Raw genomic sequence first — 576,716 nt, forward strand, 5'->3', positions numbered from 1 at the left:
CCATCAGCTTCTTCCTAGATTAGCAGAGTGCATTGGGTCTATTTAACCATTAGCTTTTATTGAAGGATAGATGAATATCAGTCCCTGAAGAATAGTGAATTAGCTACTGCCTTGTAGCCGAGCATTTTCTCTTTTCACTCTACAATAGGTCTGCTATAAGCACAGCTTTTCATAATACAACTAGCAAGAAAAGGCAGGTCTGCAGAAGAAAGTGGAAATCTTTGGGAAAAAGAGAGTCTAATGTGCAAGGGCTCTTGCTTTCATTTTAGTAATCTTAGAAATAAGTGATTTTTCCATAATAGACTTTTATGATAATAGGATTTGACTGATACTTAGCTGATCCAAAAACATTCTACTGAGCATTAAACAACATATGCTTAACAGTATATAGAAAAATGATAAAATTTTGTAATGAAGGAAGTGAAATGTAAAATATGGCCACATGAACCCTCAAGTAAAGAAGAAGAAAAACACAATAAAGAAAATTTATGGTAGAGGAAGTTATTATCTATGTTTATCCTGTTTATTTTCCTTTATTCCCATGAAATTAATCTCTTATTCTTTCCCTCCATATGAGGCCAACAGAAATTATATCAGTCTAAGAAGTAAGATGAATGAAAATTACTATTTTTTTCTTCCTTGATTTGAAAATATTTTTGTTTACTTTACAAACAGTAAGGCCATATTACATTCTATTCTCATTTAAAGCTCACGCAAGTCTTGAATTTCTTTCTTTTAAATTTAAAAGAATATTTGTGGCAAGCCAACAGAAATAAGTATCCACATTTTCCTCAACACAGATCTAGAAAGAGGGAGGAGAGGACCTACAGATGCTAATACCTCAGACCCTTAAAATCATGGTGCTGAAATCCTTAGAGACAGACAACAGATATTGTAGAGGTAGAAAAATACAACGATCTGGACTTTGTGAACTTTTTCTCCCTCTTTTACGCATCAAGATATCTTTAGATTTAGGTGTATTTTAGTGGTGAAAGGCTCTGGAGAAATGAAAAAAAAAACAAACCCAAAACCTTAACACATAAAAATACAAACAAACAAACAAACAAAAACAAAGAAACCCAAACTAAAGACTTTCAAGGCAAGGCTAGATGAAGCCCTGAGCAATCCGTGCATGTTCCTGTTTATTGCAGGGGAGTTGGACTAGATGGCCTTTAAAGAACCCTTCCAACTCTAAGGATACTATGATTGCATTTGAAGCAAAGAAACTCAGAATAGCCTCGGAAAAATACTGGGCTACATTTTCTCAGACTCCATCAATGATCAAGGGAAGTAGTGATATCCTACTTGTGGGAAAAAAAATGGTTTTTAGAGGAAAGAAGAAAGAAAATATGACTTATGTCCTGAGTTTGTTTCTGCAGTAACTTTCATAACAAAATCTATCAGTGCAACATCTAAAAAATTATAATCCAGATCTGAACGATGGGGTGAGATGTGATGGTTAAGGTGACCTGTAACATGCCCAGGGATTTTGAAAGTGAACATGCCACCAGAACTCCCTGTAGTCCTCCATGAACTTCCAATTTCCATCTCATTTTCTTTACATATTCACGACACTCTGGTATTCACCTTTGCTGATTGCTCCATTCTTTCCACCTTGATAAAAATACTGAAAGTAGAAAACCCTCAAAAATAAAAAGGCAAATTTGCAGATCTGTGCTGGGAAGAATGTGTTCCCTCTCTGGAGAGCTCCTGTGGCATCCTAAGTTCTCAATCTCTTTCTATAATAAACTTAAGCCAAAAAGCCTGGTTTTAATGCATTTGGCCTTCATAACCCAGGAATCTAAAAGCCCAGTTTCTGGAAATACCTAATTTTCGGTTTCTAGACTCAGACTGAGGAAACCAGAGGCTGCTAATATGTTAGTACAGGTTGGTGCCTAATAACAGGCCATCTTTGTCTGGGTAGTCTGGGTAGTTGCTCGGCTGAAGTGGGTGGGATCTTCCAAGAGGTTGCAAATAAAAGCTTACGTTCACAACTGTTTTGTTCATCCAAACTTCTTTATAATTATTACCCTTTTCTTTTCTGTAGCAGAAGTAAAACCAAAACTAAATGCCCAAATGCATTTCTGATTTACTACACAAAATTAAAGTAACAACAAAAATATTGCTTCTGTTCTATTTTGCTGTTTCAGGAAATGTAATTAACTTACTGTTCGAAGTCTCTTGTTTATCTTCAACTAAATTCAAATCTGATGAAGTAAAGTGCATCTTACATGATAAATATTATACAATGGTTAGGTGAAGACTACACATGGCAGAGGAGGGGAAACACTGTAATAATATTTCAAGTAGCAGAATGGAGAAGTTTGTGCATTCACATTTGAAAACATTTATTTACGTATTTTACGGAGAGTTAAGCTAAATATGAAGCAAGAGAACACAATGGTTGTGGGAAGGAAGGAGACGAGGAGGTACATCCTGAAATGTTCTGTTCATCTAGAGAGAATCATCCTACTCAGAAGTTGCACTATCTCACACAGGGCACATGATCTGTCGCAAAGTGTGGCAGCCCTCATCCCAAACCTGAACAGCATCTCTGAAGAAAACAATGTGGGGAGGCAGAAAAATAAAGAGGATTCAGAGTGAGCTTACTCTTCTGTCTAACTGATAATGTAGAGTTCTCTATTGCATTGCCTCTTAAGTCTAACTCATGCATTCACTGAAAGCAGAAAATCTTTCTATGGTCTAAAGACAACTTCTGACATATTGAACACTATAGCAACAGACTAGCTTAAGCCTTTCTCTAATTGATGGTGAACTGAACTGGTCTGCTTTATAGGTGAAAGAAGTTTTAAGTTATCTATAGTACAAAAAAGGTAACGAATAATAGGGATAAGCAGTATTACCACTCAAGTTAATAGTACTACATGGGAATGAGGAATCTTTGATTAAAAAATAAATAAGTACTTTCCAGAATTGATTTATGTTGCCTTGTGATTGATTAAATGAAAAACCAATGAAATACAAATTATCTGGAAAATGATGCTGTGATTCTGGTTGTTTCTGAGTGCTAACTTGACATTGGCCAGAACGTAGCAGAGCCTTACCTCCATAAAAGCTCCAAGATCTGCTTCATCTTTACTGATAACTAAAAAGTTACTAATCCATTAGATGTGAAAACATTTGAGATAGAAAGTTTCATTTCAAACTACGGCACTGAAAGCTAAGAATATGCAGTAGTTGTGGTCAATCATACATATTTTCTTTTTTGTATTTGATCAACTCTACCACCTTGTGTGCACGCATGTTTTATCTTGAAAAAAAAAATCACAAAGACACTAATGTTTACTTCAAATAGAGGCAAAAATGCAGTAAATTGATGTAGAGACTGCTAACCTAAGAAAAGTAAGACAATACATTAACCTATTACTTTGCATATTTGGTGGTAGCTTCAGAATCCAGCAGCTTAGTAGTGACAGTAGCATTCCCAGTGACATTTGGCCACTTGGAAGGTTTCCCTGGCAGCTCTGGAATTCCCTCTAAGTTTATCACATGCTTAATTTCTTGTTGGGAAGTCTACAGCCTCAGACTACTTGATAAAACAGTATAAAACAGCATAAAACATCTGGGGCATGTAGAATTTTTGGAGTTGTATGATATCCCTTTGTCCAATATGACCAACATTTCTCACTTTCACTGCATGCTGGAAAACTATGTTTAAGCACAGTATGATGTTCCCCTGCCTGGAAGAATTCAAGGCCAGTTTGAATGGGGCTTTGAGCAACCTGGTCTAGAGGGAAGTGTCCACGCATATAGCAGGTGAGTTGAATTTAGATGATCACAAAGGTCCTTTCCAACCCAAACCATACTATGATTCTTTGTCCCACATTTGTAATGAAATATAGGCAGTTCTTTTTCAAGTACATCTTGGCTGTGTGCGCCACTTCTCTCATCCATGAAATGCTCTGAAGCCAGTACTTTCATTTGAGAGCTATGCTGCAGAAAACACTGTCTTCTTCCTAATGAAAAAGCTTAGAGAGGCTAGATTGCAGAGATTCTAGAACAACAAAGAGGCTGCTAAGGAACTATTATACTCATCTTGTAACTTCACAAGGTGATGGGTTAATCAAAAAGATAGGTATTATGGTTGCTACCGTAAGTAAATATACTCTTTTCTGTATTGTATTCTTCAGCAAACACACTTTACAACTTTCCCATCTATTTAGATAAAAACATCCATTATTTCCTCATGCAGGAGCCATGGGCTAGTTTTATCATATTTTGCTTGACATTTCTTCGTTCTTTGCCAGTTCTGATGAACATCATTCATCCTATGGGCAGTGAGAAAGTGATCTCCTTGCAGCAATTTCTGGCTGTTTGCATGTCTGAGATTCCCTGCCAGCATTTACAAACTGCTTCAACTTCTTTAGTGTTTTCTAGGTCAGTTGCTCAGAATCCTCGATCCTAGCCTTAGGACTGCAAAGATTAAGCATTGCAAGCTTAGAAGCAGCCAGGTAGGGATACTGGCCAATTCTGGCTCTCACTAAGAAGCTTAATCTCTACTTTTTCATTTTTTTATTTTCTCCTTACTGCTTGCCATAAAAATCCTCATTTGATTATCCTTATGCCATCAGGCAAGATACAATCACACTGACAAACACAGTGTTTGGCACAAAATACTGAAGCCCCTGAAGCCAGTGATTTGGAATAAGAACACTAACACTACCTATGCTGTGGGCAGGTGCTGTTTTAGTACATATGTTTGTAAATCATATTTCTTTTAAATGCAGATTATCTCTTCTAGAAACTTACATAGATTTCATTTTGTTGCTATGCAGACTGCAAAGCCTATATACTTTCAAAACAGGCAAAGAATTTTGTAATCTTCCACCCAATATGCAGCCTAAACTGGTAGCCCAACATAAAACAGGAGAATAATTTGAAAATGAAGTCAATTATTTTAAAAATAAGAGTTAGAACAAGTCAGTCAAATGAAAGCACCTTGCCTACTGAGGTAATACTGACCTGCTTACAGATTACTTCTAAGAAATAACAACCCTGACAATTGTGCTCAAGCTGAACTGCTGCACAACCCTATGTATGATTCCTGTGTTGATTTATTGGTGAGAGACCAGTGATATTTTTGAGCTGAAGGAGATGCCTGTGAGGTTAAACAGTATTGAAAAGTAGGTTATACAAAATGACTTTTGGACTGAATTTGAACTCTACATAGAGAGTAGATAGTACTCAAGGTTATATCTGGTCTCCAATTTTTTAGAATTGAATTTATATTCAACTAGTCATATTACTATATAGCAACAAGAGCAGTAATTTTAATTTAAATACAACTCTTATAAACAATCAGTATCAGGTACACATCACCAGCATCCATCAATCACTTGTAATTGGTCTTCCTGTCAGCTAATTGCCTTATAGCTCTCAATCTGAAAAAATAAGCAGATTCATGAGAACATGGATGTTGCAGGATGTCAGCTAACAAGCATCAAGAAAAATGGGAAAAAGACTCATTGAAGCAACTCTGTAAATGGTTAGGAATACACCAATTTGAGGAAGCAATTTTATTAAAGAAAGAGTGACAAGAGCTGAGTAATAGCAGTATAGAAACCTCAGTGGATGTTCACCATCCTTCTTTGGTCAAGGCTTGATGTCGATGTCTGACAGCAAAGTGGCTTAGAATGCCCCATTTATGGAATCCTATTTGACAAGACTGCAGGGGTCTCTCTACCTACCATCCCAAAAGATATGCAAGACCAATCATTTTACATTGGTTCTATTTAATTCTTTTCTGTTGATTGCAGTCTCACTGACTCATGCTAAAGAAGTTGAGTGCTTTGCAATCAAAATACAGAACCTTGAAAAGGTCAGAATTAGTTTAGCACATTACAATAATTTCCAAGATTGCATTAAAACTCCAAATTCTGATGCCCTGCTCAGTGAAAAAAATATTATGTGAAATGTAAAATGCACAACAGGATTCCACTTTCTTGATAAGAGGTCATAAAAGATTGGCAAATGATCCCATAATTATAGAGTGAAATGTAATACAGACTTTAATGTAAGAGAGCATTACACTGGGAAAGCCATTCATTTAAAACTGAATAAATAATATTAGAGATATCTTCCCTCATGGCCCTGGGGAAACGTGCTCTAATTGACCCTGCTCTGAGCAGTGGAGGTGGACTAGTTGATCTCCTGAGGTCCCTTCTGACCTCAGCTGTTCTGAGAGCTTGTGGTTCCTTCAGATATACCTCTTACACACCAATAGTATATATTCAGGCATAATTACAATGCCTCACGATATCATTTTCCACTAGAACACTGGCCTGTTCAGAGACTGATCTAAAGCTTAGTGAAGGCCACAGGACTTTTTGTAATGGACTTCAGTGTGCGTTAGATAAAATCCACATTCCATATAGTGGATGGTATCTCTTAAATGAAAGAAAAGGACTGGTTCTTTCCTTGAATAAATAATCTTCACAGGAGCACAGAGCAGGACAGCAAGGATTACAGTTGCTACCAACCAAAATTATATCTAATTTACCAATGAACAGAGCATTATGCAAAACCTATTTAATTATTACTTAATTAATAGGTTAAAAAGCTAGTTTTATTCACCGTTCAGTGAGTGAAGGCCTACATGATATATCATGTATAAAATACTGGTATGAAGTGATCTGTGTATTTTAGTCTATGTTTGTTCTAAATTATTTCATTACCCCTTTGAAATAATTTCTTTACCTTCAGATGAGCTATTCCAAATTTATGATGATCTGAATGCAACAGAACTGGGACCATGGTCAGGAAGAAATAGTCCAGGCTTGCACCTGCCATGATAGTTGAGTATGTAGTGAACATTAAAGTTTCTCCTTTGAAAGGGTTTATTCAAGGTTTGCAGCACTTAACATTCAATTCTGAAAAAAATTATGATAACTGACTGGAATGAATGTGAAAATAATGAATATTAGGTATTTCTTATTTAAAACCTACATAAATTTTACTCTGCTTTTTGATTATTTTGCTTACATTAAAGTTCTTTCTTCTCCACATCTAATGCAACATCTGCTAAGTCTTTTGAGAGCCAGCTCTTCACCCAGTGAGTGGTGTTTTGTTAAATTGTTTCTCCATCAGTTTGTCTTCCTGTAAAGCACCCAGATTAAACAACATCCATTCAAAAAAGTAAGTCAGGAATCACTGCTGCTTGTCTTCAGGAAACTAGAATCTTGAAAAATAAATACACCGCATTGTAGAAAGCATAGAGTACTTTCTGGATTAGAATTTGGTTAATTAACTTACTTCTTTTTGCTATAGAGACATTTTCTAGAAAGTCTGAGAGAAGTTATTGAACACTTAATAGAAGAAAGAACATTAGACTGCCTTGTGCTCATCTCCATCTGTTTCCTATTATTTATTACATTTATTAATTCAGGTTATCTCAGCTTAAGTACAGAGTTCTTGGCAAAATAACTACTAATTTGCTCAGTAACTTTACAGTCAAAAGCAACAGACCTTCAAACCCTCATTGTGGCAGCTACGCAGAATGGATTTGTAGTAGCAGTAGTACCTACTGCTGAGTGCCTCTTCAGTGAAAAGCAAGCATTTCCTAAGTTCATCAACCAAGTAAACTGATCATTACAAGGCTTTCATAAGTATTCTAAGTATTACACTGATGCAACAAAAGCACTGACAGGAACGATTTTTAAATTTTTGTACTGTGAGAAAGGTCTGTGTTTTCTGATAGAGACTGACGTGGAGGGAAATGGTTTAGTGAGAGCTATTGGTGATGGGTGAATGGTTGGACTGGATGATCTTACAGGTCTTTTCCAACCCTGGTGATTCTGTGATTCAAAATCTGCTTTTTCTTGAGAAAGAATACAAACTTTTATCTCCACAATATAAGGAATATAGAAATAATCAAAGCTTTTAAGATAATGGTCTTTTGTCTACAGGGAGTAAGATTTGCTTTTGTTTTGTATGAACAGCACATAACGTATTGATATGCATATAACTGAACATTTCTGATGAGAAGTATAAAACTCAGTAATTTTAATTTATCTTAATTTTGGGCAAAGAAGGAATGATATAAAAATGGAATTCCCTCAGTAAAAAACTAAAATTGTGCCATATTTTATTTTGATGACACACTGTGTTATTTCAGTTGCCTTTTCACCTTATCTTCCTAGTGGAACAATTGTCTTAGAAAAAGTAAGCTACAAAATGAAAAGCAAGGAACAAAGAAAATCAGACAGAAGTTAGTTCAGAGTCAGAAAAAAAGAATAAACAGGGAATTGCATTTTTAATAAATAACACAGTGAAATGTAGTAATCCATATGATATATATATGGTTTATATAATACATATTATATTTTTCACTATTATATTAACAATATTATTATAATATCATATTAATTATATATGTTAGTTATTATATATAAAAGATAAAAAGGTGTACATTAGATTTAACTTTGAAAGAATTCTGCTGAGAAGTTCTCTCAGTTCTTCAGTTAAAAGAGTAGGGAGGAAGGCAAGAAGTTGGAGCCAGTGAGGCATGATTGAGTCCTACTTTCCTGCAACGAACAGTGTGTTATGATGTCCTACGCTGTTTAGTCATTGTTTGACAGAATATGACTTACGTAATCAGTAGCAAAAAATATACTATTCTGCTGCATAATCTCCTTTTCACTACCAGTCAAATTTGAATGTGAGGATGACTTGTGAATTACTGGTTTGCCCCCAGGAATGGTATAGATTTCTGATGATCCTGGCTGCTTGAAATTCTCTTTTTCTTCCATGTTCTGCTATATAGTTAAGGTCAGAAAAAGCGTGTTCTCTAAAACAGACTCATGTATCTCATTCCTGAATAGAAAACATCTCAGAAGGCATAACTGGGAGACAAGGATTACAGCCTGCTCCTTGTACAGAGACGCTATGTCCCTACCTTTCCCCTCCCTCACTTTTTCTTGATGAAAATACTACAATCCTAGCAATCTAGTTATCTTTTTCCTGTGAAGGATTTCCATGTATTAGGTCTGGTTCTCTTAGTTTATCTGTGATATTGTTGAGTCTCATGAGAGAATGATAGCATTCAATTGTTATCAAGCATATTTGGTTGCCTAATCTCTAGGCCTACCTGAAAGTGGCTGAACTACTAACAGTACATATGATGCTAATGAGTGTGAGATTCATTTTCCCCTTGAAGCTTAAGCATCTCTGTACCTTATTTTTAGAAATGCGTGGGAAGTCCTTATCTTTAGTACCACTAAACTGCAGGTCTTCCAGCTAATATAGATAACTTTGTTTCATAGGATGTATGGTGATAGAGGAAAAATAGACATAGAAAACAAGACTATCAAAATAATTGTTCAATATTCATGCTTTCTTTGTTCTTCCTGTTCCAAAGGGAGTTTTGTAAAACTGAGAGACCAGCTAAATATTTGTGGGTATATTACTCATTTCTCCATCCCATACTTTTCTTGCTTGTTTCCTTATTCAAAGAAGATAAAAATTAATTGAATATTTCCAACACGCAAAATCCAAGAACTTAAAAACATAACAAAGAAGGAAGAAAAAGGAAAGATATGTGCTTCAAATGGGATGATCATCTTCAATTGCTGAGCCATTTTCACTACTGCCTGCAGCAGGAATCATCTACCAGCTGTATAATATAACTGAGTATATCTGAACTCCTCCAAGACCACTTTTGACTCTTTCAAAACTCTTTCAAAGCAAGCATAAAGGCTCCTTCTGTTATCACTGTCTCAATTTCCAAAGACTACCTAATTTTTAAATTGGTTAACAGCAACAGAGTAATTGAATGTTACTGTACATGTATATGAAATACACTTCTGATTAATCATTCAGAAGAAACATAAGAAAGACTATTTTACTTGTCAGTTCTACTTGCCGGCACAATCTAATCCTAATATTTGAACAAGACAAAACTCATAAACTTAGTCATGGTTGTTCCCAAGGTTTTAGGGATACATGAGATGAACAAGTTTTCCAAGGAACAAACTGCTGTAGGTCTGTGACAATTAGGTAGTGATGTGAATATTCAGAATCAGTTTGGTACAGAATTCAGTGCAATTTATATACCAGTAAAGATACTCATGTCTTGAATCTAAAATCCGAGGACTCTAATGACTATAAACAATTTCTTGCTGTTGTCTTTCATATAGCAGGTTCTGAACTGAATAATAGAATAATTTAATTGGATGGGACTTCTAGGGCTCACCAAGTTCAGCTCTGCTACTGCTCCCAGCAAAGAGAGAACTTATGTCATCTTGGTCAAGTTCATACTCTGTTGTGTTCTGAGTATTTCCAAAAGTGGACATAGTAAAAGTTTTCTGGAGAAGTTGTTCCAGTGTTTGATCAATACTCACTGTCATTTTCCTTTCCCTAGATTCTATGCATAACCATGTTTCTATTAGAGTTCTTTTTCTCTTTGTGTTTCAGCAACAAAGACAACTTATAAGAAGAAAGTAATTTTTTTTTTTATGTCTCCTCCTTCAAACATTAGAAAACTATTGACAATTACTGGGGAAACATTTTTATACAAGATGTATGTGAAATTACCAAAGCTACCATGGAAAGGAAATGTTCCCAGGACAATTGGAAATAAGGATGCCACTAAATCCAGCTTTATACATTCAGGAAGGAAATATACTTTCCCTATAAATAAACGTGATTTAGCAATTTTTGCTCACAATCCTAACAGGATTACAAAAATATTCAAATTACTGAAGTTTTCATAACAAATCCACATGTACCACAAATGACAGTTCAAAACCATACCATCAGGTACAAAGCTACAGTTTTCACCACAGTCTGCTGATTACTCAGCTTCATCTGTCACAAACCAACTGTCAGCTAAGGAAAGGTCGCTGAAGATGGTTAACCACCACTTTGGTTTGCCCAAGCAAATGAATGGTCACCTTTTTTTTCAAAAAAGTAAAAATCGATTACAACTATTTTTGTAGTTCCAGTACAGAAAACTGACAGCAAATACACTTTATTTTTTCTATGTCACATTAAAACGTAGCTTTGACCTGGATGACTCAACTGACACATGAGTTTACAAGAACGCAAGGGTAAATGGACTACCTAAGCCTAGAAATGTTGCAAAAATTATTTGTTCACAACTGAAGAAAATTAATTATAACCTTTTTAGGTTAGGAATTTATATGTGTTCATTGAAATCCTTTAATAATGTAAATGTTTTATTGTCATGAATATGTACGTCCACATCTTAACTAAAGGGAAATAAATGAGTTACCCTATTCCAAACTTGGTGTTTGTAGCTGTAAAATTAAAAATTTCAGTACCTGACCTTCAGTCACACACAACTGGAAAAAATCAAGATTTAAATTGGCTTTTCTGATGACTTTATGCAACCTTAAATCTCTTTTAAGTTTCTCTGTTGAAATCCTGAGATGGCTGGTGACTGAAAAAAAAAGTCTATGTAAACAGAGTCGCTTTGTTATTAATTTCTTTCAAGAAGGGAATGCATTTGTCAAAGTGACTTGCAGGTTAAAAAGGACCATATTTACCACCACATCAAAACTGTCCATCATAGGATCTAAAAGTGACAGAATGACCATATGCACATCATCCACATAACAAGAGGCTACTTGGTAAGAATAAAAGGAGAGCTCCTGACAAACAAGGAAAACTATGCATAGTTATTTTTTAGAGGGATACAAGATTAATCTCTACTGATGCATGCTAAAAAACTCTGTCTTGAAAAGCTAGAAGCTGAGCTGGAAATAAAAAAATAACAGGGATGTGTTGTTTTTTTATTTGTTTGTTTGTTTGTTTGTTTTTATTTCTAGGGAGTTGCCATCTGCCTTGAGGATCTCAGTAATGTAAATGAATATAATTGACCTATTCACTACAAAAGAAACCAGATACGCTAGGCTGGGCAATGGGATGCAATATCTGTAAAGTGATCTAGGATGAGAACCTAAAGCATCCCAGTCTTCTAAGTACACTTGGAAATTCCTGTCCCAAACATTATTCTTCTAGTACTTGTTAACAAGTTGTCTAATTTAGCTGCAAACTGCTTAAACAATCCCAATGTTTTCTAGGTTATTTCCTTTGGATCTACATTCTACTGTCTGATATATATCTCCACCCAAGATATTAACCTTGGTTTGTAGGGCTGTGCCGGGTTAAAAACAAAACAAAACAAAACAAAACCTAAGGGGGAAGCCAGTGTCAAAGGACCACTCAGGCGTGCAGTCAATGATGCAAGATATAACTGAACTCTTATCTAGGCTTCATCCTGTATGTAACATTTTGACAAACCACTTTACAAAAGTGGAGTACAGACTAGCAATTTTCCAAAATAATGTTACATTTATTTTCTTGTCTCTTTTCCCTTCATATGCTGGAGCAAGTCATCTGAAACTAGGTTTCAATGCAAAATTCTTCTGCTGTTGAAAAGTTTCCTTGACTCCCCGGTGTATTTCCCAGAAAGGAGAAGGAGCAAAAGATACTGATTTCTCTGTTTAGTCCATAGTGGAAATACCCAACATAGCACACAAAGATTTCCACAGTGAAACCCTTAGCCCCAGGACCAGTCTTGAGAAACAGTTGGGAATTAGGCAGGTTTTTTTTTAATTATTATTTTTATTTTATTTTATTTTTTAACTTGAGTAGTTATATTACAATTTGAAGTTTGTATTCAAAATTCTCAGAAAACAACTACAGATCAGGGAATTGCCAAGGCTAGTTCTGCCTGCCTGCTTGAAAGAAAAATTGCTGCACCATTACAATGTACAGTTTCTCACCTTTCTGTGATGAATATGTGTTACCTCGCTTTTGGACTACTAGTAAGCTAAAATACAACAACAATATGTCCCAAAACCTTGAGACAAAAATTCAATGGATTCTGTAGTTGAGAGGCTTGAACTTAAGAACAACCTAATAATAGACAAGTGCTAGTCAAGTGCAAATAACTGTAGTCCTGTAATGATTTATCAATTTTAACTTATCATTGTATGTGTCAGACTCCAAGCATCAGACTGATCAAAGATTTTGTCCAGCTGGGTATCTTCATCTGTGCAGAAGCAGAAAGAGATAGAAGGCAAACAAGAGATATCTGCAAGCCCCTAACAATCACTCATTCATGTGGAAGCACCATACAAAATAACTGGCAGCCCTGCAGAAAAAACAGCCAGGCCAAAGGTACCTTTAACCAATCAATCAATCACCTGGCACAGCAGAACAGGGGGTTGTTTGTCAAAAGGAGATTAACTTAATTTTTTTCAAGTGTTTTTGGCTGGTTGTTTCTGACAGGAGAAATGATGGAAAGGAACAAGATGTAGAAGAAAAAACAACAGCACAACTTGAGATTTTGACCAGTCCTATAAAAGCACAGCACAACTAACACAGAAAAAAAAAAACAAAAAAAAACCATCCCATGGAAGGTAGGAAATTGAAACAGGGAATGGTGTATAGGCATTTTGCTTTTCTGCCTCATATACTGTGAGCTCTTCTCCAGATTCACTGTTCAGATTCCATAGGATAAGGTCTCTTGTTCCACATTATTCTCTGGCTTCAACTCACAGACTAGTTAGCATATGTGACCGTTTCCAAGGCTTCACCAATACAGTGCACATGTCCACATTGTCTCTGAGGATTTTTGCTCCAGATGCCTTTGTAGTCTTTCAAATCACATTCTGGCAGCACCATCTTACCATCCATATTTCCTCTACAGGAAAATAAGTTTCTAGTGTTTTGGTGGGAAACAATAAGAAACCAGTTTTCTAATTCAGAAACATATGTCTGCGTAACAGGAATGACGAGGCTCAGCCCCTTCCATAAGTCACATGACAAGGACCAAATGTACGATGTGCAACATACTGAAGTCCTATCCAAAGCCTTTTCCACCCCAAATCAGTGTCAATCGCATAGATTAGAGACTCAACAGTTTCTTAGAAATGCACCACTTTCTTCTGCCTTCTTCCTGAAATGGTGATACTCTCAATTCATCTGAGACAGTGTGGTTCTGGAAGCCCAAGACATACCAAAGCCATTGGACTGCAACAACAGATAGGAATGAAACACCTCTTTTCTGCCCCTCTGACTCATCCATGACTATATATCGAAGTGTCAGAATTGTTTGTCTTGTGAGAAAATGAGAAACTGCAGGTTTTGTGCTGCTCCCATAATCCATACAGCTGGAACATGCTCATCGTTATTGTCTCTTTGTCACTCCTTCTGTTACTTTAGAATCAATCTATTCTCATTTATGTCCTCTTCAGAAATGAGGAACGGGAAAAAAAAAGAGTAAGCATATCTATGACAAGCTCTTTCTCAGCTGCCAACACCATGAAAAAAGGATTTAGCTGAGCAAACCTCAACATCTTTCTGGATTCACAGCACAGATGCAGAGTTAATGTAAGCTGTTTCAAAACCTGACACTGTTTAGATAAATGTGAACCAGGTATATTATATATGCACTGCATTCCTAACATGAGCTACTTTCCTTATATATTAAGTATAAAGCAAATCTGAGTGCAGTTCCTAAAGCCTGAAATTTGAATAATCTACCTATTTGTGAACAGAAACATTTTAAAAATATATACCATAGACAGAAAAATGTATCTCCTGTTAAAATACTTCTCAGAGCCTCATGCAGATTCCAAAACATATCTGGACAGTTTCAGAGATTTTCTTGCAGAGTATCAGTTCAAATCCAGTCCAGACCAGCGGTGACTTGAAGTTGTTATCTTCTTGTGGCTATCTGATAGCTTTATTCCCTATAGACAAACATGCCCATTAAAAATATGCAGCAGATAACATAAATCAGCTTTTTGCTGGCATCCAAACAGTGAGGCAGGGGAAAGCATGTGGCTGGAATCTAAATGATGCCTCCCTCGAGGTGGTCAGGCCAGCACAAGTAGAGGCACTTTAATTAGAAAGGGAAACTTGAACTTTGTACTTAACAGGTGAATAAATGGAAAGCTTCAGTCTGCAGGACTATCAGATTGGTAGTTTTCACAAACATTCAAATCAAATACCATATCTGAGTGTAAGAAATTAAGATGCAAATACCCAGGAACCAGAGCCAAGTCCAGTGAAATCAGAAAACAGATTTGCACTGCTTTGGTTCTATAAGACTGCCTCAATATGTATCAATATTCCTGAACTCTGTGCCTATGAAGATGGTTATTTGTGTTCTATATAAAAAAAAAAGTACACGAGACTTCAAATCTTTATCTTGCGATGGCTCCTCCTGCTAAAAATCAGACAGTAATGTAGAGGGGAATTCATTAGATACTGCTGTTGCTACCAATAGAAATTTATCTCTGATAAATGTTGAGCTCTTCTCTGAGAATTATTTGCATCCCACTCCTGTATTAGACATGCCTGCTTACTGATGAATCATGTCAGTGAGGTAATTTATAGGGCTCTCAGAGGAAGCCCTGGACAAGTCATCAAAACAAATGTTGGTCATTCCACGAGTTTATCCTGAAATATTTTTAGATGAAATAGTCAAGACATATTTATGCCAATGCAATCTGAGCATGAGTTAAACCTCTTAAGCTTGTAAGCAAATAAGTTTGCTGCTTTTGGGACTGTCTGTCCTCTTCAGAAGTTCTCAGCCCAGCAGGTCAGCTTCCAATACCAGGCTGGTATGTGATCCAGGGCATATCCTGTCTTGAGAGCTGCTGATCACAGACAGCTGGTTTAGGCTAATGCATGTAGTCTATACTCCTGACTGTCAACATGCGAAGCACCAGCTGTAAGGAAACAAATTGTACAGTTGATTTGGTTTTGCATATCAAATGTGTGCAGCATATTATTCACAGGTTCTGTTAATTAATTCTGATGAAATCATAATGAAAAGAACATTAACACTAATAGATTTGGATGAGATGAAATTTCAGACCTTCCTGACATTCTCATTTGTGGCACATAACATATTAAAAACAACCAACCAGCTTCCCCTTTGCAATACAAGCATCAGTTTCCCCAAAGGTAAAACAGAAGGTCAGCTTAAAAGTCTCATTTCTTACAATGAACAGCAATGCTTTAAACAACATAGAACAGCATGATAGCATTACAGCTATTGTTTTCATAGGGCTGTTCTGCTGGTGACTATTCACAGTCACCACTGGCACGTGATTTCTTTCATAAGCAGCCTTCCAGTTTGGGTTTCCATAGGCTACAGTTTGACTGAGTAGCTCGAAGAATTCATGCATGTACACTATGAGGTTTCATTATCCAATACTTGTATTTATAGCATTCCTTGTGGGATATCTTCTGTGGCTGCTCTGTGCACAGACAGCCTTATTTGCACTTTTTGCCTAATGAGGAATCACCACAGAGGGATCACAGGACTGTGCAAAAATTATACCTTTTCCCAAAGGATGAGAAGTACCCTGTGACAGTGAACAGCTGGACCTTCATGGAAATCCCCCTGGAAGCAACAGTGGCAGCTGTTCAGCATGCACACTAACGTTGCCCCTGGGCTGGTCCCTATGGTGGTCAGTGACAGCCGCATCAGGCCTCTGAGATCTCTCTGCCACTACTCACAGGGTGTAAATGCTAGAAGTCACAATTACACAAAGAGAAGTCATAATTCACAGGCACGAATCTAGCCCATAGGACTTCTTCTTGCTAAGCTGAAAAATTCTGACTTACACAATAGAATTTGGTTAATCCAATATTTTCATTGGCTGATACTTTGAAAGTTAGTCTTATCTTTCTCTTCCACAAGAATACATATTTCTAATTAAAATGCAACTCACAAAGCCAAAATGTACCTCAAGCTTTTCATATATGCACTTCTGATGCTGTGACACCTCCAGCTCACTACTTAAACAGATGATCATCAGATCAGAACAAGTTTTCAGTAGAAAATGTAAAAGATGCAGTTTCATTATGCAGAGGTTACACACTGCTGATTCCATGAAATTCTTCAGTCTTATAGAAAAAGGAAAAGTATTGAAGAAACCTTGGAGTAAAATACCCACATTTGTCTGCTCAGAGGTCAGCCCCCACCATCACTTTAAATGACTATGGCAAGGTCTCCACTTTGCACTTTTCCTAAAGTGTGTATAAACAGTAGTCTTTTATCATGGTTTATCTTTCATTTTCTTGTACATTTGCACTCATGGCTTGTGACGGCCTAAAAATGAGAACAAATAAATCCCAAGTTATATCCATCTGTCACTGGCACTAAAGGCTGCTGCATTTTAAATCACTTCAGCATACTGCTTTCACAGTGACTCAGCCCTGACAGGGGCGTCCACCCTGAGGGTGAGAAAATGATTCAGTATTCATTAGTCTACCTTAATGCAGTCTCTCCTCAGCAGGAGAATAGCCAATCATATGCCTTATCTGTGGCTGTTTCTGTGATTTATCCACCGAGAACTGACCTGCAATCAAGAACTTTACTTAAAACCTTTGACAGGCAGTCCGGGGATAAAGTCAGACTAACTACATCCATGCTAATTTCAGACTTCACCTTCCTTTCATTCTGAGAGCTCAGAAGTACATGAAGGAAATAATTCCAACGTACTGCTTAGATGCATCTTTTTCTTCTCACTTTCTGTTTTCTGAAGCTTTCTTGTTGTTTTTGGAAAAAAATAATTTGAAAGAGTGGTAGTGCTGTTAGCACACCATGTTAGAGAGATGTGCCCCATGTAGGATTTCAGAATGACATTGTAATGTAAATTTAAAACATTAAAACGTTGATCCTTCTGGGTCAAAGCTGAACTTTTTAATTTGTGAATGCTGAAAAAGAGACTCTACTTAAGCAGAGTAGAGAGAAAGGTGGGTGTGATTCATGCAGTCTTCCCAAATAAACCTGAAATTGAAACATTTCAAGCTCCTTGCACCAAGAGATACAGTTTTCTGAAGGCGACTGATTTGATAACGAGACATGAAGAGGGGGAATAGTATAGTGACAGACCTGTCAGTCTACCTATATAAAGTAGTCTTCTTTCTCTTATGTGTGCTGATATTTCCTTGTCAAATTTTTCTTGGGTTTGCAGGGGGAGAACGGAGAGGAAAGAAGGTAATGTGCAGATTTGGTTTAGCTTTGCTTTGAAAACACTCCAAATATGTTTTTTTCTTCCAGTCTAAAATATTATGTACTTTCTGAAAGAATACTGACAACAAACATTTTGAATCTCAGCAGATTTTCCCCAGTACCTTTGCAGAGCTATTAACTCAGTCAATATGCCTAACAGTTTCAGGTTAGAAACAGCACGTTTGAATGCCTCAGCCCAGAGCAATATGGCAATGGGAAGGATGAAAACAGAAGTACCATTTTGGAACTGTTGGTTGACCTTTTGTAAGTTTATATTCAGAGAGTGGCAGAACTTTTTACATTTTTTCTTGTCTAAGAGTGAAGTTATCAAACTCGTTAAGAAGGCAGACAGATTTAGGAGATTCAGATGCTCTCAAAAACCCGGTCAATTTATAGATAGCAGTTTTCTATGTAATCCTGTGATTGAAGAATGAATGAATCTGACAGTCAATATATTTGAAGGCAAGGACTCAGACTGATGCTTTTCCTTCTATGTCAAATCTGTGTCATTTATTTGCAGAAAAATATGTTTGAACTCAGTTTTTTGAGGTACTTCTGACTCCAAGAAATAGTAGAAGCAGCAGCCTGTTCATACAAACATAAATGTGTTCATTTTTTAACTCTTCCTACTATCAGCTCCAAGCACCATCAACTAAAGTTAGCGTTAGACAACAGAAAAATTCCCCCAGAAACTATATGTATAAAAAACATGTAAACTCTGATATATTCTTCAGTACTGTTTCATAAATTCACTATTTTTTCCCCTAATTCAAATGCAGTATTTTGGTTTGCAATTTGACATTTTCAGATTCCTAAGAGGAGCCCACGAAATAAAACTCATAACACAAGGCAAAAGGTGGAATCCACCCTATATATGTTTAGCCTACCAATTTTCTGTCACTCGAGTTATCTTTTCCAACTTTTACTTATACAATGACAGACTTTAAAACATTTTAAGTCATTTAGGCTATTTCATCTTAACTAATAAAGCTTACCCTTTAAATATCTATTTTAAAACCACATCAATAGAATGACATTTTCTGTACTGCAGACCAAAGACTTGGTATCTATTACTTGATCCAGCATTCATATCAAAAGTTCTAAACTTCGTGAAGCCTTCATTCTGAAAAGAAAAAAAAAAAACCACACAAAAACAAACAAACAAAAAAAAAACTTTGGTAATCTTGTTTAGTATGAGTTTACTCCTCTATAAAAGCAATAGATGATAAGTGTGAACCTTGATGCTTCCATTTTTAAGACAAAATCAGACAAAATCAGTGTTCTTCATTTGTATGTCTTGTACCTACTTGTATTTTTGATCCTACTGCTTTTCATATAAGCAGATGGGAAATGGATGGATTCTGTGAAGCTGTATGAAAGCATACAAAGCAGTGTAAAATAATGTGTTTAGCTGTCCTTCAGCTTTAGCTTTAATAAGCGCTACAGCTACTAACATTTACTGATTAAGGCCATGAAGACAATAACAATCCATAAACTAAGACAAACCAGGTAGGACTGGGATTTGAGGACTTTATTTTACATTCAGAAATATCTAATTGTCAACAGCAAAAGCCCTGAAAATATTTGAGTCAAAATCTCAAAGCAGAGAAATATCGAAGTAGTTTTATGCACTGCTGTATGTCTTGCTCTTGTTTGTAAGTGTCAGCATTCTCTTTGATTCTTAAGGTTGCTTAAGAACTGAAATAGTGTTTCCCATGTTTATTTCACCTTAGGAAGACTGAAGCTTCTACATATTTAATTTTGCATTGGTCAGTGGCTTGTGGGCTGGTTTGGCCCAGTTTCATGATGAATGGGGTGAGGGGACCCATGGACCCAGGCCCCAGGAAAGGGAAAATGGAAAAAGGGAAAGGGCAGGGAGATGAGCCTGAAACAAAACAGCGGCAACAATCTGATGAGGAAAACTAATTTACTAAATAAGATATCAGAATGAAAAATAACAAAGTATAATATAATATACTTGGAATTGAAGCTAATGAATCAAATAAAAATAGAGAGAGAGAATGTCCAAAAACTGAAGGCCTTACACTAATGTTGAAGGCAAGACAGATAGGGAACTCACATGCTGCTGGGATGATCTGAAAAGGAAAAGAGAGGGAACTTTTGACTTGTGAACAGTTTTTATCTTTCCCTCTGAGTGGAAAGTGGAAAAACACAAAGTCCTCTGGGGTATGTAGTTCTTCTCTTCTGAGACAGGTATACCTGGAACTATTGGTGATCCACAGAACTGGAGCATTAACTCTTTAACTCCCAGTACATTACACGATTCTATGATGTGGAATACCAATAACAAAAAATCATAAAACCATGACAGCAACCCAACCTTTGGTGCAATTTTGCTGCGCATTATATACAGTCAACTCTCAATAGTTCAACAGTATTCAACTATTTCTGCTTTGAACGCTTTCACTCCTACTACTTAGGAGGTTTAATTCTATCAGGCATGAAGGAGTGACTTTGTGATCTAAAAACTGTGAAAGACAGACATGTCTGTATTCTTTTTACATTAACTTGAATATGATGGCAAAAAAAATAAAGCCAAAGATGCAGAAATAACATGACTGTAGCCAACATCTTTTTCTTCATAAAATAAACATAAAACAAAACATTACTTGACACAAGTTCTCTGCTTTAAAATAGAAAAATAACAAATTAACAAAACCAAAAATTAAGAATATATATTCTTAATATGCCTCATCATGAGCGCTGGTAGTAGCTATTGTTATCCTGCCACTTGTGAAGCGAAATCAACTTCTCTATTCCTATCTAAAATGCAAAGTAAGGTGTCTGTTGATGCACCATGACTGCAACGTTAGATTATGCAGGATATTCCGTTTTCCTTGTGGATAAGTAGCCTGTTGGAGTATGAAGCTTCAGAGTATGCACCAGACTGCAGGCTGAGAAGAATTATTTCAGAGTATATTTAGAACTATTGCATTTCCCATAGTTCTTGATATAAATATAAATAGCTATTACTAGCTCTTTTTGTTGCATGTAACTTCAGAATTGTCCATAAAAAAGTCTAGTACTCAGAATTTAACTGGTACTTGATAAGATTTTCAATTTCCTCTTTACAGGAGTTTAATTTCCTTACTTGTTTAATAGCTTGGATCTCCAAACTTTTAAAGCTGATCCTCTGAAAATGGATTTACAAAAGCAGAAGACAATCCCTTCAGCTAATTTTGAATTATTCTGTCAGAATATAAATGTACATCTTCAAGACTAAAGTCTTTGCCTATAGGTACTCTGTCTGGTGTCTAAACATTATGTGTTAACATGCAGTTGTAACTTCAAATTACAAATACCCATCGGAAGACATTTGAGCTTTACAAGATGAGATACTCAGAGTCGAGATACCTGATGAAAACTGGTAGACTTCCATAACATAATAACAACAAGGTGCTTTTTCCTCATTTCAACTGATAGCAGCTTTTGAAAACCCTAAAGGTTGAAAATCTTTAGTCCACTTGTATGGGAACTGCTGAATCACAGCCTGAACCACTGATTGGTCACCTGAGATGAGCACCAAGTCAGTCATGGGTGCACAGGTGAAGGTGATATACCTGTGTGAGTGGAAGGGGGGAGCCTGGCTCCACCTCTCCCAAACCCCATTTAAGGGCTGACCACCACCAGGGAAGGATCTCTTCTTGGAGATCCCTCCCATGTGGAGTCCCCTGCAAGCCTTGTCATCCTAAAGGTGAGCCATCTTCTCTTTTGTATTATTTGTGTACTGTTTATATAGAACTGCTTAAAATATACCATCCCCTATACTATTAGCCTTCTATCTCTTTGTGGAGTACCATCATTAGGAGCTATTTACCCCACACCACTCATCTATGAAGATTTCTTTAAAGTAATGCAACTTCTTTACAAAGCAAAGATATGATGCAAATATGACAAAAAATAAAAGACATTAATACAGTGAATGAGTGTTCTGAATGAACATTGGTTTATTAACTCTCAACTGGAATATTAGCTCTTTATGATAGTGACAGAAGATGCATCCTAATAAACACTAAGTCACTGCCATTTAATTCAGTGGCAAGTATCACATGATGCTGATATAAACATACTTTGCTATGGTTATTGCTGGTACAGTGACAGACAATCAAATTGATAAGTTCATCTTAATAAAGTAAGATCTGAGGTTACACTGCATACTTTTATTCCCCATGGTAACCATAGTTAGAAAGTATAATGCCTTTTTCTTTAATAAAACTAATTTCATTAAGAATAAGAATTAAGAACAAGTGATAGTTTATTGATTTGTAAACACCTTCTGCATCATAAAAAAATAAATCTGTAATTAAGGTGGAGGAGATATTTTTTAAAAATAATATTTAATGAACTATGTAACTTCTATGTATTGAAAGGTTCAATTTATGTCTGAAGGGGGATTTCTGTCTCCATGAATTCAGAATTTGTACAATCCAGATTCTACCTAGTAGAGCTCAAGAACAAAGGCCAAGGTACAAACACCTAAAAGTAGCTTGATTTTAAGCCAAAGCCATGACCTACTGAATTTTGAGATCTCTACTGAGTTCTTTTGTGATGCACATATATATATATTTATATATTTTTTTTCCCCACCAATTTTTGTTACAGCTTAGCTATGCCAAGTAGCTTCTGGCTTTTTATTTCTTCACAACTTAACTTCAGAACAAAAGGCCTACCATTACACACCTTGTATTATTATAATTAGTGAACCTGACATGGATATACAAGCAAAATTCAATAAAACTGTCTCCAGCAAGCTTCTTTCTTCTGCTGTATACTTACTTCTAGATAACACTCTCTTCAGATTTGCATGCTGTTCTTTTGCTACTATGATGTCAATGGTTTAGGATGTGAATAATGTAGATTGCAATGCTACTTTCAGAAAAGATCACCTGACTTGCTGTTAGCCTTCGGAAGCAGGGAAATCACTTCAGATAAGTTGTGATGCCAGGCAAAGCATTACTAGGAAGATAATTAGGAACACACATACAATGATGTTGATTCACCCCAATGGTGATCAGTTCTCTGGCTTCAAACATTCCTCCTCAAGAAGTAGTCTTCATTCATTAAATGTTCTCCCTCCAGAGCCTAGCCCTTAAATGAGCCCAGGGAGGGCTTTCCAGTCAAGTGGAAAGCACAGGTAAATTTTTTGCACCTGTGTTTCCAGAGCCAGCCACTCTCTTCATGAAGTGCTCAGTCATCAGTTCAGGCTGTGACATAACAGTTCCCTTACACCTGCTGACTTACCATTCTCAATTTTTATTTTCCTATAGAGATGTTTGAAGTTAGTGTTACTAATCTTGTGCATTAAGGAAAATAGTTCAGAGGCAGCAGCTGATGTTGGAGCCACATCCACCTTGTCAGTGAGCACAGGGAATGTGTCATTAGCCACCTGCCAATTTGCTGGGCTGGTGTGAATGTACTGTCTGGTCATTTTGAGTATGCCAGTTGTCATCATCTAACCTTGCTATCACAGTTACTTGTGGTGTTTGCAGGTTCCTACCAGGTTGATGCTGACTCCATTGTTATCAGGCAGGACTCAATTGGGCAGGAAGCTGAAAGAGCTGGGGCTATGGGGAACATTATAGCAGCCTTCCAGTATCTGAAAGGGCTTACATGAAACATGGAGAAGGACTTTTTATAAATGCATGTAGTGACAGGATGAGGTGAAATGGCTAGATTTAGACTAGATATTAGGAAAAAAATTCTTTACTGTGAGACTCTGGAGCAGGCTGCTCAGAGAGGTGTGGATGCTCCCTTCCTGGAGGTATTCAAATCCAGGCTGGATGGGGCTTTGAGCAATCTGGTCTAGAGGGAGGTGTCCCTGTCTATAGTTGAGGAGTTGGAACTACGTGATCTTAAATGTCTCTTCCAACCTAAACCATTGTATGATCCTATGATTCTATGACATAGGTGTCCTCAGCTGAGAGCAGTGGAGATTCAGAAGAGGCTTACCTCTATCGTGGTGTTTTCAGAAAGGTTCCTGAATTTTCCATGTACTAGGCAGACCACTTGCCCACATTACCCAGCTGAAAGCCCAGAGCTGCTCTATCAGGACCTAGAAGAAGGAGATTGCAGCCCCAGCCAAATGCATTGGATAACAATGAGAGTGTGCCAACTGCAGGTCCTAGCTGTGACCTCAGGCAGAACGTATCTCACAAGATGACATACACAGTACCCACTTTTTCTGTATAGTGCAGAAACGGCAACCAGCAGTGTTGCCAAATATTTCATTCTTCAATGTTACTTGTGAACACTCTTCTCTTCCCTACTTGTTTTTCCCTGATATCAAGTGATAGTGCAAGTCTAAAGTTAGAATATGTAGTTATGTGAAAATTCAAGCTAAGAAACTGAATATTCTCCCTATATAATAACCTCCCTATTGTAGTCCTACTACGTAGACAGTGGTTTAGTTCTGCTGCTAGAGAGGCAATGAGATGTACAGTACTTAGACTGTATCTGTAAAAATTATACCTACTGTTTGGTTGATTTAACACTGAAGAAGGGAATTTATTCACTGTGACTTTTTTTGCTAAATTTTACCCTTATTATCGTTCAGGTTCTTTCATGTTTTTCATGAGGGATCTAAAGTTTGTTATATTCAGAATTGGAAATGTCCACAAATGTCTATGGAAAAAGTAACAATTCACATTCAAGAATGTATTGTATCCTCTGCAGTTAAAACATTTTCTCAAAAAGCTTATGACCTACTTTGCTCTTAAAAAGCCTGATTATTTTCATGAAGTTTTAAACACAGATTTTTTTAATTGCTGCAATCCATGGGGTTTTATTTATTTATTGTTGGTTGGTTTGTTTTTGTTTTTCAAGGAAAAATGGCTGCAGAATTCCTTAGGATGGTTTTGATAGCATCTTCATGTAATAATAAAATGTTTGTTCTTCTTGTTTTGCTTCAGGAAAAAAAATAATAGGCCACCAGGCATTCTGTGCTCCACCTGGTATATCATTTATGTGTTTACAATAGCTTCCTCTCATAATCTATGACAGTATTTCTGTATTTTATTTCTGTATAGCAAGTATTCTTCAATTGGATCCAGTGGGTATAACTTACAGTGCCAGCTGAACATGAAATTGTTCAAGCTCTCGATTTTGAGTTAGCTGGGAAAGCAACGATGAAGTTCTGGTTGCAAGGAAATCCTTTGGAGTTTTAAAAAATCTGAGGCATCAAGACTTTACTCCAAAATATAATGTTTACATCCAGATGAAATCAGTACAGTAAGATAGAACCTCACATCATATTGCTATTCTTGTCAACAGTGTAATGCCTGAGAGCCCAGGAGTCTCCATTCTAGCTGTAAAAAACAGATGTTTCCCTGCTTCAACGGATGGCTGCGGGCAGGATATTATGAGGGAATAAGGAAATGTTGTTGAGCAGGAGTCATTGTGGTATACAATGTCACCAGTCAGCACAATGGCACCAGATGGATGTTGTGTCAGTGCTAAAAGTTAGACAAGTACAGTAAATATTTCTAATTTATTAATTTAGTTATTTCTACACTATGATGAGCATATCCAAAATGGAAGGATAATGCCTGGGCAAAGCCAGGGGTTTGAAAGAATTGCACGTGTAGAAGTTATGCCATTCAACCAAGAAAAGCAGCATAAAGAGCAGACGGAGCTAGGATACTTCCCAAAGTTTATGAAGTGTAGTAGAGATTCAAAGTCAATGAGAAAGGAGTTCAGCTCATTTCTGGGCAACTTTTGTTGGTGCTCAGTTGCCCACACAGTAAAGAAGTGCTTCTTCATGTTACTTGTCTTGATACTGAGCAAAAAGCCTAGATCCAGCTTTGCATTCTCCCTTCAGGTGTTTATCTGTGTTTATAAGACTCACCCTGAACCTTCTCTTCTCTGGGCTGTACAGTTCCAGCTCTCAGCCTTTTCTGCACAGGAAAGATGATCTGGACCCTCAGCATTCTTAAAGGTCCTCTGCTGGACTCTCTCCAGTATCTCCATGTCTCTCTTGTACTGGAGATCCCAGAACTAGACCCAGCACTCAAGGTGTGGGTCCATTGGTAATGAAGGGAAGGATTAGCTCCTTCAGCTGGCTGGCAGTCCTCCTCCTGCTGCAGTCCAGAACATAACCAGCTTTATTTGCTATACGGACACACTGCTAGCACGTGCTCAATCTCTGGCAATATAGAGAAAGCAATGCAGTATTTAATAAATAGACTTTAAATTTATTTTTTTATTATCTTTATTTTATTAAAGAAATTTTGAAAGAAATTTAAATCTTTACCAGATGAAGAGGAACCCAAGGTCATTAGCTGTGTGTTCCTGTCCTTTAAAGGGCCATTTCACAGCAAACTGTAAATCCATAATAGGTTTTTATAAACTATAGCAAAGCTAGCTAAACAAAATCTCCCATTTGTGATAATCTATGCTGCTTTTATTCTCAGCGATACTGGGCATTTATCATTACATTCATCTACTGTAGCAGATTCTATGTTGTCTGTAGATAAACATCATGTTAAAGGGTCAAGTGGATTTTTTTTTCTGATACTGCAAAAAGTGTTTACAGCTTTACTTTCTGCAAGTGTTGAAATGGCAGCTACCTCTCACAGCTCCCTGGCCACATATTTTCCAAATAGAACTAGTAGTTATTAGGTCATATAAATTAATATACAATAGCTATTTTTATGAGTTGTTATATTCTGCCAAACTTTTCTCTATCCAAAGCATTGCAAAAGTTAACACACTCAGTTGTAAATGTTGATCCTCTGTTTAGTCAGAATGATTAAGTGACGGTCATTGTAGCATGACTCATTGTTTCTGGATAGGAACATTTACACAATATTATCTTTGTTATGAAGCGCAGTTATGATTCACATCAGTCCAAGCCTTCTACAAGTGAGGACAGCAATGACTGAATTTGGAATACTTCATTCTCCTTGGTGATTTACTGGTAAGTGAGCTCAGTGCTTATGTCGGTACTTTGTAAAGGAGAAAAAAAAAGAAAAAGGCTGACTGCATTCCTTAAAGATTGGTGCTGCCAAAATAATATGTTCTCATTAGGAGAAAATCATCCTTCTTAGAGGAAAATTGTTGAATAAATCCAGTATTAGAACCTTCCCACAGAGAACAGGAGGTTGCTGACTCATTGTACAGGGTGCTGACAGAGACAAAGGGGAAAGCTGTAGACTGAGCTTGTCTCTTCTGTGAAGCCCAGCTTGTATTCAGATTCTGATATGTGGGGCTGTGTCGTTGCATAACCTAGCCACTAGCCACCTTGCAGTTAGCTCAATAGCTGATTGGACATGAAAATTCTTGTCCTATAAGAATGATAATCTTACATTATTAAATAGAAATAGTAAGTTCCTGATGTGTTTTTTTTTTAAGATTTAATTATAGGGACAACAGTGTCTACTGAACTACACAGTTATGATGAATCTATGTAGTTTCCCTGTGAATAGCCTTCTAAGTTAAGAGATAAAGGTAAACATATTTTCTCTGTTAGAATATACAGACCTACAGTTTTATTTTTTTTACAGTAGAGAAAGAATGTGAATCTTGAAAGAATCAAAACATTGCAGGTAACCTCAAAAAGAAAAGGTTTTGACCTTACCAAAATGCAGCATTTCATCTTTTTCTTCCCCAAAACAAAGAGACACACTGACAGCCATCAAGGGAATGGCTGAATTTTAAAGATGCTATATTCTCTGAGAGAAAAACAACATTTCTGACTGCAATTTTTGACTGCTACTCCTTCACATCTCTCAGTCTGCACATCTAAAAGGCTCAGAGATGCCTCTACTGGCCTCGTGCAGGGCATGCCTAATATATGAGTTATCTATGCATTAGTTCTGCCTTCTTCCACATAATAAGTCAATCAAGAAAAAGTTGCATTTGTCATTTATAAAAGTTCCAGAAGGTATGAGCATGGATTGAACTGTCTTCCTTCCGCATGTTCACATTTACCTTCCCTTTACTGCAGTCTTATGTCACTTAGGCTGTAACTATGGATTTTTACAAACTGTTTTGCACAGAGCACATCGTGCTTAACCTAAGCCAAGCAAAAGGTACATGCCTGATCAGTTTAGCTGCATCACATCTATGGAAGAGGAAAGGTTGGGTTTCTTCAATAGTTTCAATTAATTAAGATGAAAAATGTCAAAAGTAATATCCCACCTGTGAGCATACAGAGATGGAGAGACCTAGTAGTGGTGTTGAAACAATTAAGGAATTCTTTTGCAATGTATTTTGGTAGCACAAAGACCATAGCTTTCTAAACAGCATTAAATTCACAGTGGGTATTTCATCTACGCAGGATGATAATTAGAACCACACCTGTAACAGTTCTGGACATCTCATTACAGGGAGACAGTGACAAATTGGAAGAAATCCGGGGTAGCAAAACAAAAGTGATAATTAACTTTCAAGACAGCCTTGCAAAAATATTAATTGGGCTAAAACCATACCAGTTAAGCCAAAAATTAACTAAATGGAGATGCTGGTCCTAACCTTCTTAAAATAAGATTTCACTGAGTTCTTAAGATGTAAGACCACGCAAGTCCAAATATTTGCCCCACTGAAAAAATCTCCACTTAATATGGAGACGTTGAGAAAAAAATTTTTGAAAGGAGGTAGCAGATATTACTCCAAGCAAACAATTTATCTAGGAGTCTTTCAGGATGCTGAATGATTCTTCTGTTTTCTTCTCCAGAAATCTGGAAATTTATCATTCTACAAACTTTCTTCTGTATGAAATTTTTTAGTATGTTCAGGCAATATAAATGGGAGGACCATTTTCTACGAGAAGTTTTAAGGTTTTTTTAATAATTGCTGTTACTTAAAAAGAATCCTATCACTGTGAGAACAGATTAATTCCTTCTATGTTATCACTCTGGGAAGAATTCATAATTTCATATTTCTATTCAGGCAGCCTAAAAGAAGGAGAGCTAAACCCTTCTGATCTTATGCAGTCAGGGAACAGCCATGGGACCAGATGCATTGGGATGATAACTATAATCTGATCAGAAATGGTATATATTTCAAGTATTTTTTATTTTGAAGGATGAGCCAAAGATAATCAATAAACACTGCAGTGGTCCCAGATGAGTTTTATTTATTGAGCATATTACATGAAACAGAATTGCATTTACTAATTCAAACAATGCTCAAATGCAAACAGCAATTTGCAGTAGAAATTGTATTTATACAAAGTATGCAGGAACTGCTTCTCCTTGCTGAGAAGTCCTGCTTTTAAAGCTTGCCTATTAACAGAACAGGACATTCAGCTTAGATAAAAAAATAAATTAAATTCAAATATTCAAGGAAAATAAGAATAATTTTTAATCTTGTTTTTCATAAAAATAAGACTATAGGAAGTAAAATATTACTATTTTATCCAAATCCTTAGCATAAACTTGTTACTGGCTCATACAGAGGAATTAAAGAAGAGGGAGTATTCACTTCAAAGGCTTGTATGGCCAACAGAGGTAAGTAAGGAATTAAATATAAAAGAATTAGACAGAATTTAAGATATTTGGTAGATAATATCCTTAGAAGTTTTACTCTCAATGCCATAATGATAAGAGAATTGCAGCTCAGAGGAGAGAGGCCCAGCATGAGGGCAGTTCATCAGGACATGCACGGCCTGCTTGCACAGCCTGAGCGGCCGTGCCTGACAGCTCGAATTTGTCTTTCCAGAAAGGAGACCCTCAGCTCATGCAAGCTGCTGCCAACAACAGCCTACACAAACCCATTTGGCTGCCAAACTGCAGCAACATCAGGCTGTGAAGCTGTTTTTCCCTGTTGTTGCCAGACTTCTGAAGGGACTGTCACTTTGATACGTTTTTTAATCTTATAATTTTAAAACTTTCATAACGACAAATTAGCAAATATATGTATTTAATACGATGGGATCCCTTGGGGGCACCGGAGTTAACTGCATATGGAACTGTAAACCCACATTTTGATTTTATGAAGGAAGAGACCAAACAAAAGTGAGAATGGGTGAATACATATTTTGCTGTTAGCAGCTAGTTTGGCAGCAGTTTTGTTTGCTATGACAAGCCTTGGTGAACAGGCAAGAGAGACAGCTGTGCTCAGAGTCGTGCACCTGTAGCAAAAATCCTATCTCTCTTCCAGATGACAGAGGGCTAAGAAGTTTTAAACAAGAAAAAGAAAATGCTGGCAAGGGCTTATAAGTCTGCAGAAAAATAATAGAAACATTAAACGTGCTGTTTCACAGCTTATTAGAAAGAGTTATCAGCCTGAAAGCAGTTCAGAGGCAGACACCAATACAGTGCACTCATTGACAGCAAGCCATCATCCTGCCTCAGATTGAGAAATCATTGAAGTGAAGAAAACCAGTGGAAAAGTTAAGCCAGCAAGAGCCAGGGTGGAGAAGGTGAGGAGTCCAAGCCCATTTATAACCCTTTTAGACAAACATCTTCCTCAAAGTGTAAGGTGCACTAATGCAAACACCATAGGTCCTTCCCCTACATTTCTGTGGAATATATCTCTATATACCTGACAGTACAATCCTTGTTACTGAGCAGCTCTGTGCTTCACAGGAGAATAAATGTGCCTCAGTGGATGTGGGATGCATGCATTTTTTTCTCCAGAAATATTACTTTTGAGTTCATTTCAAAAAACAAAACAGTTACAAAAACAAAACAGTTTGTTTTAAAGGGCCCAAGTAAAAGAAGTTGCAGTTCTAGCTTTCTTGGGGAATAGATAACCTGTACAAAGCAAAACACTTCTTGCTGCAGTTATCAGGCTACTGTTCTGCAAGGTTTCCTTTGTGTCACCCAGCAACTTTGATAGTATTTTTATTCTCCAGACCTCATTCCTTAAAGCTGTCTAAAACACAAGCTTTTTGCACACTGAATGTCTGATAAGGTTCTTCCACATAATGCTCATGTATGTCTTCTGCCAGGTAAACTAGATGTGAGCAGCACAAAGGGCAGGTAACTGTGTTGGTTGTATGATGCCCCCAGACATGTCTATCCCACCAAACAGTAGTGTACTTGGTCTTTTCTTTTTGTGTGTGTGTGCAGTTGAAAGGTTGACAATATGCAAGGGCTGCTTATAAAAATATGCACAGCCCTTATTGCTAGATAATGCTCTGACTTCTACAGCTTTGCAGGTGTGTGTGGTTGCAGTACCCATTGTTCATGATGCTCAACACTTAAATTGGTCAAAGCAACTCAAAAATTGTAGTTGTTTCTCACAGCAGCTTGTTAAGTCAGAATTCAGGAATGAAAGAAGGGGACAGACACTTTAGAAGGGCCTGTTGTGACAGGACAAGGGGAAATGGTTTCAAACTAAAAGAGGGGAGATTTAGATTGAATAAAAGGAGATTTTTACAATAAGGGTGGTGAGGCACTGGAACAGGTTGCCCAGAGAGGTGGTGGAAGCCCTGTTCCCATAGGCAATGTTCAAGGACAGGCTGGAGGGGCTCTGGACAACCTGGTTTACCTGTAGGCATCCAAGCTCATTGCAGGGCAGTTGGATTAGATGACCTTTAAGGGTCCCTTCCAACTCAAACGACTCTATGATTCAACAGGTCTCATTCTCAGGTAACAAAAAAATGTTGCTAACAGGCGCAGCAATACCCTGCAGCCCTGTGTGCAATGAGGGGTGAATAAACACTTTTATGTTCATAATAGAATTTTAAACCATTACTTTCCCTCACTGGAGATTTTCTGAGCAGCAGTGCTGGAAGATCTTTACGGTAGAATCGCACCTCCACAGCGTATGCTCAGCTGCGGCCGCTGCATTGCTGCACACCATCTGTCGCAATGGCAGCCCAGCAGAGCAGTGCTCATCCTAGAAACACTGGCAGTGGCTGTGTGGCAGAATGACTGGGAGCCCCATGGGGAGGTGATGGCTTCCTGCTACAGGCTCCTAAAGAACCCAGGGCAGAGCCATTGCACAGGGCAGCTCTGGGCTCTCGTGGATCTAAAGGAAGAGGTGGAACAGGCAGCCAGAGGTGGCTGCATGTGGTTTGTTGTTCTTGTTGAGGGAGACCTCTGATCTGCTCCTGCGAGGGAAGGCTGAGCCTATGCCTTGCAGAGCTTTTCATTCCATCTTTCTCTTATGTACTCCCACTAATGAAAATGTCAGTATTTGGTTAATAAGAAGCATGTTGGCACAGAGAATGTGCTTGTGAGCAACAGTAACAAGCTCAACTGCATTTGGTGGTAATGGAATACAGGGGAAACCCAAGTGTGCATCAAAAAGAGAAATGGTAAGAACTTGTGATAGATGTGAGGTCTATCTGCTCTGCAATCTGATACAAGGAGCTGCAAATTTACAGTGAATTTCTGCCTTCATTTAGTATGCTTTAGAGAGCTGAATTCAAATCTCACGTGCTGTGGGGTACTGCGCCAGATTTCATTATGTATGGAATTTGAAATTAGCAGCAGTTACTTGGTGGCCAGCAGAGCGTTTGACAGCTGTTTGAACCAGAAGCTGATTGTCGAGTTCAGAGGGGGAGAGCTGATGCTACAAGAGGGAAGTCGGGGAAAATCCTAGAGGGTCACAGTGCAAGTAGAAGACCTACTGCAGAGCCTTGTGAACGTTCCCATTAATTTTGCACTAGGTTGCATAAGACTTTTATTAAAGAATCGTACGAGTTAATTAGAGATTGTTAAGAGGAGAGAAGTGTGTATGAACACTGCAAGATTAGGCAAAGGTCCTCTTCCAGTGACAAAAAAAAAAATAAGTTGGAGAGGCTCTGTAGTTTTGCAGGGCTTTTAGTAACAGCTGGAATCCTCTCAAGATTCACCAGAAGCTGGTAACTTTAAAAAAAGGATTGGTTTTGCAAAACTTCCTCTATCAAAAGATAAAAAGTGTAGTGGACAGTCAGAGATTGTTGTCTAGGATTTATCTTTAGTCAGCCGAGAGACAGGAGCAGCCACAAAGCAATTCTGTCCATCTGCTTCTTTCTGCCAACAACAAAGGGAGCCACGATGACTATCTTGTGCTGCACCAAAGCACTTTTTAAAGGACTAAATTTATGTACAGCGAATGCTACTCAGTTGATATTAAGCAGTGTCATTTGAAAGCATGCTTTGAAGAACCCAAAAGATAAAGCAGTCTCTAATTCTTGGAACTGGTTGAACATTGTCTTTTTAAGGACTGAGTTGTAATTTTGTAATTGTATCTCTCCTAGAGAATAGTTTACTTAAAAGGATAAAATTGCATTCAACTGCATTTCTATTAAATAAAAGACATTTTCTGCAAAAGTGCCTATTCAGAAAACTCTGACATAGTAATCTTCATTGTTTATTCACTGTGCAGAGCTTGAATGTGTGTTTCTGGCACTACTGCCTGTGATTAGAATTGCTGTACACTTCAGAAAGTCCCAACAGCTTTGCACTGTTCCTCCCTTTGCACTGATCTGGGAAGGCAGTCAAAGGAAAAAATCATAAATTGCAAGCAAGGGCTTTGGCTGCATATTTGTGGCGGGATATGGTGAAAATTAAATTTAAGAAGAGGTAAAAAATGAAAAAGATTGCTTATGAGAGTTATTGAGCTGTCAGCATCAGAGATTTTTAGAAATTATATATGGCAAATGCAGTTAATCTTAACTTTGAACAGAAGGACATCTGTAAGTACCATGTAACCTTTATCAGGTAGGAACATTTTGAAATCAGAATATTTCAATGGCTTGAAGATGTATAACCTTGATTAATTTTCCAAATATCAACTAAAAAGTATTGATAATGAGAGCATTCATATAAGGCATTATGTTGTATTACATATAGTTCTTGGGTTACAACTAAAATTAAGTCACAGTCAGTCCTGAATAAATTATGACTTGCCATATCAGAACAGCTTCAGAGCCCTCCACACACTGAGCAAATGCTCACCTCGTGAGTCTCTTCACAGCCCCCTCAATCTCTTCTGTATCTCAGCATTTCCTTAATAATCGCAACTTCTTTTTTAATGTCAGAAGTACAAATCAGTTTGGTATTTTTCTGTTTGGAGATCAATGAAACAACAGAAAAAATCTATCAGCAGAAACAAGACACACATCAATAACTTTCTGATACTGATACTTCTTTCAGATGATCTGTTAAGTTTGTTCCTGAATTTCTGATCTTGAGTGTTCAGGGCATATTGCAACATCTTAATATTAAAAAATGCCATCCTAACACATCAGTATATTCAGCAAGACTGTGTCATATTCAAAGAGCTGTACTAGTTTCTATGGATAGGAAATAAAATGGAAAATTATGCTTAAATCTAAAGAAGAAAACAGTGTAGAAGTTAGAATTTAAATTACATTTTAAAAATTCTATGAATTTGGAATGGCTTATAAATCTAAAAATTGAATGTTTAGGTGTTCCCACTAAGATCTGAGCAACTATGTGCATGGAAATGAGAGAGGGAAAAGGTTAGGAATTAAAAAATCTCAGATTTTTTAATAGATCTCTATTATCGTACAATGTGATAATAATCTATTATCATTACCATAGATCTCTATTTCCATGCAATGTGATGGTATGAAGTTCTATAAGATACAAGGCTCTGTGATAATTCTTCAAGTACAATTCAATTTAATCCTGGTTTATGTTCCATTATTTGTGTATTTTCTTTCTTTACTTGCTCATAATGGACATTAATAATGATTAAGAACTATTTTCATGATGCATCGTGTCACGGTCAGAAAAAACAACACCGTTAATGAAGTTCCAAAACTTGAATTAAAATTCTACCAGATAAAGTATTTTCTTCATTGTCCTACATGAGCTGTAGCATACAGTATACTTCTGAAATTCAAAGGTGTTGATGCAGTATGTCTTCTTAACACATCTTGCTAAACATAAAGTCACTTGAATGATAAGGCACACTTAAGGATAACATATTTAAAATGTTACATAAAAGGCAACATCAGAATTCTGAGGACAGAAATTGTCATAAAAAAGTGTAAATTAGAAATTTGTTTTTGCTTCATCACTGCAAAATATTCAATCATCTATTTTAGAAAAAAGTAACATTTTTTCACCATCATAATAAATCTTCATGCAAGTACTTCAGTGTGACCACCAGAAAATTGAATGCGCATGTATTGGCTATACTGAAATATGAAGACCTAATTGGACTAAGTGTTTGGAAAAACTGAATTTTCTGAACTCCAAGCCTATGTTTTCAATCCCTCCCAGTATGGATGTTCACTTTATCAGCTTGAGAGAGATCTGTTGGCAAATCTCAAACTTGAGTCTTGTGTTTCACGCAGTTAGTTGTTCAATAGGTCTTGACAATCTTTCATTTAATGTTCCTTCTGTTCCTGTGTGAGCATTTGTGAGACCCACCTGATGCAAACTTTGAGCTATTTCAAGATTACCACAATGCAATGATGCTGATATTCAGCTCCATATGCATTTCTCTGGTTGTAATCTGCCAATTCACATGGATGAGCTGATCGACACTTTTCATTTCATGGTGTGACAACTGTGCGTGACTGACCAGAATGTGGCTTGTCTTTCATGTTACTGTCACCACTGCTGAAACACACTACCCACTGTCTCACTGTGTTCATGTCCACTGTTTGGTGTCCACAGACATTCATCAAGCATCAGTGAGTGTCAGCAATTTTTTCTGCATGGAGAGGTTCAGTCACACATCTTTCCTTCATATGCATTTCCATGTTGCATCCATTTTGTCAGACTACCCCTATGCTGCCATCTGTCAAGTGGCAACAAAATGTGTTGGAAAATGGGAAGGTTCAACTTCTACTGCCATACAACCAATATCCATTTCTCATGTTATGGGTCAACATAATAAAACAGGAAGCATTGTTCCTGGAGCAGCCCTTGCATAAGCTTTTCATATATCTGCATATATAAGTAAGATATTGACACAAACAGGATAAACATGCACATTTTCAAGCCAGGGTTTACTCCTCTAAGTCAAGAGGTCACCTAATCTTGAACTGTGCAAAGGCATAGGTGAGATAAGAGGCTATATGCCGTACTCCAAGTGGTACTTTTGGTTATTTAGGACATGTCATAGCATAGAAGCAAAGATGAAGTTAATAAAAATTGTAGGAACCAAATTGATCTGTTTTCTTCTTCTGAGAAATCTTTATACGTAAGATCTGGTGCATAATATGCTTACTTTAGTTGTGATATAGATCTCCTCCTCCAGAGTGGGAAATGCTGATATTCATATGCAGCAGATGGACAAGTTGCTGCAGGATCATGATCATAAAGTAAAATTTACTCCATGGCAATTTGTTGTTAGTTTTCCTATTTTTCTCCTTCACTGCTAGTTAAAATCTAGTTAAGGTCAGCCAGGAATTTCAGTGTGTAGATTAGCCACATGTAGGTCTCATGACATGTGCTTAAATCAGCTTATTCCACAGAAACTCATTTCTCTGTGTGCACCAAGCACTTACAGGATGTTGTTTAACTGCTAAGGAGAGTCTCACAAATGATATTTGGGACAGTGATCTGCTTGCTATTTATATATCAAACTGAGTCAAGCTAAATGGATTTTTAAAAGCCTCTTAATGAAGGTTTAAAGGAAGAAGCACAATTGAAGAGTGGAGTAAACAGTGCAAAAGATTTTTTTATTCCTGAATGTTTATGCTCCTCTAACAGTATTGAACCCACCAAAAACATGCAAAGGTCCATGAATAACCACAACCAAGGACATCACACACTACTACAAACCACTGAAATTTATTTGTCTGTCACATCCTCCTTTTGACAAAGCTGAACACTGTATGCTGCTGGTCACCAGGTTAATTGTTCCTGTTTATGAGAAAGCAAAACGATGGATGGCAGGGTTGAAGTCTTATTACAGAGTCAGCTTCATTTTTCATGAGAAGGGATGTGCTGAGCGTCTGCAGGAGAACAAGACATAGTAAACTGTCTTCCCTTGAAAAGGGTGAACAGTAATCCCAGGAGTTTAAGTCTTTAATGTCGCCAGCTAACTACAAACCATCTGAGATTTGTTGAAAAGATATACAGATATTCAATTTGGAGAATGTTACTGTCATACATTTTTGGAACCCAAAGATTAAATAAATATTAAAGTAGCATCTCTTGAAAAAAGTACATCTTGAAAAACTGTTGAGAGGAAAAGTAAATTCATTTACGTTTGCTTGACATTTTCAATTCTGACTGTTGTACCACTTCTATTTTCCTATACTTCGCATAAAATAAGATTCATACATGATTAAATTCACACTTCTTAGGATATAATTATTTAACATTTAGTATATATTGAATGTCATTCCATTTTTTAACCTGTATTATTATTTTAAAGAAGTATTTTTAAGTATTGTTATAAAGCAATTTCTGTGTGAAATAAAACAGGAAATTATAATAAACTGACATAAAAATTCCTAAATGGTCAGTACAGAGTTCCCTAAAAACAAAAATATATCACAAGGACACAGTGTATCCTGTGTCAGTAATACAAAGCATTTCTGTTCCTTGATGTCTTTATGACTGCATATGGCATTCAAGAGTGAAATTAGAAATTATATTTTTTCATTTCTTATTCCAGAAGAGTGTCTATAAGCTTTGCTATAATCACTGAATCTTGTGTGTCAATTCTGCTTTTTGAAGATATTCAAGTTGCCTCAGAACACTTAGCTTATTTATATGATGCTTAAATCTCATCCACCCACCAATCACCTTTTTTCCTAAATTTTTATGAGAGCGCAATTTTGAAGTTTTTTTTCCACTGCTCTTTTTACAGAAGTGCGCAATGTGTGTTTAACATTATCGTCACTTAGTCTCAAGTTTGTTGAAGCATAGCTTCAGTCTGCTGAAGCATACACAACCTTTAAAGTTCATCTACTGGTTTTTAGAGGCTGTTAAAGAGCCACCCTACTTAGAAACAATTTTGCTTAACATTCACATTATTCCTCATTTTTTCCCCTAACACTTCTACTGCTGAATTTCATGGAAATACAGTTGTGGAATCATAGAGTATCCTGAGTTGGAAGGGACACATGAGGAAGTCTGAGTCCAACTCCTGTCTGTGCACAGAGGAACCTAAGAGCATTGACTAAATATCTAAGATATAGCATATCTAAGAGCATTGTCCAAATGCTTCTTGAACACTGACAAGCTTGGCATCATGACCACCTCCTGGAGACCTTGTTCCAGTACCTGATCACCAGCTTGTTGAAGATCTTTTTCCTAATATCCAACCTGAACTTCATCTGATGCAGCTTAAAGCTATTCTTTTGCTTCCTAACACTCATCACCAGAGAGAAGTCAGTGCTTGCCTCACTGCTCAGTTTGTGAGGTCATCATGAGACCTCCTCTCAGCATCCTTTTCTCTGGACTCAACAACATTCAGTATCCACAAAAAGCCAAAAAGACAGGGATCGCTTAGAAAGAGTCCAGCGGAGGGCCACAAAGATGGTGAAGGGCCTGGAGGATCTCCCCTATGAAGAAAGGCTAAGTGAACTGGGTCTGTTTAGCCTTGAGAAAAGAAGATTGAGAGGGGACCTGATCCAGGTTTATAAATATCTGAGGTGTGGGGGACAAAGTGGCGAGGCCAGACTCTTTTCAGCAGTGTGTGGAGACAGGACAAGTGGGAATGGACAGAAACTGCAGCACAGGAGGTTTCACATGAATGTGCGCAATAACTTCTTTATGGTGAGGGTGACGGAGCACTGGCACAGCTGCACAGGGGGGTTGTGGAATCTCCTTCTCTGGAGATATTCAAGACCCATCTGGACACCTACCTATGCAACCTGGTGTAGGGAACCTGTTTTGGCAGGAGGGTTGGACTCGATGATCTCTAGAGGTCCCTTCCAACCTCTATGATTCTATGATCCTCAGCTGCTCCTCACAAGTCATGGTCTCTAGTTCCTTCACCAACTTATTTTCTATATAACTCTGTCTATATTTTAGACAGAGTTATCACCACAAAACCACTGTTATGGCTTTAGATACAGAATAAGTAGGTAGCAAGTTGCTTTCCTCTGTTTGAGAGGGAGGAACAAGTCATTAAGTATGTGTATTGTTCAATCAGAAGTATTATGAAGAGAACATTAGTTTAAAACAAAAGTAAAACCATAAGGCATTTTACAAGATATATTGAAAACACAGCACTGATAGCTGCTAGCTCAGGTTTAAATTTCTGAGTAACACTCACCCTGTGAATCAAAAAACTAATTTAGCAACAACTGAAATTAATGATCTGACTTCCTATGGGTCAGTGCCTTGTGTCTGATTGTCAGTATGTTAGAGGGTATAAGACAAACCAAAGCGTAAGGAAGACATTTATAAGGTGTTTCTCCAGGGTGAATTCTCCATTGCTTAGTGAACTAAAAACAGGTTTTTCTTTACCAGGGCTACTGGAAAGATGCCATGGCTGCATAAAACTTGACAAAGTTAATTAACCCTGAGACCTTTAGTTTTCTGCTAAATGTGCTTGAAATTGGTCCATAAAATAAAGAAAAGTTGAGATTTCTTTTCAGCATGAAAGTAAGCATGAAAGACAAAGGACAGAATCACATCCAATTTTCCAAAGAAAGTTTAAGTCTTTTCTTCCCCACCTGCTTGACCACCCACCAATGACACTCTCTGTCCTGGACAAACCATTATTAGAGTTAATGTCACTGATTTTATGGCTGTTAATGCTCATGAAGATTACAGCTACTTTCTCCTCATACTGTTTGATTTCCATTAGCACATCTTTTCTCATCAGGCTGCTCTTAACAGAAGGCACTGAAATCTCCCACAGTAATTCCTCGTAATTTTGGCTCACATAGAAACAAGAATGCATCTCCCAGATGAAGAAGTATATCCAGTTTCCCATGTATCCTGCTAAACACCTTATTAATTTTCTGTTGACCCAAATATGCCTTCAACTAACATGCAATTATTTGCAAGTATCCTTGGAAAGTAAGTGCTGCAGACTTTCCTAGTATTTCACTACATGCAATGTACTTCATCTTCACCTTATCAAATTAAAATATAATCTCACAATATGTTTTCAACTCTCAAATCAACATTTCAATAATTTTCATAGACAACTGGGCATATTTTAAATGCTAGCTTTGTGCACAATGAATAATATTTTCATTTTCTCAGTAATTTTTTTATTTGTAAATTTCCTCTCCTAGAGAATGTAATGTCATGGGGGGCTGCACTGCTGAATCACCTTTGATTATGGAACACTACTTCCCTGCTCACATCTTGTAATCCCTGCTGGTGATACACAGCACACAAAATGTACTTCCCCCCTCCTCAGTGTAAGAAAAGGTAAAATTCTGCCAACGAGTACTGATCATATTTTTAAGAAGGTCAGTCATGAAATGACATGTGCATAGTTTAGGGTCGCAAGACTCAAAAAAGGAGCGAGAAAGACTCCCAGAAATATACTTGCATGGACCTCAGGAAAAAAATGGAGAACCAAAAAACCCCAATGATTGCACAAAGTCCTTTGCAGGCAGTAGGAGGGAAAAATAAGGAAGGAACAGAACAGGAATCTCAATGATGAGCACTATATCTGAGGCCAGACAGTCAGAAGGGCTGGTTGTGCTGACAACTCTGTGCTGATTCTTGCCATGCTTGCTGTAGTAATTGACGTTGCTGACCTGGCTAGTACAGGCTGATCACACACCCAATCCACATAAAAGGATATGCTGAAGCAGCCAGTCATGGCTGCTGAGGTGGCTCCAGCTGGGCTCTGGTTATGCCCGAGCAGCTCAGCTGAGCAGCTGAAGCACTGCTCTACCTCCACATGCCCATGGGCAAGGCTCCAGAAATGCCTTGTAAGTGGCAGCCACCTCTGTCAGAAAGAATTAATCTGCTAATGGCAGGATATACTGCAAGTGATTAGGTGTCTTTTTGTAACAAGTGTCTTGCTGTACCACGTTCCCAGTCTGAAGGAGAGAGATTATGCACCAATCTGTGCTCATTTTGGGGGTATGTACCAGCTACATTCTAATGCCCTAAATGCCTCTGACATAGGCCTGTTGGGAGGCAGCAACTCAGGCCACCCAGCAAATGTCACCTTCAATATGTGGAAGCAAAAAGCCTGAGGCCTTTTGCAGAAAATGGCCCATCTATGGAAATTCTTTGAGGGAGAATTTAGAGAAGGGGATGAACCAGGAGAAACACTATGAGAGGTGCCTGTTGTATGACAGTTCAGAGGGAGAAGCAGGGCACAGAGTTGAGCAGAGATTTTTCTTCACCCTGTGTCTCGTCTCCTTATTACTGCATTAGAAGTTATGTGGCCTGGTCAGCATTATGTGTTTTATCTCAAAACTCGACTCAGCAAGAAAAGTGATGTTAGAGAATCTGACAGATCTATGTTTTTCTCTTATAACATCATATATAAAAACAACAATCCCAACACTTCACTGATGTATTTCTGTCATTCCCTATTTAAAAACTGAAATTACTATTTCTAAAACTCAACTGCAATGTTTTGGTAAAGAGGCTATGTGATAACGACAGTTTCCCAGAGATTATTTTATTCTGTATGCCTATTAAATTGAGGCACTGTGCTTTATGACAGATCCCATTAGTACTCATGATAGACATTAAGTTAGGGGGGAAAACATCAGGTTCACGATTCAATCTTAATATTTCATCTGAACATAGGATAGTTTTGTGTGTGCCTAGCTAGTATCAGTCTTTAACTAATTCATTGCCCATTTCTGAAACAAATCAAGAATGAAAATACATTAATTACAACATGCATCAGAAATTCATTATCTAAACAAATAGAAGTTCGTCATGAAACAGCCCTTATGGGACCTAGGCACTGATTTCCTAGAAGTAGTCATCTTCAGAAAATAAAGGAATAATAGACATTTTATCCCAAGACTTCAAGGAATATCCTTTTTTTTTTTTTTTTTAAGAAGCCATAAATTTATTAAATTTTGACCACTGTCTTTTAGGATGTATTACAAAGAATTAGAGCACCTAGACATTCAAAAACTGGAAAAGTATTTAAGTGATGCAAAGATCCATAAATTTAAGGCCAGCATTACCTACAATAAACACATATATTTCTACTTAGTGCACCTAAAATGTGACCTTACCTCATTCAGCTGAGAAAGTCTGCAGTACTTAATTCAGTGAATGCAAACCAGCATATGAAAGGCTAGAAGTTAGAGGGAAAAGCATCTTTTATGTTGATTTTATTATAGAAATGATAATAAACTTATCTGACCTTAAGCAAGAGCAGATTGAAGTATTATGACATTTTCCCCTCACGTGCTCTTTTGCGAGACTGACATACAGATCTTCAGAAGTAAGCCAACTGATCTGGAAAGCTTTCCCTTTGCACTGATGTAATGAGTTCTGTCAGCCACACAACCACAGCCTTTCACAGTCACCCTCAGTGAACCAGCATACACCCCGAAGAGGATCACACAAGGCTGTGCTCCCACATTCTTAAACTGCAGACTCCCCAGTGTTCGTTTGGTTCTTGGGTCTGCAAAATCCACGTTTTAAAATCCCTCCATATGTTTAAGGAATTTTGAACATATGCAAACAGCCCCGCTTTTGTCCCCCTGCATTAAGACCTTTCCCATGTATTCCTGGAGTTGCATCATCCCACACAATACAAAATGAGTTGGTGCAAACAACAGGGAATGGGTGTGATGATAGGAATGCGTGTGGACTCGGTGGATGGACACAGACTGCTAAGGAGCATGAACTGCCATGAGAGATGGATGCAACTCTTTAGGTCTTTCCTAAAGAAGCACTCTTCTCACCCTGTCCTACCTAAATACAGTAAAACCAATGATCACAAGGAACACAAATACAAGTTGCTGCTTTTATTTCTGTTGACAGGAAGAGAAATAGTTAATTATTTTTATTTTTATTTTATTTGTAAATCACGAATAGCTTGCAGTCTTGGAGAAGAAATTGAAAACCGGTTTACTATGAAAGCAAAATAAGGTTGCAGTACTTCTGTCTCCACCTACAAAATGACAAGAACAGGACAGAGTTGCAAAGTTTAAAGGCAAAGCAGATTCTAAGCAGGAGGAGAAAGGAATAAAGAACAAAAAGAAATCTTGATAGAAAGCTGCTCTTGTATCTTTAACTATAGCTTTTGATGAGGACACTGGCAGTACAGAAGCTTTTAATGGCATTGCATTGTCTGAAATCCTTGAATTTAAATATCAGAAAATACATTAAGGATGATTGTATGCTAGCCAGAAAAAGCTAACTGTTCCTTCCTGGGTCTTGATGAATCATGTGAATGATGCAGTAGAACAGATAGTGCACTAATGGTCAATACTTTATGGAAGGCTGCCTTGAGATGACAACTACACTCCATGATGTGTGTGTTATTGTTCAGAAAATTTGGGGGGAATGCAAAGAATTAAAAAAAAAAAAAAAACAAAAAAAACGAAACATCACAATGAGTACAAGATGGTGTTTCTAACCTCATTCCCAAACACGTATGATTCTCAGTCAGAGCTTCACAAAAACACAAATCAAAACAGGAAAAATAAAAGGAGGAAACAATTACATACATGAAGAAAAATGCAGCTTAGAATCTAAGGAAATGAGGACCCAAATGAACTCACATAATAAAATCACATGGGTGTTTAGCAAGAGAAGTGCATGCATGATAATGAAGTTAGAGCAGTTATGTGGAAGTACAGCTGATATATCAAAGTAATTTATAAAATATTAAATACAATGTAATATTAGCAATTATGTAGAGTATAATAGAGTGTATAATAGATAGTGATTTACATGTAGGGTTGTTAGCATACTGTTGAGATTTGGCTCTGTATACTCAAGGCTACCAAGTAGTGATTTTTTTTAAACATCACCTGAAATTTTACATTATCACTTTCAAGAATATTTTATGGAGACGTCTGTTCACCAACTAGGATTAGATGCTGCCTACCAGGGTAGAGAATTCCAAATTTTATTCATTGTTTTTGTAATTATTTTAAGTGACTTCTAATCAGGATTTAAGGACCATGCCTATACTTGCATTTTTAATTACAAACTGAGGTTTGAAGGACTTTAACTTGACTTGAGTGGTCTTGATGTATGCAGCTCACGATTCATTCATACTAGCCCACCAATTATTCCATTGCTGCTGAGGAAGAAAAAGCAACCTTTCTTTTTAAAGAGAACTCAGTCACTAAAATATGTCACTCTTGAAATCACAGTATCTTAAAAGTCTACATTACATAATGTGATATCTTTAGGACAAGTTAAAACAACAAATAATTTCAACTAGATCTGCAAGTCAATGTATCTGATAGAGACAAGTTTTCTTTGATGAGAAATGTTGTACTGATTAAGAAACCTCTCTTTAACCCAATTTCCAAGATAGGCCGCCTGACAGAATTAGCTGTAAACTAAATCATTCCAGGAGCTGTATGCTACTGACATTGAATTTGGAAGTCATGAGACTAAATCACAAAATAATAAGATTGTTTAGGTTGTAAGGACCTTCAAGATCATCAAGCCCAACAATCAAATTGACCAAGCAAGTTCCACCACTCTCTCCATGAAGAAGTTCTTCCTAATATCCAATCTAAAACTCTCCTGGCACAACTTGAGATAACTTCCTTGAGTCCTGTTACTTGTCAACTCAGAGAAGAGATGAATAACTTCTTGCTGCCACCTCCTAGCATTGGACAGTGATGCAGTCTTCTCTCAGCCTCCTCCTCTCAAGACCGAACACCCCCAGTTCCCTCAGCTAATCCTCATGTGTCTTGTTTTCTAGTCCTTTCATCAGCTTCATTGCTCTTCTCTGCACATGCTTGGGTAACTCAATACAGTTCTTGTAGTCAATCAAAGTACACTGTCACTTATACCAAGTACAAAGGGATAATAATTTCTCTAGTCACATAAACATTCCGAAGAAAATCTTGGGAAGCGAGTGGATATAGAAGGAAGTCTACTGCTTTCAAAATACAATTTACTGATGTGCTATCACTTCAGCATGCCCTAGCCCTTTGCTCAAACACTTATTAGTAAAACACAAGTGGGACCACTCCCTTCATGGTGGTGGTGGTGTCCTGTCCACCTAAGCAGAGCATGAATACAGCACATTTCCCACCTTTCTGAAAGTCAGAATATTTAAGACAAGCAAAATTTACCCCAGCTTCTTCTTAAGCAGTGTTTTGTATGCTAGTCAGCTAATAATATCTCCAAAGGAGTCCTTTTTTTTTCTTTTTTTTTCTCTCCAAATATAAAGTTATGCTTTTGATCAGTCCAACAAGAAATTCTGGAGGCTGGGAATACACTATCAGATCTGTGGAACTAACATAACAAAAATTGAAGTGGTCTTGACTTCCTTCTCACCACATTAGAAAACAAACTGAATTGGAAAGTCCATATAAAGAAGACAAAGTTGTTCCAGGACATGTCTCCTGCCTGCAAGTGATTAATATGTAAAGTCAGACAAAAACCATTTTTTTACTGGCAGGTGAAAACAGAGATACCAGGACCATATTCATCTCTAGCGACAATTCATTAGCCTCAATAGAATTACACTAGGACAGTTTTAACATTGTTTCAAAAACAAAACATAACTGAAACTTCTCTGCTCTTCATGAACAAATATTGAACAGGTATTTCTGTCTTCATTTACCCAGATTGCTTTGAAGGAAATTATTTGCAAAGCTGTGAGATATTTTCTGTATTTTTTTTTAAGCAAACAATGCTTTCATCCTCACACACCTGTGTCTTCTGAGAAGATTAATCAGCTATGTTCTCCAAAAAAGAAAGTACGTTTTTAACTAATTATTCTAAATGCTCTAGCAAAGTGTTTCTGAATACACAGTCTCATTTACTATGTTAATCAACAGAAGCATCAATTAGTATCACAAGCTGTAGAAAGCCCTTGGAGTACCTCTCATGCTCTGCAGGTCTAGGGATCAGGGCCCTGTTTGTTTTTTTTTTAGTCCTTTGAAGAAACTCTTCTCACTTCCTAATCGGATAAAACTGTCTGCTTGAGCTGTTGTGAGGCTTAACTAGTAAGAACCTTACTTTGACTCTTTTGACAGCCCAGTCGTCTGTGAGGAAACAAAAAACACTGAAAAGAAGTTTTGGGTGGGGAGTGACATACTTATCAATGGTTTAAAATTAAAAATTCTTGACTGTTAATATATTTGTACTACCATGTCTCTGTGTTGCATCAGCTCCCACTGGCTTGGATTAGCTTTCTTCTGAGACACAGGGGAGCCAGAAATTCCAATGACAGACTAGGTGAAAATCCCAGCCCACTGTCTCAGATGGAGACACACCACAGTGAACAGCCCCAGTTTCCTTATTCCCCAAAGTGCCCAGGGCAGAAATTCTTTCAGCTGTAACAGGATACTCCTCCCTAGTGTGCTCTAGGGGTTGGGATAACGTGGGATTTTCTCTTCTTTCCTGAAGGCAAACAATTCAGTAGAGCAAAGAAACTGAATATGCCTACAGAAGTCTCACTTTACATCAGCTGCCCTTCACCACCTAGGCACTTTTATAATGCACTAAGAATTCTGCAGTTCATGTTAATCTGCAGTGAGGATTCGGTAAAGAAAAACTATAGCATTTTACAATTCATTCTCTCACCAATTCACCTTCATTTCTTGAGGAATTCCCAGCATAGACAGACAAATCTTTAAAGTAGAAAAGTCCATATAAAATAGTTGAGACTTCCATCTGCTCTTATCTATTATAAATTTAAAATGTTGAGCATTATGAAGTCTTCCTACACTTACTCATGAATACAATTAATTATTGGAGGCTTTTTTTTCCAAGAGACTCTTCTTCAATGGCATGTGTTGGTAGTGGAAGCACAGGACTGTGGCTGAGTCCATTCCCCAGCCTGAGGTCCCATAGATGCAATCATACAAATGCTTGTGCCAACATAGTTTCTTATCTTATTCTTATAATTTCTTCTTATTCTTATAGTTTCTTGTGAAGCACAGCAAGAGAGCAGTGTATGCACTGTGGCTATCCCCACCAGAATTAAGTACATAAATACCCTGCAGAAATAGTTGCTCTGACAGAATCTACCAAGATTAAAAACTGTAGGCAATCTAACACCAAATCCATTTAGTATTTTTCATCTTTGTGGTGCTGCTAGGCTGAGATGAGTTTTAATCTGTATAAATGTGACAGTTTGGCTGCATTTTCAATGATATTTTTGTTATAATCAATTTTCTCATTGCCATCACCTTATATTTAAATATTTTAATGTATTTCTTTGCTAATTTATTTATATATTTTCCTGTTTTTTTTTTTTTTACAATGCTGGTAAAAATATGTTCTTAATTATACTCTGCAGCTCCATTGCCTTGATGGGGAAGCAAGAAAGGGAGCAAACAGGCTTGTTTTCCTATTCAACTTTAAAAATACTGAGCATTTTTAATATTCATGTCATTATAAAGCAATAAAAGAGGACCCCTTAAAAATAAAAAAAAGAGAGAAATGAAATTTGAACCTGCTCTAAATTGTATTAGTTGGAGAATATCTGATTTTATTAGCAAGTGCATCAGGCCTAAAGAGTCAGTTTTGATCCTTTCCAGTTCAGTTCAGAATTAGAAACAGCAATTGAATTTTTTTCCTTTTTTTTCTTTCTTCTTCATTTTTGTTTTTCTTTCTGACTGCTCGCATCATTTGAACAATTCCCTTCAGCATTCAGATGAACTTCTCTGAGGTCATACCATCTACCAACTTCCTGGAGCTGAGATACAGCAAGATGAATTTAAGCTGCATGATGTTATTCTGTTCTGTTACTTCTATCTTTCAGCGACAGATCATGGCTCAGAAGGACACTTTAATTCAATTTGGATTCTATACTAGGAGTCATATATATATAACCCTTCCAGCAGTGTTATCTTATGAACAAAATGCTTGTAACCTCTGTGAGAACTGGCTGCCATGTAAAAATGAAGTTATTAAGATAATAACTTCATATATATATATATATACATTATATATAGTGTACGTCTTAGCTACTAATGTTGTGGTTATGAAGCAGAAGAGAAAGAAAAACATGATTCAGTGATTCAGTTTCTTTACCTAGTTATCCATTGCTCACTTCAGTGTTTTAAAAGAGAAAAAAATGCACTAAGATTTTTATCATTAGTTTTTTTTTTGCAAATTTGAATAAGGTGCTCTCTTTCCTACATAACAGAAAACTCTAGAATTTACTAGAGTCTAGAATTTACTTCTGAGTATCACTTTCTTTGATGTAAGAAGTATAACTTTTTATATGTCTAATTAATCTCCTTGATTCAAATATCATCACTGCAGTCCTTACTGCCCCAGCCAGAACCCAGTCAAACACTGCCTAATACTTCCCCCCTTCATAGAAGACACCATTAATTAAACCTAAACTTCTCTAAACACTACTTAATTAGTCCTAAGACTCATAGCCTCAACAATTACTTCTTGTTGGTTTATAAAATGGCACCTTGGAGAAATTCAGCAGGAGAAAAGCTCTAGAGAAACTCCCCTGGTCACAGGAGCATTCATTTTATCCACAATTATAAGGAACTGGTATCATGTGCATAATTGATCTTGGAAAAATACAGTTTCAATGTATATCAACCATCCCATGGCATTTTGGGACTGTACATTTTTAATTCCAAATCATAGCCTTTTCCTTCACTCTTCGAGTGATTAAGCATATATAAATCAATGAACAATCCATATTATGAGTAATTTGCATAGACATTACAAATGTAAAAAGTGCTAGAAATATCTGAAGACTACAACTGAAAAATACGAGAGAAATATAGAAAAGATTAGTTACAGTAAAATAATACATTCCTAACTTTTCTGTGCAAGTCCTAGAGAAGTTTCCCCAACAGTATCTAATGATTCTGGATGGTCAGCAGCAGAGACATCATGAAAATCTTCCTGTTATTAGTGTTTTCTGTTCTCTATGTTTCATTTTCCTTTGCCCCAGATCTTAAGGATCTGCGTCAATATTCATCTATATTTATTGATTCAGGCTCTGCTAAGTGTTTCTATTTAATGAACTGGTTCAGTTTGTTTCAAAACCGATTGACTCAAGTCCCATCTTCCATTAATCTTCCTTGCTGACCACGACAAAGATTGCATAAATTTGTCCCACTCAGACAAGTGGCAGATCATTTTTCAACTTCATGTTACGTTGTGCAGAAGCAGCTTATCTTTCCCTTGGCCAAGGACAGTGCTCCTTGAACAACTAAGCAGCAATTAAAACTAAGCAACAGCTTCTGGCTTTGTTAGACCAAGTGTCCAAGTAACTTGGTACACTGATTGCAAAATCAAATAAATAAATAATAATAAAAAATAAACAATTGCAGAACCACTTTACTTTCCTGCATAGATTCCTTTATTGTAAAGAGATAAGAACCAATTTCTCTTATTTTAGCTCTTTTCACAGCAATATAACACTAAATACGTAGATGATTCTTTTAACCTAGACTAAAACTAGAAGTGATCTGCTCAAGGCCATGGAATAAACAATTTCAAAACAAGTTCTGAGAGAGCTGACTGTCAATCAGATTTACCCGATGAAGAAAGTTTTCAAAGCCATCAACAGATGTTGTGAAGCCTGCAGAACTGAATGGTATCACTTACTGTACACATTTTCTACTCATCCATTCAGGGAAAACTGTTTCCTGTCCTTCCTTCTGGCTCCAGAAAGACAAAAAAGAAAAGGTAGAACAGTTGGATGTGCTCATGCATATGCCAAAGTGAAGTTTGACAGTAAAGGGTGCCTTGAGATTGTTACAATGAAATACCATAAATCAGAAACGACTAAATAGACCTTCTAGAACAAGAAAAGGTACTCCAGCAAATTAGCTTCATCTTAACACCACTCTTGTGGAGAAGAGCTTCACTCTGATGGTAGTGGGCAGAGCACAGTAGTGGAGATGTAGTTAGAAAGACAACTAGAGCTCTGATCTGTCATTAGCTAAGTAGTAGCTAATGACTCTCTATGTAATGATACATACATAATGACACAATCCCTAGTCCTAACTGTGCCTAGGTTATTTCTTCTTTAATAAGGAATTGGACAAGAGTAAACCTATGTCTATGCCCACTATTTTAAATATTAAATATCAATTTTCATTTTCTCCTTGGGAATCTCCACTCTCCTCACTCCCTGTAAAACTCCAGACATTTCTGGAGTAAGTATACTTCTGGGAAACTCTTTTTATTAGCTTATAGAGAGGCTGAGTAAGCATACTGTTCAGGGTGACATTTCAGTGCGTTCATATTTATTACAAAAATAAATCTTTTTCCGAGGAAAAGCTTCTTTACAGTTTGTGTATCAAAGCACAGGCACAAGCTGCCCAGAGAGGCAGTGGATTCTCCTTTTCTGGAGATATTCAAAACTCACACAGATGACTTTCTGTGTAACTTACTATAGGGAACTGCTCTAGAAGGAGGTTGGACAAGGTCATCTCCAGAGGTCCCTTCCAACCACTATGACACTGTGATTCTGTAATTCTGACATAATTAAAAAGGGAAAAATAAATATTTTTCTATGGCATAGGAGGAGTTTAACATTTATACAGAATGTTTAGCTGAGCTGATATTGAAAAACAATCCAGCAGTTGGAAATGATATGCTGTTTCAATTACATAATTTTATTTTGTTCTGTATCTATCTTTGGAAAAAGTATTGGCATGGACAGCTTCCGGAAAAAGTTGCAGAATGAAATTTGAATGCTTCAATAAAGTTACAAGAACCTGAAAACATTGGAATGGCTTAACTCAAGTAGGTATTACACACATCACTGCAATTCAGAAACACAATATTTCTAGAATAGGTAAATAAAGAAATTGTGTCAAATTTCACAATGCTAGTAGCAATTACATTTGCCAAGATTATCCCCTGCTACTTACTCTGTTCAAATAGCAATGCTTCTTCTTTCAGGCAATTCCAGGAGGACAGAGAGTCATTCATGTGCCAGCAGTACTGCCAGCTAGACTGAAAACTGACTGTGTTTGCAGAATTTACAGAAGTAAAAAGAGTCCATGATGCTGCAAGATGGAGACTGCAATTGACTGGCAATATTGTACCTGAAAAGGAAGAAGGACAGAGAGAGAGAAAGAAGGAATAAATGAAAGGAAGGGAAGAAGGGAAGGGAAGGGAAGGGAAGGGAAGGGAAGGGAAGGGAAGGGAAGGGAAGGGAAGGGAAGGGAAGGGAAGGGAAGGGAAGGGAAGGGAAGGGAAGGGAAGGGAAGGGAAGGGAAGGGAAGGGAAGGGAAGGGAAGGGAAGGGAAGGGAAGGGAAGGGAAGGGGAGGGGAGGGGAGGGGAGGGGAGGGGAGGGGAGGGGAGGGGAGGGGAGGGGAGGGGAGGGGAGGGGAGGGGAGGGGAGGGGAGGGGAGGGGAGGGGAGGGGAGGGGAGGGGAGGGGAGGGGAGGGGAGGGGAGGGGAGGGGAGGGGAGGGGAGGGGAGGGGAGGGGAGGGGAGGGGAGGGGAGGGGAGGGGAGGGGAGGGGAGGGGAGGGGAGGGGAGGGGAGGGGAGGGGAGGGGAGGGGAGGGGAGGGGAGGGGAGGGAAGGGAAGGGAAGGGAAGGGAAGGGAAGGGAAGGGAAGGGAAGGGAAGGGAAGGGAAGGGAAGGGAAGGGAAGGGAAGGGAAGGGAAGGGAAGGGAAGGGAAGGGAAGGGAAGGGAAGGGAAGGGAAGGGAAGGGAAGGGAAGGGGAGGGGAGGGGAGGGGAGGGGAGGGGAGGGGAGGGGAGGGGAGGGGAGGGGAGGGGAGGGGAGGGGAGGGGAGGGGAGGGGAGGGGAGGGGAGGGGAGGGGAGGGGAGGGGAGGGGAGGGGAGGGGAGGGGAGGGGAGGGGAGGGGAGGGGAGGGGAGGGGAGGGGAGGGGAGGGGAGGGAAGGGAAGGGAAGGGAAGGGAAGGGAAGGGAAGGGAAGGGAAGGGAAGGGAAGGGAAGGGAAGGGAAGGGAAGGGAAGGGAAGGGAAGGGAAGGGAAGGGAAGGGAAGGGAAGGGAAGGGAAGGGAAGGGAAGGGAAGGGAAGGGAAGGGAAGGGAAGGGAAGGGAAGGGAAGGGAAGGGAAAGGAAAGGGAAGGGAAAGGAAAGGGAAGGGAAGGGAAGGGAAGGAAAGGGAAGGGAGAAATCTAGTCATACATCAGGTGCTCTCAATATCATTATTTTGGTCACATCATAGTGAAAAGGTAGGAACAAATTTTGGGAAGCCTGATTCTTTCTAGCTAACCTGTCTGGGACAATATTTCAGGAGTAAGGCAATGAATATAAGTCAAATGATGATTTTGCTGTACAGTGAGGTTTACAGCCTGGAGAAGAAAATTCATTTGATTTGAGGAGATAAACATTTTCTTTCCCCCTTTTTCTATATCAGCTATAGTTAAAAAGTTAATCATCAAGCTTTTTACTAAATGTTACCTTGTCTTCACTATCAAATGCTTCTCCACCCTCACTGATATACCCGTTTTATTAAAGACCAGAAGCTTTTCTTTTCTTTACTGGTTAGATAGTATCTCCATAATCCTTGGTACAGTCTGTGATGTATGCAGACCTGCTGATGGTTGCAAAGCTGGCTGATTCTGTGTCACATGCCTTCTGATCACACATCACAGGAACTTCAAATGTGATGCCAGGAGAAAGGAAGGGAGACATAGTCCAAGTGAAAATAATTCATCCTGCCCAAACCCAGTCTTTCCCTGAGGCAGAGGAACAAGATAATACAGAGACAAGCTAACTCCCTTTCCCAGAATCACACAAAGCACAAACAGAAAAAGCCCTATTAAGTCATACAGTCCTCAGACTTATCACTGCAGAGCTGTCCTCTGCAGTATATTGTACACTCTTGTCTGAACTGACACAGCCACTGAAAACGCCATTTCCCTTATGAATTTATTCTACAGACTACTAGATCTCATTCTGAGGAAGTAAAGAGATGATTGCAAAAACTTGCCATGTGTTATGTTTTAAAAATCATATATAAAGATAAGTTCATAAGTTCATAAGGTTGGAAAGGACCTATAAGATCATCTAGTCCAACCATCCTCCTATCACTATCTCTACCCAACTACTAAATTAAGTCCTTTAGCACCTCATCTAAACGCTTCTTGAACAGCGCTAGGGATGGTGCCTCAACCACCTCCCTAGGCAGGCCATTCCAGTGCCTGACCACTCTTTCAGAAAAGAAATGCTTCCTGAGGTCTAATCTAAATCTTCCCTGGCGCAACTTGTGGCCATTCCCTCTCGTCCTGTCATTACTTATCAGGGAGAAGAGGCCTACCCCCTCCTCACCACAACCCCCCTTCAGGAAGTGGTAGAGTGCAATAAGGTCTCCTCTGAGCCTCCTCTTCCCCAGACTAAACAATCCCAGCTCCCTCAGCCGCTCCTCATAAGACTTGTGCTCCAGGCCCCTCACCAGTTTTGTTGCCCTTCTCTGAACACGCTCCAGGGCCTCAATGTCCTTCTTGTAGTGAGGGGCCCAAAACTGAACACAGTACTCAAGGTGCGGCCGTACCAGAGCTGAGTACAGGGGGATGATCACCTCCCTGCTCCTGCTGGCTACACTATTTCTAATACAGGCCAGGATGCTGTTGGCCTTCTTAGCCACCTGGGCACACTGCCGGCTCATGTTGAGCCGAGCATCAACCAACACCCCCAGGTCCTTTTCCTCTCTACATTCTTCAAGCCATTCTGCCCCAAGCCTATAGCATTGCATGGGGTTATTGTGGCCAAAGTGCAGGACCCGGCACTTGGTCTTATTGAACCTCATCCCATTTTGCTCAGCCCAGCTGTTCAGCCTATCCAAATCCCTCTGAAGGGCCTCCCTACCCTCAGGCAGTTTGACACATCCTCCCAGCTTTGTGTCATCTGCAAACTTACTGAGGGTACACTCAATTCCCTCGTCTAGGTCATCAATAAAGATATTAAACAAGATGGGCCCCAAAACTGACCCTTGGGGGACACCACTCGTAACAGGACGCCAGCTGGACTTAACTCCATTAACCACTACCCTCTGGGCACGGCCCTCCAGCCAGTTCTCCACCCAGAGAAGAGTGAACCTGTCCACACCACGGGCTGCCAGTTTCCTTAGGAGAATACTGTGGGAGACCGTGTCAAAGGCCTTGCTGAAGTCCAGGTAGACTACATCAACAGCCTTTCCCTCATCTACCTGTCTGGTCACCCAGTCATAGAAGGAGATGAGGTTGGACAAGCACGACCTGCCCCTGGTGAACCCGTGCTGGCTGGGTCTGATCCCTTTATTGCCATGCACGTGTCGTGTGATCTCCCTCAATAACATCTGTTCCATAACTTTCCCTGATACCGAGGTCAGGCTGACAGGCCTGTAGTTCCCCGGGTCTTCCTTACGGCCTTTCTTGAAGATGGGAGTCACATCGGCAAGCCTCCAATCTTGTGGGACCTCTCCAGATAACCAGGAATGCTGATAGATGGCAGAAAGTGGCTCGGCAATCACCTCTGCTAGCTCCCTCAGCACCCTTGGGTGGATCCCATCTGGCCCCATGGACTTGTGGGAGTTCAGATGGAGGAGAAGATCTCTGACTGTCTCTGCTTGAATCACAGGGGGTGCATTATGCACCCCGTCCCAGACTTCCAGGTCAGGGCAAGTACCATTTGGATAACTGTCCTGTTTATTAAAGACAGATGTGAAGAAGGCATTGAGAACCTCAGCCTTTTCCTTATCATCTGTGGTTATATTGCCTGCCTCGTTGAGTAAAGGAGGGAAATTTTCCTTAGTTTTTCTCCTGCTGTTAATATATTTGTAAAAGGGTTTCCTGTTCTCCTTTACAGCAGTAGCCAGCCTAATTTCAAGCTGGGCTTTAGCATTTCTAATTTTCTGCCTGCAGATCTTGGCCAGTTCTCTGTAGTCACCCCAAGTAGCCTGACCCATCTTCCAGAGGACATAGACTCTCCTTTTCTCTCGGAGTCTCAACAAAAGATCCCGGTTCATCCACACTGGTCTTTTGCTCCTCCGGCTTGACTTACAGGACTCCGGGACTGCCTGCTCCTGTGCCTTTAAGATTTCCATCTTGAAGAGCATCCAGGCTTCCTGGACCCCTTTACCCTTCAGGAGCGAGTCCCAAGGGACCCTTGCAACAAGTGTCCTGAACAGGTCAAAGTCTGCCCTCTGGAAGTCCAAGGTAATAGTTTTGCTAGTCACCCTCTTGACGGCACCCAGAATAGCAAACTCCACCATTTCATGGTCACTCTGGCCAAGACAATCTCCAACCTTCACATCCCCTACTAGTCCTTCCCTGTTAGTGAAAAGTAGGTCAAGCAAGGCATCTCCCCTGGTAGGCTCTTGCACCAGCTGAGTCAGGAAGCAATCATCCACACATTCTAGAAATCTCAAGGACTGCTTCCTCTGCGCAGTATTGTATTTCCAGCATATATCAGGGAAGTTGAAGTCCCCCATGAGAACGAGTGCTGGCCATCGTGCAACATCTACGAGTTGTTTATAGAACATCTCATCTATTTCTTCATCCTGACTAGGTGGTCTGTAACAGACCCCCACCACGATGTCACTCCTAAGGACTATCCCCCTGATCCTAATCCATAGACACTCTACTTTGTCATTTCCAACCACTAGTTCTTCAACATCAAAACACTCTTTGACATAGAGAGCTATGCCACCACCCTTTCTTCCCTGTCTATCCCTTCTGAAGAGCTTGTAGCCATCAATCCCAGTATTCCAGTCATGGGAGAGGTCCCACCATGTTTCTGTAATAGCTACAAGGTCATAGTTAGCCTGCCTCACAATGGCTTCAAGCTCTTCTTGTTTATTGCCCATGCTGCGTGCATTGGTATAGATGCACTTCAGCTGAGATATCTGCCTCACCCCTTTTTCCAGCACAGCCTCCTTAGGCGCTTTACTGGAGAGCCCTGTTTTATCCCCTTCCCCCGTCACAGCTAGTTTAAAGCTCTCTCAATGAGTCCAGCTAGCTCCTGTGCTAGGATTCGTTTATTGATTATCGATTGCATGCAAAACTACATTGAGAGGTCATGGATATTAATATTCCAAAGTTTAGAAGTGTGGAAAGTAACATCCAAATACTCAACTTTATCTACATCTATATGGTGATACATTCTCCATTTAAACAATTGCACACTACTGGTTTTCATACCTTATCATGTCTCACTCAGAATGGACAGTGCTTGCCTAATGAGCTTACAATAACTGTTTTTGCCTTCTCATTTTCCAGAGTTTGGTTACAGGCAGAACAATCCAAATCTTCTGAATCTTAACCTTCTTAAAATCTTTTCTCTGGTGCTCTTCAAAGTACTGTTTGGAAGTTTCACATGCGTTGTGAGTGGTGTTAATTCCATCTGGCAACTGGAGAGCCCAGGCATGGAGACCTCCTAATGTTTGGATACTCAACCTGAACTCCAAGAGCACATTCAGTTATGCACTACTGTATCCACCTGAAATGCAGCCGCTTCTGCATCAGTTACAGTGCATGTGGTACTCCAGAAAGTCAGAGCATGTGTCCCAGGTGGAGCTGTAGAAACCAATGGGTGTAAGCAGTGAGAATAAGTACAAGGTAAGTACTTAAGTACAGTTAAAAGCTGGATAAACCAAAACCCCAGACCCTACAGACTGGCTACACTTCATTTACAGGATTCTGCACTCTCCAGCTCCCTGTTCAATATATCTAAGAGCGATTCACAAACTTACCAATTCACAAACTCTCCAGTGGAACCTTTTTCACATTGCATGAAATAAATTCGTATTCACTGAATGAGAGAAGCAAAAAAAGCTTCCAGCTTAACAGATGGGCATTCATGGGCACACACTTGTGGATAATAGCTGCAAAACCAAGGGAGCTATTTCTGATTCTACTTGAGGTGAACAGTTTTAACTCTTTTAGTCAAAGTGAAACAAATTCTTCAGAAATCAGTGAACTATTTCAGCCAAAGAATGCTTTTCATTAAAATTACTACTCTACATTGGCTGGTTAGATAATTTCAGTCAGGATTTGCAGAGCCACGTGCATGTTCTAGGCGCTGGAATAATGGAAAAATACTGGTGGCACAATTTTTGGCAGGGGCACCTTGTATTCTGCCAGACGTAACCTAATAGTCTCTGAAACAGATACCTAATCAAAAAAGACGGGCAAAAGAATGGCAATTTGTGAATCTTGACAAGATTTACCTGTAAGGTAGATAGATGGTTATTCAGCACTGTCGAGGCTTACTAGGCTTAGCTAGAGTGGTAAAATTACTGACACAGGGACCACACTCCAAGCTGCCTGGCAGACCCAAGGACACCAATAGCTCCTTGCTGTTCCTGGTCTGTTTGCCACTCACCTCTATGGGGTGTTTGTTCCAGATCTGCCTTGACCCCTGTGCATTTGAGCAGGGTGTCGTACCCTTGCAGACTGCTGGATAAAGCGGCCTGATGTTAACTGAAGAAACACACAAATCACTTGTTGTGGGTGTGTGTGGACCAAGCACTGTCACAGCAGCCCAGAGCTGCAACAGTAGGAAAAAATTCAGCTCAGCTCCACATTCAGAGAAAATGACACTTTCAGGGCAATTATGCTAGAATTTCTAGGCATGTGTGAACTATATGCATTGACTTATGAAGCATGTGTGGGTTTTCATACAGAAAGAAGTTACTCCTCACTAAATGCCAAATTCAACTCCAACTGGAGTTTCTAAGGAAAAGTATAGTTCTGATAATGTGAATTAAACTTCAAACTTCCTCTGCACCGATCTCTCTCTTGAAGAAGTTATTGTTATATGAGTCTTAAACATTCTTCTCAGTATTCTAAATTCATCGACAAGAGAAAAAAAAAAAAAACTGTAATTAAAAGCTACAAAAAGAAGGAACAACAGAAAAATGAACAAGCATGTGTTAGTATCTCCCACAGACAGTTTTTTGAATGGACCAGTAAGTGGCATAGAAGTAGATGATCACTGAAACAATGGGCAAAAATCCAAAGCTTAAACACTGTAGAAGATAAAATCAAGTCATTATTGTCTTCTGCCTCTTCCCATCATCTCTTGAAATCTAGCACAAAATGGCTGGAGAGCCAACTACTCTACTTGAATAGACCAAACCACATGCAGAAAGCAAAACACATACTATTCCACACCCAACAGATGTGTTTATTTAACATTCTACCTATTTAAGAGATGCTCAGAAGATTGAAAAAAAAAAACAAAATAAAACAGTAGTTCTGGTTGTTTCCCTTGTAAATATTTTCTCACAAGTTTTAATTAAATATAGCAAGAAAAATAGCAACTGGGTTAAATAACATGCTGTGAAAGTAAAACTACCCAGTAGTCAATGACAAATAATAATGTGAGAGCTATAATGCTAATAACCTACTATGAAAGTAATGATCAGCTGATTAGATATTTAATTTCTCATTTGAAATCAAATTTACATACCTAACCTATCAATTCAGTTGTGACAGTAACATTAAAATTAAATATGTGGTTTGGTATTTCAGTAAATGACAGACATTGGTTAAACAGCAATAATACTAGCCTTTGGGACAAACATCTAGAGCACATTGCCTAATTCATTTCATTTTCAAATGAACAAAGTCTGCCTCTGAATGCCCTGCTTTTCTACAAATATGCCTGGGAGGACTTGTTATTAACTCTGGAGACTGAAAGAAGGTGGCCACAAAAATGAGCCTCATTTATTATGTCAAAAATCAATCTCTCAAGTGGAAAGGTGCAGTCCAGGCAGCCCAGCATCTCCTCAGAGAGGATAGGTACTTTAGATATGGCCCATCAGACAAGTTAGACCTCCACACTCCAGTCCTTCTAAGCACTAAATCGCTTAGAGGATTCCACTGCAAGAAGGAAATATGAGATTTTTAAGCCTTTTTAAAAAATGAATCCCTCCTCTCTGAAGACAGCCACTAGTGGAATGTTTAGTTCATTGTTTTTTTGAAAAAAAAAACAAAACAAAACACCCACTAATGGATCATGCATCCAGGAAAGTTAGGTTAACATATTTATTCCTGATGTGTAGTGACTTCGGGTACATCAGGAGTAAAATTAGGTAAAAAAAAAAGAATACCTTATCTTTTATGTTTTTCAGTACTGCTAATTAATGCACTGTTGATTAGTACCATGAGTCTGCGATAACTATACTTTACAGAATCACAGGGGTTGGAAGGTACTTCAAGAAATCATTGAGTCCAACCCCCTTTCTAAAGCATGTACCCTATGATTGGTTGTACCGGTAGGCATCCAGACAGGTCTTGAATATCTCCATAGAAGGAGTCTCCACAACCTCTCTGGGCAGCCTGCTCTAGCACTCCGTCGCCGTTACTATAAGGAAGTCTTTTGGCATGTTAGTACAGAAGTTCTTATATACAAGTTTTAGGCTGTTACTCCTTGTCCTATTGCTACGTAACACTAAGAAGAGCCTGGCCTCATCCATTTGCCTCCCACCTCCTTTAGATATCTGTAACAACTTTTCATCATAAATTCCTATTTATAAATCTTGGAACATAGACACATTGCAATCCACCATGTAAGGATTATCACTCTGCTTTTTAAATCTGGTTGAGAAATGACAAGGAAAAGAATTTTTTTTTTTTTTTATTTGTTTGTTTATTTTGTTTTTAACCAAGCGAAAGATCACTGAACCTCCTTAAAGACAGGTTACCTTTTCTTCTTTTTTCTTTTTGTGACAAAGACACCCACCTCAAAAGCTGATTCACAGAAAAGAGAGAAAATAGAGAAAAAAACTTGACAGATTATGAATCTATCTGCTACTGCACATTTAGAATGATAGAAACACAGCCTCAGGAGATGTAGGAACAAGTCTAAGTGAAAGCTGTGTGGTGAAACGTGTGTAGCAGTTACATAGCTATACAGGCAGTCATACAGCGCTGTGGTTTATCACAAGATTATCTCTGCTAGCGGGTTGTTTATACATACATAGAATCTGGGTATATGCAATGATGGATAAAATAGTTTCAGGCTTTTAATGATTTCTGTTGGTACTTACCATGATTATTTGTTGCATCTGCCCAGCAATATGCTGTGTGTTAACTTGTGAAAACTATAGATCACCACCTACATAAATAAGAACATGAAAGGGAACATTAATGGACTGAAAAAAGTAGTCTGAAATGCTGCATTAGTTTTGTCTTTATTTCTTATTGAATTTCACATAGCTGTTTTCCCAGAATTTACAGTTATTCAGCATAACATTCTTTCTGCGTTGTCAGTCTTGCAGACAGAAAGCAGTTTCAGAGACAAAGTTTGCTCTAAGCTTATATCCTTTCAATCCTTAAGTTATTCACTAAAAACACATCTTTCCTATCTGTCAAACTGTTATGGTTTGCCACACCATAAGAATTAATCTGGTAGACACGAGCGTTAGAGTGCTTCAATTTCCCTAGCACTTATTTATCTCAAAGTACTGTATATAGATTCCAATTGCAGAAAAAAGAATCTTGCTTTGCACAGGCATGAAGGATTAAAGTAAACACTTCAGAACAGAAAGTGAGGGGCTGCCTCAATTGTACAGAGCATCCTGCCTTGCGAGTTCTCTGCCACACTTCTGTTAGTAGCACATCTCTGATTTTGGCAGCAATTAGGAATATAATTTCATTAAGAAAAATGCTATCTGAGAACTGCAAGATCAATTTATTTATAACTACACATTGTTCTTGAAGAATATTACACAAGAAAAAGGTTCATCTCCTTGACTATCCTTCCAAATAAGGTAGTATGGCTAGAACTGGAGCAAGGTGGTCTAGTGGGAGATGTCCCTGCCCATGGTAGGGAGGTTGGAACCACATGGCCTTCAATTTAAGGTCCTTTCCAATCCAAAATATTCTGTGATTCTACGAATTCACTCTCTGACCATCAGCCACTGAGCTAACAGCCCCAAGAGTTGGGAAATAAACAACTCTGAAGACCATACTGACAGGGTGAATGCTGGTAATGTATTTGTCAAAAAACAGCCATAGTTTTCAGCTATATTGTCCTTTCACTGAAGGAAAAAGGAAAACCACATATATTGTTCCTCAAGACTATTCTTATTGTGAAAGTTTCATGATGCGCCCTCTTGTTAAACTAAAATTACCCAATTAGACAGTCAGATTAGACACGGATAGACAGATGATGAGGCTGTTTCGAGTTTTTACTGGCTTAATGAGCAACGAAGTTGCATAGAAGAGCCAGTTAACTCCTATGCCATGCCTTCACTCCAACACAGTCAACAGAAATTGTTGAAGAGCCACTCCATTCACTATTCTTCCAGGCAGCCCTAATGGTACATTTGGAGCAGGCAGGCAGTGTGTATGACAGCAGCCCCGAAGCTACTTTGGTGTTTCACAGACACAGGCTGGCATTTGTTACCTGAGGTTCAGAAATATGCATCTGTGTCATAAAGCCTCTTTCCTTCTACTTCAAATGTGCTTTAAGCACTGCTCCACTATCCCAGAAAGTGTAAGAGACTATTATTTTATACCACTGCCTCAAAGTTTGCTGATGAACATGTCCAAACATGACCAAGCAAGTCCTGGGCAAGGGTTGTGAAATCCTTTGTCTAAGGGACAAGCAGATGGGCATGTCCTGGGGCAACGAAAGAGAGATAAGCTGCAGCTCAGTGGCCCCTTAACACTCTTTTGTGTGGTACTCATCACCGTGGGGAGACAGCCATCTCAGGAAATGATTGCCTGGCATCCTAGCACGGGATTTGTCACGTAGTCAAGAGAAATGGAGGATAAAAGAGGGATTGACCATCATAAGATTGGTGTGCTCTTCCATCAGAAACTTCATGAGCTGATCCCTGCTGCTGAACTCCCTCCTGGGCCTGCTGCCTGAGACATGCTGCTTTCTCCTGGACCTCGCCGCACCTTCGAGGTGTTCTACCATCTGAACCCTCATGAGCTGATCACTGTTGCTTCCTGGAGAGGCCTTCTCTTAGGCGAGACCTCTCGAGCTGATCATTGACTCCTCGCTGCTTCTCCGGTGCTGGCTGATGCTGTTCCTGTGCTGGCCCCGCACCACTTCTCCTGTGCTGACCCGGTGCCGCTTCTCCAGGACAGCTGCTTGCTGCTCAGGGCTGCCCGTCGCTGCTGCTGTTCTCCCCGCTTCTGCCGCCCCTGCTCTGCTGCCTCGGACCGTCGGAGCCTCTTGCAACCGGACCGCCCCTGGGATCCTGGCTGGTGACTATCCCTGCTTTGTACAAATCCTTGCTTCTTTCCTATCTTTCCCATCGCTTGCCTTCCCTTCCCCATCACTCTTACTGTTAACAGAGTCCGCCTTCCCCTTCCCCATCTCCCTGGTCAATATTGGTAATAAACTGGTCGGACCAACATTTGAACCGTTGCTTTTTAATCTCACGCCGGGTATACACATAATCTAAGAACCTCATCTCCCTCCTTTATACAGAAAGTCAAGGCCAAGCTGCAAGCTATTACTGCTTAGATCAGGAGCTAGTCACAAGCAGGACAGAGGGAAGAGATAGGTCTTGTGATTGTTTGGTGTAGCTCTGTAGTCTAATGATTTTTGCGCCAAAAGGACTATTTTTTTCTCCATTTGTAAAGTAAGTTTTGGCTATATAGATAAGCAAATACTGCATGTGTAATAAAGAAAAAGAGTACTATTTGTGAAAAACAGCATCAGCCCTGCCTCATCACTTTGTAATGCCCGTGATCTCCAGTCTTCTAGAGAAGAGGTATTTGTATCAGTTAAGCAGTTCATTAGAGTAACAGCCCTATCCAAACTCCCTTTTATTTATTCATTTGATATGATCATTCAATAGCAGGGAAAGTCATAATTACTTTCTTTGGCCACTGCTCTTTCCCAGCACATCTCTATGACAGTTCTCCTAGATTCATGTTCTCCCATTTCCAGTTTTAACTCTTTTATTTTTATAGCATTCCGTTGGCTGCTCATTTCCAATTTTGTCCTGAGATTTAACACAAGACTTTGTCCGTCTTGTGTTGACTCCTGTTGATACTTCACTGCCCACTCATTAGGACAGGGGGAGAAGCTGCCCCAGATTCAGTGAAGGTGATCAGAGTTGTATTTCTTAAGAGCTTGTGTTACTGATAGAAATGACTGGCAAAGTGATTTCTGTGCTTTTGCAATGTAACTACATCTGCTGCAGGCTCACAGGAGGAGGAAGCAGCTCAGGAGATAACACTGAGAAACTTTTTCCAAAGGCAGTGTTGCTTCTGATCCTGTTTGTCACACCTGAATGAAAAGGAGGTGGAAAAATATTACCCTTCATCACAGCTGCTATAGGTGGGCAAAACATGGACTAGATTAGGAGGCTATAATCCTGTCCCTAATCATATATCACTGTAATTCTCCCATCATTATCAGTATGCTTTTCAGTTTCTGTTTCTTCATTTTACTTAATCCATCTTATTTTTACACTTTCTTCTATTTAATTCCCAACTCCTCTTTCTAATTTGCAGCCACTCTCTTTACCACTGAAACTGCATGCTAAATGGAAGAGTGAGTTGCACTTCCTTCTGACTTGTGATTTATTTTGCATTTTCACAATAAGGAATGTGCACACAGAATCATCAGTGAGTTCTGCAATGGCAGCAGCAAGCAATTTCATTATTTCTTATGAAATTTTACATCTCTTCAATGAAAAAAGAAGACAAAAACCCATAACAATACACAATAAGCACAAGCTTAATTGTTCAATGTTACTGACTATTGAAATTCAGTTTGGAGGGGAATTCTCTTGCATAATGTGTTGGACAAAGGAAATTCTAAAAGTTTGTGAAAGGTTAAATTTTAAGTCATTACTGTCTCCTTACAAATTATAGGAAATCAAATTAATTATAATCTGATGTCAGATTTATACAGGATGATCTTGCAGGCCTTTTCCAACCTGAGTAACTCTATGATTCTATGAATAAAGAAGATCAAACATCACAATAGCTGTATAATCGGGATCTCACCTATGCCAAACACTTTATTGCCTTCTCTAGCATCCATCACCTTGGATGGAGTCCAAATAAATTTATAAAAATATAATTAATGAGTGAAATCTAAGTAACATAGATATGAATAATGGTATGACTAGCAGCCAGACTACAAAAAAGTGAGCCAATACAATTACTGGTTGGAAAACTGTAGTCTCAGTCTTTTGGTTTTCTAACAGAAATTCTTCTGCTTAAAGACCATGAACTCAGTGACCAAATAATTTTCTTTTAGAATTGGAAGCACGTACCTTTCTACTCTCTACTGAAGTCTAATACATGAAAGCTAAAGGTTTAGATCACAGTTTTGTGATATATTGCTGTATTCCTTTGAAATGAGCTCAGTACTTTAAAAACAGAACTTTATCTTCAGACAGTAGCTCAGGGACAAGAGGGCAAAGTTAATATAATTCCTTCTGCATCTTTCACTTCACTTTATTTAAAGAGCTGGTTGATGTACAGTGAAAGTGATAAGCTTTTAAGAAATGGGCATTTTTTATAATCTTTTTGCTAATTTGCTTTAACTGCTGAGCAGCTTCATATAGAGATATGAAACACCACAGACAGCACACATTACCCCACTTGTCTATTTATTTGAAAACAAAGACAATTTTCCTTCTCTAAATAAATATATTAAAAAAAACCAAAAAAACAATAATGAAATGCATTTATTCCTTAGGCTGACTGATATACCAAAGGCTGCAAGTTCTAGTTTAATTTACTTGACAATAAACTTTAGCAGGGGCACAGCATGTAATACTCAAAGAGGAAATTAGCATGTCACTTACTGAACAAGATAGCATTCATTAGATGTTTGGGTATCTTCTGTATTCTTCTCATTCCTTGGCTTTTTCACCTCTATTCTCAGCCTTTTATACTGAGAGAGAAACAGGAATGCTTATCCACAAATACACCTTTGTAGTTCTCTTTTCCCATATAAATCAACAACTTGTACCAAGTGACAGAAGTGGCAATATTTTTCATGATCCAGGCCCCAGTTAACACCATTCCAGTGGCATCTATGCTAGGATGGATTTATTCCTGTATTTCCCTTAACGGTATCCAGAATCACAAACTCAGTGTAAAAAGCTACACAATATTTCCCCACAATTTCCATTTCACCTTTCAGCAACACTCCAGAAATCTCTATTAGCATTTCATATTTGTTATCCCTTTTAGTGGTATTGTCAGAGAGAAAGAAAGAAGTTCTTAAGGTTGCTTTTCAGAAACAACCAAATCTTGTGGGGTTTCCTGAGGTTGTTCTGTTGACGTGTGTAGGCTTGAAATGTGGCCTTTTCACAAACCAGTCCTGCTACTGCTTGTTGTACTCTCTCTGTGGATATTCCCCATACTATCACTGAATCCAAAGGATCAAGGATGAGCAGTTCACTGCCTGCACTACAGGAAGCCTCTGGTGGACCAGAAGTTTTCACAGTGCATGAACTAAAAAACTATAGATCTCACCAACTGAGGTGCTTTCAAATGCAGCTACTTCTGAACAAAACAAATTTTAAATATTCTCCTAAAAATAATTCAGAAGACATATTTTAGGTTCAGAATTTTTGTCTTTGTGTTCTCAAGTAGAGATTTGATTATTATGGCTGAAATTTGAACTGTTATCTTTGAATGAATGTCTAGCAATAGTTAAAAACTTCCATAGCATGTGACTTCACCTATAGAATGATTTTGCTGGTTTGATGATGACAGTTCTTGATAGAAATAAGTTTTTCTAAACACAACTTTAGATGTAGAGGTCATGGTTGCTTCAGAGAAAGTATGAAACAATTATGTTTCTTATTCCCATTTACTTCTGAAACCTTTATAGAATAAACAGTGACAACAACTGACAATTAATTTGTCGAGCTGAAATTCATTAAGAGCTCAAATTGAAAACATTCAGCTGAGTATTCACAATATATGAATCATATTCTTCTGCTTTATGCAACACAATAAATTTCCAGTCTAACTCAACAGGACTAAGTCACACTGCCTGAGGGAATGATTCCTTAATTCAGAGTACTGAATCAGAGTTGGATTCCTTTATAGCCAATATTCTCCCAAGGGAACAAAGTACTGAGAATGAAGTTGAACTAAAATGCTAATTGAACTATGAGTTCTGCATTATCTACTGGAGAAATTACTCTGTATGTGGTGATCTGTCCCATTAATTCAGACATTTTAGTTAGGGGCCTACACCTAATATGATTGTACACAATGAAACAGTCAGCTGGTTTCAATACCGTACAGGCATATGATTCACAGTAGCCTATCCATATTTTCAAGGGCCAGCAAGTGCTCAATGGATACTTCCAGGGCCATGATGGATTCCCAAGATCTGACCCTTCTGTCACAGAAACCCAGTTCCAAGATACCTTGTCTTTCACAAAGAAAAAACAAATTTCCCTGGAGTTTTCACTTGCTTTTCCTGGACAGTTCACATAGAACTGATGCCCTCTCTAAGGAGGTAAGAAGAACTGAGGGACTTACTGGCCAGCTAGCCTCACCTCAGGACCTATAAAGTTCACATTGCCTTCTGGAGGTTTGTTTCTAAATATGTGAAGTATAAAATGTTTAAAGTAGTGGTCAATATGAATTTTTAAAGGAGCAAATGATATTCAACCAGACTGCTTCCTACAACAAAATGACTGTGAGCAAGGGGAGACCTGTGGGAGACCTAAAGCATTCCTCAGCTTTAGGAAAGCTTTTGATTCTTTTCTCCCACAGCGCTCTCATTTGGCATCTGTGAAAGTATGGAATAGAATAAATAGTGGCTAGATCGACTGAAAATTGCCTGCAACTCTTGGCTTAAAGACTGACAATCAGTAACTTAACATCTGCTTGGTGACCAGAACAAGTAGGGTACCAGAAGGGCCAAATTGCTGCTCAAAATGTTGAGTGTCTTAATCAATGACCTGGCTGATAACCCAGAATCTATCCTCTCCAAATTCATGAATGATGCTAAATTAAGGCAAGACTGTTGTACAATGAATGGAAGAACTAGAATCCACAAGGACCTTGATAAACTTGAAAACTGGGCTCACAGAAGCCATATGATATGCAACAAAAATAAAAACAAGCTTATCCCAGTACAGTGTAAGCTCACAAGGGTGAACAGTAGTCCTGCTGAAAAGAAGAGCTATGATGGACGGTATGTTGAATATTCTCTTTCACTAAGAGTAAGGTGAGCTCAAGATCAGGCTGTGTTAAAATAAGTTGGCCTAAATATTTGAGGAAGTTGTTATACCTTTCTTCTTGGAGCTCATGGGGCTCTATGTGGCAAAGCAAATCTGGTTTTGGACTACTTCGTGGAGAGATTGTCATGGAGTACCATGAAGATGTCCATAAGTGTGAGGCCAGAAGGTAAGGTTGAGAGGTCCTTAGACAGATGAAGAAGTTAAAGGTTGGTCAAATAGCAGGCAATTGAGTAATAGTTGTTAAGGGAAGATCATGAAATCAAAACTTTTCTGGCAATGCCATTTAAAATTTGTGGCAGTAAGCATAAATTGTGCTTAGAGAAGTTAGAGTTGTCACTAAGAAAAAACTTTTCACTAAGCGGAAAATCTTTGCAGTTCAGTACCATACCAGTCTGTGCAGGGAAATTCTGAAATCTTAATTTTTGGAGATTTTTAAGACACAAGGCCACTTGGGTCTTGGCAACACTTGTGTCCTGCTTTTTAGGAAAGAAGTTGGACCAAATGACCTCCAAAAGTCTCTGTACTTCTGTGTCTGAAACCCATTAATTCTCATTCTGATGATAAATTTCTGAATTTACACCATGAATTCTGGCTGCTCCACAGGATTTGAAGATTAATAGCTTGGAAAATACCTTTCCCGTGGTTGTCTGGGATCCTTTAGCTCTGTCTCCTTTGTGTGCAGAATGCATTTATTACCAAAACCTGTCTCCTGGGATGACACCAGTGTGAGCTGTAGCTGTCCATGCAATTGTGTATGCAAATTAAGATGACACAGACAGCCTCCTTGTTGGAACATCCTAGCTGACCTTTCTGCTTAAGTATGGTGTACCTTCCGATAATGAGCCTAACATTTAACACCCAGAACGTTTGATCTGCATAACTCCAGAACAGACATCTCACAGCATACATACTCATGAGCAACTATCAGGAGAACAAAGTCCAACAAATAGTCATTGTAAGTGTTCAAGTTGTGACCCAGATGAGATGAGAGAGCAGTTTGGAGCTCAGAGAGATGGTAGAACAAAGTATATAAATAAGTATTTTCCCTTCATAATCTCTTCCACAACAATCAGTTTTACAAGAAGCAGCCAGGCACAGGTGATGTAGCTGGAAACACTGATCAAGATAGTGAGACAGCCTCTGCAGTAGGCACTTGTTTATTTTAACACACTGCAGAATCTTCCCAACTAGCACATGTTCCTGAAGGCAATTAGTTATTTTAAATAATTCTCACTTCAGCCAAATCATAATGCTGCAGTGTCACTGGACAACAACAAAATATATCCTTACATAAGGATCTCCTAGTTCCAAGTTTCAAAATTCCCTGGGGGAAAAGATATAAACAAGCAAACAAAGGAAAAGGAAGAAAATGCCACATCACCTAAACAACATCACTAAAAATTTCTTTCATAATTTGGAATGTAAAGTGATACAGGAAACCAATACATTTCATAGCAACATGAATTACTCTCAGAAGTGTATTTTTAAGACCAAAAAAATGTTTGGTTTTTTTTTTTTTTTTTTGAATTAGAAACAGGTGCTCCCTTTTGTACTAATGCCAGAAAAAAAATATGCAGAATTTGGCATAAAAGTAACAGAAATACAGTCAAAGAGAAAATGTACTTTAATTACTATACTGCCTCAAAGGCTATATTTTTGAGCTGCCAGGAAGCTCTTCTTAGGGATTTGTTTGCTTTTCTTTTATTTAGTGAACCCTCCCCCATCCTATTTGTTATTCTCACTCTTAAAACCTGCACCTGCTATAACTTGGAAATTAACTTCCTGTATACCTGTGCATCTTCACCTAGGGCCTTTACAATCTCTCTCACAACTTCTCTCAGCATTGCAGAGATGATGTAAAAGTAACCATTAAGGTTTCATAGTGAAGTACAAAGAAGTGAGAGGAAAGTGGCACTGGTAATTTAACTGGAGTGTCATGCTGTGTCTGAGCATGGTAAAGGCAAGAAGGAGAGGTGAGTGGTCTGAAAGGCTGAAGATACCAGTTCAGTTTGTCTAACTCTGTCTCTTCTCCAAAGTGGGTACTAGCTTACAGACCCTGATTCCATTCCCCATCTCCATCTCTATGTTGCTGTTCTCATCACCAGTTCCCACACTCTTTGCTTATTAGTAACAGAGAAAGGTTATCCAGATTGCTGACACCTTCAGAAGTTATATATATCTGATTGCTATCAAATGGGAATTTGGATTATAGCTCATCTGATGCCATTCTCCAAGTGGCACTGATGTGAGCTCAGCCTGTGGGCTATGGATGCATGGCTATGGATGATAGTAACCACTCTCATCTCCACCCAGCACTCAAGCATGGAAGCATGCACTTGTCCTTCTCTTTATCAGTTTCTCCTACCACACGTCCTTCGTGCATTACCTCAGATCCAATTCTCTGCCATTTCTCACCTCCCCCTGCCCCATGTTACCAGAGGAACAGAGGGACAAATGTGACTTGCTGCACATCCAGCTGACAAGTGTTGTGATTCGCTGTCTGTAACTCCCAGTTCAAAGGATGGCAAGAGAAAGCTGTGACCATTGTGAGTTGTTGACAGTGATGCAAAGAGGCAGTATGTAGTAGTATGTTATCAGTTTGCATAAAGAAGAATTAGCCTTATAAGGGTTTTTCCCTGTAATGTTTCCCTCTAGAAATCTGTTTTCATTTCTTGGAACACCCCTTTCCTCATACTTCATTACTTAATACTCCCTGCATTCACTAGAATCTCTGTGGTCCATTAACTTATTCTGCTGATCCATCAAACCTCAGACCACCTTTGCACTCTTTTTGAGTTGCTGAATGATATAGGACTTTTCTTGTACACTCTATGGTTAAAATTTCCATCGCAAATTCTTACAGTGTTACTGTTCCCAGTTATCCATACAAGTGCTGCTCTGAAAGCAGTGCCTTGAGGCTATTTTATTGCGTTAGCCCACAGTATCAGAGGTGAATGTTGGTGGTATGGTAGTAGAGGTTGAACCTTCATGCCAATATTCCATTACATGTTTTTGCCATGTGATGCCAATGGCAGCAGAGGAGCAGCCTGACAAAATGGTGTTTGACATGGAAGCGTGTATGAAGCAAAGTTGTATCACTGACTTCCGTCATATGAAAAAAAATAGCATGCATTAACAATATCTGACACTGGTTGAACATTTATGGAGACTGAAAAGTGGATGTGATCACAGTGAGGCAGTGGGTGATGTGTTTCAGTAGTTGTGACAGCTTTGTGAAAGACAAGTCATGTTCCGGATGGCCATACACAGCTGTCACACCACAAAATGACGAGTGTCTTGATCAGTTCGTCCGCACAAATCAGCCAATAGTAGTGACTATGCTGAAAAATAGATTCGTGCTCTATCAGATAGTGTTATTGTGCTTCTTGTAGTTTCTATGAAAATAAATAGAAGACATTTCTTTTGGAGTGACATTTGTGAATAATGCAATCCACATTGTTAAAGGAATTATATAAATTTTTCCATTCACATCTCTTAAAACATTTTACGTAAATAGATAGCTCATTTTCCAAAGTAAGAGGCAAGCTGAGGCTTGACTGTTAGTCTCACTTTCTTCGGTGCATCCTACAGTACGAATTATCAGTTTTCACTTTCTTTTTTCCTGAACGAGGTTGTTGGAGTATTATTTATAGAGTGAGTCTCAGAACAGAACTATAGCTAATAGCTAATATGTTCCTAATACCCTACACAATTGTGTCAGACCCCTCAGGGACAAAATTTCCACTTTTGATGTTGTTGAGAAGAGCTGGGTTTTCTTTTGCCATAGAAATTGCTAGCCCCAATTTACTGTGAGAAAACCTAACTATGAAGTTTCTTTAGACACCACTATTTTTCTGAATTTTCTTCCAACAACCTCCCCTAGTTTATCCTCACTGTGGTAACAATGGTTGGAACGGTTGAAATCTTATTTTGTTGCTTTCTGTAGAAAACATCTAAAGTGACATAATGAATGTATTGTCTTCTCCAAGCAGGCATTTTATTCCCTTGTTTACAGCATACTGGTCTGTGTACAGCTCAGACAGACTTGTTCAGCAATGTTCTAGCCCTCCTCTATTATTTGCTCTAATGCCTCGATACTCAGTTGATTCCTACCTTATCACTGGCAGAGCTTAGGAAAGTTTGTCACGTTGATAAGCAGCCACGTTTTTTAATTCCTCATTACAGTGAAAAATCCCTACTGGGTAATGAATTTTCTGATCATTCAAAGTCGAACAAGTCAAGGAGTCTACTATATTAATAGCATCTTTCATTGCTTTAAAATTCAAGAGGGACAATATATGACACTATTTAAAAGTAACGGAAGGGGGGAGAAGTCCAGCGGCCAAGTCAGTGAATGATACAGTGCTCTGCACAGTGTTCAGTTACAACCCTGAGCACTGTAACTTTCTGTGGATGAAATTACTGCCACAGCAGTAAGAAGACCTTCAGAAGACGTTTTCCTGTTCACAGTTAATAGTACTCCCTAAATGAAAGACAGGTTCTGGAGCTACCTACTTTTGACTTGTTTTCTTTGTCACTCTTGATGTGCTACTGAAGAAAAGGTTGGGTAAATCCTCCAGACATGAAAGAAAGAAAAATGTTGAGGAGTATTGTTAGGAGACTTCTTCTCTCTCTGAACACAACTCTCAGCAGTAGCAGTTATGTTGTTCAATAAGGTATGTTGCATCAGTCAGAAATAGCTGTAATAGAGTAGTGAATACCATGTGGAATGATTCATAGCAACAGCAATGACTTAAATTTTATCTAAATGGTCTAAACATGTAGTAGTAGTCAAAAATAAAAAATAAAATAAAATAAAAGCCCTCAACTTTAGACTCAAAACATATGCAGAAAAATCCCTAAGTTATCACTGGTTTTCCACTCCCCTAGAGACTATGAAGAATCTGTTATTACAATCTTAATTATTTTTGTTTGATTTTATGAACTCTATTTATTACTATGACCTCTCTTTTGCTTTAAAACTTCACTTTTTATGCTAGAAAAAGGCAGTATCTTTGAATCTGAAACAGGAACATCAAAGACTGTCATCAAAGAGACAGGCTCTTCAAGAAGAACAAAAAGAAACGAATCACCAATCACATCAGAGGGCTGAGCTGAGCAAGTGAAGGTCTGGAAAGACATATTCTCCCTCAGGATTTGCAGGGTATGCAATGGTGATGGTACAAGAGGGAGGAGACTTCTGTCAGATGTTGTTGTTTGTTATGCATCTGTAAATCTGTTTAGTTGTCTGCAAGTAGAGCTATTTGCTTCAGTTTCAAGATGGGTTTTGTCAAAGCAGAAAAATTTCTGCCTTTTATTGTCTAAAGAATTAAACAAGAGACTCTTTTTTCAGTAACATCTGAGATGTGCATGCAAAGGTTTGCTGTTATCTTGCAGATCTGTCTGGTCCAGAACTGTTCTGGGAGCTAGGGAAGTGGTCCATAACCTTTCAGGAAAGGGTCACAGGAAGCCAACATTTTTCAGGGGACAGTAGATGGGAGAACAGGAACAGTTCAGGAACTTGTGAGAATTTTATTTGTTAGAAGTTACAACTGATCATAAACACGTGGAGTTTGGGACAGATGTAGTTGTTAAAAAATAAATAAATAAAAGGAGACCTATCCTTGAAACAAACATAATATCATCAGAAATCACAGTTTTCTCCTTCAAGGCTTGGGAACAATAGAAGTCAAACAGTTGTCATAATTTTATATTTTTTTAACATGGAGAAAGCATTCTTATATAAATAATATCAGTTCTGGAAACAGCTTAAACTTTCAAAATTAAAAAAAAACAACAAAACAGCACAGGGGCAGGAAAAATACTATTCTGAAGAGGTCATAACATTAAATGTCATAGGTGTTAATAATAGTATATCAAGGTAGTGAGATTAGGACTCCTCCAGTCATTTAGAAGCACCTCTCATACTGTTAATGATTGCCTGCTATAGCAGGGTACTGAATATAGACTTTGTACATTTAGTACAGTATTTCAAATGTGTTTTGCAAAAGCACAAGTCCTTGGTTGTTGTAGGCTGTGCATCTCACCACTTTGTGTTCTCACCATGTCAAATCCTTCAAGCTAAATGACATTACACTGAGTCTGCACTAAGCAGATTCACTACACTGCATTTTTTTTTAAGTCTGTACTGAGCCAATATTCCAACAAGGCTCTGTTAAAGAACACCCTGATGATGCAGGTCTAATCCTTTGATGGGACCTACCACTGAGATGTGACCCTTTTTTGATCATTTAATGCTCATAGCAATTTTTCTGAAAGCCACAGTATGCCTCTTAACCTGGATGTCCTGGATGAATTCCAGCTCGGGAACTCCACACTGAAAACTCAAATCCCCAGACAGTTTCAGTGATAGAAACCAAGTTACTGTTTAAACTGTTTTGTTATTGATGAAGACTTCAAGAAGCAATTGTCCTCAACACTAGAGTTAATTGCTTCCTGCTATTTCATCCTTTACTGGGTCTGCATTACATATATGTTCTCCATATCTTAGAAGTGTTATGAAAAAATATTATTTGAGTAATTGTAAATTTATGTAAGAAGTGCTATGTAAGTTTAAGCATTACTATATAGTAACTCCAGCTAAAACAATATCAAATATTAAAAATACATTTCATGAGCATCTAGAAAGGAACACTTTCCACTGGCTAGGAAAGCAAGATACTAAAATATTTTCATTTGTGAACTTGGCATATAAATTTGTGATAACTTGACTAGTTAGAATGCATCATTAAAAGAAGCTTGTTACGTTTCCTATTTTGTATGCAATAAACAATAACTGCAAATCATTTTTAGAAAATTGAGTTGTAAGATGCCTTTTTGAAAAAAATAAATAGAGAATGGAGCTTGCTAGAATCTTTTAAGGAGACCAGTCTGCCCAAATGAGAATGAGTCATCTATAATCACACATCACATTTTCTCAGCAGTTCTTTGTCAGGTGTATATGTTTAATTTCCTGCTGGGTTTTTAATTCTGCCAGATAATGTGGGGGGAGAAAGGAAAGATGTTTGAGTCATAGAGGTTTTTTTGTTGCTCTCTCCTCCCTCCTCCCTTCTCTAAAACTGTCACTTGGATGGCTCAAATTCTGCTGTTACAGTGCCAAACAGAAAGAGGCAGCTCATATCTGCAGCAATAGAAGCAGAATCCTTTCAGTATTTTCACTCTGCTGAAATTTTAACAGAGGATTTGGTTTTTTTTGTTAAATTGTTGTCCTAAAAATCAGTCAACCAAGTCTCTTGCAGCAGGGCTCCAGTGCAAGCCATGCATCTACCCCTGCCTTTGACCATTTGAAAATACCAAGCAATAGGGCCCAAAAACTGAACAAGTGTGACTACTGAAAGCTGGACAGTTTTCTAGTTGCTAAATAGGCACTGAGGAGATGTAAACTTAAAGGAGATCTGGTGACAACCTCTGCATAACAGGCAAGTGAGGGAAATAGAAGAGCTGTTTTCTCCCTTTCATGCTGTAGTAACGGTGATGTTGTTAAGAAGTTAAACATCTCTTGGACCTTTGTATCTTCTACTTATTAATGACAAACTCTCTAAAGACAGGAAGTAATATAGGTATTTGTGCTGCTAATGAATCTTCCTTTGATCCTGCAAGGATTTTAAATTTGCTTAAATGTCAGGAATGATTCACTATATAAAGAGTTGATCTTTCAACCAGTCTGACATGTACATGGCTGCAGTTTTCCATATTCACTTTCTGAGAGCCAGACTGTAGCTGTGGGGATGCCCCCAAAGATACAGAATCCTCATTGAATCAGCCTTTTCAGTAATTTCAGTTACAATCTACAAATTGAGATGTTTCAGAATTGCTGTTTAATATGTCCCTAATTTCAATTATATAGCTGTAAAAAGAGATGTCTGAAATGTGGGTCTTTCTCACAGTGCATAAACAGGGAACCACACAGCAGCCTGTATGGATTTAAATCACTCTCTTAAATACTCCTAAGGCATCCAGGTCCCCTCAGCATGCCTAAACAGGAGCCTCACAGAGCATTAGGGAGTATAATCCTCCAGTAAGTGCTAAGCGGGGTGCTATTCTTCCAAGGGAAATGAGCTATTCTTTTCCCTCTCCCACATCACCCTCCAAGAAACGTGGTTTTCATAAGAGCAAAATGGAGACTTTATTTCAGGTCTCTATAAAAGCACACAAGGAGAATGAAAAATACGAAAAATCAATATGAGCCATTTTGGCAGCTGAAATTAGATGCTTCATAATGCTGTGCCAATCTTACTGAGCATCATGTACTTTACCTTCTGTGCCTTTTCACTTCCTTTTGTTCCTTCACCTGTGGGAATAAAATACAGGTGTGGGTTTTCCTTCATGTGTGCATGTGGTTTGGTTTTGGTCAACATTTCATACACCTTAGGATTTTTTTTATTGAGTAAATAAACAGGCCATACCCCAGATCATTATCTGTTTTAAATGAAAGGCTCCCAAGTCAGGTGTTCCTTGTTCAATTAGGTTGTCAGCTAGCGTATTTTGGTTGTATCTCAGACATTCTACATTGGTGGCTTTCATGAAAGCTCACTGCTAAGGAAGATGCGTGGAGCAGGGGGAAACAGCATGAGTGATAGTTTGCTCTGAGACTAGCAGAGAGAAGGTGATTTTCAGATTTATTAATTTGTTAGCATCACGCTGGTGAAATCCCCAGAAAAGAGCTACTGAACGTGGAGTAGCTGTGTAAAAGTACTTATGGAAGGCTGTCTGACTGGAAAAAGCAATGTCAGGCATGTTTTTTGAATATGCTGTTGAAAATGCCATATTGTAGAAATTCTTCTGAGTTGCATGTAAACTGCAAATCTTTTTACTAGTAACCTAATGACCAGCAAAAGACAATGTCATTGAACATCCCTAGGAGATATTACAGCGTTACCTGTTTGTGCCCTTTAGTGACCTTTGATTAGATTGAGGCCACGTACTCTGTCTTGTTCAACATGCTGCCTGACTGAGAGTGCTGAGCAGCAGGAGAAGCAATAAGGACCTCCCAAGGTTTTCTGTCAGAGAAACAGGGAATGGTGCAGAGTCTTAGGAGAAGGGCATGGGAGCATAGCTCAGGACATGTGGAATAGGGCAGCTTCTACACGACAGAGAGTTGGGGTGCAGTTAAAGCTGGCTGGCCTGCCTGCTCCAGGGTAAGATGGAGAAGAAGGTTTTTTAATCAGAGGGGAATCTGATGTGCTATTTCATGTGAAGAAAACCCTGATCACTGTCCCAACTTTTTGGTTGGTTTTGTTTTTAATTTTTTTTTTTACTAAACAGACAAAACAAGCGTTGGCTGAGATTCAGAACAGAAGGACATAATGCTTCTTGTTAGTGGTGCTACCAAATTAAAATCTATGTAGAAACTGATTCTACAATTTTAACATTTTTGTTGGTTAATATCAACAATTGCTCTGTTTAATAAAATCTACGTTTATTAACTGATGTTAACCGAGAGCAGCATAAGCAAGAATTCAATATCTGCCTCTTAGTCAAATATTGGGCGAGAGCACTCTGAATTGTGGGCAATGCAACAGGTGTAATCTCTGTACAGCCTGCACAGTGCCAAGGGTTCGAAACATTGAATTCTGCATCTGTGACCTTTATGTAATGAAGAAGGTCATTTTAATGCTAGGACATCTGCACCAAACCATATGGTGAGCTAGAAATGGTGTGATCACCACTCAAAATATGCTGCAGAGATATTATTCTGGTGCCACATGCCCTCTGGTATCTTCAGGCAGAGTCTTATTTATCACACAGTAAAAGCATAATCATTTGAAGAAAAATGACCTGGCATACTTGAATAAAAAAAGAAAGAAAGAAAGAAAGAAAGAAAAAAGTTAAATACTTAAACAGAAATATTCCCTGCTGGATCTGAAGATCATCTCATGGATATTGCTTTATTACATGCCCTCACCTTTGGCTTGGGAGACACACTGTACTTGCTGCAATCCATCACAGGACCGGTGAAGCTACGAACTCTCACTAGTAATGAATTAATGAGGCTAATTAGAGAATGATGGTGATTTTTGCTACTGTTTCCATGGCATTACTATGTAAACTTGCAATATAGCTTAGGTGTCAGTCAACTGGTTGAGAAGACCCCAGACAGCAGACAACCCAGAAGATGAAAGCTCTTTCAAATAGTTGGTGTCCAGAGCACTGAACAGTGTATGAACATGGAAGGACCCAGCCACAGGATTTGATTAGTCTATGTATGTGTTGCTACCTCCATCCAGCAGGAATTGTTCAGCCTAGCGATGCATTATAAGCACCTCCTGCACAGATGGAGTTGGCTTTTGGATGAAACGAGCGCTGGAACAGGGATTCAAATTCCAAATAAACAGTGCTTGTGTAAGAACACAGTCCAAAATAACCAGGGGAGCCAGTGTGCTTGTTCTCAAAAGCTGCCCTACTATTGTTAAGCGTATTAATAGGATTAGAATCAGGATGTGCTGAACACATGTGAAACACCTGTGATAAATGCTCTTAAAATAACTCAGCAGTGCAGAGTGCTTACTAGGGCACAAATTACTTGATTAAAGCAGGAAAAGCCAAGGCTGTTTCTGTGTTGGTTTTTTTTTGTTAGTTTTTTTTCCTTTTTCTTTATCAAAGACCTGACCATGTTTATTTTCAGCAAACAATGCTTTAATGTTGACTTTTAATGGGATTCTTATCATTCAGATGCAGACTGTAACATTTTAGTGATTGTCCTGCTTTTTTCTAACATTGTTATTCTGCTGTTACATTTGGAAAGCTTGATGAATGGATAAAATGAAAGCAAATGTGAAGTATTTCACGGAAGCAAAGAAAGCCCATTTCTGAGAATATTCTTTGATTTCATGAAAATTTGCCATTCCTACTTTATATGTATATATATATAAACAAAACTAAACACAACAGATTTTGATTGATCTCTAAAGCTTCTTCAGTGTAAGAGATTGACAGCTTTGTTGCAGTAAGGTAATTTTAACTTGGCTCTGAAAAGGGGAAGAAAAATTCCTGTACTATTTTTTTGAAAGAATCAGAGTTAATGAAGAAGATTATGAACAAGGACACATAGTTATGGTGGGTGGTTTTTCATTTCCGAAAAGCTCAGTTCCTGGGAGATAAGTAATAATTAAGAGAAATTTGAACTAGATGCACACAAATACAGCTTTCAGCATCCTACTGAACGATCACAAATCGAGTATTTTTAGATGAATAGTTTAGAAACATGAATAATCAACTAGCAAAACTTCTAATCTACTAATTGGATTCCCAGTGAGCTTTCCAAAGCTTTTCCTCTTAACTGAGGACAGGGTTTCATCCTGTGGGCTTGCAAGTCTGAGGGCAACGAAAGTTATCAGCAGTCCTTCTGCTTGTGAAGCCTGCCTTTACATTGGTTGCACATGGAAGCCAGACCAAGCACTTCTGAGACAGACAGGGCCAAGTTCTGCCTGAGACTATAAAAACAAACTCCCCGTGGCTATTTTTCCAATGGAGAAATCCATCTAGAATAGTCTGCAGCCACAGCATGAGCCTGGCAGCTGCAGAAGGAAATCGGGGAGGCTGCTACTTCCACCAGTTCCTTCCCTCACAGAGTGCTTTTTCACAATAAACACTAATAATCTTCTGGCAGTGCATGTGGACTTTAAGACAATAAGAACATAACTGTGGAGAATCTGCGGTTTCAGGGGATATTTCCCCTGAATTGTCAGCAAAGTCTCCCAGCTCATTGGTTTAACTCTGGGATTGTATTTTCAGCATCTGTGCAGTTGATCTCCAGTGAAATGCTGCATTTGAGAGACCCACTAATTTATTTCTGCTCTTGTCAACTGACTTACCCTGCCTATTAATACTAACAATCATGTTTGAACTAATGGGCCCATTAATTCAAACTTCATTTCCTTTTCAATTGGTAATATATGTAAAGAACAATAACCAATGCAGCATAATTTTACTCATGGCTGTTATAAGTGGGTACACAATATCACATTTATTTCCTTCTAAAAGAATTGCTTCTAAATGAGCAAAGGATATTTCAAGTGTTTGCTTTTCTCCTTCCCTGAAAGCATCGCGAAGATGTGGGAGAGTTGTTGGAAAAACCATTTAAACTCAAGACTGAAGTTGGATGTTACTTCGGTGTTCAATCCAAAGTCAGATGCCCCCAAGGGAACATTTATTTTTACTTTTTTAGGGTTTGCTTTAGTACCATAATAAACATAAGCAAAATTCAACCAAATCACAATGGAAAAATGTATTAGAAAGCATGAAAAATATCATGAACTTCAACAACAGAAAAACCCTAATTCTTGATCTAACAATCTTGTGCCAAGAAAAATGAGCAAACGTTGTTTAATAAATTAAATTAGGATTATTTTTCAGATTAGGAGCACAGAAGTGTGCCTACTGATAGTTGCAATCATACTTCAGTATTCAATTGTCCAGCAGGGAAGGCAATCAAGAAAGTTAAAACTGCCTTTGGGAAACTCAAGCTGTAACACTTAAGAAAACAGAATGAAATTGCACTAGCTCTCGAGATTTTAATAGGCAAGACCCTGAATAACGATGAAAAACACAATTAGATTCTTCGGAACAGACAAAATAAAGAGCATTTGTTGATATTGTTTCCATGAGAAATACAGGCAGTTAATAAGGATTTTCTGCTGGCATGGCTGGAATTTCAAAGTTAGGATCATATAGATTCCAATATAGAAAATGCCCCCCCAGAGTACCTCGGTCTAACTTCAATACCATCAGCTTGCATGGTTAATACCTTTAAGACAAACTCAGAGCTTACATCTCATTGAAGCTGCTACCATGAATCTGAACTATGAACTGTTTTTCAACTGGATTTGCCAAACATTCTTTGTGTTTTTAAAACATTACCATGAGAGTAAGAAACACACGTTTTGAAAAAGTCTTCCAATTTTCTATGGAAAGCATTTTTAATACTTTTTATCTAGGCTACCTTAAAATCTCCTTACCAGGATGGTACAAAACTTCACAAGAGCATGTGATAAAGAAGTTTTCCAGAGGAGTATCTTCAAACAGCTTCAAACACAGTGTGTGCAAATAACCAGTAACCCAAAGAGATAGCCAGACTCCAGAAGGAAGCATCTCAAAGATAACAGGAGTGACCTGACTGATTACTTTCCTGTGCAATCTGTTTTTTTTTTTTTTTCAAATTATCTTACTAGATCACTCCTGAGGAATAGATGTCATGTAACTCATAAATCAATACAGGGGTTGTTAGCTGTTACCAAAATTCAGTCATCTTTCATGTTATCTTGGGTTTAATTCTGTTCAGGCTTGACCAGTCTGTGAAACGATAGTTGAACTTTTACTCCTAATGAAGTAGGTACATTGGAAAGAGAACAGAGATTGTTATTACTATTAATTTTCATTAAGAACTTAAAAAAGATGTAGATAAATACACATTGCTATTGTGTGCTATGAAGTCCTGGCATATAAGTTCTCCTTGAGGGCACATTTAGTGTTCTGCATGGAATTTCGTGGCAAGCTTTTCTGTGTGCGATTGCATTAGGTGCCATTAGGTGGTTCTTTCCTTCAGCAGAGTTATCTCTCACTGGCACAGGCAAACACAAAAAGTTAGATTCATTCAGAGACATATATGGGACTTTACATCACACAAATCTCTAAAATAAACTTTGGAGTACCCTCTGTGTGCCTCTAAGGCTCGAAGGCTTTACTATTTAACAGTAAACACAGTAGCTGCAATGTGTCACAAAACACAGCAGAAGACCTCAAGGGTCTCTGCAATAGAAAGAAATTTGCAAAGTGAAATTCTCAGATCATCGCTGGTAATGTTCCATTCGATAGGGCAAGAAAAATAGAAACAAACCAGATCTCAAATATCTGCCCTGTGGAAATATTCTTTCCCTCCCACAAATGAGTCTGTCTGTTTAAACATGTGTGAGCTATACTAATCAAGCCCCCGAGAAATTTTAGAAGCAGTAGGAGTACTCCTGCAGTGCTCCCAACAGCCTGTCTTCAGTCTCCTATGCTTCAAGTGAAAATACAATATCTTCTCTTTTCCCCATTTTCTGTTTCCTTCCAACCAAATTATGCATCCAGGGAAAAACTCTTCAGGAAGATCTTTTCTTTCTCATTCTCCCTTCTTCACCTTCCCAATCAGTATTCCTTCATAATAATTCTTTTTGGTAATATTCTTTGCATTTTTATGTAACTTCCAGAATAAAAAAATTCCACTCTGAGTGAAAACTCTCTTTAGCACAAAGTTCGCAGACTTTTTCCTTTGCTGATAACAAGCATTTGGTATGTTGCCAGCATTTGCTTTGATAATAGTTACACTGTCTTACTGACAATTAATGTAGGCTTCCCTGTTAGACTCGTAACGAGGCCTTTGAAATACCAGAATCTGGTGCAGGTTGAATATTCTGGTAGAAAATCTGGATAAATAAATCAAAAATTACAGTGAAAGGGAAGTGACATCTGGCTGAAAGCAAACTGGGTGCAGAACAACTGCACTCTACAGCAGGGACCCAGCACAGGGCCACTGCGGCAGGACCAGGCCGCCTCCCCAGCACTGCAGAGGAAGGCCTGATGCAAGCTCACCTGCAGAAGCCAGGGCACTTGCTCACTGGCTGAATCAGATATCTTTCCCCAGTAAAGAAAACAAAATCTGTCACTGTGCAAGACAGAGAAAGATCTCTCTGACACTGCAGTCGTTCATGTTTATCAGTAGCCGTGATGAACACTGCAATTGAAATGGCCATAAAAAAAACCTCCTCCTCCAGCTGCGTGGCAGTTGACGGCAGAAAGACAAAAACAGGAATGGGAGGGCTCTCAATTATGTCTAACTATGGAACAGGAGCTATGGAAAATTCCTACCATCTCAAAAAAAAAAAAATATTGGATGAGGGACATCTACTCTTTTGCCTTTGTCTTAATACTATGCATATTTGCAACACATGCTACTGAATCTAAAGACACGTTGTTCCTTGTAAGCTTGCCTTCCCTGAAAGGATGTGGGGAGGGAAGAAACTGACGGCTGCTGACCTGCCCACCTCATGCATCTCTGAGTCACCTCTGCTTTTAAGAAAACTGATTCGTCAGGAGACAGATGTATAAGCAAGTTCTGCCAGCTAAGCTGTAAAACACTGCTGCTCCTTTTGACCCAAGCAGTTAGACAGAGGATTTTGGTTCAAAGGAAAATCTAAGATTAGACAGACATTTTTCCTATGCAACCTGTGCATTTCCAATAAAGGCTCCCTGGCCAAAACAAGAACAATACTTGGGCGTGAGGATCTCTGCAGAAAGTTTAGAGTTTCAGTATAGTGCCCTCTCCTAAAATACTTCATCTTTAGCTTTATTCTAACTACTTTGGCTCAGAATCTCTAAGCAAAATCTCTTTACACAGAGAGACAGAAATATATGCATATTTCCCTGCAAAAGAAAGATAAATAACAACCATCTCCCTTTATCCACATGCATCTTGCCAGTACAACTGGGGTGGCTATTGTACTATCTCTGTTTTGAGTAGAAGATACCAAATGTTGTTTGCTCCCCCTCCTTTTATTTTTAAGTTACCTATTAATAATGAAAGATGAATAATATTAATGCCAAGGTGATGTAATACAACCATAGCAACACATTTTGCTGCCATCTTCCTATTTAAAAAATGGGAAATAAGAGGGAGAATCTATTTCTAAGTTGTGTCAAACCTAATTTTTCAGTCCATATATAAAGGAAATAAAAATGCAGTTACAAGCTTTCTCTCATATTAAGAGGGGAAAAGACTGTTCTGGGTTTTTAAATTTCAGATAAAATATCTCTGTTGTCAGTAAACTTTACATATTTTACTTTTGAGTATAAAATATGTTTTAGCCATGGAAAAATCATCAGTTTGGCAGCAAACCTTTTCTAAAAGATGGAAGGAATATACTCAAGCAGCAGAAATATTGCTTCTATTTTGTGTGGGCTTCCTTTTTAACTGAGCAATCTGGTTATTTAAAAAATAAACCAAAATGACGTTCCTGTCTGCCATATTCTGCAGGCAAAAAATAACAGAATTGCACAGCACTGTGATCACTGGAATTGGGAAACTGGGCTTGATAAGCTTTGTTTCCCGTATAATCAATTCAGGTGAGTTGGTGGCAGTTGAAATCAAATTCTGGGGATGAGCAGATGGGTCTTTAAATGGCTGAGCTTCTCCATCTTTGTAGATTTAAGAGGGAAAAATAAAAAAGGTAAGGTTGAAGGACTTACTAATATGACTTTTAAACCAAACTATCTTTACCATCCCTGCTAACATGATTAGGAGGAAAAGGCTTTTGATTGAGAAGGCAGTGTAAAATCCAGATCCCAGATTCTCTCTGTTTTCAAATACTATCCATGTTGCTTTTTACTAAGAAATACCTTTATTTTTTTTACTTTATGTTTTTTGAGTGATAAGGAAGTCTGAGACTTCTATTAGGTTGGAGGACTGAGTGCACTCAACAGAAAACAATATTTTTGCTTATAAGTTTGATTTTAATTTTTTGTTCCAATTTGTTTTGATTTTTACACAAGCTTCTCTGCAGCTAGCGAAGAACAGAAGAGAAATTCCTGCTGTGGCAGAGCAGAGATTGCATGATTTATAGTTGATAAATCTTTGTTTTAGATGAGTTAGTAATTCTCAATGTCAGTGGAAGAGATGGTCGTGAGGGTGCAGGGCTGGAAAGCATGACTTGATTGGTGACTAAAATTTGAGATGAAGAGGGGGAAATTATAGAAACCTGAAAAGAGAATAGAAACATTTCCCTCCAGAAAAAGGGATTTTTATTATTGTTAATAATTATTATTTATTAATAATAATTTTATATTTTTAATTTCCCCCCAGGTAGAAGTACTAAGAGAATAAAGGAGGATAAAGGAGAGCTTGAGGATGGGAGCTGTGACCCAAGCATCACCAGCAATGCGATAGCTGAACTAAATCTGCATTTCTTTTATCCTATTACCAGGGAAGGCGAGGTTATATTTACTGCTTGCTCCAGTTAAAGAGCAGAACAGAGCAGCGACAGCTCCAGATGAGACTGCAGATGAAGCCTTTGCCTTCACTGCACTCTGCTGGGGGTTCCTGCCCTGCTCCCCTCCATCCCCTGCCACCTTCTGCTTGCAAGCCCCCTCCAGTTCAGGTCTTTGTATCCTGGGCTTCACAGGGAGCAGGTGATGGGTGCCTGGGCTCTGCTTGCATCTAAATTTTCATCACAAACTTTGTTACTGGAGCAGAAAAGGTAGGAAATAGCCTCCCCTCACTGAACTGCAAACCACGAAATGAATAGTTAGGAGGAGGGGGTCATCTTTAAGAGCATTTGTTTGCCACTTGTTATCTAGAACCTTCAAAAAGTATTAGAAATTTCCAGAGAGTACTTGATACACAGACATCTCCAGTGAAGGAAAGGAACAAGATGCAAATACTTCTGCAAAGTCACTGTTCTGCTTCTTCTCTGACAGCCACAAAACAAGCTGTAGTGAGCATTAAGATCCTTGAGAAAAATCACACCTTCCCAGTCTGGTTGGACCTTTCTTGTTATTTCCAAAATACAAGAGAACATGCCAGACCATTCGCTTGATTTTCAATTGTTAAAAAACTGTACTTTCCATATCAACCAAGTTTAATTCCCTAGGACCTCTCAAGGGGTTGAGTGCTCCTCATTCCCTCTTCAGTGTACCACTGGAGCTGGCACACATTTCCACAGAACAGATTTTTCTTATTCCATTGCACTCATTATTTTAAACCCAGGGTTAATTAACTCGTATTGAAGATTGCACGCTATAGGTGCAGGCAGACACAGAGTGGGGTGACTGAGCTCAATTCTCACTCACATATGTGAAGTGACTGCATAAAAGGACAGAGGCAGGACACTTATCACCTAACCTGATCTGCAGTACTGCAGTGTCCTCTCTGATGAGGACCACAAGGTTTGTTCTGGTAAGGTAAATGGAGGCAGGATGAGTCTCAACACCAAAGACTTATGGACCAAGATGCACGTGCATTTTTCTTTTGCAGATCCTTTAAGAACCAAATTGGCTATCTTACCAATTTCCTCTCTAGCACACCTAGAAGAACTACATATTTAAGGTAAGGTTTGGCAGAAATTCCAACTCTCATTCACAGATATCTTTTATTACTAACGTGCTGTGATCTGGAGGGTGCCTCTAACAGAAGATGGCTGCTGTGTCAGACTTGGATGGGCAAACTCATCTTGATTACCTCAGTCTTGTTATGTGAGAATTTGTAGCATATTTTCTCTGAAACAAAGAAACATGGCCCATAAGCCAGTCAGAAACCAGCACACACTTCTCTACCAGAGCTAGGGAGTATTATTATCTCAGAAGGCAGCACTGCCATCTGGGGGATGGAAAAGCGATGTTTCAGTCACAGCTCGGCTATCGTGGGGGGGTGGAAACACGGAAAAATAAATAGAAGCCTGCAGTAGTTCACAATGATTTTCTTATAGTATACATGAATCAACAATATTACTGCTTTCAAACTGAGTAACATTATTTTTCACTTTAATACAAAGGTTCTACCCTTCCAGAAGCATAAGTGAGGTCTTGCCTTTTTAATGTTTATATCATTTAGTAACTGGCTACGTGGTGTAAACACTCTAATGAATTCACTGTAATTCCTTGAATTACAGTATTATTCCCTTTTTGCTCAATTATACCAGTAAACAAGGGCAGAGGTGATTTGCTGAGCCCAGCTAATAAACAATTCCAGAGTCCAGTCTGTGGTCTTTCAAATTCATAACAAATAATAATGCAGACATTACCATACCCATATTTTTTGATATCCTACTAAGCCTACACTTGTATTCTTTAGGCATAGCATTTATTTAAAACATGTACCTTATTCCTGGGAAAACTGCAGTCCCTTCATCCCTCTCATCTAGGTCTGTCAGGATTTCCTTCTGCTTCACTAGTAGAGAAACTGCTGTGCATACTTATATAGCTAATTATTCCTCTGATTTACCTAAAGTCCTTGTAGAATATAGAGCCAGCAGTCTTAAAATAAATAAATAACTCAGCAGAAATAACAAAACAAAACAAAAAAAAATCCAAAAACCAGCAACATTTTATCAACAAATATGATATTCTGGCATGAAGTCAGATGCTTCCGATGTCCTAAAATGACTGCATATTCTCTGCATAGGTGCATTCATAACGACTCAGCGTGTGATGGCACAGGGAGCAGAAGCTGACTTGAGACCACACTGAGGACAGAAGGGTGATTCCAGCTCCTGTTTTGACCTTCAATTTGTGCTTCCATCCTTCCATCCTCTTGGCACAGGCAAGATTGCAAACTGTCTCTCTGTTATTTTCCTTTTGTTCCCCCAAATGAAGGTTAGTCTGCAACCAGATCTGCCCTCTGCTAATACTGGCACAAGGGAAAGCTGAGATCCTGCAGTCAGACTGCTATTTTGAGAGGTGGTACAAGCTCTGTATCTGTTTACACTGAGCATGAAACCATGTCCTCCCTTATGCAGTTTACAAACCTAATAATTGAATCATATTTGAGGTAGCATATATTAGTCCAGCAGAAAATTATTGCATGAAGATTCTGATAGTCTCTGAGGTTTTTTGTTTGTTTTTAAGGTATAAACACACTATTTTATGTCAGTAAAGCACACAGAAGGGGCTTTTCTTATAAATCTAAAACAGCATAAAACAACTGAACAAGACTATCCCAACTGAATGAAAAGAGATTTTTATGTAGATTCTTACATAATAGTATTGTATAAGCACACACAAATGTATTACTCCAAACGGTATTATTTGAACTTACTTGCTACTTATTTTTTATTTGCCATTAAGTGCAAACAACTTTCCTCTGCATTAAATCACTTTCTTTTTATATCCTCTAATAATTTAGTGAGCCCATCTATTGCATTGCTGCTGAAAAGATTCTCCTGCAGAAGACAGAGAACATTTTTAATTCTGTCTCACAAAGCACCTTTTTATTTTTATTTTTTTAATGGAGCAATGCTTCTAAATTCTGAAGACCTTCTTACGAAATATATTGGCCATCAGACTGGCTTTTCTTACCCTCAGAAGTGACATTGTTGCAGTATCTCTGTTCTTGAGCAATTTGGCAATTTGCTTAAGGACAAAGATGTGACCAGAGGGTGGCTCTTGAGCTGTGTGCAATGTGAGTATGTTTCCAGCACGGCTGGATCCAGATGTCCCAGCTGTGGGAACTTCCTTAAGTCCTCAGCTGCAAGAAGAACTGACCCAGGAGAGACAGCCAATGTCTGCAGCTGGAGTCAAGTCTTCAAGACAACTAGGAAGATCTCCTGTTGCTTGTGACCGTGTGAAGATATTGTAACCTGGTCTTAATGTTGGCCATCCTTAGCCCATAGCATCAAAAAGCTAATTACTCCATATTTGTCATACCACAAACATCTGCTGCTACTGACAGCTAACATAATTTTACGTACTTCTACGAGTAGCAAATTTTGCTCTAATGTAAGACATTAAAATTTGTTGATATTGAACAGAAAAACGTACCATTCTGGCCTTGCAGCCAACTATGTTTTGAATAAAAGTTAAATGTAATTTTTTAGGTCCTCAACAGGTTTGCATACTGTTAACTTAGCCCACAGCATTCCATTTCAGATGTCATAAAGCAAGCTTTGTCCATTTCAAACTTCACAACGTGTCTAACATCAAGACTGAATAGCATTCTATTATCTCAGGTCAGCTAATGTTTTTTTCTTTTGAAAGTTTCAAAGTACTTATGAACCCTGAAGACATAGGTGATGTAATCAAAGTTGCCCAGGGGTTTTGGACACCCAAATGTCATTAATTATAATGGAAAAATGGGCTTTCAGCCCCTAGAGGCAATTCTGAAAACCTCAGCCAGATGGTATTGTTATTAAAGCACATCAGCTGATGTGAAGAGCCTCACAAAGAAAACAGTGCTGTGCATAAGAACAATTAGTAATACTAGATTTACCAAAAAAATACAGCTGCGTGGGTACAAATCTAAATGTCATCTATTCTACATTTAGCAAAAAACTAAGAACATCAGCATGTAGATCATAGAATTCTTTTAGTCTTGTGTCTTGTTACAGCACTAAAAGCCAATTTCTTCCTATCTGCTGATGTTATAGTGCAATAGCACATGTGGAATTGGCTGACACATCTCATTTTTTACATTCACACTTTAAAACAGGTCTAACCATCCAAACAGAAAGAGATTACATATTTTTTGTATTATAGTTTCAACCTAGTGTCTGTAATTTACTATAAGAAAACTCTACGCTAGAATCATTTTGGAATGAACCACAAACCTTTGTATATGAGGGCTTTTAACAGTTGAGGAAAGGGATAATAAAACAAACAGACTACACACAAAAGGAAAAAAAACAACACAGGAAAAAAAAACCTTCTTTGTTCATTTTAAGGGAAAGTCTCAACAGTCTATTCAGTACAATAAGACAGCTTCATATTCTCATCTATGTAGGAATCGGGAAATCAAAAGGAATAGAAATAGTGTGTATCTGGGCAAGTAAGAAATCTGAGCTTGCTTTCAAATCTAGGTTTTCTTTTAAATTGCACAGCCCTTAAGCAAAATATGGTGAGGTGACCAGCCAGAGACAGATGGAGCCATGTTCTAATCAGCACTGGAAGAACTGCTTGCTGTAAACACTGACATTAAATTTGCTTGTGACAGCATTCATTTTGATTTGACAACATTCTGGCCCTTTAACCAGAATAAAAGCTTGCAGACAGTTACAGCACCACTTCTGAGACATTGCAGTTTTGCAGGGAAGGGCATTTCCTGTTGGAGACCAGAAGCAAACACTGGGATCATCAGGGGTTGTGTTATTCATAGTCCATACAACTGTTACTCCCTTATAACCACTACAGCATAACCTGAGTTATGTCTCAAGGATTTATTAGACGTCTGCTTCCTTATCATTTTATAGCAGAAAACCTGTTCTCTATTTTCCTCCATAATACATGATATTATTTGGCTCTCAAAAAATCAAAGCTGGAGGAAGCTATATATTTCAAAAAACAGATACATTACATTTCAGAAAGATACTGTATTGGCTAGGGGTCAAAGCATTCATAATCAACCCATTCTGTTCATTCTCCACCCCCTCTGATCCTTTGCTTTTACTTTTGAGTCTGGCCATGGCAGACAGTATCCTGCAGGACACAGTGTCTTCCAAGTACTATGAAGCAGCATTTTCTTGCTGGGAGATGCCTTTGCTCTGAAAATGAGGGGCCAGTGAAGATGGCATTCTTTAATCTATGTTACATGCAACATGAAACCCTTGATGGTAAAGAGACAAAAGGATTCAGGGAGATCTTATAATGTAAAATCGAGTGTCCAGTGCACAGCATAACCTTCCTGGGAAAGCTGAATGGTGGTGTTATGGGATCAAGCTCTTGGCTGAAGTTGTGAAACTAAGTCGCATCTATTAACTGCTGCCCAGTCGCTAGATTACAAGCTCTGCTGAATTTACAAAATGACAGGAGTTGAGAAAGACTTTAGGAAACAGAGGTAGATATTACCATGCAGCACCAAAAGATCCCACCAGAGAAGCAGCCACATGGGGGAGAAGTGAGAGAGGAAGGAAGCTGGACTTTGACTTAGTCCTGAAAGGGGTGAGGGAATGGATAGAGACTGGAGAGCAGCAAGGAGTATATGGGAGTGTTACCAGTGGTCCTTCAGCATATGGGGTTGGACAGACCAACAGTGTGACTCTACACAGCTGCCATTTTTCCATTTTGTGCCAGGATTTGTATATTTTTATCAGTTAGGGAGAATTGAAGAAGATGAACCTATTTACTTCCACCTTGGAGTGTCTTTGAAGAATACTTAGAGGCCAGTGCCCTGAGTGGTATGAGGCTTGATCTAAATACAAAATGTAGGGACAGATCCTGAGAAACCAATTCACCTGCAAGGCTGCTCTAAGAGAAGACTTGTAGATGGCTACCCTCTGGTTTATCTCATGAAACACATCAGGGAGTCCAGATTCTGCAGACAAAGCAAGACCAAAGAACTGGTGATGTCTGAATGAATACCAAATGAATGAATACCAAATGAATAGTCAGCAATTTTGTCAGTAGGAGACCTGCAACTGATATCAGTGGGACAACAGGAAAGATTAGAGCTTCTCTGTTGTTGTTTTGTTGTTGTTTGTTTTGATTTGTTTGTTTTTGTACCAAAAGTTTTCTTCGCATTTATAAATGATGTTATTTTCACTTAAGATTGCATACAAAATAGATGGGATATTTCACACAAATGGGTTTATAATGGATACACTGATGCTGCCTGAACTGTAATGGGGGATAGTTAAAGAGGGAACAAAAAATAAAAGAAGATAAGATAAGATAAGACAAGACAAGACAAGACAAGACAAGACAAGATAAGATATAAAATAAAATAAAATAATAAAATAAAATAATAAAATAAAATAAAATAAAATAAAATAAAATAAAATAAAATAAAATAAAATAAAATAAAATAAAATAAAATAAAATAAAATAAAATAAAATAAAAAAATAAAAAAATAAAAAAATCACCCTGCAGAGGAAAAAATTCGTCCACCTTTGACATATCTTGAAAGGCAGCAAGACAAACCGTTTTTGCCCTTTTCATAAAGAGCCTGGCCTGAGGCCATTCTTCTAGTCACACTGGAGGGAAAGAGCCTTAAGGAGCCATCACATGTCCTAGCCTGCCCTTTCTAATATGTATCCTTTTTTGTTAAGGAGGCAGCTTTAATTGAAAATATGTCTGCTTGAGAAAGAACAAGGGTCATGAACTTGCTCCACTGTGGGAGCCTGCAGGAAAAATCTGGCCCAGCTTTGTTAAAATGTCTTTCTAGAGCAGCCAAATACAGCCTCTGCAGAATTTAGTCCTACTCACACTCATGCTCAGCCCCCCCCACCTCCCAGCTTCTCAGTTTTGTTATTGTTGTTGTTGTTTGTTTTTGTTCTTTTGTGGCTGGTACAGCAGAAATGAATCCAAACAGGCTACCTCCTAAAGACAGATGAAGAAGAGACCAGATACAAGGCAGGACACAGACCTTGCATGCAGAGGTGCCATGGTGCACAGCCAGGTCACTTATTCCCAGCCACAAAGAACAGCAAGGCATCTTGCAGAGACCCATGCCACAGTAACTACTTGTAAAACTGTCCTAGCATATGCTGTCTCCATAGTTTTCAGTTGCACTAGAGCATTTTGCCCTACCACCCTAAAAAATATCCATCTCACACTGCTGCAAATCACAAACTATGGATTAAGTCTTCCTTACACTGTAAAGTTTGCAAGAGCTGTTGAAGAAAAGAGAACCAAAATTTCGTTTTAATTACCAAATCTGGTAACCAAATCTACTTGCTACAGGAGAGCTGAAACCACAAGCAAATACAGCCTTTGAAAAAAAGTATTATTTTTCCTCTAATTTGGCTTCTTCCCTTTATTTTATTGAGTAAATTGACCTGTCCCATTTAAAACCTCAACCTTAACCAAACACGACATCTAGTGAGTATTATCCTGAAGCTGAAAGGATGATCTCTTTCCAATACTCAACCTTTCCAGACCATTGTTATGTGGGTACAACTCCAGGGCCTCACAGTTGCCATGGACAGACTCACCTATGAAAGGCCTGCCTGCAAGGAGGTCCAGAGCAAGAGGATTAGTGACATGCCATTTCTCCCAACCACTAAAATCAGCTGGAACTTGGAAAGATCAGTTTAGTTCTTTTGAAGCCAGAGTTATGCGGTGTAAACTAATTCTTTATCCCTAAAACTTTCTCCAATGGTAGGAGCTGAACAGATTTCCTCCAGGTCCCTGGGAACTTCATGAGTTGTCCATCGCTCCATCACTCTGCTCCCAACACCTCTCAGTGATGGCATAGACAGCCCCATTTATCTTTTATTTTTGTTTCCTGATAGTAAAAGCATGACAAATATAAGTCAATCACTCTCTTTTAGAGGATAGCAGCAGGAAGATAGCACCATCACTCCTCAGTTACAGCTGTTCTAAAGAAATGTATAGTCCCCCTGTGCCTGTACTGGAGGGACAGCTTGTTAAATGGTGTAAAACATCACAGTCATATTCCTACTAGAATTTCTGAGGAAAGGGTTTCATGGCCACTGTGCATAGATGTCTGGTATCCATTATATAAATATTTCCATGTATCTCTCTTATACCTCATCAGCAATAGAGAGCAAAGTATACATTTGATGATGAAGAGCTTCATATAAACAGAATGACTGGCAACACAGCATCTGCTTTGCGTAATCTAAAGTGAATGCGATGTATCCAGCATAACCTAAAGATACTGTGAAAAGCAAACACATTTGTAATTCATCTGTTAGAACAGCAACAAAAGCAAATTAACTGTCTGCTACCATCTGAGAAATAGGATAGAAGCATTTTAGTTGGAAGTAAAGTTCACACAAGGTTTACCTCATATTCTGATTATTCAGTTTTATTGTCTGAATTGGAGAGTTCCCAACGGGGAACTCAAATGCATTCTTAAACTTTGCTAAGGCACACAGAACCATATAAAGCCTTTGGGATGTTCATCTGCAACTCAGTAAGGTGGCCTTCCCACTAAAATTCAGTGGTTACATCTACCCTGTCCTTTAAGAGCTGCCTCTGCTGGACTCTCAAGGTGATGCTCAGTCTGTCTTGACTGTGAATTTTCCCCTTTTGAAGTGTCTGACACCCAAGGTGGCTGAAAGCCTTTTAGGCTTACATGGCTTGGGATGCCATGAACTGTCTTATCATGTTGCTAGAGAATCCCAAAGAGACTGTGCCATTGTTGCTGCTGAGACAATTGCGTGCATAGAGATGTGGGGGAGGCAAAGAGCAGTCAAAGCTCCCCTTGCACTATTCAGGCAAACACAGACAGCTTCAAAACAGACCCCTGCTGAAAAGGGCTGGGCTTAGTAATTTAAACCTAAATTAGGAAAATGGTTATCAAATTAAATAAAGACATTATTCAAACTAACCAGGATTGTGGTTGGTTAAAAAATCAAGTCAGGCATTTTCCTCCTGTAGTTTTGCAATCTAATTTGAAAGACATTTATTCTCTTCCTGCTCCACTTCACCCAACCGCGATGATCATCAAACAGTTGTTCAGCCTCATTGCATGAGATGAGCTGTCTGGCTCGCAAGTGGGCAAACCCTCTCTACACCAAATTATTTTAAACTGAGCTATTGATCACACTTTTTGTTGTAACTGTTTAAAGCTGCAGAACAGTAAAACAGTAGTGTGGGGCTGTAACACCTTGCTGGTAACTCAGTCACAGGGGCAAGTTTTGAAATGCAGATTAATAACAGTTGTTATTCTAACAGAAAATTTCCATCTGTGCTTGTACCTAGATCTAATTTTATGTCACTGTTGTTATCACTCCCTTCAGCTAGGAAAGGAGGAGCCCTGGGTTTTGACTGAGGCTTCTAATGAAAGAAGAACAGAAACCTGCTGAAAAGAGCAGAAGGTATCCATATGGGTGAAAGCAGAAGCCAGATAGACAGTAGTGCAAATTAAATTGCTACATCTAATCCTTCAAGGAAACTGAGTTGGGGAGGGCTCCTAGGATATTACTGCAAGGAGTAACTCTAAGCACATATTTAGAGTATAAATCTGGTATTACAGATATAAATGAGACCTGATGAGAATGATAAGGACACACTTTATTCAGGAAATAAAGACATCAAGGTGAAGGTGCTCATATAACCTGCAGTAAGGATGTAATGAGACACGAAGAATGAGTAACAGATTTTTGTTTGAGTCGTGACCACTTCAGAGAATATAAGTAAGAAAATTCCTCTGATGCAGGCTTTCTTCCAAGGAGAAAGCCTTGCAGGTGAGAAGATTGAGATCTGGAGGTCATGGAAGTGAAATCATCAGCAAAGTTCCTGAATTAGTCATTCTTTGATGAAGACCTGCTAACAAGGCAAAAAAAGGTAAACATGAACCACAGTCTCACATTAACAAAACAATGTGTTGGTCCACAGGGAGTGCTTCATCATCTCTTGAACTAAGAAACAGGAGTTCTGTCCTTGATATCACTTACAGCATGTTCTGTATGTAGAAAGAACCAATGTTAATAAAATTATGATGAAATGATTAGCTGATAGTTGGCAGAGAAAAATAGCCTATTACAATAAAATTGTCACCGCAAGATAAGAAAATATAATCTACAATTTACAAAGCCATATTAACCCATAGTAGAAGATATCCAGAATAGATATATGAAATAATTTTTATTTTTAATGTATACTTAACATACTTTTTCCTAGCAGAACCCTCACCTGCAAGACAGATAACTGATTTGCAATGGAAATGATGCAGATTGCATAGCTGTAGTATACTTGTAGACTGGCAGAGGTACTGAAAATGTGAGCTACTGGAAGAGCCTTGTTCAGCTAAATTAAAAGAATGAGGATGGATGAGACTCCTATCTATTAATACGTAAGGTGAGGGAAGAAAGAATAAATGCAAGGACACAGAACTTTTAAAACTCAAAGGCAGTAATGGCACAAGAATAAATGAGTACAAAGCAGTCATGAATACATTTAGGCTGGAAATACGAAAAGGTTTCTAATGATCACAGGAGTGAAGCAATTTTATAACAGAAAAAATAGGTCAGAAATTTAACTAATGCTTAATGCTTAAGATGGAGAATAAGAGCTATTGTTTAATGAACAAAATTGAATGTGGCAGTGAGTGATAAGCAGAGAATAAACTCAATATGAAAGACTTCTTCTATTTCACTTTTTAATATAAAAATATTTCTTTTTCTCTTTTTTTTCTTTTTTTTCTAGAGCCCTAGATAGGGATTGAATAAACATATTGCCCTTAATTATCATCTGTAATTTATTTTCTAAATTAACAGGAACACTAAGGGACTCTAATTAAAATGAAAATATCATGCTAATATTCACCTTTTTCTCTTATCTTTACGTTCGCTGTAGCTCACAGTTGGTATGTGTGACACCAAGGACAGCAATCTATTGAGCATCTATGTTAGATCCAAAAGCTTTTTCCTTAGTATTTGTTGGGTAGCAACTTCTTCCAAGGGAAGAAAAATTATATTATTTGATGAAGAAGGGATATAACTGACTTTCAAGATTTCTAGGATAATTAATGTAGGGATCTAATGTAGGAATCAATGCCTTAATGTAGGGATCGCTGTTGCTGGAAATTTGATAAATAAGAACTAAGTGTCCCTTCCCACCTCACCTGTTTTGCTTTCTTTCTTTCCCTTTATGAATCACAGCATGTGGTGTCACAGGGAATGCTATGGTAACAAAAAGCCTATTATTTGCTTTTATTGCTCTGATGGATACATGTACAAGATCACTAGAATAAAACCAGGCAGGCATTTGCCTTAAGTGCTTTACTTAATTCTACTAACAGTTTAATTTCTATTAGCTTACACACCCACCAAAAAAGTGACATTAACTCAGTACTATGGGCCCTCTCTCATCCCCCAACTTCTGATTGTATTTCACTGATTCCTGTTAAAGGAAAACACTTGCAGGAAGAATCTTTTCTTGACAGAGTCGTTTCATTCAGCCTCTTTACATAACAGACATGTTGGGGCAATACAGAGTCTTTCCTTAGAGATGCAGCATACACATCTAGGCTTAACACATAAGCATCAGAGAGCCCATGTAAAGTGATATGATCTCCACCTTCTAAAATAAATGTTTCTCATTTTCTTCTTTTAATCTAGAGTTAACTAAGAACTAATGGAACATTGTTGATTTCAAACAAAAAATGTGTTAAATATCACTGAAATTCAGTCAAAGTCTGTAATTATTTTTAGAAAGCCAATTGTTTTATAATGCTTTATATGTTCATGTAATTGTTTGTTATACAGCACATTACCCAATTATGTGGGTATATCTGCAACACTCAAACTATTTTAACTATATTGAGAATCAATTTATGCTGTTTGTAAAAACTGGAAACAATATGAGATGAGGTTTTGAACAAGCTCCATCAAATCTTAGGAGACATATTAGAGAGTTAAGAGGAGATCTAACAAAGTATCATAACAAGAAAACCAATAACTTTACTCATAATATCTATTTTACTCTCATAGTGTGTTTTGTTTAAGTGCTTCAACAGCTTTTTTTTTATTACATTCTCAGTGTATTACAATTTCAGTGTTCACTAGACCAATTTTGTCAATGTTATCAGTGGAACTACTCACGCAACAGCTGTATCTGCCATTAATAAACACAACTGAGTCTCAAGAAAAATGAAGATCTTTGAGTTAAGACAGTCAGGAAGTGTTAATGGAGCCTTCAATCTTATTCTGAAAGAAGTACAACAAAATAGCCACAATCTTCAGAGAACTAAAGAGTCCAACACAAAAGAACACTTACAAATAGGCAAATTGAAAAGCTAGTGCTACCTACCAAGAGTGAAAGGTTAACAGAAAAAAGATTTAAAAAACGGAAGTATTGGAAGACTAAGAGCAGAGTGACAGATAAAAGATGGCTAGATTTTAAACAAAACATTAGCAGCCTTCTCCTTTTCATCCCTTTCTTCACACAGCTAAAAGGTGTCTGTAAAAAGAGCCTGAAAGCCTTGAAAGAATTACCAAAAAATCCATTTTTACACTCCAGAGGAAAAGGTCAGTGGGTCCACTATAGTAGGCAATATTATGACACAACTGATGAATGAAGAAGAGGGGATTTAAGCAACTATTGACTCCAAGCTTACAGCAAACAGTAAAATTTGCCCCAGAAGTTAGTACTGGGGAAGAAAGTGAGGAACTCCAGGGAAACAGTTTTAACAAAGAGTGGACACTGTTGTAACAGCCCTAAGAAGCTCACTGGGTCACAGCCACACTGAAGATGGTTGCTGTAGTGGAGATGACAACCAAAATAGAATGCTACACTGAGACTGAGAGATCAACAAGACACTATCTAGCCACATAAAGCTCTTTCTTCTGGCCAGGAAACAAATTCAACGCTGTATCTGTACGTGCATAAGAACTTCCCAGTGCAGTGACGGAGCAGTGGCACAGCTGCACAGAGAGGTGGTGGAGTCTCCTTCTCTGGAGACATTCAAGACCCTCCTGGACGCCTACCTGTGCAACCTGGGCTAGGGAGCTGCTTTGGCAGGGGGTTGGACTAGAGGTTCTCTAGAGGTCCCTTCTAACCTCTACAATTCTGTGATTCTGTGATCTTTAACAAGAAGTTAACCTTTATTCTTACTGCTGCAGTCTTCATGACTACTACTGTATAATAGGTGGATAATGAGATAAACTTGACTAATACGATCTGTTGGGAGAAACTAATTGGTTTTGTGTTTATGAGTTACATATACATATTTGCACCCTGTTTTTTCCTTTTTAGTTTATGTCTTCTCAAAAAATACCATTGAATCTTCACTTCATTCCTCTTTTTTATTCAGACAGTTTTTGTTGGGCTTTATCTCCCCTTGCTGCTCTAACTTTCTTAAAATTAAGCAATATTTTTCGTCCATTCAGAAAGAGAAGCAATCTGAATAAACTGACCATTAGCTGTCTCATTCTGTTATCACAGGACCATGCACACTGATTTGTGTCCAACTGATTTGAAGATTTTGTGACATGCATTTCTGTGCTAGAACAGGAAAGCGTCAAACAATTGCTTTGAAGTAGGTTCTACCATGACTTTTTTTCCTGGAGGTTACTGGACTACAGAAGTCAGAACAATTATTTAGATGACTAATGATTTGGTATACAGCCAAAATAGCTTTCCAGAACATCTGCATCAGCGCTTTCGTATGACAGGCATACAAAATGCTTTCTTTCTCTACCCAAACTACTTTTATTATTAGAAGATCATTAATAGAGGTCCCTTTGGTACTCAAGGAGTAGTGTAATTCAAGATAAATTTGATAGAAACCTATTACTACTCTGAAGTAACACTTTGCATAAATCTGAATTCTGTATGCTGCAAAGGGATAAAGAAACAAAATTAGATAGCAATTCATTGTTTCTTGCTAAGGCATTTTACAGGGTAAAAGAAAAACAATTTACCCAAATGAAACCATTTGGGGACAAAAAATTCCTGATGTTCCTGTTCTTCAGCTCTGTGAAGGATTGCCCTCAAAACCCCCAGGTCTGTCAATACATTTATCATCATACAAGAGTACTAGCCTGGAAGCTAGAAGGTGTTTTGCAAAGTATGAAGTGTTTCTTAACAAGGAGTAGATCTGATAGACAATAAATTAAACATGAAATAACACTAGTAACCTGAAAACAGCCCCAGTGTAAATAAACCATCCTGAAAGATGAATAGACATTGTATCAAATACATTTTGCAATAAGATAGTTATTTTCAGATGCCTTATTTAATTTTGTATGTTCTTATTGAGTAAATTGGTATCTCTTTACAGTCTCTTCTATATTCTTTTTCTCAGGACACAGTAAGTACTTGCTGCATATTTCAGAAGCATCCACTTCCTTTACAGGAAAGCTGATTCTCACTTTAACTAATAATGATAAACCAGAATATGTATACAGTCAAATGTAATGCAACAATCCTTCCAGAAAAACATCAGCTTCTGGAAATTTCATTCTTCTTTTTGATAAGTAGCATAGCTTATGTAAGATTCTGGGCATATCACAATTAGTGTACTTTGGTTTACTCAGCTACAGGAAACCCAAATATAATTGTTACCTCTAGAGATCATTGAGTCCAACCCCCCATGCCAAAGCAGCTCCCTAGACCATCCATGCACATTTGTGCAGAACTTCCTATGCATCAGTTTGTGTCCATTTCCCCTTGTTCTATCACCATACACTGCAGAGAAGAGTCCAGCTTCGTTCCTTTGCCTCCCACTCCTTAGATATTTATAGATGTGGATCAGATCCCCTCTGAATCTTCTTTGTTCAAGGCTCCCCTCATAAGGGAGGTGTTCCACGCCCTTTATCATCTTTGTGGCCCTATACTGGACGTTTTCAAGGAGATTAGCCAATGAGAAGGGAAGGAGGAGGAAGGGAAGAAAACACTCAACAATTGGAATGACCATCTTAAGCAATATTTAAAAAAAAATCTTTCCCACATGTGGATCAGTGTCATTTCACTCTAATGGAAAACAGCACAGAACTGAGAAGAATTTCTGCAGACTGCCTCTGCACAGATGAGAAATCATATCAGCAGAAAACCTTGCTAACAGAGACAAGCAGGAAGGAAATCTCTGGAAAAAGTTTACCCCTCCCAGATCCCAACATTTCTTTCTAATATTTAAAATACAGAACACTGCCCCCGAAAAACATGTCAGCTGAATATTTACTTGGCTGAGAGCAATATTTATGTTGCCAATGTGATATTTTTGGGGAAGTCAGGGTGCAGCACTGCTATTTGAAATGCTCTCTGGCCTTAGCACACTGACAGGACTTCTTTGTGCTTGGGTGTTGCTTTTCCACACCTGATAGGATAAAATTATAGATATTGCGGGATGACAGTGCTTGTTGTCACCCAGCAAAGGCTTCAAACTGAGCTTTCCACTGACAATAAGGCAATGACAAGTGAGAGGATCCAAACTCAGCACCTCCTCATGGTAATTTCAGTTTAATCTTTCCTTGTGAGAGTGGTGTGATTTCTGTCTTACAGTTTCCCATCTTTGCCTTCCTTTCATTTGAACCTGTTTCTTGCTTTTATTAAATGATTATATGCAGCCTAAAAGATTAAATTATAATAAACACTTCAGTGGCTGCACTGTTCCTTCTCTCACTTCTGTTTCTTTACATGTTTGCAAGTGCCTAGAGCTTTGTCTTCAAAAGTGCTGTGCAGCACAGAGCTCTGTGAACATTTCCTGATTTATGTTACAAATAAGATATTAATTACAATATTTATTTTAATTAAACAATTTGTATTCACATAGGGTACTTTCAAAACCACTTTGTGCACAAAACTGCTGCTACCATTTATTACTACATGAATATTAATTGTTTTAATTAAATTGCAATAATACGAACTCAATAAACCACAAGAAAACAGCACAATGCATTCATCAATAAATTGGAGGATAGGGGGATGGGTATAGGGGGCATATAACTGTGCTGCAGCCAGTAGAAAGACAGTCAGTGATTCAAGGGATTAAAGCCTACATGAATCCATCAGATATGTAAATACATCATGCCTTCATCAGATGATGTAAGTTTATGTACCATTTGACCAATATACATCCAGAATTTTATATTATTGTAGTAATGTTTTCACGATTTAAAAGAAATAAATCAGAATTTCAACAAACAGTGTTAGGGGGTATGCAAATCCAAGCCAAGTGGAAAAAAATGTCCCTGATCTATACAGGCCATAGCTCACTGAAGACAAAATACCTGAAGTGAGACAAGCAGATAGCTCCTGGCTGGGCTCAAAGCTCCATGAAAATCCTGGGGAGCAGTATTTTAAGCCTTGACATTTTAAACAGACGAGCATTTCCCTCAGCCTGCCCTCTCCTCCTTTTCCCCAGTGCTCACATATTTTCTTTTTAAATACTCATTACTTGGATGCTGTGGTCACAAGGCACTGATTTCAAAGCTCTGCTTCCATGCACAGAACTGAGCAGCCACAGGAGCAGGGCTTTGAAAACACAAACCACTGAGTTCACACAGCCTTGAAACACTGAGCAGCAAGAAAGGACATGCAAAAGGGAAACTGAAGCCTAAAATCAGCAGCAGCATTACACACACTCAGTATACAGTGCCCTGCTTTCCTTCAGGAAGTGAGATACACAGCTGCTCTTGGTCCAGTCCTGGCATTCTTTGTCCAGCTGCACTTAGAGCTTGCACAAGGCTTTCAGAGAGAGAAGAAATGCCACATGGAATGCCTGGCCACGGACAAGCCGATAAAGCTTTGCAATATAGTGACAATGCACCATTTTCCTAAACAGGATTCAGAAACAAGTTACCAATGGACAGATCTCTCTCTCTTTTTTTTTTTTTTTTTTTATTTTTATACTAATTTGTCAACATTGTTCACCCCACTGTTTTTTTATTAAGGGCTCCAAAGTGAAATCACTCACATCTTTTTCATCACAGAATAATTTTCATATTCTGAAGGATGTTTTTTCAGCACACATCAGTACTTTTATGCACTAGTTAATATGGAATTCATCATCAATCAAGGCTACTTGGTTACTAAGTAGTTCTTACAGCAACACCTTATTCAAAAGTAAGCAATTTTAACCAATCTTTTCATGTGATCATCAGGGTTACTAAAGTGGCTGCAGACGTGAGCGCTTCCTTGTGATAAGAGGCTGAAGGAAGTAGGATTGTTCAGCCTGGAAATAAGATGGCTTCAAAAGGACCTAATAGCAGCATCTCATACTTAGGTGGTGGTCACCAGGAAGATGGAGTCAAACTCTTTCTGGAGATGTATAATGAGAAAATGGTGGATAACTGTTCTGGCTTGAAGTACAGAGAAATTTTAAAAAAATAAATAAGAAAGAAAAAAAACCTAATAAGGAAAATTACACATTGGGAAAAATTGCCTGTGGGTATTGTAAACAAAGCCTTGGGCAAACTGGTCTGAATTCGTTGCTGACCCCAATTCACTCGGTAAATTTGGACAGGAGACCTCCCAGTGTCCTTTGCTGGCCCAAAGAGTCTGTGATTATAGGTGGCACTTCTAACTGTAGTTATGTCACAGTAGCAAAGACTCAGGATGTAGTCCTTACACAAATCTCAGCCTCTTCTGGAAAAGCCCTGAAGAGCTCATTTATAACTTTTCACAGCACTGTGAAATAATATGTGCATGACATATTCAGGCTTTGTCTATCCATTAATCTGTATGTGCTGCTCAGGGAAGAACTTAAAGATAAGGCCCTATCTAGCCTCTAGTCATTATTGATCTTAAGGCAGCATTTGTTATTTCAGAGTTTTGCTGGGAATTCTCGCTAAGATTTTGAGTTTTGCATACTGAGCTACAAAAGTCAGTATTTTATTATATACACAATTCTTTAAGCTGAAATAATTTTGTAGAGACAGAGAAGCTCTTCAGATCCCATTAGAGTAGAACTACAAATGAGTTTTATTCATATTTTGACAGATTTATAATAAATAAACATTTAGAGGGGTTTTTTTTTCAGTCAAATTTGTCAGAATAGTTGTCCAATGCATAGTATTGCATAAAGAGGACCAAACTTAATTTCTTGTCTAAGGTCCATAGTATGCCACACTGGGATGTGAAAGAGACCTAACATTTCATACTGCTGGCACCTCATAGAGTGTACTGTGTAGACTATATAACAATCTGTTCATTAATATCTGTAGACTAATATGGGGCCACAACTTCTGTTCACGTGCATCAGGAATCCTTTTCTTGCTAATACTGTCTTCCTCTAATTTCTATATACAGTGACAGTATAACATAAGAGACAAAATTCTAAGTGGTGGTGAATATATAACCATATAACTAATGAATCCCACTTTGTGATGTATACAACTAAAGCAAATTTGGGATCGCAGTGAATCTGGAGCTATGGATCTCATGCAAACTTTGCCAAGGCATCAAACAGCTTCAATCTGTCCTCCCCTTGTTCAAGGACAGCTGAATCCATGTGGGTTCAGGCGCAGAAAAGGGCAACTAAGTCAATCAAGAAAACTTAGGCTTTTGAGAATAAAAGCTCAGCTTTCAATGTGGAGGTTGAGAATACATGACTGTTCTGTCTAAATATATTAGTGGCTCAAGGAAGGAAAAGAAAAGATTTATTAAAGCTGAAGAGCAACATCAACACAAAAACAAATAAATATATGAGATGACTCAGTTTAGGAGGGAAGCTAGAGGAGTATTTACAGGAATGGCCTTTCAGTATGAGTAATGAAGAGGCAAACGACTTGCACAGCTTTGAGATAAAGCTTTATTAACTTTATGACACAGCTTCTTGTGATGGCATATATCCAGGAGTTCCCTTCAGTCTTATGAAATGTGTTAACAAGACACAGCTACTCAGATAACATTCATCCACCATGATTGCCATCTAAGGATAAATTTAGGATAGGGAGACATTCGCTTTCATGTGACTAGAAGAGCAATCTTAGATCAAGAGAGAACATTACATAATTTGCTCATGCCTCCTTTGCTCAGAACAGAATATCCTTTTACTTTAAATTGTTGGCTTCACTGAAGTTTATGGGAATTTTGCCACTCATTACAGTGAAAGATGACTGTATTTTTATATACTACAACCCACACACCATATAGCTAGTGTTATGGCTTCTCAGCATTAAGTAAAAGCAAACACTAGAATCACAGTGTTAATTGTTTTTAGGGAGAAAACATGAAAACCCGCTTTACTCTTATTTTACTTAATTATTTTTTTAATCTCCTTATCAAAAATAAGGTATGTGGAGAAGAACAAAAAGCAAGCATAGCAATCATTACTGTTCAAGATAAAGAACATTTTACTCAGGGGAACAGTGACTAGATATCAGTGTTTCTAAAATAACGTACAGTGATAGCAAAACAAAATACAATCTTGACACAATTAATCTATTTCTTAAAATTAAAAAAAGGTCATTTGCTATTAAAAAAATAAATAGATGGACAAACCCTAGATATCACATAAAAGCATATTATAAACTAGCATGAAATCAGATTAATAAAAACTTCACACTGAATTGAAAGACAAATAAATCCTTAAAGAAAAGAACATCACACACTTGAACGAGGTTTAAAAGCTGTGAAAAGCAGGACAAGCTAAAAAAAGATGTATATTGCAAAGTAGCCAGCAGTTGTATACTATGTATACTATGGCTGCAGCTGCATTATAAAAACCCTTTGCGCTCTCAAGATAATTTTTTTAAACTATGGATTTGCAACCCTAAGATTTTTTGTTACCATGACAGCATGAAACAGTTGTTGCCCAACATTAGGGATCATGTGTTTTAGAAATTTGATTGTATTGCTGTAGTATTCATATTACTTGGAAGACATTCTGCTCTTTTCCAATGTATTTAATTTGTTGGGAGATGAGGCTTATTAAATCTTTCAAAAGACATGCTTATGAAGGGTGAAATATCAGAAATATGATAGGTTCTGCTCTCAACAAAACTCATCTTTTTATGAGTACAAACACTCCCTTGGATAGTTAATTAACATAGTGCTATGGAATTCAGTAAATATTTCTGCACCAGAGGTCAGGCTCTGTTAATGTGGAATGATGTGACCAATGGAACTATGATACATAAACACACACTGCAGCTTCTATTTCTGAATGCTATAGCACTATTTACACTTTTCCACATGTGGTATATAACACTTATTAAAGGTAGCAATCATGTTCTGCAAGGGATGAGCTTTCTTTCTTTCTTTCCTTCTTTTTTCCATTTATTTATTTATCCACCTAACTGCTATGGAGTAGCAGAGCAAAAGCAGATGGGGAGATGTGAGTCTTACTGAATTTCTTGCTGGTTACAAATAAGCCCCAGGTATGATAAATCAATGGTGACTACACCAGAGGAAGCAGATGGACAGGCAAAATATTTACTCACAATTTTAGGGCAATATTTCTTCATATTTTTTGAGACCTTAAAATACATTTATGTATAATAAAAGCATACTCGCCCTATTTTTGAAAAACACAAGAACACATATTGATCCTTATATTTGTAGAGGTTTTACAACTGGCAGAGCGCTCAGCCAGTGTGTAGCACAAGAGGTGTCCTTGAAAAGCCAACTATATCTGGCATAAGGAGGTCTGCTCTCCTGTTGTCTCCTATATCAAAAGTTTTCTTTTGCTTTACCCCTGCCCCATACAACACATACCATCATACCACCATTTTGAGGTTCACCACAACAGTGCAGTCTATATCTCATAAAATACGTGCTGCTGTGATTAGCTGTTTACCAACTAGGAAAATGAATGCAGGACTCTCCATTGTGTACCATCAGTGGGATAAGGAACTAGGGCAAACGTATCACGATCTGATGCCACAGTGCCAGCAAACAGGATTAAAAGGCTGACTTTATCCCCTTTGGTCTTACTTCAAACTCCTATAGATGATTATTGTAAATAGCTTAGCAATTTTTAAGCAGAGCAGAACAGGTATAATTGTTTACACATACACCTCAATCTCTCTGTCAGATGAGGGACAGACAAGCCTTTCTGTTTCAGGCAACACAGATTTTTCTGTACTGCAGAGGAGTAGTGGAGAAGAAAACATAAGCAACATTTGGTTCTTAATTTCTTCTATCATTAAACATGGCACATAGCTGAAAAGGTAATAAACATGATAATGAGTTTGGTAAATTCAAGGAATTATCTCTACATTTGAGGTGAATTGCTGATTTAACATGAAGAAGTGAGCAGTATATTCGTATACTATATTGCATCCAACTGTCTCTGATAATGATTATGAAATATATTTATGATGTGTGAAACAAATTTGATCTTCTCCATACAACACAGCTGAAGGTACACTATTGAATGCACATATTCAGAAATATGCAGGAATTTGATTGCCTACATCAGATAACTGCTGTGATGTGTCCTTGCACTATTTTAGCCTGTAACTATCAACACTACCCCCAGCATCTCCTAAGCATGGCTAGGATGCTATATGCTCCAGGGAGCATGCCCATAGGCAGCAAGCAGGATCACAAGCCATGCTGTACCAGTGATCCTGGCCACATTTAATTGACCCAAATGTGGAGTTCGCATTATCTGAGACAGGCAGGGGAACACATAGATAAATAAAGGTGCTGGCATGAGAGCAAGGAAGAGACTTGTCTTGAAGCCAGTTTCTGGCATGTATTATTACTGCTAATTATTTCACAGAATTTAGATGATTTAGTAGTAACTATATTCCTAAATATCTCTGCATACAGTTCTGCAGCTTATTATCTGCATGCTTTTAGCAGTCTATTGTATCTGCTCTGTGTGAAGGGTCCTTTTTTTTTTTTTTTAAATCAGCATCTGCTGTATGATTCTACCATGTGTATGTACCCAATGACACAGTCACAGACCAATGGTATAGAAAAGACTGCAGTAAAAGCCCGCTCTGTGGGTTTAAGTAGTATTAAGAACTCTAAGCTGTTTCACCACCTCAGCTTCACCTTGTAACAGCCACCAGGAGCTGTATCCACACTGCTGGGTAAGTAGAACAGAGAGCTGCTTGGTTCAGAGATCACAACTCAACCATCAGAGGTCGCACTGGCAATCAGTAGAAATTGTATCCAGAAGCTAGACTGAGTGCTAACCCCACCACTATGCATCCTCTGACCTTCCAATACCTCTTCTTGAGAATCAGTATGTACATGCAAAGTTACAAGCACATAAATATGCTTACAGTTCAGAAGAGCTTGGTTGTTTTTTGGGGGAGGATGGTGAGGAGAGTGGACAGAGATAAGAAGATAAATACAGTTTTCTAAGCCTGAGTATTTTATTTGAGCATATTCCTTATCTTCTCTTACAAGAAAGCCATTTTGTGAACAATCTTGGAAAGAATGTGTGAAATGGAACTGCAATAAGTTATACAAAACGCAGACTGGCTCTGCAGCCATGTGAAGAATAAAAGAATCAGTCACAAATTACTCAGAAAAACTATACAAGCTGCTATTGGCAGAATCAGTTAGCTGGATTACCTGGAGGTGGGGCAACTGAATCAAGGTACTGATGATGCTTTGTCAGCTTCCCCATGTATATTATCTTCAGCAGTTTACCTCTTTGAGGAACTTTGCTTTGCTCCTGGTAGTCAGCTGCAAAGAATCTCAGAAAATTCCTTGCTGTATATATATGCTTTGTGTCTGGGAAATCCCTATTTTGCCTAGTCTGAGTCTAAAGTGAACATCTAGGGCTGGTTGGCAAGACATTAACACAGACAAGCACGTAACTGTCAGAAAGCATCTCTCCTCCTAACAGTACAACTTTGAACACTACGTGCCCCTCCGACCTCTCATTAAGCTTGCCAGTTAATAGGAGTTCTAAAAGCTGCCTTTTCCTTCATCAACTATTTAATTTCAAAGTGTTAACCCAACTGTAATATTGTGGTCCAGTTATACATACTGTAGAAGCAGGGAAATTTGCTTTAACAAGTCCCCCTACATTATGCTTCAAGCAAATACATTGCTTAGCTTTTCCAGATCCCTTAATAGAGCATCCAGTAAACATGACGGGACTTGCTGACAGAGAAAGCCATCCAGAGGGCATGCTCAGAGCAAATGCATGCAGCAAAGCATCTAACACATCCAAATGGAATTATAGCACAGAGGGCACCTCAGCATGTTTATCCTTTCATGGTGTGCTAGTAATTTGTTTTTTCTTACTTCAGTAGTCTAACAGTTCTTTTGAAGTGTACAAGGACAAGCCAAATTTCTGGTATGTGACATATATAATCCATGCTAAATGTAACAAAATATAAGATATAGCCTTTCCTAAAATCATTCATTTAGTTCATTTATGAGTGACCATGAGTGGAAAAAAGAATTAAACTTACTGAAATATAAGGTGGTATGTATACTTATGGAATGAAATATATGGCAACAATGCTAATTCTATCATAAATGTATTCTTAATTCCAAGCTACTCAAGGAAGTTTTGCATACATTATTAACAATTGCCTCAGACATATGGCATTACTATGCATCAGAACAATAGAACTACGAGATAACAGTGAAATTCAGTCATACTTGAAATGACAGCATAAACACAGCTGTCCCACATGAAGGAACTGGAATAAAAATATGCCCATAATCTGCTTTGGGGTTACGAAGACTGATGTCTATAAGCAGAAGTGCTTCCCCTCTTCTGTAATCCCCCTCTCTGCAGAAGAAGCAAACCTTAGGTACCACCTCGGAGTGTTTGTATGCCTTTTCAATCAGAGCATCCTAAAGAAGCCACAAAGAGAAAGCAAGGTTCAGTCTACAGCTTGTTAGAATTAACTTCATAGCTCTAAGATGCCTCCTAGTTTCACAGCCTTCATAAGACAAGTTCAAACAGGAAATTTTTTGTATTTTCCAGTGAGGTTCAAACTAGTGAATTTGTCTCTTCAAATTCTGCAGCCTCTGAATTAAATGTAGGAATTAAGTTCTTCATTCTGCTTTCTTTCCTGTCTACAGAGTCCTAGACAAGGATACAAAAACGTCCATGGTGAAACATGATGGGTTTTTTTTTAAACACAATTTTAAAGGAATTTTTAAAGGAATGTTTTCCCATCCCATCCAAGAACTGATGCCTGTTGTACACTTAAAGAAATAGGTCAGCAAGAGCTGCATTGCCTGGGGTCCTTATTATCCTTCCACTGCAGTGAAAGCAGAATTGTCTTTAAAAGAAATAAAAGAAGACAGAAAATTCTGTTCAAATCTAAATTTAAAAGCTTACATTACAGGTCTTGGTACAGCACAGACAGCCAGCTGACTCACATCTGACCTGTCTTGGTCCCAGTCTCTCCCTTATTCCGGAGCTTTCATTATCTGTGTCAGTACAGGCCAATATAGGTATACGCAGGTAGAGGCAGGGACATCTGAAGCTGTCGAGGAGTTTAAACAACTGTCCTGTTTCCTAGGGAATAGCAACCATTCCTGGTATACATCCAACCATACAGATATTCTGCATTACTGCAGTCCATGCCTTTCTATCCATCTGTATGTTTTCACCCCAATGGGATTTTTTTTTCTTTTTTGGTAAGGAATCTCTCTGGCATAAAACCAAGTTGTCAAGCAGAGAGGCTACTGATTTCACAGATAGATAAATGACAGTAAAAGCATTGGCATGCTGTGGCATGGTTTTGGTGCTGAAGAACTGCAGGGCACAGAGGAGGCACGGCCGATGGACAGTGCAGGAGCAGCCCAGCCCAGACCTGCAGCCCATGAGAAGGGGCCTGCAGTGGGCAAGGAGGACTGGGGGACCCTAGTGGAGCAGTGCCTGATAGGTGGTCCCTTGCTATGGACCTGTGTTGGAGCAGAGCTTGGAGAGCTGCAGCCTGGGAGAAGCCCATGAGAAGCAAGTCAGGGAGTGGCCATGAATGAGCAGCAGAGACAAAGCATTTTGTACTGAGAGCAGCCCCCGTTCCCTGCTCCCTTGCCTGCTCCTGGGGAGGTGTTTTTATTTAGTTCTGACTGCTGCAGACTGTTATCAATGGGTAATAAACTACAATAATCTGCCCATGCTGAGTCGTGACGTTGGCTCACACCAAGCGCTCATAAAGTTGGTGAAATTCAAGTTCTTGAATCACACACCTACACACACAGTACCTGTTCACATTCCACACTGCTGCATACACTGCAGAAGTATATAGTTAAGGTCAAGAAAAGAAGCATAAGACCAACATGGCCTGAGTCTCAAGGTCCACAATAAACACTGCATAGTTTATACACTAACGCTTTAGGCATTGAAGTAATGAATTCCTGTCACTGGACATTGTGTTGAACTAGATGACAGAGTGCTTCTCTTATTTAGTCAGGTCTAGACTGAGTTTATGAACTCAGACATCTGTATGCTTGGCTATTAAATTTACAGACTCGTAGTCCCAGTGATACCCCAGAAAACATGACAGAATGATCTGTTAGAAAAAAAGTTACAGCCATTCTCATAAAGACTGGGGAGAGAAGAGCTAACCACACAAATCTGAATAGGTGGGGAGACTTTTCCTTAGAGAAAAGCTACAACTGCCTGTGCAGGAAAACACTGAGATATGATTCTTTTGTCTCAGATTTCAGCGAAACGAAAAAAATGAGCTTATTTCTCAGTACGACTCTGAAATGGACTGCAAAAACTAACAATACAGAGCTACAAACAAAAAATCATTTTATGTTCCTTCAACTTTTCTGGATATTTCTCCATTAGATTAAGTCCCTGATATCCTGTATGTGCATTCCTCTGTTAATTCTGGTCGCGCTGGAGTCTGAGAGCAGAATATTAAGGCTGTAAGCAATAAACCCTAAACCGTTTCCTAAATGGGGTATGGTAATAGTGATTTCTTGGAAATACAGCACATTTCTGTCACTTTTGTTTGTCACATTTAGTAGAACAATGCTTTCAATTGATTTGTAGCAACAAAGCCACTTGCTTTTTTTGGAGCATGACATTTGCTATTATCTCTTTGCAAAGCATGACAATCTCAGGGCAATGGAAAGAAGACTTGGATATCGATTAAAACAAACTCGACTCATTAAAAATACTGCTGACATTTTCACTGATCTGTGGTATTCTTTGCCTTCAAATTAAACAATGTAGTCATTTAAAGCTTTAAGGTCACTGTTCTGTAAACGCACTATGTTTAAGGTACATGCCATTTTCCCAATGTTTGGGCTAAAGAAGAGAAAAAGAAAAGAAAGGAAAAAAAAAGAAAGAAAGAAGCACACAGGAGATGGGGTGCAACAACTTGCTTTGCTTCCCCAGCTCCAGAGACGAGCTTCCCACTCAGGGAGATTTACCGGTTAGACACATGCAGGTACTTCACATGCAGACTGCCTCATTAAGTAAAGTAATGACTCGATTTCCTGCTGTTAGGATGGCTTGTTTATTCCTCCCTGATGTCACTTTAAAATTTGCATTGCAGAAGCAAGTCCATCGAAGCGCAGCCAGATCCTGCACACTGCAGAACAAAAACCGTGTGCAGGATTTGGCTGCACACAGCCCACCTCAAGCACCCATCAGCAGCTTCATCCACTGCATTCCTCACTGGAGATAAGAGTTAAGAATCTTGTCATCTAACACTACAGTTCTTACAGTTCTGGTGCACGGCATGGAACTGCTTAATTCACTGTTTCGATTGCAATTAAAGGAGATCAATTCTAGTGAGCTTCCTGTATCCCATAGGATTACTGCCTAAGGAAATATTAGTAATGGCCCAGATGTGACAACCTTTGCCACGAGTATTACTCACACTCTAAAATGTCAAGTCTGTACCAATTGTTTGACTTCACTTTGAAGAAAACGATGGTATTCTCTCCCAGAAGGAAGACATATACCTCCATTAGGCAGAGGTCCTGGAGAGGCAGAGGAGGTGGCTGCTATCCTGCGGCTTTGCAAGCCTTTTTTCATGAAGAGCTGAAATGCAGTTGTATATTTATAACTATCCAAAAGAAACATCCTCCTGAAAAAATCTGGTTCTGGAAAAACTAGTAGTTAGGGATTCAGATGTCAGGAGAAGAACTTTATCATTTAATCAATCTAAAACTACTTTTCCTTGACCATTTTTTTTTCCAGTCATCATCTTCCCTCCCCCTCCTCCCAAATATAGGCTTTATTTTAGTGTTTGTATTGCTAAGAAAACAAAAGGTCAGTCTCATCACGTACTTCTGCAGTTGTGTTGGAATTTGTCCCTGAAGCCTTCATCCAGCTTCTCAGGTAAAAGTGAGTATTCTAAAGTATTGCAGAAGAACCCATCTGCTTTTGAAGGTCAAGGAGAAATTGCTGAAAGCCCTGGTGTTTCATTTCATTGTATATTGACTAATGTAAGTCTCCTGAATACTGTGACAAAATTTTCTCAAGGAGCCCCTAAGCAGGAAAGAATTAAATAAGTCCTGTCTTGATTATTTTACAAACAGGAAGACAAATTGTAATCTCCTCTTAAGCCTTTGCTAAATAATAAAGACTGAAAGAGTAGAACAATTTTTACTCCACAGTGGCTGATAAAAGGCTAGAATCATGAAGAAGAGAGAGAATCCAATGAAGATGAGTTTTGTTCTGACTGCCACAGGTTATCACAGGATTGTAGGGGTTGGAAGAGACCTCTAGAGATCATTGAGTCCAACCCTTCTGCCAAAGCAGCTCCCTAGACCAGGGTTGCACAGGTAGGCTTCCAGTAAGGTCTTGAACGCCTCCAGAGGAAGAGACTCCCCAGCCTCTCTCGTTATGTTTTGCCTTTGATAGTAACGCCAAAGCAATGTTCATTTGCTTGTTGAAACCCTTGTACCCAAGTGTATATTTGGAAGGAGAACCAGTACAGCTCATTTAAACATGAAACCCAGGATATTTCATGGCCTATTTCATGACCATATGATGAACTGGCATGATGTAAACTCTTGTCAGCAGTTTCAGAATATGTGGTATCTAAATTGAAAGGGAATTGCTGCACAAAAAGTTCAGCAGACAAACTAGTCTACCTTTTTACATAGAAAGGAATGGCATGACTTGAAAAACTCATCCATGTGTTTATGTCAGAAACTTATTGACACTGAAGAAGGTGGCACAGAACTTTTCATGGACCAGTCTATTATCATTATTACTCCTCCACGCTCTCCTCCTCCTAGCTTTAGCATTAAAAACACCCATTTACCATTCCATTCCTGGTTCTTCATATAATAGTCTTCCATAATATCACTTACAAGTGATTTCTTTTATAATGCCATTACTACACATAAATAAAACAGTGTACAAAGACTGTGGTTATCATGAAAACATTTACATCTACACAGATTTGACAATATCAACACTGCATATTTGAATGCTATTACAAAAAATATTTTGATAAATTACTTCTGAAACAGCGATTTGATAATCCTAGGAAGATTTTAGACCACCTGCAGAAGTATATGAAATACAAAAGATTTTTTCAACTGCTTCATAGTTGAAACTGAGCATGAAACTGTAATGACTTTGGAAATACATAATTCTGAATTCAGGGGCTCTGTAAGACTTTATCATTCTTCACCATGTTTGTTACCAAACAGACCACATCCATTTTCTATTTTTCCACTTGAATTAGGATATACTCCTAAAAGGTACTTGGGCTAGATAAAATATAAGGTAAAGGTGGACCACAATTATGAAAAGTAAGATGGAAAAAACTTTTACTTCCTTGAGAAAAGAAATGTATCCACTCTAAGGAAGCTCAAGATCAGGCTGTTCAATTTTAGAGTTGTATAGGGTTTTATTTTATATTTAACTCTGTCCTACAGTATGATATTGGAAAAAATATATTATTTAAGAATTCGTTGATTTTTGTAGAGATATCATTAAAGATATATTTAAGAAATCACAGAGAAAAGAAGACTAATTGAATGGAATTGCAAAAAGAATAGTGGTCCAAGAAAGAAGAAATTATCACAATTTTAAATGCTTGAATGTAACTGTGGAGTAATACTAAACTTGTAGAAATGTACAGTTCCTGTATTCACATGTCTTGAAACAAGACAACTAATTATTTTAAAGAAGTATATATGGCCGTATATTCCTCCCCAAAAATTTAAGGAAATAAATCTTCTACAGAGCTCAGGTAAGGAATTGTTTTAGTTTCTGGAGTTTTCTTCAAGCTGAGAACATATGAATTCCAAATTATTTTTCAGATAAAATAAATATTGATTTATAGAAAAAAGGCATTAATAATTCTTCTCCCAGAAACATGCAGAGTAGAAATCTGTGAGGTTAATGGTGAGGAAAATGAGTAGTGGGAAGGATCACATCATGAAATATGTTAAATGTTGAAATAAATAATAGAAATAGCAGGTGGCACCATTGAAAATGAGAAGAGATTGTGGACAAATCTTCCTGAGTGTTAAACTGAGGTTGATTATTCTCAGTCCAATTCTGCCCTGGTCCCTCAGTATGCTTTAAGAAATTTAAAAGTATAGCTAGTGTGGTGTACTAGCCATCTTATTATTATTATTGTGCTGCTCTCAAAGACATAGTATTCACATTCACTAAAGTAATGGAAAACCATGCAAAATGAGCAACGATCTTTTAGCAGCATGACAGCCGTAAGAAATACTTTTTGGATTACCATATCTTCAGACTGGCTGTTGACCTAGCCATTGGCTCCTTCCAGAAAAGAAGGATCAGCATACACTATAACAGTGGAAAGACCTTGCTCTGCACGTCTTTATTTGAGCTTGGCTTCCTTGATGCCACGAAAGAAGCTGATATTTTATGTCCATTTTATGTAGGCCAAGAAATCCTTTTCAGCTAAAAGCTTTGATTAATACAAAGCCTGTACTAAAGCATTCAAAATCCAGGAAAAATGACAAGTGGGTAATACAAACAATTAGTATGCAGTGCTCTGGAATTTAAATTCTGTACAGCCTAGTCTTACTGGAAAAGCAAATAACAGAGGTACTGTCATTGCAACTGATCAGCTTAATACACACAGGAATTAATACACCTATCTAGACCTTTTCATGTCCTCTCTGTTCTTTTGTTTCCCTCAGTTGCTCTTTCTTATGTGTACAGTTTTAGAATGTCTGCTTTAGGGTCTCTTTATTTAGTTAGTTAATTTATTTTTTACAACGTACCCCTGCAGTACAGTGGGGCCCGGACCCAGTTAGGATTGTAGGAGCTAGTGCACTGCAAATAAAGAATAGGAGTCTTCATTTGTAGCAAATAATATAGCTATCTTATCCATAAGACACTTCACTCTGTTTTGTATTCCAGTGCAATTTTCAGTAATAAGCAAAATTAAGGCCATTGAACAAAGACAATAAAAAAATAAACTAGCAGACTAGGGAATAACAAAAAGCAAAAGTTAAAAAAAAAGTAGCTCCCACTACAACAAATGACATATGGCTCCTTAATATCGCTCAAATACATTGGGATCCAATCGCAGTCATCCCTGAAGAGTAAGTGATACCTGATGGATGTAAATCTCAGGTTCTTTAAGTTTGTGAAGCTGTGGTAGCCAATTAAGTTAGAACAGCTTACACAACATAAGGCACAACAGAAGAATCTGGCTCTCTCGTCACTCTTTTTATTATTTCTTAGGAGGCAGCATCAATTAAAACTTAATACAACTAACATCCATTTAATCTCTCCAAGGACTCATACAGAACGTTTCTACAAATGTGCTACAGGGGACATTGCTTTAGTTTCTGCTGGGCTGGAATTGTTATCTTCAAAATGTCTGGCATGATGCTATATTTTGGTTCAGGGAGAAAAATAATGTTGGTAACAGAAAGGTGTTTATATTTGCTGCTAAGCAGTGTTGTACAAAGCCAAAGCCAAGAGGCTCCAAGAAGCTAGGAGGAAAAAGAATTCAACATCTGGCTTCTATTGTCCAAAGGGATATCTCATACCACATTACATTATTTGGAAGTTTTGAAAGGGATAGGATTTCAACTCACTCTATTCTGCTTGCTTAAGGTGCTAGTTGGGCATTGGTTGGGGGAGTGGTGAGCAATTTCTCATACATCACTTGTTATATACATTTTTATATCTGATGACACCAAGCTGTGTGGTACAGTTGACATGCTAGAAGGAAGGGATGCTAACCTAAGAAGGACCTGGACAAGTTTGAAATGTGGGCCCCGTATCAACCTCATGAAGATCACCAAGACCAAATGCAAGGTCCTCAGCTTGGTTTGGGGCAATCTCAAGCACAAATACAGACTAGGCAGAAAATGGTTCCCTTAAGGCTCCCTTGCAATCCAAACCATTCTGTAATTATGCCATTATTATCCTTTTCTCAGTAAACAGTTTTATCTCAACCCATGAGTTCTACTTTTTTTTTTTTAATTCTCTCCCCCATCCCTCTGAGAAAGAGGGAGTGAACAAACAACTGTGTAGTACTTAGTCACCTGCCAGATTAAACCACAGCAGACTTAACAGGACCTTTTTTCCCCTCATATATTTTTTTCTGTTATCATAAAGGGAATTAGCTGTATTTGCATGGTTCTAAATATGGGACCCTAGTAAAGACAATCCACAGGGAAGTTAAAGAATATCAGTTAGTCAGTTAGTACATCATTAATCACTCAGGAAAGGAAATATTTTAAAAATAACAGATGAACCTGAGGGAAGTGATCCCAGTAGAACCCACAGTCTATACAATCTATAGCAAATGGGTACTCTAGCAGCAATTTGCAAGTGAAATTATTAAAAAAAAAAAAAGAAAACAAAACAAAAAGAAAAACTCTGGTGAGTAGGCTCAGCTTCTCCCTGGTTCAGAGATCTTTTCTGGTTTCCCAGGCAGCTTCCTTAAGATACAGAAAGAGGAAGCTGGTATAGTTCCTTCTGACAGAAAAAGAAAAGCCACCAAAATAAATCAGACAAGAAATGAAAGAAGTCAGCCTCTCAAGTAGTACTGTCAGTATGCCAAGGACACCCTACAGCAGCTAAACTCTGAGATCCTCTGTGCAACTACATATCCTTGAAACTCTTCCACATGGGCTGAACCGTAATTTCATGCAAGTCTGTGTTAGACACCTATAGGCATCCTGCTTCTTGTCTGGGACAGAGGTCAAGAAAAAGAAAGGGCTGGGAAAACTTCATAAAGAAGGAGCTAGAGAGAGGGAAGTAATTAAGCGTTTGATAGGAAATGAGAGGGAGAAGAAATATAGGCAGCCAGAGAGAGAGGACTTCAGCACTGAGGAGTTGCTATAATTCCAAACAATAATATAAAATAAATTCTAATTATGTACACACTGAGCATTTGTGAGGTCTGTCTCCTGGTGAGGCTTATCACACTTCCTGCCACAAAGCTATCTCTGGCTTGCCATTTCAAGTGATATTCATCTCCCCTTAGCTCAGATGTTTCACTTTCAGACACCTGAGTTACTCATCCCAGGTTCCCTTTATAGTCAAGGAAGAAAAAAAATAGATGCCTCCAAAGAGCAATTCATTTGACCTACCTTAGATTTCTTTCTTCAGATGAAATGAATTGTGCTCTAGAAAAAACTGTTTCTATAAAAAGAGCCAATGCCAGCTAGCTTAGTGGTGGATATCAAAACTTCAATAACTTATCATTGGAAGAAAGTTACTTTGACTAGTTTTCTATGTTAGGATGAAGCAAACATCTCCAACTTTAAATATATTAGAAGTCTAGATCCTTTGCCCTACTAAATTCTTAACTCTTTAATCTACATGCCATGTTAAAAAACCACTGACCATGACCTGCCACATAGAGTTTTATTAAAAGAGTTCTCAAGTGACCTTGCATAGCCAGACCAGGTATGATGACACTAAATATGCATTATGCAAGGACTCAGCATTTGGCCTTCAGTAAACAGCACAAAAATCTGTAGCATACCCTGAGCAGTTGAATCCAGACTGTCACCATAGTGTCTTGCTGCAGTAAAGGAAATTCTGTCACCACACATTTTCAGGAGCAAACAAGGAGCCTAATGTGATCTGGCATCCTCAGCATCCTGTTAGAGCTACTGTACCAAATTTCGCCGTAACTATATGAGATGACAAATTTGCCTCACTTTGTGGTGTTCTACATTGCTCTGGCAAGCAAACCTGGCACTGTGTACATGTAAACAAGGCTACTGGCAAAGAGATAGAAGTTTGGCATTTGGACCAGGTGATTAAAACACCCTCTCAAGTAATATTGGAAGGATGCTCTCCACTCTATTGTGGAGCTGTAATTTATTTTTCCTTTCTTTCATGTAAGGACTTGGCAAATGTACTGTAAAGCTTGTCTTCAACAAAGCAACACTACATGCTTCCTACAACACAGTATGGCTGGGGAAAGAAAGTAGACTGCACTCCTTCACTGCAATTATAAGTAGCATTAGACCTGTAAGAAGAAGAAATACTTTACTTCCTTACTTGCTTGCATAGTCTCCCAGTATAGGAGAAAACTACTTAACTCCTTCTTCCTTGGGAGAAAACTACTTAACTCCTTCTTCCTTGCCTTGCATTCTTGATAGAGAAATCCCATCTTAATAAGCGTAACAAAAACAAATTAATGAACTCTCCTCTTCCAGAAGAAAATAAATACATCTCAAGCACAACCACTTGTGCTAGATACTAGAAAACAAACAAATCATCAGCAAAACTGATTTTAAAGCCCCAGTAGTACACATAGCAGTAAAGGCAGAATGCTAGAATATTTTGTCTGCATCCCTTATAAAATGGGCAAATTCCCTGCCCTAATAAGCACCAGACATTCTCCAGAAGCTGTGTAGTGGTATCGTTAGGCCAGAATACAGCAATTATCTAACAAAGTTGCTGCCAACATAGGAGAAAAGAAAACCCTCTTGAAAATCTGCTATTTGCCATTGGAATCAGGAACTTCTATCTTAATGTACATCCTCTTTCTTCCTGTGTGTTTTTTCTTTTTTTACTCTATGCACATTTAGATTCCATTACTAACTCCAGCACATATATTTATATCTACTGGAGATGGATTGTAGCTGCAGTTCTACAGAGCTGACAATAGCAATTACAGTGTTAGCTACAGAGTGCAGGATCTCATTTAGCCCATAACGCACCCCAGAGCCTAGGACTGAAACTCCATGCCTCTGGGTCTGTAATGACTGCCAAGCTCCAATATCTACAGATTACACAAGCCATGTGGGATGTTGATGAGAGGGGCCTGGGAAGAGCAGCAGTGGCACAAAACATACAAGTATCAGCAGAGAGCCTAACTCCTGACCATAGAACCATAGAATATCCTGAGTTGGAAAGGACTCATAAGGATCGAGTCCATGTCCTGTTTCCACACAGGACCACCCGCAAATCAGACAATATGACTGAGAGTAATAGTCCATGGCAATACACACACAACCTTGCTAAGACATCCTGGCTTCAATATCCAAACACTAATCAGACACACAGGAGCAGGGCAAGGATTCCCAAAATTACAACTGTTTTCTTCTCCATTTTAGTACTTGGAGTACATCTTGGCCAATTATTATTATTATTACTATTTTTTTTTGTAGGCTGGAATATTTGAGATTAGAAAGTAATAATTGCATTCATAGTGTTAAGGGCCAGGTTGTAAGGGGCCTTGGGTAACCTGACATAGTGGATGGCAACCCTGCCCAAAGCAGGGGGCTGGAACTAGCTAATCTTTAACCATTCTATGATTCTATTATTATTTTTTACTTTTTAGACAGTTTAAAAGTAGTTTGTCTTATCAATTTGTTTCCCTGATAAGTTTATTTTACAAAAATATAAGTCCTCATATAATCTAACTGTGGAGCACTACAGAGCGGAACTTGTAATTTACAAAAGGCAAAGAAACATCTGGCACACTGTAGGAGACTGAACAGACAAAGAAAGAGGATTTTATGTAATACCTTTATAAAAGTAATGGACTCCATATAAATAATTGTCATTGGATCAGTCTTTTAGGATTAATATTAGCACTCTCTCTCTCAAAGACGATACTTAACCTTCTTCTACCCCAAATTTTATAGTAGAAAAGTTTCTCTCAGATAAGAAATTGTCTAAATCTTCTCATACTCATCAGATTCTATTTTTTTTTTAATTGGAACTAAGCCTATTGAAAAAAGGCTGTCTGTTGCAGTACATTGTTTGTTGATAAGCCTTTTCTATAAAACAGCAAGATGCTCTGTGTGTGGAAAAGATCATCAACACAGGGAAAGCAATTTTACTTGAAACTTACATTTAGAAATATCCCAAATCCCCTTGAATTAGTTTTTATTGGACTCTGAATCCATATTCAGTAATTCAGACTAAAATTAATTTCCATGTTGCATATGGCTCCTTTTGCACAGATAAGAGCTTAAGCCGCCAACTTCAAACAGGAATGTTTGTGGAGATTCTTTCATAAACCTTGATTTCGGTGAAGCTACTTGGCATTAGTCACAGCATGAGAAACAGCCAAGGTGCTTAGCTCTCTTGCCTTTATAAATTCTGAAAAAAGATAAAGCTCAGTACCAGCTCTCTTTGGCAAACAGCAAATATCAATTTATTTATTTATTTAAAATTAAAATAAACAGTTATGACTAGTAACCTGTTCCACCACTCAGTGATTTTGTAAATACATCATATAAGATAAATGTTGCTTAAACTTGGTTACTTTTACAATAAAGAAAATACAGCTCTAGATCTGTGTAACTTCTAGTTGCTGTTTCCACCTGGGTCTGTTTTCATACATGCACTTCTTCATGCTCCATCCTCATTCATCATGCACAAGCCAAGGTGGACCCAAAAGCATTGTCCCTTCCTGCCCTGGTGAGAATGTTCCACCTACCTGTTTTGTCTTTTTTTTTCCTTCTCTTTCTCCACAGTTGACAAATAAACCGATTTAATTTCCAGAGGAACAAACGTTAGGGGTCATAAAACATACTGAGCCACTACTCCATGTATCATCAGGCCTAGTTCCTGATAGAGTTATCCCTTTTGGATTTGTCTCCAGAAATTATTCCCTAGCTATCTGTAAGAACACCTGTAAGGCTTCATGTCAGGAGTTTGGATTATTTAAATGCGATCCTTATAACTACATATATAAAAGCAAGTAAATTCCCTCCCCACTCCTTGTTCCCCAAGTCAGGAGATCAGACTGCTATCCTTAAGATAGCACTGAGCCTCTGTGGTCAGGATCTCTAGACCTCTGTCTGTGGCTAAAGCATAGCACATGCTTCCCATGCCGCACAAAATGCTCAAAAAAAACCAACCCAGTATCCTTAAACAAAAAACTAAATTTCCTGATTGTATCACACGCAATTGGAATGATCAGGGCACTCATTCCACAGAAATCTCACAGCACCTACTCCTCTTTTGAGGCATGTTCCCCCCCATTTAAAAAAATCAGGAAAGTTTTCAGTTTTTGTAACAGGGATTGAACAGATGGGTGGGCAGACGGTGGGTATAAAATAGTGCTGCAGGAAACAGCCAGGGAAGCAGCTTGCTCCCATCCATCCCTGCTTGTTTATTAGAGGGAAGGTGCTATTTGAGGTGTAGACTATAACGGGGCAGTGCCTCAAAAGCATACAGCCTAATCTCATCATGGTACCACTGCTCAGTAGCACCCACTGACTTCAGTGGGAATGGGTCTGCACTCAACAAACGATGTGATTTTAAATGCTGCCTGATATAAAAAGGGCATTCTGTGCTACAGTTCTGCGTTCCATGCCACCTGGCACACTGTAGGAGACTGAACAGGAAAAGAAAGAGGATTTTATGTAATTAATGCCTTTATATGGAGACCATTATATATAGTTCCAGAATGCTAAAAGCTGCAGGAAAGGAAGAAAAGGCTGGACCCTCTCAGAGGCACAATGAACTGATACCAAACGTAAGACTTTACATCTTGGCTGACCTTTTATAGCAATGAAACAGATTTGCTGTCTGCCAAACAAATTCTCATTTGATCATGAGCCTTCAGCAAATGCTGTCCTTTAAGACCCCAGCTTCATTTTTCCTTTCAGTTCCAGTTTCTTCACTGGCAGACATGTTCTTGGTGGGACCAGATTCTCTCCCAGTATTTGAGTGCTCCTGTCTGCATCTTTGGTGAAGATCTGTGCTGTATCAGCTGCTTTGCCCTTCCCTATTTCCTCACCAATTTCTGTTCTCAAGAGCACAATTATTCATACCTATGAATAATTGAAATAAATGCTTGTTTAGATTACTAAAACAGGAATATGACTTTAAGTGCAGGACCTCTGAACTTTATATAGGGACCTGGCAGAATCAAGCTTCGTGAAGACAAGCATCATGAACCAGCACCTTACAACCTCCCCTGCATCAATTAATGCATACTGAAAATCAACAGTTTTAGTGACTCCTGATTAGTTCTGAAGTGAGTATGTGTAATTTCTTCAAGCTCATATTAGTTCAGATGCTAAAACTGCATAAGAGCCTTTATTCCACAAGACTGTTCCTAATTTTGCAGCAAGGCTCTATCTCTGAAAAGCTTTGTGTTATAGAGGTTATTAAAATTTTATGAGTAGCGTATCCTCAGAAATAGTAAGTCTGGGCAGCCCTGTTCCACATCAGTACTGCCATGCTTTTGCATTACAAAGAGGTACAACAGGGAGTTTAAATCCTGCCTGCTATTTACTTAACTCACCTTATTTTTCCTGTAGTTATGTTATATTCTTAGCTGATAATACAACAGAATGTACCATACTTAAAAATGCAAATTATTTCATTAATATCTTTTAATACTGTGTTTTTTCTCTTCAAAGATTCATTCTTATTCCAAACATATACTTAAAATTTCCATTTCACCTGATGATTAATTCTGTATTATAATAGAACAATAAACTTATGTAAACTGGAAATCATGTAAAAGCATTATGACAACATAAAATTAGCGGGTGACTTCTATTGAGCTGTGTATATCATTAAAATATTTTTCATGTTTGCCATTACTTCTTACTGCTGTAGATATTTCTTCAGTTCCCTGTCTATTATAATACATGCCTTCTATTCAAATCATTTGAAAGTAGCTTCAAAATATTTTGGGGTATAATGACTTGTCAGAGTTAAGGAATTTCAGGCAGAGACAAGAAGTTCCCTTACAGTACAAGTCACTGATATTGCCTAACTCAACATACTTTCCTCTAAAAATGGACTCTGGCTAGTTCTAGATATTGTATCTGATGTATTATAAAAACAGAACTACCAAAGGAGATTCTTCAGAAAGACAGGTATACCCTTGTTTTATTTGGAGAAGCATGCAGATCTATGATAACATCTTTAAAATATTATTTTCAGATGAGGGTTTTTATTATTATTGTTTTGTTTTCTTTTGTGGTTGTTTTTCCCCCTGCCATAAGCCCTAAGAAACCTTCTGTATAACATAAAATGTACACGATAGCTGTCCTAAAAGAGGAATAAGTTAAAGCAAGATGTAGAGATGACATATGGTTTAAGATAAGATGAAGTTTCAAAGGAGAAAGAGCTGATGACCATGAAACAGCAGAGAGAGGTCTCTTAACTCATAACCAACAAAAATAAGATCAGGAGACCAACACAGGGAGGTAGAGAAGAACAGCTGTACTCTTGACAACAAAGAAAAAAAATTGATGCTGTTGTGGAGTGCCAGCTGGCCAAACAAGAAGGAAAGCTACTGTTTAAAAAAAAAGTAGAAAAGACATGTGTGCAGATCTGACCTATAGGAAAACTAACCACACCATAAAAGAGCTCCAGCTATCCAGGAAAGTTAGAAAGTCTTGTCCAAAACTGTCCAACCTATTTTGAACTTGACTGTGATTCAGAGATCTTTTTGTTTTAAAGCTCCAGATCAAGTTTAATAGCTTGGCCCATTTCTGGTTCAAGGGTGTAATGTTTAAATCAAGTTTGCAGACCAGAATGTAGTTTAGCATGATGCCTTCTCCCTTAAACAGAATCGAGAGAACATCCTGTAAAGGACAAGGAGACAACAGATGGTATGCTGTATCCCTGAGGCACAGGCATGAGGTGCCACTCTCTAAGTACAGCTACTGGCAGGTCTGTCTGCAAATGAGATACTGCAGTATCATCACCAGTTTTCAGAAGATATACTACCAAAAAAAAAAGTCAGGCTTTGAGTCTTTGCAGCAGGAAATCAAGCAGAACTGACTTCAAAACAGGCTAATTGTCTCCTCCTTCTACAACAGATTACACTTGTACTGTACTTTAAGATTCAATCAGTAATGAGGATACAATGAAGATAGTGGCCTAATGAAGCTTCACTGTAGAATCTTTGTAATATATAGACTGTTTCAGAGAAATTCAGAAGTGAGCTGAAGGGAGAGCACAGAGAGGTGAATCTTCCTGGTTTAAATTTCTTTCACCTGCTCTTGAAGAGGGAGACAGTGTTTTGTCTGCTTGTTAGGTAATTGTCATAATGGCAGTCCCTTCACCTAGCACACATGACTAACGTTCCACAAGGTAAAGGAGTTACATGACCTGACTGGGAACTATGCCCATGAAATGAAAACTTAACTCCCTGGGGACAGTCTGGTTAAGCAGATTGAAAGGTTTGTTTAATAGAAAATGGAAAAGATGAAAAGAGGAACTGAATTCCAAAGTGAGTCCGGGGAACAAAATTAATCAAGATATCAAAACACACAAGGAATAAGAAAAATTCTCTATTAGCCTACAGAGCAATATCAGGGACTTGATTAATAAACAAAAGGAATGAGAATTGTTTATTAAGGAGCATGCATTTCACCCAGCAGGTATTACTGAGATGTGGTGGGAACATGCATAACCAACATTCTAGAAATAGTGGGTAGGTTCAATTTCAGATTAATTAAGTGCAGTGAAGGGCAGACATGAAACAGCATTAAAAAATATTAATTTCATATCCAAGAAACATACAATCTTGGATTCTTAGGTATTAACTATGTCAAGACTTAAAGCAGTGCTTGTTGCTTCCTTCTTATAATAAAAGCAGACTAGAGAACAGGATGAACCAATTATTACATGCCTACTAATAACTTTGAATCATGAAGTAATAATGCATTACCATGAGGGCTTTTGTTCTGCATAACACGCCAGTACTCACCCATCTATTAGGCCTCATCCTTGCAAATAATTAATGTTTGAAACACAGAGACAAGAGCTAGCAATAACATGTGACGTGTTGGCATCACAGGAAGGGCCTAGATGTGACCTAAATGATCACATGGATATGATCACACAGCACAGATGCTATCATGACTTTTACACTGTTTTTCTGCAAACAGAATGAGAAATAAAAGTATTATTGGGAATGAACTGTATTAATGAAACTGAAAATCAAATCGAAGAATCTTGTGGGAAAAGTCATTTGAGAGAACTTTGAAAGTGCAACTGAAAGTTAAAATCAACACCAAAAGTGTAAACCTTCCACTGAAATGAAAACAGTGTTCAGCAAGAAAAGAAGATGAAGTGGAAAATTATACAAATAAGATATATCAACTATTTTTTCATGCATCTTCAAATTAGATATGTATATTAAAGATACAAACAATATAAGAGATCTTTGATATTTTGCCTGACATGAATCAGAAGAAAGGAATGGAATAATACTGAGAAGAGATGCAAAAGGAGAAGCAGACTATTGCAGGAGAATCTGACCTGTGAATTTGTAAAGCAGACCTTGAACACAAATTATAAGAATTAAATGGGAGTTATCAGTGACAACACACAAGGAAGAACAGAAAATTACATTTGTTTACCACGGGAAAATAGGAAAATATTTGGGGATAATATACTTTCAGAATATTTTAGACTTTTTTTTTTTTAATAGCACAGACCCTATTGAAGCAATTTAGAAATCACAAAATTCTTGTATGTAGGATTTTTTTTTGAAAGAGTTGTGCGAAGAGAGATCTCAGAATTTCTTAGCAAACTTAAAATACTTGAGAAATTCTGTTAGCATTAAAAAGAACAAATAAAGCAAACTGAAATACTCCAGGATTTTCTGTGGGACCTCAGATAAACAACAATATGAATGATACTAGATGTGTCAGAAAACATAAGAACAGAGCTTGCCCACACAAAGTATAATTGACATTGGTCAACAATATGTATTTATAAGTGACATTGATGCCATCATGCCTAGAATAGATTGTCTGGTTCTAAAATTAAAGAAAGGAAGCTCATAAATTAGAAGCGGGCCAGAGAATCACAGAACGTCAGGGATTGGAAGGGATCCTCAAAAGATCATCTAGTCTAATCCTCCCGCTGAAGCAGAAACACTTAAACTAGGTCACACAGGAATATACCCAGGTGAGTTTTGAATGTCTCTAGAGAAGGACACCCCACAACCTCTCTGGGCATCCTGTTCCAGTGTTCTGTCAGCCTCACCGTGGTGTCTTTTCCTCATACTTACCACACTTACTTTCCTCATACTTACACTCATAGGAGTAGAACCTCCTATGTACCACCTTGTACTCATTGCCCTTAATCCTATCACTGAGTGTCACCAAGAAGAGCCTGGCTCCATCCTCCTGACACACACCTTTTACATATTTATAAACATTAATGAGGTCACACCTCAGTCTCCTCTGAGCTAAAGAGACCCAGCTACCTCAGCCTCTCCTCATAAGGGGGATGCTCTACTCCCTTAATCAACTTTGTCTCTGCGCTGGCCTCTCTAAAGCAGTCTTCCATCCTACTTGAACTGAGGGGCTCAGGACTGGACACAGCATTCCAGATGTGATCTCACCAGGGCAAAGTAGAAGTCATGAGATAGTGTAAGAGAAGTGAGAAAAATAGTTCTTAAAAAAAATATGTGAATTTCATCAATGAACAAGTTGAGAGATGGCATAGTCACAGTTTGTGAGCACATGCTTGAAAAAGAGACTTCTGAGACAGCATAGCTCCTCTGCAACGGGCAGGATGCCTTAGTAAGTCCAGTAACTGATAATTGGTCCTTAAAGTCATGAGACTGTGTCAGGCACAAGTTAATGACCACTCTAACTTTGACATTCTCACTTATTTGTGAAACTTATAACAAGCCAGAGTCAGCATGCAGTCACGTACATCTTCACACCAACAATGAACAAATTAACAGGTCTACCTTCCATAGCCAGCACAAACAGGAAAATTTTATCTGATCTTACTATCCAGGAAAACAAAAGGGAATCCAAAGTTAGTTTCTATGTCTTATTACAGCAAACTCCTGTAATATTACAAGCACAAAGTCACAGTGAATCTGATTTTCTGTGATAACAGCTAAGTGACATCAGAGACTGTGAATAAAATCACCTGCTACAAAGAGTTTGCTTTTATACTTTCAAAGTCTACCGAGCTGACCATCACACAGGAGACAACAGAGAAAGACAGGTAGTGAGAAACCTGGCTACCTTTGTGTTTATCAATGCCAGACTACTTTTTTCCTCAGATTTAAATCAATTATGCCACAAAAGCATAATGGGTGATTTGATCATCTTCAGCTGTCTGTTTTCTGATGAGCTGTATTGCGGGCACAAAGTTTGCAGGGGACATCTTCCCTGAGCCATCTATGGCACACATGGTCCAAGAAGAGCAGACAGAGATACAAGTGGGGTTTCCCATCCTTAAGGTACTTGGCAGCATCCCAGGGCCTGCATAAGCACTGTGCTTTGGTGTTCATTCCAGCCACGCACTTCCTTTTTGTTTTTCTAAAGCAGTTCATCTGGTCATTTCCAAACAAAATCAGCAAAAGAACATGAAGACCAGCTCTGCTAGATGCCTAATGCTGGTGTTCATGTTTTGGAGATTGTCATGCTCCAGCAGATTACTACATAATTTTACATGGGCTGAATGTAATTGGAACCATTTTTTTTTCCCCACAGACATGCTATTTTTTTTAACCTAACCCTTCAATATATGTGGCGGAGCTCCTGTGCATGACCATGTTCTCAAAATACATTCTGCCTCCCAAGAGCATCACACTGAGGACTCCTGATTTGATTCACTGGTTGTCCTCCTCCACTTGTAGTACAACAATAGGGAATTTAGTGTCTTAATTTTTTGTTATCAATTGTTCTCATGGCTTATAATAGGCCTATGTAGTTTTACTGATCTTTTTCTTCCAAGAATTCACTGATTAACTCACATGCTGTATGTAAATCATTTTTTTCTCCTACTCTTTTAGGACTGGGATCTTCATTATGTCAGCTGAATGCAAAGTGTTTATTCATATAGAACCCCAAGTGTTATTTTCAATTCCATTCTTCAGATCTCCCAGCAATCCATATGCCTTTTGAATCACCCCTGTGAAGTCAGCAGAGGTTTTCACAGATGGCCAACTGTTTACAATTAATTGAGAACTTACAAAGTATATGAATAATTCCACATGTTTAATAAAAGCTGAATTACTTACATTTGCTAATGCATTTTTAATTTGCCATTATGTGCCCTTGTGCTTTGTTGCTTTTTTTTTTTAAACCCTCCAAAGGTCTTATCTCCTCCATAGTCTGGAGAAAACCACCTCCAGACCTTACAATAAAAAAAAAAATGCTATTACCCACAATAGCTGACACCTCAAAGTTCAATGTACTCCAGGTCATTGACAGTCATAATACAGATAGTGATAGCCATTGATGCCACTCCTCCTAGATGCAGAGTGTTATGTGAACCTATTAAGCTGTCATGCTCTCATCTCCTTCAATCAGTAAATTTACAGGTAAACTCTTGACACTGAACATTGCCCTTAGAATTTCACTCATCTTATACACTTTTAAATAATCAAAAAGCATCAATGCTCTGATCTTAGGGAGCAATCAGTACTTGTCTTGCATTATAACTGAAAATTTGCAAAAGAAAAAGAAAACTTCTGACCTGCAGATAGTGAGTTACCATGAATAGTAAGTTCTTTTTGTTCAGAAGATGGGAGGATTATCTGGAAGCTTTTCTTATTGGAGTGTAATAAAGAGTAATACTGAAGAGCAGCATAAATGGGAACTGCTACTGCTCCTACTTGTTCTCTTTACAGATAAATCCTAGGTAGATGCAGCTACCTGCAGCATTTCAGTTTGATAAATGATAGACACTTTTCAATGGGGGCCACTATTGGTTTCTTTTCTGATCCTTCATTCCCAGAAATGCAGAAAAATGAAGACTGGAAGTAATTTCTGAAGGTTACTTTGTCCAACCCCCTGCTCAAAGCATTTCTAACTTCAATGAAGAAGCAGGTTCTTCATGGCCATATCTTTTAAAGTTTTTAACTCCTCTAAGGATGGAAATCTCACAACATCTCAGCACTCTCTTCCAGCATTACACCGCCCTCATTCTGATCCCCACTCAGTCTTCATCCTACAGTTTACCATTTTAGGTGGGAAGAGAAAAATCATTCCACTCCTTGCTCAGTTTTTACTTCTGAAGACAGAAAAGAATGTAAAACACCCTGACAGTTGAGAACAGCTCTGTAACAGCAACCTCAGATTTCTCAACTAATCATTCTAAACCCCTCTTCCACTACTAGTAACCTGTTTCTCAGCTGCAGTGAGAGAATTAGATCCAGACAGGTTACAGCTATGCCACCAGGAAACTACAAAGCAGGGACCACTCACCTCTCCACACCATTAACCATCTGAAATCAGAAGGGTATGAAGGAAAAGGCAGTACAGAAACACTCCCTTAGTGTTTAGACAAGGACTGCCTCTCTTGCACGCTACTCCTACAGCCTTCTCTAGACAGCAGGAATGGAAGGAAGGACTGGCAACAGATCAGAGAAACATCATTTCTTTGCAGGAAAGCTTGTTTCCCTGGGTGAAATTCTTCCCCGGGGGGATGGACTATTTTCTGTTTAGATATTTTTTTCTTTAAGTGACACTAATGATCAGAGACTTTTTTCCTTCCTAGCCAAGAAGAATTAGCTGATGGTCTGGATTCATGTGACCAACACACTTAGCTCATCTTTTATCACAAGTAATTATATCATTGCCACCTATACAACCCTGTACTTGGATGTGATCAATAGCAATGGAAAGTGGCAGGCTCAAGTGGAACACAAATTACAATCAGCAGTGACAGGAGATGTTGAGAGCAGGGTGATGTTTATTCTTCATTTGTCACCAGTTAGCTGGTGAGAGTCCCTGTGTTGTATCTGAGCATGAAGTTCACAGACCAAGAAAACACCAAATTATGTGGGACACTACAGCTGGCTGAGCAACAACCCTCAACAGGTCTGCATGTGGAGTACATCCAAGGTCTGCGAGAGGGATGTGTCCTGCCAATGCTGACCCTCACCTTCTGCTGCCCACAACTCCTCTCTCACCTTGTCAGCCTTGTAGAGGAACAAACATTAAAAGGCAGACACATGAGAGCATCTTCAAAAAACACTTCTCCCTCTGTCCCTCTTGAGGAAGAAAGGATTACTAGCATAAATAAGACATGACAGATGCTCATTATTGCATGCAAGTCTTCAGGTGCTCTTGATATCACATCAGAAAATAAACAGATTACAAAAAAAAAAATAGGTCTATTTACTCCCTGTCCACCTCTCCCACGTTATTGTCCCTCGCTTCTTTCATCCTTCACCTTCTCAGCATCTGCTATGGCCAACTGTAATCCTGCTTACTGTCTGACACTGATTGCCTGCTTATGCTTTTCCTCTTTAGTCCTCCACACCATCACCAAGGGGATGTTTGTAGGCAAGTTGGTGACAGTGATAGGCAGTAGAGGTACATTGTCACAGCATTACTTACAACACCTTTGTTCAGCTGTTTTAAAAAGAAACACCTGCTTTGGGTTTCCTGTGACATGTCCAGATCAGGTTAGCTAACTCAGACTTTTTCTATATAACATTTTGAACATTGCTTGTGTTGCATTAAACTTACAGTACATGTTTCTGTGCATAGAACTCCACATGGCAGCAGAAAAGACTTTTTCAGGGTAAAAGGAGGAATTGTTTCCCACTCAACTATTGCTTTGCACCTCACACCCCACCCCCAAGAATAAATGGAAGTGGCTGCAGCCATCTCAGAAATGATGCTGCTGCCATCTCCTGAGAAAAGCTAAACTAAGCACATTTAAAAGCTGGTTACAGGCACTGCTGTAAGAGGTTGTGCCTGTGTCCTAATAAAATGGAGTATTTTGGATCATGGTTCAACCAGAGTAGCCTGTAAATGAGTGATATCTAAGATAGCTGTTATCAAGCTAAAAATACAGGATCCAAAAAATACATGCCTAGCAATTGCCTGGAAGTCACATTTGCAAACCTAAGTTCAGGTTACTGTATATGAGGCAATTAATCTTCTATATCCCAGAGGCAAATAGGAAATCCCTGCTCCACTAATCCATGGAGGACTCCAAGCCCAACTAACTTGGAGATCTGAAATTTGGAATTCAGATATATAAATGCTTTTGAGAATTGAACTGAAATGCTCATCCTTGTAATGTTTGAATGTAAGCACAAGGATTTTGAGGAAAATGTCACAAACTACCATAGATGTACTATCCATTGATAGCTCCTGAGAAGTCAGCTGAGGTAGTCATAGGTCACTACTGGAAGTACAGCTCAGAATCTTCACTTAAATAAAATCATCCACACTTGGATACCTACTTCTCTGAAATCCAAAAAGACAGTGATTATTTTTTTCCCCTCCTCCATTCCTCTATACACATGCATACATTTACATGCATTCCCACAGACAAGAAAATGTTTCGTATTTTCTACAATCAGTCATGTAGGTTTTCAACACTTTTGTAACAACACTCATTCGCCAAAAGCAGTATCTTTCATGAAGACAGTTCTGGGGCATTCTGTGAACTAAGTACTGTCTATGACCCTCAACCAAATAAAAGATAGACAATACAGATGTTAATTATGTCTTGGGTTTTCTTCATTAGCAGCATCTGAAGGCACAGGTCTGTGCATGAAGCTACGCTGTATTAACAGGTGCAGGGTACAGATGGCAATGAGATTTCTTTCCCATTCACTCCTTAACAGTAATGCTCCTTCTGACCTTTGTGAAATACTTTGGGATGATGCTTTAACAGCACTAAGCAAGTACTAAATAATATTATCTGATTATTGTAACTCCAGTGACAGCTACAGAAAAATGTTTTCTGCATTCCCCAGAGCTCATGACTACTTAAGTATCACTATAGTAACATGACTATTCCCAATTTTCTTCAAAAATGGAGGAGACTTTGGCTTGCTTTCAATATAGAAATGCATCTGTTTGTTGCCTCTAGAACTGATACAAAATCCCTCTTTTTTTTTTTAAACAATGAAAACTCACCTTTAGTGATCTCTGAATCATCACAGAAGCATCAGTGCAGATATTATTGCTTACTAGAGTGGGAGAAGTAAATTTCTTCAGATAAACTCATACATGCTCTGAAAGCTTTGGAGCCCCTGTCCTAGCTCATCACACGTCTCCTGTCTTAAATCCCACAGGGACTTCCTCAAAGCTAAGAAAACCACAAGCTACTTTTGGCACAGTACTAAATAACAGAACAATTCTGTTCTTTTGCTTAGCTCTTCCCAGTCAGCAGAGAGGGCAGGATAAAGAAACAAATAGGAGTGCTGGGAAGCCACAACCCCAGAAGCCATACAGCTTTTTCCCTGCAAACACACCACTGTGGGTGAGGTATAGGGCTTCTTCCCAGAGCCTGCTAACCTCCCCTGCTGCTACAGACACAGAAATGCCAGTAGTCAGGCAGCAAGCAGGAGTGGACAGTGTGGTTTTGGATGGCTGTCACTTGCACTCTGCTCAGCTGTGACAGCATATGCTCAGTGTTCAGAGCCAGAGAGGGACAGGATGCAGTCCTGGCACATTTTGAGCAGAAAGTGGCCTTCTGGGGAGCAAGGAGGTGGTCAAGTGAATCACGCCAGGGAGGGATGGGGAGCAAAGCTGGACGCTAGTAGGAACAGCAGAGAGAAGAGGAACACTCAAGATAGGCAAAAAGTGACAGTGTTCTGAATGCAAGAAGTATAGAGAAGAGAAGGTAAAACACAGAAGAGACCTGTGACAACACCAAGAGCTATATTCCTATCCAAGAAAAAAAAAAAAAAAACTAGAACTGAAGTGCTTAGGGTGCTTCTGAGCATATGCCTTCTCTCTGTTGGAATAGCACCTCCCAGAGTCAGCAGGATGGCTGCTTCAGCAAGGTGAATCACACCCCACTTAACAGATAACACTGGAACAGCAGCCTAAACCAACTGCTATGATAGCACAAAATGATGGCTTCATAGAGAAATTGCCTTTATAAGAATTCCCTTTCTAGGTAGAATACCTCATGTTTTCATACCAGAAAGCATGCAAAGCATTTTGCACATACTGTCAGCAACACATTCAAACCAACTATAGACTCTGTCCCCTGCCCCTTCCTCATATCTTAATAACTTTTAGACCATCTCCAGCACTAGGAGGTGTCCTCCACGTGAGCTGGAGGTGGCCAGGGTATTTCCCTACCATCCACCATAGTCTCAGAAGCTGCATTTGGAGCTGAAGCATTGCAACAATGTGGGCTCTGGCTCTGCAATGAGGAGCTTCACACCCTGGGCTCTAACCAAAGCTTCAGCAGATCTGCAGGACTTCCGAAGCAGCAACTCATTGAGCCAGCAGGAACCAAGGACCATAGCAACCTCTGCTTGTGGTGTTCTTGGTGTTTGTTTACTCTGACATCCTTGGGTGCATCATTTTGGCTTGAAAGATCAGCTTGTGTGGTTGGAAACCTCCTGACCAGCTGTGGTCTGGTATTCAACAGTTCTGCTGACAAAGCAGAGGAGAGAGAATCAGCAGCACAGTGACTTTTCGTGAGCATGGATAGGCAAATGGAACAGAAACCCTCTCTTCTGCACATCCCACTCTACCAAACATCCATTAGAGAAAAAGCAATACTTGGTGTTATTATACAAGCACAGAGGCTATAGGCCCCCTATAGCCATGGTTTTCACTTACAATAGCATTCCTCTGATCATTATGCAAATGTTTTCAGGCTAAAACAACCTCTGGAGCATACATATTTGTTTTAAGGTTCATATTTGACTTTAAATTTTACATCTTGATTGCTACACAGCTCAGAAAACACACAGGTATCAGACAACTAGTAAGACAGTGCTGTAAATACTTATAAAAGTTACCTGATTACATCTGTTAAGGAGTGGTAACAGTTGAACAGCATTGTTTCCACCATGCTCTGTGTAATGTAATACACAGCAATGACAGCAGAACAGCAAGGTCCCAGGATGGAGCAAGCAAAGATATGCTCAAATACAACTACTAAAGGCACAGGAATAAAGGAAAGAAGCTACTTACCTTCAGAAGGCCTTGGGTATACAGAAATCTCTAGTAGGATACTCTTGCCTCTACTGCCAACTCTTAAATGAGGTCTGGGAAGGGATGGATCCTGTCTCCACCCCTTTCAGTCACTCAGGTGCACTGCATACACCTGATCCCCCTGGGTTGCTTCTGAATTCCCACCAGGTGCTCAGTCACTGGTTCAAGCAATGACTTAGCCTTTACTCTGTAACACATACAACAGCTTTTCTATCATCCTTGAAGTGGAGTAACCTTTCTATTATCCTTTAACTACAAACAGGCACTTAGGTTTTATTGCTAGCAGCTGCTCCACTCCAGAAAAGGATCCCTCCCTCCATTCTGATTAGTGACATAGTCTGAAGGTTTTATTCAACTTCAGAGACCATTAGGACAGGCAATATGGTATCCTACTAAATGTCATGCCTAAGCGTGCAATTAAATTATAATTCTTGTGTGTAATATTCTGAACAGTCACTACAAATGACATTTAGCTGAATCTCACAACATTTAGTTGACCATCTTATCCTCTAAAGAGAGTAGTTTATGGAAGAATGAATTGCAGGTGCTGAAGTCTGAATTAGGAAAGCACTTCAACACATGTTTAACACTATTCGGGGCAGAAATTAAACAATGGTGGGTAATTTGTTCTTTAAAGTTATAGGCACTTAAGCTAGAGGTGAAATTTACCTTGTGGATGTAGTGTATTAAATAGATTGTTGATATGAAACAAGTTTTACTAATCAGCTCTTGAACAAGCAGCGTTGTTTTCAACTCAGAAAGGTAATCTGTCCATGGCTGAAGTTCTTAAAAGGAAACAGTTTATAATGTATCTGAGACACGCTGACATTTTCAGATTTCTTATTCCTATGGAGTGATAAATACATCTTCTCTGTAATGGTGGTTCAGATACAATGTTAGATTTTGTGTCCACTGTGATAGCCCCCAGCTACAATCAAGCTTCCGTGGCACGAGTCCGGCACTTTTCCATTAGCTAGACCTGGATTAGCATGGATGGGTACACTAAAGATTATGCCAGGTATATGAAGTGTGCAGTAATGATGGAGTTAAATTATTCATTCTGCTACTCAATTATTTCTTCTGGCTAAGGGAGTTTTGTGCAGAAACAGTAGATCTTTATTGGACATAGCTTGACTGAGTAGAGGAGTTAACCTGCACTGAGTTGCACTGAGGAGTCCTTTTTCAGTCTGTGTATGTTTTGTCATTGCACTTGTGAAGTACAGAACACAGAACTATCCAGACATATTTTAGATGTACTAAGTCAGTGCTAAAATAGAGTTCACTGGTCTAAAGGATTTTATTCACAAAGACCCTGGGGTTTGGTGATACAGCCAATAAGTATTTCATCTGCTTCTTTGTTCTTTCAGAGCCATCCATTTACAGTGTGATAAAATTATTAGTGCTGGTTATGTGTCACCATGCAAATGCTTTATTTTGTTACACAGCAGTTACTGGGTGCCTTTTCTTTCAGTTTTGGCATTTAATTGTCAAGATGCATTTTAGTTTCCTAAATTATGCGGATTGATTTAATAAAACTGCTTACAAAACAAGAAAATACACTGACAAAGACAAAACATTATTTCATTTATGAAATTTATTACTAAAAATAGGACTTAACTCTGCGTGCTCAGTCATCACCATTTATCAATGTTTGCTTAAAGTTACAATTGAATGAAGAACAGTAAATGCAATTTAGTGTAGAAAGGCAAGGTCACGTGGCCTGGGTCTTAGTTAATTTATCTTTCATGACAGATCCTATTTTCTGCTGCTGGTATTATTAAACAGCAATACATTTCTTCCATGATAGTGCATCTGCAGCTTATGCATTGTCAAACTTAGTGGTAGCATTTAATTTATGTGACATTATTCAGTTATCAAGAAAGAGTAGTGCACGCTGAGAAACACAGTGGCTATTTAATAGTGACTTAAAAAATAAGTTCTTATGAGCAAGAGCAATGTCTCAAGTACTGTGCTAAAAACACTTCTTTCTCTCAGACTGTGCTATCCTGTCCCTGTTCCTGCCCAGGGCGCCTGTGTGCTCACTGGCAAGCCTCCAGATGAAGGATAATGGGTAGGTGTGCTGACACAACAGAAGCAGAGGGAGCTTGACAATTACATTTCATACGTTCTCCCTTAAGTAATGGCAGATGGATAACGTGCAGATACTGAGACACTGAATTATAGGAAAATCACACTGAATGAGGTATTGCAGTAGTTTAGTCTATTCCCTTTCTTGTATAAGACCAGCCCTACATATATAACTTTCAAGAGAAACGAAAGTAATTCATTTTTAGAGACTGACAGTGATGCAGAAACTGTAACTTGTCCTATACGCATGGTTCTGTATGATGTACTCATATCCACTAGCTGGAATAAAAACATGCAGATAACATATGGCTCATCAATATAACTGTAAGACAGAAATCATAATGGAGATTCCTTGCAAGATTCCATAGGAATTTGTTGTTGTTACTTCCTATCTTCATCTACAAACTAGTTGGTTAGCAGTTTTTGGAAAACAGGGAAGCTGGTGGAATGATAAGGTATACAGATGGCAGGTGTAGGTAACGACCTGAATCATTTGGTAGGTTGGGCTGATTTGAATATCCTCTTTTAAAACAGTTAAATTCGCAATCTTATCTCTAATGAACAAAAAGCATGGTTTAAACAGGCAGGATTGGACAGAGTATTTCAAAATGATGCAACATGAAAGGAACTCAGGGTCTTGGTAGATAATTAACTGAACATGATACTGCAGCAGAACGATGCAATTAGAGAGTGAATGTCACCACTGAAGCCTAAGCAGGGAAAATACAAAGTGGGAGTAGGAGGGTGACATCAGCCTTGCTTATAGCATAAGTACAGTAATCACAGGAATACCACATGCAATTCTGATACCTATGTGTCAGACACAACTAAATGAAGAGTTTAGAAAGTCTTCCAAAAATGTACTAGAGACTGTAAGGTGTCCCTTTCCATGAAAAGATGAGAATGAGCAAGCTAGTTGCTTTACCAGAGAAAAGCAAGATGGATTGTTACCTAACTGTAAAATATGCTTTCGATTGTGGGTTTTTTGTGTAAGAAGAGGCAATAACACAAGGCAGCGTGGGGCATTTTTCTCCTGAAAAGCAGGAAGTTTTGTAAGATCTAACTACAAATAAAGCACTTTAAAACAAACCAATTCAGTGAATAATTAGCCATATCAACAGCACATGCTCCACCTTCTACTCCACAGTGTTTATCTTTCCAAAGACAAGACAATTTCAGGAAAATTACCAGCCGGTTGCTGAGGTGCTACCACTCACAGGATTGTAATGATCTCTTCCCGCCTCAAAATACCTTTGATAAGCTAACTAACATATTTCTACTTGCTTGCTCTGAATTCAGTTAAATTACATTGACTTTTACCTGCTGAGGAAGTGTCCCTGAATCCTTCAGGTTTGAAAATGAGGCATAATACTGCACCAGTAGTTCTGTGCAGGTCTACCGCCACTGAAATCAATATCCTTGAATTTAAAGCTATCTTGAAAATGGGAAACCTGTAAAGTTGTTTCTGAACTCCACAGCCTGTTCTCACCATGGAAACAGTTGGCCTAAAATAATACCGCATCCTGGAACTAGAAGCAGTACTTCACTTTGTTTTTAACAAAGCGTTCTGAGTTCTGCTGAATTCAGAACATTGCATTCTTCAGTTTGTCGCGCCGTTTCTGTGTTTTTGTTTGACACAAGATGTAACTATTAAGTGGTCCTGACTGCAAAAACACCAGACTGTGTTTTCAATAAATAATTCCACTTTAATGGCAAAGTAATAATTTAGACAGATACAGTGTGCACACCTGCAAAAAAATATACGCAAGCTGGTTTACAAGCTAGAGGAACAATAAACCAATAGAAAATACATCATCCAGTTAAGTCCGATGACACCAAATACTTATTATTAGGGCTTTACAAAGACTACAAAACTTTTCAGATGATTTATTTCACTGTTTCTGTCTATTTACACGATATGTTACATCAAAAATGTACAAAATATAAAATGTATACAGACAAATGTTTCACAAACAATTTCTGAGTTGTAAACTAGGTGAACTCACTGAGATGTATTGCAGGAAGTTTTGTGTTATGTGATATCGTGTGTTTGTGTGTTAAATACGGCAGGAAGAGATCTGCAGGTTTGCTCAGAGCACAGGTACAGGATAAGAGCACCTTTCCTTTAATTCTTGGAGTCAGCCAGGATGTACGCACTGACATTTTACAGACAGAAACAGATCCAGCTTCTGGGGCCATGATGTTGGTCTGGCTGAATCCTACATGCATAACATCAGTTGGAGTTTTATTAGGGCAATAGCACCGTGTAGGAACCTCTAGATTCAGTGATGCAGCTCAGTGCCATTTGAAAACTGCATTGATTTATCTTTGTTTTACAGCGAGCGACCACAAGGTGGCCGCAGTTAAGAGCACCAAATACACATCCTGAAGGTAACATCGATGGAGGTGTACAGGACACTTCTACACAATGCCAAAGCCCTTAGATACCTTCTGGTTTATATGCACCTATTTGAACTGGATGCCTCTTGCGGTAAAAGAGCACTTCCAATTATTCTGAGCAGTTTTAATGCAATCTGGTTGTAGCCTGCCATGACATATGCACTTAAAACATTTCCAGATGTTTTGTCCCCCAAAATGTATTGGTTTCACACTGAAACATGCTCACCATAGCATCGATAGCTCCTGCATAGTCATTATAACTGTAAGTACAGGACAAACACACCAGGAAAGATCAGCTTTGAAGGTTTGCGTTCTGTATTTGTTTGTAACATACTGGAAATCTCAGCAAGTGAAACATCTCTTAACACCAACAAAATAAAATACAATTTTTTGTTTGTTTGCTTGTTTTTATTTGATTTGTGCAAGGCTTTTTTTTTTCTTTTTTTCTTTTTCTTTTTTTAATTTTTCTTTCTTTTTTTTTTTTTTCATATATTTACATTACCCACCCAATAGACTGTGCAAAACCAACCCACTTTTACAGTATAAACTCTTCCTCTTCCACAGTGGACATCACTGCTTCAGTGTTCTTCTATGCTGAATTTTTCATGTATAACAATAGCAATCAAAACAACATGCTAAAACCAGAAAAAGGAAAAAAAAAAACAAACCAAAACAAAACCAAAACCATATATTTGTGCTCATGCTGCATCAAGTGCATCCAGCTCTGCTGGATAAAAATTCAAAACATCTGTCCTCCAAAAACTCCATTCCATGGGACCAAATGGATTTGAGCCGATTTTCTCAAGAGTTTAGGTGGCAGTGGAAGTGGGTTTGGGTTCCTTGTGTATTTCTGAGGGTAGGAAGAGCAATCTATTCACAAGATAAAAATATTATATAGCAACTGTTCTTTCTCCTATCCATTTCTTTAAAAAATCATGATATACAGATATGAGGCTACTGTGTTAACTGACGTTTTCTCATTAGTAAATGAAGAAAAAAACAGTGTAAATTACCAATGGTTTAGGAATTAAACCAACTGTAAAACTGTTCTAGAAATCTGTTTTAAGGCAGTGAGACAGCACCATAAGAAATGTTCCTTCTTTCACTGAAAAGGCTCAAACAAATGAAGCCCTAAGAAGCCTTTAGTCAGTGTTGGTTAATAATTGGTATAAAACTGTTGTTAAGGAGTGGGCAGGTGGTTAAAAAAGACCTTTGTGGTAAAAACAACTTTATAAAATCTGTGACTCGTATACTAAAAACTTGATGGAGCGCATCACCGTGACCATGGCAGTTAGAATTAAATTGGCACTTATCCAGCATATCACAGTCATGTTTTCTGGTGATTGCACAATACTGTTTGTGCTTTCTGAGTTACGATCATCATCTTTGATTCATTTTGGAATGGGCAGTAGCGTACAACACCAACACCACTGCAGTCCTGTGACCAGCACCACGTGGCACAACTGAGATTAGAAGAGAATTAGTAGACTGCATTGTTCATGCAGCACCTCAGAGTAAAGGAAAGGAAAAAAGAAAAAAAAAAAACAATAAAAGAAGTTGCACTGTAAACTTGTACAGATAAACAGAGACAGAGTGAGAGAGACGGAGAGAGAGAGAAAAAGAGAGAGAGGAAAAGGAAAAAAAAAATTCCAGTTTGGCTAACGTGTGCAATCTGCTTAGATGCCCTTGATCCAGGGCTCCTTCCAGTTGACAAATGGAGTCTTGCTTGGCTCCATAGGTATCAAAATGCCTTGAAATTAAACTAATTCAAGCTTTCCACTTCAATTTCTCTTCCTGACATTGCAGTTAGGTCTCCTGCCTATCTACAACACACCGTTCTCATTCAGGGACCTTGGCGTGCTGCTTTAATACTGGCAGTGGTCTCGTGGAAGCAGATTTTACCATAATCCTCCACCAAGGGCTGTCCATTTCAGAGAGTTGATTCAAGGGATGAATCCAAAATGTCATCGTGGTGGCTGGTACTATCGCTGTCACAGCTTTGTGCGCTCGAAAAGTTGGCTGCCTCTTGAAGTCTCATTAGCATATTCATCTGAAAGAAGAAAGAAATGTTTACATAATCTTGTCTCATTTAATGCTGCAGTGGCCGTGTTAAAATTTAATTAAGCTGCCTTGCTGTATGAGGTGTGCTGGTATCTAGCTGAGGGGGACCGTACAAAAGGATTTCTGAAAGGGCAGAGAGTCAGCAGCTCCTCCTGGCACCTTTTTTGCTGCCTTCTGGTCTTTAAATAGCAACGTGAGTTTAAAGGTCCAGAGAGCCAGAGGGATATAATGATGCTGCCTGATAGCTCTCTTTCATTCAAGGACGAGAATGGCTGCAGCTGCACCACCAGCAGGGGAAGGAAGCCATATCACAGCCGGACATCTGGGCCCATATTTGGAGACAGTTGAGCCTCCTGATCTTTTTTGGATGGCAAAGACGTATCACACTGGAAAAGCAACTGCAAACAAAATCACACTAACATAGCCCCTCTGCAAGAGAGAGAGTGGGAGGGAGTGGGTGTGGGGTGGTCTGAGGCCAGCTGCTTCCTAAAAGGGTCCCATCTGCTGCTGAGGGAATGGCCCAGCAACAGCAAAAGAACTTCCCAGGACAGGGCGAGTCTCAAATAACTCATCTGGGCATTGTTTGGACTTGGGGCCACCTGAAAACAAAATACCAAAAAGTAGCAATAAGCCCCAGAAACTCACTCGGGTGCTTGATGCTTAACTGTCTAACTACGAGGATTTTATTTATAAAACATCTACTAGCATACTCAGGGCTTCAAGCGATGTTGACACTGGTTTAGTGTTTTATAAGAAATAAATAAGTTGTCAATTGGAAAAAAAACAGGTAACAAAAAAAAACAGAAACAAAGTCACCTCCTTGTGTATGGATCTTAAACTCTTTTTCCCTGTTTTCTGGGGAAACTTTACATTTCTGTGGTTTCAACCCACACAATTTGCAAAGATTTCTCCTGGAATTGAAGAGCATTTAATACTCTTTAATGCTATCAGGAAGCTCTTGCTGAAGGTTAAGAAGTATCCATGTGGAAGAATGTTGAGACTACCCGATAACATGTAGTGGGTGTGTAATGCAGCCTTCTTGTTATATGACCTGCTTGCACAAGCACAGTCTTTGGATGTGATTGTGCTCCCCATGTGTCACTGTGTATCCACACAAGCTCCACCTCAAGACTAACATTCACAAGATTCAGCTCTGATAACTGGTCAGATAGAGGAAGCTGCAAAAAAACAATCACAGTGTGCAGGGAGCATGGGTGATGGGATGCTGAAATATGCCTCCCAAGTATTGTCACCTTAGTGAAAGGAGATGCATATTTGCTGGAAGCCTGGACAATATGTTGACAGGCCAAATCACAAATGATCACTCCAAATCTTAAGATCTGGAAGATGAGATCAGATGAGCTGATTTCCTACACTTCCTTGGTATGGAAAGTCTGATTTGGGTGCTTCCCAGACATTTCAAGGAGGCTGAGAAGTCATTGCTTTAGCACTTACTAGAGTTTAATAAATTTTCCTCTAGGAAATTTCCTTTTTCCAAAAACTCCCTGTATTCCAGAGCTACAACTCTCTAAAACAGTATTACAGACTATCATGATCTAAAGAAAAAGTTCCATATGGGAACAGCAGTTCAATATATGCAATTTAATGTTCCATTATCACAAGCAGCAATGGTTATTCCCAAACATTTGGGATCACACTTAGATAAAACAACAGATGGCATTTAGGGAAATCAACCTCTTATCTTTTAATGCCACTAAATATGCATTCTTTTTACATTAAGACTGTTATACAGTCATAAGTTTTCTTCAAATGTTCAGAGGAATAGAAGGGTAGCTGTCTAATTTGCATTTCCACTAAATTCTCTACAATAGCGAAGTTAGATAATGTGAGTTTCTCAGTTATCCTTCATATATTTGGATAGGATATCCTTCATACATAGGATGTAGATGACAAACTGTCTGACCTGGAAAGGGGTACTCACAGCAAGCTGATTAATCAAGTTGCTGAAGAGTGAAAAATCATTTTCCCTGAGTTTAAATCTTACCAAGGGATCCCCCTCTGTATCAGTCTGTGGAACATTCTTCGAGGTTGTTCCTTCTTTTGCTGATGCATAACCTTCATAACCAACATCTTCTGGTCTTAACTGGAGTAACGATGGCCACTCATGCTGTAGAGATGCAGAGCTCCATGGATATGTGTCAACTACCCACTTGGAAGGATCTTCCCAGGGTGCCCTCTTACCATACATCTGTAGTGTGGATATAGCACAGATAAGTGTCCTAGAGTTTTCAATACTGGTTTTAATGGCAAGTAAAAGTCATCAATCTCATCTAAACCATTCTAGTAAAAGGTCTGCTTTCAAACATGCTCAGCATTCAGATATGATAACACACTGAAGAGACTTCGTCCCCATTAGTGCTCCTTCAACACTCAGAGTAGATGCAAGTAGAAAAGCACTCTGTAACTAGAGATACTTGTAGGCAATGGTAGGAGCTACAAGCTTTTGGTACAAGAAATGAGACCTTTAGGTAACCTGCTTAAAATTATCTTTGATCTATCTAAAATATTCAAGTTAATTGGATTTTGTTTGAAGTGAATTAGGAAGTGCCAGCACTGATTGTTCTCTTCTCCTAGCAAAATGGGATGCAGAAGTAGACATCTGTCCAAACCTTGAGATCTTTCACAAGGTTAAGAGAAGAAATTCACAAAGGATAAGTTTTCCCTACTATAAAGCACAGAAAACCTTACTAATCTGTAAGGCCAGAAGGAAGAATGAATGAGAATACTGTATGTTTAGGAGGTCTGGTAACCTCCTCACTAAAAACTTCCTCACCTTCTCTACACTGCTGTTCAAAGGAAACATGTCAACTGAGAGACCCTTGGCTGCAGCTTTACATATTTCCTTTAGCTGTGCTGCCTTCAGCGACAATGACAACTGAGTCTTGGGAGCCTGCCACCAGGGTGCACCAGCTCTCTCAGTTCAAACAGCTTCACACAATCCAAGAAAATCCATAACACTGGCAGAGGCATTTAGATGGGGTGTGCTCCTAACACGATAGAAACAGTGAAGGATTCAAATGCTGAAGCCAGAGAGATGAGTTGAGAAACAGTGAAGGATTCTAATGCTGAAGCCAGAGAGATGAGTTGTGCTTATCACTGTAACACCCACTTCCAGGCACCTGCTCGATCCAGACTTTCAGGTCAGGCAGCCAAGTTCCTTGTACTGTATACTGAGATACTCAGACTCCTTCTTCCCTGCACAGAGCTTGGCTGCTTAGAAGAGATCTGTTCAAACAAGCCAAGAGGATATGTTTCTCAGGAAGGTAGCAAACTAACTCCTGTTTCCTGGCTGTAGGTAGCACTGCTTCTCATCTGAGATAAACAGTGGCTATACTCTCCCTGGAAGCTGGGGCAAGGTTCGTAAACTGTGTGTCTGACAAGGGAGCTTACGAAGTACCAGGCTAGAAAGTCATTTTCTACCCTTCCCTTGTTCCAGGGACATCTAACTATATCATACAAAAGATTTCTGGTTTTTGTTAGTAATTCTGTTCTTTGGAAGGCATCCAAAACATATAAAAAGTGGAATGGCTCAAAAAACAACATATTTTCTTCTGTCTGCTGCCATCTTCTGCTCCAAAATTGAAGTTTTTATTTAAGGAGGTACCCTGTATACTTGGAAAAATATGAACACAGTGAATATCACTATGTTTTTATGGCTGATCTAAACAAGCGCTGTTAATCTCACTGTGGCTGTTCTATTGGATGTTTGGCAGCTTTTTGCACAGCATAAACACCCTGTAATTTCCAGAGAGATAAGCAGTTTTAGGAGAGTGTGAGATATTCAACAGGCAAGACGTGAGACCTCCATTTTGTCAGCATGCCACTATGTCAGTACAAGGCGATAAAGAACCTGCAGCTGCTTACATGGATCTCTGACTGTTCCATAACAATCCCCTCTGCACCATGAAGTAATTTCTTTCACTGTCATGTGTGGCAAAAAAAAAACAACAAAAAAACAGCCTTTCCACAATGTGCCTTGTCAGAGGGCACAGAGTTGCAGTATGTAAAAGGAAAGGAAAAGGGAGAAAGCCAAGTGCAAACAGAAAAAAAAAAGGATTAATTTAAAGATTCAGATTGGCTCCAAAACTGTGCAACGGTCCCAGATCTTAACCTGTATGGGACAGCTTATAGTCCTTCATAAAGTAAAATTATTTGTATCCCTCCTTTAAAAATTACTATTAAATATTACTGGTTCAGTATCAATAGACAGACAATGTTAAGAGATTTGAACTGGTGTTAAAATCTAGGTCTGGAAAAGACAGGATGGAGGGAACAACAAAGTACTCTGCACTGATAGTGCTGTTATCCACGGTGATAACTACAGTCAGTAGAAGACCTTAGCCCATATAGAGAAAGAGATAAGGAAAGAACAAAATTCAGGGAAATACAAGTGGTGGTGCAAGATACAAGGATGGAAAGGGACAGATCTTCATGACCAACATGTCCAAAGAGTAAATTATCTCAACCCTCTGAATGGCAAAAATATCCTTGTTCACAAGCCTTCCTCCATGTGCCTGCATGTGTACTACTCCACAAATGTTGGAGAAGATCAAGCTGACAAAAGCACTTTTCTTACACTGGTATAGGATCTATTGACTCTCACACGCACAGGTAGACTGAGACCTGCTCAGGTTATCAGCAAGTCAAAAGGAGCCAAACACTAATATCTATGATCTCAGCAAAGATTTTTTCTTATCAACACTATTCACAGTTGGATGCGTTATTTAAAAGTAACTTAGAGGATGCCTATAAATTGATAAGAAGCAAATGACATACCTGAAGTCCTTCTCTCACTGCTTCCAGAAGATATGGCACCAAGGAGTAGTTCCAGAGATCTGTGAACCACACTCTGGAGCCATCAACATCCATGGGACAAGGGAGGAAAAGGCGGGGACCTGAGAAGTCAAATTGTGTATTTGAAAAACTAGATCAAGTGAACCTACTGAAAACAATTTTTATAGAATTAAAAAAGTTGCACTCAAGTGTAGAGGAAATGAATACAGGACTGCAGTATAGGATCTACCAGTAATCTGTTAATAAAAATGAGCTAGTGTCACTTTATCCAGTTCTAAGGATGTATGAACACTTACCAGTTTTACTGCCAAACCTACGTGAAAGGATGACTTCTTGCTAACAAAGCTTTTCCATTAAAAGACCTCAAGTATATCTTCCACCTGCTAGTTTGCAGAACTGATAGTCCAACTGTTTTTATTGATTATGCTGCAGTGCAATAACTAAGCTTACAAACCAGAAAGAAATTAAGCTTAAACAAAGTTGCTATTGAGGTAATATTTTGTAGAGTTAATTTTTTAAAACGATAGCAACTTACTTGAAAGTCTTTAGCAACCAAAGCATAAACACCAGGAAATACATACTACATTTCCCTTTTCATTTCAGCCTTGCTGGCAACACTAGCTAGGCAAATCCCCCACACTTACATTGTACTTACCACTGAGAGATGACAAGTTTTAAAATGAGAATTCAACTTTCACAAATCTCTAAAACAATTAGCCCGTGTCTTTATTTCAAACCCATTTGCTGAGACTCACCAATGGTTACATCTGAAGAGCTGTGTGTTTCTAGGAAGCTGTTGAGATGATGCCACGTTTTTGGGATCCAGTCAATTATTTTGATGAGCTCATTATTGCGTATGTTCTTTTCTATTTCAGTCTCAATCAGTTTCCGTCTCAGATATCTTCCTAAGAAACCTTTAACAGGCTCTGTGTGATTAGCACACAGCACCCACCTAGGTAGAAGGATAAATGTCAAGTAGCAATGAATTGCAAGTAGATAACTTCCTCTTTAACATACAGATGACAATAATGACAAACGCTTCTAAGTCTCGTGAACCAGCAAGTGTAAAACTGCTCTAATAAATTGTAATATTGCTCACTGTTACAGTTCTCAGCAGGAATTTAAGACTCTGCTGAAGACAAATGGAATGCAACTATGCCACCATGTTCAGCATAGTGCTAGAAATGCTGAAAAGCATCTTATTTCTTTCTCAGCATTCCCAAACACCATACTGAGATCTCTCAGTACAGAGAGTACAGAAGCTCAAATACTTTGCTTTGATGAGACACAAGATCAGTGTTTGTTGAAGAGCTAGTCAGAAGAGCAGGGAGCTTGAGAGTTCTGTGCAAATACAGACATAGTAAAAACAAACTGAAGGTACCTGAAATTGTGATGCAGCTCCAGATTTGGTGAGGAGGAAACTCCCTGGTTCATAGTTCCAATAATATAGGGACTGGAGAGAGAAATAGCACGTTGTGTTGAGGCATAATCCTTTCAGATATTCAGAGAATATTATTAATCTTATTTGAACTGGGCTAATTTTGGAAAGCATGGATGTGTTCTAATCCTAGATTTAAGATATTTCTGTGATATCTCTTTTTGTAATGCTTGCTCTTGTATGATTTTCCTTTCTATACATTTGTAGTTTATTAGCGCGCACCTATAATAAAGAATAAATGAGGCAACTCTTTGTTCATGTATCTCATTATTTTGTAGGAAGCTTAGAATTTTAAGTTCATTCAGTAGTTTTGTAAGGGGAAGTCCCTATGATGGTGCTTTTACAGTAGAAATAGCCAATGTAATTGACCAACAGAAATCCCAGAAAACATTGTTCTTCTTGCTTGGCAATAAAGGACAGTCAGCTAACTTCAAAATTCTTCACTATTACAACTCAAAGAAAAAACTATCCACAGTTGCTTCTGCATGGCATGGTTTATGTGTTTACACGTTTGCCCACATTCTCCAATTACAAAGTGCATTTCTTATTACTCTCCCATAAGCTGACCTCAGGGTACTAATGATCTTACGTGATATGTCAGGGCAAAAGAGATAAGACCCTAATTCAGTAAAGCATTTAAGTGCATTCTTAAATTCAGTCTCACTGAGATGCAAGGGATCATGAAGGAAAGTTGGCACATAAACACTTGGCTGAAGAGGGTCAAAATTATTCAAGTGCTTAAATTAAAGGTCCTGTACAGAGGCTTTGCTGATAGCCTAAGGGAGTCTAAGTATTTATTGGGACATTTTATATTGCAAAGTAATAAACAGCTTTTACTGCTATACTGTAGTGTGTGAAAGGGGAGAAAAGTGCTTCTACTTACCATTTATTATATTTACAATTGAGGAAACCATTGAAGATGTCACTTAGTGAGCTGATATGGTGGAGATTATCCAGAATTATGACCACAGGGAGGTCAGCACCATTGTTGTCAGCACTGCACTGTTCAGCAAGGTTAGCTAGGTACTGTCGCAGATCCTTCAGAATTAACAAAAACCACAAAAGATTAAGTCAATTAGACCACAGATGTAGTTTCAGGGGGAAAGAAATTCAGAAAGATAAAGAGGCTGCTACAGAGTTTCACCACTGTGGACCATCCAGCTGGATGAGCACATGCTTCTTAGATGGGACAACACTGAAGCCACGTGCTAGGAAGAACAAAGGCTCTAAACTTCAGGCAAATGACTGAAACAGACACAATTCTATTTGGTGGATGCTGTTCTTAGAAACCTCCTGGCAAAATATGTCCAGTAGAAAACAGGTTGCAACAAAATATTCTTCTGAATGCCACACACATATATATATATATATATTAGACAATGAAACGAACCAAAATCCAAAAAACAATGGAACAAAATCCAACCAAATTGTCACACAAACTAAGCATATTGAACTGCTTCCATAGATATCTCCTTTTACCATTCTCATTGAAAATCTGACATCTCATAGTAAAGGTCCTCGTGTGAATCATTTTTAGCCAGACATCTGTCTGACTGTCATTTAGAGCTAAAGTAAAAGCACGCCTCCACAATCAAAATATTTCACATTTTCCTTGATGCTTTATTATTCCTGAGGGTCTGGGCTATACCATTTTGTGGCTATTTCCCTAGAGGTAACTAATTGTGTCACTGTTGGGAATGTTCATTATTATGGGCAAAGTTCCTATTGTCATTTCACTTCCTGGACTGGGGATAGCATAATCTTCTTCTAATAGGAACATGTAATCTTCTTTTTATTTCAAGAAAGATTTTTGTTTGGCTTTCTAAGCTCAGGTGTCTCTAGGGAACATCATGGGTTTCTTCCAAGAAAAAGCACCATCTGTGTTATTCAAGCACACTTGGCATTTGACAATGATGTTTTTTCTTTTTTACTACAGACTGAAAAAGTCTATGCAAATCTTAATAGAAAGAAAGGCAAAGGGGAGAGGGGGGGTGGGGGTGAGGGTGAGGGGAAGAAACCCACCACATACAAGAAGCAATTTACCAGCAATCCAAAAGCTTGCTCATTTGTGGGACAATTTCCATTATAAATGTGTGTGCGGTATAGCAATAAAATGAGCACAATCCCTGCCAAAGTAAAAGGCACCACAAATCTTCTGTATAAAGACAATGGAAAGCGATGTTTGTACTGGAATGGTTCTCTCACCCCTTTGAGATCTGTATGTTCTTCCTTCTTATATTATGTTAACATTCATTATGTTCTGTGCAAGTCAGAAAGCTCTGGACAAAACCTTTCCTTTTCTTTTCCCGGGGTACCAAGTTAGGAGTATACCCAATCTAGGATAGCAAGTGATTAGTATGATCTGGGGCTGCCACGGTAGTCATGTTAGAGGGTTGATAATCTAAGCCACACAAATCACTCTGAATGCGACACGATGTCACATTCAGGCAATTTGACTGTGGTCAGCTCCCTGACCGATGCACACCAAAAGCCACGGCAGCAGTCATACGTACAGCTGACTGCTGCACCCAAGACAGTGGTTCAAAATCCCCATTCTCAAATCTTCACCAACAATAGGCTGCTGTTGTCATTATACAAAAGCAAGCTACACCAGCTGTTCCATAATGTTTCTGATGAAGGAATTACAGATGCTTCAAGAACTGACATGTGACTGTGCATATAGCCTTATGCTAGGTTTCCTCAAATGAGGAAGCTCTATATTCTCCCTACAAACCAGGCAATAAGTTATTATTTCATTTGTAACTTACCTTGCTTGACTTGTGATCTACATTAAAAGTTGCAATTGCATCTTCAGTTTTTTTCCTGCCAGATTTAGTTATAATATATTCAGCCAGCCTATTAGCTAAATAGGTTTTTCCTGTGCCACTGGGTCCCGAAAGAATAATTCTGCGATGCTCCATCAGTAAATTAAAGTACCGCTGGGTAATTGGCTTAGGAATTAATGTATCAAACACAAAACTGTCCAAACTGTTCTCTTCCACTCCTGGGAAAAAAAGGAAAGAAAGATGGTTTGTCTTCATCCGTGCTAAAATAAGTACAGATTTGGCCCAGCATCTGATGGCACAGTGCTATGCTCTAACCAAGGTGAGATACTTCCTAAACCAAAAACCTATCAAAGGCTTCATTAATGTGGAACTGCCTTACACAGGCCCAAAACATATAACAGTGACAGTGTCAGTATGACTAAATGGATGGGAGAAAGCAAATCAAAGTAAATGTGAAGAGAAGGCTCAGTGAAGCAAAAACATGTGTTTCAGACACTACAGGCAACTATCATAAAAAAAGGTCAGTGTGACAGCCACAAGGGTTACTGGTTGTCACATCCATACATGAACAGTTCTGAAGGGCACTCTCCCTTCCAATACCAAATCTCTACAGCTTGTAAAATGTTTAAAATTTGTGCTGAAGAAGTGGATAATACATAAATATTTATCTTCACAGTCTTTTTTGTTTGTTTGTTTGTTTGTTCACCTGTTTTTCTCTGTGCTATTCAGAAATTTATACTTTGTTGCTGCAATTTGTCAATCAGACAGAGAAGGAAAGATGAATTCTTTGCTTTTTCTCAAAATGTTCCTCTGTGTTAGGTATAGTACAATATCATACAGAGAGTTTATGTGATAAATGAATCCTTGAACTGGACACAGAATATAGAAAGGTCAGGCCTTAGGAAAGAAAAAAGAAGGTATGGAAGAATGTGTTGAAGAACTGTACAGTGACTGCAAAAGTATTCCGAGGGTTTTACCTTTCAGATTCACAGTGATGATGTTATTATCTCCAACCAGATATCCACAAGGCAGCAGTTCAGGCACTTCTAGGCTATGGGCTCTAATTACATCCCCTATACAATAGCTAGCAATGCAGTCAGAGCTTAAACCCAGGCTAGCAGCTGGATCCACTCGGAAAATATATTCCTGAAATTATATGAAAACATAACGTGTAAAAATAGATACAGTTATTGAATGAAAACGGTTTGGAAAGTAGTTTGGTATAGGTGAACTCATTTGGAAAGGAGATTGCTACAGTCAAATTCAATAGAGAACCACCTATGATCATAAAAAGGGACAGTGATATCAACAGTAAAGATTAATAGTGGTGTCAGCTATACGTTTAAAAAAAATATGACTTGGTAAGATGAACCAAAACTCATAGGCTTTTTCTTAATTGAGAAAGGATATTGAATAAATACTTGAATTATGTTTTTAGTATCTTACCTTAAAGAGACGTCTGATTACACCATCTAAAACATCCCATTTTGTTTTGCCACTAACTCCAATTGATCCTATCAGATATGTATGTGATTTTTGATCCTGAAAAGACAGATATTTTGCAAACTGGACAAAAAATGGTGGCACTAAATTTGTTATAAAGACTCTTAATTTTCCCAATAAAGAAAAGTAGTATTGTTTGATATGGTATGTTACAAGTTTTTTAATAGTCTCCATGCCAGAAATAGATATAGGAGATATTACTTTGGCGCACATTTATATAGAAGGCAATACAGTATCTTATTCTTCCCTAAGCTTTCATCAGTAATTATAAAGAGCTGAATGCAAATAAAAGTTGTACTGTATTTATAATATTTCTGCAACACAGAACATAAAACAATTCTATTCCAAACTGATTACCTAGCAGCATATTCATAGTTTCACTCCAAAGGGTATAAAGCATATATTTAATTTATAACTACTTTTAAATGGAGCTAGCAAGTCCCAGAATGTCTTATTAAAACTTATTAGAACTACTAATTAAACTGAGAATTGGTAATGTTTGAGTCACAACAAAGGCAGGAGGAGAACATATGACATGAGTCTATGGAGAGCGCCAAACTGAACATGGACAACAGGGAAAAGGGCTGCTGCCTTTTTGACATTTATTCAGTTCCTAGCTGAAAATACCAAAAAGAGCTTAGTTACTGTAATTGAGGATGTGTCAGAGTAATAATTTTGTGACCACTGGGTAATGAACTTACCTTGGATCGACTATAACCCTTATTTATAGTGACTAAAATTTTCACACTATGGCCCTCTTTGTGGAGTGCTCCATCTGTAACATCATCCAACAAAATATCTGCAATAAAAGAAGGAAAGAAATAGATCTGACAAATCATATCAGTTATGCTCACCTCATCAGTTTAACACTTGCTTAAAGGGTTTTTTGATTAAAAACAAAGGTTGCCATCACAACTTCCAATCATTTTAATTCCTATTTATTCCCATTTTTCCTTTTCTGTTAGAGATGAAAAAGACAATTACAATTTATCATTTTTGAAGCAATATTAGGAGCATTAATAATGTAAAAATGAATTGGAAAACCAGAAAGAAAGAAATCTTTGCATTATAATTTTGCCTTTGCTTTCCTTCTTGGAAGTTGTTCAAAACCATTCATCTACAAAAAGATGTTGTTTAAAACTTAAATTGAGTTTATGTCTTTGGGTACTCGCTGTGCCCTTTAGAATGCTGGCAGGAGAAAAACAACAAATCCTTGCAATGATATGCTTGCTGCTCTAGTAAAACAGCATTTTAATTTCTCTTTCTAGATTAATTTTTCACCTTCTGTACACATGGCATTGATTGAGTCCTTTTACCCCATAATACAGGCTTACAAACAGAATCCATTAGAAGATAATTTTGCACTCCTCTAGAACATGTGACTGCATTTAGCCATTCCTCCAAGAAAAAGTTTTAGTTTTCTTGGCAGTAAGGAGCGATTCTGATCTGCATCATGTCTCTGTTTTTAGCTGCTCACTAAGTCCTTAAATGATAATCTAGAAATGATAATCTACTGATAAATAATCAGTATTTCTTACTGAAGGCTGAGCCTGTAGTTTTATTGCAGCAAATAAAATGGCTGTCCTCCTCTAGAAGTTCTGTCGGAGATTTTAATGTTAGACATTTAAACTATCAAGTTAGGAGAGATTATGAATTTGCATTTTCTTCAAAGGTCAGCACAGTAATCCACTACCATAAATCCTACTTATTCCCACTACTATGATTGAACGAACGCACTAACTTTATGTCATAGTCTGCACAAAGTCTAATTTCCCTCAAATTAAAGAAGGTGCCAGTAAGATTCAGTCATTGAAGTACTTGCTTGAAGCAAAAGGAAATAAGACTTAACAATATGAACTCAATGAATGTATTAAAAATAAGTAGGTCCTCATGTAAAATGTTTGACAGTTTACTCTAAGACCTAGAAAACTGAGATCTAGAAAGCAGATTCTGCCCATTTTATAACTTATTTATTTATAATGGATCAGATGAAGCACATTTTGCTGTGAGCCTGAAAAAATCAAATCTGCATATTTTGTTCTAGGCAGCCAGTTCTTCCGTTCCACCAACACTGAATGCTTCACTTCACTTCTCTGACATTTTTGGCATATATGATAAATCTTAAGAGCTCTCATAATGTCACAGTTCATCTGAGGGCAATTTACAATCTCTCTGATCATCTGAAATTTTTCAGTTTCTAGATGACCCTTAGGTAGCCTTTCAAATATAGTTTTCTGTAAGCCTTTATGATCAAGGCACGATTCTTTGGCTAGGAATAAAAACACAAAAAAAAAACCCACAACATTTGCTTTTGAGGGGTCTCTCACTGGCAGAACAAGCTGAGAAGATGCACCCAATGGGCCTAACTCCAGGAGCGTGCCAATTGCTATCTCCTGCTAGACCCCTGCTAGCATACTAGCTACACTATGGTGGCCCCAGAAACTTTCTGTTTGGGTTTCACCCCACTTTTTATCAGATAGTGCAGATAAAGTCCTGTACTGGTCCTTGTTTTACATTCTTCACTCTCACCTATCTGGAGGATATAGTCATACACTTGGGAAGAGGCAGCGAATAGTTTTGGCGATTTCCAGTTGACACTGGTTTCCTAGAAAATGCCATGGCATTTATAATGCAATGAGCAAAAGCCCTCGTTACCTGTCTTAGCTTAGTTCCCAACAGGATCAACCTCTTCGTATCTCAGGGACATGTGTTTCATATTGAATATTTTTTCAGTAGTGCCAGAACCCCACAGAACACAGAAGAAGTTGTCACACTTCTTAGTTCTCTGGCACAGCAATAAAATTATACTCATGATGATCAAAAAGGCTGGATTTGTAATCAAATGAAATCCTCCACTTCTCATTAGGCACTCTTATTTCTTTAATTTTTTGCAACCAGAAGTAATTACCTTTCACGCTACAAAAACATCCTGAACCAATAACAGAGAAAATTACATAAAGCTTGTATTTTTTTCCTATATCTAGAAAAGAGAGAGACAAGAGACAAAATGCTCATAGCTGCTATTATAAAAGGTTTCTAAAATTCCCCTTTAAAAAAAACAAAAACCTATTCTATTTATTTATTTAAATTTGTGTGCAAATGTGTGAGCAGAGACGATAGGCAAACTTCTCCTGTTCTTCACAACACTTCAATGTACACCACGGTCAAATTTGAATTCATATATTCTAAAAGCTAGGACTGGAAAAAAATAGGTTGGAATGCGAATAAAAATATATTGATTTTCATATCAAATTGATGCTAACCAGAAGAAATATTTAAATATCCATGTAATTAATGACTGGCAAGATAATATGTCTGGCTGCCAACCCAAATTACAGTCAGGCAGTTTGGCTCATTCCCAGCTGTAGTCTTGCCTAGACTCTTTCTACAGTTATTAGCCACATTTTCATTGCTTCCAGAGACTACATTATTCTTTCTACAGAGTCTATGCTAATGAGTGCTGCTTTGCTTCTGCTATGCTTCTGATTCTAATGTTAGAGACAGCACTTCTGTTTCTTGGCTACATTAGCAAAACAAGTGTAGAAAGCTTATTGTCATAAACTCTGTGGCATGAAAAATAATGAAATGTTAATGTTCAGGATGTACACCACAGTTCTGCTTGCTTTCTCTCATTCATGGGAGACAATGAGAATGCTTAGTAAGGCCAGGCAGGATTTGGCTCCTGTGATGAACAATGCTTTGGTCCAACATGGGATAGCTAGCTATACCACCTAAAAGAAGTGTAAGGGATAACTGAGACAACCTTCTGCTCAAGATGCAAATGTGATGTTAAGGAAAATGACTGAAGAGATCTGTAAATAAACAAAGAAAGTTGCACGTACTATGCTGATATTTGTCCCATATGGACATGAGAATCTATCTATACTATTCTTTTCTGAAATGTCTGCCAACTTTGTTCCTTATCTCCTTTACTGAATGTTCATCTGATGTTCATGTGAGTGACATGAGGCATCGTAATTTTCATGTATGAATCCTAAGAAAACTAATAAATTATTATAAATCAATGAGTTATGCATGTGCTCAAACTAAGATTACCTGATGTAACAGATTCAGTGATGTTTAAATTGTTCAGAGAAAGTCCTAGTGACTGCCGTGATGAAGAAGACGATGTGCTACTTGAAGACTCTGATGATGGCCGGGCAGGTTTTCCAGTATTTCCAGTCTCTGCCTTTAGACGATCATTTTCAGCTTTCAATATCTCAATTTCATTCTGTATTCAAAAGGAATCAACATGAAAGTTCAGGAAGTTATTCTTTTGGAAAACCACTGACAGTGCTCATTTTGGTGCCTGCTGTGCACCTGGAGGAGATAAGTGTCTCAGCAGTTTTACTGCAGCATTTTGCATTGTATTGGAAGAAGAAACCCAATGAATGAAAGGTGGATTGCCCTTACACCTGAAACAACAGGAAATTTCCTACAATGTTGTTCTAGCTTTTGCCTCAAGATATTTCATAAACACCAAGATGATGCATTTCTTGTACAGTTGACCATAGTTCAAGTACAGTGGAAAATTCCTCAGCTACCTCCAGTTTTAGAAGCTATTTTTAATTTCCAAGTATCTTAGGTAAGTTAAAGAAGTTATTAGCAAAATCTTGGATATATCAATGTTTCTAAAGTCATGAAAACGATTACTGCCATTGAAGGTAAAATTTTCTTCTTCACAGAGGAGAAAGAAAATAAAAAAATAAACAATTAGAAATCGATATTTTAAGTTTCATAACCTTCCTTGGTATCAGATAAGACTCTTTGATCATTCTAACATGGGATTGGTCCTGCAATGGCCAGCAAACCCTCTTTGATGAAAATACACAATGAGAGATGAATCAGCACAACTAAGAGATTTCTTTTTTTAACTATGTTCTCTGTGATGCTAGGTGATCACTAAAAGTGCAATAATAAAATGAAGGCACCCTGACAACAGCCTGGTACCAGCCAGAGCTAGTTTTCAGTCACATCACAAAGCACAGCACAAAGCAATGGCTTATTTTCGCAGACTGTTTTGCACATCAAATTTAATTCCAGATTCATTAACACTCTGCTAAAAGCCCTATTCTTTTATGAAGGCTGTTCCATCATATTATACAAGTAAATCATATAGGATACCATCACAAAAAAAAGCAACTGCTAGAGAAATAAAAAGATCTTACAGATCCTCACTAAAGGTGAGGAAAATGTGAAATGGAAGGGCCAAAACAGGAAAATATTGACAGAAGGAAACATTTAGCCTTGGGTTCATATCAGGAACTATGGTGAAACGAGTCATGTAATTTCAATCTACTCCACAATACATAATCACACAACTCTTAGCAGTCTTCCATTCAGCAGTGCTTCAGATTTTTGCAGTGCTTATAATACACATAGCATTCTTACATCTTCCTCACCAGTCCTATACTTTCCCTTTCCAAATCCCCATCCATTCTCCAAAGTGTCAGCCTGTTATCTCCAAGGTGACTGTCTGTCTGTCTGGGAGAACTTGAGAAGAATTGGTGATTACCAATGGCAGCATCTGAAGTAGTTACCTTGGCCCAGTTTTGGTGAAATTAAAGCTTTGGAGGCATGCAACTACATCAAATCCCTCTCCTGAGGAAGTTCAGCTTGTTTAGGCCTTCACATCCCAGTGTAAGATTGTGTCCCATCTGTGTGAATGCTGCGGATATTTCTGGGCACTCAGCATGACTCTAGACAATTTTATATGGGCAACAGAGCTGATCCCCACATAGCTCTATACCACATTGAAGAACAGGGCCATTCTTTCTGCATCCTTTCACATGAAAGGAAAAGCCTTCTGAAATAGTAAGATGTGTTCAAGAAATACTTGAAGCAGTATCACAGGTAATAATGTAGAAAAAATTGAGTGATCTTGGATACAATTATCTAGTTCAATTTTACATAGTTTGCTTCTGCAAGCCATGACTAGGTTAGGAATTAGACATGAAGAGAGAATATTGCCCCATGGATGAAGCATTTAAAGATCTATAGAAATTACTTCTTGATCTGCTTGTCTGTCACGCACCTTTCACCATATATAGGGTTTAGATAATAGATTTTATCTTTTTCAACCTCCCTTAGACAGTTTAGCTGATAATATAAATGCTAGGGCTACTCTAATTATAAGATGAACACTTATTACACTCATCCTTTGGAAGCTCTGACAATCTAGTAGTTTGCTGCATACCAACATGTACCTGAAACAAAGCAAAGGAAGTACACCAAGCATACTTTCGGTGTTCACCTCTGTCATCACTTCAGCTACTGCACTAACCTGCATGCGGTTCATGGCCTCCCGAATCTGATCCAGATGATGTGCAGAGCTGAGGGCTTCAAGACGAATGTCCGTTAACTTTAGCTCTTTCTCCCTCAGCTCACTCTTTAGCTGAAGAATAATTTCAGCCTCTGCCTCTGTGCACTCACAGATCCTAAAAAGGAGCAGGTGACAGGCAGGAGATTAAAGGAAGATTCCCTCCCCAAAGCAGTACCATTACTAAACATCAAAGGACAGAAAATGCTTGCTGCTGGTGAAACCCTATGAGTGAAGAGAGATTCTTATCAAAGAAACATGAAAAGGCTTAAATTGCAAATTAGAAAATGAAAAAACCTCCAGATGAAAGATCAGCTTGCTTTATACCTTTCTATTTTAGTTAGAACACTATAGTAAAAAAATAAAGTTGTTAAAAACTTTGAAGAAATCTCTCTTTGGCTGTGCATCACCCATGAGCTTTAACCTGATTTTATTTCTGCATCCTTTCTTCAGTGTAAAGGTTATGATTTTTCTATGCAGTAAGAACTGAAGTCTGCCAATCAAACTGTGCTACTGATATTATCTTTCAGTCACAAACAGTTTTTTTTTCTGTTTTGAACAGACACTTCTTCATGATCCTGAAGATTTTGATCTGTATTGGTTTTAATTCATCCATTTCCCTATAGTTTGGGAAACCTACAGTGTCTAAATTAAAGGGTGATTTTTCTTAGATAGCATTTTTTTCCCTTGAATATAGAATTAAAAGTAGTCACCATGTGATTACATTTTCTAAGTACTAATTTTAAGGAAAGAAGACATTATATTATGAGAAAAGATAAAAACATGACCAGCCGAAGCATTCAGCAACTCTTCAAATCTCATTTCAGATTGTTTTACATCTGTGTATCCATCAGACCCAGATCTATTGCATAACGGAACCAGTCCAAAATAAAACATTGAATTTTGGATCCATTGTTACACTATGCAATATTGTCATGGAGTTATCTCTAGATCTGTCAAATATTTTCAACAGTTCACTAAATGTTATTTGTTTCTTAGACTGACACTGTAAATAGTTAATATTTGCAGAACCATTTAAATATGAAACACATTTTATGACAATAAGTAATATTATTATTGTAATTATTACTACTAATACTACAAACAAGAATCAGAAGTCAAATTTAATTGCCAAATGCATGCAAATGCATTTTGGAAGAGAAGATGCAGTGTTTTTCAGGTCAGCAGCTGGGTACACAACTCCATGCCCCACACTCAGTTTTACCGGGATCTATGCCTGTAGACCACGTGACCATTTTGCCTTTTCTTTGGTGCCCAGACTAGAGAGGACCTGCACACACACACGTGTTGGACAGATGCAATTGGAAGAAAGTAAAGTCAATGTTTTAGAATAAGAGACTCATGTCAAGAAAAAAATGTTAAGAAACTGTAAGCAAATGGAAGATGATGTTCATTGGAAATAAAAAATATGGCAAACTGAAGAGGAAAAAGAAAGAATATTATTCACAATGTGCACAAATATTTTAAATGTGAGCAAAAGTGAAAAAAAAGCATATTCTAGGATTTTTTTAAAAATATTATGACACAATTCTTCCTTTGAAGTGCCCATACCTATAGTAACAAAATAAAAAATGAAATTTGATTTAAATGCATATTTTAGCTCATACAATAACTTTGACAGCTGTGAAATCACATAAATATTTTTTCACTTTCCTTGGTCTTTTTCCAGTATGTTATGAGAAGTAGGAAAAAAAAACACTTCATGAAGACATCTTCAGAGTAGATAAAAACTAAGCAGAAAGCCTGGCTGTGGCTCTAGAAAAATCAGGAAGAAGCTGTCTAGACTGTTTAGAAACATAGAATGGTCTGGGTTGAAATGGAACTCAGAGATGATCTAATTTCAACCCCCCTGCCATGGGCAGGGTTGCCAACCACTAGACCATGCTGCCCAGAGCCACTTCCATCCTTGCCTTGAATGCCTCCAGGGATGGGGCATCCACAGCATCTCTGGGCAACCTGTTCCAGTGCATCACCACCCTCTGAGTGAAAAACTTCCTCCTAACATCCAACCTAATCTCCACTGTCTTAGTTTAAAACCATTCACCCTTGTCCTATCACTATCAACCCATGGTAAACAGTCATTCTCCATCCTGTTTATACATTCTCTTCAAGTACTGGAAAGCCACAATGTGGTCTTCCTGGAGCTTTCTCTTCTCCAAGCTAAACGAGCCCAGTTCCCTTAAGCTTTCTTCATAGGAGAGAAGATCCATCACTCTGATAATCTTACTGGCCCTCCTCTGGACCTGTTCCAAGACCTCTGTGTCTTTCTCAAGCTGGGGGCCCAAGGCCTGGATGCAGTACTTCAGATGGGGCCTCACAAGAGAATGTTAGGAGAAGAGAAGCAGAAAGCATGAAACAATTTGTTTGTTTGTTTGCAGTTCTTCAACACACAGCCCCTGCATCCATAAAATTCAGTAAGATGTTTAGGCTTCATCAAAAGGACTGCCAAGCAGTCACAGAAAGAAGGTCAGAATTCTGATCTAAAGAAAAAGGTTAAAAATGTTTATAAATAATTTTAAGTTTTCTCTCTTTTGACAGTTGCAGGGTTGTTAAATCATTAGGTAATTTTGGGTGAAGGGAACTAAGTCGTGATCTTTAAATAGCGACTGCTAATGACTATGAAAGACAATAGAATTTCAAATGGTGCAGCAGAAAACAGTCTTGCAAAAAAAGTAACATTATCAATGTAACAGAAAAATAAATTAATCTAAAGAGATACATTTTATGTAAAAAAATGGCTGTCTTATATCCTGTGCAGAAAGCTCACAATAATAAAGAAAAATATTCAAAAGACTGGTGTTCAGAAATTTTACAGAGGAAGAGCTTGAAGGCCATAAACTAGACTGAGTTTAGGAAGTAAAGGCTCAGAAACCAAGCAACCATATGCAGAGCTTGAGATAAAAAGTTAGATATGTAGTATTGCTCTTGATAACTCCAAGCGATCAGGACATGTAGAGAGCAACTCAAAGAGACATAGTTGGAAAAAAAAAGGTTATGAAAGCAGATCTGTGAATCATGAATAGATAATCGTGTTGAAGAACAGTGTTCGAGTGCTTTCTATTAAGGTTTTTACAAGTGATTTTAAAGTTGATAGTGAATCAGACTGAAGGGTACCAAACATGTAGAAATTATTCCCTGAATACACACATATACCTGAAACCATAAAAGTGTGAGCTTCATATAAAATGCCCCATAAAATTAGACATGTAGATGAGTTAATCTTTAATAGGCTGCATGGAATGTGTGAAATGGAAAACATTTATTGTGAAGCAGTTTCTTTTATGCAAATATTTGCTGCCTAAGCCTAGTAATAAAAATCCTTAGTCTATCAAAAGTTGGTTGTCAAAAAGTGCATACGTAACACAGTGAAACTCTACTCAAAATTTCAGCAATTAGCCTCAAGAAGAGACTTCCCTGCACGCGCCAAGGAAGAGCAGTTCTGAACTAACTGTACTAAGAACAAGACAAAGAAGGTAGATGGAAGTTCTGTATGCTTGAGAGAGTGTTCCAGGAGGCTGATTTACCCATGTTGGAAAAAATTAGGATTGAATTTAAAGGATTTAGATAAAAAACTCAAACTTGTAGGAGAATATGAATGGGAACTGAGAATTCTGAAAGAACATATTGAAAATAAAAGCAACAACAAGAATGCATGATTTCATAATAAAGAAATGAGACTGCTTCATTTGATTGATGACTTGTTTTCAGCCCTGACAAAGATGCTGATCTGAACAAAATTAAAACAGAAAGTCCTGTAAATAAATAAATGAATAAATAAATTCATGCTGAAAAAGCAGGGGAAATTGATTAAAAAACAGATATAAATTAGTAGACGAATAGAAGAGAAAGCAAGAACAGAAAGGATGAACATATTGTAAAAATTTAAAGATGTCAGGAAAATAAAATGACATTTTTTAGTATACAGTGAAGGAAGGCATTGCAGTGTTTGGCCTTTACTAAATGGATACGATAGAGTTGTTCGTTGTGTAGGAAAAGCACAACATAAGATTTTGGGGGCATTCATTTGTAAAGAGATTTGTACCACTGGATGATTTTTGATAAAATCTGTGAAAGGAAAAGAGAATATTCTAAGAAAAAGTTGCTGGAAAATAAGTGTGTAAACAGAGTGAACCTGGCAAATGGATGGAAGTAATGGTTTTAAAGATCATGGCAGTTGGCAATGGTTTCTGATTTTCAGCTACCCACTTTGAAGAGGTCTACTTCACAGTTCATCGTTCATCCCACTTGGGAAGAAAGCTTTGTTGAGGGAGAGACTTACGCAGAAGCTGATTGCGACGGTTTCATTGACGTTGCCCCACACTCTCCTGAGCTGTGGGGCAATTTGGGTGATGAAGGAAGAGAGGAGTCTGTCTGCTCTTCAATGTCAGAATGTGAGGAGGGGGGTTTGGTGGACTTCTTCTTTCCAAAGGCCTGTTTGAAAGAGCTTCTTAGCTGGAAAATAAACACAGAGCAAGATTACTTCACTCATCCCAGCAATCTGCATGCAGGTCATGTTTTGAAAAGTTAGTTTGCAGATGCCATCCTAGCCACTGCCTGAGGTCAGTATACAGAAGCAAGGTATTAACATATGCAACACAGTATCTCTAAAAACATGATACAGTGTTTGTTTTTCATTTATTAATCCAGCGCAGCGCAAACATAAATCTTTGGAAAAGATGCAGGACTGAGCAATGCAGCTCTGGGAGAGAGGGGTGCTCATTTAAAGCCAGTAGACCCAGAGGAATCCCATTCCCATGGCATTCCCCTCCAGGGAAGGCTTTAAATAACCACTTCACATCTAGGTTCAGGCAGAATCTGGTGTTCCTAAATGCTGAAATCAAAAGACAAGTCCAATTTATTGCTAATTGACTTAAATTTGAACAGCCAAACTGTTCCAGTGCTCTCATTGAGATCACAAGCGAGAAGACTTAAGCTAGAACGTAAGACTTGCTTTGTTGAACTGCTAAGAATGTTAGCTGAAATGTTATCTATACTGTGCTGCCATTTCCTTTAGAATAGTAAGATCTCTGAACATATAAGCATTGCGTTTTTTCTCTAGAAGCTTTGCTGGTATTGAAAAGGGACAGAATAGCCAAAGAGCCATTTATTTCATAAGGAGCCAAGATGAGAACAGTTTGGTTTGCATTGAATTTTAACTAGCCTTTGTCTAAATAGAGAAGTTGACCAACTTAGGAGAAATATGTTGCTTTCTTTATTTTCAGAAAGTTGTTCTGATTTAAAATTGTATAAAACTCAATGACAAACCTCTACCAAAAAAAATGAGGTACTCCAGCATTTTATTTTCATGTTGTAATCGGGGAGTGTGACCACTGACCAGAGAAACGTTGCTTAAGTATTTTTCTATTTTTCAGATCATGAAATCTAACAAGAAAGAAATGGATTTTGGCTACACTCCCCCTTTCTAGAGTCTAAACTTTGATATTAAAATGAATAAAGAGAAACTGAGAAGACAAACAAGATAATCTGTTTTTAGAAGGTATAAAAGCCTACTGCCAAAATAAATAGCAATCATGCCAAGATAGGGTTCTTTATAGATGCATGCCAAATTTTCCATGGTACATATTCACCTCACTTCCTCTAGAGTTCACCTTGCAGAAACATGAAAGAGTGTGGAATTACAAATCAAGGGAATGAAGGCTGATCAGTATTTTAAAACAAATGTTTACGCAGGTAATATTTTTTGAGCAACAAAAACATATTTTCTGATTACTAATTGAAAATATTTGATTAAATCCTTAGTACCATGTGGTATTCATGTGTTCCTGTGTGGAAGCATCTTTCTTTAAACACCATACTAATTTTACACGATAATTCTTAACATATTTCAACTCCATATCTGCATAATGTATTTGAGCCCAGGTTTTTAATCATACTCTTATTGAAGAAAAATTAAGCGTGATTTCAACATGGCCCATAAATATTTTAGGTCACAATAAATTTCAAGGTCCAGTTTTTATTATTAATATATATATATTTAATTATCCTGACTTATGCAAATAATTCCCCATTAACATTCAACAATTTTTAGTTTGCTAGTAGTATCACAATGTGCATTAAAAGTGAATTGCTTTGCATCTGTCTGGCCCAACATGAATACTGTAGACAAAATGGGCCAAGTATGCTACACAGTCACTAAGAAATGACATAGTAGATAAAATATATGTTTAGATCTGTTGAGCACTTACCCAGTTTTTCTTTTTCTTTTTTTTGGAGTCAGCATCATTACCACTTCCAATGCTTGAGTGGCTTGTTGCACTGTTGATGCTGGAAACACTTTCTGAAGAATGCTGCCGTCTAATACGTAAATCTAAAAAAGAAAAGGAAATGCACTGAAAGCCATCTGTCTAGGTGATATAGACTCTACTTCAAGATAATATTTTTTCTTGTATTTATACATCACCACGCTTCTCAATTGAAGCCTAAATGCATATAAAAGGCGTTGATTCTTACCACGGCTTGTATCCAACCTACTGCAGCCTGTGAGAAACCAAGTGGGAGTCAATGGGGATATATTCAGAATATGTATGTGCCTCTCTGGATGGGAAGGCATGTTGGCAATGACCAAGAACAGCAAACCACACAGGTGTAACATCACAGCAAAGCAGTTTTTTCCAGAGATGGATTACCTGAGTTACCAATTGTGCTACAGGGTTTAATTTTTTTTGTCTGAGCAGTAGAGGCACTATATGACTTGTAGATGACCTAATCAGAATTCAGATTATACCTCCTAATATACCATGACAGAAATAAGCAGGCAGGTTCATTTAATACAAATGAAGCAGAATAAGAATTGGAGATTACTAAAACGATTGGTGAGGCTTCTGAGTTTCAATTTCCTAAAAGTCTCTAATAAATATAATTTAATCACCGGAATATATTCTTGCAGAACATACTCACAAATACCAAACAATATTACTTATTAGGTTATTTTTTACTTCCAAGAAGTTAACTTTTCTAACTTGCATTTCATGGAATGAAATTATCTCAGGGCAGTCATCTAAATGATGACCTCTATAAGGAAAGATCAGTGGCACTTTCAAAAATGAATTCTGTTATAATTTTTTTCTTCAAGTGATTACTTTGCTATTTCTCATCAACACATACCTCTGAAGTATGTATTTATCACATAACATCTGCCAAACATGACAAATTAATTCAAAATCCGCAATTTAAAATGCCTGCCTTCCTGCACTGATTTGGCAACTTGTGAAGAGATAGATCAGTTGTTGTCAGTGTCTCTCTTAATGATTATAACAACTTGCAGAGCTACATCTTACGCTGGATTTCCAAGGTATAACCAAGTTTTGCCTTAAGATTATACTGGTGTTTTGGGAGTACTTCAGAATACAACTGCAGCAAAATGTTTAACTCTTGACATCTCTACGCAGGTCACACCTGGCCACCCTGTTCTGAGAAGACAAGGTTCCCAGAATTCTTCAGCAAAGAAGAGATTCAGAGAAGGTTTCCAGCCACGGAAATACCACAAGTATGCCTACCACTTGCTTCAGAATGTTCTTGCCTTTGCAACAGAGCCCCCAAAACAACAGAAAAGTAGTGATCAGCCTTTTTTATTTTCATTTCTTTTTTTCTGAGGAGAAACTCTGTATTTATTTTAACAGTGACAAAATCATACCTTTGTGGGTGTGATCAGGGCCATTCAGGGCTCCTTGAATAGCAGCTTGTGCAGCAGAATTTTGGGCTTTCAGCATTTCAATGGTTTCCCGTAGCTCTATAAGCTCAGATTCCTATTGGAAGAACAATGAGAACTGGAAATTGATGGCACAAGAATAACATTTATCTAAACCAAGGAAAGTGACAAGAATGACTAAACTGAAGTACCTAAGACTGCCTGGATGAGCACAAGGATGACAGAACTTCCAAGTAGTATTTATGTTTTCTCTCCAGTGACATTAAAATAATATATAATTGTGTATTTTTCCTATGTAAAGAGATCATGTTATTCCTTAGGAGGAGAAAACCTATTTTTATATATAAAATTTGATGTAAAACAAGTCTTGGTTGAATACTTAAAGTGAAGAAAAAGGCAAAAACTTTATTGCCTAGAGGCAAGAAAACCAAAAGATTACATCTTTTAGAATGGAGGCTACTCTCTAATGGATGAAACTCCATCTAAATTTGCGTACTTTTCAGTAAAAATAGTAAAACAAAATAAATAATTCAATTACAAAAAAAAAGCTGTTTAACAGGGACTGTCTTACCACTCAGTGAAATCACTCTGCTTCAGTGCAAGAAGTTCTGCACTGGAATTCAGAGTCAATTTTAATTAAAAAAAAAACCAACAAAAACCCAGCTTTTTCTACTGATGTGTTAAACCTCTCATTCCAGCCCTTATTTGTGAAATGAGGATTAAAGGAATTTAATCTCAACAGCAGAGAAAAGAAGAGACATTTCAAATCTAAGGGGAACAAGGTTGCTTATGTGATGATTTTTTTCAAAGCCAGTATTTAATCTCTTCTGAAAAGAAAATCTTTGAGGGAAATTATACTTTGTTAAAAGTTAATTTTAAAATAAATCTTTTTATTTGTTTATTTAATAATTTTGCTTTAAGAAAAAAATGCAAGCAATATCAATATTTTCTATCCAGTTCACAATACATCTTGCATCTATTTGTCCTCTATCAGACTGTGAAATTTTATTTTATACACAGGTAGACTGGTTCTAGAGGTGAGAAACAGCTCACTGATATGCAGTTTCTTTCAGAGCCTGGCTCACTGATGCCCCTTCCTTTATAGGACATTGTTCAAACTTCCTACGGGCAGAATCTTCAGCTGGGGACAAACCCTCACATTAAATTTATTAAATTTATTTAAATAATTCAAATTTATTAGATTTATTCCCAAATAAAAGCACGGGGAAAAACAGAACCATTTCTAAGTGGATAGGATAACCAACCTGCATTAACAATGAATGGAGGCATTTTTCTCTGCCTAGAGTCCTTCCCTTCCCATACGGCTGTCATTCTGACAAAGCTGTTAGGCTGGGCTATAACTATTTGTTAAAGCATCTTTCAGTATGGATTAAACCTAGAAATGCATACATTTCATTAAAATCTGGAAGCTTTAATCTTCAAGCTATTCTGTGATATAGTCTGGATAACCCTGATGTTCAGAGTTTAATTATCCTGGAGCTTTATGAAGATTTGATCACAACGGCCACTACAGAAAGGTCTGCCTTATTTCTACAGCTGTTCCTATTTCCTTTCACCATTTTTTAAACGAAACTGTAATTTTTTGTTTTGTAGTCTATTGCTTTCATTCCTCATTACAGCATCTTCTCTGGTAAACATACCTTCTGCTCAGCTGTCATTGTAAGACTTTGCAAACGGCCAGTCATGTTTCCTAAGCTTTTTTCAAAAGCTGCTACTAGGTGAGCCTGTGAAAAACAACAACAACAACAAAATAGAAGACATCATTAGTTGTGGCAGTGGGTCTTAAATGCTATATAAAACTCTCAATAAACTGGGATGCTTTATACATTTTGGCTGGACAAACAGTACTTGGACTTCATAAAATTCAGCACTCCTAGTTTGGGCTATCTCACAGACCTATTTAATTATTTATTTTTTAAATTCTCTTTCCCCTCCAAGCGTATCTTCTCCAAACCTCTTGTACTAATTTTAAACTCAGACTGAACCAAATTGTCTATGTGAAGCAGCCAAGTGAGCCCAGTGTTCCTCAGGCTTCTCTAATTCCCGATGAGTTTAGCTCAGGTACCTCTGCCTGCAATGAATTATAGATTTAATATCCTGCCTGGAGTTTACTGATACATTGACCAGAAGAAGTCTGCTCCAAATAGAAGTCCACAAATGATTATTTTCAACTACCAAACACTTCAACAGAGGAATTCAAGTGCTTTATCTGAAAAGGAGAGTTCTAGGCTTCCAAATAAAATATTCCAGCAAAATCCTGAGAATCGAAAACATTGCACTTTTTTTTTATACAGAAGGTCATTGCTTGATCTGTATCTCTTATATTGATAATATATATGTATGTGTGAGAGAGTGTGTTTTTGTGTCCATATGTATGAAATTAATACGGTTTATATAAAATATAAATATTTATACATAAAAGGGCAAAAAGGTATATCAAAGACAACCTTGAAAACTGTAACTCCTACTTTTCAAAGAGCAGTAGATTGAAAACAAATCAAAGATTTAATAAAATAATAATATTAAGCTTCACTCTATTTCTAACAACATTCATCCTATACCCTGTGTTCAAACAATACATCACTTTTTTAGTGGCTGCAATTTACACTGAGCTTCATTGGCAAAAAAAAAAGGGCAAGAGGTCATAAAGAAATCAACAAGATAATCCATCATTTACAGTAAAGCGACAGTGAGAATTTATGTTCCATGAAATTCCATAAAATGGAGTCTCATTTCATAACACCAAATAGTTAAAGCAGAAGGAAATACTTATTTTCATTTTTCTGTCTCCAGAATGATCTAAGTGAAGTTTTCTAACATAGGGACTATAATACACTTAGGAAGACAACTCGTAGACAGCTAATTTATATGCACAAATGGATTAACTAAGCATCTTCACTTCTAAAGAATGACTATTTCTTTCTTTTAATATATCAATAGACTTACACATTGCTTAGCTAATTTTCCTGTTAGAGCTTTGCATGCTTCTGTAGGTGTTGCTAACAATGGTCAAACATAGTTGGTAGTACAGTCTCAAGTATGTACAGAAAAACACATAGTCCAAAGAGGATTGTTATAAACTTCAGGAGAACATAAAGAGTTCTTTGCCACCTTGCTCTGTACATTATTCCCAAAATAAGAAGTTATTATCTTAGGTACAACAGTGGCCCAATTATGTGTCTCCACTTCAGAGCTATTGTGGTAGTAATAGGCTTTTGTGTTTTGTCAATTATTTTGGATTGCAATAAAGATTTCAGTATCTTGCACACTCTATGACAAGGAGTTTACTCCCTGCAAAATATATTACTGGCAAATAAGACATTTAACTATTTATGTGTAGGGTGTTCAAACCACCTTTGTACATCTGTGAGTATGCCTTAGGGATAATTTCTTGGTAAAGGATAGGGAGTAATTTTTGATAGGAATGAGTCTAGATAGATATGCAGTTTCTTAGGGATTATCTAGTAATGGTGTATATTCTTAGTTATACTCTTTTAACATACCTAGCTTCGGCTATATACTTGAAATTACATTTTAAAATAAATTAAATTTGGCACATGTGTCAAATACACATCTGAAATGCATGAACTGATATAAAGTTATTCTAGTTTGTTTGGAGCCTACAGGCTTTGGTAATTTCCCCACTGTTACTCTGAGAAAATAAAAGTTGCCAGCTTTTAAACTTTTTACTTGAAAAATTAGTGGCATATTACAAAAGATCTATGTTGGATCTTAATTCCTCATTGTTTTAATTCTGAAGATGATGACCAGTGTCCCAGAGCACTGAGACAAATTAGATGCACTAAAACAGAGCTACAGCCAAATGTGTCTTTTCTACATGTGTTTAACAGGAAACTAATGGGGCTCTCTGTTTACTGCCTCATAACAATATCTGTGGTTCCACTGATGGCCCATGGGTCTACTTTACTATGAAAATAAAAATGGGTATTTAGGGTTTGAAAAGGCAAATCATTTGCTTAATTATGCATTGCTATTGCTGATTTCTCACAATTGTATTGGGATAATTGCAGTTCTTTGGTACCTAATCATGCATGCTTGTGCAAAGTAATTTCCTATTCCATAGATACAACTTCAGCTTATATTTTACACAAATAGAGTATAATGAACTAAAAAGCATCACTGAAAATGTCATTAAAGGTCACTGTAACTATGAAGCTACTGTCTGACAATCTTTAGAGAATGACTGCCATGTCACAATCATGAATTCTAACTAAAATATACCTGTTGACAGTGTATATTACCTTGGAGTAGCACACTGTGATTTCTGCATCCTAAATGTAGTTTGATTAAGATAATAATGGTCTTCCCCAGGTCATCTGAGACTACAGGTTTTTATTTGCTAATAATAAACTATAATTCAAAGGCACATCGACTGAAAAGTAGTCATGAAAAAAACTTTCAATCACATTGCTCATTACTTTAAATGTTTATTACAAAAGAACACTATCCTCAGAAATACAAGGTGTCAATTTTTTAATAAACTGTGCTATTTTTCTCCATAGTAGCAAATATTTATTTATGCAGTATTCTAGGGGATACCTATTTGTTGAATTCTTACTCAGATTTTTCTCAAAAGAAATGCTATCTAACAAAATAAAAATGTTCATTTGACAAAACAAATCCACAAAAAAATCGTCAGTAAACTTATATATGTGAGTATAGATATTTGTATAAGACTTGCATATTTATATTCCCACTTAAGCTCAGACTTTGTATTCAAAGACTGAAATGCAAAAAATCCAGAATGGCCATGAGTAATTAAAAAGTCAAATTAGGTATTTATTTTATGCTCACTAATACAGTAAGTTTTACTGTATTAGTTTTACTAAATTTCACTGAATCTGGATCCATTGAATCTGAAGATGCTTTACTTTTACTTTGTCCAGAAAGATCCATTCTTTCATTCTAGCAATAAATATTTAGAAGTAGATTTCCTTTCGTAAGTCGCAGCCAGTCTCTCATACCTCAGAAGACTCTGTTAGAAGTAGCAGCTGCATTCATAGCTTAAATCACTTGAACATGATATATGATAGTTTGCATACTAAATGTACATCCATTGCTAAGGAAATTCAAATATCTTCACAACAGAAAACATTTGTACAAGGAGATAGGATGGAATCAGCTTGTAACTGGGCACTACTGGAAGTATGCTTCTAGCAAAATGTGTCCATCTTTACTACAATACACATCTCAGCTACATAAGCAATACGCAGCTTTTAATTTCTAGATCCAACATATATTGACTAATTTTGTCTTCTGCTAATAATGTCTGTAAATATCTAAGAAACAGGAGGCAAAGGGACGAGGCAGGACTCTTCTCAGAGGTGTGTGGTGATAGGACAAGAGGAAATGGCCACAAAGTGATGTACAGGAAGTTCTGCACAAATGTGCGTGGGAACTCCTTCCCAGTGCAGTGACGGAGCAGTGGCACAGCTGCACAGAGAGGTGGTGGAGTCTCCTTCTCTGGAGACGTTGCAGACCCGCCTGGACGCCTACCTGTGCAACCTGGGCTAGGGAGCTGCTTTGGCAGGGGGTTGGACTCCATGATCTCTAGAGGTCCCTTCCAAACCCTACAATTCTGTGATTCTGTGATCTGAAATTACCATTGGACACAGTCAAAGACATACGTGCTCTAAGGAAATACATGCTTCAGTGTGAAGATGACAGATTTGATATAAAACATTTCCCAAACCCCAAATACCTCAATTCTTAGCCTATCTTAAATATACTCCTGGCACATCCAAAGACTTGACTGATTCACTTTCCCATTTGACCTGCTGTGTCCAGGTTTATGAAACAAATAAACATCATCCCACCTGACACAGCTTAATGGGAGGAGGTTTGAGAGGGTGGGAGAGGTCTGGCTGACTGCAAACAGTGACTGTATATCTGCTGACTTTTTTTCTTCACCACAGGCTATTACCTTCTTGTTTGGTTGCAGGACAGTGATGCAGGGCTGGCCAAATGAGCATTAGCCAGCAAACCCTAGCCACTTTCCAGTGGCATCCAGAGTCTACTACAATGGGTAAGCATACCTCCTTCACACAGTACAAAGCAGTGATCGAATGCCCTCCAAACAAGCTGCTTGCTGGAATTTGAGCCCTTGTTGGACACAATGGAAGTCTGCTGGCTGGACACTTTCAGCACTGAAAACAGCCCTTAATTAGCACTGAGATTTGCCCTTCAGTAACATTGAAAGAGACACCAGGGAAAAGCCAGAGTATATATAAAAGAAAAAGTAAATTAAGCATCCAAATAACAGCTGGGCCCGGCGTGGATTTAATCACATGCAGGCAAAACACTTTGGGGTTAATCAAATGAAATAAACAGCTGAAATCAAGCATAGAACTTGAATCCAACAATGCCTGAATAATGAATTAAAATGAGTAAGAAAAGTCTCAGCAGAGGTTTCCAAATGCCTAAGAAATGCTTTAACTTCCAAATTGATAGGTTTTGATATAAAATAATACATGAAGAAAAGGCTTGACCAAATAGGTCAAAATTCATCCTGATGGTCTTTTAATAACACTTGCACTATGAAGTCTCTTTTGTAGCAAAGCAAGAGAAAAAAGACACAAATAACATGGTTATGGAAAGACTGAAAGACTCTTTTTTCTCAGTTCTACAAAGGGAAAGTATAATAAAAAATTCCAGCCCAAAATGAAATGAGAAGGAACATGACATTGTTATTGTTTCCTTCTCCAGATCACAGTGGGAAAAAAAAGTACTGCATATTTTCAGACATGGAAAGTATGGAAATTTGGAGGAGTTTAGGGTTAAGGTTGAGATGACAGCCTTTATATCAAAGGTAACAGAAATGACTGAGTAGCTTTCTGTTCAGCAAAGGCACTGTTATATATACCTTGCTCATACAGTTCTCTGTTGGCAAGAGATGGATCTAGCTACAGGAAAGAATTGCTCAGCCTGTGAGAGATTAAGATTAACATTTTACTTCTAAAATACACAAGAAAAGGAACTCCACAGAACAGGGTAGGCACACTGGCTATAAATCCCCAAATATATATCCTGAATTGCATTTAAAAATCACTATATAACAGATTATTCAGTTAATACCTGGTAACATAATCCAAATTTATTGTAGTCAGACAGGATTGCAGCTCACATTTCCCATCTGGCATTATTTTCTGATAACATGTTCAATAAATCATATCAATTGATAATTGATAATGATCATATCAACAATTGGAAGAAGAATGACGGATCTCTCTGTGAAATGTCCATTCTTCATTACTTACATATCAGAGTAGTTAATAAAGCTTGCACATTCTTTGTAAATGTTATATTGTTCTTACCTTGACATCTATCTGTATTTTGCTGAGCTTATCTCCATGAAATATAACTATAATAAATTCTATCAAAATCTTCAATTCATGCCCTTTCATTGGTTGTATCTCCTTACTTCAAAAAACAAAAAGCTGGACATGAGCCAGCAGTGTGCTCCTGCAGCCCAGGCGGCCAACAGTATCCTGGGCTGCACGAAAAAAGGGGTGGCCAGCAGGGAGAGAGAGGTAATTGTCCTCTCTCTACTCTGCACTTCTGAAGACCCATCAGGAGTATTGCATACAGGCCTGGGGCCCCCAGTACAGGAAGGATGTGGAGGTGTTGGAACAGGTCCAAAGGAGGACCACAAGGATGATCAGAGAGCTGGAACACCTATCCTATGAAGAAAGGTTGAGGGAGTTGGAGTTGTTTAGACTGGAGATTTCAGGGGAGACCTCACTGCAGCCTTCCAGTACTTGAGAGGAGATTATATGCAGGAGGGAGCCAGACTTTCTGTATGGTCTGATAGTGATAGGACAAGGGGGTATGGCTTTAACCCTAAAGAGGAAATATTTAGGTTAGATATTAAAATATTTATTATTATTATTATTATTCAGAAGGTGGTGAGGCATTTGCACAGGCTGTCCAAAGAAGCTGTGGATGCCCTATCCCCAGGCATGTTTAGGAGTAGACTGGATGGTGCCGTGGGCAACCTGATTTGGTGGGTGGCAACCCTGTCCTTGACAGGGTCATCGTAACTGGTGATTTTTAATGTCCCTTCTAACCCAAACCATCCTATGATTCTATGATTTTTTGATTCTATCAAGAGTTCAACCTGGCAATGAAAAAAGACACTTTCTGAACTGTGCTTACACAACGCATTGACAGCTTTGAAGCATAAAGATACAATATTAAACTGAAATTTTAAGGAAATCTGGTAATTTACAGTTTGAATATTAACTTATTTTTTGGTGCTTGTATCATTTTATATGTCAGGAAAAAAGTTTCTTTTCAACTTAAAAATTATGGTAATATATTGGTATTAGCAGTTTAATATCAACAACACTGACATAAATTTTACTATGGCTCAAGATCTCTAGTAAGTTTTAGTCTTGATAGTTTGGATGACATGTAATGGATCAGAGTATTTCATGTTGTTCATATGCAGATTTACATGCACATATATAAAAAAAGTAATTTGAAGTGGCTTGGTTTTAGCTACTGGTGTGTTTCCTCACTGAAAATATAGACTCTGCAGACAATGAGAACTTTCTGTTCCAGAAACAGATCCAGATCAGTTCTGCAGCTTGCAAATTTACATATTATGTAAATGCCTATCAACTGTGTTCTTTCCCCTTAATCAACCTTGGAGGTGGTTCAAGGAACATTTAGATGTTGTGTTGGGGGATATGGTTTAGTGAAAACTATTGGTGATAGGTGGACGGTTGGGTTGTCTTTTCCAACCTCAGTGATTCTATGATTCTATGTTACTGCTAAGCCACAGCATTTTATTTATCCTGGTCTACAGTAAGCCCATCCCTATACATTTCAAAATGATTTTTAACAATCTAAATAGACTGGATTGATGCATCTATCACAAAGCATGAATCTGCCACTCTTAATTGTGTAGTATCTAATGAAAATTGCCAGACAATATGTCTAACATTTCAAATTCCATGTTAAGGTACAGGAAATAACATCAGAGAAAAGAGAAATCACAACCATTTCCCTATTCAGAACATGCATTTCCGTATGTGTTTTATTATAAGATTTTTTCTGCCTGAAGGTGAGGTGATCTGAATGTTGAATGAAATAATTCATTTTAAAAACATCAAGTTAAAGAAGTAGTAGAAGTGTCCTAGATCACACCTTGGTACCTGATTGAATAGAAGCTATTAAGCTATTTGATAGTGTTTTTTAGCAGAGGTGTAAATACTTACATTTGCAGAAAGTTGAGATGTAAGGGTAGCAACTTTCTCTTGTGATGCAACAAGCTCTCTCCGTAGTTTCTGAATTTGCTAGATGGAAAAAAGGCTACTGTCAGTATTTCAGCAACTGTCTCCTGTTGAATTTTTTTAACATTTTTCTAAAGAGATCACTAACAAATGATCACTAAATGTGTTAAACAATACCTTAAGTTCACATTTTAATCTCAAAACTTTTAAGAAATACAGATTAATAAAATTAAGCACTTCATACTACTCCAAAAATTTTCTTGCGCTTAAGCAATACACCTTAAAGGATTCAATTTAAGGAGCATGTGTGAGCAAATGCTTCATTACTTCATATGTGCAGTTCTCTAATTGCATACACAAGCAACTTTTTTTTTTATCGGACTATGTAGGTTTCAAACATATTTTTAGTGTAACCAATGACAACAGCCCTCTTTGAGGCCTGAAATTACGCAATAAGAATTTGTAAAGGTTCATTTCGCCAGGCTATAAATGTGTGATGCAATTATGTGTTAAATGTCTGCAGTAGATGCAAACTGAAGTGCCAAAAGGTACTCCCCCACTGCCTACCATGAAGAAGGCTTCAGTGGCAACCTCTGACATAGAGAATGTAATTTCATAGATGTCTGAAGTTAGATGAGATATGGTAATATATATATATATATACATATATATATATATACACACATTTCTCTAACACAATAGTTCTCACATGACATTGACCCAAATATGCAACTTTCAACCTTTCTAAATCTTATTTTCTTTTTCACCTCCAAAAAATCTCTCATCAACTTAACAAAAAAATGTAGCTTTAAATGTGCATGCTGATGTAGAATTAACTAAATTCAAAGCTCCTATATTCTTTTATGAGAAATATAATCCTTAATAATAGCTGAAAAAGGCAAGATATCAGGCATGAAACATTTTAAGAGCTTTTGACTCTACTTGAGATTTTACAGTGACTCCAGGCATTGCTCTGAACTTAAGCATGGGATAGAGTTTCACTTTGAACCCCTTTCATATTCAGATATAAAAGAAATCAGTGCAAACTAGAGAAGTAAAATATCCACAGACAGCCTAGCAAATGGAGAACATGACATTCTCAAACTAATACTTCTACCGTAAGGACTACTGCAATATTTTAACTTTATGATTCCCGTGAAAACCAACAGGGAATATTGCACACACTTTAAAGGTAAGCAATGTCCTGTATGTTAGTGATACAAAAGTACTTAAATCATTTGCATTGGCTCAGATTAAAAGACATTTTTGAGCTGTTCTCTATCCTGACCTTTCTTTTTTTCCCAAGTTTTCTCTTTGGTTTTCAGAAGCAATAATTTCAGTGGCCTGCTTAGACAATACTTTAATCAGAACCTTCCAATTAAGGAAATGCCAATTTCACTGGGCACATCTAGATACCAAGAAAGCTTCATTAATGTTGTTACACCACTATATAGAGCCATTCATGAAGGGAACTGAAACAAGGAATTGTCATTTACACCACTGAGCTATGATGTACCTTTTAAACTCCTTTGGTTTAACTATCAGACAAAGGAGCTTAGAAAATCTCGAGGAGAAATAATATTGAAATGTAATGCAGTAAGTATAATATTGAAATGTAATGCAGTAAGTATGGAAAAATATGTTTATTTGTTCAACCTTCTCAAAATATCTTTTAGACTTTTTTTTTACTTTTTTGTCTGATCAGAATATTGAAAACAAGAGCAGAATAAATGCAGAATCTGAAGACATGCAGTTCTGGGAAGTGGTCATGGACCCCTTGGTGCTGCAGTTTATTGCCACTACTCCTTGGTGCCCTTTCAATATAACCAGAACTTTGTATGAAGAAAGACTGTAATTGTATCCAGCTGCTGACTCACTCGTGCCATCCATTCTTATGCACTGTGAGGAGAAAGAAGCTGTTTTCCATGTCAGTTTTGATTTATATCTGAAATCAATCTGTGTTTCTCTGAAATTCATCGAAGTGGTCAGTTTGAGAAATTTAATACAAAGCAAAGTGTTAAGTGGTGGAAGTTCAAAGTGAACATTTTACTTATTTTTCTCTAGAAGTCCAGCGTGTTACCTTGAACAGTACAGTCCCTTAGACCCAGTACAGAGTGATTTTAAGTCTGAAATCAGATGTATTACAACTCCTCTGCTCAGCACCCTTATTTTCATTGATTTTTTTCTACATTTCCAGAACCTCAGCCAGGAATCGTTCAGTACAATGCTAAGAAAATGCCTTTTAGTTCCGCTAGATGTCATTTTCCCAGTGGACCATAATCTTAGTGGTATCAGAGAAACAATATAATTCTAAATAATACCAAACAAACACATAATTACAAAGATGAAGAAGTGTTCTTACCTCTGAATGTGCCTTTTCCTCTGCCTGGAAGAAAACGAAGAAATGGTTTAGAAACAATGAGCAACATAATTGAGGTAACAGAAAATAAACACCAGCTACACTAAAGTGAAATGAATAGCTTCATGGATCTGTTGCATTTAAGGGGGGTATGCAGTAAAAACAATAAATGAAATTCTTTTCAACTTACTTGGAAAGGCTCCAGCTGAAAACCCAAAGAGTTTTCCAGCATACTGACAAGATGAAAACCAGGGGTAGAAGAGGAACGGTAACAACTGTAAGACTGCAGCTAAATTTCTAACATAGGAAAGAAAACCTGCTATGCTGTCAATGAATGTACCTTAGTCTGTACTTACCAACTTTTATACCATAATGAATATTATGGCTCCTGTAACTATAGTTGCTTAACTGTATACTGTGCAATAATCCTAACAGACTAATCCCTGCGAAGAGAAGTTGGCACCGTACCAGTAAAACATATATGGGAGAAGGTGGGGGAAGAGGACTACTTGTAGTTTAAGTTAATTTCTTCCATACAGAGTGGAATGACAAAAATATTAAGATATACAGAGGTATGTTAAAGTTTTAGCTTACACTTAATAATAATTTTTAACAGTTTTAGATATTTTCCATATTTTTATGCATTATGTCATATAATGATACTAAGCTTCCTATTTATTTAGAAGCCTTTTCCAACAAGCTAAAAAACTAAGTCATTACAAAGCACACCTTTGGAAGTCTGCTAAGATAAAGGTCATTGAATCTATAAGCAGGGGAGTGAACTAACTTAGGAGGCATTTGGCTTCAGTGGGATTTTAACAGAAAGCAAAGATTTAACATGAGAGAAGAAACCATTTTGTAACACAAAATAAGAACCAGTGTACTGGAAATCAATGCACCCCATGACCTGAAGTAGCCGAAGTTCAGAGAAACCATCTGATGTTAGGTAGAACAGAAGTAATTAGTAAAAGAAACACATGGGTAGAAGAATTAGATGTAAAACAAAACATTAGAAAGGCTAGGAAAACCCAAGGTAAGTGTTCCTCAGAAATTTCCCAGATGTCATGCATATTTTTTTTACTGTTTGCTTGTTTGTTTTGAGGCTGTATGAAGCACAACTTTCATGTTGCTTGAATTTTGTCACCTGATTATAGGAAGATTTTTTTCCTTACCTAGTGTTGGTAAATAAAAGACTTAGAAAAGTCCTTTTTCAATACACTAGTCAATTACCACAGAAAGAGGCTGAGATGTTATTATATTTCCCTGTGCAACACTTAGCTGAAACTACTCTAATACCTACATCACCACATGGGAATAATTTAAAATAGTGATTGTTTTATTTGTCAGCAATGATGTGACACATCCTGACACTGGCTTTATGATTACGTTCACAAAAGCAGGATCTGCCCACAGAAAATTTTGGAAATCTGTTCTCATTATTGTTACTTCAAACACGTTGTGCATAAAAAATCATTAGAGGATCAAGAAAGACTAAGTCCCCTTATGAGTTCTACCATGACAAGAAAAGAAAACAAAAATTAGGCTTGGTGATCCTTTGCTGAAATTGCCACGTGGGGACCTGAGGCTGCTGTGGTCCCACTGATGAGGGAAGTGCTGCATGTTGTTAGCAGATGGCTCCCCCAGCACACAGGGAAGTGTTGGCTCTCCCCCAGACGTCACAGAGATGGATGCCACAGGTCATCTTTTGTGGAGAGTAGAAGAAGTAGATGAAAGAGAAAGAAGAGGATTCTGGGTTTTTTATCAACATACAAAATAAGATCTGAAAACCACACAGGAGTGTGCAGTTTCCAGTTAGGAGTTCATGCTGACATCACTGTAATCTAGCTCTCAGTCATAGGCTCACAACTTCAAAACTCTTCTCTAAAAGGAAGCAATTTTCTCCTCTTCCCTGTATTTCTCTATTGCATCCATGCATCCCATCCTTGAAATGTAATTTTTTTCCTTTTTTTTGAAGTCTTAAAATATTAGCATACAAATGGCATGTCCTTTACTCATCTCCTTCAAGCTTGGCTTAGCACATCTAATGAATTCTGGGGATTCTACGTGTAGCTAATGTTGAAGAGACAGTGCGAAAAATAGAGCAATTAACTAAATATGTGCAAATTGTGGTGTCTCACCTACTGAGCAGGAGATTAAAACTGGAGACAACCTATCATAATTTACACTATCAAGCATCTTTTTCAGCCTCTTGGAGAGCTAGATGTACTCACTGTCAAAACAGGATCAGTGTTTCAATCCTAGAGTCTACTATATCCACTCACATGGCACACTTTTCTGAGAAACAAAATGTTTCTCTCTGTAAAAGCATATCTCAACAAGCTAGATTCCCAGTCTATTCAAGTAAGTTCTGAAAACTCAACTGAAAACCCAGAAAGAAAGCCAATACATAAAGAAAATACTAGAAGATCTGTCTCATTGGACTCATTCATTGCAATAACAGCAAATCATGAAGTGCCTCTTTTGAATCTCATATTCTAATTTTCACAGAGACAATCTTCTGAGAGCGTGTTCAAGCTTTCCAGCTATCCTCTGGTAAAAATATGTGAAGATCTTGATCTTTATTGAATACTTTGTCTGAAGCATCAAGGCTTAAGGCAATGCTTGAAATCTGATAAATGACTTTTACTGAAGTAAAAGTACTGAAGTACTGAAGGTAAAACACTCAGCTCTTGTATTCCTTCTCAAATCTACTAATAGCTGAAAGTGAGTTACATGTAACAAAATCCTGTGAAGCTATTCCTTTCTGGAGGCAATGGGGCACAGCATGGTAACACTGAAAAGTGAATCACGGCTCTTATACTTTCAGAAGATTTGATAGTGATTGTCTACCTTTTATCTTTCCACTCCACTTTTTCCCCCATCTCCATATTAATTTCTGAAAATGTTTACATTTTTCACCGGATCAAAGGGATCAAGAATGAGAAATTCTGACCAAAACTATCCCTAGAGCTCAACTCTAGTAATTCTAGCATACTAATTCTTTCCTTGCCCTTTTCAGATTTTTCTGTAACATCTATCATTCCGCCTACGTGATCCAAGATTTAAAGAGCAAGGCTTAGCTGCAACGTGAATTTACAGCCAGAAGTTTCAGAAGCTATTCCACTGGCTTACAGCATTAAGTTGGATAAACAATTTAAAGTTTGCTTTACAGGAAAATTATCATTCTCTGAGGTTCAACTAAGATTCTCAGAACACTCTGCAATCTTTAGTGATAGACAATTACATACATTGAAAACATTAGTAAAACCTTACTACAATGCACACATCAGAAAAGAGATATTTCAAAAATACAGACATATCAGGTGCTGAACGCATCTAGTGTCACTTCATAATTCAACTTCTACCACCCATCAGTTTCAAAATATTCTTCTAATTCTGACAATAAACCTTCAATTATAATTCTGGAATTTCCCCATGAAAAATGTGCATAGCATCTCACGGATGGGGAAATAGCAGTAAAGATTTTTTCACTACCAAAACAAAAGCAAGAAGCTTTGCTTTGTATGTTAGTCATGTCTCATATGCAGACAGCTTGTATGCACACTGCCCCTCAGATAATTCAGATCTGATCACTACTGGAATTCCCTGCAACTTTACTGCTAAGGCCTAGACAGAAGTAATGCACATGTACCAACATTTTGGACATGTCCCTGTACAATTAAATGCCTTTTACTACTAAAAAGAAGTAGGAGAGGCACCATTGTGGTGGACGTTAGATTATTCTACGCATAGATGCATCCCATTTTCCAGGCTAACATAAGTTAAGTATGGAGACAGAGCTACCAGCTGTACAAGTGGTACAACTGCATCAGCCTACATGGGTTTGGTATTCACAGGCAAGAACTAGTGCTGGCCCAGGGTACAGGAGCCCATGTTATTCCAGGGAGGGAACAGACACTATTCAACACCTGAAAATGTAGAAAGGAGGAGACTGTTCATGAATGCATGGCACAGAACAGGTGTGACTACATCACGTAATTCCCACTGGCAAAAAGGTTGTAAAACAGCTGTTTCTTATTAGCTAGGGACTGGAGAAACTTGTTTAACTCCTCCCATCTGGATGATTTCTTGTTAGCAGAACAACTGGAACAACAAATGATGCAGAAGAAATAAAAAAAATACTGAAAAAACAGTAAAAGAGAAATAGAAAATATCTTCTGCTTGAGAAAGGAGAATACAATTGATGATTACTTAATCTAATTATCTAACTAAGATTAATGACTTTGGAAATAATGTCACTGGAAATAATGCTGTCATTTTCAACAAAGATGAATCGAAATGTAAACTGAAAATTATATCTCCCTTATCCTGAATCAATCTTGTGTTTTTAAAGTGCATCTCGAACAGTAACGTGACAAAAAAACTTTGTAAACTGTACAATTAGAAAAATAGCTTGAAAATTATCAGAACCACTCAACATTATTAATTACAACAGCATAAAGTCCCTCCTGAAGTGAGAGTTATAGATTACTACCTTCTTTCAAGCTTTCAGAATATACAGTAGGGGATTTTAAGCAGTTTTATGTCAATCACTTAAAAAGACTGAAATAGTGTATATTAAAATAGCATAACAGTAACATCAACATTGAAAATAAAATGTCCCTGCATTACTGCATTGCAGTTGTTTATCCTTCTAAACCTAAACCTAAAGTTTTATGAAAAATGAACAGGAACAGAGGCAGGCAGAACTCTGTAAAATGTCAATACTCACCGTAGAGTAGAGAGACGACGTGCTGGAGACAAGTGATAATGAGGACCCATGCACTTTAAAGAAGGAAAATATAATGAAATATTGTGAGAACAGAACTCCCCCAATAACTCAGTAAGCTCAGTAAATAAGCATCTTTTTTTTTTTTTTAAATGAGAACCAATTTTCCACAAAGAGCAGTTATTAACAGCTACCAGTATAGAAAAGCTATTGATATTTTCTCATTTTTTGACAACAAATCATCTTATAACTACACTCTATATAGAAACCAGAAATTGAGTTATGTACCTGTCCAAAGCTGAGCAAAGTGATTTTTAATAAGAGACTATCCTTAGCAAACCAGTTCTCATTCCCTGGGATGAACTACCAGTGTTTTTTCAGTTGGTTTCCTTCCTGAGCACAGCACAGACCAATGCATGATGGCATTTGTAGTTTCTGTGAAGGGGCTATTGCAAGATGTGGTGATATACTTCCACTAATCATCAGAAGAGTTAGTCTCTAGAGCACTGAGTGAAGATTGAAAGACTTGACCTCAACAAGCTTTTCCTGACCTTTCTGAAAATGGGAAGTAAAGACAAAATAGCTGTGACAAAAGAGCCCCTTCTGCTGCTGGTGACTCTCCTGAGAATAGACACACTAATAGGGAACATTGCAGGAGATATTTATCACTCAAATATTTTTCATTTTTGTTTCACAAGAAACGTGTTTAATAATTATGCACTGCTCTCGTTTGGTAAATATACTATTTTGCTTAAAGAGCTCCCTGTCTGACATACAGCTGCATGCCAAACTGACAATATAAATTGACAAATCTAATTTTGTAGCTGCGTTATTATTTACAATGATGTGGTCATTACTGAAGTCCTGTTGCTCTGTCTAGCCCTGATTTTCAGCCTCTGGTTTTAAACTCTCAGCTAAGCTCCTATTCTTTTGCACTCAATGGTGCTGCGCATTACCAGACTTGTTTCACTAAAACCTTCCTTAGAGTTACTATCTTAAATAAAATACGTTTGTCCTTCCAACAGTATAATTTAATGCTTAGCCCTAATGGCCATGAACTACTTAAAACTGTTAATAACTGCTGCACAGACTTCCATTCAGTCAGGTTGATCATGGTTAGCCACTCCAGCTGGATATGAGACATGATCAGTGAAAAAGCTGTCATCAAAGTTACTGATGACAGATCACTGACATTCTAGATTTAACACCTCCTTTTCTATGCATAACATTTTGTCCTGCTTTCTCTTTTATCTTTCCACCATTATTTTTGACAATTCCCCTAATCCTCAGCAAAGGGTGCACAGCCACCTCTGTCCTTGAATTATGAGATACGCTTCTGTGCAGTCAGACATCCTCTCTGTACTGACAACTCACAGCTTAAACTGTCCTGCACCCTACTGCTAGTATTACATACCCAGATGTCATCCTGACATACAATCTAAATTGCAGAAGAAGGAATAGGAAAGTAGAAGTGTTATTTGTCTGCTATTTCACCCAGCACTTCTTTTTTCCTCCTTCTGTCTTGACTACAAGCTTTGGGGATAGAATGAGATCTTTAATTTTCTTGTTATAAAAATCATTTATATTGTCATCACTTAGCAGTAAGCAAGAAGGAAGAGATGATGTTCTAGAATGAAGCACCATTAAATTTTACATTTTTAAAATTAAAATATGTGAGAACTTTGTACTTAGGGGAATTCTGCAAATGATCAGATTTAACAGAAGTGTTAAGCAGAAGAAAACGTTATCAAGCATTTAATTAGGACTTGTTAAATGCTCTGTGGTTAAAAAAAGAGCAACAAAACCAAACCAATAAATAATCTTCAAATTCTAGGTGTTGTACATTGCATGAGAAATCAGAAAGACTAATATACAAAAAGAAAGTAGAAAACAGAGGTCAGATTAAATGGAAAAGTTTGATTCAGAAATTCACGTGTTCAATGTAGAAAATTGCAGGGAAGTATGGAAATTAAACAACAAAAGAAAAAGGAAACGCACAAGTAGGACTAAGAAAACATGGAATCACAGTTAAGATATACTCAGAGGCTTCAAATTTGGATGCAAAAAGAATAAAACAATTTTCCAAGAGTGGCTTCCTTTCCCTAAAAATTTCTGTGTCAAAAGTAATGTTCACATATAGGTATGATTATTCTGTATTACTATAGAAATAACTATCTTTGCTGCAGGGTAAAGAAGTACTGTGAGTCCAGCCCAAAACAACACAAAGTAGGTTTCACAAAATTCTTTAAACTTCCATGTTGTAGAAGAAATATTTTAAAAGTTTACCACACTTTGATGGTTCTGTGGCCTATTCAATGAGTCAAATAATAATTCAGTCTTACCTTCTTCCATACTGTCTCTGAATGAACCTGAATGACTAATTGCACGTGGTCTCTCTTCTAAGGATGTAGCACTTCCACACAGTTGGGAGTCATCATACAGATCAAAAGAAGTGTCTTGTGCAGGGATGCTGTTTGAACGCATCATACTGGGTCCAGGAAGGTTAAACTGAGACAGGTTGGTTGGACTCACTGGAATACAAAGCTTTATTAATGAAGTACAATTCCATTAAATGAATTCTGGTTCTTAATAAAATTGTAACGAAGGACTGGCATGGTTATGTTGACTTCACACTGCTGATAAAATAACAAAATTCATTTACTCTGATATCCAAAGCTATCACAGAAAGGGGAAGCAGATTATTTCCAAGGAGATGGAGTTGCATGGAAGTATTGCTGAAAAACACATGTAACACTAATGCTGGTGTCTGAATAAACTTGTTTCTTGTTTACTTTGACGCAGTGCCTAGTAAAAATAGCTGTCTGTCTAAGTTCTATTAAACCTTGTTTTTGGATATTCAAAACGTGCTTGAAGTTTTGTTGTGAAAACGAGACATTCAATGGGGCTATGATAATGCTAAGTAGAGGACATCAACAAAATAAACAGATCCTATTACTCTCTGATGTGAGTGCAAGAACTATGAACAGAAAGAAAAGGAAGATAGTAAGCAGAAAATTGATAGAGTGAGAAAATCACTGCTTAAAGAGCACTGTGTCTAAAACTACTGCAAGTATATGGAAAAAATCCAAAGTAGTGGATTACATAGGCAGCATCCAATTTCATTTTCAAAATCAGCTTTGTTCAACCTTTATTCCCCATATGTAGTAAAGACCAGTATTTTTAAGGGTGATCAAATTGCTTCTGAGTGACTGTAACTTACAAATGCCAAAAGCTGTGACAGAGTGACAGAAATATGAATACTTCACAAGCTGCAGCAAATTCCACAGTAAGGATCTAAAATACTGTGGCTCACTGTGAACCTAGGTCTGTGTCTAGTGCTGTAAAAATAAAAGATTTTACATAAATCATTAAAGAAAAAATAAATTTGTTAACAAAAATAGATTTGGGTTGTATTAACTTGAAGAAAGATCCAGAAGAATTAAATCTAAATCTTGACCTGTAATCAAATAAACCTAAAGTGTGACTCATATCCTGTAATACTATATTGACTAAGGATAGGACACTGATTGCAACCAAGGCAGTTGTAGTGAGGTCCAGATGACTGCATTGGAAAGACTAGAAAGACCTGCCTCAAAACAAGCCTGTTTACAGGAATTAAAATAATGTTTAGCATCTGGGTTGAAATCCACTAAACTCACAGGAAAGAATCGTACTACCTCAGATAGGCTAAAAGATAAGTAGGTCTGAGTTAAAAGTTAATTTCCAGCTGTGCCCTGGATTGCCTTCTCCTTGGGCAAATAATATAATTTTTTTGCTTTTTTCTTGTAAACAAAATAAGAAGTATTCTCATCTACTCCATGAACAATGCTATCAGTATCTCTTTATTAATGAAGTACCAAAACGTAGTGATAGAGATTTTTAGAATTATTTAACAAAATAAATATGAACGGTTGGATTTTATGATGTTATTCTGAAATGGGAGAAACAGTGAAGGGAAATAACATTTACCCAGGTTGGAAAAGTGATATTTTCCAGTTGCAGATGCAGACATAGCTGAAGGAGAAACAAGTGGGGACTGACTGCCAGTGTCCTGCAGGCCTCCAGTGGAATGGGAGCGTAGCCACTCCTTGCCTTCTTCCTGACTCGTCTGCCGGGATGATGGAGTATATCTGAAAAACCACAGCTGACAAGCTCAAAACAATGACAAGGTGGTGGTTTAGAAAGAAATGAATATGACACAAAAAGCCTTCACCAGTTATAGAAAAACAAACCCTTAGAATGCATCTAGTTAGTCAAGTGATTACCATCAGGAATTTTACCAACGTGATCTTTACTGTCGTACAACACAAAAACAATTACAAGGCTTGAAATCCCTTCTGATTCACCCCCCTCCCCGAAATAGCATTCCCCTCATTTTAAGAAATATAATGATAAAACCATAGAAAGCAGATAGCTGACAGGAAAGAACTTCAAAGTTAAAGGAAGTGTATAGGTTGATGCAAAAGCTCAGAAGCTGCATGTCTAGAATGGGCAACGGACAAACTAGAAGCCAAGAAAGGTGAGTAGCTGCTTACAAAATGACACCTGCCACATCACATGGGCAATTGGTTAGATGAAAGGAATGAAACAAATCAACAGTTTTGAAAAAGCAGTTTGCATTGGTAACAACAATCACTAATGTTCACAGTTATGGTCTGCTGCTCTGAATGCTACTTGGCACTGTGTCCTGCCCCAAACTGCAGGGAGGGAAAGGGACAGGAAAAAATTGCAATTAGCAGAAAAAACTATTGGAAAAGAAGTCTGGAAATCAAATAATTCATCTACTGCTTCCCATAGTAATCCAATAAAACCTGTACAACTACCACATGGGCTAAGGAGAACTGGCAACTCATTGCTTCAGTCCTTAATAGCTGAACTGGAAGAAAGGCAATTCCAGCAGTGGTTAAAAAGTAAAATGTGCAGGCAGAATGGGTCTTAATCAAGAGATTGTTTTCAGCAGTGTCTGCAATAGTTTGCTTCACTCAGCACAGTCGCCTGCTGAAAAATGAGCACGTTCTTCACCACTGTCATGAGCCATCAGTGTTCTCCAAACAGCAGAGCTGAAAAGGCTTTTGATATTCTGGCCTCGGGCCTATGAGGCAGGAGTATTTCTGCTTAGAAAGCAGATTGAATGAACATGCAAGTTCCCATGTTGTGCTTGGGGTTTTGTGCAATATTTTAAGGCATTAAAACATCTTGTCCTGATTAAATATTTACTTCCTTTCTTCTTTCAAAAATTAGCTATGATCTTTGCCTCTAACTGCGGTATAGAAGTTACCCAATGGTTATCAGATCAGAAAGATGGTAAAATAAGAATTCAGGATCTGGGTTTGGTCTGGGATCTCTGTACATTAAATCAGTCTGACAGTTCTTCTAGGATAACTGATCAGGCTTGCCTGCCTGTAAGTTGTTTCTGCATTTCACTTTCAGCTTTCAGCCACCATTACAATCTGTCAGCCACAAACCTCAATCATTGCATTGTACCCTTTCAGGGTCCCCTTTATGCCTCTTTCATATCCTCCACCTTTTCCATTCTCTCTCAATCCAAAGTGATTGTTTTGGGATAATGGGAAATTTGATTAAATACTTTTAAAGAAAGGATTTTGCAGAAGAGCAGAAGGTGCTACCTACTGACAACACTTTAGTGCAATCTTTAAATTTAATAAAATACTCTTTTATAAAGAACTCAAGAGATCTTAGCTGTGCAGTTTCAACAACTGGAAGGCTGTAGAATGTCTCTGTGTGTATACATATACCTTTGCTTGCCAAGTCCACAACCTGGACTAGGGCCATAAAGTGCCATGCCTAATGAGACAAGATAAATTATATACTGATTCCCTCTTTTAAACATGGAGCACAAAAGAAAGCAGATAACTTCTGTTTTTTGTGTTGAAGACGGCTCTAATTAGTGGGAAATAAGTAGCAGAACTGGACTCAGTATTGCTATGTACGTACCAAGAAGAGTAACTGGAGCAGAGATCATTTTATACCTAGATAAAACAACTAGTGTTTTCTGCATTTACCCTTTACTAGGTCTTCAATTCAGACTGCAGGAGTGTTTGTGTTTAGAGTTCAAGTTCAGATCCACCTCTTAAATTTTGTTTTTCTCAATGTTTCCAACAAAGAGTCCCACTGAATTGCAAAGGTATCTTGCCTTTTCATTCAGTCTCCAGGATTGAATATCTCTTAAAAATCACCTCATAAGGAACCTATCCTTAATTTTACTCAATTTCCAATATATATCCAGAAAGGATATTTATGCATTAGCAGACTTGGATAAATGAAATCCATTGTTAAAATCCACAAGTTTTGGTTTGAATCTTAATACAAATAACTCTGTTGGGTACACAATCAACAAGAGGAGAAAGAAAGGGAAAGACAGAGTAGGAAAAATTACAGTAAACCAGAGAAGTAGCAGTCATGCTCAAAAAATATATATACCTTAATCCCTTTTTGGGTAGTGTATTTCTGTCAAGGTGCATGCTGTTAAAACAAAAAAAATCCCTAAGGACATATATAGACATGACTGTCCAGAATTACAGACTTTAAAGGTCTAGATATGGGTGCAAAACAAAACATCATTTAACATTTTTAATAAATCCCTGACTCATGGGAGGAGACAATAGAACATGTATTGTCACCATTCATTTTTCAAATAGGCAAGCTCTGAGCTGGGTCAATAGTAATTTGGAGACTACCCAAGTCATAAAGAAGTCCTTCCTTATAATTTTTATCCTTCTTGCAGCTTCACCCCACAATCTGTGCAAGAATCATATGGTCACAGCATGAATCTTTATTTTTCACAGTTTCCTATGATGCACCAACAGTTTTTCAAAAGAAATGAAGGTTGTGGCACCTGCTAGGAGACAGCATGGCCTTGCCAGAAGCCAAATGACAGCTCAGCTTGAAGAAATACGTGCCAAACATACAGACCCTCAGCTTTCTGTTGCTGCAGGGCTCACATAGCTAAGTCATGTTATGGACAATGAAAAGTGGCACTGTGGCAATGCTGTTACATATTCATGCACAAAGATGGCAGAGTGGCTGATTATCAGAGATCTATGGTTGGCATTTTCCTAATTCAAATCCCATCACCATTACAGAGCTGTCTGGAAGGGCACTCACTATCTTTCCTTCAAACTGAGTGCTATTTGGGCATTTCCTCAAAAAGACTTAGAAGATCAGTTCCTGACCAGTGTGGGCTGAACTTGTTATCATTAATTAAATGTGGCAATGTTTTTTTCCCTTAAGAACATAAAATAGTCTCACCATATGGATTAAATTACAGAATGGCTTTAAGAAGATTTCTGTATTACATATCATAAACACATCCTGAGATCAACAGTAATTTAGGTCTATGCTTCCTATCGAAGAAGACTCTCACAATATTACTAAAGGTCAGTTTCTATTGCACGAGGGATTCTGGGTATTTTCATGTCACTACTTTCATCAAGGTAGGTAAAGGCAGTAAAATACTGTTGGAGTTAACATTATGGTCAGTCTAATGGCAACAAACCACCTTTAGCACCAGGAACACTTACAGGCAATTTTCCTAGTCAAACAGGGCCTTATTCTGCATGGGAGAAAGCACACTGAAGGAACATAGCAAGATCACAGAATCACAGAATTGTAGGGGTTGGAAGGGACCACTAGAGATCAAGTCCAACCCCCTGCCAAAGCAGCTCCCTAGACCAGGTTGCACAGGTAGGTGTCCGGGCAAGTCTTGAACATCTCCAAAAAAGGATTCTCCACCACCTCTCTGTGCAGCTGTGCCACTGCTCCGTCACTGCACTGTGAAGAAGTTCCCACACACATTTGTGCGGAACTTCCTATGCATCAGTTTGTGCCCATTTCTCCTTGTCCTCCTGCCACACAATGCTGAGAAGAGTCCGGCCTCGCCCTTTTGCCTCCCACTCCTTAGGTGATCTGATCCACTAAGGATCATCCTTTTTGTACTGGTAAGTCCAGAACTGAACACAATACTCCAGATGAGGCCTCACCAGGGCAGAGTAGAGGAGGAGGATCACCTCCCTTGACCTGCTGGCCAAGCTCTTCTTAATGCACTCCAGGATCCTATTGGCCTTCTTGGCCACCAGGGCACACTGCTGACCCATAGGCAATCTGTCATCCACCAGGACACTCAGGTTCCTCTCTTCAGAGCTCCTCTCCAGCACGTCATTCCCCACCCTGTACTGGTGCATGCAGTTATTCCTTCCTAGGTGCAAGACTCTACACTTGCTCCTGTTAAACCTCATCTGGTTTCTCTCTGCCCAATTCTCCAGCCTGTCCAGGTCTTGCTGAATGGCAGCACAGCCTTCTGACATGTCAACCATTCCTTCCAGCTTTGTATCATCAGCAAACTTGCTGAGACTGAACTCTATTCCCTCTTCAAAGTCATTGATGAAGATGTTGAACAGCACTGGATCTAGCACCGACCCCTGAGGAACACTGCTAAGTACAGGTCTCCAACTGGACTTGCACCACTGACCACAACCCTCTGAGCTCTGCCAGTCAGCCAGACCTCAACCCACCTCACCATCCACTCATCTGTTCCACACTTCATCAGCTTTCGTTATAAGGATGCTGTGGGAGACAGTGTCAAATGCCTTGCTAAAATCAAGGTAGACTACATCCACTGCTCTCCCCTCGGCCACCCTTCCCCTTCCATCATGGAAGGCCACCAGGTTGGTCAAGCATGACCTCCCCCTGGTGAACCCATGCGGACTACTCCTGATAACTCTCTTCTCTTCCAACTGTCTGAATGTCAGTTTTGACCCAGTGGTCCAGGTGAGGACTGCTCTGTCAGAGTGAAGACATCTTCAGCATTTTGCTCCTGAAATAACTAACAGGAATGAAGAACAGTTGGTAGAAAGAGATCATAAATATGAATGCATGATTCTTGTATTTTTTAGTTCTTTACAGACAAGAATGAAGCCTTGATATTCCTTTATGTATCTTTATGCATCTCTAAATTTCAAAACAAATTAACACAATCATAAGAAAAAGAGCTCCAGAAAATATTTCAAACACCCTAGCAAACATTATATTTTCTAATATTTATTTAACTCAAAGTCCTATATGTCTAAAATTAATCTATATCTCATTACCTAAAAGTATGGGAGTCAGTCAGTGCTCCTTCAAAGCAATCCACATGCCATATGTTTAAAGAAGTCATATACACTGGTTAATAGTACTGTAGTGTTCTTCTGAAAAACTTTTGAATTCAGATGCCCAAATCAAATTGAGGTGAATACTCCTAAACATAAGTATGGAATTATTGCGACTGCATAAAAGTGAATATATAAAACATTTATTTTGCTTCCTAAATATACCAAAATTTATGAATGTGATCTTAGATTTTAGCTAGTTACATGAAAATATTAGCCAGGATCCTATGTAATTATTTATTCAGACTTGTTTGTTTTCATGTATTCATGAGTTTCATGTATTCTATGTATTCAGGCTGTATGTTTTTTTGTGTATGAAAACATTATCTCGAAAAAGAGGCTACTGCTACAGAAACTGTACCTTTAGTAAATAGAACTGAACTGTAATGTTCTGTGGTCCTATTCGGAGACACTTCCATTCTTGCCCAAGTGTTCTAAAGACCTTTAGATTATACAAACAAAGAAGTCCTTCCTTTCCCAAACGAAGCACTGATTTCATAGAAATCCATTTCTGGCTCAAAAGAAATTGGAGCTCACAGCACTATTAAATAAGGCTGAGAATTTGCCACTCATCCTGACGTTTTTCTTTGCCATGTTATTTGTTAATATCAGTCTTGCAGGAACATACTACACATAGGCCTAAATTATTGATCCCACCATATATCCATTCCCTTCGTCTGTTTTGTACTGCTGAAACCACCTGCAAGTTCTCTTCAGAGAATCCAGGTAGTCTTACAGTTTGTGGTTCTCCTTCCTAGGTGCTGACTCCAATAAGGGAAAGCCAGACAATGGCCATAATGCAATAGACTATATTCCTACATGCTATATTTAACTGTTGCAGAGCTGCTATGGAATAAAACAAATTACAAGCTAAGGAACACTGAGGGTGGTCTGGGACGGGCTGGGCCAAGCTGATATGGGACTTTATAAAAGAGTTTATATGACTGGCGAGCACACTAGAAAATCTGATGCATGATGGACAGTTTCACGCCTTTAAAATCACAATAATCAACTCTACAGGTAATTCATAACAACTGAAAGTCTTTAAGTGCTTAAATGGGTTTCAGCGCACATTCATGGTTCTCAGAAGTGAACCACATCCTAATGAAGTAAACCAAAACAAACCAGGCAGTAATTAGAAAAAACTTCCAATTCTACTAATCTTGAAGTGCAGACATTTTTGCTGATGGAAAATTGCACAGTTAATTCCTGTATTTCTGCATTTTGTATGCATCTGTTGCTGAATCATTAAGATCAACCAGACACAAAAAAGGCAAATCTATAGTACTCAACAGCAATTAAGTATTAAAACTATTACTAGTGATGAGTAAACATGGAAAATTTTGTCAATTAAAGCAGTGTTATCTCACCAACTAACTCTAGTTGAGAATTTAATTTTATTTTATACAAAACTCTCAAGTATTTTAAACTCTCTAAATTCATGCAAGCTGAAATATAAGTGCCCTCCCAGGTAGTGAGTTATACTGTAATAATAATAGAAGTAGACGTATCTAAATAAATGCTGCTAGTGCAAAACTGATGGAAGCCCTGAAGGAGATGCAAATTTTGCTGAAAAAGCACTTTTTCAGTATTTACTGATCATATTTTCTACTTATTGCAACACAAAAATCCTCATGGAATGACATAAAATTTGGCTGGAAGAGACTTCGATGCTATATCAGTACAGCAGTTGTCAGTAGGCCTGCATTTATGGCACACCATTGCATGGTGGCTATCCTGAAGGTGTATGGGCAGTGTCCTCCAGAAGGTCTGAGACCTGCCAGGTATGCATGAGCACATGTGGCAGACACCTTGTAGACTCATTATCTCTAGGTCAAGTGACTATTTTCTCTAAGGTAGCCAAGGGCTACTGTCCTTAGCAGGAAACCTGTTCCTTGAGGTTTTCATCTCATTTTCTGTGTTCCTTCAAGTTAAAACAAATACATATTGCTTTAATTTTTTGTCCCAAAGTCTTCAAGCTAAAGACTTAGCAGGAAAAAGTAGGATGGGTTAACTACTTTCTAGGTCTTACACAGGGACTGGAACTAGACGTTCTTTCAACCCATGCCATTCTATGATTGTATGAATACATGATACATCTATTTATAAATCACGGGGAAAATGTTTTATCCCTCAGAAATGGCATTACAACTCTCTAGACACTGCTTCATCATTCTTTGTTTTGTATTTGTGAAAATATATCCTGTCTTGTTATATCTCTTCAATCTAACAAATTAGTGAACAAATGCTCACTACTCAGATAACTTTTTCAAACTGGTCAAGCACCTTACTTTATTCCTTCATTTGCTTTTGAATATCATTTGAAACAACATCTGAAGATTTACTAAATTCCAGATTTCTTACCGTAGCTACTAATTCCTCTCCTTTATTCACAAAGCCTAGAATTATTTAAAAGGATGGTAATGACAAACCTCATGCTATCTGTTATTTAATCTGTTTTAACGTACTCTGTATCTTTCCAAGGACATGAGGTCAAGGAGGCCTTGCCCACAGTTGCTTCCATCCCACCCTTCCTGCTCACTCCCCTTACTCTGTGGATGCCCTTTGAAATCTCTTCTTCAGACTCAGAGACTGCAGGAGCAATTCAGACTCTGTCTGAAGCAGGGAATTGAAAAGTTCATCAGGACTAGTGAAGTGCAGATCTCCCTAAGTCATATTCATCCTTTTCATTCCTCTTTAGCATGCGTGCCATTAGTGATGCTTAGCTATCAAACCATGATCAATAATTCAAGAAAGGGAAAAAAAAAAAAAAAACTTCTTTGTATCACTTGTTATTAGCTTTCTCTTCTCTTTTACCTTTTCCTATTCTTTCGCTCCACAGAAGGCATGCAGCTTGCTAGTTCTGTCTCTTTTAGCTTTGGTCTTTCTGATCATGTCTCTACATTATGTTAGCATATCTCACTGTACAGACTGTTAATTCAGTCTTGTGCAAGCTCAAATGACCTCAGGAAAAGAGTCTACAGATAATCTCTTATGCTTTGCCAGAATCCAACAAGTATCTAAAATACACTCTCTATGTAACATGTATCTGGATGCAGACCTATCTAAGATACTATCTGGGTTCCCTCACAACAAAGGAAAAATGATTCAATGTTTTGCAAAATACATTTGCCTCTAACATTGCAAACAATGCCTTTGTTTCGTGAAAATACTTTCCTGCATGAAGGGTTTGCATTATAAACTTCTTAGAAATCACACATCAATTCTAAAATGCCTTTTAGAAAAATAAAAGTGTAAAAACTTTACTGTGACTATAATTCCAGAATGAACACCCTTTTCTTGAGGTACATATACTAAGGCCTGATCAATATGATAAATGGTTCTCTCTGGATATAACCACATTATCCCCATACAGGCAAATCTGAAACTTAAAATATTGCCAAAAGCAAAGTATTTGGAACCACTGAAATTAAGTCACTGAACATAAAGGATTAGTAGCAGAGGTTGCTCAGGAACGTATGCCAAACCATTAACATTTCAAATGTGATGTTTAACATCCTCTGCATAAATACAGTCTTCAGCATAAATTCACCACTCTTCCACATCATCTTAATGATGTCACCATCCATATATCCAGTAGTAAAAATTAGTGGAAGTTTTTGTATCTAGATATTAATAAGTACTGTTCTGAGAAATATTTGGTTGATGGCACACAATGCAAATTACTATTAGAAAAATTAAAGGCACAGTGCAAGTTATGAATCACTCATGTATCAGTGTACTATTAATTGCTAGACCGTAGATTATATTGGTACATACATACATAGTATATACCGTAACGATGTTAGTTAGAGGTGTGATTTGAGCTGATACAGTAATAATTATGAAGGTAACAGAAGAGAATGAAATGTGTGGAGAGTTTCCATCTAGATTTGACCAAGAGTTATCTAGGGTTTTTTTGTTTTCTTTTCTTTTGATTTTTTTTTTTCATGCTGCTTCACTGAAAGTGAAATCTTTCCATTGGAAAGGACTGGTACTGAATAATCTCTGTTTTAATACAAAGGAGAAAAGCTCTTAATTGTATGTTTTTGAAATGTACAAAATATCTTTTATTTCTTTTAAATAATTGTGCATTTTCCAAGCAACTACTTTTAACCTTAAAATGTTTTAAATATTTCTGACTCAGAATAATTTTCTTTTTTGGATAAGATGCTACTGAAATATTTAATATTGAATTTTCAATCCTCATGTGACATAAGAGTTTCATTTTCAAATCTTGGAAATTTTCAAGGGATGTGAAAACTACTGACTGCCTATCAGCTTACTTTCTCTCCTTCATGAAACTCAAGTAAAAGTTCCACAAAAAAAAAAAAAAAAAAGGTTAATTTAAAAAAAAATCTCTCAGGGAGGATACACCACTTTGTTATAACTTAAATGGTAAATCAAAAGTCTTTAACAGGGCAAATGGGAAAACCCCTTCTTGTTTTTGTCCACCTGTTCCAGACACTTTCCAGGATTGTGCTTATAGTAACAGTCCTGCTTTGTAAGCAATAACCCTGCAAGGGAAACTACATTTTAATGTCTGTGTAATGATTATCAGGTAAGAAAAAAACTGTCAGGGCTGGATATTTCAGTATAAGACTGTGTGGTCAGATGAAGGCAGGGAACCTCCAGCTCTGCCTCTGCACCGTGCTCATGGGAAGAAAACTAGTGGGGTCCCATGCGTGGTGCAGGTTTGTCAGCTGGGAAGCAGTGAGACTGCTGTGGAGCTGCTGAATGCTGGAAGGGCAGGCAGGGCTGGCATGCAAGACTCATTGTGTGGTCCTTGAGATAGGTATGCCTTTAGTTAAGCAGTGTTCCCTTTTGTCTGGTTCTTCTCCAGAACAAGAGAACAACAACAAAAAAATCTCAGTGTAGGAAAAAGTGCTTGCAAAACCTCAAAAGGCAGTTGATTCCACATCCAATGCCTGCAATAGCTTTGAGTTTTCTTCTTTCGTTCCTTCTTTACACATAGGACTAGGCTGCTAATTAAACAGTGTCCCTTTAGAAAAACAGATGCAGGCTTCAATTTTTTTGGCTCCTGTCCTTTTGCCTCTCACTGGTTTTGTGGTCACTGTATCTACAGGCAAGCTCACCTTTCCGAAAGAGTAGATCTGACGCTTCCCGTCCTCATGAGCAGGCTCTGAACCTCCTGAGTGCTTGTTGTCAGTCCAGAGAGAGAGCCATGATGGCTAAGAGGAAGGTCAATAGACTCGGAACTGGTGTGCAGGCTAGTCATGGACTGGTAACTTGGTGTGTCCTTACTGCCCGCTGAAGAGCTGCTCAGGTTTGCAGCCCACACAAGAGCACCTGATGTGAAAGAGTGCACTGAGGCAGGACTGGAAGCCAAGGAGTGACTTAAGCTTACAACATCTGCATTTAAGTCCGAAGGTTTACTGAAGAGGGGGCTGCTGCTACCACTTTGCCCACCTGCACTGCCCATGCTGCCTGTGCCCGAGGATGGCGATTCCAGGCTGCCTTGCCGTGCCAAGGTGGTACTAGGGCTGGGCATTGCCGATGTGGGTTTCACACCTTCAGTACTGGGTGCAGAGGCAGCTTTACCACTTGCCTTGGCACCAAACAACCTAAATGTAAAACAAATAGCTTTAGAGAAACTGATAGCCACATTAAACATTCATGGCGTAACATCCTAAGAGCCAAACGACACACTTTTAATTACTGCTACTACAATCATGCCTACCTAGTTGTTCAATGTCATCTCAAAATTAAATTCACTTAACCATATTGTAATAATTAGGGTTCGTTTCAATAGCAACAGCTCTCATTTACTCCTATTCAGATGTGCTCTTTGGACATGCAGACCCTCCCAAAGAGGGAAAACAAGCATATTTTTGTCTTATTATTGCATGAACAGATTACACTTTCACCCAAATTCAGGAATTTAACATTCCCACAGTCATTAGGCTTTTAAACCTCTTGCTTCTCAAATCTGCTAAAATGATTGCAACAAACACTGGCAAAATCCTTCACAGTTTAACAAACATCTATCTGAGTATTTCTGTAAAATTTTCCTTTATTGCTCTTGTGCACAGTTCCTTGTGTGGTCCTCGGTCACATAGTAACCCTTCAGATAGAATAAACTGCACCATAGCTAAACGTGCCCTATTTGTTTCCAAGGGCAGTCCTGGCAGAGTTGCGTTTCACATAATTGCTCCCAGTAATTATACAGAAGAAAATGTCCACAGTGATGATGAAATAGCCCCCCAGTTCTCTAAAACTGTTGAAATAAAGGCCATGTGATGATTTAATGTCTTACTGAAAATGTTTTAAGCTGTAGCTAAAGTGCAGCTCATAAATTAATGAGAAATAAATGCAAAGCTTATTGTGATGTGAAATATGCACGGCTAATAATGTAAGAATCTGTTTTACTTATTACCAAACCCACAAAATCAAGCTGCAGCTCCTTCAGTAGCTGGAGATGCTGTTTCGGTAACTCGCCACCAGAAGGCAGTCTTGGCTTTTTTTTCCAGCAATGGAACTGCTTTACCTAAAAGTGCATACTGATTTACACATTCCAAAACGTTACAGTAGGGCATCTCCAACTGAAATTTATAGTTTTGATTAATGTTTATGAAGAAAGGTGTAACAAAGCTGCTTGGATAATGAAACTCTTCTAGATGGAGCTGCTGACAGCGTACAAGAGAACACTTTATTAACCTACAGAGCTCATCATTTCTCTGAACAGGCTACGCCACCCGTTCAAGTGACAAAACATGCCTTAATAAGGTGTGTCCTATTTGTGGATGTATCAAAATATTGAGAAAGAACTTCTCATGTGCCTGAATGGTCAGTAAGAACTTATTCTAGCTTTCAAACTCTCACCATGAGAATGTACTTAAAATCGTCAAAGCTCAAGCAATAGCCATGTCACGTCTGGAGAGGTCTTTAGGCCTAAACAAATCTGTTGTCAGAAGGAGTATGACCCTTTTTCTCTCTTTCTGTATTTGGTTCTCTGCTTACAGGAAAACATACTCTGAAAAACCTTACTGCCCAGTAGCTGCTTGTTTGACACTTCAAAAATCTCTCCTTTATCTATAGCAACTCCGGGAATTTGTAGAAAAGCACATACCTTCGAAACGTGGGTGATGCGATATCCGGGTACTTGGATCCTGGCTGCCTAAGTCCCGGTGTGCCTGAGGCGCTGGCCGAAGTTGGGCTGGATTTAGGGGAACTTGACAGTGAGACACTCTCAGAATCAGACACGGCCACTTTCTCCTTCTCCTTATCCGTCTGGTTGATGGTGACAGGACTGGACCTCCCAGACCCAATCTTGCTTGGCTCTCGCAGTTTGGTGGCGGCAGCGCCTGCAGACTTGCTGCTGACATTGGAGTCGATGCTGCTGGTGCTGGAGCGGTGTCCACCTCTGCCTGGGATCCCGCTGCCACTGGACTTAGACGGGCGAGGCAGGCTTCGATACTGCAGTGTTGTCTTCGAGTTCATGTGCAGAACGCCATCATCCTGATTCTGGGAACCATCTAAGCTTGTCTTCCGTCCCGCGTTGGACTTGCCACCAATGGCTGAGGATTTGGGCATTTTTCCCAGAGTTGCCGATCCACTTGTGATAGTCGCTCCACTTGTGGTGATTATGGTAGAAGATCCCATCCCAGACTTCTTGAATCCAAAAGACCCAGTAACAGTTGATCTCCCAATACCGGAGGGAGGCTTCTTTCCTTCATCACCACTGCTTTTCCCTGCATCTGATGGAGAGCGCTGAATGGAGGCTCCTTTCAGAGGAGTTTTCACTTTTTCTGAAGCTTTTGCATCGTCTGTTTTTCCTATATAAAAGTATATTTGAAAAGGTCACTTGTGTTTGAAGCTGAAATGTCTCCAAATCTAATTTAAATGCTGTGTGATTACAATTTCAAAATGAAAAAGTAAACAGAAATACCGTCTTAAAAGAGCAGATCCATTTAGAACTCTTCAGTTCTCCATAAGCAGTCAGGATCAGATACCATACTCCAAAGAAAGCATTGAGTATTACAAGTCTGAAATTCTTTCCAACTTTATATATAGCAAGAAAGTATAGATGTAATACTCCAGGGTGGATTACAAAAAAATTCATTTTCTGCTGATTTGATTTTCTTTTTCTATTAATAGGATTTTATATGTAAGAAATATTATCTGAAAGTAAAACATTACATGTAATTAATATTTCCTTATGAATGACATTAATTATGAATGTAGAAATTAATGGCACTTACTGAGTTCTTTGGTTTTCACCAATTGCTCTTTTAGCTTATTTCTAAATTTGTTCTTTTGTAAGCTACAAAAATTACCAGAGAGATTATGTTGTCATGGTATGAATCTTCTTGATCTATAATGATATCAATTATGTGAGTTAATAGTCTTTGTTTGATCCTTAATGTCTTTTCAAGATTTCTGATTTTCTGAGAGGCTCTTCCATTCTGACTACATGCCTTATATTCCTACATAAAATTATCGTGACTTTCAGAAAGGTTTAAATAAGATACTCTCCTCCATCTTAAAAGAAAATGGCAGACAAAAACACCATTTCTGGTCTAGTCTGATTTATCTTTAAGCATCTACTGTATGTACTTAATTAGGCCCAAATATTTAGCATAACAAATTAATTCATATTTAATTCAAATGATTACAGAAGTTTTGGAGATAGATGACCTGATTTTTCTTAATGAACTGAACTCTAACAAAGAGCAACACCTCCAAGTCGGAAATAAATCCAGTCACATATTTGTGCAGTGCATGTTATGCCATGCAATGGCTTTCACACACCAGGATACTGATGAGGCTCTTACACTGTGAGCACACAGGCTTATCAGAACATGCTTAAGAAATTGGAGCCTCTGTTCTGTGTTGTATGGTAGCTACTTCAGTTAAATCTTCAACAAAACAGAAGACCTGGGAAACTTAGCTTGGAACGTGTCTACCCTGGTTGGAACTCCTCATTTAACTGCTATTACGAGGGTGTCACTGCTGCAACGATATGAGCACTGACTGCTGTAAGGATCCCGAGTGACCTTACAAGATCAGAGGCTGACTAATAGCAGTTCTAAATTGCAAAGAAACAAAAGTAGTTCACAGTGAGTTCATTCTGAGAAGTTCCTTCTCAGTTACCAGTACAACTGAGAGTTAATACACACTCATGAAGTGTTTCATCAAGATAGGACAAAAGTGCTAGAAAATGCCCTACAAAGGATTGTTAATACCCTAGTAAAATGATATATTAGAAGGTATTAGTATATGGCTTCCACCAACTTCGAATTTTTTGCTACAAAAGTAGATCACAAAAGTGACTACTACTTCTGAGATGCTTTTCAGAAGATAAGAAGTCATCTAGAACAGAAGGAAGTTTGTAAAATGAATAGTTTACAATTTTTCTTAAAAATGGACTATAAGATACCTACAGTACACAGAATGTGACAATTCAGGTTTAGTTCAGAAACACTACTTTTGAGACCCCTGATTTGACCTTTAAAGGTTAAAACTTTTAAACTCAACTTTTAACCTCTTATGATTTCTACACATATGTTCAGTATAGGTATATCTCTTCTAGAGAAAAATGACAAGGCAGAAATGGGTCCAAAAACTGTTTAAGAATTCCCTGGTAGATATTATGTACTTCTATGATAATAAAACAAAATGTAATCACAGCTTACATGTTCATGTTTGATTAATAACTTATTAGTCTGCAATGTAGCACATAATCTTGGTTTAGAATCATTTATGAGAATAAAAATCAATACACTTACAGTTTTTGATGTCTGCCACATGCTTATAACATAAAAATTCCTGTAAAAATTCCTTACTGCTTATAAGTAAAGTCAAAGTATAAAGCTTAATTCTTAATTCTTAATTCAGGAAACTGAACTACAGAAATCTCCTACCCGGGGTCTTGAGAGCACTGGTCCCTGCTTTGTGCCTGGACTGAGTGGCTCCTACTTGTGTAGTCATGCCTCGCCTCCAGGATCCTGTCTGTGAGAGGGGTGCTTTCTGCCCCCCCTTCTCTGACTCTTCAGACAGCCCCGAGGGAAGGCCTTTCCACTTGCCACTGCTGTCTACGTTGCTGTCAAAATCTTCCTCTGGTTTCTTCAGTTCTTCAGTGCTGCCCCAAGTTTCACTGTCTGTAACTGAGCGCTTCTCCAAGTCTGTCTTCAGCTAAAAGAGATTTGTATGGGAAATGGTCAGTTTTAGCACCTCCAAAACTTGCTGATTTAAGACCAGGGAAGGGAGAAAAGTAAGTGTGTTGATGTATTTGAACTGAGGGATGCAGAAAACTCTCATCTAAAATGGTAGCATCATGATCTGAAAAGTAAAAACATTCCTATTTTGGGAAGACATTTTTCTTTTTTATTCTTATTTTCAGAATAATTAAACTCTCCCCCTCATAGATAAGCTGGCGTGAAGTAAAACATAATTTATTCTCAACATCAGCTGTAACACCTCATTTATTATCATCTGCCTATGAATTTCACAAAAGAATCACTGTATTGAAGGGTTTCATGAAAAGCCTGATAAAGACAATTCCTAAAGAATTCCTAACCTAATTGTGGGCTGCTTTTTTGCTTTTATTTACCTATCCAAACCTTCTGCTGACCAAGTTAGAATGACTGCTCCAGCAGCACTGATTATGCTGTACCACCAGTGAGAAAGCATAACATCTCCACTAACATTATCAGTTCTGCAGCTGATGGCTTTTCCCCACATTTGTCTCCCCTAAGCCCAATTATTTTGAAGAAACCTGCTCTGGGTGCATCAGCCAGAAGAGCAGCTTTTGTAAGCAGTACCCCACCAGGAGGGAAGGTAACCAGCTGGGGTCATGCTTGTTCAGAAACTTCAGAAACTCAGATCCACGTAGAAGATCCTGGGAGACATAACAGCTGTGGCAGTTGCCTTCCCACAGCCCCCGCCAGCAGAGGTGTGCTGCAGGGAGCAGCACAAAAAGCAGCCACCATACCAACTGCGGAAGTGGCTTAAATAAAAATGCCAGACTGATCCTACCTCTGGTGTTGAGACTTGCTGTCTCTGTGCTGATGGTCTGCTTGCTGTAACCCTTTATCCTCTGTTTTACCAAAGCTTCCTTACCTCAGTCTCAAGCCTCATTGGCATATCATCACCTCAGCAGCCTGACCTTTTTCCTCTGTCTTTACTTTTAGTCTGCCTACATCTCTAACAAAATCGGTGCATCAATCAGGTATCACTATTCATTGTGTGACAGCCCGGCCCCCACACAGCCCCTCTAAGCAGTCCTACAAACTGGATAGTGATCAGAGGAGAGCTATTTATTATTCCATGTTACCGCAACTCCTCCACAGAGATCCCTCAGTTGTTTCATAGGCACTGCTGTCATAAGAAGGATTAATACTGATTAGATGACCAACAGAATAATCAGTTATTGTTTACACATTTGTCATTTAAAGCACAGAAAATACAAAAAGCTCTCAGCACTCTCAAAATTTCATATCTGTTTTGGAGAGGCTTGAACATATTTTGGGTAAGGAGTGTTGGGAAAACAGCCTAAACAAAACTTCTACACAAATATTACAGAGTACTTCACAGGGAGTTTTTGTTGGTGCTATTTTCACATGTGTAATGCTCCCAGAATTTTTCTCATAAATGAGAGGCTATAAACACATAGCACTACATTTCTTTAAAGTAATCCGCATCATTTACAAGGAATGACAAGAACAACGCTTTTTAGGAGCCTCTTTTCACCTTTATTGGACCCCAAAAGCAATGTTAATCCTGTTTTAGTATGTAAACAACAACAAAATATGCAATGTAAGCCTCAGGATATAGCCAGCCTGCATTGTTACAATCATGTGAAGATGGCAAAAGGGACCTCTGTGTTACAAGATTATGTCCTGCACCTGGAGAACAGCTGGCAAAATCCTTAAACACTGTGATTATCTCAGCTTCTGGCTGAGCCAGTCAGGTTGGAATACTACTCTGCTTTCTGATTAATCTGTTTGATGTGAAAACTTACAAAATTCTGTTTCTAGCTTTCATAACACAATGCAATGCTGGCAGGAAAGCAGTGTTTGAAAATGTCCTGCTTTTATGTTAATCACAGAAAAAATTGCAACTAGTATGATGAGTATCTAGAAGATGAGTTCACTCAGAAACCCAGGAACAGCTGAATGATCAGTCTGAGATTTCTCAGTGATGATGATGACGGTGCAGTGGAACAAGTAAGCCAGGACCCAGCTGGCTGTCACCGTTGGTATGAAAAGAGAGAAGCAGATCTCCATTTAGCAGCCATAGGAGACCCTGACTGGATGGGAAAGCAATGGCAAAAACTGAAAAATGCTGGCACATGTGAGTACCATCTCATGAGTAAACTATCAGCCTGAAATTCATTTTGGAGCTTCTACTGCAGATTAAAGTAATCTTCATCCCCAAAGTAACTACTCCTCCATTGTCTGGGGGGAAATAACAAATGTGTTCTTCTCATATTGACACAGTCTGCCATAACATACATCTACAAAATAGTTCTCTCAACTCCAGGCACTGGCTGCCTGCAAAAGTCTCTATGGAATTCAGGGTGTCAGTCTTGGGTCCTGGATTTTTGACATGAAATCATAGGAGGCAAAAACTTTTCTCCTGCTCTGAGTTTTCACTCTTGAGGTTCCTTGTTTATAAACAGAAGATGCCATATTATTCTAGTGGGACTAACTCTTTCCTTCATCTTTCTTGATTTTTCATGAACGAAGTCCTGTAAGCAACCTACATCATCTGTTTTTATCTCACTAAATTTTCAGGGTAGCTGAAAAGAAATACAAGGGTGCCTGGCACAAAAGCTTTACATCATCTATCTATCTATCTATCTATCTATCTATCTATCTATCTATCTATCTATCTATCTATCTATCTATCTATCTATCTATCAATTTATTAATCCATCTATCTTGACATCCAATCAACCATCCACCTATTTCTTCATATACTTATTTACATACACATATATTAGTATCATATATAAAGCTTTATATAAAGCTATATAAATTTCTCAGAACTCTATTTTGACACTATGCTTTGCCAGCTTTCACAGTGTTGTGCAAAACTTGGAATAAAAAAATCAGTGTTTGTTATTTAAAGGAAAAAAAAAAGATTAATTATGAATCAAAAGTGACAGAGACCAACAAATCATGGGCAGAGTTTCATCTGCAGTAGGGAACCAAATCATTAATATTTAAGAGATAGTTAAACATTTAATGTTTCCTTGCGGAATTTTGGAAAATATGATTGGACAAGACTTCAAGACATGTATTGGTCCATATCCCTGTTTACAGTACAAGTTAACAGCCAGAGACAGGGCCTGAGCAGACAGAATATGAATATTTCACTTGTTTTGGAAGCATTGTTACTAAAGCTTCTTTGTTTGTTTTAATACTGCACACCTGACTGACGTGGCAAGAAATGGTAATGGAAAACTACTTACCTGGGCATGTGCATTCTTTCTTGAAGAGGCTGTTATATTGGAGTAAGAGCTGACAGATGAGGTGGTGTTCAAATCATCTGTGCTGAGGTTGTCAAGAGTGTCACTGAGGCCACTACTAACTGAGCTGCTGTCATCCCAGCTGCAGTGAAAGAAGTACATCTACTTTACATACTGTGTATCAATAGTAAGAAAGCATCTCAAAATCAGTAGACACCATTACTTATTTTTCAACAGATTTAACAGAAAATTTTCAGTACTGTTTCCCAATGTACAATGCATGTTAGTTTTCAGACCTTAAAATTAATTTTTCACTCACTGACAAGTGGTTGCTTGTTCAATTAATGAACAAACAGTTGCCTTTTAAAAAATTAATGTCAGGTCTAAGCAAGCAGGGTAAGTCATTAAAACAGGTTGTTCCATGCTTCATTGCAAACACATTCAGTACACTAGCAGGGAAATCCATTAAACCTACCTGTTATTGCTAGCTAAATCGTTATTAATAGTTTGGAGGAGACCTGATGGATTTCCAGGCTACAGAAAAATTGAAGGAGCATCTCTTTTGCAGCCTAATCAATTGTCAGTAGGAAACCAGTATTTCCAAAAGTTTTATTTTCTAATTTTAAGCCTTTTTCTCATGGGTGCATGCCACCAAAAAAGGATTTCCTGACAATACAATCAGCAGTATTGACAGAGAACGTGTTATACATCTCTCAAGAAACACAGACTGTCAACCCCTGCTCTGGGAGACTGAGGCAGAGAATGTGAATGAGAGAAAAGCTATTCTTACAGAATTGTCATCTATCTACTTGCACAAAAGATTTGTTTTTCCCACTGAAGGGAGGTGGATTATTATTTCTCATAACCTTCTCCACACAACTGTTTCTCCATTCTGTTACACTATGACTCTTAGCTTATTGCATTTTCCAACATTATAGCTGTATACTTCCAATTCTGCCATATCTTCACCTGTTAATCTTTGGGTTATTCTCAGTCCAGAATTTTAAAAGTATCCACTTTGTGCCTTACTGTGGGATTGTTCGCCTATGGTTTTAGCCATAAAAAAGTTACTTGTTTAATCTATCTGCCTTGGTGCCCTTTCTAACTAAGAAGGCTCCTAAAAGGAGGCAGTTCATCCTATTTTAAAATACATCAGAAATTTGAAGGGTGAAGCTCTTTCTCCCTCCTGGAGTACAAGGTTGATAAAGTCTATAACAGACACATAACCACTGCATAAACAAGTTAGGTCACATGTTGAGGCATAATGTTAAAAGTTCAAAAAACAAGATAGGGTACATCTTGTTCTGCTGCAGCCTATGTCACAGGCTGCCTTTTAGGTCAGACTGTACTTCACACTCAGCCCTACAGTCTAATTAAAACTGAGTTCTATCGCTACTAATCATTCAGAGAAAACTAAGAAAATACCAGTAAATCCTGTTTTGCAAGATTCAATTAACAGCAGTGACAATGCATTGTGTGACAATGAAATGTGTGCTGTGATGCACCAGAAAGTTCAGTGTGCTAGTCTTGTATCATAGCAACTGCAGCAAGCATTACCTTCATTTTGTGAAGCATAGAAAAGCACATTAGTAAGCTATGTTGGTGACAAGGTAAATGTATTTCAGAGAGCAAGAGTTTATTACAGTACTGTGCTTTCACTGCTAAGTACAATGAAAATAAATAAATTCATCTTCTGCAACATTACCAGGCAATATACATACAAGTTATTTTAAAATATGATTTCATATCTAAGCTATTGGATTATAGATTGCCACATTGACCTAAGAGCCCTCTCTGAAGCACTAGACATTTATAGTGCCTGTATTTTTCACTGCCTAATGAGATATGGAATTTCACTGATGATAAACGTCTTTACTGAGAAGTTAGGCATCACATAAGAATGTACCTTGTATAACTATTAAGATCAAGATCCTTAAAGATGAATAAAAACATAAATCTTTCAAAATGTGGTTTGTTTTTTATAAAGATTATATGACCTCATCAATAGATATTTTTAAAAGGAAACAGTCATAAAAAAATCCAAAGTACATGCAACATGAATTGTTGAGTTATGACAGCCACACTGATTAGTACTTGATCAGCAGTTTCTTGAGTTTACTGTAAGGCCCTGGGGACAAAGATCAACATTTAATTCCATATACCCATGTTTTCTCATTATTTTATTATATTTCATTTTTGCTGCTTCATTTTATGCCCATTTTTCTCAGTAATAAGATAGATCATCTGATTCACAAAATGTGAACATGGCATTTTTTCTCGACAGCAGAAATAGTCAGGCAAAAACGACCATGATCATACATTCATTCTGTTATGGCTTCTCTGTGGTGTTTCATACTCGTCACACCTCACTCACCAGGGGACTATTAGTAGGTTATGGGAACACTCATGGCCATCTTGTAAGATACACAGAAGATTACTTTGACACTTCCACTATTGACCTTCCTGAGTCGTCACTATATTTGTCTGGAATTTTTTTCTCTGACACTAGGTGCTCAAGATTTTCTAAATTTGAATAATTGCATCATAGAATCATTAGGGTTGGAAAAGACGACTAAGATCACCTATTCCACTCACTGTTAAACCCTCACCACCATATCCATTATCCACATCTCTAAATGCTACATTTGCACTTTTCTTGAACACTTGCTCCAGACTCTTCACAGCTTTGCTGTCCTTATCCAGACATGCTACAGGGTCTCAATGTCTTTCTTGTAATATGGGGGCTTTCATATATAAGATTTTCTAATAATATTCAGAATACCTAAAGAAATAGGATTACCCAAAATCTTCTTTCACGTAGGTCATTTTTCTATACAGAAACTGATTCCTTCTTGACATATATATATATATATAGTATGATATTTTGAATATATATAGTAAAAATGATAACTCTGGCAAAACAGACCATATAATGAAGTAATGAAGATCATTGTCCTGTGCTTATTTTACTGCATTGTCCAGAGTTGTTTTAACTTATCAGTCAGTTTAATCTCTTCTATTTTGCCACACAGTGCTTCTGCCTTTCCAGCCCCTTTTACTCGTGTCTAGATAGTACAGCTGTCATCAAACGAGTTAATGTAATTTCTGGATAATGAAGATGCCTCATGTAAAATTAGGAACACTTCCTAATGATTCATATTCATTTCTTCTTTAAACTAGCAAAAATATCTGATAAAGAAATTCAGTAAAATTTTATATGCATCACCTTCAGACTGCAAATCCATTCTTGGTATTCTGCAGCAAATTTTCACTGTAACTTTTGCTTTTGTTCCTCCTACCCCTCATCAAAACAGTATTGACATTATTCATTGTCAACCTACCTAAGGGACTTAACATAGGCTTTAATATACTGAAAAGGATTTATCTTTCATTTCATTTAATCTTTCATTTACTTTTCTCTTTTTCATGTATCCTACCCAGTTTCAGATACGTCAGATTAGCTCTCCTGTTCATTAATGCCTGATGTCGCTTCCCTTTATAGATGCACATCTTAGCTTTCCATAACTTTGGCAAAATCTTTCTTTTATTGTTGGGTGTCAGCCTCAGGTTGATTTTATTAGAAGAAAATTCAGCAACTGTAGTTGTGCTATCTGGGAGACTAAGGCTAAGAAAAATATGCCTTCTTTTGACAAATTCTGGCAGCCTTTTCTTTAGGAAAGCCTTGGATTCTTAGAGGAATAGAAGAACCCTGACGTTCAGCAAGTCATAATCTTCACATAAAGGATGTTCATTCTGCCTTTTCTGGGAGTAATCCTATCAAAGATGGCTAATTTTAAAATCTCTTCAAAGTCACACTTTGCTGGGCACAGACTTATAGTTATTTTTTATTCAGCAAACACCCAAAAGTCTCTACCCAAACGTGGAAGCTCAGCCACACCTCAATCTGCTGTGGTCTGGTGTTCAAAACACCGAACAGAGAGCAAGTCAGCAAGCCAGTTCACGTTGTGAATATATTTAACAGTTTCTAATAACTCAACTATATACTGGTATTTGTTCTCTAGGAACACTTCATTAATTTAGTACTCGTAAGATGTCTGCTCTAGGGATGGATCTGAATTTTGCATTAAAGCATGCTATGTCTTGTCATTTTTTGTGAAGTTGAAAGACTTCTGTAACAGAAGGAACTATATGAAGCATAATTGAAGACTCTTTGCAACGGTCAGGTTATTAGGTGACTGCTTCAACCAAAGTTTCTAAGAAGTTGGATAGGAATAAAGTATTTCAAATTTTCTTCAGTGCTGAGCATCTGACTTGCAAAGACATAATGCTTGCAAGTGTGCTCTTTGAAACTACCATGTGCTGTGGGGATATCTTAAAAATTAGACTACCAGCACCTCAAACTGAATATTAAATAAAACAAGGGGCCACATGTGATGAGTAACAAGAAATACACATAATTCAAAATAACTACTTTAAAAATGAATGACTCATCTCACAATATATAAAACAAGGGCTCTAGATTTCAGGGAAGGTTGTTAAAATAATGATTACCTGAAAATGCATCTGCTCAAGAAACTTGCATTAAGATGAAACAAGCAATCCTTTTGCTACTTCTATGAGGCATTACAAGTTATTTTCATACAGTATTGATATTAGTACTTCATTCTGATAATTATTACAACACTTCAGACATACAGAGGGCTGAATAGGAAACTGTAGTGCAGAAGGAATGCTTCTTCAATTTAGGAGGTAGAAAAAGCATGCCTAACCATGTGGCAGGCACAGAATAGTGGCTTCCCTCCCAACTCCTGGTTAGATTTGTGGACATCATATTAGAATCCTTACTCTGAAGCATACCTCATGCTAGCTGAGTTTGCCCAGGATTTTTATAGTAACATTTTCAATACACTTTCTGCTCAGAGGATCTGTGGTTTGGGCTTTCTTTAATGCATCAGATGTGCCTATCAGATTACCTGCACCAGCTAAAGCTCTAAAACTCATCCTCAATTTCTATCTTGGCTGCTTTAAATCCTAACATTTCTTGTGCACTTTGAAGCTAGCAATAACACTTCTGCTGGAAAAGACAGCCACTTCTGAACTGTGTTTAATTGCAGAAGGTCTCTGTGAATATTATAGAAAACTCAGTTCTCCACAAATTGCTCTAAATTCTTTAGTAAAATTCCAGCTACTCCAGGAAGTCTAGGAACCCACAACTTGCTATCTACACAGTTGGTTAGTTTCTACTATCACTCTTTGTCTCATTTAACTAGTGTGAGGTACTAAAAAAGATCTCTGTGATAATCCTCTTATTGGCCTTTCTGCTGCTTAGTTGTTCTGGAAATAGCAAGGTGTCTGAAGTCAAAACATCTAGTGCTTAACATCAGTATGTAGAGCTGAATGAAGATTATAAGCAAATCCCCACAAGTATTCTCTCAAATGGAAAGATAAGTTGCATTCAGCTGTGCTCATGTCACTTTTGTGTTTACTTTCCACAATTATTCAATTTTCTCTGCTTCTGCTTGAAAAAAAAAATCGAATTTTAAGTTCACACACTGAAATATATTAACCAAAGAAGGAATATCTTATATGGAATAAGACACTGTTTTTCACAGCAGGTGGACAAGCAGCAGTGTTCCAGGGCAAACGGGCAGTGAAACAAGACAAAAAATACTTTACCATACTGTACATAAAGACCTGCAAAAATATGAAACATTATGAGTGACCGCCAAAAGTACTGAGCAATGAATACTGAAGGTAAATGGGGTTGGACTTGATGATCTCTTGAGGTCCCTTCCAACCCCTATGATTCTATGACAAGAACAGAGAGTTCACAATCCGTGTTAGCTCCACGGATACATAAAACTATTCTCCTTTCATGGTTCTTGTTTTAGAAAATCAAAGCTGTGTTTAATTGCAAAGAAGACACATTCTTTACTCAGAGGGTGGGTGAAGCACTGGCACAGGCTGTGGATGCCTCATCCCTGGAGGCACTCAAGGTCAGGTTAGATGGGGCTTTGGGTAGCCTGAGGTGATGGGTGGCAGCTCTGCCCATGGCAGAGGGGTGGAACTGGGTAGGCTTTATGGTTGCCTCCAACACAAACCATTCTCTGTGACTTAGGGAATCACAGGTTGACAAAGGCAGGTACATACAATGGTTAAGACTGAAGGGATATGAGTGATACAACTTAAAATCAGATGCCCACAGTAGAAAGACTGAACTTAGTGCAACTTTCTCTATGCTGCTTGCACAAGTTTAGCCCTGCAAAAAGAAGACAAAACTCATTTACCACGAGTTAATGCTTAAGCTAGTCCCACACACTTAAATCCATTAAGTAGTGAACACAGTACATCAATCAGCCTCCATAACATACTGCACAGAGGTGCATTTTTCTTTCCTTCCATGTATCAGTAAAATGGATATCAGCATGAAGTCCAGGGTGCTGCCATGAACCATCATCTTCCCTGTATTTCAGCACATTTCAGGAAGAATAAGATTCAGCCCTAAAATAAAGGCTCTACAGCTACTCCCCTAACTGACTTTTGACAACATAAACTCTCTCTTAGCTCACTAAGAAGACAATGTAAGAAAATAATTGAACTGCTCTACTCAGAGCAATTCCTCAATAGCATGTTAATATATCAGCTGGAGAACTTTCTCCTTCAAAGGTCAGTTCGTCATGAATTAATCCATTTTACATTTTCTACTGTGAGCTCACCAGCTTATTATTCATAAAACAGCTATACTGACCCCTCACACACGAATTCAAGATGGCACAGAGTTCATAAGATCAGTAATTTTTTAATCCACAGACTGCCACAGCAAAATCCTAGGCCCTGAATCAAACCAGAAACTGTCCAGGGTTATAAATTTCATTATAGCTATTCTATCCTCATAGCTAAATTAAAATGTAGTCAGTTGGACTCATACTTCACTGCCTTTTCCTCAGTAAGTTTAATGCATTACCTGTCATACTAAAACAAGGCAACCACTGAAACATTAATCCTGCATTACTTTGGGGTCACTGATAGAAAATCATGTCATGTACATTTCCAAATGCATTTATTTAGCATATTCTAAAGAAAAAAATGTTTACAATTAGGAAGAATAGCAATATATTTATGGATTAGCTTTCATCTAGCATCACTTTGGGAAGATTTTTGGTTTATACTTGAAAAAAATGTTAGAAGAAGATGCTGTTAGAAAATTGTTTCCTACTAATGCGCAAGAGCACAATTAGAGTAAAATGTGTTTTTGCAAGGTTAATACGTTTCCATATTTCTTTTTCCACATTTTAAATATGTTCTTCAAGAAATAAATTTGGCTTTAGAGCCTTCAGGAAAAGAAAAAAAAGAATTGATAGAAGATTTACATTTCTTATGATAACTTTATATACCTCAATTCTCACAGCTCAGGGCCTGAACAATTCTTAATCAGAATCTTCTTCAGTTTGCACTTATTTCTGAATATAATGCTTAGTATAACATTAGAGGGACAGTGGAAAGTCATTAACTAGCTCTAAATTCATAACAGAATATAGCTGCTATCACAAGAAGGAATTTGTAAAACTGAATTAGGCGTTACCTAAATAAAATAATAAATATCCAACTTAAAATAACTTTTTTTTTTCCTGCATGAGACAGATAAACAGCATCTATATTTAATTACATTTCAAACAGGCTATGGAAAATACTAATACATGGTCTGAAACAAGATGGAAGGAAATAATTCCATGAAGGACTGTTGACGATATCATAACAAACCAATGGATAAAAGCTTTTGATGGCATTATATTCCTGCTGCTGTTTGTTATGTTTTTAATACACTGTTTGGATCCAAAGGATGTTTAAATTTTTCAAATGATTCAGACAAGTTAATTAACACCAGCTGAATAGACATAAATAAACAAATTACAGAGCCTATGCAATTCTTCAGAAAACAAAACCAACTTTACTTCTTGCTTCCTTGCCCCTTCATTCTGTATGTGGTTAATTTGCATCCCCTCAAAACTGACAGACATGAGATCCTGCAAGCATAAAGAAATATCTCATCGTAACCACAATTGGATTTAAAGAAAAATAATTTTAAAAACACTCTGAGATAAGCACAATTTGCCATTCACCTCTGCAAACTGCCAGTCAGATTCAGCTGAGGGGAGGAAGGGGTGCTGAGAAAAATCCAAGCTCTTTACTCAACCTTGCCTAATCAGCACATGAAGAAACCAAGCAGATCCTGCTGATAATTTTTCAGATAACTCTTCCCAGTAATTTCTTGCCTGATGTCAGAGTTTTGATTTATTGGTAACATCCTCTATGTGCATAGTTTCTTACCTTTAAGAACTGTTGTTAGAACTATCTACTCTGTTTTTGCTTACTTGCTGAGATTTATTTTTTCCTGCTAATGACTGAATTCAATCTAAAGAAAGCACATACATAGCTATGTTAGCAGAATGATGCAACCCAAATCTCTGTTCATTCTGATCATGATTCTTTTTTTCTATAAAACTCCAACATTTAAAACCAGCAGTTTTACAGCTTTCCTGTTGAAGTAAAGCAAGGTTGGCAACTGTTTCTGGCTTTTGACACACAGTTGTTACCCCCCATACTTTTCTTCCCTTCTTCCCTTCTTCCCTTCCCTTGCTTCATTCCCTTCTTTCTCTCTTTGGAAGGAAGGGTGTCCTCCCACATTCCCCTTCTTCAATGCAATTTCTCCCTGCATTTCTGAAAACAGTGACATTTTGAAAGGCTATTGTTTTGTCGAGTTAAGCAACTGGTTGTGACTGTGGAAAAAGCTGCTAGGTTGATGTCTGAAGTGGCTTTTAATAGAAACCTTCACCACTGAAAATCTTTGAGAGCTTTATCAACATAAATATGTTCAGGTAAGAAGGTAAGCCTATTATCTGAAGCCTAATGGGCTTACTTGCTTATAGTCAGCATCATGACAACAACCTGGCTAACAAACAATATGAACACAAAGCTGTTTCTTTTTTTTTTTTTCGAGGCTGTTGCTTGCACTTGTCACTCTTCTTTTAGTTTGCTAAGTAAGATCCAGATTACTGCTTTAGTATGAAGGAGAAAGGAACTTTCTCTTCATTCTGAATGGCCTGATTTTTAGTGTCACTTAAGTATGGAAAGAAGGCTTACATGTTCATGCTTTGTACACATCTGGCCCTCAGGTCCTTGCTCGTTGCTCCTGGCTGATCAAAACTACTGACTGATTTTAATTACGCTTTTCAAAAAACATAATGGCTCAAAAACAGTATAGCTTGTACTTCATAATATAACAGGGAGTCATGCAAAGACAGAATAAAAGGAAACACACAGTGTGAATTAATTATACCACATCTATGTGATTCTGTGCAAAAAAAACCCACAACTAATTGTAATATTTTGTGCATCATAAACTTTTCTGCGTTCTTCCAAGTTACAGTGGAATATAGCACAGTGACAGATGTTTCCTGGTGGCTTTGCAATATTTTGCACTGTAAACAATTTCCTTTGATAAGTACCTAAATTCTTTAGAAGCCTATGGTCCTTCTGGATAAGAGAACATTTTGCTTGGATGTTTTTAACCCAAAGCTCAGAGAAACAGACCAATAAAGAGGCCCTCTTTTCAGCCACAAAGGTGGCAGCACTAATGCATCTCACTGTGAATTCCCTTTCAAATGAATGAAAGTACTAAAATTATCGTCATTGCCAGATTGACTGAATGAGAAAAATGGTACCTGTGGATTCAAGACACTCTTGACACAGCTTGTCATCATGGTTTTGATGGTTTTAAAAAGGGGACCCATTTCAGTCTCTGTCTCCTAATCATGTTCAGAAGATAAATAATGAATGATATCCCCGGAGTTATACAAACAGCTGCCTGAGAGGATTTATTACTCTTAACACATCAGAACCGAAACAAGTGCTTAATGAATGTGGTTCTAGATGACCTTCAGGGATTCCAGGGTGATGGGGATGCAAGCTGAGTACAGCACCAAGGGGCAGAAAGAGATGATGGGAGAGAATGAGAAGTAATAAAAGCCCTTTGGCTCATCCTCTCCAGGCTGTGCTTGTGTGCTAGAGGAGTGGTAGCAGCAGGAACAGACTGAATGGAAGAGACACTGGCATGTGAGAAGCTTAGTATACTCACAAGACCATGAGTTCCAGGCCCACAGTAACCTACCCAGGACAGTTACCTGCATGGCCCTGGTAGCAGCTAGCTTACTATGCTGCACAGGACAACTCACCTCAGAACCAGTTTTAAACTCTACAAACTGAATGAATCTATCTCCTGTGGAAGAAGGGACAGGCAACTCAGAAAGAGTACGAAGTTGTTAAGAGGTACAGAGAGAAAATTAGAAAGTCAAAAGCCCAGCTTGAACTCAACCTGATTGCTGGGGCAGAAAAGAACAAGAAACTTCTACAAATATATCAACAGTAAGAGGAGGATGAAGGAGAATCTCCATTCCTTACTGGATGTGGCTGGGAACACAACCACTGAGGTTCTCAATGCCTTCTTTATGTCTGTCTTTAAAAGTCAGACCAGTTATCCTCAGGATACTCCACTCTCTGACCTGGAAGTCTTAGTTGGGGAGCAGAACAAAGCCCCCTCGATTCAGGAGGAAACAGCCAGAGACCTACTACTCCAACTGGACTGACACAAGTCCATGGGGCTGATGAGATTCAACTGAGAGTGCTGAGTGAACTGGCAGAGGTGATAGTCAAGCCATTTTTCATCATCTATCAGAGCTCCTGGTTGACTGGTGAAGTCCCAAAAGACTGGAGGCTTGCCAATGTGAGACTCCCACATACAAAAAGGGTTGTAAAGAGGATCCAGGGAACTACAGGCCTGTTAGCCTGACCTCAGTGCCAAGGAAGGTTATGAAGCAGATTGTCTTGAGACAACAACCCCAGGCAACACTACAGGCTTGAGGCAGAGTGGCTGGAACACTGTATAGAGGAAATGGACCTGGGGGTATCGGTTGATGCCTGAACATGAGGGCTGCAATCAAAACGTGTTTTCAGTACAACTTATCTTTGTGGCTGTGTGAACTTTTACATGGTTTTAGTAACACAAAAAGCAAGTTCATCCTTTGTTGTTTCCACCCCAAAAAGACCAGAAAATTCCAACTTGCTAAGTGGGGAAACAGTGTTATCATAAGCCCCCTGTCCTCCCCTCCCCCCCAAAAAAATTCCATAAAAACTATGCATTTTTTTTTCAATGCAGTTATTCCTTGTGAAAAAAAAAGAGAAGAAAATACAGTAATAGATGGGCAAGAAGCCTGCAGTTCTCCTGGAAACAGAAGAAAAAGGAACAACATCCTCTTCACTTCCTGCTGAGAGAACAAAGAATGAAAATACTCTGTAAAGTTACACAGATAATTAGCCTGCAGGAAAGCCCTCAAAAGACAAGAAAGATGTGGAAAGATGATAGACTGTGGTGGAGAGACACTGGATGCATACTGCATGGAAGTTAGCCACAAAGGTCAGAGCAGAGAGTATGAGGAATGAAACTGCTGCACTGTTTCCACCCTGGACACAGAGCAGAGGCAAAGGGAATTACAGACACCAGCACATGGCATGTAGCAATGAGCCATTCCCATGCAATGCAGCCATGGAAATAATAGTGTGTCTACGTTACTCAATTATTTTGTGTGTTTATTTTTCACCTGTAAATGTCCTGTTCTGTTCCATTTAACCCAAAATTCAGATAATCTCTGCTTCCTGACAGACTGGATAAAATTATCAGAGATAGGCAATGAATGAGCAGAGGCTACTGGAATAACGAGAACAGACTATGGCAGGATGGGAACTCTGATACAAACTTACCATACAATATTTACTACTACAGCTCTACGAACAACCACTGTGTTTGATGTCAACAGCTTTTTCCCTAATAAAAATATTAATTTTCAAGTGTAAGCCTCAAAATGTCAATTTCCAGAATAAGTATAGGTTTACTGGGATAACTATGTATCACACAATGTCACAAAAAGGTTTTGAAGGAATGCATTTAAAGATGAAGGGATACTTAACCTTAATTTTTGTAACAAGGACATTATGCTAATGCATTTTCTCACATATATACATGATAGGAACAACTAAGAGAGAAGTAACACTTATGCAACTATTTAACTGCTAAGAAGTACACCAAAACTATCCTTTTCCCTTTGCAGCAGTACAGAAGAGTTCCATGCCAAAACCACCACTCTCTTATCTTGACTATATCTCTTCAATCACTGCAAAGGCAAAGGAGCAGTAGTATCACGGAGACAATTCTTCATTCACCTTAGTAGATCTTTTGACTTCTTCCAAAGAAACAGCAAAACAAAACTGAGCTAGGCCTTTGACCTTCTTCCACTTCTTGCTGATTCACTGGCTTAAGAAAAACACTTACTTCCTCATCCTTTCTTCAAAGCCCTGCTCTTCACATGGCAGCTCTCAATGTTCCCACAGAGGTTTGCATGACTCACTTTGAACACCATGTAGAACTTAAATAATAATAATCCCATTCTAATTGTCTGATCATAAGATATTTAAACACAGATGACTGTTATAAAACTAATAATGAAATGAGTTAAAAATTCAGTTTTTCGTCTTTATGAAAACTGGAGGCTGGAAATATATACACACCATTCCAAAGTAAGTAAGCTACAGGGTACTCTAAACTCGAGAGTGAAGCATGATACACGTTTTTCCCCTCCTCAAGTGCTGCTTACTTTTTCTCCTTGAGAAAAGGGTCCTGATTCATGCACTAGAGTAAGTACACTTCTTTTGGCCTCAGATTCATTCTTTAGAAACACAGACATCGAGCCAAAAAGTCGTTGGAATTAGTGATTGTGAAGAGAAAGACAAGAGAGTCCCAAACCAACGCCTAAATCCAAAGCTAGTTGCAGGAGCCTACATACAGACTTTTACATGGTTTGACCAGATGAAGCCGTCAGCAGCATTTCCCACATGCTACAGGTATGTGCAAAACACCACAGGGTTCCTGCTTCTTAAGACAAAAAGGCAAACTTCAAAAAGCCATTGCATTTCCATTCACTAATGCAAGTTTTATTCTGAAAGTTTGCATTCCCTCTGCTCATGTTAAGACATGCCGAGCAGTTGGCCATGGTCTGCCCATAACACAGTGATGTCTTGAAGCCTGCTGAGAGCAATGAGCTAGTTGGCCTCTAGCCTTTTGCTGCAATGCTGCTATTAAAAGCATTCAGCATAGTTGAACAGGACTGACTGCTGGTTCAGACCTCTGGTCATACTCAACTCTGTCAAACAAGATGGCTTACACTTGGGAATTTTGAAGCCTACAACCCTGTAAAACAAACAAGCCAACTGTGCAGTGTGAGTCCAGCTTCTTACATCTTCTTCCCTTTCGACTAACAAAATCGTCTGCTAGTAGAATTCAAGACATTTTTTTGAAATGAAGAAATAAATAAAGATAATTGGTAGATGGTAGATCTTCAGTTGGTTGAATTTTGTTTGTCTTTTTTTTTTTTTTTTTTAAATGATACACAAACTTCTAGCAGAGTTTGAAGGAAATCCACACTATTTTATTTATGGCAATATTTCTGAAACTCGTTTCTTCTAAAATCCCCTACCTAGGAGGACTTGCAAAAGCCTAAGTCTCTTGGGGAAGAAAGAAAACAAACTGAGCTATAAACTGGCTTGACAAAATAAATCTGAAAGTGAAAAGCAACAACAAGTGACAAAAATGAAATGTATTTCATAAAGTAGTGCATGATTAAATGCTAGAGCCTAGCTAGTGTTCTTAAAGGAATTAGGGATCTGTAAGAATAATGGGAATATTTTTATATTAGAATGAACATGAGAAACTTTACATTCTTAGGTATAAATCATCCTTAAATATCTTTGTTCTAGGATTCAGACTGTCCTAGAACTTTCCCTTGGAGAAAAGAAGTCTCCATCATTATTAAACCATAATTTATTTCTGAGTGACTCAAAATTCTAAATTAGATTACATGCGGCATTGCTCTCCTTTACAATGTGTAGAATTGGGGTGAACAGGTAGCTTAGGGTAAACTAGCTTAGGTGCTTAAAAATGTGACACCTAAGCAGTTATTAATATGATTAAATGGTCTCATTTTCTCAAGATATTGCACATCCTTTAGTCTGCTGAGAAACAGTCTGCCTAAAATTATAGCAAATAATGCATCTGAGCAGGGAAAGCAGGAAGGATTCCTATTTGAATTTCTTTCTATCTAGCACTCCCATGTCAGACAGATTAATTTACATCTTTATATTATCTGAACATATTTTTTTTCCTCTTTTTGTTTTTAAAGTTTGAAGGGGGAGAAGTTAGCTTACTCCAGGGTACTAAGTTTCCATCTTTTACACATTGCTGCTTTCCATTTGTCTGAAATCAACGAACTGTACCAGTACCAAAAAATAAAAATAATAATAATAATAGTAATAATGAGAAACTGGCAAGATGTTCTGCTTAATGCTGCATGAAAAGATTCTTCTATCTCAAAGTTAATCATTTATGAATGCACTGTACATCAAACTTGATAGCTTTTCCCATAGAACGATTGTGCTTGACTATCATTTTAAGTGAGATAGATTTGATGAATATTCATGTCCTAAGCCTAAATTCAGTGCCTCCTCATTCTTCAAATCTTCATTTGTTTCCCTCTACCTTTTGCAATAAATGCTAAATGCTCCTTGTAAAAGGGTGGGGTGACAGACAACAGGCATAGAAATTGAATTATCTTTACAAGACCAGGTCTTCCCTTTCAAAAGAACCTGTACCATTCCGAAACTAAATGCATGTTGGTACACCAAAACGTTACCTGGCTTAAGGAGATAAGTTCCTAAATTGATTATATAGTTAAATTGATTCAGTAGCTGTGTACAAGCCTTGAGCCCTCCTGTTATCATTTGTAAACTTTGTATGCATAGTGCATTTTTGCAATGTCATTAAAATCAATGGAAGTTTGAGATGTGCGCCTTTAGCAGATGTGGGGTCTCTGTTTGGACTCAAGTTTAGTTTCTTGGGACTGGAAGTGAATATCTGTAGCAATCAGTAGTTTATCGCCTAGAAAATAAGGAAGCCTCTATTTAACATTGCAACTGGTGAAAGAAAAATACAGCCCGAACAGGAACAAGCACAGTATTATTCAAAGGTACCCATATGAAGTAGCTCCAGACAGTCAGCTTATCAAATTTAGCTAGCACCCTTAATGCAGATGTGGGCAAGGCCCATTAAATGCAAACAGACAAGTGCCAATCACTTCTTCTCACAATTCTCATTTTGCTCTTAAGTTCTCATGCACTGCAATTTTCATAGAGCATTCTTATTGTGTATGTAGTATTCAACATACAGCCTCGTTTGCAACACACAGCACTGTGAAAGATAAGTCTTTCAAATGGCATGACATTTCAGGGTGAACTGCTGAGCCATCGTTTTTCAGGCAAGCAGTACTTCATTGCCTGTATTACCTCGTGCAAGTGAGTGAAATTGTCTCCTAAGGCCTCTGTATGCTGTTTTTCTATGAATCTTTAGAGAACTTGTACCCCTGTGACTAGTAATTCACAGTTGAAAGTAATTACTCTGACTTAAATGAGATGCAAAATTTACTCGGATTGAAAAGGATTTCTCCATGATATATGGATAAGAGTATGCAACTTATATAGAATAATATAGGATACTGTGTGCAACTTTGAAAACAGGGCAAAAAAAGGAAAAAGGAGCTTTCCATAGTATAAAACTCTCTACCAGTAGAAAAAGATCTTTCATTTTTTCTTTCTCACTCTGAAGCATCATGCTTGCTGAAGATTTTCCTTTTGGAAATGTCACCAACAAATAACACGGAGCAGGCAATAGGAGAGCTGACAATCCTGCAAAGGTGACAGCTGCCTGGCAGTAGTGATTAGAAACCTGGAGTGCTGTTGGTAGGCAAAGATAAGGAGGACACAATAAGCAAATCCTACTTATACCTGCCAATGACTATTTCGCCGAAGTCCAAACCTCTCTTTGAGGCCTTACTTCTGAGAGTGACAAACCTCCCCTGGGTACTGCAGCAGCGACCTTTTCCTACAGGGCTCAGCAGCACTAATCCACACTGTCAGCCACCCCAGCAGCTGCCGTACCACAATGTTCAATCTCATCATAAGGAGAATTGGTAGCTGCTGCCACAACAGAATCATTAAGGCCAAATGATTTCATTGATGTTGTCAGTACAATGAAGAACCTAATCTCAAGTACTGTAAAAAATATCGATCAACTGAAAAGATTTTACAGAAGTGCCTGCAGTTATTTTTAAGAAAGTGCCTGTAGAGAAATTGAATTTGAAAATGGCATCCTGAAAAATTATCTTGTTTTGATTTAGGTTGAATGATCTTACCTGACTTAGATCTCATTACTTTCCTGGCATTTTACTGTTCTCATTTCACTCAATATTGAGACATTTGATGGATGAACACGTTCTTAAACATTTTCTGGTACTGTAGTGAATATTTTACCATTGCTGTAGTAATATTTCCATTAACTTAATGATATATCAACAGCAATAGTGATATTAAAAAAAACAGTGTGAATGAGAGCAATGACTGAGAAACACTGCAATTCTCCCATTTCCACTCCGTGTGTGCACTGAGAGATAAAAATAATTTTGCAATTAGCAAATCTTATTTATTTTTTCAGTAAACTATTTATTACAATTTGATCTTGGTGTTAGTGTTCAGTAGGTAGAGCTCCTTCAGAGTATACATGTTTGTGTAATACAATAACGTGAGTCAGGAGATTCCTTGATTAGCAAATGAGCTCTACTGGAGTTGTCAAAGAGCAGACCCTATTGCAATCAAGAACATAATATGAGAGGTCTCTCAGCAATTTTATGGCAGAAATTAACTAATAGTGAGAGGTGCTTCTGAAAGCTTTATTAAATAGCTTCCTCCTGGAATCTGTAATAAATGCAAGGGAGTGGCACTAGTGAAGAGCAGCAGATGCTTGGCTTGTTCTGTTTCATCACATCTTGGCTGCTTGTCAAATATATGATTTTCCTCTCCACATGTAAGGATTATGTAAATAATGTACGCTTGAATGTTCAGAATAAAGCATCAGGATTACTAAGCAGTTTCTCTCGATTCCACATGCACCCTATTCCCATAGTACAGTTCTGCATTTAACCTCTCTGACTGACTAGTACTGCCTTCCTGGGTTCCAAAATTATGCAAAGAACACTTCAAAGATTTTTCCCCACTTTTCCTTCCAAATGCTTGGGGATTCTTTGTCTAGATACCTCATTTCACTAAGCTATGAAGCAACAGTTCTCCCTGTCACTGTTAACAAATGCACCTTGATAATTAACTGCAGCCTTATAGAGAATCAGTGGAATGTTTATCAAAATGGACACAGACATTACTACGATAAAAACATCTTTTGGAAAGATTGGGAAATTTATCACTTTTCTTATTCTATGATGATTGTTTTATTATTATTTTTATTGCTCTCAGACTACATTCTCATTTCCTTCAACTTCTAGCTCAAGAATTATTGTGCTTTGCGTTTTTATTTTGCTTGTTCTGACTGCTTTCCCAATAGCTATCTCACATACATTTCTGTAAATTTCCTGCCTTCTACCATTTACTGCTGTTTTTTTTTCTATTTTACGTTACTGCATTTGAGATAATCTATATAAAAATACAACTCAGTGAGAAAAGGCAATTTAATATCCTGCTATGGCAGACTACAAAATTTTCTCTCAGGGAAATACAATATTCAAGGTGAGAGTAGAATTACACTAGACGGGACGACAAAGGTGCTTTGCAATCCAAATCTCTAACTTCAAAGCCCCACTTCCTCAGTGCAAAATATCCTCAATTAACTTTCCATGCATTGTTTCATTCCACCTATTTTAAGCAAAGTATTTCGAGGAGGAATTCTGATGGAAAAAAATAACAGTACTCTGAAAGAAATGCATAACTGAGTGATGGCTTTGCATCAATTCAAAAAATGAGTGCAAAGTTAATCTTGTGAAGGGTATCTTGGGTGACTGTTACTCATACTTACCATAACATTGATTACGACATCTTCATAAGAAAAAAAAACATCCTCAAATATTTTAGTTGAACATGCTATACGAGCAGTGGAAAAACACATCAGTTAGAATCTTTGCCCCATATAATTCAAAATTTCCACAGCATTTAGGACAGGGCAGGCTGGGAAAACAGTCAGAGTGAGCACTGAAGAGTGTGTAGTGAGAAATTTCAGAGCTGACCAAACCTGCAGAGAAGCCAGAAGCTGCTTGCCTAATCAATGCACGAGGAGCAGAAGTAAAGGGCAGACTTATCACAGTTACTAGGAAGAAAACATTTCCCCACTGCAGAAATAAAGCAAGAGAATTGTGCAGATGCTTTTGAGGCACTTGGAAAACTTAATATCAAGGGACTAAAAGTCTAGAAACCAGCAAACTTATCTGATGATAAAAACAAACAAACAAAAAAACGCCTAAAAATAACAGAAATACAAAAATAATCCTTCCTCCTCTATTTCCTCAGCTATTTGGAGTATCTGTTACAGTTGTGGAGACAAAAGCAAAAAATATTAAGCAGTGAATGATGGAGTATAATAAAAGAATACTTCCTCCTTTTGTCATTGTAACAAAGGGAAAGAAAACACATACAGATTTTTTCCATTTCTACTTCTGATATGTACAGTAAAATATAATGTCAGTTCGGTCTGACACACAGCACTGTGCTGTCAAGCAAAAACTGATAAATAATTAGTGGGTTTTAACTGCACTGTCAGGGTAAATTTTTAATTATCTAGTTCATCAGACTGTTGGAACCAAAACATCATCTTGAGTCTGATGTATCTTCACAAAATGCTTTGATAATTTTAACCTATTTGGAATCATGATGAAAATGTTTTCACTGTGGTTTTGTCCCCTTACTCATAATGACATTCTTTATCTGTTAGCTTCCTAGGACTCTCCTTATGCTTTATCTTGAAGAGCTGAAAATTTAACATGCTGTGTGGCTGCAAACCATTTAAGGTCACATCCTCTTAGCTTCTAAATCCCACCAGATTGCTAAGGTGACATTCAAAGTCAACCAGCTTTGAGCACAGAGTCTGCATGGACAGTAACAGCACAAAAAAGAAGCAGCACAGCTTGTGGATCATCACTACTGCCACTGCTGACAACAGGCAGAGACACTGACACATGATGTGTATGTGTGTACCTGCTCCCATTGCTTGGACAAGCATTAACAGGCAGAATGCACTCAGGTATACATCCATGAGCTTCTTGGAAAATGTTTTCCTTCCTTTGGTACCTCTCAATAGTTCCACTGGTATGTAAGGGGACATATAGCATCCTTATCCCCGCAGGACAGAAAAATAATATTCAATTTCATTCAAATCTTGCATGGCTTAGGGGTGGGAGATGATATAAGGCAAGATCCTTTCTATTCCAAATTTGCCTTCTATAGTACATAGACATTTCTTTGGTACTCCTTGGAAAGAAAAAAAATCAGCCCCTGAAAATGATAATTTAAAACAATAAGAGAAATAGCATTAAGCCAGGAATTTCAGGTTTTTTTGCCCAGCTGGCCTATTCAATTAGAGGTTATATTTGCTTTCATGTTTTTTGTTTGTTTTTTAATGCTTTTTTTGTTTTGTTTTTAGGTAAAACAATTAAATTCAGGTAGCATGAAATAGACTATACCTACTTAATACCACTTTCATCAATTCTGCATTGTGTTTCAATTATAGGCTGAATGACAGCTGTAGGTTTGCAACTTTATACTAGGTAAACAGAGGAAAGGTAATTTTTTCCTAGAAGCAAAGACACACATCATAGTAATTTCCCTGCCTTGTTGTTTGATTGTTCTCTTAGAATATCTCAGTATTATTAAAGCACAAAGCATCTTCATAAAATACAAAGAATATGTCCAAAACTCAGGAGTGTTCATCCTTTCCTAAAAAAAAATTGAAAAATATACATTACTTTTTCTAAGAGAAAAAAAAACAAATGGCTCAGCATTCACAGGGTCAATACATATCCACAATGGCTGCTTGCTGCAATGAAGCACCGTTTAGTTATAACATATCAATTTTTGATATCAGAAAATGAAGCCATTCTTCAGCTTTGAACTTGAATGTCAAAGTCTGTGACACAGCAAAGTTCTGCTGAAAAGGTTCCAAGACCTCTGGAGAGCTGGGCTTATGGCAGTGGACATGCCAGAATCTCAGTTAGGAAGATAAGGCAGCTGCTTTAATAAATCACTGCCAGAACAGCAGCCAGTCACCCTGGATCTCTCCCCAGCATCCTGAAGCTCCCTCTGATCTCCCATAAATGTCATCTTGATTTAAAGCTGGAGCAAAGCAAAAATGAGGGCTACTGCTTGGCTTCAGCTAGGCAAAAAAAGAACAAAACCAAAACAAAAACAAAACACAAAAGCAAATTAAAAACAAAAAAACAGTTTCCCTGTTAGAATGCTTCAGGAAGATGTAACAGCACACACCTCTAACCCACAAATTACTCCAGTTAGATGCCCAAGACTCAGAGGCAGATAACTAACATGAAGCTAGAGAAATCCCCAAATGGCTTCAGCATATGGGGAAATTCACAAACAACCCCAAAAAAGCCCTTGTTACTACAAACCCTTTCTCTCTTTCTACATTAATAGATGATGGCAACGCTTGAGTTGGAGAGTAGACTAGCAGGACAGAGCTGAAATACAAATAGAACTGCAGGCAGGAAACACATCTGAAGCCTGCTTCAATTAATAAAGTCTCTGCCAGTTTAGGAGATGTTCCCCTCTCACATTCCAGCCTTGTCTGTCGCATTTGTTACCACCCACTCTGAGATGCTGAAGTAACTTCTTGGAATGTTTCACTTTGGCAGTATTTATCAGGATGTCAAAGGCTTCTTTCCAAATTGAATACTGACAACAGCCTTTTATTACTTTTTCTCAGTTTTGCCTAATGATCCTATTTTCCAGCTCCCAGTCAGTGCTCAGCACGGAGGGCAGCTTCGCACCAGAATGAACATGAGTGTGCCAAGACCAGCGTAAGAAATTGAAAGAGAAGCTGAAGAAAGAGAAGGCTGTTCAAAGTGCTACACTGGGCTAGCATTTAACACCACAAAAAGCAAACCTAAAATGGCAGAGCAACTGCCTTCGGAAGTATAATTGAACATCAAAAATACTTCTCATACTTCCTGAAGATACAGAAAGGGAGAGGTATTACAATGAACATGGATTTCAGAATGGTACCATCACTGAGCTATAATCCCACCATCAAAAATGCAGTGGTGATAACTTCAAAATGATGCAATTACTATGGGAAAATGTAAGGGAAATTCTTACAGAAATTTACCGGGTTATGTATTCAATCAAATGTTTATCAGCAAGGAGAACCAGAGTGTATTTTGAAGTACAGTCTATCCTGCAGAAAGATAATACTAGTGATTAGCATTCTCTTCTTTTATAAAAAGAAAAAACAACAGTAGCAGATGTTGAATATAAGATTAAACATCCAAACAAAAAGAGTTGGAAGAAGACGAGAAAAAAACACCACTGTAGGTATCTACCAGGGTACAGAAAAGCTGGTCAAACCTAAAAGACACCCCAGGAGGTATAATGGGATTCAATACTGCATCAGAAGAAGAACGCAAGGAGAAATAAATGACTGGTATGATTTCAGAGTTCGAAGGTTAAAAATGTCCTCTCTTGTAAAATGAAAAAGGGGAGGCAACCAATTAATAAGTTAGCTTCAGCCAAGCCTTGCAGGCAAGAGATAAGGCCTGAAAAGAAGCATCGTGAAGTAATGCTATCCAAATGGGAATACAGAAGGCTTTTATAAAAAATATCAGAGGACAAAAGCTAGCAGTAGGAAGAAGAACCCATTAACGAAGAGGGTATGGTTTTAAATTAGCTTAGAAATAAAGGAGGTAGTGCCTTTCATCTAAAAAAACCTTCTTTAACTACATAAATGTAAACTCTGGCAAAAATTTGGCTTAAAATAAAACAAGCTTTCCAAAAATGCACGAATGACTGCTTGTGTTCTCATCCAATACAACATCCTGTCTCTGATAAAAATAAGACAGTTATCAATACAAAAAAATGAAAATGTAAAAGTCTTGTGATTGTTTAATTCATGGCAAATTAATATTAGAGTATTCAAAGTGAAATAGTGTGTAAAACACACTGTAGCACAACTACTATAACTTGCCACATATCTACCACAAGGTCAGTTATTTATTTGTATCAAATAATTACAAGCATTTTTTAGCATCTCTGCTGTTAATGAGATTTAACTGAGATCGTCATATGAAGCCAGCTGATCCTTAGGGCTTGTACAAAGTCCTGACAGCACTGGCACACAGACTTCACTACAACATGGCAACTAAATATGGATTAGAGAGCTTAGAAACTGCAGCAGAGAAGAAATGAGTACTTTTATGCTACAATAGGATATTACTCTGAAGTACTATGCTGATAAATGTATTTTCTGACATAATACAGCACTGCTTTATCTAGAATTTAATATAGTTTTATCTTCTATCTCTTCTATGTGGCTAAAATGTTACCCACAGATACTGCAGGTTACATTTGCTAGTTCACCCCAATTGCACCCAGAGCACCTCCAGACCACGTCAGGATTTTCATAGCTTAAGGACAAATGGAAATTAGTGAAATGTCTTTTATAATTGAGAGCATCTCTTGAGTGACCATTCAGCCAAGTGCAGCAGCTGGCAAGAACTGAAACATGAAAGCTAAGGGAGCCACACCATCTCTGTTGAGCTGCAGGTTCAGTATTGCAGGGACTGTAAGGGCTCCCTCTGCACCTGGCCAATCCCCTCAGCAACAAAGGGCTCATCTTCCACTGAAAGAATCTATTGCATCCATGCTGAAAATAGTCAACAGAAAAACTTGCATTCTTTTCAGCCAACAGCCTATCAAGTCATTTCAGAGCATCTCAGTTGAGTCAGATAAGGATGACGCACAGACCTATTTTCCCGGTGTACTGACCAGAGCTAAAGAAAGCCTCTCGTTCATGCACGCTGTACTTGTCATGGCACATATACTCTTGGGAATAGTGTTCTCAGTATCCCTTTGATATCTTGTGTGCACAGCCTCAGGATAACTTTAGGTGCTAAAGAGACACATGATAATTCTCCTTTGGTACATAATTAGCAACAAGATTTGCCCATTCTTCATAATAAAGTCACTTCTGGGTTCAGCCAGACCAACAGTTAACTTTCTGGCTGCCCTTTTCACATATGCTCCTCTTAAAGAACTGCAAAGAAAGTACTAAATCATTCTAAGTACACCTTGGCTGACTGTAAAGAAAATATCGAGTGTGTTAACAATATTTTTGGGGAAGTTTTTAATGGTGAATATGGTCTTGTGTGTAGAGTATGCACTAGAGACCAACAAGAAAGCAGACCAACATGGTGGGCCAAGTGTAGGAGTTGCTCCATCTTTTTCAATGGGGTCAAGTACTAAAATTCAAATAACAAATGTCGGTCTGATTACATATATCACAAATCCACAACATTCTCATGAGATTGTTCCAGCAAAAATACACACGTCTTCTAAAATCATACTGGTTCAACATAGTAATGTTTCTTTCAGGAACAGAAAAGTACAAAGAAACACAGATTCACATCTGAGTTTCCTTAAAGACCAAAGGCTTTAAATGATGTGTACATTAATCTACAAATTTATCCTGAGGAAATTCTCCAGGGTCAAGTAAAAAGAGAAAGTAATTTGCTAAATCCACAAGATAAGGATCCAGCTCTTCAATCTAATTACATATCATTCAGGAAGATCTATGTGAATGGCATAAGTCTTTAAGTTAAGGCTATGTGTATGGCACAATCTTTAAGTTATGGCACACTCTTACAAACAGATTTTTGGAAATACGTTTGAAGGTACAATAGGAGACAACTAACTGCAGAAGATTCAGCTGTTTTAAAATCATTCAGTTGTATTCATGTTTTCTTGAAAGATGAACTGTCAACATGTAAAAATCTAAAACTGACCTTGTAAACTAGTTTTATTTACAGTTTTTATCTACAGTTCTAGGAATTTATCTTGCAGTCCTCATTTTAAAAATTTAATTAAAATGCCCTTATTTATTCAACTTAACCTTTCTGCCTTACCCTTTTCAGAATTGTTTTTGTTTGTTTGTTTTGAAAACTGGGCTCACATTTTTAAATAAAAATCCTACAAATCCAGGTGTGAGGTATTTATGGTAGGCCTGCTCTCTTTAGGATTTATGATGGCCTTATACTTAGTCAAATGCAACCTTAACACCAGGAAACTGGACACTTCTTAAAAACATAAAACTGGCACTCAAACTCAAGGTGGCTTCTCAGCAGCCAGTAGTGTGAACAGCAAAATCTCCTAATAAATGATTCTTGACCTGGCTCCCCTCAAATATACTATTTTACCCTAAAATGAATACACTCATTTGTTCTATGTTGTGTTACACAAATGGATCTTATACTGCACTGATAATGAATCCTTGTTTCTAAGACACGTTGACCTAAAAAAATCACAGATGACAGAAATGGGGAAAAGGTATTTCATGTCTTCTGTGGACTTTCTGTAATCATTGGAGAGATGCAAGGCAGCTCTGTTTACCTGTGTAGTACAGAGCAGCCACTAGGTTGTTCTATACGGCACCTAGTCAATTTTACAGCATATCTCTCAAAGACTTAAGAAAATATTGAGACTTACGTCATATGCGCTTCTTCCTCTAGGAGTACCTAGAATATGAGCAGGGTGGAGAATAGAAAACAGGAGGCTGGATCATCAGCAAAAACAAAATCTGAGATCCTTAGTTTGAGGTGTATTTTTACAAAAAAGCTGCAACTTGAAAAGTTGAAGTGTCAAGAGCAATTTGGCATTATAGTAACCAATGGCAAAGCCACAACTACGAACTCAGAAGTGCACTCCTATCTTCTTGAAAGAGAAGGTCAAAGCCCTTATTCCTTTGACAATTCAACTCAGTGAAATAAACACACTTTTGGATTTTACTGCTGTTTTCCTAGAAGACAGAGAACAGCTACAAGTTTTCAAAATTAGGCATGGTAGAGAAGATACTTGCCATGTTCCTAAAGCTTCATGAAAATGAATATCACATACAAAACTCCCCATTGTTCTGTTCCTCTTTGAATCAACACTACGGCCAGTGTAAGAAACAGAGCTTCTGTCAAGGAAATAGTTATGATTCCCTGAGTAAGTGCTAGATATGCTCACTGGGGACTAAGAATCAATACTACACGAGGCACTGCTGGTCAGTTACCTTCAGTATTCATTCCACTGTGCCGAGTTGTACCAAACAGCTGCAGTAGATCCAAGAATCTGATACAATATCTCCAGAACAACAATCCAAAATTAATAAACTCTCTAATGTAAATTTTCTGTGTTGGAGTCTGTTCTTACTACCCACATTGGAAATCTGCAGAAATTCTGTTAAAGTCCTTGAGGTTCACTTGCCACTACTAAGCAATTCAGAAGCACACTGGAATGGCACTCAGATACAAAGCCTGATTGTATTAAAATATGCTGCACTGCCAGTCAAATCACATTGTTCCAAAAGAAAACATGATGGATAATATTATAGAATATAGCACTAATGAAAATCTGGTTGGAAAATTAGCTTTCACAATTTATCTGGAAGGCTTTACATTATCATCGTCAACTTTATTATGAATACACAAAAAGATTATTTTTCCTAAACAGTTTTCCACTGAGTTTATCCACTTCATATTCATCCACTTCTTCAGAGTATTACTTTATTGTTAATCCAAATGATTAAAGAAAGAAAGATGTATAAGAGATCATAAACTTCCATCTATCTCGAACAAAGGGAAAATACTTGTAAAAAGAGCCAATTCAGTTATATATATATTTTTAAGCATCAAAAGATTTGGGTCATATATAGCATACTAAGGCAATTCTTTTCATGAAGGGGAATGATTTTCACTTAAAGAGGAAAAGGAGTAACTTTTTATCTTTAAAGAAACATTGAATTTTTTTTTCAATAGTTATTTCTGTGCAGAAACTAGTATTCCTAAAATAGAGGTATTCTAAAATCCCTTGAAAGGCAATTCCTTTTTCTAAGGGGTGACCCCTGCATGACAGTATGTCATGTCATGCTGTGGAAGATGTAAGTACGTACAGTGCACCATTAAAATTTCTTTTATTTTAGGAGAAAAACGAACAAAATCAAAACTAAGCTAAAAAAAACCAATATATATATATTTTAATTTTCAAAACAAGGGTGCTCCATCTTAACATAAGATGAAAACTAGCTGTCTAGCTATGCTTTTGGTGTAGGCAATAAAAAGAGACAAGAGCCTCCAGACAGTGATTCACAAGTTATGAAGATTATACTCTGTTATTGGTCACTTGCCTCTCATAAAGCTTTACACTTCCTCCAGTTATACCAGACATACATCATTCTTTAAATTCAGTCCACTTTGATGTTTGAATCTGGCAATAAATATCTAATAGATACAACAAGACAAAAGATAAGATATCAAGATAAGCACAGCCCACCTTAATTCCTCATGGCTTGCTCCTAAAGTTCATGATATTACTCCTAAAATTGTGTGTGGATTTCAAATTTGAATAAACAAATTTTCAGATTTCAGACAATGGCTATTGATATTAATATGTTCATTAATGAAAAATTGAAAGGTATGTAATACATAAACTAGTATTTTCTGTCTGCAGTCTCTTTTTTGGAACCCAACTAAAAACCTATTGTTTTGAAATATCTGAATTTCAACTTTAACAAAATATCCTGAGGGACTCACAAAAAATTTTAGCATGTGATAATATAAAATACTCTAGCTTGCATCAATGAGATTTATTTCTAAATAAAATACCTTGAGGAATGAAAAAATATCTGTTCTGTCAATTATTGTACTTTTCAGGGAAATGCAATTATTTTCAAAGTTCCACATGCTTTTAAAATTTAGTAAAGCAATTTTTTGCTTTCCCACATTTACCTACACAGCAGTTATTAGTTTTAGCAGCCACTTTACATTCTGTTCTACAGTGTGAAATGGATCTAGAGCAACGTATATCCAAAATAAATATAAGAAAGTTTAAAACACTGTAGATAAAAGTTGACGCACAAAAATAATGGATTAAGGAAATATTTGTTCGAATAAGATTAAGTGAGGAAAAGCTATTGAAATTTCTTTAAAATAACATTGATTACATCATTCAATCTGCTATAAGTAGGCTTGAATTATAACTATATTGCGTCCCTTTATGCAAAACTTGATTTCTAAAATGTACTGCAGGTTTCACTCAAGTTTACACATCTGATCATGCTTAAATTGTTATGATAATCTTTTGTTTACAAAGGAAATCTTTGAAGACAATATTTTAACAATTAGATACAGATGGGATTGGTGCTGTAACTTCAAAAGAAAACAAACTCTAAGCATATTGCTGTGCCATCCATTTCCCTGTAAGAAGCTGAGGCTGTCACAACAGCACTCAAAGAACAGACAGGGGAGAATCATCTTTTCCTTTCACCACCAAAAAAAGACTCAGAGGTGATATACTTAAGGTTTATAAGCAAAATGTTGACACAAAAAATGAGGTTGTTTTTTTTTTTTTTTTTTTTTTTTTACAATTAGAAAAGTTAGCATGTGTTGCACTCGACAGCAGGCATCACACAGCAAAAGGCATTCTCTGACCTGGCTGACTGCTTTGCAGCCAGTCCTGAACCCTTCCCAGCCTTCCCTTCATGCTTTCTCCTTTTGAAGAATCTCTTTAGACAGCTCACAGGCATGAAAGCCCATTTTGTCTTCTAGAAATTAAGACTCCCACTTCTTCTTCTTTTTTTTTTTTTTTTGTAACCTGCCTGGCTTTTGATACATCCTTCTCTTCATCTTGTCTGATCTTCAACAGCCCATGACCAGCTTTTAACTACATTCCAGCCTTCTTGTTTAGCTTGCAACACAATTCCCGATACAAAATAGATTGAACAACCCCACAAGACAGATAGCATCATTGCTTTACACTTCAGCACACTTCAAGGGAAAGGGTCAAAACCTTGTGGTTTCTCTCTGCCACACTGAAAGCATCCCTGCAAGTGAAGTAAATATGCACTCTCATCCTTCAGATTCTAAGCTTAAATTAACATTACCCCTTCTTTCACCTGCCTGTTTTGTCCACCTGCCAGCGAGGAGGAACAGCCAACGTACATGACAGTGGCAAGAACCTGAGAGAATTATGCCCTTCCATCATTACCTCCTGTGGGTGCAAAAAATGGTCTCCAACATTCTGCATGTCTGCTGAAGTTGCCAAATCCAAGTGATCTTTGAAGTGAACTTACCTCTGATGAATTAAAAGCAAATGATTTTTATGAAATTTCAAAAGAATTGCCTTCCATGAAAGTGCTAATTGGAATATCCTCATAATTCTTCAATTATGTTTGCTAAACGTGCATACATATGCGTATGAAGAAATACTTCAGTCTGGTAAGAAGTGATCACAAAAACAGTTCTTCAATAAATGACTTAAGTAGTAACCAAGAATAGCTTACTTCATGAGGAACTAGGTCTCTCTGGTGCAAATCTGAACAAAAGACATTAAGTGATCATATATTGCTGCCTCTCCAATACTAAACTCTCGAAATCACATTTTTTCTATCCAGTTTCATGAATTATGGCAAAAACATTGCACATTTTTAATGTTAGAACTATAATCTCAATTGGAATTATTTCACTGCATAATTCAGTAATATATATTTTTTAAAACAGGTATGCAGGAGAACAAAATTACAACATTATTTCCGCCAGCCACTGACTAAATTGAGACATTTGAAATAACACTGTATGTTTATTGACTTCAGGACTCAAATATACATCACACGGGAGATTCAAATTCTTTGATTTTAGTTTTTAGCCTGGGGCATTTTGGGTAACAATTTATATCTTGCTATCTATGTTTCACACTAACACAAAGGAGCCAGTACGTTAGTCTTTGCTGACAGTGGTGAAGTATAGCAGTGAACCAAAATGATGCTGCTACCGAAAGTGGAAAGTGCATTTTAGGTAGTTATTATTAAACATATTGGTACTCTCCTCAGAAGTAGACTGCAATTAAAATAAACCATCTACACTTCTTCTGCTGTGTATTAATAGCAATCTGTTAAAATACGCTAAGTCCAGCCTCATTTCAAATAACTTTTAAGTATCTAAACAAAACTTGGAGATAGGCAGAAATAAAGACTGCGTTACATTAATGCACAGCTCCCCGCCACCCACTCTGAGGAAACAGATTTGTGAAAAAGTTAAATGTGTCAGCTGTAAACAGACACCCTTCAGTTTAATGGCCCTACAGGAAATTACATGCTCAGCTCACTTAGCACCACATCAGAATGCAATTCAATTCCATTCCTTGTAAGTCTAAAAACGTACTTCCAATAATTCCTTTTTCACAAAACTGAAATTAGTTGATATTGTCCATCCTCTTGTCACTTGACAAAAAAACAAAGAACAGAAAACTTCATTTGCCATTCACTTCATCTCAACACTTTCAGCTCACTCTTGTTTTAAAGTAAACATCTGCCATGCACTGTTCTTGTCTTTTCCAAATGTCATTTCCTTATGTAAGCTGGATGTAAATAAATATTACTGCAGACACAATGATGCAGGATCATCACGGTTTAACATACCAATGACAGCATGCTAACAATGCAGTCTATGTCACTCATATTAATAAAATATCTGATCCTAAAAGTTTACTCAGCTGTTAAGTGTTTCCATATTCTGGTTTGCAGTTCTGTTGGCAGCTTCCAGAGACACTTAAAGCAACTAAAGAAGGGGACAACCTCACAAAGCGAGATCAAAGTCCAGTTGTTCTGCTTACCTTATATTGTCCAAATCCTTACTTTTGAAAGCATGATCAGAAATAAAGTCATACTCAATTCAAATGCAATTCTTTCTGAATTAATTATGCTGTACAAAATCATATTACTGAGAATTTTACTTTTCATTCTGCATTATAAAATAAGGATTTTATTCTCAAAGGATCCTAAATACTTAAAGATATAATGAGTCAAAAAGCCAGGAGCACTCCTTTTTGATATAATTACTCGATTCTTCATGCATGAATGTACACTTATTTATGCTTTAGGTAGTTAAATTTAGTATCCTTATCTTGCAGAAATGTAAAAAAAAAAAAAAAAAAAAAAGAATTATGCATTGAAATTGATAGTTCTGGCTAGTAACATTCTTGATAGCCTAACAGATGCCAAAGTGAGGTAAGATTTACACCAGATATTATGAAAATGCAGGATCGTTCGAGAATAAAAAAATAAGTAATTGCTAGGAAATGTTAACAGGAACAGCTGTGAAAAGAAATTACAGAAGATTAAAAGGATGGAAGAGCAACAAAAACAGAGTTTTAAATTTAAACTGCTCCACAAGAGGCATACTTTAATTATGCTTTCTTGAGATATTTGAGTAATAATTGCAAAAACAGTGAAGTATAGATGCTTATAATTATTTTACTGTCCTAAGGACCTACTAAGACTGTAAAACCATAGCCAGGAAAGTTCTAGCAGGTCATACAACTCGATCAATGAAGCTAAATTGAAGGTCTATAATGACTTTTTTAGTTTAAGCCCCAGCACAGCAATCCCAGGCACACTAAGTGGAGAAGTCAGATGCAGCAGATGTATAGGAAGCCTCCCACTGCACAACTGATTTACAGCAAAAGGTCAGTCATAGAAGTGTATATATCATTTTTACAATTTCTTTCATGTCTACAGGATAATATTCATGCTATTCTCATTGACACTGATTCCTGGAGCTGGATAGAGATGAATTGCTGGGAGATGCAAGGGCAGGTTGGATGGGTGAAGAACACAAATGCCATGGAATATACATTTCCTTTTAACTATTCATAGTAAATTCTAGAAGCAATAAAGTGAACAGATAACAGCTGCAACACAACAGAAGGCTGATCACAACACCAAGCACATTGAAGGCAGCACAATAATAGCACGGTGCTCACTTACATAATGTTACACAAAAGTAACAGGACAGGAAGGTAATTCATAAAGTGTGCTTGTGCAATGAACAAACTCCCAAAGAGTGAATTTCCAAAACACCAACAGCAATTCCACTGTACTGCAAGAATTTTCCTGCACAAGACTGGCTATCGTATTCTATAAAGATTTTAAACTAGTTCATAGTCTCTCATGGCCTCTTCTGACACTACCATGAAATGTGGCTCCCAGTTCAATACCTGCAAGATCTTTTTCCAAAAGTACAATATTCCAGTTCAAGGTTCATCTATTCTGACAAACACCAGAAGAAGACTTATTCATGCAGGAAGTTAGTTAGTAAACTACAGGCAAAATCTGGAATTATTTTATTATAATTATAATTAATAACATATTACTGAGATTATGGTTTGGCTGAGAACAAACAGACCATCCTGAATGAATCTGAGCTAACTGCCAAATCTTCTGCACATGTGACAGATGGTGGAAACATTTTAACGACTCCCTGTGCACAAAAACTCGGAAACCATGCAAGAGGGGGGTCAGACTCAAAGGAACAGCAAAATCACAAAGTGGGTCATGACAAAAGCACTCTGAGCAGCACTAGCTACCTTTACAGATTTGGCTTTTTCCAAGGAAAATGTGAAAAAAATGCAGTCAAGAGATGTCAAGATAAAGCAGCATCACAACTTATACTTACTGTTGTGAAAATGAAGAGAACTGTGACTTTTGATATCATGCTAAATTCAACAGGTGTACAGTGTGGAAGGACAATGTGACTGAACTTAGGAGAGCTATATACTCTCCTCAGAAGGGCTCCATCAAACCTCCTTAACAGTTTGTATCTACAGTACAGGGTGGTTTGGAACTACTGCTATTTACTTTTCAATGAACCTTGTTCTTTCCAAGAATATAATTCATTTCATGTGGCTATGTTTAATCTCTCTTGGCTCATCATACTTTGAAAAAGGTTTTGAACTCCAAGGATGTTCCTTAAGTACTCCCTCTAAGAGTCCCAGAGGGCAAATGCTAGAGTAGAGCAGGAAGACAGAACAATAAATGAAAAGTAACATCATACCACTGAGAACTCTCCCAGCCACATCCCAAGTTACACTTACTGCAAACAATCTATCTTGCTTTCTAACTGATTTTTTATGTTATCTGAAGAAAGTAACCCACAAAGAAGAGCCACCTACAGACAAAAAAATGTCAGTAGAAAATAAATAAATCAAAAGAATAATGATACAACCATTGACATCTGCCAGTTCCCTTCATCCTTTTACTGAACTATTTCAATTCCTTCCCCAGAACAAACAACTACTTTGCATTCCTTTCTTCAGCAATATGCTTTCCAGAGCAGCATGCAAGCAACACTTGAGCCTTAGCTTATGTTGCATTCATGCATTTAAATTGCTCTTTGAAAAACATCATAAAAAGTTAATATTATTATTTGGATGAATTCACTCATGCTATGTTTCCAAAAGGAGACCCTTGAACTCTTTGCTTTTTGGCACTCACCAAATAAGCAGAAATGCAGGTGCCATCAGAAACCAACTTAAAAGTACAGCCAAGTTGGAGACCTGATTGTTTTTTTACACAAGTTCATGCCCTTAATTTTAATGGATTATCCCTGATTTGTCCATGAGATGAGAATCAGATTGAAAGAATACATTTTCCAGAAATGGCAGTACTCTTAGGGATATAATCAGCCCACCTATCTGAAGAATACTGCACTGCCAGCTCACAAAAAATTGTAAAAAGTAAGCAGGAGCTGTAGTTTAGGATGAATTTTCATGAAGAACATGGAGCTGCTGTCAGCAAAACTTGTTGGCTGTAGTGATGGATAGACAGTTTGTCTCCCCGGATGCCAGCTAATGTAAATCAGATATTTGCAGCTTATCGTTTATTTTCTCCCTGCACAGAGATGCCAGCAGAACCTGTTACAACAGAAAGGGCAGGGAAACTGCCAACTATGAAAATCACCTATAATAATGATGCTTCAGAGAAAATGCCAATGTTGTTCACTTATCTACATGGCTGACAGAGAATAGAATAATGCTCTTCCATGGAATTTCATCATAATGGTGGCAAAGAATACCTTGGAAACCCTGAAATAACCACCCACCCTTTACTTTACGGAATATAAAAAATTATATGCAAAAAGATACACGAGAAGATAAAGAATCTCAGGTATCCACGCTGCCGTGAAGGTTCAAAACATCTCCTTTAAAACAAAGCACGAGTCTCAGCAATTTCTATACTATTTTTTCACCTGATTTCATATAAATGCGACATGCTTTGGTGAAGATCACAATAAACAGTTTTCTTAAGTGACCTAGAACAGGTTTTTTTGTGATTCATTTTGGCAAGCATATGTTTTGCTGTCATTGGAACTCATAAAAATACTTGAGCTTTTCCCACTTCCTTAATACCTTCTTGCCACTTCAAGAATAGCATACACTTATATGTAAAAAAAATGTGTCAAACATGATTAAGGTTCTAAAAATCAAGCACTGAAATGTCAGAAAATGACAAAATAGTCTAATATTTATTTTAAATTCCTGGTGCCTGTGCATCATGACTAAGTTTTTATTTTTACACGATAACAAATAGCATGTACTAAGGCATCCCATTGAAAGGGTCTAGAAAAGCACAAGCTTTCATTGTTTGTATAAGGGTAAACTGTTGGTACAAAGTAAATCCAACTTCACATCTATAGGCTTTAATTTCTAAAAAATGACTCGAAGAATTGCTCATGCAGTTTAGTAATGTCAAGAGCAGTCTGAGAATGTACAGTGAAGACGAAATATATGTAAATTGTTGTTGAGATCAAATAATTCTTTCATAAGTATGCATGAATTCCTATTTTTTAAAAGCCTTGCATCTTGCAGAACAGTGGTCAGCTATTCACTCAAGACCCAAAATAATCTCCTGACAATTACAAACTCTCTGCTTCAAAATCTAACATGCAAAAGACTCAGAGATGAAAGACTCAGAAACAACATAGTAGTTTCGGGCATGATATTTTTTAGCCACTCTTGACAAGTCTGTATAAACAAACCAAAACAGATTTATGTACTGACAAATACCAGACAATCTCATTAATTGAGAACTGGTAACTTCTCTGTATTTTCATATCCAGAACATACTTAACTGCACACTACACAGAACAAATTAACTCATGCATTACTAAATAACACATCAAAGAAAAACAAACACAAAGGCTTTGAGTGGCACCTCGGGTTTGAAGAATGAGAAGAAAATTTTAAAATCCCTAAATTTGGACTTCATTTTTTCCAGGGAAAATGTGTGGTTTGAAATCTGATTCTGAGTAATTCATGGTGGAAAAAGCTCTAATAACTTCCCATCCCAGATGAACTAGATATAGAGAAACATACGAATGTGGGCATTAGCAACATTCTCTGTCTTTAATTATTGGAATCTTATCTCCCAAATTGTCCACCATCTCTCCCACTTTATGCTTAAGGTTCTTGTTCTCACGTACAGAGCTCCACAAAAGTCTCTCCTGCCCACATTTCATTTTCTCCTTATGTTACTGTCTGAGTTCTATCCAATTCATTTTACTTAAATGTCTACTAACACTTTTCTGGTCTTTTCATCACATCATTGCTTGTGTTCCAAATAACCAACACAAACCATCTAAAATCGACTTTTTCTGCAAGGTCAATAGATAAATAAAGTCAGCTAAAGCAATCCTCTATTTTAAGTAACTGGAATCTCTAGAAGAAAATTATGTTCTCTATCCTACTGCACTGCATGCATTGTTTAACTAATGCAGACTATTCCTGACTCATGTCATAGACATATTTTCACTGAAAAACTGGGGGAAGTGAAAATAATATCAAACACAGCTTATTGTCCCGAAACTTCAACTAGCTTGCTGGGTTTACAAAACCAAAGCTGCTCCACAAACCTTTCAACCCTTCTTGATTAAACACATTGATTTTAAAAGGATGAGATCGAAATCAAGCCCCTAAAACTGAAGACTGCCAAATTTCACAGCTGTTCCTTATCTCTGTGATTGTCTGACCAAAACCTCAGAGCTGACAGCTCTGTGATGATGAAGTCCTGCAAAAGTTAGGTTATGCATCTGTATTTCCCAGAGATGGACACAAGCCACCAAATGTGAAAACACTTTAAGATCAAGGAAGAGAAACAGAAAACTCTTGCCTGATCTTCAGAAGTACTAGTGGGAGTACATTTTTATGCTCACACCTATATATACATGCATGAGGGTATGATAATGTCTGTTTTCACACTGCATAAACAGTGGCATATAACCCCATTTTATCACTTCCCACTGCTCAGGGGGTAATATAGGGGAAGAAGAACAGGGTTCTGACTCCAGCCAACTCCAAAAATATGTTCTGCCCCATTTGTCAGGCAGAAGCAAGCTGCCTGCTGCCTAGGGACTGTGTGTGTTTTCTCCATGTTCATCTACTGACAAGGCAACCCATAAAAATCATTCCCTGTTTCAGAAATTCAAGTTTATTGGTCTGAGGTCTGAGCTGCTCAATAGTCTCTCACACCTTCAAGGATAAATTCTTCCTCTGATTCCCCTTCCCCTGTGAGAAATTAGCTTTTTCCCCATCCATTTCAGCTTTTGGGATGTTCAGTGATCATGCATCTAGCCTTTGAAGCTTGCTTTCTCTTGCTATTCCTTATGAGCAGATCAATGATATATTAGCAGGTATGAAGGATGCAAAATATCTGTAAAGCTCAGATAGGTTTTTACTGTGCAGAGCACCATTACCTGTCTGCATCAACGGTCACATCATGAACCCCTCTCTGAATGACATCTCGAGAGGTAGTTAGGTCTGGTATTCGGTTCAGACTTCTCGTATATAGGTTGAGTCCTCCATCTGTCATATACCTGAAAATAAATGTGTGGTCAATCAGTGGGAAATGCAGCCATCTGCCAACTATGTTTCACTCTAAAGTTAATGGACTGTGTAATTCAAACACTTAAGGTAAAAACTGTGCTACTAGATGTAGACTTAGACTAAATATTCTCAGCTTATGGGCTCAGTGAAGGGAGATAAGCTATGTGCTCATTTTCTAGGATCATTTGGTAAGAGTAACCTGTTTAGCCAAAATACATTTAAAACTGAAGCCATCAAATACATTCATAAATTTGAAGTACATTTTAAGTACTGCAGTCTTGTCAAAGAATAGCACTAGGTGCAAGAGAAAGCAAACAAGCAAACAAAATCATTCATCTAAATTGGAACTGAAATTAAGAACCTAAATCCACAGTTGCTGCTGAGATGAACACGCCCATATATGAATAGATACCACCACTGAAACCCTTATAGTGGTATTTAAACATCTGTTTCTGTGTTTCCTTTGCTTGATTTCTACCACTTCATATTATAGTGAATGACTAATGAATTGAACAGAGGGAATAGTGCTGCTTACTCAGTAGAGAACCGTTAAAGAATTGTGCATTTCAAGCAGCAGCAGTAATTTCTGGAATACCTACCTATAGTTTAGTTATCTCTGTGAGATTTTTAAAATGGTGCTTGTAACTGAGCATTACCATGAAGTTCTCCCAAGATCTTTCCATTATTTTCTTGAAGGATTTTATATTAAACTGTTTGTCCTCAAAGACTCTTGATTTTTACATCTCCCTCTTGTTTTTCGGTAATTGAAAAATGTTGGCATACCCCAGTGAACCCACTCAAAGCAAATATACAGCTTACTGAAATAAGAGTGATTGTCAATGCTGGGAGAATGTCTAAAATGATCTACAAAAGTTCACTCCCAATTCAAACAATCGTTAACAAAAGTTTTCCTATAGCCATGAAATGATGCCATTCAAATCCATCTTTCAGCCAAAGTGTGTGTCCAAGTACACAAACACTTCAATAACTCTACACAGACTCTGAAGCACAAGCCAAAGCTCATGCACACCACTGGTGCTCCAGATGTAGTGCTGGCCCTTGCCCCATGTTTCCTTCTGGAGCTCATTTAACATAAATCAACAGATCTCTCAATCCGGGAGACTGAGAAACTGATGCAGCAGCCCAGGAACACCCATCACCACCCCACAATGTGAACTGGTCCAGACTTAGAGTTAAAGCTACAGTAGGGAAGCCCTGTGAGACACCAGCAGCTTGGGTCAGCACCATGTCCTGGATGGCAGTCTAATGTACATTAAAACACAATGGATGAGAGGTGTATTTAGCAATACACTCCAAGGTTCTTAAACTGCATATTAAATATTGCTGTGGTTTGAGTGAAATCCAGTCTATACGGATTTTATACTCTATAACTAAGGTCTGAATGGAGAGATATTACAAATCTCTTAACAGGCCTCCCTCACACTACTTTCTAATTACTGCTGCATTCCTGTCCCCAAGTGTTTAAAGTAATTAAACTAAAAATGGAAGAGGAATAAAGAAGATAAGACTTCACATGCCTCAATGAATTCTGAATTTTCTGAACTTATTAACTTGTTTTTAACATTTACCACACCTAAAAATGTTAACTGAGCACACTGTAACTCACTGTCTGTTGAGTCATTCTGATGCAAAGAAAAGTCACACAAGATGACTATATTCATTCTCTAAGGTGATGAGCTAATTAATACAACTCATCAGTCACTGCAAAGAATTCCACCCTCCTTCTTTTTCTTTTAAAATAAATCCATGCATCCATTAAAGGCAGAATTTTATTTTCTTTATTAGAAAATGTCTTCAGACATTAAGGTATTACATTTTCAATATTACTTTTCTCTGCTTCTGCACCGTAGTTAGGACTTACTCTTAGTTTTCTTTGTTTCATTGTCTTTTCTAGCACATGTGAACATGGTATTCCATCTGTCAGCCACTAATGCTACAGTGTAGGCCAGCTTATCAGTAGTCTTCCTTTCATATATATTTGAGACAGTGCATCAAGACATAGGAATTCGCTTTCTTTACAGTTATGGTATTTCTAGAAATTGGTGTTTTGGTGCTGCTTGAGGTGAGACAATAATCAAGACAGAGGTTGTTTTACAAATTTAGATTTGCTTTTAGTAAAGTTTCAAATCTTATTTCATCAGGTACCGTTCTTTAATCATAGCTATACTTCAAATTAAAGATTAGACTAACAGTCTTAAATGTACACATAGTGAAGTAGTGCAGTGCGACAAGGCCATTGTCTCTATGGGACTTTGCAACACTGAACAGCAACTTATATATGGGTAATACTGTAATATGTCTTGTTTTTAAATAATGCTTTAGAACATTTAACATACACAAGAGTGAAGTACATGCTAATATGACTGGTGTAAGAACTGTTCAATAGTCATTTGAAACTATGTTATATATATTTTTTTTCTCAACATAAAGACACTGTAATATATATACTTACAAATCAGTCAGAAACTTACTTTTCAACAAAATGAAAACTGAAAAAGAAAAATAATTCTTTTACAGAGAAACTCAACTTCCACACAAAATAAGTATTTTGGCTCTCCTCTTGGTATCACAAGGAATGCAGTACCTCAAAGTCAATCAACTGATAGGCAAAAAAATATGTCTACAAATAACTGAAAGTCTTTCTCCTGGATAAACCAGGACAGTAACCAATCTATTCTTGCATTAAAAGATATTCCTCCAGCTCGGATGATACGCACAGCTTAAAAGCTGTAGTATTGGTTTGAAACACAGAGTATACAAGGCAGTATCTGAAGTAGTTAACAGAGAAAGTCAGGCCTGTCAGCAACTTCTTTTCATTATCTGGGTCCAATACCATATCTACCATCTCAAATAAAACACAAAAATACTGCCAGAAAACCCATCTCAAGGCAAGTAGTGAAAACTGATGGTTTACCAGACAACTAAAAAATTCCAAAATGATATACCTGTGCTCTTATCAAAGTTCACTGAAAATTCATATTGATGTGAAACAGAAGGATCAGGATTTGAAGGCAGGTGGGAATATTGCTGGCAATTTCGGGGCTTATTTTTATTATCATTATTTCTAATACACACGTTTTTACGTCGCAGCTATATCTATAAGATGCAGCTTCCATCTATGTGTCAGAGTTTTTCAGGAAGATGCCAATGAACTTGCCGATTTGGAGTTAATTCAAATAAAAGAAAGTGCTGCTTACCCACTGTTGATGTCATCTGCTCTGAGACTTTTCCCAAGGATGTCTCCATCACTCATATAGCCACCAGCATCAACTTCAGAGGACATATCCAAATCACTGCTTCCCTTCTCACTCACATCAATCTGTGAAATATTTCCAAGTCGAGAAACAGCTGCTCGGCGAAGAGGGGTGGTATACATGAATCGAGAAGGATCTGTGTGGATGAATCGACTCGCACTGCTGCGAGGATACCCAGCACCCAGGGACGGGGCATCTCCTGCCTGTAGTCGAGGGCTGGCCTGCCCGAGCCTCCAAGTCACTGGGGTGGACCGGCTTGTCAAGCTTGGGATGCTTCTCCCATTCACCTCTGTTGTCACAGTGCTGTCAAAAGTTGTCTCCAATGTGCTGTCAAAACAAAATGGAGAAGTCAGAATGCTTTTCCTGTTCCTGAGAAACAAGGAAAAACAAGGGTTGGGAAGACAGATGGAGTATTAAAAAAAGTTGTGTGTCTGTGTGTGTGTGTGTTTGTCTGTCTGCATGCACAAACATTTGTGCAATAAAAATCTTTACTTGTAAAATAATCTAGAATAAATTTTATACACTATTAAATAGATGTATATATGAAGCAGCAACCATCTTTGTGAATGACTGCATAATACACTGTCAAAAAAGTATAGTAAAGTCACTTATAAGTGGCTGAGGGAGTCTAGAACTAAACAATATGGATGGTGACATAATTAATTCTCCCTTGTTAAGTCTTTAATTCTAATTCACATAGCAAGTAATAATACACTTCTATAGTCTGATATTTAAGTAGTCTGTACCAATGCTGCATACCTGTGGCTTATCTGTGTTCCTCTAAGGCTGGACATAGTTTCTTCCAAATTCTGCCTCAGGTCTGCTATGTTCTTTACAGTTCTCATTCTTCTTGTTTCAGGGTCTTCCCCTGGAAGAAATCAACAAAAGTCACATAAATTTCAGCACATACAAATATATCAAGTTAAATAAAGAGTACACACAGATAACGATATGTACATATGATTGTAAACACATCATACTCTTCAACTTGATAAAAAATAAAACCTCTTCCTTTCAGTAATAAAAGACACACACATTGAAGAGAGCTCTGTGAAGTATTCCTGATAGGACCCAAATCTATGAATGAAATTCAGATTTAGAGTGTCTAGAATTTTATCTTCTACAACCAAAGCAAAATGCAACCCTAGACTACTTGAGACGTTACACACCACCTTTTTCCTCCTGGACATTTGTCATGGTTTCATGATGTCACAGGAAATAAAGCCGCAGTAAATCTGTATTTGGAAAGAACTAGGACAACTGTTACAGGATCTCTTCTATATGCACTTAACATACAGGCTATTTCAAAGTACTCAAAGTATATTTCTTGAACTGTAATGGCTTGGTTTCTGAATTATTAGATTATTCTTAATATATTTTACTTGGAATAAAACCACTTCAAGCATGTGAATCGTTTATACAGTTATAAAATTTAGCAACCTTCAGTAGGGTTGTGACAGTCTAGTCTGGTCTTCTGAAAAGTAGAGCCCACAGAACTTTCGAATCATCTTTATAATCACATTAAAAAATAATAAAAGAAAAGTCACATATTTGGTGTTACAAATCAAAAACATAATAAGCCTGAAAGAAACATATGTAACAAAAATTTTGAAGTCATATATGAGGAAAGATGAATGCATGTTTTCAAACATATTCACATATCAAGGAACATTAATTCAGTCTTTCAGGGAAATTAGAAGGAAAAGCTGTGACAATATAATTTATTTCCAGTATTCTGCTTCTGGGTGTGTCTCATAAGTGCGACCTTGAAGACATGAACATTCTAGCTATGTGTACAATGGTGAACACGATGTGTAAATTTCTTTTTTACTCCATTCATAACAAATTTCATGTCATACTTCACTTTGTCAGTCCTTCTCCTCATTATGGAAAGTCATCTTCAATTACAATATCATGCAGTCACTAGACACTTGTCTAATATTTAACTCCAGATTCCGATCTTCCCATCCAGAAAAGTCTATTTTATTTCTGGAATTTTCATGAAATTGAAGAACTGTTTCATCTTTGAACACATTCATCATGTGACAGTCTTGCAAATTTAAATTAAACACTATACAAATTTCAAGATCAGAAATCTAAGCAGAGACAAAACACTGTGTAGCACTATGATACTGCATATTAGTAAAATGTAAAATACACATGGAGATTGATATCTAAGTTACTGCATTTCTCATTCTGTTGCCATCCCCATTCTTCCCATGTTTTTATGGGGATTTATATAATTACAAATGCAACAAAGATGATGTCTCTGAGGAAAAGCATGGTGTATCATCTAAATGACTGGAGTAGGGGCCTGGGGATGTCTGAAGACAAGAGAGCTGGGAAATATTCAACATGGTTTTAAGGAAAAAAATCTGATAAGATAATCTAAATGCAACACTTGTTTGAAGATGTGGGTAAAATATACAAAGCTTAAGTTGTATCAAAACCACAAACATTTGTTTAACATGGATTTACAATAGGCGGTAGTTTAATACAGACAGACACACTTATTTCAAATACAAGAGAACCTGCAAAAGGAAGTGGTATTATTTTAACCACTTAAGATCTTTATTTTAAATTTTGACTGAAGTATGAAACCTTTGAGCTCAATGACAAACTGAATTGCTACGGTGCTCTCCACGTTTCTGTTGTCTGCTCACCGTGCAGGCACTTAAGAAAAATCCCAACTCTTGGCAGTAAATGGAAATATGCTATTGCATATAAATTCTATATACCCTTTCCTTCTTCTCTGATAGCCTAAGGATGTACAGTACTATTCAATGTCCTCTGCAGCTGTGGTACAACATCAAGCTTGCTTTTCTAGCAATGCCAGTTTGAGGATTTTCCATCTACCCCACCACTGGCTATATCTTCTGCTCTTTTTGCTCCGGCCAATAGTTGTTCAGGAAATTGTGCTATCCTGATTATTTTATTGCTCTGAATCAATTTCACAGGTATTTCATGGTCAAACAGTCCATAAACCTCTGTCTTGGTGGCATGCAACTGACACTGGGGCAGGGACAAGAACTACTGCCAAACTCTCTATCTTGCCTTGATGGCATACCCACCCACAAGATTTTGCTCCTTAAAATATGACATCTGTGTGCATTGAAGGAAGCAAATGTTCATACTCATTGAAACACTCCTTTGTTTTAGGATAGGCATCTGTTCAGTCAAGCATCATGCTGATCAGTGTATGTGTGGATCCCACGTACTATTTGTAAAGGTTTCTGTGCCATACTGGAAACTCCCGTGAGGCAGAAGAGATCATTCCAAAGCTGTGCTGGAGACCATTATGTCCTGTTAGATTGAGCCTGCTGTTAAAAGCCCAGACAGCCCGTCCAGGACTACCTCCAGGCAGATACCTACAGTGCACACAGTTCTTCACTGCCATCTTTCTTTGTCCCTTAGGCAAATGCACTCAAATTCACTTTCAGGAGTGAAAGTGAATCTTCTTGCCACAACACTTACATGGGAGAAACCCCCAGGCCTGTTCCCTGTCTTGCCTCAAGCTAGAAGTGAATCAGTAGCTTGCTGGTATGAGACAATATTCTTTTAAATACAGAAAGAGGAATCTTAGGGTATAAGCAGGCAGTATTAAGGCAAAACAACTATTTACCTCTGTATTTATTTGAGGAACTGAATATAATCTGCATATACAGTATCTTTTCCTTTGTTTATTCTTGCCAGTTGCCCTTTGCTATATGCTAACTCTGCAAATCCTTGCAGCAAACATGACAATAACTGTCTTTTTTAATATATAGTGCACAACAACTAGCATAACAAAGCCTTAAGGTGTAATTGCAATAACAAAAGAAAAAAAAGGTATACATGGTAAACTGACAAAGTATATTTTCACAGAGAATGTTTCATCTTCAGACAGATAACATCATAAAAAGTAGCACTCATCTCCTGGAAAGGTGGAAATTTTGAGGTGTAATCTCTTTTGATGTCTCAGTCACACAGGGGTCATCTCAAAATCATTCCACTACTGGAAAAGACAGAACTGGAATGTTATGATTTTATAATAATATGTAGTGCTACATATGAAATCCCCATTACAGTAGCTACTAAGTGTTTTACAAATAACTATTTTTTTTTCTCTTAAGTGTAGGTTGACAGCCTTATGCTGTACCCCTCATTAATAAGTCAGAAAATATAAACAACTGAATATGATGCTCACAAAATTTCCTGTGGTGAGTGTGAGACCCTAAGACCTGGTTTGAACCTGAATTAATTTACATTTTCAGGACAGCGCTGTCACTCCTAATGTACATGAAGTCTTCTTCCACACAATAAAACATAGGGCTGGTGGATAATTATTCTGAAAGTTAGCTACACCTTGTCTGCCAGAAGAGACACTATTTGCTTACTGTAGAAGGACTGGGACGCAACGGACACTCAAAGAGATCCCAAATTCCTTCTGACACTATTATAATAATAGGCACTGCTGTCATGCAGTCTACCCATATTTGCATGCCCTCACATATCAGAGATGGTTTGTAATCTCAAGTGACTCTGCTCTGCACACAAGAAAAGTCATTCTGCTCCATGCACAAAGAGGCTGGGAAAAGAAAGACTATAACCACGGCACTGTGAACATTCTTCCAAAATACTGTTCCTCCCACAAGGAAACTGGATATAGATATTTTACTGACCTCATGAAATGTAATCTCCTTAAATCACTTGTAGCTTCATCACTTGCGTTAAATATGAACATTCCAAAAATTTGTCCCCCCAAATTCTTGCCTATCAGTAGTGAAACATTACAGCTTCTCAAGTTTCTAAGAAACACTGCTCGTCCATTGTGTGAGATACACAATCAAAATAAGCATCTTATAGAAATCAATAATCACCTAGGTTAAACTTTTGCATTTACTGTTCTGAAGGTTACCCATACTGAAGATTTAAAAACAATGTTCACAACCATTTTGGTACATGCATGCATGTAACTAGAGCCCAAAGCAGATAATGAGAGAATAATAATTGCATTAATTTTGTGATTTTCACAAAAGGATTCAAATAATAAGCAGCTCCCCAGAGAATTTTTTGCTCTTAAACATTAACTTCATTCACAAATGAGAGCACCAGTATCACTCTGCAGGGGGGGAAACTGAGGCCCACAAAGAACAGGGATTTGCTCAGAGAAAGCTGAAAAGAAGCAGAAGGTGAAGAGTTCATCTGCCTTTGCTAACGAGCCTTTAATCTCTACAAGAAACCTCTTCTAGAATACTACTATAGTCTAATAGGTTAGGCATAAAAAGAGAATGCTTGTTTTCTTGTTGTTTGGAGATTATAGCTTTCTACATTACGTGTACACCGAATACTTTGTCCTAAATTTAAACAAAATCAAGGCTAGCACACCCACCAGAAAAAAAACCTCCAGGCCAGACACTGTGTGTGACCTTGGAAAAACAAGAAGAGACTTAAACCATTTGATTGGCTGAAGAACAAAGCTCTGGAAATGAACACTTTGAGCACTGAGAGATGAAAAGTAAAGCCAGTAATACAGAAGCCTTTTGAAGAACCTATGGCAGTGGACTTCAAATGCTCTCTGGCAGGCACTGATATAGCTAAAGTGTGAAACCCTGGCACTAACAATTCCTCATATATGGATGAAATTATCAACAGAGGGAAGGGGGGAGCAGTTATGGACAGTTTGTACGAAGGCCAAGACACATTTGCTGTAAATTGGAATCTGAAATTCAAGGCTTGGTTTAAAAATCATGGGAACGAATGTCATGACATTAATTTTGGACTGAACTAATAGTACCTAAGTGTTTCACCTTAATTTCTTCCACCACCTTAAGAAAACTACACTCAGTTATTCACACGCTGTTGCTGCCCACACACCCATCAAAAATGATTTAGACAACTGTCTTCATTTCATAGTCTTTGGAGATAAGAGTAAGCAAACAAGGAAGAAGTGACCAGACTCAGTTTTTGCATACTATTGCAAACAAACCCAGTTCTGTCTCATGAAATCACAGTCAAGATCAAAAATCTGCTTCATGCAGAAATGTGCTAACACAAGGGTCTCCTGCTCCCTCTGATTTCAAGTCAACATTAACTTACCCAAAATGTCAGTATAAAGGACCTGTTCTAAGTCCCCCAGCATCGTTATTATGACATCTTCATCCAGATGCGCAGTTCCTTCACGCAAGCAGCCTTCCTCCTCCTCCTCTGCCCAGTTCCTGCTGGGGAAATGGGCTGTGCAGGGTATGTTTTCATCGTCTGATTTCTCCCTCTCCTGATTATCAATACTAAAACCTTCATCTGTACACCGGTCTCCAAACCTCCTGGAGCTTCTGCTTCCAGCAGGTGGTAGTGCTTGGAATGCTTGGGGTCCAGTGAGGCCAGGCTGACAGAGGGAGTGCACTGAGCGTGAGAGTGCCTTTGAAAGCAAGCCTTTGCGCCCAGCTTCTGCCTCCTGCTGATGGTAACTCTGGCTGGACTTGGAGGCGTTGCCAAACCAGTTCTCCCTATATGAGTGTCGCCTCTTCTCCCCCTCACTGATGAGCGTGAGGTTGGTTAGAGACTTCTGCTTCTGAAGACGAACGCACCCTCTCCTAACCTCCTTGCCTTTAAACACCGACAGTTCAGCAGATCGCTGCATCTTCCCAGCTGTGCTTCGCCTCACTCGGATTTCATATGCCCTAGATGGGCAGCAGTTCAGTTCTTCAGCACACTCTGGAGGTGACCGTTGCAGCACTGCATGCTGCACATCCCAGGGAGCACATCCTTTCACGTGTAATGAAAAGCACAGCTCAAACCATGCACTGTACAAACTGTAAATGACTAGACAGGCACAGTCATTTTCTTTAAAATTACGCTGCTGTCTCTGCTAAGCCACTTCTGTCACATTAATCGGCAGTACTTACAGTCATTTTCACTTGGATTTCTCTCAAGCAGAAGAGAGTTGATCAAACACTCTGCTCCAGCACAGAAGTAATCCCAAAAGCCAACCGTGTTTTCCCCTATCCATCCAATCACCAGTCTCATCGGAGCGGTGGGCCTGCATCTCTGTCTACGGCTGCTGCACTCTGAAATCCGAAGTAGGCACGAGTGCTATCTCAGGCGATTTTCCCTCTCTCACCAGATCATGACTGATCCTGGAGCACAGCTCTTCACTTCAGATGGGCTGACACAGAACTGCAAGTACAGCCTCCACGTCAGAGCTCAATAAAGAGCCAAAATTAACCACTGAAGCAAAGCTCTGCACAAGCCTCCTTGCATTTTAGTATTCAACCTGCATTCCCAGATATATGACTCTTCTCTGCTACTGCAGCGAATGCTGCTGGCTGCCATGGCAGCAAACATCCTCGTGAATTAAACCGAAGACACAGAAGCCTCTGCCTAGTTTACAGTGCCACAGGTTTCAAGATACAGCTCCACCTGAACGGGATGCTACAGTAACAGACTTAGCTCAGTGCAAATGCTATTTTCCTCACAGAAAGGTAAGGATGATGAACTATTTCTTCCATATCACTGCTACTCCCCCGTGCAGAAAGCTAAATGCAGATTTGCAAACGGACCTTGAGCCTTGCAATTTCTGTTATAAATTAAAAAATGCAATTTCAGATCATAAGGAAGATAATAAATGGAATACAACAGCAACTTCCCAGCAAGATTATTTGTAGAAGGAAATATTTTGTTTCTTTCAACTGAAAATATATCTTGTTTGCATCTCTGTAAGGTTCAGACTCTACTATGGAATTAAAAAGCTGTGATAAAATTATTGTTTCACTATCTTCTGAAGAAATCTTATTAAAAGGAATAGTAATTTTCATATAAAGCAACTCGATATCATGTCTGAACTAAGTTGTTAAGTTCTAAGTGTTGTTTTTAAATAAAACATCAGGAGGGAAAGAAGACTTTATGTTTTAATATATGCCTTTTCTCACAGGGAAAAGATGCTAGCCCCAGAAATGGTAGAAGGATAAACAAAAAAACTCCTAATTCCTATATACAGATTTCCTTATCTAAGGACAACTGATGTCAGAAAACATTATGTAGAATTCTTCTAACATGATTTTTTATATAGAAATATTCCACTTCTCTCAAATCCCTACCTGGGAAGCTTTGACAGGGAGGTAACCTTTGAAAATGTCACTTTAAGAATTACAAAATATTCAGAGGAGTACAGGAATAAAGGGGTGTAAGGAGAAGCCTCACTGTATTTCTTGCATTTCCCTGTCTCAGTGCAGTTTTTAAAACATTAGAAAAATGGAAGAACAGGAGGGGAAACATCTTAAAAAATGTTAAAGGAAGACTGCATTTTTTCCTGGTTAACCCTCATAAACACAGAACTAACCAAGAAAAGAGTCAGCATTCACAAGCAATGACAGTTTTCCACACTGAATCACTGGCACAAAGACAGAGACTACAAGAAGAGAGCCCACTCCCACTTCCCACAGAGTCATGGGCCCAGAAGAAAACTCCTGTCACCCTGATAAGACAAAGTCTCAAATGTTACATCTGCCACTTTTCCAGCAGGGAAACAAAAAGCAACATCTGGAGGGTTGCAACACTGACATTTCTCCCAGTGTCTGCTAGGTGTAGTGACATATGCACCCTTGGAGGTTTCTGCAAACATACTCGTGCCCACCAGCAGCCACCAGTGGAGATGCTCTCAGTGGGGCTCCAGCTCTGTGGGCAGCACCAAGCATTGCTCTCTTGGGGAAGCACTCAGTTTTCCACACAGACACACTGGACACAGGAGACCAAAACTTGCCTGGCAGATTTAGTTCTCAGAGCTGCAGCAGGACACAGGTCATGGGCCAAAGTCCAGGAGGGATACAATGCTCGGGCTGTGTGGAAGCCACATGATTGTAGCTGGCAGCTACCCTTTCCTTGTGCGTGTTAAATACACAGTGAGAAAAATGATGGGATATGGAGGCATTTGGGCTACTCACACAACCTTCATTCAGCCCTCACACATACAAACATTACACTACAGCCCTAAATTACAAGAGTATACAAACTTTTCTTCCATGAATCCCACTGCCTCACTTGACATACATATGCAAAGAACACTGGATTTATCATCCTACTCCACCACATCTCTCTGCAGTTTGTTATTTGACAAAACATAACATTGCAGTGTGGAAATTCTCAGGTTTCTTTATTGGAAAAGACTTTTGTAAAGCTCATGCCTTCATTTTCAATGTATGAATTGTAGCAATGAATAAATAAATCTTTCTAAACCAACCACACAGTATGGGAGACCAGAGAAACACAAATATCATGACAGAGCATTATTCCCCAGCTACCCTGCAATTCAATGTATTCCCCACCCAGCACACAGGAACATGGTTAAATAAAGAATAGCACAGGGAATTTCCCCACTCCATCACAGTCAGCATAATGCATGACACTATTTTTACCATCTCTTTCATAAAAGAGATTATAAAAATGATTTTAAGAACTAATAAACTTGGGACAACTTTTGCTGTCAGATAAGATGTTCTTTGAAGTCTCTGAGCATCATTTGCAGTTGTAGAAATGAATTATGTAATAGATCTGCAAATGCATAACATTAAGAGTCTCTTCAGTGAAGCTTACTTGAAAAAAATTGGTAAACTATTTCCATACCTCTTATTTCTTTTTTTCCCCCATTTCTCTATTCCTCTCTTCTCTTTAATTCTATTTCAGAGCACAAAAGAAGCGCAGTAACTTAAAAGCTTGAAAATTGAATACCATTACAAGAATCCTATCGTTGACATTAGCACATAACTCTTAAACTAAATTTCTCTCATTTCCGTTTCATCCCTCAGATTTTTTTAATAATTTGCCAATATTTGTAAATTTTTGAATAATTGGTTAAACATTTTGCTTTACACTATTTGATTGAGTAAACACTTGCTAAAGCAAAGCATTATCACTGATTTCATAAAATCATACTTTGTAGTTACAGATATATACCATTTTAAGTGGACTGTTAAATAATTAACTTACTGACATCCTTCCCCAATAAATTTGCAGCTGAAGCTGATAAATGGTACAAATACTCCATACAGAAATTTGTGTCAGGAAGTTTAACCACCTTAATCCTGGTCAAACCATGAAAATCAAGAGCCAAGCTGGATTCATTTTGTTAATTTTTCTTTTCATTCTAAATTTCAAACCCTGTCTGTAAAATTTTACTCTTTTTTGCAGGGGAAAATAAAATCAAAACCTGAATAGTCACACTGAGGCAACTGGGACATAAATTACGTGCAAGGAGGAGTGTTCATACATGAATCCAAAACAGGTGATTACTTAGGACTCCAAAATTTCTGTCTGGGATTTACTGGACTCAGGTCTACACAATTTTGTGCTACATGTGCAACAAAGCTAATGAACTTAGCATGCACCTAACCTACTGCATGGGTGACCCATGGCTGAAAATCTGCTTTATCCCAACTGTAACTGGCTCAGTAGGTACATGGGTATCACTGGCACAGTGACTGCAAAGGTGGTCTGAAGTAGGCAGGAAGTGTTATGCCTACTGCACATATGCTGTGCTGCTGATCTGCACGTGCACCATGGAAACACCTGTAAAATATTCACCAAAAAAGAAAGGAGGGAAAAACTCTGAAGCACTTTAGATCACAGCTGGAACACATTCCCAGCAGAGATGGAGGAACTGTGGGGAAACCCAAACTTAACAGTAGCTCTACCAAGAGGCAGAAGTGGCTTTAGGCGTAAGTCATGTGGGAAATTAGCTACAGCAGCAGGCAGGGAAAATCAAGGAGGAAAGGCACTGTTCAAATTAACTAACAACTGCTCAGGGTTCACGTTGGCACCAGTCTCACCATCTCCTCCACCTTCCAGCTCCAGCCTCCTGTCTCATGGCTCTACAAGTAAAACCAAGTCATCACTAGCCCAGTAGCAGATTGGAAATAGGCAGGTTGCTCCAGAAGTAATGCCCCCTATTTACTGCCGCAGAAACTACAACAGCTACAGAAAGCACAAAAAACTGAAGCAGCAAAAACACTATTTTTCAAAACAGTCACACCCATTAACTGTGATTGTTCACCACCCATGAACAAACGACTGCATCCTACACTCATAAAAATCTGCATCAGCAGAGGTGACCCACTGTCACTGTCACCACTACTGAAACACACCACCCATAACCTCTTCGTGTTCACATCCACAGTTTTGAGCTCCATAAAAGATCAGCAAGGATCAACATCTGTCAATGGGTGCAATTTTTTCCACATACAGGAAATTCTACGACATCCCATTGATTCATATGCACTTTCATATCAGATGTCACTCTGTCAGAGTGTCCTTCTACTGCCATATGTCACATGGCAATAAAATGTAACAGAAAATTGGTGGAAAGGTTCAGTCTCTACTGCCATACCATCAACATCCACCTTCAATGTCATGGGCCAACACAATAAAATAGTAGGCATTACTTTCAGAGCAGCCCTCATACATGGAAAAAGCCAGATGCACTCAGACTTTGTCCCATCCTTTCATAAGCTCTGAGACAGAAGAGAGGAATGCCTTTTAAATAAAAAACTGCCCTAGAAATTGAGGAAGACAAAGCAGAGAAAAGCTGGAAACCACCCCTAGAGCTTCTCACTTTTCCTCCCTACATTTTTCCCTGTTACCACAGTTGAGGAAATGCTGTGATGTGTACATTGCTAGGCACAGAAAACAGGGCCATGACTAAGACAGTTTACCACTGGAACAAGGGAAGTCATTTTAAGAATTATAATTATTTTGTTTTCATCCAAATTTTGCCTATGTTACGGAGAAGTTACTGCAACATTAGTTTAAGACTGATTGGCCGATTCCACCCTGAAGTAGATTAGTAACTCTGATACAATCTGCTTGGCTAGTTAAGAGACAGTAAGCTTCAGCCAACAGGCAATAACAAACAGGAGAGTGTAATTATAACAAAAGTAGTGAAACAGTTTATACAATTATATCGATTAAGATAACTTTGTCTTGAACATTTTGGCCTGACTTACCAATATTTGGCACCATAAAAAACAGTAAAGACTGCTGAAGTGCAAGATATAAAACGGGTGGGACATCACTTTACAAACCTTCTCCTACAGCCTTTTGGTTTCCCTTGTATGATCTTCATTGATCCAGCCTACCAAATATATTGTATTAGCATGTTTGGCTACCAATTTAGAAAAGAAGCCTGAGATAATATAGAGACTGCACTCACACAAAACAACAGTGGAGGGTTTCTGAGAAAGATAGTAGCCATGCAAAAGACTTTTTTTTTCATGCAGGTTCACCAATGGCAGAGTCATCAGTGCCTTGGTGGTAGTTCACCAAGCAAACATCTACGTATTCAGTGAATGTAGAATCTAAGCCATTTATTCTTTATGCTGTTACAACCAATTATAGGTGGCACACATCTGTTTTCCTCTGCACAAAGGCCCTTAACCATATTTTCCCAGTGATTCTGCTTTGCTGCCTGTTATGTCAATCAACTGCTAATGCCAGAGTCTGAATAATCAGCTTAGAAACATCTCTGATACCTTGTGCCCTTTATGTTTTTCTCTTCTTTTTGATGCTGTTCAATTTCTGTTCAGAACAGCATAAGGCCAGGAGACATGATATCCTTTTTGATCATTTCAGCAGGTACTGAACTGATTTCTTTTTAATCTCAGTAGATAATTCCTTGAAGCAACCTTTGAATTGCATAAGTGTTTCAATTTATACTCTTTATACATACAAGACCAAAGAATCTGTATTAATTCAATTTTTTTTTTCCTTAAAGAAATACTATTGTAAAATAACTTTAACAGGCACATGTCACCTGCAGGGAACACTTCACTAAGCTTCACGGTGATGTATTTATTATAAAAGCTGATTGTGCAAATTATGGATGTTAGACTTAGGGAACTTTTGAAAGCAGTACGACAAACGAGGACAAAAGCTCAATGTCAGTATGAATCAGCTGAATGCCAAGGCAGTCCCACAGATCCTGGGCATCTGATTTCCCTTCTGGTGGAGAGATAATTTTAGACTGATGTGTCAAATGAGTATTTTAAAGTGAGTTATATCCTGTGTAAGAAATGCATGACTCGTTCTAAATTTATTTGAGTGTTAAAAATTTAGAGCAAAATGGCAAAACTAAAATTGAATCCACAGGGACAGGATTTCACCTTTTATTCTTGTAAAAGTGATACTGAGAATAAAAATGCTGATTAGAAGGAAAAGAAGAATAAAAAAGAACAACTCTGTCAAAGAGTCCTTTTGAAAGTACTCCCACACAAGCCTGCAATGCAATTCAATCCTGATGAAGAAGTCAGCTATGACACAGTTTGCTTTGCATCCGTAGGCAGTTATGGCCAGATCCAGGGCTAATGTAAATCAGGAAGTCTTTGCTGACTTCAAAGGAATGATTAAAAAAAAAAATCCCTCACATTTGTAACCTAACAAGGGAAATACAGCCTTTACTCCAGTTTTACAAGGAATTGCAGAACAGAACCTGCACCAGCTTAGCCTTAGCAGTTAACTTAAAAGACAGGTACAATAGTAAGGACTTGTTCATTTTCTTGTTTACTGAATAAAGATTCATTTACAAAAGAAGATGATAATCTTGTGTCATTATTTTTCAGATCTGGTGTCACGACTCAATCTGAAGGTCTTAAATGCAACACAGTGTCAAACATCCTGAAGTACAATTCCCATGGCTGCTCTGAAGCATTTAGTATAACTCTACCAGTAATAATAACTTGAAACCCTCACTTATGAAAGCCCATTTTCTGCAAAATGATGAAGGAGCAGAACAGAACAGAAGGAACCAGTCAAGGAACTGGTAACCAATTCCATCTGTGGGAATAGAACAGAGCTATGCCAGGGGAGGTTCAGATGAGATAGAAGGGAAAAATTCTTTACTGTGAGGATGGTTGAATGATGAAACAGGCTTCCTAAAGAAGTGGTTGAGGCCCCATGCCCATCAATGTCCAAGAGACATTTGGACAATGTCCTTAATAACGTGCTTTAATTCTTGGTTAGCCCTGAAGACGTCAGGCAGTTGTACACAATGATATTTGAAGGACCCTTCCAAATGAAATGGTTTCTATTTTGCATTTGAAATAGTAACTTGTGTGTGAACCAAATTTTCCGTATACTTAAAGCCACTCATGAATAGAAGTCAGAAATATTATGTCAGTGCATTCAAAGCTCCTGGTAGGAAAACAAAAATATAAACAAAGAAGCACACCATTCGACAATTAAGGCTTTGTCTGATTTTTTGTCACTTACCAGATATCTCCTCTAGGCACTGTTTGGCAGTCTTACTGAATGACAAATCCATCTTAGTAGGACTGGTACAGGAATCAGCAGGTGGTAAAGAGGTACTGTCATTTTCTGAAAGAGTTCTGAAAACAAGCAAGATGGATTATTATCATCTGTCATACAGGTATTAACGGAAATGAATGCTTGCTGAAGTTCCAACTAAAATTATATCACCATGTACATCCTAGGAAAAGACATGGTGCACAAACCATGAATGTCACATTCTTACTGACATAATTTGACTCCAGTTAGACAAATTTGCAACTCTGTCTCTTCAAAAACAACTCAAGAGTATAAGCTGAGAAGTTTGGAACCATTCTGTTTCCTTACTTTTTCTTTGCAGGAGGAGTCAAGCCAATATAGGCAAAATCCATTTAAATCTGTTAAGTCACATAGCCACACATATAGAAGGGAAATGAAAACTTGTATTTGATTGCTGAAATACTAAGTGAGAAAGGCCATGTGTGAAGAAGATTAGGCAGGAATGGAATGGAAATCTGGCTCAGATACTTAAATCTGTGTGCAGCTTCTTTTGATAATGCTCCTTATATAACTCTGGGGAAATGGAATAATAAAAGTGTTTCCATTTACTTACTAATAAATAGTCCATATTTTCTGTGATGGCATATTTCTGTGGATATCAATGGTAAATTAAAATGGGTACACTTTCAGGACACAGTTATTTGCCATTACAAAATGATGAGTAGCAAGAAATACACAAATACATAGATCATAACACAGAACATAACAATTATTATCTCTTCCTAAGGAAGAATTGTAGCATAACTAGATGATCTTCAAGGTCTGTTGACCTAGGCCATTCTGTGATCTCTCTTACCCAAGCACTATTCAATTACGACAACATTAAATAGCAACCTGTACCATATTTGCATACGGTAACAGAATGCAATTGAAGATACCAGCTACTTTTCAAAATAAAACATAAAAATTTCTTCAGTTACTAATGAAGTTTCTCCAGCTTTTCCGATACGAATAACATACTCAGTCTTCTGATTCCTTAAAAGACTGGTTAAACATTTATATCTTAATTTTAAAGCACTACATTTATAGCTCAAGACTTGAAATTCACAACTGTGCTTTTAATGACCAACTAAACTGTCAACACACAAGCATTTAACTTATCACTCAAAATAATTATATTAAAATATATTTCATAAAATTACTTTCTTGTTAATGTTCTCTTCATTATATATTGCATAGATTTGTTCAGTAATTTGTGACAGTAACTGAGGGAACAGATATATGCATATACAATGGAGCAAGGTCTGTCATGTTGACATCTGTTGACTGTAATCCTTTCAATCATTTAACTCTGTCTTTACCTAGACACAAACAGGAGTATAGAATTTCTTTCTTATATCTTTCTGCACTTCAGAGATTCTGGAAATAAACGACTGTCCTCTAAAAACAATTTTTTGCTTCTCTTGTCTACTGTTTCTCTTCGTCACACTACTGGAAACATAAAGGCAGCACACTGTGCAATGTTAAATATGCCCTACTGACCTTGAATGTGACTTTACATTTACTGTATGAGGACAGTGATCTCAGGAACAAACTAAAATTTCACATTCCCTCCTGCTTTCCTGTCTTGCTTCAGATCATCAAAATGAACGAAGGACAAGCCTACTATCACTGAATGTAACTTTGAGAGACCATGAAAGCTCCATCTGGGCTTTTTTGTGACACTGAGTGCCGGATCAGCCCAGGACAAAAGGTCAGTCCAAAATCACATCTCAGAAAAAGGCACTTACAATAATGGTAAAGATAATTGAAATGTTCTGCTCTCTTTTGATTAATCTCAAATAGCTATGCTACAAGAGCTTGAGACAGAGGAAGGCTGGAGTTAAGAGGAACACTGGAAATGTTCAGGCTTCTTTTGCTCTCGCAGTAAGGGCCCGCAGCTAGGTGAATACAGTTCAAGTGTTTCTAGCCACATCCATAAATGTATATGGACTTTACATCAGTACAATTCTGGGTAGAAGTAGCAGCAAATGATCTTTTTCACCTTCTGACCTTATGGCATTGCATTCCAAGTTGTGCTCAACCATCAATCACTGCATTAACCCATACAGGGGTTATATAACACTCCCTGAATGACTGAGAGCCTTACATAAGCAATTTTCTAAGAGAGAATTGAAAGAACCCAATTCTTATTTATTTGTCAATCTGTAATTAAAAAAGGGTTAAGTGGTCTACATTCTTACTGGACACCAGTATCCAACATTTGCACTTCTCTATCTAGTGAATAGAGAAAAAGTTAAGCACAGAACTTCAGTGATATGGACTGCCCTCTATCAGATACTATTGTCTATACAATTAACAGGGACAAATACACAACTCACTACTGACTACATGGCATATATTTGTGTTAAAAGGACTGTATTCCCCTACAGGTAAAAGAGCACAGATAAGTAAATATTGATTTACAGTAGATAAGAAAACTTCAGAATAAGCACATCTATTCACCTAATATGAGAATGAATAAAAACTTTAACTCGTTCACAACCCAGGTCGAATCAGACCCTTTAGAGACATACCAAACACCAATTAAAGCACACTTCTGCTCTTTATGTTTTGTTTTTTTTTTCTTTTTTCTTCATTTTCAAAACCCTGATACAGCTTTAATTAGGAGATACTAGGAAAAAAAACAACAAAACACCATTAGAAGAGATACTTGCAAAGATTCATGTTCCAAATTTTAGAATCTGACTGGTGTGCTGAACTGCAGCACAAAATCCAATTTCTGAGATATAAAATAGAATTCAGTATTTCTAGTTTGAGACTAGATTCTGATAAGTAATATCATATGGCACTAATGATTCAAAAATGTTTGATTTAATTTCTAGAAAGAAGACCAAAGAAACACAAACCAAATGTAAATGAAATGTGCTTTTCTTAACTTTAGAGGCAGCCTGAAATAACAGATCTAAGAAGCATGAAACATTTTTTTTTAATCTTACTTCAGACTAGAAGTTCAAATATGATGTAAAACAAATTTGATTTGATAGAAAACACATTACAAAGAAATTGCTTTACTGGCTTTATTCAGTTCTGCTTACATAAGAAATATGGTTCTTTACCAGTGGAGCGTTGGGCCAAAAAGATTGCCGATGGACTGTGCTTGAATAACCCAAGGAGGAACCTGTGGACAGGGCCTTACCAACACCCCTTTCTCTAACAGGTCTCCACCTGTCTTGCTAATAGCCAGCACTTTCACAGCAGCCCTGCCTTTGGTGCACATTGGCCAAGGCCCTGTCTTTCTTCTGGAGCTGAGTTTAGACCATGTGGGTTGAGGATGGTCTAGTGGTGAAAGACTTCAAAGCAAAGCCACGCAGCTCCTGGGGAACAAGGAGGTCCAGGTTTGGACATGGCACTGGAAGCATCAAGTTTGCTTTGCTCAAAGTCAATCATAGGGTGTGATACACTGGATTACGCATGTAGATGCCTCTTTGCTTAGTTCAATCATCTTTTTTTATTTAAAAAATAATAAAATAAAATAAATAAAACAAAACAAAATAAAATAAAATAGGAAAGTGTGATATTTGCCTTCCCCTGTATTTCCAGCTGTTACTTCTTTCTTTGGATCATATTAATGCTATGAATGACTCAAATGATCTTTGCAGTACTGCAGCACAGATAATGCTCAAGGCAAGCAAACAGTTAAATAAAATATCTTTTCATTATCCTTAGACATGAATCTTAATGCATGGACCTCTATTTTCTACTTATTTGTAGCCCACTGCCTTTAAAAAATAATACTTGCATCTCTCTTGTCATCAAGGAAGCTGAAAAGAATTTCAGATTTTCAAAACACCCTGCTGACATTTCTTCCAATGCTGTGCATTTGCAGTTCAGGTTTATTTAAGCAACCGTCATGAAGTCAAGACAATGTGCTTCCTATTTTAATAATGGCGATCAGAATGTTTATCCCCAACTCACTGAAATATACATTACCTATTTGTAAGAGACATACTTAATGGGACAAAGTCTGTTCTCAATCACACCTGCACAAGTTTGTTCAGTTTGATTAAAATGATTGTGTACAAGAGTAATTAAGAACATAATTTGAAACACTACTTAATAAGTCGTCTTTAACACAGTTGGTAATTTCCCATTTCTAGCAAAATAGCCAACCTTTGATAAACACAGATAACATCAAAGATTTGTTTGGTTATTGCTTGACATTTCACATGATATCAGATGAACATGCTGCTTTTTTTTCCCCCAACAGCTCTCTGAGGTGCAGCTGTCCTGAATGTGTATTGCTGCCAGTGTAACAGACTGGCAAGACCACATCTGGAATATGAGTAGTCTGATCACCCATGTTCAAGACATGTGAGTTAAATTGGGAACAGCTGCAGAGAATGGCTACTTGGATGATCACGGGGAGGAAGAAACTCTTATGAGAGAAAATAAGGGAGATGATTTGGTTTAGCCTTGCTAAAGAAAAAGAATGGGATAGGATTATTCTCTGACATATTTAAAGAGAGAGAAATTAAAGAGAGAGGGAAAAAATTAAGCTAAAGGATAATGTTAACAAAATAAAAAATTGAGGCATTCTCATTGCATAGCTTGTAAATAATTTCTAACTGTAAGATGAAGGAACTGCTGAAGGAAACCTTCCACTGGAGTAGTGGGAATGTCTAGTTTAAGATGAAGCTTAGATGTTTTATGATAAGGGCTTACAGAACTGCCAGTGACAGAAGACCAAACAGAAATATCATTTTTGGCCCTGCACACTACATTTTGCTGATTATTCAGTCAAAGGAAGAAGTCTGCATGACAATGTAAAAGAGTAACTTCAGCTTGTAAACAGCGAGAAACTAAGTTATCAGTTTTAACTCAGTAATCAAGTATGTGTTTATAAGGATTTATTCACCTACTACCTTCCTTCATACCTTTGTAGTCATCAGCTCTACACTGGAATTTTTTCTTGCACAATTGTTTGAAAATCAAGCATGAGAAAATGGGAGGATTTTTCTAAACACATGGTGAGTGGCAATGTCTAGTGCTACCCATGACTGAGAAATATTGGTGGTGACTGTTGCTTTAATTTCACAGTGGTAGTGTAAATAATAGACATCAACAAAACACAGCAGTATAAATCTGAGTCAACGTTGCAGTATGCTTACCAGCAGAATCTATCATTAATAAACACAATTAACTGATAAAACGTCCCTTACTAAAAAAGTTAATTTTAACTGCACAATCAATGACTTCCAGTCACTAAAACTGGACACAAATACGGTTTCTACAAGCCCTGCAGGTGCCATGTTTTCAAAATCCTTGAAGAGTAGTTTAATTATTTCCTAAAGCTGGTATAAAAACATCCTGAAAAAGCAGCTGGAATTGAATTTCACTGTGCCCCCAGAGGTGCAACCATGTTATATCCTTCTTTCCATCTGTCACAGCTCTGCAGCTCCTATGTGCCCTTGAAGCTATGGCCTAGTAATACAATTGTTTCAATTATCATATAGGAAAGAAGATGGGAAGATTTAATATCTGGTAACATGTTTATTATATTTACTTTCCATGCTTCTGTACAGTGAACACTTTAGTCCCCTCCAAATTATAATTTAGATCAGAAAGATGTTCTAGAAGCCATCTCATTCAGTGCTCTGCTCAAAACAGATACACTTACATGAAGTTGCTCAGTGCTTCATTTGGTTAAGCCCATTCTAAAAGCAAAGTTCCCACAACCTCTCTAGGCAACCTGATAAAGTTTCACCACCCTCACAGTGAAAATATTTTTTGTAAGATTTAATCAGTGTTATCCCTGCTGTAACTTGCATGCTACCGCTCATTCTCATTTTGGAGAAGAGTCTGCCTCAATCTTTTCTATACTTGGTTGCTGAAATTGTCAGCTTCTTTCTCTTGCTATTGAAACAGCAACTCTGAACGGTCTCAATTCAGACAGCATTGAAGGTCCCTCCAGATGTGTCCATCATTAACAGACGAATTTACCTGAAAGCGTGAAATTTAATCAATTCGCAATAGGACGAAGCGTAGTCAGCTAATTCTCTTCAGCAGTTTCTAAACTTTCAGAATTTAAGCACTAAATACTTTCTGAGCACTGCATCCTCTGAGATTTGGGCACTTCAAATTCCTTCTTTAATCATAGGAAAGAGATCCTCCAGCAGTGACTACAGGAATCAATAAAATAAAACTAAGTGACAGTACATGTGTCAGGTTATAACTTGATGTTAGTATTTTTGGAAGTCCGCAGCAAATGTTAATTGCCATTCTATCACATACTTCTTGTGGGTTTGGGACGATTTATGTCAACTAAGCATTCATACTGTGGAATAAGCTAGTATTTGTGTTACTACTGGGAACGTTCTGTTTTCCACTTTATAGAAACAAATAATCTTACATAATTTGGCAAAATAAAGCAATAATTACATACAATGGATGTTTCTGCAAGAAAATGCTTGAAAGTACAGGTTCTATTACACTTCCCAGCAATATATTTGAAAACTAAGAACTCCTAGTACTGAGCAATTAAGCTGTTGTTATCCTGTTAAGATTTCAGGAGAAAGATTCAGACATTATTTTCATTTTTATGTCTTCCTTCCCTGTATTCAGCGTAACCTAGTAATCACTAAACTTCCATATTACTCTTCTCCAACTGAAATTTAAGCAACACTAGGAAGATAACTAAATTCTACAGCCAATTTTAATATGAGTCCAAGGGATTCTGGCAGATGGTATAATTTCCATCTTCCTCTAATTCTGCCTGCATGGAAGAACGTGTAATTTAAAGAAATGGCTGGTTTATTTAAAAAAAATTATACAGTCTTTTACACCCTCGTTTGACTTGTTTTTCCTGCTGCATATTTCTTATCAAGCTTTCTGGCAACCAAATTACATTTACTTCAGCCTGCTGTAAATCCATTGGACCCTGTAGGAAAGTTCAGAGAGGACTTTAAAGGGGCTGTAAATAACACATTCACAACAGCATTTGAAAATAAATAATTACTGTCTGATGAGGATGAAAGAATTTAAATAACACCCATTTAGATTATGTCAATTGCAGTTCCTACTGTTGCTAATCTTTGAAAAGAAGTAATAATCCCATAAGAATTTCCATGCCATGATGTTTATGAGGCATAAATACAATGTGGGATCAGATAGCGACCAAGCACGAAGAGTGCAAAGCTGGACAGTGCAATCTATCATTTCAGCACCTGCTAGTGAAACAGCCTTTTCTATCCGCTGCCCATAAATGGTGGAAAGGTTCTATTGAAGTCATAAGCACTGATAACTCTTACATTATTCAACACAATTCTTGTCTCTAAGAAACTCTTTGGAATAATTCCTTTTACTCACAAATCTACATTAACATCCTCTGAGCTAATAACTGATCATTTACAAATACACAGTACCCGCAGACATCAGCTATAAACCAGAAAACGCACTTGTCTATTTATCCTTGTGTTAACAGCCTATACTAACTACAGCAGTGTTTTCCAGTTGGAAGAATTCTGGGGGTTTCTGGATAAAATGCATTATATTTTTTATTAATTTATTTTGAAACTTTTTAAAAGGACTACATTAGACATTCACTAAACCTATACTTACTTTCTAGCTGCAAAAAAGCCTGTTAGTCTGAACAGTAACTACTGTTGCTTATTATCTCATCGATCTACAAAGCTGTTCCAACAGCTATCAGGTGTATCTGAAATTCCAGGTACAAACTGTTGACACCACTCAAAACACATTTACGTCTGAAAGCAAGAAATTTATAGTAGCCTAGCTTTGTGTACCCTTCTACTTGCTGTTTGTCCTCAAAAATAAATCTGCTGACTTTGGAAATATGACTATTTTATCCTTGGTTATATATATATTCCTCTGTGAAATCATTGCGTGCTATTACAAAGCCCTTCAGAGTTGTAAGGAGCGTAGTTACTGTGTATCTGTGGGTCAGATTTGGCTTTTGGTTACGGGGATACACGCTGAAAAAAACTCATTAATGTTGGTCTATTACTCTGGGCTTATGGCATTCTGAGATCAGACCTTGGCTCTGAGACATTCATTTTCATGTGAGATTTAACTTCAAATGCGGTCTACTTCACTGTTTGTTAGAAGCAAACAGATGATTATTAATACAAAATTTTGCTGGAAGATGCATTGCTTATATCACCCATTAAAATTCCAAATACATTTTTCACCATGATGAAGCTTAAAAGAGTGATTAGGTCTCTCCATCATGCAATGAAATGGCATCAATTCGTGGCAACATTGCCATTAAATAACAAAAGCATCCTTTTCACTCTCCTTATCTATACAGTCTAACACATATGTAGGCCATCTTAAGTTCCACCCTGCAAGTGGCTGTCTCACTAAAAATATTCCAGCTAGATATACTGATACATGAATATTTAGTACACTCAGTAATATATTTAATTGAAACTCAGGAGGCTACCCACCGCATACTAGAATAAATGTATCTTATATAATATCCTTTGCCCTTCCCATATGATTTTCAGAATTGCTTTTGTTTAGAAAAACTTAAACAGTTTATCACTCATCCAGATTGGTTTTGAAGCTATGTTTAGTTGTATGTAATGACGTATATATTCCCTCAGAGCCTACTTCAGCATCTCTTTATTCTTTAGCCAAGATTATCTACAGCACTACTCACTAGAAAAGCTGCCAGTATATTTTGTTTAATAACATATTTGTCATTTTATCAGATGTTAAATTTACCCACAACTGTAGCTAAAGCTCTCCAATAGCTGACATCTGAAATCATTACTCAAAGCTGCTTGCCAGTCTTTCTACACTTACTCTGTCTTCTGGGTTGTAAAACAATGAAATCTTCCAGTTTCCTTCAGTTGCTCTACTACATAACAAAATAAATTCAGACACAGATCAAAACATTTAACTGGTTATTCCCCTACTCCAGAGCCTTGGCCAGCAAAAGATCATGCACCACTACTAAAGATTAACTTCCTCTAAGGAGTTAATCTACAATAGGTTCATGATTAAAAACTAACAGCCAGTAACCTTTTCTCTCTGCCCAAAATATTGAAATGCTTTTGAACGTTTGCAAAAGCTTGTACATGATTTTTCTTCTAATATCCTACAAGTGCTGTCACACACCCTGAAAACGTCAGCAGTTTATTTTAGAATTCTTTAGAAAATTGTGTATTCTAAGCAAACATTATCAGATAACAGCAAATAAATGTTGAGGTTCTTAAACTGCACACAGGAATATTCTCACTAGAAACCTGATTCGGTCATGACCTTTCAAAAACAGAGCAGGAAACTTATAAAGCGACTTGGATTTCCAATCAAAATATCCTAAATTTTAAATGGCAAATATTTGTAATGGAGTGCTTTCATATAAAGTAGAGAATCTGTGTTTCTGGAAGAAATTATTTGTGAAGCAGTATTACTTAAAACATAATATCAGAAAAACAGCACATGGAACCTGGGAGATAAGAAACATGACAGTGTAATCACTCATCACATTCTCCATTTTAGCTCTTTTCTGAATGGCAATACAAAAACAATTCTCCTGAGTGATCTTACCTATAAATGAAAGGAGCTACCGTGGCAGTGTTGGGGTGGCTGTATTGCTGTTGCTGAGGAAGCTGGACAACACCATTCCCTGTGTTTTGGCCACTGCTTGTTGCTGTGCCTGACAGAGCTGTGGAGGGCCCCAGGGTGAGAGCAGTGCTTGGTTCTTTCCCTTCAGAAAAAGCAAGCCCACAGGAAGGAGCTTTCTCGCTAAGCTGGGACTTCGGTGTTGCTTGGGACTGGTTTCCTTTTGTAGTCCTCAGTTTCTCAACCTCCTTACTTCCCGCACATGCAGATGAAGCACTGTGCTTTGCAGTTGGCACCTTTGATCCAGGTTTTGGGATCCCACTAGAAGATGGTATTAAACTTTCTTTCTTGGCTGTTGCTGTCTTACTTCCCTTCGGGATTAAGCTTGCAATTTTTGAGCTCTTCTTTGTAGATGTTTCAGTGACCTGGTCCTTCTCTTCCTTGACAATTTTCTCAGTGCAAACTTTATTTTTGTCCCTGTTCTTTTCCTCTTTGTCCTTTGGCTGTAGCAATGACTTTTTATTGCTGAGATTTTTGCTTCCAGCTTTTGGAGGAGTTAACTTCGGTGATACTTTAGGACTGCTACTTGTAGAACCGCCACTGTTCACCCCACCACTTAGCACATCCATCTCACCACACTCTGAAAAGGTGTCATCCTCTCTCCCACTGTCACTGGGCCCTGAGCTCAGCGACAAAGGGGGTCTCAGAGCAGTCCTAGCATTAACCAGCTTGAATTTTTCCAGCATAGATTTTTGTCCAGAGGAAGGGGGCTTCACACCTTCAGAAGGAGGTGGCTTGAGTCGGTCTGAAGATGGAGTAGGGGAGGTCGCGGGACTGGGCTGCTTCACAGACAGCATGGTCGAGGTTGCACTGTGTTTGACATTCATGGATTTGCTGCGCCAAGGCTTGCTGGCACTTGGAGAGGGTATGGCAGAGACCTGCTGCTGCCCAGTGCTGGTGGGATGCTGCACATTTCCATTCATGCCTGCAGATGGGTGAGGGCCTTTTGGTGAATCTGCTTAAAAAGCAGAAAGAATGACAATGGTATGATTATTCTCTCATCTCCTGCTGGAAGGTAACAGCATATCCCCCAGCATAGAAAACACAATCACATATAAGCTTTCACTTGTAACCACCTCATTATACAAATTAAACCTTTTGATGTAAAGATTTTATCTTCAATAAGTCATAGAAAAATAAAAATCTAGTCAGTTGCTAACAATAAAAATATCTGAAAGACTGAAAGAAAAAAGAATGCTACAACATTGGACGAAAACAAAAAAACAGAGAAAGATTATGCTTTTGGTGTTTAGTTTTTATATATGTCTGTACCATAAAGATGTGGTTTTTGCTAGAAGGAGTAAGACTCAGTAATACTAAAACAGGAGAGAAAAACATCAACAGTTATACCAATGTCAGTCCATAAAACCTACAAGCAGCATGTTATCTACAATGATACAGAAGTGGTTGGTGTTTGGAGCCAGAAGCTTGGGTAGGACCAGAAGTCTTGCTTACGTGTCTCAGACACCTTCATTACAATTACACTATCCATAAATTTCAGCAAAACTTCAGGATGAAAGAGAATAAAACTCTCCCTGCAATAATCAAACTACATTAAGTACAACCATGATTTTCAAAAATTTCATCTTGCCTGTCATGGTTTTACGATTTCTGTACATGTTTTATGATTTAAGTACAACAGACTGTTACACAGAAGAGTTGAGCTCTTCTGTAAGAAGCTCCTATTTCCAAGACCATCACTCTGGAGCGTCAGAAAAATAAAGCAGTAGTGGTAATCAGATAGGTGGCACAGAGCTACTTCAGCAGAAAACACATTTTCCTTTAGTTTTGTTTTGCTATTCAGTCTTGGGCCTCTCACTGATTTAAGCATAAGCCTGCCTATAGTATAACAGAACTCCATGTAATGGAAATATAATTCATACAATATAGTAGAAAACCTATGCTTTACTTATTTACTTAAGTTTTACTTACACAAGAGGACGAAGTTATACCCTGTGGCTTCCCTGTCTAAATAATACAGCAGATGAGGACAGAAAGGACATATCTGCCTTCAGCACAGAGTTTGAAGTTGTGTACAATTTCCATTTTTTCAGTCTCAGCCCTTAGGCCATAGTATGGATTAGATTACTCACCTAGAAATCTTAAGGTCAATAATACAGTAAGGGGAGGATTTTTAGCATCCTGAGAGAAACAGCATTTTTTCTTTAATAGAATGCATACATAAAATCTATTTATCTAAACAGAATGTCAAAAAGTTAAAGTTAATAAGTAAATAAATAAATAAATAACAAAATTAAGACAATAGAAATGTTACAGCCCTTACTTGATTAACACTGTTACCAACTGCATTCCAGACATCCAATCACTTCCACCTTCCACAGATGTCTTAAATGCCATCTACCTTGAGTACTTTATGTGCCTTCATCCCAATATGCAAACTCCACAGTGCTAAATGAATTTCACAGAAGGTTTTGAGAACCTTTTGAATGCTGGGTCCAGTTGGTTGACAATAAAACATTAACTGAGTGGCTACAGAGCATTTTTTGGGAGATGTGAGGTGATGGCTCATTTCTCCAGCTCCAGGAACTACCATGCATACAGAGCTGCTTCGTTGCGCTGCTGCAAACTGTTCCCCACTCCATAACCACAGCAGGAACTGTGGCTGGGCCCCTGCTATTTTCTGGTGAGCCTCAGATCCTGGAACAGTGCCTGAGGTGAACAACAGCTGTTAAATATTAACGCAGCCCTCAGGCTTCTTTAATTTATATTAGGAATCAGCCCTATGGCTGATAGCCTAGGACTGGGTGTGCACGAGGACCTTCTTGCACACATGCACTGCCTTCCACTAAACATGCCCTCATTACACAGGAGGACTGGGGTCTTGAGCTATCCCAGTGGTACTACAATTGAAAACTCACCTGAAGTATTTGCAAAATCAATGAATACATGTAACAGACTGTGCACAACAGGATGTCACTGCATTTTCTTGAATTAATTCTGTTACACTTGTATGGCTCTAGGCTATTAGCTTTACTGAAAAAGAATGCATCCTGATTATAAAGGATAATACAATCTTTGCCATATTTTCTGCTATGTAATATTTAACTAATGGGGAAAAATATAAAAAAAAATTAAAAATAAAAAGAGAGGTATTCACCATTTCACCACCAGCCTGTTCTGCCACATACATAACACTCATAGGTTCTGGATCCACTGATTTTTATTCGACCCCTATGTCACTCACCATAAGCAGCATCAAAAGGTATAAACAGAGAACTTGTTTTTAATATTAAATCTGAAGTTTCTAATGCATGCTATCACGAAATAGGGAGAATTTGCATGTATGATTAAAGATGTGGAAAAGATTTATCCCCTCCTAGACCAAACATATAACTTGAAGCTGTACATCCATCATTGCTTTCTGAGCAATTGGATTAAGCTCTAGCTGCTTATTATATGAAATCTGTCCCCACCTTGTGGTGTTTTTGATAATACAAAGTATGAAAAAGATTTTGTATTTCTATAAACTAAATTTTGCAAGGAGATGGGCTTCTGTAGAGGGTCCCATTCCTTTATTATTGAAAGATATAATCAATTTCCGGTGAAAACAATACTGCATTCTGCCTGAGAGTTCTGTGCTGCAGGGCTCAGCCCAATCTCCTTTGGGAAAGCAGAACTGCGACCCCTTAGGTGTGCACTGCAGAAAGTGAAATTGGTTCCAGAACCCAATATATGATCATCTTCCTCTGCTTTCTCATCACCTTTGTTGTATTTGGCGCTGGTGGAGAAGATAAGAGCTCTGGGACATCAGCTCCCAGCTGCAGCATTGCCAGGCAGTGATTTTCCAGATATACTGGAGCAGGTACAGAGTTTCCACCAGGCTTAATGTGCCAGGTGCCCAGATCAGAGCACCCAAAATTAGTCATTCACACCAGAAAGGTTTACAGAAAGTAGAAGAGCTGCAAGGGATAGCTGTAAGGATGCCTGACAGAATGGGAGCTCTGTGTGGTGAGTTTAGCCAGTTCAGTTATCACGTTCCAACCAGAGAAAGCAGCCATCCCTTATCAGAACAGGAGGAGAATGCTGCCAGGGATCACTGGCAGCATATATGCACCAGAGCACACATTAACAAACTGGCAGTGTGTGCACACACTTGCCACAGAATAATGATCTGCAGCCATCAGAAAATGGGGATCTAGAGCAGCATTTCCCAGAGTCTTTATGAACAGAATAACCAAAAAGCATTTAAATGGACTTAGGACTATATTCAAACAACATTTTATGTTGTCAAGGTAGGCAATTATCTTGGTGACATAAAGGTCATTATTAGTATTCAGAGACAGTGTTTCTAAGCTCTGAAGTGTAAATATTTGTGGGGTTTTTTATATATATTAAATTTGCCTTGAATTATTTTGTTGTTAGTCTCAAAATGCCACGGATATCTGCCTTATTACCTATGTGGACCATGAGATTATTCAAAGAGTTTCAAATTCACATTTTTATTTTCCTTCGTATTTTACTAAATCCAAAAGAAATAGATGTGGTGTCACCTGGAAAGCATCTCTGGAACCCATCCAAAAGCTGTAAACTCCAGGGCAAAAAAAAAAAGACTCAACTAACTAAAGTTCCACCAATCAGTTTCAGCTCATGACATCTTTATCACTTAGGTACATCCTTTTTTTCCTGATTTAATCATTGTAACACAATGTTACCTATAACATGGCAATGCATTAGGTAAAAACTGGACTGTACTGAATGAGCAGCAAAACTGTTTCCACTTAAGGGAACTTTGGCTTTCATATGGTATAAACTACTTACTAAGTAATATTCAGAACAGATAACACTAAATAATCTACTAAATAATGATAAATTACATAACAGACACCTATCACATCTTATTTTGGACCACTTTAACACTGCTTTATGTCTATGCCCGTATATCCATTCCTTACTGTGACTGAGCTGAAAACTGTAATACGAGAAGAAATTTCATGTATCACTTATAACTGGATCAAAAAACCCTTACACTGTATATCTTCTCTAAGATCTCTTTCTAGTACATACAGGGATATAAAAGCGATATGACCCCAAAGAGGTTTGTAGGACCCCAGCTTTATTGCCTATTTACATAGTGCAAGTCATCCCCTTTTCTGCTTCAGTTTATGCAGCACTCATGCAGAATCACCAGCTATTTGCTACACAATCAAAGTCTCAGAAATTAGTGTATATGGACTCTATGTCCATTATAAGCTGTTAAAGTTGTCTTGCTGCAACTAATTAAATTAGAAGGAAAAATGTTATAATACTGGGCTTACTCTGTGCACTGGAATGTAAGGATATGATTTTTTTTTCAAGGTATAGCACCACCTTTTTTTTAAGAGACATTTATTATTATTACTACCTGAAAGTTTCATTGCAATATTTTTTAAAAATAACTCTTACAGTCATTTTTATTTTTAAAATAGCATGCAACAACTACTTTTCTAGTTAGACAAAGAAGTAGTTTGGTGAACTGAAATATGGATTCTCATGTGATCTTTTAAGGTATTATTAAAAAAAAGCAACAACAAATAGTTATTCTTGCATTTGCAGCAGTTGTTTTCTCTAACATTTTCTTTATACATGCATTGTAAAACATGTGTTCAGCTTATATTTGCATGTAAAGTCAATGTTTTTCCACCCACTTTGCTGCTTTCAAAGGAAGAAAAAAAAGCAGACAAACATCTAAAATGCAATACTTAATACAGTTACGCAACATTCTATTTTCTATATCCTGTAAAAAGAACTGAATGATTGTATACAAGCAAAATCACCCTTATCTTCTTGCAAGTGATGACTTCACTAAAAATCTCATCGAGGTTTTCACTCCCTGCTGTGAAGAAATGAGTAAGCAAAGAAATCCATCATGCAAATAGTCACGTAAATGTGCAATGCAATGTAAACCTTAGCAGTTCAAAGACAGCTTTCAACTAATCAACTAAGAATATTAGTAGCTACAAGCATGCCACACTTTGAATCATTTCACTCTTTCACATATTTCAATAGAAAACTTACATCAACGTTACAAATTCTAAAACCTTATCTGCTGTACGTACCTTCACTCAAGTGGCTACATCTCCTACTTCACAACTTCACTATTGTATTTGTGAACTACACAGTGAGCTCAGTTTATTCTCTGATCCCTTTTTAGTTTTAGTCTGTGTGTCTTGCCATAAACAACTCCTTAATAAAATAAATTGCGCTACAGAACTATCTAAAACATTCAACTCTGATAGTAAAAATAAAGTAACTATTGAAAGGATGGTTTTATATCTTCAGATACAGCTAGGGGCAAACTGTGTTCATCAGAATTTTATATAAAAAAAATCTGGATAGCTGCCTGTTGCTTGGATGAAGAACATTCACTGCATACTTGTTCCTCCCACAGACCCCAAGGATGCAAATGGGTACTATGTACATCGTATCATTTTCAACTGTATTCTAACCCAGAGATATGAATAAAATGTTGTTCATTACACATAGGGAGAAAGAGGGGAATGACAGGATTAGTTACACAACACAGAAGGCTGAATTTTTACATTATTATTTCTGAGATAAAGCATGAAGAGGCACGTTTTCCAGGAAGACAGCATCAGAGGACTGATGAAATGGAAGGACTAAGGGAAGTTTGTTTTCAAAGTAGACAATCATGGTTAAAGAAGGCAACAAAACGTGACCACTGAATTCAAACCCTGCAAAATTTCATTGCATTTGAACTGATTTCCAATTCTCTGTTCAGACTGATATATACACTAGGTAAGGTTCTGAAGCAATAGACATATGTATTATTCTCATTTAAATGTAAACTGATCTCATTTAGAGGCTCAGATGCAAAGTTCTCATGAAAAACATGGCAGCCTTCCTATGGGTATGAGCGGACTTGAACATCGACCAAGATTATAGGCAAGCAATATGGATTTATTTTTCCTTCAGAAGTATCACTCAAGGACTTTTCCATCAAAGAGAGTTGAAATACCACAGTAACATCTTGAAACATTTCCACTCTTAAATTTAACCCCAACTCAATCCTAAGTCCTAATTCAGAGGGCTGTCTCCATAGCACTTCCTTGACAAGTCTAAGTATTACATTCATTTCTTTGACCCTTGTGCATAGGTGCTATGTTTTTTCCCATTGTGTATTACTTGTGTAGAGTAAATTGACTAACTTTAATCACTTACCTTTTTCATTTCCGTTTGCATATTGTGGAGGCTTATTTTTGTCAATGCTGTTAAAGCTCTGGCTTCTCCGATTTAAATTAGAAGCTCCCTGAACTTTGGTACTGCTGCCTGCAGCTGGCACTCTTGAGGGTCCTGGAAGCCTAGAAGTATAATCAGAAACTGGTTCGTTGTGTGCAATACAACATACAGAAGAGGAGGTATGCAAATATCAGACCCAAACTCAAAACCAATGACCAAAAACAATGATTTTTATATAAGCAACGATGAACAAGAGGATTCAAATTGTGTAAACTCAACAAATGAAAATAAAAGCTTATCTTTATGCACACAGAAGAGAAAAAAAAAAGATGCTTTCTAGATTCACGAGACATGTAAGAAAATGCTTTGCATTTGCCATTAACATTGCTAAAACAGATTCACCTTAACAGACCAATAAAGTGTAGCATCAACTGGTGTTTAAATAAATTACTTTTGGAAAGGAAATTTTAAAGAAATTGACTAAAACACAAAGATACCTAAGTGAGACATATTTCCTTTCTCTAACTGTACTCAATGCTCCACAGCTGCTTTTAGCATAAAAGCTGGTATTATAGTTTTCATATTTGGTTGTTTTCCAGAAGGCTATTGTCTTTATCAATTCTACCTCTTTAGGCTTGAGAGATAACTTCAAATAAAAGTATTGAAAATAAAGTTTTACTACATCCTACAGAAGAACATATGTCTTTTTGATGCAAGTATATGATGTAGGTTATACAGTTTGTTTGTTAGTATTTGCTGCCACCATCTGAACCTTACAGGGTGGCTATGCAAAGGAAAAAACGTTAAGACTGATATCCCCAGCAAGTGTAAGCCTGCCTGTCTGAATCTGCTCTTTGATGAAAGATTCTTTAACACATCCTTGTGTCAAACTTTCTGCAGCATCTTTGTGGGTCACTCCACTTCTTTCTGCTTTGGTTCTCTGACAGACAAAATGAAATGCTTAAATCAGAAAGACCTTTTTCCAGAGGTGAAGAATATCTATCGTCTGTTTTTCATTTAGTGCAATGAAATGATGATTTTAATAATGTCAATGCAAATTATGTCAGAGGCATTGAATTTAATTACACTATATGAGGAAACAACAGCATGATAAGGGAGAAAAAAATGATATTACAATGAATTACAAAATGCGAGATTTCTTCTAAACGTTTTCTGTTGACTATGCTACTATAACAGAAAGATTCAAATTTTGCTTTCACGAGCAGACACGTGTAAACAGCTCCATGTTGTCTTCCTTTACCAATTTAAGCCTCAGAGAGCTAATCCATCCGTTATTTTTATGGCTCCTCCTGGCCGCCAGCCTGCCCTGCTTGTCTGTGCCAAGCCCGCAGCAGACTGTCTCTGCTCCGCAGCTGTACACGTGCTAACCTTTACTGTGACCCATGAATTGTAGTGATCTTCTGCTCCCTAAAGAATGTACTAAAACAAACTTAAAAATCCATTTGCTCCTTCTCATTACCCTAATTTGACAGGCAGTGAGAGCCCTGAGATCGTTTGTCAAAGATAATGAAAAAAGCAATGAAAAGGCATGTGCAACACTGGAAACTCATCTGTTCTGTTAAAATATGAAATACTTATGCGTATATTCTGCATGCCAGAATTCAAGAACTTGCCACAGTAAGCACATTATGCATGAGGTCATTTGCTCTACACACTTTCCAGTTTACCTCATTTGCTGTCTCTTTTAATTGAACTCAGGTTTTAAACTGCTCTTGCAGAATCATGTTAAGCAGCTAAGGAAATGCAAAGAGGAGAATAACAAATAAGGGACAAGTCACATACCTCTGAACAGGGTTCGGAAACACTGCCACAGATTTAAAGTATTAGACATTAAACTGTTAACCCCGACATGTTGAATGCGGACAAGACAGGAGCAGTAAGGAAAACGGAAGACCTGTAAATGCAGGTGCAAAGCAACTGGACCGTGGTATAGCTCACATCAAGCTATTGCCAGCAACTCAAATTGTGTTAGTGCACTATGCTGCAAAAGGAAATATTTATTGTAGATTATGCAACTTATAGTTCATTGTTCTCACCAATGAACTGTCCAGCAAAAGTTTGATTAATGAACACATAAATTACGTGCCACAAAAAAAGAGTAAGCTTTAGATCTCAGCTTCCTTCTTCTGCAACCCAGCTTGTAGATTTTAGTGCTCGTGGTGCTCATAGTGCTAAAAGTATAGATGAGATTGGAATCAGGGCAGCTTCTGCATGCAGCTCTGTGAAATTTACAGCCAAAACAAAGCATCTTGCTAGCAGAGACTGTGTGGGGCCTATGCTTGAAGGAGCAGAACTCTTGAAAGCACTTTTTACTGCTCTGTTTTGCTTCTGCATGAACTCGGCTCTATGAACTTCTCAGGTAGGTTTATGATACATGAGGAATGTCTATTGGAACTGGGATGGACTCCCGAGCGTTTTTTGCTTATGACTAAAGCAAGAGTTTGAGCCAGAGAATAGAGAGCACTAAAATCATCAACTAACCCTCCATCTGGTATTTTACATGCAGGATACAAAGATGCAGGATACATATAAACCAGAAATATTACTAATAAACAGTACAGATTAGTTCCTTCCAGTCCATACAAGGCTTTCCTGTTGCAAAGCTCATTGATGCAAAGTTTGCACGCATAACATCAATACACATTGATTAATGTCCACTCATGTCCGAAGGATTAAATACCAATGGACATTGACTCGCTTGAGTATCACTTACAAGCAATAAATTAGAGATATTTAACTGACCTAGAAGCCTTTTTTTGACTGGTTGCAATTCCACTGTGATTAGACTGAGTTGCATATCTGGCTGTGAGACTGTATGAGAAGAAACAGAGAAATTGAATTAAAGGATTTCTTTGAACATGTATAGAAAGAACACACTTACCAGCAAACTATGAGTTAATGAATGTAAACTGAACATGGAGAGAAAATATAAATCAACTGGCAAAAATATGAAGTAATGCAACATGCAGATTTTTTATGAAAGATGCAATGCACAGATCATGAAATAATGGGTACTGTTATAACTCGTCTTATTTTCTAGAAATTATTTTAGGAATCAGCAATTCAGGCCCAGTGACTGAACACTAGCTCTGTTGTGCAAAGAGCATTTCAACACTTTGTGCCTGTGTTTTTGCAACCAAAAAAAAAGTAAAAAGGATGAACATATTTCTATCAGCCCCTCCCAGCAAACTGACTGGGTTTGCAGTTTGGCAGGTGGGAAGAGATTTGCTGTATCAGACCCAATGTGGATTCATAAGATTTCCTACTAAAAAAAGGCAACCCTCCTGGCAGTACAGTTATACAGAAAGAGAATCCCATCATAATTTTCTTCAGTGTTATGGCAGCAGATTTCATGTACACGATGCATTACCCAGGCATTGAACCAGAGGCTACATTAGGAAAGCCAACACATTTACTTAGATTCACTTTTAACTTTCATAGGAAAACGCACTTTAGTCTATTAAGATCCAAGTAGTATATCTGAAACAGAAAATATGCTGTGCCATAGGGCAAAAAACTGTATGTTCCTTTTAACTCCCTGTAATGTATCTTTACTAAACAGCAGAGTGATGCCGCTACTGTTTCAGCCATTTGCACAGGGGACACATCAAAGATATGGCCAAGGTAGGGCCTCCTGCCAAGGAATTTCAGATACAACAAACAGATGCAAGTGCATCATTTGGGATCCACACAGCCTAAGGGCAGAGTCAAATGCCATCACAAAATCAAATTCCCTGCATTCTTCAGAAAGTGATAGAGAACTGAGTAAGCAGAAGCTTCAACAATCACAGTCCCTTACAGTTCTGCATCTTCCTGTGACTTCTGAGTAGTGGTAGAAACCACAGTGTTTAGTTCCACCTTGATAGACTGGCAGCTCTTAGAAGAAATGTCTAGCTATGCTGATTTTACCAGAAAAACATTAAGAAATTTCTGCTGGCACACTGAAGTGGATAGGCTCAGTATAGAACACAGGGGAAAAGTTCTCCCAGGAGAAAAGTATTCCCATACAAGTACGGCTGTTCTGAAAAAGCACAGCAAAGGCACAAATCAAGGGACAAAGTGACATCTGAATGTGCTCCTAATTACTTTACTGTTACTTTATGAACTTACACCACAGTAGAGGGTTGCCTGTGTGCCTGCATATTACAAAATGCACGTGCACACAACAAAAAAATAAAAGGGAGACTACTTCAGTGTTAAGAAGGTAAAACCAAATCACTCAATATATAAAAGCAGCATTCAATTCCCTGACGTGCATCTTCACATTAATGCTGATTAAGTGCTCTTTCATATGATGATAACTTCTGTGGGAATTGTAAAGGATTATAATATCATAATAACAATATATACTTTTTCTGTCATATAGCATTAGTATATCACTTTGTATTTCATCTGCAGCCATTTTTTCTTAATGTTCAAACATATGATACAAATGTGACACATGATGCTTTATTGAAGTAGTTAAATTTGTGCTTGAATGATTAGCCCATCTTTTGGCAAGTTCTTCCACTCAGGATTTTTTTCTACGTGCCAAAAATTAAAATGAAGGAATATAGCAATGGTTAGCCATTTATCTGCATTGACTAAATTCAGATGTGGGAAAAATGAAATGTCAAATTAAACTTTAGCGCATTTATGTTGTCGAAGGCATAATGATACACAGTACAATCAACACGGACAGTGAACTGGAAAAGCAGAGTGAATAGGATGGATTTTAACCACTAGCTGAAGATTCTCCCTTGTCATGGGGCCCAGTAGCTTTTCTAACTCAAACAATGTTACTTCAGTGGAGCTGGAATCACTCAAATCACTCCGTCTCGTGATGTTGCTGAGCTGTTGAAAAGCCAGTCCACAGAGTGACAGCATGTTTTGTTTTTTTAATAAGTTAATGAAGCATCTATCTGAAAGTAACTACTGGAAAAATCTCTTTCCTCCCATGCCTGTTTCCAGGGACTCTATCCACTAGTGAAATCACAAATCTTCCTGTAGACTATATTCAATTTTTCGAGACAGTACTGACAGGTATGGACTGATTTGTCAATGCAGCATCACAGAATCACAGAACTGTAGTGGTTGGAAAGGGACCTGCAGATATCACCAACTCCAACCCCCCTGCAAAGCAGGTTGCAGGGAGACTTCTCAACCCCCCTGGGCAGCCAGTTCCAGAGCTCCATCACCCCTCACTGTGAAGAAGTCCCTTTGCACATTGGTGTCAACCAACTGCTGAAAAGAGGTTGGCCACATCCCCTTAACTTCCACACTTAAGATATATCAGCATCACAACTGGTTAAATTTACTTTTCAAAGCAATATGTCAAATGAAAAAGAGAATTTTAACAGCTAATAAAACAAGTGTATCAAGCTTCTAATGACTTCAGTTCTACCTTCTCAATTAGCACTTGATGTACTGAACCCATTGAAGCTTTGCACAGATGTTTCCCAACTGCTGTCCCCTCTGTTACAAATGTGAACTGCAACATTTCTGAGGTCACCCTAGAGCTCTTCTGGGTGTATAAAATATTCACCTCCTGCCCTTCATCCTACCTGATAATTATCAGTGGGTAACATCTGTCAGTCTAGAAAATAAACCTGTTTTACTCAATTGTATTTTTTTTTATGCTTATAGGTAACTCAAGGGCATAATAAATATATTTCTGCATAAAAGCAGCACAGATGCATGTTAACAATCCAAACAACAGGAATTTAACATCACAGCAGTTAGGACAAGGAACAGTTTATTTATCAAAGGGCTAGAAAGTGAGATGCTCCTAGTTTTCAGCTGGTCAACACCCCAAACCCTCTCCACTGCAATAATACTCTCATCAGCATCCTTCCCTGACACAGCCCCAGCTTCTGCTGCTTGGAGCAGCCACAGCAGCTGCCTGCAAACCTCAGACACGAGACCAGTCCCATCTGCAGAGCATGCAAAAAACCCCAGAGGGGCAGCCCAGAGCTGGGGCTTAGCATTGCCATCCTGGGGCTGGCACAGCCTGGATCTGTGCCAGGAGCAAGCCAGCTGGCCTCTGTCTTCATGCTTAGCAATACTCTTCTACTTAGTGCATAGGGAATGAGCAAGCAGATTCTCCTGGTTAAACAAATCCTGCTCAAAAGAGGCAAGATGGTATAAACACATCTGAACCCAAAATCTTAGACAGAAGACTCTTCCAAGTGAAAACAAGCCCTCGTGTTTTGCATGTTTTCTCTCACACTCCAGCAAAACACTAATCACCACAACAGAAATGAAATGACAAAGCTGGTCGTTGGTGACAACCTGTGAGAAAATGAAGTAAACATGCTGAGACAGCTCAGAAAGGCAATTTATCGCAGAGTTATCTGGGGAAGTACTGAGAGAAAAGCAATGCAGATGGTAGAGACTGTATTGGCCCTGAAGTGCTAATGGAAAACCCCACAGCTATACCACAACCCATATCTGTGCAGCACAGTCAGACTCTTTGGGGAGAAATGCACCAAGGGTGATACACCCAGCCAGGGAGCTGAATGAGGGCATGCAGCCACAAACAGAGTAAAAGGGTTTAAGAAATGGCCCTGAAAGATGCAGGCAATCTAGGAAGTCTGCATCACCTACAACACTAAAAGTTCTTAAAGGTTATCCTTCTGAAATTGAAATGTTAAACTAAAATGGGCACAGAGGAAAAAAGAAGATGAACTGGGAAGACAAGCAACTGCTAGATACTGGACTAAACTGCCAGAAAATGTTTCCGCAGTACAAATAGCATTACACAGAAGGAAAGAAGCAGCCCTTTGAAAGGGCATGTAACATGTAAAGTTGAAAGATGAAACTTGTAAAAACCTAGATACAGAGTATGAATCAAGCTGATTAAAATAGAATACTTTAACTGCTTTGTAAAAAAAAGTTAACCCAGCAGTGTCAGCCTGCATATCACCTACTTTTCATTAATTGAAAGATCAGAAGGATCGCATTATATCACTCTGCCACAACTGTGTAGCCATTTTCCTATAATGTTGAGCTGTATGATGGTTCTAAAATGACAGCTATGTGATGTCAAAGCCAGAAAGAAATCAAAAGGGTTTGTAGTACATAATCAAAGTTCTACCTTACTGACATACTTGAATTTTATATGCTGTTGATCTTATAAAGTATATTTATGTATCACTAGGGTGTGACTGCACTCCAGAGCCTCCAATATTTTTTTAATTAGAAAGATTCTTCAATCAAAAACAAAACAAAAAAAAATACTAGTTAAAATAAATTATTATTTTTTTTCTTAGAAGAACTTGATTGTGCTGTAAACAGTGTTATCTCTTTCTCTTGCTCTCAAACTCCTTGGTTGCATACTTCTCATCAGTCTGAATGGTAGAAAACACAAGAAACATCATTTTAAGGTTCACCTGATTCCAATTGCCAAGCCTACCTCAGGCTCCTCACTGTTCTCCAAACAGTCTGGTCAGTGAAAATATCCCCAATTCCTCAAAAGAATGGCCAAGGAAGACGTAGGAGAAAACCAACAAACTTTTACTGTTACTTTGAAAAATATTTCTGACTTTCCTTTTGCTATTTTAACCCAGCCCTAGTGAAATAATATGTTTACATATACTAGGAGGTTGCTCTGAAAGTAACACCTCCAATTTATTTCCATGGAAACCACAGCAGATACAAATAGCACAAGAACACTTTTTCATAGAAGAAATTCTCTGCTACACTATTTTTTCCAACACAGTGACCACCGTTAGTTCAGCATTTTTGCCAGTGATGAGCAAGAGCCTGTATGCCATGCTTATAAAAAACTGTATAGCCACCCATTTTTTCCACATGGAGGAATTAAATGACACTTCTGCATACACACTTCCATATCAGAAACCATTTTTTCAGACTCCCCCTCTGATGCCATCTGTCACACAGCAACAAAATGTAATAGAACACTGGCGGGAATGTTCAGCATCTACTGTCATACCACCAACATCTGCCTTTGACAGCACGGGCAAACATAATGAAATCAGAGGACTGATAGTAAAACAAAAGGACTGATAGTAGCAAAGGAAAAAAAAAGAAGCAATATAAACACAAAACTATGACTAAAAGGAATACAAATGAAAGATCAAGTTGTACACTACCAGCAAGGAATCTATTGAAGAATAAATAAAAAAAAGAAAACATTTAACTTAAGAATAGAAAATAATCAAATCATTGAAGGAAAGAAAGAATGAAGACCACAAATAAATCACAATGGCTCCCACTGCATGCTATATTTATGTTTGTCATATACAGAAATTTTTGCAAGCCATCAAAATTAAATAGGTGGCAGCTCTGCAAAAGGAAAAAGATTCACGGACACAAATTTAGCAGAACGTATTTTCAGAGAATCAGAAGATTCTCACTATCCCATGTATGGATAGGTGGGGCAGAGCAGCAAGGAATGGCTGAAAGAAAATTAACTATATTATACGGTTTCTAAAAGGAAATATATAAAAAGACGGATTCTAATATTAAAAGGATAAATGGAAAAATTCCCATTCAGTTCTACAGGAAAATTATGGTCAAAGTATATCAAAATTGAAGTATAAAAAGTAACGAGTGATGAGAGGCAAAAGAGAAAAACGTAAGACAGTGAAGTATCTGAAGTGCACAAAATGAAAATATTCTTTTCAAAACTGCAAGGACAAGAAGAAAGTATAACAGTTTAATTTTGAAGTGCAGATAGAAGAGAGGTACCATCCTTGAGAAGGTGGCAGAGGTAATCTATTAATAGGAGAAATCAACTATGTATCACTATATGCAAATACTTCATTCAGAAAAAACAACTGCAGAACATGAAAAAAAACAACAAAGGGCAAGATTTTCAGGAACCAGTCAAAAGAATTACGTAGGAAAGTGAAATATCAGCAGTTTTGGAGAGGTCAACAGCAAAAAGCTTAAATAAGAGATAAAATGGGTAAGGAAATCTGAAAAGTTATTACAAGGAAATAAATTGTTTTTTAATTTACACTTTCATATTTCCTCTCTAGTATGTGGTATATTATGGCTATAAAAGTGACTATTTCTTTTGGAAATTGAAGCTCCCCTTCAAAAGAAATTTTCTTTCCTTATGGCAAGCTTTATCCTTCCTTATCTTAGAGAGGGTGGACTATGGAAAAGTAATCTGTGAAAAATATATTGTTACTACTGCATTGTCTGCTTTTTCCAATGAAGGTTATAAAAAAGGAACATCGTCTGCAATTATCAAAAAAGTAACCCTTTTGAGTACAGTAATTTCTAAGCTGTTCAAATGCAACAGGAATATGTATAATGAAACTACAATGAAACTACAAATGATGTTTGTGCTTCTTTGACTGTCGTTTTGAAATACAGCCATTTTAGGAAAAAAAAAGATCAAAACTTGCCAATGAAACTGTGTCAGAAATATTAATACTTAGACAAAAATGAAGTTGTACTTTTTATGTGCTTCTCTGTCAACATATCGTGGATATAGCCTAGAAAACTCTCAAAATTGTATTCATCTGCAACATCTATGTGAGTTATGTAAAATGTGTAAATTAAACTTATAGCTTTGTGATGTAAAAAAAAAAAAAGAACATGCAAGAAGATAACCTGGTAAACTATATACAAGAACAAATCTTTGCTTTATGCAATCCAACATTGTTACATATAATCTATTCACTTAGGTACACAGATAACTGATATAATTGGTATGCAGAGATACCGTGCAGTTTAGTTACTCGGGCTCTATTTACGGCAAGAAGGATGAACTTCATGCCCTGGTCTGCTGAAGCATCAGAATTTCCTTTCATTGGCAACTGTAAGGACTGCAATGATTGTATCTTTAAGGAGCATAATGAAGTGAGGCCAAATGAGGCCAAAACTCTCAAAGGAACCTTGATTAATGTAAAACAATCGCAAAGATCCATTTGAAAGTCAGCTGCCACACACCCCTTTGCAATCACATTAAGTAATGCAGTTTACTCTGCATTCTCTCCCAGACAAAAATACATGAGATATGGCTAATAGCTTGTTCATTCAGATCTCTACTAGAAAAAAAATAAAGAATAAAGCGGAAGCAGCATACCTGTTTCTCTTCATTAAACAAAGAGATTAGTAATGGCAAAAGCTAAAGACAGAGAAGAGACGTGGTTCATCCCTTTGCCTTTCAAGACACATGGATTTCTATCCCTTACCAAGAACATGACTTTCATTTCTTAGCCTATGTCAGAATGATGCACTTGGTGCAGACTATTAAGGCTATATTTTAAACCTCGAGAACACTGAAACAAAGGCCTTTTTCTGAATTGACAGTGGTGAAACCAAGATTGGCATATGGATCACCAGTATTCTGGCTTGGATCTATTTAAATTCATAATCATAACCACTATATTTGCATTACTGTGTCTCACACAGCACGAGCTATGTGTTCAATATGCTTCATTTTTTCCCCCAGTACATCTAAGAAGTAGGCAACATGAAACCGAGTTCATTACACTAGTTATATATGCAACTGTCTGTAGAAATCAGCTACCTAACTTTGTTTATGCGCTTAGGAAAACCAGGGTGCTCTTTTAATATAACAAATTTAACAAAATCCATCTGGACCTCAAGCTGTGTTCATCATTCCTGTACGTGATAAAATAGTTTGTCCGTCTTCTGGAATTTTGCTGACAGCTTACTGAAACCAGTTACTGCCTAATCCATAAATGAGACAGAACTTCTTTCATCCACATGTGTTTTCTCTTAGTATCTGGGTGGTTGAAAGATCATCACTGCAGAAAGTTTAGATGTATTGCTGTGATAATGGAATCCACCAGCAAAGTGGAGCATAAAAACATAATGTAACCATTGTTGTCATGTATCTGTACTGACAGATATAAATAAGGCCACCAGCACTGTATTTTTTTAAGCAAATCTCAAAGCAGCAAGAAAGTTGTAACTAAATAGTGAACTGTCTATCCCAGATTTTGAAACATCCAACTGCCAGTTAGCAATAGAAGAACACAGGAAATTTTAGGATGAAGAGAAATATGAAATCCCACCTAAAACCATTCTCTTTCTTGAGTTACCATTTATTTTTTACCACAGACTTTTCCATTAATTGTTAAATGATTTTAAGAGATTTTTATACTTAGAGGTACAGTTACAATCTACCATAAATAAAGCATATTCTTTGAAATGAAATTCCACTTACCATAAATCAACTTTCTTCGTTCTTTTTACATTTATTTTGATATTTAGCTATCATCCCTAGAATTACATAGGACAATGATACCCTTTCACACTCAGAATCTTACTATCCTTCTGTGTACCCAATTTTCAAAATTTTGAGTTTTGTTAGGGATAGATTACACAGGGCTAGGGATGCTTAAGTGTTGCCACACTGACCAACTATAGATACCTTTGCTAGGAGCCTGCCACATAAAACTTTGCATGGAAAATAATCTAGCCTAAATGAATTGCAATTATATATTTTCAAAGACTTAAATTACAACATGAAGTGTGATGACTGGATATTTTTAAAAGAAAAAGCTTGTGAAATCCATCTACCTTTGTCAGTGTAGTCTCTTTTTGTTTATTTGTGTACAGACATACAGATACACACCAAGCATACTGAAATGTATAATCCTTCAAAAAGATTTGATTGGTTTAACACCAAATGAAGTATGGAATGTTTCAGTTAAAACAAAAAGAAGCATCTAAAGTGTGCTGAGCTGCTACCCATCATTTTTTGAAGCTAGTTTTCATTGTGTATTTTAAAATTTACTCAAATTATCTACAAAGAAGTGTACTGTTACTGAATAAACATGAATGTGCCACAGAGGTACTGGATACTATATTAACTATCTCACTTCTGCTATACTAATAAGATGATTTTACTTGTTCCTCTGGAAAATTAAAAAAAAAAACACCACAAAACCACTGCTAGGTAATGAAGGACTATGTTTTGTTGTTGTTGTTATTATTTATTTCATCAAAAAAGGTTTTTCTGATGGAAAAAATAACAAGTTCAGTTAAATAAGATGACTGTTGTGAAAGGAAGAGTTGCTATGTCCTCCACAGGCAGTTCAAATCAACAGATACTTGCATATACACATCTGCAGAATTCATATTTTTCAAATGCATAGTACCTTCTTAGAAGTGGACATGTTACTGTATGCTAATTTCCTAGTATTACTTCAAAGCAATGACAAATGAAAGAAAAATAAATATCTGTATTACTATTTGATTAAGTCCTCTTCCTTGTTTTGCTAACACAGCTCAGAATGCCAGAAACATTTACAAAAGAAGATTTTTAAATAGACACCTTTCAGAAAGAAGAATCTTTCTTAAATCTTTATAGCCTGTATGGATAAATATGGGGATAAAGAAAATCATACTCAGAACAGAAGACTGTGGTGAGAAATATTCAAAACATATACATATGTGAAAGCAAATGAATTCTTGCTTTTAGTTTACAGGTAGGAAATAAAGACATTATTAATCTTGGTGTACTTTTTTTTATAAAGGGAAAAAATAGTAGCTGAAATATAAATAGCTATAAATAACATGTACAGACATATAAAGGAATGAGACAACCTTAGACTCCCAACATTAAAGTAGGAGGTCTAATACACATTAATGAAAGTAGAAATTATGTTAAATCAACCTAGGATGTCACTTAATGAAGTCATGTAAGATGAGATTCTGGATGAAGAAAGACTGCCTTTCTTCATAACAACCTATGTTTAAACACAGCAAAGGAGAAGAGCAGAAATAGGCACTGAAGAACCACAAGATCTTGTGAAGTTATAAGGAAAGAAAACTATATAAATTCATCCCCTCAGCACTGACCATTCCTGAATAAAGAACTAGGATCTCAGTTGTCTTTCAAATGATAAACAACTGCTTTTCTCCAAGCTTTTTTGGAAGAACAGAATTCCTTACAACAGTGGTAGCTATTTTTAATTAAAGAAAAAAAAAATACACCATGGCTGAATTAGAAAAGCAGGAGATGTTTCAGTTTTACCAAATTCTAAACAAATCCCAATAACCAGAAGTATCTGCATACAGCCAACTAAGCCCTTAACTCTATTGATTAAAGCGGTGTATTCTAGGCCTACATTCAAAATGTCTTCCTTATAATAGAAAAATAACAACTTGTCATACAGAAAGTTGATATTTTCTCCTATGCAGTTGTTAAATACCCTACGGAAAGCAGAAAAGATCAATTTCAGAAAATGTTTGTAGTGCTCAGATTCTTGCAGAATGATGCCATAATTGCTTAGATTACACGCTAATAAAAAACTTCACAGAAAAAAGAAAAAGCATTGAAAAAGATTAGTTTTCAGAAGCGGGAAAAAATGCATTCCATATTATAATGTCTAAGGCAAATGCAAGTGTATCCTAATTTCTGCATCAAATGAGGTAATTAAAACACCACTGGCAACATTCTTCCATTCCTTTACTCTTGTAACATTCTCAGTCTCAAGGCAAAGTTCTCCATTATTTTGTAGTGCAAAAGGTTATTTCAACTCAAGAATAAGTCTGTTTATCATAAACATGAAAGAGTATTTTAGATTCAAACAGATACAAGAACAAAAATTACAGCACTCTGATCTTTTAATCACTGATTCATTACATTCTAGACAATTGTGCATGAAGCACACAAAATCTTTCGAACACAAAAAAAGAAATGAAACAAGTATTAAAGCCACCAGGGCAACATTAAAGCTTTTCATTAAGAATTCACTTTTTATAGTCTTATGCGTGAATACCTTTTTTTCTTCCTCAGTTGAGCATCTATTTAAATCAAGAGTATTAACAAATTATACTTGTTTAAGCTGATTCTTCTATCATGGCCAGTAGGAAACTACCTTCTCCAAATATTTGTACAGCTTAAATCTGAGAGGAATATTATTCAAGCATTAAAGATGCCAACAAATCTTTTGCTTTCCTATCTAAATCTTAATTTGACTCCTTAAAAGAATACATTAAAATAATTCCTTCTCTTTTCAAAAGCCATTCAAACAGAATTAGGAACTCCAAAACAGAATGCACGGGAACAAAGAGTTTAGAACAAATGAAACTATTAATTATGCCTTTTCCTTGTGTATGTAGTAAACAACATGAAATCATTCGTTTAGATGTGCAACTGGGTATGTGAAGGAAACACGAGCGTGTACTAACAATCTCTTACTGTGTAAAGGACTGCAGAATCAAAGAGTTAAAATGCCTTAAAATTAACTAGGATTTGAGCTAAACTTAATTAGGGGAGATTCTCTTCTCTGACTCTTGCTTTATTATCAAGAAATACAAGCTTAATACCAAGCAAACACGTAAGATAAATATTTATCTCAACATTTATACAAAATAATAATACATAAAATACAAGTCTCTTGTAAGTGTCCTGCTTTTCCACAAAAAATTTCTCCTTTTTGAACACGCAAAATAATTGTTTTTTCACATAAGAAAATTAGGTTTTTTTACCTACCTCGACTGCATATCTTGTGTTTTGGATTGGCTAACTTCTGCTGGAGATGAAGGTACTTGCTGTTGTAGCTCCACCAAAGACTGGTAGTACTGTTGCTGATGATGTTGCTGCTGTTTGTATCGAGACAAACTGAAAAACAGCCCTAAAATGGCTTTCAAATTTCCATTCCTTATTTCTATATTAAAAAAAAAGAAAAAAAAAGAAAAAGAAGTGAAAATGATGTGGTTTTAGACTTTCAGTTTTGAAAAAGTTTTATACTCAAACATCCGTGTAAACAAACCTACACATATTTATACTGTCCTGTATTTCTCTCTACTATGAGAGAAATGTGTCACTAATACTTTATTGTTTGTTATAATCTTTGCTTATTTATGCGCTGTTGGTGCAAGAAACCCAACTCTAATGTTCTCATGACAAAACACATGTGCATAGTCATAAAGAAAAGCAACACTAACATTAAACATGTACATTTGAAAATATAGTGCAGTCTCAACTCAGTACAAGAATTCTTGGGAAGTAGAGAGGTGAGAACAGCTAGTAAAATCTCAGTTTTTCTGCCTTTAGGTAAACATCCCTTCTAACTAGTGGCTTTGCATTTCACTTCTGGCTTCTTGGGCAAATTCTTGGGCCCAGTGGCTTCTGAGCAATGGACAACAAGAGGAGATATTGGCAGTCTTCTGGATAAGTGCATATGCATTTGCAAGAATTAGCAAGGAGCTCAAGAGAAACAGATTAATGGAAAATACCAATGAAAAGAGGTGACCATAAGACTTGTGATTACATCTTTGAATTTTCCAGTTGCATTATTTTCTAGTGCTCTATTTGACACTTCTGTACTGATTAACAAAAACTTCAAAACTATAGCTTTCACTTGTAGTCTTCCATATGAAATTTTGTTGTCTCAGAGTAGAATTCTTAAGTCTCCCACTCCTCTGTCTTTGTGCAGCCTGAGATGAGGGTTTTAAAAGGCTGATGTTATTCTTTGCTCATAAAGGATCTCCATGTCAAAAAAGAAGCCTCAGGGGGCCTTAATGAAATTATTTGCAGCACTTAGGTCTGTTCATAACCTCATTATTAATTTTCTTTGGCACTGGGCTTCTTGAGTAAGGTTTTCATTAGACCGATAGCCTTGTAACCTAACATGCAACATTTCAATATTTGTCTTCCCTGCAAATACAAAGATTGAGTTTTATGTGCTACACAGCCTCTCCTAACAAATGTTTGGTACAGTACAAAAACTGTAATATTGCTCTTTAAATCAATCATTTCCTTTTCACAGGTGAAATAATGGTGCATACATGAGCAGGCCATCAAACACTAGAACTCTTAGGCTCTCTGTGTTCAGCAAGAGCAAGCATTTCTGAGCATCGTAATGCACAGTGCAAAATGGAAATTTGTTCTATGTATCTATACTTGCTCCTGCTCCCCATGAAGATGCAGTAAGATCTCTGATTCCTCATGAGATCATCAGCAACATGCAGAAGAACTTTCTCAGAATTAGGAAGCTGTTTAAGGAATAACGACTTCTGCAGTTATATTTCTATCAAGGAAGATCATAACCAAGGGAAAAAAAATCTTAAAAAAAATTAAATTATAAAAAAAAGGCAAATCAAAACTTAACTACCATTCTTTAAGCTTCTCTAGTTCTGTGCCAGTTATTACATTATTTATTCTTATCATTCTGCATCATGTAATGCTCAGGAAAATAATTCCTTGTTCATTAAATCACATCCATATACTCTTACCTTCTAATTTCACCTCAGCATGTGTGTTAAACCTTATGTTTAACTATTTCTAAAGGACAATGTGATCAATGTTACACTTATTCTTCCCTGCTTTTAGACCAGCTACAGTTGGAAGACTTCTCTTAAAACATAAACCTCCAGAAAACTATCATAAGTACTAAATATTTCCAGGGAAGAGAATTATTTTTCTTTGCTCAGACAGGTTTATTATTTATCATCTATGTTCTCCAGTAGACACTTTGCTGTCAAGATTTAAAAACAACTTTTGTTCCAGAATTCCTTGCTCAAATTCTAAATGAGGTGGGAAATCGGTTTTGAAATCTTTAATCTTTGTCAAGATCATAGTTTTCTGTTTGGAAAACCATGCAAAATGTATTAAAATGTATCCCAACAGCAATAAGAAACATTTACCATTACAAGAAACAGCCATACCAGTTTGTGAACTTCACTGATTTTAAACATAAATGCGATGAAAAAACACTATGAAGATAACCTGATAACTTAGCGATAAGAACAACATAGCAGTTTTTCCTCAGTTCCTTCTTCTCAAGGAAATTTTAATGATCAAAACAGTACATGTTAAGAATTCTACGTTTAAGGGAGTCACATTTCTGTATCAGTTTGGTGTAACATCACTACAGAGACAGTAATAAGATCTACTCCATAGTTTATATAACAGTAAAACTAGTTTTGCTGTTTGTTAGTTTATTTCAGAACTCAAGGAAAATTGTGTTAAAATAATGTCTTTGAGATGAAAAGCAGCATGTAAATACTCTGTAGTCTCATTCATCAACGTATCTTCATTATATACACAGGTTCCTTTTATCACTTAAGGAGTTCTCCATTATTAGACAATTATAGAGAAAAGATAGAACATACAATGGCCATGTTACGCTTCCACCAGAGGTACAGAAAAGTGAGGGTGGTTGAAGATAGTGATTAGTTAATTTTAAAATCAAGCACTAGCTAGCATTCAAAGCTTTTATTCTCCTTATCTTTTAAAAATAAATGGAACATGTTCTCTCAAAATAATTGCTTTCTGTCTCTTAGTTTTGCCACATGCAAAATAAATATATAGGATTGTGACTGGTAATACCTATTGGCTTCATCTACCATGGAATTCAAATGAATTTCTATGGTACAGAGAACCCTGCAGAACTGCTTAATTCTTCACAGGACAAATGTTTGCACACATTTTATTACATTACAAAATAAAATAAACACATGACTTAAGTCTACGTTGATAGATATTACATATTAAGACAATTGGTACTTTGATATATTGATTACTTATAACCACATCAAGCAGTAACTTAATTAAGACAATTAAAAAGAGCAACAATATAAGCAGAAAGACCATCTTCTCTTCCACTTCATACAACACATCATAGTTACATAACACATTTCAGACGGATCCTGACAACACTACTACTGATAATAAAAGCTTTTAAGCACTCCTCCCTGGGTTTATTTATCTGAGCAAGATTCTTATACCTATGTTAGTTGCTTTGAAACTCGTATATGAACAAGACAAAACGTGTACTTGGGAAAAACTGTACCTACCTGACACTGTGGTGATAACATGAAAAGGTTAATAAAGGTTGCCTTTAGTTTTGTAAATATACTTAACTTCTTAGTTCAACTTCAATGGAAAATTAAAGTTTTCTCTTACTTCCCATCAGTAATCAGTACTTGAATTCTGTTCAAAACAGCTACAGCTTGGTATAGAAGTACAAAACAATTCTATAAAAAAGATTAGTTTTCACAAAAAAATCCAGTTATTTGCTTTGATGACCTATTTCTCTTACCTTCTGCAGAAAGACCTTGGACATTTACACCTCTGGCTGCCAGAAAGCTGAGGCAGACATCAACATTCTCAATCTGCAATATGAACATAGATAACAAGCAGCATAAGACTATTTGACAAAATGTACTAAAGTGTAGGGAAAAGGAAAAAGAAAAACATCCTAGGAATGAATACTTTACATTCACTGCATACTACAGCTCTTTACCAAAGTTTAACAAGAATGATTACTCCTAATTAGGGATGTGATATAAAGCTTTCATTGTCCACTTTGCTGCTTAAAAACAATTCATAAATGCCCGATCCAGAATGGCATGCTGGCAATTCAGCAACTCATCTACTTAACATAAAACTGGATTTGATACACTGCAAACAAACAGCAAAGAAAGCACCCTTAGAGGGTTAGACCCTAAACTAGAGAAGCTGATAACTGAGTTAGCTGAAAAATGAAACCAAAAGCATCCAATAAATGTTTTAGAAAAGGTATTTCCCTGGGATGATGTAGAATTCTGTGAAGATGATGTCTGAGCAATGTTTTATTTTCCTTTTTTCTTCTAAAATTATTTAGAATCGCATTTATTTATTTAAAACTGTGCATCTCTGAAAAGTGCTTGCTTATTAAAAGACATGTCGCTGATGTTTTAGATGAATTTTACAGTTGCCAAAGACAGCTTGAGGGAAAAGAAGAAAACGTAGCCTGAATGTAGACCAATAAAAGGATCAAACCTGTCTCTACAATAACTAGTCATGGCATTAACTCTTTTCAGCATTCTACGTTTCACAAATTAGACAGCAGACAATTCCAAAAGGTTCATTTGAATGACCATCCCTGACTGGTTTCCCACACCCTTTCAGGAAGTATGAAGCAAATACCAGATATAAAGGTAACACCTCTCAACTAACAACTTTGTATGACTCAATATATTCTTATCTACTCAAAATAATGGTATGAGGAGCAGAGTCCTACGTCAACTGCCTTACACAGACTCGACTTAAAACTATATTTTTTTTAGGTTATAGGACTTCTTTTTTCTTACATAATTGAGATCACAGAAATATTAACAATATATTTGAAACACCTATTGTCACTGGGGAGTACTAAAAGGAACAAGCACCATACCCATAAACCTGCAGTAGATCAAGTCCATGCTGTTACTTTTGTTTTAATGTTTACACATTTTCCAGTGCCTCATTATAATCAGTTTTCAACCTTGATAATATCAGGGTTAAATTCATTCCTTGAATAAAAAGTATTTGATTGTTGACATATCTTTCCTAACCTGAGAGAAAGGCCTTAAATTATCGCCATCTTTCTATGACTGCATTGCTATCCTTATCCATGGCAAATAATATTAGCTAAAGGAATAGAAATGTTTTTAATACTGACCCTTGAAATATATATGAGTTTACACAGACTTTCTTGACCCACAAATACTACTTATAAACATAAGCATCTGCAAAGCTCTTAGACATGTGCTTAACAAGCACAACAAACTCCAAAACATCCAAACATCCAAAACATACAGTAACTGTATTTTTAAAAAGGTATTTTCCTACACTGAGTTAACTATTTCTAACAACATACTACCATTTGTAGGAAACAATTAGCAATCTCTCTCCTAGATCAATTAAAAAAAAATAAACAACTCCGCAGTTAACTCTGATTAATGTTACTCTTAAGTTGGAGTTCATCATAAAACTTTAACCAATCAGTTTGGCAGCATTCACCTATTTGTATAGCTGGAATAGTGGAATAACTGCCATAGAAATCAATGGGATTATTCCAGTCAAGCACTGTAAATGCAGACACTCAGCCATTAACTCTGTGATTTTCTTAAATGTTTATGTAGTTTCACATCATGAAAGTAAATAAACAAGTAGTCCAATGGATAAACAAACTAAGTCATTTCAAAAAGGGCAATGATGTGATACAGCTAAGTGAGTTGAAAGTAGGCTGTATCTAAAATAGGAAGATCTGCTTCTTCCTCACCTCTTCTTCTCCTCCCAGGTGTGGAGCCCTGCTGCTGTCACCTCGTCTGATCTTCAATGATTCTCTGAGCACACCAAGAGCTCGCTCAGCACAGAAAACTCACCCAGCAAAAAAAGCAATCATTTTAGTCACTTCAGTTTCCCATGCAGACAGATGAGCACAGGCATCAGAGGAGGAAAGGGTGTATCCAAGCTTGAGTGATGCATAGTTCAGGGAGGACAGGGAAGATGAGGAGGAGGGACAGGGAGATTAAGCCACTCCTGACAGCAATGGCAAGAGAATGAGCTGGCTCAGCCCTGACCTCCAACTACACCCCTGGATCAGTCATGAAAATAATACACATGATGAGGATAACTCTGCACGACCTTTAAAGAATGTCAACTACACAAGAAAACAATTTGAATGGAAATTTTTCTGTCTTGAAGAATTTAGCAGAAGTGAAGATTTGTTTGGATATAAGCTATATAACTGTGCCTCTTTGAACTTTCAAATCAACAATAATGCAGAAGGAACTACTTCAAAGATGGGAAGTTTTGCTCTACCACTTAGTACTGGAACCAAATGAAAAAAAATTAAAAATTGGACCAGAGTCAGTAATGCCTACATCAAAATAACCAAATCAATGTTTCCTAGGAGACCTGCTAGCATAATTAGTATTCTTCATAACTGGCATGTATTCTCCACCATACTTCAGGAGACTACGACTATAAACAAAAATTAATTCACTGTGTACTATAATACATCGTACTATGAAAACATGTCAATGTATCTGTAATACTGTATATTTAGTAAATAGTAAGCTAAAACCTCACCATACTGAAGATGAAAAACATCCTATAGAAATGGCTCCTGGTTACTTTACATGTCTACATCTACTCTATGTGCCTTTCAAGTCACATCTCTTAAATCTGCAGACAAATCTAGTCATTATTATTAACACTGATGACACAAAATACTACAAACTGCAAAGCAAACTCTGTTTTCCTTCATAGTTCACCAGGGAATTCTAACAGAAACCCTGAGTCCAAAATCATTCCTCTTGGTGGTGCTGTAGAAAGTAATAGCAGAGGCCAACTTTCAGACAATGGACTGTGGTTGCAGTATTAGCCTTATAATAAAGTCTTATTTTGGCTTGTGAATAGAGCAAGTTTGGCCTGGCAGCTCACAGCCACATAATACACAGAAAATGTCAGAACATAACTCTTGCAGTCAGTTTTCTGATAATAACTGCAGTTACTATACAACTCTCACAATCTATTAGGAAATTCTGTGAAACATCCATTAATACACTTCTGGATTATTCTCACTTTCTTTCCAGAAGAATCTTTCTAGAAGAAGTTAGCCTTCAAGTTGTCCCATTTTGAAGCTTCCAGTATGTCTATAAATGCTGCTTTAATTACCTACTTCTTGCTTTGGCAAACCACAGTTGTTCTTTGAACTCAAACCCTAGAAATCCTGAACACTTTTTATTCAAACTTAGCCACAGATGAGAGTAATTTTTCAATCACAAAGACTCTAAGAGACTTCAAGCAGCTCCCAGTCAATACTGTTTCAATCAAGGGTGGTATGAATCCCTGAAGTCTGTGTGTATTTAAGTAGTTAGTGGTGGCATTACTATATGCCAGGATAAATCCTTCACATTGCTAACACTGCATACGCAGAAATGTACCTGCTTATACATAAAGTACTAAGGATTTTGCTTTGTTACTCTTCACATAGATGTCAGACAAATTTCAAGATATATGCCCACAACTTCGTAATGAATTCTGCTTTCAAACAGCACCAATTCACAGAGATTCTACCCCCATTAGCACAAACAGTACCATCAGAATTACAATGTAATTCAAAAATACAGGATGATCTAGTACAGAATTCAGGTTAAACAGATTTAAAACCATGTGTATTAAGTGATAGCAAGTGAATCAGAAGTGCAAATTTGCTTGTTCAGCTATATATTGCCAAGATTAGGCTGTTGCTGAGAAGTGCTTCATCCCTATCAATCCAGAATATTTTTTGTTCCAAATCTCTTATTTTATACTAGACTGGAAGATATGAATAACTGATTTGCCACATTAAAAATGTTAAAATATAAAAACAGAATAAGTAAATGAGTGATGCGGTAGCACTTTACTGACACGTACATTTGTCCACCTACGTACTCAATTAACCACATAGAAAGTCATGAGATAGTTTTGTTTACTTCTGAAAAGCAATAATCTCTGACTATATAATCACTTCCTTATCAAAGCCGAGGAATAACTTGATCTGCTCTGAAATGTAGCTTCAATATCATGAGTGCAAAGAAACTGCTAAGAAGGTGATAATTTAGGAATCAAGATTCCGGAGAACCATCAGGTAGATAATACCATTTGATGCTTATTAAATTAAGGCTAATGAGTTATGGTTATACAGAATTAAGCTACTTTTGTACATCAAATCCTTTGAATACTCTTCACAGACACAGCACTGTGAAAAACTGATCTGAAATACTTACACCATAAAAACTAGTGGATCCCAGGATATTTCTATACCCACATTTTAAAGGATTATATTTTAAACGACTATGCACAAAGAAGCAGAACTGCACATTATTATTACATCATACTGCATATAAAGAAGATACACCTCAAATCTTCTGTAATATATTACATACTATAGTCTTACATAATCTACTTTTGACATAGCTATTTGAAATTTTACTGGCAGAAATAAAACACTAAACCAGACTTTGGGACTTGCGTGTAGATAAACAGTAGTACTTAATACTCAGCAGTCAGCAGACTTACAGGAAGAGATCATTTGTGGGATTGTACTCACCAGTGACTCAACATATAGAACACATCTATTCATTGTAATTATTTTTGCTGTTACCAAGATTAGCTTTCATCTCTTCTGTCTGGCAGAAAACACTTTCTTCATTTCCAACATGAATTTAATTGTGGGATACTCAGAAGACAAGTAATGATGAGTAATACAGCAGGATGGTTTCCTGCATTTGTAAAAAGCTCTGAAAAATATATTGATTTAACTAATTCTTTTTAAGTTTATGACAGTATAGTTCACAAGAACTTATAGACGCACGTCTGCTTCTAGCAGACTGTTACCCTGGAGAACAGGACACACTGTGAGAGTGTTTTTATACATATATGCTACTAAATCTCTCTTCATTATTTTGAGCACAAAAATAGAAGAGTACTATTTGTTAGCAAGCACTTAATTCCGTACTACCTTCCCTAACAACATGTGTTTTAAACTTCTGAATCACAATACACAGCACCAGATAAAACCTTGTAAGGGTTTGCTCTGTGGAAGTTTTGCTGATGGCTGATAACAGATGGTCACAGAAACTCAGAAATACACATATATACTAACCTTCTAGAACACAAAAATCATAAACTGTTCAGTATCAATATTGATACTAGTATTGAGTAGAAGTCATTTGAGATTAGAGATACCATGACTATTAACAGCATTGATAATTAAAATGAAAAATGGAAAAGCAGATCCTATTTGTATGTCTATCACATGCAAAGAATGCAAGAGGAAATACTAGCTTTTGAGTTTTTGCTACTGGCTTACTCTTAGATGAATTTTAGTTCTGGTCTTAACTGTGGGCTGTATAAAGAATGGAAGTTCAGGCACGCAACCAAGACACATGTTCATGTGTAGATGAAAGCATTTTTCGTGCACACTTGAGCCAGGGAGTGTATGAAACAGTCCATGAAGACTTAGTTATAAGGAATGCTCTAGAGGAGACTGAAAAATATTTTAAGGTGGATGTGGCCTAGACCGTCATCACTTCTTACGTAATTAGGGACAGAATACTCCTCACATACACTCTCACTGATACTCAGTAAAAATGAAAATAAATAAATAATTAAATAACTCCAGTACATAAAAGATCTCCTACTATGTCAGGTTTATAACCTTGTACAACCTGCTGTACCTAATGCTGTTTCAGAGACTAAGAAGGACAAGCTTATTTCACTTTCTGTTCTCAGTTGACTCATACGTTGTATATGGTCCGACTTGCTGACAATTCAGTTGTAGTGTGGACAACACCTAGATTTTTAGTTTGCCTTGTAACTTTACTCCATTATTATTATTACTACCATTATTAGTAGTATTTTAAAACCAGCTGGTTTTACTACTTTGTGTTCCTGTTCTGCCTCTCCTTAAAGTACAGGGCTAGAAACACACAATATAGAGATATGAAGAGAACACATCTGCAGTTTTATACTGATGTTTTTATCTTCAGTTCTATCTCCAAGCTTGCTTAAAAGAACTAGACTTCATAATCCAAGCAGGTGGGCACTCAGCTGTTCTGCTGTGTACAAAATGGTAAAAGATCCAATATTTTCTTCACTAAAAAATTAAACTAAAATAACTTAAGTACTTCCTCCATTTCAAATAAAGTGATAACTGATAATATTACATGCTATTCTACTTAGCATCATTCTTTCACTGTATGTGCATATATATGTATATATATGTATGTGTATATGCTATGACTATGTAAGGCTGAGTGTTGGGCTCAAAACCCCATTGCAAATAGCTGGCTTATTCCGAGGAGGTTCAATATTATTCAAGATTAAAACTGGTATAACAAAATGAATTACCCTGTTCAGTGTCTCAACCTCCTGCCTATCTTTACTTCAAATGCCCCATTCCCAACAGCTCAGGGGAAGTACTTCTTAAATTATCACAGAAATAAAAAAATGGTGAGGAACTGGAACATACTGCCCAGAGAAGCTGCAGATATCCCATCTCTGGAGGCATTCAAGGCCAAGATGGATGTGGCCCAGGGGCAGCCTGATCCAGTGGAAAGTGTTCCTGCCCATGGCAGGAGGTTAGAACCAGATCACCTCTATAGCTAGAAAAAAGCAGAAGGATGTAAAGATTTTGAAAGGAACAATGGGAAACAAACTCCTACAAGCTAACTTCACAACTACTGTAGTTGTAGTATAGCAAGCCAACTGGTTTCTTCTGATATCACACAAGTCAAACTAGTTTAACAGTCTGAATGTAAGGCATGTGCTCTCTAGTCTATTGCATACATACAGTTGGTCATACTTATTAATGTAGAATCATAGAATCATCAAGGTTGGAAAAGGCCTACAAAACCATCCAGTCCAACCACCTACCTATCACCGACAGTCCTCACTAAACCATATTTATGTTAATATATTAATAGAATCATAGAATGGCTTGGGTTGGAAGGGACCCTAAAGACCATGCAATTCCACCCCACTACCGTAGACAGAACTGCCATCCACTAGGTAAGGGCCCTGTCCAACCCAGCCTTGAATACCTCCAGGGATGGGGCCTACAGCTTCTGTGAACAACCTGTGCCACTGCCTCGGAATCAAAAATTTCATCCTAACATCTAACCTAAATCTCCTGTCTTTTAATTTAAAATAATTCCCCTTACCCTATCATTATCAGACAAAGTAAAATGTAAGTCTATCTCTCCTGTTTATAAGCTCCCTTCAAGTACTAGAAGGAAAAATAATATACATTTATGCCAAAAAATTATTGCTTTTGAGTGAAACTGTCAAAACGTTATCTTCCATCAAGATCTCCTGTAATTTCACATACTATTAAGAAAATTATTATTTTAATGCTACCACACACAAGAACAGAGCATACACCCACATACATAGGTCACTCTGAAAGCAATGCCTCCTATTTATTACCATGAAAACTACAGCAGATTAAAAGAGCACAAAAACAATACTTGACAGAGCAAATTATCAGCCAGCTACAAAATGCTATTTTTCAACATAGTCATCAAGAGCACACATGCTGTACTTGTAGCATCTTCACTAGAGGAGGTGCCTCACTGTCACCACTGCTGAAAAGCACTGTCCACATCCTCACTGTGCTCACATCCACTGTTTGGTCTCCAAAAATATTCAGCTGGTGTTGATGAATGTCAAAGGGTGCCATTCTTCCTATATGGAAGAATTTAGTGCCACACCACTGCTTCACACGCATTTCTATTGCAGAGTGCCCCTCTGCTGCTATCTGTCACATGGCAACAATATGTAACAGAATATTGGTGGGAAGGTTCCACCTCTACTGCCGTATCACCAACATTCACCTCTGACATTGCGACCCAACATTAAAAAAATAAAATAAAAAATAGGAGGCATTACTTTTGAAGCAGCCCTCCTATTTCCAAACCCTGAAGAAAATGGTATTGGAAGAAACATGGCCCAGAGTAACACAAAACTGACACTGACCCCACTAAAACAAAACAAAAAAAACCCTGTCTTTAATTTCAAGATTTATTAGCCTTTATGCAAGCTGCTAGTATGGCAGGTTGAATGTAGTAGCATCCCCTTGACCTGCATTTACCGAGAATGGAAGAAATTTGCCATGAATACGTGGTTCATCATGAGGATAAACTCAAATGAAATGGGAAAAACTGAAACTAGAGGAAACAGAGATAAACCAACTCAACAGCAAAAAAGAAGAGGAATTTAGAAATCACATTACTTCTCATTTTCATGGTTAATTTCCCAAGAGCTTCTAAGGTGATAGTTCATTGCAAGACACTTTTGTTACTGTACTGGAAGACAATGTTAAGTTTCAGTGGGTGGTGTAAATTTGAAAACCCACCCTGGTGAAACAGGTGTTAGTAGTCCTGCTGGGAGATATTAAGTGTGTTCTGCTGACTTGCTATTGCACGTGGCCAGTTACCTCACCCAGATGTAAGGGACATTCCATCCTTCTGTGGAAACTATTGTACGTTTCAGGATGTTAAGCAAAACCCACTGACACGTACACAGATACAGCTTGTTTTCTAACAAACTCCTCATTACTTGCAATAAAGAAATTTAAAGAGCATTTAATGAAAATAACTGTTAGTTATCTATGTAACAACAAACTAAAAAACTGTTCCAAACACATCATTGACCCTATAAGCAAATTAAAAAATGATTTACTGGAGGCATTTGGGGAAGAATTTTACCTTAGAGTATAATAACTACTGGTATGTAAAAGGCCTCCCAGGCAAAAATTTTTAGGAAATGATGCTAAAGTTATTTAATTATTACTTATTTTTTTAGAAAAGAACAATGGTGTTACTTAAAACTGAAATACCTTCCATTTCCTTTTTTGAAAACGTGTGATGGAACACATACACCAAATTCTTCTAGTATGCACTCCAGACACGAAACATGAACAGTAAAGTTAGAAATGTAAAGGAAATTAATGTCCCAAATACTTGGAGAACTCAACAGACATATGTACTGACCTGCTGATAAAAGAATGTATGAGGTCATTATAAAGGTTAGAGTATGAGCTGGGGTGTGTATTGATTTTAAGAAAATACAAAAATGGGAAATGGATTCTTCTTGGTGCATACTGCTGTCAATCCTGTCTTGACTATGAAAGTGACCATTGGTGTTCCAGATATTTTACCTGCTCCTAATCTGATGCTTTGAAAGCTGGGAATGAATTAGATGCAATATCAAATGCAGTTCGTTTGCTGTGTTTTGACTTTTATTGATATATACAAGCACAGTAGGCAATTCAGTTACTCTAAATAAAAGCTTTATTTACAATAATAATTTTTGAGATGTTCATAATCATCTGTTTGACCATCTGCTGGCCATTCTTGCATTAAAACACACACCTATGAACCCACCAAACAATTAAGACAATACAGAATTTTCCTATGCTTATCTGCAGTGGTACATTCTTGCTCTCCTCATCTCTCTTTTTCACCCTTTCTTCTGTATTTTGTCCTACATTTGCTCTACCACAGTCTTTACAATACCCACTACAGCAGACACAGTAAAATACAAAAGGCTTATCTTATGTGAAGTGCTTTTATGCTGCTATGATAGAAATGGTGAATAGAAAGCATTCGATTTTTGGTTGGAATATAGTGCTGGACTTGGCCCTGATAAGACTCCTGGCTCTGGATTCAGAAAGCCATCGAAGAGTGTTTCATCATCTTGCATGAATTTCTTAGAAACTCTTAGAAACCTAAAACATGACTCTACAGCAGCCAGCATCAAAGGAAAAGAGCAAGCAAAAATTCTCTTTTGAGGTCTCAAAGTAACTCCCTATCTTGGTACTCTTACCTCCACAGACATGTGGCCACAAACTAAGAACATGAAACTGAAGATAAATGCTACCCTGGGAGGACATTTTCTAAACACAATTATAAAGGGGCTCTGTTTAAACATGGTGTTTTCTAAATCAAACTAACACTCTAGTGAGACTGTCTACAACTTTTTTTTCAGTTATGCAATGCTTCTGAGTCAGCAAGGTGCCAATGTCTAAATATTTATGGAGCGTGGAAGCTTTAGAAAATTAGAGGGCAGTGTGAAAATGCACACTTCTCTAAAACAGGGCAGTTTCTCCCCCTTAGTTCAAAAGAGAGTCTACAACAGAGCATTCATTTACCACGTTTAATTAAGCCTCTGAAAGCATTCCAGTTCTCTCCTTTACCACTATTTAGTATATAGCAGCTTCATTAGCTCATAAAAAAAGCTTTTACAAGTAAAGCCAGTTAATGACAGTGAAGGAATTAACTCTGTCAAAAATAAGTAAGTGTATAAACTATGGGGCATTTCAGTGCATCTCTTCAATTTTGCAAATTAAGTCTCTCCTACTCCACTTCATGCTTTCTAAATAGACCTCACACTTGACTACAGAAGCTACAGTAAGTGATGGAAAGACTCAAATTTTCTATCTTCTAGTCTTTTGATTCTATGAACATTCTGATGTTTTCCTTAATTAGGTATACTTTCAGTATCACCTTGAAAAATATTCATGGAATGTTGAACTCATCAGTATAAAAGCAATACAAATATTTGTTAATAACATCTAAAAGTATGGACTAGAGGTTTCTGTAGATCTGATATTATGTGGCTGGTCCTTCTACAGGAACCAAAAGTCCTTGGGGAACTACATAGTAAACAATATAACACCACTGATTTGTCTTTATGTTTAGTCTAAATCATAGGGGTTGGAAAGGATCATCAAGTCCAACCCTCCTGCCAAAGCAGGCTCCCTACACCAGGTCGCACAGGTAGGCATCCAGGCGGATCTTGAATATCTCCAGAGAAGGAGATTCCACAACCCCCCTGTGCAGTCTGTGCCAGTGCTCCATCACCCTCACCGTAAAGAAGTTATTGTGCACACTCGTGCCGACTCCTGTCCATTCCCTGTTGTCCTGTCTCCACACACTGCTGAAGAGTCTGGCCTTGCCACTTTGTCCCCCACACCTCAGATATTTATAAACCTGGATCAGGTCCCCTCTCAGTCTTCTTTTCTCAAGGCTAAAGAGACCCAGTTCACTTAGCCTTTCTTCATAGTGGAGATCCTCCAGGCCCTTCACCATCTTTGTGGCCCTGCACTGGACTCTTTCCAAGAGATCCCTGTCTTTTTTATACTGGGGAGCCCAGAACTGGACACAGTACTCCAGATAAGGCCTCACCATGGCAGAGAAGAGGAGGAGGATCACCTCCCTTGACCTGCTGGCCATGCTCTTTAATGTATCCCAGAATGCCATTGGCCCTCCTGGCCACAAGGGCACACTGCTGGCTCATGGTCAACCTGTCGTTCACCAGGATACCCAGGTTCCTCTCTACAGAGCTCCTCTTCAGCTGGTCATCCCCCAGCCTGTACTGGTGCATGCAATTATTCCTCCCTAGGTGCAAGACTCTACACTTGCTTTTGTTCAATTTCATCCAGTTTCTGACTGCCCAGCTCTTCAGCCTGTCCAGGTCTTGCTGAATGGCAGAACAGCCTTCAGGTGTGTCAGCCAATCCTCTCAAATTTGTATCATCAGCAAACTTGCTGAGGGTAGCCACTATCCCCTCATCAAGGTCATTGATGAAGATGTTGAACAAGACTGGACCCAGCGCAGGCCCCTGGGGACACCGCTGGTTACAGGTCTCCAACCAGACGCTGCACCACCAACGACAACCCTCTGTGCTCTGCCAGTCAGCCAGTTCTCAACCCACTTCACGGTCCACTCATCTATCCCACACTTCCTTAGCTTTGTTATAAGGATGTCATGGGAGACTGTATCAAATGCCTTGCTGAAATCAAGGTAGACTACATCCACCGCCCCTCCCCCAATTCACCCAGCCAGGGACAACATCATAGAAGGCCACCAGGTTGGTCAAGCCTGACCTCCCCTTGGTGAACTCATGCTGGCTACTCCTGATAACCTCCTTTTCTTCCAATTGTCTGGAGATGGCATTCAGAACAAGCTGTTCCATCACCTTTCCAGGGATGGAGATGAGGCTGACTGGCCTATAATTACCAAGATCTTCCTTTTTGCCCTTTTTGAAGACTGGAGTGACATTGGCTATCCTCCAGTCTTCAGACACATCCCCCATTCTCCAAGACCTCTCAAAAATGAGAGCGGTTCAGCAATCACCTCTGCCAGCTCCCTCAGCACCCGTGGATGCACTCCATCAGGTCCCATGGATTTATGAACTTGCCTAGGCTTTCACAGACCACCTCTTCTCTGACTAAAGGAAAGTCTCCCATTCCCCAGACCCTCTCACTAACTTCCAAGGTCTGGGATTCCTGAGGGAGAGCTTTTTCACCGAAGACAGAAGAAAAGAAGGCATTCGTTATCTCCGCCTTCTCAGCATCCCCCATTACCAGAATGCCCCCCTCACTTAGTAGGGGGGCCACATTCTCCCTAGTCTTCCTTTTTCTGTTAACATGCTGAAAAAGCCTTTTTTATTATCCTTTATCTCTTTTGCCAGATTCAATTCCAGATGTGCTTTAGCCTTCCTCATTGCATCCCTGCAGGCCCTGACAACGTTTCTATATTCTTCCCAAGTGGTCAGACTCTTTTTCCACATTTCATGGACACATTTCCCTTTGAGTTTGCGCATGAGCTCCTTGCTCATTCACACAGGCTTCCTGCTACCCCTTCCCGATTTCTTGCTCAAAGGGATGCACTGATCCTGAGCTTGGAAGAAAAGCTGTTTAAATGCTGACCAGCTCTCACAGGCCCCCTTACCTTCTAACACTCTAGCCCATGGAATAGCTCCAAGTAGGTCCTGGAAGAAATCAAAGTTGGCTCTCCTGAAGTCCAGGGTAGCAATCCTACTCTTTGGTATGCTCCTTCCACTCAGGATCTTGAACTCCACCATCTTGTGATCACTACAACCCAAGCTGCCCCCAACCTTTACTTCCTTAACAAGTCCTTCCTTGTTAGTGAGAATAAGGTCCAGTAACACCCCTCCCCGTGTCGGTTCCTCCTCCACCTGCATCAGAAAGTTGTCTTCAACACATTGCACGATCCATCTGGACCGTGCGTGCTTGGCCAAGTTGCTCATCCAGCAAATGCCTGGATAATTGAAGTCCCCCATAAGCACCAGTGCCTGGAACATGACACTACTTCTAATTGCTTATGGAAGGCCTCATCACCTCATCAACCTCCTGTTCCTGATCAGGGGGCCTGTAGTACTCACCCACAACAGTGTAAAAAAAATAAAATGAATTAATATTACACTTTATAAAATTATTCTAATTAAACCAGAAAGCATTAAAAACTACAGGTTTTTTTAACCATATGGTTCTTATGTTTGAAAGGTTCAGGCTTTCACTCTGACCGGTGGACTAGTGTACTTGTGCATTTTATGTTATACGCTGTTCAGCATAATAGACTGATAATATTAATATATTTTAATATGCTCATAATCAGACTACTTATCTATCTCTTGGTATATGATCATACAAATGAGAAATGTTTTCCAAACTCTTCATGAGATCTTGTGTTTGGCATAGCAGACAAGGAAAATATAAGCACCTACATCCACCAAAGGTAATAGGATAGGATATATACTCAAATTCAGTAGGACAAAGATTTTTCTTGAATTCTTAACCAAAGAAATAACAAACAGCAGAAATACTTGAGCCTGTAGAAGGTCCAAACAATCATTGCTCATCAGTTTACTTCCAGTTGTAGTGAATGAAGAGTGAAATATTGGAGGAAGTACTGTTATAAATAGTTACCAAGTGTTTTCAAGTTATAAAATATGGTCAATATTATCTGAAAAACAAGCATTTTATGAGATTTGGAGGGGGCACAATTTCAAACTGGTTAATTTATAAGCCGTAGTAATATAAATCTTTCAAAATTGTTTATGCTTAAAAAGCCCTAACAGAGACCTCTTTAGGAGGCTGTGAAGGACTGTGAAGACACCCTGGCACACATGCTCCCTGCAAACTGGTGCTGCTGATCTGTCTACAGACTAAGTGAAAGCTTCCACAAAAAAAGCTAACTTAAAGTCATTACTGCGAACATCAATGAATGACAAGCCAAAGATAACACAAGACTGGAAGCAACCTATGCGGGCAGATTGAATACACAGAAGTAGAGCAACTTAAATTCATGAGCTATTATTTATTTCACGTGCAAATAGGTCCAGCAATAAAACATGGCAAGCCTGGGACAAAGAAAATTCTTATGCCATTTTTTCCCCTAGAGAGAAATGTTGATGGTACATGCCCGTTGTAATTCCAGATAATCTCAGCAAAATCAAGTATCAATAGTTCATACAAGCAACGCAAGCCTAAAGAAAGGCATGTTATTTCTTTAATAATTATTTAATAATATTAAAGAACAAAATGAACATTTTATTTTAGAAAGACCTCTCAGATTCAACTTTGTTGACTTCACAGGTTTTAGTCAGGACACCATCAGAAAGAATTGCTAAGAACTATATATGCCAAAAAAAATACACTATTGTGATATCAACTCTTCAAAAAGAAGTAACTTGTGATCAGTTTGCGAGGTTGAATACAATCAAGTCTTAAAAAAATACCTTGGACCAACTGTGAGAGTGTACCCTGCCTGGAATAACACATCCAATCACCAGGCCAACTTAAAATAAGTTCAACTTTAAAGCAAAAAAAAAAAAGTATTGCTCTGATTTATATCATAGGATCATCTGTTGATCATATGGTCAGCAGATTCCTTAGGCTGGGAGTGTTTTAAATAATCCCTGTACATCAGAAATCTGCCAAACAGATTACTGTACTTGTACTATTTATTTGTACTGAAACAGAAAAGTTGCACTGTATTCTAACAATCTGTGTATTAAGTTCAGGTCAAAGTGGATTTAAACAGAATTTACATTTTAAAATAAAGAAGATTGTGTTAATATTTTAATTAACCTGATAAAGAGCCTTTACATGAAGAGGGATTAGCTAATGCTGTTGAAATAAGCAGCCTTTGTCATATCTTGCCTGTTCTACTGCTAGCTTATGCCAATTTACCTTTGTGTACCTTAACAGTACTGACTGTAATATAGTCAAATTGTAGTAGGGTTTAAATTCTGTAGTAAACTCTAAATATAAGACCAGTTTGATATTACCAAGATGTTCGCTAACATAGTTTCAGCTTCCTGATAGTATCTCAAGCTATTCCTGACTAGACACATCCCTAGGCTCCTGGCAGCCAAGGACTGGTAGAGAGATGGCTGTTAGAGCAGCAAGTGCCATCAAAGAAACATGCCTATTCTGCACCCAGTCCCATTCCTTCATATAAGAACATAAGAGAAAATACTTTTTCCTGAGAAATCTAGCGTGTTTCATTACATGGAAATAAATGCGATCACCACAGTGCATAAAAATATATGTATAAAATATACATACACAGAAGTATGCAAAGTACTCTCTCATTTCCTTAATACAATAACTGTAGGTATTTGAGAAAAGCAAAAGGAATGGTGACAGGAAATTTGCCAGGGCTACTTGCTCTACCTAACGCACCTCTCATGCTGGCACTAACAGGCCAATACTCCCTCTCTGCAGGAACATGGCTTTGATGCAACTGTGAATATTAATTAATAGCAATAAGCCATTGAGAAAATGATTTAAGTGGACAGGATTTACAACAGGGTTCAAAGAGGAGTGGGTTTACACCTGTGGGTGTAATTGCTGTCTAACCAAAGAGCAGGGTTAGTTGGATTAGTGCACTTAAGTCAATGAGTTCCAATATGTTGAATCCACAGAAGACACTTGGGGAGAAAAAAGAAGACTGGGCATTCTTTCCATGAATCAGGTTATCACTTAGTTAAAGCAGATGCAGTTTAATCCTCATCAGCTAAGATCAGAGGCAGAATGAAAAAAACACTATGATCAGTCCTGATGTATATTACATTATACACCTTTCTGTTCTTTCCCCTGATTTTCTAGCACTGTGAACATTTTGTGTTCTGAAAAATAGTGCAATATTGCTGAAAAAGCTTTGTCTGGCCTCAAGTTTTCAGATTTCCATCTTCAACAGGAAAAGAGAAGGAGGTTATCAGGCCTTTTTGTATGAGTTTGACAATTACAGTTACAGGACAGGATGTTTTTTGTTACCATGATGGCTTGTAATTAACACACTACATTGTTATGACATTCTGTGGCACTTTATTCTCCTTTCTTTCAGCCTCTTTGCTATAGTGCCAAGTTTTGAAATACAGGCTATATGTAGCTTAAACAAGATGATTCAGCATGGTTATCTAGGCATCACATACCACACAAAAACACCAAAAGCTTGATAATTTGTTGGATGTTATTTACAGTAATTTTAAGCACATGTGAGAAGATGTGTATTTTCATTCTCCTCCTGCAGCCAAATTCACAGTGTAAACCCTGTTCTACTTCAATACTACTAGTTACCACTTCTCCCCTTTTCCATTCATTACAATGTAAGCCACAGCTCTCTTCTGCTTTGTATTGCACAACCAACAGCAGTTTACAGATTTCTGTGCAGTTCCCATACCTCCATTGAAAGATTGGGTTGTTCCATTCCAGCTCAACCAAATAAAGCAGTATTAATATTTGCTGTATGTCCTCATGTATTATTTTCAGGCCTTGGTATTTCAAGCTCAAAATTGTGCTCACTCCTTTTCTAAATTCAGTCTGGACTCATCCTGGGAGTAGAGAAAGTAGCTCTGCCAACTTTAGTGAAGAGAGAATATATTTGACTCGTATAGATGCCCATAAAGTATAAAGCTCACAGTGACAAAGGTCCCACAGTCATCACAGAGAGGCAGGGAGAGTGGCTTTAATGCCCTTCAGTAAAGCCCAAGAGAATAAAACGCAAATTTTGTCAAAAGCCACACAATTGTTTGTACAGATGCTCCATGTGCAGTGCCCCCCAAAACATATTCCCATATAGTTTCTGAAGCATAGGAAGTTCCGCACAAATGTGTGTGGGAACTTCTTCACAGTGCAGTGATGAAGCAGTGGCACAGCTGCACAGAGAGGTGGTGGAGTCTCCTTCTCTGGAGATGTTCCTGGACACCTACCTGTGCAACCTGGGCTAGCAAGCTGCTTTGGCAGAGGGTTGGACTCTATCTCTAGAGGTCCCTTCCAACCCCTACAATTCTGTGATTCTTGAGAATCTTGCATGTTACTGAAACTACAGAATCCACTACTTATGCCATCTGGACTGCATACTCTGCTCCAGGTGTCCCTGCTTGAGCACATGTTGGATCAGACAACCTGCAGAGATCACTGCCAAACTCAACCATTCTGTGACAGGCAATGCCAGACTACCACTGTGGAAAAGATCTGTGAAGAATCTTGAGATTCTTCTTTACTATTAATAATACTCTTCTGTGAACTGTGAAAAGTCCACCACCCTGAAGAAAAACCTAAATTCACAGACATGCATAGATAACAAGAGTATAAGAATCTAAGTAGAAGTATTATAAACAGAGTAGTCAAAGTCTTTAAATAGAAGGAAGTCCTCAACTATAATCATAACAGAACTGGCACTTTACCACATTTCCAAAATAATCAGGCACTTGATAAAAAATCTAAAAAGCTGACAAAAACCTCAAAACTACCAGAAAGTCTTGTTTGGATATGCTGTAAAAGAAAACCACTTCAGAGACTGTTTGTTTTCTTGTAAGGCTTAAATATGTATTTTTGCTTTTCAGCTAAATATCATGCACTTTCCCCTCTATTTTTAAAACCAGTAAACATTCTAGAGATTCCAAGTATTTATAGTATATTCTCCCTATAGAAGAAGATAAAAATACACTACCATGAAGCACACATGGCAGCAGCAGGATTACTGTTGTATCCTGGGAAAAGTACATTAATGACTAGCACCAATAGGTGCTTTCTAGAATGTGTATCAGTCAATTCACACGTATGTATTTACATACATAGTTGCATTAAAACTTTTCAGTTCATTTCTATTTATGGAGCTTCCAAGGTCATTATTCACCATCTCTTCGCCTGTGTCACAAATACATATACGATCAATTATAAAACTTCAAGTAACATTCAAATTACATTTTTGAGGAAAAAAAAAAACCTGAAGAGGGGAGAAATCTAACTATAGGCAGGTAGATAGAAATGGCAAAATAGCTAAGTGCATATTCTCAAGGAAAAAATAATTCAAAGTATATGTTAGTCACTAATATCTAAGCATGAATTACTCCAGTGTTTCATTCTCCCAATGCCATAAGTACAGTGTTAAACACAGTGACTTCCTCATCAAACTTCATACCTGACAAACATTGCTGAGGAATGGGGAGGTGAGTGAAAATGAGTATGCCTTAATGTCATGGAGGTACTGGTGTGTTCCAGGCAAACGTTACAGGCAAGGGAGTTCAATAACTTGCTTGGAGAAAAAGCAAAAACGTTCAGAAGGATTTTTTTTTTTAAGGGAAGAAAGAGATCTTTGTTTTCAAAAATCCTGGCTTACAGAAGCAAAATGCACATAAATCTAATCCCAGCCCTAACCAAGCAACCTTCAGCAAGCAAACCTAACCCTAAATGAACTTCTCAGTAGATTTAATGGAGACAGATACCATCACAATGTGAGTAATTCCCATGACAGAAATATTTCATTAACATCCAGATGACTTACACTCATGTGACTCCACTCATTAATAGGACACAGAATTTGTAAGCCTAAACAAGAAGGCTAATAACTGCATGTTATTTATTTTTAATGAATAATGTACTTCTTCCAGTACAGTAAAATAAGGACCAAGACATGATCCTGTGGCATTTTCTTTTATGACTTCAGAAAGTCAAATGCAAACAACTCAGGGAAATATTCAGTTCACTGCCTGATGCAAGTGAGTAACTCTGAGCTGTTCTGTGAAGAGGGATTGTCATAAATTCTGTGGTTCTCTTCATGTTCTCAGATCTTCTCTGGATGTAAAGAGAAATGCTTGTCTCAGTGCAGAATAAAGAGGTCTAGTAAAAAAAAAAACAAGAATCAAATCATCTAAAAACCAGAAGTGATTATTTGATTGTCTTCTCCTCCTCTTTCTTCCCATAACTAACATCCTTAAGCAAGATTGATGAAGATTTCTTAGTTTCCTCTCTCTCTCATTAAAAAAGCCAGCTTACTCTGCTTACCTGTGCAGCTCTCATACCATCTACATAGGTCACTCCAAAAGTAATGTCTTCTATTTATTTTCATTGAAACTACAACAGAGAGTCCAATAACACTACCTGATAAAGCAAATTCTACTCTCAGCATAGTCCCCAACATTAGCCAGTTTCCACCAGTGATGAAAAGAAGCCCATATGCCCCACTCAAAAATCTGCACCAGTGGAGGTGACCCACTGTTTCATAGTTGCTATGATGGCATAGTAGCTAAGAAAACATTGCCTGCACAGTCCATTTTCCATTGTTCTGAATAGATGAAAGTCAGAATATAACCATATCCTATGGTGAATGTCATAGGATAGTCCACTGGTACATGTCTTTAAACTGGTTGAGACTTGGTGCTATTGTGTTGCTAGAGAAGGGCAGTCTCTATCTTGATTGAGGAAGTTTAAGCCTTCAGCTTAGGTAGTGTCACAGTGATGTGGTCAGTTGATGGTTTATTCAGCTTCCAGAAAATCCAGACAGATCACGCCTTTCCTACCCAAAAGACAGTGCATGTCACTTCACCTGCTGAGGGCTGAGTCTTGCACTTCTTCCTTCAATGGGAGTTCACATGTCTCTACTCCATGAACCGCTACTTCGACGCTGGCTTACAGCACTGACACCACATCTCATCACTGGTAATTATGCAATTCAGGAAACTGCCACCTTCAGCCTCATATTGGTTCAATAGCACCAGACAAACTTGCATACAATGTTCTTCCCTTCCTGTGTAAGCAATACACGAGATTCACCTGATAAACTTTGTGATATTCCAACATCACCACCATCGTTTCCAATGCATTGAATCCAACATTATACAGACCAAGGAAGAACTGCTTGCAAGGACAAGTTCACCTATGAATCTGTCAGCTACAAATGCCCTCATAAACCACCCCTCCACGTACTATCCTAATTTGAGGCTACATGAGGTTACAGACAATAAGAGCACTTATCAAAAACAAGGTTGAGCCCTTTGAAAAACAAAAACAGACCAAACATCAAATAAAAGATGAGAAACAGACGTCAAATGTGGACTCTTATTTACAGTAGATCCAGGACTACTCTGGAAGTAAAAGATTGCCAAGATGAAGGAAGCCGAAAGTTCCAGCCATAACACAATCAAGACCAGGTCCTTCAATGAGCCAACCAATCCTATGGCCAGGTCCTTCATAGAACACCTGGCAGGTGAAAGCAGGGAGAGCAGTAACATTACAAAAGCAAATAGGAAGTACAGGGTAAAAAATCCAAGCCATTCTTCATTCAAGAGAAGAAAGTGAATGAAGTACTGTAAAGACAGAATTGCGATCCCAGAATCCTTGTAGATAGAGATGGAATAAAAGAAAACATTAAGAACCACCAAAATATACCAAGATGAAGTTATTCCTTTAGATAGCTTCATATGTACTCATATACATACTCCCTTCATATATAGCTTCAGATATCTGATCTGGAGCACACATACTGCTAATACTGTAGTAACATCAGTGCTCACTATCTCTTTCCAAGAAAGAGTTTTACCAGTCAAAAAAAAAAGTCTCTCAAAGATAAGATGGTATGAAGGAGACCAAAACAGTTACACGTCATAGCTTCAGAACGTTCAGAGATCAAACCACTGCACAGGTGACAGTTCTCCACAGTTACAGCAGAATTGTACACTGCAGTTTTCTTTGTTAAAGAAGTGGGGAGAACAAACAGCCCTGATGTGACATTTAAGGACAGCTCACTACTGCAGGCTTCTGGGCTGTGATGAACTCACGCACTTAGATAGCAGACAGCCCTAGAGCCATGGCTGTCACTCTTGATGCAGCTGAAAATAAGGCTGCACATCCTAACTTCCAGGGTTTCCAGTATCCTGAGGTGCCACACTTCTCACAAAATATAGAAATACCACAAGAGACCCAAGAGCTGAACAGCTGCCATTCACCTCTGAAATCCCATGAGGGCAGAAGCTGTAAAATTACTAAGACACATCTAAACAGCAGGAGAGAAGTCCCAGAATGAAATGTCAGGAGACTTACAGAGCAGAAAGTAATTCTGAGCCAAAAAGGAAATTCTCATGTTAATGGAATACGAAAAGAAGATAAGGCAGTTGATCCACATTACTAGGAAATTTACTGATAGGAGAGGAAATTACAATGATCAACATTTCTATGGCTACATGCAAGTCATGTGCAAAAGTAGAAGTCCCTAGGTGCTGTTTCTGATGTTGTACATTGAAAGCCTTCTCTAGCAAATAAAAATATGTACATTTCCAATGTGGTCAAGCCAAGTAGCTAATGAGCAGAACATAAGGCTGTAACACAACAGAAAGCACAGCAATGACTGCATAGTAGCAAAGCCCTAGGCCACAGCAAGCAAGGACTTGCTCAAATGCAACAGCCATGGGCACAGAAGCAAACAGAGAAAAAAGTAATAATTCTGCTTACCCTTAGGCCTCAGGTACACAGGAACCTCTAGCAAGTCACCTTTGCCTCCACTTCCAACCCTTAAATGAGATCTAGGAAGGAGTGGATACTGGCTGCACTCCTGGTCACTCAGGGGCACTGCATGCACCTGTGCTTCCCTGGGTTGGCCCTGCCTTCCCACCAGGTGCTCAATCGCTGGCTCAAGCCACAACTTAGCACTTCCAGTACACTGAATTACAGTAATCTAGAATATGTGTATACAATTACTAGAAAGAGGATCTCATCTCTTACTCCATTCCAGATTGAAATGTTCTCATCCAAATAAAAATAACTTTTCTTAGTAGCTGCCTATGTGAGCAACATTCTTAACCTTTCTCTGATCCTTCCCATGCAGTCCTTTACATAACACCTGGGTATATTGTTTGTTTGCTCTCCACCAAATAGTTCCTCTCCTCCTCCTCAAGCTATAACTATGATTTCAAGATTTTTTTTTCTATGTACCACAGCTAAAAGATGAGCTTTCTTACGTGTAAACCCTGGAAACCTCTCACAGGAGCTCATGTTTTAGTTTCTACAGTTTTTCTCCGGTTTTACCGAGAATATTTCCCTAAACATCATACTGCTAACTTCTCATCTAAAAGTAATTGCATTTCTTGACTTTTCAGAGCTACTCTATTATTGAATACCAGATCTCCTTCTGTACCACAGAGGATAGGGAAATGAGCTTTTGACTTTGTCCTGACAACTCTTCAAGATGCCAGTCCTTTGGTAGTATTTTTTAACATACCCCAGTAAAGGCCTTGTCCCCTCTCTTAGGCAAACAGCATCTTCCCAAAAAAAGAGCCATCAACTCAGAAGACTCTATGTATAATTTTTTAACATCTTACTGGTAAAGGACACCTTTTTGTTCAGAATTGCTAGATATTATGTGATATTAGCACATTTCATTATCTTGAGTTTGAAAAAAAAATCATTTTACTTTTCACCCCTTTTCCTTTTTGAATATAACAAGTGAATCTCTTACAAGCACAGACTTTTGGGAAATGAGAATCATAGCCTGTTTTTTATTTACCAGTTATTCCTTGTTTTCCACTCCTATGGAGTTGTTAATGGCTTTTGTGTGTCATCTCCAAGAAAGCTTATGAGTGATCCACTGCCTCCAGTTCCATTCCACATAGCTTCTGTTTCAACCTACTGAAAAATCTTCCTGAAAATCTCCTAAGCATAATGGTACTTCTCTATTTTACAATGAAATACTTTGACTTCCCTTGGACTCGATTACATGGGATAGTATACACTTCCATTGAAACACTTCAGGCTATTTGTTTCTGAAATCTACACACAAGCGGGCACTGCAGAAATACAGGAACTTTTTACTAACTTGTGTTCTGTACCTTCACGCACACCAAACCCACAAAGCTGACATTTCCTTTGTATTTTCAGAAGTCTCTTACAGCAGCCAGACATAAAATATGTGAAGACTCACTGAAAGCCATGGAGTAATAGCCAGAATTTAAACAAAAAAATGTTACTAGACTGCAAAAAAAAAAGGAGATGGGATTCAGTTTTAAAACTCATACAAAATCTTCAGTTGCAGCAGCAACTCCAGGCTCACCTGGAGCGACTCAAAAGCATAAAGCACATAGGTTACTCTGAAAGTAATGCCTCCTATTAATTTCCATACAAAGATTACAATAACACTATTTGAAAGAGCAAATTCCCTGCTACAAAATGCTGTTTTTCAATACAGCCATCACCACTAGCTATTACTTTTTCTTCCAGCAATGAACAAGGGCCTGCATGCCTCACTCATAAACTTAATGCACATCCGGAACATGGCTTGTCTTTCAAATCGCTGTCACCACTGCTGAAAAGAAACCATCTACTGCCTCACTGTGCTCACATCCACTGTTTGTGTCTCTGTAAACTTTCAGCAACTTTTGGGTGTCATCAATGTATGTTATTTTTTCCACATGGAGGAATTCAGTGACACCCCATTGCTTCATACACACTTTCATATCAGACGCCATTCTGTCAGACTGCCTCTCTGCTGCCATCTGTCACATGGAAACAAAATGTAATGGGATATTGGTGGGAAGATTCAACCCCTACTGCCATGCCACCAACATCTGCCTCTGACATCGTGGGCCAACATAATAAAATAGGAGGCACTGCTTTCAGAGCAGCCTTTGTATTTATGTAGCCAAAAGAACAACAGAATGCACAGAGGCAACTGAAATAGTTTTGCAGAATTCTCAAAGGAGAATACTGAAAATATCACCTAAAAAGATTTTCAGTCCAGCACTCTGAGTCTCTTGCATTTTCTCTATCATTCCTAGGATAGATTAAATTTGGTACTTTGTTTGGTTACTACTTGTTTTATATGACTTGTTTAGAGATAAAACACTAGCAATCTTCCAGTATGTGTTCAATGTGTTCAGTAAGAAAGAATCTGAATTCATTATTTTAGACCATTAGATATGGTAAATGTAAATACTTCACAATGTATTTTCTATCTAAGATATTCTCTTACTTTTGCTAATGGTGGTTGAATTTTCAATAAAAAATAAAGAAACAAATAAGCAGAAAGGAATAACTGTTTTATTACATCAAAGTATAAAACCTTGAAAGACTAGTATTTCTTTAAAGAAAAAAATATTCGAGGTTTTCTTAACTGATAAATTGAATAATTGAAGGAAAATACAGAAATGAATATGGCATTATTCCCACAAGAGGGCTTGAAAGCAATATAAAGAAAAGGCTCAGGTACCACATTCCACTTTGAAAGGAATAGCTGAGAAAAAAGAAAATTGCAAAACAAGTAAAAGATTGTGTATGGTACAGAAGAGAGAAAACGTATGATAAAATTTATCAAGCTTCATAGTAAAGACCAAAATCATATTACCACTGTGGGTTTATTCAGCAGAGAAGAAAATCTCACCAGTTAATGACAGTTAATGATAAAGGTAACTATGCAGAAACTGGACACTGCTGGAGTTTACAAGTTTTTATTTTTAATAAACTTAGACCTCTGGAGCCGGTTCAACTCGTCTACAAGTTTTTCTGTATCACTGCCAACAGCAGAGTACAAGACAGTGCAACAGGCTTCACTAAAAGTACTAAAAGAGAAGCACTGAAAAAAATTCAAAAATAAGTTTATGAATTAAGGTAGAAGCTGAACTGTTTCAAATATTATTTGAAAAGTGAAATTAATGTTAAGATGAAAGCAAAATACTGACTGAGACAGAATTTGGGGATACTGGTAGTGATTAATTATGATTTGATATAAGTATCATCTACAGAGTAGATGGACATCAAGAATTCTCAGCAGTGGACAATTCATGACAGTGTTAACTTAAGCCAATAAAATATTTTAGTCATCACCTCCTGGAAAGGATATCAAGTGGCAGACGAGTACAGAAAACATTTTTTCTTAATTATAAGTCATGAGAGAAAAGACCATGAAAACATGTGCAACAGAAGGGTGGTGGGATTTTGAGGTAAATAAAGGAGAAGGATGAAATCAAGGCAGTGAATGAATGGCTGACATGCATTTAAGAACAGCCTGATTACTGCTGATAGACTGACGTTCTGACTAATTCTGACAGGACATAATTTTACACATTAGCTAATTTCAGGTGTAAACTGACTTTGACCCGTGTATTTTTATTTTTTATTTTTTCATGTTAAAAGACCTAGGAATTCACTGTTCCAACGAGAAGAGACTTGGTTTATCACTGCCTCATGGGCTAGCATAATTGAAACTGTCACAGAGAATTACCTAAAAATGAGATAACATAGTGTCTTCTACTAGGCCATATCAGTGAACAATTCAAAGGAGATAAATTGAGAGCAGGTGCAATACCTGGGTTCTGAGAGAGGCTTTGAAAGGAAAGCTGACAAATTTGAACTACTTTACCTTCAGAACATTTTAAATTTCCTAGCTCAATTGAAGGAATCAGCTGTATAAAATTGTTATTTCAAAACACAGGAAAATAATCTGATCAGACTGCAGAGATAAAGTGATAAAGTGACTGAATCAAAGAAAGAGGAAAAAATCTTATATTTCTATCAAGTTGAAATGGCTAAAACCAATGCTTCAGCACTGTGCAAACACCAATCTGTGATGGTGTACAGCTGTAACTATTTGAAGTGCCCATCTGCAAGCCAAAGCACCTCAGACAAAAACTGACCTGCTGAGATCACAGCTGGATTTACAAGAGAGAAAAGACAGACACAAAGAGAACCTTGCAGGTACTGTTGTAGCATAGGTATGCATTGACCGTGCTTCCCTCACAACTGCAGTACAGAGAGATGAAATCCAGAATCACTACATCTCATAAACATCTCATCTACATACCTGCAAAAAGGGAAGATGCCATTTTTGTGTGTGTGGTATTTTTGGGGGGGAGGTTGGGGGTGGGCAGGGGGCAATGCAAACATTGCTAGTGTGAATCATTCTCTCTGCAGCTTCACTTTGTCTCATGGAAATGAAGTTAGATAGACATCAGAGTAGTGAGTCCCTCAGCAACCCTAGGTGGTCATTTTCCAGTTACATGACCGGGGGAAATCATATCAGTTTTCCATGCTTTTGTCTCTTCTTGTTTTCCTTGTCTGTCTGGAATGGCAGGTTTTAATGTGATTAGAGTAAAGAATGATTATCTCTCAATCTGTATGTGTAATGTTAGAGTTCCACATTGGAGTTCCCAAAATTCTCAGCCAGGGCCACTAGGTGCTGCTGTAATATGAGTAATTAAAATAATAACTATTATTAAGGAGATTTCCTATATCCTTGCTACAGAATGTTTCAAAAAGCCTGACAGCCAGAGGAGAAACTTATTCTAACCCTCCACATTCTGTGAAAAGTAAGAATGGGAAAAAAAACTTGATTAGTCAGTTTGCTGAAACTCAAAATCCTTCCTTCCACTTCCCATAGCCTCGCAGAAAAACACTGCAAATATATTCCATCTTTTCGGAATGCACTGAAAAAAATGAAATTTCTTTTTTTATTTTTCTATTTCCAGTTCAAAGCCCAGCTATCATGCAAGCTCACCCAAACCATGATACTAGAAAATCCTTACCAGCTGCACAACTGTGCATCTTTTCACTTAATATTTGGGTGTCAACAGACAGGCAAAGTCCTCAGCATGGGGGAACACGGTTGTAATTGCAAATGATTCAGCAAATGCATGGTGATGATGCTACTGATGCTAACATTTTGTACCTGCCCATTCCACAGTCTTCTAATGAAGCCTTACCTTATTAAATGTAGTTTACTAACCATAAGGACAGTAGAAGATTAATCAGACTCGTATGAATCACAGTCACAGAGTGCTTGTTGCCTGAGTGTATCGAAATGTCTCTAAGCAGCTGCCAGCGATAGCTCAGAAACTTATATGACTAAAGTGCTATTTCTGAAAGTTGTGGAGTCAGTGCATCTAACTGGACTTCACAGTGGGCAATCCAAAGGGCTATTTATATTCAGAAATAATTTGGCAAGTCTTGTTCATCAAGTCAGTTTTCCAGACACAAAGACTCCACTGAAAAATTTGTTCTTGGATTTATCGCCCTTAAAAATGAAGTTTAATGAAATTATCTGGATAATAAGGAGAACAGGTTCACTAAGGCAGTTCTGGATTAATTACTACTAATGAAGTTTTGCTGCTTGGTTGCATCAAGACCCAAAGTTAGCAAGCACAAAAATGAAGACACAGACACTAAGTATATGGGGAATAAAGAAATATAAAGAACAGTATGTGAAATCTAGGGCTGTGCACTAAACATGGGACAGAATATTCACCATTTAAAGAAATCATTGCTAAAAAGCATTTTAGAAAAACTTAGAGATGCCAACGTACACTAAGAATATGTTATTCTTACCATTTGAGACTGGCTCCGGGGACAGCCATTGATATCTTCAACCTTTTCATTTGCTAAACAGAAACAGTGAGGTGAGAAAGGAGAAGTAAACAGGGAGACAAAAGTTTCCTCTCCACCCCCAACCTCTGCAAAACAAAATAAATAAAAACACACTCCAAAAAGAAAGAGAATAAGAGCAGAACAGACACTGCAATAAAGTGCACGGGTTTTGTTGACACAGAGATCCTTTCTAAGTAAAGCTCCGTCGCACAGTAACATTTTTTGTTAGCAGCAGTTGCTTCCACATGCCAAATCATGCAAAGGGGGAAGTGTGAAGGAGATTGCTGCTAATTCTTCAGCCCCTGCAAAATAACTGCTGACATGAAATCTTCCACAATTGTCTTTGCAGGGTCAGGATACAGTTTCAAGGCAGCCCAGAAAGTATGAGCCACTCCAGCTAACGAAATGCACACATGGGAGACATACGGTTTAATGGAGCATTCATTTCTGACAATTCAAAGTGTATAAGATACAGTTCTGTCCATTTAAAGTATGGTTAAACAGCCAGTTCCAAACATGCTCACATAAACATATTTTTTAATTAAGACAAGGATGAACCACACAAATATCAGAGACATATGGAGTCAGTCAAATCATATTATTCCGGGTTCATCTTATTGTTAAATACATTCAACTTGAATTATATATTCCCCCATGCAAAGAGTCAGCTCACAGTACTTCTCCGAGCCTGGGTCTTACCGATGATCTGGATGATTTCTGCTAGCAGAACTCCATCTGCAATGTCCTGTTGCAAATCCTTGATCAACCGCTTGTGGCCAGATTTTGCTAGGTAGTGGTTAGCCCAGTCAGTGTAAATCTGCAGAGCAGAGGGGAGGGCAGGAGGGAGAGAGGGGAGAGGGAAAGAAGACAATAAAAATTCTTAAAACAAATGTTGGCTTGCACACGAGAACTATTCCGGATCGCATTCCAGTTTAAGAAGTCAGCACCAAAGGAAACAATTTTAACGTTATTTTTTTTTAAAACAGCCATGCCCCTCCCACTGCCGTTTTCTGTTTTATTTTAACATCAAATGATTCACCGAGTTTCATGACGGTTCAAGCTTGCTGTGACCAAGCAAAATTCCCCTTATGACAGTAGAGGAAACTCAGGCCATAAATCAGTCACGTCTCCCCCAGTTCTACCTCCTGCCGCGCTCCTACCTACACGCACACCCTGCCACACACCCTGCATGCAAAGCCTGCCAAAGAGAAAACGAGAGCAGAAGTGTGTGCCTGTGTTTTGGTGGGAGTTCATTGGTTTGTCGCTTGGGATCCTGCCTGTGACAGTGCCTCTGCGACACTTGCTGCAATAATCGCAGTTTCCCGCCCTGTGTAGTTCATTTGTTCCCATGGTTTTGTGTGTTGCACAAAAATTGAAAGCGACCAATAGAAGGTTAGAAAGTCCCAGCTGAACGATATCCACCAAAACAAGGGGAAGAGAGCCTGGAAGCAAGTGGGATGGAGAGTCAGGGACACCATCCCATGCGTGCTGAAAGCCTGGTGCACCCCAGAAGGGCTCATGCTGTTCGCCATGTCCCGGCAAGAAGGGGCAGCCTGGACCAATGAAACTTTGCCCAGGCATGGCACAGCATCAAGGTATCAATGGTTCTTTGCAGCAAGGTCTGAGTCCTGTCTGTGGGGTGCCCATGGTCCTTCTGTCCAACCTAGGAGAACGGTCATGTACAGACCCTCCCACTGTCCCCACATGTGGTTGCTGAAAGAAAGCATATATGCATAGCAGCATCACCACAGATACTACGTGTACCCTCTATGCTGAGATTATTTGAAATTGTTGAAATTGCACCTCATCTATGAGAACAACATGAGGTCACTTTATAAACATCTTTTTATTTAACCTCAGAGACCCTTGGGAGGAAGAGGTCAGAATTCCATTTTGTGAACAGAAAAACAGAGACCAAAGCCATGAACTACTCACTTAATTCAAATAAATCTGTAGAAGAACCATGATGAGAAATTGAAAATTGCCAGTCCTGAGACTTACCTGAAGAACTAACAGCTACCTTCCACCCAGCAAAGGTATCACTGTTCAGTCTACGTTCTAATCAGAAGAACTAATTTGCACTCTGAAAACCTTTGTCACAGGTTTTCTTACTCTTCAGTAAAATTGATAGGAAATTTGAATTAGTTTGATCTATCCTACATCTCCTCAAAATTCCTGCAAGTGGATCACCAACAGGTTTGCCACAGCTTTCTTGGCAGCTTTAAATAACTTTGAATAACTCCATGGCATCAAAAAGTGGGAGGGGATTCAAGCCAAAGGATGCTGCTGCTTGCTGAGGCCCTAAATTTCCCCACCATACCTTGAAGTCTGCCTGGGTCACCTGTTTTCAAAATCTGAAATTCTTATTTCATTATTATACAGGTGAAACCATAGAAGACTCCGTTAAAATGTTTTTCAAAGCCAAAAGCAGATAAGAAAGTGTTTCTTCAGCGTTTACATAAATACATGTAATGAATGCCAATGCAGATTCTCTAAAGATAGTATTAACAATATGTATTCAGGAGGATAAAAGGCACATACCACACCCGTAGAATCATGTACTCCCTACTACTAGTGTTTCAACTTCAGTCATTCTATAAAAATAATGTATCTTAAGTATTCTCTGAGTTCCTACTATAAGCTGAACTATTTACTGAACTCCAATGAAACTGATCCACTGGGGCATACAGAATTTAATACCCCCTAATATTATTTTGGGTTGATTCTGTACTCCAAATAAAAATGCTTTACCATGCATTTCATTTTTTTCATTTGTCACACCCACACATAATCTGATGTACCAATCCTAATTTTGACTGCAATTTGAACTACCGTCTCAGTAAGTAGCCAGAGAAATTTTATTCTAACAGCTGCTGTGCAAGTATCTAATACTCAAAGAATGGACTTCAACCATCCACTCTTCATATATTTCTTTTTTTGTAAATTTAAAAGTAGAAAGTATGAGGAATCGAAACAGCAGAGATGGAAATAAATTGTCATAGATACGAGTGATTTGCTATCAACATATCACACGAGTGGCCACAAAAATGTACCAATGGTCTGTATTTTGACAGTCACAAAATGATGGAAAAAAAGTGAGAGGAGGTGGTAGTCAAAAGATCTTATTCACTTCAAAAGTATTGCAAAAAAATCAAAAAGTGAAGAGCTGTTGACAGAGACCATAGAGCAAACCAGTATCCAGTTGGCAGTGGAATGTCACATTTAATTTTCCTTCTTTACAAAGGGTCACCACTTGCTTCAGTCTGCCCCCTTCCCCACAGGACTCCATTTTCATCTATCTCATTCTTCCATGAATCCAACTGCTCAGGAGTCAGTTGTAGAAAATGAGAAGCACGTAGACGGACACATGACATTTTAAGAATGCATGCATGAACTATATATTTCACATTAAATTCTTGGATGCCGATAACAAGAGACATAGAGAACCCTCTTCACAGTCATTATCAATGTAAGTGTAATTTTATCTTAAACTCCTCACGACAGCAAAAAGCTCCAGTACACATCATCACTGACAATACTCAGTCACAAAGAAAAGTTGCATGGAACAAGAGATAAAAGCCCTGTAATTTCATGTAATATTTTGCTTGCAGATGGCGATCTTATTGGAGTTTTCCACTTTTCCTTTCCAGAGCTAGCAATAGATCGTTTCATCTTGCACTAACTGACCAGTAACATTTCCCAAAAACATTTTTATCTTTTCTTTATTTATTTTGAGGCTGTTCCAGAGAAAGCAACACACAGAAGGATCAGTGGTTGCAACACTTCCTCCTCGTTGCACTGACCAGCATAGGAACCCAGCCCCAGCTTCACAACTACATGCTGGGACAGGCTGATGACTTACTCATTTCCTCCCAAGCTTCCTCCCTTAGCCCTGTGGTTCGCAGACCCAACTGAAACAGAAGTATCTGACTCCAATGCAAGGCTCCAGCTGCTGATGAACTATGGGAGAGTCACTGCTATCTGCAGTATGGAGGACTGGCCTCAACAACCTGATAGCAGAAGAGAGTCAAGACTGTGTTTGTGTGGTCCAAGCTGTGTCCTGGCATCGGATGGATGATTTAACCACTTACAACACGAAGCTGAATTCAGCAGGGCAATCTGAGCTTAGGCACAGACTGCTTGTGTTAACAATGGTTTCCCCTAGCATTCTTCAACTGCTTCTCATGCTAACCTTCCAGAGGGTAGAGGAAATCAGTTCTCATTCCCAAATATAGTTATGAACTTCACCTCGATACTTCACATGTTGCTGTAAGGAACACAGGAGAGCAACTTGGCAGGACTGGTGAAGAAACAAAGCACTTTGCAATACGTTAGTTTAAGCAAGTGAAAAAGAACAGGGATCTCACAGGTTACTACCATTTGTTGAAATTGCTTTAGTCATAAACCAGGCAATTATACACTAGGCAGTGCTGTAATTAATCCCCTTTAAAATTAATACAGAAATGTTACCACACCTAACCAACATCAAATGTGAAATGTCAACTGGATTTTAGAATTACAATCAGCCTAATGCAATAACTCATAGCACTTTGTTAGTGTCTTCCACATAGCCACTTCAACATGCTTTACAGAAACAAATGAGGTCACACTTAGACTTAAGATGTAGAAAAACCAACGTATAAAGGCTTCGTCAGAGTATTTTATATTTTTTTAACATGTCTCACTCAAGGACAAGCAAAGCTGAAAATACAACCCAGATATTCTGAGTTGTAATCATTTTTTCTATATTTTTATTATTATTATTAGTGGATTCTTTTTTTCTTTTTTTTTTAATCAGGCAGTTTTATAAATAGGCATGGTGGGAAAATGCATATTCCAAGAATTAAGATCCTTCTACATATTTTTGTTTATTTGCTTGCTACAGAATATAGATTTTCAGTTCTGAAAATGGTCTCCTGTTGCTATCGAGAAGGCAGCTTTCCATACTTAGTGTGCACCACTGTCATTCTGTTATGTGCCAGTGCTGCTGCTTAAGAAGAACAACAGTTGCAGCCAACAGAGTTATGCTGAGACCTTGTGACAGAATTCCATGCCATTTAGAAGGATAGGTTATATCTGAGAATATATTAAAACATTTTTCCACTGTATGAAAATGTTTCCTCCCTAGGTATCTGGGAATCAATAGATATTACCCATCTCTCATAATATGTCCTTTAAGATGCTCTCTGGAATACAACCTTGTCCTCCTTCGTTAGCATGAAAGAACTGAAATGCAGCTACTACCTTTCAGTACAGCAAGATTCTTGTCTATGTTCAGACTAGATCAATTTCATCAACATTAAAATCAAATATTCACTTCATATGCCTTATTTTTTTCTCAAAAAAAAAAAATCTGAAAAAAAAGTAGAACACAAGAATTTTAACAGCCAATCAAAGAGGAAATACGGCATTTTTAACTTAATACATTTGTTATGTGACTTACTAGTGTAATTATTCAGCCTACTTAAAACATGGTCAGTGGAGACGGCTGATTGTTGATAACACTTACAGCTTTTCACCCATAGACAACTGTTCAAATCATGCTTCTACGAAAAGAGATTAATGACTTGTTTTTACTCTTCTCCAGCATGCTATGAAATGGGCTGCAAAGGCTGCATATCTATTTCCTGGGCTGTTTTCCAGTGTGTGGCCTAAACTGGATGCTGAGTACCCCAAAGAACCTCCATAATAGTCCCAGAGTCCCCAGTAAAGGGAGTCTGCCAGACGAGAGGGCATGACCACAACTCTACATTGACGGAGCTATTCTTGGCCAATGAGTCGTGGGTAGCGCAACATGTGCTGGAGTGTTCCTGAAGCTGCTTGCTTTTATAAAGAGAAGTTGGGCAATGCATTAACTACTGTTAGAAGAGGGTAAAAAAATCATTTTGCAGAGATGCCTTTCTCCTGTCTCTCCACTAAGAAAAACTTATCTGGAAGTCTGGTTCTGACCTTTTAAATATTTTCTTATTGCAGGTTATTTCCGTGGGCTGCAAAAGCATAATTCATTAGTTTCTGTCCTCCCCTTACCAGCAAAAAGGGCTAACTTTGCAAACAATGGTTCATATTTAGACTGCCACCAGAGACAGATCAAGCATCCAATTTATGTCAGGATTTAACTTATTACAGAAAACACACTCCAGCTCATGTGCTTCAAAGGGAAGCTGGGGGTGGCACTTTCCTTAACATGGAGCAAATTACATGAGAAGGAAAAATATTTACACAACTGAAAATATAAGGCCAGAAAAATGAAACTAGAATGATACACTTTATAGGCGAAATGGAAGCCAATACATTTTATTTAACAGAATGAAATGAGTATTAAATAGCACTCCTGAAACCCTGTTTCTCAGTTTGACTGAGCAAATGACAACAATTACAAGTTTAGGAATAGAAACCATTCAGAGTGATATGCAGAAATTAACCAAAATGTCAGAATCCCTATAGTATGATCCTGTGTTACAAACAGCAGCATGTATCCATCAGTGTTACTCCATAATTTTCAGATAAAATTGCAGTGAAATAAAATTTCTCCAATCACAGAAAAGAAAATGAGTAAAAATAATATCGTTCAGCAATCACTGGCAATTTTTAGATGACTTATTCAACTTAGAGTTTGTGAATCACCCAAATGACATTTGTCCTGATGAACTCTCTCTTTCCACACATTCCTTAACAAACCTCACTCAGAATTAATGTAATATGTGTTTTTAGGCTGATATTTACCAGTGGCATTGAGGCATGTATCTGTGCATGGGTGAGTAGGTTTGCTAAGTGATTTGTGTACTGCAAATTAAACAAAAAACAACTCTTTATAGAGTTAAATAACTTACTCATCTTTTGAAAATAATCACACCAACTTACTTGATAGTTTAAACACATTGTTTTGTTTACTATCTTACTGCAGCTGATCTTCAGCCCTGTGCAATAGCAATGAAATACCACAGGAAGGAGCCAGATATTCATACTGCAGCTGCTGGACCCCTGAAGATTTGTTCTGCTGCAGAGAGATACTTGTCAGGAGAGCAGCAGCACCACAGTTATTAAAATTGGCCTCAAGCTTCCTGAATTAAGGGAAACAAGACCCACACAGAGAAAGCCTCCAAAACAGCCAATCTTTAGATGTTTTGATATTGATATTCCACGTACTTGTCTGTACTTCTAACTTTGAAATTATTTCTTACCTGCATTTTTCAACTTCAGAGTACATTCCAGCATCCTTTTAGTGAAAGTACAATAAAATATTCAATGCATCTTTTATATAAAACACTGATTCACACTGGTACATCGTCAATTTTGTAAGGGCAAAGACAACCAGCATTCTCTGCTGGGTATAACTGTGAAACCCAGAGACATCACTCAGAAAGTGAGTCTGCCTTGGCGTTATCATTTCAGATATGGAGAGTAGTCTTAAAGGTAATGTCCCATCACTTACTGCACATGAGCAGGATGCCTCTGACATGGGAAAAAAATAAATAAAATAAAATAAAATAAAATAAAATAAAATAAAATAAAATAAAATAAAATAAAATAAAATAAAATAAAATAAAATAAAATAAAATAAAATAAAATAAAATAAAATAAAATAAAATAAAAAATAAAGGGACATGTGCTTCAGGAGCATGCTGGATAATACAGTCCATTCACTAGCCAGCATTCAATCCATGCAACAGAATCTGACCCAATAACTCTTCCTGCTAATAATGACATACGTGTGTCCCAGAACTGATGAGGAAGAGGGAAGATAAGATGGAAAAAGGTGCCAACTGTCCTTTGTAGTGGGACACAAACTGATATGCTTCTGGAAGCAGGTGTTATGCTACAGCAGCAACAAATATCCAGCAGAAATATTTTCTTTTTGATAGTGGCAATGGATTAAGAAATCACTTTGACCAACATAACATTGCTAGCATTCTCCAGTACAAACAAATGAGCTGATTCAAAACTCCCTTTTCCTACAGGTACAAATGTGTTCGCACGTTATCTGAGCCTGTGTAAAACCTCCAACCACAGTTGCCTATGACAGTTCCTGGCAAATGAGATCTCTCTTGGAAGAAACAGGTGAAGGAGCACCTGTGCCTCTCCAAAAGAGAAGGAAAATAAAACCTTTTTTCTACTTCCTGGGCTAGCCAGGACAGAAATGATGGCTCTCTGCACCAGAGGCCACTTTCTGTTCCTCTGAGTGAGATATCATTTATTCCAAACTTGCATTAAACTTCTGTCTCATATACATCTTGTCACCTCTAGGATAAGTTTCATGACTAGTCTTACATTCATTTTAAATAAAGATGATCAGAGAAACATACTCAGATCTGTCTGGAAATCACAAAGTAATTTTCAGAATAAAATCATCCTTACTTTTACTTACAAAAGCAATAAGTCAGCAGAGCAGTCCTGGACAGAAGGAGCACCTGCCCCATAGATGCAGCTATGGGGCTCCTCACGTAGAACTGAGGAGATTCCACTGTGAAACTACTCCACATTTTCCATCAAAGCTCATTTTAAGGATTTATAACTTGGATGGAGACATTCTTTCCACATTGCAATTTGGCATTAAAGAACTTGGCCCATGGATCAAAATAACCCTCTTTTCCAGCACTTCTTTTTAAGTATGGGAAGGCAAATTTCTGATACATAAAGATGCAAGAATATTAAGACATATTTTTGCTCTTTTATTGCAAGAGAAGAGTGGCAGTAAGACTGCAACTAACTTTAAAATTAAAGTTTCCATCCAGCTTGTATCTTTTGAGGCTTAGGAAGTGATTTGAATTGTTTGGTTTCCTCTTATGTGGAAGAATGATTTTGCAAATCAAAATAAACAAAATAAAGTCCACTTTCCAAACTGCATATTTTATAACGAGGCACTTTAACTTCTACTTAACTTTTCTTTGGGTTTTGACAGTTGAAAGTTTCTTGTTACAAACACTATAATTTATAATTTCATATCAATAAATGTATCTGACATATTCAGCACAGCTTTCAGATACTGAAGGTAATGTGATATTAATATTAAGTAAACATCAATGACTTCAAGCATAAGTGATGTGGGCCTCCTCTTATTGTCATTCATTTTTGTTGAAATAGTTCTTTCTGATGCATGTGTTGCCAGTAATGATAATTGTGTGAGTGTTTGGACTTTTGCTACCTTCCTGAAACTTAGGGAAATGACAGCCTACACATAGCTTTCTTCAGTTGAAGCAATACAAATTAGTTTTAGGGCTTGAAAGACTGAGGATGTGGCTCAGCACAATAGAAATACCATCTCATGATTTTTTTTTCTTTTTGAAAGCACTGCCCCAAAATCAAGGTCTGCCCAACTCTGACGATAGCAATTCTTAAAACAGTAATCATCCAACACAATAAATTTTATGTATGAAATAAATTCTGCCAAATAATAATCTTAAATAACAAAGGGAACACAGTAATAATTGTCATTTTTGCAGTAGAAAGCTTTTCACCCCAAATCAGATTCAACATTATATTGTTCCTCAATTCTTATCAAAAGCCCTATGTCATGTATTGGTTTTGTAACACAAATGGGTCTGAAAGGACCATCCTATGGAAAGTAAAAGGTTCAAACATTCCGAATACCCTTGCTTTCTATTATGAAAGGGGAGATCTGATTAAACTCCTTAGTGAGAGCTCTGACTGCTTACCACAAAGAAAAAGGCTGTGTTTCAGGAAAGGGTGTCCCCATGGCCTGGTATCTGTCCTACATCTCTGTTCTATCCACAATTTCTCATAAAAATCTTCAAACATATATCCAAATAATGCTACGCATTTTTGTAGGACTATACCACCCTCCTAAGTAACATCAGAGAGTCAGAACAGATTTTTTTCAGCTGCTATTTACCTCTGAAGACCCCTCTGAGCTCAGGGTTAAAATAGCAACTTTAGGATACACAAGAAAGAAAGAAAAACAAAGGAAGATAACTCTAGCATCTGATAAATGCACCACTTATATTAAAGTATTTTTATCAATAAACTATCCCATTCTTATGCTGAATGTTAGCATACTGATACGTGAACTTCAAGTCTGGAGACCAAGGAGGTTTTGAGAGTGTGTAATAGTGAAGACAGATAATGATATGAAGTTTACATGCAGAATCTTCTAATCGTATTGCAATAGAAATGAATAGAGGATGTAAGACTGGACAGTGGAGAACACTGCTAGTTCTGGATGTATGTGCAAGCTGAATTGCAGGATTTTAGAAATTTTTGTTGCTGAATCCAAGCACACAAACATCTTATAAATGAATGTACATCAGATGATCACTTAAGAGTCTACCACTCTACCATTTGAGAATAGCAAGAGGTTGATATCTGAAGAAGAAGGTCTTGAAAGAGCTATGTGAAAGTGAAAGTTCAGCAATTACCTGATATTTTTGTCATCTTACCCACTACAGACATCACTGCCTGATACATAAGTATAAATGCTACTGTTAGTTCTACAAATTTGATGTTTGTTTTTCTTTAATTTCAAGGCCAAATCCATCTCTCTTATGCCAGCTGGCAATTCTGAGTTTGAGGTCTCTTCTCCAGGTCCTCGTGACTGACCATACAAAGGGTACTCACCATTGAGCTCCTCAAGGGATTGTGCTCCACATCTGCAACTCTTCACTCATGTTCCTCTTTAAATTATACACTCAAGTGATACCCTTGTCTCTTGAATACTAGACTAGAAATGAAGGATAAGGATTGACTGACTCACTTTAAAGGGCCACTGTCTTACATTTAATTAAATCCATATCTTCTACCTCCCACACAATGACTCCTTGGGACTAAACGCTTCTGTAAGGGATTAGGGAGGGGATACTCTCACTGCAGCCACACCACTACACAGAAAATAATTCAAGATTTGGGAAGTTGTGAGCAGGAAGCAGAGGATGAAGAAGAAAGGGACACTGAAAACACAAACAAATAACTCTGCTGGCTAGAGATTACAGGCATTAATTCTAGAGAAAAGAGTGTGCTCCAGCCTTTCCTTCCAAAATCCCTTTTGTATTTTTTCTTACTAATGTAAGAAACAGAAATGATCTTTTGTAAAAGGAGCATCAGGTCTTCTCTCAAAAACCTGTAGCCTACCACTTTTTGCCCCTTTCCACGTAACGATGAACATTTTTCTGGGGACTGTGATGCAGGATGGCACTATTGGCACTACTAGCTCCTGAGGTAGCTCTGTCTGTGAGGAAGTTGACACTGCAAAAGAGCCTACACAGCCACTTTAATCATACAGAAGTGTGTATAGTATCACTTCGAGAACTTCTGTGGATAGGTCTGTGTTTAGACTTCCTGGTTTAGGGAAGAAAAACTGCTTTTGCTGGTATTGTCATTAACCTTTTAACTTTTAATAAAGTAGTATGAAAAATAATTTTCTTGCTTTTTCTTTCTTTTTTTTTAAACAAGAAACAGCTATTGCCAATACATACTGAATATTTCAATCTGATGCACATCTTTCCTTCCTCCCTCCCCCCCCCCATCAGTATCCTTCTGCTACAGTAGGCAGGTGCTTATTTCACCTGCCCTTAAAGCAAACCTTGCTAGTAAGGTGCTTGACTCTGTTAAGCCAATACAGCTTGTGAGCATTCACAGAAATACAATTTCAAGTCCATACAGACCCTTAATGTAAAAACCTGGGATGGCTATGGATGGACTACAAGCACTGCCAAAACAGGCAGCTGCTGAGTGGGAGTTTCGAGGATGAGAATGATGTATATAGGAACCTAAAATGCAAGTGAAGTAGGTCATAGGAACATAAATTCTTTAGAGGAGGTGGGGAGGTCTCATATTTCAAGAATTACTGTCAAAAGTACACTCTTTGTTAAAAATTCAACTGTTTGCTACATTATTTAGTGTATACAATAGTCAAAGCACTGAATAGACATTAAAACAAATTTTTCCTTCAGTTTCCACAGAACTCCTTGAAGGCCTCTGATAATCAAAAATGACCTTTTTCAGAATGATCTGTTGAATGCCTTTCATTTCTGATATAAATGTAAGGATAAATACTTTGGAGGAACTTCTTCAGAACATACAGAACCCTTATGAAGTTTTATTCGCTTACTGAAGACTTTATACACTTGGGATCCATGAGTTAAAGATTAAGCTTAAAATTTTCTTAACTGATGAACCTCTTAAGTTGCACATTTCCACAGAAAGGTTTCTGAAACACTGCACCAGATGGCTTTGCTCTCAGCTTCCCTGGGCAGATTCACATTACTTCACTATCAGCAATAAAACTCCATACATACCTTAATACTTTATGTTACTGTCATTATCCTGTTACAGGTTATAATGAGATTGTTATTACCTGTCTAATAACTACTCCTGAGTAACAGCAGTAAACTCTCAAGTTTCAAGCTCTGATCTAGAATCTGCTGAAGCAATTCAGTTTCATCTGTGTCTCTTTGACTGAAAAAGATATTCTAAACGCTAAAAGAATTAAAGTGGGCAAATTGCTTCTCTAGTTTGTGGTTTTATAGTAAACCAATTCCAAACTTGGCTACATAGATTTAAATGAATCTCTCATAAAATAAATCTATGTTTATTGTACACATGAATGTACTGTATTTCTTCAATTGGGTTAAATGCACTGAAGTATTTTCTTAAAAAAAATTTTATACAAGAGTGCAGGACTATGTAACTTTGGTACGTGACAAACAGTAAGTAAAACAAACATGCAGGACTGGGATCCCCTAGGAACACTGAAATGTCTGAGAATACTGCAGTAAGATTACGATACAAAGTGTAGTATAGGGATAGCCAAGGGTATTGTAAGCCATTATAAAATATTACATCCTAAAAAAGGTATTTAAAGTGTTCATGATTGCACTTAGGGATATGACACAGTTCTGCAAACAATTATCTTAAGAACAGTATATTTCAATTAATTGTGGTAGCATGCTCCAAATTCTAATCACACAATAACTGTAGTGATAAGAGTGGATGTGACAATACTGCAGAATCAGCTTTACAATGAAGTTAAATCAAAAATCTGGTCACACAAGAAGAAGCTCCTCTGGATTTATCTGATATCAGGCAAAAGATATTTAATCACGATAGCATGGACAGACAATTGTGTGTTGTCCACTCTTTACAAAACAAATGTTTACTAGCTCACTGGGCACTTAACTTTAGACTAAAGGTTCACAGATGTCCTACACGGTGAAACAATACAAAAACCAAACCAATCAGCAAACCAAACAACAACAACAACAAAATCCCAACAAAAGAAAATCAACCTATATTGCTAGAACTTAATCTGGCCACTGCTATAAAATCTGACATAAAATTTACAAATACATTAGCAACAAAAGGAGGGCCAAGGAGAATCATACAGGCAGAACATTGCTGAAAAATAATTCTCTCCTATAGCTGAGAAGCTAAATAAAATAATAACAAAAAGAGAATGTGAAACATTTGGCGAAACTTGGAAAAGTATGGTGGCATTCATATGAATCACTTAAAAAATTTTTTTCCTGTTAAATTACTTCTCACCAAAACCAGGGCACAGACCTTGTTGTTCTAGCCCTGCCAGAGCCTTCCAAAAGACACCTTTACACCTCCTGTGCTTTGTCTTTCACATCTCCAACTTGTTATCTCCTGCCCAGTTTCTTACATGCTTTATTAAACTGACCTGATCATCTGAATTTGGTACAAATAAACATTTTATATGGAAAGCTCTCAGAATCTAAGTTGCAGGGAAACACAAACACTTCTAAAAACACCGTTTATGAATTCACTCTAAGCCAGGAGGCAGAACAAAGCCCTAAAGCAACAAACAGTTTTCTTTCTTCCGTTTCCTAAGTTTTCATTGCTCCTTGAAAGCATTTTTTAAAGGTTACTTTGGGCCATTATCTATTACTACCTGGAAACTCTTGGCTTTTGGTCTCAGTTTGCATGGTCAGTTTCTGATTATGAGGTGGTCACTTGGTCCAAAAGCAGCAGAGTGGATGAGCACGCATCACACAAGCTCACATGCCCCTCATGAAGGAAACAGCCCAAAGTTATCTGGGGCACCTTCAGCTATGGGGCTTTGGCAGTCACCTCTCTTTGGGAGTACTTTCAAGCAAGCAGACCTTTTAACATGACCACGTTCAAGCTTTAGGATACCCTTTGACCTCATTGTCTTCACTCAGTTTCAGTAATCAGAACTTCCTCCAGGAAATGAATATTTCTCCTGCTTTTGCATGAAAGATTACTGTTGCCATCACTTCGCCTTTGTCATTTAGTTCTTTTATTAAATTCAGTACGGTAATCTCAGGGAAAAATATTATTTTAAAAATCTTCAAAACTGTCAGCAGGTAGAACAACCTACTCAAGGCAACAGCTGTAAATGACAAATAAATGTAGAAAGCACAAAAAATAGAAGGAAAAAAAGGCAACACTTCTCATCATTCTCTTGGTTGAGAATTTCCAAGAGCAATGGCACTGCAGTGAAGATAGAACTTTCATTTGGTCTTACCCTTACAAAAGAAAAAAAAAAAAAGAATAACTAGAAAAAAAAAGAAAACAACACTTTGCTGATCTCAAAATACCTTCTTTTAGAAATATTTATAATCCATACAGTAATGTAAGCCAACTTACAATAAATATTGTGTTCAGCTACTTTTCAGATTTAAAAAGCAGTCCACTGAATCATGTTGGTCTGTTGTATGACATAGTAAATATTATCCCAAGCAGAGAGAATTTTTCATGGTCTTATATGTATATTTATATAGAGAGAGTGTTAAGAAGCAAAACAATCATAAGATATTCTCTCATCAAAAATTCTTATATTGACTTTTCTGCCATAGAGAGAGGTATGAATCTCATTGAGATATATCTAATATTTTTCAACACAATCACCACCATTAGCTATGCATTTTTGTCAGCAATAAACAAAAGCCTACATGCCATGCTCATAAAAATCATCTGCAACATGACTTGTCTTTCTCATCGCTGTTGTCAGTGCTGAAACACATCACTCACCGCCTCACTGCACTCACATCCACTCTTTGGTCTCCATAAAAGTTCAGCAAGTGACAATGGATGTAATTGTTCTGCATGAAGGAATTCAACAACACACCTTTACTTCATATGCGGTTTAATTTCAGGCACCATTCTGTCAGACTGCCTCTGCTGCCAGCTGTCACATGCCAACAAAATGTACCATAATATTGTCAGGAAGGTTCAGCCTCCATTGCCATACCATCAGCATGTTGTGGGCCAACAAAATAAAATAGGAAGTGGTACTTTTGCAGCAGCCCTCCTTAATTAGGAGACAAGGTATATCCCTAGGACATAAGTAAGCGTACAGTTCTCCTTGGAGCAAAGCCAAACTCAAGGTCTCTAAGAAATTCAAAGAGATTTGGCAGAATTACTTTGTTAAAATCGTTTTGATTGAGAGAGGGAAAGAGAAACAACAACAACAAAAGTTAAGAAAAAGGAGCAAAGACAAAATTCACGAACAGAGAAAAAAACTCCAAAGAAAAAAAGACAGAGAACAAACTGAATTACCACAACATGCAGAAAAACAGAATAAACATTTCATGTTAAGATGATGGTTGAAACAACCAAGGTATATAGACAAGAAAACTACACCATTTTAAGATACTAAGGGTACCTAACGTTCAGCAAGGCAGAAAATAACATAAAAACTTCCTTTTTTATTTTTCCTTCTGCTGGAAATGATCTACTAAGGTCCAAAATCTTTAGTACTTATTCAAGTCTAGGGGTCAGCAGTGTATCTCACTAAGTCCATTTGCCAGCAGAATGCCCAATGTAATCACATCACACACAAGCAAAATCCTCTTCACTAGCATCAGGAATGGACAATTGCAGCATATATTGATGTGAAAAAAATAACATTTTCCTCACAAAGGAGTTAAAACTCATTCATCTGTTTTCAGCTGGATCTTACAAAAATTTCTGAGTTGTGGCCTCTTCTCACCTGTACAGTAACTCTACTGTAGACAGCATATAAACAGAAAAAGGATTTTTGTGTTTAGGAAAAGTTAGGGCCTGAAGCTAAACAAAGAAACAAACAAACCATGTCTCTGGCACTGTTACACAAATGGAAGTGTTCATCACAGCGTATTGTAAGCCTATTGTATTAATGAGTATCTGATGCTCTGTCTTGTTTACAGATGCTCAAAAAACTGATTTGCTTCTGCATCGAATCAATTGCTTTACTAATACCATTCAAAAATTTGTACTGCTCTAATCCAATTTCATGTGGAATTAGGTGGTATTCCTTCATGCTTTCATCTTGGTTAGTCATCACAATCAATTCAAGACAGGCAAAAATTTCAGCACCCCCAGGGGTGCAGTCAGAGCTTAATGACATGAAGCTGTGTCAAGGCAGGTTAGATTGGGTATTAGGAAATGGTTCTTCATGAACAGGGTTCTTGCACACTGGAAAAGGCCCCCAGGGCAGTGGTCACAGCACCCAACTGCTGGAGTTCAAGGAGCATTTGGACAACACCCTCAGGTATATGGCTTGATTTTGGGTGCCCTGTGTGGAGCCAGACAATGACTCCACTGAGTCTCTTCCAACTCAGGATATTCAATCATTGTATGATTCTTAGATGTTTTTTGTGATCTAAGAGCCACTCTGAGATACTAAATAAGATATCTGCACAAAGAAAGGTAAAATATCTTTATCAAGTTTCCAGATATCCCTGGAAAGGCCCAGATTACCATTTCCCTTTTAGTTTTTTGGTAAACTCCCTGTTTTCAGTTCTGGATAAACACAACTGAACTATTCATATTATACATATAATTCATTTTAGGCATGCATTAAACTTAGGCTGTCTTTTTGAGAAACACTGATATTAAATCCAGTCACATTGCAGCAAAAGTCAAATAGCATGCTGTCAACAGATAGAATTGCTTTTATCAAGAACAATTTATCCCATCCATGGTTAAATATGAGAAATAAAGTAAAAGCAATAAATTCATGTAGAGCTATGTATCCTTTCAATAGAAAGATATAAACACGTCAAGCAGTATTCATACATTTATATGACATAAACTGAGGGTGTACAGATGAACTTAACATTAAATTGATTGCATTTGCCCCTGATGCTGAGACAGCTATGCATCAGGCCAATACTTTGTCATCAATTAATGTACCCTTAAAACTGCTTCAACTAACACCAACTGCCTAAAGCATCCACAGCACTTCCCATGAGTAAAATGGCTGCAAGCAATGCCCAGTTACGCCTGCTGTGAAGACAGACAGCCCAACCTCACTCTCCAGCACTTATGGTGCTTCTTCTATACCAGCACTGAGTGAACATATTCAGAGGGAGGTTCATACACTGATGCATCATTTTCAGCTCCATTTAAACAGAGCACACATATTAACTAGAGCTCCTGGTAAGCTTTATTTCAATATGAATCTCTGTTCAAAGTAAGAAAAGGGAATTCTTAGTACAATTATCTATCATTACTTTAAACGTGAACACTCATTTTTCAAATAAAACTGTAATTTACTGAAAGAAATATTCCCAGACCAATTTCTTAGGGCATTTGTTTGTGCCTGCAAACACATCTTATTTACAGAAGGTAGAACACCTATAAATATGTAAAATGACTGGTGTTTTAGACAAACCAGAACAGTGAGGTGATTGTTGTACTATGTTTGTTACACTGTGTAGAAGGAAACAACATAGAACTTGTGGTTGCTTCTTGAAAGAATCCCTCAAACGTTTAAATGAGAGTGAAAACTGGAAGAAACATAATAAAAGCCATTATTAAGTTGCATCTTCATGGGAGTGGTTGACTTTCTTGGTCTGGATTTTTGGCAGAAGGGAGTATATAAATGTTTGTTTGGTAGAATCTGGACTCCATATATATTTTCAATTGCAAAGCATTTCACAAGAGGTAAGAACTATATTAGACTGCTCACAGTCAAGGAGATGTGTGTGTCGTCACCCACTCGCAGACAACTAAAGTGTTTCAGATGGTGGGAAAGAAAGGTGTCATTATCCCAAGACATACTAAAGAGGTAACTTCCTGACATTTGCAGGGTTTTGTTGAAGTGCAGCTGTAACCTTTTCCTACCCTCAATTTCCTTTCCAAAACAATGGAGTCCTCTGAGCAGCAATGATTCTAGTCATTGCCAGACTCTTGTTCTCCTGTCTCCATTCAAGAGAACTTTCGCGTTGAGTCATTTTGCACTCCTATGCCACCAACGGAACAATATGTAGGTGCTAAAACACTATTAAATCTAAAGGATTTCGTTAAAGAAAAGCCTTGTGTAAATGAAATGTGTGGCATACATAACCTACTCAGAGCTGTGGCATATTCTAAAGAGGTGCCTTTACCCAGCAATGTGTATTTCCTGTTATAACTTAAACAATGAAGAGTACAACTCACAACATTTTATAAAACGATCTGTTTCATTTACCATTCGTAATACTGCTATTTGCATCCCACAGAAGTCAAGTGTAAAATGAGGTAATCAACTTCATTCCAAAAGGCCAAAGAATTAGTAAAAGTACCTATGTGGCATATGAATAGATCTATCTACAAGCCTCCCAGGACATCATGTAAGCCAGAATCTCATTAAAGATGGTGTTAAAATTTAGAAAAGCACCTGCTTCTCTGATTGGAAAACATCTATATGAATGCAGAACAACCAGAGAAAGAAAAAACTACCCTAAACAATGTCAGGGCTGTTTACCTAATTCTTCCCTCTTGAATATGAAGCAGGCAATCAACCTTGCACTATGAGAGGACCACTGTAAAATAAACAGATTTTTCTTTGATTCTGAAGTAACATATAGAGTGCATATAATAAGAAATGTGTTTCAAGCTTGCTAATTCATTACAGGAATTCAACAACCTCGTCTTGTTACATTTTTAAGAGCAATACAGGAAGAAACACTAGCATAGTTGGTTAAGCTTTTTAAAAAATTTTATGTCAAAACTGTTATAGGATTGTAGTAAATCTGTAATTTCTTTAAACATACTCAGCTAATAGGGAATGGTATTTTGCCATTAGATAGCAGCAGACCTCGGCTGATTTCTTTTTTTCTGCACTGCTTGTTACTGTGATGTGTTCTGTTTGGTAGTATGAAAAGCAGCAAGTCCCTGCAGATGTTCTGCCAGACAGTGATCTTTTACAAATTAGTTTTAAATTAATCTGTCCCTATGCCAGAAGTGTCATCAATAGTACCCAGAAACCTAAAGCTTAATACTTTGGAAGGCATCATCCACTGACAATTATATAGAGTACAGGAGTTCAGTTCTGCATTCCTACATACCCCGTATTCCATAGATGGGCTTTTACACTGATTATGCAAGTAGCATATTAGGAAATGATGAAAATTTCCAACTCCATGAGGGAAGTGCTGCAGACAGGGAGATGAAAACCAAAACAAACACAAATATTAATGTCAACAGTGAAACAAACAAATGAGAGATTATTGAGAAAGAGCAGAGGAGATGCATAAGCATTATGAAATGCCTACTTAGACAAACTCTATTAAAAACTGGGAGAAAGAAAACCAAACAGGCTAGCTGTCTGTCACCTAAAAAAACCCCACCTCACTCTTTGGATTTAGACATAACTCTGACCATTTAACTTGCTACCAAGACAAAGTATGATGTTTGATGAACCAAAATATAATGGCATTATCAAATGCAGAAAAAAGACTCTTTTTATTTTCTTGGGCATGAGGAAATATCTACTGCATAAATAATAGGTGAACCAACTGCTATTGTTCTCTTGAAATAGCATGGAAATCCAAAGTACTATAGCAAATGTTGAGCTGAAAATCCTGCTACAGAAATGACAAAAAGTATTCAATTTAAATTCACAGAATCATAATATTAAAAGAACCATCAAATTAGACTAAAAAATACTTTCCCAAATCCATTCACAGAAACTGAAAAAAAATCAACAACAACTTGTATATGCACTGAAGAAAAGAAACAGCAAGACAGAAGTGTACTAGGGAAAAATAAAATCACAAATCTTAATTATTCTTCTACTGCATTGTCCCACCCACACCATGAGCTTCATAATTTACTAAGAAAACAAATCAAACCAAGAGGGAGAAGCAAGGCCACTATGCCAGGAATGTGTTTTTGATGAAAAAGTTATTCCTGTTTTAGTCCAACGGTGACGTTCAAACCCTCTCAAAGAAGGACAGATGTTGTTTGGAGCAAACTAACAATGTGTTGCATATAATTTTAGTCCATTCTTCCTTTCACTGAACCAGCAGTTTTCCCCTAATGCCTTCACACAGCTTCAATTACCTCCCAACTTGAAGAGGTTGCTCTCGCAGCCAAATCGTGCAGCTCCTTAAGCAGCCTCTGCCGTGACAAAATCTCCTGAGCTCTTCTTATCACAAAGAGCACTGGGCCTTGACAGCACATCAGGCAGCACTTAAGGGCAGGTCCCACATCCTCAACCTGGAAACCTGAGAAGCCAACTGAATCTACCAAGTACTTCCACGTACCCTTGTAGCATGAAGGTCAACCATTCACTTTAACTGAGATTGAAGGCAAATGAAGGCTCTACCAAGATGAACCTGCAAGCTTGTCTCAGGCAGTATCCGTTATATGCCTTGAGGCAAGACTGGCAGAATAAGGAGTGGTGCTAGAAAGGTGCATAAATGGCAAACAATGTCTGGGGAAAGCTTGTAACATCCAGGCAACAACAGTTTCCTATTTCCAAAGTAAATAGCTCAGGAAACTATGCTAGAATCACAGTAAAAATAAAGACAATGTCAGAAAGAACAATTTCTGCTAATAATATTACTTCTACTTATGTCAGCATACAGTCTTGATGATCTTGAGATTCCTTTCTCATCACATAGCTGCACTGCTTAAGATTTCTAAAGAAATGATGAAGATAAAATCTCAGTATTCAGATTCCACTGAGAACAAGTGAAAGTTAAAAGCTTCTTAGTTCAAGAGAAGGATAAGAGTTAATAAAACTTAATGGTCTTCTGATACCTGGAGTTTATACAAAAAAAGCACTCCTGCCTCCTAGGGCCCTACCTCTGTAATTACACCACCAATTCCTTTCCTTTTAGCACCAGTTACATTCCCCAAATGGCTCCTAGAACCAGTATAGCACCACTAATGATGAAAAACAAATAGATGATTTCAATAACAAACAGCCCCAAAATGCACTTCAGAAAGAACAGCAGCTGTAATGATTAGATCAAACTACAGCATCCCCCAGCCCAGAGATCCCAAAATATTTTTCCAACAGCTAAACGAAATGCCGTATGTATTACTAATTAAACTAGCATTAGGGAGCACTAGCATATTCTCAGCTCCCCCATACAGCAATATAAATAAGAAGTAAAAGGTATTTCTAGCTTTAAACAATGTAAAAACTACTTACAAGATAGGACAATGCAGATGGGTAGGGAAAAAAAAAAGTACTTAGGAGAAATATTAAGACATGCCTACACTGCAAGTGCAGGCACACTCAGGTAACCTCATTTCCCTGGAAATTTACATGCTTGCTGCGTATACTGCTTCTAGAGGAACAAAGAGTTTACTTATTAATCCATTCAGCAGCACAATGTGGGCGTACTGAGACAGGTCAGTGGAACAGATTTTTCAGCCCTCTTTGGACATCCCCAGTGAAGTAATACAGGTCCCTTTGGTAGACAGCACTCACTGCACGTCTGCAGTGCCAGGAACACCAGGTTTACTTTAGGCATTGTAATCATCATGATACAAACTTAATGAAGACCTTTTAGTTTATTTGGCCAGCTTAAAAGGCAGCTTGCAGAGCTACTATGATAAATTTTAGAAACCTCCAAATGTTTCACATCTCATTTCCTTCGTAAGTCCAAAAAGTCCTTTCTCCCTGTTGAGATTGGAAGGAAGCTAGTTCATACCTATTTTGTTCTGGAACTCAAATGCATAATATATTTCTAGCAAAGAGCCTTCTACTAACATTTCTTTTCTATTCCTCACAGGAATAATTACCATGTATCTTTTAGCACATTAATCTTGTCAGATGATCTGCCAAAGATCATTCACGTTTTGTCTCGCTTCTTTTGGGTTATTTTTCAACTATATTTAAAAGGTATTCTACACTCCTGAGGAAGACAGTCCAGAGTTTTTTTCTGACCACGTTCATCACCTTTTGAAATTTCACTCTTTCAGACTGACACATCATGAGTGGCCTGGCAGTGATCATGTTTTAATTATTATTTTAAAAATTGGCAATGAAAGCCAAGAAAGGAATTGATTAACATCAATATGTCATCTACTTAAAATGTATATCTTATTTTTATAATCTGTCACTAAAAATCAACATGCTGGAATTCTGCTGAACGCTCTGAGCCAATGCCACAATGGCAAGGTTGAAAAGGCATGAGGGAAATTGCTGTACTTCTACTTAAGCAGTAAGCTTCCTGAATAAGGTACTGCACCCTGAGGATATTCTTTTCTTCCAGAGCAGCAACTGACTATCATAGATCTCTAATATGCCAGCTGGTGCAACATCAGAGGAACTACCACTGATGCTGCTCATTGACACTGTGAAAACAATCAGACAAAACAAAACAAAACCATAAACACTTTCTTTCTTAAATGAATTATTAGAATGAATTTTTGAGTGAAGGAGAGAGCTCAAATGGCTTGGAGAATGTCTGCCTGAAATGAACTGTTTCAGAAAGCACTACATTCCTCCATCAGTTTCTCTTTTAAAGCATGTTCTTGCCTTCCTTCCAATGCAGCTGTTTATCTTTGTAGCTCTTCCATACTTCTGAATTAAGCGGAGACATGCTGTGACTGTGTTCTGACTTCCTGCCAATAGCAAGAAATCTGTGAGATAGAAGTTGGATCCTCTTTTCCTCTAGCAGGTAGAGGATCTCCAATGAGTCCAGAAGTAAAGTGAGGCCTCCAAGCAACTATAAGACTGCAAAAGGTGTAAAAAGGAGAGGAATAAGAAAAATGTAAAGCACTGGGAAAAAAGAATCTCAATCACTCTTCAACAAGTCTTAGGCACTGGACAGTAGAGAAGGATATTCAAGGAACAAAGCAAGAAGAGGGTAAAAATGCTGATTTAAATAGCCATAAATGAGCTTTTATTTTTCTGTATCTCCTCCTTTTTGCTTAAAAGATTTAATCCCAGCAGCGTTTTATGCAGAGAAAGCTTTTTGGGCTACCCTGTTTCTACACTCTGAATCACTAGTCTCTACTTACAGCTCCAAATGAATCCCAATAGTGGCCTCAAGATCCTCTTGCAAATGCGCAGTTTACAAAAGAAAATGTTTATGATGCTCACACGGTGAATGAGGTTAACTGAATGGCAAATTATTCATGACTAGGGCAGAAAATTAACAGTCAAAATACACTGCTGTGTAATATCAATACACAGCTTTTCCGAGGGGAAAATAAAAACACAGCAAGGTAGTAAAGAAAGCTTGAATGTGCTCTGTTATCAATATCTGACATTGGAGGTTAGGCTCTGTAGCCAGATTTGCAGACCATTCACAAGTGAAGGCAGTTACTACACAAAGGGGAAAAGTTTTATGGTGTCTTGAGCTCTACGGATGTGTGACCAAACTTAATGAAGCACTGGATTATTAACTGTGTTAAGATAGAAACAGCTGGGTGAACCACATTTGTATATAGTAAGGAAACACTGTCAGGACTCTGCCTGAAGCCAATGAAAAATTATCTGTACAATGAAGTTTGTTTAAAATGTCCTACCTTTTCCAGATCTTCTACTCGTGAATTTTAAAAGCAACACAGCTAAGAAAATCCCTACATATTGTAGCAAGGGCTTCAATTCAATGCTTAGAGAAATACACTGGATTTTTTTGCTTGATTGTAGAAGGACCACACAACTGAGGAGAGCAGCCCTGTGCTGCACTGAGGAGAGATACTCAGAGGAGCCAGCAGCCCTTCCACCAGGGCACTTCCCACAGCATTCATGCCAGTCCAACCTACTTGAAGACTTGTGAGACCTGTTCGGCCACCAGGATTTGGAGCTCAGGGATCAAGCACCACAGGGAGCAGTAGGTAATATCACCTAGATTTTCTCACCTCAGTCTTGCCTTTTAGTTCCTATACAACAGTTTATAGTGCAATAAAAAGGTCTCCTAGCAACATCTTAAATTCCCCAGTGTCATAGGCTCAAAGGATGTTGGCCAAACATAGCCCCCCAAAGCTTAGTTTTCAAGGTTCCCTTTTCCCTGCACCAGGCAAGGTCTTCTCATAAAGGGCTAAGATCAACACAGTATTCCAGTTCTCACCTGTGATGCTCCCTCTGTCTTCTCATTCAAGTTTCCAGCCCTCCCCTGTTCCTTCTCTCACTTACCTGACTCTTCAGCCCCAGCTTTCTCCCAGCCTCAGTTCTCTGCTAGTTTCCCTCCTCGGCACTTCTCTCAGCTCCAACCCCAGGCCTCTTCATGATTTCAGAGCCTGGGGAGGAGAGATCTTGTTGCTCAAGGCAGAGATTGGATTTTCTCAGTGCCTGTGGCTGGTATCACAGCAGTTTCTGATTGCTGGGAAAAGCAAGTCCAAGGGCTGGAGCATGTTCAGGGCAAGTTTATGTGAACTGAGACTTTCCAACGCTCACATCCTGTTCAAATTTCAGAAGATTTTTCACAGGGAAGGAGTGAAAAGCACTTTCCTGACCCTACAGCTCTCCTTTGCCAAATTCAAGGATTCCTATCCAAAACAAAATTGTCACAGCAATTAGTGAAATAGTCATGAGACTTTTACCATTTTATTCAGTACAGTAGTTGCTCTCCATTTCCACTTCCCTCTTAGAAATAAATGAAACAGTTTTGTAATTTTTCTTCTAAAACTTCTGGGTAATGCCAACATCTGCTTAAAAAAATTATTAAGGCATATGCTTAAAGTTGACAAACCTACAAAAACTTTTTCTTGTGATGGAAAGAGGTGATTCAGTATGCTTATATCCTTCAATTCGCCTTGGAGACTGGCATCTAAATACCAATGAATTCCACTGAGCCCTAGATGCTAGGTCCCTGAATCACTTTAAAAAAAAACAAAAACAAACAAAACTGCTCATAATTTTAAGGTGAGCTTTATTTCTTTTGGAGTTCTCATAGCTTATATAGGAAATGTGACTATCTACTTATAGGAAAACAGAAAGTGATTGTAGGGTTTTTAGCTCCTTTCTACAGCCTGCTTAAAAGATCTGATATTTCTAAACCATAAAGTCAGCAAGCAGCACTGCTCTCAAAGACCCTTCATCCCATCCTGAGACCCTGCAAACACTCAGGTAGCCTCCATGACCGGACATCTGGTCTCGAGGACAGCAGAACAAGTTAGCACAAGCCCCATCATTGATCTTCTTGATCTAAACCAACCTTCTTAATTCCATTAACTTCAATGTGTGCATCATCTACCCACAGTTGTAGAAGCTCTTGGTGAAAAATAAATAGAAACTAAACTAAAATCCACAGCATACTAACTATCCACCTTACTAATTAGCTGGCTGGGAGGAGCAGCAATAATAAACAAGCCTTTGACTCAGAAGCCATTTGTGGTAGGAGTACCCTGCAGCTGCCAGGCAGGCTTGGAGAGGCCCCAGCCTGACCATCACACAACGGGCAATGGCAACCCCCCCTCTTTGGTATGAGGTCTCTGAAATGTATATTGTGGCTCTAAGAAATGGAGTGATACAGTCCCAAGGAGTAATTCATAGTTCAGCAAGAGTGTTTATTCATTATATTTTAAACATATAGCATCTAGGATAGGTTGAGGGTTTTTCTTCCATCCATAAAACAAGTTATAATTTTCTCCCAATCGCAGCAGACCACAACCCATATTCTAAAAATAAGCCTTCCTTAAGTTTCTCAAATAACTATAAAATAGGCCTATAAATGAAATGATTGCTTAAGTAAAGTAACCTTCTCAGAAATTCTCCATTCTGAAAAAGTCCTGTTTTGGGTTGAGAAAGGAACTACAAGATCTGATTTTCTGTGCTACTATTACCTGTAGCATCAAAAACTGCTTGGTATAATTAAAAAAACAACATGGCATAGACACATAAACTGCTGCAATGGGATGAGTGGGAACTTGAGAAGAACAAACTGCCCTGAAGGAAAACAAATGTCACCCTGAAGGAAAATGAACAAAGGTTGGCAGAGGAAGCAGAACTGGTCCAGCATGCTCTTTGAACACTTCGAAAGCACAGGAGGGAGAAAATAAGAGCAAAAGCCCAAGATAGACATGAAAGGTATTTGCTTATTGCTGAAGAAGCCACTTAAATCATTTGTCAGCAGACACAAAGCCTGTGAGTATCCTAAAGCACTATTAGTTATTCTGTGTCATTAACTGTCTTAGAAGGAACTGGGAGATTTGAACAGTGAATGAGCAGTCTCTCAAAAAAAATACACTGTCACTTCATTAGCATCGTTTGTATTACAGCACTCGTGGTAACCTTCAGTTTAAACAATGCTAAAGCAAAGCAGGCTTGAGTGTAGGCACAGGAAGGTTTGGTTTTTGTTTTTATTCAAACAGTGGCAGCAGCAGTTGTACTCAGAGTATTGGGATCTGTTTTCCTGTTACACTTTTCTTTCTTAATAACCGTTTTTCATTTTTAAAAATACAGCAATAAAAACGGAAATTCCATAAAAGCCATCTTCTTTTATACAAAAGCAAAGGGGGAGGGGGAACCACAAAACCATATGGAAGACAATTAAATGCTTTATTTGTTCAAGAAAAAAGAAAAAAAAAAAGAAAAAGGACTGTGTATTTCCCGAATTACATTTGTTTTCACTGTCCTTATGCTGGTAACTGTTAAGGGAGATCATGTACAGTGATCAAGTCCTCATTTATGATTTTTTCAAAGTAAGAGACTGTATTCTCCAGCTTTATGGTTTTTTAGAAGAGGTTAATTTCTTGACATCTTTGCATCACATTTTCAGTGATGGAGCTGGAAGCAGACTATGTCCTGTTTCAATTTTAGCAATGCAGCTCCCATAGAATTGTCAATAGTGGCATAATAATGACAGTAATAGCGGTATAATCTTCCAGTAACTGAAAACTTTAGAAGTTAAGTCTTCAAGTGTCACCATGCTCCCGATTGCCTGCAGGCTGTCAGTTCTCTCTGCAACTCGCCACAGTCTACAGATTTTTTAAACCCTCCTCTTTCATCCTCAGTGAAGCTAACTTAGATGAGAGTTAGCAGGGTAAAAATAAAATAAGTGATTACGAATATTCAAGAGAAAGGCATCTGTGTGCTTGAAGCAAGATCAACTGGCAGGAGACCAACTTCAGGGAATGATCTTGCAAATGTGTCATTGACATTGTGTGTAGCAGATGCTCACAGCTGAGAAAGGTGGTAATTAAAAAAAGACTACTGAATATCACTTTCATCCTTGCACACTAAGCACAAGTAAAGACATGCTAATAGGAGGAAATGGCCTTATGTTGAGATAATAATGATTTTTTTTTTACACTTTATCACTAAGCAGTTAGAAAATAATTCTGAGTAATTTTCATAGAGAAGAACAATGTCTAATAAAGGGTTAGTGCTAATTTGTCCCAGTAATTTGTATTCACTATCTTCTGAACATGCAGTGTTGTGCTAAACATCCAGTATTTTAAATGTAAAGGTCATATAAGGGAGAAATGAGTTAGATTCCCCCAAATCATTCTTTGATATTGCTTTGACATCACCCTTTCTTAACCTTTACATTTTCTGCTGTTCAGTAGCACTGCCAGAATTGCATGCAAGACAAACTATTACTGCTCTGGAACTCAAACCTTATACTTTACATGCAGCCACCTAGCACATCACTAATTGATTCAAGAACAATGTGAAAAGCAGTACCCACTAACACTGAGATGTTCATTGAAATGTTGTCTCAACATCAAGATAATAAAAATAAAAAAATGTAAAAAAAAAAAAAAAAAACGGAAAGTAAAAGAAGTAGCCTATAAGGTTTGAAATGCAGTTTTGGCTTACCTGTAGAGATTTAAATTGCTATTTTGATGACAACAGCTGCAGATGGTATGTATGAGCAAGAGAGAGAGATAATAATGGAGAGCTGCACTTGATGGAAAGTCAGAGGAAGTGATAATATGAGGGGTACTGTTTTGAATTAGAAAGACCCATAGTCAGCTTTTTATACGGCATCTGAAGAGCTCAAAGCACATTGGTTTTTACTCTACACGAGTAAAAGAAATCTGTGTTTGATTATTCTCTTTGAACAAATATTCTGGCAGGTTTTTAAAATACAGAAATAGCTGTGTATTGCTAATTTCCAAAGTTGGATTCCTTAGCCATTAAATTATTATTATATCTAAGTAAGCTCTAAGATGAGAGTTATGATTTGCTCCAGTTTTCATATACAATGTTGATAGAAATGTGAAAGTAAGAAACTATCGGCATTTTTTTGTTAACCATAACAAGCCATGCAAATTAATTACAAACATTCAAAACAGATACAAAAGCTGAATTAATGATACCAAAAAATCAGGCAGTGAATTCACTGTAGTTGTTCAAAAGTCATAAACACTGCTAACTTTTTCCTTCACGCCATATCTTTTAGGATGCAATGATGGAAATGCACGTAATAGGCTTTTCCAAGAAAAGCTGCACAAATAGAATATGAAGCAGAGATCTACCATACAGGGAACATAATTTAGATAATACATAAATATCTGAAAACTGAGATGTTTTAAACACTTTCAAGAGATGAGACAACCATGGATTTTTAAAATAACAAAACATTCAAAGGGAACAATTTTCCTACTTAAAGGGCTATAGTAAAGCACCAGAGAGACTGATATTTACAGGTGTCAGGTGTTTGCAGTACCTAGGTTCACTGGTCACATAGTGCAAGCTCAAGCACCAGCAATACGACACACTTACATTAACTGAAAGGCAGAAAAGTCTATTCAATGGAAAGAGCAGATGAAGCTGAGTAAGCAGGAGGAGATACTGCTTGAGAAGGGAGCATGTTTAGAAGCATATGTGGTCACAGTAAAATTGGTTCATTGAAATACAGTTTAAGATCACTTCTGGGCTTTGTGCTGACATTAAGTTTTCAGTGGTATCTACAAGTCCTCTTTCTATCACCTCCATGCAGCTAGCTAAACCCACCCTAGCAGAAAATGCCTTCTTCACAGGTATTCTTACAATAGTCACTCCTCATGTAGATGCTGGAAATATATTTTTAATATGCATGCATATTTTAACAGCAATCAAATTCTACTAGGAAAGAGTACTACACCTTACTGAGCAGTACAAGCTATATGCATGAGCTTATACAGACTAGCTCCTGGATCTTGTCTTTTTATCAAAACTTTGACAAAATCCACTATTGAAGACCTCATTTTCAATATATTTTTGATCCCAGTTTTGTGAAAATAATTTCTATGAGAAGAGTTAGACAAACAACTAGGACAAAATTGAAATCCCTGTAGGAAGAAAAATAATCTAATGTACAGGTAATCAAGACTGCTTGGAAGCCAAGGCACCTGGACACCACAGCTTGAAGTCCCTGTCCTAGAGAATAGGTTTTTACATATTCAAGTGCTGTGGTAAGATTGCCACATTTAAAGAAGCTTAAAATGTCTCACTGAAGCACACAGTATATTCTTATCAAGTTATCTGTTTCACCAACATGTTAAATTTACTACCAGCATACTGTTCCTCTTGATATTTTTCAATCAATCTTAAAGCTTGGTTTCAGTTATTAAAATAGGTATTTTCAGTTTCTTTTTCTTTGCTTTCTTTTAGAACCTTAATTAGATTCAAGAATACACGGTTAATTAATATCAAATTGACATGTTAATGCACATAAAAACATAACTAAACTAAAAAAAAAAATTATTAAATCAATATAGAATGTGAATTATGAATAAGCTCATGAATAACACATCATACACTCATGTATATGGTTGGAAAAGACCTACAAGATCATCCAGTCCAACTGTCCACCTATCACCAATCATTCTCACTAAATCATGTTCTTCAATACAATGTCTAAATGTTCCTTGAAAACTTCCAGGGTCGGTGACTCCACCATCAACCTGGGCAGCCCATTCCAGTGCCTGACCACTCTTTCAGATAAGTAGTATTTCCTAACATCCAGTCTGAATTTCCCCTTGCAAAACTTAAAAGCCATTCCCACTCTTCCTATCACTAGTTACAAGAGGGAAGAAGCCGACCCCTAGCTCACTACAACCTCTCTTCAGGAAGTTATAGAGTTATAGCAATAAGGTCTCCTCTGAGCCTCCTCCAGACTGAACAATCCTGGCTCCCTCAGCCATTCCTCATAAGGCCTATAATCATGTTCATCACCACTAGTCTTCCCCAAACTTCAATAGCCATTGCCCACCTTTCTGAGAAAATATAAGTGGAAAAAAGCCTGACAAAGGGAGGAAAATTATTCAAAATGTGAACAAGTGGAATCAATTCAGCAGAGTTTTGCAAGCACTTGGAAATGGCCCCAGGCAGAAGAAGACTGTATGCATTCTGGAAGAGGAGCAAGTGAGAGTGAGCAAAAAAGCAGTGTTAATGGCAAAGACAAATGAATATAAAAAACTTCGTTGAGCAGAAGCCTCTGTCCTCAAATGACTTTCAAAAAAGGCATCAGTGAATTGGGAGTAAAATGAGAACAAAGCAAACATAAAAACATTGTAAATAGGGAAGAATCTGATGAATAAGATTTGAGTTGTTTGGTTTTTATATATACTCTTACTGCTTCATTGCCACATACAAAACACAGGAACTCAGTATACAGAACTTTTAATTGTTCCCAAGCCTTTGGCCCCCACATTCTTTCCAGTTGAACTGAGTGAGGGTATTTACCTATCCTGGATTATTTTCTTTTTAATGAGAGAAAAGTCTAACTAAAAACAGATTATAGTAGCAATTAATGTGTCCTCTGTAGATCAGATAGTAAATGGAAGTGATAGAGAAGTTACCTTTCATGTTCTGATCCTTGCACTGTAATGCACAATGAGCACGTGTGACTAACTGTTATGAAGCACAGCACAATGAATACACGCAAGCAGGAGGGAACAGCATCTATGTAGATCCAGAAAGCATATACCAATTAAATGCAGAAGCCTCAGGGCCATTTCTAACTCCTTTGTTTACATGTTTTCCAGCCAATTGTTCTCTCTGGCTCATGTGCTAGCAAGTATGAGATGTAACCCAACAGACGACTGTGCAATCAAACCCGTTTTGTTGCTTAAATCTAGAACATTTCATATCTTATTTCTGAATCTTAAAGACCCTAGTCTTTGAGCTATCTTGCTGCAGTGACCCAGAGTATTAAAAACAAAACAAAATAAAACAAAAAAACCCTCTGTATCTTCTCCTTTTTCAAACTAAACAAAAACCTGCAGTGAAACAGAATGAAGACCACTTTCAGTAATAATTATTTGAAACAACCTAAATGTCTCTTGAACATAATAGCAAGATTTTGTTCAGTGTTCAGTCATCTTTTAAAAGCATGCTTAATGGGATTTTATTCAAGGACTCTAATGGACTTTGACTCAGAAACAACTGTTTTACATTACTGACTTCTATTGCTCCATGGCCAATATTCAGAAAGAAATCCTAAAAATTACTTAATAATCATATACCATGTAAACAGTGATGTATCCTAAAACATGGTACTCAGCTGTTTTCCAATTCAATGCTCAGAAGCCTATAATAATGCAAAAGCCAGGTGTATGGCACTTACCCAGTCTTACAAACTGTTGTATCTAACTTCAGTAAAACAGCCCAGCATGTATTTTATAACAAGGCTATAAAAATTAATATGAGAAGTTGTAATGGCAAACTTCAGCATCTACAATGTATTCTACAGAGTTGAAATTAATATTAATTTTTGCCATTAGATAGTTTTGCAGGTAAGCCTACATAGAAACAGCATTCTTGTACTAATATGTCCATTGCTATTAGTTTTTGGTATTCCACTGGGGTATGAACCAAACTATTCTTTTTGTACTGTTAGGTATTTCCATAGAAATTAGAAAGGAGTTTCGCTATCTTTCAAAGTATTATGTTCCATAATTTTGAGCTAGTGATCTGCTGGTGTGTTAAAAATCATCAGGGCTTTACACAAGGACTCAGTAGTGGAGTGACCATCACAGAATCACAGATCACAGAATTGTAGAGGTTGGAAGGGACCTCCAGAGATCACGGAGTCCAACCCCCTGCCAGAGCAGCTCCCTAGCCCAGGTTGCACAGGTAGGCGTCCAGGCGGGTCTGGAACGTCTCCAGAGAAGGAGACTCCACCACCTCTCTGTGCAGCTGTGCCAGTGCCAAACACACTTCCATGGCCAATCAGAGAGGTTTGAGTGCCTAATGTGTCCCTTACAGTTGTAACTTTATGATGAATCTTATGACTGAAGAAACGTTTCACAACAGAAGGAAATAAGTTTTTGTAGGCTTACAGATCAAGTCAAATAATGTCAGTGATAATACCTTCACAGTTCAGGGCATGATTACTTAAAGTGACCAGTCTTTTTCAAAATGACTACAGAATCCCATTTTTAATGTTAGAACTAAGATTGTTCAAGAATTCAGAAAGTCACTTCAACATTCTCCTAACTGTTTTATAAAAATCTTCCACGTTTACTTTTTACATATTCACATCTTCTGTCTCACAGAGTTCAGAAGTAAATCCTTTACTCTGACTGCCAGAGCAAGTGTACTTGTTGTCAACCCATTCCTCCAAAATAATTGCAGCCCTGAGAGAGACAACTAAGACAGTCAATGTCCTGAGTGGGAAGAAACCCATAATTCTCACTCTGACTCACCAGCCCTTCTTCTATCACACATTTTCTTTCCACTGACAGACTGCCCCTCTCTGCATAAATGTGAAATTGAGGCAGATGAAGATTTGCTCACTACCCTGCAAATGTTACAAATCATCTCTGGTTTCCATGAGCAAGCTGGAATTTTGAAAACACGCTGGCAAGAACAACTAATCACTATCTGTATGGTATCCTACACATATACATATATTACTTGTGAGTCCAGTATGTGGAAATCTCTGTATGGAACTGTACACAAATGGTTCAGTCAAGCACCTTAATTTCTTCACAACTAAATCTTTCACAAGCCTGGAATCTTTTCCCTAACAGAGCAAGTATTCCAGCCATATAGTTTCAGCTTTCACCTTCTCTGGTGGAAAAGAGTTTCTATTAGGATTCTGCATTTTCTACCTGCCTGTATAGATAAGAGGGTTTTAAAAGTAATCATGAGACTTTTATAACTGTTAGTACAAGTAAACACTTGTTAAGTAATTGGGATGGCAAGATCCAGCGATATTGCTATGAAGAGCAAAGCATTAATCTCAATGCTACTATATAGAACCAAGGCAAAGGTACTAGAATTTACCAGTTATACATGCTCTGTTTTGAAATGACTCTTAGAGTCATCACAGGCCTCTGACATCTGCAGAAGTGGAATTTTTGTTTACCCAAAATATGTAAATTTCTTAATGATGGCTATGTTAGCTGCCACTGAGAAAGCCATCCCTTGGGTCAGAGGATAGTTTAGTCTCTAAGCTTATCTCGGTCACTGACCTTCCTTGCTCTGATCTGCAGCAGGGTATTAATTGGTTCCAGTTGAAGCATGGGCTTCCGAAATATCAACACATGCTCCTATGTAAGACCACACACTTATTCTACATAGGCCATCACATAGCTAGTTTCTACTGATCTGGACTTAAACTGAATCAGTCCCTAAATGTAAAAGCCTCTAGCAGATACCACTACTTTGCTCTTCCATTAATTCCATTTCAATTTTTGCAATTTTCCTTATTTAAAATTTGCACGGCTTTCTCTTTTTCTTGAGATGTCTTTTATCAGGACTTTTCTTACACATTCTCCAGAAGTGTCTTTAAACATAGTTAGGAAGGTAATTAAAGCACCAGATAAATAAGAAAGCACTGAACTGAGCCAAGTGAGATATAGGAATGTTCAAAGGCAATGCAAATGTCACTAAGAAATGGTGTATGCTTTTAAACTGCATTTGAGTACTAATCTGAAGTTTAAGACATATTTTCTTAAGAATACTTTGACTTCGAAAACAGGGGCTGTAGAAAACCAACTATACACCCTTTCATACTGTTTCAGTGTTTTGATCTGCATACAGAAATTAATGAATGTATGTACGCACAAATGAATGCTATCTTCAGAAATATGATTACAGAGATCCAGTGGTGGAAATGTTCCTGAAGGAGTGGATGCTTTAGGAGCTGTGGCAGGTACAGAAACAATCCTAAATAATAAGTAGATTCCATCCAATAATTCTCCTGCAAATCCTGTTTCACCAATGGTTTTAGTAATCTATAGTCTAATTAAAGTATTTAAGCTGAATTTCACTTGAAAAACACAACATATTGCTTGAAACTAGGCGTTAAATTATGCAATAAGTTAGAATCTAAGTTTGATCTGGTTTTGTTTGAGGCTGTCAGAACTACATTAATGATCTTTTTTGAAAGCTTTTCGTTTTCTTTAAACAATGTAAGATTTTTTTCCTTTACAAGATGAAGTTAAATAAAAGAAGGTACATTATTATTTATATAAATACTGCATTCTTTCTAATTCTTCAGGATAATACAGCAAAATAAATAGGCCCCAAATAGAATTCTTCCATTACATGAAAATCCAGACTTTGTCTGCAAAATTGTCAGAGCTCTGTTTTACTTGGCTTTTGCCTTATTTAGCAGGGTCTGAGGTCACTATTAGCTTGATTACAAAAGCATGAATTCATTAATATGCATTAGGTGGCATAATCTAGTACTTCATGCATCAAATTATCCCTTCTTTCCCTGAAGTGATCACAGCAATTAAACTCAACCCTGATAAACTGGAGTGAGGAAAAAGGAGAATGTGATAGTAAAAACTCATTAGTAAGTAAAATGTCCTATTAAAACAACCTGGGCTGCTCAGATCACAGGATTTTGACTCATTAAGGCAGTTGGGTGGCCTCTAGCTGGAACTGATGCAGTTTCCAGGAACCACCGTAACAGTTACAAAGGAGAAATCTGCTGCTTTTCTTTTTCCGTATCATAACCAGCTTCAGAAATCTTTTGTGTCTCTCTTTCCACACCATATCCAACCGCAAATATTTTATGCCCCTGGCTTTCTGAAATATCACAAGCTAAGCAACATCCACAGGTATGCAAAGGGAATTGTAATTACTTACCATCTATGGAGCATATCAAGGAAATCTGATCTCTACAAACAAAATCTGGACAAGGAATATTAATAATTATTAAAAGAAATTACTAAGCTAGTTGCTGAATCTTCCACTGTCAGCTGAGCTGAACAGTACCAATCATTCTACTTACGAATGTGAACATATCAGTCAGTACAATCTCCCAGAATGCTCATCAAGAAACACATTAAATGAATTTCGGCTGTTACATAAAGACAACAAAACATAGAATCAGCAAAATTTCTGTAAATGAATATAAATACATACATATAAATATCAAGTAGTAAACTGCCTGGCTTTTAAAACTTTTGCTACAACACAGAATTCATGAATCTCCCTCAGGTATCTAGCTTGCCTCTGTAGAACTTATTAAAAAATAGGGATCGTTAAAAAAACAAGAGATCCAGGTATCAGACATACAAGTGCTGAGGATTTACCTACAGAAACTCTATAGAGAAGATCATGCCTGAAAGCTGAGCCTCAGGTAAACAGTTTAGAGACCTATTGTGTGAGATCCTCGCTGGATTTTTGTATTGCTTTTCTCTCATAGGGTGAACAAGAAAAGATGCTATATGCCTCTGTGTTCAATATATTGAAAAGATTTGTACGTTCCTTTTCCCAGGATTTCTTTGTACATTAATCAGACTCTAAAACAACACTGGAAGTCAGTAACCACCTTTCTCAATTGATGAACTGACTCTGAAATGTACTGACCTCTGTTCTCCTACAGATCTTCATTACTTAGCAGTGAAGCAATTTAAATTCAGTGAAAGAAAATTAACTCCGTCTTACGTTTGCCCACAGCTGAGTGGTTTCAGCTCTCCTGCATGAAGTAGGAAAGGTGGGTTTGACTCCCTAAGTAGAGCTAAAACTTTACTCTCTTCACACAGACACTCCTAAGGTTGTGTTATAATCATCAGACTCTTAGAAAAAGGTTGCATTCCATTTTTCTCTTTTTATTTAAAACAAGTCCCCCCAGCCACCCCAAAATATGGTCACAAACACATTTAGAGAAGTTTCTGCCAGGTAAGTGGTGGAAATACCTTCTGGCACAACAAAGAGTACACACACACTTCTGCTCTAATTTTAAATGCTGGCCAGTCTCAAACAGAAGACTTGGACAATCTGGGCATTTTCCACTGTCAAAAGTCATATTCCTCTAAAGATTTTAAAGTTACACTATGAGACATCTGGTAAATTTAAGATAACAGAGTGTAATCTGTCAGGAGATACTGGGTTGAAAGTCTTCAATCACCCTGCTGTAGATACTTGCATTCTTTATTTGAGCTAGCATGTTAGCCATTTTCTGAGGAAAAATTCATTTCCTGAGAAGATCTTGAACAACTCCAAAGATGGTGACTCCACCGCCTCCCTGGGCATCCCATTCCAGGGCCTGATCACTCTTCTGGAGGAGTTCTTCCTGATATCCAACCAGAACCTTCCCTGGCACAACTGGAGGCCATTCATTGTCTTATCACTAGTAACATAGAAGAAGAGGTTGATCCCCACCTCGCCACATCTTCCTTTCAGGCAGTTGAACAGAGCAATAATGTCTCCCCTGAGTCCCTTCTTCTCCAGACTAAACAATCCCAGTTCCTTCAGCTGCTTCCCATAAGACTTGTGCTCCAGACCCCTTACCAGCTTTGTTGCCCTTCCCTGAACACACTCCAGGGTCTCCATGTTCTTCTTGTAGTGAGGGGCCCAAAACTGAACACAGTACTGAAGATGTGGCCTCACCAGAGCTGAGTGCAGAGGGACAATCACTTCCCTGCTCCTGCTGGCAGCACTATTTCTGATCCAAGCCAGGATACCATCAGCCTTCTTGGCCACCTAAGCACACTGCTGGTTCATGTTCAGCCAAGCGTTGCCCAACACACCCAGATCCTTTTCCTCCACAAGACAGAATGAATTGGCACAGGTAGTGGAATTACATTTTCTACTTTCTTCTTTATTGCTTTACCAATAATCTCTAAGATTTAGCTGGCGTTTCTACCTGTACTGAGCATTGAGATGACATTTTCATGTTACCTGTCTAACCTAAGGCAGAACCTAATTCCCAAGCAGTAATTATAAATGTTATCAGTTAATGTGTGAACTCAAGGTGATGGGTTACTTGTGCCTCTTATAATACTAGTCTGCAATGAATTTTATCTGTTATTTCTTTGCGCAGTCACGCAATAATATTCTGCAATATCTTCAGTTAGCTCTTGTCCAAGTTACTTTATAGCATGCATCTTTTCATTGAGTCGTGCACATGATACTAGCACCAATCACTGTTAATTACTGTTCACTACAGGAACTAGTCATATATTCCTAACCCCTATTTTAATCAACTGCACGTTATGAAACATAAGAGTTCCTAGCTTTCAAGTGATGGCTGCTTAGTTTCCTCAAAAGCTTCTGTAAAGGGAGCAACTTGGAAACCTTTCAGGAACTGAGTTGGACTGTGTCAACTAGACCTACTTTAACCCCATGTTCTATGACCCCTTCAGACTGGTCCATAAAATCTTGAAGGGAGGCTGGAATTTCTGCTGAGTCTCTGCTCTTCCTGCAGTCTTGTTCAGAAACTGGCATCATTACTTTGGTGCCTTGAAGTTCTCCAGTTCCCAAACATGTTTAAGCAAGACATTACTTACCAATGAAGGAGATTCTATAGGTTTTTGTGGAGAATAATAAATGAACTTAGGAAATCATTACTGTTCAGTCTGTGCATTTCATTCACAGTAATGTTTTCTAGAGTCACGATAGGTTCAAACAGAAGTTACTTTTGAGTTCCTCAAAGCAAAGCGTACAGCTATCTCTCCAACATTTTTCAACACAAAGCAGAGACTGATTAGAATCAGGGAAGATTTTCTGACCCATTATCTTCACTGGAACACTTCTATAGTTTGATGAGCTGCTGGCTCTATAGAACAATGCAAACACTATCAGCAACATTACTGTAACTCTAATTTTACTTCCAATTATTTTAATTTTACTTAAAATAGTGTGTATATATATGTGACTGCTTGTGCAAATAATTTATTTGCTTCCCTTCTCAGTATGGAAAATGTAAACCCACTTGGTAAATGTAAGAGAACTTCAGCATTACTTCCCAATTATTACAGAGCAGTCTTAACTCCTATTAGAACTGTAGATTTAATTTTCTCAGCTGTTAGCACTTATAAATGTTGATATATTCAAATAATCTAACAGGATTCAACAAATAATCAAGCAATTTTCAGAGTGAATAAGACCTATACATTTCACCTAGGATGAATTTCACCTATGCAGTTGCCCAAAGATTTATGAACTGTCCTTACTATTCCTTGTTAGGCTTTATCCTTATTGTCTTACACATATCCTCTGAATGGGGATGAAGTTCAGCTCAAACTGGAAATGTCAGCAAGTCACAAATACGTTTCTAAATTTCTTACAAGTTAATAATATAAATTATCACACTAAATGGAATGAATATTTGAGAAAAAAAAAGAAGTTTGTACTTTTACCTACATAAGGATAATACCAAATATTTTGACTTTGACTCAACATTTCTATTTCCTTAAAGAAAGGAGTTTTGCAAAGTTTATTATCAATAGAAACATTCTCCTTAACTTTTGCTCTTAATTTCATTGGAAAAAAATACTTTTAAATATCTTATTTGTAATGAGCTGTTGCACTGAATGGAAAAAATAAAACAAACATCCGAAATAGAAAGCTGTGCCCCAGCTACGATGTATATTTTAACTAGCTACTCTATGTTCATGTAAGAACTCAAACCTTGGCTTTGGTGAACAGCATGTGAAATAGCCAGTGCAGCTTTGACTCAAGAAAGTAAAAGAAAATTTCTGTTTTTTTTTCTATTACAATCATCTGATCTTCCTTTCAAGTATAACAAGCACTCAACCACCAATGAAACCTGTTCTCTTTTCCTTTCCACCAGTCACTATCAATTTTGATTTAAAATATAAAGGAAGAAACATGACCTAAGTCTCAATAAATGATGGTTATTCTTGTGAACAGGATTATAGCAGCAATACTGTAATACTTGGTGTTGCCAGATCTATAAGTCTAACTGCTAAAATACATATATTGAGAATTTCAGTGAGTGCAGATGAGATCAGGACTGATCTTAAGATTTACTGGACACTGAGATGGGCAGACAAGTAAAACATCCTTTGAAGAACCTCTCTTTTCAGTACAATCTGAGATCTTAATCCAATATCCAATATACTCTCAGGATCAATTACCATATTCTCACTGGAGGGCAATAGAATATTTGTAACACAGAACTTTGTTTTATAAGGTGCAGAATCTGATTATGTAAAACACAGAATTATGGAAGATAGATATTTCTGTTCAGTCTTTCAAATAATGCCTATCAAATAGTAAACTCATTTTCTATTATTTTCATAATGAGATATTTATAATACTGTTTGACAAATTTGAAATTCTAAAAATGCATATGCAGACAATTTCCATGTACATTTACATTAAGAAAGAATCCAGAATTTATTGAACACCAGTATTAACTTTTGCAACTTTAACAGTTGGAAAGCCAAAACATTATAAATCTTCACCTTAGCCTCATGAAACAATTGAACTTTGACTTTCTATGGGAAGCCCATTTTAACAGATGCATCTGTGATTTCCAAGCAAGACCGTATTGCTTCTTGTAGGAATTGTTGAATATAATTCTTTATAATCCAATTGATCTTTTTTGTTATCTCAAAGTTAAAAGCAGCCACACAGTCTATTTAGTTACCAAACATCACTATGAAGTATCCAGCCTTTTTCTAGGAAGATGAACTCCCATAATTTTCCCTGTGGGCCACAAAAATGGATTGCAAAATTCTAGTCATCAACAGCCCTTCTCTTCACATGACCCTTTCTATGAACTATTTCAAGTTAACACAGCTCATGACGCCTTCCTATCTTCCTGTCTCCAGTACTTTGAACTCTCATGGAGATTTGTGTAAGACCAACTTATCAAGCAGGGAAAAGAACAGCTGCTATTTATTTCACTTTAGTTCTCCCTTGTGTTTGCATTTGCAGGTGGTGGAAGGAAGTAGAACAGTTCTGCGAAGAGCTCTTAGACCACTTCACTACAGCTTAGAAATCATCAAAACTAACACTTGATCATTTAAGGAGCAATAAGCGCAACCAGACACAATACAGCAATGTTTTCCCAATCAGAAATTCTACTGTTACAATAGAAATATATGATATTTAAAGGACATTTAAAGGAATTCACACTTATAAATTATACAGTAACATTCTTCATGCACATATTCACACTTTCTAGAGTTTTTAATGCTTGAAACATTAAATAAGACTTTATTGTAAAACTTACAAGCAATAATCTTCAGTAGCATTTTCTGTCGCTTGTTCTGATTTATCATTTGTCACCACATTTGCAAATGTGTTCTAAAATTCAACCACACGTGTTATTATGATAATGATGATGATGATGATTATATGGAGTTTGTAATTTTTCAAGTCTATTCTTTTCTTTATGTCCATGAGCCAATTTCTGTCCTTTGGCTGTACTACCCTTTTTCAACTTACTGTAAATAATGTATAATCAAGAGCACATTTTGGTTCTTTCTCTTAAAATTAAAGTGTTAAATACTCAAATATTATTTTCTTTTTATCTCTATGTATATTTCTTATTTTTTCCCTAATAAAATGGTAAAATATTTCCCAGAAAAGGTGGACATTCTTTTCTCCCTTTTTTTTTTCTTTCATGTCTCAGATTTTTAGTATCCTTCACAGTAACCAGCTGAAGAATGGTAGTTGCTCCCTTCATAATGTGGTTTGCATTAAAAACCTTCTAATAACTGATTATAACTGAGTTTTCTCCTCCCTCACAGACATTCCATTCAGATATTTCCTAACTAAAACAGAATTAAAAGGCAGGTGATATAGACATTGTCTGTACAAAATCCTGCACTTGCTTAGCTAAAATATGTGTGTTTCAAGCCAATTCAGTTAAATTCATGCAGTCTGTGCTTCCACTTGTATTTAGGTTTACAGATATATTAAAGAGAACTTTGCAAGAACAGTCAGTTGGATTACAGATTCTTATTTAAAGAGTGTGGCCTAAATGGAAATTGGATCCAGAAAGGACAGATTTCTAATATCAAATCCATTTTTTCTTATTGGAAAACAAAAGAGAAAACTGAGGGATTGGCTGTGGAAATTTTGGTTCTCAAGACGAAAGCTGTCCTTTTCTATTCTTTTTCACAAGGTTCACATTATGAAAACTATCACATCATCTAATCCTGCAGGAAAAGTGTTTTCTATAAACTTCTGAAGTTGTTCACTGCTGGTCTTTCTATTTCACTCTCAGTAATAAATCAAGTCTACCCCTTTGTTTTTGCTGTGCAAAGACAGCTTTCACAAGGAGCAATATTTAAGAGCCTGTATCCTGCAATTTCATGTATTTGGCTTTCAGACAAGTCTTCCTTCACAGATTTATTCGTTATTTTTTGTTTGTTTTTGTTTTTTATATATTCAGTCTACAATAACAAGTTTTATCCTCTCTAAAAGTATCTAGTGAAAATGCATAGGAGCATAGGGATAATTGTGTTTGCAATGAATTTCAGGTAAACTGATTTCTCTCTTCCTTACTGAAGAGAACATGTAGAAAGGAAAGGTCTGTACCTTTTAATTATTCACCAAACCCCTCGCCATTTAAGTTGTGCATTGTCACCAAAAGAGAAGTTATCCACAGTAGTTTTTTCTGTGAAAGCTGTACCAGTCACTGCATCCTCCTTTCTCAGCCCGTAAGATCAGACTTGTCCCCTCCCTAACTTTTCTCATCCAGCAATCTATTAAAATCCAGTTTACCCTACACGTGTTCCTACAGTAAAGTCTGCCAAAAAATGTATTCTCATTCACTAACTGAATAGAAACAAAGAATTTTTTTTCATGTGTTGTCAGAACGACATTTCCAGAATTCTTCGTTCTTGGCTTTACTGCACTTCAACAAAGAAACTGATGGATATCCCCATCCAAAGCAATGCAGCTAGGGCACTCTGCAAGGAAATGGAGGTCTGTGCAATGAGTCTGAGGAAAATCTAAAACTCACATTTGTTCTTTCTTGGTGTAAGTTCAGCATTTAAGCACAATATTAATCTATCAAGCAAAAAGGTATAGAAGTCCTGCTTCTGCTGTTTGCAAGAGAAAATGGAACTACATGCTTAAGTCACTGTAGCCAACATAATGTGAGATTTGTAAAGATCGTATCTCAAAGAAGTAGTAAACATGCTTCTTATCCTATGGCTGTTTCCACATAATTCAGTCAGATAAATCACCACAGATTTGTTTATTATATCAAAATTCATTGTCCCATTAACTAGTACTCAGGTCAATGTTAATTAACACTGTTAACGAAGGAAAACAATAAAGTTACATCCAACTTCCACACCTGGGGTTGAGAACATGAGACTTCAGTTTAAATTTGGAATCTTGCTCAGATTTCCCTTTAAAAAGCACATCTACTTCTGTTTAAAAACAAAAACAAACAAACAAACAAACAAAAACAGAAAAAAAAACCCAACAACCAAGAAACATTCAAAACAAAAACCCTATATATGCTATATGCTCTTTTCCATCTAGGGTATATTCATTCCTTAAGATTAAATCACACTCTGAAAAGTTCAGTTTTTCCTAATTTGGCATCATTTTTCCATATCCAGATCAAAATGCACTGAAATCTTCAGTCTGTTTCATTCCAAAAGAGATTTAAGATATGTTCCTCTGAGCTGTTAAAGAAGCTTTCCTTCAGTTGTCCCACTTCATCTCTTGCCAATATATGTTCTCCTTAACTAGCAGATGTCTTTCTTTTCCAATACCTTTCTTTGTGTTTACACTGCATGGGATTAATTCCTCCCCCCTCTAACACTGTCTCCTCCATCTCCTGGAAAAAATCTGCAATTGAATGACTCTCTGCCTTATTCAGTTCAAGACTTTTCTTCTCTATCTTCTGTGACTTCAAATCATACTCCTAATAAAATAAAGCAACTACATTCTGTTCCTAAACCTCATACAGTTTAAACAATATATGCATGCAAAACAAACATGCTGATACAGGATTTGATGACATTTCCTCTTGACAGTTGATATTCTTTATATTTGTATGAACATTACAGGCTTTTAATATTAATTAGTCATTCAACACCATTTTATGCTAATGGTTGCATTCTTTAAGTCATACCAATTTTGTTATGTAAGAAATTTGTCACACAATTTCTATCTATCTGTGATGAAGATTGGAGAAAAAGGCAGCTCATGCCAACTGATCAGTACGGGAGTCTCCAAATTAACTCAACCAGGATAAATTTGAGCAAGCCACAGTCCGCAATATTCTCTCTTGTGCTTTCCTACCTTTTTAAAAGGACTTCTATGGTTGTATAATTCTCCTCTTGTAGATGACACTCTAGAGAAATATCAAAGCTCTTACAGAATCAGAATCTTCTTCTAAAGCACATGTATATATACTCTCCTTTTTTTTTTCCCCACACAGGTAAAACATAAAGACAGAGAAAAAGGTGAGAGGTGTAAAAGGAGAAAAGAAAACGACATTGCAAATAGTGGAGGAGATGCAATAAAGCGCTTATCCAGAGCATGATTCAAAAGCAACAGTAAATCAGAAGAGGGAAGAAAGAGAAATACTGAGCGAATGAAAAATTAAGTGAATTGAAAAATGTAAGTATTTGTTGAGCAAAACAGAAAGGGAAAGCTTGTTAAGCTCAGACAGTCATTGATTAATCAAGTAGACTGATTGGAAAAGTGGGATAGATCAGAAGAAAATGAGCTGATCTCTAGTCAGATGACACACAAACTTGATATTAACAATAATAATATTGTCTTTGGAGGTATCTCAACTTTATTTAACAATAGAAGTTCAAAAGAATTATTCAGTTCATAAATCTGCTTAATAATACTCATAAAATGAATAATAATAAAAGAAAAATAAATGTCATTAGCCAAGGAAATTTCTGACCTGTTCTTAATGATGAGAAATAATTCCCTTTGTGTTTCTCAAACAAAAGCACAAACCTGCTTTTCATTCTCTTTGTTTGAGACTAATTTAAAAGAGAGAAATTGTCAGTCAACTATTTCCTTCTTTCCAAATATGTTTGTTTTTTTCCTTTGAAGCATCATTATGTTTCTTATTTAAAGCAGGATTTAACATTCATCCTTTTTTTTTTTTACAGTTTCCTACATAAGTGTATGAATATTGTATCATTAATTCAAATATGTCAACTCCAGTGGAAAATTTAACCTTAATTTCTGAAAGCTAACACAGGATCAACTCTAGTTTATTACAAAAAAAGAAAACACAGTAGTAATTCTTTATCAAGAATCCTTTCATTATATACCTAAACATTCATTATAAATAATCTCTATTGGCATACTATAAATAGCTTCTTAATCTTTATGCCTAATATTTGAGATACAATGAATCTCATGTTAATCAGTTCAACTCTTTCTTTCACTGTTACCTTTTCAGTTCCTAATCTTTAGTAAGTTCCTCCTCATGGATGGATTCTGCAGGCACATAAAGCAATTTGCATGCTGGGGAAAAAGATCTTCATGGAGAGCGTTTACCCCATTTTTCCTCAGCTATTTTGCGTAAATTCTCTTTTAAAATTATGCAGTCTTAAAGTTTGCACTACCAGTGGGTGCTATGCAAAAGTGCATTTGGGGCTGGCCAGAGGGACAGAAAAAATTTCAAGTAAGCATAGAGTCTGCTGAAAGTGGAATTAAGTAGTTAGCAGAGAGGTGAAATGAAGAAAAGAAACAACACTTCTGTGGGTAACTATGATAAAAGGGTGTGAACTTAAGCTGATTCAATGTTAACGAATAATTAAATACATGGAGGTTATAATAATGTCTTCTCTTTCAGAATGTTTATACTTCATAGGTTCATAAGGTTGGAAAGGACCTACAAGATCATCTAGTCCAACCACTCCTATCACTATCCCTACCCAAGTACTAAATCAAATCCCTACCCAACTACTAAATCAAATTCATTTCTATCGGACATGCTCCTCCAGCAATTATAAAGGTCACAAGAATGCCTAGAAACACATTCTACGAGACAAATCACCCACACTGGTTTGAAAGAGGTAAAAAATGTTGTTCTTCAAATATGACATATATTGATGCTCTAAGCTATTTCATTATTACCGATCCTATAGTGCTTCCATAATCATGAATGTGTGTGCATATGAATACAGGATAGTAATTCTGCTATTGTGCAACTCTCCTCTCTGTGATCTGTTTCATTCAGTTTTATCTGCATACATCATGTATTTTGCCATTTCCAGTATTAGGCATTTTAGCATTGATTTGTGGCAAATGCTACATCATAGGGTCTACACAGGGTCTGTAGGTGGTAAGAAGTTGTCAGTGAGTCTAACTCCCTAAAAGACCTTCAGGCCACTAACTAATATATATGTAGGAAATATGTGTATGGTCTGTATATATTAATACATAAGAAAATAATATACAATTCCATGAAAAACAATACAAAGGTTTACTTATGCCAATAGGTAAATCACCACAGATAGGAATTCTGATGATTCAGGATACTGCACACTGCATTTTTTTTCCTCAAAATCATTGAGAAATCCAAAGTGTTAGGAGTAAATTTTTTCTGATTTAATTCTCAATTATTACTTCCTTTTCCAATAGCTTCATTTTATGTAAATCTAATGCTTAATTTTATCAAGGACATACATAGATTCAAACTGTCTCATTAGCAGACAGACTTCTAATGATTCTGGGAAAAGTTGGGAAATAATAGAGTAATTTAAAGTCTACCCACAGTAATTATGAAATGTAGAGCTTCTTATACATCAGGGACCTAAGTACAGTTATCAAAAAGCCTCCTATATTTATCTTTGGTGTTTTCATTTTTAATCTGAGTCTACTGAATCTCAGCCTCAGGAATGCTAAACTGATATAACCGACAGCTGTTTAAAAAGTCCCATCCTCTTCCTACACCCACCCCTTACTGACCTGTTTATCTCCTGTTACAAAAAGCCATCAGTAGTATCACAGAACAGACACAGATTAAGTCATATATTTTATTTAGCTTCTGATACACATTCTATGAATTCTGTTTATCTACAAGAGTACAAAAGCTAACACAAAGCTGCAGGCAGGAGGAGTGAAGGCAGAGAAACAGTACTGTTTAAGTTTTTGCAAAAGCATTATCCAGAACTTCAGGTGGAACAACACTAGCACATTATTCATTGTGCATGACTTCAGCAAAAATTCAAAGTAACATGGATGCCAGGTAGTTTTGGAGAGCTGTGTAGTTTGCAAGCTGAGGGTGAAACAATTCACCAATGTATATTTGAAATATATCTTACGTAAGACAGTGCCATTTGTCTATCGTTCTTCCTCAATTACTTTGATTAGACATACTATATATCCGGTAGAAACTTGTACTAAAAGCCATAGTGAGCCATGCAGTTTCAGTGACAGACAACGAACATACCAGAGATATTTATAAAAAACATTTGATTTAACAGCAGGCAGATTTCTAAAAAAGGCACAGCCACTTCAATCTTTTTTGAAGCTTCATATTGTCAAGAGTAGCTCTTAAGACAAAGTTTTACTTTTCTGCAGCTGCCTTCCTGATTTTCATGTGTAGTGAAGAGAACATCCCAATTACTTCAGTGAGACATAGAGTATAAAACACCCATGGTGCTAAAAAAGATTTTGGGAAGCTCCTTTTTAAAACGTGTTGAATATCAGCACAGTATGATTAAAATCAGACAGGCTTTTCAGTTTTAAAAATATGATCACACCTCAGTGATTCCCAATGTCAAACCCTATAACTAGAACAACCAGCAGTGTTCTTAAATGAACAAATGTGGCCAATCTGTAATCATTCTTTCCATATCTCTAACAGCAGTGCGAGACAAACAGTACATATCAAGTAGAAAATGCCTAATGACCAAAATGGTAAAAGCCACAAATTATTCAGCTGTTACATTTGAACAAATACTACAATGATAGACATTAATTGAAGGTTTAGCCTATTGGTGCCTATTACACTATCTCTTTCACCTGTTCATTCAGGAAAATGAAGTGTATAATAATTCAAGAAGGGTAGCACTGTTCATAATTCAGAATTCAGAACAGGAAAAATATTGGAAAAGAAAAGAAGGCTGAAACAAGGGAACTTAGTATCCAGAATTAATAATCATGCTTTTCTGTATCCCATTCAATACCTTAACTGTGTTTCTATGTTTTAATTATGCTACATTTTAAACAGATTTAAGTTTGGCTAAATTATATCTAAAAAAATCAACACTAAGTGTTTATACGGTTCTTCAAGGGTCAGTGTTGTCCTGTCATATGTAAAGGAAAAAAAAAAAAGTAAAATAAAAATATATGAGACTGAAGAACAACTTCATTGAACTGAGAGTAAACACTTGACATAAAAGGACATCCAGGCTCTACCCAAAGCATGCCAGCTTCCTAGTTTTAAACAGCACTACCATACAGTTTATAACACATAACGATGCCTCATGTTGCCTTTCAGGAAGTCTCCTTTCAAAAGTCTAAATTAGGTTTAGTGACCCAAGCAACCAGCTTCCACTCCAAGATCAACGCCAGCTTCTCCAGAGCCTCTCAGCTGGGGACAGACAGAAACCAGAAAAGCAGTCAGCACCTTACTGAGGTCTCTTGTATTTCCTGATGAGTGGGGAGCAAATACAGGAGGTGCCAAAGTAACTCCCAACTCACAAGACACCACAAAGAGGAGTTCAGAGCAATCTCTGGAGCTGTGATGATATATGAAATTATACCAAATCTTTAAACAGATGTGAGTGGGTGGTAGAGAAGAGAGAATCAGCACACAGGAACTCTGACAGGGATGATGCCTGCTAAGGTTATCTATCTTCCCATCTGCAGTGAGGTGAGACAGACCATCTTTTAATTTGGCTTGAAAAAATGATAATGTAAATTACTGCTCCATCCCAAGGGTACTACAGGAATCATGGACTATAAGTTCTTCTAATTTGCCTCAATGGCAATCTCTGTGAAATTTTCAGTTTTCCTTCTGTTCAAAAGGAAAGGATGCAAAAATTGTTAGGAATAAAGTTTTATTCTTTGGCTCAGGAATGAGACTTGGCTCCAAAGTCTTTTAGGCTGGTTTATGAGTTATTAAGAGTGCAGAATTTGCAGTACCCTGATCAAGTACACCAGAGTCTCATAGAAATGATCACGTTTTACTGAGTGCCACTCAACATATGGAGACCTGCATTTCTTGGCATTCTGATCTGCGTACAAAGGTAATATCTGCAAAGACATGTTCCAACACTCTTTCCATAAGCCTGTAAGTAGAGAGTCATGGAGATGTACAGATTTCTGCAGCACAGCAGTATGTTAAATCATAACCTCAAAGTAGATGCCATACATTGGACAAGAAAGGAAATGAAAACATCTTTTTGATAAATTAAAACCAATATGAGAGTTAAAATCAGAAAAAGAAACTTTTAAAATATGTGACATAAATTGTGTCAGTGGTCCTCACAGAAGAATAATAGATGTCATAAAGAATAGACATTTGGCTAACGAAACTTGTGTGCTGATCCAAAAATCATGCCCTTACTGTTAAAAAGAACATGTGAGAAACCAAAATCTCTGTGTTAGGCACTGCAAAAAGTGCAGGGAAAAAACAAAACAAAAACAACAGAGAAACCATTTGAAGACTTTATCCTGATATTTATCAGCAAAAGAAATCCTTATCGAAAGCAGGGAAACAAGTTTTCCAAGAAAATAAGGATGCAAGGAAGTTACATCTCCTGAGTAGATATATAAAAGGCATCTTCACGCTCAAGTCTTCTATGTTAAGATGTCTAATGGTTAGAAATGCAAATAGTATTACATTTTTTTATAATAATAATTAGGATATATAATAATGATAAGGATTTGAAACAGAAGAATCCACGACCAGCAGTACTGTCAAGTCAGGTTTCAAAAACTTTCTTTATCCGTTTGATATAGATTTTCCCTGCTGTCTGAAAACAAAAGAACGTGGCCAACCAGATGGCAATCATGAGTATAATCTTTCCCTGTGCTGGAATTTCAGAGGCAAGGATACCTGCCAACTGCCATAAGACTGCTGCTGTGCACATGTGCAGCCTTCTGAGGAAAAAAAAGACAACTCCTAATATATGTTACAAATAAATTCTCTTAGTGCTAGGATAGTTTCATTAGAATGAATAACAACCATGAGGCCACTGGGATTTTCAAATCCTTACCTTCTGGCAAAGAGTTAAAGGACCAGATTCTGTCCTTGGACATGCATGCGCATGGCTCCCAGATGTACTCATAGATAAAACACTCAACCCAAAGTGGTGTCAGGTGTGGTGTGAATTTAGTCCCAGTTCACTTTAATCCAGCCCCACCAAGTCATGTCAGAAATACCTTCAACATCAGTGACAGTTACATACACTAACACTGGTTCTGGTTCACTCTGTGCGCTCTGGTAAAACAAAACTAATACTTCTAACTACAGTTGGGAATAAGAACCAGTTACTTTGAAGGAAGTCAGTGGTCAGTATTCTTTGAATTTAAGTTAGAACAAAAGATGTACACATGGAGTTCCACAGAATTACAAATATGTGTACATCTGAACCTTTGGATTAGAGGAAACTACGTAGGTTGCTCCAAAAGTAATGCCTTCTAATTATTTCCATAGAAACTATACCAGAAGCAAAAAGCACAATTTGATAGAGCAAATTCTCAGCTAAAAAACTGTTTCTCAACAACGTCACCACCATTAGCTACGTATCTTTGCAAGCAATTAACAAGAGCCTGCATACTGCACTCATTAAAATCTACAGCAATGGAGGTAACCCACTGTTACACAGCTTCTATGACAGTATAATTGCTAGGAAAACATTGCCCATCCAGTTCAACTTTCATCAACATAAGCAGATGGCAGCAGAGTCAGAAGGCACCAAATCTGAACTCTAGAGTGGGTGTGGAAGGACAGTCCAGCCAAGATTAGCAGTGCACTCCATGGTCTTCAAACTGGTATGGGGCCTGGTGTTACTGCATTTCAAAAGGAAGTTTATCATCATCTCTGATCTCGCTCCAGAAGTTCAACCCTTAAGCTCTGTCAGCATTGCAGTCAGAGTTCCTGGAAATCCAGGAGTATCGCTCCTTTGCTACCCTAAAAGACACTTCATATCACTCCACCTGCTGAGGGCTGGGTCTTGAATGTTTTCTTCGATGGGGAGTTCACATATTGCTACTCTGTCATTCTGACTCCAGTTGTAGCGGCAATACCACGTCTTATCACTGAAAATGATGTGATCCAGGAAACTGACATCTTCAGCCTTGTATTGGTTCAATGGTTCCAAACAAACTTGCATACAGTGTTCTTTCTATTCCTGTGTGAGCATTCATGGGTCCCATCTGACCCAAACTTTGCAGAATTCCAACATTTCCACCATTGCTTCCAATGGACTGAAAACAGTATCTACCTCCATGCACAGTTCCCAGACTGTAATCTGCCAATTTCCACAGACGAGATGATCAAGACACTCCATTTTGTGGTGTGACAGTTGTTCGTGGCTGTATGGAACATGGCTCATCTTCATGTTGCTGTCACCATGGCTGATACTGGGGGGAGAGGGGAAAGGGGGTTGGACTAGATGCTCTCTAGAGGTCTCTTCCAAGCCCTACAATTCTGTGATTCTGTGATATGTACACTGTCTCACCATGCTCACATCCACTGTTTAGTCTCTGCAAATATCATGAATGGTAGTGGGTGCAATTTTTTCCTTGTGGAGGAATTAAATGGCACACTTTTGCTTCACCCACACCTCCACTGTCAGATGTCATTTTGTCACACTGCCCCTCTGCTGCCATCTGTCACATGGCAACAAAATGTAACAGAACAGTGTCAGGACCATTCAGCCTCAGCTACCATACTACCAAGATCTATCTCTGACATCATGGGCCAATGTGATAACATAAGATGCATTATTTTCAGAGCTGGCTTCATAGCTTTATGGTTATTTATTCACATAAAGAAAAGTTTGACATCTTTCAGGAATAAAGAATATAAGCCTTAAGAATTTGCCACAAATTTCACTGAGAAATCAAACACTTTTCTCAGTGAGCAAGGAAAATCATGTAATCTATAGGAAAGGTATTTTCAAATCACGTTTTTAAGGTTGCAGCTAAATGGCTTCATTTTAGGTAGCCTGGTCGTTCCCATTTTGTATATTGTTTAAGTGCAGTTGTTTTCAGTTCAGTGATATCTTGTTCTCCTGTACACATTCCATCTCTCTTTGTGTCAAGTAGGCCTTTATAAGTGTCCTCAAATGCCGCCTGCAGTCATCCAGTCAGAAGCATCTTGTATATTTTATGCCAAGAGAATTTGTGTTCTTTCCCAAGAAGTAAATCCAAAGGTTCTTGTTTCAATGGAAATGTGCCAAAAGTAAAGAGTATCTAATGCGATAAGATTTAGCATAATAAAAGATATAATAAATATGTTGACTATCACACTATCCAGTGTGTCATAGCTAAAGTAACAGATTTGTCAGTGAGTAAAGACACATGAAGTGCTTTAGTAAAAGTTGGTCATTAGGAAAACAGACAGTCTTCATTCATGACTGTTTCTGTTCGATGGAAATAGCTTTCACATGAGCTATTATCTTTTCTTTTTATGTTCATGAAGCATTGAGATTAAAATAAAATTCAGATGCAAATCGACAATCTGTACTTTTTGCAGGGAGATGACTTAAAACTGTTGCAAAAAATATCTGAGTATCAGAAATCTGTCATGTTCAACTCTACAGTCTAGAACCTTGTTTAACATGCAGTGTTTTAAAAGGGATAATTCCCTTGATGTTATCATGGTCTCGCTAAGAAAATAGAAAACATTTTGTTTTATTAGATAGAAAATGTATCCTGCATTATTAGCATTATAATATGTAATATTATAATATATAAAAAGCATTATAAAAATAATGCTGCTTACTGAGTGCTAATCCAATCTGCTAACCCAAAATTTACATACCTGGTTAACTGTGCATGTATTAGGTAAAACAAAACAAAACAAAATGTTTAATTTTAACAATCAAATCTGAAAAGTAATTATTTGTCTTCCCTAGGGAAAAGAATGACATTTCCCGAATCCACTTCTTTAGAGCAGTTTACTGTGAAATTACTGCGTGTCAGTGTAAAAAGCAAAGGAAGTAGGATATAACCTCTGTGTTCTTGAATCTACTTCCTTCCATTGTACATGTTCTTACTTTATGTGGGATTACCCTGATCTTAAAATGAATTTAAAAATTGACTCTTATTCTGTTTTTGCCTTCTCCTAAACACAAAAACAAGCCAATCTAAACATGCTCAAATTACTCAATAGACTCAGCAAAGTCTGTCATGCTGTTTCTAACCTCTTTCACTAATGGCAGAAAAGTCAATTTTTTCATTGTGGATTTAAAAGCAATTTGTCATCATTGCATAGGATTCTCAGGACAATGATCGAAGGAAGCAAAGAGCATCCTTTATCACAAAAAAAAATGTAAATAATTGCAACAGCGCATAAAAGTCTTCTTTGGCCACAAGCACTGATGAGAAATGAGCTAACAGCTGCACATTTTTACTTGCTGAACTTAAGTACATGAAATGAACCCAACACTGAGTCTAATATGAAGGAATCAATGGACTGTTGCCTTACTCGGTGCTCCTCCAAAGACTTTTGAACTGGAACAGAATTCATTTTAATGAGCATCCAACATCTGGAGAAGCCCCTTAAGAGTTACGGAAAGCCAAGTTAAAAAAAAAAAAAAACACAACAAAAACCTGCAAAAATACCAAATCTCTTCTGAGAAAACACCAGAAAGAAGACCAAAAAATAAAAGAGAAATCTTCAATTTTTATATTTCAGAATTAGGAGTGAGTTACTTTGTGATTTGCAGTAAGAGAGATTTATTTTCACATAATTTCACACTAAGTTGTTCCTTTGATCATCTGATAAAGCTAGTCCACCCATAATTTGCAGTAACTTTTTGGACTATCCCCAAGCTAGAATTTTGTTGTAATGGCTTGGAGGAATGCAGTTCTACTCTGTTCCGTAAAAGCACAATACCTTTTTTAACAGTACAGTAAACAACACTGAAGGAAAAACACTTCAAATCTCTACAGGGCTTTTCTTATTGCTTCCTTTCTGTTTCCCGCTCAGTTTTCAAAAATTGGCTGCTTTTCTGTCTTTAAAGTAAAAAGAAGAGGATGCTTCTGCAACTGTATTTTACTCATCCTATTGCTTATGCAGCAGGTGGCTGATGTAGGAAGAGTTCAAGTCTGCCTCTGTGCACGTGCATACATCTACAGTTCTTTCTAGCTCAGACATACATAACTATATATCTGTATTTTTACACGGTGGACTGTTGGCTTCAGTTCACCAAAAATTTGTTTGGCCTTGAAAAGCTGGATATGCAAGTTAACCTTTGCAATAAGTACAGATTTTAAGTACACAGTGAATGCTGTCTGCTGTTCACTATTCTGAGGAAAGACAACTGACAGAATTTTACAAACTATTCCTTTTACTCACTCAGAATTTACCATATGGCCCAGAGCAAAAAAAAAAACAAAAAAAAAAAAGGAACTTTCCATTTTTTTCATAACTGAAGTGTTGGAAAGAGGTGAAACACTTCAGGCTCATCTATCTTTTTTCCTCTTTGAGCCTATAACAAATAAAAAGATCATGATAGATTGCTAGATATATAGGAGAAAGGTTGCAGGGAGGAGAAATATATTAATATTTTTCTGAAGAGCTTTTCTCTTCTTCTTGCTATGATTTTAATAAACTGTGACCCTATTAAAACCACCACTCCATACACTTTTGTAATCAGTTCCTTTTCTGTAATTGTGCCAGCGCTGTATCCACTGTATGTGAATGCATTCCAGATAAACATGGCTATGCTTCAAGAAGCACTATTTTTCAAAGCTTTACCCTGAACTCTCTGGCTCAAGTACACAAATTTGAGGGACAAATGTCTCTGAAAAGAACAGTCTACAGTACTTTCCAACCCCTCTCTCCTACATGACTCTTCTGCAGTTGTACAAAGGCCAACAAACATCAAATGAGACATAGACTGAAGCCAAATAATTCAGACTAAACTGATCAAGTTTACCCACTCAGTGCAAGATGTTTTTAGTTCATAAGATCTTTTTTTTCCTTTTGTAGACTAATTAAAACAGTTTGATGAGGACTTACTGAAATATTATGCTCCTTGCCATTCAGAAACTGTATGAGCCAATGCCAGCACTCTTCCCTGTTCACTTTCAAAGCCATATGCACTTCTCTTAAAGTTTTAAACCTGCTTGAGGTATCAGCAGCTGCTTCTAATATTCTCTTAAATTCTCTTCTTCCTCCCTATCTGAATTTCTACAAAATATGCCAAACAGTTAATGTTGTTTTGTTTTCCTGGCTTCTTGCATAATGCCGCTGTATTCAAACACAGGAACTGTGTGACTGAAAAACTAAAACCTGTATTTCTAGATTCAGGATCTCATGCTTGTCCCTAAAAGCTGTTCTCTGCCTATTTAGTTTACCATCATTCATGTATGAATCATCTAAAACTTTTATGATGTGTAAGCAAAATAATGAATACTTAAAAAATGCATATGTAGGTTGGAAAAGCCAAAAATAAAATGAGTACCTGGATTTTTAGGTTTACCTTGTGAAGGTTAACTAGCATATCCAGCTTCTCAGGACCACAGAGAAATCAAACAGTTTTGCCTAGACACCTTTCCTTGCTGAGTTTCAGATTGCTTAAGGAATATGTTATTGATTTGGACAAATAAAACAGAAAGAGTGAGGTTGGTAGGTGATACAGATGCAGTGTTACACAGATAAGTGATTTTTCTTGTTATTTGTCTGGAAAATATTCCACTTTCCATAAGCCAGATACTTTCTTAACTTTTATGAGGTGTAGCTAAATTTAGAGTGTGAGCTTACCCTCCACAAAGACTAAGATCTTCAAGGTTCACAACAAAAAAAAGTCACCCTATGACAAGAGCATAAATAAGAAAATCCACGAAGCCTTTGAGAAATGAGCTGTAAGATCTGTGGATAACACATATATGTATAATATGTGTGTATACAGTTACATAGATATATATACATCTCCATCTACAGTGCAAACACTGTACAGACAAGATGGACTACTGATGAGGGACAATGAAAACTGAGCTTTTTTTTCTTCCTAAACACAGACTACTCTGACACCACTTTTTAGCATATGATCACTGAAGGGCAGAAAACATTAAGAAGCCAGACTCCACCACTGTTCTGATGAGCTACATATTTTATACAAATATCACCAGTATAAATACTATGGCAATTTGAAATAATAGGAATGAATAATGGGAAAACACTGCTAACCAGCTCCATAAGCCTCAGACATGCATAGTAAACTTTGTAGTCTGCAGCTGAAAACTGTATTTTAAAAATCTACATAGAAACCCTATTCTCTTACTACTGCTCCCAAGACAGCAAATCACAGCTGCTCCTGTGGCAGTAGCTAGACCAACACTGATGAGTGCTCAGTTACCAGCCAGGTATGACACGATTACCAAGATCTGGATGCAGTCAGCTAAGGACCCTCTACCCACAGAGAATATAAGAATGGAGAAATTTTCATTAGCCTCATTAAATAGAACATGCTCTAACTGACAACATGCCTTATCCTCTAAAATAACCAGATCCAGGAGGATCCGTGTCAGCTACGCTTCCCACTGCCCTACTTGTCAGGAGCAGCCTAACAGGGACTGAAAGTGCTGTGTAAGGAAAATGTTCAGCCCCGGAAGGCAGAGAGGGAGGATGACTCATCTGGTGCTGTTCCCAAGTCGTCCTTGCCAGCCAAACCAAGAGTTCACTGATGTGCTTCAGAAACCACCCCATTTGGCTTTCCCAGAGATGGGTCCACAATCTGGGTCTTCCATGCAGGGGTAAAAGAACAGTTAGAAAAGGCACTCTCCTACAAAGGATAAGGTGGCTACTTCCAGTACTGTTATATGGCTCATGAGATAAGTTTTCTTTACTCTACATGTTTCAGCATCTTCCCTGAATATAGTAAGAAATAAGCAAGATTTTGTTGTTTCATACAAACAGCAACCAGCGGTAAAGCGAAAGTATAAAGGTTATTTTTTCTTGTTTTTCGTGGTAAATTTTGGGAAGTGTTCCAAAGTGCGTTTCTGAGAAAACTTTTGATAAGAGCTTTTTAAGAAAGATGGAGGAACAGAATCAGCAAAAAATATTGCATGGGCCTCATTGTTTAGTTAGATATTAACTTTAATTAGGTCAGCCATATGAGCGTAAAACACTCTACGAAGTGACTGGAATTACTCTGCTACATGATCTGATAAGAGTCAAGCTCTAATTTCCTTTTCAGATGTCTAAACTGCATTTTTCAGGATTAACATCATAAGTTCTGTAAGAAATAATATAGAAAGGGTGGAACCATACATGCACACGGAGTCACTAAGAAAGTTGCTGGGTTTGTCTATGCACAGTCTCAAGGCCCAGGCTGTGTGTGTGAACCCATCTGTTGAGCGCTGGGTTGCACAGCCCTATTCTCTGCAGCTGTGATCTTCCACTGTCCCCTCAGGGGCCCTATCCTCCCTCCCTGTTTACCCTTCCATAGCATCTTTATTGGTTCAAGCCTCAAAGGTTGTCCACTACGTGTTTAGGAGCAACTTTCTCGTTGTAAGCACAGTGACCCACAGCACAGAAAATTTGGATGTGTGAGTATTGAAAAAAACAAGGATAGGAGAATTTGTGATAATTTTCTCCTTTCTTTGCTTCATTCCTGTGGACGTAGGAAGAAAAGCTCTCTTTCAGTGACAAAAAAAAAAAAAAAATTGCTGCCTGCATGGTCAAGAAAATGAATGCAGCGACTGTGGGATTTGTGTTGCAGTCATTTTCATAGAAAGGCTTCCAGATAACTTTGCAGTATCAGCCTCAATGTGTACTTTGTGCGGAAAAGATTTCCCTAATCATCAAAGCTCTGTTTTAATAAACAATCACAGCAATTAGTGCATGCCAGATAGAGGAGGCAGCTGTGAAGAGCTTTTTGTCCATTTCTCTGAACATCCTTCCTTTGATTCACTGAATTTTAACTCGAAGCTCATTCAAACAGACAGAGCCCTAACATTTCTGTCAGTTGCTAACACTGTTGCACTTGTCCAGCGAGCAACAGAAGGGTCTCACTGCTCACACATTCATTCCTCTACCAAATACACACATTTTTTCATCCCCATCCTGGGGACACTGAAGGTCTATAAGGCTCTCACTGCCCCTTATGAAGAGCAATTTCTGCTGCAGTATTTGACTAGAAATAAGTGAGCATACTCCAGCAAGGCCATGAGAAGTTCAGTATTTAAACATTTACGTAATAACATAAACACAGATAAAAAATTCTATTTGTCTATAAGCTGCTTTCCTCTCTGCTCACTTATTTGAGGCTGTTTTCATGAGTCTTTTAGAACGGAATCTATATTGTTGTCCCACTTCTTCAGTATCTAATATTACTTGGCCTCAACCCTTATTTGAACACTTGGACTTGTCTGGAAAGTCGTAAGAGTGATAGAACATGTGACTTCATTTGAACTGTTGTCTACAGCATGTCACATTTTTTATCTGAGACACTGAAATTTATTATCATGAAGCTGAAAGAGAGAGGTTCTTTAGCCTTCAAAAGTTAGTTTGGAACATCACTGGTTTCACATGAGTAAATAACAAATTTTAGAGGAATTGTACAAGGCACTGAGTTCAGCACTCTGCAATTTAAATTAAGTCTGTGGGTTAAAACTGATTCCAAAGAACACTAAAATATTCACAACTTGTTGACTCGCTTTTCTCTGAGTTGAACTGTTTTAGTCTCACTTTTAATGTATTGTGGGAGACAAAAGAAAATGTACATAGCATTATGTACTTTCTTTAGGATAATCAACAGTGTTCTGTGTGATTAAGAAGCTACAAGATAAACATATTAGGTGCAAATGGTAATTATCCATCAGTGATCTATAAACCAGATAAAATATTAATACTACCAATATTAAAAAACATAAATTATTCTGTAAGAAGTGCCACAGATTCTTTGGGCCTACAAGCTATCCCAGAATTAAGTTATTTTTGTAAGATACTTCATTTTTGACTGACATAAAACAAACAAACAAACAAAAGAAGATTAATAAAGCGAGCTGTGTGAGCTACTAGAAACAAACAAAATGTTCAGGGATAAAGTCCCAGACTCATTGCACCTAACTGTAGGTGCCAGCTTGGGAATAAATCTACCACAAGTTCTCTCAAAAATGGAGTGGAAAGCACCTTCTGAGGGGGAATCATGTTTAAGGGCATCTTTGGAGGTGCCTCTCTCACTGCTGTGTGAAGTTCATGTGATAAAGCACTTGGTCCACCACCTTGCAGGCAGAACCCAATGTATTTACATTCAGACCTAGAAACTGGCCGGTTTGGAGGAAATGGATAAGCTATGAGGATGGGAGGAAGGAAACACAGAACCTCTAAAAGAAAATAGCATTAATATTAAAAAAAAAAATGGACTAGGTCTTTGATTTTTGGATGTAACCAGAGAGCTTGACAGAACCAAATTTTAGGTTGTCCAATTTGAAAGGAAAATCATTTCTGTGAATAACTGGTACTTTGTAAGGACCTTCAACACTGGTAAGAAAAAAACAGTCACCCTTTTAGAAAGCTCATTTCCCATATTCCTGCAACAATGAGATATCAAAGTGTTTATATTTTTGGGTGGCAGGCATTTAGATACCTTTTGCCCCATCTTGCAAAATATTCTTCTAATCTACCTGAAATCTCTCCCTCACTCTGGTAGGTTCTACATCTGTGTTCTTGTTTCTGCCTCATTTGAAATATGAATAACAGCAACTGAATTTTCACCATCAGCTCATAGGTGCTAGGTTTTTTCAGAATGATCTCCAGATTCCTACTAGCTGAGACATCAATCACCAAGCCTTGCTAGACAGGCTGGTTAGAGAGGTGACAGCTCCAACACTTTCCAGTTATCTTTAGTTCAAGACAATTCATCCAGCAAAGAAGCTTGTGGTTCAAGAAAGGATTTACCTGAGAGATTTCAGTGAACACAGCCAGGAAAAACACCCTTTTCAGAATACATAGCCAATTTGATTAAGGGTGTCTGTAGTTCTGTCAGTTATTAATGAGCCTCGCAACTTATATCAAGTTAATAAGGAGCAACCACAACCCCTTAATATTATCCTTCTGTGTAAGCAACAGCTGCAGCTGTTACAGCAATGTCATTCAGTTCCTACCTAAGAAGAAGAAAAGCAACACATGGAGAAGCTGTAATATGCAAGAGAAACTTTCCTTTGTAAGTATATAAGTAGTTTCTGGACTGTGACAACAAATGGGAAGGAGGAAGTATAATGTTGGAGCTCGCTGAAAATGATGTGTAAATCATGCATTGATATACTGCTGAGATGGTAAAGGAGAGTTGTGCAAATATAGTGCCCACTTAAATATTTTTCTTTTGTGTATAAAGCCTATGTGGTGTCCATACAGCAACACTGCCACAAATTCAGTAAACTAATTTGTTACAGCAGTTCAGGGTAATGATTCATCTCTGTATGTCTACTATCTCTGCAGCACTGAGCTGAAAGATAGCTGCAAGAATATATCAAAGTGAAACATATCTCCTTAACAGAGATACCTCGATTTCCTATGTAACTGGCTCATTTCAGTACTATCTTTGCTTGCTCATCACTCCTCTTCACCACTTCACAGGGACTTTCAAGAACTTTGTATCACCAATCTGTTTTAAGGATTAAAACAGGATGTTCCTCGCCTCCTGCATGCCTGGCTCCATCACTCTTATCATGACAGTATCTGCTCCAGCTTTCAAAGTAGCTTCAGAAGATTTAAATAACAAAGTTTGGAACATAGATGTACAATCTGTAATAATAATAACATTCAGTACTTGAAATGAGAATACCTTCCCAAATAAAAGTTCTAAACTACAGCTAAGTTCCATCTCAATTAATACCGCACATCTGAACAGTAGGTGTTGAACTAGTTGGTGCATCTCCCCTTAATTAAGGTAAAGATGCACATACCTCCAGAGGGTGAGTCATTCTACTTTTACATAAACATCCCAGAAAAGTGAAAGGAATTGCCCTCAGGAGTATTCATCTTTGCCATTTGACTACAGCAGAAGCTCAGGCAACTAGCTCAGACTGGATGCCAACCTTGTAGCTGGCTATAGTGAGGTAACATGAACCCTGCTATGACCAGGGGCTCCATATAGTGCTTGAAGACAACTAACAGCATCTCCTTGCCTGTGTGTTGCCCGTTCTTAGCCTCCAGCAGAGTCGTCTACGCATTCCTAGTTTGAATTTCAACTAATATTGCTTCAGTTTTCAATAAATGCAAGAATTGCATGACGGAATTAACAACTTTTTTCTCAAATACTCTATGTTCTGTGCTCCCCACACCAGCCAGACTTAGCCGATCTGTGATGTGGGAAAATAGCTAGGGGCACTCTTGAACTTCACTGATATTTTTCTTTAATCTTAAGTTATTTTCAGGCAGGAAAAAGCCGTCCCAAACAGCCTGTTCCCTGCTCCACATCTTCTGCTCATGCTAGCTGTTTTTCACACAAACTTAGTCCTGACTTAAGAACAGAATTCAGCTATTAAGACCTAGTGTTACTAAACTTGAAAAGAAAGATTTCATTAAAGAAATGCAGCAGTTCAGAACACTGGTCTATACAAACTGAAATCTTATTTGTATGTGTAAGAGGACAGAGAAGGCAAACAGGGATTGGCAATTAGGACTGCAAGCAGTTTTTTACTGTGCTTATTTCTACTGCCAAAAAGTCATTTATGGGTGGGACAGAAGGAGCTTCAATTTTAATCTTTGGAGCCATGAATGCGAACAATTCCATGCAGAATTTATGAGCTGTTTTACTTATCAGTATTTCCTCAGAGTTTTCACGCAGTCAGATTGATTACCCTTTCTTCATACTGTTTGTGCGTGCTTTAGCTCAGCTATACAGCTACACAGAAATGGACATGAGCTACATACTGTACCATACAAGGAAAGTAAAGGCAGTGACATGCCAATCATGGTTATTATTTTTGTTAGAAAACACAACATGATATCACTCATAATAAAAACCCATGTTTCCAAATACTTAAGCAGCAAGCATAACCTAAATATTTGAGGATTTTTTAAATAACCTAAGTTCCATATGTCATTGAATTAGGCAGAATAAAAGAAAGAAAGAAAAAAAAAAAAGGACAGACAGAGGTAGTCTTGTTTTCTTCTGCAACATGCTTATCATTCGTGAAACAATTTGTCCTGAATGGCTTCAGTGCACAAAGAAGTCTATTTTTTTTCTTTATATATCCATAACTTGATATTTTACTCATAACATAAGTAAAAATCTCTCTGATTACCAGAAAATACCACTTGCCTGGCATAGAACAACTCAGGATAACAAAACAGACTCATGTTCCCAAAAATGAGGCCTTCATCCGGGGCCTACCATGCATTTATACATCTTATTTCACGGATGTTTTTTCCCTATATAGTGCTGGGGACTCAGGCATAAGCCCCAGTTCTGCACTTAAGTACCAAAGTGCTCAGAGAATACGGGATACACACAGTCCACGTGACTCAGGTACATAATGTATGCCACAATACATCCACTGACAGACAAAGCAATTTCCCAACTAGTAATGGCAGTTTTCACCCAAGTTAACCAGCAAAACCTCTATAGAAAGTTTGGCAGAGATGTTCATCATATTTCTCAAAAAATAACTTCACTCAGTGGCAATGGCTGATGGTTATTATTAACCAACTTCTGGATGGATTTATTGAGTTGGAAATAAATGCTAGTATCGAGGTTTTGATCATATAAACCTTGGAGCTTAGGTATTGACTGAACCTGGAGTACTCCAAGAACAATTATGAATAATTTAAAAATGAACAAATGTAAAAAAACGAAACCAAGATTTTTATTTTATTTTTTTAATCCCTAGAAAACAATATATTTTTGCACTATTTAATTTTACTTGTCTACATAATGATGAGATTAGCTATACTAGTACAGCATGAGTAATGAGAATGGATTACAGACATAACACCCTCCAAGACAGGATGTAGTTTGTTTGTTTAGAAAATATCACTGGTTTGTGGAAGAAGCATTCAGTATCTAAGCCTGAATGGTTTGAAATCCTATCTGGTGATAATGTAAGAAAGTAGGAATTTTCTAGCACAAGGAGTAATGTCCATTGAGGAAATGGAGGAACTCACACTGATAACATCAACTGCACAGTGAGTTCTGATTTTGGAAGTATGATTTTGACATGTTTCTTAAATGAGGTACTGAAAATGATCTAGCTAACAAATATCTCCCTAAAGGTCACTGGGGAGCGATAAAAGCAGAGAGCTGCAGAAGTGTACAAATAGGGGGTGACAGTCTGTAGTCTGTATGGAAACTGACTCCTCAGTAACTTAAACATCTTTTCCTTCTCTGCAGCAGGGTCCTCAGGACTGCTGAAGAAGGTTCATTTACCAGAGAAACTGGGGAGGAAACTGGGAACAGACAGTTGAGAGAGATCACAGGACTGCCTTGCGGTCTCTGTTCTTTTACTGGGATTTCAAGCTGCTTAGCTGCTGCAGGATTATAAATGGCCTGTTGCTATATTGAAAAAAAAGTTCTCATGAATACTTCACTTATGCAAATACAGACATAAATGTGAATAGGTACCTGTCTATGAGCATATATACCCACTTCTAGTATGAGCTGCAGATTTGTAATTTTATCATGGTTTCAGTCTTCCTAGGATGCACTACTGCTGACAAGGGGCTAAACCTACACTTATTATCTCTGTGCTGTAAATATAGAATCATAGAATCCTTAAGAGTTAGAAGGGACCTTTAAAGGTCATGTAGTTCAACTTCCCTGCAATGAACAGGGACACCTACAGTTAGATTAGATTACCCAGGTCCTGATCCAGCCCTGCTTTCAAAGTCTTCAGGGATGGAGCATCAACCACATCTCTTGGCAACCTGTTTCAGTGCCTCACCACCCTCACTGTAAAAGACTTTTTCCTTACAGCCAGCCTCTTTGAGCTTGAAACTATTTCCCTTTGTTCTATCATCACAGACCTTGCTAAAGAGTCTGTCCCCTTCTTTCCTGTAGCTCCCTTTTAGATATTGAAAAGTCGCTATGAGGACACCTGATACTGATATACTGATATGGAGCAGTGACTTCAGAGGAGCTGTAATAACATTTAGTGATTTGCATTGTTAACATTACCAGTCATCCCCACTCCAGTCTATGTTCTGCTGCTCTGACACCACTGTGGCACACCAGTGCTTGGTGTATTATAATACATCTGAAAATATCCCAAAAGCAATGGCAAAATTAAATTAAGTAGTTGAGCATAGATGCAATACAAAACTTGTGAAGAATGAAGCCATTTATATAACTGTTAGGGGGAAAAGCCTCCAAATTGCACCAAAATAAAGGTTTGATCTGTTAAAGTAAAAAGGATGGTGAAGTAATGTTGTCTTACAGAGTCCCTAAAGCAACACCTGAAATTTTATCAAATGTTAGTTAAAATATCATGACTAATGCCTAAGCCTAATTAAGAGCTTAATTTCTGTCTTCGATTCATCAAAGTGAATTAACTACTTCATCTACAGAGAACTTGTTTGCTACTATGGCAGGAACCATTTCTTATTTATATTTCTCATTTCTCTTTCATAATTTCTTGGACATGCCATTGTTTTACAACTTGATCAGGATACATATTTCTTCCTAATCAATTCGCATAAAACATTGTCCATTGTAACCATGTTGTAAATCGTCGTTTTTTTTGTGTACAAAGGCTGTTGAAATCTTTAAAGGCATGTATACATCTGAGTGAAAATCACTTCTGAAAATCCTGACTTTACTGTCATCCAAGCTGAAATATTTAATGGGAAGTGAAGGAAACATTTGTCCCATTGGACTGGAATATGACCTCTATCATTCTGCCTTTGCTGGCATTTATATCAGTATTTCACAATGAGATCTTACCATTTCTCTCACATTAAATGAGATCATCTCTAGTTTTCAGGAGAGAAGGGATCAAATTTTCCATAGATGCAAATATGTCCCTAATCTCCTTGTTTTTAGGGAGTCTGAGTTCTCCAGTGTCTCTTTCGCTGATCTGAATCTCCTGTGTTATATTCTTTCTCTGTTGCCAAACTCCCTTTAAGGTTTTTGTTTTTTGTGGGTTTTTTTTTTGAATGTCAGTGTTTGGCCCAAGAAACCAATTCCAAATATGCTCGCTCTCATGCACTTCCTTCTTCAAAATGTTGTTTGGTTTGCTTTTACAGCTTCCCTTGGGACTCTACACTTCCCTGCACCATGCCCACAGATGAGGCAGCACAACCCAGACAAATTCCACATTGACAGTACAGGGCCCTGGGAAGAAAGCCATGTTTTGCTTTCTGCACATTTTTCTTTTATTCCCCACTCCCATCTGCTAATAGCTTATAGGATCAAACTCTTAGGAAGATAGTGACTGACATAGCTGGCCTGAGCTGGGAGGGCTTCCTTGCCTTCACTTCTTGCTGATTCAACCACCAACCTACTGCCAACACCGAGCTCAAGAAACCAAGTTCTTGCTCAAGAGTAGTCAGGACCAAAAAGTTTTGCAAACTAGATTGCATTCAAAGATAAGGAAGTGGTATTGCCTGTAAACAAGGCACCTGACTGTCAATAAGATGTCGTTTATTTACTGGATACCTTGCTTCTTAGATTTTGGCTAATAATTCAGAACTCTGCCAGTCTCTGGTGTGATACTGCAGTGAGGTACAGAAAACAGCAACAAAGATGCTGGTATTCTCTTCTTACCTTTGCCACGAGCACCGATTTCCACAGGACAAATGTATGTTGTGTATTAAATGGCTTCTACTCGTGTCTTATTACAAACCAGAACTAAGGATGTACGTGTTACTAAGCTGTCAGACAGGAAGCTGTTAACATCAGAAGCAAATTAGGTGAAAAAAAAAAACAGTTTTTTTTAAGAATATCCAAAGTAACTTCAACAATATTTTTAAAAGTAGCTAATCAGATTATTCCCTTGGTATTAAAAAAATAAAATGAAATAATGCGTAACCACCAAAAATCTTTAGTCTAAAATAATGGCATTAGTACCATTTTGCACAAAGCTGATTTCAAAGAGGTACGTGATAGAAACCAGAAGTGAAACTAGTTTGTGGCTTCCCATGCTAATCGCTAGGCCCTACTCCCTCCCAGAAGCATTTCAAAAGCAAATCTGAACCTGCAGCCTCCAAGCCTTCAGATGTGTGCTGCTCCTTCATGAGAAACAGATTCCCCATCTCTTCCTTCCAGCATGCTGTCTCTGGCGGGTGAGCTGGCCAGCAATGACTAAAGCATTCAGGCCGATCAGCTGAGGATATTTCTAAGCTCCTTTTGAACTTTTATTTGTTATTTTACATTCTTATTTAATGCCTATTTATTTCCACTACAGAGACAGCTTACAGAAAAAAAAAAAATTAAAACAAGAAGGAAAACAGCATGTTTACTGCATAGATGTGCTGCCAGGAAATCCCATTGTTGTAGTGGTGAGTAAAAGTCCTGCACCCTGACTTATGTCTTACTCACCCTAAATCATGTATGAGCCACGCAGCTTTTTGTGATTAATGAAAGTGGTCAAATGTTTTACAACACGTCTTAGGAAGTTGTCCCTCTGTGCATGACCACTCCGATTACTAAGTCATGATGATTTTACACATGCCCTGTAAATCAACTCCTGATGCACAACAGGAAGCCTTTACTGCCAGATCTTTTGGAGTTTAACACGGTATCAACATGATACAAAGCCAGGTGTTGAACTCTGAAAGGCAGATATTTTGAAATGGAAAACACAAGAGAGGGGTCAACATCTATTTTTGTTCTACCTTTGCAAATTTGCTGCAATTCATTCACTAACTGGTGAGTTTTACCCGAGCAAAATATTTTAAACTCGTGATGAGAGACATACAGAATGATGAAATCATTTCCACTGGATTAGGATCAGAAGGGCAGAGCAGTAAAAGAGGTTATGGGAAAATAAACACAACTAAAAAGGTAAGTCAGACCAAATATCAGGCTGAAACTAGGTTAGGACAATATTAATATTGCATTTGCTTAACTTTTCTTATGCTTTATGCAGAGTCAGTACAGTGGCTGGCACCTTCTCAGTTTGTATACTCCAAAATACTGTGATCCTGCCCTAATCACTTTAAAATACTGCTTCCCCTTGATGTGCTTATTTTCCAACTTGGTTTACACTGAACATACAAAGGAGCCATCAGAAATCTACACATCTTACACAAGGGAATTGTTCCTTTGCATTTACCAGACAAAACACTCCACATTCCTTTTCTGAATTTTAAGTAAGTTATGCTATCTTTCAGCCAAAGTTCTGCTGCCAGTAAAAACAAAAAAGCAAGGTTTTTGACCTTAAAAACATCACAGGCAAGTGAAGATTCACACAAAACATTCCACTAGAAGGTTTGAGAATAGATAGATGCTCCCTCCTCTCCCAGCTTAGTCCCCAACCACTCTAGCTGTCAAAAGGCTATTGTTATAGCATGGGCTTCCTCCAAGACCACATCCTGTGAATCAGGTCAAAGTGAAACACAGAGCTGCTTTAAATGAACTACTCTTTGCTTGCTCTGCATGCAAGTGTAAGAAAAGCTACACAACTCAAAAATATTAGTTTACTAGAGAAAAGAAGTTAGTGGGCTTAGACAGGAATGAACACAGAGTTAAAACAACTCGCACTTCTTTGCAATTGATGCCTTCAGTATTTTGTAAATACAAGAATTTCTGCTGCAACGAAGCTAATCAGTGTATACAAAACCAAACTTAAGTACCAAAAATGTCATCTCTCTTTAAAAAAGGCCTGCTTTTATTTCATAAATATTTATACTTTCTACATCATGTTTAATAAGTGAAAAGCCTATGAGCAGCATTACATACAAGGCTTGCATGAGTGCTATACCACTCTAAGAAGCGCACAATATTTTTGCATCTCCAATAAATCATGTCAAAATCTGTGTTGATCAGATGTGTCAAAATCAAAGAATGTGGCTCCTACAGAGAAATTCCAAAGTCCACCTTGGAGCTGATGCCAGCTACTAATATTAGGAGGAAGAAAGAAACAACACTCTCCTTGTGAAGTAAACAGAATAAATAAATAATTATCGGAACTTTTCTTTCTTAACTGATTTATTGGAAGAGACAAAGATTGGGCTGGTGGCTATGATAAGAGTCTGATTCAAAGACCTAGCCCAAGTGTGGGAAAATCATCCATTTCCCCTTAAATCTCCTCTCTCCCTCTGTGCTGTGGGGATAATTTTCTTCCTTCTCCCACACTCTAATACATGCTATAGAACTGTGAATAACTTCTACAGTGTGCATGCACACTCCCTGTTGCAATAACGCCCCAATCTAGTAAAACACTCTAGGCTCAAGGTCTGGTTAAAACTGGAAAAAAAAAAAATCACGGAGAGGACATGAGAATATATTTTTACTTCAGAAAAAGAATAAGTTTCAGCTGAACTGAGTTTCATGATCTTTATGGTACCCCTCTTTCTGCTGGGTGATTTGGGAAGCTCCAGGATCCCAGCGAGCGGTCTGAACAGCCCCCATGAAATGTGACAGGCTGAAAAACTTACAGCAGTGTTCCTGAAGGAATTTTGAAGGATCTCAGAGCTCTAAACTGAACTGGATTCACAGGGTTTCTAGGTCCATTGCACAGAACTGGGTTTCTGTGATTCCTTCTCTTTGTCAGATCTCATAGAATCTGGATGCTTGAGGGCACTCCAGTGCTGACATCCCCTATGCCATGGTAAGGAATGCTTCTGGTCAAGAAACTATCTTGCTGGTTTCTGACGATATCTAATCCTGTTTTCAGGAAACTTAACAGGAACTGTAGTTTTTCACAGAAATGCCTTTGGAAATATCCATCCTGAGCAATGCCATATTTAGTAGCAAAGATGTCTCCAATTGAGTTCTTACATCTCCATGGCACTGTGAGCCACAGGGCTAATCAGCTCAGGCTCCCGGAGTAGCGGTTTCACCACCACACACGTGCATTCAGCTGAATCAGTGAATGAGAAAAGAGACCTTCAGGAGATTCACCTAGTCCTGTGCACAGGAAGGGTCAGCATAACCATGCTATGAATGGCAGGTGTACATCTGCTTGGTTTTCTTTTAAATTCTCCAGTGACAGAGATGGTACACCTTCTGAATGCAGTGTGTTCCTCTGTATAGCCACTATTAACTGCTGGAAAGTTTTACTGAGGCCTAACAACCTCCTGGGGTATAGTATAAGCCCATTATTTTTATGTAGAGATGGAGACCACTTATCTCCATTTATGGTCATGGAGAACAGATTACCCTGAGAGGCTGCATTTATTAGCTCTGGTGTTGCACCAAGCAAATGTTGCTGGGTTGCTTCAAGATCTGGAGCTCTGCTGCTTGCACACATTCTGGAATCTGTGTACATACAGTCAGAAACACTTCTATTTTCAAAGAAAGAGGACCTTTTTAACTTATTTTTTCAGGAAATACCCAGCCAGCTTCCCTAGGGACAGATGCAATACAAAAGAGTAAAAGCGATTGTTTTCTATCAGCTCTCAGTGCCCATCTAGTATGAAATATGCTGAGTGCTAAGTTATTTTATTAGAGAAATATAGAAAAAGAAGTCTAAAGGTACGCAGAGGTCTTAAACTTGAGTTAGTAAATACCCTCCTAGTCACAATCCCAATTAAAAATTACAAACAAAAAGCATATTTCAACCCACACTCAATACAATTTGCTCATAAATACAAAAGCTTTTAGAGTTATGTACTTGTATTACTGTTCATTTATCTTAACTATGTGAAAATGTGTTTGCTATAGGAGATTAGAAAATAAACATGTAACAGTAAAGTCGCTTCCAAGCTCGTGCAGCATGAGACTCTTAAATCAGTTACAATACAGCATAGGCAGATGGTGCTGAATGCACAAAGCACATTAAAGATGCTATCTGTTTGATAAAGAAATAATTCAGGCCACAAGGCAAAAAGCTGAAAATGCTGACAATCTGAACTCCTTCCAGCTGTCCTGGATTCACTGGGCCAGTGTGAAGTGTAAACACATGCAGTCCCAGGTGTCAGCAGTGCCGACTGAAATTTCTGACAGCTAATTCAGTGCTTTTGAAACAGTGCTAGCTTCCCAGCACTAGTGGTCACTATGGGGAGATGATGGGCGGCCTCTGGCTGCTTCTTCTGTCCTTTTTGCTGCCTTGGCCACAGCACTGTAAATGAAACACTCGGCACAATGAGCAGCCTCCTTTCTTGCCAACCCACAAGGCAGACATCTCCAATGTACTAGCACTGGGAAAAGGAAGGGTATGACAAAGTGGGGAAATAAACTCATTTATTTATGTTCCCTAGACTCGCTGTGTCAAGAAACTTGGTAAAGTTTGGCCCTGTGAGACCAGACAAAAAGGTGTCCAAGAATCTGGAAGGTCAGATAGATGTGGGATTGCAACAGATGCCGCACTTGAGAGAGCTGGGGAATGGTGGGAAAGGGACACACAAAATCTATGATGTGGAAGGATTCGCTGAATAAAGACAGAGATATGGAAGTCGTTCATGGCACATATCTAGTTTTCCAATGTGCACAGTACTCCCATAGGCATGATCAGGGAGCTCCACCCATGGAAAGAAAGCAAAAATGTCTGTCTTAAGATCTGTCTGGATAGAGCATCTTAGCCATTCTCCAAGTTTGGTGTCTGGCAATAGGCGGGAGTTACCACACCACTGACAATCTGCTGACGGCTGATGAGGCAGAAATGAGGGGTTTTCATGCACATTCCAGTGTCCTGCTGCAATAGCACTGGCTGAATGACACCAACACTGAAAGCCCTCAGATCAATACTGTGATGTAAAAGTATAATACTAAATGAAAGGAACTTCAAGAGCCCTTTTAATAGCAGCTGTACAAGTTTTTTGCCTAATCACAATTTAGGATTGTTTTGTAGCACTGACATTAAATTTTATTTTAGATCATTTTAATGATATTTTCTTGGTGCAACTAAGAACCTACAGAGCCTAGTCTTTCAGAGCCATATCCCCCATCTAGAGAGCATCTATTCACCTCTGTTCTGCTGCTTTACAGACCACTTTCCCAACCCAGCTGCTCAGATTTCCATGCTCTACAGAAGAAACCACTTACATGTCTTTCATCAGGTGGACACATCATATTCTTTGGCATTGCAACTAGAAGATTTTGCAGTAGATCCATTTTCTGAGTTCCCCTGAGGTCTTCAAGTCTCAAAATCAGATTGTTTAGTGATAAGCAGGGTGTGGCAGGACCACATAAGAGAGTGTCCATACATCCTCTGTATGCCAGGATCTCTACAGCTCTTTACAAATACTTGAAAGGAGGTTGTGACAAGGTGGGGGTTGGCTTACACTTCCATGTAACCAGCAATAGGACTAAAGGGAATGACCTCAAGTTGCACCAGGAGAGATTGAGGTTGGATATTAGGAAAAATTTCTTCACCAAAAGTGATCAGGCACTGAAACAGGCTGCATAATGAGGTGAATGAGTCACCGTCCCTGGAGGGGACAGTTGGACTAGATGATACTGAAGGTCTTTTCCAGCCTTGGTGATTCTACGATTCTGTGATCTCCGTGTAATAAGAATTTTAACATAAACCATAGAAAATGATGTATCTATAAAAGTTCTAAGTTTATATATACGTACTGGATCAGCTGTAGAACCTAACACTTTCCTATAAGGTATAAAAAATGTCGCAGTCATGACATGAAGATTTGATATGTTACATATAGATAAAAATTAGTATGTATAGAAGCCTGTAAAGATTTCCACCAGTAGGAAGGAAGAAGAAGATAAAGCAGACAACAAAGGACAGATAGCGCAGAGAAAGAGAAATTGAAAACAAGAAAAAAAAAATATATGATAATATGACAGTACAGGAATGAATTAGCTTGGAAAAAGGATAAAATCTTATCTTTGAAGTCATATAACCAAAACATTACAACTAATACATCAGATTCATCCCATAGAACACTACATTGGCAAGCTTAAATGATAGTGCAGTGCTCCTAAAATGAGGAAGTTTGATGATGAGAGGAAACCATGGGAAACTTATGGCTCAGCACTACAAGTAGTAGCTCTGGGTAGCCAGGTCAGAAGACTGAGGTGTCTGTCATGGGTGCCAGCTCCCCTCATCTGCTCAGATTTTTGCCAGAGAGGATTTCTGTCAGTGTCCTTGTGGCCACAGCATCAAATATGTGAGGGCTGCTGAAAAAAATTATATCCACGTCGAGTGAAATATTATTGGCATTGAAATTATCCTACAGGTCAGTATAGTACAAAGTTATCATTTAGTGACCAAAATTAGTTGTTTTTACAAAGTTCCTCTGTTCCTTTGTTTTCACCATTTCCACAGTATCAATTTTTCATTTAAAAACTTATTGTTAAAAAGAGTACCACAAGGCAGCCTAATGTGATCTGATAATTCTGGTCTCATTATTGTAGCAAGCGATATGAAAGCAGACACACAGAAATATTAAACACTACTTTGTATACAGTTAGAAAAATGTTACAGCAGATGATTCTATACTGGCATTTTCAGATGTGGATTTTAATAAAAACAAAGTATGGTCCAACTGAACAGCAAAACTCCATCTGCTTCACGGCAAGCCAGCATTTCACCTTATGAATTCAGCAGCTGAATTCTTTTCCTGTGTACATATATAGGAATAAACTTTTGTCTATATGATACTCAGGGAAGAAGAATGTGCTCCAAATGCTTGTGTTCAAATATTTTGCATGACTATTCACATTGTAAGTGCTCATGCAGTCAGCTTAAACATTAGCGGGCTTAGCAAGAAAGCAGATGGACTAATATGTGACTTTCATACCAAAGCACAAATTGGGAGAATTCTGAACGAAAGTGTATAAATTACACACAGAATAATTTAATTATTACCAACTTATTTGACAGTAAAGAAAGAGCATTTAATATAATCCCTCCTTTTTTTTCTATTGCAGAGTTTAAAATAATGTCACTTTTACTAAACTTCAAACTGCATCATGTCCACAAAAAGCCACCAAGACTACATATGCAAAAGCAACAAAATATGTGAGAAAGGAAAAATGCTTAAGAAAAACAGCTCTGATGTTTACAGCTGTATTCCTAGCCAGTCCTGGCAATGCAGTTGTGTGAGAAAGCCAACACAAGTGTCAAAAGTCTCAAACAGTCAAGTACAGTGACACTGAAGGCCTTAGAGGAAACAGCTCGGTGGCAATGGCCTACTGTACTGACATATGTAACTCAAATTTATCTTGGGGTTCTTAGCAAGTAAAGACAGCAAGAGGATCACAGGATCATAGAATGATAGAATCATAGAATGGCCTGGGTTGAAAAGGACCCCAAAGACAACCTAGTTTCAACCCCTCTGCTGTGGGCAGGGTTGCCAACCACTAGACCAGGTTGCCCAGAACCACACCCAGCCTTGCCTTCAATGCCTCCAGGGATGGGGCATCCACAACCTCTCTAGACAACCTGTTCCAGTGCATCATCACCCTCTGAGTGTAAAACTTCCTTCTAACATCTAACCTGAATCTCCTCTGTCTTAGTTTAAAACCATTCCCCCTTGTCCTATCTAGTGACCCATGTAAGCATATGTGTCAGAGAGCCTATATGTGTCAATCTAACTGCCTTGCAGACACAAAAGCTGGTGATCCACAGAGCAGAATGTGTAAAATACAGAAGAGATCAAAACTAAGGTCTGCAATCCAGCAGGCAAGGGCAAATGTTAACCAGATGATTAATTCATATGTTCCACTGTCTTTTGCAGATAGATATTCATCATCTTACCCGCAAAAAAAAAACAGTGCTGTTTTATAGCCAGTGATATAAGCATACAAGTAGTATGCTATAGAAAAAAATTTTACCCCCATGTGGAAACTCTGACTAGGTATTTACAACATTTTGACTCAAAGGCCTTTTTTTCTGATCACTGTTATAATGGAAACATTCCTTATGTACAACACTGTACACTACAGAACCATGTAGGAATGTCCTTGCTAAGAAAGCAATCAGCCAAAGGTCTATGGGCTCTTACAAATGGTCAAGTTTTAGAACACAGTGATATATGGAATCTGCATCCACACAGCAAAACTGGAGGAACCTCCATCCTAATAACTCATGCAGATTGGTGCTTGGATTACTAGGGAGACCAGGCAATGGGAAACATGGAAGCATGAATCCCCAGCACCGATGAATGAAAATATCATTTAGTAATTTAGGCTGATATTTTCAAGTTTGTTAGTGACAAAAGCCTAAAATCAACTTCTTCATCATAACTGCTCACTTTATTATGCAAATTCTGTTACCAAAATGCTGATAAGTGAATTACAGAATTGTAGGGGTTGGAAGGTACCTCTAGAGATCACCTAGTTCAACCATTCTTCAAAAAAGTGTACTTGGAAAAAAAAATGAACAAGGGCATCCACCAAGTTTTGCTGGAAAAGTCAAGACTTTATAATAGGGAATACAGAAAAGCAGCAAGTTCTGGAACAGTCAACCTATCTATAAACCTAGGTGTCTAGTGGATGTTTTCAGACTAGCATGTGCATAAAGCAGCTTTAAGGATCATATTCTAAAAGTGCTCAGCTGCCTCCATTGAGAAGAGAGAGACGGACATAATAGCTAGCAGGATGTTTTCTTCAAATAACATCCTCTAAGTGTAAAAGCACAGTCAATCCACAGAAACTTGAAATTCTCAAACTCAGATTTGAGAACCATTTGAGTCCATGTAGTTTGTTACTTACTTTACTTACTAGTACTTCAGAAATACTCAGGACCAGATGTCTTGGAAGGAAATGTGGATTACTAAAGGAACTGACTCTCATTAAGACTCATGCTAATCACTAATAGATCCTAAGCTGTTTAAACACTGAAACAAAATGTTCAGTCTTCCTCTACATTTTTTTCAAAGAATAAGGAAATATGTTATTCTGTATTCTTTTTTTTTCCCTGAACACAGTACTTCCAAATCTAAAATACTTTTCATACAATATTCACTAAAGAACAGCATCAAAGAGTAAACATAAGGAATCTTTTACTATTAATGATAAATGTGTAAGCGGGAATTACACTGTGCTGAAAAGTTTTATTCTTATCTTCATGTTGCACTCATGTCATAGAAAAGGGTTGTTCATCATTTCTGGAAATCAATAAATGAACAGTCTGGTCATTGTTTATATTTCTATTAGACATCTTTGAGATCACCAAAACGTCATCTGAAAGGCAGAGAAAGGTGACAAAGAAAACTCAAAGAGAAAAATTAAGTGACATGACCAAAAGCCCGTGAGAAATATGTGTCAGGGATTAAAAAAGAAACCAAATGTTCAGAATCCCTTCCCTATGCTTTACCACAAAACCAACTTTCTTCACTAATACTGAATTAATTCAGTAACTAAAAACAAAGGAAAACCAAATACATACATTATGTCTATCTTGCTACTGTAACAGCTTTGATTGCACACAAGTGTCCTTTAATTAAATTTGAAGCAACTACAAATATATGCTTAATCACAGTTTGGTAACCAGTTCCACAAACCAAAAGTACCAGGAAAGCAAGAGTGGTTTTTTAAATTATCTATCAAGAATCCAAAAGTAACCCTTTACAAAAGAAAAAAACCTCTATGAGCAGCCTAAAAGTGCTATGGAATCTTAATTAAGAAAAACTTTTTTTTTAATCATAATCATAATGAATCAGAGCTAGATGAAGACTAGGAAGAAATTCCTTGCAGAAGAGAAAAAACACAGGTACTTTTCATTGGGAAGCTGCTTTTCAGGTTCTGCAGCCAGAATAGCCAGATCATTTGAAAAGTGAAAAGAAAATCAATTAGTTGTTTTAAAGGAGCCTCCCTGTGGGAATAAGTGTGGGTGTGAGATCTCTTTTGAAACTTCATAATATAATGTGAAGCAGCCAAGATTTATGATTATTTTTTTTTAGTGCAGTCATGTCACTGCTCTGTTTATGGGGTGCTGGTTTGATTTTTTTCTACTTGTGATTCTACTGATCCATATCAGATTGTTCTGTGAAATTTATCATTAGATTAATATTAACATTTCACAACCAGAACATTTATTCAAATGACAACACTGAGCAGACAAAATATATGACTGCTACGTAAGTTCACTGCTGACAGCAAAAGTCTATCTTTTACCCAATCACACCCAAGCTGTGCATGCAGCAAGTTTCTATCAGATTCATCCCAAGCAAATTAAAATTTTCTGAGAATTCAGATGTGCAGGTAAAGTTTCCAACTAACCTTGCTATCTTCCAGCTCCTGGGTTTTCCCTTGAAGCGTTCTCCTCTCTCCAAAATCACAGGTTGACTTTAACGTGAGCTGACAAGACAGCATTGAGCTCTCTGCCCCGGTAAGCTCCAAGGACTTTGGTGAGTAGTGCTGCGAGCCGGTGGGGCCAAGGTTTGGTATCGGGAGGGCAGTATGAACAGGCTTTGACCCTACAGCTGGCTGTCTTAGCTTGGAGGCAACCCCAAGCACAGGCATGGCTTCTCTAAAAGTATCTTCTTTCTGCCAAAGAAAATGCTCCTGACCTCAGTCTGGTAGACTCCAGATTCAGCAATTCCAGAACAAATACTTTAAACAAAAGTAGCAGTCATCTTTTCAGAAAGTCCTTAAAACAATAACATCACGAATTTCACAAGGAAGCAAAAATTTTCCTTCATCTCTGCCTTCTCCCTCACAGACACTCACACGCGCTGCTCAGTGAGTCAGTGGCTCTGTAAGACTAAACACTCCTTTGGGGCGTGAACTTTTCTTGAAGGTAACTGCCACAAAGCTGCCTGTCTGGGATTAAAGAACTCGTAAATTTGGTTTCTCTTCTTCCTACGGCATTCCAGGTCTGCACGTTAAGTGAATGAGGGACGGGAGAGAAGGAGGCAGAGGGGAGATGAAATCTCCCTGTACTCCAACTGTCAAAACAGCTCTGAGACCACAACACTGGAAGCGGAGACCTCTTCCTGACTGCATAAATAACCAGCCCACAGCTTAAAAAAAAAAAAAAAAAAAAAAAAAAAAAAAAAAAAAAAGCAAGCCTCTTTTTTTTCTGATGAAAAAAAAAAAAAAAGAGTTGAGCAGTGGCCAAAGCAAACAGCTGTTGGAAGAGTTTTTATCCCGGAAATAATCTCAGCAATGAAGCTGTTTGTCTGATTCCTGGCTATTTTTCACTGCTGACAACCATGAGCTAGAGTGTTTCATTCCCTGTTCCTCCCGTGAAATCAGGTTAAAATCGTGCAAGAGCGTGGCTAGGAACAGACGCTGAATCACAGCGTGGGTAACGTCTGCCTGTGCTATGAAAAATCCATACAAAAACACAGAGCAGGATATAGGAAAATCACAAGCATTGTTAGGAGATTTAGTCAATAAAGCTTTTCAGGGCACTTTTTTTCTTTCTTTCTCAGTAGTGGTACTAACGTCATCTATTCAGTTTTAACACTTCCCTTTCTAAAAACATTTCAAGCTCTATGAAGTGCACATCCAATGCATCGTTTCTGCTTGCTGTTCATAGACACGTTCTTCCTGGCAACCTTAAACCCTTCTACAGGGAAACACAGATAGGCAGACAGAGCAAGCTATAAAATGAATCACAATGGATGGTACAAATTGCTGAGCATCATTAATGCTTACTTAAAAGGACAACTGTAAATTTCTATGAGTACCTACAGCAGGGGAACACATTTCAAACTGTGATGTGAGGGAAAAAAAAACCTGTACAAAAATGTCACACCATTACACACCTATGGGATTTAATCATCTATATTATGGGTAGAAATATTCCATGCTTTTATTGTTATTTTTTCCAAAATAAAACACAGAGACCTGAATGCTATTCTGCCACTACTCTCCATGGTGTTAACCTGCTCTACCTGAATAGCAGACAGTGTTCACACTATGATGTAAGCTCAGGGGAAAATAAAAGTCTTCAGGATCTAAGTTGAGGATGGCAAGAATTACAAACAGCATTTAAAAGAAAACAATGTAAATAGGAAGCAGGCTAGAAGGAAACTTTTAGGCCAACTTTTGAGATTATTCTGCATAATAAAACTACATTTTTTCACACAGCATTTTCCTCCACCTTTCATTTAAAAGATCACAATGATATATTAGTTATGAATTCAGATTTTTATATTGACTATCTACAGTTTACAGGAGTGAATCCAACCTTGTTTAATAATCTCCTGAGTTTTCAGTGTGTATACAGAGAAGCAGAAAAACCTATTTCAGCACTCTCTGCTTAGCAATGGGCGTTACACAGTACTGCACAGAGGTACCTACTCTCCATTTTGGACAAGTTCAGCACACTGGCTCCAACACTTTTCTCAATGGGTGGAATATTCTCCTTCCAAGTAGTGTTTCAGGTCTTGTGCAGAGCAAAAGGGAAAAAAACTCCTTGTGCGGTCTGCATTTGTTCTCCAGCACCATAAAGCACTGTAGCTTGTTTAAGTTTCTAAGACACAACTGTTAACACTTTAGAAAGAGCACATATGCAAAGGCTGAAGTGGACCACAGGAAAAGAGGGATTTATCTGTTGCAAGGTTTGAGATGAAAAATCCTCATGAGGACTGCTGACCAATGAACAAGACAAAGAATAAACCAGAGTCATGAGACAGATACTTTCTTAAACAGAACTTTGCCAAAAAAATGTAATTGAATCTTATTACTTCTCAGGGTTATAATTTTACAAAGTAATATATTATGGCAATCTTGCTGCTCTTCTTTTGAATATGAATGATGAGGTCATGATACCCACAGTCTCCCTTGCACATTTTCTCAGCACAGAAACCCTAAGAGTAATAAGCAAGCTAGCTTACCAGGAGAGAGTAATCTGCAATGCATAACCAAAACGGTTTGGAAACAATGATGTTAAGCTGGTGTTACTCTTTCAAGAAAATTATTACTCTTTCAAAATAATCATCAATTATAGTGTGACTACCAGGTCACTGCCATCAGCTTCAGAATCCCATTTTTCTCGATCTTTTGCAACAATATAAACCTGAATTGCTTCTGATCTGCAAAGATATGAAGGAGAATTACTTACAGGAATCATTCCTGATTTCTGCAAGGTAATTGAGGAAAACAATAACAATACTCTGTAGGTAAGAATGTATTTTCAGGTCTCATTACAAGTCTAGTCTTTCTGTTTTTTTGTTCTCTCTCATTCTAATTCTCAGCAAAAGATAAGAAACAAACATCTGTTGTCCTTAGAGATCACTTACCCACGTTTTTCACTAGAAAGGATCCGCGTGCCTCATGATTACTGTGGATTTTATGAAGGATATCAGGGGAAAAGAATATTTAACAGCTAAGTTTCAGATGTGTTTTCCATGTGAACCACAAAGCAAAGCATAAAGCATCTGTGGACAAAATACCTCAAGTGGCACCAGGTGCAGATAATGTCAATAGAGCTGGATAGGCAAGGGACAACATCTCAGATAGATGTCTTTGAGAAGTGCCCTTAGGTACTGCAAAAGGAGGAACAGGAAAATGTGGCCACAGGAGCTGCAAAGATCACCGTTAGGAATTATGGTGACAATGTGAACTTGGTGGGATTGTTCACGGTAGCTCTGAGGTGGGGAGCTAGGAGATCAGCAAGCCAGGCTGCCATGGAGAATCCAAAAAAAAGGTTTAGCTACCTGTAAATGGTGCCTGAAGGGAAGGAAGTCCTACTTATGAGAAACAGGGGTAGAAATGTTGGTAGAAGTGGATGTGAGCTGGGACTACATGAAATCAAAACCTGCACCGGATTATTGGAGTGACTGGCATGAAGAATAGTAGCATTGTTGGCAGAAAGTAAAAAAAATAAAGTAGAGAGTAGAAAGATATGGCAGATATAATCAAGGGACAAACATCTTGGTTGTGTGAAGCAGACATATCCAGCTAGGGCTGACAAATAAGTAAGTGAGGCTAAACACACAGAGCACTTGCATGTTTCTCATTTACCCACTTAGATATTTATCATCTTAGACACCTTCATGCAAGACAGGTAGAAGACTATCTAGTCTCAGGATGCAGGATAGGCATAGATTATGACTGAAACCCAGTGACAAATGAAATTAAATTTTGCAGGAAAGTTTAGAAAGTTATGAGGAAGCTAGAAAACATCTGAGCTTTGGAAGTAAAGTGAGGGAAAGATTTCAAGTGGTATGTTAAACAAGAAGATAAAAATGAGGAGAGACCTAAACATGGGAAAAAAGAACAAAGGTCATGATGAAAGCCTTCAAGGTCTTGTCAACAGCAGTGGCAGTTCCAGTGAGATACTGAGGGCAGAGCTACTTCTTTCTCTAATAAAGATCAAACGTGATGACAATACAGCCATAAAGTACAACTTTGGAAGTACCAAGCAATCAAATGCTTTTAACAGAAATTACGAGTTAGATAAATGATATGTACCTTGGAGTAAGACAGTATGTGTGCACTAAGGATTACATCCCCAAAAATTCTATAGTATTTATTTCATACAAGGCCTGAAAAATCCAAGTAACTTCAAAGAATAAGGTATCTGTTATTAAGGTGAATTTTTGTTCTAAAGACGTAATGTAAATAAATATTTACAGTACAACACCTCAACATAAATTTTCTTTCCCTCATCGTATCTGAGTCCCATGAAGGCTGCTCCCCTCTCTAACCCCAGCTTTCAGACAAACTGCTTGCATGAACTGAATAGACAGCTGGCAATGTCTCCCAGACCACAGGAAATATCAAGAGAGGGGACACCTGCCTCAAAAGTGGAGCCAAGAGATTTGTTTGCTCCTTCTGGTCTATGATCTTCAACAAGGAAGCTGTTGCATGTGTCCTAGGTCAAACAGGAAATGTCAGGGGTCCAGAGACTGCTGAGGTTTGTTCTGAGCTGTTTCCCTACCTCATCCCACTGGTTTAACAGCTGTGTCTATAGCTCACATGAGCCAGGCTACGTTCTGGAAGAGTTTGAATGTGCTGATGCAATCATCCTATTTTGTGAGTACTGATTTCAGGTTGAGTTTTCTCCCAGCTAGAAGCAGCTGGGGACAGAACTCTAGGAAACAATTACAGTACCTTTGAAAAAGAAACCAATGATAATAGAATATTATATTCTATATAAATATATATGTATATAAATATTTTGTTTATTAAATAAATGAGTACGTCAGGATTAAAAATGTTAATACAACAGTGCTGACCTAAAGTAAGAAACATGCTGTATTTGATGTAATAAGGTATTTTCAATCCATCAGATAATGATGAGACCAATTATCCAGCCCTTACTCATGTTCAGAGCATAATCCTACCTACTCTGCAGTGCTTTTTACAAAAGTTAGGTGGTTCTATTAGTCTCAAGGTAAGACATGTAACAAGTATTTAATCGTATCTGCAAGTGTGTAATGCTCCTGAATAAACTGCTATTGTGTTTTTTTTAACAGTTTGGAATTCCGAAAGATATATAATCCAAAGCCCAGTTATAGTGGCTGAAAAAGGTGCATCCGGCTTCCTAAAGGAAATCCTTCTTCTTTGGCTGAATGTTTGGGGAAGTTTTTCAAAGAGGACAACTTTTAAATAAGGATATCTATTTATCCCCTGAGTAATTTGGCCCTTTTAAGATCAACCAGGAGTGCACTGATTTTAAGTGACCAGATCTTTTGTAATTCTTACGCTTCACATTTGCAGCATCTTCCATCAGGTGGTTTCAGACACTTACACACATTATATCTCCCTGTAAAACATGGAAAGTATATTAAAATCTAGTGAAGTGGATAGATGAAGTTAAATTACCTTCTGAGGACTACATGGGAAGTCAGTCAATAACCTCTTTGTCAAGTAGAGATTTTTTGACTTATACATATGTGTGGGTTAAAAACGATAATTATTTCTCTGTTGCTATGCACTGTATTTAATCATGGAGTGTTTGGTTAAAAGGGATCAAGCTTAAATACTATCGGATTGGAAAATGTAAACAAAAATGTTGTAAGAATATGGAAGGACTAGTACACTATGTAAGTATTTATATACTGACCTACTGACTATACCATATGGCCAGCTGGTAAAGCTTAATGAAAACATCGCTTTCCTCTTTGGGAGGTGGAAGAGGGTGAAATAAAATATAAAATGAAATAAAATGAAATAAAATAAAATAAAACATAAAACTCCGCTTGTTCTTTTCTAAATAAATGAAGCAAATAACAAAAGCTACATAGTCCCAAAACTGCTGTTAATATGGCTAATAAGGTAATGCTACAGAAACTTCATCCTGCATAAGCTAGTCTAACAGATTACATTCACTGTAACATTCAAAGTATTAGGTTTTCCTTTCTTTCTTCCTTGTTGTCCTCAGTTTGCCATTTACAAACTCCAGTGTTCACAGCAGGCACACTGGCTTCTTTAGTATCCCTCTGGCAGTTATCGTTTGCCTCTTTCAATGCTGCTGATTTTCCCACACAGTTTTCTATCTCTGAAGGGATTTCTGACTTTGTGTCATCCTTGGTGCACTGTGGTGAGTTATTAATTCCAACTCTTGTATGCCCTGTATCTTTATGTGTTAGAACATTAAAGGTTCATAACTTCGCCATCAGATTGCCAAAGTAGTGACCTAAATTCACTCTAGAGCTACTGGAGAAAAGTCTAAGCTAGACAGTACAAAAGCAGACATTTCTAGAACTCAAGATTAAGTTCTTATGTCATAACATTACTTTCAGTGGAAATGATAAGGAGCAGAATTCCTGACCTGTTTTTATTAATGTTAACAACTGGAAGAGTTTTGCTCTGTTTGAAATTATGACTGAGGTTGGAGTAATCTTTCTTTCCCACAAAAAAACTGGTTCTCATAAATTCTCTCAGATCACTACTGCTCTCAACACAGAACCCTTACAACAAAATTCTTCAATGCACATATACTCTAAAATCTTGATTTTATGACACTGAAGAGATATCTATGAATTGTAATTCCATAAGAATAATGTTGGAAACATTTGTGGGTTAATAAAAGCTGTTCTGATTCAACACTGAATGCGAACTCTTCAGAATTTTCATTCAAAATGTCTTTACATAATAAGCTTACTGTGAAATTTTCAAATAAACTGTAAAAAAAAGCACCTTGTTAAGGTAAAACAATTAAGACTAAACAGGAATCCACTGATTGTCTAACATCAGGGAGCTGAAAGCATGAAAATAGGCTTTTACCTGCTGGAAAGGGAATCTTGCCTCTTACAAGCACAACAGTTCTGATAGAGGGTTTTGAAATAATGCAACATAGCTATGCTGGCATTCACTCCAGGATTTAAGTAAAAAACTGTTCCATAAGGTTCTCATTGGTCTATTAAAAAAAAAAAATAGAAAAAAGCTTAGAAACATCTGCTACAGTCATGAGCAGATTCTTGGCCAAGTGCGGCAACAACAGTGACTGGCTTTGAAGTCAATCAGCTTCGCTATCACCAGCAGATACCCCTGCAGTCAATGGAAATTACTACAGAGTTTGTGGGATATGAAGAGAAGTTTCTTTGCTAGGAGTGAATGTAGATAGCAGTGAGAAAAGAATTCCTTTTTTAATAATCATGAAAATAGCTGGAAGTGAAAGGTGAGGAATACGTGTTTCCAAAAAAACCCAGAATACTACATTAATACTTAAAGAATATTTCTTGAAAACAAAGATAGATAGATTTTCAGGTACTGGCTTTGATATTTGACCTTAAACAAGTGTGAGCTGCTCTGCAGCTGGAGAAACACTTCTGACTCACAATCTGCTGTCTACTTCCTCCTTGCTTTGAGACTAGTAATTTAATGTTGGTATGTATTACCCACAATTTATAATATCTACTGTGCTAGTTATACCATCTCTCCTCATCTACCTCCTCATATCTTGATCTAAGGTGCAACTATTGCATAATATTGTCTGTTAGTTTTCACTGCTTATCAGCATGCGTGAACGATCCAAGACATGTTTTTGATTTCCTGCTACTACTTTTTGCTCTCTTTGCAGATAGCCATAGTATTTTTTTTATCAAGTAAGCCTCCTTACACTACCACATTATTTTAATTTTTTTAACTAGATACATACTTCATATTTACCTGCATTTTCTACAGTTTGCCATAATTAGGAAGTTGCTGGCATTTAACAGGCAACAGTGCTAGTATGGACTGACGTAGTTCTTAGTGGAAACCCACAGGATCATCATATCACCTTCCCTGCCACACTTCCCATTGAAATTAGGTGTTTACTTTACTCTGATGCTGGATGGATATCCTAGGAAAATCATTACTCCCTATGTGCTTTCTGTTTCCACACACTGCCTTTGCACATCTTCTACTGCAAGTAGTCAGAAGCAGTATACTAAGTGATTGATCTTTGCTATTACCAGTACCACGATTTTAGATTTCACATTCATAGTTGAAGACCAAATATCATGAAGAATTCTGAAGTCATGCTAGGACATTTTTTTTTTGTAAGCAGACATGACCTCTCTGTCAACGTATTTGGATTATAGGCCTAGTTATGATAATGTTACGTAGAGTCCACATTTTTTAGCAGCATTTCTTCATCAGTGTTCATCACCATACTCACTTAGCCTGTGCTTTGCTAGCTTGGAGTTCTTGCAGAGAGGTAACTCGTCTCTATCTGCACTATATTTATATGAATGAAAAACCTTGACCGCATAGTCTTTGGCTATATGAGGGTGCTCTTCTCTTTCAAATACAGATCCAATGCAAATACTAAAAATTGCAACCGTCTGCTTTTATCTCCTGTTGGCCATATGTGAACATTTCCTACATTTAGCCTTGAAAGCTTGTGCTTTACTCTGTTCTGCTGTGATCAGAGCGTGCTCCAGGCTAAATGCTGAAATGAATCCTGCATGTCTCCAGACCAAACCTTCCAGTTTTGTGATCAATAGGTGTCAAGGATGAACGGCTGTTTCTTGTTATCAAAAATCTCCCAACTATACTACACCATATACTTTGTGCCACCTTAACAGAAATCTGACTGTACATTACAATAGCAGCTCTTCAGGTCAGCAAACTATTTTCTCAACTCCACTCTGTATATAGATAGATAATTTTATCTTCTGTGTCTATCTTTATGTACATATGAGAACATATGTTTAACATGTCTGACAGACATTAATGCCCTTTGAGCAATTCACCTGGGTTGTTTTATCTTTCACAAAAAGAAAGAAATACCCAATAGTGCACAGCTGTCAAACATAACTTCAAATCCTGCAGATGTTAGATGCTTCCTTCCTGCTTCTCAGCATACTGAGGAGAAATATTACCTTACAGATGTGGCATGTAAAAAACAGGAGGCTATCATTATTTATTATACTGGACTTACCTTCAAGTAAGCAAGAAAAGTACTGGATGAGAGATAAATGATAAAACTCCTCTCCCAGCTTTCATCCATCAGCAGAGCTTTTAGAACTGACATATGTAACAAGCATATGGCAGCCATAAAAGCAACATCAGCATTCACAAATTAAAAAAATAAAATAGCCAAAATAATTTTATTCCACCTACAATAAGCCTAGGATGAGCTATAAACAAAGCAGAGTTTTATCAAAGCCAGAAGGGAGACTAAACTGGTTACTCAACTGGAGCAGTCAGCTAATAGATACTAGCTAAAAACCAGCAAACACTAATAGCCCCCAGTGAACATGTCAGCAGTATCACACATACTTTTCATGGTGACAAAGTCAGAGGCCATTATCTACAGAAAATATCTTCATTAAAAATTCTTTAAGCATCACAGCCAACCTTAACTTTCTTGACAGACACACAAAGATTTTTAGCAGGAACTAAACAGCCTAATTCCAGGTACTTTGTTCACACAGGCATGAGCCACACCAGTAAAGACTCACTCTACATTTAGAAAAGGTATAACTAGATTCCATACATTATTCCTTTATTGTTTTCTTTTACTCTCTTTGAAAGTCTTATTTTTCATTCCATTCCCTTCCCTGCACCCAGTGAGAGAATCTTCTTCAGAATAAGAACAAGATGTGCAGGCACTATTTATTTTCTTTTCAGAAACCATCATAGCACAGCACAGTACAAGCCACCTGAGCACTACCGGGATCTGTCACTACTAGGGTATTCAAAAGTGGAATCCGACCACTTCTCAAAAGATTCACTTTTTTTTTTCTTTTCTGAAACCTGCTTTAATTTGGTAAATACCTCTGTCTTTCGAGATCATTATGGTATCATAGTATGGGATTTTGATTCTGTCTTTTTCCTCTTGTTTTTCTGTGGTTCTCTATCTCTCACCCTTTTCAACTCTCCTTTTACTCTCTCAGGCTGTAAGCGAGTATCTTTTTCTTTCATTTCCCAGCCTCCCTTTGGTCTTCTGTGGAGCTTCATGACTCTGCTATGAGCACTTCCTTGTGCTTTAGACAATAAAGCTGAATCAGACCAATACCTAATGCCATGGGATGTTACTGAATAGGACTGCCTGCTTGCCTCACTGTCTTAGCTAAAGACAAAGAGAGGTACATAGTGCAGAGTCTGGTATTTGACCTGAAGAAGGTTTATTTCTGTGATTAGAATTTGAGTCCCAGGCAAGTTAACTTCTGGCCAAATTGATTTTCCCAGCCTTACAGAACTGAACTCAGTTCCTTGTTATACGAGTGTAAATCTGCAGCAAAAACTTTGAACTTCCAATGAGTAATTCTAGATTTATGCCAGAGTAATTGAGAGCAGAATGTAGCCTCTTGGTTGCTCATAAATATTACACTGTTTAAGCTTTCTATCCTCCAACACACTTGTGAACATTCCAGTTCTTTGCCCCAACCCTCTTTTTTTCCTTCAGGCTATTCTACAAGTTGACATCATAAATATTTGGAATTTTCAACCCAATGCTTCTTTGGAAATATTCTACTTCCAAGTTAACAGACAACGTAATTCCTGAGAATGTAAATATCAAGAGATTTTATTTTATTGTTTTTTTCCATTGAAAATCTTTAAGAACAGTACTTCTGACACGGTCAGCAAGGATGATTGCCCACTTCTTTTTCAAGACTGAGGATCATTTTATTAGTACCATCTTATTAACTTATTTCTAGACTGCTACAAGTTTGTTTATCAGACAGCTCAGAAGTTCTCTAGTAAGTATCTTTGAAATGCTGCACAACTATTTTGTAACCATCCAACTTATTATAAATAAGAATAATTTCAATAAAAAGTGATTTTTCTTTTAAGAGTAAACTTTATTCCTGGTATGTGTATAATTGATTCCAGAGAACTTTCCTCTAGCAGGAAAGGATTTTTTTTTTTTTAATATTGTATATCAACAATTTGAGCAATTTAACAAAATACAAATTCCTCTTACAACTCCTTTTTAAAAATTTATCCCAACAGGCTTTTGTTTGAAACAATTTTGCTGATACATATCAATAAGGCACCCTTTGTTTGCTGTCCAGAGAAGCCAGCAAGGTCACAGAGATATTCCTGAGCATGCTAGTGGCTTCAACCCACCGCTAGTCCACAAAACACAACAATACCTGAAGCTCAGAAAGGTCTACATTGTCCAATTGGGGCTACAGTATTGCTTTTCTTTGATCTGGGATTTCAAGAATGCCACACTTCCCCCCCCCCCCCCCCCCCCCCCCCTTTGATGAAAGACAGTTGGTTTCAATTAAATAAAAATAAAAACATTCAACAGGAGACTTACCCAACAGGAAACGGAGTTAAAGTGAGTCAGACCTTAGTATCATACCTTTTGGATCATACCCTGAGCTGGCTGTGAATATCTCCAGTCATTTCAGACTTCAGCTTAGGCCACCTTTACTTTTCATTAATTATATTTGGATTTACACAGTACAAGTGAAAGCAAAATCTCACAGACTTTAACTATTCATAGAATTCCTTGAAAAGGCTTTGAGCAAAACTGTTGAAAGGATAGAATTTTAAAGGTCTCTGAGTACCTTAATTCTCACTGATTTCAATGAAAGGGAGGGGAAAAAATCCATCTCTAATTGCAGTGGTCTCAGAGAACCCAAGAACCAAGCCCAATTTCCACAAAAATCTTTCCACAGACAGAAATATTTCCATACACTTCAATGGCCACATGTGCTCAATAGTTCTTGCTCAAGTATTCTGAGGCTGGGATTATATTATTCATTTATTTAAATCAGTTCAAAGAAAATGTAGAAATTAGTGGGGATGGTAGAAACTTTAGGACCATTATGAGATTTGCTTAAATTGGCAGGCCAAACTACTCAGCTTCACTTCTCTGAACTCTGAAACAAATCCGGCTTATGCAGAAGCTCTTATGAACTGATTAAAAAAATTATCAAGGCTGGCTTTAAAAATATTCAAATTCTCTTATTCTGCTGGCAGCCAAGTTGAAGTCAAAACTCATCTGTGAATGGAATAAAATCATTTGAAGGGCAGTGGGTTATGTAAAGGCTGAGACTTCTTGCCCAGAACTAACACGATGAATGTTACATTGAAAGTGCTAGTCTAAAGAATCAGGAAAGAATTTAGAACCTGAAAGCCTCAGAAACATTTAAAATTATTTTGAATTGAAATAAACATGTTGGTTTTCCCCTTTCCTGAATTTCACAGAAAACAGTCATTGATTTTTTGCCACAACCCTCATAATATGAGCAAAACTTATATGGCCAGAAATCTTTCAGCTTACAGGACAAGATGTTCCTGATAACTGGGGTAGGCAGGAGTTCCCCTAGCAACCAACTGCTGATGGAGAGGATAAAAACCCAAAGAATTCCAAGGAAGAATGGATACCTCCTCTGATGAACTGCAGCCATGCAGGTCAATGAGATGTTGCTGACTGACTTGCTGCCTCCCCATGGACCAGTGAAATGTCGCTGGTCCCTGGTGCTGACTATCCCTGCATGGTAAACCATTTGCTAGGATTTCTCTCCTTTTTATCTTCCCCGTCTTCCCTGTCCTCCTTAGTAGCTTTGAATTTGTTATAAATCACTGGACTGCATTTGGCCTCATTTGCTGCCTTAATTTTCCTTGGGTACATATATGTCAAACCATCACTTCCAACAATTGGATCACAACGAGCTCCCATGGTCCAGAGTTTTCACCTTAAAACAAGGCATCCCAGAGTAGGCATCCCAGAGTCTTTGTGAAGTCTACTGGAAACCTTCTTATAGTCAGTTTTTCGACAATTCAGACTGTGGTACAATAACAATGGAAAGCAGCAGCAAACATGGATACTCTTTTTTTCTATGTGTTTTTGCAGTATGTAAGAGCCACAGCCACAGACCAAGACCCCAAGTACTGCAAAAAGAACGTATTCTGACCTCATCTGGGAATGAAAGGTGAGAGAGGTCATCTGGATTTTGGTGGTGATTCCTCACCATCACCTACTATGGCAGTCTGTCAAAAGAGATCTCAGCTACAGAACAGAAGACCAGTAAGTCACCACAGGGATCTTACGAAGAAAATGACCATGAAACATTACAACCTCTCAGTCAGCAAAAAGAACAAAATCAGGCACTTTCAAGCAATGGATGACAGTTATGAAGATTTTCACATGATAAGAATGAAGATGGAGCAGAGTTGATACTCAGAAATTCTACGAATCTACTTGTAGGAAAATAAAAATGGTAGATTATTTGTCTATCTATTCATCCCACTGTGCCAAAAAATGTTATAAGATCATGGCTTATGTTTAAAATATTCAGAGAAAGGATTACATAGTAGTTATTATTTTCATGATCATTTTATTCCTATAGTTATGTACTGAAAAAGCAAACAGTACTACTGTATTCTTATGCTTAGAGTAAGGGATATTTATGAGTCATGACTTGGATTCTATAATAGTTTCATCATTCTACTGTCCTTCAGCTGATCAATGTCGGAAAAAATCCAGATTTGTTAAGCACAGCCCATGACTGCACTTCAGTTAAAAATCCTATGACTTAAGCTGCCTTCTAACCCTCCTAAAGCCCTTAATTACATAGGTTTGAAAATGCACCCTATAGCTATTATGTGCCCAGATTGAAATTAATACTTATATTTTCTTCCCCCCTTTAAAAAATTCCATACTTGACATCATTTTTTATTTTTATTTTTACTTACAAAGAATCTATACTAAATAAAAAGTTTTATTAATAAATAGCTCTTAAGAAAGTAAGCTGAACATCACAAGAAATTTTTCTGCTTGTAGTGCAAGCTATTTTTAAACACAATTAGTGTATCTATATAGCTTATTTGATGTATGAATAAATTGTTGCACTTAATGAGCTATTTTTAATTTACTTCCTCACATTAAGTCAATGAAGATGAGGTACAGATTAAAATACATTACTTCGTTATAGATAAAGAAGCCAAGGTGGACAAGCTGCCATAAGCTGTACTCCGGTGTAATGTGCTTCCTAAGGGTTTGATCCTGCAGCTTTACCACATGCTTAGTTCTCACTGACATCAGGAGTTCTGCCACCAGATGCATATTTAAGCCCATAAGGATATACCCATTTCAAGCATTAAGAAGGGCTTGCAAGTGGGAGCTGGTGGGAGTTGTGCAGCTACAGGACAGTAGCTGGCTCTGAAGTTCTCGCTAATTTGTTCACCACTCTTTGAAGTACAAAAGCAGAAAAGGAAACCGCATGAAACACTAAATCATCCCATATTGCCAGGAAGGTTCTGAAACAATTAAAACCTGCTACTATTAAAGTGTATATACATAATTGTCTCTCCAAGGAAGCTAGGAAAATGATGACAGAAGGAATAAACTTTCCACTTATAATTCTAACAACAGAGTGCATGTTTGGTTCGTATTCATTGAGCAATAAAATACGTATTGATGACTGAAAAATAACTCTATGAGCATGGACTGCTGTATTTCAGGCAGTTAAAAATTTCATTAGGAAATTGATTTAAATATTTCTCAAACTTTGAGGACACAGAGCGTTCACAGCTTAAAATTTGGAGTGGAGCTCAGCAAGAGGAACTTGTAAAAAATATGAGTAGAAAGATGGCAAAAAAGGAAATGTTTCAATAAGAACTAGACAAAAATACATCTAGAAATTCTACATTTCAACCTGAAAACTATTAAGACTAAATAATTCCTACTTCTCAAAGGATCTTCTTAGTCCTTCATCATCTCTCTAATTTACACTGTCCTTTTGCAAAATTCTTTCAAATTGACCTATTTAAACTATGTCTCCAAATCAACCAGAGATTAATTTCAGCCAAAAATATCCTTAAAAACTGGTCTTCACTACATTTCTTCAAAATAAGAATTTAATTCTTAATTTTGAAAGTGCTTCACTTCAAAAACTTCCAGATGCTTTTCTTAAAACACGTTAAATCAAACAATATATTTTTGTCTCTCTAAAACAATTTTAAAAATTTAGAATAGATTTGCACAGCTGTAGGACATAAAGAATAGCTGATGTTGGCAAGCAGCTGTTGTGCAACAAGCATGTTTCTCAAACGAGTCATAATTGTCTCTCTTGAAACTTGTGCTCCCCCATCTGTCTGTTGTATCTGTTACAGAGAGGAACATGTCTCTATCAAATTATGAACTACATTTTGTATTATGTTAAAACACATGTCTAAACTTGCCCAAAGCAAACCTATCAAATTACTTCCCAGACAGCTGCTCTTCCTGCAAAAGATGTTTGAAATCTTGGTGGAAGAATAACATAGAAAAAACACTGAAGATGCAGTTTGAAGCCTGTCTCTTTGAATGTTTCACCAATGTTAGCCCACAGAACAGGTATTTAATTTTACTCAACAGTAGGACATGGGAAGATAACTGAATGCAAAGGAGCATTTGAGATCAAAAGAAGTCCTTGCTATGACCTGATCTGTACCAACAGAAAAGAATCACTCCAGTCAGGGGGATTCTGCTTATCTTAGGATACACACAAGGAGGTGTTCACTCCATAGATCTTGATAGATCTAAGTTTAGGCAAACCAGTTTCATATACTCAACAGATGGAAAACAGAGGCCAGTTTGAGGATTAAACTAATTAACCTCTTGAGAAGTTTGTTTCCTTCCACTCATCACTCAGTGGTTTTCTCCCAGATATGAACAGATTTCAGACACCCAGGGTTACAGTTTCCAGTTATAAACCATGTGGGAGAAACACTGCATTAAACTACCCATAATTTTATCCTTTTGGACCCAATACCATTCCCACTTCCATCTCATAGCCCTCTACCCCTTGGTAGTGCCAGTCCTGCTGGTGAACTGAACTGATCATTTTTAGACAAGAGAAAGCTTATTATTCAAGATTTTTTTGTTTGTTTGTTTTAAGGATAAAATAAATTATTTACTCTGATTCCAACACAGCCTATACTTTTCCCAAAGAATTGGGATATGTGAGTAACTCAAGGCAGAACTGACACTGAACATTTTGTATTGTGAAACCATGACACCTATTAAAGGAGTACAACCTTATCCTGTCCTCCATGAGTCTTGTATCTTTACTATGCTTTCTTGTCATGCCATCTCTTGAAAGAGTTAAAAGATCATGACCATCTTTGATGGAAATGAAGCTCTGATGGAAGCCACTGGGAAAAACAAGAAGTCAAAACATCACAAAAATGTTGGTTCAACAGGAACCCTGGAGACCGCCTTGTCCAGCATGCCACATGGCTTTTTCAAGCTGAGACCTGAAGGCTTTCGCAGTGAAGTTGCAGAGTTTCCCCAGGCCACCTACACTGTCTTCTCAATGAAAGAAGTTTTGTCTCAGACAAACTTGTGGTTTTGATTATTTCCAAGCTCTTCAGATGTGTAGGTCAAATAGGCCAAATATTTTCAAATGGAAGAAGTCCGGGTAAGAGAGGTTGGTTATCAGAGGACATAGATGATCTGAGTTAACATGTGTACTCAAAAACAAAGGAGGCTAGATTCTCTCCATTGCATAAAAGGATTTGTGAGAAGCATTAGTAAAATGGAGCAAGTTCAGAACTGAGACATCAGGATAACCAGTGTCTGGAGCACTTGCCCTGTGAAAAGAGGATGAGATGAAGAACCTGAGTTTAGCTTGAAGAGGACTTAAAAAAAATAACTGATGGTAGTCAGACAACTTGGGTGAAGACGTCATCAAAAAAGAGACAGGACTTTCACAGAAGTGAAACATGCAGAAGGACAACAGACAACAGATATAGTTTGGATCAGCTACATTCAGAATGGATATTAGGTGAAAATTTTCCAACATAAACCACAGAGGCTCTGCTGTCTCCATCCTCTGATGTTTTCAAGATAAGAAAGGAAGAAATCCTTGGAACCCCGTCTGACCCAAAACGTAACCTTACTTTGGAAAAAATGACATCGTCAGGTCCCTTCCAATCTGTATTTTCCCACAATTCTATGATCCTGTCCCACTATCTGAGACTCAGTGTATGAGTTACTAGTCTGCAGTTCATTCTGTAATTGATTGCTTTTGATTTATTTGATTCAGATTTGTTCCAAATTGTGGAATAGGAATTTTGGTAGAGGAACTGAGAGAGAGTAGAAATTACTGGCAAATAGGTATTTCCTTCCTCTCTGTCCTTGGGATTGGTGAACGTTTCAAATTCTGAACATAGTGTGTGTCACTGAGAGAGATCCACATCTCAGCATAACTGTTGGCAGGGTGGGTATAGTTATACAGGTGATGAGGCTCCAAGACATGCAGAAGACAATTAAACTTGGACCAGACAAAAGCAGGACAAACACCTCAAGCCTGGGATCTTTCTAAAAAAGATTACCATGCCACTGGCAGTTTGGTGAACCTAACTATAACTTTTTTGGTACTAATGATCTACATCCAAACCGAAACTTTTATATACTCCTGGGACTGAGCAATTTTAACAGACAAAGCCATATTTTCCTTTATTTCTATTTTTTTTCCTTTACACTGGCAAAAAGACTGTAATTATATTCTGAATCAATCTGAAAAGTTATTTTACCTAGTGAGTTTCATGCCACATTCTAGGTGTCAAGGAAATTTTGGTGTTCCAAACAGGAGCATCCTATATCCCCAGTCATCAAATATGTTCAGAGCGTGAGACTGTCCCAAATGAACAGTTACTGTATCTGAGGTTCATAGGTTCATAGGTACATTAGGTTGGAATAGACCTACAAGATCATCTAGTCCAACCATCCTAACACCATCCCTACCCACTAAACTACTACTCTTATCCAAAGCCAACTGAGATGAGAGCAGTGAGTCCCACTTGCCACATATAGCAGATCACTTTCATACCCTTATACTACAAGTCCTTTAGTTCTGTAGTTCATATTATCCATCTCTAAACTGATAGTCCCCAAGCTTTCTGAATAATTCTTAGCCTACAATAACACCTCAGACTTCCATGTAGTCTCACCATGAAACTAAGAATCAATAAAGGTATTAAAGGCTGGTGCTGAACGCAACCCTGGCTTTGCTAGAAACTCTTTGATAATTAAAAGCTACAATTTTACACTGGCTATCACAATGAGAACTGTTTCACTGAAACACAATATTAAACCCAAACAGCAATAAAAAGACAATTTTATTATTTTATTCTTCACTATACATATAGAACCAATTAGGAGATTAATAAAATTAGAAATAATAGCAATGGGGAAACAGAATTGTGCTTTTAAAGATTTCTGAGGAGGGGAAACTCAGGGTGTAAAATGAAGCTCAAGTCTCAGCAACTTGCATGCACCCACAGATTTGAATGTAGGGTTTGGCAGGCAAATAGCTGCTCCCAGTGCATCTTGAAACAAACTCCTACATTTCACTACTGATTACTGCCTCCAGTAGTCATCATTAATACAGAAAGTCTTCATTCATATGGAAAATTGTTCCCCAGGAGCTTCCAATCCAACTTACCGTGTCTTTGACTATCTATTACTTGCTTCACAGTAACAGGATACGCACATCACAGTATCACAGAATTGTAGGGGTTGGAAGGGACCTCTAGAGATCATCGAGTCCAACCCCCTGCCAAAGCAGCTCCCTAGCCCAGGTTGCACAGGTAGGCGTCCAGGTGGGTCCTGAGCGGCTCCAGAGAAGGAGACTCCACCACCTCTCTGTGCAGCTGTGCCACTGCTCCGGCACTGCACTGTGAAGAAGTTCCCACACACATTTGTGCAGAACTTCCTATGCATCATTTTGTGCCCATTTCTCCTTGTCCTATCACCACACACTACTGAGAAGAGTCCAGCCTCGTCCCTTTGCCTCCTGTTCCTTAGATACTTATAGACGTAGATCAGATCCCCTCTGAGTCTTCTTTTTTCAAGGCTGAACAGACCCAGGTTTCTCAGCCTTTCCTCATAAGGGAGGTATTCCATGCCCTATATCATCTTTGTGGCCCTCCGCTGGACTCTTTCAAGGAGATCCCTGTCTTTTTTGTACCGGAGAGCCAAGAATTGGACACAGTACTCCAGGTGAGTCCTCACCAGGGCAGAGTAGAGGTGGAGGATCACCTCCCTTAACCTGCTGGCTATGTTCTTTTTAATGCACCCCAGGATCCCATTGGCCTTCTTGGCCAACAGGGATAAGAAGACAGTAAGACAATAAGACAGAAAAATGAATACCTGTGCTTGAGCTAACTCAACAACAGGTATCTGCATTTAAACAATTAATCAGATGTTTAGGGTACTTTAGCTCTGAAGTATTATAGCAAAATGACATCTGTTGTGTTTGTTTTTTTTACTTTACAATACTGAAGTACACCAAGATGTAAGAAAATATCACTGAAGTACTTCAAAAAGCATCTATATATAAAAAAAGAGAAACTTACTTTTATTTTAGGAATAACTTGTACATGTCTAGCAGAGAAAATAAAAAGATTTTATTAATAAACCAAAAGACTGTTTTTCCTCTTATAGTTGTGCTTAGACATTTCATTATTTCTCCCCACATCTCACTCCTTAAAAATTGTTGCCTATGCAGGCATGTAGGATGACACTACAAAGTCTCTTACCATGCATTTATCCTTCAGATTGTTGTCACTTATGGTTGGTCCTTACCCTGTATTTTGGCTCAATGCTGCAAACTCGTTCTTAATATCCTTCTTTTAAAATTCATTTATTCTCTGCCCTCACAATACAAGTGCCTCAAGAATATTAGCCCAGAAGTAGCACAGAGCTATCTGGAATATTTTTCATGCTCTGACTGCAATTCACATCCCGTCAGGTGGCTTGGTATAACTGGTGACAAAGACTTCACTAAAGGATCAAAATTCCTTTCTCTAGATGGACGGACATTTTATGTGACTTCACATATTTAAGAACCACAGGACCGTGTATTTCTTTAACTGTAATGTTTTTTAATTTACAAGTGAAACTACAACTATACAAAGTAGTTTAGTATACCAAACACTCAACACTCCACTGACACTAATAATCCAAGGGGCATCAGTGCTGAATAGATGTTAGTCTGCTGACTGTCACAAACATGTAGCCTGAGGGCTCACCAGGGGGCACTGCATTGATCCCAGGCATAAAGAGGAATAACGTACTTTGGCCACGTAAACCAGATCACCACATGAGCATTTCTTTAACATCTCCCATGAAGAGGGTTATATATATAAATATTACTAAGTGAACCGTTCCAGTACTTTACCTTAAAAACACTGAAAAATCTCTTCCTGGCACTCTGTGTTGTGGTACCAGTACAATACTGGCTCCAGATGGGTCTGGGTGAGAAGGCAGCCAGTGTACTTTGGCTGCAAGAAGTATTTAGGGTTGTTACTCTTGTAATCTGGGAAGGTGTCCTGCAATATTTTTTTGTGGGCAACATCTCAGGAAGCTTAGCCAAATTTTATTCTGTCTAAAAAGTCTAAATTATTGGCTACTGATTACATCACATCTAATTCTGTATTTTATTTATACCACAGAATTATAGTCCAGAATGAAAAAGTAAAGAATTATCGTATCCATATAGAGAAAGCATACCAAAAGAAACTGTTTTAGTATGATAGAGCAAATAAAGATAAACCAAATAAAAAAACCATTTGCGTTAAAGTACACAAACATTTTAAAATGAAAGACCCTGTTTCTGTAAACATTTTTATTAGTTTTTTAATAATCTAAAAGTGGCAATTTTTAAAATCAATTGATTAGTGAGAATTGTGCAAGTAAACCTTTTTGATGGCTCTTAAAATTCCCTTTGAATTTCTCCTAAATGATCACTTCAAAGAAAAAAGAATGATTTGATGAGACTACTATTTTTAGATTCAATTGCACCAGTGTTATACAGCAAGGTAGGATGTCTTCAATAAAAAATGAAACTTTCATGATTATTAAATAAGAGTACATGAACACAACCAATTTTCTTAAAATATTTTAGAGCTCAGAATCTTGGTTAGTACTTTAAAAAGTGATTAAAAAAAAAAGAAAGAAAATACTTTGTCTGCATCTTAATACTGATAAACATCTATGTGCCATAGTTGCTTAAATAGATTATCACTGTTTTCACACATGGCAGTGGCAGCCCTCGTCATACCCTACAGCTTTTAACAGGTCTGAGCACAAGTGGAATCTCTTACTTTATAGCCTATAGAGACCATTCCCTATTTCCTACTGCTCAAGAGCAGACATTTCCAAATGTAGATGTGTGGGGGGTGGCTACATCTAAACAAAAGGTCCCTGGGACACCATCTGAGCAACCATATCCACTGGCATGTCATATACAACTCTACACTGCTCCAGGCTTTCATCAGCTTTCTGCCCTCTCTTCATCTTCCCACCTTACCCTCAGATGCACTTGAATTAAATCCCATCTCCAGAGAGCAATGAAATCCTAATCCTGGAAAACAGCTCATTACATGTTCACGGGTAGATTAGGATGCTACCTTAAAAGCAGACTGTGGCACCAGACTCTTATGCTTATCTTCTCTGGACTGCTCAGCCAGCATAAAGGGATTCTGATTACAAATAACCAAGGAATAATGTCTTGCCATGTCTATCTTTACATCAAGTAGAGAGGCAATACAGCTGACAGACCTGAAGGACAATCTGCTGGTCATTTAATAATATAGGATTCTTCAGATTGCTGTAATGTGCACCATAGTCCACACCAGCCTCTTCTGCAACAGAAATCATGCCTACCTATTTTTTTATTGTATCTGTGATCCTTAAATCTGTTTTACAGATTAAAAGTATGCATGTATGTGTATATGGCCTGGTTTCATTTCTAGTTTATAGAAAATGTTTCTCTAATGTTTACTTAGTTTTGGTCTTCCCATTATTTAAATCCTGGGCAATTCAGTCTTGATTTTGACCACACAATTATACCCAAGCACTCCAAAGTAATGTGTACATTCGGATAGTGGTTAGAATTGAACAAATGTAAAACCAGTGAGTTAAAAAAGATACTGAACAGAAATGAGTAAATTTAGAATCAGTACTGTTCATTTAGTGACAGAGGAATCATTATATGAATAGAGGCCCAAACCTGCTATGTGTCAGTTCATAGATAGGTGTGAAATTCACAGACTGACATTTCAAACTGACAAGCAAAGTCAGCCCCATTTACAAATTCATAAAACAAAATGGGTCACAGTGCTGTCACTGCATCATTTACAAACACAGCAAAAATAACTACTAAAATAATAAATAAATAAATAAATAAAGATATTTTAAAAGGTAAGGTAACTATGGATGAGCGCCAGTATTGCAGCAGTATTCATAAGAAGAATGTATTTCACATCTGACACACACCAGTATTTTTCAATAGCATTGTATGGTTTCTTCTATTTTTTTTAGTGCATAACAGATTTTGAGGAGAACAGATATTTATACGTGATATTATTTTGCACGTGGAAACAGCAGGAAAAGCTTGATAAGCATGGTGCAACTCAGTTTTTGTATATGCAAAGGAAGTATTCCAAATGAAGCCAGATTAGAAATCAAAGATCTAAAGAGGACCAGAGATTCAGTTTGTAGTCTATTCCAAGAATGAATGCTTTTTTAAACTCTACATTTTATTATTTTTCCATATACAAAATCTTGGAAACCAAATACATACAAACACAAATGTATGCATCTGGTTTCATGAAATTATTATCAGAACATCTTAAACAGCTTCGATCCAAAATTGTAAAAAGTAATTTCAGAAGAGAAAAATAAATCTAAAGACTTGTATGAAGCAATAAAAGACAGGTCAAGAATGATCTGTCCCTTTATAGCAAATGCAATAAACAGATGCATAGAAAAAGGCACTGGAGGACTAGATAGAGCTCTGTGGTAGGAAGGAAGTGAAAGGACTACTAACACCTCTGTTAATTTAACAGGATATCCCATTTAATCACATCCCTTTTTACAAAGTGCTTTTCAGGAGAGTATAGCAAATTAAAATTCACTTCTGTTATAAAAATACTCAGTGTTTATTAACTTTATGTGTCTCTAATGTTTTGACAAATTTATCCCAAGCTATTACAAGTGGGGATAAATCCACAAAACTTTAGGAACTATTCAACTGCCACAGAAAATACAAAGATGCTTCATATTTTCACACTGCTACTTTTGTTTCAGTAACTTTCATTTAAGTTCAAGTGAGTCAAATTTTGCTGCTCCCTAAAACTTTGTTCCCATGCAGAATTTCTGAACTAGCATATCCTGGTGACATTCTGCCAAATGCATTGCCTTCTAGGTGGCATCATTTCTTATCTTGCTCCAAAGACTGTTTTTCCTCCCATGTCCTCCCCTGACACTTCAGACAGAAAATTTAGCTGAAACTTTTCATGGATTTCAGTTTAATTATCCATTCCCTAGTGAAACAGTGAAAGACAGCATTTAAAGTGCCTAAGGAATTCTTTAAATTAGGCAAGCTGATATTGAGAATTAAAAAATTTAATGAAGATTCAGACAATCGCTATAATGACCCCATATATATAACTGCAAAGCACATTTAAGATTTTCAGGCCTTTTAAAATCTGGTTTTAATAGATTCTCTTTTTAATCTTTGTTGGTTTTTTTTTTTACAACAGTAAAGGTGACAAGCCAATAAAAATATCTGGCAAGTCAGTTTTTGCTATAGAAGAACATAAGGAATCCAACTTAAGGCAGATACAACAATCTAATGAAGTCCATGTCTGTCATCCTTGAAAGCAAAATTGTTCTGTAATTTGCCATGGAAAAAGCTAGAAAACTGTGGTTTTCCTACAAAATTGAACTGAACATTTAATCCCAATTTGTGCAATAGAGTGAGAAAGAAAAAAAAAACACCTTAACTTTGAGAAATCTTACTTGATTTGGATTTAGTTGATTTCATGAACAAAAAATGGAATGCACTCAGTTTCATGACTGCAAGAATATATGAAGTCAGGCATGAGAAAGGAGAGAATGAGGAATTTCATCCCCTCTTTAAACTTTAGATTAGTACAGAGGCACTACATCTACCAATAACTGTTTTCAAGATGCTACCTGGGCAATGGAACAATGTGGTTTCTGAAAGTAAGGTTTTCTGAAAGTAAAACGTGTACACAGAAGCACAATGAAGCAGATACAATTTTGGACTACCCCAGCACATTTTCTCCAAAAGAATGTTTTCATTCTGTAAACATGGCAGCAGCAGTGTTCTAAACTGCTGCACTTCATTTCAAGAATATCCAGCAGATTGCAAAATGACCTCTTTGGTTATCTCATTCAGGATGTTTGTATTTACTCAAAAGCATACACATGTCCAGATCTCTCCCTCTGGTCAAGCTTTGTTAAAGACTATTTGGCATATGTTCAGAACCATTAGAAAGACTAATGTAGGGTCACCTGCTTTGAGATTACTGAGATTTTTCTCTTCTATATTTGTGGTTTTATGTAGGAAGAGAAGTAGAAACTGTAAGAGTATCACTAGAATTCACTGTTCCAAAATATACAGGAGAAGGAAAAAAAAAAAAAGATAAATTTATTTCAAGACAACAGAATCACCACATGCCATTAAAGTATATGTTAAAAAGCAAAACATATGTTATCTCCAAAAACATCTACAGAAACAAAGCAATGGACTGTCTGAAATAGCATAGTTTGAAATGTGGCATTTATAATTTGAGGAATTGGGCCAAAACAAATGCCATGGATTTGGTACTTGTGTATGTTTCAGCTATGTAAAGAGCAAGAATTTTGCATTGTATCCTTGTCTTCTGCCTTCTGGAAAAACTTAAGTCTACTGGAAGTACGTAGAACTGAGACCACTCTTTGAGTGAAGAAGAATGAAGACAAGAAGGCTCTTATTCCTCTGAGGAAGATATTTAACGATATTTAGGAAATGTTTATTTAAGAGTAAAAGTGGTCAAGGATTACCTGACAAAAAGAACAGGAATTAAAGAGAAACTTAAGTTCTGCAAACACAAGGAGACAGTCTGCTATATGGCTTCTACTAAGAAACTCTAACAGGCAAAGCAGCTTTTATGGCACAGAAGATGTGGAAAATCCCTAGGAAATGAAATCAAAGCAGAATAAATCTAAAAAAAAAAAAGTCTTTTTTTTCCCTATTTTAAGATCTAGATCACCAAAAGTGCTATTTCCAACATATAATGAATCAAAGCAAACTGCAACTCCTTTCTAAACATGAATGATTTTTTTCATTCTTAAACAAATAGAGATACTCTGAGCATATTAATTTTTTTTAACTCGAGAAGAAAAAAAGAAGACATAAAAATGTTTATCCACCTATTATAGAGATGTTGTAATCAGGTTAATCCACAAAAAGAAAATACATTTTCTTAATTGTCATAATAATTAACCAATGAAACAGGGTAATAATGAGTGGAGAACGTTTTACTTGACACAAAATCTTTCTCTAGCAGACAAACTATTCAACTACAGTTCAACTACAATTGTTGGAGTTATTTAAACTGGATATGGACAAATATTCACATCATCCAATAAATCAGATAGCCTCAGTTTCAAAAATGAAACTGTAAAAAAAGCTATAAAGAAAATCACTAAATCTAAATAAAAAGGAGAGAAAATGAAAACTAGATGTGCATTCATTATATTCAGAAATAACGCTGACAGTGCAGATCTTCCTGAATTCATATGCATCCTTAGTGTTCTCAAAGTAAGAAGGGCAGAAAGGTGAAAGATTGTTTGATATTGAAACATTTTGCCAAAGTACCTCAGAATGGACATGAAGACAAAAACAGGCTTTTCCATGTTCAGAGGAATATGGTTGAGAATATTCAGAGCTAGTCATTCATTGTTCTCAATGACTGGGCGTAGAAGGACAAGGAACAGTATCCATCTCCAGCTTTGAGCACAGAAGAGAACTAGGCTCACTCAGGGAAGGGTTACTGCTGCAGCAAAGAGATAATCAGGCTGACACACAACTTTCTGCTTTGATTTGTCTGGTTCCAGTTTATGACCACTTTGAGCTGGTTGCAGTCTGTTCCTGGGCACGTAGTGGGTAAGAATGTGCTGCTGGAGGCATGAAGGCTCCCCTGGGATGTCTTCTCTCCTTACAAATACAACAAAGTTTGCAGGCCAAACTACGCTCAGTACAGATTGAGATAACAGGCCACAAAGGTCGGTTAAACCAGGAAATACTGCCTGTTAACAGCACTGTTTCAGATTCTTTGCTTGGACCTAAGCCACGAGCATATTAAAATGTGTGAAAAATACGATGTGTGGTCAGTGTGTGATTTTGTGGCCAATTCGTCTCGTCACAGTCTGTAGAGGGAGGCAATCAATTCTCATATGGTACAAGTCAGCCTCGCTCCTCCTTGATGCTGGTATGAGACCAACTTCCAGCAGCAGAGCACCTCTCCTCCACCTCCTGAGAGGCATCCATAGCATTACTTCACCCAACATGACCAAAGGTCAGCAATACAACTGTCTCTACAGGTTTTTTAATTAGGAAAGGAAAAAAATCATGTTGAGAAGTAGATATTCTCCTGCATCTCACTCAGTTTACAAAAAAAAAAAAACTATAGCACGTTATTGACAATTTTTTTGGAGATTTCTGTGAAATACTGGGGGTAGAGAGGCATCACAATTATGTCACTAAGTGGCACTGGCTGAGTAAATACTGTCCCCTGAGATGACTCCAGTTTCCTATAAATCCCACAAATTTGGCTTGTTTGAAAGTATGTTTGCTGGAAGGCTTAAAAACTTCTGTTGCACATATGTTTAAAAGACAAGGGAGATGTGAGTGGTGAGAAGAGGAAGGAGAGAGAACTACCTCTCTGAAGCTGCTCACGAATGTATATAATGATACATTTTCCTTGGGTGTAGTGTAAAATCTACAATTGGTTTGGCAATGAAAATTTGTTCTGCTCTGAGTGATGACATATGTATTACTACCCATCACTTGAGATTTTACTTATCTGAGGAGTTTGTTCCAAACACTAGCTGTGGTGTAAGATTAACAAAGGAAAACAGTACCAAGCATGAACACAAGAATGAACACCTAAATGGTCACCACTGAGTGAATACCCTGATTTTTACAGCATTGGGCACTATATTGTCACATCTGCCCCATGACACATAAGCAATTGAGGCTGTCTTATCACTGCTTTTACATTCCTAATTTCAGAAGTCTATACCTTAGCCATACACTTCGGCAGACAGATTTCTATGGATGAGTAAAATGGCATCTTTTGAACATTTATCTGGTTATGATATTGAAACGGGCATCACATTAGCCCTGAAAACACAATGACAACAGGAAAAGAGGTAAAAGAGGTACTACTTCAGAAGACAATGGCTTAAGAGGCTCCCAGTTTGGCTGTAATCATTAAAGTGTAAGAGTTTGTATCACATGCATTGCAGACATTGAATCAGTTGCAAATTTACAACACAAGGCATTGCACCACATACAAATTTCAAGAAGCATCCACTGGAAGACCACAACTCTTCCTTCATTTTTATTATCTAATGTGATAGGCTAATGCTCATTGCTTTTTCAGGGTCATTTCAACCTCTGTGAAGGAGCCAGAGCACACATGCATTTCACACCCATATACTCATATTTTAAATATTATTTGTAAAACACTAAAAGAAAGCAAAAGATTTGCACTGCTTTTTGCACTGAGGAGAATTCAAAGTATTCCCAAAGCTAGGAGAAGCTCAGTGCCACAAAATGTCTCCCTAAATACAGCTTCCCTGAAAAACAGCTGCATGTGTTGATTTCAATGTGCAGTATACTTGCTGGATGAAAGTAACTCACTTTGAAACAACTCTTGAGGCAGAGTTTACCATTGCTTAGATAAATGTTTACATTAAGATTTCCAACTACCATAAAGCCAAGATGCATTTCAGTATTTGAAAGAAAAGCAGATGCATACCTCTCCTGTATGAGACTAATCTTGTAAAATTACAGACCTAATTTCCAGAGTTCAACAGTAAGATTGCTTGCATATGTAAAGAAGATTGTTTTAGTGTTGCTCTAGTATTTTTTTGTCCTTCAGTCTGTACAAATTGCATATATTGAAACAATATCTCAATCTGGCTTTAAGAAACTACCAGCAAATTAATTTTCTGAATTATTAATAGATGTCTGGTGGTAAAATGAAAACAAGAAAAACATTACGAATACTTGTGGTCTTCACATCTATGGGTATGTTGGAAATAATCCCAATCGCAGATATCTTTCAATAAATTTAAGTTTGACTTAGCATCTATCCTTACAAAAGCACATCTACCAATAAATTACATTTGAATAGACAAGTTACAAATGCAAACACATGCACATACATATAACCAGACATCATACACATACAGAGATGAATAATTAAGAACAGTAACTATCTGGCTGAACAGAAGAAATATGAAAAAAGCAAAATATGTGAAAACAAATATATTATACTCCGACTGTATTACTGAAGGCAATTATATTTCTCCTGATAATAACGATGAACAAATTATTTCAAACCACACAAACCCAAACTTTCTTGTGAGGTCCTTTCAGTGCAAGCTACTTTACTTACATTTGACATTAAAAAGTTGTTGATGAAAAGGCAAATTACCTTCAAACCAGAGATGGTTTACAGAGGCTCTAAATTAGTATGGAAGCATTATAGAACATATATTAGAAGAAAGTTTAGCTGTGTTAATACCACTCACAGAGTTTGTTGTATTAAAAGGAAACAAAACTTCTTTTTCATTAAGAAATTTGATACTAAAAATGCTTAAAAGATTGAAATGGCTGTTCACTACACTGAAATTGCAGTTCACAAATAATAGTGAAACAGTGGCAAAATTTGCAGCCACAAGTTGCAGGGAACAGGATATCACACTTATGAAATGCTCTCATAAAATAAATAATGTCAGTAATTATCAGGTGCTGTACCAGAAACTACACTGCTGACAGAGAAAAATCCAGTTATGTCCCCAACATGACCAAATGCTTTTTTTTTTTCATGCAGTTTAGTTCATAAATGTTAAGCACTCATTCTGAACTGCAGCATTTAATAACATAGAGTGGATTTATTAACAATTTAGTAATCCATAGAAGTAACATGCTGATTTAAATTCAAGCAATATAATAACTTTCCTATAAAAACTGCCCTCAGTACTTGATTTCAAGGTGGCACAATGCTGTATGAAAACACCATTTGAAAAACACACTGTTAGGAACTGGACGCAGAGACTGCAGAAAACAAACAAAGTAAATGAAAGACCCTTATTCATGCTGGATGAAATTCACCCCTGTGCGGAGTGCTGGCACAAGATTTGTGTACTCCTTACACCTCACTTAAGTCTCATTTTCTCAATAAGAGCACATAAATTTGTGCTGTCACAAATATTTCTCATACTCTGTTAACTGTATATTTCCTCTGTCCAAGCATGTGAATTTCTTTTTCCTTCATTACCCTGGCCCTGATGAAAAACCAATAGATAATTAATTCTCTTCAATGTGAAGTACCATTGTTATGCCCCTCATTTTCCATGAGTATGAGCACAAATTTCAGTCACTGTTGGGATAATTTATGATTACTGCATTTTTCTCTAATTTTCTCCTATTCTGAGATTATTACTGGAATACTTAACAGCATCTCATTGATTTTTTCATTTTAGCCTCCTATTGCAGTAGAGTAGAAATAAAGTAAAATGAACTCTTTTATTTTGAATTTACTCATGTTACGAAAGTGCTTTTTCCTACTCTTTTACTACTGAGATACAGAATTTATGGATATGCCAGATTTTTTTTTCCACTTGGAAACACTCAGTCCCAAATGCCTTCCAGAAGGTATGCTCCCAGAAATTTCAACTTTCCATGGAACAGTGCAATCTTGATGATTTAGAAAACTATGTTACAGTGACACAGAGAGAAACTGTTGTTTCTCTTGTCTCCCTGTTTCACCTCTAGGGAACTAAAATAGTACTTCAAAGTCTTGCCTCAAATCACACCAAAATCCCATTGAGCTGCATTTGCCAATCCTGTTACACAGTGTGTATAGGTCAAAGCACCACTTTCACATGAGGCATTGCTTTCCTGCAACACGGCACACTGAGCCATGCGTATCAGCATCAGGGCTGACATTATGCATGGGCAGAAGCGACAGCGTGGGAGATCAAGGGAGCTAAGAGCTGGAGGGAAGCATTAAAAAAAAATCCACTGTAAAAGTTGGCCATGGCAGTGTTGCCTGTGAGCCTTACTAGCACAGTGTGTATGTTCCTACCAAGAAAATGTTCTATTTTATCCTAGAAGCAGAAGATTAAATTTCACTTACACTTCTGATTGCACTGTGGAAACTGCATTCCTTCTAGGAGTTTAGCTCAAAAACAAGAGTGGTTTCATCTCTGACAACCTCCCTTACAAACAAGTGCATTAATGCACAGAACTGAGAGCAGTCCTTTATATCAACAAAACCACAGGGAATATTTTATTGTGATGTATGTTTCCTCTCTATACAAAGCATCACAGAATCTGAATAAATACCAAGAAAAACTAAAAGTTTGCCATAAGACCACATTGCTAGCTATTTTAAGAGACAAAAACAAGCTCCTCCAGCATGCGCAATTAGGCCTGACATAAGGCTAGACATAGCAAAATTGATAACCTGCCATACTGGTTATCAATTTTATCCAGCCTATTCCCACTGATGGTTATTGCTGACTTTCTGGTGTTTTTGGGAGAAGCTACCTGAAAGCTACCTGAAGCTACCTGATTACACTTCCTGAATGCTGCTAGTTGCAACTGGAGAGCGATATAATTAAAAAATAGAAATAGAAGGAAGGTTTTGGTTAAAATTTTCCTGATTAGGAGTATTAAGGCCACTGAAAAAGAATTCCCATCAAGCAGTTAAGATTTTATATTCATGTTTCTCCTCACTGAGAGTTATTAGACATAAGAAGTACAAACTACTGAGAGTATTTCCATTTCATGATATCTCCACTGAAATCTCTGAGATACTGAACAACCAATAGAGAAAAACAGTGTTTATTTTATGATCTGGGAGAAGATGAAAGATGTCATTTTGGGGTGCCTATCAACAGTTTCAGCAAAAATTTGGAATTCATATGAATAAACTGTTAACATTAGGATGTTTACTCTTCATCCAGAGCATGCTCAGTAAAGGCAACCTTAAACACTAAAAAAATTATCTTCATTGCTTTAACTACATTGCTGTTGATGCACTGCCGAACTGTACAAAACTGTATTTCATTTGGCAAGATTTGCAGTGAAATAAAATTATTTCAAAAGTATTTTTTTTAATTGTCTATGTGTTACATATAAATAAATTCTTCCCTTCTTAAGATAGCCAAGGATACTGTTCTCCTAGGTTTTAGACAGATGACCTACTAAGGTACTATTAAGAGCATATACTGAGGCAACACTGTGCATAACACATAGAGAACACAGCTTTATGGACTTTCCTATGTAACAACTAAAATAACTGCTTGTGACATCTGTCCTTAACATCTTTGAGATGTGCAGGAATAAAATGCATGTTATCTGGATTGACTGGCAATGAAATAGTACTGCTCCCATTTATACAAAATGAGAGTTAGAAGAAAGGTTATCAAAGCAATGAAGGAAGAAAGAATGAAAACATTTCCCAAAACAGGAAATTACAGACAGTGTAAAGATCATCGTTAAAAATAAACAGTAAAAGCAATCTTAAAACACTTATTTTCCTGCACTGTCCTTTCTCAACTAGGGTTATTCCTTCAGTCCACTTACACATTATCTCTGCCTGAGCAATGAAGACGTATTTTGGGTTAAAATTCCACAATCAGTGACATCAATGACAAAATTCCCACTGGCTTTAAGGTCAGGATTTCAATTCTCATCAGTGATACCCTGTAAAGTCCTGGATGCATTTGGAAGTTCATGGCACTCTGGAAGTATTATTGGCACTTTGGAAGTTTATGCTTCTCCTGCAGCTAGGTTAAGCAATCTAAATTATTTTCTATCTAGTGCCCAAATTCCTGCTGCAACATTAACAGCTCTGACACAATTTAAACAAGTTACATTCCTCCTCTACCACTGCTACGTATTTTACATATAAACATACATTGCTTCAAATGTTAGCTGTACTTTTTCAAGAGTCTGAATGCTTCATAGCAAACAGGGCTGCACTGTACCCCATTTAAGCCAAGCCCAGGCCAGCATGTTATGACACAGGCAAAACTGCAGCCCTACAGGTAACTTTGTTGGGCTCTTTATCTTTTTGACAACCCTAAAGCTCACAGACATCACTGCCCACCTGTTCTACCTTCTGCCACTTCCCTCAAAGCTGCTCACAGTCTCTAATGGGGAAGGTGTTATAGAATCATAGTCATTGGCAAAACTGTCATTCCTTTAAAAGAGTAAAGATTTCCATCCTGACCACTGAAGTACTGCTGTGGTCCCCATGTCATCCTAATGTTCTCTTTATTTTAGTTGAGAAATCGATTCCTCAGTGTTCAATTCCTTGTCCCCAGGAGAATCTTAGTCTCCCCATTGACGTGCACTTTCTCCTTCATGCTGATGGCAGGATTTCTCTTGCTTGCATCTGCCAGGTTTCCCCCACCTAGGAGGTGTCTGCGGAGATGATACACAACTTTCCTGGGATGACAAATGGTATCTTTCTTGTATCTTTGCTTGTAAGTGAACTTTATTATACCTTCACCCACTTGAAATATTCCTGCTGAACTGATGAAAAAACTGGAGGATACTTCTGCATGTAAGTACTGCAGTATTTTCTGCACTGCACTGGAAAGAGTTGTTCAGAGAGGATATGGAGTCTCCTTCTCTGAGACATTCAAGACCCGCCTGGACACCTACCTGTGCAACCTGGGCTAGGGAGCTGCTTTGGCAGGGGGCTGGACTCAATGATCTTTAGAGGTCCCTTCCAACCCCTACAAGTCTGTAATTCTGTGATTCTCAGACGTTCACTAAAGTCATCCATGTGACCTTGTGCATACTGTTTTTATTACACAGCGTAAGAAGTTTCTGCTTTTACCATTTAAATAGGCACAAAAATACATGCACAATGTTGACTGAACACCTGAACACTGGTAGTAGCGATCCTTGATGGAATAGAAACATGCTTTTACAGAACAGTAAACAAATTACCTCAGTCTTCAAACTGCAGGGATGTGATGCGAAGACATAGAGTAAAGAGCAAACCAAAGCTTTGAAGATTGCCAGATGTTTATTTGCTACTTCTACCACTAGCCTTCAGATAGAAATCAAGCACATGTCACCCCAGTGCCACCATATGCCAAGCCCCCCTGACGACAGTACCATATGGTTACAGCCTCTCTGTTTATTATCATGTTTAGCCAGCCAGATGGCAGAAAAACATTCTTAATTGTGAAACTGATTAAATTAGTAGATATCTTGATACCACTGGAATGCCCATAAGGATTGATCTGAGATTTCTTTTGTAAGAACAGATTCTTAGAGGGAAACTGAAAAAAAATGAATAGTAGATGATAGTAGCAGCTGGTAGGAAAGAAGAGTACTCCAGTAAAATGTGGAGAATCAAGACTGAGTGCTATCTTGAACATTGCTTCATATCAGTATTACAAAAGACCTTTTTTGCCATCAACAGTAATCCTTAAAACCCAAGAAGAATGCAGTTTTGTTCTGGTTGTTTGAACTGACTCAGGCAATTTTACTCCAACCCAGCTTCTCAAATGACTTTATCCATCTATCTTTAATCTCATAATAGTAGTCAAAAGGGATAGAAAATTAAGATAAAAAATGCAACATTTAAACATAAAATACAGTTCTACTTTCAAAATCCTCCTAGCAAGATTTCAGCCAAACTTTGCCTGTGTCCAGCTTTGATTCATAGTGAATAGCCCTGCAGCCCTGTTAGCAGTTTAGAAACAGTGCTAATTATGGAAAAAGGAACTCTCAACTCTTTTCTAAAAAAAATATTTCTAAATTAACGAGGTTATCTACCCTTTCCACATCCCTTTTCTTCTCCCTAATGTAAAATGTCCTTATAAAATAAATTGCAATATGAACCCAATTGAGAGGAAGGCTTTCTTCAAGACCCAAAACAAACAGAACTGAATGTTTTGGGATGCTTTTATAGGGTTTAAACAATTCAGAAAGTTTCTTGTTTTATTTTATTATGGTTTTTTGTGTATTTTTTTTTCTTTGAGGAAATAAAAGCTGTTTGTTTGGATGAAATTCACTATAGCACAGAAGGTAAGATGCAATGTCAACTTATGTCTCACAAAAGGCCTCAAAATATGAAATAAGAGATGGAGGCTATTCCTCTTGCCCTCATACCAGAAGAAGTGGTGAAGCAAGGTGAAGAGTCTCTCCCTGGTTTTCAAGGGATGGAAGAGATCCATAATTATCATGCTTTTGTGTTAGAGGATCACACCACACCAACTCTTACCTGGAATCTACCCAACTCTTTATCCTTTCTTCACATTTTTAAGTGAGGAGTTTTTTCTTACTTATTTATATTAAACTCAGCTTCTAGCCAAAGACAATCCGTGAAACATATTTTTAACTGTGATCTTATTGTGGACGATATTTTTAAGAAAGAGAAAACCTGGAGCCGCCTTTCCTACAAAACTCCCGATGTCAACATATTTTCCTGTGGAAAGTGGCACACTCGACTGCGTAAAAAACAGTATTAAAATGATGTGAAGGGAGCTAGATGAAAATAGGCTGTGTTCATGGAGGGTACTACTTCTACATTATAACCCATATTTGCTGTATATATAATTCTTTTTCCTCTTTCCATAGTTCAGGACTTTTTTACTTTAGCATTTACATCATCATTTACAGACCCACAACTTCTGCTTTTGCCCTTTCTCGTCTTTCCCAAACGTGTTTGAATTCAGTTAACTACGTGGCAGTAGTTTTAATACTAAAAAAATCTGAATATCAAAGAAATACTCAAATTTAAAAACACCATTTTCCAAAATATTTTTTGGAATCATAAACAGAGCTGCAAGCAATCCAAACATTGGTCGTTTGCTAACAGGGTAGGCCTTCTGCATGGACCACTTGGAAGTACTCTGTGAGCCAAGAGGTAGCATACTGGGTGCTACCTCAAAAAAACAGCACATGAAATGAACATTCCTCATCTACAGCAACTGGGCACTGTAATGTACAATGTTCAAAGTCTAAAGTTCTCTGAACAACAGCTATTTCACTTAATATTCAGAAACGGTATCATTCTTTCTATTTAAAAAGGAGGATTTTAAAGCACAATAAACTTGTTGCCCTAGCTCCACTGTGAGACAATGCAAAGACCTGGCTCTGTGAAAGGACAACTTCTCACCCATGTAATACTTTTTCCCCATGGAATGAGGAAACAAGCATGGAACCTTTAAGCCAGTCAAGAAATGCACTCAAAAATAATTCAGTAATTCAAAATTTCCCATCTGTTGTATCACCACTGGACTAGACTAAATCTTTTTCCCAGCAGACCATCTATGACAACAAATTATTGTCCACTGATAACAACCATGAGCCAGAAAATATATGCAATTAGCCAGCTGAGTAATTATGGTTTTTATTTTGTATACTTAAAATGTTAAGCAAAAAAAAAGAAAAAACAATTACATTTTTCCCCACTTTCAACTACTGTCCCTAAAACCAAAATAAATACACTCAAAAACCTATCTAAAACAAAGCAAGGTTTTGTGAAGGGCCAATAGAAACAAAAAACTTCACATATAAATTGAGTTTAAATAGAGATACTGGAGAGCCACATCATTTACTTTTCCATGTCCTTATCCTACAAGTCTTTGTACACTCACTCATACATAGCCTGAGTGATTCTCCAGAGTATTGCTTGATATTGCTTTCATTAGCTCTCTTCCAAGAAAAGGAATTTATTCTAGCTAGTACTTCAAGTGTGTATGCTCTAGCAGCCTAAAGCCCACTTGCAAATCCATTAAACCCAATGGGACTTTTCACTTGTATTAAGCTAAGCTTATGCATAAATATATGCAGACTTGGGACTCTCTAATGGCTTTGTATTGTCTTTATCAAGGTAGAATGTCGTGTTTTATATCATTTTTTCCTTAGTAATAAATTATAAAGCAGTGTCAATTCTTTATTTTTAGTATGTTTTTATTTTATTTTATTTTATTTTTATTTTATTTTATTTTTATTTTATTTTATTTATTTTATGTCCATCCTGTGATGCTGAAGCACTTTTTTTGTTTCTGAAACAAAAGGATCTTTGTTCAGAATACCTGATATTCTTAATGGTAAGGTATTAATTTCCTCTGTGGATTACATTTCTAATTTTTACCCATTATTTTAGATTGTTGACTCATCCTCAGTAATGCAGTTATAGATGGTGTCTGTCTTCATTCTTTCCTTTTAGCCAGAGTATTGACTCAGCCAATACTTCAGCTACCCCAGAAGTGACAAATAATTATATTTCCATTTACACAGACATAAAACTGAAGAAATCCTGCTAAATGTCTAATATTTCCATATCTACATCACATTCATCACTGCAGTGGATAAACAATACAAGAAACAAAGAAAACACCAACATTTCTTTCAAAAGAGAATGCTCCAAGGAATCCAGGGCAGTGCGGATCATATGAGTTGACATATTTGGCAAAGCAGAGTAACTCACGTAGAATGTGGTGTTACTGCAGCTTGTCTACACCCAGCATCTTAACTACATCACTCTGTTACTTACACTGATAATTTATCTCTGAGATAATCCAGATTAAAACAGAAAAAAAAAAGATAAAGTTTTAAACCGTATTTTAGCATCTAATTCCCACAAAAGTACTGAAATTTAAATGCAGTTTAAAAGTTAGTGAATACACACAGGAATGAGAATGGATAAATTCCCCAGGGAAGGATGTAGGATGTCTGTGTACAAGAACACTGATCCAAACTCAGAAGTGTAAACCACTCTTTTACATTCCAGTGACAAATCTGCAAAAGTACTTCAGCACCTACTTCCCATTGTCACAGAGGACTGAGTCAGTTCAGTAACATGAAACAACTGGGCTTAATCTTAGTTTTGAAGACACTAGTGTGTAGTTTTAAAAGACATTACTTGCTGCTAAGTGCCAGGGGATATTTTCAAAAGTCTCTACGTATTGACAATGAAAACTCCATGAATTTCTGTGTGAGATTAGATACCTTGGAAAACAGAGCCTGAACTTGTAAATTGGGGCTGTCAATATACCGGTTAAACTAAGTTCCACCAAAACATTAAGGTATGTAACAACCACTGAAAGAGAAGCAGGAAACCCTAACAATTGGGAAGATCTTTTTTTTTCTGCAGGGGCTCCCAGAAATTTAACACATTATATTATTACCAATTGGTTAAGCACAGTATTTGATTTCATGTTTGCAACAATCTTTTCTAAACTTAGGATCCTCTAGTGAAGCAGTCAATAACAGTTACACTAACATTCCCACAAGTACTATCTGGGTTTGGTCTTTAGAAGGTGAAATAGCTAAGGTAGAGAAGTTTTATATTACTAAGTAACAATTTGAAGGAATAAGTGCAGCTTGCAGGATTCATGCATTCAAACATAATCACCAATATGTTTTCACAGAAAATGTTTAAGACATCATTTAATATTCACAGTTCTGGAAGCCATTCACTTCTCTATAAATTGATTATTCTTGGCAAACAAGCATTTTCTATGCGCCAAAGTATTTTTTTTAAGTAAATTTAAGCCAGTGTACAGAAGCATTATGTCAGAACTAATTTCTAAAAGAGAGATAATTAGATATCATTGCACTGCATTATTTTTTTCTGAGACATTCAATTTATTTTTTTTAATTGCATTCAGCACAGAAAATGTTTTTTTTAAATGAATTGATTTCTCTACACTGTCACCATGTTACTCCCACTTCAGTTGTGGAAACTGGGCACAGAGAAAAACTATTTCTCTGAAACCAATCATGACACCTTATGCAGAGCAGTTTATTTCATGATCTTAACAAGATCATCACTGCTTTCTGTACTCCATTTGAGATAAGATATACAAACTATCAGAAGAAGTTTGGGCTTTTAAATTGGTTTTGTACCCCTCAGTCTTCTAAGAATTCCTCTAATTCTCATGCATAATTTACAATAGGAGTGTGCTACCCCTGCTTCTTAAATAATAATAAAGATACTAATAATAAAATAGTATTTGATATCATACTTTCCAGGGCTAAAGTTTGCTGTATGCCCTTTACAATGACTTTTCTTATGAAGGCTGCTAAAAAAATAATGTCTCCTATCTTATTATGTTGGCCCATGATGTCAGAGGCAAATGCTGTTGGTATGGCAGTACAGGTTGAACTTTACAGCCAACATCCCACTACATGCTGTTGCCGTGTGACAGATGGCAGCAGAGGGGCAGTCAGACACAGTGGCATCTGACATGGAAGTGTGTGTGAAGCAAAGGTGTGGCACTGAACTTTTCCATGTGGGAAAAACTACACCCACTGACATTCATCAGTGCTTGCTCAATGTTTATAGTGACCAAAGAGTGCACGTGAGCATGGTGAGGCAGTGGGTGGTGCATTTCAGCAGTGGTGATGGAGCTATCTCCACTGCTGCAGATCTTTAGAAGAAGGTGCACGCAGGCTGGTTCATCACAGGTGAAAAAGCATAGCCAATGGGGTGACTATGTTGGAAAAGAGTTTTGCAGCTGAGAATTTGCTCTCTCAAATAGTGTTCTTACACTCTTGGTCATTGTTTCTACGGAAATAAACAAGAGGCATTAATTTTGGAGCAACCAGATACAGTGAAACTCTTTAACACCTTAAGTAAAAAAGTTAAGAGTTCAGATAATCATCTTTTTATAGTTCTTACAGTACTTCTAAGAAAGTTTAATTTAAGCTCTGTCCAACAGAAGCAGTTCCACAACAGCAATCATATTAAACTATTTCATAAGGTAACTTTATGGAGTCTACCACTTCATGTAATGTGAGAACTGCTTAATAAGCAAAATATTTTAGAAAAATTAAATGTCAGTAACACCACTGTTTCTACAGTAACAGAAAAATTTACTCTGCCTTGATGCATAAACACTTCCAGTCCTTACAGTTTTAGTACCATTTCATCAACAGAAGTTATAGGCTTGCAACAAGTGTGGGCTGCACCAACATAGTAACACATGAACTCTACATTGCTCCATACCTAACACTTATAAATTCTTGCAAACTGTCCTCAACAACTGTAGGACCTGTGTGTGGATTTTGATGAACAGCAATGTTTTTAAGTATGTTATATTTGGGTGCTGCTACATCAGTACTTCTCAAAAGTAGTGAGTATCACACAAGATTTTGATGTTAAATATTTCAAGGTAATTGTTGCTAACCTGTAGTGGGAAAGATGGGATTGAGGGAATCAGTCATGTTTCACAGAAGCAGACTGGAGAAATGTGTCTTTAAAGACAGCTCCTGTCCTATTCACCCACTCACCCTACTAGCTCTGTTCCATGCAGCCTGCTTCGACAGAAACAGTTCCCGCCTCTAAAACTCCCATTCAAATGATAAAAAAAATACAGATAATTTTGTCTGCTTTCTAGCATGTTCTAGCTATTTATGTCAACCTGAGACATCACCTCAGTGAAGGAAAATTTTATACAAAAGTTCTTTTTTTATGGGTAATAATGGAAATAATATCCATGAATGAGTCAAAAGGATCCTGAATTACTTTTCCAATTCCTAGTGATAGTCCCAATGGTCCCAAAAGCAGTAGGATAAGACTTTATACAGCGCTGCCTAAAGTAAAAATAAGGATTATCTCAGTTGCTGATTAAAACTCAGCCATTTATTTGTAAAACACAGTATATTGTTTTTCTGCTAAGACAACAGCTATCTCATGGAATAAGAATGAAGTAGTGTTTTCTTCAATATCCTAGATTATTTTTCATAATTATAATGTCAAAAACTGAGCAGAATTTCAGTAATTTGCTCATTAATGAACCAACTTCACTTAGGCATCCAATTAATCATTGTCAACAAGCAGACTATGTAAAATGAAAATAAATGTTCTATTCTTCTATGTAATTGCAGCAGATTGAACAAACAAATTTCCTTACAAACATGAACTTACCCTAAAATGCTTTGGCTTAACTTGATGTTTTAAAATAATAATTAAATACTAAATACCTTATTTCTTAATTTTACATGAGAGGATCTTAATGTTTTTTGCAGAATTCAGGAGTCTAAAAGACTCTGCTCCTTAGTTCTCTATAAAAACATGGCGCAAATCAATTCCTGACACCTGGTTTATAGGCAGTTGTTATACTCCATGTTTAGGAAAGCAACCTCCAGAGAAATAAGTGTGCCCAAAGCAAAGAAAAAGTATAATTACTTCTGTGCCCTCAGCTGTATCAGAATGCATCTCTGCAGGTTTAAAATTCATAAGAAGAAAGATCAGAAGAACGATCTGCAGCCTGAAGTCATTTCTCAGCTGGGAATTTCCTGGAAAACTGTACTACTCCTTGCACATGAAAATAACAAAAACTTGTATATATATATGGACAGACGCAAAAGGCTCTGAACACTGTGCAAAAGGGAGTTACAGTAATCTCTGAATATTAGCTATGTTTAAATTAAATAACACTTGTTACACACTGACCTCTACAGATAGCTATAATCCTACGGGTAAAGCTTAAATCCAGGAAACAGGAAATTCCCTTATTTCCTACCCTGAGTCTGAACCTTTCTAGCTCTGTGACTGATTTTTCACCTTTTGAACACATGCTTTGGCTGTCAGTATGACCAGAAGGAGAACTCAAAGTGGAAGACTGTAAGAATGGTCCAGCTTTGACTCTTTCTTGCAATTATCAGAAAAGGTATCAAAATGCAATATTTAATAGAAGTCTATATTTAACGAAACATGCACCTTACAGCCACATGTTCCCCAACAGACTATGTTAAAGCAGCTGGTGTAATTTAGTGTCCAGGATGAACTTTCAGGGCCTGCCTATTTCAAGCTTTACACTCCCATTCTCTGTCTCTTTACGCTCCATCTTGCAAACCCATAAGAATAAGTCAGTTTAGAAGTTCTAAAAGCCGGCTCTAATGAATGGCTGTATCATCACGTTGTGACTGAAACAGGAAGCAGGAGTCACAGAGTGAAGAGGCAGAATTATATTAAGAAGTATGTGGGTTTTTATTTAGTTTGTTAGTGAAACCAATATGCTAAGCTGTATGACACTGTAAAGGACTCAGTAGAATAACACTGCTTACCAAACCAGGCTTCTCAGTAAGTGATATACTACTTTGTCTAATTCTTATTTAAAAAAATCATGTGAACCTTCTACTCACATCTCCTGTGTGTTCACAGCTTGAGTTTGGATGAATCATATTAGTCTTTATCACGCAGTTGGGTTTACACAGACACATCCCACAGAACTGGTTTGAAGAGGCAAGAGTATATGGTAGATGTTTAAAAAGTCCCTGATGGAAATCACTTGGGTACCTCCTTGCTTTTGCTTTTGAAAATCCTCAGTTGCAAAAACCTTCAGTTGAACTCAAACTGATTGACAGTTAAATACTTACACTCTGATAAAAATGTTGGTACATGATGGAACTTACCACAATTGTAACAAACAAACTAAATAAATAAATAAGTTGTTAGATATACATATATTATACAGTCCTCTATGAAATACATTTGCCATGGTACTTAATTGTCATAGATACTTAAACATTAGTTGCTTTCCTCCTACAGCAATAAACAAGCAAATAAATAAATACCCCCATGTTTGATGGTTTATCATTGGCAAGAGATTGGAGAAATATTTTTTTTCTCTCCTAACTAAAAACAAAGACTTTCTTCATTAAGCTGTACTTGGCTGTGTTTACATGTTGCTGACAAAACATACCAAGTATGTAGACAGGATAATGCACTACTCAGTTTGTGTTACTTGATGAAAGATGTAGTGGTTAACTTGCTCATGGATAACCTCCACTACTAAATTCTTTTCCTTCTATTTAGCATGGCTAGATCTGCAATAATTTTTCATTTAGAGAGCAAAGAGATGTATCTGCTGCTGAAAACATAACTGAATCATCTAGAATCATCTGGTGGAATCATCTGACCCAATACGCTAGGGAATGTTGAATTTTAATATAATAATTTTTATTTGATCAAAAAGAAAGAGAATGAAAGAGAAAAGAATGGAAGAAACTGGGAAAGGGAAGGAAAGGATCAAGTACTTAATTCAGTCACCTGTTCATCAATGCCTTATTAAACAATAGCACTGAGCAAGTTACACTGATTTCTACAAAGAGTTTTTTGTAGTTTTTCTTCTCTATTTTTGAGAATCATAGAATGATGGTATCACTAAGGTTGAAAGAGACCTCCAAGATCATCAAGGTTACCATCAACCTACCACCAATCTCTCTCCACTAAACCACGTCCCACATCTGCACTTTACTTGACCACCTCCAGGGCTGGTAACTCCACCACTTCCCTGTACAGCCTGTTCCAGCAACTGACCACTCTTTCCAAGAAGAAATTTTTCCTAATATCCATCCTGAATCTTCCCTGGCGCAACTTGAGGCCATTTTCACTAGACCTGTTACCCAGGAAAAGAAGCTGATCTCCACCTCGCTACAACCTCCTTTCAGGCAGTTATAGAGGGCAATATTATCTCCCGAAGTCCCCTTTTCTCCAGACTGAACAATCCCAGTTCCCTCAGCCACTCCCCTTTTGCTCCAGAACCCTCACCAGTTCTGTTGCTCTTCTCTGGACACACTTCATGGCCTCAATGTCTTCCTTGCAGGGAGAGCCCCAGGACACATTACTTGAGGTACAGCCCCACCAGAGTTGAAGGGACCAGCCGCCTCCCTGCTCCTGCTGGAGGCACTATTTCTGATATTAGCCAGGATGCCACTGGTCTTCTTGCCACCTGAGCTCATTGCTAAAAATACTTAGTTTTCACAGTAGTAAAATACTGCACTGTAATATTCATTCAAAAATGAATCCTCCAAGAATGAGTTATTTTTTATGAAAATGAGATTAGCATCACTTTTGCAACAAGACATATCGGTACAAACTTCATATTGCAAATTAATTACAAAGTTTTGGACAATTCTTTCGGAAATCATCTCCTGTTTTAAGGACAGAGTGTCTAAGAATGTGTTCAAGGACATCTGAAGAGGGAATTGCCTGTAGATCTGCATTCACTAATTTGTAGGGCCAGTAAAAAGTCTGCATTATCATATACTTCATGCAAACAGTGAGAGAAAAAGAGCTTAATTTGAAGAATACGGAACTGAGAGACTATACTGTCAAGCACAGAAAGCAGAAAATGGAATGGAGCAACCAGAAACAAAAGTCTCAGGTGACAGCATGGCATTTGATGCTTCAGATCATTTAGAAATTCTGATTGACAGAACTCGAATATTCTTAGAAAATCAAGCTGAGGTTGAGATTACTAGTAGTGTTAAGAATTTTGTTTGATAAAGACATTTTGATCTTGTGATATCCCTGGAACCATTTGTCTGTCCTTCTAACAGAAAAATGTCAAACATGCTCAGCACATAGTAATGAGACAGTTCTACCAGCAAAATCTGGGGAAAGGGGAATAAAGAAGTCAGTGTAATGAATGTGACATAGTGTGAGGGCTGAGCACGACAAGATCCTAACGAAGCTAAAGCAAAGGAGGACACAATATAAACACAATCTAGTTGTTTTTGGAGGAGAGCCCAGTGATGCAGATGAGGAGAAAAGAATGCATCTCAGCAAAAAAGTAGTCTACATCCAAGGTCATCACAGCTGCACTCCTGTTTTTCAACTAAGCCCTAAGAAATAACTAACGATGATTCAACATAACTATAATAAATCTGCTAATAAATAAATACGGAAATCTCACAGAAAGAGATATGTAAAAAAGAAAAAAAAAAGCTTTAATAAGCTTTGCTACACAATTGTGGTTTATATATGATTTTTGCAATAGACTACATGTGGTAATGCCAAACAAACTGAAGTGGTAAATAATTTATTTTTTAAAAAGAAATCTATACTATTTAATATATGTCACTGTACTGTAACATTAGACTAATAATCAGTAGTCTTTTATTGAAGGGTATCATTACAAAAATGAGCTATTTCTCTATTTTGTGATGTGGGCAATAAAGCATCAATTCCACAGATGAAAACCTCAAAGCAACAGTAATTACTGACACCAAATGTGAGAATTCCTGAACCAGTTATAATTAACAGAGTGTTGCCTTCTAGGCCTCTTTCCTCGGGCTTTTCAGACATGTTTTCAGTTGTGCTGCACAGAAATGAAGACTTTGAATTCTGTGTCTGTATTACTTTATCATCCTGATTCAAACACTGGAAAATCCTACCCAGAATGTCATAAGTGCTATTTAACAGTTCTCTTAGTTAAATGGAAGACTTTTTCCCTCAGTAGCTGGCTGAAAATTTTGATACAAATACAATACGTAAGTAAGTAAGTGAGTAAGTAAATAATTGGTACACTACATAATGAAGTTTTAATTTTCTTGCAGATATAATCTTGTTAAATTCAGGTCCAAGTATTAAATGTGGTACTGCTAGTGCTAAAATCTCCTGTGTATTTTGCTTTGAAAATATTATAAAAGCTTCAGTTCAAATTAAGTTGTAATGACTTTCATCATCAAACATGACAACAACAAGGACACAGAGACACCTGGAAAGCCACATTTACACGTCAAGACCAAACAGCAGAGTACATGATCTACCTCTTAGAAGAAAGATTAGGGTAGTTATTTTACTGAAATATCTTTTTTATTTACATTTATGGAGCTTCCCACCTTAAATCCCAAGCTGACAATACTAATTACCATCTGAATTGAGCTACTCTAACAAATAATAAGGTATGATCTCTGTGCATTTTTCACCTGTTTGGAGGCAGAAACAACAACATGTACCAGTTCAGACTCAGACAAACCAATGAAGGGAAAAAGACTTTAGGACAAAGCAAGAACGGTATGGAGAACTGAAGTCTTCTCTGTTCTCTACACCCTACTTCTTTCACTCATATTAAGATATGATGCTTACAAAAAGGTTAAACACAGCAACTTATCTCAGTGTGGCTACAATACCAGGTAAATAAAAGAGAAGGAAGAGAACAGAATGTGATATAGGCCTACCTTTTGAGCCTGTGCACCACAATGAGTGATCAGTAAACTTATGCTGCCTTCAGCATTGATGAAGAACTGTGAAAAGCCAGGAGATGCTGCTCTCTCAGCTTGTTGTCAGAGGAACTTTAGCAGATGTGTCTGAGATTGCAGTGACACCCACTGCACAGAGGCTGCACAGACTCAGTCAAATAACAGATCCTCATCACCAGCAGCGTTAGCTGAGTGAGCTCACAATCTCATCCAAAGCTTTTTTGTACTTCTTTCTTCACAGCCTGCTTTGAATATCATTAGCTAAGATTGTTTAAAGCAACCTAGTATGCAGTAATTTCCTTTCTCTGCAGGGTGAATAAATAAATGAACTCTATTTACAATACTTGGTGAAACACAGGGAGCTTTTTGTGCTTCTATTTCAATTAGAACCCTGTGATGCAGTCTTTCAACTCTGTTACACTTTACACTGATTTGCTATCCATGTTTCTTCTTGGAAGGAAGGAAGTAAACAAAGAAAGAAGGAAGGAAGAGAAAAAAGGAAAGGAAGGAAGAAAACAGAGAAAGGGAAAGAAACATCCTCAACTACTATCACCTCTATTTAACAAGTATTTTATATGAGAACTCATTATCACCATTGCTACTGAGTAGACCTACATGTGATATATTTTAGCAACTGTAGCTGACTTTTCCACTTCCATATATTTTCATTTTGCTCAAAGAAAACAGAAGTCATTCAGATTAGGAAAAACAGTTAGAAGGGGGCTACACTGCTCTCCAATGGAACACCCTCAGCAAAATAAATATATGCCTCCCTGACTTTTAACCCTCCAGTATTCCCCCTAAAAAGGGCTGACCCTGGGAAATATTCAAGCATAATGTAAGAATACTGGAATCATCCTTTATCTGTCCCCTACTCCTTTACAAGGAAAGTACAAAAGTTCAGAACAGTCCATCCTAATTCTCAAACAAACAAGTTAACTTTTAGCTTTAAGTCAGAATGGATTTTGTCTAATGTTTTACACCAGAGGGAGACACTATGCCAGATTTAAATTAAGAACAAAAGTCCCAGTAATGGTGCATCACTTGTGGTTTTGGCAGTGGTTAAAAAAAAAAAAGCCTCAAAGAAAACATACCTTTTATGAAAACCAAATATAGACCACAATTGGCATACAGAAAACTGCATAGACAAATAAAACTGCTGGATAAACAAATCAAAATTACACAGGAAGCTGACACCCATTCTTTTCAGTGGAAAACCAAAGATAAGAATGAGTCATATATTTTATATTTTTGGACAGGATAAACTTCCATCTGTCTGGCAGTATATGATTTATGTTTTCAAAGTCTAATATTTCCAATATTATTCCTAAATAACTAACCAAATAATCAGGAAGATGAATTATTTAAAATAGTTGACGTCATGGAATAGCTGACTGCTTTGTGAATAGCAGGGAAATGGCTGTCCTCGAGCTGTAATATGTGTTTTAGATCAAATAATTATACAGAGAAACTGAGAAGAAGCAAGAGTGAAGAAGAGACAGCGAGTAAGAAGGGAAAGGAGAGGGAGGGAGAGGAAGGAAGAAAAAGAGAGAAAAAAAGGGAGAGGGATAAAGAGGGGAGGGGAAGGAAGCAAGAAAGGGAGAAAGAAAGAAGGAAGCCAACATTATATTAGATGACGAGTTTCCTCTTAGGAGGTTAATAAAAATTCTAAAAGGAATTGCATTTTCCAGAGTTGTTTTTCTTCATAGTTTATTCCGCATATAAGTTGAGATTTCTGAATATTGGTATTAATTTACTAATACAAAATATAAACGCACATCAAATTCAGTAAAAGTAAGTCAATGCTATGAGTCAGATGAAGAAAAGAGAAACAGTCCAGCACCAACTCATCCAAACTCACTGACATTTTTTACACCTCTGACAACACCATCGCATTTTGCAGTAGTTTGCTTTTATGTATTCTCAACACATCCTGTTATCCCCACCCTACTGTCTCTCTCATCCCTTTGCCAGAGGCTGTCACACCTGCAGAACAGAAACAAATTGCAGGTGTATCTTGGCTACTCTAGTTCACAGGTCACTGCAGCAGCTGAATCATAAATGAAAGGGGGCACAATGCATGGCAACGGATTGTGACAGAAGCATAGCAGTTTTTCACAGCTCTGCTATAAACTCAACAATGCCCTTAGGGACAGAAGCATATTATGTCTGTTTGAGTTGTAAGAGGGCAATAAATACTGCTTCCATAAATGATTCCTAATGAGTCATCTCCTACATGTCGAGTAATATCACTTTTCCTTTCAGGAGATGATTCTCGATCCTTCCTTCCTTGCACAGGAAGAAAGAAAACCTACACAGATTACTTGGAAATTGTGTCACATTAAAGTGCATTTTAGACATGTTCTAATGGGAGAATCACCACTTTAGAAACTTAGTTGGCATTTCTCTTTAAAAGAGTGCAATAATTAGATAATTTCTCATCTGTGTTTATAATTCCTATGCACTCCTCTACTTCAGTAACCTTAAGGCTACACAGAAGAACCAACTAGTGTGGAAGATTCTTCTCAGTGAAGTACAATGTGCCTTGAAATATATTCCTGTATATTTAAGTTAGAACTGACTAAATAAATTTCTACTCATCTAGCAATATGTTGATGCTATGTTTCACTGAAATGTGCTGAGAAGTCATGGTGATTCTGGAAAGGTATAAACAAAAGCAGGCGGGATTTATCTGTAGAGTATACAGAGCCAAAGCAATTTCATCAGTGTGTTCTTTAAGACAAAAACAAATCCTTTCTCCCCATTCACCATCAAAGAGAAACGATAGATATATGTATTTACATGTATTTATTTATATGTATTTAGTAAATAAGTGCAATTATGTTACAAAGCTACAAAATATAGATACTTTACAAAACCCCTTAAAATTCACTTATGACAGAAGCTCCGTCACATTTAAATAAGGGAACCATGTACAGTAGCTAAGACTGCTCGTCTCATCTGAACAGGTGAGTAGTAGTGTATTTTGTTAGGGAATGGGCTAAGTAATATTTATCTAGGAAGCAAATATAAATGCAATGATTCATAACACTTTTGTACTGTGAAGTGAGCATTCATACATTAACGTTCTCTATCATACATCAAAGTTCTCTATCAGTGCTTTAGCAACTAAGCAGGACAGAAGAAATAAGAATCAGCTCTTAAAGAGTTTGGAATAGCTTCGGAGGAGAAACAGGCCAGAAGATTTTTAAAAAGCCTTGGCAATAAATACTTGTTCTGCAACTTTAGCAGAGGAAGAAGGAACAAGAGAGTCAAAGTGTCTCATTTCCTTTTCATTCTCCAAATCCATCGGTACCATAATGATACCACAGTAGTCCCCTCAGTCCACAGAGAAACTGCCTACCCCATCTCCCACTCTGAGCAAGCTCTTGCCACAGGCTCCTGTGCAGCCACAAAAATACCCCATGCATAGCCCATAAACATGATGGCCTCATCCCGTTTCTGATCTGCCCTGCTGATGTGAGGCATTTTGATCTGCATGTACCACACTGGACTGGCTGAGGGCTGCAGTGTGCCCAGGGCCATGATGACCCCTAAAGCCCCACGTTGCTGCCTCTGTCCTGACTGTCTCACTTTCCGCATCACTGTGTATGGCAGAAGCATTCCCTGTCAGTTTGCAGGGCCAGCGCCAATTTGTTCTCCAGAAAAGATGGGAATAGATGTAAGAAAGTCTCCCAGCCAAATACAACCACCTTCCCAGTCAAGAGATGATAGTAAATGAAATAAGCTAACCAAACATAGATTGCTAAACACATTTTGTAGATGACTGTTTTATTATAAGCCAGAAGCCATTTTCTGAAATATAAAATAACCACAGTCATCTGTACTCATCCACTCTTAGTTTAAGATTAGCCCATATTTATATGCTCTTTGGGAGGTTTTCTTTCTTTCTTTTTTTTTTTTTTTTTTTGCAATATTTGAAGATGATGCTGAGAATTAAGATGGCACTGTATTTATTAGCAACAGCATACAACATATTTTGTCAGATTTAATTTTAATAAACATAAAAAGAATGGAAGTACTGCATCTTTAGGGGTAAGGATAGCCACAAGCAAGGTTCTTGAAGGCAGCCTGCTCAGCCAGACCTGGGACGGGTGCAGACCTCACAGCAGGAGCACATGGGGGCTCCTCTCTCACAGGTATCTCCCTGACCATGTGTACTGACTGCACTTGGCTTTAAATAGGCCAATATAAATATGGTATGTCAAATGACTGTGTTATAGTAACTCATTTTTGCAATGTTTGTGCCCAAAAGTATCCACTTACTGCTAAGAAGAATATCAGTGCAGGGCTGGATCACAGCTATAGCACACAATGGAGAACACTCAGTTGTTCTCTGTCAGAGGTCTACAGTTTGTATTTATTGTAAAAATGGCTCAAGTTTTTACAGCAGGTATCACAAAAACTGAGCTCCCAATGAGCAATTAGGCATCCAAGCTTAGTGCCTCCGAGACAGTTAACTTTGTGTTTTTCCTGGGCATGTGGAAAATCACCTCATCTCCTACATACCTGACAAACAAACAAACACATGCAGAGAATTATTACTCAAGTCAATATCCAAATGCAACTAGAAGCTCTCTCTCTCCACTGCTGGATGGCACTATCCCAAGGGCAAATACAGAGTACATCTAAGATAAAAGGCAGATAGGATAATATATCATTTTATTTGCTAACTCACACAGCCAACACACAATATGTATCTAAACACTTGTGGGAACTCTCTCAATTCCTCCTCTGGAATCCACTCCATTTTGAAATTTTATACCCATTTCTGTATTACAGTCATTCCATTCTATTCCTGGGATCTGTGAATTTAAAGTTATTGCTACAAAATAGGAAAACACCAGCAGAAGAAAGAGGCCAATCTTTCTGCTACTGCAACCTTAACATCAGCTGTCTTCCTCAAGGCTGTACCTACCCTGGGCACTTGTGTTTCTGAGACAAGAAAATTGATGCCTAAAGCTAGAAGAGGATATCAGACGGAAGAAACCTCTTTTTGCTCTCTTCTCTATTGCGTTTAAGTCCCAGGGACCGTTAATACTCTTCTGAAGATTATTTGCTTACATACTTGCTCATGAATAAAAGAAGTGCAAACCTGGGGTAAGGATTAGTCCTACTAAGGTCAACAGCCTAAGAAAAGGAGTTTTTACCACTGCCATCATATTTATTTATATCTTTGTGCCAGCAACCTGGAGGGGGGTCAGGAGCAGTGTATACATAAAACGTGTTTCTCTCTGAACTGGAATTTGAAAATGCATTTTGCATAACATTTTACAGTCTGGAATTATAAATCTTTTTCAATCATACAGTTGAAAGTGCAGCTGATTACAGCTACTTTTAGCAATGGGTGCAAAGTTCAAACAATTCTATGAGAGAAAAGCAGATGTGAAATATGTAGTATCAGTCACTGAATCCCCTTTTACATAATACTGTACTGAAATAGTTTTTTGTGATACTGTTAGGAAAGGAAAATGATGCCTATATAGACACATGCACTCCAGCAACTGTAGCAGCAGGCTGTCAACAAAAGGGCAGATACCATCTACCATCTCAAAGGCATCAGAAAGCCCAAAAGGCCTCAGGTCTTACAGCAAACTCATTCAGAATACACACCTGAGTTCATATTTAATGAAGATAAAACAGTCAACAGCAAAAAGAACTGGGGAATAACTCATCTTTCTTACCATTCCTATGCAGACTACCAAGCCAAGGAGTAACTGTGCATTCTCCAGTGATATTTTTCTGACTTTTTACAGATTCTTTTATTTTTCAATATGTACAGAGAAAAAGCACTTCGGTCTTCAGGCTGTATGCTTCATGAATGATAGAACTGAAAATTCACTCTCAAACACTGATCATTAGAACAGAGATGGGAGAATGGAGGAGGAATATAATGGGCAGCCTGCCATGCCCAAATCATCTCGTGTAATATAGTATGCATGTATATATCCTTCATCACATTTGGCTTGTAAACTCATTGCCAATTTTCTTGGTTTTTCATCAGCTCCTCCCACTGGGATCTAGACAGTTTACTAACAGTTAACAGATGCAGCTGATTTTAGCATGTCTGTATTCTTCCAGTGATAAGATCGTTGGTGTTTGTTTCTGTCTTATATTTTCACAAAGATGGGTAAGTTGGAAACTACATTCTTGTCATGCCAACCTTGAGAGAGACTTGAAAAAGCGGGCACATGCGGACATACTTTTAGAAGTGCAGAGAAAGGCAGCATGGCTGCTTCTTCCACTCTCCTTTGAATTGACACTACTCTGTGTCAGCCTTGACATTTACCAGATGGAGTCAGATTTGTGTCGTGCACACTCATAAGCAGAGGCAGGCTTCAGCTAAACCAATATTCTTCCTTTCAAAATATTGGCATTAACACCTTAGCTTTAAGTACAAGGTATGAAAATAAAAGCATGAACTAAAAAGAGAAATTTGAAGCTTCCCTGCAGCCAAGCAACTGCTACAGCTTTCTTGTGTGCAAGGGGATACACAGTGATGTATACTTAAAGACTTCATTTAAAAGTCTTTAATCAAAAGGCTGTAGCAATAAAGATGACAGAATGATGGTGTTAGCGGGTAAATTACTAGCTTTTTAATTATCTTTTCAAACTATGACCAGAATTAACTATTACCTCCACTCAAACTTTACATCTATTTCATGCTGATAAAAAAGAAAAGGGGGATGGGAGGTCAAAGAAAACACCCAATCTATTAGTAGTCTTATGGTTTTCTTCCTAATTAGTTAACAGTTACTTCAGCAACAACAAAAAATGCTTGATGTCTGTGTATTCAGTTGTATGTAAATAAAATATATGCTGTTTGGTACCAAAATATTTATATCAACAACATTTTAAGTCATTCTCCTGAAATATCTTGCTGAATTTATTTTACTTTCCACAGCTACTGTATGAGTCAAGAAAAGCACTGAACTCTCTACTGAGGTCAGTGCACGTACTGATGCAAATCCCAAGGAAGCTTAAGCTGTGCAATTAGATTGCTCATTTGTTTAAAGCTACAGAATTAAGTATCTTACTAAACTAAAGTTTGTACATGAGAAATATCAGAATAAATATGAATATTTTGGTTAATAGTCTGGTTTTAAGGGGGTTATTAAATCTGTGCTTTCTGTTCATAACTGGACATCATCAACCATCTGAAAATCAAATAATACATTTTTAATGAGTAAAGGAAATTGAACACAGCTTTTTTTTTTTTTTTTGGTCAAAATTAGCTGTTAATGTCAGCAGTTATTATGTAAGAATAATTTTGTTCTGTTCTTCAATTTGTTTCCTTTTTTCTCCAAATTTGAATCAGTATCCAAAAAAAAGGAAATAGATCTAAGAAAATGGGATTTCTTATCTCACTTTAGAGAGGGAGGGCTACACTTTTTTTTCAGTATAGCTATTGTTGGTGGAGTAGAAAGGGATGTAATGAAAGTAATAAGTAATATTTGCATTAATCTGTTTTAATGATGCAGAACCACGTGTAAAGCTGTTGCTATAACTCCCTTTTTCAATCGTATCAGACTCTAAATCTCTTTCCTATTACCATGAATTACTAGTAATAAAACAGTTTCTTAACATAAAGGTAATACTTTGAGAACTTATTTGATGACATTATCTATTTCCATTTTATTTAAAATGTACTTCTCTGTAATAAATCTAAAACTAAGAAAAAGTCAAGACAGGTATTTATTTGTGCTGCTAAAAACAGAAAGAAAAAAGTCATTTTTTGTATGGTACGTCTATTGTGCCAATTGCTCACTTATTTGTTGTTGCTGAGATTTGTTTCAGAAAGCTTCAGGGGACCTAAAATATATTTTAATAGGACTATGTAAAAGGGCAGAGATTGCTTCTGCAAAGTAATGACATTTCAAAGATGCATCAGTGAAGTAAGTATCCAGAAAAATCATAGCAAATATACAAATCTCATCTTGCAGAAATATCGCCGGAGAGTTCTATAGAGGAAAAAGTAGAGACCTAAAAAAGCTGGCAGTGGTGCAAATGACTTGGTATTATTTTCTGGTTTATGTGCTCCTGCCTCTAACAAAAAAAGAATGTATTTTGAACATAAAATTGTTTACTATTAAGTAAACAATAACAACAAAAAGACACTGAAATTCTGAAAACAAGACGTAACAAATGTACATGTGCAATAAGAAACTAGGAAAAGGGGTCCTATAAAAAAATAAATATAATATTAAATATAATTAAATATAATATGCAGTATACAGGAAACTGAGAAGAAACATCTTATTGTGTAATTAATTATACTGCAATTTAAGTATGGCTAACTTCATCGCTTCTGTCCTTTTGTCTAGCCCATCTCTTCTTCTAGACTGCTGATCTCCACGTCTCTTATCAGTGGCTGGCAAGCAGGTCTCTTCCTCCCACTCATAACAAGTTCCCATGTCCAAACACTACCAGACACTTCTTGTACAGGTTTTTTGTATTTTTACTCTTTTTTTTTCCACTTTAATTTGTCTACTCCTCCAGTACCCCATTCCTCATTCTTCACTCAGTCTTCTCTCTTATCTTATCTAGCCATTCTCCTTTTGCAGGGGAAAAATGGGATGATTTCCAAGACTTCAGGAATTATGAGTTGTCTGGTCTTGGATAATACTTTATCCTACAAAACACTGAAATCCTGTTTCACCCACACAGACTGAAAAATACACAGTCACTCTGGCACAGATTTCATGCGCAGCCTGAACACATGCAGGCTTTTCAGAGAACATGTACCAGCCAAAAATAGTCCACAGAAGTCATTACTGAACATGCCTGACCTCTAAACATCTTTAGAGACTTATTAATCTGCCAGACTTGGACAGATTTTCAGTAGGACAAAAATGTCATGTTTGATACATGGCTATGATATTTTAAATTCCTCAAAATGAAACAACACCGGGATTATTTTAACAGTACAAAACAGCATGATTTTCCTTCATTTCTCAACTGTAACTTTCAGAAACATCCTCAGACATAAAATTAGCAAGCCAAATTCATTCACATTATGCAACATTTGTCTTAATTCTACCTCAATAGTGCTTAACTTTTTCTTGAGTATCTGGATGTCTGGTGGCTTGATAACTAGTAGAGCTACCTGCCTCACTGCTCTAATGAAGTATATTCTGCCTTCAGTGTCTTGTCAGTTTTCTGTTTCCCCCTACTCATTTAAATTTCAAAAGAGAAGATATGCTGACTGTGAGAGGTAGACATTATTTTTGCTGTAGAAGTTTCACATTTTTCTGTATACAGTGTAGGCCTTATTTTTCTGCATGTAGCATAGGCCTTAACTTTTAACCCCTCCTTGTACAATTGTGGAACAAAAGATCAGATGTATCATCTCAAGATGAGCACAAGATAAGGAAAACATGCAATGAATTTGAGTAGAATTAGGCAAGCACCAGATAAGATAAAACATGCAGGAATTGGAGAGGAAGCTTAGCATAAGACAGATAGAATGTGCTGCCACTGACTGGAAACACTGCACTCCGTAAGAAGTACAAATTACCCATAAAAATGGCAGGTTGGTACCAGATGTAGAAATGGACGTTATATGGAAATGTATCATAGTAACCGTGTCAGGAAGACTATGAGCCTGAGACACTCAACCAATGAGCAAGTGCCAGGAGAGTATGACCTGCGTTGGGTTTAGGGTATATAACAGAGTGAATTTCACTGACTGGTGCACAACCTCTGCCTTGTCAGTAGGGACCTGTGCCCATTACTGCAGTAATGAATAAACTTTGATGCTATCACTAAGGTCTTTGCCTAATCAGAAATCCTTTACTTTGAGCATTTCTAACATGTCCTCAGCAGGAAACATGTTGAACCAGCTACTAGATTCTAAGTAGGTATGTAAAGACGTAATGTTAGTTTCACATATTCATATCTGTCTAGTAACAATAACTGTAATAGAAGAACACAAACATCATCAGTTTAAAAAGCAGAAATCTCACTATTTCAGTGTATATATATGTATATATATATGTATGTATGTGTGTATATATATATATATATATATATATAATTCACATGAAACAAGCATGGAAAATAGAACTTTGTATTGGTGTATTTAAAGTATGTATGCCTTTCAGACTATTGCTAATAAATATGACAAGTCAGATACTCTACTGAAACCCAAAAACACAAGACAACCTAACAACAGCAACACATGTGAGGGACATCTTAGTGCTTCCTGAATAAAAAAAGACTTCACATTGGAATGTATTGGTGCACTGAAACTTTAATAATTCTGTATTTGTAAAGAATATTTAAAAACAGTTCCACTTTCCAGAATATTTACATGAAGAAACACCTTGGGATGAATATCTAAATAGGCAAGCAGAAAACAGGAAACCGAAAGGTGCTATATTTCAATACTAAGTCATAAATCAAGATATTCAAAAATTAAATTGAACTGACTAAACGTGCTGAGACTGCCATAAGGAGGAGATAGTGCATGAAATTACCGAGCTAAGAAATGCAGAGATTTCATTCTGGTGGTTATCAAATTTGCGGAGCTTTCATCATGAAGAATCGCTTACTGGTGAATGAAGGGAAATGAAAAACACAATGTCCTCTACATTTGTTCTAATAGCCTACATTTGTTTTAAAATCTTACTGAATCACCACATGATGGAAATAGGAAAGGACCTGTGTAGATCATCTGTTCTGCTTCTGTGACCAAAGGAGGATCACTTACAGAAATGTTGTTCAGGGCAACGTGCAGCTGGATTTTGAAGATCTCTGAGAATGAAGACTCCAAAACCTCTTTGGACAGCCTGTTCTTTTTCTTGACAATGCTCACACTATAGAATGTTTATATTAAATGGAGTTAAAGGAGGTGTAAATGATGCAATTTGTAGTAGTTACGGATTGCACTTTGGACATCTTCATATCTACCATAAGCAAAGACTTTTAAAATAGCAGAATTTCAGACAGTTATTGGTCAACATAAAAAGCTACTGCATTTATATACTCAGTTAAAATATGTGCACACAGCCAATACAATTAACAGCAAACAATTTTTTGGACTTGGATCATATCGATAAAAATGAAGATTTTTCTGAAGAAATTCTATTCTGTTAAATGGATTTTCTTTTGGCAGCAAAAATAAAATATTTCCTCACTGGCAATAGTTCTCTCTTTCATATGAGACTAGAACTGATGTAGCAATCCAATGAGCTTCCAAGGTGTCATTCCATACTTTGCAGAAATTAACTTCAAACTTTATAAACAGGAAAACAAACGAACAAAAAGGTAATACTATGAATTTTAAACAAAAGGTAATATGTGATTTTAGTGCAGAAGGTGAATTTTAACTGAATGTTGAGTACAAATAAATCAAGAGGGGGGCATTTTATTAACATCCATGGAATATACCAGGGCTACACTTCATCCCTCCTTATTCAAAGGCAAAGTAATTGGTCTATAATTAACTCTAAGGCCCAATTTTCAGTTCAGTTTCTCGCTGTCTGTAAACTGTAATAGTGGCTGTTGTCCCACAGTAGGCAAACTGCATCAACATATTTTTGTCAACAACTAGGCATGTCTGTAATTTTTCCCAGCATGCTGGCTAAATCAAAGCCAGCATGGACCCACAGGTTGCCATACTCCTATGGACACAGATGTTGCTTTCAGAATAAACCATGCTCAGTTCAGAAATTTCGGTGTGCAGGGAAAGCTGATGAAAACATTTTCTCTACTTTCATGTCTAAAAATATAGTTTAATTTAAGTCAAAATTTTAATATGATATAAGTGTTGCTGAAAACATTTGATTTTACTATGAGAAATGCAGCTTCATTTCAGGTTTTCAGTTAAAATGCAAATCATTGTATGGAAGATAAATACAAGTAACTAGTTATATTCTTAATGAAAAATGAGGCAAGCTGTGCTTGAAAAAAAAATAAACAAAATAGAAGTTAATTTGAATGAAAAAAAAGTTCAAGAAATCTCTTCAAGACAAAGAAACTCAACCCCTCAGTAAAATATCAAGGTGTGAAAGCTATGAAGAACATCATGAAAAACTGAGGTGAGAAAAGAATTTGAATAATGAACTATATGTTGATTAGTGAAAGTTGCTGGCTGGAAGTGTCTTTGAAAGGACAGTTTCTTGACCTGTGATCCACTAGATTCTGGCAGATGCAACATCTCCCAGACCCAGTTCTTTCACCGTCACACTGGATGTGCATCTGTCAGGCAATCCAACACAAAGTCCTCTCCTCTGACAAAAGAACACCAGCCAGGGACCTGAAACCACTTTTATGTACAAAACAGAGACTGGTCCCACAAAAGAGACCTGCCTGGCTAGCTGTGTGAAAAGACAATGCGATTGGAAAAAAAGTTGGGATACTAGAACCAGGAGCGTCATGCTTAGAACCTGTCCCCTGCCAATGCTGGTGGGCAGTGAGCTGGATCCGATCTGAAAAGCAGGACAGCAATCTCTTGCTGATTTTACAGTTATAATGCTACAAGACTGAAGACATTAATGTCCTCCTAACAGTTGTCTGCTGCATTTTATTGGAACTTTATCATCCTCTTTTTTTTTTTTTTTTTCTTTTTGATTCTGATTCTAGAGATAAAATTGGGCTACAATTTTCTCTTCATGCAGTAATACTCTGTCTAGAACAAGTAGCGCTGATTGACTGGTATTTCATCTGTCTATAATACCAAATAAGAAAACCTGTAAAAAGTGAATGTTTAGAAAAATTTTAGCAAAACTCATATATGGTGGATCTGGATCCACTAGAAAGGATCATTATAAAAATAAGGCACAAGCTTCAGGGCATCCCGTTAAACATAATGTGTTAATTAGAATTCACAGAGAAATGTAGCTGAAACCTGTTATAGCTGACAAACATTTCTAATTTCAAAGGAATGGGATGATATTCTGCCAGTAATGACAATGTATGTGGCTGCATACAAGAACCGTTTTGATAGTTCTTTTATTTAAACCATATCCCTATAAAAATAAGTGTGGAAACAGCTTGGATACTCTTCAAAGAACTCAATGGGCTGCATAATAATATAAATTAAGGCCACTTCAACCAAACTGAAGGAGAGTATTTTCATTTTATTCCATTTCTGTAATTTTTGATGTAACTTGAGTACTGTTGGAGACTTAAAGTAAATCTCATTAAGTCTAATCAAAACCTAATGTAATGCACCATTAATATAAAATATGCATCAGATATTTAACGTAATCAGCAAAAAGTTCATTACAATCTATCATATCAGACTCTACATCTCATATAAATTCAATTAATTAGAGGTTTCTATTTATTTACAACCCAATCACATATCAATTGTATTAAAGTATGTAATCAGATAAAACAAAGTTACATTCATGTAGGTGAGGTCAAGATTTTGTGTGAAATTTCCTTACAAAAAATGAATAATAATAATTATTATTATTAATAATAATAATCTAAAAGCAATTGAAAATATATTTGCAGATAAATAATACCTATGCCTGCATAATCTATCCTCTGCCTCTCCCCAAACTGTAGCAAGATGCCTTGGCACTACTAGCCGTATCTCTGAAACTGCTAGAGTTACAAAAACTAGAACTGGTGCGAATCAAATTTTGTCTTGGCATCTTGCAGTTTAAATTAGATTTCTATATATACTTCCAGCAATTTACAAAGAATGAAATTACTGCAAAAGGTGAGATGAAAACCTTCTATGTGTCAGGGTGCTCTGTTTGGACTCATCAAATAAATTCTGCGATGGAGATCACTTTGTTCAAAAGCAAATTAGGAAGGCTCAGCATTGGCACAGTTCTCCTATGGAGGGATGGTTTACAGTCAAAGCGCTAGAGATGTCTGGAGGTACCAACCTCAAATGAAATAGCTGTCTCAGCAATCAGTTAAGGCATAACAGGAATCAAACTCTATCCTTTCAATTAAGTCATTACAAGATAAGATTCTATATATTCTGTTAGAAAACTCAGATACTGAGGAGTCTAAAAGTATGTGGTCGTAACACCTCTATAATTTTTATGAGAATTTACAGCAAAGTTCTTATTTTACTGATCCTACCATTGGTAAACCATGCACAAAAATCACGTTCCTCTCACCATGTTTCTTAGTCAAATATTTCTCAACACAAGATTTGTGTGCAGAGGAAACATCACAAAGACTTCATCCCATCTGACTGTCTACACTGCTTCCTACCACACTTTGAAATTAGTAAAGAAATAATATTACAGATTAAAAAAAGAATGGAAATATATTTTTTTCCAATATAATAGTTATTTGTTTAAAACCAGGTTTTCCTTGATCTGCTAGTTTGTTCACCTTGGTCTTGCATTTATGGGATTGCTGTGATTCAGCATTGCAACAGACATACAGTTTTGTGCCCTATCTGTCTATGAAGTTATTGAATTTATTGTCTAAGAAAAAGCTGACTTTTTTTTAAGCATTTTTTTCTCCTTTGAAAGCCATAAACCATTTGGTTTATCACATTTATAAGCCGCAATATTTTCATATGACCATGCAAACTGAGGATAAAACCTTCACTTCTTTTTGTAATTATATTTAAAAAACAAACAAACAAAAAAAAAAAAACCTAGTATTACCAGTGTTTATAGTACAGAGAATTACTTTATTTCCTGGCAGACATCTTTTTATTTCTAAACCATTTGGCTCAGTTTTCTAAGCAGTGGCTTTCAACAGAAAGTCCATGAAACTCAGGAGAACTCTGCATTACTTCTAAAAGTCCTTAAAGGAGCAACAAAGTGAGATAAAACATATTGCACAGAGGCTTGTACCACCACAAAAAAGCATCAAGTGTTTCAAAATGCAGGAAGATTAGAACCAGCATTCTGAAGCTGTTCTATAAAACACCATAAATATTTGTTGAAGTTATATCTTATGAAGAGCTAGAACTTTATTCTCCCTTAACTTTGTACAATTTTGTTATTGATATTCCGCTTTATAGGGGTTGAAATAGGTCCTGTAAAACAACAGTTGTTTGGTATAACTGTGCCTTGTCAGGATGTAGACAAGCTGAGGCCTCCAGGAACGTCAATTGAACTTTATCATAATTCACTTAATTCTCAGCAGAATTGGCACAATGGCTGTTAACAAAAATATTTGAATTGAATATAACCATGTCAGCAAATATGAGATATTCAAACCATATGTTCTGAGCTTGGTTAATGATATACCCTGAGGTATATTAACAAAAGCCAATGGAAAAATGAATGCCATTTCAAAACTCATCAATAATTTGTAGTTAAAAAAAAAAAAATCTTACGTTAGGAGAATTATTATAGAATGTCTGCAGCTCTGCATTAGTCATTTTGCCTTTTTTTCTGCCTCATAGTAGATGATTCAGGTAAAAAATATTTTTTTAATTATTCTTTTACAATGACTAATTGCTACTACTGCCTTTGATTAACACTAAAATGACAGTTGCTGCCTCAAATTTACACCTTCTCTTACAACTAACATTCATATATATAAAATATGGTAAATTGCAGGTCAGTGATGAGAAATATAGTCATTCTGTATTCTTCCTCAAACATACTGACACACTGATAGTGACAAAATCACGTGAGTTCATATAAGAAGAGTCCATCAGACTCTAAGCTGCATTTTCAGCTGAAAGGTTATGTTATTCGAGACATCTCAACTAAGATAACACTTAGTGATGTTTTCAGCACGTACTTTCTTTCAGATCCTGCTAGATTTTTATCATTCATACAGGGAAATATAAACACAGAGGAGAAAAAATATCTGATGCAAACGTAAGTGCCAATAAACTCACAACAACCTGTAGCACTAGACATCAGAAAGTACTATGCCTGTTATGAAACCAGCATATTTTAAATAACGTTTAACAGGTAAAATATAAAAATACAAAACATGTACCATAAATGTCGTATTTTCACTTTTATTGCTATTCTTCCCTGACATTAATCCCATAACGTTCTGAAAAACTCATATAAGACTGTAAAATGTAGTATTATAATATATGGGGTTTTTAAGGTAAATTGGCTTTTTAAAAGTTAGAAAAATTGTATACGATAGTTATATCTATGTGTGGTATTGTTTTATTTCTAAACAGCATTTTCATTTTGTGACATATCCAGATACTGTTAGCAGTACACAGCTCAGACTACTATATGCCAGCCAGCCTGGACACATTCTGCAGAGCTTACATGACTATACTTAACACTAAAGATACTAATAGTTTCAATACCTTCAAAATAGCGTATCATTCAGTCATAAAATGCTTTGTTATATTAGCTAATAATTTAAGAACAAAGAGAGGAAAATTTTTATATATACTTTTTTTTTAAATTTCAACTAAACTACAACGCAGCCTCTGACTCTTTGAGGGCAAACATCAGGAAAATGGTCAAAGGAAATTTTAGAGGCAGGACATTTGTGTACACTGGCTGTTAGTGTACACAGACATGTTATTTCCTAATCTAAAAAAATAATAACCAAAAGCAACAAACATCTGAGCAAGAGTTTAGTCCAGTTGGGTGATAAATACAGTAATGCTACTGAAGTCAGTTTTGGATTCCACCCTTTATATACCTGCTGATTCTCAAGAGAATCTGTTCCAAGAGACCAAGGGCCTCTCTCCAACCATCACTTCCTTCCTATCAAGGCTTACCTAGACAAGCACAAGTACCTTCAGTCACTCAGAAAGATCCCACCAAAAGAAATATGGTCAAGACTGTGGGTAAAAGACTCATTTCTAAAGTAGAGAGGTCTAGAATTTAGATGCTCTATTTGCATAGCAATGAAATTAGCTCTTCTGTGATAGAGGATTAATCTCAACTACTTAGGCCACCAGCAGTGCTGAAACTGACAGCACAGTGCAGCATCCAGTGCAGCTGTGCATCTGCGCAGTCAAAATCCATGCAATCAGCTAACAGCAGATGAAATAAAACCTAACCTAGTGATGAGGACACTCAACTATGAGAACAGACCCAGCACTGCTGACACAGCTCCCTGGAAAGTGCATGTATTTTACATTAGGTTTGCAAAAGAAGATAACATAAAAAAGGCCAAGGGAGCAAAGGCCAGCAATCCTGCACCTCTCCCCTGAGTGTCTTATCTTTATGGCATTGTTCATGCTCTTTCTTATCTATACTGCAGTTTCTCCTGCTGGGATCTGACTGAGTGTAGGATGTAACTGATCCACTAGTTCTGGCTATCCTCAGCTTTGCGTATAAATTCTTAAAAAGCAGTAATACTCAGATACTGATAACATACTTCAGTGGGAAAAACTCTGACAACTTCAGAAGCAGTGTCATTGGGAACATCAGTGCTATCTGGATACCACAGCTTTCCTTCCAAACCAGAATAACCCCAGGAAGCTTAGTTCACTGCCATATAGGTTTTTAATAGATGATGCTTACTTAGAAATATACAACATTCCAATAGTTTAACTTTGCTTAATAATTATTATAGTATATATATAAAAAACCCCACTTATTCACACAAAAAAAAGGAGTTTCCAGAAATGGTAATTATGCTCATTTAAGATTTCATTGTGCAGTACAAAGTAGTGTGGCATTATAGAAGTACTTTGGTTATTTCATAAGCCATTTGATTTGGAAATCAACTAACCAGTATAATAGTGCAATATTCATGCCAGGACAGAAAATCCAAATAAGAACGAAGCCAAGATATTTCAAATAAGACGGGAACAGCTGCCAGAAATATCCACATCAATACAAAACAAAATTCCACTCAGCTTACAGTTATCCCTTCATTCTGAATTAGGACAGGAGAGGAAACAGAGCAGGGTGGAAGGACAGGACAGTGTCCAGACAGGAGCAATGCGCAGCGGAATGGGGAAGCATTGAAATGCAGTACTAATGGCCCTGAAAAATAAGTAATGAAGGTTTAGGAGTAACACAAACAACTGATGACTTTTTATTGGAACCATTTATGCAAAGATATTAAGGGAATGTATCAGTTTCATCCATAGCTTGGCCTAATGCTTCAAATATGTATTAGCTGCAACAGGGTGGTCGAAACAGTAAGCCTGCTTTGTAGCTTAACTGATGACCTTACATTGCAATTCCACCATTCTGACAACATTTTGTTATGAATCATTTCTGTTTAGTTATCTTAGTGCTTACATTGTTATGAATATTCTCTGTGTGGAAATGCATTCTGTAATACAATAAAAATTTGTGGATAAGGGAAAGAATGGTATGGAAAAAGTAAGGATCCAGTTGAAAAGTAAGGTGGTCTTTCCCTTTCTCAGGACTAACCTGTTCCTTCTTCACATTTTATGTTAAAGATATTTTCAGTGGAGTTGTACATGTACTTTTTTGTTAGTTGGGTACCATATAGCTCCTTCCATTCAGTCTTTCATTATCACTGTGTACCACATCTTAAAATTCCCATTATAGATTTCTACCATACTGTGTTTTGCAATATGTCTTTTTTTTTTTTTTCCCACAAGCACTTGAATTGAAAGCCATTCCATAAAATCACTTCTCTGATGGGTCTAATTTCTATTTCTCATGCTGTTTAGGGTCATCTTAAGTAGTTTAGTTTTTTTGTGTCAGCACTGTCATTTTACTTTTCTTCCCTACTGCTCATTTCTCCTCATCATATCTGATGCATTCATAAAAATGAATTATATCTCTTCTCAACTTCTGGTTCACTTGACTAAGCAAGCTTTTCTGTAATACCTAAGGTAAAGTCATCTTTCTGCTGGCCATCCTAGTAATCGTGTATTTGTATGCCAATGCGTTTACAGCCATTTTTCTATAATACAGAGGCCACAACAGAGAACACATTTTTAGGTAACAGCCTACCAATTACTATAGATAGTGACATGAAAACTTCCTTTCCCTGGACATACTTTGTCCAACACATCTATGATCAAATTTGGCTTTTCATTCCACTTAGAACTCATCATATTCACTTTGTGATCAACAAGTATCATTTTCTCTTCTGTCATTTTTAGATGAAGCATATTTTATAAGCAAGCTGATTTAAAATATCTTTTCCACAATTTATTTTACTCTACAGACTTCAAAGATACTCTTTCATGATGTTTTGATCCTCTTTTGATGATGCATCTCAATGTTGTCAACTACAAATGCCATTAGCAAAAACCTTGTTGTGCTGCAGTCATTAACGAGTATTAAACAAGATCCACTCCCAAAGTAATCCTAGAGCAAGTCCTTCAGCAACTTGCCTACAACCCTAGTTTTATATATCCTCATTCATATTCTTTATAAATCTTTCTAATCATGTTACAACTCTGAGTTTCTCTGCCTTAAAAAATAGTTCCAAATTTGATATTATTAAATTAATATCTTTATTGGCAACATGGGTAATAGGATTGCGTGCATCCTCAGCAAGTTTTCAGATGATATTAAGCTGAGGGGTGCAGCTGGCAAGCTGAAGGGAAGGGATGGCATACAGAAGGACCTTGATGGGCTTGAGAGATGGGCCTTGTTGATGAAGTCCAACAAGGCTAAGTGCAAGGTCCTGCACCTGGGTTGGGGCAATTCTAAACATGAATACAGGCAGGGAGACAAATGGATTGAGATCAGCCCTGTGAAGATGGATTCGATGGTAATGATGGATGAGAAGTGTGACATGAGCCAGAACACACCATCTGCAGTCCATGAAGCCAATCATATTCTGACTGATTCAAAAGAATCATGCCCAGCAGGGCAAGAGAGGTGATTGTCCCACTCTACTCCACTCTCATGAGAACTCACCAGCAGTACTGCATTTAGGTCTGGAGCCTCCAGCACAAGAAAGACAGGGACCTGTTGAAGTAGGTCCAGACAAGGGTAGAGTGGATGATCAGATAGCTGGAGCACCTCTCCTATGAAGAAAGGCTGACAAAGTTTAGTTTATTACCCTAGTAAATAAAAAGCTTGAGGAAGATCTCATAGCAGCCTTTCAGAACCTAGGGGAAGCTTACAGGAGAGAGTGGGAATGTCACTATTAAGGAAAGTTGTGATTGAAAAAGAGGTAATAGTTTTAACAAAAAGAGGGTAGGTTTAGATTAGATATAGGGAAGAAATTCTTCACTATGAGGCCGACAAGGTACTGGTACAGACTGCCTACTAAACCATGTCCCTAAGTACCAGATCTAGCCTTTACCTAAACAACTAGAGATGGTGACTCCACCATTTCCCTGGGCAACAAATTCCAACACTTCACCACTCTTTCTAAGAAGAAACTTTTCCTAATATCTAAGCAGAATCTCCCCCGCTGCAACTTGCGGCCATTCTCTCTACTCCTATCACTGTTACCTAGGAGAAGAGGCTGATCCCCACCTACAATCTCCTTTCAGGCAGTTGTAGAGACCTATTAGGTCCGCCCTGATCAACATCTTTACTGAATATACTGGACTGTGTATTCATTTACTTATGAGGTCACTCCAATTTTACCTTTGATCTTGATGTTACAGTCATGCTACATGTTATTTAATAATCTCTCTTCTTTCTCCTTTTTCCTATCATGCTACTAAAGAACCCAGCTTCATTTTAGGAAGCTCTCTTTTCCACTGTACTTCCAGATTTTTAAAATGGACTTTCAGTGCTCCCTAAAAAATGTTAAGTTCTCTGCATGTCTAGATATCCTATTTTGACCTATCAAATGATCTAGTTAAGACACAAAGATTTTTTTGTATTTTTAATTGGGATGGGGTGGACTATCATGTGACCACATTAGCTAAGGATCTTTTCTTGTAACAGCCCTCCTGTAAAAATTGTGTGTGTATGTATATGTATGTATGTATATATATATATATGTATGTATTCTTGTTGTTCATATGCTCTGCAATGAAAAAACGTTGCTTTTGTTTCTGAGAAAATTGTATTCTACCAGTAAGTAACATTTCTTCTCAAATCTGTAACTGGAGATACCTATACTGGCTTGTATTTTTCTCTCTATGAAATTTAAAGATATCAAATTCTACATTAAAATCTTGATCTTGGCATTATCTCAATTTAATCTCTTTCCTGAATGTGGTATTGATTCAAATAAAAATGCTTTATCTACACTCTTTCTTGTAATATGGCATATAATGAACACTTCAGTATCTGTGCCGCTATTATTAGTTCCTCAGTCACATATCTATTAATGCAACAATACCCAATTTAAAAGTGTAGAGTAAATCACACTCCCATTTTTCACAGTTAGGTAAAAAAATCTGATCTGTGTTTCGTAGAACATGGCCAGTTCCAGGCCATGTTCAGAATGGTCCTTTCATTATCGGTATCATTTACAAACATTTGTTTTATTTATCTTAGCAACTTTTCACACCCACTACTGATCTTTCATCTGATAGTTACCTTTCTACTTACTAAAAATAGTTAAGGAGACAACATCAATTCTTCTGCTCTCTTTACTTTAAACCTCTTCATTACAGAGCCAGTATTCTAGTCAACCTACAGTGAAGAGATACATTTCTGTGAATGAAGTATAAGCTTATATAACTGGTAACTGTGCGGTTGCCACACTCACTGCCTATGTTTTAATTGACATTACCTTGATATTTTTATCTGAGCTACATCAGATACATTCTATTCCTCCAAAATTAAGTGGTCAGTTTCAGCAACTCACACTTGCACTTATCTGGAAGTGTAGTCCTAGGTCTTACCAGATTACCAGTGCCCATTTCCACAGAAAAAATCCTGACAGCCCCTTCCATCAAGCCATTAAATAAGAAAGACTAATTTTGCAAAGGCTTACTACACTGAAGTTAGTTGAAAATACATATTTATGTGATACTGGGGTCTGAATCAAACCTCATTTGGTCACTGAGTTTTTTGTTTGCAACATGTAAGAAAGATAAAACAGAGAGAAGAAGGAATTCCTTTAACTCTTACAGGGTAAGAGGGAAATCATTTCCATTAAAGCAAATACCATTTAAATATAACATGAAACTGAACCTAATTCCATATGTTTGCTTCGATGTGGTATATAAAAAATGTTAATGGCAAGTAAGTAGACTATATATAAAAATATATTTACTGGCTACTCCTCTGAGAACAGGTTTTGGATGTGTTGCTTTTTTTATTTTTTTATTTTTTCCTGAACTTGCTTTTCTGCTCCAGAAGATTTCAAAATACAGCCCTGAGTGATTGCTTCACCCTCCCCCTGAGATGGGAATACTATTTATGTGGTTTGGGAATTGACATATTGCTGGTTTCTCCCCCTAAAGTCTGTGTTTTAAACTGTTTGCGTTTTATGGTTGTGCATCTCTTGGCTAACAATGCTTTGGATGAACCCTGTTTTGCATTTGATTGAAGAATACAACTGTACCTCCTGAGAAATGTACATCCAACCCAACTGTAGAATTTGAGAAGCAGACACATAATTGAATGGCATGTTAGAGAGAGGGGATGTGCTGCAGACATTTCTATTTGGTTGACTGAGGTTGTTTTACATTCTAGTTGGCTTAAAGCATAAGGAATCTATACAAAGACTGAGAGGAAGTTCTCTAGGACCACATTTTTGAAGCTGTGAAACTGAAGGGAGTATTTCACCTAGGATGGGCTTCTTAAGCTGACTTGAATACTGTTTTGCCCTATGATATTTACTTCAATTCTGTGTTCATGGAACAGTGCATAATTTTCTCACTGATTCAGTTTATAACCTCAAGTACAGCAACTCTGCCTGCATGGCCTAAAATGAACTGCTGAGTATGGAGAGAGACTTTTCATATAGTTACTTGTTCTGCTCCAATTACACACCAATCATTTTAAAGCTACTATTCTCTACAATTTTTCATCTTTTTTCTTCCATCACATGCTTCATTCAAAATATATATCTAGAAGCTTTAAAAGGTTATGCTAACAGAGACACACATAGTGTGGCTTTAAGGCACTTGCTCTTTCATTAGAAATCTATTTTGCATTTAAAAAAAAAATTAAGCTGAGTTCACTTAGACAAATCTCAAGGGCAGAGGTTTTTTTCCTCCTTTTGCAGCTAATAGGGTATAAAAATCCTTCAGCTCATCAGCCAGCACATTGCCATCAGGGAATTGAGAAAAAAAACCCCACAACAGTTTGCCTTTCTGAACTAGAAGCTGACATTCCCCAGGGAAAATATATTTTGGAAAAGATTTAAAAGAAGTAATTGCTGGCTGCCATGAGAACTTTGACAGCCTGCAGAGAGTATCACTTAAAGAGAAACAGCAGTTGCAGAAAGAATATCTGAAGGGACAGATTTGAGATTTGACATCATTTTCATGCATTATTACTTGAAATTTCTTGTGTCATGTCAAAATGCAAGCTCTGCTATAACCCCCAGACTTCCCTTTAGCATCATCAGACCTGAAGAAGACCATCTTCCAATTATCTTGAAGCTTGCATATAATTCATGCATAAAATCTAAAATCCTATTTAGAACTCAAATCTCATTAAAGGGAACAGCTCATAATGGAAAGCAGACAAAAGATCAAATTAAGCCTGCTTATAATAACAACATCAACAAAAAAAAAGAAAAGCTCAAATAGCAAGATATATCATTTACATAAGGTGAAATATTGATACTGTTCTGTGCAGTAGAAAAGTTGAAATTCTATTTTTCTACTACAAGCTGTGATTAAGCAGGAGCTTAATTTCAAAACCAGGTCCAAGTATTCTTGCACATATTAAACCATTCTTGCCATTTTAAGCCAACAAAGCAGCATATGGTAATTTTTGAGGTTTCAGACTGAGCTGCAAAGTGAAAGTAGCAAGACTTAAGTGTCAAGAGAGGATTGCAAAGTCAAGGGAAGTGTACAAGGATGGTGTACTTCTATTTGGGAAATGGTTACTGTGCAATAATGCACGTGGAAGTGAGACTGAATTGTGAAGGGACTAAAGGGCACTGAAATTTCAGTGCCCAGACAGTACTCATAACTCATTTTTAGAATCAGTAACTCAAACTTCCCTTCATGTCGTCAGATACCCATAACATATGAGCACTTTTTCTAGACTATTTAACTGCTTGAAATTACTAGCTTCAAAAACATTCATGCCACATCTCTGATTCTTCTGTAATGTATACATTTCTCCCATCTAAACAATTCTGTGTATGTTTCTCAATTTTTAATTTACTTACTTGTTTTGGGTAGCTTACTGCTTTATTCCATGTCTTGCTTTTCATGGCCTTGTCAAAATGCAAAACTATTTTAGGGCAAAAATCTATTAGTTAAAGTGATGAAGGATACAAAAACACCACTTAAGACTTCACAGATCATAAAAATAAAAGCATTGTACACCACAACAATGACTGAGAAATGAGGGACACTTCCCCTGATCTGTTAACCTATGCATGGACATCAGTTGTACTCATTTCCTGCAACAGATACATAGATGAAGAAACCACACTGAGCATTTCAAAGCTTATTTAAGCAAAAGGCAATTCCGACAAAATCCAGAAGATGGCACATGCCACACGCAGTACAAGGGACTTGCAAAAATGCACAAAGGCCACCTGCAAAACTGGAATTAAGAAAAGTTAGTATGTCTTCATGCATCATTTCAAGTTACTGAAAGTACTGAAGGAAGAATCTCAACATCATCATCACGCAGAGCTGAAACACAAAAGGAAAACACAGAACTAAAACTTGCTTCAAACAACAGAAGCAATTTTCTTCATACTGACTTAAGAAAGAATTGCCTCCAGTATAAATCACAATTTATTAGATGATTTCTTTATATTGGAGAATTATTTAAGTAAGAAAATATTTCAAAATATAATGTTTTCATAAAGCCTGATACTCATTTTCTGGGTTTAGTAAAATAAAACAACACACCACTTAAAACAAATAATAATAGTAACACTGAAATATCACTAGAATTGTGTATTTATTTGTTTTCAAGCATAAATAGATATAAATGTTTTCCTTTTTACTTTGTGCACCTGGTTCTGTAAGTATAGACACTAACCCTTATGGAATGTACCAAAATGTGACATCTGTCACCATCTTTTTCCATATGATGTAGAAACATATTCATTCTTCAGTAGATGAAGATGTAAACTCTGCTAACATAGGCAAAATCACTGATTGAATTAGTAGGGGAAGGTCATGGGCAGTAACTGAAATATCCAACCAAGACTCATGACATCAACTGAGTTTTTAATGCCTTTGTGTGGTTGGGCTTCAAAATTCTCAAATCCTACTTGAGTCTCCTTACCACCTGTGTCTATTCACAACTGAAAAGACAGGAGAAAGCCCCTCTTTCTAAAATTAAGAACATTCCAAAAGCTCTTTTGAATGATTAACTTGGGGCTGCATATTGAAGAATCAGAAAACAATGGATAATTTGGCAATGTTTCTTATTCTGAATTAATATAAGCACAATTATAATTGAGGAAAAAACCTCTAACTAGTTGCTACTAAGAGAAAAATATTCTTACTCTTTAGTTCAGCAAAGGTACTTCTATTGTTTCTTTCTGCACTAATTGAATAATTCTGATTTAATGGATGTTACTGAGCCTGTTATCCACCACCATAACAAAACTGCTTGTTAATCTACGAATCTGCATAGAACAGATTACAATTTAGGTTTCTAATTCTATCTTCATCAAGATTCTTCAAAGAGCTACTTTTATATTTCACATATAAATCTGTAGCTCTTAACAGGGCTTGAAATCAGAAATTATGATCTACTCGAGAACCTTACCTCTAGACCTGTTTATGAAATGAAATACTGATGTGGGTACAGGTGATGAAAGCAAAACATGCATTTGACTTGCTTAAGTCAAACGGTTTTCTGAAGGGGTGGTCTAAAAATAATTGCCTGATTTATTTATTTTTTCTTTCTTTCTGCTTCTAAATATTCTTCCAGACCTTTTTTTCTTTTCTTAAAGAAACAAATCTTCCAGTTTCATGAACGGCTCTTTTGATGTTTCTTAGCTGCTACAGGCTAATAAAAGTCAAGTTTGAATAAAGCATGCAGTGAAAAATACAATGATACGATCTCTTTGCTCAGCAAACAGAAGTCAGTGATGAAACTGATTTATTTTTTATAAGTAAGACTCCTTGTTTTCAAAATGACTGTAAATAATTAGCCCAGCAACGAAGTAGTGTAGCATCTTCAGGGGAACTGACAATTCATAAGCATCCAGTATGGCACACAAAAGCAATCTTTTTGAATAAATAAGAGCAGTCCAGGAATATAATCATGATTGATTAAGAAATAATGAAAACTAGGTAGCTCTTCACTAATCAGTTCAAAAAGATCAAAAGAGAGCAACAACTGAGAATTCTTCAACAACATCTTCTATCTTCTGTGCTGAGTGAAGATGACAAACAGTAGCGTTGTAGTAAAGTAAATTCTTTCCCTATGCTTCATCTTTTCTCAGAATCCAAAATATATTGGCAATTTGTACACACTGCCATTGTGATATGTGTCACGGGGATACCTGGTCACTGAGACCTGCAGTGCAATTGCCAACTCTTTTATTCAGGGCAAACAGTTGGCAAGGTATATTAATTTTCAATTGCTAACAGCTTGATGTTCCTTCCAACAAGAGGATACAATCACAATTTAATTACAGTTCTCCAAGCCTTACACCTCCTCTCTATTTCTGAACTCTGTGAGCTGTGAAAGGAGTGACATGCGACATTTTTAAAGTAAATATCTGCATCGAGAGTTATTCCTTTGAAAATGCAGCACACAGCTCATTATCCACCAGTAACATCAATCTCAGACATGAAACGTAAGAACATACTTCTCCAAGGTCAGACTCCTTGTAACATTGTCTAACAAACTGCAGCTCAGGCTGATAGCTGCATATGCTCCTCTCTGAAAGAAAGAAATTAATTTAAATCGTGTGTGCTGCTGCTCTTGCTATAGTAATGTACGGTAAAGCTGACTCAAAATGAAAAATAAAGGCCTTGGCAACATACAGGCAAAACAATAAAAATGTTAGATAAAAGCATTAGGGAAGTAATCTGATTGTCAGCACAGCACTGCTCCATGAGACTAGCACCCATCCCTGAAGGGCTCTGCAGGGCTCGGCACCAACAGACCCTGAAAGGAGGAGCTAATCTTGCATCAAGGCTTCTCAGAGCAATGTCATCTATTCATGTGCCCCCAGGAGTTCAAAAGGAAGGGGTTATGACTCAAGGCACTCAACTGATAGAGGAGCTCTCATTCTGCTGCAATTAGAGGAAATTATATACACGCTGAAATGCTCTAGTGATGTGGTGTCTAGAGATGACATAATATAGACATCCGTCACGCTTGTTTTGCAACCTACAGTCTGACAAATACCCTAAATGTAGGTGCTGTATTTGACCCACACAGTGGGGCATTACTTCACCTTCCTTCCTAGCAGTGTGGGAGCTCCACTGGTAATAATGAAGTATTTGGGTAACTGGCCAGGGTAACTAAAACAGGGCTTGAACACATTCCTTTATTTGATTAATGCAATATCTCAATCATCAGAATTAGCTGATAGTGGGCTGTAGTGGGCTGTAGCCATATTATTCTCTTCTCATAATGCACTATGAGGGCTGCTCAAAAAGTAATGCTTTCTGTTTTATTATGTTGGCCTACGATGTCAGAAGTGGATGTTGGTGATTTAACGGTAGATGTTGAACACTCCCAACAATATTCCATTACATTTTGTTGTCATGTGACAGATGACAGCAGAGGGCTAGTCTGACAGAGTGGAATCTCACATGGAAGTGTGAATGGATCAAAGGTGTTTCACTGAATTTCTTCAGGAGGAAAAAATGGCACCCACTGACATTCAGAGATGCTTGTTGAATGGTTCTGGAGACCAAAGAGTGAATGTGAGCTCAGTGAAACAGTGGGTGGTGTATTTCCAGCAGCGGTGACTGTGACAGTGGGTAACTTTCTAATGCACATGTTTATGAGCACAGCAGGAAGGCTGCAGTGCATCACTGGTGAAAGTGCAGAGCTGATGGAGATGATTGTTGAAAATCAGTGCTTTACAATGAAGAATGTGGCAGCCTGAGCATTTAGGAGCAGTTTAAGGTGCTAGTTATTCCTGGTATTATAAAAATGCCTAAAAGCAATGTGAAAATTATAAGCACACATAATACAGAATGAGAGAGAAAAATTAGTAGGTGGATTCAGTTCAGTTCTACATTGTTTGTACTCATCCCAATTAAACAAATCATAATTTATATGCAGGTAACGTAATGTGTAAATTATTACTGTGGAATAGACCCATGAAAAAAATAAAACAGCTACATTTGGTGCAGAATTATTTCAAAATATTTCCAAAATACCAATATGATCTATACGAAGAGACTGCTTTCAGAGGCTAATTACCTGCAAAAGTAGTATTTGCATGATAAGCTCTTTTATTTTGGAGGAAACATTCTCAATAAAAGCAAACAGAAAGTGCCTATGTTCTGTAAATTAATATGGCTTTTAAATTCCCAAAAATTCTCCTTTGTCTTTTGTGATCGTCATGCCTACTTTAGCATACTTGAAACACTGAAAAAAGTTTGTGTATGTATAAGCTCTCTCACTATTACTTCCGATTAGTTTTATATACAGTAATCAAAACTAATGATATCTGTATAGTAACGTTATGAAGTCATTTTCATTGGCTATGGTACCCCATGTTTTAAATGGCCCAGAAGAATACAGGAAGACAAATTTTTCTTGACCTTAAAGATCTTAACTCTGCTAAACGTTGGGACACAATGGCAGAAATGGGGACATTTTCTTGGCAGAGAGTAAACCTGACTTAAAATGCTCTTTATAGACATGGGTGAATAATCCATGCTTTCAACTCAAATTTGGCAAACAATTCTGACTGGATAAAAATCCTGGAATACGTTTTATAGTTTTTTAAAAATAGAGTTCAGTAGTTGAAAATTTGCTCTATGAATTGTGCTCTTTGTATCTGTTGCAGTTTCCATGGAAATAAATAGGAGGAAATATATAGGTAACCTTTATAAATCAGTGCTCTGCAATATAACCCTTCCAAAGATAAAGTTAAATATAATCCTGTTTATATAAGTACATGATAATTTTTTCCTGAAAATCATGCTACTTTTTTAATAGTACTGGAAATACAATAGAAATTAAGAAATTAGGAAATGCTTGAAAAAAGATGAAATTTAGCACCTGTTCTCAAGCTGAACACAATTGATATGCTCTAGAAAATGACTTGCTTGATTTTTCACAGACATATGGTATATTTTACTTAAATTACTGTTTACATCTCAAAATTAAGACCAAATTTGTCTCCTGTGGGTTTAATTTGACCACTCGTTCAAGAGGAAAGTTCATGCCTGACATGCAGAAGTGTTTTCTAACAACTTCCAAACACTTAAATATGATATTTTTTGCTGTTTTGAGTTATTCATAATGTAATATCCCAAAGGATAAAAAAATATGAAGTATCACAGATGCAAGAACAAACACTTAAAATTTTGGGAAATGTCAGAATTGTGCATATTTGTCTCACCTCCAGTCAACTTAGTTATGCGTACTTTTAGGAATACCCTGGATAGACTGGATAGCATTCTGTTTCTTTGTGAGAAACTAATTTATTGGTAAAAGCCAAGACAACAGAAAATTAATTCCTGGATTCTGACTGTCCAACTCAAGATATTCAGATCCTACTCTTTTTCTTCTTTTTTTTTTAATGTTAAATTTATTGTCCACCATACCTCTGGACAACTTGATTTACAGATTTAAGTGTCCAGCACTTCCACAAGTGAGTCCTGTCTGTATCAAATAAATCAAAACATGTCAAAGATGAAAATCAAAGCCATATACAGTGAGGCAGTTGCCAGTCCTATTATTTACTCCAGTAGATTAAAGATGCAAACTCTCTACAATCAATGGACAGAAGGAGATTCTTCTGCAGGCAGGCTTAAAGGTCAGCAGTTTAGCTGAAGATGGTGTGTTTGCATAAGAAGCTAACGTGTTAAACTAAGGATCCATGTCTTCTGCTCAAGATCCAGCTCATCTTTCCTGCTTCAGAAAGCAGCTACCTAAAGTTGGATAATTGGACAGGTTATTTATCATTTATGCATCCATATCTGCACACTACGATTGCATAGTATTCTGGGATGCTATGGCATTAAAAAAACTATAAAAATGCAAGCAGAATTGTTCTGGAAACGTGCATATTTATGGAACTGCAAAAATAGCAATATATATTAATACATATTGTTTCTGTATAATACAGTAGACAGAGGTTTAATACGCTCTATATTGAAAAGCACGCTAAATGATTTTGAGGTACCATAACAAAGATTACTTGATCATTAGAGTTACAGACAAGTATAGATAATAATTTCTGGCACCAGTGGAATTCAGCATTAAATTTTAGAAAACATGCACCTCCTCTCCACCCCATTGGTCTTCCATACTTAGTAAATTATAAAATGAGGATATCTCTCTCTGTGTGTCAGTAAAATAATGTGTGACTCATTTTGCTAATCACCAGTGACCACACATGATTCTGAGTGATCTGCAGAACTCTGCACACAAGACTTTTGGATGGGTTAGGAACTACAGGTCTTCCATCTCACAATTAAAAGAAAAACACAGTTCTCAAACTTCATGTTCATGGTAATTATTCTGAAAAAAAAAAAAAAAGGTACAAAGGTAAGGAAACAGTTACACTGACATTCCTAAGAATGAAACTTATGGCCCACATATTCAGTTACTGCAATAATAATGCTACAGTAAGAATTACAATGGAAACAGTTTAATGAAGACACCAAAATATTCTATGATATTAAAACCTAACCTATTCTTGCTTAGTGTCATATACCTTTCTTAAATGAATGCAACTTTTAAAAGGTGCCTGTATTAGGATTTATGTTCATTGAAAACAAGAAGGAAGATTGTAAGTACAAGTAACACAATAATTACAACTAGAAAGCTTAATGAAGCTTTTCAATGTGAAGATAATGAAACAAAAAGAGAGAATAAATATTTCCAAATGGGAATAAATAAATAATAAAATTTCTCAAGAACAATGGCATTTTTCATTCATAATTAAAACATTCATGGGAGCCATAATTAAGAACAAGTATTCCACACTGCTGATTTAAAGAGCTACTTTAAAGTCCTTGGGACATAAAGTTTAGAAAACATCAACCTCCCTTAATAATTGCTATTTCTATGAGCTATTTTGATTTATCCAATTGCTATTAAAAATATTTGTCTTCCCAGAAATTCAGAAGTACTATACAAAATAAGTGAGTACTGTAGAAGGGCTTTATATGGAAGTCAGATGCACATTTATATCATTTACATTTGGTCCATGGAGTATCGCAGCCTGCGTGAGCTGGCAACTACACTAGGTTGTGCTGTGGGTGCTGCACTAGCACACTAATCAGATCATTTTTAAAAAGGAAAAAGAATCAAGCACTGTGTTCTTCAAGCACAATAAGCAGAAGATGCAAGACAATTTTTCATAAGACAACTACACACAGATTTTGGAACCAACTACATTCATGAAACATGACTGCCTGAAAAATGTGCTTAGTACTTACCACCAATGTTTACTAATGTGATCTCTTTCAATGATTCATAAGAAATTACGAAGGTAGCTATTAAGATCTACTGAATCATTCATGGAACATGCTAAGCACAATTCTCTGGTAATGCAAGCTGATTTGAACAGATTAAATTTTAAATTCAAAATGCATGTGAGCTGTAAAATAAATTAGTCAATGTCAGCGAAGCTTAACTTTCTATAGAAAACACCAGAAGCTCATCCTTTATTTATTTTTACCATTTGGGGGAGGAGAGATGGGAGGGAAGAAGACAAGTGAAGAGGGCAAGAGACAATTGAGAAACTAGTAAGCTGATGAACATGTTTTCAGTAATTAAATACTGCTTACAGAATGAAATACGGAATAAAATCCATCTGTGTATGGAAAAAAATATTGCATTTAATTTTAATAGGAGGACATCTTCGGATAGAAATTATGTTTCTCAAACTTGTGTAATAGCAAATATACACTACATTGTATAGATAATTATGCAGTACAAAGGAGATGCCCTCAACAGATAGAAAAAAACTCAGCATAGTTTCTGAAGTGTTCATGTGCAACCAGTTAAGATGCCTGAAATAAGAATAATCTGGGAATTTATATTCTACTAAATTTCTTAGAGTTGACAGTCCATACCTTTTTTTTTTTTTAAACCTTAAGTTGCTCATGAGATCTCTAATTCATTTGTGAACTTACCTCTTTGTACTACAAAGATGTTAAATATTGAGTTCATCTAGGTAATATTTTCATCATGTAGAATTCCTGTTGCCCTACAATAACAAGATTTTATTTCATACTTCCAGCTAATACCCTAGCAGTAAATGTAAAGACTCATACATTGACAAGTTAATTACACTACAGTCTGAGAATTCATTTGCAGGAGCATACTAAATTGTGACTATCATCAAAGTCTTTCTGCGGGCCATTTTATCTAATTAGTAATATGTCTGACACTTGACACGGAATTTTATAGTCATCAGGTCAAACTACAGCAATCACATCTTTAAATTAAGCAATAATTTCCCTTAAGTTCAATCAATACTCATGGTTAGTGACTGGTACACAGTAAATGATATGTTTCTAGCACTGCCATGCATTCTAGAGGGGAAATGTGAACCATGTTTTTTTTTTAATAGTACAAGGAAAAATATTAACAAAAGAATAATGGGAATAAAATATGATAAATAATAGCAGGTAAGAAAACTAACTAAGAACTTATACAAGAGAAAAGAAAAAAGCTGCTTTTGTTTCCTTGTTGTATGTTTTTAATCTTTAGCATAATGCTTTATGAATCTTGAGGATTTATCTTCACATATTACTTTGAAAATAAGAAAAATAGTGCATAAAATGGATTAAAATTCTTAATTAGCCTAATTCTGAATTAGTTTTCTACCTGTATTTTCACATGCCCTACTGGAGGGGTGTGTAGTTATTCAATAAGACCATGGACTGAAAAGAGTCTAGGCCAACAATAAGAGAATTGCAAAACTTATGACAAGTGTGGAATAGCTGTTTGCTAGCTGAATGAAGAGGCTGGAAGAAAAGCCTGTTGATTTATATTCAGTCTAGACCAGACTCAGACTGTATTAGTTTTATGAAAAAAATGTACATGGGAGATTACACTGTTTTTATTTACTTTTTGGTGTTCCCTTTATGTCAGGAGTGTTCAACCTTTTGGCTTGCTTAGGCTGCACTGAGTGAAGAATTGTCTAGGGCTACATATAAATTAGATAAAATAGTTATTGTATGTAAGTAACAAAACTTATTTATTAAAACACTAATAAGAAGAGGACAACAACATAAAACTGGTAGGATATTTAACCTTGTTTTTGTGAAACTAATGAATGTGCTAACTTACTATTAGATTGTTTTCACAAATCAATACAAGCCCAAGTTTAAATTAGAAAATACACATATCTGCTTAATAACAAGAAACAATCTCCCTCACAGGCACATACACGTGTTTTACTCTCCAGGTGGCACAAGTGCCTGTAACATAATACATGCAGGGTTTGATTCAATGGAGTTTGTGTGGCAGGTGTAAGAGGTGGAGTCAGCACTGCCCTGTGCCCTCCCTTCCACAGCACTCCGTTATTGTCTATGCAATCTGAACTCTAGCTGTGTGTAAAAAGTATTGTTAAAAATCACACTGTAGTGTTAAAAGTTTGTGATCATGTGGGGCCACATTGCTAGCTGTTCTCCTCCTCTTGAAGTTTATAATCTCAAAGTATCGACACCTTGGAAAGCCTTTTCTACTTTAGTTCTACTTGCTTTTAGCCTTGTCATCTATTTCTTTTGATTATGGACCTTCTGAACTAACCCACCACTCCATATTTTTAGGCTGTATTTCTGCCTTCTTTCTGGATTCTACTATTCCTATTTGAGTTTAACTTGGATTGTGAATTTGTGGATACTCTACATGTTGTCACTACTTTACCTAGTTTAATACATCTTTATTATGATTCCTTAATCTAGTTTTATCCATATTAACTGCAGTAACTAGGAAAGCACAAGGTACGTATAACCTAATTTTCTTCATAAGCACATGTATCTATTGTGAAGGAGGACATAATTATAATTTTATATGAGAAACAATTTTACAAAGATCTTAGTCATTTATTTGGTCTTAGACGATAATAATGGGTGTTCTAAGTGCTATATATTTTTTGCCAATATCTGTTCAGTGAAATTTGTCTTCTAATATTTATGTATAGTTTTCAGTATTTCATGTGGTTTTGCACTTACCCAATCACAGCTCTGCAGATTTGGCTGGAAATTGCAGGCAACAAAAAAATCACTTCATCATGTATTCATGTATGGGTACAGCAGCAATGTACTCTGTTATACCCCCATGTAATGTCCCTCAGTCAGGATGAGATTTATCAGTTTCAGTAGGTTCAATAAGAAAAAAATATATTGTCGAAGAAAAATGAGTATTTCTGGTCTATTCAGATGTTTTTTGTTTTTTTTTCTCACTTCTGTTTTGTCACAATCGACCACATGGCAACCTACTTTTTTTCTTCAGTGTGTATTTGGAGTATGTGGAAAGATGGTATAAGCAATTACATTTCTATCAACTGCAAGATCTGAAGATTATCTTATTTTTTCTCATCCTTTGTTTCATTTATATTGGTTGACACAGATAGTAGGTAAGATGTCAAAGATATTTTATGTAATACAAACACTAAATTATTTGTTAGGAAATGGAAAATGGAGGACAGCCTGCCTGAACACTCACTGCTCTAACATGCAGACACTTGCAACAAAGTAGAGCATCTCCTCACCCAGAGGTTTGTATTTGAATGCTACAACGGTTTGTTAATGAGTCTAGCTCATTACAATGTCTCAGCCTCTGAGAGAATAAATTTTCACTCAAAGACAAAGGAAATAAAGCTTGGAAAGCTTGAAAAACATACAGGGCTGACAACCTAAAAATGAAGTAATACATTTATGGATTAATTAATGCAGTTGTCATAAAAAGAAAGACACTACAGCAACTCTACCTCAGCGAGCTCTTTTATGGCAGAATAATATAATGAGCTTGGATAAGGGGTGCATCTTATCCTAATTACCCATATTTTGGAGGGACAGTTTCTCCACATTCACATTTATAATATAAAGCCACAGTTAAAGAGAGCTATTTTCTATGCAATTTCTACATTACCAATGAAGATGTAACAAAAAATGCTACTCTGATTTTTCAAATATGCCAGAAAATCTTAGTTTTCTGCTTCTATAAATTTTAGCACTGTTGGCTTGTTATCTGAGGCTGGGCCTACTCAAAAAGCTCATTAAGAGTAATAGACATTATCTGCTCTCTTTCATGAACATGTTAACACAATCTAGCCACTGGCCAGGTGGAATTTGCTCTTCCAGTCTTATAGCTCAAAGTGAACATGGTGACTGCTGACAATTAAGCTGTGCCTGATGTAATGGTAAATTGTGACAGATGTTGGAACAGCATGTAAGAAGAAGAAAGGGAAATGAAAAGACTACCAAGTAAAGTAAATAACTGAATGAAGGGAGCTAAAATGAGTAAGTTTATAGAAGTTCTGCCTTATTTTAAACATTCAAATGCGGTGCTTGAGATTTGTTCAGCGTTGCTGTATTTCTTCTTTAAATATAAGGGGACGTTCTGAGCAAATAGTAAAAATAAAGAGGAGGAAAATATAAATAGAGTTATCAGTGTAAAGCAGAGATGGAAAAAGGAAGCAACTGTGAATGTAGAATAAAGGGGATACCCAATAAACAAGGAAAGTCTTCAGAGAGATGAACCATTAAAAATCATGTTAAATTCAGTGGATCTAAACATTATTTCTGTATCCGTCAAGTGTATCCTACCACCTATCTAAGTTTTTAATGGCAGGCACGTGAGTGTACCACAAGCAATTGTGCACTGCAGTGAAATTCAACCACCACTGAAACAGCTAAAGCAATGCATAGGTTAAGAAGTGCCAATATGAAGAGTCAGAACATCTTAATCACATGTCACTAACTTCCAATTTGAACAGAACGTGAACCATTTTTACCAAGGTCACCATGTTTAGAAACTGTGCTTTTGGAAAATAAAGAAGATAAAGTCTGACACAAGGATGGTATCTTTAAAGGTCTGTGAGGTCTGGAAGCAGCTTTCAGGCACATATTTCTCTAAAGAGTACACCTTCAGTCCTGAAAGAAGAGTGAAAAGACACATCCCTAAAAGAAAAAACGTACCTGAAATTTATTGCAAGAGTCATTAAGTTCCCTGAGCCTGTTTCTTACATGAGAAAATGCAGGCTATTAGAGATGGTAAGAAGAGAGGTTGCATAAATTTCCAAGTTTTCAAAATACATCACATATAAAGCTAAATTATTTTAACCTTTAACTCCACATAGAGAATATAAAGTGTACAGCACAGAACTTCCACTTGGCATATCTTCTGAAAATTTCTGAAGAACAGCCATTTCATTAGCCCAAACTGCTAATTGCTTATTTACAGCAATGGCTACAGAGTATTTCATGTCACTTGTATTTTAAATTTGCAGGCCATTAAAATAATATTCATCTTCTGTGTTTTAGGAACACTTTCTAGCTAGGTCAAATTGTCTCTTTTATCATCTAAAGCAGATGCTGTAGACAGATCAAGTCCTCCTTGTCTATTTAAGATGCAGCTCACACTGACAGCTAAGCACTGATCAGGAGATCAAAAGACTCAGAAACCAGGATTATTTGTTAGTTTCTCACTCTCTCACAAAGTGAATTTGATATTAAGGTTTTAATCATGTGTATATTCGGTACTACTGGATTTTTAGATTTGGAAGTGGAGGTTTCTTTGTCTTTAGAAATTGTAAGAGGCCAAGAGGAAGCAAGTCATCAAGTGTTATTTATGATTTCTTTTTGATACATCTTTCCAAAACACCACTACTTCAAATCACAGGAAGATGGTTTTGTATAGCTATACACTGACAGAAGGATTGTCAGAGCTTTCCAGAGATGAAGAACTGCACAATATGAGCATATAATTAGTGCGTTTCCAGAGATACTGGTGCCATGAATGACTATCATAACAGCCAGAAAATCCAAAATTCAAAGTAACTTGCAGCTCCACATGAAAAAATACCCAAAATGTCATAAATTAATCAAATGGGCTTTGATATTATTTTAATGAAAATTTGGCAAGAACTTGCTGAATGGACTATCTTGGTCAGATTAAAAACAACAAAACAAAACAAAACCAACAAAAACCCCAATACAGTACACCATGTCAAGCAGGAGAATTTTTAGATTATTTCTTCTATTGTTTGAACTATTTGAACATTTATCCCACTCATCATTGTTCTCATACTAAAATATTCTTTGCTATATCATTCATGTCTTATTATAGTTTCAGCTTCCTCTTTCATGCTTTAACTCACTTATCCAGTAAAAACTGGATTGTTCCATGCTCCCGTTATAGCTCCTCATTGGCTTTTGTTTTCCAGTCATGCCTATTTTCATGGACATCTGTAGTGCTCCAGAGGGAATTTAGTATCTGTACACAGGAGTTAGGCTTTTCTTCAAATGTTACTGGGAATCTATGTAAAACAGCTAGGACTTTTTGGTTTATCGTCAAGTTCAGTGTTCAATATTTTTCACTTCCCTATGCTATTTCAGTATCATTTTCTTACAGTACTTACTTGATATTCAATAAGTGAAAACATAATGCTTTCGTTCTTACCAAATAAGCATTGTATTCATCCTAAGGTGTGCTGAGTTGAGGCACACATTTAAAAATCATAAGCTACATGCTAAGCTTATGATTGAGAATTTCATAGCGCATGAGATTCCACCTGAAACAACGAAACAGTCTAAGAATGAGATTTATTAAGCACTCAGAAGACATACTACGAAATACAGGCCTAAAATATTTACAAGTGTACAGACATATACAGGTTTTCATCTACTTACATTTAAAATAAAAGGCAAAACAAAAAAAAGTTGACTTGTCAATAAAGATAGCTTCAACTTTAGCTTCAAGGGAATTGTACCAATGACACAATAAAAACATCTGAAGATTATGACAACAAGTCTGTCCAGATGCATGAAATGAATCCTAATGGAAGCTTCTGGGCCTCAGCATCTCTTATAAGAATCTCTCTACATTAAGCAACAGCCTATTGTCAGAAACAGGGAAACTTTCATCACTATTCACGCATAAGGTGTACAACAGTAAAGTTATTACCTATGTCATGAAAATGGTGTTTATTGATTATTGATTTTACCATATATTTTATATTGAAAGATAAGAACGCTTACTTTCATGGTAACAATTACAATATGTTCCTGCCTGATATTTCAATGATTTTGAAACCAAACTACAACTGTGATGAATATAATCACATTCTGACATGCTGAACATGTAGTGTTCTGCTGTCACTCTCACTATGCATATAAAACAAATAAAAACAAAAAATGGAAAAAGAAGTGTACAGAATTTTTCTGCATCATAAATTAACTCTATTTCGGTTGCTTATTAAAAGTCTAATTCTTAAGTATCTGTTAACCTCATACAGACCAAAGGATGACCAGTTTAAATGGTGACAGAAACAGGAGGGAGGTATCCAAACCAGAAGTCCTTGAGAAATCATTCAACTGTCTGTTTTTCTACCCAGGACTCAATTATAGATTCAATTAATACACAGATCCTAGCACGACCAACATAACCGTGATGTCTTTTTTGCACCTCCAAGCAACTACACGATGTTATATCCATGAAAATATTTGCATGTGTAAGACATTCTTAATAGAAATTACTCCCAGTCATTTCTCCCAGTGAAAAATCCTAGAAAACTTAAATTAATGGCTCAGCAACTTCAGAGTGCTGGGCGGAAATAAAGATGCACATTCCCACTGTGTTCACTGAAGTTGGTCACGCATACTACACACACAGATGTTAGTACATACACAGATGCACTGTCTTAATTTTCAATGATACCTGTTATCAATGGCATAAGACATCACTTTACCACAGTTAAGACATTTTGCATCAGCATGGACCTCTAGGCTAGTGATCCATTCTCATTACCCATCTTTCATTTGCTACATTCCATGAGATATCTTCTTTAAAACAAACAAACAAACAAACAAACAAACAGATTCCTGATCCTTATGAGAGTTAGTGACCAGCTCTGTAAAATTCAAATCAAAAAGAGTTATCCCTTGGGAAATAGATCTGCATATGCACAGAAACTGAATGAGCTTTCTCCAGGGCAGAACAGTTCTTCCATAGTTTTTAGGTACTGCAATGCAACACATCCACACCAAAAACAAAATAAAAAATTTCTTAGAAACTAACATAAGGTCATCAGTTTTTATTAAGTATTATGGAAAAAGCAACTTAATTTGCTGAATTGAGCAACATACATATCTTTAAACAGTGATAGAGAACCCTTCAGATGTATACACTTCATAAGCAGTTGGAAAAAGTTCTAGACTGAAAGAATAGGATGCCACAGGGGAAAAATAAATGGAGTTTGCAAAACCCATAGGACCTTATATCTATTTTCTGTAGGCTCTTCCTGACGGAAGCAGATACTGTTCTCTCATTTTCTGAGCATGTGATTGTACTATTATTTTCAAGATCCCATGTACTTAGGCTAATCCATCAAAAACCAGCACAAGCACTCAGCATTTCTGAGCACTAAGACATCTAATCAGAATCAAGCCCTGTTATGCTGGAGATGTTTAACAACTGCACAGAGTAATTCCATTTTAATTTTCCCAACCAAGAGGTGCAAGGTTTGAGGGACTCCACCTTTCACATTCCCACTGATAGTTTAAAACTCAGCTAAATCGACTGTCCAGTCATTTGATGTCTCTGAAGCATACAGTGGGCAATCACAGCACATGTTGAATAGCTAATTTGCCATCAGCTTCACTCAAAATTGGGAAGAGAAGTGTAAAACAGCAATTGGAATGAGAACACAGCTATACGTTAAGTTAACAATAAGCTGATCGTGTAACATAACATAGACAAGGACACTGCCTGCTACAAATTCTACTGTCCTCCTGCATGTGGTTTCTGTAGACTAGCAAAGGTTTAGCACTATTTATTTATTTATTTGTTTGTTTGTTTATGAGCAGAAATTAGCTTTCTCCTGTGAGAACAAATCTCCACTAGCGTACTGTTATTTCATTATCTAGACAAATTCTATATAATTAGTTTTTAATATGTCTTTGTGAAATCTGAATCTTTAATCATCACTGATGGATTTCTCTGAATTCCTTCCAGCCTTCTGGTGCCAGTCTATCCAAGACTCAAGCCTGCTCCTCACAGCACTGCTTACACAGACCTAACTTACACATAATCGATATAGATACATGAATCAGCTGGTAGCCCACGTCTATCATAAGATGATTATATGCTTCCATCCAATTGTTAATTTGCTATCAGATCTGTCCTATATTTCCACTACCTCATCTTCTTTTGGACTCTTTAATGAAATATCTTGTCAGAAATGAATCACTCTGAACTCCATGCTCTGTGGGAGCCAACTAACACAACATCTCAGGAAGATCCTAAGCAAAAATGTGGCAGTTTATATGGAGTAGCACTAGACTGTTAGTCAGTATAGGCGTGGCTCTTGTTAATATGAGTTTTATGTCGATAATGGAAGCTGCAGTTTCTATCCTACAAAAGGCAAGTAGATAAATGGACGTGCACTGCGTAATTAATTGGAAACTTGTGAAGGAGAAAAGACAGGTATACTACAGAGACATGACATTTTCCAAGGGGATAGTAGAAATAGGGTGACTTAAACAGCACAACAGGTGGGACTTCCTTCACAGACATAAACCTCTCCCCTCCATCTCTCTTTGGCAACATCAAGGGGAGAAAGATGGGGGTAACATAGGAATGACCATGTCTGAATGCCAATTACCCTGAGGAGAGAGATGGGTGGGAGCAAAAAGGCTGTTCCAGATGCCCTTTCTAGTCCTGATGGAACAGCCAGGATGTGGAATTTTGTGCAGTGTTTTCAGAGGGAGGTAAGAAATTGCTTTTTTTCCTTTGCTAACCGCATGATTGCAAAGGAAGTATTGTGGTTTTGATGTGAGGGCTTATGAGCTGAAAAAAAGATCCCTTTGATGTTGGTACCGATGCAGGCATCCACAGATATCTACCTTACCAGGATAATCTGTTTTTCCTTCCTGTAATCCCAAGTGAGCAAAACACTCTTACTGATAATAGCAAGCAAGTGGTGAAGTTAAGTGTGTGTAAAAGTCCTGCTGAATTTAATGTTAAGCACACAATTGAATGCTTTGCTGAAAGTAGACGTAAGCATTCCCGCAAGCCTTTGCCTGACCTGAGGCCACAGCAAGAGGTGCAGAAGCTCCCAGAGCATAATAGCAATGACAGAACAGATTTTCTTGTTGCAGACAGTATTTGGGAGTGCTCCTTTCCCTTTATCTGCAAAGCAAAGCCAGGCTGAAAGCCAGTTTACAGCAGCTTTTCAAAGAAGAGAGGATTAGGTATTGTGTCTGTAACTTAGCTAACCAGTATTTGCAGCAGTGGGAACAAGATTCAATTTAAAGTCACATTTTATAACTAGGTTATTAGGATGTTTTATTTGGGAATCAGAGTAATTCTTCCATTTGGTAAACAAAACCTATGGCCATAAACACAGGTCAGCATCCTGTAAAGCAAAAAAGAGTAAGAACTCTGAAATGATCTCCCATAAATATAGCAAGCAAGTAAAGACAGTGCTAGATGCAACTTGCTGTTCCACACATGACCATAACTTGAGTTATAGAATAGGTGTCATGTATTACCTCCCCAATCACATAAATGTGACTAAACATCTCCATTATAAAAAAAAAAACTGTTTAAATGTCACCACTCCACCACTTTTTACATGTGAGAGTAACCATAGCATCTGTTCTCCGAGAGAATGAATAAAACATACGGCTTATTTAAGTGACACAGGGGCAGACTGTCTCAAGCACTCAAGTGAAAAGATGACCAGCATAAGAAAAATGGACGGCACATTAATGGATTAGTAACTCCCTTGTGAGCACTTTGCTAGCAGTCATCCTAACCTTCCTATCGTTAATGCAGAATTTTTCTCATAATTATCCCAAAACAGAACAAAAACGAATGCTCATGATTTTCTTCCTATTTCTTTAGAATAGATTTAAATACTTTTGATTTCTGACACATCCTTATTATATCACACCAGCCACAATGGTGAAGCTCATTTTCTCTGCAGACATGCAGTGAGGCCTAACCAACCCATCATGCAAATGTAATACGATTTGGTGCAGGGCTTTTTCTTCTTTTTTTATTATATTTTTTTCCTACTTATATTATTTGATTCTGTATAACATGAATATAGTATATTAGCATGATTTAACTAAATTCAAAATCTATTAATATTACAATACATTTTAAACCAGAGGGAGCAATTTCCAAAGATAATCTATTTTGCATGGGAAAACCATGTCTATGTGTTTTTTGTTTTTTTTTTCCAGAGCAGTCAAAGAGAAAACCGTACTATGCAGAGAAGAAAAGAGGGAGTTTGTTGCTATTGTTTCATGTTGTGGTTTTTTTCCTTTTTAAAGGCATTTATTGAATATCTTTCATTAAATATCTGACACTTAACATTTTAACTTTTTTTCCTACTAATTACATTAGACATCCCCCTCCATAATTACTTTTCTTTGCAGAAAGCTCATCTGTTGTCCTTGACCATTCTCAGTTACAAACTACTACCAGTGCAAGCAGTGAGTGGTAAGACAACACACCTGTAAAAATTATAGTAACTCTGCTAGTGAAATTGATTTGATGTTTTTGCATCTTCAGCATGGAGCTTAGGTGACAAACCCCTTTCTAACCTAGTCATACATGCTGGAAGGGCATGAGAGTGGAGCTTATCCTTACTTCTTATTCTTGGAATACAATTCAGAGCCTATTAAAAAATAATAATAATCCTGGGATCTAGCTATGCTCACTTGTTTTGTCTTTCTTTTCAAGCCACAGGATGAACACCGAAATACAGCACCCTACATCAAATTAATTAAATACATTTGTAGAATTGTTGGGCAGTTCATTTCAAAAAGAGATATCACTTGTTATGGTGAACATTTAGAAAGCTTCATGTTGAACTCTCACTCATAAATCTTTTCCCATATGTGTACCATTTACTATGTGTAACATCAATTCGTGAAAACTGAGAGCAAATAAGCTACCTGTGCATTAAAATAAAATAGATATGTTTTTAAATCAATAAAGCATGGGGTTATAGATGATCTGGGAAAAAAAAAAAAAAAGTATATTTAAATTACAGAGAGATCAAAAATAGAACAGCTATTAGAGTGACTTTGCAGGCATTCACTGAGGATCACTTTCCTGAATTCACTATAAGGTATTCAGAAAAAAAACAAAACCTCGGAGTAAGAACATCTCAATGTAATGAGATATAGTTCTGTATGTAACTGTATGTGAAAAAAAGCGAAGTCCCTCTGCTTTAAGAAAAGCATCAAGGTTTAGTTTCCCTATCCTAAAGGTAACAAGCAGTTTTCAATTGTTAGGTAACAATTTTCTTGGCAGCACTTCCTACGAGAACATTTACAATACTGGTGCCCAAGGTGGCAATGTTACCTTCAGGGACTGCTCTTCGCAACCCAAAGGAGGCAGAAGCACCAGGAGTACTCAGTAATCTACAACCAACTGCTTCAGACAAGACATGTTTTCAGTGAACAGACCTGTCCCTTCCATACAGCAAGAGGAATATTTTCTCAGGAAGAACTGCCTCAATAGTGCTTTTCCAAGGGATATACTCATTGGAAAATATCTCAGACTAAGTGTTAAGCTACCCAAGTTTCCATTTTTGAGATCTTAATGACCACAGTATGGAATGTGTCTTTTATTCTAGCAAGTCATACACTGTTGGGTAAGATTTTGAACTGCAAATAAGGGAACAAGATAGGCAAACCCCATTTTTTCAAAAATATGCTTGGTCTGTATTTTAATACAGTCATTACTTATTTCCTAAAAAGAAAAAAAAAAAAAAAGCATAGTCACCTTGTTAACAAGATTCATGGAGAATAAGGAAATATAACAACCAGGCTTATAATCCACTGTGAGCTGCAACAGCGAAGCAGCAGGCTCAGTTATTAAAAAAAAAACAACAAACAACAGCACTCTAAAGCAAATCTGTCTGAACCAAGTTATTATTTTTCCAGTAAAAAAAAAAAAAAAAGTGAAAAATTCAGAATCCTTAGGCATTATCTTCTTGCTCTTGTTGAGTCAACAATGTTGTTAAAATGATTTTAATAACCCACAGCATCTTTTTTATGGTGTTCATATTGATTCTAGATGAAGAAAGAAAACTGCAGTCTATAAACCATCCCAGCAGATGCCATCAGCTCTGCTGTGTAAGCAAAACCAGACCAAGCAAAATTCAAAATAAGGCTGAACATCATAAGAAATGTCAAATACAGAACCTGGAAACTGTTCTGTTTGCCCCAAAATCTGCATAGGAAGTGGTGTGTTCTGGAAAGATAAAGAGCATAATGTTACTTTTATTCAGTGTCCCCTAAGGCTGAGTAGGAAAAGTGGAAACTATCAATATGGAGAGCCCAGAATTAATCACAGCATCATTTAATGAAATTTCAGCCACCTAAAAATCTAGCATCTATGCTTGAGATTTTCTTAAAATAAGAAAGGAAAGAGGGAAGGGGAACAAACCACTCTCCAAGGATTTCCATCTTTCTCTGTTTGCAGTACAGACAATGATCCTAGACAACTAATGCAGTCTAGAAGCCTAACTTGTACACACTTGAGTTCAAGTTAGCTATATCTCTGCCTAAGTACAAAAACGGTGTAACAAACCTCAAGGAATTTGTGGTTTAAAAGGATGGAAATGTAATGGGCATTTTCTCATAAAATGTTTCTTTTAAATGTAAATACAACTATATAAAATAAATATATAATAAATATATAATATAAATAAATATTATATATATGTGAATTGTTAAAGTAGCTTGAACAGGTAAAAATAAATGCCAAAGTTTCTCATTTTTAATTAATTTATTAGTAGCTTTAAACAGCTGTACACTAAGTATCCACCACAGGAAAAAGAACAGAACAAATTTCTCACATCTTCTGCCCTTTATGCTACAAGGGAGGGAGCTCCAGAATCCCCCTTTTATCAAAACTGGTCCTCCAGTAGCTCCAAAAGAAATGGACAGTTGCTGCTATGAAAATACTCTTCAGACTACTTGTAGGGAAACTGCATATGGATCATATAATTACAGAAACTTTATAATAGAATTTCCTGTGTTTTATGCACGCATTATGATGCTGATACTATTTTTTTTTCTACCCTGAAATACTCAACTTTATGCATTTCTCTAATCCGCTAAGAACTTATTACTTAATTGAATTAGCTCTGTGAATACCACTTTCTGCCCCTGTAGTTAAAAGAAAATGTTAAAAAGCACATTAAATCAAATAATAGAAACAAAATAGTTTATCATCTCAGTTGCAAAGAAACCTCCTTTATCATATTCATACCACTAAGATCTTAGAATAGCTAATTCTAAGAATCTGTATTACCTCTATTTTTCTGTGTTTTGCAAGCATACATGATTTTGTCAACAATGTTCTTCAATTTAAAACATTACTGTTAGGACTGAGAGAAAGTTAACAAATAGTTCTGCCAGAAGTGTTTCTCACAATGTTTTCGGTTGTTGTTTGTCTGTCTTTGTAAATCAGGTGCTTTTAGTGAACTGTCATTTCTGAAGTCAGAATTATAAATAAATATTTCAATTTTCAATAGCAGAAGGGTGCTCAAAACACCTGAATTCCATTCTCAGTGCTGAAAAACTTGAACAGTCATCTATAATGCATTTCTCAATGTATTGCCAGCAGAAGATGATTAGTAGCAATTTTGCCAACAGCTATGTATGAGCCTGGCATGTTGTATTTCTTTAAAATATTTTTAACAGTAACAGACATAAAGAAGAGCTAGTATTCCAAAGCCCTAGACACCTACAAAATTGATGGAGAAAAAGATAATTGCTAGAAATACGTTATCAGCAAAAATGCATTCCAGCTTGAAAAGGAGCAAACATTGTCTGCATTCAGCAGGCCACACGCTAATGAGATTGCCCCTCACGAGTTACAGTTGGTATGGGAGCAGAATAACCCCTCTAATTAAGCTTACTGATGTGAGGCTCGTATTATCTTTTCAGTGCTAGCAAGTTGGGAATGAAACCATCTTTCATGACAAAAAAATGAAATGTCTTCCTTACTTCCCACAAAATCAAAACCATGATGTGTCAAGAGCATCATGATCCCTTCTTATTATTATTCTTGGAGAAAAGGAAGATACTCCACTAACAGCTTTCTTTCAAACCCTGAAGATAGTGAAGGTAATTCTAAGGTAATTCAGATATATATCATTGATAATAGTAATCTACTTTGATAATATTTTTTACTACTTTTTCTTCTTGTAAGTGGTCAAAATTCTTCTTCCTAGGGGGTCATAAGCAAAATTGTCTCTTATTTTAACCTACTAACAGATAAACTGTTTTCAGAGAGACCATATTTTCCACCATTATATCAGCCTCTGCTCTATAAGAGCATAATAGAATTAAAAGGACAATTTCTGTACATTTTTAAAAAGAAATTACACTGGTAGGGTATAGTGCTATACCATATCAACCCTGCAGCCTACAACCAGATTGGCGTACATTAATACTTGAACTTAAGTAGAAATTCTCTCGTTTCCAGGTGCTTCTGTGCAGGCAGCACCAGCACATGCCAGTAATCAGCTGATTCTGAGTTATTTCTTCTGCCTCTGTTTCAAAGGACACAGCACTACATTTTGGGTCAATGTAACTTCTGGTTATAATGACTCAAACTGGGTCTTTCTTCAGACACAGTCTTTCACACAGGAGTTTCTGCTTGAAATTAATCTTGATTAAAACCATGGGGATGGCATCATATAATAATATTCCCTGAACTTTGCTAGAAAATCTCAATTTCATCACTTTCTACTTTTGCCAAAATTCAGCTATTTTAGATTTAAAATTTCCTTATTAGTTTCTGCATTAAGTGATAAAATAATTTGAGGTTTCATTTAGAAAAAGGTTTCAGGAAAAAATCCCATAGTATCCGTAGCTGAACATGGATATAAAACCTACTTTTCTTTGTTTTCTGTGTGAAAATTTGCCCAAATTTGTTATTCTAATTTGATGAGGTAAATTCAATTTCGAAGACTAAAGTCAATGCTGAAACTGCTAGCAGTGCTCCAATTTCCACTGAGCAGCTTCACGCCATGAGATATCCAAACACTGTGTATAATTTTCTCCTCAAGTCTCAAACTTGCTGAAGTGCACCAGCACTACCAAGACCCACCTATTCAATATATCAGCACAAGAGAAAACAGCACACAGCCTATCAAACAAAAGCACACACTACACGAGGATGTTAGAGGTTAACACTGACTCTCCATTAAAATCATTTAGATGCATGGGGGAAAAAAGGTTGTACTTTCATATTGTGTTAAGCTGCTGCATACCGACTTATTAATGATGAGCGTAGTGTGTTCAGGGTATGTGGGAGCTCCAAGAAATACAAGCACTGAGAATTGAAATCACTTAATGCATGGTCAAGGATGAAGTGCACAGCACACACACACTCTGAGGGATAAAGTGATTTTCACTTTCCCAGGCAGCATCTGATGACTAAATTACACTCTGGTAGCAAATAAAGCACATGTTGCAAGAAGAGGAAATGCGGTGTTGTGATTACAGGAGCTCAGTGTTGGCTGGAGAGCTGCCTTTTATGTGCCACAAAGTTCCTGTATGTTGCTTGTCATGCAAGATAAAACCAAACCCTTTGCATGTGTTCACTAATTGCCTGTTCCTCATTTTTTGGATGTATACAGGAAGCCCCAAGGTCTGGTGGACAGACGTGCTAAGCTGGTACATCTGCAGTGGAAGCCAGAGGGATCTGTGCTCTAAATTTAGAAAATCCTATATAACTCTAAATATTGAGAAAATAAAAAATCAGGGCCAAAGCATCCCTAGCTGGGCTTCTAAAATCACCAAAAACTGACTTTCGAGTCATTTAGGTACTACTCCATAAAACAGTAAAAACAAATAAATTTGAAAACATAATTTAACATTGCCTCACTAGAAATATTATGAGGCAGTTTGTAAGGGGAAATGTTCAGCTGCTGCAATGATAAATGTCAGAGGATAAATCACAAGAAAGGTAGTAAATACATCCTGTGCCTTGAGGGATACAGGGTGCTGGAGAAAACAGTATGTAATCAGGTTCTCAGCACGGTCTCATTCATGGGAGCCTAGGCAATGGATTTCAGACGAATCATCAGCTTGTGCTGTTTTCTTTCCTAACTTCTGATGATTCGATAACGCAGGTCTTGTAATCTGACAGCATCTGTGTAAACATATAATTTTATATAAAAAACTGTATGACAACTAGATTGCTACTTGATTATATATAGATATGCATATATGCTCTGTAACACCGAAAGAGCCATTTTGGTTGGTTTCTCATCTTCAAAGATTAAAAGGTACTAAAAAGCAGAAATCTGACACCATGCTGAAGACTTAATCCATGCATATAGTACTAGAGTATGTGTACAGCACAGCATTTCAAATATTTAAAAAATTAGCAGGAGAAAGAGAATGTATTGCTGCTCATTTTTTTGCAAAATAATTAAGTGCTTGTAAACTGGTTCAGGATACCATTTCTCCCTACAGGTTTGAGAGGGAGACTCACAGACACACCACTCCCTTCCGACATTACAACAAGCCTGTACAGATTTAATTTTAAATACATAGTAAAAGAACAAGATGTGATTATGTTGCAATTAAAACAGATTAAGAGCTATGCAAATCAGGTTTAGGAATAGTTTTGTTAAGATGGAAGATCAGCAAGGACAGTTTCATAGTCTTTCTGCTTGTAATGCAGTATGACCGCAAAGAACTATATCATTATTCTTATATTTTAATAGAGCAATAGTATACTTAAAAATATATTCAATAATAGCATAATAGCTAATGAAAAAGAATCATCCCAAACTGACATTTAAAAATAAGTCTAAAATATATGTTCACAATGAAATTGGTTATGTATGACTTCATCAAAATGAAGAGATTAATTTCATTCGCAAGGATTATCTGAAATGAGTTTTTCAATTAACGGTCACTAGCTGAATAAATCCCCAGGGAGATCTTAGCCTATGTGACACTATAATAGACAAATAAACTTGGTGAAAGCTGAAAAAGCACTGAGACAAAGGTTCTCCTTGGTTTTATCACAGTAAACCCATTATCTGAGAAAATCTTTTATTTACTAGTTGTACTTTAAAATTACTGTACAAGCTTTCAATAAAAAGATAATTATCTATAGGATACATGCTACTCCCTAATACACTAATTTAAAATGTTACAAGCTCATCTGAACATTCAATTTGAGGTTGAAAATAAGAGACTTATGTTAAAATAAGTTAGTTTTAAAGAGAGGTTTTCCATATAGCTAGGGAGTTCTAAACCTAGACTCAGCTACAAAAGTGGCCAGGAAAGTGCTGTGTGTGCTGTCTGATGGAAGAGGTGCTCTCAGCTTCGATGCTATTCACTTCTCACTTTCTCCCTTTACAGCTTCAAGTTCACCAAGGCTGGCTATCACAGAGCAAGTATTGGTTGGGGTTTTGTTACTGCCACCTTATATAAACACCTTCAGGATTAGTCATATATAGATAATAATGAGTACAGTACAAGAAAGTCATTGAGGCCCTGGAGTATGTCCAGAGAAGGGCAATGAAGCTGGTGAGGAGTCTGGAGCACAGGTCAAATGGAGATCAGCTGAGGAAACTGGCATTATTTAGTGTGCAGAAGAGGCCCTAGGGAGACCGTACTGCTCCCTACAACTAAATAAAAGGAGGTTGTGGTGAGGCATAGGTCAGCCTCTTCTCCCATAACAAGCAATCGGACTAGAGAGAATGGCCTCAAGTTGCAGCAGGGGAGGTTCAGGTTGCATATAAGGAAAAATTTATCCTCTGAAAGAATGGTCAGGCACAGGAATGGTCTGCCCAGGGAGGAGATTGGGTCATCATACCTGGAGGTGTTCAAGAAACATTAGATGTTGTACTGAGGGACATGCTTTAGTGAGAAATGTTGGCTGTAAGTGGACGGTTGGACTGGATGATCTTGGAGGTCCATTTACAATCTTGGTGGTTCTATGATTCTACATAATGTATTGTATTAAGTGTACAACTCTTTCTGAACCTTTCACACTAACCACCTTATCTTGTTCCTTGCTGTCTTACCCTATCTTCCAGTCTCCATCTCTTTATTGTTCTGTCTTGTTCTCCTCAATCCTCTTCATACCATTTAACACAAAATACAAATAGTTTTGAAGTGCTTAGAATTAACTGGAACATTTTTTCCTTCATTTTTACCAATAGTATAAAGTATCAAGAGCAGGAGAAAAATGCACTGTTGAAAATTAGAGACAAATGCTCCATTTAAACTGTTGAAAAGTGTGTTAAAAAACTGTTGAAAAGGTAATTTGGAAAAATTTTCATGAAAAATAAATTTAAGTTTGTAAAAGAACTTTTACTGTTTCCTGAGGATGAGCTAAATCCACTTATCACATTAACTGAGAAGAACAATCCCTAAAAGTGGTCATGCTTTTTGTTCCACCTGCCCATGGAACAGCCTTGTTTAGCTCCTACTGAAGATAACATCCATATTATGAAGAAAAATGAGTGAGGAAATAATCCTCACAAAACTTCTATATACGTAAATGATTTGTTAGCCTTCAGCAACAAATAATGTAGTAAATCAATGGGAATGCAATTCATACATGTCATCTCATCACTGAGAGTATTTGAAACAAATTAAATTTATCCATATTTGCTTTTATTACTCTGTGGGTCTTTTTTGTTGTTTCTTTATTCTTTTTTAAATACAGAACTTTATTTTAAATCACATCAAATAGAAACAGTTTTCATCATTTGTCACTAGACAAGCATGTGCAGCAAATGAAACACTGTAAAAGAGATGTTAAACGAACATGAATTTCTTGCAAAACCTATGAATTTATAACCAGAAATTCCCTTATTTGATAGTATTCATAGCATTCTTTAAATAACAAGCAAATGTAAAGATGAACTTCATTTTCCATGTAGAAAAAATACATATATCTTTTAAATTGCATACTTCTAATATAAACATAATAAAAACCACTGACAAATTATTACAATCTTTACAAGCAGTGTACTCAGGTACGTACTTCCTTACTCAGAGTAGGATTTAATATATCAGTAAGTTTTTAAATGTTTTAGGTTGCATTAAGTAACTAGGAGTGTGCTAAGTTTTACTAATTATGGGCCTCAGACATCAAGATTCAAATTCTTAATTATACATGTTATGTAGGAAAACTCCTGTCCAGTTTTCCACAAGCTGTAAATAATTTTCTAAATGTTTGCTACTCAACTGTAACTCCTTTCACGAGTGTTTATACTGTGTACACATACACAGCAGTGTTTAGCACAAAGCACGTTCTCTACATGTTATTAATTCACTTGCCACTCTTTGGTAGTATCAGCTACTATTTAAACTTTTCTCCCCTAAGGTCAATTCCAATAACCAAAACTAAGAAAAGCCACAGAAAGCATCTTTTCTTGGCAGACATTCTTGCTATCCAACTCTGCAAAACTTCCAGTAATTGAAATCCTCTGGCATTTCTTACAGTATGCCCTACTTTTCCTTCCCCTCTCACCTTCTCAGCTCCAATATACTTTCAACAACTCCTTGTATTTCTGCATTGTAAACTATCTGCAGTCAAGATGTTAGCTATGAGGTTAATATGTTTCAGAAAACCACCCAGTTAGCAGTAAAGGAGCGCTTTTTCTTTGTATAAATAATGGTTTTCCCTTTAACTTCTTTGCTAACCTTTGAAATACTTTGAATATCCACATGTTTTCTTGAATTAAACTTTACACTTCACATTCCAAAGTCAACAAATTTATATAAACTCATTGCCTTCTCTTTGTTAAGAAGAAATGAGCATTAATTCTCTATGTCAGCAATCGTGTATGTATATCACTATATACACAAATGTGTGTGCCCAAACATGCCATACATGTTCTAGTGATACGATGTGCTTTGTGCAACAACTTTCAAAAGACATAAACACTGCTTCCTAATTATCATCGGTAAATCCATGCAGCCACCGAAGACTCTCTGACTTTCTAATCCCATTAGTAGTGAAACATTTTCACTGCATAACCTGGCAGCAAGATGTGGTTTCAAAACACTTGCTGCAATTCCTAGTTATGAACCAAAGGAAAATGACCTTTCCTACATAACTGAAAACAGATTGCAAAGGCACTGCTGCTGAAATGAACTGAGCCTGCACTCCTCCCACACACTGTACCACCAGGGAACACATCATACAGAAATCCTCTCTGTTGATACTGCCCCACTACATTTTCACCAAAGCTGATCATGAGGTAAATGATGTGACAGATGGAATTGGATATAAGGGTATGTGAATTATATATTTGATAAAATGCTTTACTTTTTATTTGAGAACACTGTTTGTTTTTGATATATCCCAAGTATATGTGTCTTCCATAAACAGGAGAAACCGCTTTGTAATTACAGAGAAATATCAGTGCTGAAACGAGGAGTTACATGAGTCAGAGTTGGTGGGAAAAGGAGTCAGGCTTCAGAGGTGGGAAAGAAACTTCCTGCATCTGCAGGGGAAGAGATGAATGTCAAAAATGAACAAAAGTAACGTAATGGATGTTTGGAAGCTGAACCCTAAAACAATGAAATGGTCAGACAGAAAAATATATATATATATTACTCATTATTATTCAATTTCCTTTCATAGTGTCTTTGAACTCTTTTTTAAATCTACATTTTTCTTTAATTTATATTCTATTTCAACTTGTCTTTTTCTTGCATTCCATAAGCATCTCATGCAGAAAGTCTAGGAGCACCTACATGAGAGCTCTGGATGATTCTGGATGTTGACATAAAGGGCAAAGTAAAATACAGATCCTGTTTTCATTCTGTGGTTGAACCAGTAAATAAGTGATAAAAATGGATCTGTCAAACTGCATTCAGCTGAGGTTTCTTCAAAGGGGATATGTTTGTATGTTTATTTTACTGCAAAATGGAAAACCCAAGGAAATTGAGACGGTCTTCTAGGATGACTTGGAGCCAATTAATTCTGATGGTTCCCTTAGCTGAATTATGTTTCCAAAACTAACTTTAAAAGCACTGTTAAAAGTAAACTAATATGAACTGTCAAAATATTCCTAAAATGAAATGCTTTATTTTTTACTTTTGAAAAAGGAATGAATTAAAGAAAACCTCCTTTTTGACAATGGAATTCTGACTAAAATCTGTGCTAGATCTATAACTAGTTTCAGTATCCACGATACTTCTGATTTCTCTTACACTACTTCTCACTGAAATAAACCTCATTTGGTTCTGTCTTTAAGCATTACAAACGACAGTTAATCCAACAAGCCCAGGCCACAGCATTTCACACAAAGTACTTGGTAAGCCCAAAACAAGTGCCTGTTTCAAGCAGATTCTGATTCCCAGAGTTCAGACCAACATCCAGTTGTACAATGTTTCTTTGGGATTCACAAAACTCTTTCCCGTAATTGTCTCCTTCAATTGCAATGTAAAGCAGTACAGTGGCTAGAGAACACTGGTTGAGATGTTTGCTGTTAGTATGTTCTTCCTTCCTTCATGAATTAAGATGACCATTTTCATATGTCCATTTTTTATATTCTGTGGTAACGTAATGATTGTTTCACTAGTCACAGACTACCAGCAAAAAGAATCAAATTGGTGGCTTCCCTAATAACTTAATGTTGCTACTGATTTCAAAGTAATTTTGTTTTCCTCTTTTTCTCTGTAAAATGATTCTATAAAGAGAAATGTTCCTTGTTTTTCACTTTACATCTTCCCACTTGAATGAACAAAAGACCCAGAGACCTTTATCTTTCAGAACATAAAAATAACCAGATCAGCAGGAAGTCTGACAAGATTTTGCTGTGGTTCTGCTTTTAAATATACAGGGGACACATACTTAATTGCAGTAGCAGAGGAGTAAATAGAAAGATGGATTTTTCTACATTCCAGATCCCTCTCTGCATGGAGCTAAACATCCATCAACACTTGTTCTCTGCCTACTGTCCCTCTGCTTATTCTTATGCAAGATGATCAGGTTTTGTTGCTTCAGTTACCTATCTCACATTCATTATGAAAGAGTTACTAAATAGTTATCTATTCCGATAAAGATCAATGACTACTAGGATATTACCAATATATAAGCATGGCTCATATTAGACTTCTAATGGTGATATTGTTCATACCAGTAATCTCCATGTAAGAATTTTAGATTGTTTTTAAAGAGTTACTTTGATATGTTCTCTTTCATGGAAATACCACAGACACACTGAATCATAGGTCATCATCAGCTCCCAGAAGGTCTTTACTTCTTCAGTATTGATACTCCAAAATAAAGTTTGTGTTTACTGCATTATGAGCAAAATCATCCATTCTGTATGGAAGACAAGTAATGTTAGGGGGATCATCCTCATCAACTTGTGCTATTATAGTCCATAACATCTGGAAGAGCTCACTACGTACAAACAGGAGTACAGCCAACAGCCATGAAACTTCACCACAGAAAACAGCAAGAGGAAGGGAGTGAGATGTATCTAATCGATTGTACTCATTACATGATAGCACACATAATTATCGAATCATCAAATGGTTTGGGTTGGAAGGGAACTTTTAGATCACCAAGTTCCAGCCCCCTGCTATAGCAGGAACATCACCGTCCAGACCAGGTTGCTCACAGCCCCATCCAGACTGGCTTTGAATGCTTCAAGGGAGAAGGCATCCAAAATCTCTCTGGGTAACCTGTTCCAGTGTCTCATCACCCTCACAGTAAAGAATTTCTTCCTAATATCTAGTCTAAACCCTCTTCCAGTTTAATGCCATTTCCCCTCGTCCTGTCACTACATGCCCTTCTAAAAAGTCTCTCCCCAGCTTCTCTGTAGGCAATAATGTGTCTTTCTCTTCCATATAGAACAATCCTGAAAGGCAAACTTCTGGAGTACAATGAGGCAAAAATCTTCTTTTGCAACTGGATGATTCCATGCAATTTAATAATGTATAGTAAATGAAAATGTGAAAATGAATTCTGACTCCACTTTGGTGATATTAAAAAAAAAATTGAGCAAGTATTTCAGTTTAAGAATATAAGTCTGAAAGGTAACCAGCATGAAAGGAGGTACATCTTTTAGCCCAGTAAACTTAAACAGTTATTCTTGTTCCTTTGTATTTGCCAGTGAATAGGCTAATATGACTTTTCAGAGAAAGACTTACAGCACATCTTTGACTTCAAGCAAATTGAATAAAATAATATATAATCATATAATAAAGAACTGTACCATAGTGTAAATGCACAGATGCAAAAAAGAATTGCATGAGCTACCTTAATTGTGTCTCAAAATGATTGGCATTGTATTTGTGATGCCATTTCCTTCATGCAATTCTTCAGCATTCAGTACTATTCATTTTGAAATAGCCCCAGCTGAGTGGCATGGCCATTCCACATTGGGTACTGAGCAGACAGACTGTGAGTAGAGACGCATTTGATATTTTAAATAGAAGATTACTCCTACACCTCCACTGATGCATTAAGACTCATCACAACGTGAAAATTAAAAGAAGGTACAGGAACCAACACGGAATAGCTATGACATACAGAAATGAAATGAAAAACGTTTTCGTATTGTTGTTGGTTTCCTTCTGCCTGTTTTACAAGAGAAAAGCATGTATGGAAACAGACCTAAACATTTAACCCAAAATCATATTGGGATTCCACTAGTACCCCAAGCTTTGAACCCATTACAGCCCTGGATGCAGGAGCACATTCAGCATTAACAGCCTAACTCAAAATGCATATAGACGTTGAAATGTCTCAAGTCTTGATCAAAACATTATTACAGAGTCAGTATCCAGTATCCACCAGCACTAACAGCAAAAAAAAAAACAAAAAAAAACCCCTGTATTTTTAAACACTGTATTGCAGCACCAAGCAACTCAAAATTTATAACACCTATTCAGTTATCACTTACAAACTCATTAAATACCAAATTAGTTCGTATTGAATTGGATACGTGCAAAACAGTATACCACTTTAAGACTGCAAACCAAATCAGATTGCCCTGACTTAGCTTGCAACTCAGCTGTCGGTGCTGCACATGATGAATCACACCCTATTTCGAGCCATTTTCCACACGTCGAAACTTGCATTCATAAATTCACATTAGGCAGTTAATGGGATAGAATCGGGGTTACTATGGCAACAGCGTGACGTGCTCTATCACTTAAGAGAGAAAATGAACTCTAGTAATTATCACCAAGCAAATGGTATTTTTGCTTTTTGTATATGGTACCTTTTCAATGTTTGGCTTAGCTAATGAATGGGTTTGTGGCTTTTTACAAAGGTTAAAAATACTGACTAAAATGATGGTGCCCTGATCTCACTGTAGAATACAGATAGAACACCTCAATGAACAAAGCCTGTATTACTTACATATATACAAACTTTTTTTTTCTTTACAAGATTAGAATTATATTAGGAAACTACAGCTCTGATTTCAGTAGTAGTGTGCATCATAAATGCAATACATAGGGTTAAAAAAAATCACGTGTCTCAATTTTGCTTTCAATTTGAAATTAAGACTCTCTTAAGATGCATGAAACCAAAATGCTAATAAAGAACAAACATCTGCCTTTCTCATTAGGATTGCAACAGATAATATTCTGTATCGCAGCAAAGCACACTGTTGGTGTTATTACAAAAATCTTAGCTGTCTCTGTGCACTTCCTTTCTTCTATTTGAAGGTCAGTCTGTCCAATAACACCTCTTGTGTTTAAAGGTACAGCAGCAGGCAGAATACAGCTGGATTGCTATTTGGCAAATACTGAGAATGTCATGAACGTATCACTGTTATGTTTTATCTTATAATTAATTAAAAGCATAGTTTACAATTTAAAATATTTAAGTTAACAATAAAAGATCTGCTCACATTTGAACTGACTTCTGCCTTTGGTCTGACTCTTCTTCAACCTCCAGAGGTCTAAAGATCTGTTCTTTTGTAAGATTTAAGCACGTTGGAAGATAATTTGAAACTGTTCTTATTTTTATGGATGCTGAGCACAGCAGCTACCATTTTTAACTGAAATGAGCCCACTGAAACTGCCATTGCTCAGTATAGATAGATAAGTCACTGCCTTGTATGTTGAACAAGCACAGCAGTGTAATCTGCCTTCCATGTGAAGAGATGATTAAGGTGTTATTATTTAAAGATTTTTTTTTGAAAGGCATATCATCAAAGTACTCAAAGCCAGAACATAAAGCACATCTTTTAAAATTATAAATACAGTTGATTATATTCCCTAATTTCCTTATCAACTTAGGCATGATTCTTGAGGGAAAAATGCAAAGAAATGCATTTAAAGTTGAGATCTGACCTAACTTTACATTCCCCACCAGATCAAGAAGCAGATCTGCCTCTTGTTGCTGGGATAGATCATAAAGTGTGCATGGAATTGTTTTTCTTCACACTACATAGTCCCAAGAGACCAAATTAAGGATTCTTGTCCTATGGTAACGTTGGCATTCTGAAATTATGTATACAGCTCAGAGGAGTCTAAAGAAAAAAAGAAAAATGCTTGACTGATGAACAGTATTCAAAGAGACAGGAGAGAAAGGAGATAGCACAAAATGAGTAAGACTCAAGGGATGTAACCATCACCTGCTATGTACAGTACTGTAAAACAATAACATTTCGAAATTTGACAAATAACAGTTCTTATTTTCATTCATTACTTTATTTATATTTATATAATATAAAATATTTATATATCTTTATAAAATAATAGACTTCTAGATAGAAAAACTGTGGATGTTGATAACAATGCAACATAGGAGAAGGATAAAGTTGTTATTGGCTATAACCCAAGAGGATGGAAAAAAAACCCAAACCAACCAAAATCCAGCAATATAATCAGATAGTCAGAGATAAATGAATTTCACAGCTTTCCTCAATATCCAGTTTGCTAAACATTCCTATCAAGTTTAGTTTTGTATACATACATCTGTATATCCAAAGATGATTTTCCATCTAAGAGGGACTTGCTGGGCTTATTAAGTAGAGCTTCTCTGCAGCAGCTCACTTTTCCTCACCCAAATTTTTTATCTACAGGCTCACAGGAAATCATTTTTCTTCAGATTTTAAATCAAAATAATGTAATTTGCAGTTCTAGAGCTGGCTGAGGAGTTAAGGAGATTTAAAGACTACACTTGAGATAAGTAATCTCTATTACATGACCTTATGATCAGTGGCATTTTGTAGCCTAGACTGCAATTCCCATGATGTCAGTGGAGAGAGTTTTTGGCTCTAAACACTATTCATTGCAGACTCCTTCCTCAGGCAAATTATAATCGTTAGTTGCTGTTCTTCTGTGTATTTAATGATTAAACCACAGCCACTCAGAGAAGCAGATGACACAAGTTGAATTCTAATGTAGAACATAAGCAACATTTTGTAAACAAGAAAAATTGGGTTCCACAATGTAAAAAGGATACTAATTTCACCCCAGTCTGAATGCTTTCAAGGACAAGAGCAATTAACAGGAAGACATGTCCTGTGAGAAGAGGCTGAGGGCACTGGGCTGCCCAGCCTGGAGGAGAGGAGGCTGAGGTGACTTTGCTGCTCTCTGCAGCTCCCGAGGAGAAGCAGAGAGAGGTGCTGGGCTCTGCTCCTAAGAATTGATGGCAGAACTGAAACAGCACAAAGCTGCCCAGGGAGGGTCAGGTTGGGCAGCAGGAAACACTTCTATACCATGTGGTGGTCAGACACTGGAACAGGCTTCCTAGAAGAGTGGTTGATGCCCCATGACTGTCAGCGTTCAATGGACAATGTACTCAGTAAATAAGATGCTTTGATTTCTGGTTAGCCCTAAGGTAAAGCATTTGAGTGAGGATCTTTGAAGGTCCCTTCCAACTGAACTTTTCTATTCTATTCTAAGCATGGGACAACAGGGCACAGAACAAATAATATGTCTACAGTATGGCTGTATTTCAGTAAGAGTTTATCCTGCAAATTTGTCTCTCACTGCTAAGAAAAAGTCAAATATCAGTGTGGAGACAAAAGTAAAAGATGTGAAAGGTATTTTCTACCCCTGTGATAGATCAATAAGCCTAGAGAAGATGAAAGAACTTGTTATCCTCTCTCCATGGTACCATTATTACCACATGCAAGATGAAAAGCAACAGAAATTTAAGTTACTGACACCAGCATATGCACACAAACTTAAAGACCTCCAGTAAATACCCTATTTCATGGAGCACAGACAATATTATGAATAAAAGAGAAACAACAGCCTCTCTAATGAGTGAGCAAACATATACACAATTGCTATGCATCTCAGAGGCTCCCCAAGACTTCTACTACACCTACATTATACTTACATAATCAAGGATAAGAAGTATTAAAATAAAAATCTCTGAGATCAAGAGGTCAGCTGGAGACCTGTTTAAGTACTTGCAGATTTTCTGTACTACAGCATACATTGCAGAAGATGAATGCGGTAACAAGTAGAAGAGACAGATTTTCAGACATTTCTTACTCATATTCAGTGAGGGAAAGGTTCATTTATTTGAAGATTGTGGTCCTGCTCTGTGGGAATCCATAGAATCCATTATGTGCAATTCATTTGGTTCTTGTCAAGGAGACTGTTGTATGTAAGCATGGGGTCAATTCAAAATGAGGCTAACTGCATTAAAGCAGGAAAATAAACATCAGCTACAGATAGCACAAAAGTTTGCTCTTCAGAAACAGTAAGATGCCATTTGCCTTAAGATCCTGCTTTGAAACGGCAGTGAGCCAGCTGATATTGTCAAAGCCTCAAAATACAGTTAGCAAAGTGAGACACACAAAAAAAATCATAGACTTAAAGGAAAAGTGACTTTGGGAAAGAATGATTAATTCACAAAGAATGCAAGTACTCAGAAGAAAATAACATTTACAGAGCCTTTTTTGTGTGTGCAAGTAAAATAAATAAATACATGCATTCTAACTACTTCTCCGCAAATGTTAGAATTAAACTGCATCTTGTTCTTAGGAAGTTGTTCCTCTATGATGACCAACTACTGAAGGGAGAGCATCTCTTGGACCTAGGCTGCCTCCTGAGAAGGAGTATACTGCATAGCCAAAGAACCTCTTCACCAGTTGGATGATTTCAGCTTTTCTTTCTATACATGACTATTGGTCTTTCTGAGACTACTTCGCATGGCGTTGTCAAGAACCTGACTGAAGCAATTTCACTTCTTCATAAGCAGAACACCCTCAAACTGATATTCACAATTTTGCAGGTCATACTCTTGACTCCAAGCCCACAATGAACCAGTGTGCCAGGAGTAGTATTACTTTTCAGGGTACCGTACCAGTGCATGCTGCTTACACAGTGAGATGTAAAATAAGGCCTTTGTTACCTGTGCTCATTAAAGAACAGTATTTCCAAAGATGATGGCTATCAACTGCATTTCTGTAGCTGCTTTCTTGCATTATGGATAAAAAATAAAAATGTTAACCATCAGCTTTGGCACAAAACTCTTCACCTTCCCACACAGATAAAACCTCATTTTGGGGGATGGGATAAGAAGAATTGGTGTGTTCATGCTGCCTGTTCACCTGCCCAGCCATGGTAAGAATGCCTGTTATTGCTCATTCAGCTGTTTGTATGGGATAGTCATCATGATGGCATATGCCATGGATTCAAGTGGTCACCACGTTTCCTTCAGATACAGAGCCCCTCTACACTAGGGATGGATGATGACTGATAACATGGGCATGTGAGAAGAAACAAGCTATATGTTTCTCAGTACTGAAGAACATGTTTCAGTGATGCTGCTTCATAAAGAGGAGTATCTTATTTCAGAAGTTAAAAAAAACAGAAACGAATGAAATACCAAAAATCATATTAGAATTGTACTCGATAATATTCTGTCTGTGCAAAAGTCCCCCACGAAGAAATGATCCCACACGAAGAACACACTTTCTTGCACTGCAGAAATGAGAACCCTGGTGAACAACAGTATGAACTCTATTTTGAGAGTATCATATCTAGCTGAAAAGGCAAATGTGAGCTCTCATGTGGAACCATCCCATGATTACCAGAATGTAAGTTGGATAAGAAATGTGATCCTCAATGCAGGAGCAAGGAAAGCTTATTTCAAAACTTTAAAATGTGTTCATACCACTAAAAGCAGGTACACCAGTAGTTATAAAAATATCACTCTGCAATTCAGGCCCATTTTCCATAATTCCAGAGGATATCACCATCTGCCTCAGAAGCCTACTAAAAACAATACATTAAAAAGAAATCTGCCTCCCTATGCTGTTGAATATATGTTCATAGACTTTAGAGTCAGACCACTTAATGCTCATTATTTCTATTAATACTTTTTTTTCACAATAGTGTTTGCAGAAGGCTATCAGGAAAAAAAAAAGGTAAATTTGAAAGATATCTGTTAAAATTTACATCAGAAAGTTGACAGTTCAGGAATTTTCACACATTTCTAATATAATCTCAATAATACTCAAAGAAAACAATATCTAATAAAAACTTTTTGTTGTTGTCTAAAAGCTAATTTAAGCATATTTAACAATTTAATTCATTTAAAACACAGAAACATTACCGACTATTGGAATAAATTCCAATATAATATTCAAGGAAAATCATAATTAGAAGCCTTCAAACTAAAGGTAATAGCTTTGCAAGAGGTAAAATGAAACATTTTGGGGTTATTTGCATTAAAAAGGAAAATCAATAGAAGCCCTGGGAAATACCGGATAAGAAGTAGTACAGGAGATAAAATGATCCTTTCATGTTCTGATTAAGGGTTTGTGGATAATGATGTATTTTTGAGGCAAATACCAAAGCAACCTAGATAAACACAGCAAGTATTCATCATATATAGAAGATAAAAAATTGCAAAAACAAGAAAAAAACCTTTGTTTAGGGGTCTTTTTTCTTTTCCTATTTTGTGTAAAGACAGAACAATAATATTTATACACCAATATCTGAAAATTCTTTCCTCAAGTTACAAAATCCAAACATAAATTATAGAAGACCAATTGGTCTCCTTGAGCCTTAGAGGCAGAAATCAGTCTGTCAGTGACAAATAGGAATGACATGGTATATTTGAAGCTTCTTTCAGTGGAAAGAAATTTTGATGTTTAGAAAATACTGTGATATTTCTCATTCCTAGCAGTCAATTTTAGAGTATTATCTCCTGATACAGAATAAAAACTTTCATAACTAGAATAATTACCTGAATATCAATTCTAATGAAACATTTTATTGCAGGAGTGGACATATCAGCGGGCTTTATTAATCGGAGACATAAATTCAGATACAATGCACCATATTATGCTCTAGAGAATTGTTAAAATGGGACTTGAATAGCTGTGCATTTCCCAATTGGAAGGTGTAATTAATAGTCTAAATGAAATACCTAAAATGGTAATAATGAGAAAAAGAAAAGATGTCTTTTACAAACAGTACATAGTGGGTCAGTATCAGGTGATCCATATGAGATTTTGATGAATGTGTGTGAACAGCTAAGATCCAGTTAATAGGATCTTACTCAGGGGACATGACTATTTTACTTTGACATTGACCACATGTAGAATCCTTAGAGTTGGAAGGGATCTTTAAAGGCCATCTAGTTCAACTCCCCTGCAACAAACAGGGACATGACAGTTAGATCAGGTTGCCCAGGGCTTGATCCATCTTGACTTCAAAGTCTCCAGAGACAGGGCAACAACCATATCACTAAGCAACCTGTTCCAGTGACTCACCACCCTAACTGTAAAGGATTTTTTCTTCATGTCTAACCTAAATGTACTCTCTTTTAACTTGAAGCCATTATTGCTTTGCTAAATTGATGACATAACATTGAACTTAACCTAAGAAGAAATCTAAGTTTTACAGTCTCATCTGACTGGAGACGGTGCTATCAAAGAGCAGTTGTAATGGATGAATAGTATCATATCATTTTCCAGAATAAGACAGGAAAAACAATAACACACGTTCAAAGGCTGCGGCGAGACTGGAAAGCTAGAATTGGTAAATGCTACAGAAATATTTGGCATACACCATTATACTTCCTCCTTGATCATTTAAATAATGTATGACAAAACATGAGCATCTGGGCTTTTATAGAGAGAGTTTTTCTGTGGAAAGTCACACAGTGCATCAAGACAGTGAAAAAAGCTCAGTGGTTAACTTTTTTTTAAGGCTTTGTGAAGTGGTATTAACTTTGTTGTGAATGTTTTTTTTTCAGTAGCAGATCTTTCCAGCAACAACTGTGATTTGTATTCTGTGCCCTTTAAGCTACTCAAACAGTACAAAATGTAGATGGCAAAATGCAGAGTCTGAAAAGATCATCACAAGAGATCATTGATCAATTTGTATTCTCGGTGCTGATGGCTAGAGAAGGCCACGGGGTACTCTATATAGTCATTGCTATATGGAGAGAAACTACCAGAATGAGCTACAATGAAATGTGGGAACTTCCAGTGCAGATTCCATTGCAATCCAGCAAGTAGGTACTTCTGTTCATCAAATAACTGATAAACCAAGCATTAATGAGGAATTTAGTTATATCCAAGCAAGAAGTGCATGGGCTTTTCTTTAGTTTCTGATGTGAGAAGTCTGATCATAATCCTTTCACGCTACAAGTGAATACGTCTCTTAAACATCTTCACCAAGACAAAGCTGCAACTCCTAAAAAAGAATACTCTCCATTCCAAGAAGTATTACACACGTTGCTCTCCCTTCAGGTGCACGAGCAACTGCACCACATGCAGCTCACTTCTGACAGAACAATTGCTTTCCCTCATTTACTAATAAACAAATCTGCCAGGTTTGCATTTACCAGTCCACAAGTAAAAGTGACAGGACTGTGACCTTGCCAACTGATGCAATGCTTTAAGCTCCTTTGTGGATAACAGGAAGACCAGGCTGGGCTTCATGGGAATGCTGGTTCAACACATGACTGCATATGAGATCAGCATTCCCAATAAGTTTCACAAAGAGCTGGATCTTGGTTTCTGTGACATCCCTTGTATTCTCCTATGATCATCTTCACTGAACATTTTTTTGTGATGAGATGAGACTGACCACACATCCTTGGTGTAGGCCTGTGAGCAACTTTCCTAGCACTCTGTGTCTGTTTTCTTCATAGGTCCAGGACTCTGCAGTCTCTTTCTTCTTCCCCCACTCCTAACTTAAAGAGTTCCAATCAGATGAAGAAAAGACTGTAGAACAGGACATGAATTTCCTTCTTCCTTAGGGCTAACATTAATGCACTATCATGGTGCTGGAAAACACCCTGGAGGAGCTCTTGTCAGATCAAATGGTAGTGATCAAAGTTATTAAAGAAATAAAATGGGACTTAAAACCAAAGGGAAAAAATCCTCTGTGCAGAGCAAGGGACATGCCTGTGGAATGTCTTCAGATGTTGTAAACAGAACTCTTCTGTTTGTTTCTCACTGTGCAAGGCTGGCAACAGGATGGAGAACTGCCCTTGAGGAGGAATGAGTTTTACATTGTTCTGGGGATGTATAGTTCTATTCACATCCCTGCCTTCCCCAAGAGCTCTTAGTTGGTAGGGTTTTTGGTTTTCATTTGTTTGTTTTTGTATAGTTTTCTACTTTTTCTTTGTTTTTAATTTTTTTTTAAATTGGAAACAGGTCAAAGCTGTTCCATGAGTTGTGTTAAGTATCTCTTCTAGATAATCACAGAATAATTTATTCCAGAAGAGATCTCAGAGCTCCAATCCAATTTTCTTCTCTAAGCAAAGTCTGCTTTTAGTACATTGTTTAGGGCTGTCCCTAGGTGAATCTCAAAAATCTTCATGGACAGCAACTGCATTTATCATTCTTGAATTTTGTAACGCTCGTTAGCCCATTGCTTCAGTCTGGCTAGGTTCTACTGGTTGGCAGCCCTGCCCTTGATTGCTGTGACTGGTCTCACTCAATTTGTTGCAAAACCTTACAGTCAACTACTTCATTACCTCCTTCGAATTATTCAGATATTGAACAAAACAAGAATAAACCTGTAGCAGTCTATTGGATACTTCCCCAGATAGAGCACAACATATGAACTATTTCTCCCTGGACATAATAATCCAAACCATTTTTTCCCCACCAGATCACAAACACCCTCACACAATAATGTCATATGAATCCACCTTTTCTGTCAGTAATGGAGGTCAGTGACAACCATTGCTTTTCCCTCATCTGTGAATCCAGGTATTTTTATTTTAGAAGGCAATTGGTGCTGACTTTCCACTGACCACCACCAACTTCATGTGAGCTGAACTCTGTTCCAAGAAGACTTACTCTATGACTTTCCTTGCATCGGAAGAGGTTCAGATATAACATACCTAGTAAAGTTAAAGACAATCTTTTTCTCCCAAATGGAGACTGGAAAAAATCACAAGTCTTTCTCTGATCCAGACACGAGACCAGTTATGAGACCACAGAAGGCAGCTGTTGACTTTGTGCCCTGGATTTCTTCCAGCTGTCAAAGTGGCATTTTCTATTGTGCTATTTCAGCTGCTGCTACAGACCAGTTTCCTTGCAGAATTCCTCCTGTTAAGTTCCAAAACATTGAATAACCTTGGCTTTGCACAAAAGTGATCCTTCCATTATTAAAAGAAATAAATATCAATTTTCCTAAGCATCTAATCTCAGTGAGTAAGGATCCCTGAAGAAATAAGTAGATGTTCTATTCTCATCATTAAGAGCACTTTTTGCTTGAGATAAATCATATTTGTAGTGTTAATGTCAGCACTGTGCATGGATTTAGCTGAATTAAAACATATTTGCATTGATCTCTGCACTGGTGTGAAGTTATCTGGGTTTTCAAATGGCTTCCAAAAGAGCAGAGTAGTTGGCTTCAGCTGTATCTCTGATAATCTAAATGTATTGCCCAGTGAGAGAAACCTCTGGGGTTGAAAACGTTTCATTCCAAGACAGTTGGTTTTTTTCTGCTTCTGTAGTTTACAAAGCTGGGCACACACATACCCATATGGAATAATTCCTGCTTCTCTCCACTGAGCAACATCAGAAAGAGCCCTGTACATACACTTCACAAAAACTTCATTAGGAAATAACTGCTAGCTATAAGGATAGTTTTGTTATATAAGCAGAGAGAGTTATTTTTAAATAAGTGTGGAAAAGTTTAATTGAATTTCTAAAGATTAATACCATTTCAGCTCCCTCCTTTTTGGTTTTCTAAGTAAAGTTTACACAAAAGAGATCTGTATGTGGGAAGATGGTGGTTCCAATAATGTAGAATGATCGCTGTTAATTTCAGAGATTTCCCAATAAACTGTATTTCTATCTTAAATCTAAGTTATTATTTAAGTAGCACTTCCCAGATAAACATGTCAAGCTGCATAGCTTTTAGTTCTAGATTCTGAAAATTGCAATTCTCTAGTCATTCGTCCCAAGATAACTGGAATTAAACAGTGTGCAGAACAATAACTTCTGTAGATCACAGAAAGGTGGGCATCCAGGCAGGTCTGGAACGTCTCCAGAGAAGGAGACTCCACCACCTCTCTGTGCAGCTGTGCCACTGCTCCGTCACTGCACTGGGAAGGAGTTCCCACACACATTGTGCAGAACTTCCTATTCATCATTTTGTGTCATTTCCCCTTGTCCTATCACCACACACTACTGAGAAGAGTCCTGTTTCATCCCTTTGCCTCCCTCTCCTTAGATGCTTGGATACACAGACGTGGATCAGATCCCCTCTGAGTCTTCTTTTCTCAAGGCTGAACAGACCCAGGTCTCTCAGCCTTTCCTCATAAGGGAGGTGTTCCACACCCTTTATAATCTTTGTGGCCCTTTGCTGGACTGTTTTGAGGAGATCCCTGTCTTTTTGTACCAGGGAGCCCAGAACTGGACACAGTACTCCAGGTGAGGCCTCACCAGGACAGAGTAAAGAGGGAGGTTCACCTCCCTTGACCTGCTGGCTATGTTCTTTTTAATGCACCCCAGGATCCCATTGGCCTTCTTGGCCACCAGGGCAAGATTTTAAGTTTCTACTGAAAAAAGATTTTATTTCTGTATTTACAAAGACCTAATTGTAGCCAGTTAGGGAAATTATTTGCTTTCTCTAGTATTGCTGGTTTGGAACAGAAAACACACTTCAAAAATCACTATTACCTAAAGTAGGGCAGTGCTCACATAGAGTATTGCCTAAGCTCTACATCCAACAAAAAAACAGCACATTAATAATTTGAAGGATCTTAGACTAAAAGTAAAGTCGCAACCTTGCATCAAGTATAAAAATTAAGAACTAACATTTTGGGGAGGCTCTTTTTGATTCAGTTATTCTGATTCATGAAAACATTTAATATTAATACAGTTTTCATGCCTGGTGATAATTTCTGATCTCTGTGTTTTTACGGAAACTCAGACTATAGCACAGCTATTTGCATCTTAGGATTCCTAGTACTTTTCACACATGCCTGCTGAAATCTGCTCACAGTTACTTGCACTGTTTTTTGAACAAATGTCTGGCTTTTATAGGAAATTGTCCACAGGCTCTTTTAGAGATCTCAGAAGTATGAGGGACAGCATAGTCAAAAGAGATTGGGGACCTTACAAAAGGGGATGTAAATGCACACAAAGCTCTTCATACCCATAATCAGAGGGGCACTGCTACATTTGTGGGAGTGAAGAGTCACATCATGTTCCAAAGACTGTGGGGAGGGGTAAGGTCATTGCCTTTCCTCAGCTTTGGTGAGCTGCTGTTTTAACTCTACAATACTGCCAGATCTCCCAGTACCATTAATTGGGTAGGTGCCTGCCTTGCTTCATTCTTAAGCACTCGTAAGCCATGCTCAGGATGGTGAGGATCTAGAGAGGAATGTACTTGTTCACGACATGATAGGTCTGCCATGCTCAGTCTGAGAGCAAAGAGAATAAAGAGTGAAACAAAAACAACCCATCTGCTCTTTGTTTATGCCTCTAAACTGAGTAGTCTATGCTTTGAAGCAGATTTATAGCACAGATGCTGATTTTGCACCTTATTTAAAGACATGGCAAAAGCAATTAAAGTCTGAATCTCCCTCCCACTCCCCCTTCTTCATCCAGAACTTTCCAGAAACATTTTGTTTGAGATACGACAGTTGCTGAGAGATGATTAATTTAGGCAGCCCCTTCACATTTCCCTGCAGTTAGCTTGAAGTCAGACATGCACGTATGTGTTCCCTAGTAAGCTGAGATGTCCTGCTTCTAGCAAATGATACTAAGCAAAGCATAATCTAACAGAATACCAGATAACTTTATCAAAGCTGAAGTGACCTATGAATATAGGTAAATACTGAAATTGATTAATACACAGAATAGAACAGTGAACATCTTAGCACAACATATTGAAGTACAGCAACTACAGCTTTAATCACTCCTTTTTGGAAAACTTTGAAACTGTATAGAGAATAAGGCTCTTTTAAAATGGAACCTAAAATAACCCTTCTAACTCATGTCTTTTTTTTCCTTTTTTTTTCAAATCTTGTGTTTACTCTGCATATTTTAAAGCATATCTACAGAACAGCTTTGAGTTTGCTATTACAAAGCCAGTACATGCATGCTGTAGTACCCAGCAAGCAATAGCACCATTTACAGTGTCTATGACTGAAGCATGTCAAAAACAGAAAGAAATCAGATTACATCAAAAGTATTACAGAAAAAATCTTACTCTAACTCTTTAACATCCTTTACATTTAAGATTTACATTATTTCCAGTATCTAACAAAGAAGACAATGAGTGATTTTAGACAGGAGTTAATTAATGAAACAAACTTGCATAATCTGCCCATGAAAGCAAATTAGAGAAGTTTGTGCTGCAAGAATTGCCTTAATAGGAAAAATAGAATTCTCTTAGTACCTTAGACCTGGTATTACAATAACTGTAGTTAAAATAGGAATAGGGAGTGCAAGAAGTAGTTGACAAATTTTAGTTAAATCAAAACACATGTGAAATATAAACTATTTTCAATTAGTCACGGAAGAATTATCCAGATTGCAGATGAACAATGATATATGCAGGAAAGACCCTGAACTTTTTCCTTTTCATTTTTAACCTATCTTTATTTCAAATTTGAATATAAATTATGTACAGTATTTTCTTGCAACTCTTTCACGTATGTTTTACATTTGGGGGGGTTTGCTTTATTTTCTTTATCCCACATCATTTATTACTGAGAATAGCAGTCAACTATAAATAAATACATGCCAAGCACACCTCTAACTTAATTTTCTTTTCAGTAGTTTTAGTTGCTGTTACAATGAATTTCAGATCCGTTTTCTCTTTTACTAGGAGATCTGAAAGGCTTCAAATGAATTATCAGCTACATTACTTCTGTGGTTTAACCCAGCAGGTGACTGAGCACCAAAGACATTCACTCACTCCTCTGTTTCCCAGTGGGATAGGGGAGAGAATCGATAAAAACAAAATAGAACTGATGGGTTGAGATAAAACTAACTGCTAAGGAAAGGAAAACAGTTATGATTAATGTATATACATAAGTCAATTACCTACAGAGCACAGATCTACGACACATGATTAAGCAAGAAAAATGTCTTATTCTTTCTTAAACAGAAATTCTGATTGGTCTTTAGATATTGCTAAACTCAGGCTACAACATCATACTTTGATCTGGCTGTGACAGAGATTGAAATAAATATGATAAAGTCTGATCAGGAAGAAAAGGAACAATTACAGATAAGGAACTATTAAGGACATACTTAACATACCTATCTTAGAAAATATATGGGGAGTTTTCAACAAAATTTTTAATCACTTTTCTGATGCCCCTTGCTAAAACCTTCCATTATAATAAAAACCTGAATAAAAATAATAATAAAAAGGCCACTGTCATCTCAAAGGCAGATGGCAGATTTAGTGAAAGAGAGCTGACAGACCTATTGGACCTACTGAAGTGTTCATGAACTGCAGCAGTAATGAACAGCACTCACATTTTACTCCTAAAATACGAAATGCATCTGAGTTCACAACTGCGCCCTTACTGCTATCATCTACAACACTAGTACATAAAATATACTCTGATCACAGATTTTTGATACAGGATCTTATCCCCAAACAAATCTATGTCTCTGAGTGAGATCTGGATCTGCCAGTAATCTACTTGACAAAACCGAGCTCTATGAAACAGCAAAAAGGCAGTCTAAAACACAATGCCAAAATAATTCAGTTTATCAACAGATAAATGATCCCAAACACTGAAAGAAGCCAATAAATTCCCTGCATCGCTGAGAAACCCCCTTTTATGGTTTTCCACAGAGAACAGGGGGGCATGCCTATATACTAACTCAAAGCTATTATTTAGGTACCACCCAGGATCTAAATTATGAAGTATTTAAGGAAAAAATATATATATGAACTACCCAATATAATTGGGCAGAATTGCATTTTAATTCAGTTATAGAAACACAATCTAAATCACCATCTGAAAATGATAAAAATTTGAACCTGCGTTTGCTTAGGAGCTTAAAAGCATCCAAAACCTTGATACTGAAAATCAAAGTGCAATCTATCGCACAGAATAGGATTCATATTTCTGTCTTTCAAACGCTATATATTAAGGTGAAAATATGCACTGCATAGCTCTGACATAGCAATTCAGACAAATCCTTGTGTTCTGGACTCAATTTTACAGAATCTGTCCATGTGAAATGGCTATTTGACCAAGATTTCCAGATGTTTGGCAGCCCAGCAAGGACCTGTCCTGAAAGAGAATTTCCACAAGGGTATTAAAAAAAAAAAGAAAAAAAAAGGAAAAAAAAAGGTGTTTGATATACCCAGACATGTAGCAATTCTACTGTGGGACACTTTACAGAGGTTCAGCATTTTATCCTAAAGATCAGAACTGAGTACTCCCCCAAAATACCTGCATCTGATTAAAGAAAAATGGGAAAATGTTGATCAAATGTTACAAGTTATTTGTTTTAGGAACCCACAAATTAAGTCATGATATCTGCTACATATAAAGATGAACAATCGCAGATCCAACGCAATCGGGCTTATAAAATAAAATACAATCATCTCTTCATGTAAAACGTGTCTATCCAATGCCCAGAGATTTTCTTTGTTAGCAGTAACATAGGGATTACATATGATTAGCTGCAGCAGTCATTGTGAGAAAACAGGCAGCAGCCCTCCAGCGCAGGCTGTCTGTGAGCAGAATAGGAAAGTGTTTCCTTTCCCTCTGAAGTAGACAGAGCTCAAACTAAAGCTATATGCAGTTCAAAGACTTCAAAAAGCACGTGCCACAGCTCATGTTTTAGATGAATCTGAAAGCACCAGCTTCAGTAGGCACTGGAGGTTTTAGGACTTCAGGCAGTCAGTACTTTCAAAACATAATTAGGAATTAAGTGCATAAATCCATGTAATGACATCATTAAACTGTGAATTTAATCACAGGAGTGAGAAAATCTAAAGTTAGGGGTTACCCCAGCTGGTTTATCATCTCCCCATGAATTTATGCATAACGCTTACGTTCAGGTTGAACAACCTATTTGTTTTTTTCACTCAAGACAAAAAAAATAGGTGAAGCTCATTCACTGTGAAATATTTCACTGTCTGGAGGTTCTGATAGTTAGCCCCGCAGCAATGCCAGATGGTACTTAGGAGACTATGAGTACCTGCAGGACATAATTGCAGAGGCACAGTGCCATGCTCATCTAGAGTGGCATCTTACAAAATACAAGCATAAACAAGTAAATACAGCTCTGCCTTCAGAAAGCTGGCTGCAGAGATACAGGGAGGCTGTGCTAGTGATCAAAACTCAACTATGCGTTTAGCTGTAGACATGAAGGAGCTGCCAACGCCAATGTGTGAAGCTGTCTTCAACACATGAAGACCTTGAAATTTGAAAGTGGAAAGTTCTTGGCTTCACTGAGGTGCACTGAGCTCACAGCCAACAGTATGCCTTGCTGTAACAAAAGCATAAACAGCTCAGCCCAGTGTTATGCACTCAGGCCCAGCTGATAAACTTCAGCAACACTTCTTGCACTGTAAACACTGTATTTTAGTGACACAGATGTAGGAAGTAACAGAAGAGGAATGGAGAATGTGAGAACTAAGTAAACATGAGGAAAATCTTTGAGATGGGATCAACTAGAAGACCAATGTAATCAAAAGTAATATTTTGGAAAGGTTAGAAAGCTCAGAAGTAACTGAAATGCCACAGTCCTGATGATGTGGAAATCCCACTCATTTAAGTTGATTGCACTGAAAGTAATATATTAAATCATTTGCTTTTCCAGATGAAGGATATATTTTACACTACTTTACAATGTCCACATGAATATTTAGCACTTGAGAAAGAAAAGTTAGTTATTTTTAGTATTTAAACAGAAATCCTGTGATTTAGCTATAAATCAACCTATGACCCTGAAAAATCATCTCCAGTCAAACATCCATTCCAGCAGAAGAGTCTGCTGAACCCTAGTTTAGAATACACTTACACGAAGGTTCGTTCTGTTCTAAAGATTATTTGCAAGAAAAGTTAAATCAGAGAAATTTTCCAGGTGAAGAAAAGGATCAGTATATAAAAGTATAGTATCACCTCTTCAACTAAAGCAAAGCACTTCTACGTTGGTTGATGAGATCTTCATCTGACACAGCCTGGTCTGTTGCAGCTCTGATCTTTACCTCTTGTTCCTTGATTGCAAGCATTTTTATTTTTATTTTTTTAGAGAAAAGTCAGACACATCAAGAAGGCATGTTATACTGACATAATTTACTTCCTACAGTGCTTACAATTGTTTGGGAGCTAAGGCTACTAGAAAATTACCTGAGGATACACATGTAGAGTTTAAAAGCATAAGGATTATCTACAAATCTTCCCTTGTTTTTTTCCCAACTCCTTTGTAATTGCCTTCTCAACCTATATTTCCAAAATTAAACATCTTTCAGTGTAAAAGAAATAGAAGAACCTTTCTCTGCCCCTTTAAAGGACCAAGTGACTCAAATTTGTGCTTTTCAGGATGGGTTACAAGTTGGACTACCTTCTATTGGAGACCTTGCGAACAGAGGACACAGCTTACATAGAGTGGCCTAATTTACACATCAACTCAGTTTGTTGTTGCATTTCACATTACTTACTAAAGAGGTCACTGAATTGTAAATGATGTGACTGGCCAAAAGCATCTGCAGGATAGACTCAAAATCAAAATTTAACTGTTCAGCTGATAGGTTAAGTACCAACATGTTGTAATTTGCTCATAAACACCTTGAAGAGTGCTATTCTTTTTGTTCCTTGTCAAAGATAGCAAAATTCCATGGGATTTTCTTCTGGTCTGTTATTTCTAGACATGCTCTCTTGCAGTATTTCAGAGATAGACCTCTGAGCAGTGGCAGAAATTGTAGAGTTAATTCTAGTACAGTGTAAGCTTAATAACTGAGGTTTTAACATCTGGGATACCCCCCTTCTCAGGCAGATACAAGAGCTCATAGGTAATGGTGTGACCCATTTCAGCAAGGCCTTTCTCTACAAGATTCCAAGCAGAAGGAGACAGCCTGATAAGCTTAGGACAAGGACACTCCCACTATTTACAGTGTCTCATGGTTGTTAAGCAGCAACAATCCTGGACATCTCTAATCCTACTTGCATGTCTATTAAAATACAGTGTATTGTTTGAATGGCATAATTCTTGAGTCTCATCATTTTTATGAATTTTATGATTGCACTGTGAATAAACTTAATGTAATATGCCTGTATAAACTTCCCACATTATCAGCTGTTTGCCTGAAAGTTATTAAAAAAAAAAAAACACAGCAACATCGGAATAGCAATAATGCATCAGCAAATTGATTCATCTTCCTTCAGTGTCTTCCAAATGTCTTTTCCTGTCAGTTCTTGTTCTCTGTATGCACTTATTTATTTTTGAGGTCTGACAGAGTTGTTTCTGAAGAATACATTTAAATTAAATCATAAAACTTGTGCTCTAATAAACACATCATCCACCATCAGTGGAAGCATGGTTACATTTAAAGACTTTGACTTCCATGTCTTAATGCAGTATTAAAAATGGATTTATATTTATATACAAGAATCTGATAATGTACGTGGACAATAGAACATAGTAAATAGCACAAAAGCAACAACATTCAGCTACTATCTTTATTATAATTTTAGTGGATTCTTTGGCTAATGCTATAGAAATTGCTGCATTTATAAAGTGTTTTGAAGCTAAAAATGAGTTTTTCAGAAAGTTTAAAATAATAAGTGCACGTTTACAATTTTAACATCTATCTCAAAGTCTACTATTAGCTTAAAAATGAGATAAACTTTAAAATAGCAGATCAAAAAAGGCTACCAGCACTGACCAAAAATAGAAAATCATTCCTTTTCATTGAGACTCCAGCCACACATAACTAGATTAGAAGTATAGCAAAGAGATTGTTAACATCACATCTTTGTTAGAAAGAAACAATCCAGAGCAATGCTCATTGAAAATACAGACAAGTCTCAAATACAGCATGGAAAATTGAAAGCTGATAGTTAAATTAATTTAAAAAGCACAATTGGGCTATAGCTGTCAAGCCCCAGGGAAGAGAAAGAAAAAAAAGAAGAGAAAAAAAAAAAAAAAGGAAATACACATCTCTTCTAATTTGAAAGTGATGAAAATGACATCTCTACCTTCAAAACACCAAGTAAACTTTAAATATACGGAGTCCACTTTCACTGCTTTTTCATAAATTCATTGGATCTAAAGCAAACCCTACTGAAAGGGATGAGCATACACATACATCAATACCCTGTTTTCTTTTGCTCAAAGGTCAAAAGCACTATTGTAAACCCTAGAGTGTTACACTAGAAGGGTAAGTGCTTAAAGCTCTCATTTTCTCATTTTTATTCTTTTCTTTCTTGGGATGGAAGTAAGAGGCAATTATAAAAAGTAAATACATTTTCATTTCAGTAGCCCTTTGGATTAAAAACAATAAGCAATCATTATACATGCATAAATAATATATGTTCCTGGCTGCAGGAGGGGGGGATGACAAGAGAAAGAAGACAAAAATCCTTCAAAAATGCTTCCCCTTTGAGCTTTATACAATACTTGGACAAGTTTTTTAACCAACAGTGTCAATATGTTTGAAGTGCGAAGTTGCAGACCATATCCACTGGAAAGGGCTAGAAATAATTAAGTAATGAGTTTTCCTTTGCTGCATTCAACAACAGTGTTTCTTTACTGACACTTCTGAAGGCAAAATCGAATTCTGTACAAAGTACTTTGTACTTCTGCTGTGCTTTCCACATTAAGTGTGCTTGGGGTGGAATGTTTTACACACTACCTTGAAGCTGAAAACCAGACATTTTTTGTTTTAGCTTCTGTACACCAACTGTGGAATATAACTTCTGCAGATCAAATTTTATTCTCAGTGGCTTTTTTGTGGCTTGAAAGTCTTTACATTTTGACTTCAGCTGTTCTCAGACAACAGCCTCTCATCTTCCACTGTAATTGCACAGATTTAGCTAAAGGCAGTTTTATCAAAGCTGAACTAATAATTCTACAGAGCAAAATTAGCAAGGAGCTCCTGTATAACAATGACTTTACTCAAAAAAGATAGTTTAATTTGGATTTGTACAACCATAAATAGTCACACAAACTGTGGTAGCACACTGCAGTAGCAAAGATGCAGGCAAAAGCAGGGGTTATTATAATGGCTTCTCTGTCTCTTCTTATCAGGGCAGATTCTCTTACAAGTTGATCACCCAAACTGCACTGTGATCTAACCTATGGAAGTACTTTTTTGTCCTAATCAACTCTGACCTCCTCCATATTCAACGGCATGTGACTTTTACTGAATATGAGGACTTCATTTGTCTAGCTTCAAAATGCTAAAAAGAAAACATAGCAAGAACAGTGTAAGAAGTGTTTGTTGACAGAATTTGCTTCTTTAAAGAGAAGAAAAGATAAAATGCTGTTGGCCAAACTGACCAAAGCTTTTTGAGACTGTATGTTCCAATAACCAATTATGAGGAATCAGAAATCTTCATTAGAGACACATATGATAATATAATTGATGTCAAGTTGATTCCCTCTTGTTATATAGATTGAGCTGAGAACACATAATATCAATACATTTTCCTACTAACTATAAAATTTGTGAGTCAGTTAAATTTCTATACTTTCTTCTAATTCAGGGATCATCTCACTTCAAATGAAAGAAGTGTCTATTCATGCAGAGAGAAGTTCATCAAACCTGCTGGTATTCTAGCAGACATCACTTTATTTGCAATAAAACATCACAGGGATACAGTACAGACATCACACCATATCATGTACTCCAGTAGATAAATGAAAATACGGTTTTCAAGAGATTCTTTGATTCTTGGCCTTATCTTTGCAATATCTAAAAGTTTTCCTTACCTCCTCTCTTCCCTACAAGCCTGTGTTATCAGTCACAAAGTCAGGAATGCCTAAAGCTCCCTACATTTTAATTTCTCAGAAGAACTCCAACTATGGCCATTCGTTAGAATCACCACTGCTATAAAGCGTTCACGGGAAAAAAGAAATAAAAAAAATAATAACAAAAGAGAGATTGCAGAATCATTATATTTTCCCAGTCTACCTGGGAAACATAGAGTTTGGCCTGGTGCACTGATTTCAGTGCAGAAATCATTTCTGCATACAATTTTGTATGGTGAAAAGCACGATGTGGTCTGACTTTAAGCTAGGGCTGCTAGATTTTAGTGTAGGACAGGCACTACTGGAGGAATGCATATCATAAATACAGTTAAGCCTTGCTATTTTACCATTTTCTCCTTCAAGAATCCTACTCCTGTCACACAAGTCACCTGCCCTTGAGTCAGGGAAAAGAAGAAGATAAAAATTACTTTTATTATTTTTATTAACAGCACTACAGTTAACAAACATGAAAGAGGACGTTTAAGTCAGACAGGACATGATACATTTATCCTCTGGAAGCAGCAACAAAATCTATTCTGTAATTGAAAGAGTTACTGTTGAACTCATCTGAAAAGTTACAAAATTTTTGTGCAACATAAAATAAAATATAGATGCTAAGGAGTTCTTCATAAAAAAAAAAAAGTGAAAGAAAGAAAGAACCTTATTCTGGATGAAACACTAGAAAGCATACTGCTGGGAATATGCTTCCCTTAGCAGGGAGATGGTATTAATCATCAATGTATCTTCTCTGGTTTTAATATCTGCAAAGTTCTGGGTAAATCCTAAATCACGTTCATGTTTCTGCCCTGGAAGGTGCTGCTAAGCAAGAAGAGTTTGTGCACTGCTTCTGTTCCCCTGAAAACAGCAGAGTGCAACAAATAAGAGATTGTGAGTGGCAATTAGAACCATTACAAACTAGCTAACAGACTAGTAATATTTTTCTTTTTATTAGGGGTGGAGAGGAGGAGGAAGGCAGGCAGACTTCATCCCAGAAGCTCTGAATCACAATTAAGTAATGCTGCTGTCTTATGAAGCCTTATATTTATGCCCCAGTAAGAGCTGAGTCACCATCCCCAGAGGTGTTCAAGAAATGTGTAGGTACTAAGGAACATGGTTTAGTGGGCATCATTGGTGCTAGACAGACAGTTGGACTACATGATCTTGGGGTCCTTTCCAACCTTAATGATTCTATGATTAATTGCCACTTCCATTTAAGCCTTTGGGATAATCACATATTTCATCTTTGTTTAGACTTCAACTTTTTCAATTCAGAGTATGATTTTGTATGTGTACAAGGAGTATCTGCTACCATGGGACCTCCCAGCCCTGACTATAAAACCAAAGATCTTCCTGAATATAAATTACTGCGGAAAAAAAAAATAGTAAAAATAATGCTAGTAATTTCTTATTCTTCCCCGGGGCAGCTGCTGTCAAGGCCAAGTCAAAGAGAACTATTTGCATATGGCATGCAAACATGTAGCAGTACCTACTTCCAAAATAACAGCACTAAAGGAGGTGGATCTCCACCTTCTGCTATATAAATAAATGAAGCCACCTGAACTTAGTAGCTTTAAAAAACAAACATAAATTACCTCTAGTATTAAAAAAACAACAACAACAAAATCCTTTAACAAAATGAAGATAATTAACCTAAAAGGGAATTCTTTGGTTTAAGGCATAGTTTAACCAAGCACAGCACAGACATGCTGAAAAAATGAGTTGTCCCTAATTGCTTGTAGTTTCAATTTGTGAGAATATATACTGGGGAGGAACTGGATGGGAGGGGCTGAGATAAAAAGAAGAAAAATAAAACAATAAAAGGAAAAATAAACAGAGAAAGAACACAAAACCTAAAAGACGAATACTCTCAAGATGTGTAAGCATCACCCAAACATTTGACAAGTAGAGGTTGCAACTACTGTAACAATTACAGCAGCTTCAAGGCTTTTGTGCTATGGTGGGAATATACAGGCATTTCTGACTTTTCTTTTTATTTTTTGTCCTCAATCACACAACGTACTGTGCTGCACATCTTTCTCTCTATTACTCCAATTTTTCATTCGTTCTGCCCTCCATCCTATGAGCAGAAAATTTGACTCTTCCCCTAATATGTCTTCCCATCCCCTGTGGTGGACAAACACACTATGTGACAAATAATCAAAGTATTGGGGATAATGGACATCAACAGTACTAATAACTTCCGACAATATCATCATTACTGCTTAAAATCAGTACTGCAAGCTTTTTTTTTTTTCCACCAAAGTGAAAAGTGCATCTTAATACAAATTTATTTTCATAATCTATTCATAAAATTTAATCAAACCAGATAAACAGACATTTCTTCGGTCTTTATATTCTTGGCACAAATAATGGTAAAATCTCGTATGAAAATTCCAGGATGAAGATAAAGAGATTAAATGCATGTTCAGTGACACTTTTTGCAGATTTTTATTTAAGGGAGGCAATCTGTTCTTCTTCCTTGATAATCAGCTCTTTCATTTTCTTTTCAGCGGCCTTTAGAGCTACACTGTTTTAAGTATCTAATTTAATTCTTGCTAGAATTCAGCCTTATGAAACCGTAAAACAGAATTCTCATCTCCTGCATTTATCTCAATATGAATGGGAGGCATATAATTCTCAAAAAAATACTGAACTTCAAGAAAGTAGAAAAAATAACCCAACACTGGCATATATCTGAATTTGCAGGGAGGATTATCATGTCAGTGAATTTTCATCCTGAGTGGAATTTGTAGTATCAAAAACTTTCTGCGTCTGAGTTTTCAAGACTAGCATGTGTTGCATGTGCGTGTGAAAAATAAGACAGCAGCTGATCCTGTGTCAGCAACATTAACTGCTTAAAAAGGTTAATTATCATTCTACACAGAAGCTAAGTTTCTACACTGCTCAAAGCTTATACACTTAGCAAAAACTAATAAAGATAATACACAACAAGCACAGTATTTTAAGTAGCATAGAGACTGGGGACTCAATCCAAATACTGCACAAAACTCAATCTGATACTGAAAACTTCAAGAATAGTTAAGTGTTCTGTAGAGAAACAAGTCTCACTGTGTTACACTGGAGCAATTCCCTAAAATTTGTAATTCCAACTGTCTTTCAACATAAACTGCAAAAGGAACAGAAAACTCATCTGCATAAACTTCTTGTTCTCTTTCTTCATCTTCTGCTTAGCAGAGGTACTTTTGACTATCAAGAAAACAGGTGAAGTCCATAAGAACAACAACTGGTAAACACACTCTTCTATCTTGCTCTCATCTGTTATCTTCTCTTTAATAAAACACCAGTATTTCTCCCCCAAGATGTAGAGACAGATGGATGGCCAGTGGGACAACTACCAACTAGTGAACCCTGGAGCATACAGTACCTTGTTCGTACTGCTCCCTTCAAGCTCATAGCAATTCACAGAATCACAGAATACCCTGACTTGGAAGGTAAATTCAAACTGGATGACTGAGATCATTGTCTAAATGCTTTGTGAACTCCTAGAGGCCTGGTGCTGTAACCACTGCCCTGGGAATCCTGTTCCAGTGTCCCATTTGGAAGAATATTTCTAATACCTGGACCTACACACACCCCTCCACATTAGCTAATGGATCTTCTTTTGTAAAGGCAGGCTGGGTGTAGTCTACTTTTAAAGCATAAGCAAGAAGCTCTGAAAATATAGAAATTAATAGATTTGAAGAAATCTGTCCAGTTCCCAAAAGGAAAGTGAATGTATGAAAATTAACACAAGTAAAATCCAAGCATCACCTTAAGTCTTATGTACCAGTTCAACTTGTGTTTTCAGGTTCTTGGGAAACCAAACAGTAAGCAGGATTTGATGAAGAATTTAGGGGAACTTGTAATACTTCCTCTGGAAGAGTCAATACATGTTTGATCCAGGATATATTAGAGGCAATTATCAATAACATATCAATTCAGTCAATCCTCGGCCTCATTTAGGAACTTCACTCCAGTAAAACACTATTTGGAAAAGCTTTAATCTTATTTTCAAAGCAGCCTATATTGTTGTTGCCTTAATAACAGAGCTATAAAGGAACACTCTTAGCAGCTTTTGCATAGCTGGGTTTTGTTTAATTCATTACTGCAACTTTTTTCCACTTAAGTTCATTGATGTTCTCCTATAGCTGACATAAAGCATTGTGGACTCAGATTTGCCTCAGCAGCTTTGGAAAATGAGCACAGCTTTGCTTGGCAAACTGACTCTAGGTTGGTCACAGTCTGTATGCATGCACAAAAATATATGTATGTTGGCAGCTGATGATTGCAATCTTCCCCTCTTGTGAGTATTTGTGTATTATCTTCTCTGAGTAAGATCTTTTTTAAGGGCCTTTGTTAAAATTTTCATATGTACTTTATTGTTCCAAAAAAGATGTTACATCATAAAATGGAGCCACACTCAAAGATTGAAAGGCCTTGAAATTCCCACTGTTATCTAAGAGGTCTAGGAAACTGTAGAGTTATTACCAAGAAGTTTTATAGTGCAAATCCAAACACAGCCTTAAATATGAGACTGCCACCAATACTACACCTCTTTAAAAAGTCCATACTGAGCTGCTGATTTTATTTTTGAGAACTGGTTCACAGAATAATTTACAAGAAGTATTTTGGAGCAAATAGTCATGGCACATGCCTTGAACCCTCACACAGATGTTTGTTTTAAGATACAGTACTAAGACAATCACATAATATCTTGCAAACAAACAAAAATTTCTCTGTGAATTCAATCACCACAAATGGTATTAAAAGCTAGAATCTTAAAACATTACTAAAAATACAAAGAGAAGTAAATGAGTGTAAAAAGGCTTTTGCCATGTAAATCTCCCATCCCTTCAAGCACTTCTAGAAATGCTGTCTGCATAGAATTCCTAAACATATGATCCATTAAAGAAAGAAGGAAAAGAATGAAGTTTAACATACTCCAATTACATCTCCTTAATCAGTATCTCATGACAGGAATAAACAGGTTTTTTGCAAATATTAAATAGCAGTGATGGACTCATTTTTCCCCCCTTAATGAGGTTTCAGTTGTTGCCTCCAAAAGAAGAGTCATGCTCAGGAAAAGAATTAATAAATGAGACAAACTTAAAAAATATATAGCATACATGTTCTGATAGCCATACGAGAGAGTCTCTGATTTCCCTGGGCAGCTGTCAGAGCAATTGTCAGTCTGAAAACCAGGGAAAGAAAATACAAATTATAAGAAAAAAACCCCTCCCCCACAACAGACGTATGTTGCACAGTTTTCCTTTTATCTCTCCTGAAATTCTGCTTTTACCTAAGCAATCAGCACAGTCTGAGCTGTAAATTTGATGGTTTAAAACCTGTGACCAAACGTACCTTGGTAAAAAAAATGAATTCCTGGAGAGTACAACTTCCAGTCTGTACTGCCAGCTGTTCCGCTAACAAATGACAACTCTGCCTTCCTTTCCACTGTACCATGCACTGACATATCAAGATAACACAAGATTTTTGACTGATCAAATTATTAGACATACACTGTAGATGACTTTGTTTTAATCATCTCCTTGATATAAACAGAAAAGTAAATAGCAAAGAAAAGGCTAACTAAGGTATTTGTTACTGATTTTATGCTTAATAGTCTGTTTATAGCAACACCAACCAAAAAGTGAATGAAACACAGAGAAGGAGATGGGAGCAAAGCAGAAAGCATTCTCTATTCTTGCTTACGATGAGCTAAAATCAACTCTGAGATCTCTATAATCACTCTTTGACGCTTTCAAATTACAGATCCACTCAGGAATTTTGCTCTAGGGATCATCTTTGTTCATAATGTTTACATTCCAGTTTAGCTTATTACTGCTGAACATGGAGTAGCACAGAATAGCACTCTCTTTTTCTTCAATGAATACCAATTAAACCTTGATGTAATGTTAATTCCTTAACAGACAGTTTTGACTTACGGGTGTTGTTTTTATGCAGAGTTTAATTCTCTTCTGTAGGTGATGCTATTCTGCAAATGAGCTTCCATTACTGGTACAACTTTAAAGGGAGCTTCTTTGGATTTTGAACCAAAAAAGATTTTTCACACCAGAACTCCAGAGCACATTGTTCTGAGCTCCATCTGCTTCCAAAAAAGAATAAAATCCCAGCTGTATAGAGTGACAAAGGAAAACATTTGGAAAATTCTGTAATTTTATTCTGTTATCTCTTTTCTCCATCTCCCTTACTGATTCATTTAAATGTGTTCTTCTCATATGATTTGTTTAAGTGACCAGTTGGAAATAAATAGAACAAGTAACTGGCACTGTAAGAAGCAGTTGTATTATAGCTGACAATGACAGCAAAGTGACTTCTAGTTTAGTTACCAACTAAATTTGAATTTAGAACATAAACCCTGCATAATGCACAGCCAAAGAGTCTGCTGAAATTCTGAAATGATGTTCAAATGACTACAGTGGAGAAAAATAAGAAAATTTGATGAAAATACAGATGTAATGCATTAACAGTCAAAGTATTATGAATTTTTGGAAAGCATCACAATAAGACAAAGCCTGCAGAGCCCTCCCTTATGTATACAAACTTCTTCCTTCGGACCTACACATAGTACAGCTTCCTTCTTCAGTGATCTGTGATTTTGTACATAAATTCTCCCTGAAAAAAAGGTGTATTCCACTATTGGGTACTAAATTCAATAGTGGAATCAAGGGGAACAACCAGAGTACTTTAAGGTCTTCAAGCCAGACAGTGTCTTCTTGTTCTGGGTTCATACAACACCAGCATAGCTCTGTCTTGATTCATGACAGAATCCTCTTCTCTGTCACAATGCAGATAAATAACTGTAACTGCAGTGCATTTATATTAAATACTAGCAAGGCCTTCAATATGAGGATCTTAATGCTCTGAGAAAAACCAATGGTCAATGATTCAGATTTTTTAATTTTACAAATGAGTAAAACTGAGTTTAAGCAACTTCCCTGAGGGAAAGAAGAATACTGACAATGCTGAAAGAGTAGTAGATCTTTCTGCCTCCAGTTTTACTCACATCTTCCTTCCTAAAGTGATACAACAGCAACAGTAATATAGCAATAGACATATATATATTATTAATAACTCATTGCTAGAGATGGTTTTTCACAAAGCCCCAACAGTTCTTATGCTCTGAAAATAGCAGATTCTGGCAAATTAAATGACAATCTTACAGTAATTTGGCTTCAACATTAATCTGCTACCTCAGGGATAAAAATGACAGTTGGGTATGGTAATTTATGTTTAAGTCAGCATATTTAAAAATAAAAAAAGGAAAAGACTTCTCACCATTGAGAAGTCAGTATGTACCTCAGTAACCACACATCAAGTAAGTAGGAAATACCTTCAAGATACCAGAGCATAGTCTGTAGTAAACATAGGTAGAATCTGTTTTGAAGTGATGCCCACCACTGGTACCATGTGTATTCATGGTTCATAGATACTCAGAGTAGTAGAGATTATTACATTGAATCACTGCATATTTCTCTACTGAATTCTGCTTTCTTTACCATTTATGATGCCAACAATAAACACAAAGTCATCTGGCCTCTGCAACTGAGCCAAAAAGAACATCTGGAAATTAGCCCTTACAAACAACAAATCACGGACATAGTGTTTACACCAGACAATTAAAAAAATAAATGATTGGCAGCTTCTCTCTAGTCCTTTTTGTTGATAAAATTACTTCACCATAATGAAGAATAATTACACTCCTAACATGGACTTACCATGCAACTTATTGCCATCAATTTACGTATCCAGAGAAAGGATTTCCTGCAGCTGTTCCCTGTCAGTAAGGTGAAGCAGGAATTGTCAGTATCATAAGGTCATCTTTTTATTGAGAACTAAGAACAACTTATCCCAGTTAAAAATAGATGGCTCCCGTTCTAAGTGGTGCACACCTTCAACTGTGCACACAGGTTACAAAGAGTATGAACTAAGAGTACTGTCTTCCAGAAAAATCAAGAAACAGGTGGAACAAAACATTTTCATGTATGATTATGCTAGAAATTGTCCTACATATGACTGTCCATATCACATGTGTACATATGCAAGCATCCACTCAAAATACTCATATATGTAATTGTATCTGTGTACACATGTACTTTCATACACATATATACATGTGTGGATGCATACTGAAAAGAGAATAAGCTCAGTTAACTTGAGTAAGGGAGAAGGAAAACAAAAACAGATAGAGGACAAAATACATGTGGCAGGGATAGCAGTAAGGTGACAGGTAAGGAGAATATGTCTGACAGGAAGGAGAAAACAATAGCAGCAGCAACAACAAAAGGAAAGAAAGAACAGACAAAAATAAATAAATAAATATCAAGAGCTCAACCTTTAAAGACAGCCTGCTGACTTGCATTTCAACCACAGGTTTGTTTTTCCTTCAAGAACAATAAACGTTGCACTGGAACAGCAGCTGCTCTGTGATGTACCTTCAGGTAAAGCCCTGGATGCCAAGGGTTGTCCTGCTGCCTGGGTTCAGGCACTCAGGTGGAAGTGTTGTTAACAGAAATAGCTGTGCCTGATGCTGACATTCTAGAAGATGTCGAGAGATTTTAATATTAAAAAAGTATGGATTTTCCATGCAGCATTGCTTACTGGAACAAAGATTCAGGATCTTTGTTGCATCCAAAGGTACTACCAAAAACAGCAAATGTTCTGAGATTCAGCTTACTAACATGAGTGTATCCTCAAAGTTTGCCTGTGTGTTGGAGAGCTGGCTTTGTTTTGTTCCCCTTCCTTCAAACCAGAGCTGGCAAGTAGATGAAATATGCTGCTATCAAACTCTACAGCTCTATCAGCTTTTCCTTCATGCAAACTTAGTTTGTGTGTATACACGCAATTATACTCAAGAATACTCATGGATGTACTTGTGCTTGCTGAGAACCAACAGTAGGGAAAAAAGAGAAATTCTGCACTGAAAAGAAAATCCTACCCATGTGCAAAGTTCTTTCCTACTTCTGCATTCTTTTCTACTTGGGCACTGGAGAACAGCTAACACCACCCCCTGAGCACTGAAAAACAGAAACAAAGCACCTCCCAGCTGTCTCCTGTTACTGAGATGCACAGGTACGCACTCTTTCTTACACATAAGTTTTAGGTATAACAAAGCAGTCTTTCATACTGCAACATTACTGTGACCCAAGCGGGCCTCACCAGTATGCTCTTACTCTATATCTCCATGTTGCAGTCTTCCACATACATTTCTTTTAGTAAACATTCAAAAATAATAGAAATCTCGTTTGTAGAAGCTAGGCTTTAAACATTTCTGTGTATCATTTCTGCACTTATACCAAGCTTTGTTGATCCTTTCTTACTCTCTCTACTCATAAGGTAAATTCACACATTGTTTCCTGGAAAATAAGATCTATTTTGATGTGGTAATGCTGGTAATCACTCTGTGATTCTATCAGATGTTTCTGTTCAGAAGCTAAAAACCGCAATACTAGAAATGGATGCCCTCTCATATGTTGCTTAAGGCCAGACCTATCTAGAATGAGTTTAAAAGGCTATTACAACTCAGCTTTACAAGCAGGTCCACAACACTGTCCTAAGAGACTTCGTGTTTTAGCACATATAAATCAGTTTTAGAAAAAGGTATTCGTATCCCTCCTGCAAAGGCACATTGCAGTACACTCCCTCACTGGTTTATTTCTTCGTATACAGCAGCAGAAGATGCTTCACTTTACAGAGTCAACAACTATAGCTCCAAGGGAATCAGAGGGGAAAATAAGTGAGACTGCCATCCATGAGATTCCACAGCACCCACAATGTTTTATTTGTGCTGTAAGAATGCAGAAGAAGCAGAATCCTTGACCTGAGATTGGGATTCAATTAAAATCTCAAGGTAACAGTACAGAAAAATAAAAATAAAAATAAAAAAGAGTGAAGTTAGTTATATTCAGATCAAAATCACTCTAGTGATTTTTTCATTTCTTTTTCTTTCAGAAATTCACACTTAAGTCTGGAACTGGGGTAAGAAGAATGTTGACTTTATCTCTGCTTGCTCTTTCCATTATTTTGTGATGAATCTTGGCTACAAGTTTTAATTCGTTTTTGTAGAGTCTGTTTAGAATAGAAAACAATCCTATGGCAAGTTCAAAATTCATAAGGGAGCCAAGGAAGTACGTTTTCAATCCAAATGATCACTTTGATACAGGATCATCCACAAGATTCAATAGTTAACTACTTAACACACTCATTAACTCATTATAGTACTGCCTCTATAGTGGTCAGATTGCAAAAGCTAACACAGGACACTGCTGCAAACTATTTCAGCAGCAAAATCTTTTCCAATTTGGCATTCTATCCTCAAAGCATAACAGTTTCCCACATAATAATTTCAAGACAAATACTGCTGTTAATCAAGGGTTATCAGCTAAATATTATTCAGTAACACTTTTTAAAAATAACAGCAGTAAGAAAGGAAATTATTAACTACTAAAATGATTTCCTTATTTTGCAATGCCACTACAGAGAAACAGCAAAGCAGAAAAGAAAGCCATATGACTTTTACCAGCCAGTGTATGTTATTCTAGATTGGGTAAAACAGCTTGAGAAAAGATGCTTAAAATTACCTTTGTATACATACTAGTCAGTAGTACATACTAACGCAACTAGTAGAAATATGAAAGTTTGCCTTTAGTGGTAGCAGAATGCCTACAGGACAGCAAGTAACTGTATCACTTCTAGAGAAAAAAAATACATGCATATAATCAACCCAAACAAAAGGCCACCTTCTTCTCACCCTACTTGGTAGTGCATATCACAAATTCTGCTGCAAAACAGTATTCATTTCAGCTATCTGATTACACAAAAATCTGCCATAACAAACAACTGCAAAGCAGCTGAGCTTCTTCCAGCCATGCAGTGATGATGTCCTGGTACAGCTTTTATGTGGTATTCCTGAACGAGTTTTCTTCAGTTATCAGGCATGCATTAACTGCAACAGCTCAAAGATGACACTGAGTAGAAAGGAACCAGCTAAGAAACCAAGACATACTACTGAAATATAAAACACAGCCAGCATCCTTTTACGAAAACAATGAATGAATGAATTAGTTAATTAATTCAGCTATTTTGGTGCAGTACTGTGTCAAAATACTGCTCTCTAATTGACAGTTCATTGAAGATAATTGGTTAGGAAAGACAAAGGAAAAAAAGCATAAAAAAGAAGTGGGTACTCATATTTTCATCATGGTTCTGTAATAAGAGAAACAAAAACTATAAACATTCAGAGAGCAAGGATTCACTCTAAGAATTATTAAATATCAGTTTCATATTCCATAAAATGATATTTAATACAATTTATTGAGCCTATAAGGACTGCAGATTGGAACAGCTGCACCAGCAGAGTGCATTAAACAATTTCAGAGAGCGAGACAGAGAGAGAGAGGAGTCAGGTGGTGGGGCCCTGGGGAGGTTTGACAGTGAGAGAAGTAATTCAAGTCTTTCTAGCATAAATTTTGAAACAGAACACTCCTGGCGTATGGAGGGAGACAGTTTAGGGGAAAGAGGGATGTAGTATGTGACAGCTTTAGGAAAGAATTTGGAAAGCAATTGCAGTTATTCCCACAGCTAATTTCTCCTTATCTGTTTGGTGGCTCTTCCTATTTCTGCCTAATTCAGAAGTATTAAAGAAGAAACAGCAATAAACCAAGAAGAGAACAATTTTCTCCTCCCAACCGTGAAGACTTCCTCCTTCTCCACTCATTCTTCTATTTTTAGTGAAAACCCTGAATATATAACCTGAAAAATAAAACCAGCCAGCTGTTGTGAGATAAGGGATAATAGTGAACATCGAGCTTAATGATTCTCTGACTCTTCAATAGATCTTCAGACCTCCAGCTGTTTGCAAAGCATTTCTTAACAGAGACACAGATGAGCAGGTGTACAAAACAAAACAAAAAAATACACATATATATATGTATATACTAAGAGAGACTGGTGAAGTGGAGGGAAGGAAAGCTCAGTTTGAGCTGTCTTGGGAACAGAATTGAAATCAGCATGGGAGGTCAACTTCAGAGAGAACAAGCAACACCATCCAGATCATAGCCTGTCACAATAGCAACAAATGTGGCCTGCCCAATATTTAATGCCATTACTGTAAAAAATGATTGTTGGCTGATTATAACATTAGTAATAAAATAAGAATGGATACATGCAATTGGGGTGTACAGTATGAGCAAGAACAAAGATGTGCTCCTGGCCCAACTGTCTCATGATGTTGGTATCTGATTTTCCTGAAATATTCCATGTGCTTGATACTAAGTACAATGAAGCAGGCACGGAATGGAGGAATAGTTTGGATTCCTCCTATTTCACTGGATTGCTGCCCTTTTAAAACATTCTCTCTTGATTTGATTTTTAAAGGATTCCACGTCAAGATAGCCTGATGATTTTGGTGGCAGACTCCTATTTCACCTTATCAGCGGAAATCTGACTGATTATTGGGCATTCAGTTAATCTGCAAATGGAGCTGAGCTGAGCTGTGCACACATTCAGTCCAAAACATCCAACGGTAGTCAAAGACTGCTTGGTATTCGTGCTTTTTAATTATATTTAATTGCTGCCCAATATTAGTCATGGTGCCTATTAAAAAACCCTCTGAGGTCAGTGGCTCATCAGCCTCCAGAAAGACTGACAGAAGTAGTGTGTTTTGTTCTGAAAGTAACTGAGATCCCTACACTTTCTCATATTTAACAATAAAAGATATATTCGGGTGGTAATGATGAAGCACTAAACTTCCTTTCTATACTGTATTCTGCATGGTGGATTTCAAATCTAGACAAGCATCATGCGATATGAGTTAGGACACAGACCCAGCAGCTTTGTCTTCCACTCAAACAGCCTAGACAATACAGAACAACAGAAAGCAGTAAATTTGTTAGCCTACAAAGCAGATGCGCCAAATCTTTGGGGGGATGAAGCACTATTGTTAGTGTGAAGCATTTTGTGCATTACTGTAGTTCTGAAACAATTTTACAAGTTTACCCAAGGTCAAGTAGATAAATGATACTTGAAGTTATTACAATGCATGTTATTTGCCTGTGTGTTGCCTCACATGTACTCATACACTTGAGGTGAAGCGCTCTCAGGCTCCAGACTTTAACAAGGCTGCAGCTGCAGCATCATTCAAAGGCTTGGTTTTGCCCGCCCGCAGCAAGCAGGTGTTCTTCCAAGATACAGAATAACCTGGTTAGTCTGTCAAAGAAATGCCTACAATGGGACTTCCTCCTGGGAGGAAAACATTAAAATTAAATGAGTAGCCAGACAAATATGGATATGGATCTTCTAAGTTTGGCTAGCATAAACAACACATGTGACATCAGACAAATTTTTCTATAGATTTTGAAAACACAATAATCCCATCAGATGACAAAACGATTAATCAGTCTTTTCTGGGTTTTCAAGTGGTTATTTACAGCAAGTTTCTCATTCAAACTAGTAGTTCTTAACTCTCTATGCCATTTACTGTGTACTGAAATCATGAATCTGTACACTGCAGTAAATGCTAATAAATGTATTCGCTACTTAGCTGCATTCATGTCCCAAAGCACTGAATATTTCCACACTTTTAAAATAGGAAATTACAATGCACTACGTGAATGGGAAAAAGATGCAGAAGCACAGCATTTAACCTGAAATGTCCATACAGATGAAACTGCATGTCTGGCACTTTCAGCATGGTGCCTGGGAAAGATGGATGTGTTTTGGACAGATGTACCACAGTCACATGGACTTCAAACAGAGGTGATGGGCATCCCAAATCTGTCCTCTCCAGCTCATTTCCTTAATCTTCACTCCCACCTAGAAAAATCTGCAAATGGAAATCCAATGTCTGTGTTCCATATGAAGTCAAATTAACTGATTACAGTGATCTTCCTGAAATATCTTTCCTCTCTGAACTGCCTTCTGTTAGCCTGCTTCCCTTCCTTCCCTAGCACTTCAGCCACAGAAACTGAACTACTGCTTCCATGCAGACAACAAAATCTCTCATTTCATTTTGAACGTGATGAGCTCAAAAAACTGAGTAGGAGTTCAGTAGTCATGCCAGGCCTACAAAAGCAAGCTGCGTGTTGACAGAAATCAGTAAAACATCATTACATCTTGGAGTCACAGTAAGACTGTGGTGCTTGATGGTTCTGCAACCATAAAATTAGTGTGCACCTATTTAAAATGCAAATGATAGCATTTGTTGTGTTTTGAGATAGGGAGCATATCTGAGCACCCTATAAGCATTACAATTCATACATCAGCAAAATGAAAATATTATAAACATAGTTCTCTAGGTCCCAGTCCAGACTTAAGGAAAACAACTATATAGTTCGTACTATCCTTTGAAATGACTAGAATAGCTAATTGCCAAAGTTTACTCTGTGTTTTAAAACCACCTTGGAAGTTTTAAATCTTTAGTTAGCATGGAAAAATTTTTCTGCATTTTCTTTTTCTTTTCTAAATTCCTCATGCAAAAAGCAGTCCAGTGGCAGCACATACTGCAGCAACACAACAGTTGAATCTTTCCAGAATACAGTATTTTTCTTTTATTTATGAGAATGCAAACTCTCTTCAGAGATTTAGCTTGACTTCTGCTTGATCCAGGCACAGCACCAGAATAGCATCTATTTCTCACAGTAAGTCAGCCAATATATTCCAAAATCATCCATTTTTATTTCACTTATTTCTATCTACTGTATTTCTAAATATACTTTACATCTAATTTAATATAAAGAAATTGTCAAATTACTACTACTACTTGTGTAAAGTCTTATTTTAATAAAATATAATGTCCCATTGAAAAAAAAGAAAAAAGAAAAAAAATGCAGGTGCTAGCATATCAATGGTATGAAATTTCTAGTCAGATTTCCTGATGTAATGAAAACTAAACAGACTTCTATTTGTTATCGTAAAATTCAGTTCTTCAGCATCAAACATGTCACAGGACCAAAGATTTTTAACAGCTGCAGAGCCTTTAGCAATCATTTCATAGTTCTATAAAATGGATAAAATGTTCTCCAGCTTGCTCAAGGACAAATTTGACCTTAAGGTGCAACAGAACCTCTTTGAAACAATCTTTCTACTCCTAAGCAATCTGAAGAGTCTGCCTCTATAAGTGAATGTGCAAAATCCCTTTTGAGAAGAAAAATAAGGGAGGGAAAAAGAAAACCATCACCCTAGAGCACACTCAATTCCATATCAGATAATAATGGCTCAGAAAACAGTCCAATGGATGTTGAAATTATCCCTAACACTTCTCAGCTTTTCTTTTATGCAACAAAAGGGTGGGAATTAGGACTTTGAGAAAGTCCCATGCTCTAAGCCAGCTATCTTCTGTCTTCTATATCTTTTCCCATTACAAAGATCCTGCTCATGTCTGAATATATCTTCTCAATAATTTAATCACATGCTTTATCGTAGTGTATTTCCAGCAATTCTCCACATTTCAAAATGCTATCAGCTGTTACTGAATAATTTAGATTAATACATACTACTTTCATAGGCACAAAAACCAAGTATTTGCTTTTCTGGGATCTAAATACTTTCACTAGTGCTGCCCATAAGATCCCCCTCCCCAAACAAGTAAGTTTGTTCTTTTTCCCAAACAAGATCAAAATAATCTGAAACAGTAATCAGTGGCTCCATACCAAAATTAAAATAAAAACTATGGCACATATTCTAATAAGTCCATGTACATAATCTGCCTTTTGATTCACGATTTGGATGTTAACAGTCTCGCTGAATCTATGCATTTATTCCGAAGAGGACACTCATTTTAAGGCCAAGTATTAAGTGCACAACAGCTGCAAAGCTCTACACCAGAATGAACCCTCTGCCAATGGGTGCATGCAAAAACAGAAGACCCAAAGATGTTAAAAAAGCATCAAAGCAAAGCTTATGAAACAGGCATGAGAAAAAAAAAAACAAAAAAAACCCTCCAGAGCATAGTCTGGGTAAAACAGATGAATCAGGAAGTTGAGTCTTTTGGGACAGTCTGTTCCAGAAGTGGGATTTACTAAAGGATTTTCCATACTGTGGAAACGTGAATTTTCATGTGTAAATTGCCTTGGGTACTGAAGGATGAAACTTGAATAACAGCAGTTAATTATCACAAAATGAAATCATATACAACTACTGCCAGGATGCAACAGAAAGGGTCTATCCATACATGCTAAGTACAAAGACCTCAACCACTCAGAGGTCAGTCACTTGCTTCAGCAGGTCTCTGGCACTAAGGCAGCACTGAGAGAGCAACCAAGTAACACTTCCACCAAACAATTTGCCAGACAAATTCAGGGACCTTTTAACAAAAATTACCAGGCATCAGGCAGTGTTAGAAACAAAATTACTATAGTAGAAGAAACCCGATCCCTAACAGCAGTTCACTTCTGGTTAAATGACGGCAGACTATCTTTCCTATGAAAGCGTGTTAATTTTCAGTTTATTAGAAGAGTTTGCAATCCATTGAAACATAATAAATTACAAGTTAAAATAAACCTTACCTTCTTTTGATCTTCTAGTTTGTGACTTACTGGATTCCTTCCATGTTTGTTCATCTCTGAAGATAAATCCATCACATTCACTCCTTGCCCTCAAAACAAAATCGGTTCAGCAATGCAGCAAACTAATCCAAAAAACAGGGGCTATAAACGCACAGGCAGGGTGTTTTTTCCATCACACGTCATCTCTGGACATCAATGATTTGTAGAAATGCCTAAGAAATCCATTGAACAAGCTGAGGAAAACTTCACAGTTCACTCTTGGGACTTTCCAAATCACCATAGCGTTTTAAAAAGCTGACGCTTAAGAAGATATTCATCCACTATGATCCACAGCTGCTATCTGTGTCTTTCTTCACAGGTTTCCATTTTACGTATGGTTACATTCTGACTATGAACCTGTTGAGGGGGAAAAAAAGAAAGTATAAGGTTGATTTGCAATTTGCTGTCACTTTTGTTGATGACTGTCCTTCTCAGGTATGAGGTTGTTTGTTAGGATTTGTTGTTGTTGCAGCTATTGGCTTTTTTGAAAAGAATAATACTGTTTTATGATTTAATTATTGGTAGGCTGAACTTATATATGATCCCACTTGACCCCCTCCACAGTATACAGAATATTCACTGTGAAGCAAGTGAATTCCAACTACAGACAAAAGAAATGTTCAAAGAAAGAGAAAAGCAATCACTATTTAACTAAAGACAGTACTGACTAAATAGTTTTACACCATTATAACGTGATGCTTACTCAGTTCCTTCAGAAAGCAACAAAGCAATAGCCAGTAGAAAACTGACAGGGTCAGACATGGAAAATCTGTAGTCAAAATATTAAGTTCAAGCCCATCAAAAACAAAAACAAAAACAAAACCACCCTGGAACAAAAAGAAAAATGAACAAAAAATCTCTCCCACAAAGTTCTCTTTAAGGCTGCAACCAAGGTAGGGGGTAGAGAGGGAAAGTCACTACATACAATACTTGGCAAGTTCTACTAGCAACAGTATGAGAAAGCACTGAAGTATCTTTTCTGTCATTTTCAACAGTAAAATTATGGAGTATGCATGCCTTAAGCGCATTTGAAAGCCAGTTGTTGAACTCAATTAAATGAGTAGATGAGGTCCACGTAGAAATTAACTTGAATGCCACTTCAACTCATTTTAAATGCCATAATGCTCACAATATGTCCTCACCATTGCATATGGAATAAGAAATATGAAGGTTGGGGATTGAATAGGATACAGTACGTCATGTAATCCACCTATAATACAAAGTCATTGAAAAGGTGATTTTCTCTTAACAAGGTAAATAAACACAAAACTCAGTGCAGTAATTGCCAGTATTACTATCAGCTTAAACTGCCTTTTAATAATACCTAAGTTGCATGTATTAATACACTGTAATTGATTTATAGTTAGGCCAAAAAACTGTAAACTTCATGGCTGAAGTGTGCTTCCAGAGAAAGAAATCCGTATTTAGGCACCTATGATTTTTCCCCCATTGTGCCTAAATATGAGGTACAGGAATAAAGACTGAGTTGTGACCAGCTCTGATAGCAATTTCTAGGAGGATCTGAAAAAAACTTCTGTATTTGCAATGCAAGTCACAGAATCATAGAATGGTTTGGGTTGGAAGGGACCTTTAAGAACACTTATCTCCAACCCTCTGCTATAGGCAGGGGCACCTCCCTCTAGACCAGGTTGCTCACACCCTCATCCAGCCTGGCCATCCAAGGGGCATCCACAACCTCACTGGACATGTGTCTCATCACCCTCACAGTAAAGCATCTCTTACTAATATCTGATCTAAATCTACCTTCTTCCATTTTAAAACCATTTCCCCTCATCCCGTTGCTACATGCCCTTATAAAAAGCCCCTCCCCAGTTTTCCTCTAGGCCCCCTTCAGGTACTGGAAGGCCACTATAAAATGCCTATGGAGCCTTCCCTATTCCAGGCTGAAGAGCCCCAGCTCTCTCAGACTGTCCCCACACCATACTGAAAAACCCATACTGTTGAGTTCCTGGTATTGTTGATGGTAAAACCTTGGATTTCTGTGACTTTCTCCATTCTCATTTTTGTGTTTTCCACCCAAAATGTTAAGGCTAAACATACTGCAGGCCGCACTTTTTGGCAGCACTGAATTTAAACACCATCAAAACAAAAAAAAAGAAAAAGAAACAAGGAACCTAGAGGCCTAGCCCCACTACTAAAATGGCATATTTTCTGGTGCTTCTAATTGGATTGCAAAAAGGAAGACATAAACCTGGCATGCCCAATCCAAGGCTTGTGGGCCACACCTGGCCCAGCTCTGCCCCGCCCATCCTACATGTATCATCAAAACAAATAACCCATGCTGACTGCTGTTCTGATTTGTGAGAATCACCTACTGCAAGTGACAAAGGTGATCACTGTATTACAAATGTACATAAGGAGGCTCAAATGCTTGGATAGCATCTTTTTATCCACTATTTAGTGCATCCTGAGGAAGTCAATGAAATAAATAAAAAGACTGTAAAAGCATGTTATCTACCCAGAAAGTAAAAAGTAGTCAATAATACTGCACGATTATGATTCAGACTAATCATTAGATTAAGCAGTGTCTTGGTTTCAGTAGTACATTATGCTCCTCCCAAGCACCTGCACCATTTCTTTCAACAGTCTGAGATGCAGCTGGGACATAACAAGGGGGCTGATCACTCACAGGCATAACCTCCCATTCTCTCCATTGAGTAGTTTTGGAGACACACAAAATCCCCAAGTCCCTAAGGTCAATGTGCAGGAATATGAAGCACAACATACCACTGCAGCCACCTGTGAAAGACAGAAACTGTTTTCCTTTGTCTCAAAGTTTGCTTCGTAAGGCCTTTTCTGGTGTCAAGACTCTGATTGATAACTGCCGTTTATCTAGATGGGTGTTACGGTGCCTCACTGTCTCTGCTTATGGTTGTAAAGATAAGCAGAAATAGGTGCAAATAGTCTTTTCTGGGGGGGTACAGCTTGGAGAAGCTGACCACCACAAAAAGACATCAATGCTCCTGCATGGCAATGAAGGCAATATCCACTGCTGGCTTATTGTTGGGCCAGACATGTCTCACAAACAAAGAGAAAAGGAAAAAACATCTGAGAAATGAGGGATAAAAGGCCTTCACTGAACTAAGGATTTTGGGAGAAGAACTTAGAAAAGAACTTCGGAGAAGAACTCCCAAAGAAAAAAATCTTTGAGGAGAAGAGATTTAGGACGGCCCTGAGGCCTGCTTGCTGCCATCTCCCAACCCCCATGGTGACCAGACAAGTTCCTGAGATCAACGGACCTACTACAAACCTCTGTGGATCCGCGGTGGTGATTATATCTCTTTTTCTTTCTGCCAAGGCTCCTTGCTTTTCATCTCTTTTCTATCGCCCACCTTCCTTTCCCCATATCCCTAAGCAACCAGTATTTGTAATAAACTGGTTGGGCTAACATTTGAGCTGTTGTGTCTTAATCTCATGCCGGGTATACACATAATCAAAGAACCTCGTCTCACTCCTTTATATTGGAGCGTGACACCACCAATATAGGGATTTAAAACTGCAACAGTTCTAAAGCTCAGATAAGTCAAAACCAAGTTGTTAAAAACCAGCAGTTTCTCTGGTTCATTGCATGGCCAGACTTAAATTATATTACTCTCCATGCCTTGTAATTATACTATAGAAGGCAATTAAGCTATTCTGTGGAACTGTATAGTGTTTTCAAGCCAAAGTTGGATAGAATGCAAATAACTTTGTTTGGACTGCCCTCATTACTTTTAACATGCAAAGCACAGGATGGTAATTCTTCCTTATTGTATTCAGCATATTGTTCATTGGTCTTCAGCCTTTTCAAAGTAAACAGCTGTAATTAAATGTTCTTGGCTAGCATTTTTTTTTATTACAGTGGCACAAATTTATCATTTTACATTGATACTTAACACAATTACAGAATAAAATATCCAGTTTCCTAGAAACCCAACAGATCACATGCTAGATAGCATAGATCACATACTGTCTACAAATAGAGAAGACAAGAATTTTCTAATAATACTATTCCCTTAATAGACATGTAACTAATTCAGTGAGAACTTCTAATCACTGGCAAATATTCTTAATAAAATAGTCTGGCAGAATAAGCATTTAGCAATGAAAACACAGGCCTAAAGTAATGGAGTGAGCTATCAAGCAAGGCATGGGCCTAGGCACATTAAAAAGCACAGTGAGGGAAGTATTTTGCAGAAGTGGTTCTGACTGTGAGTTACTGAATTATTCCTCTTAGAAACATGCAATGTGAGGAACTCAGAGTGATTAAGATTCTAGTGTAGGTACATCTATTATATGCTTTAATTCAGATAGATGTAATTCAGATGAAACATGCCTGGAAAAACATCTTGTTTTACTTCACAGTGAGCTGTATGTTATTCACAGATTACTGGGGAAATCCCTAGTTAATTTTCTTAGATATAGACAAAGCTGTTCCTTCTATATTACCTTTATCATCAACACAGGTAGCTCTTGAAAATATTAAACCAATTGGGCCTTTAGGTGCATGAAAAATTCCTGACTTCCTGAGGTGCATTCTGATGGCTACTTAGTAGGTCGCACACCAAAAAACATTTCTGTTGTAGTCATTATTGGCAAAGACGGATTCTGAAGCCACCAGAGATTATTCTTTTTCCATGATGTTACTGTAATCCCTACATGGACATTCTCATGCCATTAATTTTACATTGCAGTAAGCTTGAGCCAAGTCCAGGTATGAAATTGTGGCTGTAATTTATGTTTTTCTGTTTTCCTTGTTTGTGAATAAGCTTACAGAGCTGCATACTGAGCATTATCAACTGCATTGATCAGGATTTATCTTTAAGAGTATTTGAGAGTTATGTTTTTATTAAAGCATTTCTAGAAATATTAACACACAAATTATATTCTGTGTATGTTAATAGAAAGGACCTTGCAAATTTTAGAGGGAAGTCATATCCATTTTTCTCTGTTAATGACCTATTATCAAAATGGAGCTTCTACTTTACTGGTGCTGCTGCTCAAAGAACATGCTGCGCAGTGGTTTCCTTTTCCTTTTTTTTTTTTGTTTTTCATTTTTGTTTTTTCTTTTCACTCAGAAAATGAACTGAGGTCACGATGAGCAGCACAGCTATTTAGAGAAGCACAGGGCTTGTGTTAGGAGTGGGGAGTCTTCAGGTTAAGCAGTAGACACAGATAAATACCCATTATGGAAATCCTAAGTGTATTTTATGTGGGTATGCAGTTTGCAAGTTGAGGGAGGCACCAGCAGGGAGAGGTGTGTCCACTGATCATACTCAGCATCTGCTGCTTAAATGTAAGTCAGAGGCTGGGACAGAGCAGAAATCAAACATTCTATCTGTCAATATCTTTCAAACATAACAGTGTCCAATTCAGGTGCAAAAGCAAATGTCAGTTTTAAATCTCCGTACAAAGCTAGAGGGAATGCAAGATACAAGACTGGCACAGTTTCTGCCCATCAGTGTTGCCAGGGTTGGCAGCCTGGGAGAAGGACTGGGAGCACTCAAATCAGAGTGTTATGATTCTGTGAATCCCACAAGATGAGTGCAATCTTATGTAGGAAGTCCTCTGTACCACTGATTAGACTGATCCTTAAGGCTGTGGGTACAAAATGATGCTCACCTCTAACACTTTGCAAAGATCAGTTACACCAGAGTTGTAATTTCCACCTTTGGTATGCTTCCATGAAAGACCTAAGCAACATGGCACCTAAATATGGGCCAATTAATAGCATAGCTTCACAGCAGCCTCGAAGAACTTATCTCTAATCGTGAAAGCTTCTTAATGTTCTTTTGGGCTTTTCCCAAAGGAATAAAGCATTAAGGAACTCTGTATGGATCTAAATAAAAACATAAAGATCAGGCACACAAAGAGTTATCAGGAGACGATGATTACACTGATTCTTGGAGGATCTGAGAGCAGTGCCAAAGAACCCTGCATTTAGCCAGCATTCAGAATGAAAAGCCAGTATCTGTTCTTTGTAAACACGAATGATAAAAGTGCCATGGAAAGGCTTGTCTGCACAGATAAAAGCCGACTCGGAAGGCAGCTGGTGAGCCAAAAAATATCTCTAAGCAGTGAGGCATGCCTAAAAATTTATTTTTTCTGATACAAAATTACTTCTGATTCCAACAGCAGTAAAACTGGTCCAAATACACTGATTCACAGCAATATGAAAAGCCACAGTGTATGCAGCCCTTTCCAATCAATGCAATCCTGTTTACACAGATGTAAACCAACCCCATAAGGACAAGTCCAGAGATGATACTTAAGTTCCTTTGTTAAGTGTATGTGAGAGTGAAATATTTATTTTTTTGTAAGCAGTGTCATTTTATCCTCTGGATTTCTTCTCTTGTACATCAAATGCTACTGCGGTGTCACTGTATTATCAGCAAAATAGCAATTGTTTGCATTGTTCCTGGCTCTAAACAATTCAAATTGAAATATGTAATCCCATAAATAATAAACAATTCAAGTTGAAATATGTAATTCCATAAATACATAACTAAATATGTAAAGAAAGAGCACAAGGAAATGCAATTTAACCCAAATTTACAAATAATAGCATACTGATAAGTATTCCCTCACATAAAGAGAATGTTTCAGTGAATGAAATAGAGAAACTTAAGAGATTAATGAGAAAGAGAAAGGCTAATAGAAAACAGTAGGGCCTGCATCCCTTTGAAATTTTGTTTCTTCCTTTCTGTTGCTTTAAGATTTTAATTTGCATGCTGAAAAAAGATGCAGAAGATGTGTGCATGATCAGTGGCCATTCTCCTAGGACATCTCTAATTATGTTGCTAAGACACCAGAAATCCCAAACAAATTACTCAACATTTATTTTTGCCCACTTTACAAAGTTTACAGGAAGAAAAAGGCAGTATGCTTTGGGAAATACCTAGATAGATGGTGGGTTTATGGAGACTAATACATCTGGTATTTCCTGATACTTCACATTTTTCAGGACTTCACTACCACTCCAGGAATGGCAATGCTGTCCAACAGGAAGTGTGTTCTCTGATTCTTAGGCCACAAGTAAAAGAAACAAGAGACTGAAGATTCACAAATATTCATGTTCTGAGCAATTCATATACTCATACACAGAAACACCCTACTGAAATTTCCCAAGTTACATGCAACAGTTAAGTTTACTTCCCCACCTTACTGAAAATGAGAATACACACTCCCAAAATTTGATAAACCTAAATCCTTAAATCTTAAAATTACTATTAAGCCACACAACCTCTCTTGGCCTACCATGACTTGCTAAATAACTTCACTGGATCAAAGCTAGCTGCTTCTTCAGAACATTTTTAACTTTATGCCTGTTGCAAGTGATAGAGCAAAAAAGCATACCTATCTTTGTAGAACATGCCTCTAATAATTTCACGGGTACTTCAAAAGTGGATAATTTGTTTGTTCAATATTTATTTAGTAGCAGTCTTTGCAAGTGAACTTGATGCTTACCCCCAAGAAAGTTTATACATAGATGCTGATTAAAAATTGCAATCCATGCTCCACTAAGCCAATGTTTCAGCATTCTAGACATGGCCAAACTATTCTCACAATTAAGTTGATTGATTCGAACAAGTATATGACTGAACCAACAAACAGTTTCTAGAGATGGCAGAGGAGAAAGACAGCTGAGCAGGTGAGATAGATGTTACAAACAGTTTCTAGAGATGGCAGAGGAGAAAAACAGCTGAGCAGGTGAGATAGATGTTGGGGGAGGCAGGGGGAAAGAGGGATGTAAAAGGAGTTATAAATATATATCCTTATAGAAACAGATTCAAGTGATTATACATATAAAGAACCAGTAGCTGGTGCATCTTGAATTATAAAGTAAAAAAGATGACCCTTAATGGTGGAATTTTATTCATCTTCATGATCAAAGGACCACAATCTTCTTTAAATTCAATCTAGGAAAGATTGTTTAGTCTTCCCTGTTACCTCCATCACTCTTCCCCTGGTGCCTTCTGCCAGAGGTCCCTAGTGAGGCCATCCTCCCCAGCTGCAGCGTGAAGCACATTTTTTACATCCTAGATCAATACCTAGTTTCATCTAGGTAAGTTAGCTTCCTGATCTCCCAGTACGGAACAGAATTCAACAGTGTACTTTCTAATGCTTTATTCTGGCATTACTTTTAAATTCCCAACTGACATAGCTCAAGGTGTTCTTCACAGGAGAATATTAAGCAGTCCAACAGATTTAAGTGCTCTAGGAAGTTTCTTCAAAGCTAGACATATAGAGTTAACTTTTACACTGAACTTTACATCCTTCAAGTGTTCTTTATCACTTTTCACAAATACAGACAATTAATATGTAAAAATATATGGAGTGAATGTCTTCTCACAGTTTTAGACTATATCCACGCGCAAGTTTCTTCCATTAATGTGAAGATAAAAGACAAATTGAGAATATCAAATATACAACTGCTCTTCAATATGTCAGAGCGCTTTGTCAAATGCACCTGAGCACCTCAAAGTTAGAGGCCCATACAAGGTTACTTCTAAAGAGATTTAACTGAAAGTTAACATGGGACCACGAACACCCACATTCCAAGGCTCCTCTGAAAATCTGGAACTACAAAGCACACCTCCACTGTGAGTATCCGAAAATAAGTCTCAGTGAGGTAGTCCAACTACGAGTCACGCTCCGCTTATAAACAGTTTTAGGAAATAGAAAGTACCCAGAGTCTGCGAGTTCATTTTGGATGGGATTCAACACACACGTCTGCACAAGTCTGGTCATTCAGTGGTGTCTCTGTAGTTTGAGGGAACAAACAGGCATTTTTAGAACGTAAATCCTCACATTCAAAATAGCTCACCTGAATTGTTAACAAAAAATTCCTATCTCTTTTTACTGACTGCAGAAATATCATTGATGACTCATGTATGAAGTCAGGTGAGAGGAATCTTCTCCATGAGATCACTCTTTTCAAAGGACATTAGACATGAAGTTGATAAATTCAAACTAAACACAAGGTTAGAAAGCTATACAAAAGAAAGACAAAAAAAGCCTAAACCCACTAGTACATTTAATGAATTCCACCAAATAATTCATAATCTATCAGCTATTTAACTCTTAGCTGAAGATGAAAAGCAGGTTCTCTGACTGCAGGAATGTCTGATCCCTACTGATTTGTCATAGTAGAGAATTTTACTTGCTCCAGCAAGCAAGTTCCTACTCAGAAGGAACTACGAAGATGCCTACAGCAATCCTTAAACCAATTCTTACCACCCATCTTCTCTAAGAATTGAATTTTGACTTGAAATGTAAAGAGGAGAAACAAACAAACAAACAAACAGGGCTTTCACTATTTTCTCTTGAACTTCAGGAATTGTTTTGAGCTGTTTTGCCTTTTGACAAGCTGAGCATTTTTTGAATGTCTCTTTCTGGCCACCTTTGCTTTTCCTGTTTCTATAAGATCTCTTTTGTGCCACAATTTACCTGTCCCAAAAAGCAGCAGTAACAACTGTGCTAATCCCACAAATTCAGTTGTGCAGATAGAACCCAGCGGAGGACCACAAAGACGGTGAAGGGCCTGGAGGATCTCCCCTATGAAGAAAGGCTAAGTGAACTGGGTCTGTTTAGCCTTGAGAAAAGAAGACTGAGAGGGGACCTGATCCAGGTTTATAAATATCTCAGGTGTGGGGGACAAAGTGTTGAGGCCAGACTCTTTTCAGCAGTGTGTGGAGACAGGACAAGGGGGAATGGACAGAAACTGCAGCACAGGAGGTTCTGCACGAATGTGCGCAAGAACTTCTTTACAGTGAGGGTGACGGAGCAGTGGCACAGCTGCACAGGGGGGTTGTGGGGTCTCCTTCTCTGGAGATATTCAAGACCCGTCTGGATGCCTACCTGTGTGACCTGGTGTAGGGAGCCTGCTTCGGCAGGGGGTTGAACTCGATGATCTCTTAAGGTCCCTTCCAACTTCTATGATTCTAGGAATCCGTAATGCAGATCTAGCTACAAGCTGTCTCCTAACGTTTACTGTTTCAATGTTCTGAGATTAACTTCCACACAATGCGATTATAGAAGCTTAAATTAAAGAAATTGTTTGCAATGTATTTTATACCCCTTGTGATACCTTCTGCTATTTACTGCGTACATTACACTGCCTTTATTTGTAGCATTTGTTATTTTCTTTCCAATTTCTAAGCACTTTTAAAATTCTGCTAACATATAATACTACAGATTTTGTTCCGAGGCTGAAAGTAGAGCTGTAACACTGAATTGCCATTAGTTGTTCATCCATTTTCATCCACCTTAACTACATGATAGGTTATTTATAAAGTATTACTTTCTCTTCTTGTTGTCCCTAAAAAGGATATGGCTAGGCTTGAAAAATAAAGATTTTTCCACAGCTCTTAAAAGCTAAAAGTACTGTGAAAAGAACATTGTTTCCTGCCTCGCTAGTGCAACTATTTCTATTTTCTAGACTGAAATTCACCCTATGGAAAGGAGTATTGAAGACCTCCGTGACGATGATGATAAGTTTAGGTGGCCCAAAAAGCTAAAACAACGCAAGTCTGACAAAGACCTGGACATCATTTTAGATTTCAAGGAATACATTTATACAGCCTATAGTCTGGCAGTTTCACTGTCTCCATTGGCTTTGTAATGTTTAGCACCCTAGGAATAATGTTTTAATCTTCCCTTAAAAGTATAACAGCCTTTCTCTGTATTATAGAAGATTCATATTGCTAAATTACTAGAGTTCAGCCCTAAGCCTATAAAAACATTTTAAAATATAAGTACTAAAATGTACAGAGCAACAAATAGTACCCTTAACAGCATTTCCTTGAGGCTGAACTGTGAGAACAATACCAATAAATTTCCCTTCACTTTTAGCACTCCAATGGCTACATATATAACACTGATCTCAAACTCACCCAGTCTGAAAGCTGAAATACCAGTAGATATATTTCTCCCTTTTGAGCATACACATTCTAGCCCTTTGAAAAATGACAGAAAATTAACTTAGTATGTTTGAAACATGCCATAACTAAATAAGAAAAAGGAAATGCCTAATTAACAATGCAAATAATTCTTATTTTCTCTGTTGAAACAGCTGCCATAAAATTTGCCCTCCCAATTATTAAAACCTGACTTATGTCACAAACATGCTGCTAAATGAGACCACAAATGTACACTGCTTACATCAATGAATTTATATCTAAATATTGTCAGTTTCACAGACATGATTAGCAATCATCAGAGATAACATATCATTCAAAAAATAAACAAATGTGAACATCAGAGATCATGTGCATCGACAACAGAAGCACAATTTCTTCATGTGATCAAACACATATTCAGAATCTAATAAAGGCTGTGAACAGTGTTAAGCTGGATAGTATCTGCATCTCTTCTGTAGAATAGTCTGAATTTGCTATTAGCACCACTGTTAATCACAAAGCATGTGTGAAATAACCTAGAAACAGATTAGCAGCTGGGTTGAGTATGTATTTTAAGAAAATCTGGTTTCTGAAATTATAAACACATGTTTAATTAATTTGTTCACCAGATGCTCAGACTGATAGAAAAAAAAGATTGAAAAAATCCTGTAAAATGTACTATAAATTGCATTCAAGAAACTGTAAGTACCTGAAAAACTTTCTGCAATTAATTGTGTTACACAATTGACTACAAATATAGAAGTCCCCCTAAAAACATACCCAGTCATTTTATTTTTCTACAGCCAGTAATACCTAAGAACAAAGAGGTAATTCTGAAAATATTATTTCACTTAAAAATACAGCCAACATTGTCACAATACTATTATGCACAAAAATGTTCCACAGTTTTTCAGACAAACTCATAAATCAGATGGCTACTATAAGATAGCATGCATTCAGATAAATAGATCTTAATGTTTAAATTTACTTCAATTGCTTTTCCATATCTAAAACCAACTTTATTTTAATTGTTAAGATCAATCAGCCTAAATAACTTCAAACAAAATACTGTCACATTTATTATCATAAAATCCTAAAAACATTTTGAAATACTGTGGCAATATTGGTATATTTTTTAAAACAGACCACTGTAGCCAAAATCCAACAAAGTTATATCAAAGAGCATAAGATGAATAATGTCTCATTTTATAAAGGCTTATACATACCAGATAATGAAGTAAGAATGCATAATTTGTTTCATCTTTCATTGTGAGATTCTGCATGAAAATACTATGCTATTCCTACTTACATATTTCTACATTCTTGCCAATTGTAGATTAAAAAAAAAAAAAATCGCAGAAGTGGAGGTTAGAAGAAAAGGCTCAGAAAACAATGCCTCTACCCAAGGAGTGGATCACATTGCACTGATTGAAATTTAATGGTTCTTCAGGAAGCATAATGAACAACCTTATCTCAGGAGACCTCTGTTCTCTACACACATCAAGAGTGGTGACAGCTCATCCTTCCCAGAAACCAATACCAGGAAGAAAGTGAGCTGCCTGAGAGCGTTAAACCCACGGCAGTGTTAGATGCCTGCTGTCATCGAGGACAATTATTACCATGCAGCCTACCAAGCTTGCTCTGATACTGCAATTCACACACACAAACCTCTCTCCTGTTTCTTAGCAATACGAATCAAGAGCTTCTCTGTTTAATTTGAGCATGTTCACCTTCACGAGCCTGGCAGCCCTCTGCCTGATTCCCCATACTGCTGTACAGAGAGCCAAGTGTGGCCTTTTCTTGGCAGGTGGTGGGCAGTCGCCAAGGCAGCCCCCTGCAGTGGAGGGGAATGCAAGGCATCATCTTGCCAGATAAGGAGGGCCATCGGCTTGCTGCAAGAATATATAGCACAGCCAGCCCCCAGAAGGTAGGTCTCTAATTTTGAACCCTTGAGCTTGGAAATAAAAGGAATGAGGGAAAGCTGTGAAATATTTGGGGTTACAGAAGGATTTAAATGAGCTTTCTCCAAAATAAGAGCAGAAAGCAAGACAGCCTAACTCAGCAGCTATGCATTCACAGACGCAATCTTCTCAGATAATAGAAAGCAGAGCATGACATTTTGCACAAGTATCAGCATGAAAATTCATTGCATAAGTATCAGCATGAAAATTCATGACTTGGTCAGTTATCGTAACCGAAGCAAGCAAAAGGCTACGTGCCTTTTAAAAGCTTGAGAAACAATAGGTAAGCAAGTTCAAAAGCAGTAAGACACACTCTACTAAGCTGTAAACAAATATTCACAAAAAAACAGCCTCGAACAGCTCAGCTATATAGCCCTATAAAGCTCAGAGCCAGGAGTCAGCTCAAACTGCAGTCCGGTATTTACAGCCAGGAGAAACTGATTTTTATTGCTGAAAGATCAGCACTAATTTGCCCAAGGCTTAGCTATACTGCATAAGATGCTATTAACTCTACAGTGTAGTGCTGGACACTCGAGCTAACATCAATAGCTGAGCTGCTGCTTTTACTTTCCTAATACACCAACTAAACATCACTAACAGCAGTATTAGGCTTCCACAGAAGTCACAAGTTTAAATTAAAAACAAAACAAAAAAAAAAAAAAAACAACCCACAGGTTAATGGCAATTAAAAAAAAAACAGGTTAACTGGTAGGGTTTTGGTTTATTGGTTGTCTCTGTAATATGTACATACTTGTTTATCCCTAATATGCTAATCCTTTTGTAAGAGTGTAGAGAAAGTGAAGTGTCATAATTCCATCATTCCTTTTCCTCCTTATTCCTTTATGAAATGAGCTGAAATGAATAAAAATAGTCCATTTTAATGACCACCTCATAGTAATAGCAGTAACAAGCAAATATCATCTTGGTAGTTTGTCACAGATGATAGTGGCAAAGTCAAAATGTAGGGTCGCATATTACAATTTATGATCCAAAATTGTTTCTATCATGTAATGACATTTCTCTGCACAGTATTCTGAAGAACAAAACAATCTAAACGATGTCATTGTTTTTAGAAGCAAACCACTTTCTGTTCCAACTTTAATAATCAGGCTAAGAAAATCTTAGCAGCCATTTACACTTAGGGGTACACAAGTTTATTTTTTTTTTAATCTCCACATGGAGTGGTGAAAGAATTACTGATGGTGACCATCAAGTTCCCATTTCATCCCCTTCATACGTGGGCTCTTTCTCTCCTTTACACAAATGGCTCGTCCAGTTCAACAGCAGTTTTTAAACACACCACCATGTTCATCCTTAGCACAAACAAAAAATGAAATGGAGAAAGATAGTCGCCATCCTGTTCACAGCAGGCAACCACCTACATCAAAAGGCTCCCATAGCAGAAGTAGGTACACGCCAGCAGCTTTAGCAGAGCCAAGAGGCAAGCTCCAAGCTGGAGGCCATCCATCTAGGACAGGGCAGAAGCACTGACAGGATGACTCGCTACTGCCCACGGTGCATATGTTCTGCAGGGAACAGATCAGACAGCACTGTCAATCTGGCACCTCAGATGAGCCCTAATTTCTCTTGCACAAGCATTTAAAAACAGTTTGCTATTTTCATGATAACTTTTCCTCATATATCCTACTTCTACAGTGCCTTTCACCAGGCAATTTTCAAGAGGCTAGTATTAATTAACTCTCAAAAGGCTCCTAAGAAGCATTTCAAGAATAGAAACAATTGTTTCACCCACACTTCTATCCTCTGTGGCACAACGTGACAGCTTCTTAAAGAGCAAAATATAGCAATTCATTGCCTAAAGCTGGTTAAATTGTCTTAAATTTTCAAAGCCCTATCCATGGCCCCAGATGGGCCCCTTTGATTTAGCTCTCCTAGTGAAACCACGGTTGCTTTTTCAGTTTTATGAACCCCTATTAAGCGCATACTTTTCACACTTTTGTTCCATGTCTGTGCTTTTCTTTTTGATGGAGGAGAACACTGTGACTGTGTTTAAAATTTCTGAAGAAGATCCAAAATAAAACCACACCTGGCATGTAGGCTGAAAATAATACTACAAAGATGGTTTGTGTTTAAAAGTCTTAACATACCAGCGAAGATAACTAATACAGAGTTATTTTCTCTCAAGACATTTTTCTTATTCACCTGTGATATTAGCTATACCATGTCTATTTTTGTAAATGGTAAGCACTGCAGACATTAGCACATGCACGACAAAAGTGCATTGGAAGAGTAATAGAAAAAGATTTTTCTAAGCAGCCAAGAAAATATCATTAGAAAACATCTAGTACGGAGATTGCACAGACAAATTACCAATAATGAAAGGAATAGCTAATGCTAATAACCAAGTTAAACTGGTAAAATAGCCAATTAAAATGTCATCTCTAATTAAAATGACAATTACAGCAAAGGGATATTAAGATACATGTCAGCATATCGTTATTCTTTTACAGTATGTCCTTTCTTCCAGCATCCTCCAAGAGTAGCAGTTTTACCAGAATTAAAACCAGGCTCTCATTGTCTTACTTTTAAGCATTAGACATTCAAACTATTCCAAAAGGCAAAAAAAAAAAAAAATAGTAATACAGCAGAAAAAAATTTAAGCAGATTCCAGGAAAGAAAGAAAGGCATCTCATGAACATAAAAGAAATGAAAGAGCAAATACACTGTCCTGAGGCAAGCTTTGCAGGGCAGCTCATAAGAAATGCAGATCCTCCTCTCCCTGCCACCCCCCTGGCAGCCTGCCTTTGGAAGGAAGTCTTCCTCTAATTTCAAAGCCTATGTAATGAGGAGCCAATAAAACATTATAATCTGCTAATGACTATAACCACTGATTCATAGGACTTCCTCTCCCTTCAATTAATCCACATAACATAGATCACATGGTTTACTAGATGATGCATGAGGATAGGGGATTACACCACAATCGACGTAAGATAATAACACACGTAGTAGAAATAGAACAATAATACTTGCAATAACCCCTGTAATTGGTGCCAAGATACTGTAATGACAGACTTATTAGCACTTAGGTCATTGGAAAACATCTCAGTTTCCAGACAACAAGGGACAGTTTTCTGGCCTGATCAAAAGTTCATAATTCTGAGATTTTTCTTTCCTGTTGTTGTCAGTGAAATTTTGGCTGAAAATGTGTCATTGTTTTGATTTCCTAGTATTGCTACCTTCAATCACACAATAATGAATCTATGCATATAAACTAGCCCACCATTCTGATATTATGCCATCTTCCTCTTCCTTCCTCAAAATGAAAATTTAGCAAAAACAAACATAACATTTCTCTGCATAACATTTTCAAGAACAAAACAATCAAAACAATGTCAGTGTTTTTACAAGCAAACCACATTCTGTTCCAGCTTTTATTCCAGTAATATAACTATATTCCAGACTGCTGGGAACTAGTAAGAGACTTCACTACTCTTCATCAAAACCTGCAGACCATCACTAACAATACTGCAGATTGCTTATTATATCATCTTCCATACTGTTTACTGGCATTTCACTGCCCTTTGGCAATGAAAGATGCAAAATGAACACAGATTCATGGTGTTTAAATTCTGTTAAGAGTTCTGCTGAAGTTCAGCCACAGGGACAAAATTTCTGCCATGTACTTCTGCAGTCCAGCCAGGACTTCAAGGATCAGACAGGTTTTATAATGTAAAAAAAATAAATAAATAAAGGAGATTTGAAAGATGCCTGCAAGTTTTAACTGAAGTCTCAAAAAATTGTTTTCTGAATTGTTCATAAATTAACTAATGTATATGCTGTTTGATAACTCTTTAATAGTTGGTTCCACAAGTGAAAAGCAAACTCAACTGTTTTATCTTTACAGTTGACTTTGTTTAGCAGATGATTTCTGAGCACCATAATAGCTGACAATCTGTCTTTAGATCTGCTCAGTAGTGCTATTGTACTTAACAATCTGTCTTTTGTGGAGTCACACTAAATGTTCAGAAATTAGCTTAAAATATCCCAACTATGTTGGCTTGTTTGCAGTACTGGAAATGGTCTTTTCAAAACTGTGCTCACTTCAAAACAGATGCTCAAAAGTCCTGGCATCTGTAGATTATATGCTAAATCTGCCGGCCAATCCAGCACAGAGGAATAGGGGTAAAAATTGCATTTACATTCACTGCATTGGCTACAGCAGAGAGAGTTACTGCAAATTAAAACAGTCTAGAAGATGTTTTAATTTTCACTCAGCGCCATACAAAACCAGGAGGCCTACTTACCAGCTAAGACATAGCAAACTAGTCTAGTCAGAAGCCTCATTCTGTTAAACTTCTCTTCAAATTTTGTCCTGTCTGGAGATGAGATGGAGCTACAAGGCTATAGAAATGCTCAGGGACCTCCCATCTCCAGGAAGCAGAGAAGTAGGCTTGCAAGTAACTGCATACCATGATACACAGTGCTCTATGTCAAAATGTACAACACCAGGTTTGTTGTACTTTGTTTCTTTGGACGACAAAATGCAATGAGTAACTTAATGGTAACAAAACTACTTATTTGCAACTGAGAATATACAAATTATTTCCAATTACTGTAAATGAAAGAACAAACCTTCCCTCCTCATCACCAAAAACAACAACAACAACAACAGTAGCATTACTGCAAGTATACTGGACTGTTTTTAGTAGTCTGTAGTGAAAACAGGCAGGTTGTCTGAGATCAGAAATGTTTAAGTATGTAAGGTTGAGTGAAGTGCATCAAAGCAGGTTGCAACTGCTAAGTAAAACTTCAATACATCAGAAGACTCCAAAGAGAAGAAAGCAAACAAGATATACCAACAGAAATAAAAGATCAAGAAGCACAGAGATGTCTAGTAATATGCACTGAAATAAAAGAAAAAAAAGAAAAAAAGGCAAAATTAATTAAAGTAAAATGTATCCAACCAAAAGCCATAGCTCCTTCTACCAAGCATCCCTTCATCTGACTTAAGAAGTATCTTAACTTTGCTGCCTTTGGTTTCTACTAAATCAATAGATGGATAATTTGCTGAGGCATTATAAAACCCTAAATAGCAGAACACCGTTATTCTGAGTAACAAAGGCAACAAAAATTAGTCTTAAAGTACTTAATTTGTATATCAACAATCAGCACACTTGCATTATGAAGTATAGATTCTAGACATTACATTGAGTTAAACTATAATACTAATATCCTAAACATCTGAACAAAGTTAAAGAAACAAATCAGGAAAAAAGTAAATACATCTTCTGATAGTGAAATAATGAGTGTGCCAAAGCACGTGAAATGTAGAGAATTAAAGATAAATGAAGACTTGGATTTTTGGACTAGTGTCTTCTAGAGCACATTCAAAATCCCATGTTACATATGAATTGCGCATGTGTATTTATTATGCTTTGTTTCATTTCAGTCTCAGATGTTCTTTCCCCAGAAAAGGTGAGAAAATACACCATTATACTGACTTGACAGTCATGTTTACTGCTGCATGGAGAACATATTCAATTTTGGCTTCATGAATTGCAGACTGTCCCTGGGAATGAAGCTTTTCCCCATTCTTTGCTCTGTAGCTTGGTCATGCTCTATGCTCCTGCATCATTTTATCACCCCAACTCAGCTGTATAGAACAGATTACTTTTCCAGCTCTTCCTTCTGACTCTGTCACTCTCTGGCACCTTCCTGCATCCTCTCCTATCCTTTTATCCCACCCATTATGTGAACTATTTTATTTGCATCATGTTTGCTGAGTATCTATCAATACATTCTTAGGGGCTTATATGTATGCAATGAGGCATCACATTACTAATCTCTGTCATCATACACGTGAATATATAGGACATCATTCAAGAAACTTTTAAGACAAGAAAAATACTGAAATCTTCACCTAGTTTGAGACACTGCTTGAACTTTTTATACCCAGTTATTCACAGAATTGCAGAATTGTAGGGGGTGGAAGGGACCTCCAGAGATCACTGAGTCCAACCCCCTGCCAAAGCAGCTCCCTAGCCCAGGTTGCACAGGTAGGCGTCCAGGCGGGTCTGGAACGTCTCCAGAGAAGGAGACTCCACCACCTCTCTGTGCAGCTGTGCCACTGCTCCGGCACTGCACTGGGAAGGAGTTCCCATGCACATTTGAGTGGAACTTCCTATGCTTCAGTTTGTGGCCATTTCCTCTCATCCCATCACCACACACTGCTGAAAGAGTCCAGCCCCGTCCCTTTGCCTCCTGTTCCTTAGATATTCATAGATGTGGATCAGATTGGCCTCCCCCAACAGTCTGCATAATAAGCATCTTGGAGATTTCAAGGTCTAGATAAATGTAACAAAACCATCCTAGCAAACTTAATTTTATTAAGAATATTGTTACAGGAGGAAGGGAAACCAGCCATTTTCAGAAAAGTGGTAAACCAAGCCAAGCAAGCAAGGCTGAAATGATAAGGGCTCTTCTCTTCGGGCTCTTGGTTCTAGCAAATTTAAAATCCAGCTACCAAAAAATCACTCTTTCAAAACAAAAGAGTTCAGCATTTTGTTTGCATGTTGTAAGTTCAGCACTATATTCCCCTGAGTCAGAAATAGGGCCATTAACAGTATTTCTCTGTCATCCTTTTTGCAATATCATGCTCTTGGGAAATTAATTAAAAGCCTACCCTTTTCTACACTGAGACTTGCTGAATTTCAATCTGAATAGTTCATGCCCTCCTCCCCCACCTTCTCTTCTAGGAAAGAATAATAAAATTAGAAGAAATTATTTTCAAAAACAAAATTTTCAAAAGTCAGATGTGATACAGCATCCTAGACATCCACAGTTTAGAGAATATTGTAACAGAGCAGTTTATTTCACTGCAAGTAGTGAATAATAAAGTATAATGGACTCAGTGCTCCTATCAGAAGCTTCTCACATAGAAATGACAAAGAAAATGAAGAAGATGACAGCTCTGTATTGCCTTGGATGTTCAGAAAATTACTGCTAGCAATGAAGTCATGTTGCCAGGATAGAACTGTATCTTCTCATAATGTACATTCACATAATAGACAAAGAGTAATTTTTCAAAGGCAGCCTGTGACAGCTTTCTTGGGAATCAAGTAACATGTACTCGTACATGACAAAGTTGTTAATAACGGCATCATACTACCAACTGACAAAGAGGTTATTCATTTGCTGTCCATTACACACTGGCTGCATGAATCTTGATAGCTCTAAAGGAAAAGAATATATGTGTATATTCTTACAAGACAATAATCATTCACTGCACAACTAATCAGAATATTAAAACAAAGTATAACACTGAGTTGTTCCTTCAATTTCAGATAACCATAAAGCTGCATTTATGTATTCAGAGTGGTTTTCATTCTAGGGCAAACAGTGCATTTCCATGTGATTTGTACTGGAGAAAAGTCAAAGAATGAAACTTCAAGAAAGAAAAATAAAAAATAATAAATCCCAAGATAAATTAGTTTGTTTACAAGAGCATCTTGACAAATTTTCATGTTTGTTAACGACGTACTACTTGTGGATATTACTGCATTTGCTATGCTACTATATGCCTCGACTACAAACTAAAACTTAAAAACAAATTTTTTGACTTTTTATTTCCACATGATTACACTTATGAACTAAAGACTTGTTTCCTAGTCTTTTATTAAAAAAAAATATATAATCAATTACTGTCAGAGGTTATTGTTTTGTCTTAAAAAAATACAAACAAACAAACAAAAACCCTACATTTGCAGAAGTATTTCTAGAAAAGATAAAATGCAGTTGGTGCTTTGGGAGGACTCCTCTATTGGACACATAGGATATGAGGCATAAAAATTAACAGGCCCAGCAATCAGATGAAAATAAGGGCATAAGTAAGTTTTCACATTCTTCTGCATTGCCTTCTGCATTTCACATATATATAAGGCCCCACCACATGACAATTTTAAGCATTCAAATCTCACATCTATTGTATACATCTGAAGGGCTAAGACCACAAAAATTAAATATGCAATGAAAAATAGCATAGCTATTGGGAAAACATTGCCATTTTTTCTATTCATTTTGCTTAAACACAAAAATATAACCTTCAAAAATAACAATAGCAATTTTACAGAAAAGTAGCTTGCTTTCATTTACGAGTTTTGGAAGCATCAGAGAAAGATGCTTCCAGTACCAATTAGTTTCAACAAAAAAGACAAACCCATAACCAATGCATATATCCTTAAATGAGAACAGATCTCAAGTAGGTTAAATCAGTGTTTACTAGCATACAGATACACAACAGGTAAGAAAACAGACAATGTATTTCTCCCTAATGCTTGTCACAAAAACCAAGTGGTAGCTCGTAAGTGAAATGTCTTAACATTAACTTCTGTATCATATAATATAGCATTTAACTGTCAGCTGATTACTTTTTATGATGTTCCAGACAAGATATTGTGCATTTCTATTAGATGACTTATGGAAATCTACCTTCCTTGCATGCAATTAAAAAATTTTAAAAACAAAAAATTAAAAGGCCACACAGAATTATGAAGACATGCTTCCAGAGCTGTGAATTGCTTCCAAAGTAATTACACATGAAGAAATAAAATTCAAGAAAAGGTGACACCAGTTTTCCAAACACTTCAAAATATATACAACTGACAACCATAAACAGTAAGCAACTTCTAAATATTTTAATTCAAAATCTAACATATGCCAAACTTTATTAATAAAAATCACAATTAAAACTTGTCAAATCACTGATAAATGAATTGTTACTGATGAACAGAGAGGAACTTTTGTCAATTAGCAACCTGGGCAGTTCTGTATGATGTGCTAACATGGAAGCGGTTACAAATGAGAAACAGCAGCAGTTGAAAAACAAAGAACTGTATGTGGTCCCTATTAGAAAGCTAAAAATCATATTATGTAAAATACCCACAATTTAGCACTAAATAAATAAATATGGCTTACAATCTTAAATACAGCAGATGTGATAAAGCTAGGTTATAAATGAAAGTAAGGAAGCATCCATTCAACAAGAAGAGTAGAAATAAAATACAAAAAGAATATATGTTAACACAGTATTTCTCTTCCCCTTCTAATGTTTGTATCTTTCTGTAAAAATTCATCATCATTTGCCTTGAAACACTTAAATGAAACTCTTATTTTAATCTGACATTGGTATGAAATCCTGCATGGCTGCTAACAAGAAATCAGTGGGATGCCAAGCAGGGTGGCTACAGCTCTTCTGTTCTGTGAAGCAAACTTGAGAGTAGTGTCGGGGCTGGCAAATCAGTGGAACTCTAAGGCTCTCTGTAAGCCAGGGTACTGCAAACCCACTGCTTCCTTTAGAAAAGGAAAAGAGGAAAATCTGTACAAAAGAAACCAGGGCTTCTCACTTATCTCTCTCTATCTTAGAAGTGATAATACAAGCATTCTGGATAAATAGATCTTACACTGCAAGCAGATTCAACCTGCAGAAAAGAAGATTCAGAAGCTGCTGCAGAAAGCATTAGCACCTCACTAACTGTATTTGCCTGGGAGAAAGGATATGAGTCTGAAATATGTATTTGAGAATGTGATGCTGAAAACTAAGTTTACAGGGAAGGCATGGTGGAGGAGCGGGTGGTAATGAAGTGGTGCTGCCAGAACTGCACAACAGCTACAAGTCCTCCTCACCAGAAGCATGTAACAAGCCTCTGCAAGAGACACTGGGACACTGGCTTAATGACAAAGCCAAATGAGAAAAGAGTGGTCAAAAGTGATTTTTCTCTGCCTGCAAACTGGTTATCATTAGAAGTGTTCATGAGACCACATTGTAAAGTTTACCTATGCTCTTCAGAACAGCAATTCACTATTGTCAACTGAACATGAGAAAGTAGCTCTAAGTCTCATTTCTGCAAAGCTAAGGAAAAGACACTACTCTGTCAAAGATCTCCCATAAAGCCTAGAGCAGCAATGGAAATGGAAGAGTCATCATCACCAAGGTTGGAAAAGACTCCCAAGGTCATCTACGCTAATCATCCATCTACCACCAGTATTTCTCCACTAAACCATCTAACAATACATCATCTAACATTTCTTGAACACCTCCAGGGATGGTGGAGAGACACTGTCAAAGGCTTTGCTGAAGTCTAGGTAGACTATGTCAACAGCCTTTCCCTCATTCACCACGTGGGTCACCTCTTTATAGAAGCAGATCACGTTGGTCAAGCAGGACATGCCCTTCATGAACCAATGCTGGGCCCGATCCCCTGGCTGTTCTGTACACACTGTGTGATTGTACTGAAGATGATCTGTTCCATGACCTTCTTCCCAATCTCCCAAGCAGATTTACCATTCACACATCGAATTTGCTGGTTCTAATCTATAGGTTCAGAACAAAATTCTCAGCACAGCACTCAATTAGGCTGTGGAGGCTGGAATTCGTAAGTGTTAGGGTTTGTGAGAGGCTACTGCTGCCCAGACTGCCCGGACCAGAAATCATTCCCAAAATGTTATGAGAAAAAGAAATGGATCAGTCGATTGTAACTACAGCTACAGAATGACAGAATGGCTGAGTCTGAAAAGGATCCTCCAGAGTGCTAGCTCCAGTAGATCCACTTACAGCAGGCTACACAATCCTTAAGAAAGATGACCAACACCTGTGCTGGATCACTAGTAATCACTAGATCACTTCTAAGCTAAAGTTTGCACTGATCATTTTTCTGAAGCTTTGTGTCAGTCTACCACCAATTTTAAGGTGCAGCTTTTTGTGTTTGGTTGTGGTTGGGGTTTTTTTTGTTGTTGTTGTTTTGGTTTTGTAGGAACTCCACCTCACTTACCGTAGCACTGCTATGGCTGAATTCCTTCCTCCCTTGCCCCTTTAGGTATGAAAGCTGCTTGCAACAGAACAGACTTTAACCTCAGCTGTGCTGTACAAGTTCACTTTCATCATAACCTCTAGCAGAGCAATATATGAATTTGTGGACACAACACTGCCGATGAAAGTACTCCCTGGCAATTATTCTTAGCAATGCATGCCATTGCTGCAGCAAATACAGAATTCACAAACAATCTGATATTTTGTTCAGCTACAAGACTTGTCCTCAGAACCAGAGGAGGTATCAGTTTCCTGGTGCATCCTGCCACAAGCAAAGGGCTAAGCCTGTTTCTTCTGTGTTTTATCTGAAGATTTCTTTGCCAGAGGGCACAGTAGTCCACAGTCATTCCTTACCAAAGAGAAAAACCACCACTGAAATTTTAAAAGGTCATTGAAAATGAAAACGTTCGCACTAAAAGACATAATGCACTAAGGGCAACTTCTCAACCCAGACTGGTATAGCAGTTTATACTCGTTTCATCATAGAACACCAATTATGTAATCCCAGTAAGCATGGGGGTACATAATGGCAGAATTTCTCTTCCTAATTCTGTAGTCAGAGACTGCATGGCATTACAGTACTAATTCACTGCAAGTCGAAACTCCCAGGATAAACATATAGCAGATGGTTGGAACTGCAACATACATGCTGCATTCATTCACCCCTTTATTATTCATCCTGAAGTCCCTCATGACTAAGCTGTAATTTTCAGGAAATTGTGATGATAATTGTAGGTAAATTAACAAAAATAAAACCCAATGCAAATGAACTTCATCCATAAAATATGATTTTTCTTGGAATTCTTTTTCCTTATTTAAAACAACTGATCCGCTTCTACATGCAGATACGAGCAGCTAAAAATAAATACACAAACACTGTGATTACAGAAACATTAAAGCACACAATACTGTGGCTCTGCACACAGTAGGGTCCATTGCTTACACCCTGCTCTTCTCAAAATCACTCCTTTGGTTGAGAGAACTGTAATTAAGACCTGGAGATTTGTTACTGTGTCACTTGAATGAATTGGTCTGTCTTGAAGCTACGAAAAAGGAACATGACTTGTAGAGAGAAAAATTCTTTAAGAGACCAGCCTTCAGTGGATTTTGCAGCCAGCAAAACACTACTTCAGAAGACTGAAGCATCGTGACACCTACAAACAGAAACTTGTTTAAAACTAAGCACAGGCTAAAGCAAACTGCAAGTATTGCTACACGTAGCAGAAAAATAAAAGTTTCAAGCCAGTTTGAAAGTTCTCTTTTATGGAACAGAGAGAAAAAGAGCTTTTGTACGTACATATTATTAAGTTACTCGAAATTTAATTCTGTGATCCATAGCAATGGAAATTTAATAGCAGAATTACTATTTGGAAGGAGAGAGATGAAAATATAGTTTAGTATCTGGAAAACAAGAGTGGTAAGAACAAATAGCAGCATTTTATAATAGCATCTGCTGAAAAGCAGGCATATAAAAAAGGGTTTCTTCTCTTATAAGAAATTTTTCTTGGTCCAGGATGTTACAGTGGCTTATTTTGACAGTAAAGCAAATACATATAGGGCAAATCATGGTCAAATAAAACTCTGCAACAGAAAGAGTAATAAATCACCATGTCCATCATACTGCCTGCATGCAGAGTGTCTGCTCTCTCTGGCACATTTTGAAGTGCCCTATTTATTTTAGGAAATGATTATGCAGGAGTCTGCCACATATCAAATACTGTGATAGACAGACACACATATTGACTTACTAAGCATTGCTAACAAAGCCTCAATTTGCGCCAGAGTTCCATGTTTATCTAAATTTCATCATTATAGCAGGCAGAGAAATTGATCATAACTGTTATTGCAGATAACTTCATTTTTGCACATGCTCTTCCCACCAAAACCTCAATCCTTTTTTTTGCTCTGGAACTGGCTCTTTAAACAGCTGCCTCAATTAACACAGCCAGACTTATGAAATACTGCTCCCCTTTCAAATGAAAATCTAAACTGAAATAGGATCATGAAGCAGCATAGTCAGAAAACGAATGACACTTAACTTACTATAGTTAACCTGTAAATGAAATAATCAAAAAGAGAAATGGAAAAAAACACTCTGCAGCACTGCTGATTCACTCTGACTGTGTTTTATGGATAAGTCATAGCGTACCACATGAAACACTAAATCAGTCTTATTTTTTCAAGAGCACATATCATTACCTTCTGGTTTTAGCAAACATTACTCTTATTCTAGCAATGGTTAACTGTATCGAAGAGAAACAACTAAAGGTTCTAGAAACAATCTGACTACAAGCAGTCAGACTTCAATCAGAACTTTATCTCTACAAGACCAGAAAAAAAAAACCCCTAAATATATACAGGTATGTGTATATATATATATATATATAAATCTGAAACTAGAACACACTTTCAGATTTTTCTTATCAACGTAGGACGGACTTTTAGAAACAGAGAAGATACAAGAGACTCATCATCATAAATATAGAAGCATTACACAGATGCAACCAACATGTAGTAATACTGCAAAACATACACTTCTAGTTCTGAATTCACACTGTCAGATACTCAGGCAATAGTTTCACAAGTGCTTGAAATACAAACCTATACTCAGCAGACTTTTCCTGTCTTCCACAAATTCCCATCACAATAAGTAGTTTTGGCAGTAGAGAAGCATAGTCCCATTTAAGAGTCTGGATCACACATCCCATCATTGCCTTAGGACAGTACTGGCTGAGAAAACTGAATCCAGGTCTCCCACAGTTCAAGCTGGTACCCAGATTCACTAATTATTTGCGATATGAAGGATGCTCCACTACAGAATTAGTTTTATTAATTACTTGAGTCCATTCCAAACGTCTTCCTACTGCTCAGAAGTTCAAGATTTATAAATGCTTTGGAAGCTTGAGTGGCTACTCATTTCATTGGCCACAGCAAGAAACAGGAAATAATTTGCTGTTCAAAAGTTTTGCAGGTGCCTAGCTCAAGGAGTTCCCTTTAATCTCATCCATGCTCCTATTCAACACCACATCCTACTTAAAACACTCATTTACAACTAGACCCAGATTTGCAAAGATCTACATGAATCTAACCAGATGGGCACATCATCCTGCTGAGCACAACTTTCAGCTTTAATATAGCAGGCAAAGGTACAGTTCCCCATTCTGCTTGACTTAGAGCATATGCACTGGAAAAGCTACAGAATTTCTATGCTGCATATAAATGAGGGTTCTGGTTGTTGCACAGAGAAGGAAGTGATCTAAAAATAGAGCAACCGAGGAAATCATACAGATTAATCTTGGAAAGTATTGACTTAATTCTACCATGGCTTTTTATGAAAACTGCATGAAAGGAGAGCAACATGAAAGGAGAAAACGGCCATCACAGTAACACACATCAATGGAGATGTTCAAGAAGAAAGGTCAGGCAAGGGTAGAAAGTTAAACTGCCAAGAAATGTAATCTCTCCCCTCAAAATCTTGTACATAAGAATGCTAACAGAAATGTTAAAACACATTTTTTCCTTTTTTTGCTTAAGCAATCCAAAGTTGGAGAATTTGAATCATTTTATGTCTCAAAAAACAGCCATACATCTACAGTACAAGCAGTGCTCAACACAAACCAGTTCCCCCCTCAAAATACAAATGTATGGTATTTTGAGGATATCCTTTCACCTATCACTACTTGCATGACTGACACTAGTTTAAAAGAGTGTTATCTACTAATCACAATTTGATGCTTTTAAACTGATTCAAAACAATAAACATTTCTGTTGATAAGAAAGCAAATATGGCAGAATATATCTCTGAGACGAGACAAAAAGTGAGTTGTAAAGTGGAACACAAAATAATTCCTACTGTCATTAGGCAGCAGGGTCATTTCTACTGAGAGCAGGTAGACCATCAGGAAAACATGAAAGCAATTTGTAGCATTGCTGTAGCTGTCTTGGAAGCTATCCACATACAAGAGAGAGAAATAGTTTGCTGAAAGAGTGAATTATGTTACAGTTGTTCATCATATTATCATCTTTTCATTAACAATGAAGTTTCCAATATGCAAGGTCTCCCATTCATATCTCCACGTGGCAAGACACAGGTAGAAAGCACTCCAGGACAGTGGGAATGTAGCACAATGACTGCAGCCTGGAACCACTGTTTCCGAACTGGGCCACAGAAGTGGTGACAGCCCCATCGATTCCCACAGATAGCTACAGGCAGGGATATGAGGCATCAGGGCCAGGGTCTGCCTGGGGAGCTGCTACCAGTGACACTACCCCAGCCAGATCCCCATCTTCAGCCACTGAGCTGCTGGGCTTACCTCGTGCCACATGCCCCATATCAGCTTGGCAAGCCCTATTCTCTGGCTGCTGCTCTGGGAGACACGGCTCCTGAGGAATAGCAGATGCTGGAGGTTCCAGAATATAGGAGAGGCATAACAGCTCTCTGCTGCAACTGGCATGGGGAGGAACAATGGGGCAGCACAGCTCACCAGCCTAACGCCTTTTTCCCCTTGGTGACATCCCTAGTCACCTGAAGTTTTTCTGCAGTTGGATGAAAATGGTCATTACTGAAGGATGTATAAAAGCAGAAGAGAATTAGAAGTGAAGTCTTCCTTCAAAAGCTTTTCTGCAAGCCAAGTTGACAGCAGCTAAGGGATCTCTTCAGCTGTTTCTATTTCCTGTAGCAGCCCGTGCAGAGCATGCTAGTCCCTACAACCACTGTTATTTTGTCTTTCATTTATTTCAGTGTGCCCTTTATTAATCTCCCGCTTGTTTGTGCCTGACACAGTAAGATCCAGGTTTATGTTTCTAGCTTTGTCCTCATCTTTTTCTTATTGCACAGCATCCTGAAAGGTGCTGTCCGGCTGGAATTGGATTTTTGTTTTCTCTGCAGCCCAAAGGAAGCAGAAATGCTGTTTCTCTTATAGTCCAGAGACAGAGCAACAGGAATTAATTTAGTACATACTGCTGAGTCCTAATTTCTACTCTACTAATGAGATCAAATTGAAGTCACATCTTCCTCTGACAGATTGGTGATAATAACTAATTAAATCTTTGCTTTTGAAATACTGCACTGCAACACCAAATTATTACCTGAAGTGATCAAATTTCAAGACAACTTTTTTTTGTTGTTGCTGAAGTAGGAAATAATCCTTCTAGAATTCAACATCTGAACATTTAAATTGGAATCATAACAAGAGTGAAATGAGAAATAAATTAAAAAAATTGCCTTCATTCCTACGATAACCATCTCTCCAGAACCAAGTATTTCATATTGTTTACATTCACTAATTAGATTGAAACGAGAAAATTCATCTTCAGAGAAGGGATTATTCTATGTCTGAGTCCACATTTTTTGTTCTTTTTCTTTAAATCAAACATTAACTCATTTTAATTTTGCTTACTTATTTTTCTAATGCTTAGATATTCAGCCAAATCCAGGCTACAGAGCTAAACTCAGTGTGCCCAGTGCCTGTCCAGCTTTACTTTTTCCTTACCTTCATGAACTAAGTAATAATATAACTCTTCACAGTAACAGTTATTTAGTGGTATCAGCAGGACTTGTGGTGATAGAACAAAGGGAAATGGCCTCAAGCTCACAGAGGGTAAATTTAGGTTAGATATAAGGAAAAAATCTCTTACAGTGAGGGTAGTGAGGCACTGGAATATGCTGCATAGTGTATAACCATAAGGTTGATGCCCCATCCTTGGAGACTTCCAAAGTGAGGCTAGATAAAGCCCTGTGCAGCCTGATCTAGCTGCGCTGTCCCTGTTCATTGCAGGGGAGTTGGACTAGATGGCCCACAGAGGTCCCCATCAACTCTAAGGATTCTATGATTCTATGATTTGGTAGGACTGACAAATGCCTCAGAATGGGTAGATAAGAACATTTGTTTGTTTTGACCATATAGGAACATGTATAAATCATATATTCAAAAGCAAAAATGCAAAGGTTTCAGTCATGCGAGTTTAGCTTACAATATGTAGACCAAATATTTCCCACGTAAACATCTTTAATACCATGTAAATCAAGTTAATCACATGTCAACAAGAATAACTGCTAATTTCTCATCTGTTGCTCCCTCCCCATCCCCTACGTTTTTAAAGTGAGACTCTTAATAATCCTGACATTTAGTTACAGGAAAGAAATGCTATGTAATTGGAAAAATGAATCATACATTATAACAAACAAACAAACAAAAATCTTGACATCCAGTCCCAAAAGAATAACAGACAGACAAATGTTTCTAATGCAAATTGCAGGCAGGGCACAAGAGTTTGATTTCTGCAAATACATATATCAACTTGGTAGCTGTGACTTAAAAAATTATGGAATACTATTCCTCAAAGATACAATGGAAGATATTTGTGCACTTCACAAAACCTAAAACAAGCACTTAGGATGGGCAATCACATGTTTTGTGTCCTGCCCCAGCCCACCTGATCTCGCTTCTGTAATGACACTGAACAGCCAGCGCAGATCATCCTTTCCTTAGCCAATCAAAATCTTGACCTCCAGTATACTGTCTGTAAGAAGGGAAGTGTTTGATGAAAAGCAATTCCATTAAATGAATTTGGAAAGCAAGGTAAATTACAGAGACTCTCAAGAATCAGGGTAAACAGCAAAGGGAACACTGAGTATTAATTGGATTAATTGCTCAATGAAATTCTTCAGAGGCAATTATTTCTCTAGAATTGTCACCTATTAGTTTCAAGTGTGAATAGAGGCCCAAAGGGTGGCCATAAGATCTTCAAACGTTTACAAAAAATGAATCTCAGAACCAACTTGTCTTGAGCAGACAAGGGATATATAATCACTTGTAGGCGTTTCCAGATTACAGTGATAGAGCTGGAAACTTTATCTGTTTAAAGAATGACTGAAGCAATCTTTTGTTTTCCATTCACTCTCATCATAAGTTACAATAAATCATGAAGATAATCCAGGAGAGCTTTCTAAAGTTAATGGTGTATTCTCAGCTAAGATACATTACTTACACTAATGTATTACCAAGTAGCTCAGGCTTTTAAGAATGGCAAGTATAGTTTGATTAACATGAAATCAACATTACACTGTGAAGACACAAGAAGCTCTTTAGTGCTTCACAAAACTGCATGAAGTGGTATCAGATTAAGTCTCCAGCAATTTTCCATCCCTCCAATAGTGGCAATAGTGTATAGAATTCAAATTTATGTGTTAAGAGGGTTTTGATAAACCTTTACTCACAGATGCAAATGGTGTTTTTCATAAAACCATCAGACACAGATCTCACAATGAAGAGAATTCACTAATTCTGGAATCTTCAAGATATGAGAAAAGGGGAGAACCCAAACAAATTTTATATCTCTGAACGGGCAAACTGCATACACATTTAATAATTGAATTTAAAGAGAGTTCCCACCTATCTGAAGATAAGACATAATTTAATATGCCACTCAGTAAAGATACAATAACCAGTGGCTGCTGAATCTATTTTATTTTATTTAGGTTTAAATTTGATATAATGGATTACTGTTCATTTAATTAAAATGTTTTCATTGTTTCTGCTTATGAGTAATTCTTTTTGTATGATTTCAGTGGTGGGCATCTGTGCTGTGATAAATACACATGCATTATTTCTCTTGCAATATTAAAGGGAATATTTAAAAATATAGTAAGCCTGTATTAATGCTTGAGTTGAAAATCAAAGAAACAAAGGATTACATGCATGAAGTATAAGTTACCACAGTCACCTGCACAAAATGTACAAACAGACATTACCATAAATCTCTGTTAATATATTTCACAAGTCTTTTCAGAGATACTGAACATTCTGCAACCAAGTGTGCAAAAGGAAGATTTTGCATTTGAAAGACACAATATATATTTTTAGTCTTAAAAAATCTGCTTGATTGATCTTCTGTAGTTTACAGGAAACTTAAGAAATGGAATCCTGGTTCTAAAACATCTGCATTGCTTTAAAATTTGAAGTTGGCATGCAGTCCAATAAGTCATTAAGTCACAATTGAAGTTGAACTTCATTCACTATATGTAATTGCATCCAGATCTTGTTTGTTTTGCCTATTCACATTTCCTCCAAATTATCTTTAATTCTGAAACCAAACATGTAATCATGTGTTAAGGTACTTCCTTTACCCCATATCATGAATTACCATTCTTCCTGACAGAAGGAAAGAAAATAGGTAATATACTTTGTCACTGATCATAATCAATGGGTTATTTAGTTCCTCAAGTTTTGCAGTGTTCTGTAACTATATGGAAAGAATGATACCGCTGTCAAAAACATGCCAAGAGGGAAAAAAAAAAAAGAAAAAAAGAAAACAAAAAGCCTGAATTCAGTGTTCCACGGCTGAAGTTCATGTCAGCTTCTAAAAAGACTGACCAAGGTATCTTGTGCAGTAGGAAGGAACTATACACCTCTTTCAGAGCTCCATATCACAATTCTGGTGAAAAATCAATGCTCGTTCTGGAGGCAAAATGGCTGAAGGTAACATCTCCCTGGAGGTTCTGGATTTCCAGCCCGGGGAAGTAGACAAGCAGCCTTTAAAGGAAAATGTATCATTAACTAACTTGCTTGCAGATGAATTTTCTAACATCAATTCCACTTACAACAGAGGTTTGAAAAAGATTAGTTGGAAGTCCATGAGATTTCAGCTCTGCTGACCAAAATAGCACAAGGTGTTCTTAATCAGTTCCTTGGCATATACTTTACACTTCACATCTTGCTTTGTTAAAGACAAAAATTGTATGTCCACTGATTTCAGGCAACCCTCAGTATGTCTTTCACCATTCTGACAATGGCATGAAAACCATAATAGTAACATATTTGCTTCTGAATAAGTCTGTCAAACAAGACCTGTTATGTCCCATTCAGAAAGCAGAAAATTGCCCACAGTGAGTAAATGACCCTCTGGGAAGGGGAGGTGAGAAGGGGGATTTATTATTATAATTAATTAGTTCATTAGAAATTCAGATTTATGACACAAAGATATTAGTTAAAACTGTGACACTAATAATCCTGAAAATTTATTTCAAACACTACAAGTCAGACTTAAAGTGTTAAAACCAAATACAATTTTCTACACCAAGCAGCTTTTACTTTTTTGGCTCTTTATTTGATTATTTGATGCATAAATGTATGATACAGGTAGGCACTGAAAGATGACTTACTGGAGCTTATTAAATCATAACAAAATTCCTAAATAAGGCAATGAGAGCAATGAGCTAAGAAATAGTGGTCCTTCTCTGATTTGCTCCAAAAACTCCATGTCATTCTTATCTTGTGGACCTCAGAGCTGAAAAGATCACTGCAGGTACTCATGAGAAAGTCACAGAGGGTGACAGTCATCTCCCCTGCCTTTCTGGCCATGCTTCTTTTGATGCAGACTAGGATATGTTTGGTTTCTGGGGCTGCCAGCACATTGCCAGCTCATGCTAAGCTTTTAATCCACTAGTACCTTCAGGTCCTTCTCCATGGGATTACCCTGAATCCATTTGTTTCCTAGCCAGTATTCATGTCTGGAACTGTTCTGACCCATATGCAGTATCTTATGCTTGTTCTTGTTGAACTTCATGAAGCTCCTGTGGGCCCACTTCTCAAGCTTGTCAGGGTCCCTCTGGATGGCATCCCTTCCCTCCAGCATGGCAGCTGCACCACTCAGTTTGGTGTCATCTGCGAACTTGCTGAGGCTGCACTATGTCCCATCAGCCTTCAGTATGGGAAGGATACAGATCTGTTGGAGAGGATCCGGAGGAGGGACACAAAGATGATCAAAGGGATAGTGCACCTCTCCTATGAAGAAAGGTTGAGGGAGTTGGGCTTGTTTAGCTTGGAAAAAAGAAGGCTCCAGGGAGACTCATGGCAGCCTTACAGTACTTGAAGGGAACTTACAAGCAGGAGGGGTTTTTAAATGGTCTGATAGTGATAGAAGAAGGATGAATGGCTTCAAGCTAAAAGAGGGGAAATTTAGATTAGATATTAGGTAGAAAATTTTTAATCAAAAGGTGGTGAGGTGCTAGCACAGACTGCCCAGAGAAGCTGAAAATGCTTTATCCCTGGAGGCATTCAAAGCCAGGTTGGATGGGGGCCTGGGCAGCCTGGTCTAGTGGCTGGCAACCTTGCCCGTGGCAGGGAGGCTGGTACTATATGATCTTTAAGGTCCTCTCCAAGCTAAGCATGATTCTGAGATCCTATGATTCTAAGATTCTAACAATGCTGGTCTCAATACTGAGCCCTGAGGAGCACCGCTTGTCTCTAGTCTCTGCTTGAACATGAAGCTGCTGGCTATAGCTCTTTGAACATAACTATATGACAAATTCTTTATCTATTAAGTGGTTCATCCATTAAATCCATATCTGTCCAATTGGAGACAAAGATACTGTGCCGAAGAGTATTAAATACTTTGCACAAGTCAAGGTAGATTACATCAGTTGCTCTTCTCCCTTATCTGTTAATGCTGCAGCACAGTTTTCAGGAGGATCTACAATCTTATTGGGCACAGGGGTGAGACTGACTGCTGAAAGATGCATTCAACAAACGGCATCCTCAACTTAAGACACTTGAGTGAAAAACAATACAGAATATTTTCACAGAAACTCTGTGGTTTCTCTGTTGGAAGATGTTCAATCTGAAGCATAAGCAAACATTTCCATTTTAGATCACTATATCTGACTTGCTTCTTCCTATCCTAGGTACTGCAGGAAGTAACAATCATTGTGAACTATGCCTATCCACACTGAGATTAATAAATTGCATTTATTAATTTTCCATATTGCTTCAAATAGAGTGACTACATTTTGCATTAATCTATGCCTGAAAAATTGTGCATGAATTATTCATGCAATGATAACTCCTGAAATCAATCGCAGAACGATTAAAATGCACTTTACTAGTGTTGGACTAACTGTTCATTATTGCTCAACTGAATCCCATTTATGAAATGCCAAAATTGCTCCAAACTCTACTATTCTTAGCAACTAACATTATTTTTATACCAGGATTTCCTCCTCAAGGAACATAAATTCACACTGGTTGAATAAAGATTCCCTACTGCTATTCAAATAAATATAAAAATAAAGAAATGTGTACCGCTAGGGAAGAATGGCAGGCCTCTTCACAGACTTAGGGACTGTAACACAGTGGGAGAGAAGCATATTCCAAATCCATTACAAACCAAATTTCAGCTTTTGCAAGTGCATCTTGCGGTTGCAGGTGTGAATGTTTTCCCCTTCAGAGCACACCTGGCAGCAGCCGAAAATGCTAAGTGCTCCAAATCCACTTCATGTAATCACAACCGTGACCTCCCTGCCTCTGTCCTGCAGGTATGATTCTGAGGCGCGTGTCATATAAGGAAAGCTGAAACCAAATTGATTATTCATTTGTGTTATTATCATCCTCTCCTGGATTAAATGAAAGGCTTCTATTACAAGGCAGACTTCTGCTTCACTAAATCCTGTTTTTTTACTTTGAGTGTCTCAGATTCAGTTTTATCCTTCTTTTTCCCCTATTGTGCAAGCCCTATTGTCTTCCTTTTCAACTGCAATTATCACTTTTCAATACTAATCCTTTCCCAAGCAGCCTAGATTTTCACTCCTTTGTACTGAACCAGATTCTACACCACTTGATCCAGTAACTAACTCATTTTACCCTCTAATCCCTTGCTTGCCACCTCTGCATACAACCTCAAGCTTTCCCTACCTAAGCATGCCATTTTCAACACACTCATTACCTCTTCCTTTGTACTTTTCACCTTATTATTCTCCAGTGTATAGGATTACTACTTCCTTTTCTGTCCAATAAACCTTGTTCTCTTCATGTTTTACAACTAATCTTATTTTCTCTAAATATATTTCAAGTCTTTATTACATTTAATTCATGTTTAATGCTCAGACTTTAGATGAGCTGCTGCTCTGTGCGGTGTAACAAAGAAAATCAATGATCACTACAAAGTATACAAAAATACACAAAACAGGAACAGAACAGACTTGTTTCAATTGGCTGTATGCATACGTACAATGCAGGTTTAGCTACGTTATTATCTCCTTGTTCACAAAATAGAAAAAATACTTCCTTCCTACAGTGTTGCAAAAAGAGTTTTTAAATGCCAGATGTACAGGTAAAATAACCAGCTATTTTTAATGGTGGCACTGTTTTTATAGCGCAACCACACTGGGATTAGACGAAGACAGACAGTCTGAATCTTACCATGGCCAAGTTCATTAAACTTCACAGACAACTTGATAGGTTCATCTAAACTTCACTCATTTTCCCCCTCACCAAACACAGCTTCGATTTTAACAACAATAATAATAAAATAAAAGCAGCAAAATGAGAAGACAAGAGAACAGAGAGCAGTTAAATGAGTGAAAGATGCATTTTTTGTTGTTATTGTAAAAAGGATTTTACATAAGGGTTCCTTCTACATACAGAGAAGAGCTGTATCTCTCTTTCACAAATTGCTTTAATTAGACAGAAAATTCTCCACCTTTAGGCACAGAACCACAGGCAAGTGACAGCAGGGCATCCTCCTACCAGATCCCACATCTAGGATGACAGCACAGGGGTATCAACTTTGCGGTACAGAAAGGCATGACTATAGGAGTCTACGTCATTTTTACTTCTGTGACATCTAGCCCAACCAATAGCTTACATCACTGAACAGATGTTTCTTCAAAGATGAGGCTCTGACAATGAACATTTCCTGATATACATCGTACCTCGGATTGTATTATTTCAGAACAGCTGCAGAGATACAAACATCGCCCTAAAAGTAGAACAGATTGCAAGTATTTAAACCCGCATTAGCGTTAGTTTTATTCTTTTTACAGTTTCATACAGAAAGCCATGAATAACCAAAGCCATTGGGGTTAAAGAGGTTAATGGGATTCATTTGCTAGACTACATACATACATTTCCATAATCTTAAGATAGAAATGATAGATTTTTTCCTCAACTGTAAGAATTACCATCAGATGTCTAGAGGGCAGGCACCAAGAAACAGAAGCAAAAGAACACTTATCAGACTATCTTTATTGTGCAGTATTGTTAGAAATAATGCAATTAAGGATAGTAATATGGGTCTCTCAAATAAATTATGTAAATTATATTATCGTTTTAAAATTATAATGAAATATTCAATTATAAGAAACACAAAGGAGATTCAACAATTACATGGGATGTCTTTGTTATGGTGAATATGTTTTAAATTAATATAGAAGCTCATTTAAACAGTAGATTTTATGGAATTGCATGACAGTTTTACTATGCTCACCCACTGACAATGAGGTCAGAATCAACGTAAAGTAATACAAAGGGTCCCTTCCATCATGCTTGCTTATGCCAACTTTGTTCAAACAGATGAAAACAGAAAAATTTTGCACCACATTTGTCGCTCACCTTTTTCCCCACTGAGCTTAGTTACAATGCAGCTCCTCAAATACTTCTACTATGCCAGTGAGCAAGCAGCAAAGCTTTATGCAAACAGGGACCAGAGCAAGTAGGAACTTTTTAAAATGGATTCATCATCAAATCCATAGGCTCCTGTCCAACCTAACTCACACGCCTCACTGCTCCGGGAAACTTTCAGAAATCTGCTCTTAAGATGATTAACCAAATGTAGCTCTATTAGTAAGAACTACATAGGACCTAAGCACATTCAGTAAGCGGTTTCAGGATAAACAGGCACTATGCAGAGAGTTTAATTTAGGCTCAGTCAAACACCTTCTGCTTTCCCTGTTTGAAATAAAAGTCCAAGCTAGGTGCAAGCGGATGGAAGTTTATCCCACTCATTTCCATCCACTCTATCACCAGAATATTACTAAATTATTTTGAAAAACTTACTGAGCAGAACAGAAGGAAAATGAAGCTTAACTTAATTCAGTTAAAATACATATGGGCATTATGGCTTACTATATTTCTTCTTTGGTATAGCAGGAGAAACTTGGTAAAAAAAAATACATATAGTAGAGATTAATATAAGCATTTCTGTTTTGACTAGTTTCTCAACAGTTTAACTAACTTCCTGAACATCAGTCAAACTACTCTGCTTAAGGAAAGCCCTAAAGGCTCAGGTTCAAATGCAATTTGCATTGCAAGGCATCTCTGACAATTAAGAGAAGCTGAAACTGGTAATAAAGTCCCTTTTTACTTGGGATCAGGTCATCTACAAATACTGCAGATTTTGTTCACTGAAGCATCTTCTTTCTTTCCTGCTCATTCTGAATGTGTCTGTTCAATGTTTCCAAGCAGAGGTTACATTCCACTTAATTGCACCTGAATTTTATTTACAAGATAAACAATACATGAAAATTACTTAATTATACAACCTAGTTTAGTGAAAACATGGGTATAGATGTTTCCTAATATCTAAATCTTCAGTATCTTCAAGTAGATTCCCACTGTATTATCTTAAATCAGTCAAATTTCCCTCATATCATCATTTTCAAGGAAGAAGAAAACACCACAGTTATTAATACTGTAGCCAAATAATATTATACTGCATGCAAAGGTAAGAACATAATTATACTGTAGAAGGAAAAAAGGACACACGTTTGCACTCAGAAAAAGAACAACATTAACTTCTCAGGACTCTGAGTGCCTTCAGTTACATCTGAGTGTTGCTGAATACTTCTCCCATACTTCTTTAAGAGAACGGAAGCTTTCAAATTAAAGAGACTACAAACAACCACCGACTGTACTCTGCTCAGTTCCAGCTGTTGCTGCTCTCAAAGCACCATCTTAACTGGCTGCCAAATACACTATTTCACCTAATCTTAAGTGACCTTAAAGCAAACTGCCACTAAGTTCTCATAAAATTGAATACTGTGCAAAATCCGAGCAAGTATTTTCACTCTGCATAGTTAATGCAGGCAGCAGTGCCTTTCTGTCTTTTACATGGATGGTAACGTGCCCTGAGCTGACAACAGCCCAAAGCTCAGCTACCGCCATACTCTCACATTTTATGCGCTGCTCTGTGGGCCTGAGGATATATCCTATACCTTTGCTCAAAAACATTTTTTTTTCACAGATCTTATCATCTATAGCAGAACTTGTCAGATGTATTTAGGTGAAAGAAAAATTAAGCATATTGGAAAAATAAAGTTATTTCACCTTTCTTAATACTGTAGAGTGGGTTCTTTTCTGGGTATAAGTTTAGTTAGAGTAAAATCCAACATCTCCAAGGATAATCTTACGCACAGCCTTAAATAAACTCCCAACCTACTGTGAAACTGGTTAGAGAAAGCTGGAGGAAGACCTAGACAAAGTCCTTGTGAGAGCCAAACCCAAGAAGAAAAATCCACTTGATGGAAACGCCTCAGAAGTTTAAGGCAAGATGGTTCTCTCTTACGGAGTCAAAGGAAATATATTTATTTATCCCGCTCTGTCTTTTCTTTACTGTTTTCACTAACATTCCTCCTACCTCATGCAAGTGATGCACTTGAAGGGAGAGTTGGAAGAATTGTCCCTTTTCAGAATTTTCCACTCTATTTGTGCTGTACTCTTGAAAAAAATTAAGTCAGATTATACATGTAAAATCTTTACAAGGAAGGATGTTTAACAAATCTGTGGTTAGTCTCTATCAAGTAATTTTTGTTTACCTTCAAGAGAGAGAAGTATTTGTTAGGTACTCCGTGAAATTTGGTTAACCAAAATGGATCATTTGCCAGGAGTGACCTTTTCACAGCTGCTGACCCTCCCCCACCAATATATTTGTTAGCCAGACATGAAGCTGTCTGTACTACGCCAGTGTTAGTATCATGCATTCTGGATTTTGACTTTTCCAGAAAGCAAAACAAAATATACAGAGATATGCATTAAAAAGAGAAGTAAATAAATAAAGAAAGGAACATTTCTCTGAAATCTCTTAAGTAAGAAATAAGAACTTCCAAGCACCCTCTTCCTCACAAAGCTGCCCACTAATATTCCCTAATTCACTAATATTCATTTGCTAAAACTTAATGGTCTCTCTCCCTCCCTCTCCAATTAATTTATGGCATTAAGTAAATAAATAAATCCATGACAAATCCGACTGTTGAGTGGTGACTTAAGAGGCTGGCTGCAGAAAAGGTCAAGAGACAGCATTTACCTTTACCCAGCGGAGGTGTTTCATCCATTCCCATTTCTTCCAGGTACAGTATCTGCAAACAGCTCAGTATCTTGCAGTTCACATTTATGGTCTGTGAAACCACCTAATTTTTCCTCTGGCAACAGACGAAGCCAGCTATGCCTCAAGCTTATACTGAGTACCAGCTATGACATTCTCCAGGGAACGATGAAGTTCACTGCTCTCAGCCCTGGGCTTGTGAAAGATAGAAATCTGACAATTAACCAGAAGGACGGAAATAAGTCTATACTCTGCTTATGAGATACAAGTGCTAACAACACTGCGATACATTTCTTATTTCAAAGCTGAGAGCTTTCCGTAACACATGCCTGGCACTACCCTACTAATGACACTGAAGATACAGCACATCTTGTGCCCTCCCTTTGTCCTCACCACTCCCTCTATTCACAGCAATGGAAAATAAAGTCAAAATGGTCAGTTATACTTTTCTGGCTTATATACTCAATTTCCTGCTTTTTTCAGATAACAATGTCTGGAAATAGCTTAACAGCTTGTTGACAAACTACATCAAGACTGTTCAGTCTGTGCCAAACCCAATGCACACAAGCATTCAACCTGCTCCATCTCAGCCTTTTTCTTGGAGATCTGAAATCCCTGCATTTTAAAGTAACACAAGCATGCACTTGAAATAGATAAGCAGTCATCAATCCACAATGCTTTCACATCTGAACTGCTCAACTAGGAAGATAATACTAGGTTTTCTAACCATTGTATAAAGTGCCATCTTCCTGTCATAAAAAGGCTTTTATTTGCTCCTAGCTTTATTACACACAAGCACAAAATGCATTTTGAGACAGTAAATAATATTTTCAATCCTCTTAATTCTACCTCTGGTAGCACCTGGAGGGATTGATTATACACTTTCACAACAGCTAGAAATGACAGATCCCAATCTAGTCTTAAGCCACACTTTTTTCCTTCAGAAAAAATGTACAGTTTATATAAACATTGTTTTCTCCCACGTAACAACTTGAGTAAGACCATTTCATCTGAATAGAGCTCACAGTCACTCCTAAAATAAGCTGGAGATATGTTGCATTGTCAGACTTCAAGAAAAAAATAGAAGCAAGCCATCAAAAACAGATTTTCAGTAGGCAGAAGAGGGGAGGAGGGTGACAAAATTTAATGCTCTCTGGAAAAAAAAATGGAGCATGGAAATGCTTGATCAGTCTGAGTTAAATTTGAAAAGGAAACTGCGATAGCTTAGCTCTCCATTGGCTACATCTTTCAACCAACTTTTAAAGTTGGATACTTTCCACAGGTCGCATGGAGAGCTGCAGTAAAGTTTTTCTGTAAGGACAGCCTCCTCTTTGTCCCAGTTGACTAAGACATTTACAAATACACAGGTACTATAAGGAAAGGTGATGGAATGCTCAGCTTAGAAATGTGCATTTTACCCAACATAAATAGAACTTCTGAAGTTTAAGGCAACTACGATTCAGGCACTGTTGGTATATCTGCTATATCTCTTGTTAAAAACAAAATCTTTACAAGTAAGAAGATACTAAACAACCATGTACTTTAATCTAGTTGCTATGACTCACATTATCATTAGCAAGCAAAGAAAATAAGCTAGTACAACACCCAGTGACACATAAGATGAGGTATTAGATTGCTCTGCTTATTATATTACTATAGCTATGCCTATTCCACTTTCAGCAACTGGGAATCACTGTTTCATGTTTTATCTCCTAGCTGCTCTCGCACCCACATTCTCTTTTGAAATGGATAGTCATTTCCTAGGTTATAAAATGACAACCTAAATAACTTCCATGTATTTTGGTGGAGTTTGGTGAAACACAAATCTGTGTAACACAGGAGAATAAGAAAACAGAGAGGACACAGGACGGTGTCACGGCCTTTTACTCTGTCCCTTTTAATACTCCAGAAGCACATATGAGACTCAAAGCCATCTGAATCCATGTATATACAAAAGTTCTCTGATGTATTGCCATTGCTAAAATAAGGTAGAGCTGCCTTCAGCCACTTTATGGTGTGAGAAAGCTTAACAAATCCACTATTGCCCCCGTGTAGTATGAGGTACTCACTCAATGCATTTAGTACACTTTATATGCACCTGAAAACCTGGCTCAGATGCTTGGATTACAATTCCTTTTCTCAATAAAGAAAGAGAAGGAAAAAAAATGCTTCCTGGACTTTCTATAATCTGAATAAAAAACTGATTACTTTTTTATTCTCCATGCAACTCTTATCATATCACACTTGCAAGCAATAGAATTACGTATGAACAGTGTGTTCCTCATCACAGCTGAATTTCTTTTCTGTTGTGATATTTTAATAACAAGGTAAAAACAGCATGCATATAATAGCAGGTTGAGCAGCTTAAAAATAAGTCTTCTCTTCAAAAGTAATAATAGCAGCACATTCTCTTCTCTGCTGCTTCTTTAGGTAATGACTTTATTTAGATACCAACTGTCAGATTTGTGGAAACATTCTGAAGACTGAGAATGTTGAAATACTTTCTATAACAGTGATCACAACAGCCATGAAAATGACAGCAAGTGACTCCTCAAGTGAAGTATAAGACAGAAAAGGCATTTCATAAATGTTAGTCGCAGATGTTATCTGAATAACCCACTTCCTCTAGGTAAAGTCTTCTACCTGTTTGTATTCAAATTTCACAGAATCATAGAATGGCCAAAGAACACCTAATTTCAACCCCCTTGCTGTGGGCAGAGTCACCAGCCACAAGACCAGGCTGCGTAGAGCCACATCCAGCCTTGCCTTGAATACCTCCAGGGATGGGGCATCCACAGCCCCTCTGGGCAACCTGTTCCAGTGCATCACCACCCTCTGAGGGAAAAACTTCCTCCTAACAACCAACCTAAATCTCCCCTATCTTAGTTTAAAACCATTTCCCCTTGTCCTATCACTATCAACCTGTGTAAACAGTCGTTCCCCCTCCTGTTTATACTCTCCCTTCAAGCATTGGAAGGCCAAAATGAGGTCTCCCTGGAGCCTTCTCTTCTCCAAGCTAAACAAGCCGTTTCCTCAACCTCTCCTCACAGGAAAGGTGCTCCAGCCCTCTGATGTTTTAGTAGCCCTCCTCTGGACCCGTTCCAAGAGCTAATTTAAATTAATAGCTTAAAAGAAATAAAGTATAATTTACTTGGGGTTTTAGATACAATTTTGTTATTTTATTTTTCAAAAGGTGTCAGCAGAATATTGAAGTATGACAGTGAATGATAAATATGATTCTTTTGACAACTATAGAGCTTTAAAAGTTATAACAAAGTATTATGTTATATGCGCAAAGTTATCTATGATAGTCACTTATAACAGTAAGGAAGTTTTTCTTAAAAATCAAGATGTCAACACAGTGAATAAAATTCAACCCAGTTGGTGGCCAGTCACCAGTGGCATTACCAGTGTTGCAGCTGCTTTAGTATACTCACAGTTAGACAGGACTGTTGAGCTGCTTGAGCACGGGAAGGCTTTGGAGAGAGATATGGACAGGCTGAATCAATTGGCCAAGTCCAATCATAAGACATTCACCCAAGCTAATCACTGAGTGCTGCACTGGGATCATAGCAACTCCATGCAGCTGTATAGGTTTGGGGAAAAGTGGCTATAAAGTTGCCCAGCAGAAAAGGACCTTGGTGTGCTGGTCAACAGTCATCTGAACATGAGCCAGCTGGGCACAGGTGGCCTAGAAAGCCAATGCCACC

General features: G+C 37.4%; 1 protein-coding gene across 2 annotated transcripts; it reads right to left on the reverse strand.

The window, feature by feature from the left end:
- Positions 1 to 137,080: 137,080 nt before the first annotated feature.
- NAV3 (neuron navigator 3) lies at positions 137,081 to 395,183 on the reverse strand. Of its 2 annotated transcripts, none has more exons than XM_065743241.1 (38): positions 394,921 to 395,183; positions 320,014 to 320,131; positions 319,276 to 319,328; positions 291,619 to 291,691; positions 288,066 to 288,240; positions 276,377 to 276,445; positions 273,596 to 273,735; positions 266,342 to 267,371; positions 256,751 to 256,866; positions 243,278 to 243,386; positions 242,462 to 242,845; positions 239,114 to 239,233; positions 203,379 to 203,517; positions 199,825 to 200,095; positions 197,031 to 197,736; positions 195,037 to 195,525; positions 187,215 to 187,256; positions 184,743 to 184,903; positions 183,116 to 183,304; positions 180,777 to 180,829; positions 176,048 to 176,071; positions 173,671 to 173,748; positions 166,069 to 166,152; positions 164,393 to 164,504; positions 162,945 to 163,066; positions 161,018 to 161,190; positions 156,682 to 156,835; positions 154,455 to 154,629; positions 151,100 to 151,197; positions 150,342 to 150,437; positions 149,873 to 150,041; positions 148,878 to 149,113; positions 146,993 to 147,147; positions 146,053 to 146,124; positions 145,427 to 145,623; positions 144,654 to 144,772; positions 141,862 to 142,065; positions 137,081 to 139,845 (listed from the first exon to the last, which is right to left on the reverse strand). In XM_065743241.1, the coding sequence occupies exons 1-38, from the start codon at positions 395,161 to 395,163 to the stop codon at positions 139,726 to 139,728; spliced, it is 7,068 nt and encodes a 2,355-aa protein (XP_065599313.1). In that variant the 5' UTR covers positions 395,164 to 395,183; the 3' UTR covers positions 137,081 to 139,725. The 2 variants fall into 2 exon arrangements, with proteins under 2 accessions (XP_065599313.1, XP_065599312.1); XM_065743240.1 differs by having other exon boundaries at positions 266,342 to 267,374.
- Positions 395,184 to 576,716: the final 181,533 nt, after the last annotated feature.

Source organism: Cyrtonyx montezumae, unplaced genomic scaffold (assembly GCF_038088225.1).
Source record: "Cyrtonyx montezumae isolate F1298 unplaced genomic scaffold, pur_monq_1.0 scaffold_3, whole genome shotgun sequence".
NCBI classification, from domain to species: Eukaryota; Metazoa; Chordata; class Aves; order Galliformes; family Odontophoridae; genus Cyrtonyx; species Cyrtonyx montezumae.

Excerpts from the sequence above, each read along its gene's own strand:
- NAV3 (XM_065743240.1), bottom strand. The coding sequence starts at position 395,163 with ATGCCTGTGCTTGGGGTTGCCTCCAAGCTAAGACAGCCAGCTGTAGGG. Across the intron at positions 276,446-288,065 it reads ACACAAGATATGCAGTCGAG|TCTCACAGCCAGATATGCAA; the intron begins GTAGGTAAAAAA and ends CTTCTCATACAG. Across the intron at positions 173,749-176,047 it reads AGGAAAAGGCACATTCAGAG|CAAATTCAGAAACTACGGAG; the intron begins GTAAGAACACTT and ends TTTTCCATCTAG.